At 36.5% G+C, this 576,716-nt stretch overlaps 1 protein-coding gene, 1 long non-coding RNA gene and 2 other non-coding genes across 6 annotated transcripts, besides 17 other annotated features; 3 read left to right on the top strand and 1 right to left on the bottom strand.

The window, feature by feature from the left end:
• Window positions 1-195,102: 195,102 nt before the first annotated feature.
• PPP3CA-DT (PPP3CA divergent transcript) lies at window positions 195,103-196,209 on the bottom strand. The gene is made up of 2 exons (NR_033874.1): window positions 195,977-196,209; window positions 195,103-195,662 (listed from the first exon to the last, which is right to left on the bottom strand). It is a non-coding gene; the product is annotated as a PPP3CA divergent transcript (long non-coding RNA).
• Window positions 196,225-196,834: a silencer, noted in NCBI's record as "silent region_15593". NCBI's record gives its function as "represses an Ori minimal core promoter by ATAC-STARR-seq in GM12878 lymphoblastoid cells {active_cell/tissue: GM12878}" and the evidence as "EXISTENCE:reporter gene assay evidence [ECO:0000049][PMID:35858748]".
• PPP3CA (protein phosphatase 3 catalytic subunit alpha) lies at window positions 196,460-520,568 on the top strand. 3 transcript variants are annotated; one of them, NM_000944.5, is made up of 14 exons: window positions 196,460-197,247; window positions 347,870-348,070; window positions 434,908-435,032; window positions 444,264-444,375; window positions 445,474-445,619; window positions 450,071-450,210; window positions 460,723-460,800; window positions 463,360-463,454; window positions 480,629-480,754; window positions 482,825-482,899; window positions 503,420-503,504; window positions 511,622-511,719; window positions 514,791-514,820; window positions 517,925-520,568. In NM_000944.5, exons 1-14 carry the CDS (start codon window positions 197,190-197,192, stop codon window positions 518,119-518,121), a joined length of 1,566 nt encoding a protein of 521 aa, NP_000935.1. In that variant the 5' UTR covers window positions 196,460-197,189; the 3' UTR covers window positions 518,122-520,568. The 3 variants fall into 3 exon arrangements, with proteins under 3 accessions (NP_000935.1, NP_001124163.1, NP_001124164.1); NM_001130691.2 differs by lacking the exon at window positions 514,791-514,820; NM_001130692.2 differs by lacking the exons at window positions 480,629-480,754; window positions 514,791-514,820.
• Window positions 197,305-197,664: a silencer, noted in NCBI's record as "silent region_15592". NCBI's record gives its function as "represses an Ori minimal core promoter by ATAC-STARR-seq in GM12878 lymphoblastoid cells {active_cell/tissue: GM12878}" and the evidence as "EXISTENCE:reporter gene assay evidence [ECO:0000049][PMID:35858748]".
• Window positions 197,685-198,074: a silencer, noted in NCBI's record as "silent region_15591". NCBI's record gives its function as "represses an Ori minimal core promoter by ATAC-STARR-seq in GM12878 lymphoblastoid cells {active_cell/tissue: GM12878}" and the evidence as "EXISTENCE:reporter gene assay evidence [ECO:0000049][PMID:35858748]".
• On the top strand, window positions 213,572-213,684 carry MIR1255A (microRNA 1255a). The gene has a single exon (NR_031656.1). It is a non-coding gene; the product is annotated as a microRNA 1255a (primary transcript).
• Window positions 238,640-239,223: an enhancer, noted in NCBI's record as "OCT4-NANOG hESC enhancer chr4:102225920-102226503 (GRCh37/hg19 assembly coordinates)". NCBI's record gives its function as "activates a minimal SCP1, AML or CMV promoter by ChIP-STARR-seq in naive H9 embryonic stem cells {active_cell/tissue: H9 hESC(naive)}" and the evidence as "EXISTENCE:reporter gene assay evidence [ECO:0000049][PMID:30033119]".
• Window positions 264,160-264,454: an enhancer, noted in NCBI's record as "tiled region #14793; K562 Activating DNase unmatched - State 9:DNaseU". NCBI's record gives its function as "activates a minimal TATA promoter and a strong SV40 promoter by Sharpr-MPRA in K562 cells {active_cell/tissue: K562}" and the evidence as "EXISTENCE:reporter gene assay evidence [ECO:0000049][PMID:27701403]".
• MIR8066 (microRNA 8066) lies at window positions 303,114-303,191 on the top strand. The gene has a single exon (NR_107033.1). It is a non-coding gene; the product is annotated as a microRNA 8066 (primary transcript).
• Window positions 351,900-352,194: a silencer, noted in NCBI's record as "tiled region #422; K562 Repressive non-DNase unmatched - State 24:Quies". NCBI's record gives its function as "represses a minimal TATA promoter and a strong SV40 promoter by Sharpr-MPRA in K562 cells {active_cell/tissue: K562}" and the evidence as "EXISTENCE:reporter gene assay evidence [ECO:0000049][PMID:27701403]".
• Window positions 388,232-388,733: an enhancer, noted in NCBI's record as "NANOG hESC enhancer chr4:102076410-102076911 (GRCh37/hg19 assembly coordinates)". NCBI's record gives its function as "activates a minimal SCP1, AML or CMV promoter by ChIP-STARR-seq in naive H9 embryonic stem cells {active_cell/tissue: H9 hESC(naive)}" and the evidence as "EXISTENCE:reporter gene assay evidence [ECO:0000049][PMID:30033119]".
• Window positions 402,563-402,712: an enhancer, noted in NCBI's record as "active region_21748". NCBI's record gives its function as "activates an Ori minimal core promoter by ATAC-STARR-seq in GM12878 lymphoblastoid cells {active_cell/tissue: GM12878}" and the evidence as "EXISTENCE:reporter gene assay evidence [ECO:0000049][PMID:35858748]".
• Window positions 416,664-416,713: a silencer, noted in NCBI's record as "silent region_15590". NCBI's record gives its function as "represses an Ori minimal core promoter by ATAC-STARR-seq in GM12878 lymphoblastoid cells {active_cell/tissue: GM12878}" and the evidence as "EXISTENCE:reporter gene assay evidence [ECO:0000049][PMID:35858748]".
• Window positions 428,455-429,276: an enhancer, noted in NCBI's record as "OCT4-NANOG hESC enhancer chr4:102035867-102036688 (GRCh37/hg19 assembly coordinates)". NCBI's record gives its function as "activates a minimal SCP1, AML or CMV promoter by ChIP-STARR-seq in naive and primed H9 embryonic stem cells {active_cell/tissue: H9 hESC(naive and primed)}" and the evidence as "EXISTENCE:reporter gene assay evidence [ECO:0000049][PMID:30033119]".
• Window positions 502,687-503,306: an enhancer, noted in NCBI's record as "OCT4-NANOG hESC enhancer chr4:101961837-101962456 (GRCh37/hg19 assembly coordinates)". NCBI's record gives its function as "activates a minimal SCP1, AML or CMV promoter by ChIP-STARR-seq in naive and primed H9 embryonic stem cells {active_cell/tissue: H9 hESC(naive and primed)}" and the evidence as "EXISTENCE:reporter gene assay evidence [ECO:0000049][PMID:30033119]".
• Window positions 511,720-512,014: a silencer, noted in NCBI's record as "tiled region #8198; K562 Repressive non-DNase unmatched - State 24:Quies". NCBI's record gives its function as "represses a minimal TATA promoter and a strong SV40 promoter by Sharpr-MPRA in K562 cells {active_cell/tissue: K562}" and the evidence as "EXISTENCE:reporter gene assay evidence [ECO:0000049][PMID:27701403]".
• Window positions 511,720-512,260: a biological region, named in NCBI's record as "Sharpr-MPRA regulatory region 8198".
• Window positions 511,726-512,260: an enhancer, noted in NCBI's record as "OCT4-NANOG-H3K27ac hESC enhancer chr4:101952883-101953417 (GRCh37/hg19 assembly coordinates)". NCBI's record gives its function as "activates a minimal SCP1, AML or CMV promoter by ChIP-STARR-seq in naive and primed H9 embryonic stem cells {active_cell/tissue: H9 hESC(naive and primed)}" and the evidence as "EXISTENCE:reporter gene assay evidence [ECO:0000049][PMID:30033119]".
• Window positions 529,421-529,470: an enhancer, noted in NCBI's record as "active region_21747". NCBI's record gives its function as "activates an Ori minimal core promoter by ATAC-STARR-seq in GM12878 lymphoblastoid cells {active_cell/tissue: GM12878}" and the evidence as "EXISTENCE:reporter gene assay evidence [ECO:0000049][PMID:35858748]".
• Window positions 534,151-534,200: a silencer, noted in NCBI's record as "silent region_15589". NCBI's record gives its function as "represses an Ori minimal core promoter by ATAC-STARR-seq in GM12878 lymphoblastoid cells {active_cell/tissue: GM12878}" and the evidence as "EXISTENCE:reporter gene assay evidence [ECO:0000049][PMID:35858748]".
• Window positions 557,297-557,798: an enhancer, noted in NCBI's record as "OCT4-NANOG-H3K4me1 hESC enhancer chr4:101907345-101907846 (GRCh37/hg19 assembly coordinates)". NCBI's record gives its function as "activates a minimal SCP1, AML or CMV promoter by ChIP-STARR-seq in naive H9 embryonic stem cells {active_cell/tissue: H9 hESC(naive)}" and the evidence as "EXISTENCE:reporter gene assay evidence [ECO:0000049][PMID:30033119]".

Below are 576,716 nucleotides of genomic sequence, written 5' to 3'. Positions count from 1 at the left end.
AGTAATGCACAGCATTTGGTTGCTCCACTGTTCTCTAACAGTTTAGGAATGACAGTTTTCATTACAAATGCAGCCAATGGGTTCATTTCTAAGCATAAGCCTTTTTTAGAAAAATTGATATACTAATATTTGTACATTTTTATGGTGTACATTTGGTATTTTGTTACATGTATAGGATGTGTAATGGTCAAATTAGAGTATTTAGGGTATCTATCACCTCAAGTATTCATGTCTACATATTGGGAACATTTCAAGTCCTTACTTCTAGCTATTTTGAAATACACAATACTTTTTTGCTAACTACAGTTACTCTACCCTGCTATTAAACATTGGAACTTATTCTTTCTATTTAACTATGTTTGTACACATTGACCAAGCTCTCGTCATCCCCCTGCCCTCAACACACACCCTTCCCAGCCTCTGGTACCTATCATTCTACTCTCTACCTCCATGAGATTAACTTTTTTAGTTCCTACATGTGAGTGAGAACATGCAACATGTGTCTGTGTCTGACTTCACTTAAAATAATAACCTCTAGTTCCTTCCATGTTGCTGCAAATGATGGAATTTTATTATTTTTATGACCAAACAGTATTTCCTGTGTACATATACCACATTTTTTTCATCCATTTGTCCATTGATGAACACTTAAGTTGAAATTAAGTTGATGTAGAAAACTGTAGATCCTTTTTGAATCAATCAGTAGAGGCTCTATTTTTTGCATTGTTTATTAGGATAGATAGGATTTATAAAAGATAAAGTATTTGTCTCTGCAGAACAAACTTCACTATTGATTTATCCCATTTATATCCTAGTTGCTAACTAAAATATAGAGGAACATTTTTTTCAGTAAAGTGGTTATTAGCAGAAAGACAAAACTTTTTAAATGGCATGTCATATGATTTCTTCCTAGACTAGTTAAAATACTGAAATACAGTGTCTCCTGAGGTAGTGTGGGGTAGTTTATCAGAATCTTCTAAATTGCTTTTACAATTCAACAGAGAGACTCTCCCCTCCTTTTCTAAAGGCACATTAAAATTTAGGAAGCGGTGGTTATTTTGAAGATAACCTCTTCAGGAATTTTTTTTTTTTTTTTTTAGATGGAGTCTCACTGTGTCACCCAGGCTGGAGTGCAGTGGCGCAATCTTGGCTCACTGCAACCTCCGTCTCCCTGGTTCAAGCGATTCTCCTGCCTCAGCCTCCTGAGTAGCTGGGACTACAGGCATGTGTCACCATGCCTGGCAAAGTTTTGTATTTTTTTTAGTAGAAATGGGGTTTCGCCATATTGGCCAGGCTGATCTGGAACTCCTGACCTCATGATCTGCCCTCCTTGGCCTCCCACAGTGCTGGGATTACAGGTGTGAGCCACTGCACCTGGCCCTCTTCAGGAGATTCTAATGCACCTCCTCTTACTGAACAATTAATCTCTGAAATTAAAGGCTCTTCTGATTGTTTAGCACACGGGTCTAGAAATTTCCTGATGTACGTTTCAAATGTCTTAGGCACACAAAAATGCAGATGGTTGGGCTTCATTCCCAGAGATTTTGGTTCTCTTGTTTTGAGAATCCACATTTCACAAAATATCCTCCCACCCGCAAACCCCCTCAGTGATTTCTAAGCAGCTAGTCTAAGAAGCATGATTTGATAACCACCAATCACTGGGCAGTGGTTTCTAAACCTGGAAGATCATCAGAATTACCCAGGGTTATTATGATTATGATTATGATTATTTAGATGGTTTCTTGCTCTGTCACCCAGGCTGGAGTACAGTGGCACGATCTCAGCTGACTGCAACCTCTGCCTCCCAGGTTCAAGCGATTCTCCTGCCTCAGCCTCTCGAGTAGCTGGACTACGGGCGCCTGCTACCACGCCTGGCTAATTTTTTGTATTTTTAGTAGAGACGGGGTTTCACCGTATTAGCCAGGATGGTCTCGATCTCCTAACCTTGTGATCCGCCCGCATAAGCCTCCCAAAGTGCTGGGATTACAGGCATGAGCCACCAGGCCCAGCCTACCCAGGGTATTTTTTAAAATACTAATAAGTTTGCTTCATAACCTCGAGTTTTAAATTCTGTTTACCTCGTTGAATTCAGGGAATTGTGTGTGGATGTTATTTCTATTCTTCAGACATTCTTCACGTCATTTTGACATGTAACTAAGTTTGGGAACCACTGTGAGTATTATAAGGATGTATTTTATCTCATTATATCCTCTAAATTATCTTTATACTAAAGTTGCTTAAAGTACATTTAGAGTACCCACTATGGGCAGGCATGGAGCTAGTGGGATACAGAAAGTGGCCCTGGAGACATTTAGAGTGTGGACCATGTAGCGGGTCCTCAAATGAACAATGACACTGGAAAGTGATGCTCACTTTAATAGAGATATCACAAACTGCTAAATATAGTGACCCTTTGTGTTCAAAGACTTATCAGAAAATATGAGCAATATATTTAACTGAATCGATTTAGAAAAGAACTTCCTCCTTGACAAAGGTAAGAGACACAAAAGGAATAATTAGTAACTTTCTGCCATATGTTGTGAATTATGTTAGGTGCTTTTCCTCCATCACCTTTAATCCTCACAACTTCCCTTGAAATGGGCATTATAATCCCTCTTTTTCCAAAGAAGAAGCTGCAGCTCAGAGTGATTTGACCAAGACTTGTCAATGAGAAAGTATATTATAGCCAGCAGCTAAATCAGAATCTGTCTGACTCCAAAGCCTATGCATTTTCCTCTTTATCTGGCTAAGGATTCCCAGTGGGATGATAATCCAGTGTATGCTGTGCACAGAGAGTTATTTGTTCTTCCCTCCCCTCCGCTGATGTACTCATAGTACATGTAAATGGATTGCCCTCTCCTCTGAGAAAATGTGGAAATATTTAGAAAATAATTATTTTTAGTATTCTAAATGGAGGTTTAAAGATTAAAAATGCTGAAACTATTGCTTACAGTAAGACTGTGAAGTAACTGTGAATTTCATTAAACCATGTTATACCTAGCCTTGAGCTATTCCAATCTTCACACCTTTTCCTCACTACCTTCTCTCCTATAAGAGTAACTCTTAAATATAACATTTATATACTTTCATTGGGATAGAAGATGTACTCCATGAGCAAAATTTAAATGTGTAGTTGCAACAAATATATATACAGATAGTACGTGTGTGTGTGTGTGTGTGTGTGTGTGTGTGGTGTATATGTGTATGTATGTGCATAGGTTTAGGCAGAATTGCAGGAATTACATCATTCTCTTATTTGATAAGCAATTCTGGACACGTGGGGATCTAGCAATAAACAAGACAGATATGGCCTCTTTCTTTGAATGGCTTGTAGTCTGCAAAATAAAAAGTAATAATAAAGAAAATTAAAACATTCATGTATGCACACACACAAAGGAATGGAGCAAGCATGAATGTTTTGATAGTGTAAAAAAGGAACTTCCTCTTCTCTAATTGTTACAAAACTTATTACGTTGGTGTTGGTTGCTGTAGTTATGTTTGCACCACTCTGGTTATAAAGTGCAACATTCAACTCTGGTTATAAAGAAAATATCATTTCATTTCCTCTGGAGGTTAGTCAGAAAACCAAGGAAATAGTCCAAAAGATCTAAAGAACATATTGATTTATTTGAAAGCAACAAAAATTCAATGTCATTCAGTGTAAGAAATGTTTGAAATCACATGGGAAAAATTCTAGCTCCTGGGGTATCTCAAGAAAGAAAATATGACGGATTAATGCAGAGTTAATTACAAATTTAATTTTCTTATTGCCAGAGAAGGCATTTGTTGTCACTTTCATCATGCAGTAACTTAGGTACTTTTTCTTATTTTTATTATAATAATGCATAAAGTTTTGTTCTATTAATTTAATACTTTATGGAAGAACCTGCAGTAAAATTGCCTGCCATGGAACAATCATTTCAATGGTGGAATTTTAAATATTAGTTAAGAGAGGATGTCATTCAGCAAGTGTTTTTCTTAGCACTCTTTCTTCTCTAAGATTTATAAAATGCTAGTGTAACACAGAAGTGTCTGTGTGAAAGAGCATGGGGTGGGGAGAGGAGAGACAGGTGGGAGAAAGTGAGAAGAGAGAGACAGATAATGATAAAAATGGTCTAACATCATTGAGCACTCATCTTTGTCTCAGTTGACTAAAGCCAGTGCTGCCCATTTGCAGTGAGATGACACCAACAGCCTCAGAAGTGTGCCACGTGAAGCTGAAACATAAGGCCTTTTAAATTCCTGCTTCTATCTATGACAACCCATCTCATCTTACACTGAAAAGTCGTGTCTCTTTTATGACTCTTTTCATTATAACCCTAAAAATACCTTTTCTTGGTTTCCTCTGCTTAAAATTAAAACTGAAAAGCAAGCTGAACATTACTAGAGGAGGAATATTAAAAGGGAGAATGTCAAGAACACATAGGCAGGAGAATTGAGGAGGTATTAGTTTTATGCACATTATGCAAGAGGTTTTGGTGGAATTTCTTTTTTTTTTCCCAATATACCTCAATAGGTTTTGGGGAACAAATGGTATTTGATTACATTAACAAGTTCTTAATGGTGATTTCTGAGATTCTGGTGCACCCATTGCCTGATCAGTATACACTGTACCCAACGTGTAATCTTTTATCCCTCACTCCCCTCCCACCCTTTGCCCTGAGTCCCCAAAGTCGACTGTATTATTCTTTTGACTTTGCATCTTCATAGCTTAGCTCCCACTTATAAGTGAGAACATATGGTGTTTGGTTTTCCATTCCAGAGTTAGTTCACTGAGAATAATGATCTCCATCCATCCAGGTTGCTGTGAATGCCATTATTTTGTTCCTTTTTATGGATGCGTAGTATTCCATGGTACATATATCATGATTTTCTTAATCCAATTGTTGATTGATGGGCATTTGAGGTGGTTCCATATTTTTGCAACTGTGAATTGTGCTGCTGTAAACATGCATGTTCAAGTATCTTTCTCATGTAATGACTTCTTTTCCTCTGGGTAGATACCTAGTAGTGGGATTGCTGGATCAAATGGTAGTTCTATTTTACTTCTTTAAGGAATCTCAACACTGTTTTCTGTAGTGGTTTTACTAGTTAACATTCCCACCAGCAATGTAGAAGTGTTCCCTTTTCACCACATCCACACCAACATCTATTTTATCGTTTTTTGATTTTTTGATCATGGCCATTCTTATAGAACTAAGGTGGTATTGCATTGTGAGTTTGTTTTGTATTTCCCTGATCGCTAATGATGTTGAGCATTTTTTCATATGTGTGTTGGCCATTTGTATATATTTTTCTGATAATTGTCTATGCATGTTCTTAGCCTACTTTTTAATGGAATTATTTGGTTTTTTTTTCTTGCTGATATGGACTAATATCCATAATCTAATTTTGTTGGATTATAGATTGTGAATATTTTCTCCTACTCTATGGTTGTTTAGTGATTATTTATTTTGCTGTACACAAGGTTTTTAGTTTAATTCAGTCCCATCTATTTATCTTTGCTTTTGTTGCATTTGCTTTTGGGTTCTTGGTCATGAAGTCTTTGCCTAAGCCAATGTCTACAAGGGTTTTTCCAATGTTATTTTCAATAATTTTTATAATTTCAGGTCTTAGATTTAAGTGTTTGATCCATCTTGAGTTGATTTTTATATAATGTCAAAAATTTGGGTCCTGTTTTATTCTTCTATATGTGGCTTGCCAATTATAGCAGCACTATTTGTTGAATAGAGTATCTTTTCCCCACTTTATGTTTTTCTTTGCTTTGAAAAAGATCTGTTGGCTGTAAGTATTTGGCTTCATTCTGGGTTCTCTATTCTGTTCCATTAATCTATGTGCCTATTTTTATACAAGTACCATGCTGTTTTGGTGACTATGACCTTACAGTATAGTTTAAAATCAGGTAATGTGATGCCTCTGGATTTAATCTTTTTGTTTAGTCTTACTTTGGCTATATGGGCTCTTTTTTGGTTCCATATGAATTTTAGGATTGTTTTTCTAGTTCTGTAAAGAATTATGGTGGTATTTTTATAGGAATTGCATGGAATCTGTAGATGGTTTTTGGCAGTATGGTCCTTTTTCACAATATTGATTCTACCCATCCATTAGCATGGGATGTGTTTCCATTTGTTTGTGTTGTATATGATTTCCTTCAGCAGTGTTTTGTAGTTTTCCTTGTAGAGGTCTTTCACCTTTTTTGGTTAGGTATATTCCTAGGTATTTTACTATTACTTATTATTATTTTTGCAGCAGTTGTAAAAGGGGTTGACTTTTTTATTTGTTTCTCAGCTTGGTCACTGCTCATGTATGGCAGAGCTACTGATTTGTGTACATTAATTTTGTATCCTGTAACTTTGCTGAATTCATTTACCAGTTCTATAAGCTTTTTGGATGAGTATTTTGGGTTTTCTAAGTGTTCAATCATATCATCAGCAAACAGTGACAGTTTGACTTTCTCTTTACCAATTTGGATGCCCTTTATTTCTTTCTGTTGTCTGATTGCTCTGGATAGGACTTACAGTACTGTGCTGAATAAGTGATAAAAGTGGGCATCCTTGCCTTGGTCCAGCTCTCAGGGGGAATGCTTTCAACTTTTCCCTATTCAGTATTATGTTGGCTGTGGGTTTGTCACACATGCCTTTTATTACATTATGTCCCTTGTATGTCGATTTTGCTGAGGGTTTTGATTATAAAGGATGCTGAATTTTGTCAAATGCTTTTTCTGCATCTATTGAGATTATCATGTATTTTTTGTTTTTAATTCTGTGTATGCAGTGTATAACATTTATTGACTTGTGTTTGTTGAACCATCCCTGCATCCCTGGTATGAAACCCAGTTGATTATGGCGTATTGTCTTTTTGATATACTGTTGGATTCAGTTAGCTAGTATTTTGTTACAGATTTTTGCATCTATATTCATCAGAGATATTGGTCTGTAGCTTCCTTTTTTTGTTATGTCAATTCCTGGTTTTAGAATTAGGGTGATACTGGCTTCATAGAATGATGTAGAGGGGATTCCCTTCTTCCCTATCTTGTGGAATAGTGTTGATAGAATTGGTGTCAATTCTTCTTTGAATGTCTGATACAATTCAGTTGTGAATCCATGTTGTCCTGACTTTTTTTGTTGGCAATTTTAAAAATCACTCTTTCAGTCTGTTAGTTGTTATTGGTCTGTTTCAAGTTTCTATTTCTTCCTGGTTTAATCTGAGAGAGTTGTATATTTCCAGGAATTTATCCATCTCTTCTACGTTTTCTAGTTTATATGCATAAAGGTGTTCATAGTAGCCTTGAATGATCTTTTGTATTTCTGTGGTATCAGTTGTAATATCTCCTGTTTCATTTCTAATTGAGTTTATTTGGATCTTCTCCCTTCTTGTCTTGGTTAATCTTGCTAATGGTCTAGCAATTTTATTTATCTTTACAAAAAAACAGCTTTTTGTTTCCTTTATCTTTTGTGTTGTTGTTGTTGTTGTTGTTGTTGTTTCAATCTCATTTAGTTCTGCTCTGATCTTTGTTATTTCTTTTCTTCTGCTGGGTTTGGGTTGGTTGTTTTTTTTTTCTTTAGTTTCATGAGGTGTGTCCTTAGATTTTCTATTTGTGCTCTTTCTGACTTTTTGATGTAGGCATTTATGCTATGAACTTTCCTGTTAGCACTGCTGTTGCTGTAGCCTAGAGGTTTTGAGAGGCTGTGTCACTATTATCATTCAGTTCAAAGAGTTTTTTTTTGTTGTTTTGTTTTGTTTTTGTTTTTGTTTTTGTTTTTTGAGATGGCTTCTCGCCCTGTCACCCAGGCTGGAGTGCAGTGGTGTGATTTCGGCTCACTGCAAGCTCCAACTCCCAGGTTCATGCCATTCTCCTGCCTCAGCCTCCCGAGTAGCTGTGACTACAGGCACCTGCTACCACATCTGGCTAATTTTTTTGTATTTTTAGTAGAAACGGGGTTTCACTGTGTTAGCCAGGATGGTCTCAATCTCCTGAACTTGTGATCTGCCCGCCTCGGCTTCCCAAAGTGCTGGGATTACAGGTGTGAGCCACCATGCCTGGCCCAGTTCAAAGAATGTTTAAATTTCCGTCTTGATTTCATTGTTGAACCAATGATCATTCAAGAATAGACGATTTAATTTCCAGGTATTTGAGGGTTCCTTTTGGAGTTGATTTCAAATTATATTCCACAGTGATCTGAGAGAGTACTTGATATAATTTCAATTTTCGTAAATTTATTCAGATGTATTTTGTGACCTATCATATGGTCTATCTTGGAGATGGTTCCATGCACTGATGAATACAATGTATATTCTGCAGTTGTTGGGTAGAATGTTTTGTAAATATCTGTTGAGTCCATTTGTTCTAGGGTATAGTTTAAATTCATAGTTTCTTTGTTGACTTTCTGTCTTGATGACCTGTCTAGTGCCGTCAGTGGAGAACTGAAGTCCCCTGCTATTACTGTGTTGCAGTCTACCTCATTTCTCAGGACTGGTAGTAATTGTTTTATAAATTTGGGAACTCCAGTGTTAGGTGTATATTTATTTTGGATTATGATACTTTCCAGTTGGACAAGTCCTTCTATCATTATGTAATGTCCCTCTTTGTCTTTTTTAACTGCTAGTGCTTTAAGTTTTTTTTGTCTGACACAAGAATAGCTTTCCTGCTTGCTTTTGATGTCCATTTGCATGGAATATCTTTTTCCACCTCTGTACCTTAAATATATGTGAATCCTTATGTGTTAGATGAGTCTCTTGAAGACAGCAGATACTTGTTTGGTGAATTCGTATGCATTCCGCCATTCTGAATCTTTTAAGTGCAGCATTTAGGCGATTTACATGTGTTTTTGTTTTATAGGTCCTGTGAGATTTATGCTTTAAGGAGGTTCAATTTTGGCGTATCTTAAAGATTTAGAGCTACTTTTAGTAGTTCTTGCAGTGCTGGCTTGGTAGTGGTGAATTCTCTCAGTATTTGTTTGTCTAAGAAAGACTGTATCTTTCCTTCATTTGTGAAGCTTAGTTTCACTGGTTACAAAATTCTTGACTGAAATTGTTTTGTTTAAGGCGGCTAAAGATAGGACCTCAATTCCTTTTAGCTTGTAGGTTTCTGCTAAGAAATCTGTTAATCTGACAGGTTTTCCTTTATAGGTTACCTGGTGCTTTTGCCTCACAGCTCTTAAGATTCTTTCTTTCATCTTGACTTTAGATAACCTGATGACTATGTGCCTAGATGATTATCTTTTTGAGGTAAATTTTTGAGGTGTTCTTTGAGCTTCTTGTATTTGGATGTCTAGATCTCTAGCAAGGCCATGGAAGTTTTCCTTGATTATTCACTCAAATATGTTTTCCAAACTTTTAGATTTCTTTTCTTCCTCAAGAATACCAGTTGTTCTTAGGTTTGGTCATTTAACATAATTCCCAACTTCTCAGAAGCTTTGTTCATTTTATAAATTCGTTTTGCTTTGTCTTTGTTGCAATGGGTTAATTTGAAAACCTTGTCTTTGAGTTCTGAAGTTTTGTTTGATTCTATTGCTGAGACTTTCCAGTGTATTTTGCATTTCCGTGTGTCCTTCATTTCCAGAAGTTGTGATTGTCTTTTATTTATGCTATCTATTTCACTAAAGATTTTCCCCTTCATATCTTGTATCTTTTTTTTTTCATTTCATTAAGTTGGACTTCACCTTTCCTTGGTGCCTCCTTGATAAGCTTAATAATCAGCCTTCTCAATTATTCTTCTGGCAATTCAGGGATTTCTTCTTGGTTTGGATCTGTTGCTGGTGAGCTAGTGTGATCTTTGGGGGGTGTTAATGTACCTTGTTTTTTTCATATTACCAGAATTGTTTTTCTGGTTTCTTCTCAGGCAGACTGTGTCAGAGGAATGATCTGTGACTCAAGGGCTTCTGTTCAGATTCTTTTGTCCCACATGGTGCTTCCTTAATGTAGTGCTCTCCCCTTTCCCCTTGGGAAGTGGCTTCCTGAGAGCCAAACTGCAGTGATCATTATTTTTCTTCTGGATCTAGCCACACCACAGAGCTACCAGGCACTGGGTGGTACTGGGGAGTGTCTGCATAGAGTCCTGTGATGTGAACTGTCTTCAGGTCTCTCAGCCATGCATACCAGCACCTGCTCCAGTGGAGGTGGCAGGGGAGTGAGATGGACTCTATGAGAGCCCTTAGTTGTAGTTTTGTTTATTGCACTAGTTTTGTGTTGGTTGGCTTCCAGCCAGGAGGTGGAATTTTCAAGACAGCATCAACTGTGGTAGTATAGGGAGAATCAGGTGGTGGGCAGGACCCAAGAGCTCCCAAGGGATTATGTCCTTTGTCTTAGGAGTTTTTTGGCTGTTTTCCAGGGCCTGTAGGAGTGAAACACTTCCTTTGAAGGGTCTTGGTTTTGGAGGAATTTCTTATAACCCCAAAAGACTCCTCATTAGCATGATGTTCAACAAAACAAAAGTGATTGCTTTATCTTCATTATGATGTAGAAAACTTAGAATTACAGAAAAAGATAATAAAATTAATCATGTTCATCTAAAGCTCTTGGCCATGTCTTCACATATAACTTCTCATTGAGGAATGAGATTTGAGTATCCAGAAAGATGGGCTTAGCTAACAAATAGTCAACAGCTGGCAGACAGAGGTGATAGATGTAATAACAAAAGAATCATCCCATGTCTTGGGTGACCACTTGCCCAAAGTCACAAATAGATTATGATCAGTAAAATCAGAAGAGGCAGTCACCCCATGCAGAGGAGAATGCAGAGGTTGACAGAGTGGATTCTGAAAAATGATCAGCAAAATTCTCAGATGCATACTCAATCAGCTTTAGATCAGTTACATGATCTTATCCAACATCTTCTTTTTCTTAGATGATGAAAACATTGCTCAGAACAGAAAGGCCTACCAAAGGCATACAGCTAACTAGGGGTAGAGTTGGGATAGGAGAATAGATTACGGGACACCCAGCTTTGACCTTCACTGCTTCATGCTGTAGTGCCTAAGTTTAATGGTTTTGATGTTGCCTTTTCTCTTCACCCTCATTTAGAAAGGATCAATTGGGATTTGGCTTTATCATCTCTTACCAGGAAGAATGGATGACTATTGGGAGATCTTGGTTCAGTGTGTCTCATTTACCACACCACCCTAAATTAAAGAAGCAAGAGAGAAGTAGCCTCAGTAGAGTCCAAAACTTTTGGATGTAGAAAACAACACAAACATCTCTCTTTCCTTCTCTGGAAGCACCTCAACAGTTACCAACAGAGTGGGAAGCACTCACCCACACTCAGCATGATTTATGTCCTTTCTTCCAGATGGTAGTGTAAATTCTGAGTCCTCTACTCTCCTGGAGAATGTTTCCTCTATGTAGATCGCAACACTGACAGTGCTCTGAGGCCTTGGTAGCAATAAAGACTCTTTAGTCCAGGAATCCAATCTAGTCCACAACTCTAACCCAGAAGTTGTGTCCAGAGCCTCTGCAACATTCACACCATTTGTGTTTTGCTAATTAAAATAGATTGAAGGTCTAGTACTGTAAGTCTTAGCCATAGCAATCTGACAAGAGAAAGAGATAAAGGGTATCCAAATCAGTAAAGAGGAAGTCAAACTGTCCCTGTTTGCTGACGATATGATCATTTACTTAGAAAACCCTGAGGACTCCTCCAGAAAGCTCCTAGAACTGATAAACTAATTCCACAAAGTTTCCAGATACAAGATTAATGTACACAAATCAGTAGCTCTTCTATACACCAAGAGTGACCAGAGAATCAAATCAAGAACTCAACCCCTTTTACAATAGCTGACAAAAAATAAAAAATAAAAATCTTAGGCATATACCTAACAAAGGAGTCAAAAGACCTCTACAAGGAAAACTACAAAACACTGCTAAAAGAAATAGACAACACAAACAAATGGAAACACATCCCATGATCATGGATGGGTAGAATCAATATTGTGAAAATGACCATACTGCCAAAAACAATCTAAAAATTCAATGCAATCTCCATCAAAATACCGCCATCATTCTTCACAGAATTAGAAAAAACAATCCTAAAATTCATATGGAACCAAAAAAGAGCCCACAGAGCCAAAGCAAGACTAAGCAAAAAGAACAAATCTGGAGGCATCACGCTACCTGATTTCAAAGTATACTATAAGGCCATAGTCACCAAAACAGCAGGGTAGTGGTATAAAAATTGGCACATAGACCAATGGAACAGAATAAAGAACCCAGAAATAAACCCAAATACTTACAGCCATCTGATCTTTGACAAAGCAAACACAAACTTAAAGTGGGGAAACGACTCCCTTTTCAACAAATGGTGCTGGGATAATTGGCTAGCCACATGCAGGAGAATGAAACTGGATCCTCATTTCTCACCTTACACAAAAATCAACTCAGATGGATTAAGGACTTAAACCTAAGATCTGAAACTATAAAAATTCTAGAAGATGACATTGGAAAAACCCTTCTAGACATTGGCTGAGGCAAGGATTTCATGACCAAAAACCCAAAAGCAATTGCAGTAAAAACAAAGATAAATAGCTGGGACCTAATTAAACTAAAGAGCTTTTGCATGGCAAAAGGAACAGTCAGCAGAGTAAACAGACAGTGCACAGAGGGGGAGAAAATCTTCACAATCTATACATCTGACAAAGGACTAATATCCAGAATCTACAACGAACTCAAACAAATCAGTAAGAAAAAGACAATCCCATCAAAAAGTGGGAAAAGGACATCAATAGACAATTTTAAAAGAAGATAGACAAATGGCCAACAAACATATGAAAAGATGCTCAACATCACTGATGATCCAGGATATGCAAATCAAAACCACAATGCAATCCTACCTTACTTCTGTAAGAATGGCCATAATCAAAGAATCAAAAAACAGTAGATGCTGGCATGGATGTGGTGAACAGGGAGCACTTCTACACTGCTGGTGGGAATGTGAACTAGTACAACCGCTATGGAAAACAGTGTGGAGATTCCTTAAATAACTAAAAATAGTACTACCATTTGATCCAGCAATCCCAATACTGGGTATCTACCCAGGGGAAAAGAAGTCATTATTCGTAAAACATAACTTGCACATGCATGTTTATAGCAGCACAATTCACAATAGCAAAACTGTGGAACCAACCCAAATGTCCATCGGTCAGCCAGTGGATAAAGAAACTCTGGGCTGGGACGCGGTGGCTCATGCCTGTAATCCCAGCACGTTGGGAGGCCGAGATGTGTGGATCATGAGGTCAGGAGTTCAAGACCAGCCTGTCCAAGATGGTGAAATCCCATCTCTACTAAAAATACAAAAATTAGTCATGCATGGTAGTGTGTACCTGTAACCCCAGCTACTTGGGAGGCTGAGGCAAGGAATTGCTTCAACCCAGGAGGCGGAAGTTGCAGTGAGCCAAGATCGCACCACTGCTCTCTAGCCTGGGTGACACAGCGAGAGTCCATCTCAAAAAGAAAGAAAGAAAGAAAGAAACAGGTATATACTGATACACAGACACACAGACACACAGACACACACACACACACACACAATGGAATACTACTCAGCCATAACAAGGAATGAATTAACAGCATTTGCAATGACCTGGATGAGATTAGAGACTATTATTCTAAGTGAAGTAACTCAGGAATGGAAAACCAAACACTCTTTTTTTTTTTTTTTTATGTTTTTTTTTTTAATTATACTTTAAGTTTCAGGGTACATGTGCACATTGTGCAGGTTAGTTACATATGTATACATGTACCATGCTGGTGCGCTGCACCCACTAACCAAACACTCTATGTTCTCACTTATATGTAGGAGCTAAGCTATGAGGACGCAAAGGCGTAAGAATGATACAGTGACCTTTCAGGACTAGGGAGGAAGAGTGGGAGGGGGGCGAGGGATAAAAGATAACAAGTAGGGTGCAGTATATACTGCTCAGGTGATAGGTACACCAGGTTCTCACAAATATCCACTAAAGAACTTGCTCATGTAACCAAATACCACCTGTACCCCAATAGCTTATGGAAAAATAAAACTTTTTAAAAAAGAATTTAATTAAGTGCTGCCATTTTGTTATATTAGGAACTTGGGAAGGACTAGCTCCCTCTTTGACTAATACCAGAGTAATTATACAGCAAGTTAATGTAAGACTTTTTTTTTTTTTTTTTTTTTGAGACAGAGTCTCATTCTGTCGCCCAGGCTGGAGTGCAATGGCACAGTCTCGGCTTACTGCAAGCTTCGCCTCCCGGATTTACGCCATTCTCCTGCCTCAGCCTCCCGAGTAGCTGGGACTACAGGCATCTGCCACCACGCCTGGCTAATTTTCTTGTATTTTTAACAGAGACGGGGCTTCATCGTGTTAGCCAGGATGGTCTCGATCTCCTGACCTCATGATCTGCCCGCCTCAGCCTCCCAAAGTGCTGGGATTACAGGTGTGAGCCACCGCGCCCATCCGAAACTTTTTTAACTGACAGAAAATATTGTATTTACCATGTAAAACATATTGTTCTGAAGTATATATACATTGCGGAATGACTTACAAAAGTTAACATATGCATTACCTCACATGCATATCGTTTTTAACACTTTGCACCCACTGTCTTAGCACTTTCCAATAACACAATATATTGTAAACTATAGTCACCATGTTGTACAATAGGTCTCTTGAACTTACTTTAAGTTAATGTGAAATGTGGAAAGATAGTGTGTCTTAGGTTCACAGTGAAAAAATTATTCAATATTTTCCGTTGTTATAAAATAATTATCATCATAGACATTTATTCTAGTATTCCTTATCTTATTTGAACCTGATGATAATCCTTATAAATAGTCACAGTAGATGTAATTATTTATATTTTTATCCTGAGGATTCTGGCTTAGAGAGTTTAAGCAATCTGCTCAAGAGCTATAGCTAGCCATGGGAAAGCTAATGCTAAAACTCTGGACTTTCAATTCTGGTCTAGTGGGCTTCCTATAACAAGTAGTCTAAAAATCAGTGTTTTTAACCTGGGGATTGACCCAGATGACCTTAAAGTTGCCCTCAGCTTGAGTAAACTTTAGGCAGACTTCTTTTTGACTATAGGCTTCTGACCTCCCTTTGCTTACAGAATTTAATTTAGAAAACCTGTCATTGCACATTCTTTCTCATCCTTTTGAAATGTATGTAAAATCTGCCACCCTTTTGACAGTTTTACCACCCAGGACTGTCTTTCTCAAGAACCTGGAGCCACCCCTTTGAAATGTAACCAAGGACAATAGCACCCTTATCTCCTGGTCTCTGTGGAGGGTAGCAATCTACTTGTTGTCAAGTAGCAAACACAGATGGACTAATCACACAGAAAAACATTCCTGCAAACTCAGGAATAACTCTATTTACTTGACACATTCCATTTATCACCCTCCCTCCCAATATCCTCCAGTACTTTTCTACTAGCTCAGCCCAGCTCTTAAAACCCCCCTGCCTTTTGTTTCCGAGAAGTTGAGTTCAATCTCTCTCTCCTATTGCAATAGTCTTGACGAAAGTCTTCCTTACTTGTTTAACTTTGTCCTGTGCAATTTTTTATTGACAGGACCATGTTCCCTGGGAGACTGTGAGAACTTTTCAAACCCAAATAAGCACCAAGCATTTTATATCAGAGAAATAAAAGCATTTAAATTATATATGTGTATGTGTATATACATATATAATTTTAGTATATATTTAAACATACATGTTGCAATTATCACTTTAAATACAAATTGATTTGAAAACATTATATAATTTTAAAGCAGCTTTTATACATTTTGTATTTTCTCAATAAATGTAACAATCCTGTGGAAATCTTGGAAATCTTCATTTCCAAACAATTTCCAAACAATTCTATGGAAATCTTGAAATCTTTGGAAATCTTGGAAATTTAGAGATGTTAAATTTATCTTTTTGAGTAATAGAGGTCAGATAATTTTCTTTGTGTCTATTCAGCATAAAGATGCAGACCTAAGTACTATTAATTAGGGAACTATGTCACAGATACGTTGCTACCCAAACTGCTTCTTCTACCAAATTTAAGCCATCACAGAGCAAAACATAAATTCTTGGTAACCCTAGAAAAACTCTCTAGTGACAGAAAAAGAACTGAATAGACACTACCTTATTTAGCCTCTCTTTTTAATTTATACCATTGTTTTCTGGAGATGCTAAGTATAAAAATATGCATCAGCAGGAGAGAATATGGCCTCACATATAATATCATTTATTGATTTTTTTCCAACATTTTATTTCAGACTTGTTCTTCTCCAGAAGAGCTCTTATTCCAAGGGGATATGTGAAGTGAGAGATCCACCACACTGACTTCCTTAACTGAGATTTCTCTGATCATTTTCTCCTTTAGGCTTATTTTCTCACAAAATAATCCATTATAGTTTGCCATAGCTTAGGAACTTGCTTTTTGAAAAATCTATTTTTTGACAGAATCTAAAACACTTGAAAGGGATAAAGACAAAAACAAAAACACCTGAATCTTGATTTAACAAAGGATGAAGACAGCAGAGCTTGGGATTTCCCTCCTCTACTAAAGCTGCTATCATTCTTGGTGATGTCAACAACCACAAAGAAGTCATCAAGCACTGTGGTTTCTCACGCCTACCCATCTTTTCCCCTACCCCCTCCTTTGCCACACACTTTTATTGTCATCACCAATAACTAGAGTAGCACCTCTGAAATCTCAATGGCAAGCTAACACTGCTCTTCTCCTGCTTATTATATCGTCTCAATTGCTATAACTCTTTAGTTATATTGACTCTTGTTCACTGACTCTACCAATTTTTCCTTGTCTATCTCATCCAGTTTTGTGACTTTATGTATTATCTACCTACTGAGGACTCCCAAATTTCTACTTCAGTCTACATATGAGGCTGCTGTGGGAGGATATTTTTAAGATTCTCAAATGCCCTATTTTCTAGAAAAAGAGTCTATTTAGAGTTTTCTAGGTAAGAGTCTATGCAGACACTGGCTTAGCAATACCTTTTGGAAAGGATCTCATGGCCACACACGACTTGATATTTACTTGCAGGCCTCATTTGATTGATAATTTTTTTTTTACCAGCTAGAAGACTGGGTGAAAGGTGGTTTGTTCTCCAATCCAGCAAGTCCTGGTACTTCTATACTTTTCATAGTTTTGGCTTGCAAACTGAACAGTCTCTTATAGTTTCTTTCTTTCTGTGTCTTATCATACACTAACAGAAGCAGCTTGTCACATTCAGTATTCTGTCTATAAATCTATTTTGTCAGAGCTATATATTCTTTAGGTATTGCCATGGATTGAATGTTTGTATCCCCCACAACATTGACATGTTCAAACTTAATTCCCAATGTAATGTATTTGGAGGTGGGAGGTAATTAAGTTATGAGGGTGGTCCCTCGTGAATAGGATGGGTGTCCTTACAAAAAGACACAAAAGAGATCATCTCTTTCTGCCATGTGAGAATACAGTAAGAAGGTATTCATCTGCAAACCAGGAAGAAGACTCCTATCGGGAACCAAATAAATTGGCACCATAATCTTGGACTTTCCAGCCTCCAGAAGAGAGAGAAATAAGTTTCTCTTGTTCAAGCTACTTGGTCCATGGCATTTTTATCATAACATCCTAAACTGACTAAGGCAGGTATATTCTCTATCTTCTAAGTTACCACAGGCAATAGTTATGCTAATTGTACAGGAATTACATAACACGGATGTCCATTCTCCTGCCTCCCATAACAGTTTCCTCATTACTTTTCCAGCCTCCTCTAATAGTCTCATAATTCATTCTCTATCATTGACCCACCACCTGGTCTTAAAGCCAATGCCATATTTTCATGTCTATATCAGAGCTGAAATCTACCTCTAGGTACCAATTTTGCTATCAGCTAAATATTTATAAATTTAACAAATCACACTAAGATTCAGTGGCTTAAAATGAAATTTATTTTTCTCTTGATTCTTGGATTATTTGCAAAGTTCTCTGTTGGGCAATTATGTGGTTACAGTGTACTAACAGCTTGCCTGGGGTTGCAGGGAATAAGAGAATGATGCTGGCTGTTGGCTGAGCCCTCTTCATGTGTTCTCTTGTCATTCAGTAGGCTATCCTGCATTTCCTTAGATAGAGGTGGAAGTAGTTAAGGAGGATAAAGCCTAAATCTGCAAGGTCTCTTGAGGCCTGTGCTCCACAACTTATACATCTTTACTACCACTACATTATATTGGCCAAGCAAGTCACAAGGCCAATACAGATTCAAGATGTATACAGAAATAGACTCATCCTTATGGGAAGAGCTGTAGAGAATGTGTGGCCATATTTAATCTACCACACTTGATAATCAACAATGCAATAGAATACATGAGTATAAAATAAACAGAATGGTTTCAGGTGATGAAGTCCATTTGGTTTTGAAAAAGCATGTAACATTGGCTGTGAGTGGATATTCATGAATTCAAATCATCATTTTGCTCTTTCCTTTTTATGTGACTTTGGGCAATCAACTTTGCTGTATTCTCAGTTTTCTTGTTTGTCAAATACAGTTAATTTCTACTTCTTTAAATAAAATTATATATAAAGTGTCCTTAAAACATTAAGTAGCTAATATCATTATTAAAGCAATTCCTAACAGAGCAAAGGACAAAAAAATAATTTCCAACAGGGAAGATTGCATTATAAAGGTGGGAATGAACTTTCCATGAAGAATAGGAAGATTACACAGGATTCAGAGAAACAAAGAGGAGCAGGTAGGGCAGGGCCATCTAGTATGGAGCAATAATAGTTAAAGTTTGTGAAACAGTAATTTTGTCAATAATTATATATATATAAAATCTCAATTTTCACATTCACACTATGAAGGAGATGGTTATTATTTTACCCATTAAATTGGTTTGCAGAGTTTTCTCAAGCACATAAAGATAGTAATTGGCTGAAGTGGGCTGGCATTCCAGGTGTGTTTTACTCTAAAACAAGTACAGTAATTATTCTATTCTGCTATGCTGGGTGGTAATATATGCTATCGTGGGAATTTCTGGGGCACAAGTACAATTAGAATCAGTTATGAGAAGAGTGAGAAATAAGGCTGAAAATAAGGCTGACTGGGGTCAGTCTAGCAAGATGAGTTTTCATCTGTGATGGTAGCTCTAAGTCTCCTTAGCTAGAGACCACCCATTTGTCCTCAATTCTGTTTGACAAACGTTTATTGGGTGCTCACCATGTACCATGCACTTTATTAGTTGCCTGCATACAAAATTTACAGTGTGATGAAGGAAAAGGACATGGTCACAGATATACATTAAAGTTGAGGTTTCGGAGTAGCAAAGATTTGCAATAGTGCAAGTGAGAGATTCCAAGGACCAAAGCTAAAAAGTATTGGTGTATAGATAAAACAGTGGGCGTCAAACTAAGAAAGATTTAGGAGGACTTAAGTGATTGGATATATATTATGGAGGAGAAAAATTCAAGAACAAAATTGAGATGTTTTTGCTTGGGGTACCTGAATGTACGGTATTTTTCCTGAAAGCTGGACGAAATGTAGGCTGAGAAGCATGCTTTGGTTTGAATTTATTTCTGGACAATATAAAAAATCTGCACAGATGCATCCAGGTGGAGATGTGCAGCAAGCATTTGAGAAGATCAAGGCTGAGTGCTGAGTGTGTAGTCTGAGAATTATCAGCCCATAACATGTTAGTTAAACCCTAGCCCTCTAAAGCTGTGACCTAGACACCTAGTCATAATCACACAACTTCTTTGCCTAGTGTAAAGGAGGGATACAAAACTTCTAAGGATTCAGGGAGTGGATACCTACTGTTTGCTTCAGACAGAACCAGATTGATGCAAGGCAGACTAGTCCCAAAACTTGGGCTTAGCCTGAGAGGGTTCTTGGCTTTGCCCAGGAAAGAATTCAAGGGCAAGCCCGTGGTATTAGATTGTAATCTTTTATCGAATGGTACTGCTCTTTACAGGGCAGGGATAACTCACAGGCGGTGCTCCCGGAGTCGGCAAGATATGGGTGCTTGGCACTGAGCCCTTTATACTCATGTAAACCCACTTTCAATCACATACAAATTAAGAGGTAGGTCAATGTAAATTGAGAGGCAGGTTGTTTAGAAGTTTATGGGAAAGGGGCAGTTACTTCCAGGTTGCTTCCATGGCATTTTCCAACTGTCATAGTGTGAGTGGGACTGTCTTATGCTAATGAGCAATGAGGGAAGCTAGGGAGAGCTCTCATCACCATCTGTTGGTTCCTTCAGGTTTCTTCACTTTGCCCTGTCTGGACCAGATCCTGTTTTGGTCAGCAGTGTTGTGACCAGAAAACAAGTCCTCCCAGTCTCCTGCCTCAAAAGTACCATACATAATTTAGTTATGTAAATTAAGTAAGTTAATTAAATTATTCCTTATTTTGGCATCTACTTTTTTTTTGAGACAGGGTCTCACTCTGTTACTCAAGCTGAGTGCTATGCTGTGATTATGGCTCACTGTAGCCTTAACTTCTTGGGCTCAAGCAATTCTCCTATCTCAGCCTCCTGAGCAGCTAGGATTGGCAGGTGCATACCACCAGGCCCGGCTAATTTTTGATTATTTGTACAAATGGGGTCTCACTATGTTGCCCAGGTTGGTCTCAAACTCCTGAATTCAAGTGATTCTCCCAGCTCGGCCTCCCAAAGTGCTGAGATTACAAGTATGAGCCACCATGCCTGGCCCCTGTCATCTAAATTTTAAGTTACATAGTTCTCGGATCAACTATCACACTTACCTTTAGGTTTCTGTTGGTGACAAATTGAAAAGATAATTCAGAAGCTCAGGTTCCTGTCCATATCCTACTTTTATGGGCTTCCCAAGGTCATGTTATATTAGCAGGTAACATGTAAATTGGAAACATCCTCAACAGTCCCTCATAAACTCCACAAAGGTTAGTTTATTTCTTCTATTGTGCTTAATATCGTGAAGCATTTTTTGTAAGTTCCACTTTTATTAGGGCAATCTCCTTAGGCAATAGCAAAGAAGCTCAAGTTTCTTTAATTTGTCATCCAAATCATATATCTTCTATAAATATAAATATTAAGGTTTTTTTCTCAGATGGCAGGTCTGAAATGAATTTTATCCCAATTTTATTGGGAAAGTTTTAACTTTTCAATTTCGGTACCAAATTCAGTAAAACAAAACTATTATCTTTTAGGCCTACATTATGAGTTTCCCAAAATTTCCTCCTTTACCTTATAAAAGAAAGGGGCATAGAAATAGTGCTCCTAAATTTTACTTAATTCGAAATAGTTCTGAAAGCTCTTGTCTACCAAACTTAACACATATTTTTTAATTTGAAAAAATCAAGAGTTTATCTTTCTAGTAAATATGTAAATATAAATGATCTTTTAATGATTGAAAAACTTGTCAAATTAAAAAAGCATATTTTTATTTCACCTTAAATATGGGTACAATAAATGTCACTAATGGGATTTACTTCCGTGACTCTAGGTTCATAAAACTTTTTCTTTTTTGTTCATTTAAAGTCTGAAAAATTATTAGGGGTGTGAGCCAATAGTATGTATGTAATCACAGATCTATTACTTATTTCAGTCTTACTTTAAATTCAGTAGCCAAGCCATATCCATCGTGTCTAAGAGTTATAGCAGCAATAGAAAAACTTGTGAAATCCATGGTTGATTTAGTTGTAAAGTGCCCACTAAGCTTAATGGATTCCCCTGCCATAAAATCTCTTCTATTGGCAAAATACCCTTAGCACTTTTCAGCTAGTTGTTCCACTAGGTAATGTGGACATCAAGCTTACCTTGACCTGTCACACACTAACTTATCCTGTGTATTCAGGATAATTGCCAGACTTTCCAATGTTTAAATCACCAACCTACCATAGATCATCTTTCCCTGAAAATAACATTCAAAAACCTTCCCAAAGAGGCAAACTTAGGCTACTTTGGAGAAACTTCTAGAAGGAATAGCCAACCTTCTCTCGATGCATACAGTAAGACAGGACAATTGGAAAAGGTATTTTGAAACTGGCAGATATAACAAATGATACAAATTTTGTCTGGATGCCCAACAAATCATTAAAGTTACATTTATTACTTAGAGTTATGGTTAATTACACAGGAATTAATTGCTTCTTAGCTAGCCAAATAAAAAAATGTGTATTATAGCAAATATTTCTTGTTGCACCTAAACTGGTAGAGGTCAAGTAGAATAGTGAATGATTAGCTTACAAAAAACAACATCAAGAAAAGCCACCAGGTTTCTTTGAAACAGACCCAGTTAGATTCTGGAGCATGTTTTTGTAATTTATAGCCTAAGTTTTATAATTTTGCCCTTTACTGACATTTTTTACAAGGAGCAATATTGGATTCAGCAATTTTGTAGGAGAAGAAAGGTAATCATATCATATCTGAAGCTGGTAGAGTAAGCTTTGTGTTGAGAAACAAATAATTACTGTTGAAGATACTTTTGCTTGATGTGATAAGGACTGGAACTAGAGTGCCATGGTTTGAGGGGTCACTGAAGAATCAAAAAGTGTCATTTTAAAGGAATGCGAGAGGTACAGAAAAATCTAGAGATGGTTTAACATCTGAGAAAGTTCCTCATATTTGGGAGAGACTAACACATTTGTATGCCCAAAGGAAAGAGAGAGAGTCAAGTAGTGGGAGAAGGGTGGAAAAATCAATGAAGCTAGCTTATTTTTTATTTTTATTTTATTTTTTTGAGATACAGTCTTGCTCTTGTCACCCAGGCTGGAGTGCAGTAGTGATTCTCCTGCCTCAGCCTCCTGAGTAGCTGGAATTACAGGCACGTGCCACCATGCCCAGCTAATTTTTGTATTTTTAGTAGAGACTGGGTTTCACCATGTTGGCCAGTCTGGTCTCAAACTCCAGACCTCAGGTGATCCGCCCACCTTGGCCTCCCAAAGTGCTTGGATTACAGGTGTGAGCCACGGCGTCTGACATGGAGCAAGCTTATTAAGTATGTGGGTGATAGAGGTGGACATGCTACCCAGTGCCTAGTTGAGGGATCTGTCATCAATAGAGAGGATCACATTTGACAATACAAGAGATTAAAATGTCTAAATAATAGACCATGAGTTTCAGGATTCCTTCGAACACCTTCGAATAAGCTATTAGTGAGTTATAATTATTGTTTTTATTCTTCAGATAGTTTGAGGCTTTACCTTGATGTAAGCTTTCACTGTAAAGGTAGGAAAAAGAAAGCATGATTTTACACTTCAGGAATTCCAACTTATCTCTCCAGTAATAGGGACACACATTTCATCATTTCTGTTATTTAAGAACTCTGTAAATGATCATTACTTGGAATTTCCACTATCTTTATCATACCAAACTTCAGGAAAGATGAAGAGAGCCAAGGGATTTTAAAACTATAATTAACAAAGCTCTCAGAAACCTCAAACTATCAAGACTAAGGTACTATCGATAGCCTTGATGACAACAAATCAATCCTCCCTAATATCTACAAGTTATCTCCTTTTGAATGAATACCAGCCCTATCTTAGAAATTTGAGAATAACTTCCAATCCTAGATTCCACTCCATCAAGAGCTGATAAAAAAAACAGGCAAAATTCTTTAAAACCTACAGATGAATTATGTTGACCCTCCTACTCTCTAGCATCTCTGTCATCTGGAGGGATCTTGATCATTTTAATATCCCATAGAATGTCATGCTGATCTGTGACATTGATGGTATTATGCTAATTAAATTCAATGGATTTATTTAATCATAACTCAATGATTAAGGTGCTTATTAGTCATTTTTTTCAAAAATAAACAATCTTGAAAGATGAATGTACTTTTACCCATTGGTTTCCAGATCTATACATTCTAACTATGAGAATACAAATATACTCACACACATATATACAAATACATATACACAATACATATACACACAAATATGTATATGTATGCATTGGGGGGGTATTGCAATGTGTAGAATAAAAGCCCAATCTTGAAAGGAGTTATGTACTAGTGAGCAATGTAACTGAGCCTATGGAAGGCCATTTTATTACACTATCAAGTCAACTGCTTTTGGATAATGTAGTATGGAATAATTTTGAGGCGTAGGCTTATTAATGTATATTCTTTAACCTAAAAGCAGCCGTCTAATTGGAGGTGATATTGATAGATAAGGCTTTCCATGAGTACACACATGCTGCTGCTGACAGAGAAGGCAAATTCATCCCAGAATATTAATCTATTCATGTGATACAAAGCATGACCCCTTGATGATGGAAGTGGTCCAATATAATCAGATAGCCACCATTTTGCTGGCTGTCCCCACTGAGGAATAATGCCATATTGAAGACTCAGCATTGGCCTCTGCTTTCGACAGATGGGCAACACAGAAGAATAAGCAGCAGCTCAGCCTTGGTGAGTTGAGGAACATATTGTTGAGCTATATATCTTCTCCAAAATCTACAGAAGCTCATCAAGCATTTTCTTTTTATGATGAACAGCAAAATACCACTTCTTCTCTTTAGATGGAAAAGCTAAATAGAACACAAATCATGGACCCCTAGAAAGAGATAATGTGACAAGCCTCTGAAATTTCTTCCACATTCTGGTTCAAATATGTCTTACTAATGCATTCAGAGCACTTGCTACATCTTGTTCAGCAATTTTAAGTGGCATACTACTATCAATGTTACAGATCAGCATGACATTCTATGGGATATTAAGATCATCAAGGTCCCTTCAGATGATAGAGATGCTAGAGAGTAGGAGGGTCAACATCATTCAACATAGAGTAGGAGCTCAACATAATAAAAATATACTGTTATCCCTGCCATTGAATGAAAATTGCTTCTGATTTTCCTCACTGATTGAAATGAAAAAAAAAAATAAAGATTGCAGATCAATCACTACAAGAAGCTGTGCTTATTTGCTCTAGTATAAGTAGCACATCTGGAACTGCAGCTGCAATTGGCATCATCACTGAATAAGTTTGGGATAATTACCCTTCATTTTCTACAACCCATCTGGCTTTGGCACTAGCCAAATGGGAAAGTTTAAATAAGGATGTAGTGGGAATCAGTATCACTGTATCAGTTAAATATTTGATGGTGACATGAATCTTGGCAATTACACGAAAGATAAGGTTATGCTTTGGGTTTATTATCTTTGTTAGAAGAATCAGTGTCAGGACTTATGTTTAGTCCTTCCTGCCATTTAGCCTTCATCCCATGGATCAGGGGTTCTAATAGTTTCAAAGTGTATCTGTTTTCTCTATACATTCTAAGACTTGAGAAATACAGTAATTACAGGACTTATTTTACCTGGAAATGAGCCAAGACTTCATTATCACCTGACAATCATAAGCTCTCATTCTGACCAGAAAACCATGGTAATGTTTCAGGTCTCCAGAAATCAGGGTAAGTTCATAGGTCACAATTCTAAACATCTTAGAATTTTATGACTGAGAGATATTTCATAGATTTTGTGTAATATATTCATCTAACATTCCTATATAGCTAAGTCTTCAGATTCCTTCCTGTATGGTGCCAGGAAAGTTCTAGCACTTTATCTTATTAACTTGGTTATCTTTCCATCCCAGGCTTCAATGACCCAAGCTATCGGAATATTTAGATGACTCTCTGAGGCTTAAACACACATATTAAATCCTAATACCTTATGAATTTACCTTTATTGATGAAGATTTGACCCAACTGAGCATATTTCCTTGTTCTTGGTTTATCATCTTTCAAACATACTCCTACTCATATGACCAATGCCCCTGACAATACAGATATTGAAATCTTGTGACAATTGATTTAAGACCCCCTCCTTGCAAAGCAAGATTTTAACTTCTTATGGCTATGTTGGTATGTAATTAATGAGGACACAAAGGTAATAAGAAATCAGGGTGGATGTTCAAAAGATCTTCATCAGCTCCTGAGACAATTGCCTGTCATGTAATAACTGAATACTTTAACTAAAGGAGGGCTGATAGAGGGACAAGGCTCCCTCACCAACAAGGGGATTTTACAGGTAGTTGGAGATCAAAGATTTCAATGTCAGTCCACAATTTTCCCAAATGGCCCCGACCCAAATCTCAAGATTCCACTTATTTCCCTGTGTCCTTCCTTTTAAATGAGAGATCTGGCAGGACTGAACATTTAACTGGAGCTACAACTCTGCAGTCCTTACATTTACGCTTCTAGATATGCAACCTCAGGAGAGGTTCCAATCTCCCACAAGTATTCTTAATTATATGTTTATGGCTCTTAATTTCTGTTTATGCTCTCTGCTGCCCAAATTGATAAACAACTGATTCCATAGCTCTTGTATTTTTATTTATTATTTACAAAATAACTCAATTCCTCAGCTACTCCAGTCAGGTCTTGCCCCTCACCTCTACTTTATCTTATGCTATCAGGCATGATCATGTGAGCAGATTCCAGCACACACCGTGTATTACACATGTCCCTTTCATCCTGGCAAAGAGGTTATCCCTGAGTTCCTTTAAAAATAAACCACCCAATTCCAGTCACCCATCTTAAAGGTGCATTTCTTAGGGAAGCTCATGGTACAAATGATTATATCAGTCCAGTTCCCAACAGGAACTTGGAGCATTTACAATACAAAGATCTTGCAGGATGTAGTGGAACTCCAAAGTGTACTGCAGAATGGTGGGGTTGGTAAAAGCTGTTATCATCTGTTGGCTTGAAAGGATAAGAGGAAGGAACAGTCACCAATACCAAGAAGGAAGATGTTGGGAGAAGAGGTTAACCTGAGAGAACCTACAGTCAAAGAACACAGCCTTCCTGAAGTGACCTTGAAGAGAGTAAGGCAGGAGAATAACTGCTCTAACCACAACTTCTCATCTCCTGTTGGTGCTCCCCACTGGCCAAACTCAACAGGAAGCTAGAGGACAAGGTGGGCCACCCATTTAGTCCATACAGTCAGCCTCCTGGGATAGAAGGCAGGGAAGGAGAAGGTAAAGACAAGATCTGGAGAGGAAAAGAGATGGGGTCTGGCTCACTCCTATTGTGGAAATTCTCCTGTGCTCCTATTTCAGCTCTGCTGGCAACTAAAATCATTATTGGTGGCTTCCATGAAATCCTCACACTTCCAGATTTCTTGGAAGAGGCCTTTCTGATCTTTCCTTTTGCAGCTCTTCCAGTGGTTGTCTAAGCCTGAAATTCTTTATATTAATTTTCTTTCCGCTAATATACCTAAAATGGCTTCCTCTTTCCTGACCAAATCAGACTGATCCAAGAACATTGCCTCCCTTAAAAGGAGCTCTATAGCCAAAAAGTAAGTGATCAGAGAGAAACAAATCCAACATGTCTTTCTACAGTTCCTCTGGTTAGAAAAATGAGAGCTGAACAGAGAAAGAAAGTGTTTTCCTTTTGCTTCGTTGGAGACTCATGGTATTGAATGAAAGCTCATGAGGAGTCTGCAATAACATTTAGCCATATGTAAAAATATAGCATGTTAAGACAAATACATGTAGATATGGGTATTTAACACAGACAGAAAGAATAGAGGCTTCTTAAAGCAAAATTGCTATAAAGGAGTGTCACTTTTTAGCTCTTCCTTTCTCTGGGCACCAAAATCTAGACTGCTCAAGTATACAGGAGAAAAAAACAAAAACACAGAATGGAAATGGATCTTATAGACCTTGAGAGGTTTATTAATTTAAGACAGATGTATAGTAATGACTGGAACTAATCATCTGTAGGTTACTCTACAATTAACTTTGTCATAAATATAGACACAAATAAAGACAAATCTTACATCAATTCTAAGGAAAACTGTGACAACTTTTAAGCCTGTCTCCAGTTCAGTCCATATTGCTTTTCCTCCTAAACCTGATGACATTCTTGTTTACCACACACTTCTTTTCTCTTACTTATTGATACTTACATGTTGTTTTCTCATATAAAGGCTTTTTCTTTCAGGTCCTACACATGTATTTGCTCAAATATACTTTAACTGTATAGCCTTTATCAATGGTATTCTGGGGGTGAATGAGAGCAGTAGCAAACTCTTGAGCACTTACATGCCTAGCATTCCATTAACTACATTAAGTACTGGACTCTCACAACAACTATATGAGTTAGTTTATTATCTTTTTATTATTTCCAATCTATATATGACAAAATGGAGGCTTAGGGGTCCTGCCTATATTCACAAGTTGGAATGAAAACATGAAAACACAAGTCTGACTGTTCCTAAAGTCAATGTTCTTTTTAAGTTTCATTTTCTTTTTAATTGACCTATCATTCTTAGCCCTTATATTCTGCCCCCTTCTTCCAAGCAAACAAGCAACCTATTACTGGGAAATGCTTTTTCTCTTTGTTTTCACTTTGAAGTTGCACTTTTGTGTTTCTCTTACCACTGTGAACTGAAAATCTTGTTTCCTATGTCTTTTCTGCTATGTTATTATGTGTTACAGTGAGGGAAAAGATGGCATTCCACCCATTTTGTCAGGAAGAATAACTTACTGATAGAAGTAAAACCTGAGAATAGTTCTCACGTTAGGAAGCACTTGGAAGTGTTGCTACTTCCTATGTATCATGGTGAAACTTCCCTGCAGAAAAAAACTATTTTGTTTCCTTTTTCTGGACATTATAGGCTGGGTTTTTTTACCATCCAAATCTGTGACCTCTTCAATCATGATTAACAGCCATATCCTATTCGCATGGGCCCTGTGAATTCACAGTTAACAATGACGACTGTCATTTGCTTAGGGCTAAATTATTCTTGCTGATTCCACCTTAACTTATTCATTTCTAGAAACTGCTTTTACCCTCAACACTTGCTTTCCAGGAAGGGAACATCTCCACATTCATCTTTTGCCTTCCTCTTATTCAACACAAAGAGTAGTTATGGCCTAAAATAAAGATAAAGACTATCCAGCTATGAACACACACTTTATTTTAGCAACTAAAAATGTTCTCCACAGATTATTCCTTTAATCCAAAGATCTTTAAAGTGTTTATAAAAGACAACAAACTAAGCTTTGCTATATACTCATATATCTTACAACCTGCTCCAAAGCACCTTCTTACAAGGTTTTGAAACATTCAAGGTGAGCTTTTAATCCCACTGAAAACCAAAGAAAAATAGGCTGTACCATCATGCCACTTATCGGCAGAGGTGAAAAGTAAATGTCCTCTGAAGTGTACCTGAAATCTATTTCAGTAATTATCTGAAGCCTTCTAAAGATTAAGAGACAGGCCCTTCCTTTCTAGCCAACAGAAGTTCATAGAGCAGTACTCTGCCATGTGCCTGTTTTGTCTTTGATTGACAAGTTTAAAGAAGTTTTTTACATAGAAGACTTTGACTACAATCTCTTCTAACTGATTCAAAATTCACTACAGGTATCAAAAGATGATGAAAAGTTGAAATTCTGATTGAAATCACCCTGGTTACCCTTAATTTAAGTTCTTGGTTTTGGCTTAATTCCTTCAGTCTTGGAAGAGAGATTTAGTATATCCCTTTTAGGAAAGCCAGTTTGCAGAAGGCTGCTCTTGGGTGTTTTTCCATGCTGTTCCAATGCTGGTGAATTTGCTGTAGATGGGAATGTCTTACCCTAAGGTGGACTGCAAGTCAGGAGAATGAAAGGAACACTTAGCTCCTAGGCACATTTCTCCAGCTTATCTGATTCCACTGAAAGCTCAGATTCCTGTAATACATTTTCTAAACACAATGGCCTTAGTTTCATACTTACCTAACAGCTAGAGTGCAACTCCAAATAAATTGTGCATGGGAAAATACATTCTTACACTGAGAGAACTGCTACATATATATTCACTCTCTCTTCCAAAGTAATCTGAAATGAAATTTTCCAAGTAACAAATAAAGTGTACTAGTAATGAGTTGAGCAGTTTTATGGCTTATTGGTCATGTTCTTGATAATATCTCTGAACATTTCAAGTACCCACACACAAAATGAGTTTTCAGAATGGGGAATAGCATTGAACATTAAGGTAATGGGTTCAAAAATTGAAAGCCAGATTTATGTAACAAAAGAGACCATTTCCAATGGGTTTGAAACTCACATTTAATGACAGAATATTCTTTAAAAAACTGCAATATCAAGAATTGCTAATCAATTATGCTAAGATTTATTCCCAAAGATGATTAAAATTTAGACAACTATTTAATTCAGATGTGTAACTGACAAATTGAAGCTAATTGAAAATGTCAAAATTTAAAAATTAAACTAGCATAATCCAGATGGCCTAAGAGAAAAACTTTGTTAAAAATAGAAATGCCAAATAATAAATTCGTGTTTGAAAGCTGAAACCATAAAAAGCTCATTATCTATCTATAATAATATTTAAGAAAATGTGATTCAGTTAGAAGTATAGTTAAGTCATATCTTAATAATGTAGAAAAGCTGAATAGATTATCCAAATTCATTCATATGTAATCATATTATGTTTTATACTTTCACTTGAATATGGATTTTACTTCTAAGAGTTCACAATACAATAAAATAATTCATATACTAGTATTAGAGTTATTGATAATTCAGATTTGAGCTTGGATAAAGTTTATCTTTCTACTGCCTAATAAAGGGAAGTTTACTAAGCAAATTAAAACCACAACTAAAATTATAGAGTAATGAATGACATCCTAAATGCATTGTCTCAAGTGCTTTATAATTACATTTACATAAAGTAATGTACTGAATGCTCAACATTTTACCTGCACTGTCTCATTTAATTTTCACAACCACTTTATGAGACCCGATTAATAGAACCTTCATTTCATAGATGAGAAAAATGATGTGTAAAAAAGGCTAATTTCCTTCAGGCCATTTAGTCAGTAGCTAGTAGAGTTAAAATCTGGAGAGTGTTAGACTCCAAACCATTGTCATTGTATCATACTCCTTCCTGCTGAACTGTGACAAACAAGCACTGGTAGTGTGGGAATCGGGAGATGTTATGGGTGGACTAGCTAAAGGAACCCATTGGTTGAGTTTCTGTTCACTCAAATAATGTTATAGCCTTATATGAACTATTAGAGCACCTGCCAAATCTGCTCTCAGTGCAGAGAGGCTATCTTTCCAACAAAAACTTAAATGGATGTATTGGGCACCCATTCTGTGCCAGGCCTGGTACTAAAGGATTTAGGATACATTAATGAACAAAACAGTTAAAGTTACTTACCTAGCAGAAGACAAATGCAATAAACCATGAAAACAATACATAAGAATATTATACAGCAACTTAGAAACTAAAATTGTCATAAAAGGAATAAAGGAAATGATAAAGGGGATAAGAAATTATGTGTGGTGGGGTAGGTTGCACTTTAAATAAGGCAGCCAGGTTAATATTTTTTTAAAGCACATTTGACAAATGCTTAAGAGATGAGGCAGTAATGTAGGATTCTGGCAAGAGAAGAGCTAGTGCAAGGACATTAGTGTTGGATCTTGCCTGCCAGTTGAAGGAACAAGGAAGATGATGCGGGTGGGTGGGTGGACGAAAGGGTGGGGCAGGGAGACAAGGAGGAGGGGAAAGCTGGTGATGGTGAGCAAGCAGGTCACATAGGGCCTTCCAGGCTCTTCAGGCAGAGGCACAGACTTTAGCTTTTTCTGTAAGCAAAATAAGGAAACATTGCAGAATTTTGAGCAAAGGGTGACCTGATTTTTAAGATTGCTGTGGATGTTGTGTTGAAAATAGACATGGGGAGCAAGTGAAGAAGCAGAGGAATAGCTGAAAAAATCAGTCAATAACTGATGGTGGGTGGCCACATAGTGGTTGCAGTGGAAGTAGTGAGAAGCAGTCAGGTTCTGCATCAATTCTGAAGGTAGAGTCAACAGGATTTTATAATGGTTGAATGCGCATTCAGAGAGCAAAAGTCAAAGACAACCCCAAGCATTTTGCCCAAGCAAATGAAAGAATGTAGTTGCCAGGCCTTAGATAAAAGCTAGCTTAGGTTTTGCACTTAGCCCTTCTAAGAATTCCTCAGAAAAAAATGGACTACAGTTGAATTTATAGTCCAAGGAATGCTGGTTCTCCATTAAAGTCATAATATTGTTACTTATAATTAGTCTCCTCTAAGAAACAAATTTATTAACATATATTCTTTCCAGGAATCCCTATTATGTGCTCCTGCTTATACAGCACTTCATTGTCTTCTACATGCAAGCAGTGAGTAAAAATGTGCTCCCTCTTAACCATGGAAGTTTAACATCGGCATCATCACGCAGATTTTCATTACTACAAATCTGTAACAGCTGCCACTGTGCTTTATTTCTGTATTTTTACTGGTTACCAACATTATGGACCATTATCTTACTACTCCAAACAATTACTAATAACGCCCTTTCACTTGCACTGCATCCTAACTTCTGCACATTACAGTGGTTCAACAACTGTGCAAGAAAATTCCCATTAGCCTTATTACTTCCAACAACTGAATATTTTATCAATCAGCTAGGCTTTCAGGATCGCCTTCTTTCTTCTCCACTGTTTCCCCCTACTTGGAGCATGTAGGCTTTAATATCACACACGAATCCCACTTCAACTTCACTTTCCTGAGTGAATCACTATGGTTTGAGCTATATGTGTATGTGTGAGTGCTTCAGCCTGTTTGCTCCAGAGTTAATTCTTTCTGCTACTTTGGGACCATGTTCTTTGACTAAACACAATGTATTTATGGGAGGGAAGTCTTGCTCTGATCTGATGTGGTCAAATATCAACTATCAATAAAAATAATTCTTTTAATTAGTCACAGAGAAAACTATAATGTTTCTGTGAGAGCTTTTCTTAATTCTTTAGAATAATATTATCAATTAAATTGATGCTATATTCTCTGTTAGACCGACTCACCATTGATTCCAGCCTTTATCTAGAGTACCTTCTTATACTACTGCAGACTCCAGAAAACTAAAGTCAATATTTCTCAGACTGCTATGTAATTAGCGTTCTAAAAGCAAGTTAGGTTCCATCAATTATATGTAGTGAAGTAAGATTTAGAGGGCAGAAGTGTGGATGAAGCCATCTTTTTGTCTCTTTTGACTATTTTCTGATGGCCAACAAGTTCAAAAATGTGTGAGGTCTTTTTCTGCAGCAGCATCCCACCATCCATTCCCCAGGGCCCTAGCTAAGAAGGAACAATTTCAAAGGAGAAAATTTTTTCTTGACCTTGGCTTTCTGATTCTTGAATCAGAGGTATGGAATGTGTTTTTGAATTTGAACTTAATATTGCAGGGGGAGCCACAAAGGTACAGAAGAGTTCTGATGGCCTGTCAATTCTGAGGTCTTTCTGGGGACTCCTTCAAAGAACTCATTTTTCCAGCTAGGCCAACAACCCTCTAATGACTTGTGAGTACAAAATTGCCCACATTAAATCCCTGCATCCTTAAAATGGAGCAGTCTCTGTTTTCAGAACTGAATTTCGAGTAATACATGCTCACATGTGCAAAAAGGGATGTGTTCAAGGTTGTTCATTGCAGTGTAGTTAGTAATAGCAAAAGGTTAAGGAGAAAAAGCTTAATATTGGTAAGCAGAAACTGGTTGAATAGATATCATTACAGCTGTAAAGAGAAAGTTGGGGTTGGTCTTGCTGTCTCAGTGTTGGCAGAGGGCTAAGAAAATGCACGAAATGGACCTAATAGACATCTACAGAACTCTCCACCCCAAATCAACAGAATATACATTTTTTTCAGCACCACACCACACCTATTCCAAAATTGACCACATAGTTAGAAGGCTCTCCTCAGCAAATGTAAAAGAACAAAAATTATAACAAACTGTCTCTCAGACCACAGTGCAATCAAACTAGAACTCAGGATTAAGAAACACACTCAAAACCGCTCAACTACATGGAAACTGAACAACCTGCTCCTGAATGACTACTGGGTACATAACGAAATGAAGGCAGAAATAAAGATGTTCTTTGAAACCAACGAGAACAAAGACACAACATACCAGAATCTCTGGGACACATTCAAAGCAGTGTGTAGAGGGAAATTTATAGCACTAAATGCCCACAAGAGAAAGCAGGAAAGATCCAAAATTGACACCATAACATCACAATTAAAAGAACTAGAAAAGCAAGAGCAAACACATTCAAAAGCTAGCAGAAGGCAAGAAATAACTAAAATCAGAGCAGAACTGAAGGAAATACAGACACAAAAAACCTTTCAAAAAATAAATGAATCCAGGAGCTGGTTTTTTGAAAGGATCAACAAAATCGATAGACCACTAGCAAGACTTATAAAGAAGAAAAGAGAGAAGAATCAAATAGACGCAATAAAAAATGATAAAGGGGATATCACCACCGATCCCACAGAAATACAAACTACCATCAGAGAATACTACAAACACCTCTACGCAAATAAACTAGAAAATCTACAAGAAATGGATAAATTCCTCGACACATATACCCTCCCAAGACTAAACCAGGAAGAAGTTGAGTTTCTGAATAGACCAATAACAGGCTCTGAAATTGTGGCAACAATCAATAGCTTACCAACCAAAAAGAATCCAGGACCAGATGGATTCACAGCTGAATTCTACCAGAGGTACAAGGAGGAACTGGTACCATTCCTTCTGAAACTATTCCAATCAATAGAAAAAGAGAGAATCCTCCCTAACTCATTTTATGAGGCCAGCATCACCCTGATACCAAAGCCTGGCAGAGACACAACCAAAAAAGAGAACTTTAGACCAATATCCTTGATGAACATTGATGCAAAAATCCTCAATAAAATACTGGCAAACCGAATCCAGCAGCACATCAAAAAGCTTATCCAACATGATCAAGTGGGCTTCATCCCTGGGATGCAAGGCTGGTTCAATATATGCCAATCAATAAATGTAATCCAGCATATAAACAGAACCAAAGACAATAAACACATGATTATCTCAATAGATGCAGAAAAAGCCTTTGACAAAATTCAGCAACCCTTCATGCTAAAACCTCTCAATAAATTAGGTGTTGATGGGACGTATCTCAAAATAATAAGAGCTATCTATGAAAAACCCACAGCCAATATCATACTGAATGGGCAAAAACTGGAAGCATTCCCTTTGAAAACTGGCACAAGGCAGGGATGCCCTCTCTCACCACTCCTATTCAACATAGTATTGGAAGTTCTGGCCAGGGCAATCAGGCAGGAGAAGGAAATAAAGGGTATTCAATTAGGAAAAGAGGAAGTCAAATTGTCCCTGTTTGCAGACGACATGATTGTATATCTAGAAAACCCCACTGTCTCAGCCCAAAATCTCCTTAAGCTGATAAGCAACTTCAGCAAAGTCTGAGGATACAAAATCAATGTACAAAAATCAGAAGCATTCTTATACACCAATGACAGACAAACAGAGAGCCAAATCATGAGTGAACTCCCATTCACAATTGCTTCAAAGAGAATAAAATACCTAGGAATCCAACTTACAAGGGATGTGAAGGACCTCTTCAAGGAGAACTACAAACCACTGCTCAAGGAAATAAAAGAGGATACAAACAAATGGAAGAACATTCCATGCTCATGGGTAGGAAGAATCAATATTGTGAAAATGGCCATACTGCCCAAGGTAATTTATAGATTCAATGCCATCCCCATCAAGCTACCAATGACTTTCTTCACAGAATTGGAAAAAACTACTTTAAAGTTCATATGGAACCAAAAAAGAGCCCGCATCACCAAGTCAATCCTAAGCCAAAAGAACAAAGCTGGAGGCATCATGCTACCTGACTTCAAACTATACTACAAGGCTAGAGTAACCAAAACAGCATGGTACTGGTACCAAAACAGAGATATAGATCAATGGAACAGAACAGAGCCCTCAGAGGTAATGCCACATATCTACAACTATCTGATCTTTGACAAACCTGAGAAAAACAAGCAATGGGGAAAGGATTCCCTATTTAACAAATGGTGCTGGGAAAACTGCCTAGCCATATGTAGAAAGCTGAAACTGGATCCCTTCCTTAGACCTTATACAAAAATTAATTCAAGATGAATTAAAGACTTAAACGTTAGACCTAAAACCATAAAAACCCTAGAAGAAAACCTAGGCATTACTATTCAGGACATAGGCATGGGCAAGGACTTCATGTCTAAAACACCAAAAGCAATGGCAACAAAAGCCAAAATTGACAAATGGGATCTAATTAAACTAAAGAGCTTCCGCACAGCAAAAGAAACCACCATCAGAGTGAACAGGCAACCTACAAAATGGGAGAAAATTTTTGCAATCTACTCATCTGACAAAGGGCTAATATCCAGAATCTACAATGAACTCAAACAAATTTACAAGAAAAAAACAAACAATCCCATCAAAAAGTGGGCAAAGGACATGAACAGACACTTCTCAAAAGAAGACATTTATACAGCCAAAAAACACATGAAAAAATGCTCACCATCACTGGCCATCAGAGAAATGCAAATCAAAACCACAATGAGATACCATCTCACACCAGTTAGAATGGCAATCTTTAAAAAGTCAGGAAACAACAGGTGCTGGAGAGGATGTGGAGAAATAGGAACACTTTTACACTGTTGGTGGGACTGTAAACTAGTTCAACCATTGTGGAAGTCAGTATGGCGATTCCTCAGGGATCTAGAACTAGAAATACCATTTGACCCAGCCATCCCATTACTGGGTATATACCCAAAGGACTATAAATCATGCTGCTATAAAGACACATGCACATGTATGTTTATTGCGGCACTATTCACAATAGCAAAGACTTGGAACCAACCCAAATGTCCAACAATGATAGATTGGATTAAGAAAATGTGGCACATATACACCATGGAATACTATGCAGCCATAAAAAATGATGAGTTCACGTCCTTTGTAGGGACATGGATGAAATTGGAAATCATCATTCTCAGTAAACTATCACAAGAACGAAAAACCAAACACCACATATTCTCACTCATAGGTGGGAATTGAACAATGAGAACACATGGACACAGGAAGGGGAACATCACACTCTGGGGACTGTTGTGGGGTGGGGAGAGGGGGAAGGGTTAGCATTAGGAGATATACCTAATGCTAAATGACGAGTTAATGGGTGCAGCACACCAGCATGGCACATGTATACATATGTAACTAACCTGCACATTGTGTACATGTACCCTAAATCTTAAAGTATAATAATAATAAAAAAAAGAAAATTCACATATAAGTGGACCATGCAGTTCAAACTCATGTTCAAGGGTCAACTGTAATTGAATAAATGGTAATTGCAGTTAGACAAATCCACTCAGGGAGTAGAAAATGACATTTTTGTCAATGCACACAAAGACTACATGTGTGTGGGTATAATAAAAGTGATAAATAAGATTCAATCTCCTAATTTAATATGGTCACGTTGGTGATATCAATAGTAATAATCTAGCTAAAATTATATGCTAGACATAGTGCTGTTCTACTTACCGCATCCTTACAAAAAAACCTATGTGATACATGATATCATCTATACATATAGAAAAATTTACATTTACAGGTCAGGCGCGGTGGCTCATGCCTGTAATCCTAGCACTCTGGGAGGCCGAGCTGGATGGTTCACAAGGTCAGGATATCAAGACCATCCTGGCTAACATGGTGGAACCCTGTCTCTACTAAAAATACAAAAAATTAGCTAGGCGTGGTGACGGGCACCTGCAGTCTCAGCTCCTCGGGAGGCTGAGGCAGGAGAATGGTGTGAACCCAGGACGATGAGCTTGCAGTGAGCCGAGATCGCGCCACTGCACTCCAGCCTGGGCCACAGAGTGAGACTCTGTCTCAAAAAAAAAAAGAAAAGAAAGGAAAAGAGAAGAAAAATTTACATTTAGAGAAGGTAAATAATTGCCTAAGGTTGCACAGCTAGCTGGTAGGTGGCAGCCCAGACTTTGTTGGATGACAAAGTTGGAACATTTAATGGCTACTTTATACTATTGTTGTCTGTATAGCAGCCACATTTTTTTTTGCTTTCATTTATATGACTTCTCTGCGCTAGAGTGACTATGCCATAGTGGATTCAGAGATATTCTTTAATTCTTCAATCCATCATATAGGTAACCAATGGATAGAATCTATTTCCATGGAGATGCTTTTCTAAGGGTGAAAATGTTTTCATCCCCACCCTTTGTCAGGTAAAAAGCCAGATTATAAAATAGTTCATCATAAACACACTATTTTTATACCTGGAACTTAGATCATAAATCACATCCATCTGGAAGAACAAAAGGATGGTGCATAATAGAGATACTGTCTGCTACTCCTTTGGTGAGGCAGTATGCTGAGCCATTTGCAGGAACAGCACTCCTACTTGGGATATTGTCAGAGAAGAAAAATATAATCTAGGGCTAGCATTCTTGGCAAGAGTGCATCAACTGAGAAGTTCCTGGGCTTCTGGATATTCTGCAATTTCAACTGAGATAGAAAGAATATGGATATTTCTTCCATTTCTGTTCATGGATGATGTAAGTCTTCACCTATTTAAAACACAGTTTACATATAGGATGCTTTCTCTGCCTTTTAAGATCTTGGAAACTCCCACATATAACAACTGTAAAACTTGGCTAAGAGAGTTGCCCACCTCCTCTCTCATCCCCCATGCACAGACACACACAACCCATGGAGCCCTCAGAAATCATCTGCATTAAAGTTTGCACTGAATAATACTGACTTTTGACTAGCAACTGACTCAGCAGTCATCAGAAAAATGTGACAACTTTCATCAAAAACACTTGCTAAAAATTAAAGCTGAACCTCACTAGATATGATGTCTCAAAGGGCAGTTACCCTATTATTGGCATCCTGCCCTCTTGCAGTTTTTCAGATTTGCAAGTAGGAGAAAGCAACAAGAGCTGTATCTGGGAAAATTCTGCCTGACTACAGGCGTCAGTCCTAGGTAGGCATTTGTTTGGCAGGCTGGATGAATGTTTCTGGGGCACAAAAGTCTTGTTTGCAGGTTCCTTAACATGAAATTGATCCATTATAATTCTTGCTTACTTCTTTTTCAGGATTGCTTCAATAATCAACATGAAATGTATAAATGAAGAGAAATTCATTACTAATTATTTCTCCTCTCAGAGATCAGATGAATAAGTGATATGCCTTTGCAAATGAGGAAGGAAAATGATTCCCTCCACAGGATTCCATCTCTCCCCTAAACCCAAAGAAAGGTAGGTAGGAAATGCTAATTTCCTAATTCATTTTCATTCTTTTTTTTTTTTTTTTTTTTTGCATTTGTACCTGTCAGTTCTACAAAAAAAGCTAAAAGACGAAGCAACTAGAATGATAGGAGATGGTGAAATGGGTAAATGTGGTCACTCCCAGGGTGTAGTCAAATTGATCTTCACAATGTCAATTATTCTACATTATTCCTTTATAGAAAGCATGACAAGCTATTAATATTTCATAGAGATCAGAAGAAGCACTTAAGTGATAGCCCTGAAGAAACAACTGAATTTATGTCTATGACAAAACTCTAAAATTTTTTTTTTTTTTTTTTTTTTTGAGATGGAGTCTCACTCTGTCCCCCAGGCTGGAGTGCAATGTTGCGATCTCAGCTCACTGCAACCTCCGCCTTCTGGGTTCAAGCGATTCTCCTGCCTCAGCCTCCCAAGTAGCTAGGGCTACAGGCACACGCCATCATGCCCAGCTAATTTTTGTATTTTTTTTTTAGTAGAGACAGGGTTTCACCATGTTGCCCAGGATGGTCTCGATCTCTTGACCTCGTGATTCGCCTACCTCGGCCTCCCAAAGTTCTGGGATTACAAGCATGAGCCACCGCATCCAGCCTCTAAAATATTTTAAAAAGTGAAACATACAACCATGTTTTCAGTTTTTTCAGTAAAAAAGCCTAAAACCTTTTTTACTGAAAAGCTTACCCCCATTAAGTTAGAAATTTTAGAACTGCCCACTGTATTTTCTCTTAAGTTAGGCCCTGTGCTCCTTTTATGAGGGATAATTGATGAATAGATGTGAAATAAATTAATCATTTTGTCTAACACTTTGTATAGTTAAGTGTTAAGTATAAAATCCCTGAAAAGGGTTGGTTCTTGTTCAGGTACAAGATTCAGGTTCAAGTTTTAAGAACTGGATTTGCTCACTCTGGGCAGAAAATTCTTCATTGCCAAATATTATTTTTAGTCCTATTTGTTCATATACTAGTCCCTAGCAATATCTGAAAGGATAAATCATTTTTAAAAGGACAAACAAAAGTTTAAGCCAAAACCAACCCTAACCAGGCTATTTCACTGTATAGTCTTTATAGGCTACTATAATTACAAATATGACATACAATTATGTATGTAAATGTATGTATGTGCGTGTATATGTGTGAATATGTACATTTATATACATACATATCACATATAGAAGTCCCTTTAGTTACCATATCAATGTGGCTAACATCACCTTTCACATAGATCATAACCTACCTGATCATGTGAAATGGCCAGAGCCATTAACAATATCTTACTAGAGCTGGGTGCAGTGGTTCACACCTGTAATCCCAGCACTTTGGGAGGCCAAGGCAGGTGGATTGTTTGAGACCAGGAGTTTGAGACCAGCCTGGGTGATATAATTTGGCTCTGTGTCCCCCTCAAAATCCAAATTTCATCTCAAATTGTAATCCCTACATGTCCAGAGGAGACTTGGTGGGAAGTGATTGGATCATGGGAGTGGTTCCCCCATGCCGTTCTCATGATAGTGAGTTCTCATGAGAGCTGACGGTTTTAAAGTGTGGTACTTCCTCGCTCTGTCTTTCTCCTGCTGCCTTGTGATAAAGGTGCCTGCTTCCCCTTCACATTTGACTATGATTGTAAGTTTTCTGAGGCTTCCCCAGCCATGTAGAACTGAGTCAATTAAACTTTTTTTGTTTATAAATTACCCAGTTTCAGGTAGTATCTTTATAGCAGTGTGAAAATAGACTAATACACTAGGCAACATAGCGAAACCCTATATCTACAACAAAATTAGCTGGGCGTGGTGGCCCGTACCCATAGTCACAGTACCTGTAGTCACAGCTGCTCAGGAGGCTGAGGTGGATCACCTGAGGCCAGGAGGTTGAAGCTGCAGTGAGCTGAGCCATGAGCATGCCATTGCATTCCAGCTTGGATGACTGAGACTCTGTCCCCTGAACCCCCAAGAAAGAATATCTTACTAGGGAAAATGTAAATTGGAATGGAAATATCAGTGACTGAAGGCCTAATGAGAAATACATGAGCCGCTGTTGCTGAAGTCCCCACGCTGTAGGAAAAACCAGGCTCTTGTCACATGACCAGGAAAGATTAGGCTCGCAGACATTTTAAAGGATGAGAGGGAACGGAATTTGTCGGGCGAAAAGGAAAAAAGCTCAGCAAAGCGAGAGGTGTTCCTCTTAACAGCCCCTCATCTCACAGACTGAATCCCAGGTTACTACACGGGAACAGGTTACCACACGGCAACAGGCTTCTCCCATCTGGGCACAAACTTCCTGAGGCCCCACCCCAGTCTCCCAGGGCTCAGGTGGGCATTATCCAGAAAGAATCAGTTGGGTGGGGGGAAGGCGGGCTTCATCTGGGAGCAGTCCAGTTTTTCAGCCTTCAGGCTGTTTTAGGCTTAAAGGTAGGGTTTTGCCAGGGGTGGAGGGGCCTTGGCTCCCTCCTGTCTCTATCACCCAGAGCAGGCCAAATTCTTCTACTCATGTATCTCTGAGCCTGTCCACCCATTCTGGACAAACCCTACCATCCTGCCTACAAATTCCATGTTTTACTGAAATTAATGATTTTGCTGCTTGCAAACAAAACTCCTCAACAGACCCATGTAAACATACATACAGATAGATGTACCCATGTATTATGTAGGGGTATCACTACAGAATAGTTGTGAAACTAAGTAGAGTCCCTTCTTACTGGAGAAATGATAAAATGTTTAGCTATAAGTTGCCAAGTGAGATTCAGGAAATGATCATAGGTATTAAACTGTGAATAAATATTTTAATCTTTTTGAGACTCAATTTCCTGATCTAGAAAATGGGCATACCAATACCTATTTCAAAGATTTGTTATCAGGATTGTTATGGACTGAATGTGTCCCCCAAAATTCATATGTCAAAGCCCTAACTCCCAATGCGATGGTATGTGGAGATGGAGATTTTGACAGGCAATTAAGTCAAGATGAGGTCATAAGAGTAGGGCCCTCATGATGGGATTCATGTCCTTATAAGAAGAGAGACAAGTGTTCTCTCTCTTTTCTCCCTCTCCCTCCACCATGTGAGGACACAACCAGAAGGCAGCCATCTGCAAGCCAGTGAGAGCCCCCACAGGAGACCATACTAGTTGGCACCTTGATCTTGAACTTTCCAGTCTCCATAACTGTGAGAAATAGATTCCTGTTGGCTTACTTACCCACTCTGGGATATTTTGTTATGACAGTCTAAGCTGACCAAGACAAGGATTCAATGTGATAAGACAGCAGATTTTCCCTTTAGCCTGGAGCCTCTTGTTTTGTCATCATTTCTTGCAACATCACTGTTCTATGTGCCTTTATCTGCTCAACATTACATGCCAATCTGTAACAATGGTCACTCTTTCATATAAGAATTGATACTCTAATTGTTCACAGTTTAGATGTAAAAAATAACAGTTAAGTTGTTTAAATTATATTTTGATAGCTTTACCCAGCTCACATCCTATAAGTCACCTCATATGTATTGAATGCTGATATTCTATAAATGTAATCTATATAAAATTGTTTGCCACAATTGTTCAGAATATTGTGCAATGATGCAAATTGTTTTGTTTTGTTTTGTTTTTGAAGCTTTTAGTAGAAAGAAAACAACTTCTACCAGAAAAAGTAATCCTCAAATACCCAGGGATATCCTGTACTTTCTGAATTTCATTTCCAAAGTCCTTGCCATTTTCTCCTAGCACTGTTCCCTACCCACTGCCTCCCCAGATAGCCTCTAGAATTCATACAATGCCAATGGAAGTATGATTGCTGGTGCTTCAATATTTTCAGCATATAGATGGATCCACCCACAATGTTTGCTTAACTTTGAAAATATTTTTGCCCTCTTCTAGATGGTTGCCAAAAGACATTTCTGCCCCAAATCTTTGAGTCAGCAGCTCCATGTAGACACAATTTAATCCATCATATGAACCCATACAAGTCAATTGAAACTTTTCAGTCTGACTCATGGTGTCATGTCAATTTATATGAATATCCCTTTGTCAGTGTGTAAATGAAAAAGAATGATCAGTGTCTTAATCATACTATTGGATAATTTTATTTTACTCTTTATTTTCATTTTTTTCCACAGGGTGTTTTCTCCATGATGAGTGACCAATTCCATCACTCCTATCAAAGGAATGGTGTATCGTGACATTTCGCAAGTTCTTACCCCCAGTTTTCTTCTTTGCTGCCATTTTTTTCCTTTTTAAAAAATAAACTTTGTTTTTACAGTGGTTTTAGGTTCACAGTTAAATTGAATGGGAAGCATGGAGAGTTCCCATATCCCCCATATACCCCATATCCCAGCACACACACACACACACACACACACACACACACACACACAACCTCCACCACCATCAACATCAGTCACCACAGCGGTACATTTGTTACATTCGATCAACCTGCTTTGACACATCATCACCCAAAGTCCATAGTTTTCCTTAGAGTTTACTTCTGGTATTTTTTTTTTGATATGGATTCTCACTCTGTCACCCAGGCTGGAGTGCAGTGGCACAATCTCAGCTCACTGCAACCTCTGGCTTCTGGGTTCAAGCAATTCTCTTGCCTCAGCTTCCCAAGTAGCTGGGATTACAGGCGTGTGCCACCACACCTGGCTAATTTTTGTATTTTTAGTAGAGATGGGGTTTCCCCATGTTGGCCAGGTTCATCTTAAACTCCTGACCTCAAGTGATCCACCAGCCTTGGCCTCTCAAATTGCTGGGATTACAGGCATGAGCCACCACACCCGGCCTGGTGTTTTCCATTCTATGGTGTATTAGTGTGTTTTCACACTGCTATAAAGAAATACCTAAGACTGTGAGGTTTATAAAGAGGTTTAATTGACTCACAGTTCTGCATGGCTGGAGAGGCCTCAGGAAGCTTACAATCGTGGCAGAAGGCGAAGCAGGCATCTTCACAAAGTAGCAGGAGAGAAAATTGTGTGAAGGAGGAGCAGTCAAACATTTGTAAAACCATCAGATCTCATGAGAACTCACTCACTATCACGAGAACAGAATAAGGGAAACCTCCCCCATGATCTAATCACCTTCTTCTCTCCACATGTGAGGATTACAATTTGAGATCATATTTGGGTGGAGACACAGAGCCAAACCATATAATATGGAGTTTGACAAATACATAATGGCATGTACCCACAAATATAGTATTGTACAGAATTGTTTTTTTGTCCCAAAAATTTTCTGTTCTAAGCCTATTCATTCTCCCCTCTAACCCTTAGCAGCAATTAATCTTTTTACTATCTTCACAGTTTTGCCTTTTCCAGAATGTCATATACTTGGGACTACTCAGTATATAGCCTTTTTCTGAATGTCTTCTTTCATTTATGAGTTTAAGCTTTTTCCAAGGGTTTTCATGGCTTGATTTCTTTTAAGCACTGTATAATATTCCATTGAATGTAACATATCTTATTTACCCACTTAGGTACTGAAATATATCTTGGTTATTTTACAGTTTAGGCAAATATAAATAAAGCTACTATAAAAATTTGTGTGTAGGTTTTATGTGAACATAAATTTTCAGTTCATTTGGGTAAATAACAAGGGGTGATTGAATTTTTTTTTCTATTTTACATTCAACCAACTCACACCATGATTAATGAACCTTATGCTAAAGAGTAAATTTAGTTTTGTAGGAAACTGCCAAACTGTCTTTCCAAGTGGTTGAATCATTTTGCATTCCCACCAGCAATGAATGAGGGTTCTGTTGCTCCACATCCTCACCATCATTTGAAGTTATCAGTTTTTGGATTTTGGTCATCTTAATAGATGTGCAGTAGTATCTCGTTGTTTTTTAATATGCAATTACCTAATGATGTACAACGGTGACAATCTTTTTATATGCTTGTTTGTCATTTGTATATCTTCTCTGCTAAGAAATTTGTTCAGGTATTCAGAACAGAGCCCTCAGAAATACTGCCACATATCTAAAACTATCTGATCTTTGACAAACCTGACAAAAGCAAGCAATGGGGAAAGGAATCTCTATTTAATAAATGGTGCTGGGAAAACTGGCTAGCCATATGTAGAAAGCTGAAACTGGATCCCTTCCTTACATCTTATACAAAAATTAATTCAAGATGGATTAAAGACTTAAATGTTAGACCTAAAACCATAAAAACCCTAGAAGAAAACCTAGGCAATACCATTCAGGACATACGCATGGTGGGCAAGGACTTCATGTCTAAAACACCAAAAGCAATGGCAACAAAAGCCAAAATTGACAAATGGGATCTAATTAAACTAAAGAGCTTCTGCACAGCAAAAGAAACCACCATCAGAGTGAACAGGCAACCTACAGAATGGGAGAAAATTTTTACAATCTACTCATCCGACAAAGGGCTAATATCCAGAATCTACAATGAGCTCAAACAAATTTACAAGAAAAAATAAAACAACCCCATCAAAAAGTGGGCAAAGGATATGAACAGACACTTCTCAAAAGAAGACATTTATGCAGCCAACAGACACATGAAAAAATGTTCATCATCACTGGCCATCAGAGAAATGCAAATCAAAACCACAATGAGATACCATCTCACACCAGTTAGAATGGTGATCATGAAAAAGTCAGGAAACAACAGGTGCTGGAGAGGATGTGGAGAAATAGGAACACTTTTACGCTGTTGGTGGGACTGTAAACTAGTTCAACCATTATGGAAGTCAGTGTGGCGATTCCTCAGGGACCTAGAACTGGAAATACCATTTGACCCAGCCATCCCATTACTGGGTATATACCCAAAGGATTATAAATCATGCTGCTATAAAGACACATGCACATGTATGTTTATTGCAGCACTATTCACAATAGCAAAGACTTGGAACCAACCCAAACATCCAACAATGATAGACTGGATTAAGAAAATGTGGCACATATACACCATGGAATACTGTGCAGCCATACAAAATGATGAGTTCGTGTCCTTTGTAGGGACATGGATGAAGCTGGAAACCATCATTCTCAGCAAACTATCGCAAGGACAAAAAACCAACCACTGCATATTCTCACTCATAAGTGGGAATTGAACAATGAGAATACATGGACACAGGAAGGGGAACATCACACACCGGGGACTGTTGTGGGGTGGGGGTAGAGGGGAGGGATAGCACTAGGAGATATACCTAACGCTAAATGACGAGTTAATGGGTGCAGCACACCAGCATGGCACATGTATACATCTGTAACAAACCTGCACGTTGTGCACATGTACCCTAAAACTTAAAGTATAATAATAATAATAAAAAATTAGAATTTAATAAACATGTCTGATCTTGCTTAGTAAAAAAAATAAAATAAAATAAAATAAATTTGTTCAGGTATTTTCCCATATTTTAATCAAGTTGTTCCTTGCATATTTTGGATAATAGTCCTTTATTAGATATGTCTTTTGTGAATTTTTCTACAAGTCTATGATTTTTCTTATTCTCTTGACATTGTCTTTCACAAAGCAGAAATTCTTAATTGTAATGAAGTCCAGCTCATCAATTAATTCTTTTCTGGATCCTTCCTTTGGTGTTATGCCAAAAAATTTATCACCATACCCAACATCATCTAAGATTTCTCTCATGTTATTTCCATGAATCTTACAGATTTGAATTTTACATGTAAGTCTATGATCACTTTTTGAGTTAATTTTTGTGACTGGTATAATGTCTGTTCCTAGATTCATTTTTTCATCACATGAATGTCCAATTGTTCTAGCACTATATTTTTTGAAGAAAGAAACTTTGCTTCACTGTATTTTCTTTGCTGCTTTGTCCATTATCAGGTGACTATATTTATGTGAATCTATTCTGGGCTCTCTATTATGTTCCATTGAACTATGTGTCTATTATTTTAATAATACCACACTATTGCTTTTAATACATCTTGAATCAAGTAATATCAGTGCTCCAACTTTGTACTTCTCCTTCAATACTAAGTTCTCTGTTCTGAATTTTTTGTCTCTCTGTATAAATATTAGAATCAGTTTGTCCATATCCACAACATAACTTGCTGGGATTTTGATTGGTAGTATGTTGAACCTATAGATTAGGTTGGAAAGAACTGACATCTTGACAATATTCAATCTTTCTATTCATGAACATGAAATATCTCTTGATTTATTTAGTTATTTAGTTATTTGATATGGTTCATCATGTTTTGGAGTTTTCCTCATATACATCTTGCATATCTATTGTTAGATTTATACCTAGGCATATTTTTGTGCAAATGTAAATGGTAGTATTTTTAATTTCAAATCCCACTTGTTCATTGTGATACATAAAAGAAAGTACTTGATGTTCATGTACTAACCTTACATCCTACAATATCATTTATCAGTTCCAGGTTTTTTGTTGATTATTTCAGATTTTATTCCTAAACAATCATGTCATTTGTGAATAGACAGTTTTGTTTATTTTTTGCTAGTCTGTATATTCTTATAATTCCCTTATTTTTTCATAATGCACCATCTAAGACTTCCAGGGTAATCCTAAAAAAGAATAGTGAGAAGGGACATCCTTGCCTTTTTTCCTAATTATAAGGTAAGCTTCAATTTCTCACCATTAAATGTGATGTTAGGTATAGGTTGTTTGTAGATGTGATTTGTCAGGTTGGGGAAGCTGCCTCCTATTCCTTTTTAATAAGCTTTTTTTTATATATCATGAATAGGAGTTGGGTTTTGCCTAATGCTTTTTCTACATCTATTGATATGATCATTTGATTTTTCTTCTTTAGCCTGTTAATGTTAGAATTACATTAATTGATTTCTGAATGTTTAAACAGCTTTGCAAACCTGATATAATTCCACTTGGTCTTGATTGTTGGATTGTATTTACTTATATTTTAATGAAATTTTTTGCATATATTTATGAACATTATTGGTCTACAATTTTCCTCTCTTGCAATTTTGGTTTTGGTATTAGGGTGATGTTGGTCTCATAGAATGAGTTAAGAAAAATTCCCTCTGACTCTTGTTTCTGAAACTGTAGTGAATTTGTATAATTTCTTCCTTAAAATGTGTTAGAATTTACCAGTAAACCGATCTGGGCCTTGTGATTTTGGCTTTCTAAGGTGTTTAATTATTGTTTCATTTTATTTAATAGATATAAGCTTATTCAGATTGTATCTTTATTCTTACATAAGTTTTGGCAGATTGTTTCTTACAAGGAATTGGTCCATTTCATCTAGGCTTTCAAATTTGTAGGCATAGAGTTATTTATATTACTCCATTATTATACTTTTTAAGTCCTTAGGAACTCTAATGATATCCCTCTTTCATTTATGCTATTATTAATTTGTGTCTACTCTCCTCATTCTTAGTTAGCCTGGTTGGAGACATTAATTTTATTGGCCTTTTAAAAGAACCAAATTCTTATTTCATTATGTCTATTAATTTCCTGTTTCAATTTCATTGATTTCTATTCTAATTTTCATCCTTTATTTCCTTCTGTTTTTTTTTTTGGATTTGATTTCATCTTCCTTTTCTAGTTTTGTAAAGCTGAAGCTTAATTATCTTAGATTTTTCTTATTTTCCAATATATGTATTTGATGATATTTTGATGATATAAATTTTCCTCTGAAAAACAATTCTTTTGCATCTCAAATTTTTATAAGTTGCATTTTCATCTTCATTTGGTTCAAAATATTTTTAAACTTCTCATATTTATTTTTTGACCTTTGTGTTATCTAAAAGTGTGTTGTTTAATCTCCAAATAATTTGGTGATGTTTCAGCTATCTTTCCACATTGATTTGTAGTTTAATTCCATTCTAATCTGAGCAAACATTGTATGATTTTTATTCTTTTAAATTTGTTCAGCTGTGTTTAATGACCCAGAATGTGGTCAAACCTAGTGGATATTCTATGTGACCTTGAAACAAATGTATAATCTGTTGGTTTGGGATGAAGTAGTAAATTTCAATTACTTCTGATCAGTGGTACTGTTGAGTGCTACTACCATGTCCTTACTACTGATTTTCTGACTATTGAATTGGTCATTTCTGAAAGAAGGGTGTGGAAGTCTACAAGTATTATAGGGGATTTATATATTTTTCTTATACATTTTTGTTTCTTGCATTCTATTCATTTTTGCTTCATATGTCTTGATGCTCTGTTAAGACATCTAACATGCTTATAACACTGAGAATTGATCTGTATTCTTTAAGAACTGATTCCTTTATATTTATATAAAGCCAATCTTTATTCATAATTTTCCTTGCTCTAAAGTTTGCTGTTTGTGAAATTAATATAGGTAATTGAACTTTATTTTGATTGTTTGCATGGCATATTTTTATCACTTTGCTTTTAATTTGTATGTGTCTTTATATTTAAAGTGTTTTTTGTAGACAACATATAGTTGGGTGCTTTTTCATTCACTCTGACAATCACTGTCTTTTAATTGGTGCATTCAGATTATTAACATCTAAAGTGATTATTGACATAGTTGATTTAATATTTATCATATTTGTTACAATTTTTAATTTTATCCTTTGTTCCTATTTTGGTCTTCTATGCTTTTTCTGCCTTTTGTGGTTTAATTGAGCATTTCATAAAATTTCATTTTCTCTCCTTTCTTAGCATTTCAATTATACTTTTATCTTTACGTACTTTTAGTGGTAATTTTAGATTTTGTAATATACATTTACAACTAATCCAAGTCTACTTTCTATTAACACTATACAGCTATACGTAAGTAATACAAATATCTTATGATAAAAAATACTTCTCCAAGCAGAAGAAAGAATTTCAGAGCTTCACTACTAGTCTCTTGAGCTAATCCAGTCTGACAAAAATAAAGTAAAAAAAAATTTTAAGAATGAGCAAAGCCTATAAGAATTATGAGATTATGTAAGGTGGTCAAACCTATAGATTATTGGCATTACTGAAAGATAAAGAGAAAAAGTAATCTGGAAATTGTATTTGAGGGAATAATTTAAGAGTATTTTCCTAACCTTCCTAGAGAGGTAGACATCCAGATATTAGAAATCCAGAGAACACCTTTGAGATATCATACAAGATAATTATCACCAAGGCAATTAGTCACCACACTATCCAAGTCAATGTTAAAGAAAAAAATCTTAAAGGCAGCTAGAGAAAAGTGTTAGATCATTTACAAAGGAAACCCCATAAAGCCAATACTGGACTTCTCAGCAGAAAGCATACAATGCAGAAGAAACTGGGAGCATAGTTCTAGCATTCTTAAAGAAGTTCCAACCAAGAATTTTATATCCCACTAAACTAAGCTTTACAAACAAAGGAGAAATAAAATCTTTTCCAGACAAGCAAGTGCTAAGGGAATACAATACCACAAGACCAGCCTCACAGGAGATCTTTATGGCAGTTCTAAACATGGAAAGAAAAGAATACTTGCTAATACAGAAACACACTTAACTACATAGCCCATATACACTGTAAAGCAAAAAAACACAATGGGAATTACAAAGCAAACAGCTAACAACTTCATGACAGGATCAAATATTAACCCTGACTATGAATGGTCTAGACACCCCACTTAAAGGCACAGAGTGGCAAGCTGGAGAAAAGAAAAACAAACACAAGACCTACCTATCTGCTGTCTTCAAGATACCCATCTCACACATAACAACATCCATAGGCTCAAGGCATTGGAGAAAGATCTACCACACAAGTGGAAAACTAAAAAGAACAGGGGTCACTGTTCTTATATCAGATAAAACAAATTTTAAACTATCAACAGTGAAAAAAAAAAGGACATAGAAGGTCACTACATAATTATAAATGGTTCAATTCAACAAGACTTAACTATCCTAAATATATATGCACTGAACATTGGAGTACTTGGATTCATAAAATAAGCACTTCTAGGCCTATGAAAAGACCTAGAAGGCTACACCATAATAGTGGGGGACTTCAACTCCCCACTGACAGGGTTAGACAGTTCATTGAGGGAGAAAGCTAACAAAGAAATTCTGGACTTAAATTCAACACTTGTCATTGGACCTAACAGATATCTATAAAATACTCAACCCCAAGACCACAGAATATACATTTTCCTTATCTGCACACATAAAGCTATCAAAGATTTACCACATCCTCCACCATAAAGCAAATCTCAATAAATTCAAACAAATTGAAATCATACCAAGCATATTTTGGGACCACAGTGGAATAAAAATAGAAATAAATAACAAAAGAATCTCTGAAAAACACACAATTACATGGGCAACTTGCTTTTGAATGACTTTTGGGTAAATAACAAAATTAAGGTAGAAATGAAAAACTTCTTTGAAATGAATGAAAAAAAGAGACACAACATACTACAATTTCTGGGATGCATCAAAAACAGTGTTAATAGGCAAGTTTACAGCGTTAAATGCTAACATCAACAAATAAAAAATTTTCAAATTAATGATCTAACATCACACGTAGAAGAACTAGAAAAACAAGAAGATACTAACCCCAAATCTAGAAGAAGAAAAGAAACATCTAAAATCAGAGCAGAGCTAAATGAATTTGAGACGAAAAAAATCCATATAAAGAATCAAAATGAAAAGTTGAGTATTTGAAAGGATAAGAAAGATCAATAGACTTCTAGCTGGACTAACAAAGAAAAAAAAAGAGAGAAGGTACAAATAAGTACGATCAGAAATGACAAAGGAAACATTATAACTGATCCCACAGAAATACAAAAGATCCTTAGAGGCTATTATAAATACCTCCATAAACAAAAAGTAAAAAATCTAGAGGAAATGAATAAATTCCTGGAAACATACAACCTCCTGAGATTGAATCAGAAGGAAATTCAAACCCTGAACAGAATAGAAATGAGTTCTGAAATTGAATCAGTAATAGAAAACATACTAACCAAAAAGATCCTGCAACAGACGTATTCACAGCCAAAATCTACCAGACATACAAAGAACAGCCAGTACCAATCCTGCTGACACTATTTTAAAAAATCTAGGAGGACAGACTCCTCTCTAACTCATTCTACAATGGAAGAATAATCATGATACTAAAATTTAGTAAACATAAAATGAGAAAAGAAAACTACAGGCCAATATCTCTGATGAACATAGACACAAAAATCCTCAACAAAATACTAGCAAACCAAATCAAGCGGCACATGAAACAGTTAATTCACCATAGTCAAGCAGGCTTTATTCATGGGATGCTCGCTTGGTTCAACATTTGCAAATCAATAAATGTGATTCACCACATAAACAGAATTAAAAACTAAATGATCATCTACGTAGATGCAGAAAAAGCCTTCAATAAAATCCAACATCCCTTCACGGTAAAAACCCTCAACAGACTAGGCATTGAAAGAACATACCTCTCAAAATAATAAGAGCCATCTATGACAAACCTACAGCCTACCTCATACTGTATGGGCAAAAGCTGGAAGCATTCCCCCTGAGAGCCAGAACAAGATAATAGTGCCCATTCTCACTACTCCTATGCAACATAGTACTGGAAGTACTAGCCAGAGCATTCAGGCAAGAAAAAAAAATTAAAAGAGAATTCAAATTCTTTCTCTTCACTGAAGATGTATTTCTCTACCTAGAAAACCCTAAACAGTCTACCAAAAGGCTTTTAGACCTGATAAATGACTTTGGTAAGGTTTCAGGATACAAAATCCATGTACCAAAATCAGATCAGTAACATTTCTTTTTTTTTTTTTTTTTTTTTGAGATGAAGTCTTGCTCTGTTGCCCAGTTTGGAGTCCAGTGGCGCGATCTCGGCTCACTGCAAGCTCCACCTCTGGGGTTCATGCCATTCTCCTGCCTCCCGAGTAGCTGGGACTACAGGTGCGTGCCACCATGCCCAGCTAATTTTTTTGTATTTTTAGTAGAGACGGGGTTTCACTGTGTTAGCCAGGATGGTCTCGATCTCCTGACCTCACGATCTGCCCACCTTGGCCTCCCAAAGTGCTCGGATTACAGACTTGACCTACCACACCCGGCCCAAAATCAGTAACATTTCTATACACTAATAACATTCAAGCTGAGAACCAAATAAAGAATGCAATCCCATTTATAACAGTCCTCCCCCCCAACCCCCACCACACACACACACACACACACACACACACATTCACACAATACCTAGAAATACAGCTAACCAAGGAGGTGAAAAATCTCTGGAAAAAGAACTATAGAACACTGCTGAAAGAAATCATGGTTGACACAAATGGAAAAACATTCCATGCTCATAAATTGGAAAAATCAATATTAAAATGCCCAAAGTGATCTACAGATTCAATGTTATTCCTATAAAACTACCAATTTCATTTTTCACAGAATCAGAAAAATACTGTTCTAAATTCATATGAAAGAAAAAAAGAGCCTGCACAGCCAAAAAGAGCAAAGATGGAGGCATCACATTACCTGACTTCAAACTATAATACAAGGATACAGTAACCAAAAGAGCATGGTACTAGTACAAAAAAATGTACACATAGATCAATGGAACAGAATAGGTAACAAATAGATGTCATGGTGGCTCATGCTTGTAATCCCAGCACTTTGGGAGGCTGAGGCAGGCGGATCGTCTGAGGTCAGGAGTTCGAGACCAGCCTGGCCAGCATGGCGAAACTCTGTCTCTATTAAAAATGCAAAAATTAGCCGGACATGGTGGCAGGCGCCTGTAATCCCAGCTACTATGGAGGCTGAGGTGGGAGAATCGCTTGAACTCAGGAGGAGGAAGAGGTTGCAGTAAGCTGAGATCACACCATTGTACTTCAGCCTGGGCGAAAAGAGTGAAACTCTCTCAAAAAAAAAAAAAAAAAAAAAAAAAATCTACAAGTTAACATCAGTCCTACAGAGCTATAAAGAACTCAGGTGTAGAAAATCTACCCAGCACTGCACTGAAAGCATACAGCTCTCCTTTTTGCTTATTTCTAAGTTTTAGGTGATTTTTCTGACAACATTAACATATCTTTATTTAGTAATTCTTTCTCACTACAATACAATTAATGGTTCAATGTATTTGTATTCGATGTTGCTTCTAATCTTATTTGTTTGGGAAAAGGATACAAAATATAGAATCAGGAAATTATAGAAGCTCCTAATTCTCTTACTTTCCACATTTTAAAATATAAGTTCTAAACTTCCAGTTTCCAGTAATGCATGTAAGGAGCTTGGAAGTCACCAGACCATCCTAGTAAGTACAAAGTTGAGCAAACTGAAAATTCAACAATATTTCTTAGGCCTATAAGAAAGTGAGGTCAAAGGGCAAACTGCTGCACCAAAATTGGAGAAACAGAGAGACAGATACAGAGAATCACAACTCACTGGAGCAGAAATTTTTATGGATACAAATACTGGGGTAGAAAACCTGAACTTTAATTGATGAATTGCTTAAGTTTGAGAGTTAGAAACTCCAGGGAAACCCAGAAATTTGATGTATCTCCTACACTTTTATAAGTTTACCTCCAGGAGCTGGAACAAGTTCTCACAGTAATTAGCAGAATAAAATTCACTCTGGCTTCAAGGAGGTTAAGAAGGAAAAGAAGCATTTTGAAATACACAAGAGAATTATGCTCTTAGTGAGGTCTTCCCTCATAAGAAACTAGTTACCGGAACCTAACCTACTGTGATTTTATCAGTGCCCAACTATCTGAGAAAAGGGAAATACCTAACTCCAGCCCCCTCTGGCCATCCTATTACATCTAAGGGGAGATTTAAAAAAAAAACAAAAAACAAAACAAAACAAAAAAACAAGATAAAACAATACTGGGAAACATTCCTCACATTGACTATCCAGAGGCACAGGCTCACTAAAAGGTTAAGACCTAACCATAGGATTATAGAATGCTCCCATTCCCCCACAGCTTACCACATTACTAAAGACCTACTCAAATCTGTTTATCATGTTCACCTATCAAGCAAAAATTGCAAAGCATGCTAAAAGGCAAAAAAGATAATTAGAAAAGACAGAGCACATATCAGAGCCATATATGGAAGGTAAAATAGAATTATCTAACAGAATTTAAAAGAAATATGATTAATAAGCCAATTGCTCCCATGGATAAAGTAGATAGCATACAGATGAACCATGTAAGCAGAGAGAGAAAATACTAAGAAAGAACCAAAGGCAAATGCTAGAGATCAAAAACACTATAAAAGAAATAAAAAATGCCTTTGATGGGCTCTTTAGTTGACTGAACATGGCTGAGGAAAAAGTTTCTGAGCTTTAGGATATATCACCAAAACATACGAAATTAAAAGGCAAACGGAACAAAGACTGGAGAAAAAACAGAATAGAATATTCAAGACCTGTAGGAAAGTACAAAAGGTATAACATGTGTAACAGAAATACCACAGGGAAGACAAAGAAATGAACAGAAGAAATATTTGAAACAATAATGTCTGAAAATTTTCACCAGATTAATGTCAAACAACAAAGTCAAGATCCAAGAAGCTAAGAGAACACCAAGCAAAATAAATGTACATAATAATAATAATAATAATCCTAGGGATATCATTTTTAAACCACAGAAAATCAAAAATAAAGAAAAAGAGTCTTAGAAAGAAGCCAGAGGAAAAAGCACTTTACCTATAGAGGAGCAAGCATAAGAATTATATCTGACTTCTCAGAAACCATCCAGGTAAGAAAAGAGTGGAGTAAAATATTTAAAGTGCCTAGAGAGAAAAACAAAAACATCAAACTAAAATTCTGTATCCTGTGAAATCAGCCTTCAAAATTGAAGGAGAAATAAAAATTTCTCAGACAAACAAACTTGAGGAAATTTGTTACCAGTAGACATGTCTTATCCCCTCACCCCGACCCATCAAAAAAAGTTAAAAGATGTCGTTTAGAGGAAAGGAAAATTATATACGTCGGAAGCTTGGATCTACATAATGAAAGGAAGAGCACCAAATAAGAAATAGGTAAAGTTCAACAAAACTTTTCTTTTCTTATTCATTACTTCTAAGAAGTAATATTTTGTTCAGAATAATAGCAGCAATGTGTTTGATTATATATGCTTAGGTATATATATATGTATATCCCATCTAAGGGATATATGTATATATGTGTATATATATGTATATATAACTGTGTGTATACACATACATACATATTTGCTTAGGTATACTTAGATATGAGAAATGAGTGACTATGATACAAAGGATGGGGTGGAAGAATTAGAATTATATTGTTATTATAACATATTCACACTGCCTGTGATATAGTATAGTGTTATTTGAGTGTGGGCTTGGATTCATTACAAATGTATATTACAAACTATGGAGCAACAATTTTAAAAAGTTAAAAAAGGAAGTATAACTGATATGCTAATAAATGAAAGGAAATGAAATATACTCAATTAAAACCACAAAAGGGAGAAAAAAAGTAGAAGACAAAGAATAAGAGCAATATATAGAAAACAATAGCCAATATGATATTAACCCAAATATATAATCACTTTGAACATTAAGTGTCTAAATGCAGTTATTAAAAAACAGAGATTGTCAGAATCAATCAAAAAACAAGACCCAACCAAATATTGTCTGCAAAAAACCCACTTTAAATATAAAGACATATACTTTAAAAGTAAATGAATGGAAAAGATATTCTATTGTAACATTAATTTTAAAAAGCAGAAGTATCTATGTTATTTTTAGACAGCTGACATTAAAGCAAGGAAACTTATCGGGGAAAAAATAAGGAATGGCATTATGTGATGATATAGGGGTCAGTTCTCCAAGAAGATATAAGAATGTTTAATGTGTATGTGCCTAAAAACAGTGTCATAATACATGAGGCAACAATTGATAGAACTGCAAGGTGGTGTAGATGAATCCATTATTACAGTTGGAGAATTCCAGACTCCTTTGTCAGAAATGGACAAATCCAGGAGGCGGAAAATCAGTAAGGGCATAGTTGAACTCAACAGCACCATCAATCAATGGGATATAACTGACATCTATAGATTATACTTCATCCAACAGCAGTTGAATATACATTCTTCTCAAGCACATGAAACATTCCTCAAGATAGACTGCATTTTGAGCCATAAAATACTTTAACAAATTTAATTAAATGAAATAATAAAATGTCTGCTCTCAGATCACAATAGAAATCAGTTAGAAATTATTAACAGAAAAATAAATGGACAATTCCAAAATACATAGAGATTAAACAACACACGTTCAAAGAAGAAATCTTGAGAAATTTTTAAATATTTTGAACTAAATAAAACTAAAAACATTTTTGAAGAAGCTTGTCAGTTTTTTTTTTTACAAAATGAAACATACTCTTAGCATATAATCCAGCAATTACATTTTTTGATATCCTAATGAGCTGTAATCATATACAAGGATGTTTAATTTATTCTTAATTACCCAAACTTGGAAGCAACCAAGATGTTCAACAGTAGGTGAATGGATAAACTGTGGTATATGCAGACAATGGAATATTTTTCAGCACTAAAAAGAAATGAGTTATCAAGTCTTAAAAAGATGTGGAAGAAGCTTAAATGCATATCGCTAAGTGAAAGAAGCCATTCTGAAAAGGCTATGTACTGCGCATGATTGCAACTATAAGACATTTTTGAAAAGCCAAAATCATGGAGACAGTATCTAGATTAGTGGTTGCCAGGGGCTATGGAGAGGAGAGGGATAAATAAGCAGAATACAAAGCATTTTTAGGGCAGCAAAACTATTCCGTATGATACTATGTTGGATATATGTCATTATAAGTTTGTATGAAGCCATAGAATATACACCATCAAATGTGAACCCTAAGGTAAACTGTCAACGGGGTGATAATGATCTGTCAATGTATGTTCAGCTGTAACAAATGTACCACTGTGGTGCAGGATGTTGATAATGGAGGAGGCTGTGCACGTGTGGGGGCAGGAAATGCATGAGAAATCTCTACTTTCACCTCAATTTTACTGTGGACTGAAGACTGCTCTAAAGTGCATTTTTAGGCCGGGCGCAGTGGCTCACGCCTGTAATCCGAGCACTTTGGGAGACCAAGGCGGGTGGATCATGAGATCAGGAGTTCAAGTCCAGCCTGGCCAAGATGGTGAAACCCCATCTTAGCTAGGCATGGTGGCTGGTGCCTGTAATCCCAACTGCTCGGGAGGCTGAGGCAGAGAATTGCTTGAACCCAGGAGGCGCAGGTTGCAGTGAGCCGAGATTCTGCCACTGCACTCCAGCCTGAGCAACAGAGCAAGACTCCATCTGAAAAAAAAATTTTTTAATGTATTTTTAGAATATGTGTATATATACATAAGTATATATATGTATTCCTTCTACTTCAGTTAACTGTCCCCCACAATACACACACATATACACGCTCAAAGTAGAGAATTCAGAGCAAAAACATAAAAGACAATCTCCTCAGCTATCATGCAGTCCAGTAGCTCTTAATAGCTTTTGACTAATAAGAATGAAGTAAATGTTGTATTGTCCAAAAAGTGATTGGATCATTCAATTTCCTCCTTAAAACTGAAGATAGCCACTCGGCATTTTTGGTTGTAAGGATGGAAGACTTACTCAGGCCCACCTTGAAGATATATGTAAATTGGAATTGACAAATTGTTAAGGCAAGACATTGCTGCAGATGAGCTCAAGCCTCTACAGCTCTCTGTAGTTTCTCTCTCTTCTCATCTTCTCTCATCCCCTCCCCCTAACTCTCCTTTCTCTTTCTGTTCTTTCCCTTTCCTGAGCCTCCTGTCCTCTTCTCTCTGTGCCCTTTTCCCTTCCTCTTTCTCATGTAATTTCTATTTCTTGGCTTCTCTGCTTCCCATTGAATTTATGATTTGTTCTTCTAAAATATAGATAAAATGGCTGTTAACACTCCCTATTCCATATAAATTTTGAGAACTAGAATTATTAGTGTATATAATTATCAGCACATACATTAGGAAAAGCCCTTTGTACCACAATGTTATGGATTTTCACAAGCCCATGCTGAATATTCTTGGAACAGGGGCATTTCCAGTCTAATAAGTGGCTGTTCATGGGGAAAGGAAACTTAATTTCACTGAAACATGAAGGTAAGGAAAACTTTCAGGTACAGAAAAATACTAGACATTGCAGGCCCTGTGAATAATGAGTCCAATTTAAAAAATCTAAAAAATGTATTTCATTTCTTATGACTGTGTAAATTTAAAAATAATTTATTAGAGCATGCATTTAATATATTTTCTGCTTTCTTTCAATATAAGGAAAAACACATTCATTTTAGAAAATATAGCTATTACAGAGCAAAATGAATAAAATCATATCTTTTGACTCTGACGCAGAGACCACCACTGTTAAAATCTTGAACAAACATATCCGAACAATCTGTGTATATATAGATACAACTGAAATGATATCTCTCTATATATATACTCATATATACTCACCTATATGAATAAATTTGTTGATAAAGTTATACAATTAACTTAATCAATCATAAATTATTGACATATTCTTGGAGTTCAAATTTTTGCTTAGTATAAAGATAATATAACAAACAAAGCAATAGACAGATGTCTCCACATATTAATGAGTATTTCCTTAGGCTTCATTTATAGATTTGCTAAGTCCAAAATAAGCCAGTTTTTAGACTTTTGATATACACATATTTCCAAATTACCACCCAAAAAGTTTATGCCAATTTACATGCCCACAGAAAGTTCATAAGAATAGCATTAGCTACACATGATAAATTTTAATAGGCTCCATATTTTAAGTTTTAATAATTTGATCAAAACAATTTAAAATATATATGTAAAAAGTATGCATGACTAGTAAATCTATGAAAGACATATTTGAGTTTTTCTGTTGTGAATTGCTTAAGCACGTCACTTTTTTATTGTTGATTTATAAAAAATCTATTTTTAAGTGTATACTGATGTAACAAACCTGGACATTCTGCACATATATCCCAGAACTTAAAGTATAATAAAAAAAATTTTAAAGTCTATTTATCATAGCGATATTGATCCAATATCTGATATCAAAACAGCAAGCATTTTTCACAATTTATCATTTGTCCTTTAATTTACTTGTTATGAAAATAACTTTACATTTTTATTTAATTAAATATATCTATTCTGTTATAGTTTTTTTATCACAGTAAAGAGAAATTCTACTTTTCTGAGTTTATTAGGACTCACTATTGGATTTTATCTAATGCCTTTGACATCAATTACAGTAATATATTTTTAACCTATTAAATAAATTATATTAGTATAAATTATAACATATAATGCCTAAAAACTTTTGAGTTTTAGAAATATTTTAGTATTAAAATGCTCAAATAAATAAACATTTTAAATAGTACAATGATTATCTATATACCTTTATTAGTCAGGGTTCCTCAAAGAAGCAGAACCAGTAGGATATGTATACACAGAGAGAGATAGAGATTTCTTTTAAATAATTAGCACATGCAATTATGGAGGTTTGGTAAGTCAAAATCTGATGGGGAAGTTGACAGGCTGGAAACTCAGGGAAGAGTTGTGGTTAGAGTCCAAAGGCAGTCTGTTGGCAGAATTCCTGATTGCTTAGAAGAAGTCAGTCACTGTTCTATTAAGTCATTCAATTGATTGGATGAAGCACACCCATACTATGGAGGATAATCTGCTTTACACACAGTTCATCAATTTAAATGTTAATCTCACCCAAAAAACACCTTTACAGAAGCATTCAGAATAATGTTTGACCAAATATTGGGACACTGTGGCCCAGCTAAGTTGACACATAAAATTATCCCAGTACCCGTCATCTAAATATAATCATTGTTCCACAAAAGACCCCAAATAGCTAAAGCAACCCTGAACAAAAAGAACAATGCTGGAGGCATCACACTATCTGACTTCAAATTCTACTGCAAAGCTATAGTAACCAAAACAGCAAGGCACTGGAATAAAAACAGACACATAGACAAATAGAACAGAATAAAGAACTCAGAAATAAAGCCACATACCTACAGCCAACTCATTTTTAACAAAGGTTCCAAGAACATATGAAAGAGAAAAGAAAGTCTCTTTAATAAATGGTGCTGGGAAACTGGATATCCATATACAGAAGAATGAAACTAGATCCCCATCTTTCACCATATTCAAAAATCAACAGAAAATGGATTAAAGACTTAAATCTAAGACCTGAAACTATGAAACTACAAGAAGAAAGCATTGGAGAAATGCTACAGGACATTGGTCTAGGCAATGATTTTTTGGGTAAGACCTCAAAAGCATCAGCAGAAAGCAAAAATAGGCAAATGGGATTGCAACAAGCTGAAAAGCTCTGTGCAGCAAAGGAAACAATTAACAAAATGAAGAGACAACCTACAGATTGGGAGAAAATATTTGTAAACTGTCCATCCAACAAGAGATTAATAGCCAGAATATATAAAGAACTTCAACAACTCAATGGCAAAAGCAACCAAAACTGAAATAATCATATTTTTAAATGGACAACAGACCTGAATAGACACTTCTCAAAAGAAGACATACAAATGGCCAACAAGTATGTGAAAAAATGTTCAACATCACCAACCATCAGGAAAATGCAAGTGAAAACCACCATGAGATATCATGTCACTCCAGTTAGAATGGCTATTATCAAAAAAAGAATAAAGAAACAAATGCTGTGATGTGGATGTGCTGAAAGAGGAAAGTTCATACACCGTTATGGGGAATGTAAAGTGGTACAGCTATTATGGAAAACAGTATGTAGTTTCCTCAATAAATTAAAAGATAGTACTACTAGATGACCCAGCAATCCCACTGCTTGGTATATATCCAAAAGAAAAGAAATTATTATATCAAAGAGCTGTCTACACTCCCATGCTTATTGCAGCGCTATTCACAATAACCAAGACATAGAATCAATCTAAGTGTTTATTGACAGGTGAATGGGTTAATAAACCTGGCCATATGGCATGTTCTCACTTATATGTAGAAAGTGAAAAAAAAAAACAAAAAACAAAAGTGAATCTTGTGGAGGTAAGGAGTAGAATGGTGATTATGAGAAGCTGAGAAAGGAAGCAGAGATAAAATAAATAAAGAGAAGTTGGTTAATAGGTATTAAAAGATAGAAGGAGTAAATTCTAGTATTTGATAGTATAAGAGAAAAACTATAGTTAATAATTTGTGTATATTTCAAAATAGCTAAATTTGTGGAACTTTGAACTTGAGGGAGATAATCTAGGGTGTCTGATGGAAGAAATCTCTAAGCAGCATAGCATTCAAGAGGTGACTTGGGTGCTGTTGAAGGCATTCAGTTTTGTAAGGAGAACTTACAAAACTGTAAGTTTTGTAAAGCACAAAAGTTCAGAAATTTTGTATTTCTATGTTTTGTTTTTTGTTTCAATTTGCTTTTGCTTGGTGGTAATATTTCTTTCATATACTTTTATTTGCAAAACAATTTTACATTTCATCATCTACTGTTTTCTTATAGCATCTTGCTGTGGGATGTACATGTTCGTTTTTGCTTGTTTTTTTAAGATGTTAGGGTTTTTTTGTACTTTAATTAGAAGGGAGAGTCTATGGAAGTGGGTTTTCTGGCTTCTCAGTTTGAGGGTTCCTTCTTCTGTTGCTGCAATGAACAGAAGTTGCTTTATTGTATCAAATCTTTTTGTGGCCAGGCTTTCACTAATTCTCTATTCCTGGCTGCTGTTTTCAAAGGACACTTGCAATTTTCATATTGCCTCCCTTTCTGTACTCCAGAAGTGGTGCCTTCCTAAAATTGCCAATTCCGGTCTTATGCACTCTGATGCCTGTTTTATTCAACTCCTTCATTGTGAGTCCTCTGGAATGGCCCATCTCACACCTGCTCTCAGCAATTCCCTGAGAGTAGGACTCTCTCCTTCTGAATGTAAACTCATAAACACTGATGTTATTACACTATTAGGGGCTCTGGCAACAACTCTGTCTATAAGGTTTTCCCTAATTACATGCAAATTTGAGTGTATAGTCTTTCCATCTCCTATTTACTCTGTAGAACTAGGTTGTAAGACTTTTAATTTGCTCTTCTTTAACTATATGTGGATTTTAGGAGGAAGCACTAGGTGATTCCAATGTAGGTATTCCAACGTAAGCCATTATCTGAGGGAGGCTGAAATTCCTGGATTTCTTCAGCTTAATTTAAATTTTATAATCCACAATATTTAGAATAAAATAAGGGTGATTTTCTGTATGAATTCAGGATACAAAAGGCTTTCTTTAACAAGACTCAAGAAGTGGAAGTTATATAGGATGAGATTGATAAATTCAACCACATTAATGTTAAGATTTTTGCTCAACAAAGTCAGAAAAAATAGACTAAAAAGACAACAAATTGGGCAACTAAAAGGACAAAAATTAATGTCTAATACATATCACTGACAAAAGATTGGGATCCAAAATGTAGGAAGAAAATCAATGAATCAATGGGTAAATGACAAAAAAAATCTGATAGAAAAATGGCAAAGATATAAATAGTTATTTCATAAACAAACAAAACTCCATGGTCAATGAACATATAAAACACATTCTAAACTGCTTTGGTAATTAAGGAAATGATAATTAAAACTACAGTGAGATATGAATGTACCTCCACAAAGTTAATCAAAAATGTACACAAGTCAGACAGTATGCAATAAAAAGAAATGAGCTATCAAGTCAGTGAAACTCATGGAGAAATAGGATAGTCATTATATTCTGGGGTTTGAGAGTAAGGATAAATAGTAATTGTAATGGGGCATGAGGAGAGCTTCTGAGGATAATATTGTTTCTTGATCTATATTCTGGTTACACAGCTGCAAGCAGTAATTCACTTGTAAAACTTATTGAGTAGTAACATATGATTTCTGCATTTTTCCATATATATGTTATATGATTAAAATGTTGAAAATTGCTAAGTTAATCATTAGAATAGAAATAAAACAGAAAGTCTTAAAACCCTGGTATGGGAATTTTTTTAACATTTATAAATCAAACTAAAAATAATGGAGAGTGAAATTTTTTAAATCAGATAAAAGTAAACATTTTTAAACGACATTAATAATTTTAGGTAAGTCAGTAAATACATGCAGATTGGGGTAAACCCATTTTTGTATAATTTATGAAAGATTAAAACAACACAACAAAAAAATTAAGTAAATGTATATACCATAAAAATACTAAGATAAAGAAATCAGGGGCCAGGCACGGTGGCTCACACCTGTAATCCCAGCACTTTGGGAGGCCGAGGCGGGCACACTGCCTGAGCTTAGGAGTTCGCAACCAGCCTGGGCAACAAGGTGAAACCCCATCTCTACTAAAATACAAAACAATTAGCTGGTCATGGCCATGTGCACCTGTAGTCCCAGCTACTCGGGAGGCTGAGGCAGGAGAATTGCTTGAACCTGGGAGGCAGATGTTGTAGTGAGCCGATATCGCACCACTGCACTCCAGCCTGGGTGATGGAGCAATGGAGTGAGACTCTGTCTCAGAAAAAAAAAAAAGAAGTCAGGGAGCAGGGAGAACACGTGCAGGGGTTCACACCTAATAATCCTAGAGCTTTCATAGGCCATGGCAGGCAGGTTACATAAACTCAGGATTTCAAGATCAGCCTGGACAGCATGGCAAAACCCTATTGCTACAAAAAACAAAACAAAACAAAACAAAAAATTTGCTGTAGTCCCAGCTTCTTGAGAGGCTGAAATGGAAGGTTGCTTGAGCTGTGTTTGTGCCACTGCACTCCAGCATGGGCAACAGAGGGAAACCCTGTCTAGAGGAAAAACAAACAAACAAACAAACAAGAGTGGCGGTTATTACCATAAAACAAAATAGAATTCAAGGGAAATACAGTATACAAAAATAAGAGAACAATTATATATTAAAAGTGCAATCCCCTAAATGATAAGAATCATTTAATTGTGTGAACCAACTTGTTAAGGTTCAAGTTTGATCAGTAAATAGCACCTCTCCCCTCTATCCATTGTGTCCGGAATTGATTCCTTCCAGTGGGTTCTCCGTCTCACTGACTTCAAGAATGAAGCTGCGGACCCTCACAGTGAGTGTTACAGCTCTTAAAGATGGTGTGTCCGGAGTTTTTTCCTTCAGATGTTAAGATGTGTCTGGAGTTTCTTCCTTCCAGTGGGTTCGTGGTCTCGCTGACTTCAGGAGCGAAGCTGCAGACCTTCACAGTGAGTATTACAGCTCTTAAAGGTGGTGTGCCTGGAGTTGTTTGAACCCACGAACCCACCCTCCCCGTGGGTTTGTGGTCTTGCTGACTTCAGGAATGAAGCTGCAGACCCTCACCATGAGTGTTACAGCTCATAAAGGTAGTGTGGACCCAAAGAGTGAGCAGCAGCAAGATTTATTGTGAAGAGTGAAACAACAAAGCTTCCACCGTGTGGAAGGGGACCCGAGCAGGTTGCCACTGCTGGCTCCCGTGGCCAGCGTTTATTCCCTTATTTGGCCCCGCCCACATCCTGCTGATTGGCCCATTTTACAGAGTGCTGATTGGTCCATTTTACAGAGTGCTGATTGGTGTGTTTACATTCCTTTAGCTAGACACAGAGCACTGATTGGTGTATTTACAATCCTTTAGCTAGACACAGAAGTTCTCCAAGTCCCCACCTGACCCAGAAGCCCAGCTGGCTTCACCTCTCACCATGTTCTGAACAAATTAAGAAATAGAAAGAGTTAAATAAATGGAGACTGAATTATCAAAGCTGATATTGGAAAAAGGGTATTTTTTTCCTGTGGATACCTAAGCTGTATAATAGTCAATCCCAGTATTGGACATTCACAGCAGTATTGCTAAACACTGCAGGCCTACCCTACAAGGGCAAGTTATTTACCCATAAGCTGATCTTACACCCATAAGCAATTGAGCACCCATAATCCCTATAGAAAGGTCAACAACAAGAAAAAAAAGAGAGGAAGAGGCAGAATCATGCATGTCTAGTTCTTTATCTCTAAGTCATCAATTGCTGAAGTTACCCCCAAGAGATAAATGGATAAGAAGGGTAAATAAAGGTCAGTGGTGATATGCTAATGACTCTGCCTCCATCTGGCAGAGATGGTTGTCACAAATATCCATACTTCTTTAATAATAGTTTTTTAAAAATACTCCTTTGTTTTAGCTAGGTAGATGGATATCCAAATGGACATTGCATTTCCAAAGCCTTCCCTATAACTTGATGAAGGCATATAAGCAGTTCTAAGCAATGGATTGAAAATAGAAGTGATGTGTGCCACATTCAGATTAAGCCATTCAGGTTTATTTACTCTGCTGGCTGAGAGAAGGTGAAAACTTAGGACTCCAAATTGTAGTAGTCCATAGATAAGCAGATCAGCTGTCTTCAGCTCTGCCACCCTCAAGCCACATGTATAAGTCACTGTTCTTCAGGTTTTCTAGTTCTGACTACTTAGCCTCTACCCTAACTAATGCAAAACAGGTACCTGTAAATGCAGTGATGCCAAAACGTAAACCTAAGACTGTTACATTAGCTATTAGTTGGTAGGAAATAATGGCAAAAATATTGTATGGTGGAAAGTTGACAATATTTATTGCACTATGATAAACTGTCATCTTCAGTAGGTTGAAGGATGGACTATGTGCTCACAGAGGGCTATAATTTTAGCAGAACTTATTGGTGTGTGTTGGAAGCTCCTTACTGCTTTCAAAAAATTCCTACACAAGCTAATTATAAGAAATGGCTCTAAAAAAAGTGGAAATAGTTGGATAAAAGGTCCCAGCCTTTTTTCAGACCTTCAAATTAACAGTTTTCTACTAGACAGTGGGAAGAAACCCAGCATCAAAAAAAGAGTCATGTTCCCACTGAAGTCTAAGGACTGAAGTCTAAGTTTCCTGATGGCATAAAGGTAACTCAAATAAAACTGAGGAAGAAAATGGTGGGCCACACAAAAGGCAATTTAATAAAAGAGGGAAGCTGAAAGTTTGTTGTTGTTGTTGTTTGTTTGTGTTTTGGGACAGTCACTCCATCACCCAGGCTGGAGTGCAGTGGTGCACGCTCGGCCAACTGCAACCGCCACCTCCCAGGTTCAAGTGATTTTCATGCCTCAGCCTCCTGAGTAGCTGGAATTACAGGTATGCACCACCACGCTCAGCTAATTTTTGCATTTTTAGTAGAGATGGGGTTTACCATGTTGGCCAGGCTGGTCTCGAACTCCTGACTTCAAATGATCCTCCAATCTCAGCCTCCCAAAATGCTGCAATTACAGGTATAAGCCTGTAATTGCACACCCAGCCACACCCGGCCAGGAAGCTGAAAGTTTTAACAATTTTCTAAATGGACATCTTTTAAGATATAGATCAGGACCTTACTAAGTTGGAGAGGGCAATTATATTACCAAAAAAATTCATATGTTTGACCCTCAAAAGCATGTCACTTTTCACTTTCATTCTCTGAAATAATTCCTTAACACCAAACCAAATTAACAGGAAGCAGTTGGTGAAAGCCACTCAGCTTCCAGTACTACTCCTGATGTTGCTGTAAAAGATGTTGAAATAATGTTTGCCTTTAGAAGACAAATCCAGAGACTAAACTGAATAATGAACTAGAGAGTTCTGCCTCCATGTAGAAAGAAAGAACTTTCTCCATAATAAGAGCTAGGAGTCAATACAAGTTCTTTCCAGCAAGATTTCATTATGTCTGTGGCTCAGTGATGCTATGTGCTTCCTATTATTTCCTCTTCCATATAGGAATTATTTTAATTTGACTAGTTTTGGGAGGAATACAGATTAGACATCAATCAGGTCATAAATCATAGGGCAACAGGGAGCTATACTTTGATCTAGACATGGGCCACGGTTGGGACATTGGGTTGTCTCCCTTAAGGAGGGGTTTAGTGTATTCTAAGTGTAGAAGGTTCTGCCTGGATATGTGGGAACCAAAAAGAGCCCTTTCTGGCAGTGAAGACTAGTCCATAGATATCCATGCCTTCCTTCACTAATTATAGAACTCCTGAATTCTAGCTTTTCATATAGGCTATACAAAAGATCAGTATTCAGAATCTATGGAGAATATTTAAAAGTCAAAAACATACAGAAGAAACAACTCAAGAGAAAAACAGAGTTCTTCTAGTTAAAGATGGCCAGTTGAACTCACAAATGACCATCGAATTCCCCTCCCACTTCCCACCTCACCCTCCTAAAGGTAAACAAAAGTGATTAAAAAGAAGAGAGAAAAAGTGCAACTCACAAAGGAAACAGGATCCAGGAAGGGGACAAGCCACAGCATTTTGGGAGCTGGAAAGCCATAAGTAGCAGTCACTGACCCAGTGACTCTGAGCACACTGAGTCCTGAATAAGCAGAGGGAGGGCAAAAAATCACCACTCTTCATGTCATGCTGCAAAGCCGGAAAGGCTCAGAAATGGGAGCAGAAGTCAGCTTGGGAGGTGAGGCTGAAGGTGGGATTAGGGATGGAGGAATGCTCAAAATCCAGAAATAACAGACTGGATAATCTTCTCTCACTCTGTGCATCTAAGCAACTGCTCCCATACCCCATAAATGCCCTGGCTCCTCCCTCCTCCATGATGTTTATTTCCCACCAGGGCCTCCACTCAAGATTAAAGGATTATTATCTGGAGAGGGCAAGGTAGATGTATTGAATACTAGGAAACAGCAGGCAGAATTGAAGGCAGAGAAATTGTACTGAGAGAAGGAGCATTAGATGCAATTTGCATTGTGAGTGCTAAGAATGAGTAACTGCTTTTCATACAAAATTTTTGCTCTGATGACTATGTCCTCTAGTTATTTTTATTTGAACTTACTTGATAAGTATGTGTGCCTCAAAATATTTGTTTTTGGCTTAAATCGTGGGTTTTATTTTCTTTCACGTACCAGTTTAATTCATTTATTTTTTAAAATAAGTGATTTATCTTGCCTTACTTACATATATTATTTTATACATGTTTAGTAATGCTTCCTTGATGGTATTTTTGTTGCCAATTTCCTTGTTTACAAATATGTTTTTTCCTCTGTGTTCTGTTTTTGTAAGGTATATATCTCATTTTCATTCCCTATTTGTTAACTTTTAAGGCTTTGAAAGACCATATTAAATTAATCATGGTTTAATTAAAGTCAGAGCCAAGAATGAAATGGCATCATTTATATGTGTCCTCCTTCCTTCAAATGTATTAAATTCTTGTCTGACCACATGTGTTCCCAAACAGTTTCTCCACTAAACTCCTCTTGATCTGTGTTAGACTAATCTGGGGTTCTAAATCCAGGTAATTGTTATTTCGTGTTTTCTTTATGTAATGTCTGTTTTATTTTGAGAACAGTTTTTTATTATATTCATTTGTGAAACAGATTTCTAATGATTTGATTTTTATATATTTAACTAGTTTATCAGTCAGGATCCAAAAAATACAGAAAAGTAGAAACTATTTTGCCTCAAGATGCAGAGAATTTAATGCAGGGACTTGGCTGCACAGGTGAAGGGTAGCTGAGAAGCCAAGCAAAAGACAACGAGGTAACCCAGAAATTAGAGAAAGCAAGGAGCCACTGCTGTCTCTAGGGACAAGAGGAGACAGTGATACTTGCCTAAATCACCCAGTGGTAATCATGGTAGGTCTGTCCTGAGAGAGCTGAAACCATCAGGGACTTACAGCCACTGCTGAACATACTTCAGAGGAAGCTACCTTCCTTCATTTCTTAAATCTCCCACGAGGGCCTATCACTGGCTAAACCTCAGCCAAAAGTCATGACAAGAGGGGCTGGCAAGGGTTAGAGCCACATGATATATGGTAGAGCAAGGAGAAGTCAAGGAATTGATCTGAGGTCCACTTCCTTCAATTACTTAGTGTCTGTTCTCATCATTCTACTCATATTAATAACTACATGTTTCAATCTGACAGGCACTTATCCATTACACAAATGTAGATAATCCCACACTCTTCCCAACAAGGGGAGACACCAAAACCATCAGTCACTGAATCAGGATCAAGTTTAGGATCTTCAAGAAACCAGTCCTTACCATTCAGGTCAAATATGGTTTCTTGGACTATGGCTTACAAATTAAGTTAGGTGTCACCATCACATCTCATACAAAATAATAGTGGAAGAAGAATGGGGACTGTATTAGTTTATAATACAAATTTCTGCAGCCAGATTGAATTTCTCCTCAGAAAATGGGATTTTCTTTTCTATCACATGTCAGGCTGCAAATTTTGCAAACTTTTGTGCTCTGGTCTCTTTATAAAACTGAATGCCTTCAACAGCACCCAAGTCATGTTGTGAATGCTTTGCTGCTTAGAAATTTCTTCCACCACCTACCCTAAATCGTATCTCTCAAGTTCGAAGTTCCACAGATCTCTAGGGCAGGGGCAAAATGCCACCAGTCTCTTTGCTAAAACATAACAAGAGTCCCCTTTGCACCACTTCCCAACGAGTTCCTCATCTCCATCTGAGGCCACCTCAGCCTGGACCTTACTGGTCATATCACTATCAGCATTTTTGTCAAAGCCATTCAACAAGTCTCTAGGAAGTTCCAAACTTTCCCAGATTTTTTTATCTTCTTCTGAGCTGACCAAACTCTTCCAACCTCTTCCTGTTACCCAGTTCCAAAGTTGCTTCCATATTTTCAGGTATCTTTTCAGCAACACCCCACTCTACTGGTACCAATTTACTGTATTATCCTGTTCTCACACTGCTGATAAAGACATACCTGACACTGGGCAATTTATAAAAGAAAGAAGTTTAATGAATTTACATTTCCATTGGCTGGGGAGGCCTTGCAATCATGGCAGAAGGCAAGGAGGAGCAAGTCACGTCTTAAATGGATGGCAGCAGGCAAAGAGAGGGAACTTGTGCAGGAGAACTCCTCTTCATAAAACCATCAGATCTCATGAGACTTATTCACTGTCATGTGAATAGCATGGGAAAGACTTGCCCCCTTGATTCAATTACCTCCCACCATGTCCCTCCCACAACATGTGGGAATTCAAGATGAGATTTGGGTGGGGACACAGCCAAATCATATCATTCCACCCCTGGCCCCTCCCAAATCTCACGTCCTTTTTACATTTCAAAACCAATCATGCCTTCCCAACAGTCCCCCAAAGCCTTAACTCATTTCAGCACTAACTCAAGAGTCCAGAGTCCAAAGTCTCATCTGAGACAAGGCACTTTTGCCTATGAGCATGTAAAATCAAAAGCAAGTTAGTTACTTCCTAGATACAATAAGGGTAAAGGCATTGGATAAATACAGCCATTCCAAATGGAAGAAATTTGCCAAAACAAAGGGACTACAGGCCTCATGCAAGTCCAAAATCCAACAGGGCAGTCAAATCTTAAAGTTGCAAAATGATTTTCTTTTACTCCATTTCTCATATCCAGGTCATGCTGATGCAAGAGGTAGGTTCCCATGGTTTTGGGCAGCTCTGCCCCTGTGACTTTGCAGGGTACACCCTCCCTCCTGGCTGCCTTCACAGGCTGCATTGAGTGTCTGTGGCTTTTCTGGGCACATGGTTCAAGCTGTCAGTGGATTCTGGGATCTGGAGGATGGTGGCCCTCTTCTCACAGCTCCACTAGGCAGTGCCCCAGTAGGGACTCTGTGTGGGGGCTCTGATCCCACATTTCCCTTCTGCACTGCCCTAGCAGAGGTTCTCTGTGAGAGCCCCACCCCTGCAGCAAATTTCTGCCTGGACATCCAGGCATTTCTATACATTGTCTGAAATCTAGGCAGAGGTGCTCAAACTCTAATTCTTGACTTCTGTGTACCCCAGGCTCAACACCATGTGGAAGCTGCTAAGGCTTGAGGCTTGCACCCTCTGAAGCTACAGCTCAAGCTCTATGTTAGCCTCTTTCAGCCACAGCTGGAGTGGCTGGGGTGCAGGGCACCAAGTCCCTAGGCTGCACACAGCACAGGGACCCTGGGCCCAGACCATGAAACCACTTTTTCCTCGTAGGCCTCCGGGATTGTGATGGAAGAGGCTGCCATGAAGACCTCTGACATGTCCTGGAGACATCTTCCCCATTGTCTTGGGGATTAACATTGGGCTCTTCATTACTTGATTAATATATACATAGCTGCTATAATTTGTGAGTTTTTGTCTCGATCCAGGGCCACATTTACAAACTTCTTCTACCACCTGACACTGTTTCCCTTGCCCTCAGCAGTGCCTTAGTTGGTTGGTGTTTTTTACCTGGTGGGATAATATTACATCTTAATTCCAGATGTGGCTGTGTGCTTAGTGGCCCTGCCTTTTTTGATTTACTCCACTGACAGTTACTATCAGAATAAGATTACTAAGAGGTGTACAAGTAAAGTCCTAGGTTGCAGACATAATTCCAACTGCTCCCATTTGTAAAATTAATCCAAGGTCTTCTTTATAATTGGGATCAATTATCCAAGTTCCTCCTCTATCTGTTAATTCTGTGGCTTGAAGGGCCTCAGATACTGAGGTGGTGGTCTGAACTTCTACTGATGGGGCCACTATTTTTTCTTCTGCCAGAAACATTCCACCATGGGAATAAAGAGCTCACCACTGCTATATAAGTCTTGTGGTAAAATCAATTCCTTGGTCAGAAGCAAAGTGTGGAATGCCATCATGGTGAATAAACTTTCTCTAAGTCCTCAATTGTGGTTGTTTGCAGTAGTATTATGGCAAGTTAAGGAAAGAATGCAAACCCAGAACAAGTATCTGATCCAAGGAGGACAAATAATTGCCTCCTCTCTGATGGAGGAGAGGCAATGTAGTTGGCCTACCACTAAAAGATCAGCTGGTCTCCCTGGGAAATGAAGCCATAGGTCCCCAGAATTAGCTTCTACTATTGGCAAATTGGGCAGCAAGCAGGGACCATCACCATATTAACCTCGATGAGTGAAAAACCATCTTGTTAAATCCATGCAAGTTTCCATCCCTGCCACTGTGAGGTCCTTTATACATAGTTCTAAGGTGCCTGGAGAAACAGAATAGCTGACATAAGTTGGGCCAGCTAGTTTCACCTGATTTTTAAAAGCCTCCTCTGTAATGCCTATAATTTTATGAGAAATTATATGGACATGATATCATCCCACTCTGTACTCATGCAAGAGATTCATCCATATGCTTCTTTTCCAGACTCCCTTGCCATTAATCATCCAATCCTGTTTTTTCCAAGGTCCTGATCCACAAGCCAAGACATTAGTTACTGTCCATGAGTAAAATCCTTGAGCCATGCCTCCTGTCAGGCAAAGTGGAAAACTATGTGTATATATATGTATATATATGTATATATGTATATATGTATACACATATGTATATATGTGTATATATATGTATATATGTATACACATATGTATATATATGTATATATGTATACACATATGTATATATATATGTATATATGTATACACATATGTATATGTGTGTATATATGTATATATGTATACACATATGTATATATGTGTATATATATGTGTCTATGTATACACATATGTATATATGTGTATATATATGTGTCTATGTATACACATATGTATATATGTGTATATATATGTGTCTATATATACACATATGTATATATGTGTATATATGTGTCTATATATACACATATGTATATATGTGTATATATGTGTCTATATATACACATATGTATATATGTGTATATATATGTGTCTATATATACACATATGTGTGTGTCTGTGTGTATATACACACAGAGACACACACATATATACACACACACACATTCATAGTTTTATATACATATATATGTATACTTTGTTTTCTTCCTTTACTAGAAGGCCACCTCTGAGTGGCCATGTAATATGGCAGTGGGGCAGTGGATCATTTCCAGCTGGTGCAAGCTTATACTGCAGAGTACTCCACAAACAAAGCCTGAGGTATTATTTTTTTCAGCTTATGTGAGCTATTCACAATAATTTTTCCGTAGGTGTGGGTAGAAGGAATAATGACAATTAAGCACAAGTAGGCATCATGAGGGCCTGAGCAGCCTGTCCATGCAGTTTTCCTGTTCCTTCCATACCTGCTTGAGCCTAATCTAGACCATAATACTTTTATTACAGACTGATTAATCCTGCACAATGTTCTGGATGAATCTGACAACATGTATAATGGGCATCTCAGATTACACAGTACTTTAATGTCCCATGGTCTAGCACTCAGCCTCTATGAAGTCTCAATAGCAAGTCAGGAGTTTCTTCACAAAATAAAATAATTATCAGCAGAAGATTTTTCCCCAACTATAAGATTTGTGCCAGGCATCTTTTAGTGTAGTTTGCCAGAGTTCCCATATAACATCCTTATTTACCATTGATACTTAGAGCACCACTGAATACAGGGAATGACAGAGAGCAGCTTGCAAGAGCCTGACCCTGTTGCACAGCCTTCTTTTACTTTATTCCCACTCAAAACATGCAGCAATAGGGTTGCTCAATAAATGGATCAGAGCATCATTCCCAAAAACCTCCAGACAATCCTGCCAAGCATTGTACCACTATCTTAATGGTAGGCAGTGGAAAGCACTTCTTACTTCCACTATGGAGGAAATATCGAAACATACCTAAAATCTTTGGACTTCCAAAATTGACTCAGCTGGCAGACCTCCACGTTTTTATAGGTTTTATCTCAAACTCTAGCACATATGTATACAACTAAAGCATCTAGTGCACTAGATATTTCTCAACAGATCCAATCTGCATGATGTTATCAATATAATGGAGCATGTTCTGAAAGATAATCAACATGCCACTAGACTGTATGATTAAAGAGATTTGGAAAGACAATCGAGGTAAATCAGTGAAGGTGCACTTGTATTCATGTCAAGGGAAAAATATCCACTTCTTGTCATCCGTGCTGCTGCCTATGCTCCAGCAGATTTTTTGCACACATGGATGTAGTCATTCCTCACATCCCTCTATGTCACTTCGTTTTGCCATTCTTCACGCAAAGAGGCTCATACTTATCTATCCTTGAATTTGACTGTAACTTGCTTTGAGCAACAGAATGCAGTAGAAGTGATACTGTGAGACTTCTAAATCTAAGCCTCAGGAAGCTTGAAGCTTTTGCTCTTGCCCTTTCTACGTATAGACTGACTTGTAAAGAAGCCATAGATAGGATACCAAGGGATATGATAACTTTTTGGTTTTACTGTGGTGGAGGCTACAGGCAGTTGCAAGGGTTTCCCTTGTCTCACCTTCTTATCATAACAGCTCTCACTCCACATAACAGGGGGGAAATGTAGGGAGTTTTCAATGGGTTAGAGTATTCCAACTCTGCATTCAGGATCTGAGAAGATATCCACAGGTTTGGTCTGTGGGCCCACTGGGCTCTTTGAGAGACGAAGTGAAGCTTGTAAAATATTCAACTCAGAAATGACGTTGGTCACTGCCACTCAGAGCCCACTGACCAGTACTAATTATGTGCCTGTTCCTAACTAGAAGGGGCTGGATACTGTACAGAACACAGATATTTGTTGAGCAGTAAATTCTCTGCCACAACTGTCTTTTGCTTGCAGAAAACAAAACAAAACAAAAAAGCGCACACACACACACACACACACACACACACACAAATTAGCTTCAGTTTTATTCCTCTGTAGGTAACTTTCTCTCTGTTTTTTGTTTACCTAGCTATTTTATGGTATTTTTTCTTTATCTTTGTTGTTTAAATGATTCCCAAGGTAAATATAAGCATAGACTTATTTTCATTGATTTTTCTGGGAACATAACCTACTACCATAAGTCCTGACTATTTCCTATCTAATTGTTTTCTGAAAGTTGCTAAATCCAGATTGTGGTATCAGTGTTATTAGCAATAAGGAAGATAGGAAAAACTGAGGGGTAAATGCAGAAAGCACCTGAATGATGTACAGATCAAAACAAAAGAGAAGAGAAAGGCTAATACTTTTTCCTTGGCTTAAATGTTAAATTTCTGAGTCCACTGATAATGTGGGAAAATTATAAACTGTCTTTCTACTTTCTCAAGTGGTAAAATAAAATCTAAGTGTGCTATATGTAAAGCACATTGACTGAAGAATCTATCAGTGAAAAAATGTACAATCCCCTGAACCCAGAGCAGATACTCAAGTTCTTTTCCAATGTCTGTCCCCACATCTCAGAGCTTATAAGGGTACACTGGCACTTAGGATATGAGATTTTGAATGATTGAAGTATACTGCTATGTTGCAATTTCACAAAATACAGGCATATATGTAATGCTCACCTACCAGCCTGTATCTTCCGTAATATGCCAAGTTGTTCAAAAGCCTCCTCAGAAATGCTTGGTTGTCTTGTACTGTTCTCACTGCCTGTACATTTCTCAGTTCAGCCCTAAATCCTACACGTCATAGAAAACCACCAGCACAACATGCAAAAGAAAAAAAGTGGAAAGAAAATAATGAAAAAGAAAATGGATGTATCTACTTAAAGAAGTCTGGATTTCCTATTTTCTTATTGAAAGGTAAAATACATATAGAACAAAGCAGTTTCTGACCCATGTGTTTTCTCTGTCTCCTCTGTCTTGCCTATTTTCTCATTTGAGCAGTTCATAGAGAATAGAGAGAGCCTAGAGACAGAAGATACCATAAGCTAAAGGAGAATGAATCATTAAATATGTGTTCTGTTGTACAGTTGTCACACTCCAGAGCTGTCCATTGCTTCTGAGCAGAGCAACATGAACATTTCTCACAACTAATGAGGGACAGAATTTCCTTTTATTTATTTGCTTACCATTTCTGTTCATCAACGGATAGTTAACTATGTCTTCATCTAGCAGGAACATGTCTAGTAGAAATATGTACCTAAGTCTGATGAATATCTTTTACATTTCTCTGACGACTAATCCATTTTGAAAGAATAACAACATAGAAAATACTATATAGTTGCTCAGTAGTCATTCCTTCTATTTAGAAGGAAAAAGAAAATTAAGTTTTTAAACAAAACTGCAATATTCTCTAATTTTCTGCTATTATTCACCATGTCCTCCCTCAAGCAGGTGGCTCCTCCATGTAAGAAATGGTAGCAAATCAGCTATAACATAGTTTTAAAAATCTTTAATCCAGCCATAATTTATCTTCAATGAAAATAATCCCTTTCGGATAAGAGAGTACTAGGATATGTCTTTACTAGAAAGGAATGATATTTATAAAACATAATAACAGTTTTATTTCCTGATAATACCTTTATAATGTTATAGATAGAACTAAGGAGAATATGAAAAACGTGCTATAGAACTACAGATGGTATAAATAATGTAGATATTTTTGTCGACCTGTTATCCTGAAAGTCAATGCAAATTTGAGTGTATTTATCAGAATGTTGATATTAGATGAATATCATCATCTGCCATTTTCCACTTTCCTATGAAATATATAATTATTACATTTCTCAAGTTTTCTATGACTACTTCTTAAATCCATAATTTTTAACTTCTTTCAAAATGTATATACATTTTTAATATTCTTATAAAGGTTTTAAGGCAAATATTTAGAAATAGATAAAAGAAGACTTTATGCCCAAAACTTAAACACAAGTAATATTCTCAATGGTTCCAGAATTCTGATAATGATAAAATGAGTTATAAATAAGATACAAGAGGCTGACACTGGAAAATCGACAAGGGACTATTCATATCATAAAATTCAAGAGATACATTGGGGCTGAGAGAACCAAAAGAAAAGAAAACCCTGTAAGGTAATTTTAAAGTTTTATTTCTGAGAAAGCAATGCAAAGCTCAAGGTGGTAAGCTAAGAATTTACTAAAAAATTTAAGCTCCCTACTAATATCTTAAAAATCCATGCAATAAAAATAGCAATATCCATGTACCTTAACAAAGTAATCTAGAAAGGTTAACTATAAAAGAAATAGAGAAACAAATATTACTGGAAAATGGCATCAATTAGGAATGTATTCTGTTGGTGCAAAGTAATTGCAGTTTTTGCCATTGCCACAATTACTTTTGTGCCAACCTAGTAAGTTTTTACAGAATAAATAAGAACACACACATGAATAAAACAATAAATACCAAAATGGGATTATAAAAAAGTTAATATTCATTTATAACTTTAGAAAAAGCACAATTCAATGAAGGATAGAATATTTTGTTAACACAATAAAGGATATTTATGTAAAAACAACAATCAAACTGTATGTGGAAAAAATTAATGGCTATATCATTAAGGAATACTAAAAGAATGCTGACGGTTTGATTTAATATTTCTGAAAGTGATAATGGAGTAAGACAAAAATATATTTCAGGTTTAGAAAGGAAAAACTAAATGTATTGGTCTGTTTTCACACTGCTATAAAGAACTGCCTAAGACTGGATAATTTCGAAGGGAAAGAGGTTTAATTGACTCACAGTTCTGCACTGCTGGGGAGACCTCAGGACATTCACAATCATGGCAGAAGTCGAAGGGAAAGCAAAGCACTTTCTTCAAGAGTCTGCAGGAGGGAGAATGAACGCAGGAGGAACTACCAAACCCTTATAAAACCATCACGTCTCCTGAAAACTCACTCACTATCCTGAAAACAGCCTAGAGGAAATGCCCCCATGATTCAATTACCTCCACCTGGTCTCTCCCTTGACCCCTTCACACGTGGAGATTATGGGGATTAAGGGGATTACGATGCAAGATATTTTGGTTAGGGACACAGCCAAACTATATCACCAAATTATTACTTAGAAAAATCAAAGAAATTAACTAAAATTATTTTTAAATGAATTTAAAATACTAGCCAATAAAGTGAGACAAGAAAAAATAAACAGCTAAAATTTTTTATAAATAATTTTATAAGCACTAGTGAATGAAGAAAATTTGTTTTCAAATTTATAAAAGAGAAAAATGATCATCTACCTAGGAAATGATAATTATTTTTAGAGAATTTCATGAAGTTTTTGGCTATAAAATATCATACACAGAATCAAAACACTTTCTATATACTTGCAATAATTAGGAATTAAGCATTATTACAGAAATTCCAAGGTAAATCACACAGCTTGAACATGCTTACTTCCATGCCGTGTCAAAATGGCAGTAATTTAAGAGTTTACAGCATTAATGTATAAGGACAAAAGAAATGGGATTGGTGAGAAATGAGAGCAAAGAAAAGGATAGTTTTAGAACCTGGAGAGCAGGTGGATCAGATAAGAAAAAGATAAGTGCTTCTGGGAGGAGAAGCCAAGAAACAAGCCCTGAGGCTGTATGAGTTCAGTCAGGAGTGAGGCCTCAGGTGCCACTGAAGGTGAGACAGCAGGTGGAGATGATAATAGGTCTCACTGAATTTCTATTCCGAAAAAAAAAAAAAAAAAAAAAAAAGTAAAGCCTGGAATTCCTGGCCCCTCCTCCCATGTGGGAGAAAAGACCCTAACATTGAAAAGAGAACCCAGAGAAAGCAAAGTAGAGGCAGGGGGATAAGTACATGTTCAAAAGAAATATGATTAATATCCTCGGAGACTTTTTTTAAGAGATATTGTATTCTTAACAAAAATAAAAGGATAACATTCAAAAAGACTAATGGAGTTGGGCACAGTGACCCAAGCCTCTAATCCAGCACTTTGGGACTTTGAGCGACCAAGGCAGTAGGATCACTTGAGGCCAGGAGTTCAAGACAGGCCTGAACAAGATAGCACGACACCACCCCATCTCCACAAAAAATTGAAAATTAGCTTGGCATGGTGGCACACACCCGTAGTCCCAGCTACTCTGTCTGAGAGAGGAGGCGTGCTCGCACCCAGGAATTGAAAGTTACAGTGAGCTATGATGGTACCAATGCACTCCAGCCCAGGCAACAGAGCAAACAATACTGTTTCTAAAACAAAACAAAAAGACTCATTGAGGACAGCTCTTATAAAGGTAAAGAATTAAAAGGCAGAAGGAAAAAAATTATTACATGTATTATTTTTCAAGAAGGCTATTAAATAGAACATTTTTAAAAGAACAATAAAATTCAAGAAAGAAAAAAGAGAGCAGATAGCAATGGAAGTGGAGGAGAGGGAACTTGAAAAATGAAGACCCACTGAATGCTCAGCAGATTTAATAATGGAAAAGGAAAACTCACACCAAGATACCTCATTATAAAATTTCAGAATACCTAGAGGGGTAAGTTTTCATGTTCTGAAAATTTTAGAAAAAAAATGTCATTTGCATAGAAGTTATAATTAAAATAGCATCATTTAATATTGTATAACCGTGCAGGTGTTTCCATTGAGGAAACATGAGGGAAGAATACAAGGGACTCTTTATAATTTTGGCTATTTCCTGTGGGGCTATAATTATTTCAAAATAAAAAGTTTACAAGATTTCTTCAGACACTGCAAGAGCAACACCGGAAGCTAGAAGACAATTAATTAACTTAGCAAGGCCTGCACATATCTGATGGGAAATGATTTCCAACACAGAATTCTATCCTCAGCCAAACAATTATTCAAGTGTGAAAAAAATATATATTATTAGATGTGGAAAGTCTCAAACAATTTTACTCCAAAGACCAATTTCTCATATTCCTGTAAGATGTTCCCTCACGAAATCAAGGGAATAAAACCCAAATGAATAAGACATGAAATCCAAGAAATATTACATCCAGATGAAAGAGAGGCTTAGGAAATCCTAACAATGCTGAGAAAAGGGCAGCTCTGGAACACAGTATGGGAAAACCAGAAAGCAAAAGACCAAGTTGGGAGTGAAGGCTGCCAGAAGCAATGTCTCCAAAATAAGTAAATAAAATCAACATACTATGTGATACATTTTAACCATTTGAAAAAAGATTTCTATTTCTTGTGAGAATCTGAGAATAAATTAGTAATAATGGTTATATAGAAGAAAACAAGGCAAAAGAAAAATGAATTACTTAGCAACTCACAAAAAATAAAAAGATGACCAAGGAAAGCAATATGCAATAGAGTCATCATTTATAAATAATAATAGCAATGTCATAATAATACAAGCAGTGAATATTAATTTAACTAAAATGTTTGGGGTAGGTGGCATATAAAAGAGAGTACAATAGGAATCTATGGATAAGATACGAAATTCACAGTTCAAAAATAGCAATGTGATTATGTTTTTTAGAAATATAGAAGTAAATGAAAAACAAAAAGCTAAAATATTGGAAATGATTTCCTCCAGAGTATAACAATCAGATTGGGGCCAAGTGGAGCAAAGTGTTCTCATTTCTCATTTTAAGAACCATTTGACTTTCTAAATTATATTAATGAAATGCTTTGAATAACATTAGATTAAAGTAAAAATAAAATATAAAGAAACCTCTAGGTTCTCTTGACACAAAGTGAGCAACACCTAATTCATCCACCCTCAACTTCTCATTTTAATAGCAGTGAAAGCATTTTTCTTTAAGATTCAAAATTTCATAGGGACTGGAAACTTAATTTATAAAAGCCACCAATTTTCACAGTCAGATGGCAATGGCATTAATAAAATCTCAGAGGAACATCCTTGTTGGGGATATGCAAGAGGAGAAGACACGAGGAGAACTTCCACATTTTGGACACAGATTCCCACTACTCATTAGAAAGAGAGAAGCCTCCAAGCAAGGAGCTGCTTTCTCAGGAATCACAGCTCTTGTAATACTCCCCTCCCCATCATCCTTCCCTTTAATAACTTTTTTGGCACCAACTGTGGAAATAATTTCATGGCAAAAGGCACTTGAGCTAAAAGCCACTTACGTGTGACAGTGTGGCTGTGACCTAAGAAGATCCATGGAATAGAACTCCTGAGAAATTACACGTTGGTTTGTTTTGGGTTTTTTTTTTTAACTCACTGTTTTTAATAAGGAAAGAATCACAAAAACTTATGAGTATTAAAATTTATTTCTCACCAAAATAAGTCTAAGAAATAAAACCAGAAATTCCTTCTTCTGCCTAAAATATCCAAATTAAATACCTGCAAAATAGCGGAATTCTGGCTAGGAGTCCTACAGATTGAAAGAAAACAGGACTCTTTTCTTCATGAGATGTTCAATGACCTTGTCAACAATTCCAACCACCAACACACTTCCCCTACTCTCTCTGTCCCTCTCTCTTTTAGTTTTTCCAGAACACTTAGCATCATCTGACATACTATGTATTAAACTTAAGTATATTCTATTATCTGTAAGCTCTTCCTAAAGCTAAAATATGAGCTCCATAAGGATGGACATTTATCTTTGTTGTGTTTTCACTGATACATAGCCCAGTGGCTAGAAGAATGACTGGCACATAGTAGAAAATAACTCTTTGATGAATGAATGAGTAAATTTTAGCAGGCACCACGTGGATAATGGAAAGGATCAAGGACAAACTACACACTCAATTTACTGAGATCAGGACTGAAGAGAACTTTCCTTATATCAAAATAAACAAACAGAAAGAAAAAAAGAAACATGAGGCCTAGAAAAAAAAAGTTTACAATCTAAAGGATCCACTATATGCTGGCATTTTTAAACTGTATTATATTTTAATAGATAATGTATTCAAATTGGTCAAAATCAAGACCATGGAAAGAAATACAAATGGAAATTCTGTTCCCACCAATGTCCCTATCTTCATCCTCCCCATTTCCCCCAGCTAATCCCTGTTGGTAACCATTCTCCTCATTCCTACTCCTGTGCTTCCTTCCACAGTTTCTTTATGCCAATACAAGCACACAGCAATGTAAATTCCTATTTGTCCTTTATTTCAGAAGTATTTTATGAAATTTGCATTTTTTTTCCTTTTTAAAATTTTTGTTTTAGGTTTGGGGATAAATGTGAAGGTTTGTTACGAAAATAAACATGTGTCATGGGGATTTGTTGTACATATTATTATATCACCCAGGTATTAAACTCAGTACCAATAGCTATCTTTTCTGCTCCTCTCTTCCTCCCACCCTCCCTGCTCAAGTAAACCTCAGTGTCTATTGTTCCCTTCTTTGTGTTCATAAGTTCTCATCATTTAGCTCCCACTTGTAAGTAAGAACATGCGGTATTTGGTTTTCTGTTCCTGCATTAGTTTGCTAAGGATAATAGCCTTCAGCTCCATCCATGTTCGCACAAAAGACATGATCTCGTTCTTTTTTATGGCTGCATAATACTCCATGGCACATATGTAACATTTTCATTATCCACTCTGTCATTGATGGGCATTTAGGTTGATTCCATGTCTTTGCTATTGAAATATCCAGTGCTGCATTGAACATTTGCATGGATGTGTCTTTACGGTAGAATGCTTTATATTTTTCTGAGTATATACCCAGTAATGGGATTGGTGGATCAAATGGTAGTTCTGCTTTTAGCTCATTGAGGAATCGCCATGCTGCTTTACATAATGATTGAACTAAGTTATACTCCCACCAACAGTGTATAAGGGTTCCCTTTTCTCTGCAACCTCACCAGCATTGGTTATTTTTTGACTTTTTAATAGTAGCCGTTCTGACTGGTGTGAGATGGCATCTTATTGTGGTTTTGACTTGCATTTCTCTAATGATCAGTGATACTGAGCTTTTTCTCATATGCTTGTTGGCCCCGTGTATGTCTTCTTTTGAGAAGTGTCTGTTCATGTCCTTTGCCCACTTTTTAATGGGGTTGTTTTTCTCTTGTAAATTTGTTTAAATTCCTTATAAATGCTGGATATTAGACCTTTGTCAGATGCATAGTTAGCAAATATTTTCTCCTATTCTGTAGGCTGTCTCTGTATCCTGTTGATAGTTTATTTTGCTGTACAGAATCTCTTAATTAGATCCCATTTGTCAATTTTTGCTTTTGTTGTGATTGCTTTTGGTGTCTTTTTAACGAGATCTTTGCCTTGTTCTTATGCCCTGGATGGTATTTACTAGGTTGTTTTCTAGGGTTTTTACAGTTTCGGGTTTTACATGTAAGCCTTTATTCCATCTTGAGTTGATTTGTGTATATGCTGTAAGGAAGGGGTCCAGCTTCAATCTTCTGCATATGGCTAGCCAGTTATCCCAGTATCATTTATTGAGTAGGGAATATTTTCCCCTTTACTCATTTTTGTCACCTTTGTTGAGGATCAGATGGTCATAGATGTGTGGTCTTATTTCTGGGCTCTCTATTCTACTCAACTGGTCTATGTTCTTGTTTTTGTACCAGTGCCATGCTGTTTTGGTCACTATAGCCTTGTAGTATAGTTTGAAGTCAGGTAATATGATTCCTCCAGCTTTGCTCTCTTTGCTTAGGACTGCCTTGGCTATTTGGGCTCTTTTGGGGGTTCATATAATTTTTAAAATAATTTTTTCTAGTTTTGTGAAGAATTTTGTTGATGGTTTGATAATAATGGCATTGTTTCTTTTGTATACCAGCTACTGCATCCTTCAGCTCCTGTATTATTTTATTGTGATTCTCATTTTCCTTGGATTGGATTTTGTCATCTTCCTGAATCTCAATGATCTTTGTTCCTATCCATATTCTGAATTCTATTTCTGTCATTCCAGCAAGCTCAGTCTGGCTAAGAAATCTTGTTAGAGAACTATTACAGTTGATTGGAGGACATATGACACTCTGGAAATTTGAGTTACCAGAGTTCTTGCATTGATTCTTTCTCATCTCTGTGTGTGGGTGTTCCTTTATCTGCAGTGTAGACGGTGTACAGTCAATAGACTTCTTTTCTGGATGCTTTCATCAGGCCATGGCTTTGTGTAGGGTTATATTTGAAGCTGACTTCTTGTCTCTGGTTTCAGAGTGGGGGTATGTTAGTGAGATATTTTTAGTGTTGAAGCTTTGCAGTGTGATCCAGCAGATGACACTAAGGCTTATTGGTCAGTTGATAGATTCTTGCTCAGTTGTGTGACTTCCTTATATTTCCTCACAGTTGTGTTCCCTCTCAGTGCTCTGAAAGTGTGAGTTCCTCCCCCTCTTAAGTGCTGGCTGTAGTTCATGACTTAGCATTCCTGGGCTTCCTACTGCAGCTCTGGGGCAATCTCAGTGTTTATGTTTCTCCCCTAGCTTAGAGGCAGCAGTAGTGGTGGTGGCCAAGGGTAGTTTGCCTGACTCCTGGGGGCTCCACCCAAGAGAAATGCAGGTCAGTCATTGCTCAGTGCAATCAGCCCAAGATGGAGGGTTTGTGCTGTGGGCCCAAGCCAGGGGTTCCTTGTCTGGTGATGAGTTGGGTGGTGGGGGCAGTGGTATGGGACCCATGGAAGATGAACTGACCACCTCTCCGAAGGTCAACAGCAGCTTGTTGGAGTTATGCATAAAGCACTCAGGGTTCTTTATTCCTTCATTAGTCTGAAGGTGGCAAGGGCAGTTCCTCTGCAGAGGCACTGGCAGAGAGGCTTTCAGTTGCCCCTGGAGGCTCTGTCCAGGGTGTTGCTGAGTTGGTACTGGCTCGATAGTTCTGGCAGGCTTGGCTGGAGGCCCTGGCCTGAAAGACCTGCTCTGTGGGGAGCTATGGGCAGGGGCACCCATGTAGCAGTCAGACCACGTTTCTGTAGGGCTGCTGCAGTACGCTTGGGGCCCACTCCAGTGCCTAGTTATCTCGGATTTTCCAGAACCTAGAGGTGTCACCAATGAAGGCTGCAAAACAGCAAACATGGCAGCCTGTTCCTCTCTCTGGGAGCTTTGTCCCAGCGAAGTATGGACCTGTTGGCAACCCAAAGGCACCTGTAGGAAGTGGCTGGAGACCCGGGTTGGGAGGTCCCATCTAGTAAAGAGGAACAGGATCAGGACCCACTTTAAAAAGCAGACTGGCCATGTTTTGGTACAGTATCTGTCCTGTGCTAGGGATCCACTTCAGCCACTGGGTGCCTCAGACACTCCAAAGCCCAAAGGCTGGAATGGGTAAGTCACCCCAACAGCAAAGATGGTGGCCCACCCCTCCCTCTGGGAGCACTGTCTCAGGGGGAATTCAGATCTCTGTCAGCTGGAGAGCTCAGGCAGGGGTGGCTGGAGGCTCCAGTTGGGAGGTCCTGCCCAATGAAGAGAAAGGGGATCAGGCACCCACTTAAAGCAGCAGACTGGCCACATATTGGTAGAGGAGCTGTGTTGTGCCGAGGGATCTTTTCCACCCTGGGTGGGCTCAGAATCCAAAGCCTGAAGGCTGGAATGGATAAGATGCCCAAACAGCAAATATAGTGGCCCACCCCTCTCATCCCTATAGCCACCACCCCTGAGATCATAATGACAGGATCAAATTCACACATAACAATATTAATCTTAAATGTAAATGGGCTAAATGTTCCAATTAAAAGACACAGACTGGCAAATCGGATAAAGAATCAAGACCCATCAGTGTGCTGTATTCAGGAGACCCATCTCACGTGCAGAGACACACATAGGCTCAAAATAAAGGGATGGAGGAAGATCTACCATGCAAATGGAAAAAAAAAAAAGAGCAGGGATTGCAATCCTAGTCTCTGATAAAACAGACTTTAAACCAACAAAGATCAAAAGAGACAAAGAAGGCCATTACATAATGGTAAAGGGATCAATTCAACAAGAAGAGCTAACTATTCTAAATATATATGCACCCAATACAGGAGCACCCAGATTCATAAAGCAAGTCCTTAGAGACCTACAAAGAGACTTAGACTCCCACACAATAATCATGGGAGACTTTAACACCCTACTGTCAACATTAGACAGATCAATGAGACAGAAAGTTAACAAGGATATCCAGGAATTGAACTCAGCTCTGCACCAAGCGGACCTAACAGACATCTACAGAACTCTCCACCCCAAATCAACAGAATATACATTCTTCTCAGCACCACATCACACTTGTTCCAAAATTGACCACATAGTGGAAGTAAAGCACTCCTCAGCAAATGCAAAAGAACAGAAATTATAACAAACTGTCTCTCAGACCACAGTTCAATCAAATTAGAATTCAGGTTTAAGAAACTCACTCAAAGCCGCTCAACTACATGGAAACTAAACAACCTGCTCCTGAATGACTACTGGGTAAATTACGAAATGAAGGCAGAAATAAAGATGTTCTTTGAAACCAATGAGAACAAAGACACAACATACCAGAATCTCTGGGACACATTTAAAGCAGTGTGTAGAGGGAAATTTATAGCAATAAATGCCCACAAGAGAAAGGAGGAGAGATCTAAACTCGACACCCTAACATCACAGTGAAAAGAGCTAGAGAAGCAAGAGCAAACACATTCAAAAGGTAGCAGAAGGCAAGAAATAACTAAGATCAGAGCAGAACTGAAGGAGATCGAGACACAAAGAACCCATCAAAAAAACAATGAATCCAGGAGCTGGTTTTTTGAAAGATCAACAAAATTGATAGACCGCTAGCAAGACTAATAAAGAAGAAAAGAGAGAAGAATCAAATAGATGCAATAAAAAATGATAAAGGGGATATCACCACCGATCCCACAGAAATACAAACTAACATCAGAAAATACTATACACACCTATATGCAAATAAACTAGAAAATCCAGAAGAAATGGATACATTCCTGGACATATCCACTCTCCCAAGACTAAACCAGGAAGAAGTTGAATCCCTGAATAGAACAATAACAGGCTCTGAAGTTGAGGCAATAATTAATACCCTACCAACCAAAAAAAGTCCAGGACCAGACGAATTCATAGCCGAATTCTACTAGAGGTACAAAGAGGAGCTGTTACTATTCCTTCTGAAAATATTCCAATTAATAGAAAAAGAGGGATTCCTCCCTATCTCATTTTATGAGGCCAGCATCATCCTGATACCAAAGCCTGGCAGAGACACAACCAAAAAAGAGAATTTTAGACCAATATCCCTGATGAACATTGATGCAAAAATCCTCAATAAAATACTGGCAAACTGAATCCAGTAGCATATCAAAAAGCTTAGCCACCACGATCAAGTTGGCTTAATCCCTGGGATGCAAGGCTGGTTCAACATACGCAAATCAATAAATGTAATCCAGCATATAAACAGAACCAAAGACAAAAACCACATGATTATCTCAATAGATGCAGAAAAGGCCTTTGACAAAATTCAACAGCTCTTCATACTAAAAACTCTCAATAAACTAGGTATTGATGGGATGTATGTCAAAATAATAAGAGCTATTTATGACAAACCCACGGCCAATATCATACTGAATGGGCGAAAACTGGAAGCATTCCCTTTGAAAACTGGCAGAAGACAGGGATGCCCTCTCTCACCACTCCTATTCAACATAGTGTTGGAAGTTCTGGCCAGGGCAGTCAGGCAGGAGAAAGAAATAAAGGGTATTCAATTAGGAAAAGAAGAAGTCAAATTGTCCCTGTTTGCAGATGACATGATTGTATATTTGGAAAACCCCATCATCTCAGCCCCAAATCTCCTTAAGCTGATAAACAACTTCAGCAAAGTCTCAGGATACAAAATCAATGTGCAAAAATCACAAGCATTCTTATACACCAATAACAGACAGACAGCCAAATCATGAGTGAATTCCCATTGACAATTGCTTCAAAGAGAATAAAATACCTAGGAATCCAACTTACAAGGGATGTGAAGGACGTCTTCAAGGAGAACTACAAACCACTGCTCAATGAAGTAAAAGAAGACACAAAGAAATGGATAGAAGAATCAATATAGTGAAAATCGCCATATTGCACAAGGTAATTTATAGATTCAATGCCATCCCCATCAAGCTACCAATGACTTTCTTCACAGAAGTGGAAAAAATACTTTAAAGTTCATATGGAACCAAAAAAGAGCCCACATTGCCCAGACAATCCTAAGCCAAAAGAACAAATCTGGAAGCATCATGCTACCTGACCTCAAACTATACAACAAGGGTACAGTAAACAAAATAGTATGGTACTGGTACCAAAACAGTATGGTACTGGTACCAAAACAGAGATATAGACCAATGGAACAGAACAGAGCCCTCAGAAATAATGCCACATATCTACAACTATCTGATCTTTGACAAACCTGACAAAAACAAGAAATGGGGAAAGAATTCACTATTTAATAAATAGTGCTGGGAAAATTGGCTAGCCATATGTAGAAAGCTGAAACTGGATCTCTTCCTTACACCTTGTAAAATTAATTCAAGATGGATTAAAGACTTAAATGTTAGACCTAAAACCATAAAAACCCTAGAAGAAAACGTAGGCAATACCATTCAGGACATAGGCATGGGCAAGGACTTCATGACTAAAATACCGAAAGTGATGGCAACAAAAGCCAAAATAGACAAATGAGATCTAATTAAAGAGCTTCTGCACAGCAAAAGAAACTACCATCAGAGTGAACAGGCAACATACAGAATGGGAGAAAATTTTTGCAATCTACCCATTGGATAAAGGGTTGATATCCAGAATCTACAAAGAACTTAAACAAATTTACAAAAAAAATAAAACAACCCCATCGAAAAGTGGGCAAAGGATATGAACAGACACTTCTCAAAAGAAGACATTTATGCAGCCAAAAAACACATGAAAAAATGCTCATCATCACTTGCCATCAGAGAAATGTATATCAAAACCACAATGAGATACCATCTCACACCAGTTGGAATGGCGATCATTAAGAAGTCAGGAAACAACAGGTGCTGGAGCTGATGTGGAGAAATAGGAACGCTTTTACACCGTTGGTGGGAGTGTAAACTAGTTCAACCATTGTGGAAGACAGTGTGGTGATTCCTCAAGGATCTAGAACTAGAAATACCATTTGACCCAGCAATCCCATTACTGGCTATATACCCAAAGGATTATAAATCATGCTACTACAAAGACACATGCACATGTATGTTTATCATGGCACTACTCACAATAGCAAAGACTTGGAACCAACCCAAATGTCCACCAATGATAGACTGGATTAAAAAAATGTGGCACATAAACACCATGGAATACTATGCAGCCATAAAAATGATGAGTTAATGTCCTTTGTAGGGACATGGATGAAGCTGGAAACCATCATTCTGAGCAAACTATCACAAGGACAGAAAACCAAGTACTGAATGTTCTCATTCATAGGTGGGAACTGAACAATGAGAACACTTGGACACATGGTGGGGAACATCACACACTGGGGCCTGTCATGGGGTGGTGCGAGAGGGGAGGGATAGCATTAGGAGAAATACCTAATGTAAATGACGAGTTAATGGGTGCAGCACACCAACATGGCACATGTAAAATATGTAACAAACATGCACTCTGTGCACATGTACCCTAGAACTTAAAGTATAATAAAAAAAAGAAAAAGAAAAAAAAAACAAAGTCATCTCTACCACTCTTTCTTTATAGCTTGCATTCTTCTAAAAAGTACTCAGCAAAATGATGAAGATATTCTATCTCCACATTTACGAAAGTCTTGTAAAGAAAAATCCTTCTTTTGGCTGGGCACGGTGGCTCACGCTTGTAATCCCACCCAGCACTTTGGGAGGCCTAGGCGGGCAGATCACCTGAGGTCAGGAGTTCAAGACCAGCCTGGCCAGGCCAGGCGCGGTGGCTCACGCCTGTAATCCCAGCACTTTGGGAGGCCAAGGCAGGCAGATCACGAGGTCAGGAGATCGAGACCATCCTGGCTAACACGGTGAAACCCTATCTCTAACTAAAAATACAAAAAATTAGCCGGGCGTGGTGGCGGGCGCCTGTAGTCCCAGCTACTCGAGAGGCTGAGGCAGGAGAATGGCATGAACCCAGGAGGCGGAGCTTGCAGTGAGCCGAGATCGCGCCACTGCACTCCGGCCTGGGCGACAGAGCGAGACTCCGTCTCAAAAAAGAAAAAAAAGAAAGACCAGCCTGGCCAAAATGGCGAAACCTTGTCTCTACTAAGAATACAAAAAGTAGCCGGGCATGGTGGCACTGGACTGTAATCCCAGCTACTTGGGAGGCAGAGGCAGGAGAATTGCCTGAACCTGGGAGGCGGAAGTTGCAGTGAGTGAGATCGCGCCACTGCACTCCAGCCTGGTGACAGAACGAGACTCTGCCTCAAAAAAAAAAAAAAAGAAAGAAAAGAAAGAAAAGAAAAAGAGAAATCCTTCTTTCATATTCTTAGAACAGAACTAAATAAGTAGAAACAAAAGTCTGTCTCTGACCATTAGCAGAGAAAATAGCCAAGAGCTAACATCTGCACTATTTTAAAAGCAAATTGTTTCCCTTTTGGAATTTCTTTTTCTCTTGTCTTTTCCTTTCTTTTCTTCTTTCTTTCTTTCTTCTCTTTCTTCTTCTTCTTTTTTTTCTAGATGGAGTCTTGCTGTGTTGCCCAGGCTGGAGTGCAGTGGAGCGATCTCGGCTCAGTGCAACCTCCTCCTCCAGGGTTCAAGCAATTCTCCTATCTCAACCTCCCAAGTAGCTGGGATTACAGGTGCACACCACCACTCCCAGCTAATTTATTTTGTATAGTGTATTTTGTATTATTTTGTAGAGATGGGGTTTCACCACATTGGCCAGGCTGGTCTCAAACTCCTGACCTTGTGACCCGCCCGCCTCAGCCTCTCAAAGTGCTGGGATTACAGGCATGAGCCACTGCACCCAGGCCTGGAATTTCTTACATTGTAAGAAAACTATATTCAACATTTAGTATCAATCAAAGGTCTAAGAGAAATCTTAATCTCTGAATTTTTTAAAATTATCAACTGATTACTTTTGTTGAGTGCATAAAATTCTGTGGGTTAAAATTAAAAGAAGCATATGTGTATCCAGGAGAAATGTTTACATACGGAAATTTTCCCCAGGAAACCAGAATTTCTTTCCTTGTATGCAACTGTAATTTGTAATAGAATTAAAACTCTAAATTCTAATAGAAAATATCCTGTATAAAATTGTGCATTGGTGGTTTTATAAGGAAACAGTCAAGAGGCTAGAATTGTTAATGGGTTAGTAAAAGAAATGATAACATTGAAGCCATATTTAGTTAATACTGAGTTGATTTTAAAAGGACTAGTGCAGCAGGGTCTGGAGACAGACTTTATCAGCTGTCTAACACTAGACTACTTGTGTTCCAGAATCCTGAAAGATTTGCAAAGTCTGGGATTAATAGAAGGCTTGAAGTATATGGAGAGAGATGAGGTTAATGTTTAAAAGAAAGCTGATGGGGATAGAAAAGATTTTAGCCAAACATGGTGTCACTGTTAACAGTTTAAGAGAGCTATTTTTTAAAAAGATGCAAGGAGCTGAAATTTGAACTTATTGGTGCTGGGTATCATTCATTTGCAACTGCAGCAACTAAGAAAGTGACTTTTCTTTACTTATCTTTACTCTTTTTCTTTATTTGTCAATTGAATTATTGTGCCATATAGAAACAAAAAAAAAGTGTTAACAAACCAGAAATAGGATTTTGTTTGGTGTTCTGGGAAAAATTTTAGGTTAGAGTTAAGTACTCTGAGAGCTTGGATCAGATCTCCTATAAAAATATTTGAACTTAAGAAAATAACTTATATTCCATGGCATTAATTTAGTAATCAAGTGTAGAAGCAGTATAGGGTTTCAAAGCCTGGATTTTCAAAGCCTGGATTTTGGAGCAAGCTGCCAGGATTGAATCTCAGCTATGCCACTTACAAGATACATACTTTGCAAAAGTTACTAAATGTTTCTGTGCCTTGATTTTCTCTTATGCAGGATGGGAAAAGTAATAACACTTAGCTCATAGGGTTATTGAGGGAGTTACATGATTTATTATCTGGCAAGCATTTAGAAGAGTGCATGAGACACAGTCATTGTTTTAGCAATATGATGAGAACTTTGGTCTAGAACTCAGTGGTTTTCAGATTACTTTAAGCTATGGGAACTTGGTTCGAATTAAATGCCACACAGATGTCTAAATAATAAAACAGATGGAATTAGAGATGTTTTCATTGGACAGACAACAATGGATTTGAGAATCATGCCCTCCATCTTTCCAAACCTTCCCAGGTGACCCCTTAGACAACATTAAGAAACCACAAAATGATGGAACACAGTTTAAAACACTAATGAGCCCTTCCAAAGCTGCCATAGCTCATTTATCAGTGGGGAATTTTTTTGTGGCTGGTAATAGAAATCTGACAATAGTGGTTTAAACATAAAGATCTATCCTTTCATCTAGAAGTTGAGCAGCGGGCAGCTAAGGCCAGTATGGTACTCTCCAAGGCTAATAGGAAACTATGCTCTGTCCTTCTGGAGCTCCAGTCAACATAGTCATGATCCAGACAGAAAATTATAGGAAGGAGAAAAGGACAAAAGTAGCTTTTTTATAAGCTTCACTCAACATCTTTCATTAACATCTCTGTTTGTCCCTACATACAGGGGAGGCTAGGAAATATAATCTTTTAGTTGGTTGCGTTTCTACCTGGAATTAAGTAAGAATTCTATTACTAATGAAAGAGATAATGAATTATGCTAAGCCTTCACCTTTTACATATTAATTTTAAAATGCCATTGTGTTTTATGAGTAGAAGAAATGTTAAAGCTGCCTCTTAGATCAAATAAACTGCGGAAAGAATAGTACATCAATCAAAATCTGACTCTTTTAATTGGCTTTTAATCACCCTTAATTCTTACATGGCTTCTGAAAAAGTATATTAACTCCTCTGGTAATTAAAATAATTTTCAATGAAAGTCTGCCAAATTCGTTTGAAAGTATTTTCTTCTTGGACAGAGAAGTAAAAAAAATTGTTAAAGAGCTGTCCATCTATAAAGTGAGGGTAATTTGAAGTTCTAAAATAAATAATGCATGACAGAAGTATATATAGCATGATGTCCAGCACGTTAGGTTTACAATAGATAATAATTCCCTATTTTCTATTTTGTTAATCTGAACCCCAATTTCTTCATCTACATTATGAGGAATTTAAGCCAAATAATACCTAAGGTTTCATGAAACTTAAACATCCTGTGAGGCAATAAGAAAATTCTAGAAATTCAAAACATTTTAGGGGAAAGGGGCTTCAGATGCCCTCAGAATTAGGTATTCAATAGGTAACTTCAGGAATCTAGACTCTATATAGACTAGTTGTACTACCGGGGCATGGCAAAAGCTAATTATTTGCCCAAGGTTAAACTTTTCGGGGAGTACATTTTAACCTATTGCCAAGATAAACTTATAGAACTGGAAAGGAGAGGAAAATACTTTTTACCCTCACACAATTCATTTCACCTAGCTCAGTTAATTATAAATTATTAGTTCTCTCATTCGTCGTATTCTTTGAGCTCCTACAATTTACAGGGCCACTACCATTTGTAGTACTTTATGAGAAATACAAATGAAATAGAAGTTGAAGGGTCTGCCATAGATAGTCTTGAAGCATGGCAAGCAAGAAAGCATTACATCAACAAATATTCACTTAGCTTCTCCTGTTTGTCAAATCCCAAATAAGAAATTGGGTATTAAATGTCAAATAAGACCCAAAGCTTGATATCATAATGAGTCTAGTCACCAAATGTTATGCTCAGGGCCACTGTACCCCTTGCACAAATCACATTACTTTATTACTCAAAACACACCTTAAAACATTGTCTAGCAAATAATTCTTCCTGTTTCATAGGTCTTCTATTCTTATCAATACTTAAAGCTGACTCAATTTCTTTAGACTGAAGAAACTTCCACTCCTCTGCAGAACAGATCCTCTGAGAGTTTTCATGGGATAATTATTATGTGTGCCTGCAAGCAAAGGATTTGGCTGAATAAGGACACTTCTCCTAGAGCACATAGGAAAATCAAACTCTGGAATTTGTAGCAATGTCAAATTGGGGGAAAAAAAAAGTCTGCCTAAACCTTCAAGAAAACCCACTATCAAAGTAAAATTCCAGTTTCAAAATCAAAATGAGATTTTTTTTTTTTTTTTGAGACGGAGTCTCTCTCTGTCACCCAGGATAGAGTGCGGTGGCACAACCTCAGCTTACTGCAACCACTGCCTCCCAGGTTCAAGCGATTCTCCTACCTCAGCCTCCTGAGTAGCTGGGACTACAGGCATGCACCACCACACACGGCTAATTTTTGTATCTTAGTAGAGACAGGGTTTCACCTGTTAGCCAGGCTGGTCTTAAACTCCTGACCTCAGGTGATCTGCCTGTCTTGGCCTCCCAAAGTGCTGGGATTATAGGCATGAGCCACTACGCCCAGCCAAAATGAGATTTCAGAGGTTTGCCAAGCTCAGTTCTCCAAGATATGACATGGGAAACTTGTATGTGTGTTAGGCTGAATTTAGCTTTTATTATCATCTACTTTCTATAGCATCTTGTCTCTTTTTCCTTTTCTCTATTTTGAATTTCTACTTTTCAATCTTTGTAATGAAAAACAGCTGGAGGTGCCAGACTGAGTATGATCTCCATCTCAAGTTCCATAACAAATTTCAAAGTCTTCTCCTTCCCCACATACAGTACCTTTAGGAGGCCTGGGAAATGTCTTTATGTCTCTTCTTTGACTTTGTTCTTGTATTTTATACTTTAAAATCAATTATTAAACCTCTGATTCTAAAAATCAATTATTGAATTTCTGGTGATTTTTGTGGATTTTTTTTTGTTTTCTGTTGGAGGTACTATGAGTAAGGATAGGATTTATGGCTGGGTAATAGGCAATCAACCTAGAAGAAAGGAGAGATGGCCCCTATCCTGCAATAAATAGATCATCCCCAATAAAATTTCTTGCTATTGCTGTCATACACTGGACAAATCTAAAGCCCTTCTAAGAGCTGCTTGGCTACCAACACTCATGGACCAAGATGTTAAGCATTGCAGTTTCAAAACATACAGAATATTTAGAAAATTGAGAGTATGTCAGAAATATTAATTTGTGTTTCTATCCAGAAACAGAGTGTCTAAGAGCCCAGAACAAGTTTTTATCAAAATTCTATTTTGAGCTTCTATTCTCCTTTAGAGTTAGAAGAAAAAATGTAAATTCTAGGAATATTTACGTAAATTCTAGGAGTATAAGAAGTGCCAAAGAAATGAAAGGAAGCCATTATCAGTACAACAATGAGTGCTGGAATTAAAACTCTCCATGTAATATATGAGTTAAAGATATGATATTGTTAAATGAAAGTTGCAATACCTTTACATAGGATTGAAATCAGCTTTAAAAGGTAGATGATAAGGTGACTGAGAAAAGGAATATGAAGGCTTTAGTGATCAATTGAATATCATGTTTCAAAGAAAAAAATTCATGTGTTTTATGAAATCAGGTATGTAGAGCAACTAATAGTATATGGAGGCATGACAAAAGATAGTGTAAATAAATATATGAATAAGTATAAACATTAGAATTTGCTTTATAAAAAGTCTGGATTCTGGTCTCCTTGAGTTAGTATCATATGTGGGTTTTTACTCTTTTTCCTGAGACTAAGGTTAAATATGAGACAATTCAGAGTGAATAAAGTAGGAACCAATAGAAAAGGCTAGATTCAGTGAAGAAAAGGAAGACTGCTATAAAGTAGTAACAGAAAAATGATTCAGATATTCTTTAGATTGAAGATCATACTCCAACATCTTTCTGATTCTATTACATAGGCCCATGTAAATAGCAAAGAATAGAAAAACCTAGAAACAGAAGGAAAAAAGAGGGCTATGACAATATCATAAGACTACAATGTTATCAACAAGGTCAATCACGTATTTCAGGAGTATCGCTGTGTCCCAAAACCATGACTTGGCAATAAAGTACAGGAAGATCCTACTGCATCCTGCTTCTCTAGAAGTGTTCCAAAATAAAGTACTTGGATAGGAGGGCATGACTCCCCACCTCTAAGTTGAAGCCCAGTGCAATTGTCCAGCACCTGTTATTTCCAATATGATAAATCATGCTTAATTAGTAAGGGTTTTCCTCTTTAGAATCCCTTGTGAAGATGAAAAATTTTAATCAAAAAGATCAGTCTTTCTTACACATCTACTAGGGTGACCTGGAAAGAGCACTGATGTTCATATCAGTCAACTGGATTTGGAATTCAGCTGGACCTCTACTTACTGTGTGCACTCAGGGAAGGTAGTTACACAGTCTGTTCACTGTTGAACTAAAGGTTGCAGTAATAACAACTATTGTCCAGAGTTATTGTTCCTATGAGCTCAGAAGTGCTTTCTAAAATTGCCCATGAGCATCCTTTTCATATTCTCAACTAAAATCCACACATTCCATTTGATGAAGGAGGAGGAGAAGGAGAAGGAAAAGGAGATTCTTATTGATATAAGTATGCTAATTCACTTGTTAGTCTTCTAAAATAGGAAATCAATGGACATTATGTTCTTGGAATACAAAAACAGATTTCTTCCACTTGCGACATAGAATCACTTTTCTTTTAGGATGGTATCTAGTATTAAGCCTACTGTGCTAATCAGCAAAGATTGGGAAAGTGTAGTTTTAAATGGATCTAAAGCACTTAAATATATGTCCAGCATTTTGCTACTAATGTTTCTAATGTGCACAGTAGCTGTGAAATGGTTAATTGTGGCATAAATTATTTCTATAATTCTAGTAGAATAATAATATAATTTTTATATTTAGGTGTCATTCCCACACAAAGACTTTGGAATGCTTTAAAGATAACCTGTCATCAAGTATGTACTCACTGTTTCCCTGGGGCATCCAAAATATCTCTTTTCTCCTAATGAAGGAAAAGAATATAAGTCTTATAAATTACTGAAATCAAGTAGAATGACAGTGTTAAAGATGATAATAGAAACCATAACGTTCATTTTTCTTTATATATCTAAGAAATAGATACATATTTTTCTAGTGTAATACATGTGAACTAGAGAAACTCATCAAAGAGCTAGCAAATTATTAGAAGAGCATCAAAAAAGGAACCTACAGTTAATACCCAGGGAGAATTAGGTTTCAATCAAAATTTAACTATTCTCTGGGTATTCTGTGAATTTTTAAATTTATATCCAGAACAGGAAAGCTGGGTTTTCAGTAAGTGAGATGACCCACAAGTTGAGAGATAGGTAGATAGAGACATAATTTATTATTGTTTTATAAGTAGATAAATTGAACTTAAAAATTCTTCTTTTATCAGTTTTACTGGTAATGATAAAGGTTTCATAAAATTTCATAGCTTCTGCCAAAAATGATGAAAGTCATTTTGTAACTTATGCAAAATATGTTGTAGTATGTACAAGCTGTTACAGGTCATATATACTGAATTGTAAACATGAATAGGAAAAGGATAGAAATACTCTTCTTTGATAAAGGCAATGGTAACAAGACCCTTAACAGCTAGGAGAAAAATCAAGAGTAAGAAAAGTTCTTCAAAAGAACAAAACAAAGAAATGTGCAACCTGATCATAAAAGCATGTTGAAGCTTTGAGAAAGAAGAAAATCTCTGGTCTCAAACGAAAAGAAGGAATAATTCCTCAAGCATGGATCATAATTACTGAAGTTCAGGAGCCCTGGGCAACTTAGGTGTACAGATGACTGATTAAATGCGAAGCCGTATGGTACAAATCTAAAGGTCTTAAGCATTTAGGTATTTCTCCTAATGCTATCCCTCCCCTTACCTCCCACATCCCAACAGGACCTGGTGTGTGATGTTCCCCTCCCTGTCTCTATGTGTTCTCATTGTTCAGTTCCCACTTGTGAGCGAGAACATGCGGTGTTTGGTTTTCTGTTTCTGTTAGTTTGCTAAGAATGATGGTTTCCAGCTTCATCCATGTCCCTGAAAAGGACATGAACGCATGCTTTTTTATGGCTGCATAGTATTACATGGTGTATATGTGACACATTTTCTTTATCCAGTCTATCATTGATGGACATTTGGGTTGGCTCCAAGTCTTTGCTATTGTAAAGAGTGCTGCGATAAACATACGTGTGCATGTGTATTTATAGTAGAACGATTTATAATCCTTTGGGTATATACCCAGTAATGGGATTGCTGCGTCAAATGGTATTTATGGTTCTACATCCTTGAGGAATCACCACACTGTCTTCCACAATGGTTGAACTAATTTACACTCCCACCAACAGTGTAAAAGCATTCCTATTACTCCACATCCTTTCAAGCATCTGTTATTTCCTGACATTTTAATGATCGCCATTCTAACTGGCATGAGATGGCATCTCATTGTGGTTTTGATTTGCATTTCTCTAATGACCAGAGATGATGAGCTTTTCTTTTCATATGTTTCTTGGACACATAAATGTCTTCTTCTGAGACGTGTCTGTTCATATCCTTTGTCCACTTCTTGAGGGGGTTGCTTTTTCCTTGGAAATTTATGTTCCTTGTAGATTCTGGATATTAGCCCTTTGTCAAACGGATAGATTGCAAAAATTTTCTCCCATTCTGTAGGCTGCCTGTTCACTCTGAGGGTAGTTTCTTTTGCTGCGCAGAAACTCTTTAGTTTAATTAGATCCCTTTTGTCAATTTTGGCTTTTGTTGCCATTGCTTTTGGTGTTTCAGTCATGAAGTCCTTGCCCATGCCTATGTCCTGAATGGTATTGCCTAGGTTTTCCTCTAGGGTTTTTATGGTTTTGGGTCTTATGTCAGGTGAGCTAAGTTTCGACAAAGACTTTCTAGAAGAAAAAAGCATCCCTGAGATTAAAGTTATAGTGATTTGAAGGGAGGTAAGCTTAAAACTTTTTAATATTCATTGTCCAAACAAGTGTTGTTCAAGGCCTTGCATGAATTCACATGGTATGGCTCTGACTTTTATCAAATATACGATTCAAAGTTCTCTGTTGTCTAAAAATTGAAGATAACAAGTATTTGAAGTTTTAACCCTCAAAGTTCCTGGCAGCAAACACAATAGGGGTGATAACAGATAAATTTAATGAACAAACAGTTTACAAGTCATAGGCAAGTTTATATGTAAAAAAAGAGGATATGGTGAATAATCTCAGGGCTAGAGACCATAAAGAGCCAATGCTTAGAGAGAGAAAGGCAAGATTAATTAGCAAGATACATACTTGTCAGGGAGAATCTCATTTTAGCAGCTATGGCCTTTGGTATAGGAACAAAGCCATAGGCAGAACCACACTGAAGCAAAGATGGATGGAAGTAGAAAGGGGGATATACACCAGGACCTCTTTATTTTCCCATTCTCTTGTTTCCTGCCAATGCCTCCTACAGATTGAACCCAGTGGCAACCAGAGGGAAAAGAGGCCCATTGTTTTATTCCTTAGAAGGCAGCCTACCCGGAGCTTGCAGTGAGCCAAGACCGCGCCACTGCACTCCAGCCTGGGCAGCAGAGCAAGACTTCGTCTCAAAAAAAAAAAAAAAAAAAAATAGAAGGCAGCCTCCCAGTGCACAGAGCAGGGTGAGAACAAAAATATAAGGTGGAAGAGTCAAATAGAGACTATCTAGTACAACCGCTGCCCATTCGAAACATTCTCAGAGTTGCTTCAGTAGTTTTCTGAAAGTCAAGAGAACATTTGGGCAAAAACAAGGTCCATCTATTCTATGATTTATTTTGTGCCTTGTTCATAATTAACCAACATAAGAGTTTAACTGGCAGTCTACAACTATAGAATGGTAAGTACATTAAAATATGGGGTATTGAATACTCCAAGGATAAAAAAGATGATTAAAAATAATGAGGAGTTTACATTATGGAATGACACCTTTGTTTCTGTACTATAATCAAAACAATGACATAAAATGAAATTCCAGATGTGAGAATGAATTACGCTAGTATAGAATGGGCAAGAGAGAACATTAAAAAGTGACACCTTTAAGGCCGGGCGCGGTGGCTCACGCCTGTAATCCCAGCACTTTGGGAGGCTGAGGCGGGCGGACCACGAAGTCGGAAGATCGAGACCATCCTGGCTAACACGGTGAAACCCTGTCTCTACTAAAAATACAAAAAATTAGCGGGGCATGGTGGCGGGCACCTGTAGTCCCAGCTCCTCGGGAGGCTGAGGCAGGAGAATGGCATGAACCCAGGAAGAGGAGCTTGCAGTGAGCCGAGATCGCGCCACTGCACTCCAGCCTGGGCGATAGAGTGAGACTCCGTCTCAAAAAAAAAAAAAAAAAAACAACAACAACAAAAAGTGACACCTTTAAATCTGAGTTAATAGAGAACACTGCAATGATCCCATTGTTGATTAGAAACAAACAGTAACAAAAACTGTGGGACTATTTTATATTCAATTTAGCAAGATTTTGGTATTTGCAAAGTGACAAAGCATTGAAATCAGTCTTCATGAAAGAAATATCTAAACACTGAGCAGCACAGAACAGTCAAGAATCTATTAAAGGTGAAGTCAGGACATTAAAACAATCAGGGCAGTTAAGACCAGGTGTGGTGGCTCACGCCTGTAATCCCAGCACTTTGGGAGGCCGAGGAGGGTGGATCATAAGGTCAGGAGATCTAGACCATCCTGGCTAACACTGTGAAACCCTGTGTCTACTAAAAATACAAAAACAAAACAAAACAAAAAAAAATTAGATGGGCGTGGTGGCAGGCGCCTGTAGTCCCAGCTACTCGGGAGGCTGAGGCAGGAGGGTGGTGTGAACCCGGGAGGTGGAGCTTGCAATGAGCCAAGACCGTTCCACTGCACTCCAGCCTGGGGGACAGTGGAAGACTCCATCTCAAAAAAAAAAAAAAAAAAATCAGGGCAGTTAACACAAGGACATTTACAAATATGTAGTTCTTAGGTTTGCAAGTAAATGTTCTTATACCCAAAATGCACCTGGAAGTAAGCACTAGACGATGGAAGACATGCAAAGGAAGATACTGTTATAAAGATCAGTTTGTGTTAACAGATTAAGTTTTAGTCATAAGTTAGAGGACACAACATAGCCAGGCTCCTAGTTAATTTAAGCTAGAATACAGATAAATTGAACATATTCTTCAATGTTCTGGCCTGAAGCTTAGTTCTCTAAATTTCTGCTGAGGGCTATGTGACAGACTCTTTTCCAGAAGCTAGAGGCAGAGATGAATAAACCATGGTTACTGCCCTCAAGGAGGCTGTAGGGCTAGTGGGGGAAAGGGATGCCTTAATCCTTTACTCTAAAATGTTCCATTGAAAGAGGCTCTGATGAGATGGGAAAAGCAAGAAAAATGGCCAGGGCTGAGAATCATGGATGCCCAAATCACACTCTGCCACCAGAGTTCCTTCCTCAAGTTCCCTGAAGGAGATGTGTATTCAAGGAAAAACATCTGAAAAGGAAAAATCTTGAAAGCTTTGGCAAACAAACTCCAGTAGCGTCTACATACTAGACACACTCTCCCACCATTCCCACAGGAGAGAACTACACTGATTGTCTCATGAATAACTCTCTTTCTCCTCATTTTGACATTGCTAGTTTGTACCATAACTGAAAAAATATTCCTATTTCTGTTATCTATTACTGTGTAACCAACCACTCCAAAACCTAACGGCTTAAAACACTACTGTTTATTTCATTTTCTCTTGTAATTCTGCAGGTTGATGAGGCTCTGTTCTTCTCCTCCACTTGATGTTGGCTGGGGCTGCAGCCATCCAAAGGCTCAACTAGGCTAAAACATCGAAAATGGCTCACTCACATGTCTGGCAGTCCATGCTAGCTATTGGCTGGAGCTCAACTGTGGCGGTTGTCAAGAACACCTGCATGTGTCCTGTACTTTCTCCAAGTGACTGGGGCATTGCACAGGCTGTCAGCTGTTGTCTGAGAAAGCATCCCAACAACAAACATTTGAAGGAAAGGATGCAGAAGCTGCCAGTGAGCTTAACATCTCAGCCTAGAACAGGCACAGTATCACTTTCACCTCATTCTGTTGGTTAAAGAGTTACGGGGTTGACCCAAAATCAAGAGAAAGGAAAATAAACTGAAATAGAATTACCAGCCATCTTTCATTTGCTCCAATCCTTGAACATAAAAAATTCACATCAGCAGTCCCAAGAATGAAGTGAGGGTATGATGATGATGGGGTGCTGCCAAGAGTAGCCCCAAGTTCTCTCTAAAGGCTGGGATCTTTTATATAGGGAATTTGAGTAGCAATTTGTCAGTGTTATTATAATTGGCCAATAACGTCAACCAGTCAAAGGCTGGGGGAGAATTGCTTAGTTACTGACTGACTAAATTATAAATCAGAATTTGCAAGTGGAAGAATAGAGGTGAATTGAAAAAAAAAAGTCAAGGGAAATAAATGCTCAAAATGAGATGAATTTGGGGAAATAAGTCAGGAAGTTGGTGCTAGGTCTGACCTCCCTGACTCTGGGAAGGTCCAACTTTTCCCATAAAGTGAGTTTCAGTTAAGAGTAAATTAAAATGCTGTGGAATTAATATAACATTTAGCAAAAACGCCTTTTTGGAGAATCTGAAACTGAAATATGCAATATGAATAAGGTTAATTCAGTGTCGTGTCATTTGAATTGTTATTCCTGTGTTCTTCAATGTTCTCTCTTTCCCTGCATCCACTTAAAGATGCTTTTTATTTTAAAAACAACAATGATACGCTATGGCATTTCTTTAACTGGAAGCACAGTCTGTCCAATCAATGGGACCTCTAGCCAACACTCTCTTACAGAATGTGAAGGAATAGAGACTGAAAGAAGTTGAGGGAACTTCAAGTCAAATGTGTTTTTTTCTGTTTGAGCTCATTTAACTTTTCAAAATTAAGCCAAGTTAAAACACAAAAATAAACCTTACTATTTCAAACTCATTTAAGTGTTTGTATATATTACATCAATTAGTTTTAAATATGTTTTTTAAATTTGCTGCCTTTAAATGTATTTTTATTTTATTTGTCAGAGATTTTCTTGGGGAGCAAGCTTCCAAGTTTATAATGGAAGTAACAAGAAGATCAGCTTTCATCAGTAGAGAATTGCTTTTATAGGCAATATTTATTTCACAAAGAGAGGTTTGTCTGTATTCTCTAGCTGACAGTTTGTAGCTAGTAGCTGTTCTTTGGGACTACTTTTCTGCTATTACCTTAATATCAAAATATTTGAAATTAGTTTATTTAGTAGAGGGGAAAAGAGAGACTGTGAAACAAATAATTTCGAATGGCTGAAACAGGAGTAGTTAGGCAAAGTTCCAGAGAGCAGCCAAGGCTATAACTACCCAGCTCCTACTGACATCAATGTGAGTAATAAAACTAAATCCTCTGGAGATACTTTGACATTTTAGCCTGCAGTATCTTTGGAAATGTTTCACAGTGAAATTGTATTTCCAATTCCACAGCCAACACTCATTCTAACCACCTCCGTCCCATCCTCCCAAACATACAATAGCATCTAACTCTGGTCATTTGCAGTGATGACTTCAATTTATATAAACTGAGCATAGAGAAGGGTAAGGCAAGCAGCCATTTCTGATTTGCCCATTTCAAACAGTGCTGCAACAGTGTTTTCTTTCCTTTGGCCAATTGACAAAGGAACTGTGCATAGCCTTTACCAAGTGTTCTAAGCCCTACCCAGAGAATCTTCAAAAAGGATGATTGGTAAACACTATAGAAATGGGTCAATCCTTAAAACGGAACATGTGAACCTCACTCTCATGGACAGGAGAGAGAAATAGGAGAGACAGGAGAGAGAGCACAGGAATGAGGTCTCTCTCTCTCTCTCTCTCTCTCTCTCTCTCTCTCTCTCCTATCCCTCTTTTTATTGCTTTTTTTTTTTTTTTTTTTGGAGACAGAGTCTGGCACTGTCGCCCAGGCTGGAGTGCAGTGGCAAGATCTTGGCTCACTGCAAGCTCCGCCTCCCGGGTTCACACCATTCTCCTGCCTCAGCCTCCCGAGGAGCTGGGACTACAGGCGCCCGCCACCAAGCCCGGCTAATTTTTTGTATTTTTAGTAGAGACGGGGTTTCACCGTGTTAGCCAGGATGGCCTCTATCTCCTGACCTTGTGATCCACCCGCCTCGGCCTCCCAAAGTGCTGAGATTACAGGCGTGAGCCACCACGCCTGGCCTTTTTATTGCTTTTAACCTTTCCCAAAAGAGCCCAAACCACATCTATCATAAAATAATATGTGCTGTCTGTTTATCACACTTCATAGATCTCTTTGCCGCTCACCTAATGAAGATGTATTTGGAGTACTAATCCTATAGGGTGATTGTGAGAATTAACGAATATGAAGTGCTGAGAAGAGTGCCTGGCAGATAGCAAATGTTCAATCCGTGCTATCTGTGCTTATGAATCCTTACACAGGATTTGGATTGATATGCCACATAGTCTATGCCTGGGTCTCTTCTGAACTGACCATTTAAACCACAGAAACACACAATTTTGCCTACAGACTTTTGCCCATCCTACTTCCATGCATATAAAATCATTCAATTTTATATCCAGAATTTTTAAAAGTAGGTAAAAATAATGGAATTAGTGCAGCCAATGACTGGCAGTTTGGTAATATATAAAAACCCCTTGGAAAATTCACTGCCTCAAGAAATGATGATGATAGTGGTTGTGATGGTGGTAGTGGTGGTGACGGTTCACATTTACTGAGCATCACATGTCGTCCAGGAATTGTGCTTCACTTATTATATAGTTATGTCCAAACTACACATCAGCTTTTTGATATAAGTATTTCTGTATCTGTTTTTATAGTGTTATCCAATTACTCGACTCTACTTCCTTAATAGCATTGTCCCACCCATCACTGAAATGAAACAAAACCACCTATGGTCTCCTTATTGCTAAATCAAGTTAACCCCTTCTCACCTTATCCTGCTTCATGATCTCACTATCTAGCAAGTGATACTATTGATCATTTCCTCTTCCTTAAAAATGCTCACTATCCTTGGTTTTCATGACATTTCCTTCTCCTGGATTTTGCCTTTGTCTACTTACTGTCATCACTTTTTTGTTTTTTTGTTTTTTTTGAGACAGAGTCTTGCTCTGTCACCCAGGCTGGAGTGCAGTGGCATGATCTCGGCTCACTGCAAGCTCCATCTCCTGGGTTCACACCATTCTCCTCCCTCAGCCTCCCAAGTAGCTGGGACCACAGGTGCCCACCATCACACCAGGCTAGTTTTTTGTATTTTTTTTTTTTTAGTAGAGATGGGGTTTCACCATGTTAGCCAGGATGGTCTCGATCTCCTGACCTTGTGAACTGCCTGCCTCGGCCTCCCAAAGTGCTAGGATTATAGGCGTGAGCCACCGCGCCCGGCCTGTCATCACTTTTAAGTAGGTTCCTATTCCTCTGTGTCCCTTAAGGGAGTGGCTTTCAAATATTTTTATTGCAACCATGGGAGGAAATATATTTTAGATCACAATTCTTATTCAAATACATATTAATACACTTCATGAAACAATGCTTCCTTCCAATGTTCAATGTATTCTGATATATTTATTTTATCTCATTAAAAAGAATACTGTTGGTCATAACTTACCAAATTAATTTTATTGTTTACACATTTTTCAGCTTTCTGTCTCGACATTATGTTTTCTCTTGCATATGGCTCAAACAAGTTTTGAAGTGACCAGTCTGCCTGGTCACAGCCATCTAAACATCTGTCACATACTAGCACATGGTGGTAGCAAAACCCAAGAGAATAGGTAATAGTCTTAGCTAAGCTTCAAAAGCTTAGAGGAGAATTATAATTAAGTCCCCCAAAACATTTTTTAAATGATCCCATAGATGTCGAAGAGGCATTTTGCTAAATGTTTTCAATTGAATGAACAAATGCCATGTTAGGGAATGGGTATTAAGTATTAGAGATAGATATATTTTCTAATTTTGAATCAACAAAAACACTTAATATGAAAAAAGGCTTTAAAATTAGAGTAAAATATAATATCAGAATTATTTTCTTATTTTAATATTCCATTGCATTATTTTACTCCTAAAAAGAAAGCAAACAAACCTGTGTATCTCTTGTCATCACTTCAAACTTCACTTATTCATTCATGAATACATTCAATCAGCAATAGCTATTTAGCATTTTCTATGTACAAGGTAATGTGCTTGAGGCCACAAATCAAACAAGGATAAATTAGACATAGACTTGTTTCTCAAAGGTGTTTCATGTTATTTATTTAGTCATGCATTACGTAGTGATGGGGATACATTCTGAGAAATGTGTCATTAGACCATTTTGTTGGGCAAACATCATAGAGTATACTTACACAGACCTAGATTGTATAGCCTACCACACAGCTAGTCTATGTGGTGTAGTCTATTGCTCCTAGGCTGCAAACCTGAAGAGCATGCTACTGTACTGAACACTGTAGACAACTTTAACACAATGGTAAGTATTTGTGTATCTGAACATATCTAAACATAAAAAGTTATAGTAAAAATACAGTATTATAATCTTACAGGACCACCATTGTATATGTAGTCCATTGTTGACTGTAACATTATTACACAGCATACTACTATATTTATTTATTCATTTAAATATTTTAACTAATAGTTACTTTTTTAGTACTTTTCTGTTTCTCAAATATTTGGAGATATATGTTCATTGACTTTTTACTCGAAGATCAAGTCATGTTTTTTAATCATGCTCTTTTCATTGCTACTATAAATTCAAATCCAATCAGTCATTTTCATGTGTTTTTATTTGTTTTTTACATAAAACTCAAGTGTTCTTTTTATTCCGAAAAGGTCTTGTTGCTTGACAATTAACATTTAGATCCAAATAGGTGAGTGATTAGCTATGATCCAGTTGTATTATATGCAGTAAATATTAATCGCCAACTAGATTTTAAGCCAGAAAACAAAATCCCAATAAAGTGGATTTTTGTCTATTTTTAAGATGTGTTTTCATGGCTTTAGCAAAACTTATTTAGACAACAACCTCCTATTTACTGTTTTCTAATCTCAAAGAAAATGAAAGATTGTGTTTTATCTTCCCAGAGCCTACAGAGTAACAGTATTTTTAATCTAGTAGAATTCTTTTCCAGTCAATATATATAAACTCTTGTAAACAAATCATGCAGGATGTTATTAATGAGTAGTTCTATAGGCACTTTAGGAACGACTGTGCCCTGACAATGGTGACTAAAGACAGGGTTCACGCTACACTCTTGGCCCAGTATGATACGCCAGGTACAGCTTATCCGAGATGATTTCTCTGTTTGGAATGGCAGTCAACCATGGCAGTCCAGATGGTAGACAGAAACATTAGTTTAACACCATACCAAGAAGAGTCTAAAGATATACGTGCCCTACAACACAGCAAATCCACTTTGAAGTATACATTCTTGTATACATGCCAAGAAAACCTGCATGTGTGAGGATGTTACTCTAAGTGTTGTTTGTAACAGTGAAAACCTGTGCTTATTTGCAGCATTATTCACAATAGCCAAGAGGTTGAATCAACCTAAGTGTCCATTAGCGGACAAATAGATAAAGAAAATCTAGTATGTATACTTAACAGAAACTTATTCATCTATTAAAAAAAACTGTGAAATTCTTTCATTTGCAGCAACATGGCTGAAACTGGAGGTCATTATTTTAAGTAAAATAAACCAGCACGTAAAGACAAATATCCCACTTATATGTGGGAACAAAAAAAGTTGGTCTCATGGAGGTAGAAAGTAGAATGATAAATACCAGAGGCTGGGAAAGGTATGTGTGTGGGAGGAAGGGATGAATAGAGGTTGGCTAATAGCTACAAACTTATAGTTAGTTAGAAGAAATAAGTTCTAATGTTCCATAGTAAAGTAAAGTGACTACAGTTAGCAACAACATACTGTATATTTCAAACTACCTGGAAGAGAAGACTTAAAATGTTCTCAACACATAGAAATGATAAACACTCAAAGTGACAGACACCATAAATACCTTGAGTTGATCATTACACATTCTATGCATTTAATAAAAAATTATAGGCGCCCCAAAAATATGTGAAATAGTATATATGAATTGTTTTAAAAACTTAGGGGAACTCAAGTGTCCAACATACACACACACAACATGAAATTCTATTGTGTGAATACTGTAAAGTAAATAATCTACTTATAAATGCATCATTGAACATAAATATGACTACTGAATGACAAAAATATAATTTAGAGATATACAGATAATATGCTATAATCACATGCACAACTTTTAAAAGCACACTATGAGAATATGGTAAATTATAAAACATAGATAGAAAAAATACACACCAATTTTAAAAGAGAAGTTTCTTCTAGAGAAGGAAGGAGAGTGTAAGAAGGGAGGGAAAGAATTTCATTTGCACCCTTAATAGTCTTTTTAAGGATTTGAAATACATGTGGCCAAATGCTGACAATTGTTAAAGCTGGGTGGTGGGTAATTTGCATATTTTAATTTATTCTCTTTGATCTTTCTTATAATTCAAACATTAGTGATTTTTAAACTATATTTTGAAATAACACAAGTGGCATGGAAATTTGGATCAGATCTAAGCCAGAGTTAATATCCAGTGTAAGAAAATTGAGGCTGGAGTCATCGAAAAGTCTTCATTCATCTCATCCAACAGATAGCACAATTATGATTTCAGGAAGTTTGTCCAATTTGAAGCAGACTCTAGATGAAGTTATTTATTAACCAGCTGGTGGGTTGGTCTGGGTTGTAGTCAGGAATTATAGATCTCACCCAAGATGGAAAATAGCAGTATCAAGAAGGAACCTAGTCACAAGTACCAGGTAATAGCTATAACACTAGCAAGATCACAAAACCAATGTAGAATGTGAATCCATCATTGAAAAATGATCAGGATGAAGTCTTGATCCTGTGTTAGTGTTAATTAATATAAAAAATAAAGCAGAATTATTTAATATGGAAAAAAGTTAGTGTATCGCCTGGGCTCCCCTGATAAGCAGGGAACACCAATAACAGGATTACAAAAATAAAACTAACTTGAGATCATACCCACTGTTTTTTATGGCATTTCTCATTTCCTCTATACCTCTGTCAAACTCTACAAAATGAGGTATTATGCCATGTAGGCTCTTCATATGCATTGCTTCATTTTATCTTTATGTTTAGGTTTGATATTATCATCAAATTTCATAGATTAGGGAACTAAGGCATTGTTTCCAAGTATTAAAACTGGACTTTACACCCAAATAGGAAAGGAAGGGAAGGAAAGGGAAGTGAAAAGAAGGGAGAAAGAAAGAAAAAAGGGAAGGAAGGAAGGAAGGAAAGTAGGAAGGGAGGAAGGAAAGAAGGGTACCTATATACACTATATTTCAGTAGAAGAAACCTTTAAAATATTCAGAGAAAAAAAATCTCTTGTAGTATAAGGCCAATAAAATGTCTTATTTCTTCCATATCCAAATCCATTGTTGCTATTAATACAAGCGGAAACATTGACCAACAGTGTCTCTCCCTAAAGAACTGGTAGAAACTATCCTTATGCAAACACTCTTGACTCTATTTCAAAGATTTATGTAGTCTTTTTTGCATCTTTAAAGTGAAAATAACAGATGAACAAATGTAAAATAACCATGAACCAAAAAGACATATATGAATGATTTCCCATAAATTTAAATCAACATTCAGTTGAGGAAGTAGGAAGAAGACTGAACATATACCAGTCCAATGAGAATTTTATTTTTACATTTTATGTTTGACATTCTAGTCTTATGAGAAAAACTCATTTTGACATTTTTTTTAAACAAAATGAAGTTTTAAAAGCTATAGTTGACTCGCATTTTTGTGAGTGTCTGATGTTCTCATGAGGAAAAATGCAGTGTAGACCGAAAGTCTGAAAGACTGAATATCCTTTGGGAATACAATAATTTGGGCAACTTGAGAAAAATGAGAGAAAAAAAATTATCTGGAGAATAAGTTCCAAGTAATATAGCAAAATTATAAATGAATTATGGCTAACTATATAGGAAAAAGCCTTTTTATTTGGAGATATTTTTAATATAGAGAACCTTTAATATTATCATAGGGAATAGTTTTGTTTTCAACAGTTGAAAATAAAATGCCTTTGCGTGATAAGAATGAATGGCAGCTCCTGAACTCCCTCTTGCTGCAAACCCTTCACCACTACCCCCATTATAGGGAAGAGCCAATGAATTGGATAAATGTAATTGAGACTTTAATCGCTCTTTAGATAAGAGAAAGTGAAGCATTTTTGTGATTCTGGCAGGCCCCAAGGTAGAACAGAAAAGAAGCCTTATGATTTCCAGTGAAACTGTAAGGCCCTATGAACTCAAAGCTTTACTAATTGCAAAAAGTTCCTTCCTCAATATAGGTTTCCAATATGGTTTCATGATGGGGAGCATATGATTAAGCTGAAGTACCAAAGACGAATAAATGTTACATTCCAAAAGAGATGTTAGATAAAATGCCAAAGTCATAAAGGAATTTAACTTGGGGGGACAAAAACAGTTACATGTTTCTTGGGTTTGTTACCCACACAGAGATTAAAAGAGCCAGGTTAGGTAAGGGATTAGTGAGGAAGAGGGTTTTTTGGATATAAGTCTTTGGAGCTGAACAGAGAATAAAATAGTAAAGTTTGAGGGGATTGTAAGTAAGAGATATCCATACATGGAGGCAGACTTCCACATAAACCATAAAAACTCTCCACAAAAGAAATAATCAGCTTCAAACATTCACTGGGATTGGAAAATGTAGAGCCATCTCTTGGCATCAAAATAAGAACTTTTCTGCTCTCCACAATCTATCTATTCTCCTTCCTTTATGTCCACCCACCCTAAACCCAGCTGAGACAGAAAGAGTAGGCCGCAATTGAGGACAGAAATAATTCAGAAGAAAAGAAGTGACTGAACAACCTCCCTTCCCAACAGGCTTAGAATAAGAATAATGATGGGTCATGAAGTCACTAAAAGCAAGCAAAACCAAATACCCTGCACTTTTCCCTGAATGATAAAAATTAAAATAGGCTTCTTTACAGAACTTTAAACAAGTAACTCAATTTTAACTTTCTTTATACATTTATATAGGTAATTTTTCAAATTATCATTTACAAATCTATTTCATTTCTCTTTATTGAATCCCTACATATCAGTTGCCAGCTCTATTACGAAAACAATTTTTGTCTTATTCTCTGTGCGTCAATGGTAACATGCATACAATAGACATCAAATAGTGTTTTTTTGTTTTTATTTTTTGCCTCTGCACTGAGCTAAAGAGGTAAGAGTAGAAATCTGAAGAACCAAAATATTACCACATTCTTTCACATAAGCACATCTTTTCATGCAGAATGACCCCATCTTGGAGAATGTAAACGTGAGCCAAAAAGTTATATTTCATCAATATTCAATTGCAGTCAGCCTTCAGTATTCACAAGTTGTGCATCCATAAATTCAAGCAACCACAAATGGAAACTGTGGGATGGTTGTGTCTGTACTGAACATGTAAGAACATTTTTTTTTCTTGTCATTATTCCCTAAACCAGGGGTCCCCAAACCCTAGGCTGCAGACCGGTACTGGTCCATGGCCTGTTAGGAACTGGGCTGCATAGCAAGAGGTAAGTGGCAGGTGACAAGCATTACCACCTGGGCTCTGCCAGTGCAACATTAGTTTCTCATATAAGTGTGAAACCTATTGTGAACTGCACATGCAAGGGATCTAGCTTGCCCACTCCTTATGAGAATATAACTAATGCCTGATATGAAGGTGGAACAGTTTCATTCCAGACCCGCCATGCCACCCTGTCTGTGGAAAAATTCTCTTCCATGAAACCATCCCCAGTACCAAAAAGTTTTGGGTCCACAGCCCTAAACAGTACAGTATAACAACTATTTACATAGTATTTACATAGTATTACAAGTAATCTGAGATTTTACATATATGGGAGGACCTGCATAGATTACATGAAAATGCTACACTGTTTTGTGTAAGGGACTTGAGCATCTGCAAATTTTGATATTTGCCAGGGTCTTGGAACCAACTTCCATGAATACTGAGGGACGACTTTATATGGAATAAGTAAAGGAGTAAAAAACCTTACTGCATATAACATTGACAACTCAAATGAGGAATCTGTGCAAAAGAACAGTCTAGCAAGTAAAATTTGTGACTTGTCACTATTAATTACCTAATAATATAGCAATGTTGGCAATGTTCTTTTTGTGGCGGTCTTCATTATAATAAGTTGCCATTTAACCTTTAGGATGCTAATTTCAGAAGAAATTTATTTACTGAATCCATTTTATTTTGATCTGATTCAATTTACTTTCCATGTCAAGTTATTATTGCTTCTAAACACAATACGAGTACTTACAAAATCATTCCACTTTTATTAGAAAATATTAGTGTCCTACAAATGTTATTAAATTTAATTACCAAAATCTAAGTAGTCTCTAAAAAAAGATTCTGTATTTAGGCCAGGCGTGGTGGCTCATGCCTGTAATCCCAGCATTGTGGGAGGCCAAGGGAGGTAGATCATGAAGTCAGGAGATCGAGACCATCCTGGCCAACATGGTGAAACCCCGTCTCTACTAAAATACAAAAACTTATCTGGGTGTGGTCGTGCATGCCTGTGTAGTCCCAGCTACTCAGGAGGCTGAGGCAGGAGAATAGCTTGAACCAGAGAGGCGCAGGTTGCAGTGAGCCAAGGTTGCACCACTGCACTCCAGCCTGGTGACAGAGCAAAACTCCATCTCAAAAAAAAAAAAAAAGATTCTGTTTTTATAATGGTAGTATAATGATGCACATCTACTTTCCACTAAACAAATTGTAGACATGCTAGCTCAGCCAAAATTCATGGAGAATTTATCCACTCTGGCATTCTCACTTCCTATACTTTGTGTTAAGTGAAAACTTCACACAAAAATTAATACTTCCTTATGGGCAGGACTTTTGTCAAACAGTAGTGTAGTGACACTAACATTATGTCTTGACTTTATAAGCTAAAAATAAAATCCTAAGCCCTCCACCCACTGAATGGACACCCTCATGGCCAAAGGGACCCCAGGAAACCTTAAAAATTGATTTCCCAGTCATGATGGAATGGAGAGTTGGACAGATTACACCCTCATTACATGTCCAACTCATTACACCCTTTTCCTTTTGTGGTTTAGACACAACTGACACAACTGACCAAATCTAATGTTACAATAGAGATCATAAGATGGACAGAACAGACTCTTCTGGAAATAAGATACCAAACTATAAGACCTAAGGCCATTCCAGGCAAGGGTTAAGTCATGCACCCCTATACTTACAGAACAGACTATGTTCTAACTGCCATGAGGTTTTTGTTGTTGTTTTGTTTTGTTTTTCTAGTAGCTAAACAAGCACTGGCCTTAAGATTAGCAATATTAAAACAATTTGCAGCTACATCAGATGCTAACTGGCCCTTTGTTTCACCAGCCATAATTATAGCTTGGATTGAACAAGAGACTGATTTCAGTAACTTTCTCCTGATAAGTAGACCACCAACGATGAACTGGTTCTGGCTGGTTTACAGAGACTGTGCACTTGCATGCCTTTGTGTCCTGAAAAGACCTTTTGACATATAGGTCTAATTGTAATACATTTAAATGCTATGTCTCCACCCCAAAGTGAACATAGGTCATATGTTACATGCACGTTTTTTAACACTCATGTGTCAGGACCACCTTCATGAATATTCATAGCTCCTTCTATAACCTGTTGAATAGGTATGTTTAGCCAACCTGTTCAGCATAAAGCTCCCAACCCAGCCTCTCCTCCCTCAAAGTGCCTGTCTCTGGTCTTTGCTAGAGGCTGTGCTTCCCAGCCTGCAGGATGGCCACCTTGTAGGCTGCAATCCTTTCCCAGAAATAAGGTCTCCTCCCCTTTCTAATTGTATTAATTATGGGACTTTTTTCATTTAACACCTTCATCTAACAAACCCTAGAGAGAAGTTGTAATTCTGCAGAGGACTTGGATTGGGTCTTTGTGAAAAAGCTTTCTCTAGCTCTTAAGACTTATGGAAGTTAAACATTTCCTGCAACAAGACAAAAGAAAGCTGTCTTAGTCCTTTCATGCTGCTATAACAAAACACCTGAGACTGGGTAATTATAAATAATAAAAATTTACTCTCTTAACAGTTTTATAGGCTCAGAAGTTCAAGATTAAGGTGCCAGCAGGTTTGATGTCTGGTGAGGGCCAGGTCTCTCCTTTCATGGTAGCACTTTGAATGCTGTGTCCTTACCTGGCAGAATGGATGGAAGTATTAAAAAGGCCTAACTCTATGTGAGGCCACTTTTATAAGGGCTCTGCCCACATGACTTAATTACCTCCTAAAGGCCCCATACTTTAATACTATCACATTGGTGATTAAGTTTCAGTACATAAATTTGGGGATATTCAAACCATGAAAATATTTTTTCCAAGTAAAGAATAACAAGCACTGTCAGACTGGGAGATGAGTAAATGTGCCTGGGTTATGGGTCTGCCAGTTAGTTCAGAGAGAGGCCCTGTCAGGCTGCAGAAAGCCCAGAGAGGTAATTATCAGGGCTTCTTATACCTCTAAACACATCAACCTGAATCTTCAGCATAATTCTGTAAGACGGTTGCAAAAATTGCCTTCATCAAGGCAAGATATCAAGCTTTATAACCTAAGTTTCAAGTAAATATATTATTCTAATAAGTATATAGTGAGCGGGCATCACATATGTACAATTATATGGCAGTCATTTAATAATAACTTAGCTGAAAATATGTCTAGTCATTGCAAGACTTAGGAGAGTTTAAGTGTGGCAAATTAGAGCCTACAAAGGGCCCACAAAAAGATATTACATTAGGAAATAAATAACATTATTAATAAAACCACTCTTCATATAACATTATTAAAATTAATATAAATAAGAAATGAGGAGTACAGGAACTCTTTGTTTTCCATTCTGCAAGACAAGGAGACCATTTTTAAAAGCATTTAACATTTTCTGAAGAAATATTTGCTATTGAAGAGCAGCCTCCATCAGCTTAGAACGTACAGACAATCTTCTCTCTAGTAAATGGGGTAGAGAATGGTCTCTTAAAGTCACAGAAAACCAGACCACTACATTATGCAGTGACTGAGAGGCCCTAGGTCAGTACTTCTCAGCAGTAAGTCTATGTAACAGAGCTGAAAAACTAAAGAAATAAAGAAATCACAAGTACAAAATGGAACAAATGCAGTGGAGGTAGTTTTGTTATCAAAAGCTTATACCATTTAACTCAGCAATTCCATTTTTAGGCATTTATCCATTGTAAATACTAGGCTATATGTGAAATGATACATAATAATGATTCACTGAAACATTGTGTGCCATAGCAAAAGTTTTGGAAAAAGAATTACCATCAACAGGGACTGATTTTGTAATTTACAGAACATTTATATATTGTCATACTAAGCAGGTATAAAATGGAACTATGAACTCATATGGGACCTTAAAGATTTTTAAAGTGAAAAAGAGTACAGAACATTATATATAGCTTTTTAAACTTTTACTTAAATGGGGAAAATAAGAATATATATTCCCATTTGTTTGAATTATGTTTGAAGAGATTCCAGACAGATATCCAAGAAACTGTAACACAAAAGTAATTTTAATGGTTACAATAGAGTAGGTATAAGAATTGGGTGAATGAGAGACAATGAAGTGAATACTTTTCACAGTATGTATCAGTCAGAATCCCAGAAGAAAACAAATGACAAACTCAAATAAAGCTAACTTCAGAAATGTTTAACAAAAAAATACTTACAATGGTGTGGAGAGGGTGTAGGGAAACCAAAAGGAATAATTCAGTACCAAGCCTAGTGCTGATGTGGTTGGGACTCCCCCTACATCTAGAGATTTGAGAGATGGAGCAGTCAGCCCAACCTGGAAGAGAGCACCATGTAAGAAAGCATTGGGAAAGGAGAATTGCCTTTCTGTGAAGACACAGGTGGACTACGATGACCTCATAGAAAGGGATCCAAATAAATAAGTACCCTAGCTCTTATTCCTCCTCCTTCAGATCTCCTTCTAGAGCTAACTGGAATCCAGAGGGCAAGGAACCCTGCTTATGTAACTCACAGGTATCAGACTACATGGGCATTAAAAAAGTGGATATAGTGCAGAGAGGGTATGGGCAAAAGGAAGAACATCCACTAGTGTCCTTCATCCATGTATAAAGATGACATCAGCAATTCAAGGGACATATAAAATCCCATCTGCTATCATACCATCATTGAGTAATGCCAATTTTGTCATATGCCCACCTGAAACTTAAAATTTCTAACCAGTCAGTGTTCTTGATATGAGATGGAGAATAGAAGGGAATAAAAAAGATTATGTAACCTAAATATAACTGCTACTGTTTCCATAAGACATAAATGGTTATTGAAAGCTGTATACTTGTATTATTCTTCCCATTACCAAGTATGATGTCAAGAAACTTGACTGGACAGATTTTATGCTGAGTAGGGTGACTCAAATTTCCATTATTATAGAATTTAGTCCTTGGTTGTCTTGACCTTATTGGAATGATGGAGTGTTCTCTTGACCAGGACTATTTTTTTTTTTTTTTTTTTTTTGAGAGGGAGTCTCACTCTGTCACTCAGGCTGGAGTGAAATGGCACAATCTTGGCTCACTGCCAAGAACCTCCACCTCCAGGTTCAAGTGATTTTCCTGCCTCAGCCTCCCAAGTAGCTGGGACTACAGGTGCGTGCCACCACGCCTGGGTAATTTTTGTATTTTTAGTAGAGGCAGGGTTTCACCATGTTGGTCAGGCTGGTCTCGAAATCCTGACCTCATGATCCGCCTGCCTCAGCCTCCCAAAGTGCTGGGATTATAGACGTGAGCCACCGTGCCTAGCCTTGACCAGGACTATTAAGCAAGGGAGTAAAATGAGGTACCCTAGTGAAACTCCAAGGTTCCAGACATAGTCCTTCTTCTTCCAGTGTATGTTAACAACCCAATTTCTCCCAATACTTGGTACCAAATTACTGTATGGCCATACCTTGGATGACCATTAATGCAATGGAATAAAAGTCTAAAAACGGCCAGAAGCTTCCAATACTTCAAAATCATTATTTCCTTAAGTACTAGTTACTCCACATCCACGGTGCTTAAGGGCATGATGACGGAAGTAAAATTTCTTAAAACTCATTGTTAGATTTCATCACAAGAGTGGCTACTTCAATGTCAAACCCTTGTTTTTGGCTATAGGAAACAGTCATGATACATGGCCTGCTGGATTAAGACATGTGCCATAAATTAGCAAGGTTTTATCAGTAGTAAAACCTGTAAATAAGCCTAGCTAAGTATTTTATTTGTAGAGACAGAGTCTTGCTATGTTGCCCAGGCTGGTCTCAAACTACTAGCCTTAAGCAATCCTCCTGCTTCAGCCTCCCAAAGTGCTGGGATTACAGGGGTGAATCACCATGCCCAGCCGGAAATACTTTTGAGTTGCAAAGTACATGTTGCTCTAAAAAATTAAGATAAAGAATTTTGAACCTGCATTTACATTTTTTTGGTTAGTGTTTTGACTTGCTAAGCAAAAAGAAGAAAATATACATTCATCTCAAGTATACATGAAATAGTTTCCAAGATACATTAAATGTTAACCCACAAAACAAATCTTAACAAATTTAAGGGGATTGAAATTAGAAATTAATAACAGTGAGAAAATAGGAAAATTCACAGAATATGTAGAAACTAAATAGCACACTCTTGAACAACCCCCAAGTCAAAGAGGAAATCAAAAAGAAATTTTTAAAATTTCTTGAGATAAATTAAAATAAAAACACTACTTCCCAAAACTTATGGGATGCAGCAAAAGCAGTTATATTAAGAATAAATTTTATAGCAACAAATGCTTACACCAAAAAGAAGAAAATCCAGACACAGTGGCTCGTGCCTGTAATCCCAGCTACTCAAGAGATTAAGGCAGGAGAATAGTTTGAGCCCAGGAGTTCGAGGCTGCAATGAGCTATGATTGTGTGCACTTCGGCCTGGGTGACAGAGTGAGAACCCATCTAAAAAAAAAAAAAATGAAGAAGAAGGAAAAGGAGAAGGAGAAGGAGGAGAGAAGGAGGAGGAGGAGGAGGAGCAGGAGGAGGAGGAGAAGGAGAAGAATTTGAAATAAACGACCTAAATTTACACTTCAGGGAACCAGAAAAAAATAACAAAATAAACCCAAATTTATCAAAAGAAAGAAAATAATGAAGATTATAGACAAGTAAATCAAATAAAGAATTTTAAAACTATACAAAATAATTTTTTAAACTGAGTTGGTTTTTGCAAAAGGAAACAAAATCAACAAACCCCTAATTAGACTAAGAACAAAAGAGAGAAGACATAAATTAAAAAAATCTGAAAGGAAAGTAAATACATTACAACAGATGCCTCAGAAATAAAATAGTTCATAACGGACTATACTATGCACCGGGTGCAGTGGCTCACGCCTGTAATCCTAGCACTTTGGGAGGCAGAGGCTGGCAGATAACGAGGTCAGGAGATTGAGACCATCCTGGCTAACACGGTGAAACCCCGTCTCTAATAAAGATACAAAAAATTAGCCGGGCGTAGTGGCTGGCGCCTGTAGTCCCAGCTACTCGGGAGGCTGAGGCAGGAGAATGGCGTGAATCTGGGAGGCGGAAGTTGCAGTGAGCTGCAATAGCAGCACCACTGCACTCCAGCCCGGATGACAGAGCGAGACTCCGTCTCAAAAAAACAAGGGGGACTATTATCTATTATGGAGAATCATATAACAAAAAACTGATTAACCCAGAGTAAATGGACAAATTCCTAGAAACGTACAAACTACCAAGACTGAATCAAAAAGAAATAGCCTGAACCCACCAATAACAAGAGACAGAATTAGTAATCAAAAACTTCTCAAAACAGAAATGCCCAGGAAAATATGATGTCAGAACTGAATTCTACAAATCATTTATATTTTATGAGGCCAGAATCATCCTGATCCCAGAGCCAGAGGAAGACATCACAAGAAAAGAAAACTGCAGGCCAGTACCTTGGATGGACATTGATGCAAAAATCCTCAATAAAATGCTAGCAAACCAAAATGAACAACACAGCAAAAAGATTATATATCATGAACAAATGGGATTTATCCTTGGGATGCAGGGTTGGTTTAATGTATGCAAACTAACTGATATGCTACACCACATTAACAAAATGAAAGATAAAAATAATATGATTATCTCAATAGACTCAGAAAAATCATTTGCTAAAGTTCAATATCCTTTTATGATTAAAAAATATTCTCAATGAAATATGTATAGAAGAAATTTTTCACAACATAATGAAGTCCATTTATGAACAATTTCACAGTTTACATCATAATAAATTACAGAAAACTGAAAGCTTTTCATCTAAGATCTGGTACAAGGCAAGGATGCCCACTCTCACAATTTCTAATCAGCACAGTACTGGAAGCACTAGCAAGAGCAATCAGACAAGAAATAGAAATAAAAGACATCCAAATCAGAAAGGAAGAAGTAAAATTATCCATTTGCAGATGACATAATCCTGTATGTAGAAAACTCTATAAGTCTCCACCTACGTCCACACACAGACTGTCAGAACTAATAAATTAGTTCAGTAAAGTAGCAAAATACAAAATCAACGTGGAAAATGTGTAGCATTTCTTTACACTTACAACAATTTATCTGAAAAAGAAATCAAGAAAACTATCCCATTTACAATGTCAATGTTAAAAAATGCCAAGAAAATCTAAAAAACTGTTCTTGATTACGGAGACTAAAGGGATGTAATCACTAAATGCAGTTCATGATACTGGTTTGGATACTGAATCAGGGAAAAAATATTATGCAGGACATTATTGGGATAATTGACTAAATTTGATAATCGACTATATATTAGACAAAAGCGTTTTATCAATATTGATTTGTCTAATTTTGCTAACTGTACTATAGTGATGTAACAAAATGCTCCTCTTGTAAAATATGTAATAAAATTTTTAGGAGTAGTGGGACACAGTATCTATAACTTATTGTTAAATAATTCAAGAAAAAGTAGATAAAGCTACTGTGACAACATATTCACAATAAGTGGAACCGAAATTGAGTGAAGCATATAGAGAATTTCTCTGTTCTACTCTGACAATTTCTCTGTAAGCTTGAAATTATTTCAAAATAAAATGTTTTTTAAAAAGAATTCCAATTCTACATAAATTTATCTGAAAAGCAGAAAATGAGTTAACAATCTCTCAGTATTAGCATAACTTCATATTTTAGTGTTAGCGTAATTTCAAACTCAAATTTCAGAAATGGCAGGAAGAAAAAGGGAAATTACAAACCAATTAATGAAAGTGGATTAAAAATTTTCTAAACAAGAAATCCAGAAATATAGAAAATATAGAAAAGGATACTATTAAATATATTGTGACTAATCAATTAATGCAATTTACCATATCCACAGGGAAGCAGAGGAAAATCAAAGTCTTATCATTACATGACAGAAAAGATAAAATTTAACTTTGTTCCATGATATAAATTCTCAACAAACTAAGAACATGGAGAGACTTTCTTTAATTCCAGCTCAGGTTGACAATCCCTTTCCAAGTGGTTATTGTAAATCTCTTACTTTTAAGAAAAAATGGTCTGTTTGCAAATTTTTCTGCTTCCTTAAAGTGCCAGTTTCATTATGTGGCACTTTGCACATGTGACTCCATTTTGGTTTGGTCTGTTCGGGCCTAGTGTATGAGCTCACTCCAAAATAATGTCCTCTCATTATTTTATTTAATGGATTCTTACCTTCACCATATGCAAATATGAATTCCCTAGGGGTAAAAAGCAAATAAAAACACATAATTAACAAATAAAATATTAATATAGGCTATATCTTCATAACTTCGAGGTAGGGAAACATTTCTTAAACAAGTACAAAAAGCAATATTCATAAAAGACAAAGGTTGATAATCTGGACTAAATTAAAATTAAGAACTTTGTTTTTCAAATGACACCTAAAATGAGTAAAAACACAAGACAAAAAGTGGAGGACATATGTACAACACATTTAACCCATAGTTACTTGTATCTGAATTACATACAAGTTAATAATAAAAGGAAAAATACATGATAAGAAAATGGGAAAAGAATATGAACCAGCAATTTACAAGAGGGAAAATCTAAATTGCTAAAAATATACAAATATGTTCAATTTCACTGGTAAAATAAAAATGCAGATTAACATAACATGATGGCATTTTAAATTTCAAAATAAAACATAAATTATCATAATATTTACCTACACTTTGAAAATATATATGCACATATATGTGTATCACATAGCTGTTATTATTATACCTATTACAAAGCTCAGAGCAGAAAAACTCATCCAGTTACACATTTAACATGCTACAATAATCTCACCAATTAATCACTGCTTAGATACCTCCAGATATAAGGAACTCAAAAAAATTCATCTAATCTTTGAACAGCTCAGGATTGGAAAGTTATTGCTTTTCTTATTTTGCTGTGATTGATTACCTTCAGTTTTGAATGAACATTTGTCTTCTCATTCTTTTCTCCACTTGAATTTTATCTTATCCCTATAACCAGGCAAATTCTTTTTTCTGAACAAAATACTTTATAAATTAGAACCATCCAGTAATAGCAAAATTTAATTCAAGACATGGTAGCCTTCTAGTACTAGAAGTATACTAGCACATGATGAATTATCATTTTTCACCATATTATGAAAGGTCATATGCATTAAATGACTTCCTGAGAGACATTTAAGATTGGGTTTCATCCAGGCAATAACTAAAATTCCTTACATTATTTCCTGGGGAAAGCAGCCGCAGCTGGATGTTGCAGCAATGGCAATAGCTTGAAGGGAAGAAACAGGGGACAGCCCTGGTGCCTAATGACCAAGAAACTCTACCCAGCCTAGGACTTGCTCACTGCTTATGTATGTATGAGAATTGGCACTCTAAGACTTAGAGCTGTGCTGTACAACAGAGAACCACTAGTCATATATGGCTATTAAATATTTGAAACGTGGTAGTAAAAATTGAAATGTGCTATATGTATAAAATACATACTGAATTTCAAAACAATACAAAGAATCTAAAATCTCATTAATAATTTTTATAACGATTGATCATAAGTTGAAATAATATTTTGGATAGCTGCATTCGATCAAATATTTAATATTTACAGTATTATAAAATCAATTTCATCTGTCTCTTTTCACGTTTTAATGTAAATACTGAAAAATTTTAAATTCTATATGTCTCACGTTGTATTTCTGTAGGGCAGCACTGCCATAAAACCATAGTAGAGTTCACAATCTGGTACTCTGTAAGATGAATACTGCTCATGGAAGTATTTTGTTTATCTTTTGCAATATTTTTTAAATTTAAACTTAATTGCCAATTTTGAAAAAATCATCAATATTTTAATTAAACTTAGATTTTATAGAATTATTTAATTTTACTTTTCTTGGAAATCCAAGAGATCAGGCATTTCTTGGGCTGTTTTAATACATGGCACCAATTGTTTGGAGTGGAAGAGCTGCTGACTCATTTTTAGACCAGATTTTCCACTTTACCATGGTCCCCAGCATTTCCTAATGCTAGTTTTTACTCACTTCAACATCTGCATTTAGCTGTTACCTACTTAAGTACTACAGACTTTTGAATTTGTAAGCCCTTCCCTTTAATATTTTAGCATTCAACTTAAAAATGAATAGAAGATTGTTGCTTTGTTTTGGGGATAGAAAAAGTAGATTTTAGTGATACAGACAGTCCCTGACTTAACAATAGTTCAAATTAACAGCTTTTCAACTTTAGGATGGTGAAAAAGCTATATGCATTCACTAGAAACCTTACTTCAAATTTTGAATTTTGATCTTTTCCTGGACTAGCAATATATCCTAAGATACTCTCACAATACTGGACAGCAATAGAGAGCCACAGTTCCCTGTCAGTCACAGGATTAGGAGGGTAAACAACTGATACTCTTCAGCGTACTGTGTTGCCAGATGATTTTGCCCAACTGCAGGCTAATATAAGTGTTTAGAGCATGTTTAAGGTAGGCTGAGCTATGAGGTAGGCGAGCTGTGATATTTTTCGGTTAGATGTATTAAATGCACCTTCAACTTAAAGATATTTTCAACATACAATGGGTTTATTGGGAGGTTAATTCCATTGTAAGTCAAGGAGCATCTGTATATTATTCCACTGGCCCATTTCTGACTCAGGTGTTAAAAAGTAGAAATCTAAATTGGCATGTGGAGAAAACACATGTACAAATAATTGTTGCCAATTAAATTAGTTGGTTAAATGAATTAGAAGAGGTTTCTCACTCACTTGCTGAAACAGAGGATTTTGTTCAAAATGTGTATGAGGATCCCACATCCTGAGATCAATTGGAAGTAGTGATGCCTGTGTTAACTAGAAGAGAATTCAAGAGTAAGTGGTTTGTTAATTCTTGAAGAGAAACCAAATGGCAGCCCCCCGCAAGCCTTAGAAACAAAAGTCAAAGGAAGCTACAAAGCAGAACAAACAAAGAAACTTTAGGGAGGTGGTGCCCAAAATCAGAGACGCCTTCATTCCCCTTTGATAATCAGTGTATAATGTGGCCACCAGTGGAGACCTAATACTACCAAATATACTGGCATTTACAATTACTTATTCAAGATAATAGTCCTTTATATACTCTGTCCTTCTCAGCATTAGATTCTCCTAATTACCAGTTGGCCATTTAGAGAGCTGGTCTTTCAAAAAAGGCACAATTGCACGTTGTTTTTTAGCTCAGCACTCTTCCTGACAGAATTATTGAGGAAGCATTATGCAAATCTATTGTTTACCAAAGCCATAAAACCATCTGGTCCTAGAGGTTCATTTTTTGTAGCTGACTTCTGGAAACCAGCGTGGGTTTAACTTCCTCTGTCCTTCCTATTCTAGCTGCCAAGCCACTGTTGACAAAACACAGGTGTTTTAAGTTACTCATTTTTGACTGGGCTTTTTATCGAGACCCTTGTTTTACTTAACTTTGTTCTAGTTTCTGTAAGATCACTTTATCTTCAGGATTTCCATGACTCAGTCAGTTTCTATACTTTCATATAGGCTTCATTTGAAAACCTTCTGAGTATTTCCAAATGTAGTCAAATACAAAGCGCGTTTGTAGGAAGCCATAAAAATGACCTGGGTAATATAACCAGGGGACATGGCCATAACATTCAGATGGCAGCATCTAGGTTTCCAAAATCAGCTCATGCTCCTACTTATACATCCATACATTTTGAATAACAGTTACCAGGAAATCTAAGATTTTGTTGCTGTTGAGTAGGTTGAATAAGTGAATTTAATTTTCAAGATCACTACATAAAATTATGCTCTTTAATTTTCTTTAATATGTGATTTTTGGATACTTCTTTTAACATATCACTGTTCTTTAATATATCACTATTATTCCAAATCACAGCAAATTCTGCCCTTACTTAGGGTGTGGAATTATATTTCCGCCAACAGAATTTCTCCAATATGATCTCCAGAAGGTGAAGTATATCATAGCTATCATAGCATAGAAGCTGAATGATGTCACTTTTAGGCACTAAATACCCTAATGGAGGGCAGCTGTCAGTTTCCAGCAGTTGGGGATGCCCTCTAATCTTCATACAATCTATATAACCATGAGCAGGAAGCAAAGGGAAGTTGTTTCAGTGATGTACACAAGTAAAGAGGTACATGCTACAATATTTTCTATGACATAAAATGTTACCAACACCTAAGGGCTTTTAAGACCATTGTAAACAATGTCAGATTCACTGCATTGTCCAAGTACTAGTAGAATAGATTGAACTTTCTGTGTGTCTGGATAGTTGCAAGTTAGACCAGAGAAGGAATTCTGGTGGCTTTTTGAGATAACAAAGACAGACAATTTTTAATATAGCATTAATACCCGTTATTTGATTATGATCTTTTTCACGAGTCCCCCTGTTTTACCATTTTGGCTAAATGAGCTCAGTTATTTGAAATCCCTAATGCCTAGTATTTTCTTAAATTGTATAACCTGTGTTATATACTAAGCTTATTATGAGTTGCTGACTTAAAAAGGGAGTAGGAGAGCAATACAAAGATGTGAACTTTGGTTAAAGTCAGAATCTTAGGAGTTGCCATTAGCTAAAAAAAGAAATAGTGGGAGGAGGATGTGGCTCTTTGCTCAAAGACTTATAGCGCTTTTCTGGCAGCCACATCCTGCCTGTGGCTAGGTCAACCCAAGTACCACATCTTACTGTTTTCTTGAATGATAAAACATTGTCTACAATTGAAGGGGCCTCTCTTTGCAATAAATCAATCTGATTACGAAAGGTTAATAAACATTTAGGGCTATAGGAAACTTGGGGCTTTGAGCTTTGCAAACATCATATATATGTGAAAATGTATGTAGCCAAGATATTTATTGATAATTTAAAAATATGTCATTATAGAAGACAACTTGGAAAAATACATAAATGTGGAAAGAAGAAATTTAAAGCTACCTCCTCTGATGTATTGAGAATAGCATTTATTTCTGCTAGTACATATGTATGTGCGAATGTATATATATGCACATATAGGAATGGTTTTGATTTTACAAATATGTATGTACTCATGTATTTACAAATGGAAAAATATTATCTGTAATTCACATATGATCATACTAAATATACATAATTGTTTTTCTTTTTATTTGCTTAATATTATAAGCATTTTTCCATGTTAAGTGTTCCTTGAAACACTGACTGCCTGTGTAATATTTTATTACATCAATGATTCTCAAACATTAGCATGTATCAAAATTAAGTGAATACTCTTATTCTACCAAATCGTCTTTGCTCCTCAGTATATTTCTATGTTATAAGTTGTTAGTCAAACTAAAGTCTTATTTCAGTTTACATTTCTTTCATTACTGATGGCAGCAGCCACCCATCTAGAGTGGCTCCCGCTATGACACTGGCTGCTGAGGCACTCCAGGGATCCTGCAGGAGTCAGGAATAGGAAGAAACCCCTCCCCGTTCCAAGTTGGAGGGATGGGATCCCTGCCCTCCCAGGCACACCTGCACCTGCAGGTGGCTACAGACCTGGGCATCTCGGCATTCTCGTGGGCCAGGAAGCCCCCCCTGCTCCCACAGGATCGGATGTGCCTGCTCCTGCTGACTGGCGTCTCCCCTCTCCTGGTGCCTGCTCTAGTTTCACAGCAAAGTTGTGGCCAGACCCAGGCGCTGTCATGTGCCCACTCCAATTTCAGAGAAAAGTTGTGGCCCAGCCCAGATGCTGTCATGAGCCAGCCAGGTATGTGAGTGCTGATACACCAGCTCCCTGCTGCCTCACCTCCCTCTGGACTTAGGGTGCCAAGGAGCACAGGAGGGAGGCCAGGGTGGGGCTAAGGGCAGCTCAGCATGGGCCCTGCAGGCACCCCTTAGCACAAACAGCCTGGACATGGTAGAGGGCATGTTAATGGTGGCAGGAGGCAGATAGGCTTCTGGGCAGATACAAGTGGGTCCCTGGTGAAACCCCACCTTCAGGACAGGGATGGCCTGAGGCCTGGGGTCCAGGCTGCCAGTTCAGCAGACCAGAGCCAGAAATTATGGTGCTTTTTCTGGGCCCACCCATAGCTGCCCATGGACCAATCAGCATGCACTTCCTTCCCTCTGAAGCCCATAAAAGTCCTGGACTCAGCCAGATTCAGGCAGATGAGAGGCTACCTGCCTGTGGAGAGAAGCTATGCACTGTGGGTCTCCTCTCTAATGAGAGCTGAATACTCATTGGGATGACTTGCCTGCAGAGAGGGTGTGCCTACCATGGGTCTCCTCTGAGCTATTCTATCACTCAATAAAGCACCTCTTGGCTTTGCTCTCCCACCACTTATTCACATACCTCATTATTCCTGGACGCAGGACAAGAACTCAGGACTCGCTGAATGGTGGGGATGAAAGAGCCATAACACAAACAGGGCTGAAACACACTCCTTGCTCACCAAGTTGCGGGTAACAAGGAGGAAGACAGAAGGAGAGAAGAGCTGCAGCCCTTCAGGGAGCCCAGACCTAGGAGCTCCCCAAGCCAGGGCTGTGACCTTCTTTGGGGCTCTGCAGTTCCTGGTGTCTCCAAGCTTCCAGGTGCCACTGCATTTCCTGGTGCCAGCCGTGGAAGCTACTTGCCATATATCTGGTCCAGCCACAGCCTTGCAGGGAACAAGCACCCGTGCCAGTGCCTGGAGCTGCCTGCCCCACCACAGCCGGCATGCCTGGTTGTGTGCAGTGGCCAGACCCCACCCTCGCTCACTCATACACCCCTTGCTTGGCTTGCCCTTGGCAGGTGTGGGATCCAGGCCAGTGGCACAAGCCAAATGCAGCCTGCCAAGCTTGGTGGGCAGAATGAGCCCAGCAGGCCAGAGCAAAACTCGAGCAAAGGCTCCACCAGCCACAGAGGTTTCTGGCCAGAAAAATGACACCGCAAGAATCCTGTGACATTACCAGTGAAGTGAAATAGTTTATCACATTTTAAATATCTGTTTGAAAGAATGATGAGCAAAATTCTATGGCTATTTTCTTCAAGCTGTAGGGGGCTTAAGATTTTTCTTACCTGTGTCTAGGAAGCCTTTATATTTTCAGGAGATGAGCCTTTTTTTTGGTCATATTTGCTATAAAATTTTTCTTACTTGATTGCTCTTTACTCATTTGCTGTTTTTAATAGTAATAGTTTTGTTCTTTTCAATTTTTATGTAGCTAAGTCACTTTTTTCTTTGTGATTTATTTTGTTTCTTGGAAAATAGGTGTTTTAGTCCATTTTCACACTGCTATAAAGAACTCTCCAAGATGGGGCAATTTATAAAGGAAAGAGATTTAACTGACACATAGTTCCACATGGCTGAGTAGGCCTCAGAAAACTTCCAGTCATGGCAGAAGGTGAAGGGGAAGCAAGGTGTGTCTTACATGGTGGCAGGAGAGAGAGAGAGAGAGAGAGAGAGAGCAAGCAAGAGAGCGAGCGAAGAAGGAAGTGCCACACTTTTAAATCACCTATCATGAGAACAGCATCGGGAAAACCACCCCAATGACCCAATCACCTCCCACCAGGTCCCTCTCTCAACAAGTGCGGATTACAATTAGAGATGAGATTTGGGTGGGAGCACAGAGCCAAACCATATCAATAGGAGACCTAAAACAAATGAAATTTTTTTTGAATTCTCATTTTTATGATTTTTATGCTTGGCATTTGCTAAACACTGAGGAATTTCTTGCCTTACCCTTCCCTACTTCCTTCCTTCCTTCCTTCCTTCCCTCCTTCCTCCCTCCCTCCTTCCCTCCCTGCTTTCCTTCTTCCCTCCCTCCCTTCCTTCCTTCCTTTCTTCCTTCCTTTTTTCTCTCTTTCTTTTTTTGTTTATATTTCATACAAGGTGAATTGAGTCCCAAATAGTTAATTACCCAACATCATTTATATTGAATAATCATTCCTTTTCCTATTGAAATGTGATGCATTGTCACATTTAAGTTAATTTGCATGCTGGAAAATTAGTTCTTAGTTGTTATTTGAAGGGAGTGTGAACTGATATCAGATATTGTTTTTAGTAAAGCACAACAGGAAATACACGCATGACAAATAATGAGAAAACCAAAAATCAAGCCATGGTAGAGCAATATCATCTCAATTTCAATATGTGTCTTGGCTTCCACTTAGGGTTCTAACCAGTTGTTTACAGGGTTTCCTTCTTTTGTTCACTGCCTTAAAGATAATGTTTTCACAGAGACCAGTAAAAAAAAAAAAAAACTCCTATTGCTTTTGGCAAACATTGAGAGTTGCATGTTTCCCAGAGTGTGGGTAAAATGGGCACTCTTGTTTAAAAATCCCACTGTATCATTGCACAAAGTACATATTTTTATTGTCTGGCCTCACTTTTTAAGTTCTTTGTCATTTGGTCTGCCAAACACTAGGCTTTTCTCAGTCTATCATAATTAAAATCTTCCCACCCACCTTAATGCCCCAAAATATATCAGGACTGCATTATGGAGTCTAAGAGAGAGTAAAATAACCTCTTGGCATTTGCTTTGCTAAAGTCAAGTTCTGTTTACAAAATGTTATTGTTTACAAATGTAAACATCTTATAAGTAGCTGTCAAGAATTCTTTAATATTACTGTAGCTCCCTTATCAAAGCATCTCAACTGCAATGCTAGTAGAAAGTATCACTACAAAATCTAATTTCTAAGGCAATGACAATTATTCAGCATTTTTTCAGTTAATAAAAGTAATAACTGTAATTATCTTTAAAACACTGAGCCTCAGTTGTTACAATGGTAAAACTAAGGAGAAATGTCAAACTTTCAGATGATTAACCAAAGTAATAACCAATTTTCAGAAGAAATGAATGTCAGAGTAAGAAAGTATTTTTTCAACTTGTTTTTTCCAAGAACTCACATCTTATAAATTTTGAAATGGAGAACACTGTTATTAAAGGAGACAAATATCACATGTATAATTCAAAGTCAATGATATTTTCCAAATGCACTTAGCAGTTGCATCTGAGACTTTTTTTTTTCTAATTTCCAATAACTCTGGCACTATAGAGATTTGTAAACACTCATTTTGGGATTTGTGGAAATTACATTCAGATACTTCATTCCGGATCTCTTGTTCATTTCTTTCCTTTTTGTATAATCATACTAATAATAACAATATCATGCCTTTTTTTTCTTTAGACAGAGTCTCATTCTGTCGCCAGGCTGGAGTGCAGTGGCACGATCTCGGCTCACTGCAACCTCTGCCTCCTGAGTTCAAGTGATTCTCCTCCCTCAGCCTCCTGAGTAGCTGGGACTACAGAGGCGCAACCATGCCCAGCTAATTTTTGTATTTTTAGTAGAGACGGGGTTTCACCCTGTGTGCATGTGTTCTCATTGTCCAACTCCCACTTATGCGTGAGAACATGAGGTGTTTGGTTTTTCTGTTCTTGTGTTAGTTGCTGAGAATGATGGTTTCCAGCTTCATCCATATCCCTGCAAAGGACATGAACTCATCCTTTTTTATGGCTGCATTGTATTCCATGGTGTATATGTGCCACATTTTCTTTATCCATTCTATCATTGATGGGCATTTGGGTTGGTTCCAAGTCTTTGCTATTGTGAATAGTGCTGCAATAAACATGTGTGTGCATGTGGTTTTATAGTAGAATGATTTATAATACTTTGCATATATACCCAGTAATGAGATTGCTGGGTCAAAAGGTATTTCTAGTTCTAGATCCTTGAGGAATCACCACACTGTCTTCCACAATGGTTGAACTAATTTACACTCCCACCAACAGTGGGATAGCCTTCCTATTTCTCCACAGCCTCTCTAGCATCTGTTGTTTCTCGACTTTTTAATGATCATTATTCTAACCGGCGTGAGATGATATCTCATTGTGTTTTTGATTTGCATTTCTTTAATGACCAGTGATGATGAGCATTTTTTCATATGTTTGTTGGCTGCATAAATGTCTTCTTTTGAGGAGTGTCTGCACTTCGCCTCATGCACCTGCACCTGATACCAGAATATTTTATCCAGATATTATATATTAAATTAATCTCAAAGTATTGACACTTTTAGGTAAAGGGAGAAATAGTTTACAAATTACATTCTCCTTACCAGCTTCACATTATATATTATTACATTTGAAAAAAAATCTGTTAAAATTATTGCACTTAAACTGAGGCCAGAGAGGCAAAATGACCTCCCCAGTGCTATAGAACTAGTAATGTAAAAGCCCAGTTGAGAACTGTACAGAGTCTGCCCTTGTTTTCTCCTTAAAAGTTGGAAATATTTGCCTCTTTTTGAGCTAATGAACTTCCTGAAAGGAGAAAGAAAACAAAATAGGAAAGGCTTCAGGTGAAAGGTAAGGAAAAAATCAGGGGAAATACAAAGCTAGGTGAAAAATAAGTGTTAAAAACTAAGCAGGATTCCTATTAATTGAACCAAAAGAATGAATAAACAGAAAAACATGGCAATTTACATGGCAAAATTTTGTATAGGAGCTATTATGTTAAGATGACCCAGATTATCTTCAATTTATAGAATACCTGTGGGTTTTAAAAACTTCTCTTACCTAATACAAACTCTCAAATGCCATTCATGAAAGCATTTTGCTCCTCACCAGGTTCTTCCTTCTTTCATTATTTTTTTTTCCTTGTTTCTCCTCCATTTTCGGGCTGAGGAGAATCTTCAGATTTTCAGTATTTCCTCCTTTTGTAATAACTTGAAGCTGGGTGTGTCTTCCCTATGTAAACAAATATATTTACCTTCTGACACATCCCACCTTCGTAAGTTAAACTCATCCTATTTACCAAAGCCCTAAAATTCTGCCTAATTCTCCATGACATACTGTTAGTCACAGGTCAAAATTTCCCTCCATTTTCTATATTATGTCATTGTCTGTGGGAAAATTATACAACTGGTAAGGAAAAGTATAAAGGATTTAAAAACAGGTGGAATTATTTTTTTATCAGAAAAACAGGCCAAAATGGACCAGAAAAAGAAGAAATATGAATAAAATGAGGGAAAATAAAGATTATGGCACAAGGAGAAATTACATTTTAATGTGTATATTCGCCAAAAGATAATTTTTTAAACCAAATCTCCACTCTTAACTAAATTATTTTCTAGAAAAGCTTGCAAAAGTGATTTGAGTATAGAAAACTTTCAAGATGGTGAAGCAAGGCCGCAATGTGACTTGACATGAGAGTTAAAAATATATTGTCTAGGGGGAGGAGCCAAGATGGCTGAATAGGAACAGCTCCGGTCTACAGCTCCCAGCCTGAGCGATGCAGAAGGCGGGTGATTTCTGCATTTCCATCTGAGGTACCGGGTTCATCTCACTAGGAAGTGCCAGACAGTGGGCGCAGGTCAGTGGGTGCGCGCACCATGCATGAGCCGAAGCAGGGCGAGGCATTGCCTCACTTGGGAAGCACAAGGGGTCAGGGAGTTCCCTTTCCTAGTCAAAGAAAGGGGTGATGACGCACCTGGAAAATCGGGTCACTCCCACCCGAATACTGCGCTTTTCCGACTGGCTTAAAAAACGGCACACCGCGAGATTATATCCCGCACCTGGATCGGAGGGTCCTACGCCCACGGAGTCTCGCTGATTGCTAGCACAGCAGTCTGAGATCAAACTGCAAGGCGGCAGCGAGGCTAGGGGAGGGGCGCCCGCCATTGCCCAGGCTTGCTTAGGTAAACAAAGCAGCCAGGAAGCTCGAACTGGGTGGAGCCCACCACAGCTCAAGGAGGCCTGCCTGCCTCTGTAGGCTCCACCTCTGGGGGCAGGGCACAGACAAACAAAAAGACAGCAGTAACCTCTGCAGACTTAAATGTCCCTGTCTGACAGCTTTGAAGAGAGCAGTGGTTCTCCCAGCACGCAGCTGGAGATCTGAGAACGGGCAGACTGCCTCCTCAAGTGGGTCCCTGACCCCTGACCCACGAGCAGCCTAACTGGGAGGCACCCCCCAGCAGGGGCACACTGACATCTCACACGGCAGGGTATTCCAACAGACCTGCAGCTGAGGGTCCTGTCTGTTAGAAGGAAAACTAACAACCAGAAAGGACATCCACACCAAAAACCCATCTCTACATCACCATCATCAAAGACCAAAAGTAGATAAAACCACAAAGATGGGGTAAAAAACAGAACAGAAAAACTGGAAACTCTAAAAAGCAGAGCGCCTCTCCTCCTCCAAAGGAACGCAGTTCCTCACCAGCAACGGAACAAAGCTGGATGGAGAATGACTTTGACGAGCTGAGAGAAGAAGGCTTCAGACGATCAAATTACTCTGAGCTACGGGAGGACATTCAAACCAAAGGCAAAGAAGTTGAAAACTTTGAAAAAAATTTAGAAGAATGTATAACTAGAATAACCAATACAGAGAAGGGCTTAAAGGAGCTGATGGAGCTGAAAACCAAGGCTCGAGAACTACGTGAAGAATGCAGAAGCCTCAGGGGCCGATGCAATCAACTGGAAGAAAGGGTATCAGCAATGGAAGATGAAATGAATGAAATGAAGCGAGATGGGAAGTTTAGAGAAAAAAACAATAAAAAGAAATGAGCAAAACCTCCAAGAAATATGGGACTATGTGAAAAGACCAAATCTACGTCTGATTGGTGTGCCTGAAAGTGATGGGGAGAATGGAACCAAGTTGGAAAACACTCTGCAGGATATTATCCAGGAGAACTTCCCCAATCTAGCAAGGCAGGCCAACGTTCAGATTCAGGAAATACAGAGAACGCCACAAAGATACTCCTCGAGAAGAGCAACTCCAAGACATATAATTGTCAGATTCACCAAAGTTGAAATGAAGGAAAAAATGTTAAGGGCAGCCACAGAGAAAGGTCGGGTTACCCTCAAAGGGAAGCCCATCAGACTAACAGCGGATCTCTCGGCAGAAACCCTACAAGCCAGAAGACAGTGGGGGCCAATATTCAACATTCTTAAAGAAAAGAATTTTCAACTCAGAATTTCATATCCAGCCAAACGAAACTTCATAAGCGAAGGAGAAATAAAATACTTTACAGACAAGCAAATGCTGAGAGATTTTGTCACCACCAGGCCTGCCCTAAAAGAGCTCCTGAAGGAAGCACTAAACATGGAAAGGAACAACCGGTACCAGCCACTGCAAAATCATGCCAAAATGTAAAGACCATCGAGACTAGGAAGAAACTGCATCAACTAACGAGCAAAATCACCAGCTAACATCATAATGACAGGATCAAATTCACACATAACAATATTAACCTTAAATGTAAATGGACTAAATGTTCCAATTAAAAGACACAGACTGGCAAACTGGATAAAGAGTCAAGACCCATCAGGGTGCTATATTCAGGAAATGCATCTAATGTGCAGAGACACACATAGGCTCCAAATAAAAGGATGGAGCAAGAGCTACCAAGCAAATGGAAAACAAAAAAAGGCAGGGGTTGCAATCCTAGTCTATGATTAAACAGACTTTAAGCCAACAAAGATCAAAAGAGACAAAGAAGGCCATTACATAATGGTAAAGGGATCAATTCAACAAGAAGAGCTAACTATCCTAAATATATATGCACCCAATACAGGAGCACCCAGATTCATAAAGCAAGTCCTGAGTGACCTACAAAGAGACTTAGACTCCCACACATTAATAATGGGAGACTTTAACACCCCACTGTGAACATTAGACAGATCAACGAGACAGAAAGTCAACAAGGATACCCAGGAATTGAACTCAGCTCTGCACCAAGAGGACCTAATAGACATGTACAGAACTCTCCACCCCAAATCAACAGAATATACATTTTTTTCAGCACCACACCACACCTATTCCAAAATTGACCACATACTTGGAAGTAAAGCTCTCCTCAGCAAATGTAAAAGAACAGAGATTATAACAAACTATCTCGCAGACCACAGTGCAATCAAACTAGAACTCAGGATTAAGAATCTCACTCAAAACCGCTCAACTTCATGGAAACTGAACAACCTGCTCCTGAATGACTACTGGGTACATAACGAAATGAAGGCAGAAATAAAGATGTTCTTTGAAACCAACAAGAACAAAGACACAACATACCAGAATCTCTGGGACACATTCAAAGCAGTGTGTAGAGGGAAATTTGTAGCACTAAATGCCCACAAGAGGAAGCAGGAAAGATCCAAAATTGACACCCTAACATCACAATTAAAAGAACTAGAAAAGCAAGAGCAAACACATTCAAAAGCTAGCAGAAGGCAAGAAATAATTAAAATCAGGGCAGAACTGAAGGAAATAGAGACACAAAAAACCCTTCAAAAAATTAATGAATCCAGGAGCTGGTGTTTTGAAAGGATCAACAAAATTGATAGACCGCTAGCAAGACTAATAAAGAAAAAAAGAGAGAAGAATCAAATAGACGCAATAAAAAATGATAAAGGGGATATCACCACCAATCCCACAGAAATACAAACTACCATCAGAGAATACTACAAACACCTCTATGCAAATAAACTAGAAAACCTACAAGAAATGGATACATTCCTCGACACATACACTCTCCCAAGACTAAACCAGGAAGAAATTGAATCTCTGAATAGACCAATAACAGGATCTGAAATTGTGGCAATAATCAATAGCTTACCAACCAAAAAGAGTCCAGGACCAGATGGAGTCACAGCCGAATTCTACCAGAGGTACAAGGAGGAACTGGTACCATTCCTTCTGAAACTATTCCAATCAATAGAAAAAGAGAGAATCCTCCCTAACTCATTTTATGAGGCCAGCATCATTCTGATACCAAAGCCTGGCAGAGACACAACTAAAAAAGAGAATTTTAGACCAATATCCTTGATGAACATTGATGCAAAAATCCTCAATAAAATACTGGCAAAACGAATCCAGCAGCACATCAAAAAGCTTATCCACCATGATCAAGTGAGCTTCATCCCTGGGATGCGAGGCTGGTTCAGTATACGCAGATCAATAAATTTAATCCAGCATATAAACAGAGCCAAAGACAAAAACCACATGATTATCTCAATAGATGCAGAAAAAGCCTTTGACAAAATTCAACAACGCTTCATGCTAAAAACTCTCAATAAATTAGATATTGATGGGACGTATCTCAAAATAATAAGAGCTATATATGAAAAACCCACAGCCAATATCATACTGAATCGGCAAAAACTGGAAGCATTCCCTTTGAAAACTGGCACAAGACAGGGATGCCCTCTCTCACCATTCCTATTCAACATAGTGTTGGAAGTTCTGGCCAGGGCAATTAGGCAGGAGAAGGAAATAAAGGGTATTCAATTAGGAAAAGAGGAAGTCAAATTTCCCTGTTTGCAGATGACATGATTTTATATCTAGAAAACCCCATTGTCTCAGCCCAAAATCTCCTTAAGCTGATAAGCAACTTCAGCAAAGTCTGAGGATACAAAATCAATGTACAAAAATCACAAGCATTTTTATACACCAACAACAGACAAACAGAGAGCCAAATCATGAGTGAACTCCCATTCACAATTGCTTCAAAGAGAAAAAAATACCTAGGAATCCAACTTACAAGGGATGTGAAGGACCTCTTCAAGGAGAACTACAAACCACTCCTCAAGGAAATAAAAGAGGATACAAACAAATGGAAGAAAATTCCATGCTCATGGGTAGGAAGAATCAATATCGTGAAAATGGCCATACTGCCCAAGGTAATTTACAGATTCAATGCCATCCCCATCAAGCTACCAATGCCTTTCTTCACAGAATAGGAAAAAACTACTTTAAAGTTCATATGGAACCAAAAAAGAGCCCGCATCGCCAAGTCAATCCTAAGCCAAAAGAACAAAGCTGGAGGCATCACACTACCTGACTTCAAACTATACTACAGGGCTACAGTAACCAAAACAGCATGGTACTGGTACCAAAACAGAGATATAGATCAATGGAACAGAACAGAGCCCTCAGAAATAACGCCGCATATCTACAACTATCTGATCTTTGACAAACCTGAGAAAAACAAGCAATGGGGAAAGGATTCCCTATTTAATAAATGGTGCTGGGAAAACTGGCTAGCCATATGTAGAAAGCTGAAACTGGATCCCTTCCTTACACCTTATACAAAAATCAATTCAAGATGGATTAAAGACTTAAACGTTAGACCTAAAACCATAAAAACCCTAGAAGAAAACCTAGGCATTACCATTCAGGACATAGGCATGGGCAAGGACTTCATGTCTAAAACACCAAAAGCAATGGCAACAAAAGACAAAATTGACAAATGGGATCTAATTAAACTAAAGAGCTTCTGCACAGCAAAAGAAACTACCATCAGAGTGAACAGGCAACCTACAAAATGGGAGAAAATTTTCGCAACCTACTCATCTGACAAAGGGCTAATATCCAGAATCTACAATGAACTCAAACAAATTTACAAGAAAAAACAAACAACCCCATCGAAAAGTGGGCGAAGGACATGAACAGACACTTCTCAAAAGAAGACATTTATGCAGCCAAAAAACACGTGAAAAAATGCTCATCATCACTGGCCATCAGAGAAATGCAAATCAAAACCACAATGAGATATCATCTCACACCAGTTAGAATGGCAATCATTAAAAAGTCAGGAAACAACAGGTGCTGGAGAGGATGTGGAGAAATAGGAACACTTTTACACTGTTGGTGGGACTGTAAACTAGTTCAACCATTGTGGAAGTCAGTGTGGCGATTCCTCAGGGATCTAGAACTAGAAATACCATTTGACCCAGCCATCCCATTACTGGGTATATACCCAAAGGACTAGAAATCATGCCGCTATAAAGACACATGCACACGTATGTTTATTGCGGCATTATTCACAATAGCAAAGACTTGGAACCAACCCAAATGTCCAACAATGATAGACTGGATTAAGAAAATGTGGCACATATACACCATGGAATACTATGCAGCCGTAAAAAATGATGAGTTCATGTCCTTTGTAGGGACATGGATGAAATTGGAAATCATCATTCTCAGTAAACTATCACAAGAACAAAAAACCAAACACCGCATATTCTCACTCATAGGTGGGAATTGAACAATGAGATCACATGGACACAGGAAGGGGAATATCACACTCTGGGGACTGTTGTGGGGTGGGGGGAGGGGGGAGGGATAGCATTAGGAGATATACCTAATGCTAGATGACGAGTTAGTGGGTGCAGCACACCAGCATGGCACATGTATACGTATGTAACTAACCTGCACAATGTGCACATGTACCCTAAAACTTAAAGTATAATAAAAAAGAAATATATATATATATTGTCTAGTGGATGAAAACTCTCTTCACTTGCATTTATTCTCACAAATTGTTTCAGGGAATAACCTACATCCACTATATTACAATTGGGTTTTGAAATTTCAAAATGTGTATTTTATTCATACTTTCTTGTTTTCTTCACAATATCTTACCTTCATTGACCTAGTAATTATACGATTGCAATTAAATGACCCACCTCTGGAAAGATAAAATCTCAAACAAATTTAGAAGATAAACTGCTTAACATTTTGCCCTGCCATGTGGTGGGAACCCAAAAATGTTTGTTTTAATAACTGATTTTGGAGAAGTATTTGAAGTTGAGAGTTCAAGAATGGAATAGTAGGTAGGAGTTGTCAAACAAGCTTTCTTTGTTTTGTTTTGTTTTGGTTTTGAGATAAGGTCTCCATCCTTTGCCCAGGCTGGAGTGCAGTGGTGTGAACTCGGCTCACTACAACCTCTGCCTCCCAGGCTCAAGCGATCCTCCCTCTTCAGCCTCCCAAATGGCTGGGATTACAGATATCAGCCAGCTAATTTTTTTTTTTTTTTTTGAGGCGGAGTCTGGCTCTGTCACCCAGGCTGGAGTGCAGTGGTATGATCCTGGTTCACTGCAGCCTCCTCCTCCCGATTTTAAGACTCCTGTCTTAGCCTCCAGCGTACCTGGGACTATAGGCACCTGCCACCATGCCCAGCTAATTTTTGTATTTTTAGTAAAGATGGGTTTCACTATTTGGTCACACTGGTCTTGAACTCCTGACCTCAGATGATCCGCACACCTCAGCCTCCCAATGTGCTGGGATTACAGGCATAAGCCACCATGCTCGTCCTTTTTTTTGTAGAGACAGAGTTTCACCATACTGCCCAGGGTGGTCTCAAAGCCCTGGGCTCTAGCAATTCCCCCACCTCGGCCTCCCAAATTGCTGGGATTATAGGTGTGAGCCACCACATCTGGCCATCAAGTACTATTAAATAACAAAATGAGCTATCATTTATTCTAAATATATATTTACATATCATTAAACAACAAAATGAGCTATCTTATATTCTAAATATATATATACATATATATCATCAAATGGGAGATCAATGGAGAAGATCATTATTGAAACACTTAATCAAGTATTCTGAATGCCTTTTCACTACTGTTGGAGGAAGAAGCACTGAGAGAGAGAGAATAGGAAGGCCTTATACCACCTTAGTGAGTATAGTAAAATCACTCTTATTTGATAAAATTAGTAGGAGTAGTTGGTCAGGTCATTTTATAAAGGTTAAAACAATCATATAAATATTATGTATATATATATATGTGTGTGTGTGTGTGTGTGTGTGTGTATAGTCATGAACTCTGAAGACTGAGATTCTACCCTTCTTGAAAGCTAACAAGTTAGCCTGCCACAGTTTCTTGGATGCCAGCAGAAGACAAGAAGCTCCTGTATCAGAAAAAAAAAGAGTCTCAGAGCACAGCAGGCCACACATTTGTTCTTGTCCCACCAAGTCCCATATAGGTAATGCCGAATGGCCTGGGAGAATGCTACACAGATGAGTTGTATCATAACAGAGGAATCTCCAACTTGGGAAACTCCAAACTTCTGTAAGGGGGATAGAAGCAAGACTGCCCAACCTTTGTCCGAGAGGTAGATGTTAGCTTTATGATCCTTTACTGCAAATAAATCTACCTTTAGCTCTAGGGAGAGACACTATCTGTATCTTCCAAAGCTGTTATGCAAATACACTTGGAAAGATAGTCATGGCAAGAGCTGCTAATGCCTCTGCTAAGAATATGTGCAGAAATGTGAGAGACCCATGGAGAATTATCTGCCAACACACACAATAATTTTTTTAAAAAAAATTAACATAGAAAATATGAATGTATTAAATCATACACATAATTTATCCTCTGCTATTTCTATTTCAGTTTATTTAAATTATATTAATTTTTTTCTTTTTAAGCAATTTACATTTCTGGAATTTTGTCAATGCCAATGCATGCAACTTTTTTTTTTTTTTTTGAGATGGAGTCTTGCTGCGTCACACAGACTGGAATGCAGTGGCGTGGTCTCAGCTCACTGCAACCTCTGCCTCTCAGTTTCAAGTGATTCTCCTGCCTCCGCCTCCCGAGTAGCTAGGATTACAGGTATGCGCCACCATGGCCACCTAATTTTTTTTTTTTTTTTGAAATGGAGTCTTGCTCTGTCGCCCAGGCTGGAGTGTAGTAGCAGGATCTTGGCTCAGTGCAAGCTCCGCCTCCCGGGTTCACACCATTCTCCTGCCTCAGCCTCCCAAGTAGTTGGGACTACAAGTGCCCGCCACCACACCCGGCTAATTTTTTTGTATTTTTAGTAGAGATGGGATTTCACCGTGTTAGCCAGGATAGTCTCAATCTCCTGACTTTGTGATCCTCCTTCCTCAGCCTCCCAAAGTGCTGGGATTACAGGCATGAGCCACCGCGCCTGGCCAATTTTTGTATTTCTAGTAGAGATGGAGTTTCATGATGTTGGCCAGGCTGGTCTTGAACTCCTGACCTCAAGTAATCCACCCACCTCAGTGTCTCAAAGTACTGAGATTACAGGCGTGAGCCACCATGCCTAGCTGCAGCTTTGTATTTATAGGAACCACTCTGTCTTCACACACATTTAATCATATAATATTATTATTAATTAAATAATTGTTTATGTATTACATAATAATTTTGTAATATCAATTAATTATGTAGCTATAATAAACAAAATGATGTAGTCAAAAGAAACAAACACAAATGTTTGGGTACCAGACTAATTCTTAGTAAGCAAAAAAACTGAAAACATGAAAGCAGAGTGGCATAAAATACTAGAGTAGTCAGGCAGCATCGCTAATTCAGTATGGTATGAGTATCAGTGCGTTATATAGAGGAAATGGAAAACATTGGTTAAAACAGCTAGTCAGAGGGCAGTGTATCTACTACAATATGTTGATCTTCTAATATATTCTCATTTAGTTGTTTTATTGAGGCCCCTGTGTAAAACTATGCCCAGTAGGTGGAAGATAGAGTCTACACTAAAGTGGGTGCATATTCTGAGTGTCAATGATCAATGTTGGGAGGATCTTAGACAGAAAATAAATTTAGGTTTTTTATTTTAGTTTTTATTTTAAGTTCTGGGGTACATGCTCAGGATGTGCAAGTTTGTTACATAGGTAAACGTGTGCCATAGTTGTTTGCTGCACCTATCAACCCATCACCTAAGTATTAAGCCCAGCATGCATTAGCTAGTTTTTCCAATGCTCTAGCTCCCCCTATTCCACCCTCTGACAGGCCCCAGTGTGTGTTGTTCCCCTCCATGTGTCCATGTGTTCTCATTGTTCAGCTCCCACTTATAAGTGAGAACATGCAGTGTTTGGTTTTCTGTTCCTGCATTAGTTTGCTAAGGATAATGGCTTCCAGCTCCATCTACATCCCTGCAAAGAACATGATCTTGTTCCCTTTTATGGCTGCATAGCATTCCATGGTATATATGTGCCACATTTTCTTTATCCAGTCTATTATTGATGGGCATTAGGGTTGATTCCATGTCTTTGCTATTGTGAATAGTGCTGCAATGAACATATGTGTGCATGTATCTTTGTAATAGAATGATTTATATTCCTTTGGGTATATACCAAGTAATGGGATTGCTGGGTCAAATGGTATTTCTGGTTCTAGAACCTTGAGGAATCGCCATACTGTCTTCCACATTGTTTGAACTAATTTACACTCCCACCAATAGTGTAAAAGTGTTCCTATTTCTCCACAACCTCGCCAGCATCTGTTGTTTCTTGACTTTTTAATAATCTCCATTCTGACTAGTGTGAGATAGTATCTCATTGTGGTTTTGATTTGCGTTCCTCTAGTGATCAGTGATGTTGAGCTTTTATTCACATGTTTGTTGGCCACATGAATGTTTTCTTTTGTTGAGCAGCTGCTGTAATAACATGTCACAAACACAGATTGGGTAGCTTAAACAATAGAAATTTCTTTTCTCACAGTTCAGGAGGCTGGAAATCCAAGATCAGGATGCAAGCAGGGTTGGTTTCTGGAGAGACCTCTCTCCTCAGCTTGCAGATGGCACTTTCTCACTGTGTCTCACATGCCTTCTCTCTGTGTATGCATAAAGAGAGAGAGCTCTGATGTCCTCTCAATTCCTCTCAGATTAGAACCCAACCCTTATAACTTCATTTAACCTTAATTACCTCCTTAGAGTCCCTGTCTCCAAGCAGTCACACTGGAAGTTAGGGCTTCAACCCATAAATGTAGGAAGTGGAGCACAATTCAGTCTGTAACAGATTGACGGGAGAGAGAACTAGTAAATTTCTCAGCTTTGCTCTCTATGAAAAGATGGCGAACTCCTCTTCCATTGCCATGGCAAATTTGATACCATCTATCACAAAACATCTAAAAATCATGAGCAAAATTTTTGAAGATTTTGTTAAAAACACTACCGAGGTGGCTGGAAACTGAGAGACATCTTAGAAGAAAAGATTGTTGTAAAAATGTTAATTTAACTTGAAGCTAGTGAGAGTCTAAAGACATTTTTAAATCTCTGATAAGGCCAGCCTTGCATAGCTGGGTAGGTGAGAAGTATCGTGAAGATATGAGACTTAAGAACCAATCAATCAGAAGCCACATTTTCAGGACTAGGATATGACACAAGCAGATTTAATATAGGGTGCCATGAGGAAGGGTAACAGCCATCATTGTTGAGTAGAATCTGGGCGACTAGAGGGGGACCTAAGTCTTCAGGTAGGAATTAGTGTTGAAGGCTTATGACCAACCCGAATCTGATGGTTTTAATAACCTTACACTTTAGTTATCCTATCTTCAGTGATGTCTTAAATGCATGATTGCTTGATTCAATTGCAGGTGAATAAAATTGCCTGTGTTCTCAATATTCTAGTCTAGTCTTATTTCTCTGAATAGCACCTTATTTATCTGTAGATTAAAAACCATTTATGTCAGGCGTGAATAAAACGGTTTACATTTATAATTCAAAGATCAAATCTAAAGGCAAGGCTTACTACATTTTTTACCTCTATTCTGAGAAGTTGAAACTATTTTATTTATAGTTTATTTACTTATTATCAAAGGAAGAGATGGTAGAAGGCTTTATTTTGTACCTTGTCTTGAAATGGGGAGGAGATTTGTATATTTTTGTCTCCCTGACTAAACTGAAGTTAAAAAAATAAAATGACTTGCAAAAAGGTCAAGACTACAGGCAGGATATTATCTCTGCCTCCCCCTTTTTTGTCATCAGATTACTTGGCGACTCTCCTGAATACATCTACTCTCCTCAGCCTCCCTTCAGGGGGAAAAAACAACAGACTGCAGTGGTTTCTTGGGTTTGAGCTTTGTGGGCTCAGGCTCCTGCTCACACTGTAGCATGACTAACGGGAAGTAGAACCCATCCTACCTCACACAGCCAGGTCATTATGAATCTTTCAAAGTTCTTCTGCCAAACTTATGGAAACTTTGTGTATCAGCTGAATAAACACAGATCTACCAGAGCAGATTATCTGATCACCCCTCCACCATCATATAACCTTCGAAGTATGAAATAATTAATTAATTTAGGATGATCCACTGCATTTGCTACTTATGGCTATGTTAGATACTAATTGACAATAAGGTACTTTGGGGAATCTTAATTAAATATTGTTATTTTATTGGCACAGACTATTTCATTCTGACGTGAGGAAAATCAATAAAACTGTCTAGAGCTCAGTAAGGAGAGTACTTATTTGTGGGTAAAAGGCTATGATACTTTGTGGCTAGGCAGGTAAAAAGAAGAATATTTATATAATGCAAGATATAACTTTTGAGAGGGTCATTTCTTTGTTTTATTGCTACACGAAGTATACAAGTTAAATATTACTGGCCGTTTGAACCACTGGGTAAGACAACAGTTCTACTTGGATAGAAAAGATTTATATCTATTGTTACTATGCACTGTTTTCATTGAAGACAGTAAGGAAATTCTAACCATGCATCAAACGTGCATCTCTTAAAAATATAAAATGTTAGAAATCATTTTTAAAGGTATATTTTTTGAGAACACAGTAAAACCTGAAATATCCTGATTTACATATTTTTAGAGATTTTGTTAGTAAAGCCTGAAAAACCCTGACTGATTTATATTTTTTCAGACACCTTCATTTTTATTTTATTGAGATTTGAAATGTATAGTGTTTGGAAAGTACATGAAAACTCATACAAATCAAAATTCCTGCCCAGAATTTATCAACAATATCATGTGCATTGTATACAAGTGTCTATATGTGTGAGAGAGAAAGAGAGAGGCTGGAGTCATTTGTTTGTTTATTAAGGTATTTTAAATTAGCTTGTCAATTTTAGATTTTAAGTATTTTTTTTTCTGTGTAGAAAGAAACAAGTTGGGATCAATAAATAAAAACAAAAAAATCCAAAATTTTATTTTGCGATATCTATATTATCAGAAATGAAGAAAAGTATTCCAATAACAAATAAATAATTAAATGATGAGTACAAATTTCAGAAAAAAAAACAAAACCAAAAACCTCTCTTCCTCTGCCTCTTACCCAAAACACTTGTCTCGTATTCTGGAAGGTGACTGCAGAAATTATTTTACCAGTTCTTTTCCTGTAGCAGACCAATTTATTGATGACTCTGCTTTAAAAAAACAAAGAAACAAATAAACCAGACACACATGCACACACACGAATCCACCAATAAACAAAAAAACAAAGACATGTCCCCCAAAGGAACTCTTTATTTTCTTCAGCAGCTCATTATGTCAAAAGACTGGGCCTGGTGTGGTGGCTCATGTCTGTAATCCCAGCACTTTGGGACATCGAGGTGAGCGGATTACCTGAGGTAGGGAGTTCAAGACCAGCTTGGCCAACGTGGTGAAACCCTGTCTCTACTAAAAATACAAAAATCAGCCAATGTGTTGGTGCATGCCTGTAATCTCAGCTACTAGGGAGGCTGAGGTGGGAGAATTGCTTGGACCCGGGAGGCGGAGGTTGCAGTGAGTTAAGACGGCACCACTGCATTCCAGCCTAGGTGACACAGTGAGACTCCATCTCAAAAAAAAAAAAAAAAGAAAGAAAGAAAAGAAAAGAAAAAGATCAATTGGACTGATCTGACCTATGAGGGATGGCAGAGAAGCAAAAAAAAAATGGATTAGTGAATAAATAAATGAAGATCTAACATTAAGGCTTGTACTTCTCATATACCGTTAGTATTACTACTTTGACATTTCTGAAAGCAGCTCTTAATAGTGATAGCTTCACATTAATTTTTTGTGCTCTATACAGGATATGGGATTTTCAGTTTCTTTTCGTGAAAATGTTTGACATAAGTATTTGTTATTTTTGTAAGTATTCTCCTTTCTCAATCACCTTAATTTGTTCTCTACCATCTGACTTTCTGTTATCCTGATATGCACATAATTTCTGGGTTTTTTGTTTGTTTTGTTTTGTTTTTTGAGACGGAGTTTCACTCTTGTTGCCCAGGCTGGAGTGAAACGGCGTGATCTCGGCTTACCGCAACCTCCGCCTTCTGGGTTCAAGCAATTCTCCTGCCTCAGTCTCCCAAGTAGCTGGGATTACAGGCATGTGCCACCACACCCGGCTAATTCTGTATTTTTAGTAGAGATGGGGTTTCTCTATGTTGGTCAGTCTGGTCTCGAACTCCCAACCTCAGGTGATCCACCCACCTCGGCCTCCCAAAGTGCTGGGATTACAGGCGTGAGCCACCCTGCCCGGCCAATATGTCCATAATTTCTTCTGCCTCATTGTTTCTTCATTCACCAGAAAAGATTAATGTGGCCAATGTTATAATAAGGAAAACAAGAAAGTGAAGACAAAGATACGGACAAAGCAGAAGAAATAATTTATTGAGTTTTATTATGCATCAGGCACTCTTCAAGGTGCCTTGCAAACCTTCACTCATTTCAAGTGTATGAGAATTCTATAACACAGATTCTGTTTTCAGCCACATTTTCGATGTGAGAAAACCAATGAACAGAGATATTAAGTAACTTGGCCATGGTCACACAACAATTCCCAAACTGTAGACTTTCTAAGCTAAGGTCCACTGATAAAACCTAGGCCTCCTCCCCTTCTTTATGAGTACACTTTTGCTCACTGTGTCTACTTACTATGGCTTCTGGGAAGTTCAAGCACACATCTATTTCTTCCACAGATTTCTCTAGATCACTGAGATAGTACACCATGAAGTCTCAAAACATACAACTTAACCTGGCATAAGCTTAAAGCTTCACACATTCTCTGTTTTTTTATTTACTGACCTTTTATGTCAGATCACCTTTCTTAAAATCCTGGACTCGGGATAAGGCCTTTCTTTGTGTTAGCTATCAAGAGTCTTAATTTTAAAGCCAAGACTTGTCGAGCTCCCTCAGTGTTGAGCCAAACTTGTCAAGGTCACCCCATGTAGCCGGTTTTTCCTGGTACCTTCTTGTACGATCTTTCCCTAGATTTTATCAGTGGCCTTGCAATTAAATGTAGATTGCAAAGCAGTAACAGCAGCAGTGCTCAGGAGCGTCTAAAAAGTCTACAATCTTTAGTCCCACCTGTGGCCTATCATTCTTACACAAATCACGTTTGAGAAGCAGTACTTCCCGACATTGCCTGATGTTTGACAAATGGATCTAAGTCTCTAATGTGGTTTCCAAACTCAGTGGGCATTAGAATTACTGGGAGGGCTTGATAAAACACAGACTTCTACTTCATTGAGTATCTGAGTCAGTCTGGAACAGGGTGGGACTTAAAAATGAACATCTGTGACAAGTTCCCAGATGATGCCTATGGTGCTGATCTGGGGACCACACTTTGAAAACCGCTATTGTACTTTCCCTGGATTCTATCCCCTTCTGTACTCAAAACTTCTGTAAAAAATGTGTTCTCCTTAACTACAGATTTATTGTTCCCTTTCAATAATTCAGATATGAAATTGTTCTTTGCAGCTAGCATATGACTGGGGAGTAAGAGTTGAGGTGGGGTTGGATATCTGAAATTCCTGCCCTGATCCTGATATCTAGACCATTTCACATCTACTATGATTGTTTCAGAGGATAATTTGACTGAAATATTCATAAGTACAAACAAGGGGGGATAAAATATATATTGAAGGGACTGTAATAGGCGTTTCTAAACTAATCATTGTAAAGAGAGAAATTCAGGTAGGAAATTCATGGAATTGCTTAAGGATTGTGGTAGAAAAGGACAATCTGGAGTTGAAAAGAGAGAGCAACTAGGAATAATAAACAATTTGTCTGCATCTTTACTGGGGAAATGTTTAGGGAGCTTCTTATTCTCAAATTGCTCTGGAAATTGATATTTTGAAATTTCTAAAGTGCATAAAAGTAAAGCTACATGTTATTTCAGAGCAAATCACTAAGAAAATATAAATAATTTACCTGGATGTCACTGACCTATAAGATTGGAAAAATTCAAGGTATGCAATTGTGGGATACTTCACAGAACACTCAAGCTTTTATACAAGACAGCTGGGAACTTTCCAAAGTGATAATCACTTATAACAAGGGTTTCAGAGGGAATACAGAGAACTACCAACTATTCTTTCTTCCATTTCACAGAGGTTGTTAGAATTTAACATAAAGAATTGAAGCATTAAATATATAAGGTGATTATGTACATATATATATATATATATATATATATACCCCCGTATATATAAATCTGGCATACTTTCTTTAAGAAAACTGGCATTTATCTACAATAATATGAGAAAAATGAGGATCAGTAGTTATAATTTAGATTTTCAGATATTGTTCTACATCAAACATTACTGAAATACACTGAGTTACCAAGTTATTAGAGCCATGGTTTTACAATGGTCTTGAGTAAGGAGTACAGGATAATGATAAATAAACTCATCTCTGAAGTGTTTTTTTATAGTTTTATAAATAATTTGGAGGAAGCAGGCCATAGCCAAATCTCCAAGTCTATAAATGGTGTAAACTTTTTATTGCGGTGAAATTGCAAGGTAAAGGAGATAAAGTGCAGAAATCTCTTTTGCTATGAGACGGCATAAAAATGGCAAATGAATTTCTATATAACAAGATCCAGAAAGCAAGTTGCTTGTGGAGGGATAATTCAAACTTTACTAATGGAATGGCAAAAACTTGAAGCCAGCAACAATCTAGATAAAGGCCTAGGCAATCATTATAAACACTTAGGACATTGGTCTTCTGTGATATCTCAGGAAAAAAAAAGGTGGTTATTTTTAAAATAAAATGTAAGAATTACAATATTACTTCTTCCATACTGCATCATTCTATTCATTACTCGGGTATTATACAAAGTCATAAACAAAAACAAAAATAGAAATGAAGCCCAACAATGGTAATCAGAAACTATTAGGATGCTGCAGAACTGTTGAATTGGATTAAAACCAAAAGATAAAACTTTCAATTTGTAAAAATGAGATACTTGCTTAAGACAGAAATCTTTGAAATATGAAATAAGTTAACTTATAAATTGGAAAAAATAGTATTTTACACAATGGGAAAATAAATTATCTACTACTATATCCTGAGAGTCAGATAGAATAAGCTTAGAAAAAGAATTCCAAAAGGTTTTTGATACCACCGTGGTGGTGGTCACCTGATGACTTTTTCTAAGTAAAAATGGTGGGATGGTGTCATTAGCAGACGCTTAAACTTTGGAGGGAGGTGGAGTGCGTGACAACCATAGATGAACACCACAGTCTCCTGGAGCCTCCTTTATGACAAAATATTATGCTGGATATACCATGCTAGCTATTTTCTTATATTATTACCCTTACTGTTCTGTAAAGTAGCTCTCTTTCTGATAAAAAGAAAATAATAATAATTATCCTTATATCTGCCTCAATCCTCCACCCCTGTTCTTTGGGTATTTGTGTCTATCTCCTGTTTTTTCTCACCTGTCCTACTGCTTGCTTTCTCTCGCTCTTCTCTCCCTACTATGTATTATTTTCTGTTCTTTGACAATTCATTCTAGGCCTCTTTTATCACTCTGTCTCTCATTTCTACTTTCTGAGTCTGCTTCTATACTGCGTTGTTCTATTCATACTGCATTGTCTTTTCTGGTTTTCTCTGAACCTTTGCTATGTGATGTTTGGAAATTTTCAGGAGGAGAAAAGTTAAGAAAGAGAATGGGACTACTGGAAAAGACAGAAAAAGCTTTAAGGTGAGGAAGGAGTTTTGAAAACTTTTGCAGTATCTGTGTGTCTATAACTATAGGATCATGGGGCTTCACAGTGCAGTAGTACTCAATATTCTCCCAACTCCATCAATAGTCCTCAATATTCCCCCAACTCCATGCTATTCTAAGTAGGTAGCCAAGTGCCTGGATATACCTCCTTGAAGTTTGCTGGCTAGAAAGATGCAGAATCAAAAAAGATTACTCATAATCATCTGAAAAAGCTATTAAAATGCTCACTCATCTTCCAACTACATGTATCTCTGTGAGTCTGCATTTTTATTATATAATTTTATCAAAGATTATAATACAATGAATGCAGAAATGAGAATGTAGAAAAGATAATCTAGCTCTTCTCCATAAAGCTAGACATTAAAGAGATAATGAAAAGTGTAAAACAGTGCCACTCCTCTCACTGCTTTATAGTGTGAAAAACACATTCATTTTTATAAAACTATTTTATGCATGTTAAAATGTAATGGGCTTATTAAAGCTCTTATTAAATAAATTACCAAATAAAACCTTTTACATTTTCTTAGTTTTAATTTGTAACATGGTAAACAATGATAGCTATAACCACACAATAAAAGATCTTTGTTGCTCTTAATTTTTAACAGTATAATTTTTTCATAAATTATATTGTTATCCTTTAATACTATTCAAAGAATACATATTTTTAATATAGTATAGTTTAATGCCTTAAGCCATTTCCTTAATTGAGCAGTAATTTACATTTCTCAGCAGTGATCATCAGCTACTGAAAAACCTAGTGTATGGTTTTACATTGAGAGTTTTGAGCTCAGCTTTTCATTCCAGGATTTTTTTATATTTGATAGTGAAAAAAAAACCTCTTGAAACAAATCTGTTGCAATCTTGGATAAACACATGTTTCAGTTCACAAATAACAACGAAACCCCTAGTGTCTCCAAAATAAGGAGAAATTGAAAACCAGTATTATAATGAGGCACTGGCAATTTGGCAGTCATAGAGGCTTTGCTGGGCTGAGTAATCAAGAGGCTTGGCCTTTAAAGGCCATGTGAAGCCCTGGGCACCTGCGAGTTGATGAGTTGGAATGAAGGTGACTCATACAACTTTGAACCTTGAAGGACATCATCCACCAGGAAAGTGTGAGCTTCATTAAAATCTCTACACTTGAAAATGGATATGACAAAGGAACTTTGTGTCATACTTGGCTCTGGGTGAAAAAAAAAAATCTCCCCTCAAACTGTATCCAAAGGTCTGCTTTAACAAGGTTAGAGATTTAAATTTAACCATGGTCTGGAAAGTTAATACAAAAAGTGTTTTCCAAAGTGGTAATGTTTCTAAGAAGGCTGGCAGGTGCAAACCCAAGACTTCACTGTATGGATAAATCACCAAGCCATCCTTCCGGGATTCTAACAGATAACACCAGCTGAGGATGATTTCCCCGTACAAAATTTAAAAAACGCATTAAGAAAAAATCCAGAATGAGCCAGAGTCAACATACAACAAATGGATGGCAGAAATATACTCCTAATACCATATACTCAAATGAGAGATTCATCAGATATGTCATATAATAATACTTAAAATCATAAAGAGAAAAGCAAAACTTAAATAGATGGGAAATAAGATATTGCTCAAAAAGACTAGACAATTTGAAATGATAAACAAATAGAACTGTGAAAAATAAAACATATAATGGGTGATTTAAAAATTTAGAGGTAAGGATTAGGTTAAATAAAGATTGGAAATAACCTAATGAAGTAGAGTATATATCTGGAGACACTATTCAAAATGTAACACAATTAGAAAAAAATAGGATGTAGGAAGAAAAACGTGACATGAAACATAAAATGAAAGAACCCACATATATCTACTCACACATAAAAGAGGAGAGGAGAGAAGAATGGGAAAAAGGAAGATTCCTAGAGATAATTATAAAGAATCATCAAGAAAAAATGGAAGTCATGATTCCTCAGGGTCAAGATGTCTAATGAGTATCAATGTGAATTTGTAAAACCAAATTATTTTTGTTTTATTTCAATGGCTTTAGGGGCACAAGCGTTTTCTGGTTATATGAATGAATTTTGTAGTGGTGAAATTTTAGCATACCTGTCAATCGAGTAGTGTGCATTATACCCAATATGTAGTTTTTTAATCCCTCACTCCTCTCCCATCCTCCCCACTTCTGAGTCTCTAATGTCTATTATACCGCCCTGCATGCCTTTGCATATCCATAACTTAGTTCCCACTTATAAGTGAAAACATACAGTACTTGGTTTCCCATTCCTGAGTTACTTAATTCAAAATAATAGCCTCCAGTTCCAACCTAGTTGCTACAAAAGACATTATTTCATTCTTATTTATGGTTAAGTAGTATTCCATGGAGTATATATAACACATTTTCTTTATCCACTCATTGGTTGATGGGACTTAGGTTGGTTCCATATCTTTGCAATTATGAATTGTGCTATAATAAACATATGTATGCAGGAGTCTTTTTGACATAATGACTTCTTTTCCTGTGGGTAAATGCCCAACAGTGGGATTGCTGGATCAAATGGTAGATCTACTTTTTCCACTTTGAGAATTTTCCATACAGTTTTTCATAGAGGTTGTACTAATTTACATTCCCACCAGCAGTGTGTAAGTGTTTCCTTTTCACCACATCCACATCAACATCTATTTTTTTTTTGACATTTTAATAATGGCCACTCTGGCTGGGGTAAGGTGGGTATTGCATTGTGGTTTTGATTTGCATTTCCCTGATCATTAGTGATATAGAGCACTTTTTCATATGTTCGTTGGCCATTTGTATACCTTCTTTTGAGAAATGTTTATTCATGTCATGTGCCCACTTTTTAATGGGATTTTTTGTTCTTGCTGATTTCTTTGAGTTCCTTGTAGATTCTGGATATTAGTCCTTTGTTGGATGTAGAGTTTGCAAATATTTTCTCCCATTCTGTGGGTTGTATGTTTACTCTATTGGTTATTTCTTTTGCTGTGCAGAAGTTTTTTTAGTTTAATTAGGATTCATTTATTTATTTATTTTGTTGTTTATGCTTTTGGGGTCTTAGTCATATATTCTTTGCCTATGCCAATGTCCCAAAAAGTTTTTCCTATTTTCTCCTAGAATTTGTATGGCTTCAGATCTTATATTTAATTCTCTGAGCCATCTTCAGTTGATTTTTGTATATGATAAGAGATAGGAATCCAGTCCCATTCTTCTACATGTGGCTATCCAGTTTGCCCAACACCATTTATTGAATAGGGTGTTATTTCCCCATTTTATCTTTTCATGTTTTGTTATAGATCAATTGATTGTAAGTGTTTATGGCTTTATTTCTGGGTTATCTATTCTATTTCATTGGTCTGTGTACCTACTTTTATACCAGCACCATGCCATTTTGGTTAATATAGTCTTGTAGTATAATTTGAAGTAAGGTAACGTGATGTCTCCAGATTTGTTCTTTTAGCTAAAGATTGCTTCGGCTATTTGGTCTCTTTTTTGGTTCCATATGAATTTTAGGATTGTTTTTTTCTAATTCTGTGAAAAATGATGCTGGTGTTTTGATAGGAATTGCACTGAATCTGTAGATTGCTTTGGATAGTGTGGTCATTTTCACTATATTGATTCTTCCAATCCATGAGCATGGAAACTGTTTACATTTGTTTGTGACATCTATTATTTATTTCAGTTATGTTTTGTAGTTCTCCTTGTAGAAATCTTTTACCTCCTTGGTTAAGTACATTCTTAGGTATTTTAAAATTGTTTGCAGCTATTATAAAAAGGATTGAGTTATTGACTTGATTCTCAGCTTTGTTGCTGTTGATGTATAGAAAGGCTACCAATTTGCATACATTGATTTTGTAACGTGAGACTTTACTGAATTTACTTATCAAATCTAGGAATCTTTTGGAGGAGTCTTTAGGGTTTTCTAGGTAAATGACCATATCATTGGCAACAGAGACACTTTGATTTTTTTCTTTTCCAATTTGGGTGCCCTTTATTTCTTTCTCTTGCCTAGTTCCTCTGACTAGGACTTCCAAATTCTTTATACAATCTAAATAACTTGTAGTGAAAGTGCTGATCACTGATGACAGAAAAAAAATCTTAAAGACAACCTATAAGAAAAACAAATTCTCAGAGATCATGGCGGGCAGGAGGCAAGACCAGGTTGCAGCTCCCACTCAGACAGGCAGAGAAGTGTGTGGAGACTTGCATCATGAACTTTGCCTTCAGAACTACTGCAGGAATAAACCAAGAAAGCCAAGAGAACCCTCAGACCCTCTGAAGGAAGCAGATTAATCCTCAAGGACCCAGGAGACACCCGAAATACTGTGCTGGTAGCCGTGGATGAGAGACCTACAGACAGTTCACATCACAGGACTCTGTGCAGACAACCCCCAGTACAAGACTGGAGCCTGGTAGACCTACAGGGTGGCTAGATCCAGAAGAGAGATAACAATCACTATAGCTCGGCTCTCAGGGAGCCAAATCCCTAGGAAAAGGGGGAGAGTACTACATCAGGGGAACATCTTGTGGGACAAAAGAATCTGAACAGCAGCCTTGAGCCCTAGATCTTCACTCTGTCATAGCCTACCTAAATAGGAAGGAACCAGAAAAACAATTCTGGTAATATGACAAAACAAGGTTTTTTAACACCCCCCAAAAATCACATTAGCTTACCAGTAATGAATCTAAACAAAGAGGAAATTCCTGATTTACCTGAAAAGGAATTGAGAAGGTCAGTTATTAAGCTAATCAAAGAGGCACCAGAGAAAGGTGAAGTCCAACTTAAGGAAATCAATAATATGATACAAGAAATGAGGGGAGAAATCTTCAGTGAAATAGATAGCATAAATAAAAAATAATCAAAACTTCAGGAAATAAAGTATGCACTTAGAGAAATGCAAAATGTTCTGGAAAGTCTCAGCAATAGAATTGAACAAGCAGAAGAAAGAACTTCAGAGCTTGAAGACAAGGTTTTCAAATTAACATAATCCAACAAAGACAAAGAAAAAACAATAAAAAAAATGAACAAAGCCTCCAAGAAGTTTGGGATTATGTTAAACAACCAAACCTAAGAAGAACTGGCATTCCTAAGGAAGAAGACAAATATAAAAGTGTGGAAAACATACTTGGGGGAATAATCAAGGAAAACTTCCCTGGCCTTGCTAAAGACCTAGATAACAAAATACAAGAAGCTCAAAGAACACCTGGGAAATTCATTACAAAAACATATTGCCTAGGCACATTTTCTTCAGGTTATCTAAAATCAAGGCGAAGGAAAGAATCTTAAGAGCTGTGAGGCAAAAGCATCAAGTCATGTATAAAGGAAAACCTATCAGATTAACAGCAGATTTCTCAGCAGAAATACTACAAGCTGGGAGGGATTGGGGCCCTATCTTCAGCCTCCTTAAACAAAACAATTACAGCCTCCTTAAACAAAACAAGAACTTTGTACCCAGTGAAACTAAGCTTTATAAATGAAGGAAAGATACAGTCTTTTGCAGACAAACAAATGCTGAGAGAATTCACCTGTACCAATCCAGCACTACAAGAACTGCTAAAAGGAACTCTAAGGCTTGAAACAAATCATGGAAACACATCAAAACAGAACCTCTTTAAAGCATAAATCTCACAGGACCAATGAAACAAAAATACAATGTAAAAAAAAGAAAAAGAAAACAAGGTAAACAGGCAACAAACAGCACAATGAATGGAATGGTACCTCGCATCACAATACTAACATTGAAAGTAAATAGCCTAAATATTCTACTTAAAAGAAACAGAATTGCAGAATAGATAAGAATTCACCAACCATCTGCTGCCTTCAACCAACTATTTGCTGCCTTCAAGAGACTCACCTAACATATAAGGACTTACATAAATGTAAGGTAAAGGGGTAGAAAAAGATATTTCATGCAAATGGACACCAAAAGCAAGCAGTAACAGTTATTCTTATTTCAAACAAAACAGACTTTAAGGCAACAGCAGTTAAAAAAACAAAGAGGGACATTATATAATGATAAAAGGCCTTGTCCAACAGGAAAATATCACGATCCTAAATATATACGCACCTAACACTGGAGCACCCAAATTTATAAAACAGTTACTACTAGACCTAAGAAATGAAATACACAGCAACACATTAATAATGGGGGACTTCAATACTCCACTGGCAGCACTAGACATGTCAAGACAGAAAGTCAACAAAGAAACAGTGGATTTAAACTACACCCTAGAACAAATTGACTTAACAGCTATTTACAGAACATTCTACACCACAACCACAGTATATATGTTCTGTTCATCAGTGCATGGAACTTTCTCCAAGATAGACTATATGATAGGCCACAAAACAAGTCTCAATAAATTTAAGAAAATTGAAATTATATAAAGTACTCTACCAGATCACAGTGGAATAAAACTGGAAATCAATTCCAAAAGGAACCTTCAAAATGCAAATACATGGAAATTAAATACCTGCTCCTGAATGATCATTGGGCTGACAATAAAATCAAAATAGAAATCAAAACATTCCTCGAACTGAATGATAACAGTAATACACAACCTATCAAAACCTCTGGGATACAGCAAAGGTGGTACTAAGAGGAAAGTTCATAGACCTAAGTGCTGCCTACATCAAAAAGTCTGAAAGAGCACAAATAGACAACTTAAGGTCACACCTCAAGGAATTAGATGAACAAGAACACATCAAACCCAAGCCCAGCGGAAGAAAAGAAATAACTAAGATTGGAGCAGAACTAAATGAAATTGAAACAAAAAAAATTACAAAAGATAAATGAAAGAAAAAGCTGGTTCTTTGAAAAGATAGATAAAATTGATAGGTCATTAGCAAGATTAACCAAGAAAGGAAGAGAAAAAATCCAAATAAGCTCAATTAGAAACGAAACAGGAGATATTACAGCCAACACCACAGAAATACAAAAGATCATTCAAGGATACTATGAACACCTTTATGTGCATAAACTAGAAAACCTTGAGGAGATGGATACATTCCTGCAAAGATACAACCCTTCTAGCTTAAATCAGGAAGAATTAGATACCCTGAGCAGACCAATAACAAGCAGCGAGAATGAAATGGTAATAAAAAAAAGATTACCAACAAAAAAAAGTCCAGTACCAGATGGGTTCACAGCTGAATTCTACCAGACATTCAGAGGAATTGGTACCAATCATACTGACAGTATTCCATAGGACAGAGAAAGAGGGAATCCTCCCTAACTCATTTTATGAAGCCAGTATCACCCTAATACCAAAACCAGGAAAGGACATAACAAAAAAAGAAAACTACAGATGAATATCCCTGATGAACACAGATGCAGAAATCCTCAACAAAATACTAGCTAGCCAAATCCAGCAGCATATCAAAAAGATAATCCACCATGATCAAGTGGATTTTATACCACGGATGCAGGGATGGTTTAACAAATGCAAGTCGATAAATGTGATATACCACATAAGCAGAATTAAAAACAAAAATCACATTATCATCATCTCAATAGACACAGAAAAGCATTTGACAAAATCCAGCAACTGCCAGGCATGGTGGCTCATGCCTGTAATCCCAGCACTTTGGGAGGCTGAGGCGGGTGGATCACGAGGTCAAGAGATCGAGACCATCCTGGCTAACATGGTGAAACCCCGTCTCTACTAAAAATACAAAGAAATTAGCCAGGTGTGGTGGCAGGCACCTGTAGTCCCAGCTACTCAGGAGGCTGAGGCAGGAGAATGGTGTGGATCCAGGAGGCGGAGCTTGCAGTGAGCCAAGATCATGCCACTGTACTCCAGCCTGGGTGACAGAGTGAGACTCCATCTCAAAAAAAAAAAAAAAATTCCCGCAAACTTTATGATTAAAACCTCAGCAAAGTCGCCATACAGAGGACATACCTCAATGTAATAAAAGCTATCTATGGTAAACCCACAGCCAACATAACGCTGAATGGGGAAAAGTTGAAAGCATTCCCTCTGAGAACTGGAACGAGACAAGGATGCCCACTTTCTTTGCTTTTATTCCATATAGTACTGGAAGTCCTAGCACAAGCAATCAGACAAAAGAAAGAAGTAAAAGCCATCCAAATTGGTAAAGAGGAAGTCAAACTGTTGTTGCTGTGTGATGATGATATGATTCTATACCCAGAAAACCCTAAAGACTCCTCCAAAGAGCTCCTAGAACTGATAAATGAATTCATCAAATTTGTGTACAAAATTAATGTACACAAATCAGTAGCTCTTCTGTACACCAACAGCAACCAAACTGAGAATCAAGAACTCAACCCCTTTTACAGTAGCTGCAAAAAAAAAATAAAATAAAACAAAATTCTTAGGAATATACTTAAGCAAGGAGGTGAAAGATCTCTACAAGAAAAACTACAAAACACTGGTGAAAGAAATCATACGTGACACAAACAAATGGAAATATATCCCATGCTCATGGATAGGTAGAATCAATATTGTGAAAATGACCACACTGCCAAAAGCAATCTACAAATTAAATGCAATTCCCATAGAAATATTACTATCATTCTTCACAGAACTAGAAAAAACAATCCTAAAATTCATATGAAAACAAAAAACAGCCCACATAATCAAAGCAAGACTAAACAAAAAGAACAAATCTGGAGGCATCACATTACCTGATTTCAAACCATGTTATGAGGCCATAGTTCAAAACATATACTATAAGGTACTGGTATAAAAATAGGCACATAGACGAATGGAACAGACTAGAGAACCCAGAAATAAACCCAAAAACTTACAGCCAACTAATCTTCAACAAAGCAAACAAAAACATAAAGTAGAGAAAGGAAACCCTATTCAACAAATGGTGCTGCAATAATTGGCAAGCCACATGTAGAATAATGAAAGAGAATGCTCGTTGCTCACTTTATACAAAAATCAACACAAGATGGATCAGGGACTTAAATCTAAGAGCTGAAACTGTAAAAATTCTAGAAGATAACATGGGAAAAACCCTTTTAGTCATTGGCTTAGGCAAGGATTTCATGACCAAGAATCCAAAAGAAAATGCAGTTAAAAACAAAGATAAGTAGGTGGAACTTAATTAAACTAAAGAGCTTTTGCACGGCAAAAGGAATAGTCGGCAAAGTAAACAGGCAACCCACAGAGTGGGAGAAAATCTTCACAATCTATACCTCTGACAAAGGACTACTATCCAGAATCTAAAACGACCTCAAACAAATTAGCAAGAAAGAAACAAACAATCCCATCAAAAAGTAGGCTAAGGACATGAATAGACAATTCTCAAAAGTAGATATACAAATGGCTGACAGACATATGAAATAATGGTCAAACATCACTAATGATCAGGGAAATGCAAATCAAAACCACAGTGCAATACCACCTTATTCCCACAAGAATGGCCATAATTTAAAAACCAAAAAATGTTGGCTGGGATGTTGGTTTGGATGCGGTGAAAAGGGAACACTACTACACTGCTTTTGGGAATGTAAACTAGAAAAACCACTATGGAAAGCAGTATTCCGTAAAGAACTAAAAGAACTACAGTTTGATCCAGCAATCCTACCACTAGGTATCTACTCAGAGGAAAAGAAGTCATTATATAGGCCGGGCACAGTGGCTCATGCCTGCAATCCCAGCACTTTGGGAGGCCAAGGCAGGTGGATCACGAGTTCAGGAGTTCAAGACCAGCCTGACCAACACAGAGAAATCCCATATCTACTAAAGATACAAAAAATTAGCCAGGCATGGTGGTACACGCTTGTAATCCCAGCTACTTGGGAGGCTGAGGCAGGAGAATCACTTCAACCTGAAGGGCAGAGGTTGCTGTGAGCCGAGATCATGCCATTACACTCCAGCCTGGGTGACAGGGCAAGACTCCATCTCAAAAAACAAAAAAGTCATCATACAAAGAAGAATCTTACACACGCATGTTCACAGCAGCACAGTTTGCAATTGCAAAAATGAAGTACCAAACCAAATGCCCATCAGATAAAGAAACGGTGGTATATATATATATGATGGAATACTACTCAGCCATAAAAAGGAATGAATTAATGACATTTGCAGCAACCTGGATGGGATTGGAAACTATTATTCTAAGTGAAGTAACTCAGGGATGGAAAACCAAACATCGTATGTTCTCACTCATAAGTGGGAGCTAAGCTATGAAGATGCAAAGGTATAAGAATGACACAGTGAACTTTGGAGAAAAGGTGGGAAGGGGATGAGGGGTAAAAGACGACAAATTGGGTTCAGTGTATACTGCTCAGGTGATGGGTGCACCAAAATCTCACAAAACAACACTGAAGAACTTACTCATGTAACCAAATAACACCTGTTTCCCAAAAGCCCATGGAAATATTTTTTTTTTGTTTTTGAGATGGAGTCTCACTCTGTCACCCAGGCTAGAGTGCAGTGGGGTGATCTCGACTCACTGCAAGCTCCACTTCCTGGGTTCACGTCATTCTCCTGCCTCAGCCTCCCAAGTAGCTGGGACGACAGGTGCCCGCCACCACGCCAGGCTAATTTTTTTGTATTTTTTTTTAATAGAGACGGGGTTTCACTGTGTTAGCCAGGATGGTCTCGATCTCCTGACCTCGTGATCCACCCGCCTCGGCCTCCCAAAGTGCTAACAGATTCTTATAAACAAATGACAATAAATTTTTTTCAACAACAACATTAAAGCCACAAAGCAAGGCAATAACATTTTTAAAACCCAAAAAGGAAATAACTAGTAAAGGATCATTTTATATCCACTTTAACTATCTAAAAGTAGACATAAAATGAGGACTTTTAAGAAAAAGTAATAGAGAATTTAGTAAAAGCAAACCTCCAAAAATAAAATTTAGAATGAAAAATATTGAACACAGAATGAAAAACTGAAAAGCAATAAAGAAAAGAGGAATAACTGGTAATTATGAATGTAAGTAAGCACTTAACGTATTTAAGCATGCACTGCAAAGTAGAGAAGTATAAACACATAGTAGTAATAAACACAGGATTTTTTAAATGTAAGGCAGAATGCAAGGGCAATCTGAGTGAAAGAATTCTAAAGCTCATTTATTGTTAAGGAAACCAATTAACTTTGGACTTTGTTATCTCTTCATGTCAATATTTTAAGGAAAAACAAATTAAAGAATAGAAATAGAATATATAACTTCTATAACCAGTACAAAGGGAAGAAAGGAGGAATAAATAAAACTTGAGCAATTCCAAGGAAGTTAGAATAAGAAAACAATGAATATACAATGAGAACACGTGGACACAGGGAGGAGAGCATCACACACCGGGGCCTGTCGGTGGGTGGAGTCTAGGGGAGGGATAGCATTAGGAGAAATACCTAATGTAGAGTACGGGTTGATGGGTGCAGCAAATTACCATGGCACGTGTATACCTATGTAACAAACCTGAATGTTCTATACATGTACCCCAGAACTTAAAGTATAATAAAAAAAAAAGAAAGAAAGATTCGAATGAACATGCCAGATGACTGCATTTGTATTCACTGAATTGGGTGTAAGATGAATCATGTTTGGGGCTGCCTTATAATGTAGCCTCTCCTAAAATTTGGCTGTGGCAACTATGGAAATAAAATGGAAGATAAAAGTGAAAAAAAAGAGAAAACAATGAATATAGAAATGCAGGTAAGTAGAAACAAAAACTAACAAAAATAAGTGATGGTATAACTCACTTCACAATAAATATAAACATACCGGCCAGCTTATTTATAAAAACAGGTTACAAAGTTGCATGTATAAAAATGTATATGCTGTTTTAAAGGAAATAACTAAAACTTAGAAAAGATGAACATAAAAAAATAAAAAATATAAAGAAAATTCTGAAAAGAAAACTAGGAAAGCTGTATTAACACCAGACAAAAATATACAATTAGTCAAAAAGGATTTTTAAAGATAAACATTGATCCTATAGTATTAAGAAAACTCAATAGAAAGATATAACAATGAAAATGTGTGAAAAAATATATTTTAAAAATATAAAAAGTAAAAATCAACAGACTAAAATAAGGGACTATTGAATTTCAACATAGTGGGAGGTTTTAACATATATCTTTCATCAGATGCACAGAAAATGAGAATAACAAATAATAAGTTTGATTTAATGGAGAGAGATATATATAGATATCTATAATAGCAGTCAACAACTAACAGTACCTATTCTTTTCACACATATGTGAAACATTAACAAAAATAACCCAATTATTAAGCCATAAAATGGCTTTAAATATATATGAATTAATATTAGACAATCCAGATAATCCATTCATATAATAATTCTCTACAGAAATACTTAATACTTTCAGGGAGAAAAAAATCATATAAATATCACAATAGAAGAAGATTAAGCATTTCTACAATTAAATACTCTATGCATAATAATTTTTTTAAATAAAACAAACTCTTAGCAAACTAAGAAAAGAAGAAAATTTCCACAACTTAACAAACACTACTAAATTTTTCAGAGTACAAAATGTTTAATGGTATGAACTTAGAATTTATTTTTCAATTATTTTTCAAATCAGGAGCAATACAAGAACATTTGTTTTCAGTAATTATATTTACATTTTTCCCAGAGGTTGTAGCTAATGTAATATTTTTTTAAATTAACAACTAAGGCATACACATAAAGCAAGACTTAATATTTTTAAAAAATACAAAAACATAACAAGCATACTCTTGGACCAAAGTAGAATAAAAATAGCAATAAATGCTGAGAAAATCTCTCAAAACCACACAATTACATGAAAATTAAATAATTTATTTCTGAATGACTTCTTGGTAAACAACTAAATTAGGCAGACATCAAAAAAATCTTTGAAATAAATGAAACTAGAGAAACAACATACAAAAATCCCAGAGCTATAGCAAAAGCAGGGTTAAGAGGGAAGTTTACAGCACTTGACGTAGTAAATGCCTACATCAAGTTAGAAAGATCTCAAATTAACCATCCAACATTGCACCTAGAGGAACTAGAAAAACAAGAATGAACTAACCCTAAGGGTAACAGAAGAAAAGAAATAACTAAAATGAGAGCAGAACTGAACAAAATTTAGTCCCAAAAATCCATACAAAGGATTAATGAAACCTAAACTTAGTTCCTTGAAAGTATTTTAAACAATTGAGGCCGGGCGCGGTGGCTCACGCCTGTAATCCCGGCACTTTGGGAGGCCGAGGCGGGTGGGTCACGAGGTCAGGAGATGGAGACCATCCTGGCTAACATGGTGAAACCCCGCCTCTACTAAAAATACAAAAATTAGCCGGGCTTGGCGGCGGGTGCCTGTAGTCCCAGCTACTCGGGAGGCTGAGGCAGGAGAATGGGGTGAACCGGGAGGTGGAGCCTGCAGTGAGCAGAGATCGCGCCACTGCACTGCAGTCTGGGCAACAGAGCGAGACTCTGTCTCAAATAAATAAATAAATAATAAAAACAAAAAATTGAAAGAACAGCAGCTGATTAACAAAGAAAAACAAAGAGATCAAAACAAGCACAATCAGAAATGACAAAAGTGACATTACAACCAATCCAGCAGAAATAAAAAAGATCCTCAGAGACTATTATGAACACCTCTATGCATACAAACTAGAAAATGTAGAGGAAACAGAAAAATTTCTGGAAACACACAACCTCCCAAGATTGAATCAGTAAGAAATCAAAATCCTGAACAGACCAATAACAAGTTCTGAAATTTAAAACAGAAACAAACCTATCAACCAAAAAAAGCTCTGGACCAGATGGATTCACAGCCAAATTCTACCAGACACAGAAAGAAGAGCTGGTATAAATCCTACCGAAACTGTTCCAAAGGATCGAGAAGCAGAAGGGACTCCTCCCCAACCCATTCTATGAAACCAGCATCATCCTGATACCAAAACCTGGCAAAGACATAATGAAAAAAGACAACTTCAGACCAATATATTTGATGAACACAGATAAAAAATTCTCAACAAATTACCAGCAAACCAAATCCAACAGCACATCGAAATGTTAATTCACCATGATCAACTGGTTTTAATCCTGGGATGTAAGTTTGGCTCAACATATTCAAATCAATAAATGTGATTCACCAAATAAAAATAATTAAAAAAAAAACCCTACATGATTGTCTCAGTAGACACAGAAGAAGCTTTCAACAAAATCCAATGTCCTTCCATTATAAAAACCCTCAACAAACTAGGCATTGAAGAAACAGACCTCAAAATAATAGGAGTAATCTATGACAAACTCAGAGCCAACATCATAATTAACAGGCAAAAGGTGCAAGCTTTTGCTCCGAGAACTGGAACAAGACAAAGATGCTCACTCTTGCCACTCCTATTCAGCATAGTACAGGAATTGCTAACTAGAAAAATCAGGTAAGAGAGTGAAATAAAATGCATCCAAATAGGAAAATAATTTTCTCTCTTCACTGACTGTATGATTCTATACCTGGAAAACCCTAAAGACTCCACCAAAGGGCTCTTAGAACTGATAAACCACTTCAGTAAAGTTTCAGGATACAAAATCATTGTACAAAAATCAATAGCATTTCTATACACCAATAACATTCAAGCTGAGAGCCAAATCAATAATGCAATCTCATCTGCAATAGTCACACACAAAAATGAAATACCTAGGAATAGAGCTACCCAAAGAGGTGAAAGGTCTCTGCAAGGAGAACTACAAAACACTGCTGAAAGAAATCACAGTTGACATAAGCAAATGGAAAAACACTCCGTGGTCATGAATTGGAAGAACCAATATTGCTAAAATAGCCATATTGCCCAAAACAATATATAGATTCAATGCTATTCCTGACAAAATACCAATGTCATTTTTCACAGAATTAGAAAAAGCAATCCTAAAATTCATGTGAAATCAAAAAAAAGAGCCCAAATATACAAGGCAATCTTAGGCAAAATGAACAAAGCCAGAGAAATTTCATTACCTGACTTCAAACTATACCACAAAGCTACAGTAACCAAAACAGCATTGTATTGGTATAAAAACAGACACATAGACCAATGGAACAGAAGAGAGGACCCAGAAATAAAGCCACACACCTACAAAAATCTGATCTTTGACAAAGTCTACAAAAATAAGCAATGAGGAAAAGCCTTGCTATGCAATAAATGGTGCTGGGATAACTGGCTGGCCATATGCAGAAGAATGAAACTGTACTACTACCTTTCACCATATACAAAAATTAACTCAAGATAGATTAGACTGGGTACAGTGGCTCACGCCTATAATCCTAGCACTTTGATAGGCCAAGGTGAGCAGATTGGTTGAGCCCAGAATTTCAAGACCAGCCTGGGCAACACAGTGAAACCCCATCACTACAAAAAATACAAAAATTATCCATGTATGGTGGCATGGACCTGTGGTCCCAGCTACTCAGGAGGCTGAGGCAAGAGAATTGCTTGAGCCCATGAGGCAGAAGTTGCAGTGATCTGAGATCATGGCACTGCACTTTAACCTGGGCAACAGAGCGAGACCTTGTCTCAAAAACAAACAAACAAACAAACAAAAACAGATTAAGGACTTAAATGTAAGACCTGAAACCATAAAATTCCTACTAGAGAACCAGGAAACACCCTTCTGGGCATAGGCCCTGGCAAAGATTTCATGACAAAGATATCAAAAGCAATTGGAACAAAAGCAAAAATTGACAAATGGGATTTATTTAAACTCAAGAGTTTCTGCACAGCAAAAGAAACTGTCAACAGAGTAAACAGAAAACCTACAGAATGTGAGAAAATATTCATAAATTATGCATCCAACGAAAGTCTGATATCCAGAATCTCTAAGGAACTTCAACAATTCAACTTAAGGAACTCTAGGGAACAAATAACCTCATTAAATAGTGGACAAAGGACATGAACAGGCACATCTCAAAATATAACAAACCAGCAGCCAACATACATGAAAAAATGCTCAACACCACTATCATCAAAGAACCACAAAGCAAAAGCACAATGAGATATACACAAATCAGAATGGCTAGTAATAAAAAGTCAAAATAACAGATGTTGGCGAGGCTGCAAAAAAAAGGAAAAGCTTTTATACTCTTTGTAGGAATGTAAATTAGTTCAGCCCCTGTGGAAAGCAGTTTGGAGATTCTCAAAGAACATAGAACAGAGCAACTATTCGACCCAGCAATCCCATTACTGGGTATACACCCAAAGAAAAATAAATTGTTCTACCAAAAAGACACATGCACTTGCATGTTCATCACAGCACTGTTTACAATAGCAAAGACATGGAATTAGTTTAGGTGCCCACCAATGGTAGATTGGATAAAGAAAATGTGGTACACATACACCATGAAATACTATACAGTCATAAAAAACAATAGAAGCGTGTTTTTTGCAGCAACATGTATGCAGCTGGAGGCCATTATTCTAAGTACTTAGCAAAACAGAAAACCAAATGTTTCACGTTCTCACTTGGAGGGAACTAAACATTGACTAGACATGGACAATACACACACAGGACTGCTAGAGGTGGAGCTTGAGGGACGGGACAAGAGCTGAAAACTACCTTTTGAGTATTATGCTCACTACCTGGGGGTAAGATCAATTGTACCCCAAACCTCAGCATCACATAATATAGCTGTGTAACAAAACTGCACATGTACCCTCTAGATCTGAAATAAAATTTGAAATTAAAAACAAAAATAAAAAACAAATAAACAAAACTAAGGTATATAGATTAAAAAGGAGTAACTACAGTTATTCTCATTTTCAGCCATTGTACATCATATCTTTTTTTTTTTAGAAATTTTACTAAAATAACATGAAAACTTAGCAACGTTGCTTGAAACAAGATCAAGATAAAAATTGCAAGTTTCCAATAGTGACAGAGTTGCTTGTATTGGACTAACCCTTCTGTTTATAACAATTACAATAATTACAATTACAATAATCATAAATTCTGGAAAAATATATTTTTTTAAAACTATCTTTTGGAAAGAGATGAAAAACCAGAAAATTTGAAGTGATCTTAAGTTTGAAGGGAGGAACCTGCTCTGGGGAAAATTAGCATTTATATGACTTTTTGCCCTAGAAAACTCCGTAATGCAGCATCTGGAACTAAGACAGAAAGCTAGTTATCACTGCTCTCCTACAGTCTCTTCTTGAAGCTACTGTCATACTATGGATTTCAGGCTACTTTTCTTTCTTCATTTAAGAAAATATATGATAATGTAGTTTATCGAACATTTTCTTGATGTTAGGCTAAAAGCAACACTACTTTTTACAGCTTTCTGTACAAAGTCTTAATATTAAATAGATGAAAGCAGAACTCTTCCCAGTCCCACACCACTCTTTAGCAAAGCCATGTCCACGTGCCAGCAGGGTGATTTTCATCCCAGCTATTAGTTAGGGCCAGATTTCATGTATTGGTGGAAAGAGTGCCCACAAATATTTTAAAAGTTGTTTTTAGGTAAGGTTCATTAATATTCATTACTGTAAAGGATTCTGTTCTGTGAGTATATCAGATTTCACCCATTCTATATTTAATGAACATTTGAGTTGTTTCCACGAGCAAAAATAAAATAAGACACCGAAGAACATGTTTCAAGAGGTTTTTTAATGCACACGTGCACAGATTTCTATTGACTACAAACTTAGAAGTGAAATTGCTGGTCTTCTGGAACATCCACATTAAACAATAGTACATAATGCTAAATGGTTTTCCAAAATCCTTGTTATCAATCCTTTTCAACTGTGTAATTTACTCCACAACCTCTCCATTACAAGCTTTATGACACTTTATAATTTCAAACCATTCTGGTAAATGTAGAGGAATCTCGTAATTACAACTGGAATTTCCCTTGTGACTAATATGGTAGAGAACCTTTTCATATGTGCATTGTCCACTTGGCTATTCTAATTTTTTAAGTGCCTGTTAACATATCTCACCTATTTTTCTATTGGCTTGTATTTTTCTTACTAGTCATATTCGTAACAAATATCTCCTCCTGCTCTTTGACCTTGTCACTCTCCTAACAGTATCTAGTGATGAATAGATTTTTGTGCTATTTAAAAAATATTTCTTTACACTCAAAGTCCTCAAGAAATTTCCCTATAATCTTGCAAAAGTTTACTGTTATGCTCACATTCATATCTACAAATTGTATGGAATTGATTTTTGTGTCTATTGTGAGGTAAGCATCCAAGGTTTTTTCCTCCATTTGCATATTCAACTTCTCCATTACTATTTATTAAAATACATAATTTCCTCATGTCTCTTTGGTGTCATCTTTGTCACAAATTGCATATCTGCACATGTAAAGGTTATATTATGGGGGTTTTCATCTGTTTGATTATTTGACTTTTCTTGAATTAATATCTTACTAACTAAATTACTGTAGCTTTTTAAGTTTTGTTATCCAGTAACATTAATTTTTCCACTCTTTTTTCCTTTCTTGAATTTCTTGGCTATTCTTGGACCTATGCATTTCTATATAGATTTTATTTTATTTTATTATTTATTTATTTTACTTATTTTTTTGAGACTGAGTCTCACTCTGTTGCCCAGGCTGGAGTGCAGTGGCACGATCTGGGCTCACTGCAACCTCTGCCTCCCGGATTCAAGTGATTCTCCTGCCTCAGCCTCCTGAGTAGCTGGGACTACAGGCACTGGCCACCACGCCCAGCTAATTTTTTGTGTTTTTAGTAAGATGGGTTTTCAGCATGTTGCCCAGGCTGTTTTCAAACTCCTGGACTCAAGCAATCCTCTTGCCTTGGCCTCCCAAAGTGCTGGAATTACAGGCGTGAGCCACCACACCTGGCCACATTTCTACATAAATTTTAGACTCAACTTGCTAAGTTACATTTTAAAATATTATCTGAGTTTTTATTCGCTGATTTCATGAATTTTTTCCTCTGATTTTTGGGAAGGTTTTTGTGATATTTCTACATGTGATATTCTTTGTATTTATGCTGCTTTTTGTCTATTGTGCTTATTATTAGCAGTGAGTTTTGTACTTTCAGGTGATTACTTATTGCTCATAACATCCTTTTCTTTCTGATCGAAGTATTCCCTTCAGCATTTCTTGTAGGACAGGTTTGGTATTGATAAAATCCATCAGCTTTTGTGTGTCTAGGAAAGTCTTTGTTTCTCCTTCATGTTTGAAGGATATTTTTGCCAGATATACTATTCTAAGGTAAAAGTTATTTTTTTCTTCAGCACTTTAAATACATCATGCCACTCTCTCTTGACCTGTATGGTTTCCAGTGAAAAATTTCCTCCATATGTATTGGAGCTCTAATTTTATGTTATTTGTTTCATTTCTCTTGCTGCTTTTAGGTTTCCTTTCTTTACCTTTGGCCTTTGGAAGTTTGATTATTAAATGGCTTGAGATAATCTTTTGGTTAAATCTGCTTAGTGTTCTAAAACCTTCTTGTACTTGGATATTGATATATTTCTCTAGGTTTGGGAAGTTCTGTGTTATTGTTCCTTTGAATGAACTTTCTACTCCTATCTCTTTCTCTACCTCCTTTTTAAGGCCAACAACTCTTAGATTTGCTCTTTTGAGGCTATTTCTAGATCCTGTAGGCATTGTTTTTTATTCTTTTTTTCTTATCTCCTCAACTGTGTATTTTCAAATAGCCTGTCTTCAAACTCACTAATTCTTTCTTCTGCTTAATCATTTCTGCTATCAAAAGACTCTGATGCTTTCTTCAGTATGCCAATTGCATTTTTCAGCTCCAAAATTTCTGCTTTATTCTTTTTAATTATTTCAATCTCTCTGTAAAATTTATCCAATAGAATTCAGATTTCCTTCTCTGTGTTATCTTGAATTTCTTTGAATTTCCTCAACACAGCAATTTTGAATTCTCTGTCTGAAAGGTCACATATCTCTGTTTCTCCAGGGCCGGTCCCTGATGCCTTATTTAACTCATTTGGTGAGTTCTTTTTTTTTTTTTTTTTTGGATGGTGTTGATGCTGGTAGATGTTCTTTAGTGACTGGCCATTAAGGGATTAGGTATTTACTGTAGTCATCACTATCTGGGCTTATTTGTAGCCATCCTTCTTGAGAAGGCTTTCCAAATATTTGAAAGGACTTGGATGTCATGATCTAAGATATATCTGCTTTAGGGGACAGCCCAAGCCCAGTAACACTGTCGTTCTTGCAGACTTGTAGAAATACCACCACCATGGTCTTGGACTGGATCCAGGAGAATTCTCTGGATTACCAGGCAGAGATTCTTGTTCTCTTCTCTTGCTTTCTCCCAAACAAATGAAGTCTCTCCGTGTGTGTGAGTGTGTGTGTGTGTGTGTGTGTGTGTGTGTGTGTGTGTGTGTGTGTGTTTTGAGCCACCTAAAGCTGGGGGTGACGTGACACAAGCACCCCTGGGGCCACTACAACTATGACTGTGCTGGGTCAGACCTGAAGCCAGCACAGCACTGAGTCTTGCCAAAGACCTGTGGTAACCACTCCCTGGCTACTGTCTTTGTTCACTCAAAGCCCTAAGGCTTTGCATTCAGCAAGAGGCAAAGCAAGCCAGGCCTATATCCTTCCCTTTAGGGCTGAGAGTTCCTGCAAGCTCCTGGTGGGTCAAGAGGTGAAGTTTGGGAGTCAGGGACTAGAGTCAAAAAGTTTACCCATCCAGGGCTTGGGGAAACTCATAGCAATTGACAGAAAGGATTATTCATCATGACCAAGTGGGATTTATCCCTGGGATGCAAGGGTAGTTCAACATACACAAATCAATCAATGTGATACATCATATTAACAAAATGAAGAATGAAAAACTTGATGATTTCAACTGATACTGAAAAAGCATTTGATAAAATTCAACACCTGTTCATGATTAAAAAAATTCCTCAAAAAACTGGGGATACAAGGAACATACCTCAACGTAATAAAAGCCATATATGACAGACCCACAGCTAGTATCATATTGAATGGGGAAAAGCTGAAAGCCTTTCCTCTAACCTCTGGAACATGATAAGGATGCCCACAGTCACCACTGTTATTCAATGTAGTACTAGAAGTCCTAGCTAGAGCAATCAGACAAGAGAACGATATAAAGGGCATCCAACTTGGAAATAAAGAAGTCAACGTTTCCTTGTTTGCAGATGATATGATATTATATTTGGAAAAAACTAAAGACTCCACCAAAAATCTATTAGAACTGATAAACAAATTGAATAAAATTGCAGGATACAAATTAACATACAGAAATCAGTAGCATTTCTATGCCAGCAATAAATAATGTGAAAAATGAATTAAAAATGCAATCCCATTTACAATAGCCACATATAAAATTAAATATCTAGGAATTAACTTAACCAAAGAAGTGAAAGATCTCTAGAATAAAAACTGTGAAACACTGATGAAAGAAATTGAAGAGAAAATGGGAAAAAAATGTCCGTGTTTATGGATTGGAAGAACCAATATTGTTAAAATGTCCATACTGCCTAAAGCAATCTACAGATTCAATGCAATCCCCATAAAAATACCAAGGATAGTCTTCACAGAAATAGAAAACAACAATTCTAAAAGTTGTATGAAACAACAAAAGACCCAGAATAGACAAAATTATCCTAAGCAAAAGAACAGAACTGGAGAAATAACATTACCTGACTTCAAATTATACTACAGTGCTACAGTAACCAAAATAGCAGAGTAGTGGCATAAAACCAGACACATAGACCAATGGAACAGAATAGAGAACTCAGAAACAAATTTGCACAGCAAAAGTGAACTCATTTTCAACAAAGGTGCCAAGAACATGCACATGTCTCTTCAATAAACAGTGCTGGGAAAACTGGATATCCATATGCAGAAAAATGAAACTAGACTCATGTCTATCACAATATACAAAAATAAAATCAAAACAAATTAAAGGCTTAAATCTATGACCTCAAACTATAAAACTACTAAAAGAAAACATAGGAGAAAACCTCCAGGATCTTGGTCTGGGCAAAGATTTATTGAGCAATACCCCACAAGCTCAGGCAACCAAAGCAAAAATGGAAAATGGAATCATATCAAGTTAAAACACTTCTGCACAGCAAGGAAAACAATCCACAAAGTAAAGAGAAGCCCATAGAATGAAGGAAAATATTTGCAAACTACCCATGTGACAAGGGATTAATAACCAGAATATATAAGGAGCTCAAACAACAGTATAGGAAAATGTCTCATAATCCAATCAAAAAATGGGCAAAAGGTTTGAATAGACATTTCTTAAAAGAAGACATACAAATGGAAAACAGGCATATGAAAAGGTTCTCAACATCATTCATCATCAGAGAAACACAAATCAAAACTACAGTGAGATAGCATCTCACTCCCATTAAAATGGCTTATATCCACAAGACAGGCAATAACAAATGTTGATGAGGATGTGGAGAAATGGGAACTCTTGTACACTGTTGGTGGGAATGTACATTAGTACAATCACTATGGAGAACAGTTCAGAAGTTCCTCAAAAAGCTAAAAATTGAGCTACCATATGATCCAGCAATCCCACTGCTGGATATATACTCCAAATAAATGATACCAACATATCCAAGAGATATCTTCACTCCTATGTTTGTTGCAGCACTGCTTGCAATAGCCAAGATTTAGAAGCAACTTAAGTGTCCATCAACAGATGAATGGATAAAGAAAATGTGATTACACACACACACACACACACACACACACACACCCAATGGAGTACTATTCAGCAATAAAAAATAATGAGATCTAATTATTTGCAACAACATGGGTGAAATTAGAGATCGTTACGTTAAGTGAAATAAGCCACGCACAGAAAAAAAAAATTGCATGTTTTCACTTATTCTGGGGATCTAAAAATCAAAACAATTGAACTCATGAACTCAGAGAGTAGAAGGATGGTTGCCAGAGGCTAGGAACTATAGTGGGGGTGGTGGGGGGAGGAGGGAATGATTAATGGCACAAAAAAATAGTTAGAAAGAATGAATAAGACCTAATATTTGGTAGCACAAAAGGGTGATTATACCCAATAATAACTTAATTGCACACTTCAAAATAACTTAAAAATATAATTGGAGTATTTGTAACTCAAAGGATAAATACTTGAGAGGATGGATACACCATTCCTCATGATGTACTTATTTCACATTGCATACCTGTATCAATACATCTCATGTACCCCATAAATGTATACACCTGGTATGTACCCACACACAAAAAAATTTTTTAAACCTTAGAAACCAACTGGGCACGGTGGCTCATGCCCGTAATCCCAGCCCAGCACTTTGGGAGGCTGAGATGGGCAGATCACTTGAGGCCAGGAATTCGAGACCAGCCTGGCCAACATGGTGAGACCCAGTCTCTACTAAAAATAATAATAATAAAAAAATTAGCTGGGTGTGGTCGGACATGTCTGTAATCCCAACTACTGGGGAAGCTGAAGCAGGAGAATCGCTTGAACCTGGGATGTGGAGGTTGCAGTGACCTGAGATGGCGCCACTGCGCTCCAGCCTGGGGGCAACAGAGCAGACCCTGTCAAAAAAAAAAAAAAAAAAAAAGAAAGAAAGAAAAAAAGAAGGAAGGAAGGAAGGAAGGAAGGAAACAAGAAAGCAAGAAAGAAAGGGGGAGAGAAGAAAAAAAAACCTTAGAAATCTACCTAGTGTTCAATTGTAGTATGGCTGAGCTATTGAGGCTTACCAATTTTATTGATCTTTTCAAAGAATAAGCTTTTGATTTTGTTTATTTTCTGTATTGATTTTTGTTTTCCATTTTATTGATTTCTGCTCTAATTTAGATTTTTGTATATTTTATTTTATTTTTTAATTTTTGGCCAGGGTCTTGCTTTGTTGCCCAGGCTGCAGTGCAGTGCAGATCATGGCTCACTGCAGCTTCACACTCCTGGGCTCAAGCTATCCTCCTGTATCTGTCTCCTGAGAAGCTAGGACTACAGCTGTGCACCACCACGTCAAGCTAATTTTTTTCTTTTCTCTTCTTCTTTTTTTTTTTTTTAGTAGAGGCTGGGTCTTGCTATGTTGCCCAGGCTGGCTTTCTTTGTTTTTAATATATGAATTTAACACCATAGTCTTTTCCTCTACACACTGTTTTTGTGGCATCACACAAATTTTAATATGTTATGTTTTCGTTTTTATTTGTTAGAAATATTTTTCATTTCTCTTGAGACTTTTAACCCATGTGTTATTTAGAAGTGTGTTGTTTACTCTTCACATATTTTGAGATTTTCTGGGTATCTTTCTATTATAAATTTCTAGTGTAATTTCAGTGTGGTCTGAGAGAAAACATGGTATGATTTCTATTATTTTAAATTTGTTAAGATATGCTTTATGGTCTATAATGTAATTTATATTGGTAAATGTTCCATGTGAGCTTGAGAAAAACGTATATTCTGCTGTTATTTAATAAAGTAGTTTACAGATGTCAACTGTATCCACTTGAGTGATGATGTAGGTGAATTCAACTATGTACTTATTGATTTTCTGGAGAAACCTTTTGGATCCCTCCATTTCTTATAGAAGGGGTGTTAAAGTTTCCAACTATAGTAGTAAATTTGTCTATTTCTCCTTGTAGTTCTATTAGTTTTGCCCCATGTATTTTGGTGCTTGGTGGTTGGGTACATATATGTTAAGGATTGTTATGTCTTCTTGGAGAATTGACTCCTTTACTGTTATGTAATGCCCTTTTTTATTCCTGGTAACTTTCTTTGCTGCAAAATCTTCTTTGTCTGAAATTAATATAGCTACTCCCACTTTCTTTTGATTAGTATTAGCATGGTGTCTTTTTCTCTGTTTATTTACTTTTAATATATATGTGAATTTATATTTACATTGGATTTCTTATAGAAACCATATAGATGCATCTTATTTTTTGATCCACTCTGACAATCTCTGTCTTTTCAATGGTGCATTTGTAACATTGATGTTCAAAGTGATTATTGACACAGTTGGATTATCTGTTATTGTTTTCTATCTGTTATTGTTATCTATTTATTGCCTTTTTTTCTTCATTCTTAGTTTTATGTTCTACGGTTTTTGTCTCTTTTGTGGTTTTAATTATGCATTTTTTTTACTCTACTTTCTCTTTATTCTTAGCTTACCAGCTTATACCACCTTTTTTACTTTTTAAGTTGTTGCCATAGAGTTGGCAACATACATTTATAATTAATCCAAGTCCACTTCAAATAATACTGCATCTCTTCACAGATAGTCTGAGTACCTTATAATAATGAAATAGTCTTAATTCCTCCCTCACTTGTAGCATTGCTGTCATTCATTTTACTTACATAGTAGCGTGTATTAATACATAAGATATACACATAAGCATACATAATTGAATACATTGTTGCTATTATTATTTGGAAAAATGCTATCTGTTACATCGATTAAAAATACCAAAAAGTTTTCATTTTGCCTTCACTTCTTCCTTCTTTGATGATGTTTCTTTTTTTATGCAAATCTGAGTTTCCACCCTCTATTATTTTAGCTCTCTCTAAAGAGCTTCTTTGACATTTCTTGAAAGGCAGGTCCACTGGCAACAAATTTCCTTTTTTGTTTGTCTGAGAAAGATTTTATTTCTACTGACTTTGAAAGATAATTTTGCAAGGTACAGAATTCTGGCTTGGTGGTTTTTTCCTCTCAAAATTTTAAATATTTTGCTACAATCTCTTCTCATATTCATGATTTCTGAGAATTCACAGGTAATTTTTAACTTTGCTCTATAGGCAAGGTGTTTTATTTCTCTGCTTTTATTTTTTTCTTTTGAGAAAAAAATGCCTATGTGTAGGGTTTTGGGGGTTGGTGTTTTTTGTTTTATGTTTTGGGTACTTATCCTGCTCAGTATTTTCTGAGCTTCCTGGATCTGCAGTTTGATGTCTAACATTAGTTTGGGGAAAATTCTCTGTCATTCTTGTTTTAAATATTTCTTCTCTTCCTTTCTCTTTTCTTTCTCTTTCTGGTATTTCCATTACATGTATGTTAAACCTTTTGTAGTTGTCCCACAATCTCGGATTTTTTTTGGTTTTCTTTCTTTCTTCCTTCCTTCCTTCCTTTCTTTTTCTTCCTCTCTTCTTTCTTTTTCTTTTACTTTTTCTTCTTCCTCTCTTTTTTCTTTTTCTTTTACTTTTTTTTTTTTTTTGGTGGGGGATAAGGTCTCATACTGACACCCAAGTTGGAGTGCAGTGGTGCAATCACAGCTCACTGCAACCTCAACTTCCTGGGCTCAGGTGATTCTCCCAACTCAGACTTCCAAGTATCTGGAACTGCAGGTGTGTGCCACCATGCCTAGCTAGTTTTCATATTCTTTTATAGAGAAGAGGTCTCACTATGTTGTACAGGCTAGTCTTGAACTCCTGGACTCAAACAATCCTCCTGCTTTGGCCCCCCAAAGTGTTGAGATTATAGGCATGAGCCAACACGCCCAGCCACATTTTTCATCTTTGTTACACTTTTTTTAGTCTCTACCATTTTTCTGGTTATTTTTTAAAATTTTCATCTCTCTACTTACATTACCCTTCTGTTCTTATATGCTGTCTACTTTAACAGAGTAATCTTAATTGTTTTGAATTCCCTGTTTGGTAATGCCAACATTCCTTATGTCTGGTTCTGATGCTTGTTCTGTCTCTTCAAACTGTTACTTGCATTTTAGTATGCCTTGTAATTTTTTCGTCATAGACAAATATGATGTATTGATTAAAAGGAACTACTGTAAATAGGCTTTTAGTAATATAGTGGTAAGGTATAGGGGAAATAGACATGTTCTATAGCACTACAATTAAGTCTGTCTTTTAGTGAGTTAATGCCTCTGGTCTCGAACTTCATAAGTGTTCCTCAGGCTTTTCCCCCTCCTTTCTTGGGTGAGACAGGATAGCGAAATTGGGTATCTCCCTTCTCTCCCATGGAATGGAGAGTGAACTGGAGTTTGGTTTTCCCTTCCCCTAAGTCAGTTGGCTTGATAAAACACTAGCAGATTAGGCTCTGGTTAACCAGTTTCTCTTAAGAGCATACTTTGTTAAGAAAAACAGACTAGTGAGAATCTGGTTGAGTTCCTGGAGATAAACCTCACAAAAATGTGGAGGCCTCCCTGTGACTGGGTTTGTCTGGAATTTTTAACTTTCATACTTGAGCAATTAGTAGGTTACAGTTCAGGTTTTTCTACCCTAGCACTGCTTCCCGTAGAGTTTTCTGCTGTGATATTTTGTCATTTTTCTGTATCTGTCTGTCTGTCTCTCAAGTTTGGGGGCATCAGTTTTTCCTTTGACCTCAATTCTCTTAAAAATCCAGCAACTGTTGATTTTTTCAGTTTGTTCAACCTTTTACTTGCTGTCAGGACAGAGTAAAGATTTCTTTCTTTCTTTTTTTTCTTTTTTTTTGACGGAGTCTTGCACTGTCACCCAAGCTGGAGTGCCGTGGCGTGATCTCAGCTCACTGCAAGCTCCGCCTCCAGGGTTCACACCATTCTCCTGCCTCAGCCTCCCAAGTAGCTGGGACTACAGGCGCCCGCCACCACGCCTGGCTAATTTTTTGTGTGTGTGTGTTTTTAGTAGAGACGGGGTTTCACAGTATGGTCTCAATCTCCTGACCTCGTGATCCACCCGCCTCGGCCTCCCAAAGTACTGGGGTTACAGGCGTAAGTCACTGTGCCCGGCCAGGACAGGGTATAGATTTCTAAGCTTCTTCTACATGCCTGATTATAAATTGGATGTATTCTTGCTGTCTTTTTAAAAAAGTTAATAAGAAATGATATTTATAAAGTCTGTTTAAAATGATTTGAAGCTGGGCATCAGTTTTATAAATTCCATTCTATTTCTGGTTAGCAATCATTCCTAGAGTGTACCCCTCCAGTCACCCTATTGAAAGCCAGAGATTTTACTGGGGCTCCTTCTCCTTGGAGAATGCCATAATTTAATTTTTTTTCCTAGTTCTATTACACTGATCTTCTTGGAATGTGGAGAGATGCTTATGATTTGGCAAATGTTTTGAGCTAGAAAGCTATGCCAGATACTGGGCTTATTTCAGTCTCTCTCTTCTCTCTCAGATCTTAGCCTATTAGGTTCTTACTTCTTTATTAGTTGTTCAATTGCTTTCAGTTTTTCTAGTTGTTTTGTCTCTGAAAAATTTTTATTGTATAACAACTTACACAATTGCAGAAAAAGCTGGGGAACTTAGGTTCTAAAGGAAGAAATTTAAAAATCAGAGAAAAGGCACTAACTAGCTCTCCTGAAGCCAGGCACTTTTAGCTGCTGGAATGACAATGCACAGGAGTATTGATGGAGAAGACTGTGGAAGGCTGTTGTTTCTGGATCTGGTGGAGAGCTGAGGATTGTGACTGGTCATCAGGCCAGCTATCATGAAAAGCTAGACATCATGAAGGAAAGAAAGGACAAGCTAGAAACTACCAAGATGGCTGTGCCCGTCTCTCACCATTGTTCACAGTCATGATAACCTTCAAAGCAAAACGGCATCTGCTTCACTTTTACCTTCTAAATCTCATATTTGTTTCCCTTTCAGTCAACTCTAACTGGAACCATACAGGGAAGGAAATTTTGGTAAACATAGGTCTAGCCTAGCCATATTGACACAGTACAAAATCATCATGGATAATGGCAAGGAATTTACCTGAGTGGAAACCAAATGGCCAGTAAACATAATAAAGGAGGTTAAACTTCACATTTACTCAAAAAATTCACTTTGACAACATGAGATACTGTTTCACCAGCAGATGTATATTCTGCTGTTATTTAATAAAGTAGTTTACAGATGTCAACTGTATCCAGTTGAGTGATGATGTAGTTGAATTTAACTATGTCCTTATTGATTTTCTGGAGAAACCTTTTGGATCTCTCCATTTCTTATAGAGGGGGTGTTAAAGTTTCCAACTGTAATAGTAAATTTGTCTATTTCTCCTTGTAGGTATGTTGGGTGAAACAAAAGTGTTAACATATTAAAAATAGGGACCATATATTCTGGACAGAGTGTAAATTGGTTCATCCAGGTTAAAAGACAATTTGAAATATCAAATAAAATTAAAGATGTGTATAGCTTTCAACCCAGTGATTCTACTACTAGATATGCACTATTTACACATGTATGCAAAGATAAATGTACGAAAATGTTCATAGCGCATTGGTTTTAATAGCTAAAAAAATAAATTTGCAAAAGAAAATTAAATGTTAGTGGGACTATATATAAACACCTACTTATTTGTATGAGAAAAACCTATGCAATAGTTAAAATTAGAACTAGACCTAAATGCAAGAAAATGAATATATCTTTAAAATAATGTTGAAAAAGCAAGTTGCTAAAGAATGTGTAGAGTATAATAGCATTTCTATAATTTTAAAACACTCAAAATAAAAATTCAAAATAAAACTATATATATTTATTGAATTTATACCTAAAGTATGAATATGTAAAATAATCTTCATTTGACTATCTCTTTAGGTAACCGCTCTTAAAATCTGAGACATTAATATTTAATTGTAATTTATTGAAGTTACTACTACAGAAAACTCAAATAATATATCCCAGGAAATTAGCACATTCACAGCAGCCTTATTATCTTACACCCCTATACAAATGAGCATCGGCCTGCACTCCTTGAAAACCAGAACCAAATTCTGAGCCAGCTAATTCTTCCTACATGGTTACCAAAATATTTCAAACATTTAGTTTACGGAAAATCCAAAAAAATATGTAAAACACTGTATTAGTCTGTTCTCACACTGCTAATAAAGACATAGCTGAAACTGGGAAATTTATAAAGGAAAAAGGTTTAATTGATACACAGTTCAGCATGGCTTGGGAGACCTCAGGAAACTTACAATTATGGCAGAAGGGGAAGCAAACATGTCCTTCTTCACATGGCATCAGGAAGGAGAAATGCAGCACAAAGCAGGGAAAAGCCCCTTATAAAACCATCAGATCTCATGAGAAATCACTCACTATCATGAGAACAGCATGGGGGAACCATCCCCATGATTCAGTGACCTCCTACAGGGTCCCTGCTAGGACACATGGTGATTATGGGAACTATAATTCAAGATGAGATTTAGGTGGGGACACAGCCAAACAATATCAAACACCTCTTCCCCCTAAAACTATTAGGCAATATTGACAGAAATTAAATATTGAAATAAATGGAAAAATATAGTATGTTCATGGTTTGAAAGATGCCACTTTTCTCTAAATTAACCTAAAAATTGAATGCAATTCTACTCAAAAGTCTCATGTTTTTCTTTTTTCTTAAAATTTTTAAAATTAATATATCATTGTATATATAAAAAATGTATATTTTATACATGTGATATTTTGATACATGTGCACAATGTGTAATGTAATAATACAATCTGTAATATAAGTCAGGATAATTGCAATATCTATCACTTTAAACATTTATCTTTGTGTTGGCAACATTACAATTCTTCCAGTTATTTTGAAATATACATCAAATTAATGTTAACTATAATTTCTCTACTGTACTATCAAATACTAGAAATTATTTATTCCTTCTATCTGACTGTATTTCTGTACCCAGTAGAATTTTTTGTACAGATACACATTGAAATGCAAATAACCAGGGCAATCTTGAAGAAGAGAAAACGGGGAGAACCTACTCTATTCAATATCAAAATAAATACAGAGCTACAGTAATAAGGAAATACTGATATTGGTACAAGGATAGATGAATCGAATAATGGATCAGAATAGCGTATTCAGAAACAGACCTGAGTGTACATGAATAAATTGATTTATGTCTGATGTGGCACCCCAGAACAGTGGCAAAAGGACATTCTTTTCACTAAATAGAATTACATTTCCATATGGCAAAAAATAAACCTTAACTACAACCTCACACAATAAATAAAAGTCATTTCCAGGGGGTTGTAGAACTAAATGTGAAATATAAAAGAATAGAGCATCTAGAAGATAATGTAGAGAATATCTTTATAAATTTGGAAGAAACAAAGATTTCTTAGAACACAAAAAGTACTGATCATAAGGGAAAAAGATGGACAAGTTGGACTAAAAATTAAGAATTTCTCTATATTGAAAGATATCATTAAGATGGCAAAAGCCAAACTAAAGAGTGAAGATAAAAACAACAAAAGGTTGGTATCCAAAAATATAGAAGTTCTAAAAATCAATATGAACAAAGACAATCCACTAGAAATACGGCATTAGACTTAAAAAGTTACTCACAAAAAGGGATGTCAAAATGGTCACTGGACATATAAGAAGGTGCTGAATATCATAACACATCAGGGAAACAAAAGGTGAAAACATAAGTTTGGTAAGTGCATGACAGTATGCCACCAGAATGGCAAAAACAAAAACAAAAGAGAAAACCAAGGGCTGGTAAAAATACGGAGCCACAAGAGCTTTCTATTGCTGAGGAGTGGAGTGTAAACTCTTACAGACACTTTGGAAGGTTGATTAGCAATATGAATTCAAGCTAACCATCATACTTCATAATTCAGCAAACAATATTTTTTTACCCTAAAGAAATGTATGCACATGCATAGCAAATGACAAGCTTAGTAATATTCACTGCAGTATTATTGGTAATAGTCCCAAACTGAAAACAACTAAAATGTTCATCACCAATATTTTTGATCATCAAAATATTTTGTTCACCATTTTATTGTTCATCAAACAATAAAATATTAATTTATTTTATTTAAATAAATGTTTAAATAATATACATCAATAGTAATGCTATTCATGAAAATGGAAAAAACAGAACTATGCACAAAACATATATCGATTGAGTGAAAGAAAACAGATACATATTTCTTGTTGTTGTTGTTGTTTTTGTTTTGCTTTTTATTTTTATTTTTTTTGAGACAGGGTCTCACTTTGTCATCCAGGCTGGAGTGCAGTGACTTCATCATGGCTCACTGCAGCCTCGACCTCCTAGACTCAACAATCCTGTCACTTCAGCCTCTTGAGTAGCTGGGACTACAGGAATGCCGCCATACCTGGCTAATTTTTGTATTTTTTGTAGAGACGGTTTTTGGCCGTGTTGCCTAGGCTGGCCTCAAACTCCTCCCACCTCAGTCTCCTAAAGTGCAGGTATAAGCCACTGCACCCAGTTGTACATGTTAATTTTATTTTATTCCATTTACATAACCTTCAAACTAGCAAAAAATTTATCTGTGTTGTTATAAGTCCTGAGAGGTACCCTTAGGAAATAGGGAGGGTAATAGGTAATTGGTAGGGGTCTTAAGTGGAGGAGTGGGTGATTCCAAGCTGCTGGTAATGTCTTTCTTTCTTATTTATTTGTTTATTTTCTTAAGGTAGAGTCTCCTTCTGTCACCCAGGCTGGAGTGCAGTGGTGCCATCTCAGCTCACTGCAACTTCTATTTCCCAGGTTCAAGCTATTCCCCTGCCTCAGCGTCCCGAGTAGCTGAGATTACAGGTGTATGTCCCCACACCTGGCTGATTTGTGTGTTTTTAGTAGAGATGGGGTTTCTGTATTGTCTAATATATTCTCTACATTATTTTAACTGGTCTATTCATAGGTAAAAGAGAAAAGGAAGGAAAATGAATATTTGGGAGCATATACGCTATGTAAAGCACAATGATATATGATTTCCATGTGTTTTTAATCCTCAGAAATGTACCATGGGTAGTTAATATTATTCACATTTTTTAGTTTAAGAAATTGAGACTTTTATATATTAAATAACTTGCCTAAAGTCATATCCTCAAAGGATACATATCCAAGGAAATAGCTAGTAAATGTCATTCAGATTTCACGTTACGTTGTTTAGCTCCATAAACTATATGAATTGTACATGAACCTGTGTAGCATGGGAAGAATGTGTATCATACTGTCAGAAGACCCGACCTTATGCCATAGCTGCATCATCTACTGTCTATAGAACCCTAGCACAAGATACTTAAATCTTCTGAGCTTTGGTTACTTTATTTCTCTTTCTTCTTTTTCTTTTCTTTTCCTTTTTTTTTTTTTTTTTTTTTTTTTTTTTGAGACAGAGTTTCGCTTTTTTTTGCCCAGGCTGGAGTGCAATGGCGCGATCTCAGCTCACCACAACCTCCGCCTCCCAGGTTCAAGTGATTCTCCTGCCTCGGCCTCCCGAGTAGCTGGGATTACAGGCATGCCCCACCACACCCGGCTAATTTTTTGTATTTTTAGTAGGGCCGGGGTTTCTCCATGTTGGTCAGACTGACCTTGAACTCCCGACCTCAGGCAGTCTGCCCCCCTTGGCCTCCCAAAGTGCTGGGATTACAGGCGTGAGCCACTGCACCCAGCCTGGTTACTTTATTTCTAAATAAACAACTGGAGACATTTTTGATGCTCCTCCCAGATTCCCTTTACCATCTAGATTATCCATCTCCCATTTCCCCTAAGTATTGATGACAACGTCCCTTTTCTCTATGGAATTGCCCCCAGAGTATTGGTCAAACAGGAACTTCCACCTGCCCTCAGAGACAGGGGTACGGAAAGCCAGCCTCTTGCATGGAGGGGATACAACTCTGTGGTGCAGTTTGTGCACAAAGCTTGTCTGTGGGATTAGATTGAAGCTAGTGACCAGCTGAAACCACTCACTTGTTTGTCTTCTAGTTCTTGTCCTGTCTGGCTTCTCTCACACCCCCTTCTTCTGAGGATACTCCCTCAATAAATCATTTGAAAAGAATTTGTATCTCAGGCTTTTAGATACAGGCAAAAAAATGTACTCAAAGTTCATGAGAATAAAATGAAATAACACATGAAATATTTTATTAGCTATAGAGTACTATAAAAATTTGATATTAGCATTATGCAAATTTATAAAACAAGTAAAATTAATTACCCCTAGAATATCAAAAAAGAACATCTTTTGGGTACCTAATATACTTGTGTTATGTCTTCTCTTTCACCTGTCACAACTAGAAACTAGCAAATGCTTGAGATCTGGGGCACTAGGCTAATCGGCCAAAGTGTGTGGTCCTAGGTCATGAGACATTCAAGAGTCTGAAAAGAAAAGAAATGGGTTTGCCCAGCATGTCTTGGTCATAGTGGTTAAGTCTGGGTGAATATGTTTTGCTGATCTAGAGATATCCAATGTTTTTGCTTGAGTGCCTCCAAAATAGTTTTTTACAGTATATTTTTCAGTTGTTAGCTAAAGTTTTATATTGATGATTTAATAGTTAAACATAATTGTAATTTCCAGCAAATTGTGTATTGCACTTATCTGTTAAATATTTTTCATCAAAACAGTAGAGCAGCACGTTTAACTTAATTAATTTAGAGAAAATGTCTGCCAAAGAACTTCACTGGCAAAGCCAGTTCTTAATTGTGAAGCAATAACTAAAGTGGAATTTTCTGTGAGGAAAAAGAAAACTGTGATTTTGTTTTTCAATTTCAATAAATATGTAAATATGTATCCCCACTATCATCTCACTTCCAAATTCTAACATACATAAGTAACACATGGTTTTCAGGAGATAGATCAAGTCACAGGGGCCTACCCATCAGTCTTTCAGTCTTTCAACCTAGATTAGGAAAGGCACTTTCTGCTTCAATATTTCATACATTGATGCCTTCCTGAATGCATCTTATGATGCTCCATTATTATCAATTCTCAAATTGTTTATTTGTATGAGACCCCAGAGGGTTTCACATCCTGGAATAATGCTCCATAGTAATTTCAAAAGAGGGAAAGAAAAATAAAGTTTCTGTAAAGAGAGATATGGGGAAAAAAAAGAGGCAGTACCTTCTAGAAAGCCTTCTTATATCCCAGGGCTATGCTTGTCACCACTATAGCCTCTGGGCCACCCCTCATTCTGCAAGACCTCTGGAGAGAAGGTGATTGCACAGATCTAGACCCAGGATTTGTCCTAGTTAGAGTTTACAGCTGAGAAACTGTGTTACTCTTAGTTTCCCTTATTATTTTTAAGTCTAATTATAGGTTCACAGCAAAATTGAGAGAAAGGTATGAAGATATTTCATATACCCACTGCCCCCACACATGGATAGCCTCCCCCACTGTCAATGTCCCCCACCACGGTGGTACAGTGCTACAACTGATAAGCTACATTGATACATCATTATTACCCAAAGGCCATAGTTTACATGAGGGTTCACTCTTGGTGTTGTACATTCTGTGAGTATGGACAAATGTAGAATGACATGTACCCACTGTTATAGTATTACACAGGGTAGTTTCACTGCCCTAAAAATTCTCTCTGCTCCACCTATTTATCTCTTCCTTCCCGCTGACCTCTGACAATCACTGATCTTTTTACTGTCTCCATACTTTTGCCTTCTCTAGAATGTCACATAGTTGGAATCATACACTATGTAGCCTTTTCAGGTTGGCTTCTTTCACTTAGTAATATGCATTTAAGTTTCCTTCATGTTTCTTTATTGCTTGATAGGTCATTTCTTTTTAGTGCTGAATAACAGTCCATTGCCTGAATGTACCACAGTTTATTTATCCATTCACCTACTGAAAAACATCTTGGTTGGTTCCAAGTTTTAGCAATTATGAATACATTTCTTTATTACTTACTACCCTTCGGTTGTACATAACTGAAATTCAACCGAACTCCAGCATAAAATGCTAATGAATTATAAGAATGTTGTGGGGGTCTCATGGACCCCAAGGGCTGTCATGTAGCTGGGTCGTGGGAACACAGTGGGATCAGGAAATGGAATACCAGCCGTCTTCCTTCTTTCATCTTTGCTTGCTCTTTTCTGCATGACTGATTCATTTTTTTTTTTCTGTAGAACCACCTTCTCTTCTTTCCTAATCCATATGGTAGAATAACACGGCTGCTGAAAGCTTCTTAGTATCAGTTTGACCTGTTTTCCAGAGAAAAGACTGAATTCAGTTTTCCAAAGAAAGAAATATCATGGGAAAAGAAGGCAACATGTATCCAGTCTTGATCTATGGTACTATAACCTTTAGATGGGGTCATGTAGAATCATGTGGATAAGTCATCTTTGAAATGAGGCTTCTGAGCAGACAAAATATCCAACATACACCTAATGCCTTCCCAGCCTGGGCAGAGGGGTACTGCAAATATCTGGGACAGATCTCAGTTCTGAGTTGACTCAATATACTTCCTGTTTTAGGAATATTTTCATTTTACCTATCAAGGAATTAAATGCTATATTCCGTGAGTTAAGAATTTCGGGCAATGGAGGGTACATCATTTGGGGATTAGAAACAGGGAAGGAATCTGCCCAGGAAATTCATCATCCTTATTCTTAGGATGGTAAATTCATTGTGGATGTGGGAGAAGGAGAGTAATCTGAAGTGAGATAAGAAGAGATTATTGTTTTTTCCCCACTGCATCTTTAAGTCGGTGATCTGGTCATTTTCCTTGCACCATCCCTCTATATCCAAGTGGCTATCAATTCTGACTAGCACATGCTCTCAGTGCCTCAACCCTGAGCCTGTCCCAAACTTTTCCATTTCCACAGCAGCTCCCTCTGTGCTTGTATCTGCATCTTTGTCAGACCACTGTCCTCAGGCTTCCTTGGCCTTTGCCCAAACGTGGAGAGAGCAGGAAGTGCCTAGGAATTCGTATCTCTCCGAGGCAGTCTGATCACACAAGCCTGGTGGTACAAATACTCAGCTCCCTGCTCCCTGATGGGAACAGCTCAGAGGTGTGACTTATAAGTCTCCAGAGGACCCCCACAGGATTGGGCCAAAGTTAACCATCTTTGCTTGACATATCACCCTTGCTTGGCTTTCTTCCCTTCCCTGTCACTTTTCCTGCTTCCCCCCTGGTTTTTCCTTGGAACACTTTTTAATAAATCACCTTTATATGAATATTTATCTCAGGGTCCGCATCTAGGTACTCCAACCTTAGATAGCTGACTATGCATTACAATTACACGGGAGGTAGGTAGTATATATTTAGCAGAACAGAAATTCTTAGGTCATGAATGAGGAACAAAAAGTAAATTTTTACCCAAAAAATTTTAATTAAAAACTTTAATTTTTAGTAATATGTTTTGTGTGTGTGTGTGTGTGCGCGTATGTTCCACAGTAATTCCAGGACTAACTGTGGCATGTGAAACAGATAAGACAAATGTCCTAGTCACTGGGTTGTAATGAGTAGCATATGGGTCCCACAGGATTAGATGGGTTATTTAGATACGCTGATTGGCATTATTACCCTTTATAAATGTTTGATCTCTAATTTCAGACATGTGGGAGAATCACATAACTCTGCCTCCCTTGAAATTAGGTTTAGCCAAATGATGAATTCAGCCTATGGAATGTGAGTGTGGTCATTCATGAGTATCACTTCCAGGCAGAAGCATTTGATTGCTAGGGCTTAGACCTTCAGCCCTCTCCAGCCCTGTTGGGTGACTGTGGAACCAGGTGTTAATATTTGTGCTATCTGATTGTAGGAGGCTGGAATGCTGAGTCAGCCTGGAGGGCTGCCCAGACCTGCAGAGAAATTCAAACTTTTGTTAAGCTACCAAGATTTTCCATTTTTACTGCAGCATAGCCTATAACCTGCCTGATGATGACATGGCAATAGGCATGGAGAATATTCAGTCAATAGCTCAAAAATTCCCCAAGACTGCCTAGTCAGAGTCTATCTATCCCTCTTTCCATCCATACTAATTTTTCTCCTTTAATTTTTTTGTACTGAGTGTGCTATAGAAACAATGGTATGGGCAAGGATGAAGGTAGAATATGGTCATTGTCTGCTGAAGAAGAGCATTGCCATAAGCACCAGAATCAGTAGGTGAAAACTTACAGAGGGCGTAAAGTAACAATCTTAGTGGCTCTTTTTAGGGGTCTTTGGTTGTAAGGAACATAACACTCAAACTAGCTGTAGAAAATAGGGTTTATTGTAAGGGTATTGAGGGGTTTATATATCCAGAAAAAAATTAAACAATGATGCCTTGGAAGGACAAAAAGAACACAGATTTTGAAATGTCTCTTTCTGCTCTCTCCGCCCCTGTTGAATCTGACCTATTACCCCTCTACCCAGAATGGCTTCATCTGTTTACATGCCTTGCACATGAATCATGTGCTAGTGGCTACGTTAACCCCAGCCTGCATTTCCCTTTATTCAAACAATAACCGTACACTTTCCTTTGAATTTTAAGGGCAAGCCCTTCACAGAAGGCATCTGATTAATCTAGCTTACTTGTGCAAATTAGATTAGGGAAGTTAAAGGTTACCAGCCCATAGGTACCCCCTAGTCAGATGTTCATCCACCCTAGTCCAATCCCCTGTAATGGCAGTAATTAAACCTGTGACCTGATGATCACTTGGCAGGTGAGGCTACTGAGGCATTTTACCTACAGCAGGGATATGGGCAGGACGGGCACCCTAAAGCATATTAACACAATTTCTAAGACAGACTAGATTTCTTTGGGCTGGGCACAGGTAACACCCTGAAATAGAGAGGGAAACTCTTTTGAGGACTGCTCCTAAACAACCATAACCCAAACCGTATCCACTTCCTCTCTGAAAATTGCTGCTATCTGTCCTAACTTATCACCAGGGAATAGCTTAGATGTTGCAAGCAAACAATAGAACCCTTTGTGTATTTGGAGAAGGAAGAAATATGAGTAATACTGTGTCTTCCCTTGGATCTATATAAGTAATTATTCTTACAGTACGGATGTGTGAGAGACACACCTCGTGCTAAAAACTAAACTCCTGAATTCCATCTGTCATCCTCAAGGCCTGAGTCCACTCTCTACGAAAGTTGACTCTGTAACTTTAAAAAATCTAAATGTGAAATTTTAGTTTTTCCTAAAAATATTTGAAATGCTTATTTAAACTATTTAGAAGGTTAGAAAAACTAACCCAGACTAACATTGTAATCAAATATTTGTTTTTTTTCAACAAACATATATTAAGCACCTGGAATATGGTAGGCATGTTACAGGCGATGGAAATTCAATTGGGAACAAAACAAAGTCCCTGCTCTCAAGGTTCATATTATCTAAGTAGATGACAGAAGACCAACAAACAAATAAATCAAACACAGCACACATACAGATGCAACGTCAAGTAGTTATAAATACTGAAAAGGAACTGAAACCCTATAAAGAGGCAGAGAGTGATGAGGTGCTATTTTTGTTAGGTATACAAGTCTACCTTGTCAAGATCACAAATAATTTCTCTTTTTATTAAAATCAACAATCAAATTTCAGTTGTCATTTTACTTAACCTATCAGCATGGTTGACACAATTCATTTGCTTGACTGTGGGGACGTTACCTTTCAATCCCAGAAGCTGCTTCTTTCAGTTGGTTTTGCTGGAACCTCCTATTCTTCCTACCTTCTAACTGAAATAAAGCACTATTATGCCCACGATTTCCAATTTTATACACAAGACTTTCAAGTTCAGGCTTATATATCCGACTGCCCACATGCCATTTCCACTTCCATGTACAATATGCGCCTCAGAGTTAACATATCTAAAGCTAACTTTAGATCTTCTCCAGCAAATATGCTGTCCATTTCTAATGTTTTCTTTCTTAGTAAATGTTAACTCTTATCTTCCATTTGCTGAGACTCAAAATCTTGTAGTTCTTGATTCTTCTTTTTTATTTTTCTCACATCCTGTATCCAATCCATCAGCAAATTCTGTTAGTTCTACTTTTAAAATGCATTTTTGGTATTGGATGCTTTTCACCACTGTCTTCTAAACTATATAACCCAAACTACCTTACTTCTATTGGATTATGACAATAGTCCTTTAACTACATCTTCCCATATCTATTCATTCTTCCTTCCCTCCATTACATCCAGGGTCAGTTTTTACCAAAGAATGATTGTTTTCTTTAAACTTAAGTCCTATCATATCATTTCCTAACAAAATCCCTTTCATTTCACCCAGAATAAAATTCAGTCGTTCCTATGGTTAAGGCCCTACATAATCTGACTTTTCATGATCTCCCTAACCTTATCTTGTACCACTCTTTCGAGTTCATTCTGCTCCAACTACCCTGGCTTCCTTTCAGAGTTTGTAAACATGTCAACCAGACTCTTAACTCTGGACCTTTGCATATGCAGTTCCTTTTACTGGGAACTCTCTTCTTCCACATAGTGGCATAAATATCTTCATTATTTCATTTGAATCTCTGTTCAAATATCACCTTCTCAGAGAGGACTTCCCAGTCCAAGCTGTCTACAACAAGTACAGTGGTACTTTAGTATCTGTGGAGTTTGGTTCCAGGACTTCTTGAGGATACCCAAATCCACACACACTAAAATCCCTGATATAAAATGGTGTAGTATTTGCATGTAACCTTTGCACATCCCCCTGTATATTTAAAATCATCTCTATATTACTTATAATAGCTAACACAATGTAAATGCTATGTAAATAGTTTCTACACTGTCTTGTTAGGAAATAATGACAAGAAAAGAAAGTCTGCACATATTCAGTATACAAGTAGTTATCTTTTTTCCCGAAATATTTTTGATTCAAAGTTGGTCGAATCCATGAACGTAGAATCCACAGATACAGAGGGCTGACTATAGTACCCTTCTTCTCATCACTTCCCTCAATGTTCTTACCACTATGCATTGTTTGCACTTATTACTTAGTCTGCCTGACATGTTGTGTGTGTGTGTGTGTGTGTGTAACTGTTATTAATTGTTCTTTACTATTATCTGTCTCTCCTCACTAGAACATAAGTTTTATGAGGGCAGACACTTTGCTTTGCTTTTTTTCATATTATATTCCTAGTGCCTGATACGTATAGGTGTTCAATAAATACCCCCCCTTTTTTTTCTCCTGAGAGAGAGTCTCGCTCTGTTGTCCAGGCTGGAGTGCAATGATACTATCTCGGCTCACTGTGACCTCCACCTCCCAAGTTCAAGCGATTCTCCTGTCTCAGCCTCCCAAGTAGCTGGGACTACAGGCAGCTGCCACATGGTTGGCTAATTTTTATATTTTTAGTAGAGATGGGGTTTCACCATGTTGGCCAGGCTGGTCTCAAACTCCTGACCTCAGGTGATCCACTCACCTTGGCCTCCCAAAGTGCTGGGATTATAGGTGTGAGCCACCACACCCAGTCTCAGTAAATACCTTGTGAATATATGCCTTCCACTAGCCATGAACAGTAGTAAAAAAAAAAATCTCACTAATTGGAAGTAAATGGAAAGAAGGCTAGCCAATTCTTCTAAATGGTAGAATATTTACTTGCAATTTTTAATCAATAATTGGCAAAATCTGTTTCAAGTAAAAAATATGTCTTTGCCAACTTAGATGAGTGAAACTCGTTACTAATTCTTATATTGATTTTGTATATGCAAATGTGCTTTTAAAGGCTCTGACAAACTTTCTCCTAAATTGATTTACCAGGTCTCCTATAATTTGTCTGTACCTGTAGTTTGATTAGTAAGCCTTTTGCTGGTATTGTTGAAGTTATTCTCAAAGCACCTAAAATATAAACTTAGCTCATTTCATGTCAAATATTCTGAAATTCTAAGTTTAGAGAATCCATAATACATAAAGTTTTACAGCATGTATATTTCTTGGATGTTTAAAAATATAATAGCACATATATTTTAAATGCAAACATTTATGACTTGGAACCATTAATTTATTCATAATTTTCAAAATGTGTAATAAAATTAGAATTCAAAGTAAGAGAAAGGACTAATAACATTTCTCTCCAGCATATATGTGTGTGTGTGTGTGTGTGTGTGTGTGTGTGTGTGTGTGTGTGTGTAGGGGTGGGGATGCATGTTTTTAATTTCATGGGTCATATTGAAATTTCTCTGAGAGTAGGAACAATGTTACTTAGGCTAGTAACTTATATAGTGGACACCAATACATTTTAAAAATTCATTCAACAAAATTTGTTGAGCACCTACTCTGTGCCCAAAACTAGGATATGAGATGATGATACAAACATATTAATAAATAAAATAAATATGAAAATTTATTAAATACAAATGTATAATGATCACAGATTGTCTTGTCAAATTTTACATAAAATATATCTGTCTGTATTACACTTAGCATATAATTCCATAAATTATAGTTTAATCCTAATGGGAAAAAATTAAATTTATTCCTGAATACATTTGATACAAAAATTTTTAATGTTCCTTGAAAAATAACTTCTTTAAATGGGTAAAACTGCCTTCTGAAAGAAACAAGGCTCAACAAAATTTCAAGAGCAATAAAAAAATAGGTAATAAAACTTCCTTTTAGTTTGAACCTCAAATTAGATCTATGTAGAATAGCATATTTCATAGAACCTCTATGGAAGTAGGGTAGAACTAGAAAATGTGAGAAGGAAATGTCACAGGAATTAGCTTTAAGATAATAAATCAAAGTCTCATATACATTCATGGCCCTATCAGGATTGACTGTCCTACTTTGCAGGTTCCTCAGCATTGTGCTCCACTAACTTAAGTGAGGATAGAGCAGACATACTGCTGTCTACCATCAGCTACTCAGAAAAAAGTGAATGCCTCAGAAGAGTCATAATCAGAAGTTTTTTTTTATTTTTATTTTTTTTTGAGATGGAGTCTCACTCTGTCACCGAAGCTGGAGTGCAGTGGCATGATTGCAGCTCAATGCAATCTCTGCTTCCTGAGTTCAAGCAATTCTTCTGTCTCATCCTCCCGAGTAGCTGGGACTACAGGCACACACCACCACGCCTGGTTAATTTTTGTATTTTTAGTAGAGACGGGGTTTCACCATATTGGGCAGGCTGGTCTCGAACTCCTGAGCTCGTGATCCACCTGCCTCGGCCTCCCAAAGTGCTGGGATTACAGGCGTAAGCCACCATGCCCAGCCATAATCAGAAGTTACTACTCAACCGTAATGTCCAAATGATAATAAATTCATCCAAGAACCAAATACAAGTTCAAAATTTTGAAAGCCTGTTATTTTCAAAACAGAATATAACATACAATATTTTATTTTATTTTTAAAACTAAAACATCTGATAAAGCACTTAATAGTATACTAAAATGTACTTAATTTACTGTGATTTGCACCAATGGAAGCTTGCTCTGTGGAGCACTTAAATGCACAGATGACTCCAAATCCACAATATTTTCTTTTTTTGCCCACATATTTATCTTCATAATTACTTTTGATAAATCTAATAGTTTTTCTTCTCCAATAGAAAGAGGAAGTAGCACCTTATACATAAATGTTTGCAAATATAATATATATCTAATGATCATATAACAAGACTTTTAAATCCTTGAATGAAGGAACAAAATCTCTGAATCCTTCTTTACTCCCTACATTTTATGCATCATGTAGCATAGGGCACAGAACAGGTGTGGTCAAAGAATATTCATTAACAGAGAATTAAGATTTGATGCTCATGTATTAAAAGAAGTAAGAGTATTTTTAGTCTTCTGGTAGTTCTCTTATATTACAGTAAAACAATAATTCTAGGTTTTGCTAAGGAATGTACTTTTGGAACTAACATATTACTTTCGTATATTAATTTGGTAATATTAACTAGTCTAACAAACATATCTCCACATTGTAATGGAGTAACACAATAAATGAGTAAAGCCTAATGCCTATTTTCTTAGTAACTGGGTAGTATTCCTCTATGTGGTAATTAAGGGACTCTCGTCTTTGTCTCTGGGGTTCTGCCTGCCCTGGGTCTTAGAAGTCTCTGCATTCCGCTAAGGATGGGAGCCCATAGACTAGAAAATGTATATCTACTGCTTAACTGCCTTGTCCTGAGAGTGACCAACCATCTTAGTCCACAGTCCATTGATCAGAACTGGTCACATGGACCTTCTTCGAGGAAAGAAGGGTCAGGCTAGAAATGGGAATCCCTCTCTGGGCAGACACTTCCCAGAGTGAATTATACTAAGGGAGGGAAAACACATTTTTTTGGTAGACAAAAAGTTGTCTTTTTTCAAGCTTTTCCCCCCTCCTATTTCTTGATAAGCAGGACATTGCCAAAGTCAGCATCTGGGAACTGAAGTAACCCCTTCAAAATGTAAATTCCAAATATAAAGTATTCTCATGCAAGCAGTAATATAATTATGGACTGCTAGGGCAGTCTAACACGGAGGTTCCCAACCCCTGGGCCACAGAACAGTACCAGTCTGTGGCCTATTAGGAACTGGACTGTACAGCAGGAGATCTGCAGCAGAGTGAGCAAACATTACTGCCTGAGCTCTACCTCCTGTCAGATCAGCAGTGGCATTAGATTCCCATAGGAGTGCAAACCTTACTGTGAACCGTGCATGCAAGGGATCTAGCTTGCCCGCTCCTTATGAGAATCTAATGCTTGACGATCTGAGGTGGAACAGTTTTATCCTGAAACCACCCCCAACCACCATCCATGGGAAAATTGTCTTCCGCGAAACCAGTCCCTGGTGCCAAAAAGGTTGGGGATCTCTGGACAGGACAGAAAAAGAATGGCAGTAGGAGAGGGTAGGACATCTGAAACAGTAACCGAATAAAAAAGATGATCTGTCTGTCTACTTCAGGAGGTCAGGTGTATGAACACAAGTAGTCCCTAGTTAATATGCTGCCGTCCTGTTTCCTTAGAGCAGGATCCAATTTTGTTTAAGAGGTGTCAGTGTTGCAGCAGTTATGGAATCATACACAGGCATTAAAAGTTCATGTTGATAATGTGTTGGGAAGTGATTGTGAGTCATAACTTTTTCTTCCCATACATACCTTAGCTAGGAGGTGTCCTAGACTTGTAGCGGACTAAAGGGTGTGCCTGAAAGGTGTGCCTTTATTTCCTATCTGTATCATGTAATTTTATATGGTGCTGACATTTTAAGCCTTCTGATCTTGGTTCAAAGATGTTTATCCTATACCTAGTAAAAAGTTATTCCAAATAAAGGTGGGAACTTCATTTTTTTCTAATATGTAGGAGAGAATGTCTTGGCCTTGGAAATGAGCATCCCTGGACATGGTTTCCTGGTCTTTCTGAAGCAGGCCCTCTTCACCCACAGGTCTTGGCATCGCTCCCTGTGTGCCATCTGGCCAGGGACCAACTTCCCAAATCTGCCTTAGCAACTAGCTCTGCCCGTGCTCAGGAGGCTGTTTCCAACAACCCCTTCCTGAGATTACAGTGACCTCTCAGAGCTCATAATTTTATGTTCTCTGAAAATTTTAGGCTTTATTGAGGGCAAGGACAATTTTCAAATACACTCCCTCCCCACCTAATTACCCACCACAAAGTCTGGCATATAAATAAAAGGAGTACAGAAAATATCTTTATTGAATGAATTGTCTAATTGCCACCCAGTATCCTGGGGTTGGAAATTGGGCAGCAGAATCTCAGTGCCAGTGGCAGCCTCCCTATCTTGGTGGGACACACCCTGCGTCTGCTCCTTTTGCTAGGCCTCCACAGAGGTATCTAGTGTGTGTTTCTATTCCGTGCAGTCCACATCAAAGTCACGCTGCAGCACAATCAGTCTCTTACTCAAAATTGATTTTCAAGTTTGAGCTTTAATCTAATCCTTGTCTCCAAAACATTTCTTTTGGCTTCATCTCCCAGCTCCCTAAACTTTTTTTTTTGTTTTTGTTTTCTTTGTGTGTGTGTGTGTGTGTGTGTGTGTGTGTGTGTATTTTAAACCTTTTATTGGACCCGTGGTCCAATTGAGGAAATAGGAAAAACCTGATACTGAAGGACTTTGGAAATAAAACAGGAAACATGAAGGGTGAGAAATTTATTCAGATTTCTTCATAATTCCCCCCAAAAGCTCCAACCACGTTGCCAGTCCTTGGGTGCTGCAGTTGGTCGGGGAGAGGGGCTGTGTGGAGGTCACCTTCTGGTAGACGGAGACCCGCTTTTCAGACTCTGTGGCGCAGCAGGCGGGCCAGGAACATTTGGGCCACTATTGCTCTTAGCCCTGCCGCGCCTGACTTTCTCTCCTCTACTTTCCTTCCGACCGTAGGGACAAGTGTGGGGATCCGCTTTGGGCTCCAAGGCCCTGCCCGCACTGGCAGCACCAAGCGGGTGTAGAATGACTGGAAGGAGCAGGGAAGGAAGATGGGTGTCAACTGTCCCGGCCAGTGGCTGCGTGCATGTGTGTGTGAACAGGGAAAAGGCCACCCTCTCCCATGTTTCTCCCGTCTCCTCGGTTCTCCTCGGAGACCCGCAGGGCTGCCCGAGGTAGCTCCGAGTTGCCCTGGGTCGCTGGGGCTTGGTCCGCATCCTCCTCCGCTAGTCCGCTCCCGCGTTCCACAGCGCCCCGCCGCTCGGTGTGCACGCCTGGGTGGGACACAGTAACAGCCCCTAAGCCGCCAACGCAAAAGCAAAAACAACCGTACACCGCATCGCAGTCGTAGCTCTTCTCCGCAAGGTAAGTTGTTTATTCGTCGCCGTTTTGGCGATCCTCCCTGGACAGCTGCGGCAGCGACGGCAGCTGCGCCGCGGGCGCCGAGCTCCCAGCCTCTTCCTTCCTCCGCCCTCTCAGGGCTGCCTCTCACCCCCACCCTCTTCCCTCCTATCCCCGCCTTCTCTCTTCTTGCCCTCTTGTGGGCCACGCACACACCCGGAGACACCCTCTGCACTTGGCTACTCACACTGCGGCTTAACCCAGCCGACAAGGCACGCTTGCCAAAGAGGCGCGGGTGTGTGTGTGCGGGGTCCGCGTTCGGAGGCCAAAGGAGGGTGGCGTGGTAGAGCCCTTCTCCTCCTGGCCGCGACGCCTTGCCCACTCTCCTGCCCTAATCTCGGCCTGCCAGCAAAAGTGACACCTGAGCAGGGACTGGTCCGTAGAGGCGGCAGGCCCGCTGGTCCGGCAGCTGGAAGAAAACAGAGCAAGGGGCGGGGACAATGAGGAGGAGCGGGAGGCGGGACAAGCGGGGAGGCCGCCACCTGGCACTGAGTGATGCGCCCTCTAGCCAATGAACGCGAGGAACTCCGGCGTCGGGGCGGGAGGTCGGGGGCGGGCTCAGTGGGGAGGAGGAGGCTGCAGGCGCGCAAGAGGCGGGGGCCGGGAGGAGGAAGGGGAGGAGGCGGAGGCGGGCGCGGTGTTGGCGGCGGCGGCGGCGGCGGAGGGGGGTAGGTTGTGCCCGGGACTGTGTCTGCCGAGCTCGGCGGCTGTGCCTTGGTGAGTGGAGGAGCGGCGCGGGGAGGCAGAGGCGAGCGCGGGCGATCGCGGCGGCGGGACGTCTCCGGCGGCCGCGGCACCAGCGGCGGCGCTCTGTGTGGAGAAGCAGGGGCAGCGGCAGCAGCAACAGCGGCAGCGGCAGCAGCAGCGGCAGCAGCGGCGGCCGCCTCTCCGCCGCCGGGGACGCCAAGGTGCGGCTGGTGGCACTGACATCGGCGGCCCTGCCTCTCCTCCCTCGCCCCCGGCCTTCCCCATGTGATCGGTCTTAATCCTGGCCGTGTGTGCGCGCGTGGGGCTCCATTCCGCGGTGCTGGGTCTCCGTGCCGGGGTGGGTGCTCGTGTGTGCGCTTCTCCTCCCCATCCCCCTTCCCCCAAGAATAAAAGAAGAACCGGGAGGCGTGCTCAGAAAATAAATAAATAACCACCACACACGCGCAGCCCGGAGCGAGTCGGCGGGGCTGGCGGCAGCGGCGGAGGAGGAGTGAAGGCGGCGGCGGCGGAGGAGGGACGCGCGGAAAAGGCAGCAACTTTAAAGCCAGCTCAGAGCCTAGACCTCCAGCCGAGCGGTTTGCAGCGCGGCGGCGGCGGCGGCGGCGGCGGCGTTGAGTGTCTGGCCCGCCGGTCCGGTCGGGGTGTGCAGTCGGACGGACGAGCAGCGCGTCGCTGTCCTCCGGCAGCTGGAGATGTCCGAGCCCAAGGCAATTGATCCCAAGTTGTCGACGACCGACAGGGTGGTGAAAGGTAAGCGGAGCGCCGCGGTGGCCTGGGTGCACCGTGTGCCGCAGGCGCCAGGGCAGCTTGCCTCGCCTCGCCTTTCCTCCCCTCCCCCGCCCCAGGTTCTCCTCTGTCCGCTCCAGCCGCGGACCTTCTAGGATATTGTGCAACCCGCGAACCCCGCGAACCCCCCGCCCCCGCGGCGCCCTTCCCCCACGCGTCCCACCCAGCCTCACTTGGGGCATTTTTATTGACGGGGGCGTCAGTTGGCAAATGGCTGAGCCGCGGGGAGGTGGCGGCGGGGGTGGCGGTGGTGGGAGGGGGCGCCCGGGGGGTGGTTGCTGGTAGGGTGTAGCTGCTGTGACAGAAATAGGAAGTGGGTGGCTCTGCTCACAGGCTTGCATGGGATCGGGTTTATGGTTTTCTTCTGCAGAGGGAGGGGTGATTGATGGCTTTTTAAAAATTAATACGGCATTTTTATGTGGCCGTGGCTTTCCACCGACTGCCTCACTTGGGCAGGGTTGTCTTGGAGCTCCATTGCAGCAATTCCCTCCGCGCCCCCCTCCCCCTCCCCCTCCCCCTGGAAGGGCCTGCACAGGACTCGCGAGAGAGCGGGAGAGCGTGGGGGGAGCCCGGCGCTTCCTTCCGCGCGGGGCGGGGGCGGGGGCGGTCGCTGGCTGGAGGGTGGCCGCGGGGGGCGCGGGAGGCGGGGAACGACCTGAGAGCACCAGCCGTTGCCGCCCCGGGATTTCCCCCGCACGCCCCGGGGAGAGACACGAAAACCACTTCTCCAGCCTCTCTTGCCATCCCCGGCTGTCCCCCGCCGACCTGTCATTGCTCTTAAAGGGTTCTCCACTCGTGCACACCTCCCAAGTGATAACCTCATTCCGCCTGCTTCCTCCGTGCCCTGGCATCCTTTTTGTAACGGGCTGTTGGATTCCTATTATTGCCTCCTCTTCGCCGCCTACGGGATGATAAACTCCTGGCAAGGATGCACTGAGGTTGCTGGCAAAGAGAAACTGGGATGTGCGGAGTGAGGAAGGGGACAGGCTGTGGTTGATCACTCTGTCGCACGGGAATCTATCGGCCTCCTTGTATTCCTAGGTGTAGTGGGGGAGGAACCATCCTATGAATCCTGGAAGGCTGAGGCAACAGAGCAGAACCACTTGGATTAAGTAGTATCTCACATTCCTGGGGGTCAGGACACCAAGCAAAGCAGAGATGGGCATGAGCTGTGCGGGGAGCGGGCCTCTGAAATTGGAAACAGCACTGGCTGGTGTAATGTGTGTGTGTTGTGTGTAGAACAGAGATGGTATCTAATGTGGCCAGAGCATGCAACTAGAGTGCAAGGCAATCAAGTCGTTTGCACCATGAGCACTTAAAAGTGAAGTAACCCAGCAGCCCAAAGACCATGATACACAAGTCCCTCTGGGGTTTCAGAAATGATTCTTTCTCCTTAGAGGTTTACTCAGTTTTTAAAGTAATTTTTCTGTGTGAGTGGTGGTGGTGATGGGGGAAATTACGTTCCCTTTTTTCAGAAAGAACAAAATATCTTCTTTTGTTTTGGTTTTACTGGAATCATTCCTGCTTCAGCTTCGGTGCAGGATTCATATACCCATGAAAATAATGAGGAAATAGCTCTGCAAAAATGATTCGAAATAGGGCTGCAGAGAGATGCACAGCTATTTTATTTTTCCTGCAGGCATGGATTTTCATGGAAACAGTCCATTCACATTTATTTGAGAGAGCTGTGTTTTGCATGAAAGGCTTCTGTTGACATTTTCAAAAATTGAGACCCTTTGCAGAAATATCAGAGAATGACAATTATCTCCTTAATGTGTGAAGTTTAGATGTAGCTCCAATCTAGGTTAAGATCAAAACAATGTAAAGCTTATAATTCAAATGATACTAGTGAACGTGTTGGCAATTAAAAAAACACTTGTGCACACATAAGGTCACATTCCCTGTTTTAAATCATAGGATGTGGATTCTTAATGTAGGTGTAAAGTCATCAGGTGAACATGTAAAAATAAATGTTTATACTTTCTGGCTTAGTTTCTCTACTGCTTAAAATGGAAGAGCCCACTCAACCATTCCAAGGCTACTTTGCCTTGCTTTTTTTCAATACTGTACCATTATAAATGACTTTTCATTTTAGGTACACACACTCACCCATAATTTAAAAAATTTTATTCACATACTATGTGGATAGTAGACTCAAAATAGGAAAAGTTAATTTTGCATTTGTTTTGATAGAGATCCTGATGTGAGATGTGAAATGTGAAATTTTGTTTATAGAAGTTTTGTTGATGAATCCTGATTTTAAGGTGGATACACTGTTATTGTTTATCCTGTTTTCTTGTAGAATATTATTGGCATGAAAGGCATTATACAAGGTTGGATTCAACCTTTTGTCATACATAAGATTTTTATTATTAGTTATTTGAGATAATCTATTTTGATTATTAGCTTTCTGTGAAATAATATTTCCCCTTGAGTATGTATACACGTACTGAATGAATGGAAAGTACGCGTATGCTGGATGTGAAACATATTAACAAGTGATTTAATTTGCAAAAATTAGATAATATGGAGTTTAGAAACCATTATTTACTTGAAATTTTGTTAGAACTTCATCTCAATGGCTATTTAACTCATTCTTTAATACAGAAAAGAAATTATCTTTGAGGAAGTATTTGTGCTCCATAAGTTTTCTCTTTTTTACGAAGTATGTGTAGTATTATTTACTATATATACATACAAAAATAAATATTCAGATTGTTATTACCATGGCATGCCATGGCATTTGCTTACAGTTATATTTATTAGTGTCATCTGGCTTTTGTTGTATAAGAAATTGCTATTTACAAATAAAGATGTGCTTGTGGTTTGTAGTAATATGATGTGACTGTTTTCTTAATTGTACTTTTAGAATGCAGCTTTAGAGACGTAGGTTGAGTCTGTCTCAACTATGTTATTTTTGAGGTTTATAGAATCTGCTAGCATGTATTCAGAGACCCTGATCGGTTTTCTAAACCTTAAAAATGAAAGAGAATGATGGCAGTGGAGATGAAAAGTATTTGTTTAGATTATCCCAGGAGAGAAAGTTACTTCAGTTAGCAAAACTAGTGCTGTATCATTTTGACTCTTCTTGGATTAAAACAATGGAAAGTAGAAAAATTCAGAGAAAACATCTTGGTAATGACCTTTGCTGGAAATCAAAATAATATGGTCCGTTTATTGCTTTACATTATATTTTTAAAGATACATACAGCAAACCGAGGGCAATAAATAGAAGAATAACTGTCTTCCTCCCCTTGACCCCCGTCCTGATTTTTCTCTTAGTGATACTCTACAGGCCTTGTCTCAAACTTTGGCTTTTCTTCATTTCTCTCTGTTCCTGCCTAGAATGCTTTGTCTGGCCCTAGCATTCCCTATTGGTCATGGAACTTTGCTATGTGATAGTTAAAAATACTTAGAGGAAATTAAACCCTATGTGATAATGAGTATTTGGCTTTGTTAAATCTCTTAACCTACCTTCCCTCTGTTCCCATCTCCAAGTATTTTGTGATGGGACTTCTACCTTAACTCAAACCGATGGTAATGGTAGAAATTTTAGAAACTATGGGAGGCTGTTGAGGGATAAATTTCTGAGAAGAGTTTTGTGGAATCTCTCAGAAACTATAGATAATGCGTTGTTGTGCTTTGTGTAAGGTTGCTTTTGGCCATAGAGAATGAGCTGTTTTTCAGGTGTATTGCCAGCTTACGTACTTCATGTAGACAGAGTACACATAGGAGAATTCTGAAAGATGCTAAGATCATAGAAGCAAGAAGATGCTAGTTAAGTATTATTAAGTAAATAAGGATTCCAGCCACTAGTATTTCTAGCTGGGTGAGACTGATAATACTACTTAAAAAGAAAACAAATATGTCACATTCGTAGTAACTGTCGTGTTTAGACCTTGATGCAACAGAGTAGTAAATAATGTCATTTATTTGTGGTGTTCCAGGAAGAGCTTGTGAATTTATTTTACTGACATTTTGTTACCATCAGTTGAGTTTCATGTATCTGGTTTTCAATTTGAGTATAGTGAAACTTTATTAATTCAATATCATGAATTTAAATTTATTGTGAAAAAACACCAGTGTTTGTTGGCTGAAGTTTACATCAGCATTGGATGTGAAGAAAGGGGTCCGATAACCAAAAAGTATAAACAACATAGTTCCAGCATTGTTAATATACCAAGAGAACAAATTCTTTTCAATACTTAGTGAACAGTATGCAAATTCATCCTGTTCGTTACGAGTTAGGTTGGTCTATTTATTAACATTTCCTTTTGGGACTATTATAAAGTGAATATAACACAAGTGCATTGTTGTAAAAACATTCAGTAAATTTAATGATTAATGCAACAATTGAGACTGGGATTCAGGGGAATTCCAGTGATTCTAAAATGCCATCAATTAGAATAATCAACATTTTGAAGATAATAGTTTTTCTGAGAAGTGTGGGATAGAACCCTTATTTTAAATGGACAGTTTATCTTAAGACATCCAGTTAAAATAGGAAAAAATTAACATCTAGAATCTAATTAATGAGGTTTACTCTAAGATTTGTTTAAAAATATGCCTTTTAAAATCTATTTGTCTCTTTGTTTTATTTGTAATTTTAGCGAGATGAAATATAATTTTGATAGACCATTCATTTATAACTTTTGTAATTGGCCTCTCATGCTTTTCCTTATCTTTTTTTGTGTCAGCTATGTGTAAATTTGAAACTAATTATGACACCAAATAAAGAATCCATTTAGGGTGACCTCATTGGAAAACAGCATTTTTGCAGATACTCACTCTCCTTTTAGCAAATATGGTTAAATTACCATTTTGAATACTTCTAGAACTATGAAGAATGGTGGTGATTCATGATATAGAATTTTGATAATTACTAAAAATCATTTTGTCAATTTTTTTCCAGCAACTTTCTGATGTAGCAGTCTCTTGATATACAAGAGGGATATGGTGAGACCTTGAACTTCAGCTTTCTGTAATTCCACTGGTATATGTTATAACTTCACAGGCTAACTTTCTCTATACATAAAAGGGGAGTAATTGTATCCACTGTCAACTTGTGAGGACCGAAGGATAATCAAATGGGAAATGGGGAGTGTGTGGTTAACACTTTGTCCACTGCCTGGTAATGGCGATTCAGTCACTGCTAACACAGAATTAGAAATGACACGTGTTATGTATTTTCTGGTCACCTGAGAATAGTCAGAACCATTAGCATTGAAAGCCATGAGTGCCTTGGGTCAAGAGTAGCTTATGATGACATTTATTTTTATAGTTAAAGAAGTGGAGACAGAATAGATAGAATGGTTACAGGTAAGTGTAAACACATTATTTTCTTTATTAAAGAGGCTTTTCTTGCTTGAAAACATTTTTGAAAATTGCCACTGGCCAGGTGTGGTGGCTCACACCTATAATCCTAGCACTTTGGGATGCTGAGGTGGAAGCTTGGGCAACATAGCAAGACCATATCTCTTAAAAAAAAAAAAAAGAAAAAGAAAAAAAGAAAATGGCCACTTCTTTTGGTATATTTAAGATATCTTCACATTTCATTTCGCATTTTGTTTTACTAAATAATTAACTATGTAAAATAGTTTGATTAGGAGAGGAAGCTTTTTATATTTCTGTTTTTAGCAGACATCAAATTCTGGTGATAAATATTATAATTTAGTCTGACCTTGGCCTGAGGTTTATAAAGAAATACTGTTAAACATTGCTTTCTGTTCAGGTAAATATATACACAGAAATAGAATAGTATACTCTCCTGCAAAAGAATGTTATTTACTTTCATTTTGAAGGATGTTGTCTTAAGCCTGTTTTTCTGAACTCCACTTAATGACCCACACTGATGCTCTGGTTTGACAAACAAAATCTTCAGATTTGATGATTTTGTTAATTTCTAGAGCAGGCTCAGGTGAAAATATCAGCCAGTGATTCTGAGGTGTTGCATTCCTATTTTTAAAGCAGTCATTAGGTAGGACTGATGTAGGCAATGAAATAGGATTTCAGTTTGTAAATTAAGTCTTTAGTACTCTTGACATTTTCAGCATTTTAAAATCATTTTATTTTACAATAATTCCATCTTTTATATGAATCCATCAATTATATTTCATATGAGAAGTGAAATAACAATTGTGTATTCCTCCATGGTTAGGGGTTCTGAATAATGGCTTAAATCAGATGGGTTATCAACTTTATGACCTAGCCCAGTTGCTGGTATCTCAAATCCGTTTTAACAAATATGCACTCGGGTAGTGGAAGCTTTAGATATTAAAAAAATAAAAGCCCTCACTGACAAAGTGGCAATAAATTATTAAAATGCTATGTTTTTGGAATTCAGGTAGATTCTTTTTGAGACCATCATAGAGAGGAATAGAACTTTGCTGTCCTTTTTGTTTTCCTTATCCATGCTTTTGTCTCACAGCAAAATATACTATGACTCTATTTTAAAAAATGGTCTACCTGTCTGTGAACTTCTGTCTCTTGCAACTGGAAATTTTGCTTGTGTCTGTCTGCAAAAGAGGGAAACAAATAGATATCAGGGATTTATAAAAGCTATCTCAATATTATGACATACTAGTTTACAATGTTTGTCAATTTCAGGTACTTTTGACAACTGTGAAACCGGAAGAATGATGGTTGATGTTCAAAGAGAGAGTTTTATTTATATGGAGCTAAATTAAAAAAATTTTCATCAGCTCTAAGATTCTTAGACTTAGAGTCTTTCTGTGGTGATTTTATTGTCCCAGTTTTCCTTTCTTTGGGGAAGAATTAGTAGTAGTTTTTATTTAAAATGTCCAGTTCTTTCTATGTAATATCAGAATGTTTTGGAAATTCTAGTATGTCAGTGTCTAAACTATGTGTCTTGGTTGCTGCATATACTTGGAAGTTGCATAAAATTGTTAATATTTGTATTCAGAGTTTTAGTTTGGAAAAAATGGTCATTGTCTTATTGGTCCCTAGCTCAATGCCTTGCTTATTAAATGCACTGAATAAATTCTTTTGAATGAGATGGATATTGTAAAATTCTCATGTGCCTCCTGAAGCCTTCTAAATTGTTTTTATTTTGAGTGTATTATATTAAGTTCCATTTGTAACTGGTTCTGTATGGTGACTGGCGAATTGGAGTGCTTCTTTCTCCAGCCCAATCAGGGCATGGAGTATGAGAAGGAGGCATTAATAAGGTTACACAATTAGAATGAGAGCTGTTCTGTTCGGTCACTTGAACTCACTTTGTCCCTGCTGAATGTAAAAGGCTAAGTTCTATTCAATTTAATTTATTTGCTTGAACCTGACAGCTGTCTTTCAGTTTTTATTGTATTCCCCTTTAGGCTGGTCAATTTCTGACAAATGAGAAAAAATATGTTAATCACTGAGTGTTTGATTATTGGATGATTTGTGTATTTTAGTTATTGTCTAGATTTGGACTTGAAGATAAAATGACCTGGTAAATTTCATGAAAAAGAACAAATTGGAAAAAACCTCTTTCCCTGTTTACATCTCAATATATCATTTCCTATAATGCTTCTGTAATCCAGAAATGCTGCCTTCTCCAACATGACCTCCTTCCCTTCTCTGGCCCCCAAAATGTCATTGGATGCCATCCAGTGGAAAGATACATGGGCTATGAAAAGTTAAGAAAAAGGTGGCACTAACGCTGCTGTCTCCTTAGATTCTCACAAGTGGGCTTTGAGCCATCCGTTGACATTTGTTTTTAAAACATCTTGTAAGTTATGCTGTTTTATCAAGTTAAATTAAAAGCAAGATATATTCTTAAAAAGATGGAACCTGAGTCAGGAATTCAAGTTTGTTTTATTTTTTGTTTGCTTTTTACAAAGGAATTTGATTTTAAAAAATGATAAATCTGGCATTGTTGGTTCATGTATATTTAATGCTATTAAAGTTACACACATTCCTGTTCTGCTGGGCCTGATTATTGGGATAACAAATGTTCTCCTGATCATTCAGTTCTCTTCTTTCGAGCTTCAGTTCAGAAGTTACCTCCTTTGAGACCTGCATCTCCTGACACCTTCACTTAGAATAAAGGAATTGAGCCTCTTCCTTCTCACAGAGGACACCTTGATAAGAGCATGTTGCTGTGATGACTTGTTTCCTTGTCTGCCTCTCCTCCCCAGGAGGTGGAAAGTCCTAGAGACAGAAGTTCTATCTACTTTTGTGTCTTTAGCTCTAGCACAGGGCCTGCTGTAGAATAGGCATTTGATACATAGTTGTTACAGGAATGAAATAACAAAGGATAAGATGGATTTAAATTTCTAAATTATGGGGTTCCTTTATGTTTTGAAATTTTGTCAATCTTAAATCGTGATCAGTACACAAATGTCTGATGAGTCTTGACTTGTAAGCTCCAGTCTTTGTAGAAGTGTGTTTTCCTGTGAGTTTTTGAAGTGCTGTATTTTATTAACTGGCATTATATGGATTTTGCTCGGTAGCCAGCATGCAGAAGCATAACTGGCAGAAGTGGCCTTCCCATAGGGAGTGCTTGACTTTTAATGGATTATTGTCACAAGGTGTATAGGTTGATTTCCTCAAAGGTGAGTGATGGTTTCTTTCTCAGGAAGACAGGTGATGATACTAAATTGAGGGGAGAGCCATTTGACAAGCATATGGGAGGCCCATATTAGTCTTCACAATGTGCAAATTCAAATGAATAAAAATGTATAAGATTAGGAATTAGAACAGAGATTAAAACATACTGTACACCCCGATAGGTGATAACTTACTGTGTATATACCAATAAAAAATCTTCAGGCCCATCACGAGTACAGGCTGCTCATGAGTCACCTCTCCTGATGGCATGTCTGCATGGTGAGTGTTTTTAGAAAAGCTCAGTACTGGACTCCACACCAACAGAGTGGCAGTATAGTGAGGCACTTGCTCTTAGTCCCATCCTTACAGAAGACCGCTAAAGCTGCGCTACCCCAGATGTGGTTGTATGACTTCTGGTTAAAGAAAGCCAGCTGGGCCTTTCCAAGCTCCATTTTATTTTTGTTCTGAATGAATATTTCCAGTCTCTCACATGGGCCGGGATATACTTTGTCTCACTAACACAGAAATACTTTCATTTCAAAGAGTTGAAGACTAAGGAAACTATAGTTTCCTACATAAAATCTCACTGTTAGCTTCTGTTGATTTGCATTCAGCAACCAGGAGGGAATCTCTGTTGTCCTCGCCTCTGGTCAGAATTCTCCCTGAGTACTCTATCTCGTTCCACGTGCCCTTCCAGAAACGGATGTGTTAAATTTTGGAGTATGTTTTACAAAACAGTCCCCAAGATGATTAAAGGACTTTAAATAAATTGTGACAGGAAGTGAGAGATTATTCAGTCTGAACAAAAAAGGGTGAGTGGTGATTTAACTAGAGGCTTCAAATATTAGAAAGTCTCTTTCTGTAGTGGATCATACTCAGAAGTTGTTCATCACCCCAGTCAACTAAAGAAGAGAAAATATTTAGAAGCATCAGAGAATTAGGTGATTTTTAAAAAAATTTAACCAGTTAGGGGCATTTAACATTGGGATGGTTTATGGGAATCTTCTGAATGGAGAGAATAGATGATTCTTATTTATTTTTGTTGTAAATGTGAACTTTATGTGTGCTGAAGAATAGTCTAAGCCTAAAATTATGGCATTTTGAAGCTGGAAGGAACCATGGAAATCTAATTTTCTGTCTGGCTCAGAACCCTCTATTTGCTGGGGAGAAGGATTGGGGGATGTAGGGGAGACCTTTGATCTCTTACACTTGCTCATGCCTGAATTTAGGCCTACAAATGAGACTCCCAGAATTGGAAGGTACACCAGAATTCTAGCTTAGGCTATCTCTAATGTGGAACTCCCTCTCCAGCCTCTCTGATGGATAGAATCCCGCCCCTGCATGTACACATCTAGTGAGAGGCAGCTCCCTATTCCATATACCTCTCACTCCATCCTGGACAAGTCTGCTTTGAAGAAATATTTTCTTATTCTTGATTACAATCTGATGCTTTGAATATATATTACTTGTTCTTAGCATTGTCCTACAGAATTCCATAGAATAAGTCTTACCTGTTTGCCTCCAGAGAGCTCATTTGCTATTAAAAACAGCTTTCTTTTTTTTTTTTTTTCATTTTTTTTTTAAGACAGTTTCACTCTGTTGCCCAGGCTGGAGTGCAGTGGCACGATCTTGGCTCACTGCAACCTCCGGCTCCTGAAGTTCAAACGATTCTTGTGCCTCAGTCTCCCCAGTAACTGGGACTACAGGCATGCGCCACCATGCCTGGCTAATTTTTTTGTATTTTTAGTAGAGATGGGTTTCACTATGTTGGTCAAGCTGGTCTTGAACTCCTGACCTCAAGTGATCCACCTGCCTTGGCCTCCCAAAGTGCTGGGATTACAGGCGTGAGCCACTGCGGCCGGCCAGCTTTCTTGTTCTTAAGTCTTCTAGCTATTCCTCACCCAGCATGTTTTTGTTTGCTTTTTTTTTGGAGGTGGGGGACAAAGTTTTGCTCTTGTTGCCCAGGCTGGAGCCCAGTGGTGTGATCTTGGCTCATTGCAAGCTCCGCCTCCTGGATTCAAGCCATTCTTCCACCTCAGCCTCCCAAGTAGCTGGGACTACAGGCATTTGCCACCATGCCTGGCTAATTTTTGTGTGTGTGTGTATTTTTAGTAGAGATGGGGTTTCACCATATTGACCAGGCTGGTCTTGAACTCCTGACCTCAGGTGATCCACCCACCTCGGCCTCCCAAAGTGCTGGGATTACAAGTGTGAGCCACCATGCCCGGCCAGTTTCTAGGTCCTCCTCCATCCTAGGAGTCTACCTTTAAATCCAGGTCAGTCTATTGGAGTCCCTTGAAAATGGAGAAGTGAACAAAGGTTGATCTTGACTGACTTCTTCCATGGAACCTCCAGCATCTTGTGCTCTCTTCCTTGGTACTCTTGCTTGCCCTTCTGTGTCCTCATGCCAACTTGGAACTCAGAAGTCTTTCATAGGTGGGCCCAGTTTAGCATCCCGAGATACCCTTTGGGAGGGTGAGGATTGCCAGTCATGATGCTCTTAGTTCTCATGCCTTTCCCATTGAAATTCCCTTGTTATTTTTTCCCAGAACTTAGGCAGTTTCAAGTTGTCAAACGCCTAATCTGGTCTATAAGTAGAAGTCTGTAAAACCTAGATAGCAGACGCGTTTTAACAGTGACTTTCTAAAGGCATTGCTCTCACCTTTCATTTATAATACAGGCAAGTAATAAAGACAGGATGAAAGCATAGCACCATGTGGTGATAGTGGGGCTATTGAGAGACAGGCCATGCCCCCTTTATTTGCTTTTCAAATCATGCCACAAAGACAGCTAGCTCAGCACCTCACTTGACCAGAGCCAAACCTGCCTCTTCTGCTTGCTTTCACTTGTGCCTAATCTTTGAAGATTGTCTGCTCCTAACGCCATTGAATTTGGCAAATGTAGTAAAATTGGTTGTAATTTGATAACTAGTTTCAGTTTCACTGAGATATGAAGGAGACCAGTGGCTTCCAACTATGGTGTCAACACAGTGTTGTGTTAAACTCAGCTGTGAGGTATTAACAGCTACTGATAACCTAAAGAAGTTTGCAGATGACTTATTTTAAGATATCTACGTATAAACGAGAGTGGATTTACGTTCAACCCTAAAATGCTACTTTCACTTGCATTCTGACATGAAGGGATGGAGCTGCAACTGTCATGGTGGGCATTTTGTATAAATTGCAGTTGCTTGATCTTACTGATAAGTCTTTAATCACAGTGGAAATTACATATGTGTGTATTTCCCTGAACATTTTTTTTTATAGTGGTTCATTAGAATCTGGATTTGTTTATCCTAGTGTTTCGTAGAAGTGAATGTTATATCATGTATATCTCTGGGGGGAAGAAAGGCCGAGACCTGTCATGGGAGACTGTGCCTTTGCTAGCCAGTCTGTAAATTGAATAATCTTGAAACATTTAGGTAGGCACATTTGGGGTGACTTCAAAGTGCTTTATGAAGTCTTCTCTCCTCACACATCTCCAGAGACTACCATACCTGAAATTTCATGATTGTTTAAGATAAGAATTGCTTTTTTGATAGATATTTCAGAAGTAACTGATATTTAAAACATAATTAACTGACTAATTTAAATTTTTTTCCTTTTGGGTAATGTTGAATCTAGGAAAAAAATCCTGTTATTCAGGAGCCTTTTTGAGAGTTAACTTTCATGCTTCTTTTTAAATCCATATCCCATGCCTCTTTGAAATTGTCACTCGGGGGTTGGGCGCGGTGGCTCACACTTGTAATTCCAGCACTTTGGGAGGCCGGGTGGGTGGATCTCCTGCGGTCAGGAGTTTTAGACCAGCCTGGCCAACATGGCAAAAAATCATTTCCACTAAAAATATAAAAATTAGCTGTGCGTGGTGTCATGCGCCTGTAATCCCAGCTACTTGGGAGGCTGAGGCAAGAGAATCGCTTGAACCTGGGAGGTGGAGGTTGCAGTGAGCAGAGATCACGACATTGCACTCAAGCCTGGGCGACAAGAGTGAAACTCTGCCTCAAAAAAAAAAAAAGTGTCACTTGGTTTTCTATATGTCCTTATTTCCCATATGATATAATCTCCTGCTCGGTAAGTAGATTATTTGGTTGAGTGTAAAATGGCTGTTAAAAAGATACTGCTTCTACTTATTAAGCCATCCATCTACCCATCCTGCTCACGTATGTGTCAGACTTTTAGTGCCCACTGCGTGTGTGGCTCTGCACTGTGTTCTTGGGGTCTAACATAATGTAGGCAATCTGAAGGTTACTGTCCAGTGTGGGAAGCAAAAGGAAATCACGGTATAAGTTTTGCTTTCTTTAATAGCAGAAGGGGCTACATCCTACTGTGGGAATGCAGAAAAGGGAGTGATAAGCTGCCTTCATAGACTGTGCTTTCATTTTTTGCAAAAGTAAATGTAATCAATATGAATTTGTGGAAAGTGTAGCATATATTGCCATGTGTTATGACTTTGAGCTTATTTTAAAATAAAGATGGATGCCTGTTTCTGCCTAACATGTTAGTCAGTGTTATCAAAGACAAGAGGCAGACCATTCATTCACTCATTTCCAAAACACTGAATGCCATTCTGTGCCTAGCGCTATACAAGACATCGGAAATTCAGTGTCAATAAGTCTTTGCTTTCCAATCAACAGGGACGATTTTAATTATAGATTGTCTTCCTATTAAGTATGAATTTTAGCAGGTATTAAAATTAGTTTGATAATATGAGAAAAAAATGAAGATTGAGGCCGGGTGCAGTGGCTCATGCCTGTAATCCCAATACTTTGGGAGGCTGAGGTGGGAGGACTTGAGCCTAGGAATTTGAGACCAGCCTGGACATCATAGTGAGACCTCATCTCTACAAAAAAAAAAAAAAAAAAAAAAAAAAAAAAAAAAAAAAACTGGGCATGGTAGTGCATGCCTGTAGTCCCAGCTGCTGCTCAGGAGGCTGAGGTGGGAGGATCGCTTGAGCCCAGGAGGTTGAGGCTGCAGTGAGTCATGATCATGCCGTTACATTCCATCCTGGGTAACAGTATGAGACTCTGCCTCAAAAAAAAAAAAAAAAAAAGAAAGAAGATGGCATTATATTTGAAATTCTGCAGCTATTGTAACTCATTTGTGAGCAGGGTATATGAGATAGAATCATAGACTTTTGAAGGTGGAAGAGGGCTCAGACGTAAGCTAGTTAAGCTGTCTTTCAAAAAGAAAAGATATTTCTGTTAGATGGTTAACAAGCCACTCTTCACTCTGCCTCCCTCCACATACTTCCAGTGATGGGGAGACAGCATCACAGTGTGGAAAGAGCATTGGTTTACAGCTAGACAAAATCTGTATTTAAATCCTCTGTCCTCCATATGCCAACTGTGTGTCCATGGGCAAGTCATGTAACCATCTTGAACCCATTTTTCTTACAGAAATTTGGAAACGATACTAATTTTTTAAGGTTGTTGTAACGACGAGAGGAATATTATGTAAAATGTCTAGCCTTAGTGCCTGCACAGAAAGTGTTCCCAATATATGTTAGGTATTGTAATTTTGCTGCTGGACAGCTCCTTTGAAAGACATGCTTTTTACTTGTAGAAGTAGTAGTAATTTTCATTAAAGTAATACACTTCCTCACCTCCTATCCACTGTCAAATCCGTTGTACAGTCATTTGGGGGGCCCTACCATTCCATGGAGGCAGGTTGGCAGTGGCTGTCCAATGGCTGGTTTCTGTGATATTTGACAGGTGTCACCTTGTTTTTCTCGAAAGGTTGTCCTCATTGGCTTTCATGAATTTCTTCTTTTTTGACTTTTTGCTATCTCATCTTGACTGAATCCTAAATGTTGATGTTCCCTCATTCCTTTATACCTTTCTCTAGGCAGTCTCATGTCCTTACACTTACAGGATTGATTAATGCCTGTAGGCTGATCACTGGCACATCTGTATTTGAAACCTAGACTTTTCTCTTGAGCTGTCTCTCAAACCCTATATACAACAGTTGCTGTGGATGGGTATGGTGAAAATACAGTTGGATGTCTGTTCTCCTGTGTTTCCTATGCTTGGTGATGTCACCACCACCCATCCCAGTCAATTAAACATACCTCTCAGTTCAAGTCTTTTAAATACTTCTAACCTAGTGCTGCAGGAGCCTCCCAACATCAGTGTCTCTGCTTTCAACCTTTTTCTCTTGCATACACATATGTTTTGTCACATTGGCACTAGGATTATTTTTCTAAAACGAACACTTGATTATGCCGATACCTACTTGGTGGTTGATCCCTTTTTTTACTGGTTTGCAGGAACTCTGTATATTACGGAATTTGACCCTATCACATGAATTCTGAAAATATTTATAATATAGCATATGTTACATTGTACTGAACTTATTTTAAGTCTCCAATTTATTTGAATATAAATTTTTGGGAGCTGAGAACATTTTTTATTTATATGTGTATTCTGATTGTTTATCTGTGTTTGGCATATAATAAAAGTTGATTGAGCTGAAGGACTTAAAAACCTGAAGCACACCTTCCATGCTTTTCATTTGCTTTACCTCTGCATGGAACACTTTTAATCTGTCTCTCCTGTGTGAAACTTCTCTGAAACCCTTACCAGCTGTCTGTGCTGCTACTTGTCTGTTGTACGCACGATGGATCACAAATGTTGGCAACATTTTTTCTTCATTAACTGAGAAATCTCTGAGGGGCAGGGTCTTATCCAGTTGATCTCTCCAGTGCTTAGTGCAATGCCTGGCACATTATTCTTCATTTGTTTTTTTACAACAAAAAAATTGACTGGGGAAGATATTTCTGTTTATTATACAAGAATAATGAAGCAAAGTACTTCCTGTCCTCCCTTCTATTCTAAAAATTTTAATGACATTAATATCCATGCCTTGCATGTATATTACCTCATTTTAAGTACCTTATGCAAAGTTTCCTAGTGAGTAAGTGGTAGATCAGGTATTTGGACTCCAAGTCGTGACTCAGATCCTGGGCTTTTACCACCATAACACTAACTTCAGGGCAAGATGAGGCCAAATATATTAGATGGTGTCAGTGAATTGATAGAAAATACTTGTTATTAGGGATTTCTTTTTATATAAAATATCATTGCTCCTGGAAATCATTTTGGCTGAACATCTGTGGCATTTTCTGTGGGAGAAAAATCTAATACTTTTCGTGGGGCAGATATTTTTGTCTTCTTTGTAGAAATATGTAGTTGAGGCCCACAACAATGGGACTGGACCATAAATTATGCTTTTCTTGGCATTATTGACCTTATTATGGTGTTATAACACAAACGATCCAAAACATAAAAAGAAGTACCAACTATGAGATCCATAAAAAAGTCATTTTAATTGGACCTTAAGTTTTTCCCCTAGGTTAAGGCTATGAAAAAAAAGTGTAGTGCTAGTTATTGTACACTGTTAGCCTTTTTTTGTAGACGTTGCCTTTTTATACAGGCATATTTTAGAGATATTGTGGCTTTATACAGGCATATTTTGGAGATATTGTCGGTTTGGAGATATTCCAGACTGCCACAATAGAGCGAATATCACAGGAAAGCTAGTCACACAAATTTTTTGGTTTCACAATGCATGTTAAAGTTATGTTTACACTATACTGTAGTCTGTTAAGTGTGCAATAGCATTATGTTTAAAAAAGCAATGTACATACTTCACTTAAAAAATACATAACCGTTGTGCTAATGATCATCTGAACTGTCAGTGTCTTGGGGTGGCTGTTGCTTTATCAGCTAAATGTATGTAGTATTGGAAATCCTTTGAGTTGCTTCTCAAGGATGAGCAAAGAAAGTAGATTTTTTAGATTCTAAAGAAACTATCTTCTTTGCTCATCCTTGAGAAGCAACTCCTTATCCATTAAAATTTTATCATGGGATTGCACCAAGTCAGTCCTATCTTCAGGATTCACTTTTAATTCTAGTTCTCTTGATATTTCTACCACATATGCAGTTACTCCCTCCTCTGAAGGCTTAAATTCCTTAAAGTCAGTTTATTTCAAACTCTTGTTAATGTGGATATTTTGACCTCTTTCATTAATCATGAATGTGCTTAATGGCATCTAGAATGGTGAATCCTTTCCAGAAGGTTTTCAATGTACTTTGTCCACATCTGTTAGAGGAATCACTATGTATGGCAGTGACAGTCTTATGAGATATATTTCTTAAATAGTACAATTTGAAAGTTTAAATTACTCCTTGATCCATGGACTGCAGAATGGGTGCTGTGTACAAGATCAGAGCTCTTGGATGACTAGGTGCATTGCAAAGAGCAGTAATATTTTGAAAGGATTTTTTTTTTTTCCCTGAGCAGTAAATCTCAATCTCAGCCAAGAGCTTAAAATATTCAGCAAACAATAACAATGCTGTAAACAGATGTGCTGTTATCCAGGCTTTGTTGTTCCACTTACGGAGCACAGGCAGAGTAGATTTAGCATAATTCTTAAGGGCTTTAGGATTTTCAGAATGGTAAATGAGCATGGGCCTCAACTTAAGTTACCAGCTGCATTAACCCCTAAAAAGAGAGTCAGCCTGTCCTTTGAAATTTGAAGCCAAGAGTTCACTTCCCCTCTCTAGCTGTGAAAGTCCTAGGCAGCATCTTCTTCCAATAGAAGGCTGTTTCATCCCTATTGAAAATTTGTTATTGAGTGTAGCCGCCTTCATTAATGATCTTAAGCAAGGTCTCCTGGATAACTTGCTGTAGCTTCTACATTAAAATTTGCTGCTTCACTTTGCATTTTTATGTTGTGGAGATGGCTTTTTGCCTTAAATGTCATGAACCAACTTCTGCTAATTTCCAACTTTTTCTCTGCAGCTTCCTCACCTCTCTCAGCCTTCATGGAATTGAAGAGAGTTAGGGTCTTGGCTGCTGATTAGGTGTTGGCTTAAGAGAATTTTGTGATTGGTTTGATCTATCCAGACCACAAAAACTTTTCTTATATTGGCATTAGGCTCTTTAGCTTTCTTATCATTTGTGTGTTCACTAGGTAGCACCTTTAATTTCTTTGAAGAACTTTTCCTTTGCATTCACAACTTGGATGTTTGGCGCAAGAGGCCTAGCTTTGGGCCTGTCTCCACTTTTGATATGCCTTGCATGATAAACTTAATCATTTCTACCTTTTGATTTAAAGTGAAACATGTGCAACTTTTCACTTGAACAGTTAGAGACCATTTTAGGGTTATTAATAAGCCTCATTTTCAATATTATTTTGTCTCAGGGAGTAGGGAGGCCCAAGGAGAGACAGAGAGAGATGGGTAAATGACTGGTCAGCACAGCAGTCAGAGTACACACATTTATTTGTTAAATTTGTTGTCTTATATCGGTGTGACATGAGGTGCTTTAAAACAATTACAATAGTAACATACAAAACCATGGATCACAGATTACCATAACATACAATAATAATGAAAAAGTTTGAAATATTGTGAGAATTACCAAAATGTCACAAGAGACACAAAGTGAGCACATGCTGATGGAAAAATGGCACCGCTAGACTTGCTTGTGACAGAATTGCTATAAATCTTCAATTTGTAAAAAATGTAATACCTGCAAAGTGCAGTGAGGCAAAACACAATAAGTGAGGTATGCCTGTATTCATTTTCATATTTTTGTTGCTGAAGCAAATAAAGGAAGCCACACATAGCTAAAGTGAAAGCCACTTCAAGGAGACGTCACATGAAACATTTTGAGGAGGGAGTTATGTGGTTTCATTGTAACATTTTAGATGCAAATGTGAATTGTTTTGAGATCAGAATTTTTCATTTACTACTTTTAACTATTCTTGTACTATGATGAATGTTTAGGGTTAGCCTAGTTATACAATTCTTAAATTGTTTGAAAGAAAAGATGGTGATTGAGAATTTTAGTGCTTCTCCTGAGGCAGGTGATTGGAGACAGTTGTTTGTTCTTGTGATTCATAAACGCATTTTGAATCCAACTGAACCTTGTTTGATTCACTTTGAGAAATTCTGTGGTTGAGGTAGTTGCAGGTCATAGGTTTAGGTGTAAGAGAAGATTTAACACCCTGCCCTGATTTCCTGGGTCTGTAAATTCGGGGAGCTCCAATTTCACACGGAGGCCTCTTACCATCTCTTGCTTCATGGTGAATACCTCTGCATGTGGGAAAATTTCTTCCTGCTGGAATCAGCTTAGGTTCATATTTTCTTTTTCTTCTTTTTTTCCCTGGTGATATTTTTGTGGACCCTGAACTTCAAATATATTTTTTTTGGTTGTTGTTTATGAAAGGTGTCCAGTACCATGTAGATGAAAAATTTGAGTAACGTTCATACAACTAGAGTGTTTTGTTGACAGTTCTCATTTTGTTAATATATATTTATTGAAATGTAAGGGTTTTCATGGCCTGAAAAAACAAAATATGCATTACAACTTTCCTGCTGTGTGTGTTTATTTCAGTTCTGAAGCTAGCCTGAAATAACCTCTACTTTATAAGGAAATTGATGCTGAGTTGTCATTATGCCCAACATTTATAATACATATACAGCTAATTTGAATGTTATAAGTATAGAAAAAATATCAGGTAAGTCTGTATTCAAATAGGAATATCAAAGTAAAATAACCAGTGATTAAACATTCCAGTGGTAGTACATGGGAACCAAGTGAGAAAATATGTAAGAAACATGCTTGGATTTTTTGTTTGTCTTTTTTTTTTTTCTCCCACAAATGTGGATTTAATTTGTGTCTTATGAGTGAAATTTTAAAGTAGAAGATTATGAGAGCTCTTCTTTTGGGAATTCCCCTAGTAAATACAGCTTCTAAGTTCACTGTTTTTGTTCTTCCTTGAGCTAATGAGAGAGGTTAACATATTTGTAGTAGATTCCAGGTTTTAGAATTTTTTCTTATGGAAGAGAGGCAAACTGGAATCCCATTCAGTCACAATATTTGGTTCAGTCACAATATTTGATTAGACTTCAATTGTCTTGGACAGAAGTAAGACTGTTCTCCATATTCTTAAAAAATGGAAATGTGCGTAAATTATTTTCTGTACATTCACTATTTTAAATAATTATTTCCCTTTCACTCTTATGCTGAGCTGTATATTGTGACCACATGGATGAAAGTCTACCTCTTTTCTTCTTCACAAGGTTTCCGACAGTGAGATTTTGTGAGTGATTTGGTTTATTTCAAGAATGGTGGAATTATCACAATAATGTATATTTTAAAATGCTTTTGTAGTTATGCCTCAGAATAGGCAGATAGATACTGCCTATTCATATTTGAACTTCTGTCCTGTGAAGAGCTAGCCCCAGAAGGGATCTTTTGCTTTTGATTATTTAGCCTATATTTAAGAGGTTTCTTTTCTCTTGAATTGTTATCCCCAGCTACTTGTTCAGAGATGTTTGTAAATGAAGGGAGTGAGTGGGAGGAAAAGCTTATGTTACTTGTAGACCAGAGAATAGTATAGCAGCTAGAAGTGGTGTTTGTCTGTAGGCTACCCTTAGTTGATTTGTGTTGTCATGCAAGAAACATTTTGATGCATTTATTTCAGGACACGGCATTTTGGAGACTTCATTAAATGCTACCTGTTGCTGTTTGTGATGGAATCTAGTCTAGAATGTTAAGAGGCAGTAGAAAAAGCTGAAATGGCAAGAAGATGGCACTCTTCAGTCTTTAAGATTCACCTGTTTGCATTTTAGAAACACATTACCATTCTTTTTGCTTCTCTTAAAATTGGAGCTATTTGGATTAAAATTAAATTTATCATTATGATGTGACCTACTTGGTGTCAGTTATTTTTACTGTTTCTTTTAATCCCTAAGGTAATCCTGTGAGGAGGTTAATATGGAAATCTGTTCTGAAGTCTGTGAATCAAAGATGCTAAATAATTTTCTCATGATCAGAGAGCTAGTAAGTGATCAAGCTGGAATTGAAAAACAGAACATTTAAAAATTATTTTGAAAAAATGTCAGATATATGTAGGAGTTAGGAGGACAGTTAACCCACATATACCTATCCCATAGATTACTTATGGAGATTTTATTACATTTCCTTTATTCCCTCCTTCCTTTTTTGGAGACAGAGTCTCACTCTGTCGCCCATGCTGGCGTGCATTGGTGCAGTCTCGGCTCACTGCAACCTCTGCCTCCTCGGTTCAAGTAATTCTGCTTCAGCCTTCTGAGTAGCTGGGACTACAGGCACATGCGACCCCACCTGGCTAATGTTTTTATTTTTATTAGAGATAGGGTTTTGCCATGTTGGTCAGGCTGGTCTCGAACTCCTGACCTCAAGTGATCCGCCTAACCTCAGCCCCCCAAAGTGCTAGGATTACTCTTCTTTTTTCTTTGCCAAAGTATTTTAAAGCCGATCCCAGACATCATGTTAATGAATGCGCACATTTTAACTGTGAGGCTAGTGTTTAGAATTCTGTACCTGATGGCCTAAGGTATAAAAGAGCATGACACAATATGAAGACTGTGAGCAGTAGAAGCCATATTTTTTCTACAACATAAGTTATATATCTGCATTGAGTTTTCTTGATATGGTTAGCCGTCATTTGCCACTCATTTGTTAAAAAAAGATCAATGCAATAACTAATATTTATTGAGTACTGACTCTGGGTTAGGAACAGTCCCTCATATTTTATGCATATTAACTCATTTAGTTAACAGTAGCCCTGTGTTCTGTAATCATTTATTGTGGGTTCCAGTTGCTTGTTGAAAACAGTTACCTCTTTTACATAAAAATGAAATATTCCACATTGCTTTGACTTGTGGTATCTTTTCCATTCCTTACCTTTAGTAATTATGATTTGTTAAGGAATGTATAGAACAGTGCTACTCAAAAGTGTGGTCCACATAACAGTAGCATCAGCATTGCCTGGAAGCATGGTAGAAATACAGAATTTCAGGCCCTACCTTTTGAATCAGAATCTGCATTTTAAATTAGGTCTTTAGGTGATTTATATGTATATTAAAGTTTGAGAAGGTTTGGGTTGCATTTAAACAGCCTTGCAAGCATGGTCACACATTACAATCACTTGGAAAACTTTTAAAGCTACCAATGCCCAGCACTGTCCCTGAACAATTAAATTAGACTATCTAGGTAAGCCTCCAGCATCTTTTTCCTTTCCTCCCCCTTTAAAAAAAATTAGATTCTCTAAATGAGACCTTAGTATTGTTATTGTTGTTTTTCAAGCATCCCAAGTGATTCTTAAGTTTGGCCATGCTTTAACATGCACTAGTTTTATAGGAGTAGAGTATCTTTGTGTTCTGTTCCAGCTTCTTAACACTGAAGAGAACATTTCAACTTGTAAATCATATATTGAAAATGATGCCAAATGAGAGTCAAAGATGGAAGAAATTCCGGGCTTATACTTAGTCTTGTGTCGGTAATTGGCTCCTGATGGCATAAAAAATAATTTCCTTTTTTGCAAGACTGAACTTCTTCATTGTTCTTACCTCACTTGGCAGTAGGGAATGAAAGTGCCCCCAAAGTTTATTGTCTTTTTTTTTTTTGTTGTTCCATTCTTTCCTTCAAGTGAAGAGTTACACTGAGGGAGGCAGGGAGATATGGAATACCAAATGGACAAAAACTGGACCAAGAATTGTTAAATAAATTCGCATCATTACACTGGATAGGATTCTAAGTATTTTAATTTTTTTTAAATGTTCTTCTGTTTGTGCATGGCTGCTTGATTTTCTTTAAGTTAGTGAATTTAGTTCCAGGCACATACTTTGTTCGTTTAGCTGCATTTAGTGAGTACTCAGTAAAAGCAGTCAAAAGAATGAAATAGCAAAAGGGAACTGGAACAGTGGGGAGAAATGGAGTTTCTATGTGCTCCTTACCTTTAGTTGCATATGGTGGAGTGGTCTGGAGCCAGACTACCTGCATTGAATCCTGGCTCTGCTGCTTATTTGCCCTGTTGCCATGGTCAAGTTAATTATGTGCCTCTGTTTCGTTTCCTTCCCTCCCTCCCTTCCCTCCTTTCCTTCCTTCCTTCCTTCCTTCCTTCCTTCCTTCCTTCCTTCCTTCCTTCCTTCCTTCCTTCCTTCCTCCCTCCCTTCCTTCCCTTCCTTCCCTTCCTTTCTTTTCTTTTCTTTCTTTCTTTTGTCTCACTCTGTCACCCAGGCTGGAGTGCAGTGGTGCGATCTCACTGCAACCTCTGCCTCCCAGGTTCAAGTGATTCTTGTGCCTCAGCCTTCTGAGTAGCTGGGATTACAAGTGTGTGCCACCACTCCTGGCTAATTTTTGTGTTGTTAGTAGAGACCAGGTTTCACCATGTTGGCCAGCCTGGCTGATCTTGAACTCCTGACCTCAAGTGATCTGCCTGCCTTGGCCTCCCAAAGTGCTGGGAGGCATGAGCCACCATGCCCGGCCTTGTGCCTCCATTTTCTTGTCATTAAAACACGGTAATAGCAGCTACCTATAGAGTTGTTATGGGGATTAAATGAATTAATATATGCATACAGTAGTTAGAAGGTTAGACACATACTAAGTGCTATATAAGTATTTGCTGATATAATTACTGTTATTAAATATTTCCCTACCTCAAAGAGAAAGGGTGGCTTATATATGAAAGCATAGACTCTTAACCTAATGGTTTCAACATCTGAGAGATTATTTAGGTTAAAATAGGATTTTTGATCAGGGAAATTGGATTCCTGATTTGAGCAGGGATAGAAGGCATTCAGAAATATATTCTGACGCCATTTACTCCTCATTACATTGGGAAGTGGGTTAATCAGTCCATCCTTGACTGAAGAGGGAGCAAGTAACACTCATCACACGTACACAGTTAACCTTAGCTTGTTGAAGTATTTCAGATTCCTTCCATAAGAGTCGCTGAATAAATCCAAATTTTAGTCTTTAAAATAATTGCCTTCCCCAAAGCCCTATAGTAGCACAGTTGAGTATTTTAAAAACAATTCATTAGATTAGTAGCATTTTATAGTTTCGCTCTATTTGAGGAACACCTACAGGTGTTCAGTTCAGGCATGGAGGAAATGGGGCAGGCAAGTTAGAGGGCAAGCAAGGGAGGAATGGAGCAATAGGAATACTAGAACTGTCAAATGTGGGCCCTTCAAGGGACCCTAAAGACTACATGTTAGCCCAGTGCATTTATTTCCCAGAAGATGAAATGGCTGAAGTGTGAAGATTTTAGTGCTCTAATGAGAAATACATGCTCTATTTTTACTTATTTTAATGCTGTTCTCATTAATTAAATACATTGATACATATATACACACATATATATGCTGAGTGTAGCAAAAAACAGCAACAGTAAATATTATTCTACAGTAAGATATTTTTGTGTCTATTTTTATGTCTCTTCAAAATTGTGATATTAACTAAATATTACCTTTTTTTCACAGTTGTCTTAGTTCATTCAGGCTACTATAACAAAAATACCGTAAGCTGGATGGCTTGTAAACAAAAATTTATTTCTCATAGTTCCTGAGGATGCAAAGGCTGCATCTTTAGATCAAGATGTAAGTAGAGGCCAAGTGCAGTTGGCTCACGTCTTTAATCCCAGCTCTTTGGGAGGCTGGGTCGGACGGATCACCTGAGGTCAGGAGTTCGAGACCAGCCTGGCCAGCATGGTGAAACCCGGTCTCTTCTAAAAATACAAAAATTAGCCGGGTGTTTAGTGCACATCTGTAATCCCAGCTACTTGGGAGGCTGAGGCACGAGAATCGCTTGAACCCGGGAGGCAGAGGTTGTAGTGAGCTGAGATTGCACCATTGCACTCCAGCCTGGGTGACAGAGTGGGACTCTGGTCTCAAAAAAAAAAAAAAAAAAAGATGTCAGTAGATTTAGTGGTGTTTGGTGAGAGCCTACTTTCTAGCTGTGTTTTAAGGGCACTTCCTAATCTCGTTCATGAGTGTCTGGCCTCATGACCTAATCATACCCCAAAGGCTGTATCTCTTAATGCCATCATTTTCCAAGATGATGGTTAGGATTTCACCATATGAATTTTGTGGAGACATAACATTTAGACCAGAGCGGTAGTGATTTTCATGCATTTTCGAATAGACTGTGCTATCTATTTTTTATGGGTAAGATTAGGCATGTTTTTGTTGGCATAGAAAAAATTGCTATGTGAAGAGAGTGACTGTTATTTCTCTAACATTTAACCAGAAAGCCTAAATATGTTCAAAAGAGCTCATTTGACAAGGGTTCTGGGGCAGAAGTGTTAAAGGACAAATGAAACAAGGATTTCTTATTCTTAATTGGAGTTGAGGGAAAGGGCCAACCTTCTGTAGGGAAAATGACTATAAATGGTCTTTGCAGTGAAGACATCCTCTGTTGCAACAGCCACCTTTTTGGTCGGCTTGTTTTTCCTCTTTCTTCACAGAGTACTGCTATTAAAAACACCTTTCTCTTGGCACTTGCACTCTACCATTTGACTCTTCAGATTTTTCTTGTTTCTGCATAAAATTTTATTGCTCTTAGTTTTGAACCTTTGTGCAGCCGTAGTACCAAGCTCTTTGCCTTTTTCTTCATTTGTTATTCCCATCTTGGAGGCTTATTCACTGGTACTCGGTATGCCTGGAAGGGTTCCCTTGTTTTATGCCAGATGACAACAACAAGTGAATCCTGCTCCCTAGTCCTTTTATAGATAGCTTTTGGGGGAAGAAAATTTAAAGGAAAAAATAAAAACAAAAATTTTATTGTCATTACCGAAGATGGAATGACATTCATTCTCATCTGATAGACTTTTTGGTCTCTGCTAATATTTTTTAAGCCTTGAGGGCAAGGATTGCTTTTCATTGTTTTAGTGATGTAATATTGCATGCTGCAGTAACACCCAACACTGAAATGCTCTTTTCTTTGTTTCTTCAAATATATGTGGTTTCTGAACTATATCTGTTTTTTTAAATAATGTAGTTCTGTAAGTCGGCTATACCAGAGGACTTCTGTTTCTACTTTTTATTTTGGGTTAATTTATATAAAATATATGTGTATGGACATGTTTACCTCTGTAGATCTATCCTTGAGTTTGTTTATAAGCATTATATCTATAAAATGTAGGTGAGAAAATGGAATCACAGTTTTCGATCTCACAGATCACTGGTGGACATAGAAGCACAAATCATGTCTTTTGATAGAAAATAGCTTAAATCCTGCCAAAAATACTTTGTCTTGTAAGTGAAAGTGCAAGGGTTAGATTTGACTTTAAGCACATACACAAACATCAATGTTTTTCTTGTCTTTACCTCTCTGTGATGCTTTCCTCTTAGGTGGCTTCACTGCCCTGTAGTCATTTTTTTATGCTGGAGCAACAATACCCATCTTGTAGATCCGGATTTAACCTGGATCTCAGAATAATACCTGAGATCTTTTCACAAAGATCTCAGAATAAGCCTGACATGGTATCCATCAGAATCATATAATCTCTCCCGAAGATTCTGAACGGATCATATGCCTACTCCTGGATCAGGCAATGTGTCCAGGTTTGTTAGGCCAGCCTGTTTGCCAGCTAATGACAGCTTAATTATACATTGAAACATTGCTTGTTTAACTCAAGTTTGGAATGAAGGAATAGCTGTATGTCATGTTTTAGGCAAGGTTTTTAGCCAGAAGCATTGTTTCTTTCTATATGAAGGTTATTTCTTTCTAAGAAACATGACCAATCACCTGGAATCCAAGCCCCTCCGCCCTCCACTGGAGGAAACATTGACATATTGTCTGTGTATGTGTGTGTGTGTGTGTGTATACACACACACACACACATACATACATACATACATACATATGAGTGGTTTTGTGTATGTGTGTGTACCATTCAAGCTATGCCATAGCTATGCTGATCCATTTTGAAAAATCTTCCTTTAGTACATAATACTGTTTTAGTAACAATGCAAGTAAACAATTAATTTTAATTGATTACATTTTATGTTAGTTGTTTTTGGGCAGCTTATAGGGAATGCCTCCCTAATGCTAATGCCTAATCTCAAATATAAACTTAAAATCACAGTTTTGAATAGGCTACTTCTTGAAATAAAAAAAAAATTCACTACAGATTCTGTGTGTGTGTGTGTGAGTACATGTACACGCGTGTGCATGTGTGAATTCTTAGTTGTTTCTATAAGATAGAATAATATTACCTGATACTGTTTTGTTTTTAGAGTTGATGATCCTTGTTAATATTTTGGCTTGTTGTCCCTCTATTCACTGACTCGTATGGAAATTGGGGATTGGGTAGAAGAAATTCAGGTATACACAATATCTTATATAGTCTTCAAAATTATCCTAGAAAGCTGGTGCTATCTTTGAGATGAAATTCAGGTATAAGGCTACATGTACATGACGTAGTCTGCTTAATAATATATGATACCACAAAGCCAATTGTACTTAAGAGTTTTTGCTGGGTCTTCTTTATCACTCTTAGTATGCTATTTATTTTGTATTTAAAATAGGTTTCTTGATATAAGTTTATCCCTTGGATATTTAAACAGTTTTCATCAATTGATACCATTATACTTCTGTTCTAAAACATCTTCTAAATATCCCTGAATAAATTCTTACCTCAATTTTTTAACTGATTTGTGAGATTTCTTTTTCTCCATTAACCTGATTCTTATTGAAAGGAATGAACTGCTATTATGGAAGTACTGCCAATTTCATATCATCTAATCTGCCCATTTGAAATTGATGATTTAGTCGTAAAGGAGTATTTTTAGTTTGCTTTAATTAAGTAGCATGGCTTGTAATGTGAAAGTTTTGGGTACTCTTGAATAACATTAGATTACAGAATTTATAGTTCTAAAAATTTATTTAAATTATTGAATCCTAAACATATGCTTAAGAATGTGAGTGAACCTTTAATTGGACACTTCCACTAATTTGTAGCCTTTCCATGGAAACATGCCACAAATCAATAGGTTAAAATAAAACTTAGTCACTTTGTAAATAGTATAGTAAGAGTTTTTAAAAGTAATAATGCCGTTTAACTTTCATTCTTTTTTGGGTATACATTACTGAATGAATAAACTCTCTGTTCTTCCTTTTTAAAGCCAGGCTTTTTTTTTTTTTTTCAATATGGTATAACTCAGAATTCTTCACGTTTAAGAGCCCAGTAAATTTTAATAAATTTTCTAAGTGGCTGCCTGCTTTTAAAATAATATTTGTCTTCATTATGTTCTCATTCATTGCTAATTTAATTTTTAAAAATAACTTTAGTTGAGAGATTGCTTGTCCAGCAGAAATGGAGCTATCCTACATTGAGAAGAGCAAACCTGTGTAGAAGAATTTAAGAATATAGAGAGTTTGAAAGAAGTGGGAATCTCCAAGCTATCATTGCACGTTTCTTAGATTCTAGATCCTTTTGTGCAAAGTTAAATATGAGTGGTAATGTGTAATGGGCAGAACTTTGAGCTATTAGAATTCTCTTGATAGCGAGTTTAATGTTCATATTGAAAACAGAATGCTGACTATCAAGTTAGACTCAAGCATAAGGTTTTGGACCCCAACTTTAAGAACCTATGAAACCTGAATCTCTTCCTTAGGTACAAATGAAAACTTTAATGACTCTTATTGGAAGCCATTGATTATATTTTTGTTCTTAGTATCTACTGCATACTTTTATGCTTGTACTATATACTGGATATACAAACAGAGCAGTTACCACAATACCACACAGATACACAATTCTAACAATATAATTTAATACTTCATGATTCATAAGTTAATGTATTATTTGTTAGGTGGTAAGTATGATGCCTATCAATTTGGCTGAAATCTAAGCACATCATTAATGAAGCCTAGTTTGCTTACCACTTCTGTGATTTCTTTATAAAATATTTCATTATTCAAGGAAAAATACACGTTTCTTTGTGTTTCCTTTCATGGGAAAGTCATTTTTACTTTCTAAAAGGAATTTAATAGCTGAAGTTCCTTTTAAGTATGCTATGAACTCAGTTTAAAAGGAATAATTTAATTGGCACTGGGGTTTTCTGAGTCTAGGCCTTTTATGAACAGATGTTAGTAGATTATTTCAGTAGTGAACTTTTTTTATATCATTCTGTGGTTTAAATTTTTTCTGAATATTTCTTAAAAATACAACTCCAGTGTTCAAAAGCATGCATGTGAACATGCTATCATTTTGAGTGGGCAATTTATATTACCAAATTGTTTTGATACGTTGTTTACTACACTACAACTATTTTTTAAGAGAAGTGAGAAATAATAATAGACAATATTTGTTGAGTGATTACATTTATCTGGTACTATCTCAACCTACTTTTCACATAATAATTTTTTAAATACCGAGGGCAACTCCAAGAGGTAGATATTGTTGTTTTTCCAGTTTACAGAAGAAGGGACTTGAGTCACAGTGCGCAGCTTGCCCATGATTGCACAGTTGGTAAGTGGTGATACTAGGATGTCAACCAGTGACCATCGGTTTCAGAGCCCACTGTTTAACCATTAAACAATGTGCTTCTCAAAAGACTGAAAGATTGTTGAGACTTTCATCAAGTGGATCAAGTAGACCAAGTCCACAAAAGTCCAGTTTATTAAATAGTGTTCTCTGATTTTGAAAAAAGTGGAAAAATAGTATTGTCAGTAGCCGAGTAGTTTTTGGTATGACAAGTAATATTGTTACAGCAAATATGTTTTGATATGACATTATTTCTGTGTTTAATTTCGAGCCTCTTAATCATGATCTTTGGAAATCTGTGTAAATTTAAAGAATGATAAAATATACTAAAACACATAGAATACAACCAGATAAAGAATTTTTAGATACTGGGAATGTTTAGTCTTGCATTAAAGATTATGGGGAGATAAGGAACTTCGTTTATTTTTACAAGTATGTAAAATGGAAGGAAACATTTTGCTGTCTTGATTATATGAATAGATTGAATTATTAGAAATTGTATCACTTTACTATTGGAGAAATTTAGGGCAGTGTGTGTGAGTGTGTGTGTGTGTGTGTGTGTGTGTGTGTGTGTTGGGAGTACCGAGTTAAGGGGCCTCCAAGACCATGTTGAAGGGATGACACAAATGGTCTGGTTTTCTTTTGCTGTGGACTGCTTGTCTGGCTTTGTCTAGCTGAATGCAGCCAGATAGATTGTGGAAAATGATGTGGGAAGCCGGGAAGGTTTTTGAGAGAGGAGATAGATAGGAGAGTGAAGTGGGGAGGTAAATGCCATAGGGAATGGAATATTGGGGAAAAATACTTATAGAAAATTTTAAGTATGTTTACTCTGTGTATGTGAAATGACTCCTTCCTCTATCTTCCCAAGAAGATTTTGTAAGAAATGTACTTTCTTCATTAGTGCTTTTGAAGTCATGTTCATGTTTTTCTCAAATGCTTTACTATAAGACTGACTTCCAGAAGAAAAGACTGACTTATAAGTGAAAGCACAGCCAAGAAGGCCCTCTTACTACATTCAACTTACAGATGTACCAATTATCTGATAGTGTTTTAAAATACTAACTTAGCAATAACACATTGGAGGATAGTTGTAGATCTCTATAAATAGTTGGACCTAGCTATTCAGGCAACTCTCAGATTTGATTGCTTATCAATATTTGCATTTTCTTCTGGATTCTCTATTTGGCTATTTGTTCATAACTTTTGGATATAAGAATAATTTTAGATGATAAATATCCCTTTAAACTTAGTGGCACTTCTACTGGCAGAACTTAGCTTTACCTAAACCAACTCCCTGTATTCTAACCTTGGGAAAACATTAGTATTTATAAAACAAATCCCACCCGAGTTTGTCTGACAGAAACAGTAATTCTTTATAATGTAAATGTTGAAAATAGTTTCCTAAAATGTAAAACCACATTTACTTATTTGATTGCTTATAATGAGATGATTCCAATGGGGTATTATAGCCTCCCTAAGAAATAACTCTGGATATGTCAACTTCAATTATCTTTGATTTGCTTGAAAAATTTGATTATATTATGAATAAATTGGAGAATATATGCAAATTCCTGTGGCAAGTTCATCTAGTTGCCTCCAAATACTCATTTTTACCTTATGTTTTAGTAATAACACAACTCTGATTTTTAGCTCAACACATTGCCACCCAGCCAGAAAAACCTACATTTTGTAGATTCCTTTGTAGTCACGTGAGTCTGTGTGATAAGTTCTTTTCCTGGGCAGATGTTGAAGTGCTGAATGTTACTTTTGAGATGTATCCTTAAATGTTTCTTACCCTGCTTCCTAGAACATAGAATTGATGGCTGGAGCTCTGGCAGCCATTTTAGACCTTGAGGATAAGATTCATACTAGGCAAGCAACCAGCCTTATTTTGTTGTTTTGCTTTGTTTTAGGTTTTCAGCAGTCCGAAACCATGGTTTTTAGTTTATGTTTCTAGTGATGAGCAGAAAAGGGGGTGAGGAAGGGGCTGTACTGGCCCAACCAGAAACCAAAACTACGAACCCATGACTGTATTCTGTTCCTGGGACATGCCTGCATGGAGTAGTCCAAATCCTTGATGACTTTGTGGAATTGCCAAACTATAGGCTAGATTACCCACTTTGACTTAATTTCTGTGAGCGGGAACTGAGCTTCTATCTTATTTAAGTCATTGTTATTTTGGGTTTGTCATATACAGCTGAATTAAATTCTAGCAGATACCATTCTCAGTGAATAGGACCTTTCTTGTATACTTTATTGGCTTTATTCTTTTGGGCATATTTCTGCGTCTTGAATGAGAGATTCTGATTCCCACATGTCAATGTCAGTGAATAATGAGAAACAGCAAAATATGCATGGGGGAAAGAGCATGAATCTGACTTTGAATTTTACTGATTATGTGATCTTGGGCAAGTTATTTTACCTTATTGAGCCTCAGTTTACTTTTTTATAAAACTGGGGTTGTACTGTGTCTTAGTTCATTTGGGTTGCTCTAACAAAATGCCTTAGATTAGATGGTTTATAAACAACAACAGTTTATCTCTCACAGTTCTGGAGGCTGGGAAGTCAGGGTGCCAGCATGGGCAGATTCTGATGAGAGCCTATTTCCTTCATAGATGTGTGTCTTTTCATTGTAACTTCACATGGTGGAAGGAGTAAACAAGATGCCTTGGGCCTCTTTTTTAAAGACGTGAATCCCATGTAGGAGGACTCAGCCCTCATGACTCAATCATGTCCCAAAGGCCCCATCTCTTAATACGATCAGATTGAGTATTAAGTTTCAACATGTGAATTTTGGGGGGAGCACAAATATCCAGATGTTAAGATTTCTGTAAGTAGGACTGTTGTATTTAATGAAAAAATTATAAAACCAAGAGCTGTTGTTTTGAATCATGTTTTGAAAAAATACAAATGAAATATGTTGTTCTTCTGCGAAGTGATTTTTATAAAAGAAGAAATTAAGAAGCAGTTACCCTTATAATGAAGGAAGGTAGCCATTCAGATAATTTGAAGAAACAGAAGAATTTTTATACTTTGTTTCCATTTTTCTTTCTCTAGTTCAATTGAAAAAAATGTCAAAAATATCTCATAGGGATTACTTTTATTTTCTTAGAAATATATTGGTAGATATTTTTCATTAAATTATTTAAGATCAGATGGAGTGAGAGGTATTGCCATTATTTATAGTTTTTACAGCAGAGCAACAAGTAAGAGTTACCATTTTGAAAATTAAATCTTTTTTTTTTTTTTTTTTTTTTTGGTTTTGAGATGGAGTCTTGCTCTGTCACCCAGGCTGGAGTGCAGTGGCGCGATCTCTGCTCACTGCAAGCTCCGCCTCCCAGGTTCATGCCATTCTCCTGCCTCAGCCTCCGGAGTAGCTGGGACTACAGGTGCCCGCCACCATGCCCAGCTAATTTTTTTGTATTTTAGTAGAGACGGGGTTTCACCATGTTAGCCAGGATGGTCTTGATCTCCTGACCTCATGATCCGCCTGCCTCGGCCTGAAAATTAAATTTTTTGGTAACTTGATTAGTAACATCTTAATTGAAATTTGATAATTTAGAAGCCCATCTGCCGAACTTACTCCTTAAAATTAACATATGTTGAAATATCTACACTAATGTTGTCAGTACAAGTGTTGGATAGTGTATCGCAAACATATTTTTGCAAATTTCTGATTCCTTTTAGTTTCTGGATTGCCTCCCAGTTTTAAACATAGGGTAGGTGATGAAATTGTTGGGCATCAAATGCATTTGAAAGTTGCAAATGCGTTCTATTTTCTTTTAAAATTATTTGACAGACTCTCATTAGTGTTTGTTTTACAATAACAATTGTATCTTCTAGTGTTTGCCCCTCAAGTGAAGTTCTCCTTAGAAGAGAAGATCTTTTGGGATCAGTTCCCCCCATTTTCTTATATGTTCACTAATCAGCTGGGGTTAACATTTAATTATTCCTCATATTCACAACCACTTAAACATTTAATAGAGTTTTTAAAAATCCAAACAATGTGTATCTTGTATAATTTTATTTTCATTTAAAATTCTATTACCAAAAAAGCCAGGTTAGCCATTTGCTTATAATAAATCATGCCTTCTTTTAGGAATTTTTAGAGTCAGTTTAATGGGACTCCTGAGTTGACAGCTGTGCAGTCTGAATTGCCTTAGACTCTGAAAATGCTTCAGATTTAAAATACTACCAACCAACATGGAGTACTGATCTTCCCACTTGTTGCCAAAGAGGCTAGTTAGGAAAACTAGGGACAGGCTGTTCTCTTGCAATTCAAAACTGAACATAAACTGAAATTGAGAGAAAGTCATATTAAATCCTCATGTCTGCCATGTTTGCAGAGGTCAGCTATACAAATATGAATGTTAATTTGAACTTCAAGAAAAGGACACTGCTAAAATATAATACATCTTGAAAATGAAGATGACTCTCTACTTGTTTTAATCAGAACCTCACTGATATGTCTCAGGGATTAATTTCATATATCATATCCTTAGGCTGAGTGTGTTGGCTCACACCTCTAATCCTAGCACTTTGGGATGCTGAGGTAGGAGAATTGTTTCAGGACAGGAGTTTCAGACCAGCCTGGTCAACATGGTGAGCTCTCATCTCAAAAAGAAAAAGAAAAAAAGACCCTTCAAGAACTCAGTTTTGTGGTATTAAAAACTGAGAGAGAGATGTTTATAATAAAAAAAAATACAGTCCTACCCATAGGATCTTTAGTAATAAGTAAGGACAGAGCTTCAAGAAAATTGAAGTGTTTGAGAGGTATAAAGTAAAGGGTTTGGTTAACTTGGAAGAAGGGAAGGAAAGAAGAAATAAGATTTTGTACATTTATTAGAATGCTCTTCTCAGTAACTTGTATTTTATTGTGCATTTTAAAGTGCTTTTTATGTATTTTTTGCCTTCTGTAGCCAGAATGTTGATATGTCAAAGATGCTGGTTTTGCCTGCAACCACTTTTTAATGTCTCTGATGATGTATCTGGTGCAGTGCTTAGGAGAAAGCACTTATGCTTACTTTTGTGTTTTGACTGTCTTTTATACATTTTATTTGCTTGCTGTTTGTCACTTATTGTATTAATCTATACATTTTCTTTTAAAAAATTAATAATTAAAGATTATTTGAAGTTTCTTCAGTAAATGGTTATACAGCTTAATTTTTTCAGACCACATTTTACTAAAGGAGGAACTTTTTTTTAATTTTTAAATTTTTCACATAAGTCTGAACATTTGAAAAATGAACGGCCATTCAGCCAGTCTGACAATAAAGATAATTTGTGAATGTTCTGTAAGAATGTAAAAAGATGATTCTAGGTATTTTATTTATTTTTATTTATTTGCTTTTTATTCTTAGGTAAAAACTCTTCTCCCAGTGAATTCTTTTATTATTTAATAAAAAATAATGTTTAATAAGTTCCAGCTTTCTATATATGTCTTATGTTACATAATTTAAGTTATAATTTATATACAGACAGTTTTCAACTTAAGAGTCTTTTGACTTTATGATGATTTTATTGCGATGTAATGTCATTGTAAGTAGAGGAACATCTGTACTTACAATGAAAATGAAATTGAATATATTTTAATGATCCATTTTATATAATTGCAATGTATGCATTATATAATACATATATGCATGTATATTTACTTTATTATTCAGTTTAATCAAAAGTATATGTAATCTCTTTATATTTATTGACTCCTGATTGTCTTTTTCAACTGCTTATAATTAAATGAAATGTCTGTGTAAGCCACATAGAAAAGTGCTTGGCAAAGAGTAGGCATTCATTAAATGTCAACTATTATCATTAGTTTAGTTTTTAAATGATACATAGTGATACAAAGTAGTAGATATTAGAGAGTTCAGCCTGGATAACTTACAAATTGATTGTATGTGTGTCTTCATAACTACCTTGAGTGGAAAGAGATAAAAAAAAGGTAATAAATTGGATGGCTTGGACAAGGTTGTATGTTCAGAACCTGAGCTTTACCAGCAGAAAAATTGCAGCATCATACTGAGCGATGGTATCATTTTTTTGGTATCATTTTTGTATCCTTCTATCCCCCAGGCTGAAGTGCAGTGGCACGATCTCAGATCACTGCAACTTCCACCTCCTGGGTTCAAGCTATTCTCCTGCCTGAGCCTCCCGAGTAGCTGAGATTACAGACACACGCCACCATGCCTGGCTAATTATTTTACTTTTGCTAGAGACAGGTTTTCGCCGTGTTGGCCAGGCTGGTCTTGAACTCCTGACCTCAAGTGATCTGCCCACTTTGGCCTCCCAAAGTGTTGGAATCACAAGCATAAGCCACTGTGCCTGGCCAAGAGGTGGTATCTTAATGTTTAGTATTGCCTTACAATATAGAGAGGCAGCATGGCTTAGGGGCCAGAACACCTAACAAATAGCTACAGACTTCAGGTAACTTATTCAGTTTTCATGATTTTTAAATATCTCCTTAGATAAATAGGGATAATACTATCAAGCTGATAGGGCTGGTTGTAAAGATTAAATGAGATAATGTAAAGAATAAAGCACAGTGCCTTGTCACATACTAGGCACCAAACAAATTTTAATTCTCTTCCTCCTAAAACAGAGAAGAGAAAAATGATAGGAGTGTAAGAGAAGAGGAAAATTAAATAAGTGGCATTGTGTTTACATAACTTTTAAAAAACATAAATTGATCTCTTGGAGTTTAAGTTATACTTGGATTTGCAAGCTAATAAGAAACCCTGAAGTGAAGGATTCTTCACTATTTCTTTTCTGTGAATTATTAACGTAAGTTAGAATTGTCTAATTTTTGATTTTTAAGTTAGTCTCCTTCCATAAAGCTTATTTATTTTTTGCTTCAAAAATGTGTTAATATTTTTCACCATTCCATTCAATATTAATTACATTTTGTACTCTTTAGGATGATGACTTTGAAGTTGTTTGCTGCTTTCATTTTAAGTACATTCATTTAGGTGAATTGCCAAGTACATTTATAGTTTTTATTTAATTTGAATAAGATCCTTTGCTCAAAAATGTTTGTGCTTTCATTGTATTGAATTTTGTTGTGTATTTTATTCTCAAGAAATTTTTTGGATTTCAGTAGTTTCACTTTTCAAAATTAAACAAATTTTTAATTTTACTTAATTCTGTTGTTATTTCTTCAGAGTGTTTCTCTCTGTCACTTAGGCTGGAGTGCAGTGGCGTGATCATGGCTCATTGTATTCACTAACTCCTGGGCTGAAGTGATCCTCCCACCTCAGCCTCTTGAGTAGCTAGAACTATGGGTGACACCACTCCTGGGAGATTTTTTATTTTTGTAGAGATGGGTCTCACTATGTTTCCCAGACTGGTCTTGAACTTCTGTCCTCAAGTGATCCTTCCACTTGGGCCTCCCAAAGTGATGAGATTATAGGCCTTTTTTCTTTTAAAATGTAGTTTATATAATTTACTATTTCTGTTCTTTGCAAGATACAAGTATCACTCTTTTTGAAAACCCTTGAGGTCTTGTGTGATTACATTAATAATATCTGTGAGTCAAGTTGATCAATATTAAGATAGAACATAACCATCATTATTATTGGTTACTGAGAATTCGTGGTATTTCGATTTAAGCCTTAGTTTTATAGCATTGTGTTAATTATGAGAAATTCATTTTAAAAACCTTGGCAGTGAAAGGTAGAAAAACAGGAAGTTAATTATGGGAAGCTTTTCTTTTTACTAACAAACACAACAATCAGTAGTACTACAGCTGAAGAGAGTACAACTGGTATATTTTAGTTAAACGAAAGTAGATTTTAGATACCATGATAATTGATTGGGTTTTCTCTTTATTTACACACTGATCTTTTCATTTGAAATACTGTCTCAAGCTTTCTAGGACACGGAATACAGAATTAAAATGTTGAATCAATCATAACGTGTCGTTGATAAATACGTACTTTCTTTTTAAAATAGGGGAATGTGTAGCACACTATTTTTCTACAATATTTTTTGTTATTAAGTTGTATAAGAATATCCTATAGAAACATTCCATTGTATCACACGTTAGAGAACAGTGTCTCTCTTGGTTAATTCTGACTGCTTGACCATTCTTAGGGAGACTGCAACAAGAATCAACCAACACAACATGTGGATATCTTTTTTAAAAAAACGTATAATTGGAATTTTCACAGGGCCCTACATGGCAGATATATATTTTTCTGTTTAGCTGCTTTATTTTCAGGCAGAACAGCACATCTTTCTTTATAGTGTTCCAATTGTCCATGTTTAAGAATGTTTTCCCTGAGTCCTAGAACAAGATGAGTTTATGGAACTGTGCAGTGCCACCTCCCCACCCTCTACCACCCCCCACCCGCTTTGCTTTTTAGTTTCAAGTGTTTATATGAAACCTACATCACAACATAACTGCTTTAGAAGCCTGGCTGCCACCTCTTCTGAAAGATTATGTTTCTTATAGTCTCTTATTTATGGATTATTATCAAGTAGAAAGCTTTGTCATTTTATAATATCCCCAGGAATAAAGCCCCTTGTAACTGGAAGCAACAGGAAGTACCAAGATAATACCTGATGTGTAGTATCGTTTTGTTTCCTTTCTGTTCCATAGATGACAAAGGCCTTGCTATCAAAGTACAGAAAAGGGATGACAGAGGAAGGTGGGGCTGGGGTTGGGAAGGTTTATTATTATTATGATTATTATTATTGTTTTTGAGACAGGGTCTGCTCCTTCACCCTGGTTGGAGTGCAGTGGTGCAATCATGGCTCACTGTAGCCTCAATAGCCTAGGCTTAAGTGATTCTTCTGCCTCAGCCTCGCAAGTAGCTAAGACCACAGACGCACACCACCATGCCAGGCTAAGTTTTGTATTTTTTTGTAGAGACGGAGTTTCCCTGTGTTGCCCATGCGCCACAATGCCCGACCAGGAGGTCTTTGTAGAAAACTCTGGATTCCTTTTTCTGGGAAGTATCTTCCTCTTGCTAATGGAAAAATGTTTAATCTTATGTATATAAAATTTCACATTGCAGAAAGTATGTTTTACTTGAATTATGAAATTTTTTGTGACTACAAAATAAATGAATTTTGGCTAACACTTTATTAAAAATAATTATGGGCCAGGTGTGGTGGTTCACACCTGCACTCCCAGTGCTTTGAGAGTGAGAGGACCTCTTGAGGCCAGGAGTTAGAAACATAGCAAGACCCTGTCTCTGCAAAAAGTTAAAAAGTTAGCTGGGTATGGTGGTGGGTGCCTGTAATCCCAGCTACTTGGGAGGCTGAAGCTGCAAGATCACTTGAGCCCAGGAGTTGGAGGCTGCAGAGAGCTATGATCATGCCACTGCACTGTAGCCTGGGTGACAGAGACCTTGTCTGTGAAAAAAAAATCTGAAATATTACATGTAAGGGGATTTTGTGAACATTCTATATGCTAGGTATTGTGATAAAACTGTAACCAAGTATATTGTATATAGTATGGAATGATAGTAATACCAATATCTTTCATAGAGAAGTTTCTCCTTTCCAGTTTTAAAATTTAGGATTACTTTGGGTCAGGTCTATTCATCTTTGAAGAAAATAATTTTTTAAAATTCCATTGTATAACATGAAGATTTTTGTATGTGAAAAATACATTAAAATCTTGATAAATAAGTTTTAATTTTACATTTCAGGCCAGACATTTGTTGTATGAATCTATGAGAGCACATACAGGATTCCTTGTCATATGTGGACATGAGTCATTATAAAGTGTACTGTTAAATTGTTTGGAGGCACACCCAATAGATGAAAAGGCTAAAAAATGTAATATGTAATTATGAAATTCTCCCTTGACTGCTTAGTAACCATTATGCTTTCTTTATCACTAATTATTTCGGGTAACAGATTCAATAGGTTTACAATAAGGATTCAAATCGTGAAGTGGAAGATTGTGTCTTTTACTGAAACCTAACTTAACATGGAATTGGAGTATAAATAGAATTTTTATAAAAGAGAAGTTTGTCCTTAAAAAAGCAGTGTATACTTCAGTATAACCTCCTTGGTTACTTTGGTTTGTGTTAAAGCATTCAGTATGGTATTCGCGCTGGAGGAAGGCTTCACATACTAGGCACCAAGTGTTCCAAGTGTTGGCCACAAGTACATCTGGTAGATTTAGAAACATCCAAGAAAATTTCCACCAAAAACTGTTTTATACTTGACCATGTTTTAGTGTTTTTAACACTGGACTTATGACCAGTTGTAACTACATTTTATAGTAAGAATGGCAACCATTTGTTACATAATCAAGATAAGTAATTTGTTAAGCAAAAACTTTTTTAGGGAGTTACCTTCTTTATCTGTATATATTAGAGTTTGACTAATGAAGATTTATTTTCAGCTGATAAGGTCAGCCAACTATGGTGACGTATCTGATTTGCTAGGTTTTTGCTCTGCCAAACCACCTTCTCAGAATTGTTTCGAAGGTAAAAGCTCCCAAATACTTGACATATGGCAGCTATTCTCATTTCAACACATTCTGTGTTTCAGTTCCTGCAGACCAGGAAAACTTAATCTGTAATCACAAGTGGAGCTAGGGCAAACATATCTTACCCTCAGACATTCAGGTTTTCCACGTAAGGTAGGGTCATTTGTATAAATACACTGTACCAACAGAATCTGTTTTTTTTTTTTTTTTTTGGTTCAAAGTGAAATTAGTGCAGTGATTAATCCCATTTTAGAGTCTTTGTTCAGCATGATTGAAGTTTAATGTTTTTGCTAGGAAAAATTACTTGGTGTTTTGATAGAGCTGTAACACCTACAATACCACCAGTAGCATTGGTTCTTGAGAGGAGACATAGCATGCATTCCCTCAGATATAATCCTTCAATAAATACTACTGAAGCAGCTCTCTACCAGGAAGGAAAACAGCACTCATCCTCATCCTCCCGTGGACTCACTGTTTTTGTCTTGCCTATTCTGTGCTGTAATTCTCACATCTTAACTAAAGGAGCTACCACAACTAAACAAACAGACAAAAAAAAATCAGAGTATACCTTCACAAAATAAGCAGTCTATATGAAATAAGGGAGTTGCATTTGGTTTTTTTGTCAGTAAGTCTGTAATGCTCGATATATCAACTTTCAGAATTACAGTAAGTCAGAGCAAAGAGAATGAAATCTGTAGCTCAGCTTGTTTATTTTTTTGGTTTGCTTCTGCTGAATTTTGTTTCCCCCAAGTCAGAATACGAGTCTTTTTGTGTTCTCTCTCTTCTCTTATTCTTCCGAGAAGTGAAGGTGGTGGGTGTACAGCCCATATTTGTTTACTTTTTCTGTAGCTCATATATCTATTATTACTGGTGGTTTCTTAGTGGAAATTTTTCTTTCACTCTCACTTTGGCTTTACCTCCAAGTGCTTTCTTCTCTTGGCTGCAATTGAGCACTATAATTTGTGGCTTTCCGGAGGGGGAGCCTTGGTGGTCAGGTGGAGGAGGCAGGCCACATTCCAAAAGTGGAGTGGTAGGTGTTCCAGACAGAGTGCTGATTCAAGAGTGAGTAGGGGTGTAGGGTGAAAGTTGGCTACTAATTCAAGCCTCACCTGAGGCAGTGTTGCTCAAACAGAAAAGTGCCCTCTCTAATTAGCTGCCCCCATATGCGCTTAGATTAATGACAGCCAACTAACTTAGAAACCCCTTCCAGAGTAAGCTAGCCAAACAATAGATGTTCCATGGACATGACAAAGAGCTAATTTTCTTGTGCTAAGGAATTTTTAGCTCTTGTATTTGTGGTGGACTGCCTCATCACCTAATGAAGGTGAAGTACATTCTCCATTTTAGGAGGCAGAGTTAAAACATTTTCCTCCTGTGGATGTCTGATTAGAAAAAAAAAAAATCTCCTACTTCACTGTACCTTTCCAGCAAGTCTTATCCTCTCAAAGCACTGTGTAAAGCTTTGAAATTAACTGGTTCAGTGAGTAGATTATATTTTGGTACTTTCCTATTTGTCCTTAAAAACATTTTCTGACTGTTGGATGTAAAAGAAGATATTAATGAAAGGTTGAAACTTCATTATCATTGATTCTTTTTAAACACCCCCCTCCATAACCTGCTGTTTTCTGCATTTGAAATAGGAAGATTGTGACAAATGATTTCATTCTGAAATTGCTGTTGAATAGAAAGTTTTGATATTATAACTCTCATTCAATTCAAAGGATATAGATTTCATTTACCTTTATATAAAAAATGGTGATAGTCATTTTTCCTCCATATTTGTACTCTGAAAGAAATATATTCTAGGCTTTCTCATCAGTTAGCCTGGCCTTAAATGAAATCATGGAAACAAATAATTCACATCTTAAGTATTTTTTCAGTTTTCTAGAAAACTTTATGATTAAAAGTTGCTAAGTTCATTTCACATTTTTCCCAAGGTGTGAAATACAATTCTGTAAAGACATTTCCATAAACAATAATTTATGGGGTCACACTGTGTGGTACTTTCAAAGTTATGTGGAAAGTGTTTCTTTTGATCTCCTCTGAAACATGTGACTGAAAGAATAATACCTTTTGTGGTCTCAAATATTTCAGTTTTCAGTCGTGAACTTTAAAATTCACATGAGCAAAAAGAAACACCGCCTGAAAACCAGGCAGTTTTTCTTCCCTAGATGCCCAGAAACATTTTGAGCCATTCCAAACCACTGGGATCATTTGCTCTGATTTCAGATAAGCAGAATAAAATAAACAAACTCTTGCCCATGTGGGAAGTGGTTCTGCTGTCTCTTGTTCTAACCCTGCAAAGCCTGAATGTCTCCCCAGCATCTTTGAATGGGTCTCATTGTTTATTTATTGTGCTTTTCACAAGTGCTTGTAACTGTACCCTTGTTTTACTAATAGCTTTCTTCTAAAGTGGGTTGACATTTCAGTTAATTTTCAGTGTCCTCAATGTTTTTCCTTAAATTGGGCCAGACTGACTGGCCTGTTTAGTTAGTCTCGTATAGATTGTAGCACATAAAAATAAGGAACATTTATTAGATATTTTTGAATTTGTTTTCTTCTTTAAGAAATGTCAGGTCAAGAGAAATTTTTCTTTCACATTCTTCAATTATTTGTGTTGATAAATAATTGAATAGAAGTTTTAAACCTGTGACTATCCTAGAAGTTTTAAGTTTTTACATTAAAACCTATTAGATATGTAAATGTATACATTTTTATTCATTTTTGAATGTAATTCTGTTTAAAATCTTAACATGACGAAATTTAGGAAATTGTTCGAAGTCTTGTCTAGATGAGCAATTTTGAACACTTTACATAACATTCAGATTTTTATTGCATTTATTTTAAAAACATACATAAAACCTTTTTCATCTGTAGAAATAAACTAGAAATGAAACTACAGGGAATATTGTCCTTGTACCAGGAAGTAAAATCTACCAACTGTAGGTCTCTATTGGCACGGAAATGGGCATCATTAGGCAAAACCCAGAAACAGGTTCCAGTACATAGTGAACCTTACTGAAATGAAGAAATGACATTTCCATTAAATAGGAAAAGCATGGATTATTCAGTAAATATTATGGCGTGGCTCTCACCAAAGATAGTACTATAAGGAAATTCCAAGTATAGTAATAGCACAAATAGAATCAAAAAACAATTTAAATAAAAAGTATTAGGAAAAAACATAAGAGACTATTACTGAAATATCCTGATGAAAGAGGTCTTTGTACACATGTTAAGAAACTTTGATTGATAATGCATAATAACAGATTTGGTTGCATAAGTAAAACATTCTCATTTATAAAAGACACCATAAACAAAGGCAAAATACTAGCAGAAAATATTTGCAACAAATATGGTGAAAAGAAGGTTAACTAATATGTACAGGGCGTCAGCACATTAATGGAACAAAAAACAGTTTTGAAAGGACATGAACATCAGACAAATTGCAAGTTTGACCAGTGAAGATATAGAAATATGTTCAACATTATGAGTGGTCATGATAATACAAACAAAAACAGTAAGATGTCATTTTTATCCCATCAAATTGGTGCACTTAAGAGGACTTCCAATTGCCAGTGCTTCTAAGAATATCAGATAGTTGACATTTTTATGTACTCACGATAACAAGGTGAATGAAAAATGTACTTTTTGTCTCAGTGATCCTATCCCACTTCTGGGAATCCATCCTATAGAGAATACCAATACATAGAGTACGAGAATGTCTATTGTTAACAACCTGTACATTGTGAATATAAGTTAATTGTTAAAGATGTATTTTTATTTGTTAAAAATATCAGTGAAACATTTTTGGATTACATATGGTACATTCAAACTATGGGATGTCATGCAGCTATATTAAAATAATTGGATCACCGTACACTTGGGAAAATGTACATGATATTTTTGAAGTGAGCAAAGAAAGTTGTAGATATGTAGGTACATATAAATATATGGTCATGTATTTCATATAATTTTGCTGAAAAAAATACAAAAATGCATATGTTTGTATATTTTTGTGTACTTGTAGAAAAAATAAGGATATTTCCCTAGGGTGAGCTAGTGTATCTTGCTGGAGAGGTGGATGTGAAATGAATATGAATATTACATTTGTCATTTTAAAAGTATCAGTAGAATTTTACATATAAATTTTGGCCATTTTACTTTAGGGAAACATGCTATTTTGAAATGAGTCAGAATTACACATTTTTTGAACAATGTATTACTGAACCTAGAGGTAAATATACAGAATTACAGAATCTGTCCTTGTATTTCCCTCGCATTTTGACGTAGTCACAGTGGAGATTGAATCTCTTTTTGATGATGAAAAATTTGTCTAGAGTTTTTTAAGGGAGGTATGAATTTTGAAGTAGAATATAGCTTTGAATGATACTCAAAACTAAATTTAATGGCCATTCCCAATTTTTAAGCAAGACATACATTCAACCTTAAAGTTTTCAACTTGATTCCTGTGCTTTGTTAATAACTCTGCCTTAGAGTAATTAGGGAGTCTGAATTGCATTTACTCTTAAAAGGCAGAGGTTGGAGCCAGAAACTTCTGTCTTGTCATGTTGTATTCTGTCTGGCTGACATGGGGCCAAATCACTCTTGTGGTTCTGGGACTCAGTTTCTCCCTTTCTCAATTGGAATGATAATATTGAAAATTAACTGGTTTTTTAGATTAGTTTGAGTTCTGCATAAAAATGTGCTGTAGTCCCAGCTACTAGGGAGGCTAAGGCAGGAGAATCGCTTGAACCAGGAGGCGGAGGTTGCGGTAAGCTGAGATTGCGCCTTTGCACTCCAGCCTGGGCAACAAGAGTGAAATTCCATCTCAAAAAAACAGAAAAGTGCCGTAATGGCAGCCTTAGAGATGTCATGTCATGTTCTGTTAATTGTCTTATTATTGAATGCTATAACAAACTTGTTACAGATTAACAGTCATCACTCTGTAATAGTGTGCTAACTTAGAAAAGTTTATCCTTGCTTTTTGAATTATAAGATTCTTGTAATAATATATCATCGCAGTTTGGTCTTTTCATAATGTTAAATCCAGAAGGAACCTTGAAGATGAGGATGCATCAGCATTTTAAAGATGTTCAAACTGAGGTGAATTACTTGTCCCTGGTTACACAGCTGGCTAATGAGGGAGCTGATGCTTGATGCTTCATTTGAGCAACATTCTGGGGAGTATTTCTGGCATAAAACCAATTTACAAATGAGATTACTCTAAATCTAGTGCTCTATCTACAGCATTTATACATTTTGTTTTTCATTATTATCAAATGGAATAAATATTTAAAAGTATACATAATCTCTATCAGTAAAACTAGTATCTAAAAAAGTATACCCTTTAGAAGCTGTGTAGCTTTGCATTCATTTTTAATTTTTTTCTTCGAAACAAATTTCTTTAGGATATTCTATAAACTACATTAAATGGGTCAATTTTTGCAGAAAGCAAATATAAATAATATTTACTTATTTGCATATTTTATTTTAATTAGATCATTATCTAGTAATTTCCTTTAACTGTGATTTTTAAAATTATATATATATATATATAAAATATGGTGCTATATAATACTGCTTTAAAAGCTGGACGCGGTGGTTCACACCTGTAATCCCAGCACTTTGGGAGGCTGAGGCGGGTGGATCACGAGGTCAGGAGCTAAGACCAGCCTGGCCAACATGGTGAAACCCCGTCTCTACTGAAAATACAAAAATTAACCAGGTGTGGTGGCAAGTGCCTGTAAATCCTAGCTACTCGGTAGGCTGAGGCAGGAGAATGTCTTGAACCTGGGAGGCAGAGGTTGAGGTGAGCTGAGATTGTGTCACTGCACTTCAGCCTGGGTGACAGAGCAAGATTCTGTCTCCAAAAAAAAAAAAAATTACATATATATTATATATAAATATAATATATATAATATATAAATTTAATATATAATTAATATATATTATATATAAATTTAATATACATAATGGTTGTTAACATTACTTGTGTCAAGGATTATCAATTGAATTGGGTGATTCATAACACAGATTTCATTGGAAATGTTTGAGTAGGGAGGGCCTAATATTTAGCAGGTAGTATCATGTTATTTGACATTAAATCAATTGAATTTTGTAGTTTCAGTAAACACAATGTGAATGTTGGACATTTGAAGATATGAATGCTAGTTTGTATGTCAGTGTCTGTGTATATGTATTTATATAAATGAGTCATTTTATATACAAATATATGCATTTATGTAAATTTGTAAATGTAAGTATAAACATGTTTACTGTCTTGGTGTTTGAGATGATTCCATTTGTGGTGAATGATGGTGACTTCTGTTTTAAGGATGTTTGGAATGATTTAAAGTAAAATCCTGTTCCTAAATCTAAAGATTGTGATAATTTTAGATGAATACTTTTCCCTTTTCATTATTATTTTTTGGTGTCTACCAGAATATTTATACATAGTGATAGAAACAGTGATTTTTTTTGTATGGAGAGAACTCAGAATTATTCAGAGATATTATTATTTTGAGGGAGGCAGATATACAGTACAATCCAGAATGACATTTAGGACTACTATATGAAATATTACGTGGCAGAGTCTCGTTCTGTCACCCAGGCTGGAGTGTAGTGGTGCGATCTTGGCTCAGTGCAACCTCTGCCTCCCGGCAGAGCGATTCTTGTGCCCCAGCTTCTCGAGCAGCTGAAACTGCAGGCGTGTGTCACCATGCCTAGCTATTTTTTTCTATTTTTTAGTAGAGAGAGGGTTTCACCGTGTTGGCCAGGTTGGTCTTGAACTCCTGGCATCAAGTGATCCACCTGCCTCGGCCTCCCAAAGTGCTGGGATTACAGGCATGAACCACCACACCTGGCTGGCAAAAAGGGATTTTAAAATTAATTTAAAACATTAAAACAAAAATGGTTTTATCACTATGGTAATATTAATGGTGTTGCACCGGTAGGTTGCTCACGGTTTATGTTTTTGATGTGATATTTGTCCTTTATGTGTTAGGAATACCCAAGCCAAGATGTGTGACTGCCAATTTTTGATCCTAATAGCTTTTCTGACTAAACCTGTTTTATAGCTACTATGATCAACATCTTCTGGATACCAAGTGTTTATATGGGTAGCTTGACTTGAGAGATTGAAATGTTTAATGAGTGGACATTAACCTTACTAATTTGTATCTGTTAAGTGAAGCTAATTTGTAGCTTATTTGTCTGATTTGTGGTATGACCCTATTTGTGGTCTGACCCAAATTATTTGTCTCTCTGAAATAGCAGTGTGTTAGTCTGTTATCTGCTTATTTACTTCCTCCACCCCGCCTTCTTAGTAGACTATGTTTCTGGGAAGCAGAGGCTATTATATTGTTTTAATTTTAAAAGATTTTTATGCTTTTAAGAGATTATTATCTTGATCACCTTTGCAAATTCAGTGCCAAGCATGAAGCTGGGTACACATTCAAAAAAAGTGTGTTCAAAGAATGCCTTTTAAAGTAGCTGTAAGACTATGTGGCATGCTGGTCCTTGATGATATAGGGCAGACAGTGTAAACATGGCCTTACCTCCTAATGCTTATGACCTGATGAAAATAAGTTAGACATTTTATAATGGAAATTATAAATTTATTTACTCATATTCATTTCCTGAGGCTCTGTACATATTTGGTACAATGGGGGTATTTAAAAAGACAAGTGTCTGTCCTTTAGCATTCCAAAGAGTTAGAGGACAAAACTGTAAAATTCTGGTATGTAATATTTATTTCTTATAAATAAATACATATATACACATAGCAGTCATGTGCTGCATAACGATGATTCAGTTAGTGACAGACCCCATATAGGACAGGGTCCCATATGATTATAATGGAGTATATTTGAGCCAGGCATGATGGCTCATTCCTATAATCCCAGTTACTTGGCAGGCAGAGGTGGGAGGATTGTTCAAGACCAGCCTGGGCAACATTGTGAGACCCTGTCTCTAAACAAAAAAAAAACCCAAAAAACAAACAAAAAAACCTTCTGTCATTGTCCAGCTTCTAAGTCTTCAGTGTTTTTTCACTGATCTCAGAACAAGGACTGCAGGACTAATGGGGTCCTCAAGCCTTGCATCTGTAGCCTGGAACACTCTAATGGGCTGTATGTAGTGGCTTATGCCTGTAATTCCAGGACTTTGGGAGGCTGAGACGGGAGGATCACTTGAGGCCAGGAGTTCAAGACCAGCCTGGGCAACATAGCAAGACCCCTTCTGTACCAAAAAAAAAAAAAAAAAAAAAAAAAACGATATATGGCACTTGATATTGACATTGCAGATCAATTAAGAGAAATTATTGATATTCAGCAGTGGTGCTGAATATCATAGTTTTCTATGGGGAAATAATATATACATATATACCATCTAGGTTTGTGCAAGTACACTCTAATGTTCGCACAATGACAAAATTGCCCAATTATACATTTCTCAGAGCATATCCCCATCATAAAGCAATGCATGAGTGTATACACACACACACACACACACACACACACACACACACACACACACAGTAGACCCTTGAACAATTTGGGGACTTGGGGCACTGACCCCTCATGTAGTCGAAAATTCATGCATAAGTTTTAACTCCCCCCAGACTTAACTACTAATAGCCTACTGTTGGCTGGAAGCCTGATGGATAACATAAAGTTAATTAACATATACTGTGTATGTTATATGTATTATATATACCATATTCTTACAGTAAAGTAAGCCATAGAAAAGAAAATGTTACGAAGAAAATCATTAAGGAAGAGAAAATTACTATGCATTAAGTGGAAGTGGACCATCATAATCATCCTTGTTGCCTTTACATTGAGTAGGCTGAGGAGGAAGAGGAGAGATTCGTCTTGCTGTCTCAAGGGTGGCAGAGAAGGAGTAGGTAGAGGAGGTGGCAGGGGAGGCATGCATACTCTGTATAACTTAATGAAAAAAATTCATGTATAAGTGGACTTGGGAAGTTCAAACTTACGTTGTTAAAGGGTCAACTGTAATATATATATATATATATATATCTCCCTGCTTGGTATAGGTATTGTTAGTTAGGTGTCTTTACATCAAGATTTCTTTGTCTTAGACCAATTTAAAAGGAAATATGAGGCTTTGGGGTCCTGAATGACATTGGGCTACATCTTAGGGACTCTTGAGTCTATCTGAGGGTACATCTTTCTGTAATGCTGGCATAAGGAGCTATGAGACCCATTAGCTTATTCTGACCCTAGGATATATATAGGAGAAATACTACAGTCCTAGGTCTTTGGAACTGAGAGGAATCTCTGGAGTCACTTATTGGAATTGCCTATTCCCACTGAGAAAGCCGCGTGAGAATTTTCCAGGGGACACAAATATGAGGAGTCAGTTTAAGATCTGATTCCCTGATTCCTGGTCCTATTTCTTTGCATCAATAATGTGCCCTCACTCCTGATACAGTGGAGAGCAAAGTAAAAACAGCTAAACTATTCAAAAGAAACAATAAGAAAACATTATAAGGCATGAAAACCCAATCAAACAGTTGTATTTCAACATGAGAGAAACAGTTTGCAGCAGATTTTCAGTTTAAATACATGTTTAATTTCATGTTTAAATGCAAGCCAAATCTCAGATTTAGGACAGGGGATCTTCATTATCCAGATGAATATTCCTGCATAAGGAAGTAGGGAAAAAGGCCTGTAGAAACCTCTGTCATGGTAGGTTATATGCAGAATCCAATGCCAGCAGCTGGCTATATGTGTCTGGGCTGGCATGGTTGACTCTTTCCCAAGGATGGTCATCTAGTGGGTTCCTCTTCCTGACATCGCAGGTACAATTGGCCATGATGCCCTCTGCATGGTCAAACTATATGTTTCCTAAGAGACCTTGGGCCCACTTCTGTCACCTTACATGGATCTGTTAACATTACACTGGATAGGTTAAGCAATGACCTGTATTATGATAGCCAGTTCATGATGTCTATATAGTAATCTCTTAGGACATGGTAAATGATTATGATCATCATTAGTTTTGCCCCATGTGTCAGGTTCTTCATTTAAATTGGAAGCTTATTCTTATACTTACTACGTGCTAGGCACAGTGCGAAGAGAGATAATATTTATTTTCATCTGGAATTAATGTCATTCTAACTCCAAAAGAAATGACTAGAGAAGATTAGGGAAGCCCAGACAACTTGTCACGTAGCAGTCTCAATCAAAATTCATTAAAAAGAAAAGACGATTATAAATGAGGAAGAAAGCAATATATAAATATTTCCTGTTTTATCATTATGTATTATTTTATTTGCTACTGTCTCTGAACCATGGTATTTTGATAGGAGTTTTATAAGTTCCTAGAATGATATTGTACTCAATTGTGCATATATTAAAACTTTTTAAAAGAAACCTCTTGGTGTTTTAAATACATGTTATTTCAATGTATTGCTATTTAACTTCAGAGTATTTCTGCAGTGGTTTGATGGCAGATTGGTGTTATAGAAGGGGCCACTAAATAAGTTAGCAGTGTTTTACTGTGAGTCATTGACTAACTTCAGCTATAATCTTGAGTCTCCTAACTTTTAGATGTATGACTTTTTAGTTTATCAATTATAATCATGTATGCATAAATGTAAACTTTTGCACGTCTGTAATAAATGAACTTTTATTTTAAAAAATGGGAAACAGAAACAATCTAGTTGAAACCCTCAGGAAAGTAAGCCTGTGATAAAACCCTTAAATGACATAACATACTCACCAGAATTAATAGGAATAATAGGAACATATGGGATTCCACCTTTAAAAAGAGAATGGACATATTATAATTACTTATCTGATTATTTTTGAAAAGTTCAGCTTAAAGCAAAAAAGATGAACTGGTTTATCAAAATATGGAGTGTAGTAGAATAAAAGTAGTTCATCTTTATTTTTCTTTAGCTTTCTCATGCATCTGTTAAGGAGCAGTAAAATGAACAAAAGATACTGTGAGAAATCTGGACTGTGGTAGACTCTAGATGAATAATCTGAAAATTTTTCACATACAAAATACTTATATTTAGTTTTAAAAACAAACATAATAGCCTCTGAGAAATGGTTAACTTTCTATGTTCCACTGTGAATTACATACCAATAGAAATTTAAAATGCTTTAAAATTTGCTGTAATTTAAATCTATTGAATTTTATTTGGGAAAATTACCCCCTTTTATAAGGTTGGTAATTCTTAACAAGGTTAGGAAATTCCTTTTGTGCTACCATTTAGGAACATGTTTAAAATGCATATATATAATTCTAAGGTTAAACAGTCAATGTGACTCTCTTCTTGACACATTTTGCTTGAAAGACCTGTAATATTCCTTCAGAAACAACAACAACAACTCCAGCTTATTTTCAAATCTGTTACAAAAGAAAGCACAGAAGGAAACATTCTTGAGGTCTTACAGTTCCAAAGAAGTTTATCTAAAGTTCATAACTTGTTGGGTCTGATCCATTGGAATAAAATATCTCACTCTCTAGTGTTAAACTTGCAGAATGAGTGATTTTCTTTTTAAACTTTTTACACTTTCCTCTGGGATTCCAAACCTGTTCTGAAGAGAAATCATAGGAGGGAATGGAAACATCTTTAACTCATGACAGTAGGTAATGCCTATATGGCAAAAAGTTATTTGTAAGTTTGCTAATCATCTGGTTAAATTTATTAGTGTTGACAGCTAAAAGCTGTAATTTAAATCCCAAAGAGAAAAGTTTGAAGCAAAGTAATAATACCAAAGAATTGCCAAGTCCCCATTTTGTTTCATTCTGTCTAGACATGGTCTTAAATCATGGAGTCTACAGTAAGATTTTGAATGACAGTGTCCAGTTTTCCAAAAAGAAGGTTAAGAAAATGTTATTTGGAATTTCTTCATAGTCTTAGAACATGCGTGTACTAATTTTGGAGGTTTTTCCACCTGTGTAAGCTTTATGTACAAAATAGAAAATAGATGACCGTTTTGATAAAACTCATTTGCCTGACTATTCATAAAGGTGTTGAAGCCACTAAAATATGAGTGAATATACTTTCTTTTTTTTTTTTTTTTTTTTTTTTGAGACGGAGTCTCGCTCTGTCACCCAGGCCGGACTGCGGACTGCAGTGGCGCAATCTCGGCTCACTGCAAGCTCCGCTTCCCGGGTTCACGCCATTCTCCTGCCTCAGCCTCCCGAGTAGCTGGGACTACAGGCGCCCGCCACCGCGCCCGGCTAATTTTTTGTATTTTTAGTAGAGACGGGGTTTCACCTTGTTAGCCAGGATGGTCTCGATCTCCTGACCTCATGATCCACCCGCCTCGGCCTCCCAAAGTGCTGGGATTACAGGCGTGAGCCACCGCGCCCGGCCCGAGTGAATATACTTTCACACCAAGTATACCAGTAGCCCTTTTTCTTAAGTAATTGCCTATTGATCCCATAGCTTTACCTTGTGTATAAACATTAATGGACATTTTGTATTTTGGGACCCATGACTATTTAAATTATTTTAATTTTTTTTTTTTAGTGGTTTCTGGTGCAGGAAGCGGGTGGGTTTCGCAATGTCTGTAGTTATTTTTCATCGCTACAACTAGCAAGAGAGTGCTGGTATCTAGTGAGTAAAAGCCAGAGATGCTGCCAAACATCCTACAATGCATAGAACTCCCCCCACAACACAGAATTATCAAGCCCAAAGTGTAAATAATGCTGAGGTTGAAACCCTGCCCCAGATGGAAGGAACCTTATTTTTCTCCTCTTTGCCATATATAATGTATTTTTTATGATTAAAATTCATAAAGCATACTCTTAGAATATACTAATATTAGAGACAAATATAGGCCTTAATATAAATGATTAAATTAGGTACATGTAAGGCATGAAATTATAGCATCTACTTGATATGTGGTTATAAAATTATAATACTGAAATACCCCAAGGCAAACAAATAAATAGAGATTTGGTAAAACTTAATGTGTGTCATAGAGTTACATATTGCTGGACTGGAAGGAGCCTAATTTGATGGTTCCTAATTGGGTTGATGTGTTGATGAGCATCAGTGCTTCAGAATTATTTGATGAGATACCTAGTTCAAAGATGAATGCTTGGAGTCCCACGTTAGTACTGGATTATGAAGGCACAAGGTCCAAGAAGTACTTTTTATAAGCTCACTCATTTTCTGTAACTGCAAATATAAGTGATTCTTATTATATAAGTGATTCTTATGACCTCAGCCACCATCTCCATTCCACTTCTTCTGAGATTTACTGTTCTATCTGTATTACATGAAGGCTTGATGATGTTGACATTCCTCAGTTACTATTGTTAGTGAACTAAAAAAGCGGATCATTGTTTCTTCCTTATTGCTTTGTTAAGATTGCCTTTTAAATGTGAAAATATTGGTTTTCCTATCTCGGTACATTCATTCTCCTTACATAATGCCTCCTGGCTGTCTTCTGCCAGGCCCGTTCCTAGTGTCTGATGATACGGATATTGTCTCTGCCCTCATGGAGCAAAAGAGAGATAGAGAAAAAAAATAAGCAAACAATAAAGCAAAGCTGTAGGAGTCTTAAAAAATGGAGCAGAACATTCAGCTACAAGTGGCCTAGCAATCACATGGTTCAGCTGAGACCTAAGGAGTTGAAGTGACTTGCCCAAGTTCACCTAATTACATGGCTGTGGTGGAGGTGAAGGGAGGGCGTGGGCCTCTGGATGTCTCTTCTCTCATTCCACACTAGAAGACATGCAGGTGGGGAACAGGAGCATCTTCTACATGTGGAAAAATGTGAGGGACTGGCCCATGTGTGTTATAGGACAAGTTGATACCACCGTCAAGCCTAGTGGAGGTAAGGGAAGTTGTGGGCCATTCCAAAGACATGTGTTCACTCCACCCTTCACACTCTTATTGGAATAGGTAAACATCAAAGAGAAAGTGACCAATATTTCTTCCTTTCTTACAAGGACACAGCCATGGCTGGGCTGGTTGGTATTCCTTTAAAGTCTGAAGAATCAAGAGTTCCTGAGCGTGTCTTATTCCCTGTCCTGGCCACTAGGCAGTCAGTGGCTGCCCAAATTGTGTTATGGAAAAGTGAAGCATGGGAAGACAGAAAAGGGGGGATAATATTATTACCTGTGATTGAGCAAGCAGGTAAAGGAGGAGAAAACGAAGGGTAGGAGGATTCAAATGGGGAAAAGGGCATGTTTTCCATGCTGCTTTCCCTTTCCTGCTGTGAACTTCAGAATGCACTTGCCCATTGACCACATTGTGAGTGTGGGTTATGATTCTAGGCCAGCTTCCCAGACCTTACTTCACCAGTCATGCATTCTCTGACCGTAACACTAAGAGTACAATGGTACCAAAATTTTAATGTAACATTTTGAAATAGTAGGTGAGATTTGGATAGGATGGTTAGCAAGTTGGTTTATCAAACTTAGCCTGTAAATGACCACACAGGTTTGGAAATAGAAAATAATTTACATTATGTGATATAGTACATAAGATTGTCATGTGGAAAAACAATACAAACTAGATTGAATATTCACCATATGAGAAAAACACTTTCTTCCCTTTTGAATCACATTAGCTTTTAAGAATCTTCAAAACTTTTCAGGAACATGCTATATCCACCCAACCCCTTGTTTTTTGGTTAATTGTTGTTTGCCCTATCCTAAGGACCAAAAGCTATACTTACTTCCATTTAGTTTGTCAGTCTTTTAAATTTATTTTTCTAAATTGAGAAGAGCCTGATTAAGGAGTTCTGTGGCAATAGAAAATCTCTCTTCAATTCATTGCCAAAGCATAGAGGCTTCTGTATATAGTATTTAAAAGTAGAGCTCTAAAGTAATTATTTCCTTGGATCCTAAGAGGACTCGTGTTAGTGAAAGCAAAGTGGGACTTATTTCGACCCACAAAGAAGAGCTGATTTAGAGGCCATGTGGTGATGCCATGGGAGAGGCGCATGTACTGCTGGTTTAGGACGAGCTCTTCTGATAAGCTCTCAGCTGTTACAACAGATAAGAGAAAATTGATAGTTTCAGAAAGCAATGAAAGTCAACTAGGACTACAGATAAACAGCATCTATGATTCTTTTCAAATGTTTGAGTACAAAACACCCATATTTTAATTTAATAAACAATTACTGGAGACTTACTATGTATAATATGCTAGAAATGTTAGAAGCTCTAAAAGAATGATAGGACAGAGTTCTGCCCTTAAAGACTTTAGAACTTTTTAGGGAAGAGTCAGGTCCCACTATAGGGGCCGTGTGTGTGTGTGTGTGTGTGTGTGTGTGTGTGTGTGTGTGTGTGTGTGTTCATGGGCTCAGTGCAGCCTCGAACTCCCCGGGCTCAGGTGATCCTCCCACTTCAGTCTCTCGAATAGCTGAGACTACAGGAGTACACCACCATGCCTGGTTAATTTTTTATTTTTGTAAAGATAGGGTTTCGTCACATTGCCCAGGCTAGTCTCAAACCCGTGGGCTCAAGGGATCTGCCCACCTCGGCCTCCTAAAGTGTTAGGATTACAGGTGTGAGCCACTGTGACTGGCCCATGTGTGTTATAGGACAAGTTGATACCACTGTCAAGCCTAGTGGAGGTAAGGGAAGTTGTGGGCCATTCCAAAGACATTTGTTTACTCCACCATTCACACACTCATTGTCTCCTGCATATCACTCTGTCCAAGTAATCAGCCTGTGTTTGCTATTACAGATATTCATTCAAGTATTTTCCTTCCTTTTTGAAATGTCCTGGAGAACAAGGATGTTGCGTTATTAATCTTATTCTCAGTGTTTGTCAGTGTCTGCTAAACATTTGTTAGAGTTAATGATTGAGTGAATAATGCAGGGATTAATTCGTGAATGCTTTGTGAAAGCAATGGAGATATGGATGTGGACTGGTAGAGTGGAGGACCTTCCTCTAATTGAGGCTTGGAGTGGAGGGCAGAGGAAGTACTCCAGAGCTGGAACAAGGACATAGTGATGAGCATACCATGTGTTGGGAAGGCAATCCTCAGATTACATAATAAATTAGAATGCATGCCAATACAGACTCCTTAGGTTGCAAGTCATAGGAAACCTAGCTCAGAGTGGATTAAACAACATCACACAGCAACTCTTGACTTTTTTCAAATGAAGAATTGGCCCCAAAGATTACTCCTATTAGTGAAAGCAAAGCAGGAAATTATTTTGACCCACATAGAAGAACTAATTTAGTTGATTTAGAGGTTCTAATTACGCTAAGTAACTGAATAACTGAATAGCCTAGTTAAGGGGCAAAACATCAGGTACAGTTTGCAGCAGACAATCAAATAATGTAAACAATCCTGGTTATTTTGCTCTCTTAGGTTCTGCTTTTCCTACATTGTGCTTTCCTACTTACGATGGCTTCGTTCTTATGGTAGCAAAATGGTTATAGTAGCTCCAAGCCTTGCCTGTTCACACCAAAATACAGTGGAGCTTGCTAGCTCCAATGTCTCTTGCGTCTGAATGACTCTGATTTTATTTGCATGCCTCAAAACCAATCACTGTATCCAGGGAGTTGGGTTATGTCAGTCTGGCCCCATGCCATGAGGTGGTATTCATTGATTGCCTCCAAGCCCTGTTGTTGGTGCTGGAGATGATGTTTAAGTTGCAACCACATACCTGTACCCTTATTCTGGCACTCCCTGTGTTCCTTCTTTGTTTTATTTTTCTCAATAGCATTAACTGCCTTCTAACATACTATTTGACTCTTGTACTGGGTTGTCTGTCTCTCCTTGTTGGAATGTAAGCTTCACGAGGGTGTATGCATTTTTGCCTGTTTTGATCGCTGCTCCATCCGCTGTCCAGCATATGTAGGGACTCTAAATATTTGTTTACATGAATGAAAAAGAAACAAGATTCTGACTTTCTTAGGCTTACATTCTCATGTATTTATATTATTTAAGCAAGGAAATATTTATATTAATTAAGCAAGAAAATACCAGTTACTGATAAGTGTTGTTAAAAATAAAACATGGTGATGGGAAAGCAAATGTGAAGGGTGGTTTAATGTGGATGGCAATTCCACCTCAGTTGTTGGGCCATTAACAGGAGCGGAATGGGTGACCAAAGGAAATTCCTGGGACTGCACCAGATAAAGTCAAACTGGAGATAGAGGTAACAGAAATGATCTTTCTTATAGAATGCATCTTATGACTTAATCAAACTAGAAACAGTTATATCCTTTAGAGAAATTACTATTTTCAAGATTTTTGCTAGCTGCTTCTTGGCAAGTTTTGTAAACTTTTGTTGACTTTTAACTTTATGTCACTCATCTCTTAAAACTGTAGATCACTTTTGTCTTGCTAGGTACAATGTTGGTGTCACACAGTCTTCATTACATGCATGTGGGTGGCACATTTCTGATGTCAGGCTAGCTTCCTTCCTAACACTTCCTTGCACCATTCTAGCAGCATGATCTTAGGGCATGTAAGCCCATTTTAATGTTAGTCTTAAACATCTGACACACACACACACACACACACACACACACACACACACACACATACACGGACATTTTGGGATTATAGTGATATTGTTAAATTGAATATATAACTGGAATCAAGTGACATTTGAATGAGACAGATTCACAGAAGTCATAGGCTCATATTTGAGGGTAGGGAGAAATTTAATGTAAAATGAAAGGTAAGTTTAAAAACAACCTCACATATATGCATATATTATGTATAAAAAAATCTATGAAAATGTATACACTAAATTATATATGTTTATACATAAGAGACTGGATTTACAATCTTTGACTCATTAACTCACCTGATAATTAATCATGAAATGATTAAATTCAGAAAGGGAGTTTTATTACATGAAGTTGCTCATTGCAGGTTTCACTGCAAAATGAGGAAGGCAACTGGAAACATCTGAAGTGTCCAAAAAGAGAATAGCGGAAATCATAATAGTCTACCTCAAATGAGGGTGATTGTATGCTAAGCCCATTCTATAAGAAGGCAGGTAGAAATAAATAAGCAAGTGGATAAATAGGTTACGCATTTGTGGAATATTATGGAATTCTTAATGATTTTACAAATATGTGGAGCATGTGGAAATGTTATGAGATGCCAAGTGAAAGTGCAGAATACAAAACTATAAGCAAACCATGATTACACCTATATGTATATATGTATTCTGATATACAGATATGAAGGAAATGTGCAAAATAAAATGCAAATTTTATCTGTAGAGTTATTTTTGTTGTAACTTTTCTTTTGAGTATATTTTAATGTAGATATACATAGTTTTAATGAAATTGGAATTACATTTATAATGGGTTTATAAAAGATAGCAGACCAGTGTCATTTTTCTTTTTTTTAAAATTGAAACCGGTAAGTAAGAGCTTGTTTTTTTCCTCCTACGCAGTTGGAGAGTGACAGATATTGCTGATGACCCTCACTTTCAGGATTTCTGTCTTGCAGCCAAGTTGGGAGGAAATGTTTCGAATCAAAAAGGGGAAGGATGAAGAGACTCAAGGCACTTCATTTTGTGTGTGCCTGTGTATATGTGTGTGTGTGTTTTCTAGGGGGTTAACACATTGCCCCAGCTTGGATTATTTCTATCCTCAGAACAGCATATAAACATTTTTTGGGGGGAAAAAGTTAAAATATTTACACAGCTGCTTCCTTTATTTTTTTTTAAATACACAGATAATATTTTTACTACCTCATGAACATCATCATGTCTTTGTAACTAGCATGCTAAACTTTATTTCTCCTTTTGGTAGCACTATTTTGTTATTAATCCCTTCTGCCCTTCCTCCTTCCCCTCCTTCCCGTTGTTCCCTCTTATCCCCTCCTCCGACCACTCCCCTCCCCCTCCCGCTCCCTTCTCCCTTCTCCTCCCCTCTCCTTTCCTTCTTTTAAAAATTATAATCTGTTAATTTGTTTGAACCTAGGGTGCCTGAAAATTCAGATAACTTGAGAGTAATTAATTAATTCCACATTAGTATTCCAATGCATTTGTAATGACAGCCTTGCAATTTTTGGGGGGTAGGTAACCATTAATTTTGCCTCAGTAAAATAAATGGCCTTTATGTATAAGCTAAGACTTGTACAAAAGTAGATTAATGTCCTTCACCTGTGACTCTACAACACCAATTCATTCACTTTGGTTTTTCAGCCAGACATCTGGCCATTTTAGTGATTTATTGACTTAACTGATTAATTTGGTAGGGGAGGTTAATACTATTGTGCCTTCAGATATAGCCTTAAGTTTCTGTCACCAAGAGGTGATGGCAATCTAACCTGTTGGCCTCAGGATGTGCTTTGCCTTCCCTGGATTCCTCAGACTCCTATTTTTATATCAGATTCTACTTTGGTTGCTGGCATGACTTTAAGCTGGCAGGGCAAAGGGCTTTCTTGAAGGTGACTGTCTCCTCAACCTGTCTGACTTAAACGGTTGGGTCAAGGAAGGAAAAAAATGGTATGATGCAGCAGGAATTGGGTTGTTGAAAACTGTATTTTATTTGCATTTCTTGAGTTTGCACAGAACTTAAGTTACCAGCCTTTGATTAGCAATATAAATTTAAAGTTTGTCTTGGGCAAACTTACTGAAAACTCCTTTAGGCACTTTCCTCACATCAATTAAAAAAAAAAAAAAGAGAGGTTAATAGAACACTAGCTACTATTTTGTTTCCTTTTTAATGCCACGTGATCTGTATACCTTGGAAGGCAGAAAAATAATTTTATACTTGTGTTAATTGAAATAGCGTCTTTCTTGTCCTGGCTGTAGAATGATGGTGGGTCCTTTAAGCAGAGGACTTTGTGCACTTGAATGGGAGCAGAAGACAGGCTGCTCAGGGTGTCTGAACTTCACACTCACATGCCTAGAGTTGGGCTGCATATCTAAGGAAATTAACATGTTGCCACTGTTTTGATCAGAGGCTTGTGTTTCTATGCTGAATATTTTCAAAACAAGAATGTTGTCAAGAAGTAAAGGTCAACATCAGTTCTCTCTAAAGGCTTTTAATTTCTATATCTTTTGGTGATGCACTCTAAATGTACACATTAAAAGTGTTATATAAAAATGAATGTGACTTTTTAAGTTGTGTTTCTAATGCTTAAGTATGTATAATTAAAGTAATCAAAAATGTAAGATGGTGGCTAATTCAAAAATTTTAAGCTTTGTTAAAACAAGGTAAATTAGCTAAGGTATTTCTGCTAGTAACTATTTTTTTTTGTCTGTCAGTTACTGGGTTTCAGAAATGAAATACAGATTTGAGAATGACCTTGTTATTTAATTTTTAAACATTAAAAGTTTAGTAAACATAGCCTCACATTACTATTTATTTTAAGAGAAAAGGTATATTAATATTACACACATACTTTTTTTTTTTTTCTGTTGTGCAATCCAAAACCTGCTGGAAAGAATATATATGCTTTTCATCAAAAAAAGTTAACAACTTTTAAAATCCTACAGGTTCAAGTCCCAGCTGTCGAAAACTGATCCTGGGCTGCTGCAGCTAATGTACTTTCTTGTGAGAGGCTGAACTCTGTCACAGGTGACAGCTGACCCACTTACTCAGACCTTGATAAAGGATCAGGCTTCTTTTATAGGCCTTCAGATTCTCCTGAGATGGTCTGTCATGTCCAGCTATGGATGCTGAAGCTGAATTTCTTATACTTAATTTTTTATAGCATTTGTGTAAACTACCAGTTTTGGAGGAATGGTTAAAATTCTGACACAGTGGCCTGTGAGAGTATTTTGAGTTCCATTTTGAAATTATGGCTAGCAGATGCTATGAGTTTGGTTATAGAGACCCTTAAAGTGTGTAAGACAGTTTTTGTTTTTTAATTAGTTGTTTGAATTTTATTAACGTAATTAACTTCATAACTTCCATTTGTGAGATTCCAGGATTTTTCTACCTTCTTGGTAACTTTTCAGTGAAGTAGATATTTCCAGGTGCAAAACTTTATGACCTAAATAATTTGTAATCATTTCCATAGTATATGCAAGTATTTTAAAGGAGTCGGGTGTCTCAACAAAAGCCACCTAAGATTGTGGTTGGCATTTGTGTTTATTTGCCTTAACATACATATTTATTTGCTTTAGCATATTTTCTCTAAAGCAGGGGTCCCCTGGGCCTCCGACCTGTAGCAGTCTGTGGCCTGTTAGGAACCTGGGCACACAGGAGGTTAGTGGCTGGCCAGCAAGCATTACTACCTGAGCTCCTCTGCCTTCTGTCAGATCAGCAGTGGCATTTGATTCTCCTTGGAGAACAAACCCTATTGTGAACTGTACATATGAGGATCTAAGTTGGATGCTTCTTAGGAGAATCTAACAAATGCCTGATGATCTGAGGTGAAACAGTTTCATCCTGAAACCATCCATCCACCCCCGCCTTGTACATGAAAAAATTGTCTTACACGAAAACGGTCCCTGGCACCAAAACAGTTAGGGACCACTGCTTTAAAGTATATGTGCTTTTGCATTGCAATTTAGGTGTAGGAGTTTATGCTGTTTTTGCCTTTCTGTTTTCATTGTGTAAATTATCAGCCAAAACTTTTGTCGAATGACTGCAAAGTCTTGGTCTGTGTTCCCTGGACCGGCTTTGTGGTGATTCACACTAGTATTGATTAATGGCATGATTCATAGCAGCTTGCATTGATAAGTTCAAGAACTCCCCTTGTTGACTTTGTGGGTCGTGCTTGACCATCTTGGGAGAGGTGTTTCCCTGAGATAGGAGTAGCCAACATCGATATGTATTAGAAAACACACACACACACACACACACACACACACACACACACACACACACACACACACATACACACAGTGGCATTTGAAAGGGAAGGGAAAGGAATTAGTATCAATTAATTCTTTGAAATGTATCTCTTTGTTTCAGATGATGTGGGACACCGGCTTGTGCAATGTGATATAAGAAGGGGGAACTCTTTAAGCCGTACAAAAACATGTATCAAGTGATTTGATATGTACAGGGGTTATAAATCTTGTATTCCATTTATTTACAGATTAGTGATATTAGATGTAAATCTATTTAGCAGGGAAAGTATAAGCAATTTATCTTTAATGGAAGGGATGGTTGGGAGGCCATAATCTCCTCTTCTACTACTTGATAAGATATGATTAAAGGAAAGCAAGTTAAGGATAATAATTATTTAAACATAATCCTTTATGTCAAAATTAATATTGCATGAATTTTGAATTCTATATTTACCTGAAAGAAACCTGTAAAATCTCGGTGCTGTGTGGACGTTACAGATTTTAGTGCATTGAGGTGTGAGACAGTGAGTACAGATAGAGGGAGACAAGATAGAGAATCCTTGTCTCCCATCAGTATTTGGGTTTGTGTTTGTGTGGTTTTCTTGCTGTTGTTAGAAACAATACGTTTCTTAAGAAGATGCCAAAAGAACTTGCTTTAGCAAGTTGACATCTATTGATGAATAAGTATGACATTTTAATCCCCATATTTTAAATGATGTTTGGTTACTATTTGTTTAAAAGCAACTGAATAAAAACATCTTCAGCTATCCAGATTCCAATCTGTACAGATGACTAATCATGTGGAATATTTGAACATAAAGGTTCTAGTGAAAAATAAAAATTAAAACAAAAAATGTAGTTGCTCCCAGATTTGAAAGTACAGAATGTTTTCTGTGCCTTTTAGATATGGGTAACTATGACATTGAAAACAATGGTAACCACGGGAAATGCACCTTACAAAATAAATAAGGGGAAAAAAAAAAGACATGGGGGTGGGGAGTAGGAAGGAGTTGGTGTAGTAACAGCTTAGTGAGTAAATAAATATTTAAACTTCATGCTTTGTTACTTGTGTAATCATGAGATTTGCAGAATTATGTTTTATATTACATTTTTAGTTGGTATCTTTTTTATCTTGTGTTAAATAATCTGTTAAGCCAAATTTAAGTACTGTTCAGAAACAAAAGCAAGTTACAAGCTTTGTGGGTGTTAATGTCTTCATGTGTAAAAAACCAGAAAATTGAATTAGATATATCCTAAGGTTTTTTCCAAGCTTTTAAATTCCATGATTCTGTGACCCAGGAGGTGTCCAGGAGTCATGTGAGTAAACTTTTAAGTTTTGAAGTAACGTTAACTCCAAGACTTGAAACCCTTGAAATTGGCTAGAAATCCTATACAAGATTTCCAGAAAGTTACCGTTATACTTCCTGATTACGCTTATGGATACAAATATAAAGCAAACAATAACCAAAGACACATAAAACAAACCCTGATTCTAGCAGTTTACGAAAAGAGGAAATTTATTAGAAGGTTCTGGGGGATCATTGTCCAGTAGAACTTTCTGTGATGAGGAAAATGTTTAGAGAATCTGAGCTATCCAGCATGGTAGTCAATAGTCATATGTGACTATTTAGCACTTGAAATATGTCTAGTTCAACTACAAGACTCGATTTTACATTTTATTTAGTTTTAATTAATTTAAATGTAAACTTTTAAGATTTAAAGGAATCCTGGGAGTAACCGAAACGTCGGTCTTGAGAAGAATAGGAAGAAACCAGGGTGGCCTTAGGAACTAAGAACTGCTTTGGAAGCAGTAGTGGTGTGTTCTTCAGAGTCATACCATGACTTAGTTATTAGTGGTACCCAACCTGGATTTATCAGATAACAATGGCATCTTCCAGGGAGAGAAAATCTGATTGTCTTTACATGAGTTTGGTGTCTACCCTCCAAATCAATCAACTGTAGGTTGGGTTGCAGAATGATTGCGTACCTGCCAGAGTGCTGACAGTTCCCAGGGAAGGAGGAAGTGGAGCCAGGCAGCAGTCTTAAGAGCGGTTTGCCACATTACTTAAGAGAAATATGTTTTTCCCTGCAAGCACTGATTTTTCTAACTTTAAAATACTCTTATTTTGTTAATTTACTTGTATTGCACCTGACTTATTTACCTTTTTTATTGCTAATTAAAAATACCACTCTATGTTGAGTAAACTTTTACTAACCTGAGAGACTAATGATTTATAACATTGTGTAGAAGGAAATCAAAGAACATTATAGCCAAAAGCAACAATATGAGCCATGCTAGACAATGCTCTCTTGTTACAGAGAGTATTGATACCAAGGCTTAGATGTTTTGCTATTTCAAGTCACGAAATTATTTGCCACATTAGGGATAGATACTTGCTTTAATCTGAACCTATGTTGTTGACCAGCTACATGTTAAAACCAAGTGTTTGAAAACCATCTTTTTGAAATTTGACGCTTTCCCGTAAATTTTTATTTTCCTGTAAAGTGGTAATACTAATAATTTGTGAGAAAACTGAGTAGTGCAGGTTTTGATTTTGAAGGGTTTTTTGTTTTGTTTTACATTTTTAAAACATGAAGAAAGAGCTTTGATTGAGAATGTGTTAATTGTATTATGTGAACCTATAAAATTAACTCTTATTATTTAATACATATGAACCAAATAATACTTGACCCAGATAAGTGAAGGATAGATAGAAAAGAAAGGCATTTACTTAAAATGGCTGCTTATTTTATCAAAGTTAGATTTCAAATTAGAGTTGGATGAGCTGTTTTAAAAGTCCATGCTAAATATGTTGGGGACTGCCCCGGAAACAGGTTTTCCTCCTCTGTGTAAATCAGCCATGTTTCTGTGGTGCGAGGTGGGTGGGAGCCTTGCTTTACTTCCTGCATCTCAGCAGGCTCAGGAAGGGAAGCTTGCTAGGGTGTTTAAGCAGCCACATGCATTATGTTAAATTAATTCTACCCCAGTCTTTGGACATCTATTGACAATAGTATTATTTGGGTTGCAAAATCAACAAGTGAATAGACCAAAGAAGAAATGGGGAAGAACCCAGAATGAGTGTGAGTCAAACACTACCTTGACACAGGAAGCCAGGACTAGAAGCCCTGAGATCAGTCCAATCCAGGGAATATGCTGACTGCGCTGTCATTTAGAACAGGCCAGTGGAATTCAGGACCTATCAGGTAAGTCCATGTCTTACCAACTTAAAGCAATCTTCTGGGAAGAGGTCTGGACCTGTATCTAACATGAATTGTAGTGAGGTCTGTCCATCACATTTCACTCATCTAATCACCTTTGTCATTCTTCTGGTTTTCACAGATAGGATAGAAAAACTGTAGTTTTTTTCTGTTGCCACTTAGCTCTTGGTTGCAGGGGCCTCTAGGTAGGTGTGAAGTGGTTATCAAGGCTTTGACTGTCAAAAACACTTCTACTCAAAATTGGCCTTAGCAGTTAAGCCAGATTTAAAATGATTTTGGTAGTGGATTATCTAAGCTCATATAGAATAACTGCAAGTCACTTTCAAACTTGCCATAGATGCGAAGATAATATATTCTCATTTTCTGGACTAGCTTTTCCCAGGAAAAGGTATGGGGTGGAGGGATATCAAATATCAATTTTTGTAGATATGGAAAGCTCCATGAATGTGTATTTATAGGCCCCCTGAGGTCTAACTGAATGTATGTTGAATGCAGATTCTTCTGTTTTCCTCCCCAGGTTTGTCATTTGGCAACTAGTACAGGAAAAAGACCCTCAATAACTAGCAAGTCTGTCTTTGTTATATGTAGACAAGCATTTTGATTAATTTAGGGAGGATGCTTTTTTCACTATATAAAATTAAAATGAAATTATGGAAGAACCTAGTTTGTTTTCTTACTTGAGTTGAATGCTGTTTAACCACTTTCTTATTACATTCGATTGACTTAGTTGAGTTGGATGCTGAATGTTTAACCACTTTCTTATTACATTTGATTGACTTAAAAACCATCTGTAGCATAGCCTAAATAACTTAAGACTTTCAGAAAGTTGTGGCAAATTTTTTTGATACATTCTCATTCATAGCCAACTCAATTATATTAACTTTTTATACAAATCAAATTATATTATAATCCATACACATTAAATTTCACTTAGACCAAAGAAGAGCCAAGGCTTCTTTACTGGATCTCACCCCCTCTTACGTATTTAAGAGCATTGCCCCAGGAAGTCCTCTTTTCTGCATCAGCATTTTCTATTCTTTGTTGGATCATACTCATTAGCAGAAGATGCCATAGTTTTTACTGTCTTGAAATAATAAAGCTTCTCCTGAGCCCATGTTCTTATCCAGCTACTGCTGCATTTCTCTTCAGAGCAAAACTCTCCAAAAGAATTATGTACGTTCACTGTCTCAAATTGCTCTTCTCCCATTCTTCCTTGAACCCTCTCCAAAGCTTTTCCTCATTCACTGCTTCAGAGCCTTCTTTTGTCAAAGTCTCCAATAACCTCAGTGTTGTCAGGTTGAATAGCAGGCTCATCTAATTTGACTTAGCATAGCATTTAACACAGCTGATCACACTGTCTCTCCCGGAACACATTCTTCTCTGGAGTACTTGCAAATCACATGCTCTTGGTTCTCCTCCTGCATCATAGGCTGTTCTCTCTCAGTCATTTTTTTTTCCTATTTCTTCTTTGTTTCTCCAGTCTCTAACCATTTAACCATTGGAATGCCCCCTTCTCTTTTCTATATAATGCATTTGTGGAGTGAGCTCAAGCATTCTTCTTTTATGTATGACACTGATGGTTTCCAGTTTTTTTTTTTTTTTTTGAGACTGAGTCTGGCTCTGTCACCCAGGCTGGAGTGCAATGAGGTGATCTCAGCTCACTGCAGCCTCTGCCTCCTGGGTTCAAGTGATTCTCCAGCCTCAGCCTCCCAAGTAGCTGGAACTGCAGGTGCATGCCACCATGCCCGGCTAATTTTTGTATTTTTAGTAGAGATGGGGTTTCACTATGTTGGCTAGGCCGGTCTCGAACTCCTGACCTCAGGTGATCCACCCGCCTCGGCCTCCTACAGTGCTGGGATTACAGGCATGAGCCACCACACCTGGTCCGTTTCCAGTTTTTATCTACAGTTTGAATCTTTCCTCAGTGCCTCTAGTCTCATATATACAAAATACCTGCTTAACACTTTCACTTGCCTGTCTAAATTAACTTGTCCACACTCAGACTCTTGCTTTCCCTTGTTCTTTCTGAGCAGTAATGGTGGCCTTCTTGATATTTATTTAAAAAAGAAAACAGATTCACAGCTCAAGGCCTTTATATTTGCTATTACCTCTGTTTGCCATGCTTTTCTCCCAGATACCCACATGGCTTAGTCTCCCCACCTCCTTACGTCTGCTCAAATATCACTATTCTCAATCTGGCTACTTTTTCTTCTTAATTTTCTCTCTAATGCTTATTTGACATGCCGTATATTTGTCTGTTTATTGCTTTACATTCCAAGAATATATGCTCTAAGAGGGCAGTGACTTTTGTCCATTTTATTCGCTAATGTGTTCCCATTTCTTACTACAGTGCCTGGTCCATAGTAAGTGCTCAATTAATATACATTGAGGGAAAAGACTACATGAACATTACTACCACGATGATGTTATAGTTGATTTCAGTTCCAGGAACTGAAAATGTGAAAGTGCTTCCGTCAATTTCTCCTTTGAAACTTCACTTTAGATAACTTACTTCTTTAGTGAGAAACAGCAGCCCCTTATTCTTAAAGGAAGATTTCCATTGTGTGCCTTTTTCTTCTGCAGCTGTCTCTGAGCAAATTGCTCATTCTAGCTTCTTCTTGGAATGAGTCTCTTCTCTGAACTTCTCTTGGCTCTTCCCTCTTTCAGCTTGGCTTCTGTTCACGGAGCTTAGTTCTACTTCCTGACCTCACAGAGCTTGCCCTTTTTATAGTAAAAAGCCTGTGGTGATGTCATTGGCTCAGCTGGTTTCAATCAGGCTGCTCAGTTGAAGCTGATGAATGACTCTGCAAGTTATCTTTTGGAGGGCTGTACTTATTCTGATACAAAATACGCAGTTATATACAGCATTAACCATTTAGCAATTATCCCATGTGAGTCATGGGAATGCTTTTTCCCACTCTTTACTAACGGAAATTCTAATTGATCATTGGCTGCCCCACAAGCACAGCAGAGTCAGGTATCTGATGTTGGTCAACTGCTTACTGGCTCTTACTCTGCTTCTAACTCTCTAGGACCTCCTGCAGCCTTTCTCCTGCCTGTTACTTTATTCTGCTTTCTAAATGTCATTCCTTAGATCCTTAATTAAGCTACCCCAAACTTGTTTCTCACCTTGAACCTCTGCCTTACTGTTACTCATCCATTTGCTGCTCTTGGATCACACATTTTTTTTTGACCTTGCCATTTGTAAAATGTAATTGAATTGTGTGTGTGTGTGGCTACCCTTTTCTTTTTTAATTCTAGGCACTCATCTTTACTATTAATTCTGTAACAATTGCTATTTTTGACTTTAGAACATTGTCCTAACTTTTTTCAGTGAGAAGGTGATTGGTTTGTGATTTATTTCTGGTAATTTTATGCTTCTAAGTCTGATGCAAGACATTTTAATTACATTTTTTAGTTTGGAAGAGAAAGGCTTTATTGGGAAATTGATCGGTTTTCATAAAACAAATCTGTCATATTTAAAAATGGGCCTGCATAGAATATAGTGTGTATGAAAAGTGGTGGCTACAGAATCCTTGTAGTTAAAGCTCAGAAAGTTTTGATAGCCAGTGGCACAAAGGGGGCCAGATGTCCACGGGGGTGATTGTTTAAAGGGATGGTAGGGAAAATATAAAGTGAATGTGTAGAATGAAGGGGTGCTTATGACCAGGGTGAACTTCTAATTTATTGTGTAAATCAGGATGCTTTGAAGATAAAAGTTGTAACAGACATAAACTGGGACTGCCCACGCAAACCCTACCTATATATAACATTGCCGACACACCTCAGAATTATGGGTAGGCCTGGTTGGCCTTCATGATCAGTTGTTTTTCAGGACACAATGAAGTTAATATTCCACCTCTGTGGTATCCGCAGTCTGCTTTATAGCAGAGCAAGAGTCTCAGGAAACATAGTTTGAGAGCTCCAAGTTCAATATGGAGAGGTCTGTTTCTGAGCAGCAGCTATTTCTAAGCCACTGCAGCTGGGAAGGTGGTAGAGGGAGTGATGAGGAGGGGATCAGGTGTCTTTGGGGCAGTTAATGGACCTAATTCTGAGGGTTAGTGAGAGGCAAAATTTGGGGTAATGGGGTAATAGCAGAGGGCTGACAAATGACAGGTAGACTAAGCAATCTTTAAATAAAATTGAATATATTTTAAAGACATGCTTACCTCATTGTAAGCTTATAATTAAGAAACTGAATATGGCAAAATAATTGCAGTGTTAAATTTATTTCATAACATTGAATTTAAAAGTCGTAGTTAAAATAACTTTTTAATTTTTTTATTTTTTTTTTTTTTTTTACTAATAGCTTTTAAAGTTTCATTTTTTATGTTTGGTGCCAGAATTAAGAAGTGGCCCTTTCTCCGTATAAAGCAAATGGAGTTTTATATGCTAGATTCAATGTTGTGAACTGGGAAAAACATATCTGGTTTTATATAGGCTTTAAGAAAAATCAGGACTGATCCTAGGAAGATTAGGAAGGGGATTTATAGGACTAATATAGTCACTATCTCAGTGTTATGACTTACTGCTTTGGTTTTCATGGAATTTTCTTCTAAAGAACATTGTGAGTCACTGGTGTAGACAGAATCCTGAACACTCTTAGACCACTGACAAGTAGAAAACCCTGTTTGCAGCCAGCAGGGTCTGTGATTTGCCCATAGTAGGTACTTAATAAATATTGTTGACTTGATTTGGCTTAGGTTTGTCACTGGAAAATGTAAAAGCCAATGCACATTTATAGATTGATTTAAATTTTGGGGAGCATTTTTGCTATGCTATGTACATTTAGAGAAATAATGGCTATTTTTGTCTAACAGGAATTGTAGGCATGCGTAAGTTGAATGTGCAAGATGGACCTCTGAGGAGACAAGAACCATTAGAAACTTTTGCATACTATATTATCTGAATATTCATAAGTAAATGCAAATAGAAGAGCAATTTCTGTCAAATTGGGACATTTAAACAAATCAAGTGTTAACTTTGTTACTAAATTTTTAAAATGCGTTTTTTGATATTTACCTAAATGAATTGGAAATGTAGGTCCACGCAAAAACCCGTACACAAATGTCCACAGCAGCTTTATTTTTAATTTCCAAATAGCCGAGATGTCTTTCAATAAGTGAATGGATAGATAAACTGTGGTACATCCATATGATGAGGTATTATTCAGAGATATAAAGAAATGAGGTACCAAGCCACATAGAAATGGAGAAAACTTAGATGTCAATTGGTAAGTGAAAGAAGTGAATTTGAAAAGGCTGTGTATGATTCCATCTATGTGATATTATGGAAAAGGCAAAAATATGGTGACAGTGAAAAGGTTAGTGAATCCCAGGGCAAGTGGGTAGATCTGGGGAGTAAGAGGGATGAATAGGTGGAGCACAGGGGACTTTTAGGACCTGAAAATATCAGGTCCTAATATTTTGAAAATATCAGGTCCTAGCCATAATGCTGGATAGATGTCATTATACATTTGTTGAAATCCGTAGAATGTGTAACACAAAGAATGAACCTCAATGTAAACTGTGGGCTTTAGTTAATAATAACGTATCAACGCTGGCTCAGCAATTAATTTCAACAAATATACAGTACTAATGCAAGATGTTAACATAGGGGAAACTGTGTGGGAGGTAAAGGGGTAAATGGGAACTCTGTACTTACCATTCAGTTTTTTTTTCTCTAAATCTAAAACTGTTCCAAACAACATATTTTATTTTAATATAGTAAACATGCAAAGGCAAACCCTATTTCCTGTACATAGTGGATGTCTGATAAATACATGGTACATGAATGCATGATGGGATGAGTGAAGAAATGAACTGCGTGATAATGTATGTGAAAGTACCATGTAAACAAACTGCCTGACAAATGTGGGGGGAAAAGCTAGTGAGGAAAAATGGAAAACAAGTCATGAAAAACATTCAGTGTAAAAGTTTGAGAAGGCATAAGAGGAATTTGAACTAAAGACTGAAACTATTTTAAACTGTTTAATTTTCAGAAAAAAATAATATAGTTTTTATTAAATAAAAAGTTGATACCTATGCTTTCAGAGTCTGTGAATTAGAGACACCATCTTGACACCAATTACTTCTCATATTAATTTGGTTTTGTTCTAGAGGCTTCAGCTTACAAGTTTCAGAGGAGGTCCTTCTCTAAAGGTGTTTTTTGTTTCCTTCATTGTTTAATATGGGCAGGTTTCCGTAATCTCGATACAAAACCTTGATAAGGCCAGGAGCGGTGATTCAAGCCTGTAATCCTAGTGCTCTGGGAAGCTGAGGCAGGAGGATTGCTTGATGCCAGGAGTTCGGGACCAGCCTGGGAAACATAGTCACATCTTATCTGTACAAAAAAATTAGAAAAATTAGCTGGGCATGATGGTGCACCTTTAATCCCAGCTACGCAGGAGGCTGAGGCAGGAGAATTTCTTGGGATCTCGAGTTCTAGGCTGCAGTGAACTATGATTTCCACAGCACTCCAGTCTGGGCAACAGAGCTGGACCCTGTCTCAAAAAAAAACAAAAAACAAAAAACAAACAAACAAACAAAAAACAAAAAAAAAACCACACATACACACAGAAAACAAAAAGCGAAAAAAACCACACCACCCCAAAACAAACAAAAAAGATGTAAAAGTGACCTTGCACATAACAAGCTTCCAGCCAAGAAGATTGAAAAGCAGTTAAATAGAGGAATAGGTAGACTATCATTTGCTTAGTATTTTATAATTTTGAGTCTTTGTTCTGAAGAAAATGTGACCTTTGTTAAATTTTAGATAAATATGAGAATGACCTTGATTCTTTGGTTTTATCTTCAGTAATGTTAAAAATGCAAGTATGTTGAAGTCATTTGTTGTTTTTCTCAGATAAGCCTCGTGTATTTGAAAATAATTGGAATGATTTCTGCTCGGTAGTAGTATGATTTTCCTAGCCTTATATCTTTTATGCAGTGCTCTCAAGGAATATGGGTGGTACAAGGTTATAATATACTGGCAACCGTGTTTCTTAAGGATTTGACGTGAAAGAAGGTATAACTTTCTATAGGCGATTACAGATAAGAACATGGTACTGTGAGAGTACATAGGAAAGGTGCTTACCTGCAGCCCTGAGGATCAGGAAGGTGCTTTATGAGAAGTGACAACTAAACCAGGACCTGAGATATGGGTGGCAGTTAACCAAATAAGTTAGTGAGAGAAGGGATGTGAAAGTAAAGGAATAATTACTGCAGAAGCTTGGAGTCAGGGCTGCAGAGAGTTTAGAGATCAGAAAGATGTTCTTCGTGGCAAGAATATATACCGTTAAGTATGAGGGTTATGAGGAAATAATGAGGCTAATGAGGAAGTAGGGTCAGTGAAAGACTTTCTGCCATGTTAAATAATTAACTTTTTGGAGCCCAATCACTGAAAATGATTCAGTTTCATTTTTGAACTTTTGAACATTTTGTGATTAATAAAAAAGATGTCAATTATTGCTTATTAAAGGCTTTCAATGCTATTACTCACACAATTTATCTCATATGAATTGTTTTATTGCTTAAAGTGTCTTGGATTATAAGAAAGCACCTGTTAGGTTTGTAATGATCTAAATGCAATTTCACTTTAGCTTGATTATTGGTATTTATGAAATTAAACATTAAATGAATTACATATACTAGATTTGTGGGAAGGAAAGCTTTCTTTAAAGGCAGAATAAACTCCCAGAGATTTTACTAATTGGACAACATGTATTTTTTCCCTATAGAAATGAAAAAAATATGTAATCCATGACTTTCATGCTGTAATACGTACATAGAAAAAAAGATTTTTGTAAAAAAGAAAGGGAGTATTTGTGAACTCTGGAAGAATCTCATGTTGAATAAGAAATTTTGAAATCAGAATGTAGTGTGGGTTTAGTATTTTCTGTACAGAATAAGTTTGCCATAAATTACTAAATAATTCACAGATCTTTTATCTGATTAATTGAAATAAAATAATTGAAGATTTGTTAATTTTGGATGTTGTGCCCAATTAACAGCTGAAATATCCTTCAATACTAATTGAGTAAAGACTCAAAATAATTTGAGACATGAACATATTTTCTCATCTATGTTAGTTCTCCTTTATTTATTTATTTTTGAGACGGAGTCTTGCTCTGTCGCCTAGGCTGGAGTGCAGTGGCGCAATCTTGCAATCTCAGCTCACTATAACCTCCGCCTCCTGGGTTCAAGTAATTCTCCCACCTCAGCCTCCCAAATAGCTGGGATTACAGGCACCCGCCATCATGTCCGGCTAATGTTGGTATTTTTGTAGATACGGGGTTTTACCATGTTGGCCAGGCTGGTCTTGAACTCCTGACCTCAGGTGATCACCCGCCTTGGCCTCCCAAAGTGCTGGGATTACAGTCATGAGACACCATGCCTGGCCAACCTTTAATCTACTGTATGCTACTTAAAGAGTTATTCTGCAATTTCTTTGTATAAAGATTTTTTTTCAGCTGTTAGTTTTTTTTTTACTTAAATCAATTATAAAATTTAAGTTAAATATAACCAATTGCTATTGCTTCTTGGCCCAAGATGTTTTCTTATTTCATCATTTTATTTTTATTTGCAATGTTGACCGTTTTATTTTACTTCTGTAGAGGAGGTGTCACTCTTGGCCATTTTTGCTTGAATAGTTCTTTTATTCTATTCTTTCATTCATTCTGACCTTAGAGGATTTATGTATATTGAAGCTTATTTTTGAAAAGTGGAGAGATAAAACTACTCATGCTTGGGATTCAGTTTCTTAAATGTGAACTGTCATCATAAAATATGTAATTTTAAAGGCCAGGTGTGGTGGCTCACGCCTCTAATCCCAGCACTTTGGGAGGCCGAGGTGGGCAGATCACAAGGTCAGGAGTTCGAGACCAGCCTGGCCAATATGGTGAAACCCTGTCTCTACTAATAGTACAAAAATTAGCTGAGCATGGTGGCATGCACTTGTAGTCCCAGCTACTTGGGAGGCTGAGGCAGGAGAATAGCTTGAACCCGGGAGGCAGAGGTTGCAGTGAGTAGAGCCTGCGCCACTGCGCGATCACTCTGTCACTCAGGCTGCATAGGTTCTCTGTCCAGCCTGGGCGACAGAGCAAGACTCCATCTCAAAAAAAAAAAAAGTAATTTTAATTATTTTCTTTTATTAAAAATAGAATCTCTGAATGAAAAATGTGTTAATTCTTTAAGAGTAATAGAAACCATTTGGTACAGGTATTGGGAAGTTACAAAAAGATTCTTGACTTAGAAACACATACCAGTTTGTATTCTCAAAACAATATCTATCCTACTTACATCTATCAAGTCATGAATTGGAGGATCAATAATGAAAATTTATAAAATTCTTGTCCTTTGAACTCAGGATGATCTGAAGGTCTTATAGTACTTCAAATGACCAAAAGTCAATCTGGAGAATGTTCTTTTGGAATTCTGAAGCCAATTTAGTTTCTCTTCTGCTCCCTTCCTGCTTTAGTTGTTAGCTTTTCGTTCTTACCTGGGAATAGTTTGCTCCTTGTTTGTCCCCTTTCAGCTAACTCTCTTACCTTAAGGGAACATTAAAAAGTATTTGGGTTACAAGTTATTTCTCCATAAATAAAGTGCATGTGTATCAACAGAGTTTTCCATTAAGAAGATATGATACAGTCTACCCACAGAGAGTTTTTGTTTAATAAACACTTCCTTACTCTGTGCCAGGCACCGTTTCAAGTACTTTGTAGATATTAATGCATTTAATCTCATGAGGTAGATAACATTATTGTCCACATTTTGCATGTGAGGAAACTGTGGCACGGAGAAGTAAGTGGAGGAACTGAGGTTGTCTGACTATATAATTTTGTGTGCTACTTCTCTGAGCATAAGAGAAGGATCAGTACTAAAGAGAAGCATGCAAATGATCAGTAATGTTGAAAACATACTTTTCTTGGATGAATTTCTGTTGAATAGATAAGTGAATCTTGATATGATTGCCTTATTGTCCTACGTATCTTGTATATTATAGAATGAGGCATTATGTCTCTGGAATTTATCCAGGCTTTGGGGGTTAACAGAATTGGGTTTAAATTCTGACTGCCACGTACTTATAATTCTTATAATTATTTATAATTCTAAGCAATGTCTTTAAGTATAAAATGGAACTAGTAGTACTTCCTAAGGTAGTTATGGGATAAATGAGATAATGAATGTAACAGGCCAAGTATATTGAAGGCATTCAATAAGTGGTATGTAGTATTAAGTGCTATAACTAGGATGGTAGAAATAGAAGTTGTATAGTGGAGGAGATAAACCTAGAAACAGTTTCATGTAATCATATTATCAGCTAAGGATGGTGATTGAGGAGTGGCGGGGTGTAAGGGAAGCCCTTTGAAGCAAATTAGGCCTAAGTAATAATAAAGAAAATTTCATTATTCCTAACTATTAAGTGAATTAATCATTATCTTGTTATAGTATAATGATTACGAATGACTAAGTTAGTAGTTAAAATGTTACATTTTAAATTTTGTTTTAAAAAGTTGTAGCAGTGAGCAACATAGACATTTATTCACCAACAGCACTTTTGTTGTTTGTGTTTTGTGTGTCGTTAATTCTGTCCACCACATTTTTGGGCCCATCTTTTACCCTTGTTTGTGGTTTATCTACACTATATTAGTTTATGGGGAGACCTTTCCTCTTAATAAATAGCAGGAAGCTGTCCACTTCCAGTGGTGCTGACTCATGTAGCAACAGGAAGAGGAATGATTCCTAAAGATGGGAGGGGAAGGGGCATGATCCTCTTCCCTCCCTTAAAGAGACAAATTCGGGACAGAATTACAAAGCAGTTTATGTGATGGATGAGTAAGCCATGGGTTAAAAGATTTTCTCCTTAATTATGCTTTTTTATTTGTGTTTTATTCTTACTGTACTGGCTTACCCATGTGAAAGCAATTCCTAATGCCCACTGCCTTTTAAGTTTATGTTTACTTTCTCTGATTAGAAGATTAAAGAGAAATATCATGTTTACACTTACAGTCAGTATTAACTTCTGCTTGTAACTGGTGGTATGCTGGTGGGAAAATGGTTAACTAGCACTTAACAGTGATGGTTGGCACCAGTCAGTTCTTATTGGTTGAATCGAAATAATTACTGAAAGGATTTTAACTATATAAGATATAACTTACTAGCTAAATGCATAAATTGTTAGTATGTGTCATGAGTTTATTGTCGACTGAAAGCTGCTTTTTTAATTATCAAGTTTTGGAAAACATGTAGAATCCTGTAAAGAGAAATCCAGAAGATTTGAGAAGACAGGTGGGAGTGCTGTTATTTGGAGAACAGTTTCTGTGTGTGATGTGAACTCTCTGAAAGACCTTGAGGAGGAGGAGGTGAACATAGATGAAGTGGCTGGCTGAGGTGGGAGGATTGCTTGAGCCCAGGAGTTTGAATCTGTACTCCAGCCTTGGGTGATATAGCAAGATCCTGTCTCAAATATATATAACAGAGGTCTAACTAAAAATTATTAGAATTGATTTTTACATGTAGTTTATGGAACAATTCTTAAAAATTCATAAAGTCACACTGTATTTAATCTACTTTGGGGTTCAAACTTACAAAAAGGACTTTTAGGCAATGATTTTTTGGAATGTAAAATATACCATAATTAAAAATGAATATTATCGAATTGTTAAGTCTTATGTAGGGCATCAAGGACTTCACTAGCCCACCTGTAAATTAAGAAATAACCATTCAGATTAAACAAAGCAAGTATAAAGGAAGTTGGATGGACCCTTTTTGCCAATATGCAGATGTATCATTTCTAGAAGATGTACTTTAATTATGACCATTTAACAGACCAATACTGTCTACCTTAAAACCTCCTTTGGTATCTAATTTCTTGCAACATAGTGCATCTCAAATAACTGGTAGGAAATTGTTTGTGTCTTTAAACATATTTTTAGTGTCTTTAAACATATTTTTGTTTGTGTCTTTAAACATATTTTTAGGAACGTATGGCATCATGCATATGTCCTTTTCTTTGAATCTGGGAGGTGGAAGAAAGCTTAGTTTGAACAAGCTTATCTAGTACCTGACATTGAACATCGCTGTATGCCTTGTGATAGAGTAATAGATTGAGACACATATTTACAACAATTGATAAAGGTTTTATTGGTTGTGAAGGTGGTATGCACACATATGAATGACCTGTCACGGATCTCACAGATACTTCCTTTTTATGCAGTAGCTATAGCCACTTTAAAAGATACAGATGTTATATAGTAAAAATACTACAAACTCAGAACCTCTTAAAACAATTTTTTGCTTCTTGCAAATTGCTGTCTTTATGCAATATTCCTCAAAGATCTTGTTTGCAGTGAAGCATCCTTCAAAGCATGTGAAATGTATTTTTCATTACCATCTCACATGTTATATGCCCTTAATTCCATTTGTAGGAACTCCTTCTAACATTTAATGAAATCCTCAGCAGCCAGCTGTATGCCACAGAGGTTACCATGGGTTAACCAACATTTTATGAAATGTTCACATGTTCCTGGAAAAACCAATGAGCAGCTTATAGAGACTGGTAAAGCAAAGGCGTGACTTCTACTGATGTTGCATTTCTGTAGTACTGCCATATTTGGACACTTATCTTACAAATACTTATATGTTGTCTTCTTCATGATGTTCACATTGAGGTGGGTAATTATGCCAGCAGTATACTTTGTGTTTCACAGCTATGAAACAAAGTGGATATTACTACAGGATGCCTGTGTTTCCAACAAATATTTAATGAATGCCTATTAATACCAAGATGTTTTCCAGGTTCTGGGGATACATAGCAGTTAAAACACACACACACACACACACACACACACACACACACACACACACACACGTTCCTTGTTTGTATGGAGCTTATGTTCTTTTCTGTGCATGATAAGAAGACAAAACCAAATCGAATTCTATCCCCATTTTCATGGATGGGTATAACAATTTAATATTATTTATCTGTATTCTAGAATATAAGTCAGAGAGAATTAGATTTAAAAAGGTAGTTTGGGGGCCATAGTGTTCAAAGCCTTGTGTGATGAACTAAGAAAGTTGCATTTAATTCACTTGTGAATGTGGAGCTAATGAAGATTTAGTGAATATTTTGAGGAGGATAGTGGCATGATTGTTGCTAGGCTTCTGGAAAGATGATTCTTCCATAAGGGTATATGGTGAATTATAGTCTGAATCGTAAATAAAGAGTAGTTAAAGTTAAGTCTGGCAAGATTTATTATAGCCTGTCATAGACGATGAGGAGGGCATCTGTGTAATCTTACAGCAGTGGATCTCAATCTTCTTGACAAATTTTTGAAGACAGGGAACAACATTGCTAAAAGATAACAATAAAAATGAAAAATGCTGACTAAGTTGGTACAATTAGACATGATAAATGAATTTTATATCTGCTCTTCTGTAATTTTCATAGCAGTTTTCTCCTGGGCTGAACAAATAGTTTATAAACTTTGGGCAGCTGATATTTAGCAGGACGTCCCATGAGACAACTTAGTAAAAAGAATAAAATAATCAAATACCAAGACCAGTTTTAGGAACACAGCATAGACATCAAATTGTGATATTGTCCTTTGACTTTTTTTTCCCATATTATCTTAAGGAAGATATCTTGAGTGCGCAGAAGTCTTGGACATTTGGTTCAGATATGTTACTTGTATATATGACTAATACATTAAGCCTAATGTGTTCCAGCAAGTATAAATAATATGCTATAGGGATTGTTATAGGCTGCGAATCTTCCTTAGGTTTATTTAGGTATAGAGGTGAGATAAAGTTGCAATTTTATTATCTTTAGTTCATTAGCAGTTAAATACAGTGTTACTCTATGTATTGTTGACTGTCCGAGTTGCAGGTTTTTATAGTGGTATAGACATATTTAGGGTACTATTGTAGAGGAAGATGGTTTTACGTATTTAAGTTGATTTCAGCATTGTGGTCCTATGGCACCATAAAAACTGTGAGGTTGGAATTCTCTGAAATTGTTGAAGGCCTACGAATTACTGTGTACCAGCTTAAGAATGTAATCACTGAGATGTGACAGAATTTTGCCTTCTTTTCTCAGACTTCTCTCACCGATGATTAGGTGCAGGTATTTTTGCAGAAAAGAAGTAATACCTCTTTTCCATTTGCTTTAGTTGAAAATTAATGAGAATTTATCAATTTTTCTTCTTCATATTGATTTTTATTATTGTTATTGTTACTTATTTATGTTTTTTAGAGAGTGGATCTCTCTATGTTCCCCAGGCTGGAGTTCAGTGGCACAATCATAGCTCACTGCAACCTTAAACTTCTGGACTCAAGTAATCCTCCTGCTTCATCCTCCCAAGTAGCTGGAACTATAGGCACATACCACCATGCTTGGCTAACTTGTTAATATTTTTGTAGAGACGAGGTCTCATCATGTTGGTTAGGCATATTGATTTTAACTCAGGCTATCAAATATAGTCCCTGAAAAGGAGGAAATTATTTATTTCAACTAAAAAGGTTTTAAAAGTTTAAAAACCATCTTCTTATGCAAGTTAACAATAGTATCGATAGTATAAATATTAATAGTGGAGTAAATATTGGTGTATAAACTATGGTTATAAATTCTTGCACAATACAAATCTCATCTTGGACTCAATTTATTGAACATTTTTAGTAATTTTGTCAGTCTGGAGTTCACTTTTGTTACTAGTATAAATTGCATTTTCCAGAGATAGCGTATGTTAATATTAATCTGCCTGGACACATTTCCCTACACTTCTTTGTCAGATTAGGTGTCATCTCCTTTAGAGGCCATTCCTCAGATCCGCTTATCCCCTCCTGCCTCCCATCTCAGTATAGTACGGGCTTCATGCACTTCCATTATTAAACTTTATGCTTATAGCCCTCAAAAGCAGGAGTCGTAGCACAGTTTCTGTACTGTAATTATTTGATTACTTGGTTGTCTTTCACACTAAATAATGAGTACCTGAACTACAAGGACATTGTAATCCCAAGTATATAACACAATTCCTAGCGTATCATAGGCCCTGAGAAATATTGGTTGGAAAGAAATCTTTATTCACATTTATGGATAATTCATACCTATTATGTGTTACATTGGCTTGTGAAAACCTTTGATTCTGTGGAAATTGAATTTTATTCAACTTTTAGATGAGCCATTAATTCTATATTTAATGCATATTCTGCACAGTACATGGATTATCCACTAATATACTTTTTTCTAACACTGAAGTAATTAAGTTCCATTATCTAGAGTCCTCCTACTCAGTTTGAGGTTGTGGAAATCTGTGTATACATATTATTTCATTCCTAGTTAACTGAGGACGCCCCAGGGCAGAGGCAGATTGGTAATAAGGTCTGACTTCACACCATGGCCCTATCAGTGGTCTGAAAAAGACAGCTAGGCATGGTATTCTGAAAAGGACAGCTAGGGGTGTTCGTCTGTCTCATGCTCCTACAGAATTTGGCTTAAATGAAGAAAATAGTTGGTCACATTCTCTATATGAGAGAGGACAGTATCAGTAATCAATAATGATTGAGCAATTGCTACTTACTTTCTCCTTTTATACCCAGAGATACTACTGGAAAGATACTGTTCTCTTAATTTTCTTTAGTGAATGTGTTTGTGTTTGCTACACATAGCCCCTAATTTTAAATTTCACTTTCACTAGTTGAACTCAGGTTCAATTGCTAGACCTGTATGGACTGGTCTAGTATGGACTGTACTCTTGTTTCTCATCCAGTCATCTCTGAGTCTGTCAATGTAAAGAAATTTCTTCATGTTTATCCCAACCTTGATATTTCCTTGAGATTTCATTAGGCCATCTTTAATTATAGGTTTTTAATTTTGTTTTTAATGGACAGTTGATATAGACTGAATAACACTGTGATTTTAAATGAGAAAGATTAATCACGCTATATAATACTGTAACTGATTTTTATAATGTAGTAGTAACCATTCTTATAATTTAGTAGTAAACATAGCTAGGGCCATATCTAAATTTAATAACTTGATTGAAAAATGCATTCACTTAATAATCCTATTTATTTTTTGTACCTATGATGTAAATACTTATGATGTAAGATATAAATAGTAAATGTATAGAGCTGTATGCAACTTTTATTCTCTTTATTTTCTTCTGTTAGTAATTTACTGGCTTTACATATTTTGACAGAGTTAAAAGAATAAGAATATGGGAACTGATGTAAGAAAATACAGAGTTTTCATGAAAAGTAGAGGAAATAGGTGAGGTAAGAAATAGTGAAAACAGTCTGGAATTATTAATTATTATTATATCTAAGTCACTTGGTAAGAAAGTAAATAAACCTGTTGAGGTATAAATTATTTTACTTCCTCTTTGTGTATGTAAAGGTAGTTCTATATATAAAGGTGATTCATCCACAGGCAGTAACATGTAAATTCCATAATCCCTCTGTATGCTATCACAAATACATTAAAGAAACACTTTTTTTTTCTAGGTAGAGCATGTGAGCTGCATTATCTTAAAGACGTTTATGTTGCTTTCTATGTTTATTCCCCTCTATTACATGACCAGGTCTTTCTCTACTTTGTAAGTGAATGACCAGTGGAGTTTCTTAGATGGTTTAATTTTGTTATTTTGGGATCAGGGTAAATGAGTTATGTTTGTTTTGAAGCAGTGTTTGTATATCTGTTGTTTATCTTGTGTGGTTTTTATTTGGGTTATCATTTGACTTTGGAATTTAGCCACTCCTTACCTTTCATTCATCTTCTCCTTCAAAATGCTGACACAAGCAGAGAAGTGAATGAACAAAAACTCACTGTTTGTATTTATTCATGTTTCCAAGTGATTCATGTTTAGTTATCCTTTCCTTGAATCACCATTCATTAAAAGTGGTTTGGTCTTCTTTATGCCTATCTTCTCTGTTTGTGATAATCTTTCTATTCTTTGGGATTCAGGTCAATTTACTAAGAAAAACTCATGATTAAATATCTTGAAGAAAGCAGACATGGGCTGGGTGCTATGGCACACACCTGTAATCCCAGCAGTTTGGGAGGCTGAGGTGGAAAGATTACTTGAGCCCAGGAGTTTCAGACTGGCCTGGGCAACAGAGCAAGACCCTGTCTCTACAAATAAATAAAAAAAATAAATAAAAGAGTAGCTGGCTCCCAGCTACTCAGGAGGCTGAGGCAGGAGGATCGCTTAAGCCCAGGAGGTCAAGGCTGCAGTGAGCCCTGTTTGCACCACTACTGCAGCCTGGGTGACAGAGGGAGACTCTGGAAAACAGGCTCTATTGCATTATTTCATATGGCTAACAAATTATAACCTACAATACAACAAAATTCAGCCAAATTCTTATGGATATAGTGGTAATATAAATTTTTGGTTTCTCTCCTGAATTGTTTTTCTTTTAATCGTCTAGACCAGAGCTGAAGGCTACTTCCCCCTCAGAGAGAATTGTTTGGCCTAAAAGAGATTTAAACAGTTTGTATTAGTTTCCATCATAGGGGATTCAGAAGATAAAATCTGACTTTTCCCTGCTACCTCCTTTAATAAGGGCATATATCACCAGAACTCTACCTTGCCTCCTCTATCCTGTCTTCCCTCATACATGCTATGTTTACTTTGCCTCCCCTGGCTCCTATAGGCATTTGAGTTTGTTGTCTTTTCTTGAATGATTAAATGAGATATTTGCTTAGTGATTATTTGAACTTAATAAACCATTGTGAGAAATTGAAGGTCACTGTGCAACTGGGCTTTTAGAATCTGGATTTACACTGAGACTGAGGGACAAAGATCTGCACAACAAACTGAATTTTATGTGCATTTGTACATTTTGCATTTTTCTGTATGTTAAATAGTAATTGCTTGCTGGTCTCAAAAAACTGATTCATGAAGAATGTTTTCAAAGGAAATGTTTTTCCTTCCTTCTTTTATTTTAATTTTTTCTTTTTGTTAACTTTCTTTTTCTTGCCCTGTCTTAAGGTGCTGATTTTTCCTGCCTTCGTATGCCTTAGAAGTCATTTCAGTTTTCATATTAAACTAAAGATTAAAAAAAGACTCAATTCCTATTAAAATTAAAAAGTCAAAAAATTCAAATGCAACTGTGAGCTACAGTGACTTCTCATTTACTAATAAAGTGCTGGGTCATAAAAAATAAATAAAAAGGAAGGACAGACAACAGAAACAGTTCCTGCCTTGGGGGAAAAAGACATGGGGGAAAAAGATATGAAAATGATTCATGCCTTATTTCATTTATTTGATGTAAATGAAGAACTTTATGTGAAGACATATTACTTTTTATGTCTATTTTGAAATCTAGACATAGACTTCGATATTGGGGTCAAATTGCTAATTTAAGTACTGTGAGAATCAGTGTACTAAGCTAATCTTGTGAAAAGATGGTTTTGGATGGAGACTCTTCCCAGTAATTATTACGGAGTTAAGGCACCCTTTTTACCATCTTCTCTGTCAACCTAACTGACATGAATTTCTAACCTGGTAAAGTGAGAAGAGTGATCAGGAGAAGATAATTTGCATAGTATATATAGATTTCTATTCCATTTATATAAAACCCTTGAATGGTACCTTAGTAGAAACAATATAAAATAAAGCTAATATGGGTTAGATGATAATGTGGTTAAGTGGATTTTTTTTTCCTGTCTGAACAAAAGAACTGACAATTTAATCAATAGACCCCTGTCAGTCTGGAGAGATGCTTCTAGTGGTCAGCACGGCACTCTGGTCTTTGTGTGTGCATATGGGTGGGGGCAGGGCAGGGTGTTGCATTTTCCCATTAATCATGGTAAACATTAAAAAAAAAACACTAGATATCAAAATGGAAATGTAAAGTTGACAGTGGAAAACAATTTAGAATTTTAGAAAGTTACCTTAATTGACAGTAAGGAACACACCTTGTCTGTCTTTTCTTGTGAGCCTTATTGCCCTCTGTGAAGGAAGTATTAACAAAAACATTTGTTTGTTGATTATAAGATTGAATGAGATACACCACATCTTTTACAGTAACAGGGACAAGAATGGCACTGATGCCTAGACCCCACTCTTAGAAATTCTGATTTAATTTATCTGGAATGGGGTCTAAGCAGTAGTTTTTTGTGTAAACTCTTCAGACAATTGGACTGTCCAACCAGAGTTAAAGGGTCACTGGACTAGTCAGTCTAAGATTTTCTGAGGCGGAGCAAAGATGACATATTCCCACATACTCTGCAATAGCTACTGCTGCCTAGTGACATGTATTTGTCCTGAATTTTTTCTTGATAAGATTGAAAGCTAAAGAAAATGAAAAATATCTCTCAAGGATAGGGGATTCAAGTGTTCAGCTTAATTTTATCTTCCCAACCATGTACACACAGTATGCACTGCATTGTGCATCATAAGCTCATTCTCTTTATAGCTGCTGTGGATTCTATTGGTATATTTTCAGTGTTGTTTCTCTCCAGTTGAGTGCTCTTCTGCACCTTCCTCCTTCCTTTGTTTTTCTGTCCCTTCCCCTGACAGAGAGCCTACAAGGGCCACAGGGTTAACCATGTGTGTAAAGCTTAATACAAATTTTCTTCTTAGCAAAGTAGCCAGCCCACTAACTATGGGAGTAAGGTGGTCAGGTGGATAGTTAGAGCTCACATAAGCTTGACACACATTTTTCTGATTATTCCTAGAAGGCACACATACAGTTGAAAGTTATGGAGTATGCCATATTCCAGGAGAACAAAACCATGAGAGTCAGGAGACCTGCATCATAGTCTGAGAGGTTTAGAGTCCACCTAACTTCATGTGTTTGAGCACCTTACTTACCTGCCTCTATCTCATTTTCTTCTCTGCAAAATGAGAAGCTCAAACTAGCCACTTCCTAAGGTTCCCTCTAGCCTTTACAATATGAAGTGCCATTTTATTTTTATTACTAGTTTAAGAGAACATAAGCATCCACTTGTTGCTAAGTATTCTTTTCCCAACATAAAAAGGAAACCCAGACAAAAAATAAATACAAATTAAAGATTTCAATAATGTAAATAATTATATATACTTATATTTGGGTTGTTTTAATTGGAATGTGCCTTAACGATATGAATTAAGACATTACCAGACCAGAAATATTTCAATCTTGGATGAGGGAGAAGACTGGAGGGGTTTGTATATACTCTTGTTATTAATTTCACTTAAAGTGCTTCTGTAAAGTATAGATAACACTGCCTTTGACTGCCTATTTGCAGAGTGATTATTAGTAAAATGAGGGGGGACTTGGTGGATACTTCTTTTTTTGCTAAAGAAAAAAATAAATGTAATATAAAAACTGCTGAGGTAAAAATCGGTCTTTGTATTTACCTTAGTTCCTGGTCAGTTTTTAATTCATTGAATAATTCTTAGAAAAATCATTGAATGTATTTTTTTTGTTATTGTATAGGAAGGTTAATAAGCTCTCTGAATATTTCATACTTTAATCCTACAGAAAAATATGAGTAGTTAGAATAGATTACCTTAAATAATTCTGGGAAGAATAATCATTAATGCTTGATTATTTCTTTTGATAGCTTTTTTTTTGGGTGGGGGGAGAGGGGAAGTTAAAACACACATTGACTGTAAGTTTTTTTAGAAATGAGTTCTTCAGAAGAATGTGTGAGAAAACTCATGATGATTTTATAGTTGATTTGGGAATTTGCAGAGCTCACAGTTAATTAGATATTTCTAAACTTATATGTAAATTTCTGGTAATGCTTTGCAATGAGATCACTGATACTTTTGAAGAAAGTGAAGTTCTATTTTTTAAAGTGAAAATAATTATACTACATTAGTCACTTATAAAGGACAATGCTTATTTTTTTTCAGACTGATTTGCTGAAAAGAGTTAACTGTGGTGTTTGCAAATGCTTTGGAAGAAATGCAGATGTTTGGAAAATGTCTTTTAAAAATCTGGAAGTTGTAAATATTATGCAGCAATAATGTTACATTATGGTAGACAGAATATCTTGTTACAAATACTAAAGAGTAAAGAAATTTATATTTTTGCTCCAGATTTAAGGATTTGAGTCTGGAGTGCTCAGTGCTAGATATGTTGCCTTCTTTTATGGTATTTTCTACAATACCATACTTTCAATACTGTGATTGAAAACTGACTATACTTCTATTACAATTCTTGAAGGAGTTTACCTCTGATATGCTGTAAGAGTCTCATCTCCACCATTTGTTTTAATCTTGGTCAAATGATTTAGTTAGCCAGACCTCAGCTCCTTATTTCTAGGAGATATGAATGGTACCTACCTGATGCAGTTTTATGGAAATTAAGTAAAGCAATACACATAAAGTGTTTAGCTAGAGACTGCTATATAGTAAATGCTCAACAGAAGTTAGTGATGATGTTACCTTGCTTGTGGAAGATCTTGTCAAAAAATCATTTGTTCTTTTGCCATTGGCTTGTGCTTTCTCTGTGAAAATGATACCTCTAACCCCTTTTCTTTTGTATCCTTTCTTTTAAGAACTCATTTATTCCCTGGGACAGTGGAAGTAATTAAGTGATTTACTTTAGTGGAACTTCCTTCTAGCTTACTCCAGATAGAAGTAACCAGAAAGTAGGTGACAATGTTAATTAGAAAGATAAATTAATACCTTTTATGTGGATAATTTACCTGATGATAATGACTGAGAAATCATTGTGAGATTGTCAGAGGGCAGTTTATAGAATGAATTACTTTTGATGAACGAAGGTTGCTTTTTCAGGGGCAGAAGATAGTTTGGACTTACATTTTAGAGAGAGAGGGAAAGTTACAATATGCTGCTGGCATTCATCGTTTAGTTAATAATTTGGCTCATCAGGGCTGAAACAGAGTTTGCATTTTTTGATGAAGGATCATTTAATATAAAGGCTTATTTAGATGACCTATTGTCATTCCATAGAGATCTTGGGTATTTCCATATGGACTAGAATGGTGCTAGGAAGTAAAAGATTTTCTGGGAAATCAGATGTGCTATTTTAAGGAATGATTTTATCAGGTCATTTAAATTTTGTGCTAGACTTCCAATATTTTTGTTTTGTTTTGATTACGAAGTGTTCTGTAAGACCAGAAAGGAAGCCAGCATGTTAAGAAAGTTTTAAAGTTATTATATTTCTGATACTGCACGTATACAGACACACACATACAAACACACCATTTCTTTTCCATCTCTGAAAATCTAAGGTAAGATTTAAATTACAGACAGTATGAAATCCTGTGATGCCAAGATCTTTATTAGAATAGCAGTTTGCACCTTTGTCGTTGATACGATTTGCCCCGTATTCAGAAGCCTGTGCAGCTGAAGATGAGTCATTAAGAGAAACTGGAATCAGTAAAACTGCATTTTACAATAATGCTTTCTAAACTGGTCACCTTGCTAAAATTGGATGAGGCTGAAGACAGCAGTTTCTGCCTTGAAAGGAAGGAGTAATTACTATTAACATTGGTCAGGAACTTTCTTATGTTCGTGCCTTGACAGCTCTTAGCACTTTATTTAAACATATACTTTGGAAACAGGTTGTGTGGCTTGCACAGATTTTAGGGGCATGAAGCTGATAAAGTGGGAGCATATTCACAATATACCAGTGTAAGAGAAGAGAGCGTGTGGCAGAAGATTGACAACTTATTTTAATTTGCCAGTCCAGATCTTCTGTTCTGATGGAAAGTCAACATCCTTTAGGATGGTGTGTGTGTGTATTTTAGTCCAAGGAATCTAAAACAACTTTCAGAATTTGTAAATTTTCCTGAACATAATGATTTCAATGTGACACTATAAATAAATCTGGCTTATAATGATGTACTTTATAATCCTGACCAGGTTACTTTTACGTCATGCCAGAAACACATTTTTTAAGCTAGCACTTAGAAATATTACTTTTAGCTCCAGAAAATAAATTATCTGGTACAAAAAAGAACAAAGTTTTGACCTGTAAGGAAATGGTGCCCACTGTGGGGACTGGTCTGTGGAGTGGAGGGCAACTGAACTTACTGGGATTTATCGATCTCCTTGGTGATCGTGGTCCATGTGGCATCCAGGCTCATTGTGGATGCTTGCTTGCTTGCTGAATGAATGAATGATTGCCTTCCTGTCAACTGGGAAAGGAGGAAGAAAACCATGAAATTGAAAACAAACGTGTTTAGCAGTAAGATTCCTATCCGCTGGGTTCATGACCCATGTTCTGACTAGTTATCACAATTGAATTTATCTCAAGGACACATGAGAGGAAACCGTTGGTATGTGGGGGGTGGCTGGAGAGGAATGATGATAGAGGAGGAAAGTACTTGTAGTGTGACTTTCCTCAGAGTCAAGAGAAGGAAGTGCTTGCAGCAATAAAAGTATTTAAATATAAACTGAAGAACACCTCTGGTTCTTGTTTTTGGTAGATGGAGAAACCCAGAGCAGAGCTGAAGAGGTGTCATCTGCTCTCCAGATGGAGTCAGCTGACAACTCAGAAGCAGAAACCAGGTCTTCTGACTCTGGGCAAATGTTAGATGCTCCCTTTAGTAGCAGGAAGACCTGGGTGGAAATCCTGATTTGGAGTGTGGTTTGTTGGGCTTCAACAGTTCACTTGTCTGGTTTCTCCTAAAAGACATTTGATTTCACAGATGTTTAATTTCTTTTGGGAAAGGAAACTGGACTTCATTGTCAAGCTTGAGAGAAGAGCCAGGCTTACCATTTCTCCTTTCTTTCTGAGTTTTAGCAAAGGAAGTCTCAAGCTCTTCAGGTAAAGAGATGAGGACCAGGAAATGGGTGGTGGTAAAGGAGTAGTTTAGCTCAGTAGTAGGTAAACAAGAAAGAGAAAAAAATTCAAAGGAATGAAAAATTCCTCAGGAGGATTATGGTTTTGTGTTAAAGTCACACATTTCTTATCAAAGCAGAGATCATTGATTAGCTAACTCTAATTTAGATAGTATTTACTGTTTCCAGTTGGAAAGTTAGTGTCTAAAACATTGAGAGATTTGAGGGAACATATAGGTTATCTTCTTGTCCAAGAAGAAGACTCAGGTGTGGACAGTGCAGCTGCCTCTTGTCCAGCCCTTCTCTTTCCTTTTGCTTGCTAGTGGTTCATTGGCTCATCAGAAAATTTGGGCAAGTTGACCTTGAGGGATCTAGACCATAGTTTCTTACCTCAGTGGTAATCCATTTGGATAGTTCCTTAAGAATCCTCTACAATGTCCACTTTCTTCGTGATGTTTTCCTTAACTTCTGTATTCTATAGTTTTGACCATCAATAAGTTTATGATAATTTTGTATTTATACTTCAGATTTAGTGTTCTTGATTAAAGTCAAGACTTTTTTGATAACTGGTTGTGTATTGTTTTGGATGCTTTACTACTACTGGAATTGTGCTTTATTTTGAGAATCATTTATGTATATATTTGTTTTTGCAGCAGATAGTTTTTGGACACCTACTTATTTCAGGGAATTTTTTTACGTTTCCCTGCCTCTGGACAAGTAGGACATAATGTTAATAAATTTGTTTTGAACACAGTTTCATTTGCTAACATGGTTTTAAGAGAAATTATTTTTGGTCACGTTTTGGAAACAAAGATAATACCTTTAGAATTGTCCACATTGATGATAGAGAGACAAATGTAAAATGTTCCTGAGTATATCCTAAATACAAATAATGCGTATTCAGTAACTAATGTTGTTGGGCTAAAAATAAACAAATAGTACATTTATGGTAAGCTTGACACCTTTCACACAGCTGTTAACATTTTCTCTCATCTCTGTGTAATGTTCTGTATGTTTCATGAATGAAGAGGTACCTCATCCAACATAATAAAATTAAGTAGCACTTTATAGAGCATGCTACATGCCAGGCATTATTCTAAATATTTTACACATTGATTATTTTAATAATCAGAACAACACTATATGATAAATACTTTAAATATATTAATATATTAAACCATTAGTCTCTGATTTAAATACTTATAGGTGAGGTTAACACAGCCTATAAACAAATATTTGTGGACTTCAGAACAAACTGAAAGCAGGTTCTAAATGTCAAATAAAATGGCTTATAATATGTCCATTGGATCTGTCACTGAATGTGGAATTCTGAAAAAAAAAAAAAAAGTCTCATACATGTAGATGGAGACCTCTATCTCCCTAATCCAGGGTGGAGGTAACTAACCAACCCATTTCTTTAATATTTTTCCTTTTGGAACTTTAATATATCTTATCCTTATTAAACACCCCTTCACTAGAAGAAGACATCAAAACTAAAAGAATCAGGAGTAAACAATAACATGGAAGTATTTAACATGGAAAATTAACTTGGAGCTTAGTGTATGATTTGGAAACTCAGTCTCAGAAACGTTAAGTGACCCATCCAAGGTCACATAGCAGAACTAGAATGAGTTCCATAATAAGAAATACTAAGATTCTAATCCCACCCCTTCCCTACTTGGGCAACCCTGGCGAAGTTAATCTTTCACAGCCTCAGTTTCTTCAAGCGTAAAACACATAGCAATGATAAAACTTACTTTACAGCATTAATGAGAGTGTTAAACAAAATAATATACTTGAAACTATCTAGTTCAGTGCTTTACTTCATAGATGGGAAACGTTAAATGCTTATTTTCTTTTGTCCTCACCATCTCTATTAGTCTATTGGTGACTGAATCTGCTACCTAGGAATACAACCCTAACATTACAGTGCTTCTCAGGGAACCAGAAAATCCTACTTGTAAACATTCCCAAAACATAAAGCTGTTTCATATTAGGTCTATTGACTCCTTCCATCATTAAAACTCTGCAATCATCATATCTCAGTTTAACTTCATCAGACTTCTTAATAGTCATTTAAATGGAAATTTCTATTGTAGATATGGTTTATTTGGTATCAGTGAGTACTAACAGTAGTGAGCAGGCAGCCTTGCTAGCCAAATATTTGCCTTTGGAGTTGGCCAGTGATTTTGATTGCTTTAAAGTACATGTAGTTACATTTCTGGCAGGTGGGTATTTACCATTTCTAGCAATGTTTATGTACCATCATGTAATTAGCAACCTGTTGTAAATCATCCAGCCAGTGATGATTTGCCAGAATGAACAATAGCTGAGATTATGCATTGCTGACTTTGCTATTGTAACCCAAAAGACAACATCCTTTTTCCTGGTTGGTAGGAGTCTCTTCAGACATTAGATGATTTTTAAAAAGTTAACTCTATAGACTCTGACTCTATTCAGAGAGCAAACTAATATAGCATTTTTATTGTGCTAATAGCAAATCTCTATTAAGAATTCATATATGTACCTTTGTTACGTTTTGTAATATGTTTTCAATAAAAATCTTGATGTAAGAAGAGTGGTGAATAGAACATCAGCACCCCTGTTCAGGGGCAGAAAAGAATATAAATTGTTAGGGATACTGGTAATCCACCAATTACTTTAACTATCTAATGACCATAGTTTAGGCAAAAGAGAGAGGAAAATGATTTAAAATTATTCATTATCGTATTTAAAAAATGGAGGAGGAAGAGAAAGGTGAGAACAGTAAAGTAGATTTGATGCTTATTTAATGCCTCCCTTGTGAAAAAATAACATTAACACAGAACCAACAGTGATTATGGTAACAAAACAAAGTAACAAGCTAAACATGCTTATATTTTAGTACACTTTTGAACAAAGTATTTAAATGTGGCACTACAGAGAAGTGTAAGATATAAAAATAAGAGGCAATAAATACATCTTCAATTACTTAATTTTTTAAAATTTCACTTTTAGAGGATTAACATTAAAATAATAGACTACTTTTATAGTTGCAGAATTTACTTACTTTTGGTTGACAATAAGATGTTAGAATTGTTTTTATTAATTTTAAAATAAAATTTTTAAGAATGTGATAAATATAATAAAATATTAGAGAGGAGGGTCTGTATCTTAGTTTGATTTCTATCTCTGTTGTTGCCCTTCTAGTGCACATCTTTGTATATCATAAGTGCTAGTGAACAATTTATGTTAAACTGAAAAATGTAAAAACTGAAAACGGGAAACTGTAATTTTCACTTGCAAGTAGCGCATGTAAATAACATGGAGACATTACGTTGTTTCCTTTTTAAAAAGCTAACGACAACAGTAGCGTATCTCTTTCTTACTGGTGAAATAAGAAATTAGGAAGATTTTGTAAGAGATGTTTTAGTGGATAGGCTTCTGAATATGGATTTGCAGTGAATTAGGGCAGAGTAATTCCCAGAGAGGAGAAACAAAATTGGAAGTCACAAGGGATAGGCTTTCTCATTTCAGTGATTTTTAAATCTGTAACATTTGAAGTTTTCTGTTTCCTCAAAGAAAAAAATAAGAGGAACTTTGTCCTGTATAACTTTACATCTTGTCCTGGGACTCATGCTTCTTTTTTTTTTTTTTTTTTTTGAGACGGGACTCATGCTTCTTATGTTTATTGTATTGTCATGATAAGGCATCCTTCGTTCACATACTACTCATTTCCTGTTAATTACATACATACGAGGTCCTGTCTTATGCATGGTGGAAAATAAAAAGATTAATTGGACACAGCGTTTACTTTCAAGAATGTAGTAGTTTAGGGAGAGAATCAAGCTAAGGTCATTAAATGTTGGTTGAGTGGCTGAATAAAGCAATTTATAGACAATCATAGTGACTATAGGAGCAAAATTTTTCAAAGGGCAAGACACAAGATTTAACATTTAGAGTAATGAGGGAAGAGTCAATTAATACTGCCTTATGGTATTAAATTTACTGACTGAAGTTGATCAGAGTCCATTTAGATAATGTTCTCTCTTGGATCATGTCTGTATGAATGATATCAGTGAACACCTTCCCAGTATTGAAATGATGTGTGGGTATAGTTTTTGTTTTATTTACAAATTATTTAATTTTTATTCTTAGAGATATTGTCAGGAACTATTAGCATTAGGTAATATGATTACCATTTTAGAGCCTGAAAAAAGTGATAGAGCAATCACAAATCAATGACTCTTGCTTTTAAAAAAATTTAAAATGCAATATAAACCATTTATACAGTACATAAACTGGGTCCACACCTGTGACCAGCAAATAAACTATACACATTCTATAACTAGCAGAATATTTCCATTAAAATGAACTTACGAATTATATCTGATAATTCTTTCATTATTCATCAAGTGCTTAATATGTATTAGCTTCTCTTGCTGAATGCAGAGATCATTAGTGGACCCAGCTATATCCTCCCAGTATTAGTACTTCAGGCAGATACGTAAACCAATACATTTAGTACAGTTTTCTAAATTGTAACTGGAAGAACAAACTCTACTGGGACTTTGTGAGGATTAAGTCATACTGACTTGGCCTCTTTGGATATATGTCTTGAAGGATAGGATGATTTTGCTTTTGATTTTACCTGACATGAGTATAACAATAGCTGTAAAATGCCTTATTACTATAGAATTTAAGTCTAATGATTATGAATGGAGGTGGGAGGGGCAAAGAGAGTGTACAGAGTTCAAGTGACTTCCTGTATTGTATAATTTTATTGGTTATACTTTTTGCCATATCCCCACAGAGAAAACTGGAATCAATTTCTACTTTTCTAAGGAGCATCGTAAAAGAGAGGTGCTGCCTCTTCCCCTCTTTCGTTCATATATCCACACATTTCTGAGACTAACTCATCATTCATTAAGCCTAGAATAATGTGAGTGTGGGGTAGAGGATGGAGTAAGCTCTTATATAAGTCATGACGTTATCATAATCTATCAAAATATGTTAATTTAATCAGATAATCTGTAAACACAAAATTTAAAGTCTACAGAGAAAATCAGATAATGTTTAGTAAATATTTATTGAACAAATGAGGATGTTGGGATTCTTTAATAATTGGCCCAAGTGATGGAGATGAGTGTTTTTATTTAGCTTTTATTTAATACGATGAAATTAAAATAGATTTTATGTATCACAAATAGAATGTAACCCTTGAAGGTGCTTGGTATATGTATTCCAAATGTTGGAAGAGTTCAAGAAAGAAGGTGACTCTTAGTTTCAGTATTATCATTGTCTTTCTTTAATCTTTGATTAATTTTCTGAACTTAACTAGCTATGCAAAGAGCAGATGGTGGAACGGTGCCAAGTTAACATTCACCATCTGCTTCTCACATATAATTTGTAAGAATGTATGCTAAAAAATAATATATAGTAGCAGGGACATTCTATTTTGTGGTTGTTGATCAGGGAAGCTGTGCCATTTAAGATAATTGTATTTAAACATGAATAACTTCATTAAATAAACATAGCAAGAACACTTTTAATGAGCAATCTCAGTATGTTGTTTTGTCTTTTATTTGGTCTATGAAATGTTGTTGTTTTTGGTGAAAACTTAGAATTTGCTCTTGGACCCTTTTCAGCTTAATCAGAGTTGGTTTCACAGTTTCTTAGAGAGGTGTCCCTGTGTATTAGGCTTCTCAATGAGTCGTTTTCTCTGCATGGGAAGCACATGCCTTAGCAAGCAGCAACCTCTTAGAGTCAGCAGCTGGCTAACAGCCTTGCTTCTCCACTGTTTCACTTTACCCCAAATATTAAGTGTGGGCCTCTTGGTAGACTGAAACTGATATGAGAGCAACCGTCTATCAAATAAGAGAGACAGTTAAGAAGTACTTCAAAGGAGGCAAGAGGACAAGAGGGCAAGGCCCAAAAGTAGTTGGGCCTCTGAGCCAGGCTGCAAATGTGTAAAGAAGTTAATACTACCAATAATTTTCTTATACTTTCAAGTATCCATAAAGCAGGGTTATACCTGGACCTATATGTGATGAATATATGGTCTTCAGAGGATCTGGAAACTAAAATTCCATGTAATATTTTTGTGTATAGATGCACATAGTTAAAAACCATTACCATGGAGTTATAAATGTGTGCAGAAGGGCTTTCTCCTAGACTCCTTTCACCTGTTTCACAGTGGTATGCCTTAGTTTTAGTTTTGTTTTTTTTTACCAACTGAGGGAGAAAAATCACATATAAATCAGAAAAAAAGATAAGACACAATGACAATGTTATTTTAATTGAGTGAATGCTTATATTCCTTTAGTAATTCTCTACTGTATTTACAACCCTACCAAAGTCTTCATTTAGTCATATGTCAGACAAACCAACAAATAATTTATGTTTACATTAGTTCTTTCACGACTAACATGGGAAAATGTCATTGTGCTGGTAATATGGGGACAGTATGACATTTTGGCTAAGGACATGGACTTTAGAATCAAACTAGAGTTTGAATTCTGCTACACATTACTGATTGTCATTGTACATGTAGGCAGGCTCTTCAAACCTCGCTTTCTTTATCTGGAAATTGGAGATAATAGTATTTACTTCTTAGAACTGATTTTGTCTTAAAATCATAGTTTTAGTAATGGCACGTGGGAATTGTGGGTATGCCCGTTTTCAGCAAGGTGTGACCTTTCTGAAACAAATCCTCTCTTGCAGGGGGATCTGGTCCTCAGTTTAAAACTTTGATGAAGGAGGAGGCAAGGTATTGGCTTATTTCTGTCCTGTGGTTCTCATTACTTCAACAGTCAGTACCTTTGGTATCTACATATGTTCTTGCTTATAGGTGGACATGAGATCTTGTTTTACTTTTTGCCTTCAGAAATGATGAAAGTTTCTTCCAGCTAGCTAAACGCAGTGTACACTTCATCTCTGAACCTCTTGGGAAAGGAAAGACAGTGTTAGAATGTACTTTTATTATATATTTATTATTATTATAGTTGTAATTGGTTAGTATACACCTTTAGTTCACCTGTCACTTGCATGTTGCTTTTAATCTCTACAAGTTTTTTGTTTTCTGTTATTCAGGAAAAGCACTAGAGCATCCCTGTTGTTAACAATTATAGGACATTTAACGAACAGTCTTTGATTCTAAAGAGAGAAACATCATTGTACTCTATTCTGAAGAACTAGTCATTGTTGGATCCAACTTAATTTTTGTCCTGTGTAATTTACACAGGTGTTTCCATTTATTGTTAGCAACTAAGAATACTGCGTGTCAGTCATATTTTCACATAGTAGAAAAATCTTGTGTTGAGTTTTGTGATTAGCAAAACATAAGTAAAGATTTCTAAGGCCCTTTATTTATAAGTACAATATAATGAAAGATATTTACTTCTTTGGGAAAACATAGAAATACGTATACATAAATATATTTCATTTTTTTCTAATAAATGAAACTTTAAGGGACTTTGTTCAGCTCTCCCCAGTTGTTTTCTTTCATTGTTCTACATTTGTCTTCATATGATATAATTTTATGAGCCCATGAGAGCTAAGAATATCATTGCTATTTCTTCTTAATGTTAATATTAATAAATAGTAAAGAAATTAAAGATTTGTAACATGAAAATTTTCTTTGTGTCAAGTGGAAGTATTGTTTTTCTGATAAAATTGAAAACATTATTCTCTTACAGGACTTAAAGATACATTATTTGAAATAAAGAACAACCTTTCTTTTTTTCTTTCCTTTGTTAGTCATCATACCAAACTGATTGTTCGGGAAAAGAGCCCCTTGGTAATCACAGTTGAGATCGTTTATTTGTCTTTAAAATTTTTTATTTCCTTTTAATATACAGGTTAGCAATCTATTATATTTATCAAGAAGAATACACTTGCTTATTAAACCTATTAAAAATTTAATAGTTGGAAAAAATTTAACCTCAGGGAAGAAAAAAATTGAGGCTAATGAATAGAATGGAAAAATTATTTTAAAGTCACTTCTAAGTAGCTAATTATGTTAATTTAATATTTAGGGGGTAAAAGTTACAGTTTTAATCTACGAGATTCACCTAATTGGAATGAGTTTCAAAAGTATGTGGGAAAAATATGTATTTTGAATCACAAGCTGCCAGTAAGTTAAGCAGAATGTCATCTGAGTTATAGACAAGAAGGCAGGAAGCCTGGATTTGTATGTAGCTGTTTCTTTGATAAGGACAGAGCTTCACATAAGTTTACCATCCTTTCTATGTAACATAACAATAATCTATTAAATATATTCTTATGGCAACATATGAAATACTCATTATTATGTCCTTTTTACAGATGTTGAAACTAAGGGTATGAGGATATGAAAGATACAGCCACAGGTACAGTATAAAACAGTAAGAAGTAGAGCTTGGATTAGTATTCAGGTCTGTCTGACTGTAAATCCTAGGCATTCTCATAACACCACACTGCGTGACCTTGACCCAGACCTTGACCTAGGTGCTTAACTTATTTAAGTGACAGTTCTTAATCTATAAGAAAAGGCTTAGATTAATTTATATCAGAAATCTCATTGGCTCTCAAATTCCAAAAACTCAATTATTCTTGTGTTTAAAACTGAACCACGAAGCACTCATTTAATATTTATTAAATAACATTGAATAAACTATTACCATCATACCTTATACAGCGTTTCAGAAGTACAATCTGTAGACATCCAAAATCTAATGTTAAATGGCTAGCACTGAGAAAAGTAAAGAAACAGTAATTTGCTATATAATTTGGGAAAAATTCACTAGAAAATTAGTTTGCTATTTTGTATTATGTTGTAAATGTATTGAGGGAACTGTCTTCAAAATATAAAATAATATAAAATACTAACAATTTGTTTTGAATAGTTTAGTTTTGTCATATTAAAACATGATATAATACATTATAGTGCTAAACTGAGATTGATAATATAATGTTGTTGGTTTCTGTCCTATATTAAGAATAAAGCAAAGCAATGTAAATATTTTAAAAGTCATTTTGTAGAAGATAAAACTGAAAGCTAATGTTGACTGAAAGTTCTCTGCCATGTACTTAAAACCCAGTAATAACTGAAATGTCAGGAAATTGAAATATTAATATTTTACCCTCACAAAATATTAACTCCTTATGTTCAATACTTTTTTTTTGATGTTTAACTTTGGTATTTCAAGGAAGAATGAATGTACTAAAAAACACACACACACACGTCTTTCCTTTTGCAATGGGTGAAAATTTCTAGCAATCTTGTTCCAAGGTAATTTATTGTATTTTTTAATGGATGCTTTAAAATAAGGATAAATAATACCAAAGGCATTGTTTTAAAAATATTTTATATTTTATGACATAAAATAAAAATTTATAGCTAAGTTTCTTTTAGTTTTGCTAATGCTATATTAAGGTGGATAACGTGTCTGTAAAAGGGGGCCTGGAATCATCTGTGTAGTAGTACCTACATTTAGAAAAGCATTTTAAAATCCCCAAAAGCAGTAATTTGTTTTTTGGTTTTTTTTTTTTTGAGACAGAGTCTCGCTCTGTCGCCCAGGCCGGACTGCAGACTGCAGTGGTGCAATCTCGGCTCACTGCAAGCTCCGCTTCCCGGGTTCACGCCATTCTCCTGCCTCAGCCTCCCGAGTAGCTGGGACTACAGGCGCCCGCCACCGCGCCCGGCTAATTTTTTGTATTTTTAGTAGAGACGGGGTTTCACCTTGTTAGCCAGGATGGTCTCTATCTCCTGACTTCATGATCCACCCGCCTCGGCCTCCCAAAGTGTTGGGATTACAGGCGTGAGCCACCGCGCCCGGCCAGTAATTTGTTTTTTAAAGTGTCGTTTAACACTTAAGATTCTCTGACAGATGATTTTAAGATAATTCAGTTCAGATTTGAATTTCAGAGTAGCTACTAATGACAGAAGAAATAAATTGAATTTCATTAATTACAAGTCTGATACTTTAATCAGTGTGTAGGCATCCAGAGTCTTAGTACCTTTGGGAAAAGAGGACATTAGTAATCTGAAATGCAAAAAGGTAATCCAGCACATATTTTTGTTTTATCAACAGTATTGATTGAGTTGATTTTATATTTCCACCAGTTAGTATAATTGCTAAAGATGAAACCCCTTCCCCAGAGCAGTTGAATTTATAGTGGAATTTGATATGATGTTTACTATTAGTGAAAGTGATGACATATAAATATATATGTTTAAATATTTTAGAGATGAGAATGTGTCTTTTATTTTGTGATGTAGCTGACTTTCTCTGAAGAATAGTGGTTTCCTTTTAATTCAAAAATTGCCATTTATTCCAGAGCAGTTATGTATTGCATGCATTAAAAGAATCATCTTTAATTCTAACAAGAAAACTACATGAAGGAATTCTAATCTAGAAATTTAATGCATATTTGGGTCTGTCTGGCTCTAAAACTCAAGTTATTTTTACATCATACTGCTGTCAGGTGACTTCTTCCACATTCTAAATTGCAAATAGTCATAGGATGTTAGAGACGGAAGGAACGAAGTATTGGTCATGTAGTAAAACTTTTTGGAAGGGCCAAAAGAGGTTTATGGACTTGCCAACAACCAACAGATAGTGGCCAGACTAGAATTTTTGTCTTCTAATTACTGATATTTGCTGTTTCCAAGCTCCTTTCCGTTACCATTTAGGAGCAGTTAATTAAACACCTACTCTCTTGGGACATTGTTTATATTATTCAACTCTCTCTCTTTCTCATATATGTGTGTGTGTGTATACACACATATATAGAGTTTTAAAAAGTGTGTGTGTGTGTATATATATATAGGTTTTTTGTCCCTCTTCAGGCAGTGCATAGTGAAGTGGCATATATATAGTAGCACTCAATAAATATCGATTAGTTTGCTGCTACTATTTTGTTATTGTGTTCTTCAGTATTGCTATTTTGCTCTTTTAGCCCTCTGACAACTGTAAGCAACTTTCTATATTAAAATTCTTTTGTTGAAATACCTACATTGATATCTAGTTTCCTGATTATACCTTAATACATACAAAATAAATCAGAAACTGAATGAAAAAATATGTATAGGGAAAACATAATAAGCTGCATCACTTAAATTTTGTAAATTCTTTGCTCATGGTAAATATAGAAATGATGCTCATACTGTGTTTAGTACAAAATGCAGAATAGTATAATGGGACATAGGAAGGGTTGGTGGGGAAAAACCTTCTGTGATGGCAAAGAAGTAGACATATATTAAGATGACAAGGAGGCCTGTAATCCCAGCACTTTGGGAGGCTGAGGTGGGAGAATCACCTGAGGCCAGGAGTTCGAGACCAGCCTGGCCAACACAGTGAAATGCCGTCTCTACCAAAAATACAAAAATTAGCTGGGTGTGGTGGTAAACACCTGTCATCCCAGCTACTCCGGAGGCTGAGGCAGAAGAATTGCTTGAACTCGGGAGGCGAAGGTTCCAGTGAGCTGAGATTGCACCACTGCACTCCAGCCTGGGTGACAGTGAGACTCCATCTAAAAAAAAAAAGAAAAAACGAAAAGGAAAAAAGAAAAACGATGACAAGGAAGACATTACCACATCTCTGTTAGGCATTAAAAAGACTTTATGTTGAGGGAGTATACTCTTCTACTCAGTGAGTTTGTGTGTGATTTGCATTTGAATGCAAACTAATTATATTTGCTCTAAAGAAAGTACGTATGTTGTACTTACTGTATATACTTTGTTTTTCTCATAAGGTTGATGAATTTTTCTCATTCTGTTATTTTGTGGGGTAGCTAGAAGACGAAGGGTTATAGGAGAAGCCTGCAAATTCAAGGTTAAGTCAATTGGCTCAGAATGAGTTTTTTTCACCTTTGCCTCATTAGCACTACTCTTTAATTAAGTCTATTATAAATCACAAATAACAAAGCCCTTTAACTTTATATATATAGAAGGAGATGTGAATATATATCATATATATGCATATATACACAGACACAGATATATATACGTAGGTACACACTGTGTGTGTATGTGTAAAACTATGTCTATACTGATTTAATTCACAGTTGTTTTATACTCAGAGTAATATGTGGAGGCTATTTTCTTGTTTATATAAAGAAAGACTAAAATAAATACTTTAACCTATATAGCTTGTAATTTGTTTCTAATTAAGATTTCATTATATATAGCTTGTAACTTGTTACTAATTAAGATTTGATTATCATTTGACTAGAAAATAGATGTCAGTGGTTTTGGATGTACATTTGGTCTCCTTTGCAAAAGTGGCCTAAAGTTTTGTTTTCAAATCACTTTGGATTGCCATAGTTGTTCATATGACTTCACTGGTTAAAGATGATCAGAATAAATAAGTAGCATCTCATTGGCCCCTTCCTCTCTTAAAACATACCAGTGCTGTATTCTAGTGTGTGGATTGTAGTTGATATCTCACTCTATATGGGCATTTCTTTGTATCAGGTAATAATACTGCCATCAACACACATTCATTTAGTCCCTACTACATGCACCTTTTGCTGCAAGTAAAGAAAATACTTCATAAGACATGTAGATACTTTATTTAAGGAGTTTATGCCCTAATTGGGAAAGATAGAAGCCTGTGTAGGATGAGGTGATTGGGAAGATTATCATGGAAGATTTCATGGTTGACGTATAACTTGTGAAGACTAGTAGAATTTAACTGTGTAGAAACGAGGAGGCAGAGATAGGTGGAGAGACAACATGAGCAACTGGGTTGGGAAAGAAATGAGTGACAATGGGTTAATAGGAAGGAGAAGGGAATTGAAAGCCAGGGTAGTGTATGGAATTGATGAATGATAATATAATTTCCAAAATTACTTCTTTAATGTGTGTTCTGAAGGGAGGAAGGGTCCCTTGTTCAAGTAAGTGTGTTAATATACACAGTGAGAATCCAAGAAGGGACAGTAACAAGCAGAATATCTCATACCTGATGGGCCGTCTGTATTTTTGGTGGTGGGGTGAAGGACAAAATATATGTTGATAAGTACTGTTATAGAATATTGATGGAACCAATATAGGATTTAGAGGATCTATTTACCTATTGTTTTAGGAAGATAAATCTTCTAGAGATAAACTGGATACATAGAGGAGTAAAAAATAGTAGCTCTTGAAATCTCTCAGGGGAGAGCTGATGACAGTCCGGTCTGGGGTGATAACAATGACTTTAGAGGATAAAAGGTAAATTCAAGACCCTTTTCAAACAAACAAATGAAAAACCTGTAGGATTTTGTAGCAAATTGCAAAGTAATGGTAAAAGCGTACAGTATATGGTGACTGAATTCAATTCTTGTTTGTACTCTTCGGGATAAAAAGATGAGAAATCAGAAATAAGCCCTTGATGCTCTGTTTGAGGAGATTACAAATATGTTGGTGCTGCTAATAAGACTGAGCTCAGATACAGAGGAGCTAGTGCTCTTTGGGAGAAGATGGCGAATTAAACATGTGATAAACAAGTGCAGTTGGATGGTAGGACTATCCAGCAGTTCCATGTTGGAAATTGTCCTAAGCAGTCTGTGAGCCTTGTCCTTTGTGTAATCAGATTGCTTTCTTTTTATCTTTTAAAAAGCCTGATGGGAAGCCATTAAAAAAAATCTATTCGGACTAGTATGGAAAAACTATTCACGAATCTCATTAAATTTCACAAGATTTCTTTGAAATATACTCGGGCTGGTGTTTATGATAGCCCAATTTCATAGGCAGAGTCGATTTTTCTTTTCTTTTTTGTCAGTGACGCACATGAAATTATGAAATAGCTTTGAAATGACTTTAAATAGTCTCCTTTAAAGCCGTTTCTTACAGAGCCATGTATTTGGCATCTCTAAACATTTTGCAGGCAGGTATTTCAACGAAGAACAGAGAGCTCTGACTGTGCCAGTTTGAATCAGGTATAAATTGCATAGTAACTAATTCCAAACTTAACTGAATCATGTATAGCACAACTTCAAGGAATAGGTACTGAAGTATTTTGAATTCTTCTGAAACATATAAAGTGTATGCCACATCAAATAACAGATCTATTCTGTATGTTGTGTTTTCATGTGTTGATTTAGTGTGTTTGTGTCTGAGCTGTAGGCGTCTCTTGTCTACCACGGGGGAGGGCGTATAGCGTACTCTTAATTGTGCTGTTAGTCAGTCCTCATTAGCACTATGGTGAGGAAATTGTTTCTCACTTGCTTTTATTCTGTGGTGTTGATTAAAAGCAGCATGTTACATGCTCTTGGAATACTCTGTGTGCTGACTTCTTTGTGTGCTGTTCCAGGTTGTTCGACTTGCAGATTGAAGAGGTTAATTATATAACCTCCCTGTTTTACTCTTCTCTCACTAACATAACAGAAATGAAAAAAATAGGAGATCCCTTAGAAGTGTGTGGACTCTAAGTTACTTTTGTGTGGTAAAGAGTAGGCATTGGTAGAGAATAAAGACATGCATATTATTGGAGGTTGGTCCTGGTGTGACTTTTCTATAGAAGGCATTTTAGGAAACTAACTTGTATACAGAAATCATGTTTTAAAAATAACATTGAAACTAAATATGAGATGATTTAAGGACAAAATACCTACTATATTCCTTTCATGGTTCAAATATTTGGAAGATATGATCTTTCCTTTGGCATAGGCAAGTCAATATACTCTTCACTTAGAGACTATGATCCCAGTTGCCATGAGGTAGAACATTTGTGGTTCTGTAAAAAAGATACCAAACCTTATCTTATAAATCAAAACTTTTCTGGCTTCGTTTGAATTCACTTTTATTCTTTCAAGACTTAATAGTTTTGAACTGGAAAGTACATTAGCAATTTCTTTGTCCAGGGGTCAATGAATGAGAAAATTCAAGGTCAAAAAGATGGAATAACTACCCAAGACCACACAGGCATGTAGAGAAGAACTGGGATTTGAACTGAGATGTTTAACTCCTGGCCAAGAATTCTTAACCATATACAGTCCTCCCTCGGCAACCATGTGGGATTGGTTCTAGGACCTCCCAAGGATACCAAAATTCACAGACACTCAAATCTATTATATAAAATGGGGTAGTATTTGCATGTAACCTGTGGATATCCTTGTATATATTTGAAATCATTTCTAGATTACTTATAATCCTTAATACAATGTAAATTCTATGTAAATAGTGGTCATACCATGTTTAGATATAATGACAGGAAAAAAGGCTATATATGTTCAGTATAGTTGCTGTTTTTTTTCCCTATGTATATTTAATTTGCCTTTGGTTGAATCCATAGATGTGGAACCCAGAGATATGGAGAGTCAACTGTACTTATTTCCACAGCCCCAGTCTGTAACTCCCTGTGCTGTTTCTTAGCCTAATGCTTTTATACGTGGTTCAGAATGGGCAATATGTTCTATATCCTTAGGTGTACAAATAAGAGTATGCACTATGTGAGGATATGTGTTCATGTGTGCATGTGTGTGCACACAAACGGTGTATATGGGAGTCAGGGAGCTGCCTAAAACAGATTGACAGTGGGAGTTGGGCAGTTTGAGGAAGCTGAGCAGAATGAAAAAGCAGGAGTGGATTCTTCCAGTTTGTAGGTTGATAAAGGTGAGCTGTAAAGGAAAATGGTTTTGTCCTACATGTTTTCCTCTGGTTTTGAGTCATTATTGTTTTGGAGCCACTGCCATGGTCATCATCAACCTTTCTGTTCCCTTTAACCCAGTAATATTCCACTGCACCAGCTACTGCCATATTAGTGGTTTACAGAACCCAGATTCAGTGGTACAATGAGCTCTTGTTCAAGGAATGAGGTTTCTCTGTGTTACCTAGGCTGGAGTGCAGTATGTGATCATAGCTTACTGCAGCCTCCAACTCCTGGGCTACAGTGATCCTCCTGCCCCAGCCTCCTGAGTAGCTGGGGCTATAGGCATATGCCACCATGCCCAGCTAATATTTTATTTTTTTGTAGAGACAGGGGTCTTGCTATGTTGCCCAGGTTGATCTTGAACTCCTGGTCTCAAGCTATTCTCCTGCCTTCTTAGCCTCCCAAAATTACAGGCATGAGCAACCACACCTGGCCCAGATTTCTTAATGTAACATATTTCGATAATGACACATATAAGACACCCTGGAAGTCCTGCAAATCCATGATGCAGGATATGGGTGGAGAATTCAGTTTTACTCTTTTTTTTTATTTAAACCAATATTTTCCTTACTGAACAATCTCAAGCACATAGAGTAATTTATTTTTATTCTCTGGCACTTGTCTCCCCTGAGTTTGACCCTTCCTGTTTCTCCTTAGGACTTGTGTATTTGACTAATAGCTTACCAGTTTTCAATTGGAAATAAGTGATTTTTTAAAATGTAGTTTTCAGGTCATCTCACATAAGTATGTTTTGTGTCTTAATTAGATTTTAAAAATAACTGATTAAAAAAAGTAACTGATTAAGGTCATGTCTTTAATTGCTTATCTATCCCCATTCAGTGTCTAATATGATGCTTATTGCAGTCATTAGTAAATAAACCATTAATGAGCTAATGCTGTCTGTAAACATTCATGTAATCTAGGTGTTTCTACTATGAGTCTTAAGAATTTCATTTTTAAGCATTTTTATATCTACACAAAACAAGATGCTCAATTACAAGTATATTTGGGGAACAGAGAAGGAAGTATTTTGAAGGCAGAAGAGTGAAACAGGTTATGTAATTGATAAGATGCCATAAAACTGATATCTTATAGTTCCAGAATATTAAAAGAATTATGACTGTGTAGCACAGTACAGTTAACAACAATCCTGAATTGATTTTACCTGAAAATACTATTTTGGTCATGTACTGTAACATTTGTACAGATACACTTAGCAATTTGACTAAGTGTACATGTATTAATGAATTCATTTTTAGTTTAAAAGCATGGTCACTGGAATCAGATTTTCTAGCTTTGAGTTGAGACTGTGTGATTTTTGGTATATTATCTAGCCCTGTATTTTAGTTTAAGTAATTTAAATGAAGTAAAAAAATAAAGCAAATAAAGATTTACAGGTGAAATAGATTCTAATAATACATTCTATCTCAGGAAGGTATTGTCAGGTTAATATTTCTAGTCTTTAAAACAGGACCTGGAAAATAGTAAGCATTGGATTAATATTGGCTATTGTTATAGACAACTAAATATTCTACAATATGACATTAATATAAATATAAAATAAAATGATTGGAATAATTTGATTTCAGGTTTAGAAATTATTTTAAAATATTCTTTCTTTTATTCAACAAATATTTGTTGAGCGCTTTCTTTTTTCGTTAGAGTTAGCAACATTAATATCACCTGTAATTTGTGTTATCTTTGATCTTTATAGTGCTCTAACATTTACAAAGGCCTTCCACATATTATCTTAGGTGGCTTTCCTGTCAAAACTATGAAGCAGCTAGGAAAAATGATATTGCTGGTTTATAGATGAAGCACCTTTCCATAGGAGTGCAAAGGTTTACCTCATTGCAAGAATGAAAGCCTAGGTCACTTCTCTTTTCACTGTACCATACCATCTCCTCTTATGTATCTTGGCCAGGCATGTTGGCTTATGCTTGTAATCCCAGAACTTTAGGAGGCTGAAGCAGGAGGATTGCTTGAGTCCAGGAGTTTGAGACCTTCCTGGGCAACATAGGGAGACGCTGTCTCTACAAAAAATTAAAAATTAGCCAGCTGTGGTAGTGCGCACCTGTTCCTAGCCACTTAGGAGGCTGAGGTGGGAGGATTGCTTAAGCCTGGGAGGTCAAGGTTGCAGCCTGGATGACAGAGCAAGACTGTCTCAAAAATAAAAAAGAAAAATAGAAAAAGAAAAGAAGAAGAAGAAAATCATCTTGCTTACATTCCTGTGGAACATATTGTTGCCTCTGCATGTTACAATGTGATCTTTTGGATGTAGGGCAAATCTGTGTTGACTTGGAGTCTTCTAAGGTTGGATCACAGTAATTCCATCCTTATTATTTTTTTAAATTTTTAGAAAGATTTTCTGAATATTAGCAAATTTTGTGTATTTTAAAATTGAAAGTATTTGATTTATTGAGAAAACATTTAAATTCTGATGTGTCTTTTTATTCTTTTGTGTCTGTCTTACCCAAATCCTGCTTTCTCTTTTTATTTTTTCCTGTTTGCGTATCTGATTTCCCAGCCTCCCACATTGTAGATTCCAAGACCAACCTGGTTATTTTTCTTTAAACACAAACAGAAATCTTAATAAAGGGTGGGGGGAACAAAACTGCCCATCAGACATGTAATGGGTTTCTCTAATATACCTGAATGAATTGATTACTCTAGCAGCTCACTCAGTGGAATAAAAAGTGAAAGGCACTCGTCATGTAGTTGTAAATTTATTCATTGCAAAGAGCCTCCATTAATTTTATGTAATTTGGTACTTCCCAGTAGTTGCTACTGGAGTGGTTTTGTGTAATGATGTCCTCTGGAGGAACTCTATTGCATATATAAATTTTAAAGGGCGAAAAGATCCTCAGAGAACTCACAATCTTAACTGTTGTTTTGTTCCTGTGTGTACTCTCACTTTTAGAAATGCGTTCATCTGCTGTATTTCTGAACCTAAGTATGTGCAGAACTATAGCAATAAAATTATGTACAAACCAGTTGATCTTGTGTTCCAGTAACTATCTACCTCACCTCCCCCCCGCTCCCCCCAAAAAAAAACCAAAAAAATTAAAAACTAGTCACTGTAGGCTCTTTTTATTTTAAACCCCCTTAATCAAATGATGCTAGATTATATTTGCTTAAGATCTGCCTGATGTCAGTGTACAGTAAAATGTGTTTTACTGTACCCTTGGTGCACTACATTTTAACTGTTGTTGTATCTAAAGAGTGAGATGCCTTTTCATGCCTATGGAATCCCTGATGTAATTGAGAACCTAAAGGAGTAATGACTTTGATGAGGCAGTTTTAGCCAGTGCTGAGCTCTCAACTTTTATTACTGAATATCAATTTTGTATACAAGGCCCATGGCAGTCTTAATATGCCTTCATATTTTATCTTGGGTGTGACTGGAGAACAGTTGGGAAAGCAGAGGTAAACCATTAAAATGATGACCATTTTTAGCATTTTTACTGTCTACTTGTGAGTTTGTATTTAGCTATTTTCATATTTACCATCTACTTGCTTTTGTGTGGGTGTGTGTGGATTCTTCTTGCTTCCAAATTGTGATAACTAAATTTCCTAATTGTCCTTAGGTCTTGTCCTATACTTAAGTGGAATTGTTTTCTTCTGGAATTCTCTTTCTTCTGTTGGTAGACAGAATTTCAAAATTCAGTTTCTTGTTTGTTGGCATGTTTGTTTGCTTTCAATTAGACAATTCGATTTTGAGATAACTTTACTGAGAAAGCAAAAGGGAGTAATCAACAGTGACATCAAACTGTTTTAGTGCTTTTGGAATAAGATTAAACCAAATGTTTAAATTTTGTTGAAAAGCAGAATTTAGTGAGACTGTGCCTTTTTAAGAAAATTACTTATTTGCTTCTGAGAAGGGTGAGATGTTTAAATTTGCATTTGATAAAGTAAAAGGGAAGACAGAACACTCTAAGTTACATATTAGCCTCTTTACTACTATTGGCAAAAATAAGTTTTGTTTAAAGTTCTGCCTGTGGGGCTCAGCAGCCCCTCACAATCTGTTTCCTGCCCTTCAGTAAACTTTCTCTGAATGACAGTGTTTGTAGATGGAGGAAATTAATTTAATTGTCAGCAATAGATGTGTGTATTTGTTATACTTGGTAGTACTGGAAAATGGGAGGATGGTTACATTAGATTTTTGATCCTAAAAATAATTATGAGTCATCAAAGTGCCAGTAAAGCAATAATTGTGTAAGACATTCAAAACGTCTTAGGTCAGAGAAAGAATTAAGTCTCTGAGAAGGCTAGTTGAAGGGTAGGTGATAGGACTTATTTGAAAACATAATTCTGGTTTCTCTTTTTACATCCATTAGAATTGAAGCGCTTCCCACCAAAACGATTAAGATCTAGCTTGTGGCCTGAGATAAATATTGATTCTTGAAGTAGAAAAACGATGATTTTTGAATCCCATCTCTTTAAGATATGCACTTTTAAGACTTCAAATGGCCCTAGGGGATTTTAGTACTTTGTATGGAGGAAAATAAGCTTGAATGTCTTTTCCACACCTCCTTTTTTAGTATTTTCTTTTTGATCTTTAAGCTAAAACTTTTTTTCATCTATTCCATTTTTTTAATCAGCTTTGTATGATGAAGATAATGTTATTCTAAAGAATTCATAAACTGCTTTTTATATTTAAATTCTTATATTAATTGTAAAAAAACCTGTTATTTCTTAAATTAAAAATAATCTTCTTGAGATTTCTATAGAACTATTGTCAGCTTTTAATAGATTTATGGTCTCAGAGTGAAGGACAAGGTATTAAATCAATTAAGATAATAATTATATTTTGTTCGATAATATCAAATAATATAGTGACATATAGTGATATGACTTTTTAAGCATATTTGTGCATCTTTATAATCAATTTTACTGTTGTCTTATGCTTTGAAAATGTATTTTTCTTTAAAAAGAAGGTTTGTCTGGATCTGGTGGCCATATCACACTCATTTATTCTACAAGCGTTTGTTGTTGCCGAGAAACAGAATGTAAGATTTGTGTGCAGTAGGTTTATTGGAGAGCACTCCCAGGACCAACACCTGTGGGCCTAAAGAGAGTTGGAAAGAGGGAGTTGAACTTTGATGCGGTAGGAATAGAGATGTGAGTCAGCCCTATGGTGAGCTCTGGAGCTGGGATGGCTTTTGAGTTTGGTCTTTACAGTCTTGCATTTACCAGGGAAATAGTGCAACCCTGAGTGGCACAGCTGTGAGTAGTCAGCAGCTAATACTCCTAAAAGTCAAGGGAAGGATATCCTTGATTCTGAAGGGGAATCCTGACTAGGGGATCTGGCCAGTGCCCCACAGCATCTGCTGCAGTTGCCCCCCAAGTATCAGACTTTGCTGGGGACACCATGCTAAACAAAATCAGATATGCTCTGTTCGTTCAAGAAGTTTACATCTAGTGATGAAGATATATTGTTCAAAATTACACGAATTAAAGCAAGCTTGTGGTTGTAATAGATGCTAGTGCATGATATTATGAAAGCCAGTAGAGTAAGAAGCTAAAGAGCAATTATGAAGCTATAGGTAAAATACTTAAAAATACATATATTGCTGGTAGTCAACCAAATCTTTATGCAAGTTTGTTACTGGTTTGCCTTCTCTAATATAAGTTGATCGTGTATAATATTTTTCATGCTACTTTGTGTGGACATTGTTTTAGCTACTCAATAACTGAAATGCCTATTAATACTCAACTCACCACTCCCTGGAATACTGGATAAATCTAATTTAGATGATTCAGCGGACACAACGATAATGTTATATTTACCTACTCACTTGGAAGAGTGTTACTGTATACACATTAGACCTGATTATTTGAGAAATCACAATTGCAGCTATGATATTTTCTGCTGAACTTTGACGTTGCAGGAGAAATTGTATTTTCTAAATAATAGAAAATAATAGATAATAGAAAAAAGAGAGCTAATAAAGGAAGGCTTCTCAGGCTGAATTTCAATCATAGTTAAAATAACAATACTATATCTGATTTTAATGATCTAGTTGCCAAGTGCTTTATATGAATTATTTTATTTAATTCTTATTAGCCTGTGATTATAAAAACATTACACAGATTATGTAATTTAATCTTCATAATATCTCTATGAGATAAATGCTCTATTATCGCCATTTTACAGATGAAGATACTAAATCTAGAGTCTTCATATAACTAGTAGGCAGAAAAACCAAGACTTAAGGCATCTTATTTGGGATTCAAAGAATACTGTTGAAATTGCCCATTCTCCCTGCCAACTAGTCTTCAATCTGTGTCACTTAAGACTTCTGGACATTCCTACTCCAGAAATTTTCTTAGCAAAATATTATGTTTATTTAAAACAATGAGTAGGTAGTGGAAAAATCAAGGATTACTTAAAACATAAATGTTCAACAATTCAGAGGCAAATAAACAACTTTAAAAAGTGCTTCCCTGCCTTCTATAGATGATGAAAGTTAATTAATAGATCAAGGCAAAGGACTGGCCATTACTCCCATTCTTGCCCCTTGCTCTCATTGTCCACACAGCATAGAGAGAGATAATTTTGTTGAATTTTACTAGTTCGCTACCTACATCCTTTCATGGCTTCCCATTGTACTTCAATATATATTCTTTAGTTTGGTGCCTAGCACTCCAACCACAGATGGTGTCCTCACCAACTTTGTTCAAGTTTACATGGTTTCTTTCAGTTCTTCTAAATGCTAAGCTCTTTCCCACCTCAGGCCTTTGCATTTGCTGTTTTCTGTGCCTAGAATGTGCTTTCTTCTGCTTTTCACATGACTATGTTTTTCTCATCCTTCAGATCTTGACCAAAATGTTACTTCCTCAGCAGAGCCAGTCCAATATTATCGTACTATTTAAAGTTTGTTTCCCTTTTTACTTTCTGTCTTTGCACCCTGTGTCCTTCATTGCATTTGCTATAATTTGTGATTATTTTATTTTTTCATTTGGTTATTTGTTACGTAGGTTCTTTACAAAGCTACAAATTCTATGAGTACAGGGCTGGTGTCTGTCTTATTCCTTTTCTTTTTTTTTTTCAGAGCTTGGCAGTCAGTGTTTTGTATCAGCTGTGGTAATATAATGGTCTTTCTAGTCCAGCCATGGTGAATTTGACATTTTTACTTGCTTTTTGTTTTTAGGCCCTTTAAATGCAGAACAAAGATTTAAATTTAAATACAGAAAGAATTGTTCATTTTATTGGAAAGTCATATGGGCCCTTATACAGTGCAAAGGGTATATTATCTGTTATGAGTTAATATTCATTTTGGTTGAAAATTTATATATTATCCTCTATAACATCAGTGAGGGAAGCTACACATGAAGTAACTCAGTTTTAGACAGATTGACTGTCAAATAAGTAATGATTATTCCACAAGACAGATATCAATGGCCATAATATGCTATATTAATGAAATACGTTTACTGAGCATCTACTTTATGCCTAGCCACCTTTTAGTTTTTACGGTTATAGAGAAACATAAACAATCTTTCTTCATGGAATTCATAGTCTAATGAGGGGAGAATTATTAATTAGAAATCACTTTTCATTGCAAATTGCTTTACATTCATGTCCGTGCTAACAGTGATACAAATGCACATATTATATATCCATTCTGTGTGTGTGTGTGTGTGTGTGTGAGTGTATGTTTAGGTTCTGATATTGTTTATGCTCATATAGGTCTGGTAGCCCTTTCAGAAGTTTGAATTGACATAAATTGAAGACTAGTTGGCAGGAAGAGTGGGCAACCTCAGTAGTATTCTTTGAATCCCAAATGAGATGCCTTAAAAAGCTATTCTCCTTTAAATTTACTCCTAAGGCAATTCAGGCCCATACCTAAAATGAATTAGATGGATATAGCTTATTGTAAAAAGTGTTTAGTTTCTTAAATTGTGTAAATTGTGCATAATTTGGGCAGTTTAAATTCAGATATATCTTGTCTTAAAAAGTCTTATTTTGAAGTAGTCTCTCAAATAATATCTTCCATGTGTTAATAATTTACATCTTTAAAAAGATACCTATCTGATTCACTCACTAGTAGTGTGTATATATATATGATTGAAATACTTGTAAAGAGTGCCTGTTTGCAATATTTATTGATGTATTACTCTATTGAAATATCTTCACATTTCTTCTAATTGTATTAGCCCTGTCCTTTAATAATTTTAGAATAATATTCAGACTCTTATTAGTTTGTAGTTAGAAAATGAACCAGCAGAGAATGTTTTTTGGGCAAAAAAGCTGTGATTAAGTAAAAGGTAATTATATGATGCTAATATTTATTTTTGTACGTCTTTTACTTTGAGCCTGTAAGTTTCTCACTGCATTAACTGCGAACTGCCTTAACTCATGTTAAAATGGTTGGAGTCTCTTTTAGTTTTATTAATTTGCCAAGCAATTGGTTCCACTTTGTGATAAAAAAATAAAAATTGATGGATACTTTAATTAACCTAAAGCATTTAATAAAAATGACCCGATTTACAAGAAAAAAAAAACATTAAAAAGTGGGGAAAGGACATGAACAGACACTTTTCTAAAGAAGACATACATGTAGCCAACAAGCATATGAAAAAAAGCTCAATATCACTGATCATTAGAGAAATGCAAATCAAAACCACAATGTGGTACCATCTCACACCAGTCAGAATGGCTATTAACTAAAAAGTCAAAAGATGACAGATGCTGGTGAAGTTGTGGAGAAAAGGGAACCCTTATACATTGTTGGTGGGAGTGTAAATTATTTCAGCTATTGTGAAAAGCAGTGAGGCAGTTCCTCAAAGAGGACTACTGTTTGACCCAGCAATCCTATTACTGTATATACCCAAAGGAATAGATATTATTCTACTGTAAAGATATATGCACACATATATGTTCATTGTATCACTACTGAGAACAGGAAAGACATGGAATCAACCTAAATGCTTATCAGTGGCAGATTGGATAAAGAAAATGTACATATACGCCATGGAATACTGTGCAGCCATAAAAAGGAATGAGATCATGACCTTTGCAGGAACATGGATTGTGCTGCAGCCCATTATCTTTAGCAAACTGAAGTGGGAACAGAAAACCAAATACTGCATTTTCTTACTTGTAACTGGGAGCTAAATAATGAAAACACATGGACACAAAGAGGGTAGCAGCAGACAGATGGTGAGAGGAGGGAGAAGATCAGAAAAAAATATCTATTGGGTATGACGCCTCCTACCTGAGTGATGAAACAGTATTAACAAACCCTAGTTTGTGTAGTATGTCAAACCTTCGTGACATGAGTTTACCTATATCACAAACCTGCACATGTACCCCTGCACCTAAAATAAAAGTTAAAAAAAAAAAAAGACCTGTAAATTCCTAGATTAGGACTAAACGTTTTCATTTGAATTAAATATTTAATCATGTTGTTTTATTTTTATTTCATTTTATCTTTTTTTGTGACTTTCAGTATCACACATAGAGGCCAGTTACCTTGATAATAGAAAATGAAAAGTAAACATTATAGGCTGAATTCCTTATAGAAGTGAATTATCAAAACCATTTTAAGGTTTATTTACATTTTCCTTTAAAAATGCGAACAAAATAAACATTATCCTGAACTGCTACAAGAAACCAAATTGTTAAATGCATTTATTCTCTCTTTAAAATGTTAATGACTTAGTTTCACTGTTGTGTAAAGAGTAATTGAAGATCTAAGTTTCAGCTTGCTATGTCAAAGAGCGAGCAGTTGGTTCCATTTGCCCTGGACTTTTGTGGATTTAGCACTAAAAGCCCTGCATCCAGGGAAACTTTCTCCTTAGTCCCAGGTAAAGTGTAAAGTAGGATGGTTGGCCACTCTAATGTCAAGCTGAAAATTCTTCTTACTAGTACACTCTTCCAATCATGTGTCTAGACAGCTATTCTTTGTATCTGTACATTTTCAAATTCTTTCTAATATGAAGTTTTCAGAAATTAATTTGTTTTATACTTTAGGTGTAGTGTCTTATAGTTTTCCTATGAGTTAGGTGGCTTTTCCTTTGAAAATGGTTACAGATTAAAAAACAAAGTAAAGCAAAATCTCATTTGTATAGTTCATATTTAGATAATTAATTTGGGTAGATAGCAGCCTAATATGTAGAAATGAAGAAGTTATTTTAATAAATACTAGTAAATCTGTATGGTGTTTTTCATTTATTACTGATAATTTCTTTTTCTGTTGTTAGAATACCAGAATATAGACCATTAAAAATGGAAAAACATCAGTTTTAAAAATTGACATTTTCAGAATAAAAGAACAAAAAATAATAATAGTATGTTTTTATTTAAGGTCATGAAACTAATTTAAAACTCAAGAGTGTTAGGAAGGAGGTTTTATATAGAAATGGAAATGCAAAGAGATATTCCTTTTTTCTACAAAGCTGATCTGTGGTATGACCATAAGCTAATTGAAAAGAAAGCATGTAAAATTAAACTCATAAGTGTTTGGTTTCCATGTGGTCAGTCATAAGGTATTGAGACCAAAACCTGACTCATGTATGAAGGAACTAAAGGTGGTCAGGTTCAAGGCCTTCCAACTAGAGATAAAGCATTTATTTCTATTGCATATACTCTTGCTGATTTTATTTTGTCTCTTAGCATTGTCACTTTGTGTGAAGTAGCTACAATTTTTTTTTGAAGAAAATAATTCCAACTTTGCCCAGTGGCCAAAAATTATACTTTAACTCCTGACAGACTATATAAAAAAATGTGTGCCTCTGGTCCCAGGAGGAACCAAATGGCTCAGTCAGCACAATTCATCATTACTACTGGCAAAAATAACTCAGCATGCCTGCGCTGCTTGGTGGTGAGTCAGTGGCATCATATTCATATACTGACAGCAATTTTTTTCTTTTTAGGAATTACCCTCTGTATCCTGAGCCAAAACACAGAGCAGTAAGATTAAATTAGGTATCAGTGTTTTAAAGAGCAAAGGCTGATGTTATTTTAAATTATTAATTCATTTTAAAAGGTCAAGTAGGGTTTAGGTGCTGAGGTGATGACAGAGGTCAATTTGATGATGGTCTTGATCTTGGGGAGCTTATATCTTATAGAAAATATGAGATGTACTTAGGTAATATTTTCAGCACAGAATGCTGAGTTACTGGTAATATTCAGTGGGAGTTCACAGGGAGGAATGAGAATGAATACTTATGATTGGGAGGGTTTGTTTTATTTATTCAGCAGTTTGAATACTACTGTGTTTTAATAGGAATTTTTAACAAGGAGATTTAATTGTAGCTCTGACTGATCCAATAGTCCAGCAGAAATTTACTGAACAATCAGAATAAGTGAGATATTTAAATGAATAAGAAATCACTAACATACATTTTGTTTCATAAGTTAGTCATGATCCCATGGAGGGACACAGACAAATATCAAGTATTTGCAGCAAGATATGTGTTATAATGCATTTGTAAAGGATACAATTTCTTTCTTATGGTATATATTTGCCTTAAGCATTTATATGTATTTTTTTCATCAAAGCCTTCTATAGTCACTTTCGTTCAAATTGGAAAATGCCCACCACATTCTCTCATTACAAAAGCTAGTCTTCATTTGTCAAATCAATAAGTCAAATGAGACTTAACTTGAGTAAGAAAAAGTATGACTTCCTTTTTCAGTTTAAATAAACTAACTATACCTCCTTCCCTAGCATCTCATTTCTGATTCCTAATTCTAAGATAAATGGACTCATTGATAAATAGTCTGACTTACAGATAAAATCATGGAGTCTGTTCTCTAGTTAGCGGCCTGATAAACTAAAAACTGCTGCCTTCCCCATTTCTTGCTTTGCTCTTACAGAATTCTCCCCCTAGAGGAAAGCTCTCAGTTGTCTCCAGTTGCTTGGTGCTCAGGAGTTTTTAAGCCCTGGCCAGTGCATCATTGTAAGATTTGTAACCTGGAGAAGATCATTTGTGAAAGAGCAAGTGGAGGTGGGAAAGAAGAGTGGTCAAAAAGAGCATTCTGAAGGAGGTAGTTGTAGGAAAGAGGAGAATTGAAAATCGTGGATCTGGAAATTGATTCCTGTGAAATCATCCATACCCATGTGTACCCTGGAATGACTTTGCATTTTGAAAGTGATTCATGAAAGACAGATTATGAGGTATGAGTAAAATTTTCCTAGATGAGGAGGGAAAAGGAGACAGTTAAATAGTTCAGAGAATACACAGAAAGTCTTGAAACGATTGTGATGTATTCAGGAAAAGTAGAAATCCTCATTGTGTCTTCAGGATAGAGGTATGATGTAGGAGTGGCAGAAGGTGAGACTAGAAAGCAGATTGGGTTCTGTTTGTGAAAATCTTTGCGTGCTATTCTAGTAATATGTAATTTAGACTTTACCTATGCAGGCAGAAGGAAGACACAGTGACCTTTTAGCTCGGAGGTGCTATTACAGGCAGGTAATTTATATGGCAGAGTAAAGGATGGAGTGGGTAAGTTGGGAGATGAGACAGGAAGCAGACACACAGTTGGGAGGCTTTATTCATTTTTTATTTTATTTATTTATTTAGTTTGTTTGTTTATTTATGTATTTATTTATTTGAAACGGGTCTCTCTCTCTGTCACCCAGGCTGAAGAGCGGTGGTGTTATCATGGCTCGCTGCAGCTGTAGATTCATACATTTAAAAATGAACAATATTTTCCTCCACCTCTGAAATTGAGATGCAATTGATGATAAGTTATAAGGTTATTGGTGATTTTTTTTTATTTTAAAGATACAAAAATTAATGATATAAAGTCTGTGAAAAATGTAATTCAAGTAGAGGTGATGTTGGCCCAAAAATTAGGAATTGCAGGTGGGGATGGATAGAATTTTAGAGATATTTGTAAAGAAGAAAAATCTGGTTGACATATTAAAAATTTCTAGACGTATGACTAAATGCTTCTAAATATTAGAACTTAAGGTTTATGAATTATTGAGGCATTTATGATTCTGCTGCAAAATAGATTAAAAAATAATCCAGATCTCATGGAATCACACTGTTGTGAGTTCTGAGACCTTAAACAAAAAACATTTTTTAATAAAGAAGGAACTGTATTTATCTAGCCACCTCTCTTTATGTATCTCAATACTGGTGATAAATGGTTCCAAATATAGTTTTTTCTTCTTTTTAATATCTCTCTCTCTTTTTCCAATCTCTTGGGCATTTTCTTCTATCCTTTCCCAATTTTTTTCGTTACTATCTCACTTTTCTTTTTGCCCTATTTGCCTTAAAAACAACTGCTACTCACAAAGCACTGTCTACCTTTTGATTTCCTCCTTTTCTACCTCTCCCCATTCCTACTGCCCTTTTCACCCTCTCCATTGTGGATGAAACTGGGAATATGTACAGTACAGAAGGGAACAGTTAACTCAACATTTGGCCCAAGGGTTATAGTGGAGACTGACTCCTAAGAGCTCAATTTATACTAATGCTGCCTTTTGATTCATTTTTTTTTTCACCCAATACCATACTGCCAAACTCCCTAGTTGTTTCTTCAAGTCAGGGTTTACTTTTGCAAAGAATAAATAGATCAAAATAGGAAGCAAATACAGTTCTTGAAAAGTACAAGAACTTTTAGAGAGAAGAGGCTATCATAAAATTATACACTTTTGCTAGAATGTTTATCTGATTCTTATATACTTGGTAATTAAATTCTGAAGAATATTCACTTTCTTTGTACAGGGGAATCAGCAGCATCCAGAACCTTGTATAGATAGCTGGCTTCTTAGACCCAGCCTGGAGACTCAAGCTGTCTTAGCTTTGGGGCTGGACAGTTGAAATTCCATTCAAAACCACAAGGCATTTTTCTTTTAATGTAGTTTGGTGTGTGTGTGTGAGTGTAAAATAATGAATAAAAGTTGTATTACACTTGTCGTGTTCAATTTGTCACTTAGGTTGTATTGAATTCTTTTTCGATTGGTCCCTAAAAAATGTTTTGTGTTCTTGTACCACCTGCAGCACCTATTGAAGAGATATAATTTACTTATTAAACTGCTGATCATTTTATTTTACACTGCAGTTATTTGCAAACCCATATAATAATACTGTAGAAACAGCTTATTGTTTTAGTGCTAAGTAGAGTGACAGGAGTTTGCATGCTGGTTGTCCAATCAAAAATGAATTCTCAAAACAGTCCCTCACATTTTATTAATTGGAAAATCAAAACCAGTATCTACTGGGACAGCACCAACTAAACTTTCTGGTGGAGGTTATCTTTGTAGAGTTTGTATTTACTTCCAGATCTTTTCTATTGAAATGGCTCTTTCACAGTCATTTATTTGCCATTGACTGTTGTTCCCTGGCAATTAATTAAGAAGAGGGGGATAGAGTTCACTTCTATTAGGTTCCCTGTCCCTACCCCATTCCAAAGTTAAAATCTTTGATAGTTGGCTGTTTGTGAATTGCAGTACATGCCTCTAATCCACAAAAATTATTTTTTTGGCAGGAAAGAAAAGCCCCTTTTTTATGAAAGATTTTTTTTCCCTAAATATGCATGGAGATATTTTGTTGTGATTTCTCAAGAACTGAATGAGAGTCCCAAATTAAAATAATTTGAAAAAAGAAAATGTAAAATTCCATTTTGCATGGTGCCTTTAATCAAGACTCTAATGTCATTTGTTTGGTTATTAAGTTTCCATGTCTAAGATTGAAATGGTTTATATTTAAATTAAATTATATAAAAATTTATATGCTATGGATGCTATGTGTTCATAATTTTGAATTGTGATTTAATTCTCATAAAACTTCACATATTAGCACCTCAATAATTTTTGCTCAGAAATGCAGAATTATTATAGTTAAATAGCAGAGTCTCTGAAAGTATACTCTGAAAGAGCAGTCTCATGGTGATTTCAAAGAGAGTTCTGTTTAGATGACAATAGAGAATTTATATCATGAAACATTCGTTGAAACATAAGTGTTTTCAATATTTGTTGTCTACTTAGAAAAATGATTTTGCATTTATTTAAATTATTTGTCATATTAGATTTTATGTGCCATAGAACTTAACTTTATTCCATCTTGGGTAGCTTGAATCATTGAAGAGAGAATCCCCTTTAAAAGGCCTGTTCATAGCAAAGACATGAAGTCAACCTAGATCCCCATCACTGGTAGACTGAATAAAGAAAATGTGATAAATAAACACCATGGAATACTATGCAGCCAGGAAAAAAGAATGAGACATGAGCTTTGTAGCAACATGGGTACATGGATGGAGCTGGAGAACATTATCCTAAATGAATTAATGCAGGAACAGAAAACCAAATACTGCATGTTCTCATAAGTGGGAGCTAAACATTGAGTACACATGGACACATAGAAGGGAGCAATGGACACCAGGGCCTACTTGAAGGTGGTGGGGAGGAGGGTGAGGATTGAAAAACTACCTATTGGGTACTGTGCTTATTACCTGGATGACGACATAATCTGTACACCAACCCCCTGCAACATGAATTTATCTGTATAACAAACCTACACATGTACCCCTAAAACAAAAATAAAAGTTTTTTAAAAAAAGAAAAGGCCTGTTGGATGATGAGAGAAGTTCTGTTCACTCTCCTCTAAGCACCACTAGTGTGATTGAAACATGAGGAAGAGAAGTTAAAATTAAATTGAATGGCCTTCTATGTGCCAGGTACATTTCCTTTTCAACTCCTGTAGTATAGAATAAGAAAAAGAGAGTTGATCAACAATTGTACTCCTATATGTGATAATACTACATAATTTAGTATATAAAACAAGAGGGGAGACGTAGCAGATTATGAAGAAAAAGCAGTGGTCAAACAGAAAAGAAAGATTTAGTTGAACTTTAAATTATAATCCAGTGAATTCCTTAGGAAATTGATGAGGATTCATTTTCCTAATCGAAATTTAATTGTGTTGTGTTTTCTGTTTCTCCATACATGTGTTGTCTTTATTAAATGTCATTTATGTGTATGTATGTATGTATGTATGTATGTGTGTATGTACACACCTACCTACCATTACGCTATAGACATCTGTGTTTTCAACATTGAACCTATCAATAGAGCCACATTTGTTTTATTTTTGGAATGCTTATTTAAAGTAGATCATGTTTAATTGCAAAAGAACTATAAACATTTGTACCTGCAGTACTGCGTCGTGTCCATCATATAAAAAAATAATTATCCTGAACCATGGACATGTTTGTGGTTGTAAATCTGTTCTCTTTTCTCTGCTTGAAGTGATAGTGTTTCATGATATCAGTATTCTTCAAGCATTTATATTAGAAGACACCATGAATGCAGAGGTGAATGAATCATGTTCTTACATGAGAGATTTAACTCTGAGAGGCCATTGTAAATAGGATGTCTGTACATTTTGAAGTCTTAGGCTTCATATGAAAAAAAAAGAAATTCCTGTAAGATCTTTGAGTAAAAATGTTACTTGTAAAGGATGTGCCAGGTTTCAAGGACTTCCCAGTAGCCATAGTATGAATACAAGAAACACAGTTGTGCATTTGGAACTTCAATTCAGTTATACCGTGAACTGAATTGATGAATTTACTGAGTTAGAACTTTTTTCGTTTTTTTGACAGCTGTTGAAAGGATCTTTATAGAGACTCCTTCACGTAGCAAAACTTTTTTATGTATCAGTAGTCTGCAGCCTCTGACTTAGACCATTTGTGTTACAAATATGCACTACGTATTGCACAGAAGCCTGGGTTATTGAAACATGTAACCATTTCAATATCAGGAGGTTCTGCATTTTTCCTGTTTTGTCACTTTTAGGAAATTTTGCCAGGTGCTGGATATGACAACAACTAGGGTGGAGAAAGGAAGGAGACAGGTGTGCGCAAGTACCTGTATGTGTGCATGTCTGTAACTGGAAACTAGGGAAGATTGCAAGAAGCCTGGAGTCCTGAATAGTTCACAGATATCACAGATTTAGGTCTTGGCAGAGGTGTTTCAGCACAGATCTGTTCACTAGTGTTAAAGACCTTCCTACTAGGGCCTATATCTATAAGGTTTTTGTCATGTAGAAAGAAGAATAATATTACTTTAATATTAGATTCAAATTTTCAGGGATGTCAGCATTACTATCATGACCATATTGTGTAACAGTTTATTTTCCATAACTATTTTCTATTAAAAGGAAATACAGGTTTTGTCACGCTCATCATGTTTCTTACTCCCCACACTGAAACACAAATGTTCATCTTTATTGAGAAACTGATAACTTGATTGCCTCTGTTTCACATATTGATATTTGCTTTTTAAAGTACATTGACACAAAGTAGCCAGTATTAAATCTACCTGTATCCCAGATGTTTTAGAGAAGAAAAAGGAAAGTCGTTCTTTTCCTATTAGTAGTCATCATATCATTTCTTAAGTATATTTTATGTATACAATACACAAAGACACCTTTACTTTTTCTATTTTAAATTTCTCTTAACTGCCAGAAAATCTCTGTTTACCATTGCTTTTAGAACTATCCTTAAACATAAAATCCTAATTTGCTGTGCCCGTAACTGATACCAGCATTCTGGAACCAATAAATTATTTAAAATCCAAATAACTGTGTATTTCAAAGATACCTAAAGGGACATTTGCAAAATGGTCATTTGAACTATGAATTTTAAATCATCTCTTGGTAACCAAGGCTTGTAAAGAACTATTTATTACTGTTGTTCCAGATCACGAGACTTTTTTTAGGCTTTATTCATTTAATGGTTACATTTCTTAGATTATTAGCTTATTCATTTATTCAACAAATATTTGTTGAGCCCTTTTTAAAGTGTCCGTCATTTTTCTAGTCACTGGTGATACAAAAGTGAGCATATTTAATAAAAATATCTTCATGCTCATGAAGCTTCCATTCTAGTGACAGAAAAAAGATAAATTATAAATCAAATAGTGATTGTATGGGGAAAAGTAAAGCTAGAAAGGAAAAGGAGTTGTGCTGGGAGATGTTCCATTTAAAACAGGGTGGTTAGGGAAAGTCTCAGAACAGTAACTTTTGTAGGAAGACCTAAAGGGGGTGAGGGAGCAGCTGAGTACTTCCATGGGGTTAAGTGTTCTAACCACATCAAATCCCAAATCTCTGAGGCAGGGGTGTGTCTGCTGGGAATTTCGGAGAGGAGAGTTGGGTTGACTGGTGCAGAGTGAAATAGGTGGGAAAGCAGAAGAGGGCAAAAGAGGCATTGTGTGTGGGGAGTGAGGAAGATCATAGAATACCTTGTGAGGGCTTTGGCTTTTCTCTGAAGGAGGTGAGAAACCACTGGACAGCTTTGAGCATTAAGAGTTACTGAAGATGTCTTTGGAAACCCTAACCATGCTTTGTGTAATGAAACTTATTTATAGTATTGGCCAGTTCTTCTGCACCATCCCCCCTGCCCCGATTTCCTTATTTATTCAGAATATTGAATTTCAGAAGACTTTATATTTGTAACACACATACCTCAAATTAGCTACGGCAGGTTTTTCAAAGTCCAGCTTCAGGTGATTTCAAATATACAACAGTGTGTTAGTGTAGGTTTAGGCAGAAACCAGCCTGCTGCTGCTGTCTTTCTCCCTGGAGCGCTAGCAATGACATTTTGAAATGGAAATACAGATGTCATAAAGCTATTGTAGAAGTAATAGCTTTTAAAGGAGATTTTCAGACTAATAAAAATTTCTCACCTCAATTAATAGAAATGATAAGAAATGCAGAGAAGAAGGAGTAAAGGGCCTTGACTGATATTTTCCTGGATTGGAAAGGAGGAGTAGGGGTACAACAGAATGAAAGAAAAAATAATTTTGACCTAAAAAGCCAAAAGCATCTCAAAACCAAGATGCTTAGGAATCCTTTAAAAAATCCAGCTGGTAAAGACATATAATTAGAGTGGCCATATGTCCTGTTTTATTCCCAGGACAGTAACGATTTATGCCTGCTGTCCCAGTGTAATTATTAATAGCACCCCTTTCATTCCTCATAGTGTCCTGGTTTTAATGATAAATTTGTGGTCACCCAACATGAGTCTGTAACTGTGCTTCACACCTTTTATGTTATTAGAAGTCATTTCAATTTTTGGTGTTTTCATAATTTTAGTTTAATTTAGAGTATTAGTGCTAATTAGCCCCAAATTTTGTTTTCCCTTTAATTTTTTTCCCCTCTTGGAATGGTTTTATAGGTTTGTATTTAAAAAAGATTGGAGACTGTTGACTTTTCTGGTACTTCAGAAGAATATACATTTCTTATTTTAAGAGATGTTTATATTGAAGTTTATTTTCTCTATTTTTTGCCTGTTGAATGAGAGATTATTTTAGATTTAAAAATTATATGTGGTTTCCAGAGCGTTGCTGTTATAATGATATTAAGTAATTATACACTGAAGTTATGAAGTTTTCAGTTTTCATTTACGTATTTTATAAAAGCATTAGTTTGGTTTATGGAAGGAGATTGGCGAGAAAAATGTTTCTTTTTAAAGGGAAGGTTGGAATGAATGCTTTCATATGTGTGTCCAGATTTGCTTTGCAAATACAGTATCCCACATTGAAATACCACTGTACTATAAATATTGCTATAACAGTCTTATGGAGATGTAATTGTGGAATCAGGGGAAGAGAACTAAATTAAGAGTCAGGAAACCTTAATTCTCATTTTGTTTTCTTGGTAAGTGGAATGATGATTTTGCCAATATCACTTACCCTGTCTGTGCCTTAGAGGTCTCTGACCTAAACTAAGTCACTGGGCTGTTTGGCAGAGCCAAGGAGTTTAATATGTTTGAAACAATTTTATAAGTTATGATTTCTATCTAAATCTGAGATTGCATTAGGTCTGAGGGAACAAGGAAAGCCCTTTTAAGTGAGATAGTTACATTTCTTTCCTAAGGAAGTTCTGAATCAGTAAGTTAATTACCTCTCTCACCTAGGGAATCAATTAGCTAATTATAAAGAGAGCCAAGGTCAAATTTAAGCCAGTCTTTCCATTAGTCTAGGAAACTACTTAGTTCATTTCTTCATGGGGGAAGTGCAGGAGTTAATGTGAATAGTTTGACAGGTTTGACAGCTTGGGCAAATAGACCTAAGTAGACCTTTCACAATGACTTCTGTAATTTATTGAAAGTAATGTGCATTAATAGACTGTCAGAGATACCCAAATGTCTATCTTTCACATACAAATGATTTTTGGATTAAGTGCACCACTGACCTGCATGATTGGCATGGATAATTAAATTTTAACTTGTGTCTTTGCAGCTAATCTAGCTCTTGATAACTGTGTTTCAGTGTAGGACATAGCTTTCATCAGATATACTGGAGCAAAAATGAATATGTTTACATAGGCTAAAGCATATTCCTTTTTAATGAAAGTTCGTTCATATTTGTATTTATTGATTAAGAGTAGATCCTCATACTATCCTTGTACGATTGGCCTATCTTTGATGTAAATGATATTTTTATGAAACACATTTTCATCAGTGCAATGAATCATCCATTCCTGGATACCTGCCAATAGATAGTTATGACCTTGGAATAAAATAACAATTGGGAAAAATAATCAGATTTCCATATGTAATGTTGGGCAATTTAAAAAATATAAGGTGTACCCTTCCTCTAGTACACTTAAACACACAGAATTGAAAGAAAAATGAAGTTAATCTTTTGTGTATTATTGTATTTATGGACTGGAAAAAAACAATGGCTAAAAAGAACAATTATGGCATACCATTGTTATTGAATGTATTTTTAATGTGTATTTGAGGTGGAGTTGAGGGTGGAAAGTTTTACAAACTGAGATATCTGATTCTGTGGGGAAATGAATTGCGTCCACTTATATTATCATGTGGTTCTCACATATATATTTGAAATTAAATGACTTTCTCTCCTAACTAAAGGAAAAGAACAATGTGTTTGTCATAAGGGCAAAACTGTTAACTTCATAAAATTCCTAAAATAATATATATGAACAAAGCAGTGATTTTTCCAGTGGTCTTAAAAAGCTTGATAAATGATTGCAATGATTTAAAGTATTTTTAGAATGCATTTATAATCTGGGTTTCAAATTTAAATACAAGTTATTTTATATTTATGAGAAGTAATAAGAAAAATTCAATAGATCGTTAAAGAAAACAAAAACAAGTTAAATATTTGTTAGATATCTCTTACTGATTTGATATCTCCTATTTTTAAGTGTGTTTGGGTAATATTAAGAATGCAATCTATAAGAAAGAACACGTGTGAACTTTCAGTTATCTCAGCTACCAGATAGCGAATAAGCCATACATTTCTTTTAGAGGGAAGAGTATTTTGTTTCTTGAAACAGAAAAGTTACTAAATGATGCTGTTATATATTATTTTTGTACAATAAGTATGTTTTGGAGTTGTAAATATGATTATATATATGCAGTCATCCTTAAGATTGACATTCACGAACCATGAATATGCCTTACATTTCTGTGTGCCCATTGCTGGTGTTGGACTTGAATTTTTTATGTGGTTTTTCAATAAAGTAGTCTGTTTAGAATAATTTCTTCTTATATATTCTTTTTTATTTTGTTTTGTTTTGTTTTTTAGCGAAGTGAATGGAATTCTCAGAATTCCAGTTGGGAATTGTGGTTGTTTTTAAATTCTTGCATCTGTGAAGGGAAGCCAACTAGAATGCTGTTTACTTCTCAAAATATGCGTTTTATTTTAAACAAACTTTTAAGTGATATGACCTAGAATATGTCAGATCTGACAGAGTTAGAAACATTTGAAATAGATGTAAAATATCATTTTACTAAGCAATTCATAGGGATAGACTTACTTATTTCTGTACATAGCACTACAGAGGCAACTATATATTTCATATAATTCCATGTGAGTCCCTTGGAAGAGGCACTATAGCGTGGCTGCTTTTTTATGGCCGTCTGTTACTCTTTCTATCACAAAATTTAACACTTTACACAATGTACACTTGGAATTAGTTCTTCCTACCACTTGGTAACTAATGAAAAGTATATGTGAAACTTAGAATCTATGGAAGCAAGTCATTTCATAGGAGGAATTTGGAAGTCTTTCTCTTACCAAATTATAATATGAATGATTTTTGCTTAGAATTGTTCAACTCTACTTTGACATAATTTTTGATAATAAAAATTCTATTCACTGGAATTTCTGTTAAAATACTCATGTAAAGTGGCTAGAAACAGAATAGTTGGACTTTCTCATGATTTAATTCAAATAGGACAATCTGTTTCAATAAAACTACAAGAGGAATTTAAGGCAAAGGTGCTCATTTGGGCTTAGCTTAAATTTTTATAATGCAAACTTGGAGGCAAAACTGTGACTGGCACACCTGCCATAATTTAATGTGAATGAATAAACCTTTGTGTGTGACTGTGTGTGTATGTCAGTTATTGATAGAGAATGTGTAAGAGAGCTGTTTGATAACAGACACTGTCCTCAGGTGAATCAGGAAATTGGGGAAGTAAAATAACCAATTGTTTCATTTGCATGTAACAGATAGGAAGAATAATTAAGAAAAACAAACAAACAAAAAACACCTGTTTGCCTAGTGTCAGTTGCACCCAGATAAGTTTATTTTTCTTTCAGCATCAGAAAAGCTAGATCTTTTTATTAAAATCCATTTATCTCTAGCTGAGATGCATCAGTGATTCTGTTAAATAAAATTTAGTGTTAATACTGTTATTTGAGAGACATTTTAGTTTGATTATAAAGAGATAGATTCAAATAGAACTAAAAATGGTTTTGGTAAAAAAGGAACAGGTTAATTTTTTCCCTTCTCATTTGACCATTATTTTAGCTATTAAGTAAAGTAAACAAATAAAAAAAAAAACGTGCTGTCAAGTAATTCTGAAAAAGAAAGCTTTGGGTATCCATAGAATTATTTTAAGAAAGTGTTCCCTGACCTTGTCTCAAAGGATTTGAAAAATGTGAACATCTTTTATAAAAAGTAGGCCACTAAATCTGATTTCCTTTATATGAAAATATTCGTATGTATTGTAACAACTATATAAGTGGCAGTTAAATATGTTTTCTTCCTAAGTGTGATCATCTGTTTTACACTTAATTGAAGCAAAGTTCTTCCAGTTTTCTGATTATAATGATGACATGGCGTGCAAGAAACCAGAGCGTGTTAATCAAACCTTATGATTAAGTACTTAACTTCATGGAAAATGATCATTATGGACGTTCAGTAACATTTATTTGGCCAAATTACATGTAAAGTTAGTTCCATTCTTAATACTATAAAGCTATGCATTTGTGTATCTCATTATTGAAGGAAATTTAGAAATCTTTTGAGTTTGAATTCCCTCATTTCATTTTGCAATTTAAACAATACTTTTAGAAAATCAGTCTGCATTGTTACATGGAATATAATTTGTCAACCAGCCTCTCCCAAGATGACAGTACTGAAGACTGTAATGTGTTTCAAAATATTCATTTTATTCTAGGTGTTGACTACTTTTAGGATTGCCTTAATTAAAAAAAATAGAGCTTCTAGGAATAAAAGTTTTATTGTTCACCATGGATGGTTGAGAATAATATAATTTAATACCTCATTTGAAATAAATTACAAGTGACATTTTCTTGTAGGCTTTTCTACTGAAAGCTAGGTGAAACAGAATATGTACTTAGTTTAATGGTGAGATTTTATCAAAATCTAGTTATTTTTAAAGAGATTAATTCTCTTCTGTCTTTGCCTCCATGCTAGTTTTTAATATTATTCACAAGATGTGATTCAGAAGCTGTCTCATGAAAATAATATACTAGAGCTTTACTTTTAATTGTACTTCTGTGTATCTGCAATGTTCATTATACTCTAGAATACTTCGTGAAGGGAGAATAGATTTTATTAAATTGTGAAGCATGCAATCTGTTAACTATTAAGTAGAAGAATAATCTGGATTATACATAGTATACTTTCCAGATGCAGTGATGAAATAGGAAACTTTGAAGCACAAGACCATAAAATTGTAGCATATCAGACTTTGACAATAAAGCCCCAGTCACACCCTTCCATTTTCCCCCATTGTATGCCCTGCTGCAAAGTAAGATTTTAACTTTGATTTCATAACACCTAGCTCAGTGTCTTGACACATAATAGGCACTTTAACAAAAGCTTTTTAGTGAATGAACAAACTCAAATCTTTAGCAGGTGTTTTCAAAGGGACAATGCGTTTATTTGTGCTGGGAAGAAGTATGTGGATAGCCAGTAAAAACTATGGAGTACAAATAGTGGTAGAGAATATTCTTGTATTTTTCACTTGTGTCTGCTTTAAGACTTTTGAAAATGTGTATTTCTGTACATTTCAGCACTTAAAACTTGCCACTTTTTCTTGCATACCCATTTACTTCATTTTAGGTCTCTATTCTTTTTTTTCTCAGAGAGTAGTTTGCTTTACAGTTTATCCCACCACTGAAATATTATTTGAGTTCCTATCTTATCGGGATGTTGGATGAACTATATTTTCCGTTATTATACATAATTTTTTTCCTTTGTTTTTTCTAAATGAATTGTTTCTGGAAAGGAATTTAAACTGTGAGTAATTATTATTCAGCTTTCCTAGTGTTTGTGAAAACAGAAGTTGACCTCATATGGTGAGAGCTATGGGAAAACTTGGGTGTAACAACAACAAAAATTAAGCAAAGGGAAAAAAAATCCACAGTAAGGGCAGGAGAGTATGTTTCAATCCTTTAACATTTTAACTCTGAAAACCAGTTATTTAATGCTAAAATTCAGTTTTTAACGGGTTTTTAATGGGAGTTTTTAATATTAGCTGAATAGTATTTGATAGTAAAGACCAATTATCTTTTGATTTAACTCAGGATTTGCTGAGGTTAAATCTTATTATTTGGGAAAGGGGCATTATTCCCTCTTCCATTATTATTGAGGAGGAAAACTAGTGTATTCTTCATAGCTCCATTTAATAACTCTCTCTTCCTCTCTTTTATCTTTCAGCTTTCCCTTCACACTCATTCTTTGACAGTTTCTCCTCTTTTCTCTGTTTATTCTTCCATCAAGTTTATTAAGACCCTGTTCCTTGCTGGGCTCTTCCAAGACAGGTAGTTCATCCTCAAGTTCCAAAAAATGAAGATGAGTAATAAGACTATTTCATTTCTTTCCTTTTCCAACCTTGACAAACAAGTCTTTTATTATGATATGTGTCCCTTGAGCGTCACTCGGGGCCTCTGTCTGGCCTGTGTCTACCCCATGCAGGAATGTAGAAAAGGTCCACAGTTTGACTCATTTTTGGGGATAAGGATTTCAGGCCCTCAGTTTCTGCCTCATCCAGACACTTGTGCAGTAGTCACACTGTACAACCGACTGCACTGGACCTTGTCTTAGGCTGATTCGTGATTTAAATATGTTCCCCTAAACCTGTAGATTTGGGGATGTATCTGGGATTTGTGCAACAGAAGAAATGGCTATATATGAGAGATAAATATGTGAAGCCCCTGAATAGCTTTTGAAAACGCAAAGCGATTTGAAGATTACTGTCACTGTTGGCTCATTTTAGCAATAAGGAAACTGAGCTATTGAGAAGTGAAGTGAAATGCCCACACCTATGTAGTCGGTGAGTGGCAGATCCTTGACTGATTCTCTCTGCTAACTTGAGGGCCAGTAAACACTACACTGTAGTGTTTCAACTCACTCAACATGTAAACAGAATTAGATTTCATAGTCTAAATATTGAATATGTTTCTGAAAGTTATTTTAGAATACTAGTTTTGTTTAATAGATTAGGTAGTTTAGAAGAGAATAGTGTGAACAGTTGAAACCAAATATACCTGAGTGTGCATCCAAACTCTGCTACTTAATAGTAGAGTGAACCTGAACAGGTTATTTAACCTCTTTTTCTTAATCTGTCAAACAGGAACAATAAACACTTATTTTACATGGTTGTGGTGGAGTCAGGCCCCAAATCCACATATTCAGAACTATTGATACCAGAGTAAAGTGCTCCAGGGATAAATGAAATCCACAGACAATGTCCAGCCTCAGTTTATCTGCTACTGTGGCTCATTTCTTCAACAAATTTTAGAAGTTTCTAAGAGCTAGCACCATTGAGTTGATTGATGCTCCTAAAGAGCATCTTTTACTTACGTAATTTTTTGAACATTTTTATTTTCACCGATCATTGAATTGTGATATTCATATTTGAACGTGACTTTAGGAAGGAAATGTTTTTAGTAGCTTCTTTGTCAAAATGGTTTCTGATATGATTTGCCATAAATATATGTGGTGATTTTATTTAACTGTAAGAAGTAGGTTATGGGGCTGGCCAGGTATGGTGGCTCACGCCTGTAATCTGAGTATTTTGGGAGGCCCAGGTGGACTGATTGCGAGAGCCCAGGAGTTTAAGATCAGCCTGGGCAACATTGTGAAGCCTCATCTCTACTAAAATAAATAAATGAATAAATAAAAAATAAATGGATCTGGTGGTGTGCACCTATAGTCCCAGCTACTCAGGAGGCTGAGGTGGGAGGATCACCTGCACTGGGGAGGTCAAGGCTGCAGTGAAATGAGATTGCGCTGCTGAATTCAGCCTGGGCAACAGAGCGACACCCTGTCTTAAGAAAAGAAAAAAAAATAAAGGAAAGTTTTATAATCTACAGGCCATTTTTGTAGCAATTGAGCAGTTCTACAAAGTGGTTTTGAAGGACTCACATGTTTTTGGAATATAGCACCAAAATCTCGTGATCTGCTGGTGAAATATAATTCATAACACCATGATTGGGAACAGTAAAGAAAATACAGGATTCAAAAGTGTATAATTATGGTCATTTGTTATCACCACTAGTTCCTTAATCTGAGACAGTGTCATTTATTATGCAAATGAGAAGGAAATTATGTAATTTAAGTTTATTTGAGGACCATGTTACTATTTTCCCTTACAGGGTACAACGTTTAAATAATATTTTTCAATGAGAAATCATTTATAATGCTGCGTAATTTATTGATTATGAAATATCTTTCCTTTGCATTCATATGTAGGTCAGCCAAAAAAATTCATCTCAAAAAGCACCGTAATTTTTAGATTCTTCTATTAGATATTAAATCTTGGAATAAACATTTAAGATTTAGGGACTTTCTCTTTTAATTAAGCGAGATAGTTGTTTAATACAAGATGTTCCAAATTTGGTAATGATGCAGTCTGTCATCTACTGAATATGTCTTCTCTTCACTCCTTAGTGCTTTTGTTGAGCTTTGGTGATACAACTTTAATTTTAAACTGATCACATTGTTTCTAAATCTTTGCTAGATGGCGTTCATCTTTATACTATATGGAAAAATATGTCACATTGAAAATAGATTAGTAGTGTTTTAAAATAAATTTACAATTATATCAGCAATATATTTGTTCTGGAGCCATTTGCATTAGCTTTATTAAATTAGAAATTTTTTAAATGCTTACATGATGAAAACAACTGAAGGTTAGTTTTATTTAGTTAGAAGGGACATTAGGATTAGAATGGTCACCAAGTCCTTGTCTCTGGTACACATAATTGAACTTTCTTTCCCCTTCATTTAGTTTTTTTCTGTACCAAAGGAAGGAAAATGCTTTCACTGTAACAAATTAAGAGTAAATTATATTTTGCTTACTTGGTAACTGGATTGTTAATAGATAATTAAGTTGAAGAGAAAAAAATAGAAAACTTTCGCTTGATTCCTTTTCTAATATTAGAAATGAGGAATTGGGAAGAAATCGATAATAATGCATGTAATTAAAGCATTCTGTGTTTTGGTAAAAACCTGATTTAGTTACATCCAAATATTAGAGAAGTCTATTTATATTCTCTGATATTTTGCTTAATGCCTTTGGCTAGCTGAATAGTTTTTGTTTTAATTTCATGGCAATTTGCATTTATTTTTAAAACTTTGAAAACAGATTTCTCTTTTTGGCTTCAACGCACATACTACATTTGGTAAATGTAATATATAACACTGTGAATTATTATTTATATTAATTATAAATATTATTGTAAATATTGCATTTGGTAGAAATGAATTTCCCTCAAGGTACACTCAATTCAGAGAATATATACCAGACAAAATCTCAGGAAAGGACATGAGAGTTTTCTTAACAAAGAGGTACATTGTTATGCTGTTACACCTTAAGGATGAAAATGTTTGATTATTGCTATTAGAGTGAATAGTGTTTCCCTAACATTCTTCTCTTACATTTTGGCTAAAGAATTATATTAATTTAAATGAAAATGAGGTAAATGTCTAGGAGGAAAATTGACCTCGCTAATTATAGGCATGTGCTTAATCAGTGTCAGTGATTGTGGATTTCTATGTAGTCAGAGCTTATCAAAATAAGACTTTCATAACAAAATTTGGCCCTTTGCCTTTGATCACTGATTATTTCAGTGAGATCTCCCAGGTGATTTTGGTGGCTAGTTACATCATTAAATCTATATGAATGACTCCTTAGAACACATTGGCTTGAAAAGGGGAGCTTTTACAGATTATCCTGCTGTGGGAGGAGTTAGTTTCATTATTGAGTTTTGAGTTTCATCTAATAGGTAGAAATTGAACTTGCTCCCTGGAGACAATGATCAGTGCAGAAAGCCAGCACGTCTTACTGTATGGAGGTCATTGTTGAATGGTGGCCTATCATTAGTCTTGATCTTTTTTCTGGTAACTCACAACTCAGGGAGTTGCTATATGTTTCTGATTTTGCTCTCACTTTATGAAGTCTCATAATGATAATGATAAATGTTTATTGACCACTTAGTACATGTCAGGCATTGTTTTAAGTTTTTATATTATTATTATTATTATTAATCCTCACAACCACTTTGTGCTGTCATTATGCCCATTTTACAGATGAGGACACTCAGGCATAGTAGGATTAAATAAATTACCCAACTGTCCAGTCCTGGTAGGTATTAGGAAAAGGATTTGAATACATGTAATCGGAGTCTTAGAGCCTTGGGGCAAGCCCAACTTTGTAACCCAAGCTTCTTCAATGTTAGCCCCCCAAAATAAGGACTAAATCTCTTATTTGAGAGTAAAAGTCCATTGTAATTAACTTGAGTAAACATTTAAATGACTGATAATCTTGGTTATCTCTGGCTGGCATATGAGTACAGATTGAGAATGTCTTAACGCTAGGTTTGAAAGTGGGGGGAAGATGGGAGCGCCTACATCTGTGGCAACCCTGTCACTTGTCAAAAACCAAAGATTTTATTTTCTTTGCTTGGAATTCTTCAATTTCCTTCTTCTCTAGGTAGATTTTTTAGAGAAATAACAACTACTTTTGATAATCTACAATTTACAGGCATTTTCAGATTAATATAGCGAGCTTTAGTGGAGAGGGCATGGGATTTGGAGTCAAGACTCTCGGATTATGTCGTGGCTCTGCCCACAAGCTGTGTTATTTTTACCATTTAATGTGAACTCGTTTTCTTCACTCTCTTAATCTATAAAACGAACACTGTGATACCTATTACATAGGGTTATTCTGAAGACTGAATGAAATCATACATATGAAAATGTGTTAAAAAATGTAAAGCATATGTGGATAGTGTCTTATGGTTGTTGGGTTTTTTTAAGTTGAAAACCTCATATTCATAAAAGAGCTCTTTGTTCCAAATGATAACTTTTCTTATGCCCTGTAGAGCAGCCAAATTAAGACCGCTAGATCAGTTTTATACTGAAATTAAATATTGGGAATTTACTTATCCATCATTGGTTTGAAGATACCTAATACCATTTAGTAATCTTCAAATCATATTTGACTTAAACCAGTATTATACGACTACAGTCACATACTATTAAGAAAACACTGTGTGCATTATAGGTTAAAGGATATTAACTTTTATTGCATGGTCATACACTGTTTCATAGTATGGTGCACATATGACTTAATAGAAATCAGGAATAAGAAACTTTTTAACTGTTTTCAAACTGATGAACAAGTATAGTATGTCCTTTCCTTAAAAAAACTATCATATTTATGACTTTGATTAAAATTTCTGGCTAGTTTTACTGATGGTATCTATTATAGAACATTCATGTTTGCATGAACTAACTCAATTTGTCAAAATGATTAGCTATTTGTTTATAGTGTACTTTCTGAAGACATACTTTAAGATGTGTCAGGAGGACTGAGTTTTATAGGAAAAATGTTGGGAAATGAGGCATGATTGATCATCCTCTGAGATACCAACCAGACATATAGATTATTCAGATCGCTAAGAAAACTTGCCATAAATAAATAAATTTAACCGTTTATAACATAGATGTTTTGGAGCTCCTGCCCACCCAGATTTTTTTTTTAATAAAACATCTATTAAACCAGAATTATAGTTGGGAAATACTGCCGTATACATAAATGTTCTTGGAAAAGCCCAGTAGTTTAATTGCTGCTTTGAGCCTTCCACTAAAGACACATTATACTCATAATAAAATTCTCCTATTTGCCCATGATAATGAATAAAATTCTTGTTTAGACAACCACCTTTAGGCCGTCTTTTTTGTTCTTTTTTTCCCCCTTCAACTTTTAAATTTAGGGGTACATGTGCAGGATGCATAGGTTTGTTACGTAGGTAAACGTGTGCCATGGTGGTTTGCTGCACAGATCATCCCATCACCTAGGTATTAAGCCCAGGGTCCATTAGCTATTCTACCTGATGCTCTCCCTCCCCTAACACCCTCCTTGACAAGCCCCGATGTGTGTTGTTCCCGCACATTTAACCATGTGTTCTCATCATTCAGTTCCTACTTTATAAATGAGAACATGGCCTATTTGGTTTTCTGTTCCTGTGTTAGTTTGCTGAGGATAATGGCTTCCAACTCAAACCATGTTCCTGCAAAGGACATGGTCTCACTGTTGAGGCTATCTTTGTCAGTTGCCAGATAAGTTCCATCCTGTTAGACCAATTAGATGGTATAAGCATTTACTTAATACTTAGGGCTTTTGTGATATATATGCCAAATGAGAGTTTTCAAGTATACCCCAAAATGCAGGCATGTCGAATAAAAGAAATCCTGTGGGAATTCACTGAAATAGAATAATGACAAATAATTAAGAATATATAAGTTAAACAAATTTGAATTCATACTTCACACCAGTATTGCACAAAGCACTTTTGCAAGTGTGGTCTCAGTTAATCCTTTCAGTAGCTTCTTTAGTAGGTATTACTTACTGTCTCCATTCTACAGGTGATGAAACTGGTTTCTTAAAAATTTTCTCAAGGACACACAGCTATTAAGGCTATTATGTGAAGATAGGCAATTAGATAAATCAAAACTAATAACCATGACAGTTTGTTGCATGTAGAGCTCAGTTTCTGCTCTGTGTTGCTGGAAATTCTCAGCAGCAGGTTAACTAACATGCTTTTTAAAGAGTAAAGGCAGAGGAGGCACATTTTAAACAAAATCACAGGCCAGTCTGAGAGGGAACAGCTAGCTTTGATGGAAGTATTTATTTTGTGTAGAACCCAAGCTCAGTGTTCATACGTGGAAATAACTTTGAGGGACTCATTTATCTCTGGATCAACTCATCAAAAATTAAATTAAAACAAAAAATATGTACCTTTTACAAGCTGAATACTGAACCAGTTGTTCCTTGTAACATTTTGGTCTCTTTTAAGGCTGGGAGCAATTAAATTAAGCAGGCAGAAGAGCCAGATAAGATATTCAAGGAGCAAACTGTGCTTGCAGAATAAACATTATTGCATTTAGAAAATTATGTGGTGAGATGTGAATCATATACCAGTAAATCACTAGACAAATGTTTTTTTAAGGCTTTCTATGTCCATCACTCTGGGTAGGGAATAGTGAACTCAAAAGTAAAGAGCATGATTCAGGGAAATCTGGAGAACTGGATGTGTACTTTGGGTTCTTCCCTTAATTACCTTTGGATCATTGGATGAGTCACTTATCTACAGGGAGGGGATAGCAAGGGTTAAAAGCACAGCCCCAAAGCAGGGGCCTGATGTGAGCCCTGGCTTCCCCTGCTTATTTGCTGTGCGATCTTGGCAAAGTCATTTCATTTCTCTGTGCCTGGGTTTTGGAATATAAAAAGTAGAATAATAGTACCCAAATCACAAGACTGTTGTGAAAATTCAGTGAAGTAAATCTGCGTAAGAATTGACTACATCTCAGATACTGTTCTAAACAATTTATATGTATATATTTACTTAACATTTTATCATTTCATTGTTATTATAATTACTACTCTTACTCTCTTTGAGCCTGTTTCTTCAACTAGAAAATTAGAACATGAAATTGGATGATATTTAAGAACATAACTACAGATGTGTAAACTTTTTTTGAACTTTGCAGAGAACTTGTCTAATGATTTGTAGGCCGCCTTGTAAGAGTAAAAATTAATACTGGCAGCGAATGTTTTATATTTTAAAGACAAAGAAATAAACACAAACCAACTAAAGAATGCTGTATTTTGGTAATCAAAATATATTTTTATGAAGTATTTAGTACCAAGGTTGTGGTGGATTTGGATGGAGAGCAAGCTTTGTGTGTTTTGAGAAGTTGTGCTATTTGAATAGGGATGATTAGGATGTGTGGCCAAGGAGGTAAAACAAGGTAGTTGTTAATCATAAGGAATACTTATGAAATTTGTGTTGTGCCAGTAATGGGCCAAGCACCTTACAAATATTAGTTTGTTTAATCTTCAATGGTCCAAGCACTTTACAAATATTAGTTTGTTTAATCTTCAGCTATAGCATAGAACAATTAAATAATGTGCTCAAGATGGTACGGTTTACCTAGGCAGTCTGGCTTCTGAGTTCATACTTTTAACTCCTTCACCTTACTGTCTCTGAAAAGCTTGAAGAAATGTTTGAAATTCCCTGGAATACTTGGGGTACTGAGTAATTGATTATAGCCGGACCATAGAGTTTGAGGATCAGGTGGATTAAGGTGAGATAATCCTGGGAACTTGGAGAAATAGTCTGGTCATTATCATAATAATCCAGACGGGGTAACTGAGGAACCAGACTAGATGGTTACTATGGTAATGGTGAGGAAAGCTTGGTGGAGTGGACCTTAGCCTCTTTGGGTCACAGACTCTTTTGAGAATCTATTAAATTATGGCCTTTCTTCTCAGAAATTTGTGCAACACATAAAATTGCGATGAAATTTCAACAATCTCCTAAACCCTTTATTCGATGCTTTACTCAGCTTTGCTTTTCCTTTTTTGTAATAACTAGTTTTCTGAAGTTCTGTAATTTTTCTTTACTTTGTATTTGTTTTGTGTTCTATGTGTTCTCTTTTAATAATATTTAAAAATATTTCACTTTCTTTAGATACCTGTTCATCAGTCACTAACAAAATCTAATTTTGGTGGGCTCTTGATGACTTACTTAACATATCCCTAATTATTGCAGTGACATTTTCTATATTTTTCTTCTTTTGTTTCTTGAGTACAAAAGTGATGGTAGACCTTGTGGCCAGTACATAGGCTATCTTTACAGTGATCCACATCATTCTATGTCTATTCATATACACTTCTTATTTGTATAGCAGCATCTGGAATAGGAAAATTATGTGCATAAATAAAATACATCAATCTTACATTCAAAATTGTACTTTAAATGGCTTCTTGTCGTGATTCTGATCCAAAATTTTGTCTTTGCTTCTAGGACATACTTTTTTCTTTCTTGAGCATGGCGATCCCCAGGGTAATTACAGTCTAGTGGTAAGGGAGTTCAGAAGAGGTTGGGTGACTGATTATTGTTTGTTTTGTTTATCATTTGGTGTGACAGTAATAATTGGGTCCCCCTTGGCTATGTAGGGAATAAGTATTGCCAATACCTTTGGGAAATTGCTCTAGTAAAACTCACATGCTATTTAGGATTTTGCTTTAAAAAAATGCAATGTAACTTGGCAGTTTGGTTAGTTGAACTCAAATTTATATTCCTCAAATCATAAAAAATTGTTTATTTTCTCCTTATTTCTTTGATTATTCTTGAACTTTTATTGCATTTTGGACTGTTAAAATCTCTATTATGGAAGTATAAATTATTTCTTTCTAATAATTACAAATATAAATATTCTCAAAAATCATGAGCTATTGAACAGTTTGTTTTGAAGAATATCAGAAAAGCAATTGTAGAAGTTTCTATATTTTCTGCCTTTGTCTTTATAAAGGAAAGTTGCTTTTACATAGTTTCCATTTATGTAATGAGTAGAATGTGAGATTTTTCTTCCTCCGATATGTAATGAATGCATGTACCCTACATATCATTTAAGAAAATAAACCCGATATAAAGAGTATTAGCAAATCAAAGAATATTTTGTTTCATTATGAATTACTGAATTCACTCTTTTGGGAATGAGAACCTTCTACTGATTTGAATTATATTCCAAAAAAGAACTGACAGTGTATATAAACCTTCAATTATATGCCATAAACAAGAAATGATATATTTCACTGAAATCACATAAGACATGTATCTTTTAAAATTATTTAAAATTCTGTTTAAAGAGAGTATATTGAAATTGTATTACACCTTTCTCTTTCTTTGTAACAGAGAGTATTGTCTAGTAATCTGTAATAAAAGATATTTGTGAAATGTGGAATGTATACCATCACGGATATCCCCTGATGTTCCTTAGGACTATCGTGAAATATAGAACTGAATATATGCACACTGAAATATGCCATGCCAGCATCCCTTTGTATTTAGTGTGCTAAGAATGGCTCCATTCCTCTCCTGTGGAATAAAGGACATGGATTTTGTGGTGAGGTTTCTCACCATTGCTCTAGGTGTGGAACTGCGCTGTGGTTGTTGAGAACAATGGGAACCAAAGCTCTGAATAAATGGAGTATTATCATGTATCAAGGGACTTCAAAACAAAATACAACTCCATTGTTCGAGTAGCACACACTTATATCATCTGATTGTGTGTGTGTGTGTGTGATTACTTTTCACTTAACATATCCTATATCTTACATTTATATTAACCTGTTAGTAGTTCTACATTTAATCCTGATTATTTCTTGAGTTAAATTTTAAGCCAGTGAGTGATTTTAAATTATGTGATAATAAAATATAGTGTATTTCTAGTCTGCTAGTTGTGACCTCCATATATGAAACTTGAATGAAGGCACTTGCAGTGCTGCCTAAATGACTGCCCATCATGCCTAAATGAGTGTGTTTAATCTGGATAGTGAAAAACTTATGGAACTGAAGCTTTTTGGATGCTTTGGGGAACCAAAGTCATATATCATGGGAATTAACATTATTCTGCTTGCCATTATATATGTGCTTAGGCTGAGTTAGATACTCTAGTTATTAGCTACTCTTTTTTTTTTTTCTTTTTTGTTTAGACGGAGTCTCGCTCTGTCACCAGCCTGGATTGCAGTGGTGTGATCTCAGCTCACTGCAACCTCTGCCTCCCAGGTTCAAGTGATTCTCCTGCCTCAGCCTCCCAAGTAGCTGGGATTACAGGCGCCTGCCAGCATGCCTGGCTGCTTTTGTATTTTTGGTAGAGACGGGGTTTCACCATGTTGGCCAGGCTGGTCTTGAACTCCTGACCTCAAGTGATCTGCCCACCTCGGCCTCCCAGTGCTGGGATTACAGGTATTCGACACTGTGCCCAGCCTAGTTTTTAGCTACTCTTAACAGCTGTATTTCTCAATAAATTTTTCATTTGTGTCTACTGGTAAGATTTGGATTCACTTTGACTGGTAGCCTGTCATGCAGACACTAAAAAGAAGGGAAAAGGAGGCCTTTGTCCCCCTGAACTACTTCTGACTCTTGAGTTGCTGAGAAAGTGTTAGTCTATTAAGTCTTGGATATTGCAAGTTTAGCAATTAAAAATGTCTTTTTAATTGAATCATACTTCAATAAATGTATATTAATAGCATTCTTATAAACTAGGAAAATGTTCCTTTAAAGGAAATATTTGAACTGCTTTCTGAAATCCCATGTGATAGTGTTTTAGGATGTTAGCAGTGGGGCACTGTTGTACTGATGTAACATTATTTTTATTGTTACAGGGATAATTTTGCATCATAAATAACAACAGATTTATTTGTGACCCTGCATTCACATATGCGATGAAAATCATTTAGTTTTTCAAAATGTTTGCAATTTTTTTTTCTTGTCCCTTTTCAGTTTTCTATCTGTTGCTCACTTTTGATCACATCTGTCTGTCTACTCTTTGATATGGGCCGCCAGCTTCCCCCACACCATGTGGCATCCATGGTACCTTTATTCTAATGGCTACTTAAAAGACATTTACATTTACTAACTGAAGGTTTCAGTGTTCTGTTGTTTTGGCTATTGACTATCATTTTTATAATTATATACTTTTAGATCTGAACAAGGCATTTTTATTTTCTATTCTGTCTTCTTAGACTGCTTCTAGTACCACAGAAGTATTAAATAAATTGTGAGTGAGATGGGGAAAAGACAATCCTTTCTTACATTGACTCAAAAACACATATCAAATGCCAGAGTACTGGACTAGACACTCAATGGGACTTGATTGTTAATCCTTGTACTTAATTATTCTGTTTTTTGAGTAGTGATCATTGATTGACTCATTGGTTGGAGTGAGATTTGATGTTACCTGTAAATTTGCAACTGGCATTATAATTCCAGCAATCTCTTTCCTTAATTACTTGAAAGTTTCTTTTATGCACAAAATTTACCTTACGTATGGATGCAAATTATCTCCCAAGAGTGGTTCTTTTTTGAGGAAAGGAATGCAGTTTGTTGTAGCTTTATTATAAAATTGTTCATTTTCCATTTGCTGGATTAAAAAATGCATGTTTGATTTTTAAACCAAAATTGACAAGTTCACTTTAAAGATAAATGAAACAATTGAAAATGAAATTTGAGAGAATATTATTGTAGGTGGTAGTCATTAAGACATTCCAATTTTTAAATAGATGTGTGAAGATTATGATTTGGGGAGTGAACATTAGAGGTGCAGAGAATTGGAACTTCCTGCATGATTCTGTGTTATTCAGATGAGTAAGTGGTTCTTAGAAATGGTGAACCGCAGACTGTGGATGAGAACAGATCTGGTCATCAGAAGGAAGCAAACAGTGTAAGCATTACTGAAACGTGGAAAGACCCAGAGGGCCTGATGTTTTGCTGCAGCCTGCTCTAGAGCCTACCCGAGTAGGGCATATTGAGCCAGAGCAGGTGGGAATTATATGCAAACCTGGGAATTTAGCTCCTGCCCTTGGCTCTCTGGAGGGTGACTGTCAGGCAAAATATTTCAATCTTTGCTTCACTGTGGTCACAGATACAAGATGCTGTATGCTGGATTTATTATTTTTTAATGGATCACCTTTTACATGCAAAAATGGTTAACATTCTTAAATTGTCACTTAAGACTTACATTATTTGGTATCATTTGGGACATATGTTTGCCATTTTATTAAGACCCTTTGAAAGAAGAGAAAGTCAATTCATTAAATAAAATGATTTTGATGCCTATAGGTGTTTTAACCACAGAGGATGGGGATGGTAGGTGGGCATGTGGGCATGGAAAATGTGTTGGCCCATAGAGTTGAATGAAGAAGGTAAAAGGAACAAGTTATGTGTGGGAATAGATTTTTTTTTTCCTATCAACTTACCAGTTTAGGATTGAGGACTAAGAAGGCAAGTACTATGTTTTGTAAGGTTTATTAATACAAAGGTTTCTAAAATTTATAGTGATTAAAGAACTTCTGTCGAGTAGTTCAACTCAATAGCTAAAGTCCTTCCTTATATTTCATGTCTTACTTAGGCTGTTGAGTTGAGGATTTCTGAGTGGTAAAATGTACCTGGATTCATGTACCCCAGAGCTTAATTATAAATAAATAAATAAATTTTTAAAAATGTACCTGGATTAAATAAAGTTTCAGAATCCCTGGGTACTCCTCATTTCTAAGGAATAATTATCATGTTTAAAGGGACTGGCTCACTTGAGAAATAAATTCGTCTAGTCTTAAAGTATCTATTCTTGTTTGTTTCTTGATTTTCTTATTCTCCTATGGCATTTTTCTCTGGAGAAGAGAGTAAATGTTCAAGGCCAAAAAATAAATGTATAAATAAAAAGCCTCTCTCTTTAAATTCATCCCAGTGAGGAGGATTTCATGCATTTCTTTAGTTTGCTATTCTGGGGATTAGTGTAAATATCATTTGCTGAAAATATTGTTGTAATAATTTCATCTAGTATGGAGATCCAAGATAGTTGGGGTACCTCATGGTGTACCTGAATATATATATATTTTTGAAGAAATTTAAAAAACATTGTAGAGTAGACTTGTATAAAACAACAATTCTTCAATTATATATTTAAATTTTTTAAGTATTTGACTTAAACATATAAATTAAGACATTTAATATTTATAATTCTAAGTTTAATCTAAACATTCAGTAGCATATATTTCAAAATCAGTAAATATAATTTTGCTTTTATCATGCCCATGTATGCAATAATTTGTGATTGGCATTGTCCATGTGTCAATCACTGGACTTGTGTGTATAACTTTTTTTTTTTTTTTTTTTTTTTTGAGATGGAGTCCTGCTCTGTCGCCCAAGCTGGAGTGCAGTAGTGCCATCTGGGCTCACTACATGCTCCGCTTCCCAGGTTTGCGCCATTCTCCTGCCTCAGCCTCCAGAGTAGCTGGGACTACAGGCGCCTGCCACCACGCCCTGCTAATTTTTTGTATTTTTAGTAGAGATGGGGTTTCACCGTGTTAGCCAGGATGGTCTTGATCTCCTGACCTCGTGATCCGCCCGCTTGGGCCTCCCAAAGTGCTGGGATTACAGGCGTGAGCCACTGAGCCCGGCCTACTTGTGTGTATAACTTTTAAATTTTGAACAACATTAAAAAAATCAGGGCCAGGTGTGGTGGCTCATGCCAATAATCCCAGCACTTTGGGAGGCTAAGGCAGGAGGATTGCTTGAGCCTAGGAGTTTAAGACAAGCCTAGGTAACATAATGAGACCTTATCTCTACAAAAAATTAAAAAAATTAGTCAGGTGTGGTGGCATGCACCTGTGGTCCCAGCTACTCAGGAGACTGAGGTGGGAGGATTGGTTGAGCTCAGGAGGTTGACTGAGGTGGGAGGATTGCTTGAGCTCAGGAGGTTGAGGCTGCAGTGAGCTGTGTTTGCACCACTGCCCTCCAGCATGGGCAATAGAGGGAGACCCTGTCTAAAAAATTAATAATAAATTTTTAAAAATCAGCTTTTATTTAAACTTATCAATAATGCTGAAATATTTTGAAACCATTAAAATAACTTTTTTCAAATAATCTTCAGTGTTGAATCATTATTACATAATTCATTATATAAGCCATTTGCAATTGTAATGAAGTAACCAAAATATCAAAAATTAAAGTAGTGTTGTGATAGAACTTCTCAAGACTGCATGCAGAGGAAGTTGTGGACTGTCACTCATTTCTGTGTCCTTGAATCCTTAGACTCAAGAATATGTGGTGGAAGGAGCATGAGAAAATCTGTACATGGGAAGGATAAAGAATAGATATACATAAATAAGTATATTTAAATATATATACATAAACATTTAAAAACTATTTTGAAATTCAGATAATAAAAGAGGCTCTGTCCTGCTCAGGTACTTATTTTCTCTAATTAATTATTAATACCTTATAGTTGAAGAATAATTTTGTTTGTTTGTTTGTTTTTTTGAGATGGAGTCTTGCTCTGTCGCCCAGGCTGGAGTGCTGTGGTGTGAACTCGGCTCACTGCAGCCTCCGCCTCCCGGGTTCAGGTGGTTCTCCTGCCTTAGCCTCCTGAGTAGCTGGGACTGCAGGCATGTGCCACCACACCCAGCTAATTTTTGTATTTTCAGTAGAGACAGGGTTTTACCATATTGGCCAGGATGGTCTCGATCTCTTGACCTCGTGATCCGCCCACCTCGGCCTCGCAAAGTGTTGGGATTACCAGCGTGAGCCACCGCACCCGGCTGAGGAATAATTCATTTAATTAGTCTGATCTTTATTAAATAATTGCTTGTAGCACATTTCAGATTTAATCTCAAAAAGTCCTGGGTATAATATATATTCTGTAAGCCTGAGAAAAAAGAAGAATGCTTATTTCAATAAGTGCTTTGAGTACCATAATGCCCTTTAACACATTGGTATGTTATGTAAGATACTATTTTGCTATATTTTTATGTGAACATTCAGTGAGCATTCAAATGAGGTATTCAATCTGCTAGCAAAATGATCAAGACACATACTGTATCTAACAACTGAATACATATGAAGGCTCAGGACTGGTATAGTAGTATTTAGAGGAGGTGAGTAAGGAGGTTTCTGACAAGGATAGAAGAAGTCATCATAGCAGCAGGAAAAAAACCCAGTAAATTACTAAGTTGTGTTTTTATTTATAGATCTTTGAAAAAATCATTTTTAAAAATTTTAATTGTAACTGGATATTTCTGTTTACAAGTCTAATATTTAACCATACTTGAGATGGCCATATGTATTTTTATTTGAAGGGAATTAATATCTATAATAAAAGTGAAAGACTTTCAAACACGCAAGTGATGAGTGTCTGAAGGAGTAGCGTAAGTAGAACCCTAGTAAATATGTTCTTACAGTTCTTAGGGGCTAGCTGTGGTTAATTTTTAGCTCTCTCTCCCAGACAGCATGTTTTGTGTATCTTTGCATCCAGAATATCCATTCTGTGCATAAATAAACACATATCCCCCATACTGATATACTTTTTTTTAATCTAGGAGAATATAAGTTAAACCTAATTGCTCAATATTAGAACCCAAATAAAATTCAGTGAAAACTCCTTAGTACTTACATATCTCTTTACTCTTTGTTCAGAAGTAGAATCAGAATTCACGTATTTTGGTGGTGGAGCTACTTTTTATACTTCAACTGGCATATGTTTTACAATAGACATATTCTACTTTTCATAAGTTAAAAACAACTTCATCTCCTGGAGTCATCTAAAAAATTAAATATTTATAATATACTTTAAATAAGAGAAATCTGCAACTGGATCAAAGAGTTTCCAAGAATTCAGACATAACCTTAGGATAGAGAGACACAATTTTTTCTTACTACTTATATATTTTTTTCTCATCATCTTTAAACTTGTTCTTTAGTTTTGCAGTTTAACACTTTGCCAACTATCTCAAGCAAAAACTAATAATTATACCACCTGGTAAGCTCTTCAGAGCTTGGGTTGGCTTATGTTTGTTATCTGTGGCCCATTTCTTCCTGCTCCTCTCACTGCCTAGCATGGGATACAGTGCATAGTTGGTGCCTAATAGGTGCTGCTGGTTGATTGATTAATTGATATAGTTTGATTAGCATGGTGGACTGTGACATACACAAATGTCCACAAGGGAATAGATGGTGTTCCAATCTAAGGAGGTCAGGCCAGAAAGTGTTTTAAGCTGTGTCTGACATGTGATATGCTTAAGCTGTTCTCTTAACATGTGCTGACATAAGTATCTTTGACAGTCCTTGTTCACACAGTAGCCACATGAAATATGGGACAAGAGCTGTTCCTGTACATGTCCTGATTCCAGAGAGGGATGAAATAAATGTGTCTGGACTTGCGAAGACATTGCATCTGTTGTGGTTGATTGACTGGTGTGGAGCTTGTTAAGAGGGAAAATTAAAGTGCCCAGCATTTTGTATGCGTTTACTTATGGTATGGATCAGTGGATCTCAATCTGAAATTCATATTTGTGTAACCTGGGATTAGGTAAAAATAGGCCAATGCCCTGGCCCTACCCTAAACCAGTTAAATCAGAATCTCTAGACATAGGGCATGGGCATCATCTTTTAAAAAAGCAATTCTCAGTGTGCAACCAGTTTTGAAATAGGTTGAGGTTTTGTAGAAATTAAACCAAAGTTGGGAAAGAAGAAAGGCTAAGAAATTTAATTTCCACTCACCTTGTTCTCATTTACTTAGAAGGATGCAGGGTCTAGAATACCACTGTCCAGTAAAAGAAAGCTAGATAAGCAATTTTAAATGTTCTAGTAGACATATTTTTTAAAAGTAAAAAGAAATAGTTGGAATTAATTTTAGTAACAAATTTTATTTAGCCCAATATGTTCTAAATATTATTATTTCAACATAAAATCAATATTAAAATATGAATGTTATATTTAACTTTTTAAAATACTGTATCAAGTCTTCTAAATACAGTGCTAACTGTGGATTTGCAGCATATCTCAGTTTGGAGTAGCTATTTTTTGAGTAGTCAAAAGCCATATGTGACTAGTCAGTACAATATTTTGTAAATATAGAGGGTAAAGTGCTGGAATCGAAATCAGGAGACCTTAGTGTTAGTTTGGCTAGCTAGTGACTAATCCTTTGACGTTGGATGATTCACTCATCCTCTCTCTGGACTTCACTTCCTTTTATTTAGTATGAGAGGGTCAGTCTTGATTGGGAGTTTTCTAGTTTTGCTCCAGAAAGCACCAGGATTGTGTAAGCACTCCTTAGCAGCCATCATCGAGGAGAAAGGAGGCACACTGCTTTAATCCCTTTCTCCTTCGGATATACTTATGTTTCCTGGCATAATTTTGTTTGAGGGGGGAAAAAAAGGAGGAAAATATAGGCTCAAAAGATCACTAGGCTAAATATTCTCTTGAATCTTTTTTGTCAGCATTTATAGGACTACTCCAGGAAGAGGTGAGGCAGTAGGTAGCCTGTTTCTGATACTTAAAAATATGCATTGGCATATTTTTATACATCCCAGGTTACATGAATGTGAAGTCCAGATTGAGATCTACTGATTGATACCATATAAGTAAAGGCACAGAAAATGCCATTTTAATTCTTTCCCTCAAACAGTCTCCACACCAGTGATTCAATCATGACAGATGCAATGTCTTTGCAAATTGACTGGATTTAGAAGGCTTGATACAGTATTTTAAAAAGTTACATATCCCACTAGTATTTTCACGGACCATCTTCCAGTCAAGGTGTCACCATGGCAATGACCCTCAGATGTTTCCTATTAAATAGTGGAATCCCTTCAGTAGTGGCTTAAGTGACTCAGATTTGAGAAGCAGAAATCCTAGATACCTGGAACTATCCCAGAGTGATAGTGGATCACTTATGCTACTGAACACATGTTTGTGGTCTAAAATTAACCTACCCTCAAACTCAGAAAGTGATCCCTGGATCTTTCTGAGATGTAGTTCCCATAGTCAGCCAGAATGAGGGCTAGGATTACTCTGGCTGCAGGGTTTTTGTGACTTGAAATGTGTTTCTCTCTGGTAAATGTATAACTGACAACAGCTTTAATAATAGTTATATAGATGCCAATATGGGAAGCATATGAGTTTGGTTCATAGGTAGACTAGTAACCTTTCTCCGTATCAGATAGATAAACTCTCTGCTGGAAACAGCAGATAGAAAAAGAAACAATTTCATGTCATTGACCCTTGAAAATCAGTCTCTGCCGGATTTCCACAGTCAATGACATGAGAACATAATCCTAGCTCAATATGTTGTTTGCCTTTAAAGCCTTCTGTGATGTTTTCTGTTAGGAGTCAGTCAAGGACTTACATGTCCCAGATTTTATCTACTTTGCTGTTTTATTAATTTGAGGAAAAAAGTGGCATTGAGTGGGAATTGTGAAGTAGAGAAAGCTGAGAAGGTTTCTATCTATTTTTAGGATGCTTCTAAGAAGTCTTAGCACTATATTCTGTGCTTACAGGCAGTTACAAAAAAAATTGTTTTGGAAAGAGCCAGCCCAAATATCAACAGCTATTTCTGAATTTTTACTAATGTGCACAAACGTAATTTCTCTAGTCCTGGCCTGCTCATGTATCAATGAAAGCAACTTGTTGTAAGACTCAAAGCAAAGGAAGGAAGGGGAAATCCAATTTTGTTGTATTAAGCGTAGCAACTTTCACAATGAATTAATTAAATAAATGTTTTCCAAGCTGATTGGATTCTTTGGTCTAAATAGTTTTTGCTCAGTATTTGGCACAGGTCTTCATGCAGGATTCTAGGTGAATAGAGAAAGCAAATAAATGTGACCTTTGTAAGGCTGGTATGCTTTTTATGAAGCCAAAAGGTGCACAAATACACAAATATTAGCCCAGTCTTATTTTTTGTCCTAGAAAACTTTTCACTGGCTGGCGGCATCTCTGTGTTCAGTCTTTGGCATCATTACTGCTCATCTTGGTTCCCTGCAGGCTTTGCCATCTGTTTAACTGGTAAAGGGCCCCGTCTCATCAGGATCCCTTCCATCCAATTGGAAATAGAGCCCTCTGATTGGCCTTTTTCCTTTCCTTTGTCCCCCCTGTTTATTTGGAACCAGCGCCAATATCTCAGAGCAGGTGTCTTTACCTTAGCCAGTTACCTTAGGATTAGCAATTACTGGAAGGTAAAAGATCTGCAGTGGAGGGTGGAGCATCTGTTATTGCAGTGATCTTGGCCTTGGATGGAGTCTAGGGACTTGGAGAAAGACTAATTCATGAAGGTGAGGCACTCCCTGGGGTGCTCTCCTGTTGCCTCTCACCTTCGTAAATGCTTTGGCACTTTCAGATTTAATTCTGTGATCTATCTTAAGTTTAATCAGGCCAGCAAGTGCATGTGTGGCAGAGACCCACTGCTTTTATCTGCCTGACAATATATTAGCCTCCTTCCCTTCTGTGCTCCTGTGATTCTTGCCTGACAGTTATGCAGAGCCACTTAAACCTTCACTGTTGCCTAAAACACCTTGGAAAATCATTTTTTAAAAATTCAGCTCTTGCCCTTACCACAAGCATCCTTTTGAAGTTTACCCCTTTCTAGCCCCCAGCCCATATCTTGACTCATGGTCTGCAGCCTGGGGAATTTGGGGGAGTTGCCAGGTAAGATATTTTCTAATCTCAAAACATACATAAAGACCTGCATAAAGAAATGTGGCTGTTGAAAAACATCTACATGTTTTCCTAACAAGCATACTCTATCAGTCAAGCGAGGAAAAGCAGGGAGAGCAGAGGAAAAAAAATAGAATAACCCCCAAATGCCTCAAATTTAATGACCTAATTTCCTCTTTTTCTCCCCTCCTTGTTTAATCTTCAGATTTCTTTTATTACTTACTATTCTTTGGCATTATACATTTTGTCTTTTGTTTTTGTATTATGTATCTATTGTACTATAAGCTACTCAAAATAACTTTTGGAAAATAAAAGGAGTATTTGTGAGAAATAAATATCTCTCAGTATTAGAATTTCAATTCTAAGAAGTGATTTATTAATCATTTTTACTTACTAAGCCCTATCGAGTACTTTCTGGGAAGTAATGTAGTTTATTTGTTACAGGTATTCTGGCATCAGACTGCTGGGGTTTAAACTCACCAAGTTATACACATAAATCACTAGATAATTATCTTGGGCAAGGTGCTTAATATTTTTGAGCCTCAGGTTTCTCCTGTACAGTAATGTTATGGGGGCTAAATAAGTTTATATATAAACACATGTATGTATGCCTTACTCATCTTACAGTTTTATCGTTGTTTCTGATTTTATTACCTAAACGATGCCTGGCATAAAATAAATACTCTATAAATATTAGCTACTACTGTTACTATTTACTCTAGTTAGTATAACAATCCTCAGATAGATGTAATCCTCACTTCACAGGTGAGGTAACTGGAGCCGAAGAAGGTTATTTAACCTGCTCAAGGTCATAAGCTGGTGAGTGTGCAGAGTGCAAGGTTCGCACCCAGGTTTGTCTGACCACAAAAGCCTCCTGCTCAGCCACCAAATCTGCCAAGACTGCTTCAATATGACAGCATAGTGAAATAGATGTGGCTGGATTGTCCAGAAAATCATGCTTGCATCCATCTGTACAGGTTCATTTCCCAGTTTTTCTTTTCTGTTAGTTATAATTTAACTCGGGATTACAAATCTATGCCATTAGATTAACACAATTTTTTGGCATAGGTCTCCTGTAAGTCTTGCTTCTTTGAGAGACACTTTTAGGAAGGGAGAGGGCCAAGTTTATTCCGTTAACATCAAGTGCTTCTCCTGAGAGAGGAGTCATCCAGTGGAGATGCTGTATGTCTGTTTCATAATGCACACGGCACATGAAAGATACATGGGATGATGTTTATGCTGCTTGCCAGATACTTCTAGTTGTCCAGTGAATGAACCATCATGTGAAACAGAGAAATAATGAGTTTTTAAATAGCTTATTGGCCATTTATTGCAAATTTAACCTTTGTGGTACCATCTCTGACCATAGACCTTTGGATGCAGGGCAAGCTAGAGGAGTTTAGTGAATGTCCTCTGGCGGAATGAGTGAATGAATGTACTCACAAATGTAGAGGAAGGCATTAGCTACAAGAGAGCTTCTTGCTGTTAAGAAGATGCGGGTGAGTGGAAGAGAGAATGATTGCTTCCAAGCCTGAGCAATAATTGGACTTTGTCACTGTGTCATTTTTAAAAATACCTGTATCTCGTCCCTGACATCCTGATCTTTCACTTTTAAGGAGGTCCCTTCAGTGAGAGCATACACACTCACCTGCAAATCCTGATTTCCTTATCAGTAGTCAGTGCACTTTTGCCTTTTTGCTTTCAGATTCCTGCTGTTTTCTTATACAGTGAGTAGATTAGTTATCTCAGATGTGACTTTAGTTAGAGCAGCAAATCTGGTTGGGTAGACCTTTTCCCACTCCTCTAATCCCAGTAGAGGAGCCTGTTTTCTAGTGGAGACCCATCTTTGCACAAGTTGGTTATGGTTGGATGTATAGGAACTATTTTCTTTCACAGAGTTGATTATTGTTGAACTGAAAACTGCTTTTCATTCCTTTTCTTTTTAACTTAATCAGGATATTATAGATGCAAGAGATAGTACTGGATGAACAAGAACTATCAATTTTGTTTAAGCAATCACATTATATCTAGAATCAAAGGAAGGATGCAGTTCTTAATTTTTGATAGATAGCCCTTGATCATATTTTAATTCAGCCACTCTAAAAATATTATATTAGTTGGTTTGTGATGAGGATGGATATTTGGTGGTTATTATTGCATTGTTTGTTGTTGAGTTTTGGCTAATGTAATAATTAGACCTTTCTTCTTTCAGCTGTTCCATTTCCTCCAAGTCACCGGCTTACAGCAAAAGAAGTGTTTGATAATGATGGAAAACCTCGTGTGGATATCTTAAAGGCGCATCTTATGAAGGAGGGAAGGCTGGAAGAGAGTGTTGCATTGAGAATAATAACAGAGGGTGCATCAATTCTTCGACAGGAAAAAAATTTGCTGGATATTGATGCGCCAGTCACTGGTAAGTCCTGAGGAGGGAGGTTGCCCACTTGTATACACATTTTGTTGTTTATAGCATGAAATCAAAAGTCCTAGTTACCAGTGAGTCTTCAAATACCTTACCCATCATAATCTTTTACTGTTGAATCTATACATTAGAGTAGTAAGTATATTATACATATATACACATATTTTCATGTGTTAAATATCTGTAAGATTGCAATGCTCTAAAAAGTGGAATGCAACTTAGAGATGGTGATGATTTCTGAAGTGATACTTTAAGAAGTGATATTGTTTTTAAGTAGAAATACTAAGTGGCACACAGGATATTCATTGGGAAAGATTAGACAAAGTATCCCGAGACTTCCACAATGGTTGAGTAAGGGTATAAGTTAAAACAGTGGTTTTCAAAGTGTGATCCCCAGACTGATAGTATCATCATCATCACCATTTGAAACTTGTTAAAATATGCATTCTTAGGCCCCACTCCAGCCTACTGAATCACAGTACCTGGGGTGAGACCCAACAATCTGTGTCTTATCCAGCCCTCTGTGTGATTCTGATGCACATTAAAGTTTGAGAAGCACTGAACTTTCGGAAGAAGGACACATTTTTTTCTCTTTTGCCCGTAGCATTTTGTCCCTACAAAATATCTTTTTTTTTTTTTTTTGAGATGAAGTTTCACTCTTGTCACCAGGCTGGAGTGCAATGGTGCAATCTCGGCTCACTGCATCCTCCACCTCCTGGGTTCAAGCAATTCTCCTGCCTCCACCTCCCGAGTAGCTGGGATTATAGGTGCCATCATGCCTGGCTAATTTTTCTATTTTTGTAGAGATGGTGTTTCACCACGTTGGCCAGGCTGCTCTTGAACTCCTGACCTCAGGTGATCTGCCCGCCTCAGCCTCCCAAAGTGCTGGGATTACAGGCATAAGCCACCACTCCGGGCCTTTTTATTTTTTATTTTATTTTTCGTGTTTTAGTTTTGTTATTTCTTATGGTCAGATACATATTTTGTGTAAGTATGCTTCTCTTAGGCCATAAAAATTAAATATTGTCAAAAAATTTTGTATGGGCTGGACGCGGTGGCTAACTCTTATAATCCCAGCACTTTGGGAGGCCGAGGTGGGTGGATTACTTGAGATCAGGAGTTTGAGACCAGCCTGGCCAACATAGTAAAATTCCATCTCTACTAAAAATACAAAAATTAGCTGGGTGTGCTGGTGGGCACCTATAATCCCAGCTACTTCGATGGCTGAGGCAGGAGAATCTCTTGAACCCAGGAGGTAGAGGGTGCAGTGAGCTGAGACTGTGCCACTGCACTCCAGCCTGGGTGACAGAGTGAGACTCCATCTCAAAAAAAGAAAAAAAAATTGTATAGTATACAGCTTCTAATACCAGAGACTTTGGATCTACTCTTTATGGAGTTTGCTTAATTTACAGGTTTTCATTTTTGAAGAAGCTAAAAATATTTTCCTCTTAAATATTATTCTGATTTAGACATAGAATAGTGTTCTTTTTGATATAAAGGGGGCATCTAAAAGTATTTCATATATATTAGTGATTGCTAATTTCTTTTAAAATTATTGGTCTTCAAATGAATATTTGAATTTGACTGTTAAGAAAGAGATAAGCTCTTTTGAGTATCAGACTACACCTTTCTTTATCAAAATATCTTGAATGATTCCCATTCTAGAGAGATTGACATTATTTACATTTTATTTTTGTCTGGCAATGCTATTTTTTCTTATTTGTAATTCAGAAGTATTAACTATGTTTAGGGTCAGGTAGAGGAGGAATTGGCTCGAGGAACATTAACCCAATATTGGACCAGTGGTGAGTAAGTCAAGCCAGAGACTTACTCTGTAAGTTACTGACCGATAACTTCTTTTGTGGAATTCAGAAATAAGCGTAGTAGATATGTAAACTCTCAAAAGAAGTGATCAATATTTTATAATTAAAAAGCCACTACCATATTTTCCTCTAGTCCTTCCCTCCTACTTTTTATTAATAAAAATGTTTCAGTCTCAGATGTTTAGAGAAGAGTTGTACTAACATTTGCCATGGTTTGCCCCCATTTAAGAAAAACTGAGGAATTAATGTCCTAGTTATTGGAAATCTAGATATTCCTTCATTCTTTTAGCATTTTTTAAAGTTAAAATGAACAAAGACTTTCTCTTCAAGTGTTCATAAGACAATGAAAGGTTTGGGTTCATTTAGGATTTTTTTCCCCTAAAAATTCATTATGTTTTATTTTGGAGAAGTCAGAAGGACCAGGAAGCCGCCTAGTCCCCTGACTCCCTGCATCTGTCCGTCTGGAGAGGGAGTAAAGGAGTGTGGACTTGCCCTCACAAAGCGGATTTAGCGTGTGGATTTAGATAGGTGAGCAAACCATCTTCATAGGAGTAGAGATGAAGTTTATCCAGACAAGGGGGCCATGAGGCCAGTTCTGTTTTTTTTTTTCTTTCAGCTAACATGGCTGACTAGACTGGTAGCTGTTTCAGATTTTTAATTTGAAGACTATTTCTGTGTTGCAGACATTTTGTAAAGAAAAGTATTTTTCCTCTTTGACATTTTTTTCCCAAAAAATGTAGTTGAACTTATCTTTGTATTCTTGCAAACACACAAATGGAACGTTGAAAAACTGTGGCCCCAAATCAGTGAGGCAACACATTTTGGTGATCCAATTTAATGAAATGTTTATTATACATTTACCTGGTACAGGTGGTATATATCACATACATGTGAATAAGACCTGGTCTTTGCCCTCCAAGGGCTCAGAATATAACAGGAAAAAATGGAAACAGATATCTAACCAAGCATAAGTACATTAAATTGTTGACTAAATTAAAGGATATAACCTAGGTGTATTCAAGCAAATTAGGAAGTATCCAAGTGGATATAGCTAATTTAAAACCAAAATGTGTTCCTATCTTCTAAATGAGTATTTCCTTGACAGTGCTCCTTGATTATTACATTTCATCTTTGAGTAAAAGAAACTATTAAATAGCTGGGGTCCTACCTGTTGTGAATATGCATTGAGAACTTATTGAAAGTTATGGCTATGGATGATAAAACATATGAGACATAGAATATCCAAGGTCTAGGTAAGGGAGTCAGACACATAAAGAGATAATTACTATAAGTTTTTTAAGAACTGTAATGGAGGTACCTAAAAACTGGTGTGAGAACTCAGCAAAAGGAATGCAGAGAGCCAAGAAAGTATTGACAGATTACATGATATTGAATTGTATCATGTATGATAAGTACAATTGTACTATGTGAAAAAGATGGGGAAGGATGATGTGAGCAGAGATAACAGCACATGGAAGCCACTGGTATTTTTTGTAAAGTGGCTAGTTATGTTCTTTGAGGTTTGCTGTGAGAAGGCAGGGTTTCAGAAGGGTATGAGAGGTGGGGTGGAGATGGGAGGATGAGACTGAGGCTGGAAGGTTAGGGTTAAATATTAATCTCTATAACCAGCACTTACTCTGATACCATTCTATAGGGAATGGGGGTTGAAGGGATCTTTGAGCAGGAGAGTTACATAATCATGTTTGTGGCTGGAATAGTGTCCTGGATGAGATGAGTAGGAAGAGGTGGGGAGGAATTCTTAAGAGTGGGGTGATTAGGAAACTTTCATACTTGTTCAAGGAAGCCATGGCAGGGTAGGGGGATTTAATCCTATTTTTATTACAAGACCTTTTATAAAATGAGTGTTCAAGTTGATTTTAAAACATCTGATTAGTTTGTATTTAAAACGTTAATATCTCTTAAAGTCTTCTTGAAAACAGTAAGATGATTTGTGCAGGGATCCAATTTACATTTCTCCCTGAAGTTCTCATATTTTCCTGTTTTCCTTTCACTTAGCAGAGAACATTCCACTCATTTGTAATGCAAAAGCAGACCGGGAGCTTAGGTTTTTTGAATAGAATGATTTAGAACTCATGTTCTGCTCTCTGGGCAGAGGGGATAGGCCAGCATCAGCTGGGCAAACTGCTAATCTCTCTGGTTTGCCTGTTTCCTGCAGTGGGGGATTTGTCCCTGGGTCAGCAGAGGATTCCCTCAGTGCCGGGGCCTGCCATTTAGCATGTCAGGCAGTTGCCAGGAGAACCCTCTGGCTTTGTTCCTGGATGTGAGAGTGGACTGGTGGCCAAGTTTAAGGTCATGGCAGTCCTTCCCTTACAGCAGCTGACGTCAATTAGGAGAATTCCCCTTGCCTGCACTCTGAGGAGAGTTAAGCAGGGATAGGAATCTGGTGTCTTCTGGGACCTAAAAGATCAGTGTTTATTCTCCTCATAGTGTCATTTGTCACTATGAAGCAATGTGGCCTTAGTTTATATGGAGATAAAATATTTTGTCTGGGGCATTTTGCCCACTTGTGATTTTAGTGGCCAAATCTTTAGGGCCTGTCCTGCAGCCAGAGACCTATTTTGGTACCCAGCCCACTGCTGGCAAGTCAGCACATTTCAGTCCCAGCCTGTGGCAGCCACACATCATTTTGATGTCCATATACTCCTTAATTTCAGCCCTTGGTTAAAAAAGTGATTATATTATAAAAGGTGACTGCATGAGAGCCAAAGTCCTTTGATCTGTTCACCTCTGGTCTTGCAAGGTTGTTCTTGGAAACGCTTTTTACAAATGTGAAAAGGGAGACAGGTGGAGTCAGTGTTTCCAAACTTGACCATAGATCAGAATCACCTGTAGGGCTTCACAAAATACAGATTGCTGAGTTCTGCCTCCAGAGTTTCTGATTTAGTAGGTCTGGAGTAGGGCCTGAGAATTTGAGTATCTGAGTTCCCAGATAATGATGATGCTCTGGATCTGGGACCACACTGTGGGATTCATTGGTTTAAGAACCTAAACTGAAGTCTCATAGCGGGTAAGCTGAAGACCTTGCCTTAAACAGGCATTTATCTACATATCCTATGCTTAGCTATTATACTACACTATTCTACTTCTGCATTGTAGGGTTAAAGTCTTGGGCTTTTGTTCCCGTGACTACAATGTTTTCCTGCTCATTACTGAAGAAAACATACAAAGAATACTGATGCGAAGGGTCCTCAAGAAGTAGAAGAAATAAATTATTTTGACTGTTGATTATAATTTATTATATTTTAAATAAAAAGTGTGTTTCTATAATACAAGCAGGCAGGATGAAACAGAATGCTTGGCATATTTGGGACATAGAGTTTATGTGTGTAGTTTTTCCCAGAAAAAAACATTCGTAGTTCTTTTCTTTACAAGCTCTTGGGGAGTTTACTATAGAAAGTTGCTACTGGAACAGTGTATCAAACAAAAAATGTAAGCCAGGGGCTCAAAATCAGGTATCAGTGAGCTGAGTGGTAATGAATACAGTATTCTATTAAGAATAGCTGAACCATAGTAATTCAGTATTTGTGTGTACGAATCAGTAATACTCTATTAACATCAATAAACATGTAGCGCTATCTATGGGAAACATTTGACAGTCATTACAATTACGTCATGGTTACATGAATAACTGTTTTACTTTAAGACACAGTATACATATCCCTTTTAACATCCCTTTTATGTTCTCATGAATTGGTACTTTTCACAAATAATGACATATTTAAGCACCTTTGGTAAAGCAATGCCTGTTGTTTTCACAGGAAGGTAAACATCCCCAGAATTATTATTCTTAAAATTTGAAAACAATCACTGGCAGTAATAATGCTCTAATTCTTTTGGAGAAGGCTAAAATATATTAAAATCAATACTATCGTGGCTTTAAGAGAAGTGGTGTTTCAGGTAATACTGAAATGCCTCCAGATAAGGAAGGAATATTTTCTTAGGTACTTTAAGGAAAAAACTGTAGATGTTTTCCTTGGTCTACCCAGGTAATACTCATATTTTCAATCTCATCTATGCTATATTCATTTTTATACTCATGTTTCCAATCTTATCCATATTCCATCTTCTCACTGAAGTGTTCCTAATAATTTCAGACTTCATTGATTTTATTCTCTTTCTGAGTCAGTAACATGTATGGACTATAATGAACAGTCTGAAATACCAGTCACTGACTGGTTCCGATCCATGACAAAATTTTCACTGATCCAGAGTGAAAATTTCATTTTCATTTTAGCGAACATGCTTTCTTTTTGTGTATGACACTATGGTGACAGTAGATCATAATTTTTTATAGTTTTTTGGGGGATAAACTGAGTTGTTTTTGTTTTAAAGCTAACACTTGTTAGGTTCTTTTGGTTTTGTTTTTTTTTTTTTTTTTGCCGTTCACTATCATAAACACTGTACTTTTTAACTCTTAGTGTTCACATAACCCTGTGAAAAAAGTACTGTTATCAGTTCCATTCTACAAATGAGGAAACTAAAGCTCAGTGAAATTGTCTATCTTACTATGGTTACCCAGCTACGAAGTGCCAGAATTGGGATTAAATCCCAAGCAGTTCAACTATGTCTATTTCTGTTTTATTTGGGGGTGGAGGTTAATGTTACAGGTTTATGAAGTCATTAAATCTGGAAGTAACCATATGTAACATGACATTAACTGTATTGTCCTGAATAATATTTTTGTTTCATACTGTTATCCTACTAAATGTTGAACATCTGAGGACATAAACATGCATTATGGTTTTGTGGATATTATTCTATTTAAAAATAATTTTAGTATAACTGCACGGCTGATTTGTACATAGTAAATTATGATAATAATATAATGGAAATATACGAAAACCTCTAGAGTATGTGTTTATATATGTGTGTGTTTCTTTGTGTTAGTGTAACCATTTACATAGCAGTTATCTTTTTAGTCTGTTCTGTTTTCCTGAGTTTGTTGATTTTATTGATTTCTGTCTTCTTAGTGGAGCGTTTTGGACACAGACACATGAGATAGTTGACGAACACCCAAGTCTGTTTGGAAGTTGTTTCTTACAGAAGAATCTGTGGTTTAGTGGATTTATAAAATAAAAAGAATATAAATTTTTCATGCAGCTAGTTTACTATTTTGTAAAGTTACTGTCTTGGTATATAAAGTGTAATATTATTAAAAATATAAACTAAATGCTTTTAGGTCCACACCTTGCTAATGGAAAATATATTACCTGAGAGAAGGCCTTCAGGCAGTTCAGTCCTGGCTTTGTGTTTGACCTGGAGGTCAGATAGCTATTCTTCTCCTGTATTTTGTCTGCCTTGCCAGCAGCATCACTGAGCATTGCCTTATGAAGTAACATGAAAGTCTGTGGAATGGTTTGATACCTAAGTCAGTCTGTTGAGGAGGTAGGGAAAAGCCTTCAAAAGAGCCCAATGTTCTTTTCCTCATATTAAACCCTAAAAGGTCTATGTAGCAAACTATATACATATATGTAAATCCATATCTAAAAGAGATAACAAAGTCTTAAGAAGTTACATTTTTAGATCGCGTTCATCATATGAAAATAATATTTATAGCAAAATGTATTTTGAAAAAGTAGGATTATACTGATTATACAATGACAGAAAAAAAATCTTATCCATGAGATAATCAAGTGTTTTTCAGAAATTTTTATGAAACAACATTGTATTTTAATATGAAGAGTAGTAGGAAGAAAAATTTTAGATAGAAATAAGGGAAGCCTCAAATGATTAACCAAGTTTTCTTTTGCCTTGTGCCTCTATTTTTAATGACTTATTTATCTTCATATAAATAGATGTCAAGATCACCATTTTATTTCACTGCTTTTCTTTTCAGATTCATATATTTTTGTCATATTCAAGATAGTATTATTGTTAGTTTTCTCTGGATTTTATGATTTGTGTCAGATATTTTAATACGAAAAGATATACTTGGAATTCATGAACCTGATTCCCAGAAATGCAGTTATTAACTCTCACGATCTCTGAATGTGCTATCTAATTTAAGATGCCATCTGGTGGTATGCATTTGATACACCTAGTTCTTTTAATTGCTCTCAGAATCATACATCCTATATTGCTTATGAAGAATATTTTTGAAATGACATGCAGACATTTGTTTTCATTTCAAACAAAGGATCGTTTGTGTTTCCCTTTCCGTTTTCTCGAAGTAATATGCATGTTTGCTTTGGTCTTTGTTAATAAGCATAATCTGATTCTTTCTTACAAAGCATTATAATCAGGCTGCAAGTTTCAGAACTCAGCTTTGCTCACAGACATTTGTAGAAATTCATTATCCTCTTTAAAATTCTAGTTACATATTTTTCATTTAATTTTAAAAGGTAAAGTTTGAGTGGATATTTGGATACCATTTGGCGAATAAGAGATTCTCAGATAATCAAGCATGAAACACATTATTCATTTGAAATTCTCTTTCTTATGTTTTAAACATTAAAGGCCAACTCCTTCAAAGGTGGACCTTAGCTTAATCTCAACCACTGCTTTGCCTTCTTCATGAGATAAGCTGGTAATATTTATTAAATATATATCAAAGGTAGGTGAAAGCTAGACATTAAATTGCCTGTATTATTGATATAAAATATCCATTCCACTTGAGACTCTGAATTGAGGAAATGTTAAAAATACATGAGAAGATTTTAGCTCCTTAGAAAATAATTTGTGGCTGGTTAGCTTAGTTTATTAAGGACGTGGTGGCAATGAGCCATCTTACAGACTTTTTTCCTCCTCTGTAGCCTGTTTAGAATTCTCAGTTTATTTTCAAACTTCTGGTTCAGTCAGTTTATCTTAAAAAAAAAATGACAGAAATAAGAAGAGGTGATAATAGGAAGTGTGATTTAATCTCTGCTGTGCAGGTCACCTGAGGTGTATCACCTAATGACAGTGCAGCAGTAACTTTATTTTCTCCCTATCCAGCATGGTGTCCACATTAAAATTGTGAATCTCTAAATTAGCATTTTGTGTCTGCCACTTTCTACCTTTGTACCACTCAGCAGGATATTCACCTCTTTAAATCTCAGCTTTCTATCTATTCAGTGGTGTTAGTGTCATGCCTGTCACTCAGAAAGAGTGAAACGCTGCAACCACAGCACAGATATGCCCAATGAGTAGTAAATTTTTGTTGTTATTGCTGTATCTGTTACTATTGTGACCGGTATTGTTGTTATGTATCTGTTACATCAACTGTTGATTCTAGTGTATGGTTTTTGGTGATTAGAAGTATAGACACCTTATAAAAACTCCATTAATTTGGATAATATAGCTTGCAGTTCCCCTTTTGTGGATGTAAGTAAAGACTGAGAGGGCTGTGCTGTGACAGAGTGTGCAGATAGTTCCTCCTAACCACAGCTGTCCCCTACTTACCTTTTCTAAATTCCAAATGAGTTTTAATTCGAAAGAAAATAAATTTTGTTTTCATGAACATATTTTGCGCTATCAGTATATCAATTAGAAAGAAGAAAATGAAAAATAAAAAATGGGAAATATGAGCTATTATATATTAGAAAACTAGAAGTAAATAGCCAAATATATGCAAGGGTGGGCTTTGCTAAAGAGTCCCATGTCAAAGTAATAATTTCTTTATATTTGATGATTGAGAATCATTTGGATGTAAATACATTTTCATTTCATGTTTGGGTAATTGACTTTTTAACAGTTCATGGAACTACCAACAAAGTGTACATTATTTGGATTTTACATTTCCCAAATAATATGCAACTTTAGATTGCTTTCTGACATTTAAATCAGAAAAATGTTGCAGGGATTTTCAGTGAGTTTTTCTCCCTCTCATTGGCAACCCTAAACTATTTGGGGGTATTTCGTTCTATACCTCTTTGTCAAAGCTTTCTAGGGTTTCTAGAAAGCTCAGGCTGTCTTTATAACAATTTCTTAGTATGTTTCAACATGCTAATAAGAAAACACTAGGCAAATATCATTTCAGTTGGGGAAATGAAGAAATTGTAAGTTAAAGGATCATGCGTCAAAACAATATAATATTGATTGGCCTCAAATACGCCTTTATTCTTTTGTACACTATAAAGAAACTTAAACCATTTTTAGATAGGAGCTAATATTTCAGCTTCTGTTTTAAGCAATGAATGAACTCAGCAGTAACTCTGGGAGATAGGTGTTCTTTGGATATCCATGTAATAGATGAGAAGATTGAGACATAGAAAGGCTTACAGAGCTTGCCCAGGGTCATAGACTTAGGCTGTCCACAGCCTGGAGTTCTTGGTTCTAAGGCCATGACCCTTCCATTAAAATATTACTCAAGGCCAGGCAGTCTGGTTCCAGAGCCCAGTGTCTTATGAGGCAGGGAAGGTGGCCATAAACCATTGATTAAAATACTCTTGAATAGGAATTTCTCCTAATATTCTCCACTAATGCTTTGAAACAGGTTTCTAATTGACACCCATGTTTATAAGCATCAAATTATTCCCTCAACATCATGCAACCTGTAAAGAAGGCATGCTACAGGTAGTGAAGTTAGTGAGGTGAAGTAAAAATTAGAATGTTTGAAGAGCTAGTTAATATTTTTAAAGTGAATACATAGTTTTTATTTTCTTTTGTCTTCCCCCACATGACCATGTTTCAAAAGTTTAGCTTTAGAAGTTGCTTTCAAGTACTGTGTTAGAGATATTGGAATCATTTTAAAACAATCTTGAAATCCTTCTAATGCCCCTCAATGAAATTCAGATAATTTACATAAGACCTCAGTTCCTGTTGGTCCTCCAGTGAAGGATGAACCCCAGAATTATTTTCTTCTTCTTCCTTCCACCTCTTTCTTCAAAATTCTCATCAAATAGTATTTATTGTATAACACATAAAAATAACAAAATATTATTACCTCGCAAATCTTGTCTGAAATTTTACTTTTTTTTTTTCCTAGTTAGAAGAATTTTGGCATGCAAGTGCTGAATTATTTTATATATTTGGGCTATCTAAGGAGACAATTTAAACAACTGACTTTAGCATAGGACCAAGTAAAATTTCATGATGGCATTTGACTACCATTTAAAAAGACATTTTGGACCTCCCTTTTGGCTTAACTAAGGCATATAGCTTGCAATTTTTTGCCTCCTGCTCCTTCTTGCATTTCTGTGGGACTGCCGCAGCTCCCCCAGTGACTGATTCCTGCTTGATGCGGCAGTGTGCAGCCATAAGCCCTTGCCTCACCCTGGAATAAAGCACCTAGTTTAGCCCTTCCCTTCTAACTCCAAGTGCTAAAGAATGGTAATTAGCATTCTTTGGACCTTTACTACATGCCTAACAATATACTAAAGGTTTTATATGCTCTGTTGAGCAATCTTGTGAGGTGTAGGTACTGTTGCTATTCCCAAAGTTAGAGAAGGAAATCTGTCTAGTAGATACATAGTGTGAGCTACATGTATAATTTTAAATTTTCTAAGAGACACTTACAAATTTTAAAAGAAACAGGTGAAATTATTTTTAATAATGTATTTCATAACTTCAGCTTTCCAAAATATTTTCATTTCAACATGTAATCAATATAAAATTGTTAATAACATATTTTGCCCTCTTTTTTTTACTAAGTCTTTTACTTCTGATGTTTATTTTATACTTAAGACACATTTCAGTCTGACTATATTTCATGTGCTCAATTGCCACTTGTGGCTAGTAGCTACCATATTAGCACAGTTATAGATAAAGAAGCTGAAGCTTGGCAATAAGAGCCTTAGTAAATGCAGCCGCAGGAATCAAGTGCAGGGAACTGATTCTGGGCCTCAAGCTCTCAATCAGCACAGTATACCATCTCAGGACCTGGATAGTTTCTTCCTTCAACTTACAAGCATCACCTTGTTAGATTCTTCTGTGGCTTTAACTGCCTGTATCACAACTAACGAGCATAGTCAGGTTCCATTCTCTACCTATTTCTTTCTCTTTCAGTTGATCCTGTGGTGTTAGCTCTGTGTCTTTGATCCATTTCCCTGTTGAGTCAAAGGACATAAAATTACAGACCAGTGGAAGTCTATGGGAGTCACTTCTCTTTTTTCTGACCTAGCTACTTTTGTCTTCCCATAATTGTGAGCTTGGGCCTGTAGAATGTATGCACTATTTGCTACTTACAGTTAGAAAGCCTCTGTAACTAGCCATTCCTCATAGTAGTGATTCTCAAAGCAGTGTGGCACAAGGTTCATAGGGTAAGTGTATCATAATTTATGATGAATCAGGTAGGGTTGAGCGATGAGTTATTGAAGCAAGAATGTGGAAAAGCAAAGCAGTGCAATAGCCTTGATAGAGAAAGTCAACAGCTTCCAGTCTGTCTTTCACACAACATCAAATAAAAAAACTTGGATCAAGAAAAGGGATGAGATGCATTGTTCATAATGGTGACACAGTGCCCATTTTATAGCATGTAACTTTGAGAATCAAAATTTTTTTCTAAAATTGCTTTCATATATTTTTAATCACAAATATTTTTGATTTTGAGATATCAAATAGAGTTAAACAGGGCAAAGGATTTTGATAGTTTTCATTAGAGGACATTGTAACACACTATTCTGTAGGATTGAGTTGATCATACACTATTTTATCTCAACCTTCATTCGTCTAGTTTCTATTCTTTCTAAGTGGTACACATGGCCACTCAGCTGAAGACTAAATTTCTTAGTTTCCTCTATCACTATATATGGCTGAGTCACTAAGTTTTTGTCAGTGCGGTATGAGGAAAAGTAGCATGTGTTACTTTCAGATCATGCAACTAAAAATTTTAATGTCTTCCTTGCTTCCCTTTCCCCTTCTTGCCAATACTCTTAGGATGGCAGGAGCTGAAGATGCCATTCTAACCATGGGACAGAGGTCATATGTCAGGTATGGCAGAGCAACAAGACAGAAGGGCCACTGGGTCCCAACATTGTGTACAAGCCATGTTACCTCAAATTGCTTATATCTAAAGAAATAAGCTTTTATCACATTTAAGCTATTGTTATAGCTGGGTCTTTTTAATAAATTTTTTCACCTGCATTCTAATACTGTATTAGTTTGTTTTCATGCTGCTAATAAAGACATACCAGAGACTGGGCAATTTACAAAAGAAAGAGGTTTAATGGACTTACAGTTCCACATGGATGGGAAGGCCTCACAATCGTGGTGGAAAGCAAGGAGGAGCAAGTCACATTTTACATGGATGGCAGCAGGCAAAGAGAGAGCTTGTGCAGGAAATCTCCCATTTTTAAAACCATCAGATCTCGTGAGACTTAACTCATTATCATGAGACCAGCATGAGAAAGCCCTACTGCCATGATTCAATTATCTCCCACCTGGTCCCTCCCACAACACGTCGGAATTCACTATGAGATTTGGATGGGCATACAGCTAAACCATGTCAAACACAAAATCTAGATTTGTTAATGCCTTTCCTGCAGATTGTTACCTATGTATCCTACCATAGCTACCATCAGTCCCTGCCGCAAACCCTGTTCTTTTCCAGAGAGAAGCCAATATATTGTTCTTTTAATGAACCTTGATTGTCTTTGTTTCTCTAACTTGAGATACATCCGAGTAATTTGATCTATCTGAGGTATGCCTTCTGTTTTGTTGTTGTGGTTTTGTTTTGTTTTTCCCCACCATCGTGAACTCTGTACAATGCTCAAGAGCAGGCTCAGGTCCTACGTCTTCTGGAAAGATTTTCTTGACTCCTCAGATAGCAAGGTCTTTCTCTTCCCCTAGTTCCCAGTGCATTTTAATACTTAAGCCTGTTTTATTTAATGTTTATTAGGTAGTATCTTCTCTCTCCCAGCTATCCTGAAAATTCCTTGAGGGAAATAACTGTATCTAAAACTTCTTGAAAGCAATCTTAACATCTGTCCCAATGCCTGTCTGTATTAGGTACTTAATGATTGTTTCATTCAATTTGATTTTGTTTAATACCAATAAAATGTTAATTGAATCTCAGTCTATCACCTTAAAAGTTGATAGGTCTTAGAGATACTTTTATGCAATTATTTTTTTAAAGAAAAATTAAGGCTGCTTTCCAATTTTTCCTGGTTTTATTGTCCTAGAAATAGAGAAAAGCACAGTATAGCCCAGTATGACAACTTAAGAGTAAATAATCACATATGAAATTGTTCAAAATCTTACCTTTTTATTCCATACAAATCACTTTACAATCAAATTATTGTCAACTCTTATTTTGATTTCGATAGGCTTCCTAGTGCTCATGGTTATAATTTATAACATCCCTAATTGTGCTGTTTAGCCTGTCTCACCCTATATGTAAGTCTCCTCATAATTTCTTATCTAAAGATGTGACAACTCATTTGTGTGCCTCTCATGGCAAATTCATATTGCTAAACATTCATATAATCATAGAATTGTAAGATACTTTATTTTGTATAATCCTTTCATTGTAATGTGTTTCTTTTTTATGTCAAATGTGATTTTTGAGTGGTCTGGCTGCAAAGTATAGTGGGCTTTTCTGTGTATTTTTATCAAATCCTGCTTTTAGATTCCAGATTATACTTATTTGAGGAAAGTTAAAAATTGACAAAACTATTCGCATAACAGAGGAACCTCCACTTTATTTTTACTAAAATAAATTTTAAAACACTTTTGTTTTCCCTTTATATTCTAAGTTATGTAAATTTCATTTCTTTGAAATATATTATTTTATTTGAGCTTTGTTATGTTACCTTTGTAGACCTTGTTTTAAAAAGGATCCTCAGGTTTTTAGAGTATTGAGTATTTGATATCTTTTCTGATGTTAAATTCCTTCTACTTAGTAGCCATCAACATATTTATAAATGCCCATAATATACCCAGTAAAAGTCTGTGAAAGTCGAGATACTTAGTATGTTATTTTTTTAATTTTAATATGGTGATCATAAACTTGTGATGGTCTACCAATTTGAAAAAATTCTCATGAAAAGCTAGTAAAGGGGAAAAAAGTACTTACCAATATTATTTTAACATTCTTAAATATTTTTAAAAAATTATCAAAGCAACACTTATTCTATTTTATTTTATTTTATTATTTTTAGAGACAGGGTCTTGCTTTGTCACTCACCTGGAATGTAGTGGTGCAATCATAGCTCACGGTAACCCTGAACTCCTGGGCTAAAGCGACCCTCCCATATCAACTTCCTAAGTAGCTGGGACTATTATGTAGTAATATAGTGTGCTAATGAGGTGCACACCACCATGCCCTGCTAAATTTTATTTTTTTGTAGAGACTCACTATGTTGCCTAGGATGGTCTTGAACTCCTGGCCACAAGTGTTCCTCCCTCCTTGGCCCCCCAAAGTGCTGGGATTACAGGTGTGAGCCACTGCGCCTGGCCAAAGCAGTATTTATTACCCTAACATCATCATGACCCGTAAACCTAATTTACCATTAGTTTAGGTTATGGGTAGCTCTCAAATTCCCAGTATGAGAATATTGTTGGTGAATTCTCTATTACCAGGGTTACTGTAGTAAGATATAATGCTAATTATTGATTCAAAATAAGAAATTTCAGTAATTATCAGGGAAGGTCAACTTCCAGAATAAATTTAAGGCATACAATTATAAATAATAGGAAATACAACTTAACTGTCAGATGTCCACAGGCAGTAGGTTAAATGTGGATTCACATGCAGGCCTTTTAAAAATGGCCTGCAAGGAGAGTGGTTTTATTTTCACAGTCTGTCCTTTTTTGTCTCAGTTATGATTTTTGCTAGCTCCCTAGTGACCCATAGCTATGTTTTAGCTTTTTACCAATTCTTAGATCATGAGTAGAACCCACTTGTTAATTATGGGTGCCAAATTGGATGATACTACAATTTATCCTTCAAACTGGTACACTTTTGAAAGTAAACAGGGAAGCTGTTACTAATTATACTACCACAGCACATTTAATCCAGGACTGTTCCAGATAAACAGGGATATTAGGTTTTCCTAGTACTATGCCTCGAAGGTCCCCAGTTTCCACCTCTGCTCATCTCTGCTAGATGTGACCACATGTTCTTAATGTTGGCCAACTTGCACATATAACTTTGGGTGCATTAATCATGGTCCTATCATTTTTGGGTGACTACAGAATGATGTACTACAAGTGCAGATTATAACTATCTGCACTAACAGTATGGAGGTGACTTCATATAAATAATATTTTACATGTAGGTTTTGAGTATGTTTGTATTTGAATGTAGACCTGAGTGATTCTTCAGAAATTAATACAGTAAAACATTAGAAATTTAGGACAGTGATGGTGGAGTGGGTCAGTTAGATGTGAAAAATTGTAAGAAAACATTTCTTCTAGACATGGAAGAATAGGCATTAAGATTGACAAATTATCTTGATTCAAATATTTTAAAATATTTTTAGAATTTGTATTTATTAAGTATTTACCCTGAAATAAGTACTGCACGAAGCATATTCATTCAGTATTGTCCAGTTGCTCTTAGCATGAAGTCACTGGTGTCACCTTGATGGCAGTGATGAGACAAATTACTTGTTTCACCTCTTTAAACATCAGATAGATTGCTGGGGACAAAGAGACAGCATGGCTTCCAACCATTACACAAGTCCCCCTTCTGCAGCCAGGATCATGTCTAGGATGATGCAGTTATGGAAGACAGCATGCTGAGTTTCTATTAATTTGATGAATCACCAAATTGAGACCAGTGGTGGTGGTGTCCAGGGACAAAGTGAATTGCTTCAGCAGTGGGTAGATAACCCACTGTTTTTCAGTTAACTTTTTCAGCAAGGTAATAATTTCCTTGGGATGGTATCCAAAGGGTGGCAAACCTCTCCCTAAAAGTAGTGTAGATGAAATCTAGGCTCAGTTCTGTAGCTATTTTCTTTAACTAGCACTCTAGGAACCACTCTAGGAACCAATATTACACTTACATGAGGACTTGTGATGACCTGGACACCTCTTTTGTTTTCTACGATGAGAGTGAGATGAAATGGAGGGGGAGTGGGTGATCGTTCGAGAGATAGTTCAAGAAAGAGAAGAAAATTGTGGGGAGTCAAATATGATGAAGGGATTTGTAAGATTGGTGATAACAAGAAACAGTTGATTTGACCAATAGACTTAGGTTCCACAGACAAAATAAGAATCATTGAGAGTTAGCCAGGGGTCATAGAAATAATTATCTGCTGACTAAGAGTGACCAGGGAATGCTAGTTTTGAAGATGAGGAAAGGATTTGTCAGAGGTGGTTTATGTGTGGTTGGATTGAATCTGAGGAATTAGGACAAGAGGGGCAATAGTAACACTTCCATTAATATGAGGGCTGTGTGAAGAACACTTACCAACTTGAGGGTTTTATGTTAGATTTAGTGATGTCTAGGTGTCATGACAAATGTAAATGCTTATTTCTAGAAAGGGACCAGTGGTAAAATTATGATGGGAATAGACATGGCCTTTTTGAGGATAGACCTTTAGAGGTTTCGGAGTTGACTTACTCTGGATAATTATGCAATTTAGAATGGTAAAGGCAAAGAGAGGAAGGGTTTTAGCAAAATATGTATCCTGATTGGTCAAAGGACTCTGGGAGCACAGTACCAAAAGTCTGTCCAGTAGAGGTCAATGGGAGACAGTGTGACTATATTTGTTAGATAGAATACATTATTTTCAGGGGCAGTATGACCATGATTTTAAATAAAAATTTCAGATGTAAAGGTAAGTCTTTTTTGGAGCAGATTTTGATTTTTTGCTTAATTAATCAAGGCCTAATGCTAAAACTGTTAAGTATTCATCATGCTACTGACAAATAAAATCTGAATATTTGCATATAAAGTAAAACTGAAACATGGATTCATGCTTGTGTTCTAGATTCTTTCACATAACAACTGCATTTTATGTGTAATGGGCATGTTTTAAGGGTAATGCTTTGCCACCTAGTGAGAAGATCATTGGCTTTAGAATAAAACAGACATAGGCTCTAATCCTGCCCACAAGTTACCTAACATGCTCCTCATTTAAACTTCTGTGCAAGTGATTGAAATAATTTCTACTTTACAGTGCTGTGAGACTTGAGATAATGTTGAAAAGCTCCTCACGTAATAACTGATATGTAGTAGGAACTCAGTGACCAAAAAATATCACTTATTACCACTAAAATTGATCTATGTACATATATTCACTGAAACCTTCTGTAAATGGATGGATATATATGTTTATATTTAGTAAACAGAAAAAATAATATTTCTTGGTATATAGTAGTGTACTCTGGATAATGATAGTCATTGTTATAGGAATTGTGTTTTTTTTTTGTGCTTAATTCAACAGTCATTCCTGGTAAGATATATCAAAGATTTGCTGATGTATTCAGTACTTACTTCATATTTGCCCTTCTGATGTAAATCAGAAACAATTAAAATAATTTATAATAGAAAATTCAAAAATTCAATTCATAGAATTTATATAAACCTTTTCTTACTTTGTTTGATGTACTTTCTTAGCACCTGAATTCCACTTTTCATTTGACTCATATGAGTTGTTTGACATTTGTTTTGGTTCCAAGTAAAAGTATAGTTGTTTTGTTTAGGATCTTCTTGACATTACTGAACTACAATAATCCCTTTTTTTCCCAAGCTTAACAGGAAAAGGAGGGTGAAAATAATAGTATTAGTGAAAACTATTGTCTAAAAGTGATGAGAGTACAGGACTACTATGAATCAGGAATCCCGAGAGATTGTGCCAGTTCTGACAATGTCTTCCTGTAATTCATGAAGAGGTTATTCTAGGTGATCTCAAAGCCCTTGTTGGTTTTCATTCTATGAATGCATTTCTTACTCCAACTATATGTTACATGACTTCAAAGGGAATATCTTGATTAGTCTAATCAGGGTTTCCTCCTGCTACCCTTTAAAAACACCTCTGTGTCAAAGTAAGAGATAACCTCAACTTTTGTTATTGTGTGATTTAACTTCCCACCATATGATGAATTCCTGAACATTTTAAAACCACTAGTTTTATTTTTGTGAGTACTTCAATATCCAGAATGATTTCTGTCGTTAACGTAATGAAACTTCCACTCCTACATGTGTTTCTTTTGTCTTTAAAATATAGCAGGCCTGTTTCACAAAAACATTTTCTTATTTAAATATGCATGCTTTTATATTCTTCTCATATGAATAATATGTGAATTGACTACTTTTTAATTTGAATAATGTTGTGGCTATAGAAAAAAGCATGGTGAAAAGGGAATGGATTTAGGAATTTTAAGTAAAATATCCTAGTATATCGTATATCTATTGATATTTTATTGGTCACATTTTATTGGTGTTTGTCACATTTCACTGTGGTTTTTTGGGGGGGCTTCACAGTAGTTGTATTTTAGTCACAGTAATTAAAATTTAATAAACAGTTCTCTGTGATTTTCTCTATCTTGATTGTTCTCAAGGGTTAGTCATTTGCCCCATATGTCTGATAATTGGTCATACAAATCTCTGTTGCTAAATTCTTGACTTTGAAGAATGTTTGATTTTCTTCTGTGCTATTTTCTGCTCTAAATAGTCATATAATTTTACTTTTGGAAGAGAATTAGAGACTACTCCAGCTACTGGCCTTACAGATTAGGAGGCTTGGAGCAGTCAGGCACTGCCACTCACAGCTGGAAAGTGCTGAACTAGGCCCAGAACTCTGGTCTTCTAGATGCTCTTGTGGATTCTCTGCACCAGGTCCCCCGACCCTTCTTTGTTTGTCATCTATTTCCTTCCGAATAACAATGGAGAAGGTGATGACTTTACTTCTGCAGCACGTTATTGTTGCTTTTGCAATTTAATTTCTGTTGGCTGTATTAAAATTTAATGTTTGTATACACTAATACATTTAACAGTTATTCTTCAGCAATAGACATGAGTTTTTCTACTCACAAAAACCCTGTAGATCACATAATAACTGACCTTTTCCTACTGACCTTTAAATAAAGCAATCCCTTAATGTACTGCTCATTTTGTCCTTGACCCAGAGCTCACTTCTGCTTTCTTACATCATGTTTGGCAGCGGGACAGAGGTAATAACCTGAGAGGCGTGATGTTTGTGCCTTCCATGACTACCCCTGTTTAACTGCTGGGAAAGTTTCCCTCATCTTCTCCCGTAATTATTTTTAAATGTCTTCAGACTTGAGGGAGTAAGGTTTTGTGGAGACCATATAATGCTGATGGGAGTGTACTAGAGATATCCATTCTGTATTTCCTGTGGAAAATGGAATAAAATAGAATGTTTTCAGTTTCTTAAACTTAACTCCTCTGTGTGGTAGAATCAAAATCATTGTATTTATGCCTAAAGAGCAAACTACTCCACTCCTATACTGAGGTTTCTTACTGGCAATTCCTCTCCATTTGAAAATAGAAGATGTTTCATACACCAAAGAGCACTACTTTCTACCTGCTTCTTTCTCATCAACAATATAGGACAGACTCAGGCATACACATCTTTTAATATGGTATACAGCTGCAGAATTACAAAGAATTAATATGCATGTATCGTAGATAGCTTTAAGTCCCTTTGGACTCCTTAGATGCTCCTTTTTTCACCAACATTCTAATAGAGTTATAATACAGCATTGCAGCTGGAAGAAACATTAAGGCTAAAACCAAATCAGGTAGTATGTTGAAAGGAATGGTGGACCTGCCACTGACCAGCTGGAATAATCTTGGAGCAAATCACTTCAACTCCCTATGCCTCCATTTGCTCATTGATAAAATGCATCAGCTAACAAGGTACAAGAATTACCTGGTGATCCCTTTTCTCTGATTTCATTCAATTATAGTTGGCTATTACTCTTTCCCAGAAGTCTACCACAGGTCAGCCCCTAAGTTCTAATTCAAGCTGTCAACTTTAGTCTTCCCTTTAATTTCTCAGAAGTAAAACGTTTTTTCTTTTACAGGCCCCTTCCAGTTTCTATAGCTTCAGAAACAAAGATGATGTCATTCCAGCTTCTTCTTCCAAAAATTCTTTGTTTCTTTTCTTTAGTCTTTGTTTTAGGATTTGTTTTCAAGGCATTTACACCTTTTCTTTCTAGCATTATAGATTATCTTAGATCTTTGTTATGTCTCCAAATATTTTTCGGGACTTTAAGTCTTACCTTAGTCCTCTGACTTCCCCCTGAACATGGATTTCACAAAGTACACCCCTTTATAGCCATAGTGCCTGGATTCAACCCAGCTCTGTCACCTCCCAGCTCTGTGACTGTTCAAGTTACGTATACTGTGTTTCAGTGTCTACCTAGAGTTGTGGGGATTAAGTGAGTTAGTACCTGTCAAGCTCTTATAGCTGTCTGGCATATAGTAAGTGGTATTTGTGTGAGTGCCAGGCTTTACAATCTTACCGCAGGCTTTGTTCCCTTTCCCTATCTCACTATTCTTGGCCAACTGAGCATCTCACCTTCCCCAGACTTACACTTCATGTCCTTAGACTTTATATTCTTTTAGATTAAGAAGGATACCTCCATTGTCACCCACAGGCTCCCCTTAAATACTTTACAATATGTATAATTTTGTGTTTAGGTTTGCACACATATTCTTTATATTGTTGTCATCCTAAAAGTTATTCTCATAATACTTAAAGCTTTCATACATTGTTAGGAAGAAATGTTGTACTTAATTCAAGAAGATGTTTTAGAAAATATTTAAGCCAGATTATAAGAATACATAAATACAAAACGATGTATTATTTCTTTTAAAAATAAGTGTACCTAAAGTCATTGCACTTTAGTGAAGAATTCCCTAACCCCAATTAATTTTGTGATATCTTAATGAAAAAATTAACAAATGGTGTGGTTGTTTCACTTCCTTGAAAATACATCGTTTAGGTTCATGTTTCAAAAGAGCCAATTTTAAGCAATACTGAAGGAGACAATCTTATTGATAAAAACATAAATATTTAATAGAGCCATAGTATATTAAAAGATTTTGAAAATATAAAGTTGATTGATTTCAGTAACTTCCAAACTATTTGTTAACAACGTGGTTTTTTTTGTTAGTTTGTTTTTCTGGCGGGGTGGGGGGGGCGTAGTTTTTGTGTTTGTTTGTTTGTTTATTTGTTTTAAGAAAGGGTCTCATTCTGTTGCCCGGGCTGGAGTTCAGTGGTGTAGTCATAGCTCACAGCAGCCTCGAATGCCTGGGCTCAAGTGATCCTAATGCCTCAGCCTCCCAGGTAGCTGGGACTACAGGCACCCACCACCATTCCCAGCTAATTTTTAAATTTTTTTGTTGAGACAAGGTCTTGCTCTGCTGCCTAGACTGGTTTCAAAGTCGTGGCCTCAAGTGATCCTCCTACCTTGGCCTACCAAAATGTGAAGATTACAAGCATGATCCACCATGCTCTTTTTTTTCTTAATGAAATATTTAAATGCAAAATTCCAAATATAAAACAGAGAGGTTATTATTATATTAATTTAGCTAAATCAGGAATTTTTTTGATTGAAAAATTAAAATTATTTGGATGGAAGACATCTTTGCTAAACTGTTATTTAAAACTTATGTATGCTTGCAGAGGGACCTCATCTCTGTGTCCATTTTCATGTCTCTAGCTATATAAATCCTGACATCACTGTCTTTCTAGTGGATAAGAATAAGTGTGTAGTGTAAATATGATACTGTTACATTTTAGCAATTAATAAAAATGTCAATTGCTAGGGCTGGATATAATTGCAGAAACGACCTAGTGTTTCACTTTGCTGTTTGAAAAAAAAAGCCCTCTAAAGTTTGGATCTTTTTTTTTCCTTAGCACTCAAATTGTGAACCACTAGGTTTGCAAACTTTTGTACATCCAAGCACAGCCTCTCTCTTACCACAGGCCAAATAAACACCCTGCCTACCACACATCCATCTATTCCTCATTGAAATGTACCTGAGCTTATAGGACATTTCACTTACACCCCTCACCCCCTCATCCCCCAATAAAGGCAAAAGCCCTGTTCCATTAATCCCTAAAAGCCACTGTCAGTGCCCAGAATCTGTCTTTAGAATCTGGGCTGTGTTATTATTACACTGGCCCAATGGCTCTACTTTTACACTAAGAGGAAGAAGTTGTAGAGAGGAGTCTGAGGAGGGAAGTTGGCTTGTGGAGCTCCGTGTACATGTGGGTTATCATAAATCTGGGAATGCTGGATTTAAATGTCCAGTTAATTGTTCTTCAGTGCAAACAAATCTAATGTGTGCCTTGTAGTTAATTGATTTTATTAGTCTGAATTGTGAAAATAAAGTAGCATTGCAAGTTTTGAAGCCTTTTTTTACAGGATCATTAAAAAATATATTTAAGTGAGGACGTGGGTTTTAGAAAGAATGAGAACTTAGAGAGTTATGTTTAATATGTCTTGTGGGAATAAGAAAGCAAATGAATTCCCATTGTAAGTTAGAATTTGTCCTGATTTAAAAACTAGATTCAGCTTCCCTCTGCATTAGAAAACTAGGTGATTTCATGGAAATAGGGCTAAACCTCCTAAGACTCATTAGAGAAGGGACCACATGTGCTTAGAAAGGAGTCTGAAATGAGGAAGGGGGACAAAGACTCGTTTTAAGATTTTAAAAGAAAGGAAAGTGAGGAAAACATTTTGGGGACATTTAGTCACAAGGGAACTGTGACTAACTCTGTTAGTCACAGTGCTGAATACTTTTTTACATGTTTTCATAATTAAGGTCCTAAATAACCTCACAATTTGGTAATTAATGTAGCACCAACTATATTCTAGGTATTCTTGTAAGTTTTTGGAATATATCAGTGAATTAGAAGCAAGATGGGTACATAATTCTCTCTGTAGATGAAATAGCTGAAGCCAGTAATGTTAAGAGCTTGTCTAAGGCCGCAGATAGAAGTGTCAGAAATGGGATTTGGACCAATCTCTCTGGTTCTATGCTCAGGTTGTGGGAATATAGCATGAATTTCTAGACATACTCATGTTGAGGATTTTTTCCCTTACAATAGGATAATAATACCTCCACTGCCTGTCATGGGCTTATTGAGAGAGTCAAGCGGTACTCTGGATATGATGGCATTTTGTTTCTTCCTTTCTCCCACTGCTCTCCATCAGTACTTTGATAGAGCACTAATGCTCTGGATTAAGTCATTTACAAGTATGACTCGTTTAATAAGAAATACACAGCTGTAGTCTACAGACTATCATTCATTCATTGAATCAGTCAGTCTACAAATATTTATTGAATGCTGTCATGCATTAGGCATTGTGCTATATATGGCAGTGACATAGTAAATGAGAGACATGCTCATTTTCTCATAATCCTTATATCCTAGCAGAAATCGGTATTAAACAGATTACACAATTGCATATATTTGTGGTAAGTATTACAGAGGAAAACTAGAGACATATTTATGTCTCTTATACCTATGCCTGTTTTTTACCAAGTAAATTAATTAGTAAATTAATGAATGGTGAGAATAAATTCTTCTACAAAGTCATGACTGAGCATGGGCACTCTAGAGTTATGCCAGGGTTCATAATCCAGCCTTATGCCTACTGGGCTTTGGGACTTTACATGAGTTACTTAACCTTTCCATGTTCCAGTTTCCTGCAGAATGGGGATAATAATAGTTTTAGAAGGGCTGAAAGAAGGAACATTGGGAAACAGTTTAGAACAGTGCAAGATATACAGTGAGTGCACAATAAGATTTAGCTATTATTATTTTTATTACTATTGTCATGTAGCGGAACTTCACAGGCAAGTTCTCTTTTAACCATAGTATTTACCTAAGCTGTCAACCTTCTTTGAAGGGTTTTTTTTTTTTTTTGAAAGAATTGTTCATAAACGAGTATGCATCAGAACCAACTATGGAGCTTTAAAGAATATACATGTTTAGCTCCTATTGTGGGAGATTGTTATTCAGTAAGTCTGAATTGAGCTCTGCTTTTCAGAAGCTCCACAGATGACCCCGATTCACACACCAAGGTAAAAACGGATGGCTTTCAAATGACACAGAAAGGAGATTTCACACATGGCAGGGAAGGAATGTAAACTACTGACAACCACCCAAAGGACTTTTCTCTGTGTACCTTGGGTGAGTATTGATAGCTACTTGGAAAAATGTGATAGTAAGTAAAACAGTAAATATTTAAGTATTCCTGTAGATGCTAGTTAATTCCTTTTTAAATGGGATTGAATTTTAGTACTTTAAAAAATACCAAAATGATTATTTGCCCAAATAAGTTTGACTAGACTAGAATGCGAGCTCCTTGAAGGCAGGGATTTGTGTCAGTTTCACAGATATATTGGTAAATGTATCAGTAAATAAGAGTGCTCAATAAATAAGAGTTTAAATAAATTGAATGAATTTTGAAAGCTTAAGATATTTGGGGAACAGATAAGAATGATTAATTATAGGCTGGGCAAGAATTTTTGAGTGAAGGTAGATGAAACGTGATTATTCTGTTACTTTTCTTAGTAAAATCCAAGTATAGGTATATCTAAGAAAAGTGCAGACATGTAGAGAAGAGATGCTAGGTGTGAGGTTGACCCAAGCATGGTGAACATTTTTTGGCAAATATGAAGGCAGTCTCCTGTTGTTATTTTTTTTTTTCACCTCTCACCCTACTTCCATGATATTCTTTCCCAGCCCTTAACTCCTTTCCAGTTAGTTAAATTCCATTTATTTATTTGTAGTAACATGCAAAATGTTTATTGCTTTTGCTTTTTAAATTCTGACTGATGCTCTCTGTTATGTAGTTAACTGTGGCTTTAGAATTACCAGGAAAAATTATAGCCTTGAGGGTCCAGGAGATTAAAGCCTAACATCTCAGGTACTTTGCAGTATATTCTGCCATTGGATCTCTATGGGAGATTTTCAACAAGAGTCAGGAGGAGTTTTTTTTTTCTTTTCTATGTAGTTTTATATAATTGTGGGAAAAAATGTCTTGATGCTCTAAATTACAGACTTTTGTGTTACTTGTTCTAAGGCCACTTTTCTTTTGTTATTTCAATTGGTAAGCCAAGAATCTTAAATTATTATCTGGGAGTAATTTAAGTCACTTTTGTATCTTGTGTTACAGCTGTTAATTGGACCACGTTTAAGATCAGCAAATGCTAGCAAATAAATACTGTATTTTATATGGAAAACTATAGAAATAGGGGAAATTTCCATAATTGTTAGCAGAGCCAAAAAACTTGGGCCTTGCCTGATAATTAGCTGCCTAAATTCAAAATATACTGCATGACACTTACTGTAAAATGAACAGTCTTTTCAGAATCAAAACTGACTCCCCAAATTTAAGAGGATAAAAATCACCAACATGTCTTAAAAGCATGGTTTGTAAATTATTTCTGAGTCAGCATTTTTTGAAGCCTCTTCTTACAGATTTCTCTAAGGTTGCAAAGTCATCACATAAGAGTCAGCAGTAAAAAAAAAAAGGCATTTACTTCTTCTGGTATATAACATTTGCATGCTCTACTTGCCTTTTAGCAGCTTATAATCAGATGCTGAAAACATATTCACCTATAGAACTGGGTAAAAATCAAACCCATAGGTAGGCATTTAATAACTGTCTCTTTCTTTAGGCCTGTTTCAGTTTATGTTGATCTCAAAGGATATTTAGCATATATGTGCCATTACCGTGATTGCTTTTCAGCTTTAGGATAAAAGTCAGAGTCTGACTGATGCTCCCCAGGGTTGCCACAGGTGGTTGGGCATGTCTGCACTACACGTCTCATGACATGGTAGCCTGGTAAATAGCGCCCTCTGGAGTACTGTAGGACATAGCCAGAGTGGTCATTTGTAGTAGCCTTGGGCATGCACACCATTCATTCTTGTCTTTGCTGCTGACTGAGCATCTTCTCTACGCACTGTGCTAAATCCATGTAGAAGGTAAAAGTGATGAATTTCACTTACGAGCTTTATTAGAATTTAGGTAATATATTCACTTTCCTAAATTGCCTATACATGATTACCATACTAGGCACTCAGTTTGATCTTCAGTGAACAGGCAAGGCTGGTTGTTGACCTTTGTATGTAGGTATAATTGCTTAACTGCTTATCTGTAGTTCCTGTTTGCAATTAATTGCCCTTGTGCAAAAGTGAGCGTCTCAATTTCCTGTTTGCATTTGTGACTGAAGTCTATGAAGTAGCTTTATTATTGTTTCATTCAGTACATATTATTGATCATCCAGCAAATAGGTATAAAGGGGAAGATAGAATTATAAAGAATTATAATTCTTATATCATTGCTTTAGAAGGCTAAGATGGTGGATTTAGCACATGTATCATCATATGTGTAAGCAGATACAAAAGACTGGTGTAAATTTCTGATATAATAAGAGGTCTTACTTGCTAGACATGTGGATAGTATGGCATAGCTCCTAAAAACTAATTTTTAAGGAGACGTATATATGGTCTTAATAGATATTATTCAGTTCAGTACCTGAACCTTTTTGCCATCAGCCAATTTTTAGTCTTTCTTTCATTGGACCTCCTGAGAAGTTGACACTCCCTCTTTCTTTCAATACTTTCTTCCCTTGGTTATCAGGATACCATGCTCACCTGCTTTTTCCTTAGTTTGTGGTCCTTTTTACTTAGTCTCCTTGGAGGTTCTTCTCCCTCTTAGAGTGTCCCACAATTTAGTCCTTAGACTTCCCTCCTCTATCTACATTCACTGCCTTTGGATATTTTCCCTATTGTCTTGTTCTAAAAATTGTCTTTTGTGAGATGATTCCTAAATATTCTCATCTTTAGCCCGGTCCTTTCCTCTGTCCAGTCTCATATTTCTAGTTATCTACTTTTCTCCATTTGCCTGTGTGAGACACACCTCAAATTTAAACATTTCCAAAGCCACACTTCTGACCTTCCTTCATAAATCTGTTCTTCCTACTTTGCCTTCCATCTTATTACACACAACTATATTCTTGACATCTCCTTTCTATTTTTTCTCCATCCTGTACACAGTCTGTCTGAAAGTTCTTTTAGCTCTGTCTTTAAACTATGCCTGGAATTTGATCACTTCTCCATTCCCTGTCTGCACTAGCCCTTCCACTACCTTGGCTGGATTATTGCAGTGGCCTCTATCTAAAGTGTTCTCTGGCTTCCCTCTGCCCCCATTCTCAACCCAGTGGTCAGTGTGATGCTGGTAAAACAGAAGTACCACCATACAGCCCTTCTGCTCACATCCCTCTAGGAGCTTCCTTTCCCACTAGAGAGGTCAAGAGGATAAGTGCTTTACCTCAACTCCAAGGCCTTTCTGATCCTTTGCCTGTTCTGCCTTTATGTCTTTCTGATTTCAACTCCTACTCCTGCTACCCTTGTTCATTCACCTCAGCCCCTCTGGCTTCCCTTCTCTTTCTCACACATGTTCTGTAGTTTGTGTCCTTTCCAGCCAGCCAGCCTGTCACCCACATAATTATACCAGCCCTGACCTTCTGTGTCTGTGTTTAGAAGTCACCTCCTAAGGGAGACCGTCTCTGACCACCCTGTGTGATAGCTGTGTCCCCCAACCCTCACCACTTCCCAGGTGCTTGTTATCACCCCTAGATTATAATCTCCATTGCACTTATCATTCATTGATACACTTTGTAGCTCAGTTTTTTTTATTTATTAGTTATCTTTCTGCCTCTTTAGAGTGTACACTGAAGGAGGGGAGAGATGTTTAACTCTTTTTTTCATTGCCCTATTCCCAGTGTCTAAAACAATACATCACATATATTAAGCTCTTGGTAAATACTTGTACACATATTCGGTAACGATTTAAATGTTGACTAAGCTCCTCTTTGATGCTTTTTTACTAAAGCTGTCTAGGTGAAGAAAACTGTCTGGTAACCATGTGGCTGGGATTTACTCAAAAAACAAACACAAAAGTCACCATGCATCTCAGTATGCATCCAGAAGCAATTTGTTCTTAAGGTGCCTTAACCAAGAGCCTCTATAGTGATGTCAGGAATCATCATCCCTATTGCTGTCTAAAGATTATCTCCCCTAATAATGGGCATTTACAGAGCCTAGAGAGTTATTTCTCTTACAGAAATGTAATTTTGTATTTGTCTCACCACTTCCTTCTATTAATGATGCCAACATGTTTAGTTAAGAGAATGGAATTTGGAGTTTAACTTGAGGCAAATCATTTCTCACCTGTCTTTCTTCTGAATTCAGATCAAAATGCTAAATTGCACGTATAATTAAAGGAGGGACAAGAAAGACTAAGAAAATGGCTGTGTGCTGTTGTTTCAGTTTTGAATATTGTCTCATTGCTTTCTAATAATTTAGCTCTTGTTAATATCAACAAAGTAAATAAATCATAATGTTTTGGCTTGAACCCAAAGTAGCTTTCAAATGTATTAATATACCCTAAGGAAATATACAATGTAAGTGGTAACCAACAAATGGGTCTTCATATTGTTGTTGCTTTGGAATCCTTAGAGGTAAAAAGTATTTTATCCGTCTTTTAAATGATGAACTAAATACTTTTCAAATATTGGCTTCATAGAGTGTAATAACCATATGAAAATCCAAATTAACATAATATGTTCTCTCCAGAAATAAACTGTACAATGTGGACTTAACGTGGCAGGGTGGGCCACTTGCAAACATGACCTAAGCAATGAGAAATTGAATTCAGGAAATTTAGTTTTCTTTTCTTTTTCTCTTTTCTCTCTGCCTTTTTGGGACAACTTTCCATTGAGGGAGATAAAATATTCAGGAAAAAATACTCTAAGGAGTCAAAAGAAATTTGTTTAAATGAGTAAACATTAAATCTTTGTGTTGAGACTGAATTTTGCATGATAAAAATCTGCTTTTTGGGTTGGAGGAACGGTGCGTTGCACTGCTCTCATGGGACAATTGTGTAATATTTTGGCACGAAAATGGGTTATCAGACACCAAAGAATTGTGTACCTCAGAAAAGCCAAAGTAACAATTGGTTTGAGGTGAAAGGAAAATCTAAGTGATGAAATTCAGAGTCTGGAAGAGAATATGTTGGTGTTTGATTGGGTGTAGTGGGAAGAATTTCTTTGCCTAGGAGTACTTCATTATCTAAATGGTTGTTGTATATGTTTCATCCTAAAATACTTTTAAGTTGGAATGTGCATGCAAATTCAAGTTTATCTTCTTGAAATCTGCTAAATGAATATATGTTCCATATTTTATCTGGTTGTATGTATTCTAATTGATCCCTTATGACTTAAATTTTTACTTAACTGATTTAGCAAGTCTACCATCTTCTACCTTTGATCATTCCATTGCTGTATCATCCATCTACTTTCCTTTTAACTAACCAGGTAAGACTAATCTTATTTAACATGCAAACCACTTCTGTTGTTATATAGAAAATTTTATGTAGTATCTATGGCCTGGATGTCACTACCAACAAAGCCAATGGCAGTTTGAGTATATCTCAGTAATGTTATCTGATAAATTCCTTTTATTTTCATGTAAATTACCTATTGTTTCATAAAAGGCTGCTTTGTGCTTGTATATGGCCAATTCTCTTGAAAGGTTAGTACATTTTATTGATGTACACATGTAAGTATTATAATATTTGAACAACTACTTAGACATCAAAGCAGTTTCAGATGTTCAAGGGTTTTTCTTTTATTCTTGGGTAAAGCAACAAGGGAAAAGGGTTTAATATAAAAATTGTATAAGTTGAGAATGAGGTCTGATTGGTTAAAAGGTTAGGGGACTGTATGAAGCACATTAAAGGTTAATGTTCAGTTTAAGTTTGTGTCTGTCTGAATCTGTCTTAAAGATTGTACAGGTAAAAAAATAGACATAGCAAATGTTTTACTGTTTGTACAAAGAATAATTAGTCTATATTTAAAAATGGCATTATTTCATTTTTCAATGTTTGGGAAAAAGACTGCCTTTATGGAAGGAGAAATGTGGAATGTCTGTCTTCGTTTGATTATTCTTATTTTTAAACCATGTGCAGTATCCCTTACATCAAAAAGAGATACAAAGAAATGTTTTCTATTATAAGAGTCATCCAACATGAAATAAACTGCTTTTGCTGAGTTTGTTGCTGTTGTTGTTATTGCTGCAGCAGCTGCTGCCGTTTTGTTTAATCGCAGATTCCATAGAGCATAACCTTCTTTCAGGAATCATTTTTTTAGGGATTCCTGTACTGGATAGACTACTGAACAAAATCATCAAAATCTCTCCTCCCCTACCCAGAGTCAGTGCTAATCACTAGATTATAGTAAAATGATGAAAGAAATTTAAAAATTATATATGTATATATGCCTATATACATGTGCAACATTGGCAGCCCTTTATCTCTGGTAGAACCATTTTTTCTTCTAAGTTTTTTGGTGGATTAGGTATATGAACCTAATCCTATTTTAATTATGATAGATGCTATTGGTTTAATTTAATGCCTTTGCAGAGCAAAAGAACATACTGACATTATATTTTCATCTGATCCTCACTGCCCTCTCTCTGCTGTGGGGGATATTTTACTGGTCCATGAAATCCAAGTCTGGGAACCACTGAAGTAAGTGATCTCAATGGTTATTTCATAATCATTCTATGTAAATCTACCCAATTAACAGATTTTGCAACGGCTTTTAATTGTATAGAGCCAGGACCCTAAAAAAAAAAAAAAACTTAAATCCCATTATTTTTAGAAATAGCAAGTTATACAGAACTGATAGGACCTTATAGGGGACAAGAGGGAGAGGAGAAATCAAAACAATTGATTCATTTAGGAACTTCTTATTGACACATATTCAACAAGTATTTGAGGTATTATTATATGCCAAGTACTGTTTTAGGCACTTGGGATATGACAGTAAAGTTTCTACAAAGTTCCTTACTGTCTTAACAGTAGAAGACAAAACATAATAAATCCAATAAAGTATAAATAAGTAAATTATAAAAGATGTTAGAAGGTGATAAGTTCCATACAAATAGAAAATTGTATGGGGTGGGATAAGGGAGTGGCAGGGTGAGGGTGGGTGGAATTGTTAAGTAGAGTGGTCAGAATAGGCCTCATTGAGAAGGAGAGGAGATTTGAGCAGACTTGAAATAGGTGAAGAGGTAGCTAAGGAGACACCCAGAGGAAGGGCTCTTCACAGAGGATCAGTTGATGGCACAGGAATTCAAAGATGCAGTAAGTTATGATTACACCACTGCACTCCAGCCTGGGTGACAGAGCAAGACCTCGTCTCTAAAAACAAATAATAAGTAAATAAAAAATAAAATAAAAATAAAACTGTGTCTTATACCAACTTCCACCTGAGATCATGATAGAAATCTATTTATTCATGATAAATAGCTACTGGCTAAGCCTTTGGCCCTAAACCTCAGTATAGTGCCTGAGGAGCTAGACCAAACCAAATGTAGGACTCTGTTCTGATTCCCTTAAGTGACTTAAAAATAATGTAAAATTGGCTTTACTTATTTCTACCCCTAAATCAACCAGAAACTTTAAACCATGGTGTACCTATCATATATGCCAGAGCAAAATATGTATCCTAACACCTACTGCTGTGCTTCCATAACCCAGCCCAGGGCTTACGCAAGTGTGAAGAGTAGAAAGAGAAGAGAGGGAAGCAGAATAAAAATAAGGATGAACACACCTTGTCCAGATGGTTATTTAAGCCTGGAAGAAAGGGTGGGAATAAGAAAGGATGAGAGAATATTCTCTTGTCCTCATTAAAGCCTACATCAAGCAATTACAGAGACCACACTGTCTATGCTACATGCTTTTGTGATCTCTTTAAAAATACCACAACTTTGACTTGTGGGCCAATGCATATCCTGAATTGATAGATTCAGATCATTAGTTTTTCTTGAGAGAAGGGACCTCAGGGCGAACAACAACAAAAGCCCCAGATATTTCACACTGAAAAGAGTTTTAAAACAATGAATTAAGTATCTTCAAAATTTTTAGAAAAAGCAGAGGAATATATCAGTTCAGGTTTCTTGTTGCTGTTGTTCCCTCTACTGCAAACTGTGAACTGGAGTCCAGGAAACTGCCATGCACAAATGCAGGAAATGCCTGCCAAAGCTGTAACTACTCCATAGCCCCTAAACTGGTGACTAGAATTGGAATATGGAATTGCCAGTTATTAAAAAGTTTTTACCAAAACCTGTAGTCAGTAGCCATGTCAAGTGCTGGGGATGGATGACTTTTACCTTCCTTTGCTTTCAGCTAATCACATGATGTGAGTACATCTCCTTGGCTGAACCTAAGCCTTATCCAGAACCCTAATGGCAAGGGAGTCTGGGAAACATAGTGCTTCAGCTTCCAGCTCCTATAGCTCAGAGAGAGTATAGAAGAGTGTGGTAATAAATGCTGACTGACAATTAAGGTTTCTCAAAGGCATGGCCATTTTCTAAATGAAGAAGTGAAATTAAATCAAAATTCTCATAGGGAAAGGATGAGTCAAATTTGCTGGTGAAAACTTTTAAACCCAGGGCAAGATACTTTAAACTGTATGTAATTAGCGTGCATGCATATGTGTTTGGGGACTCCATTTCTTTGAGTGGATCAACTAAGAAATTCATTGTCAAATGTTGCACAGGGGGTCACGTTTATATTCCACAAAGTGTCAAAGATGCAGAAATCAGTTCTATACCTGATACATTTCCCTTTATTTATTTATTTATTTATTTATTTATTTATTTATTTATTTTGATGGAGTCTTGCTCTGTCGCCCAGGCTGAAGTGCAGTGGCGTGATCACGGCTCACTGCAACATCTGCTTCCCAGGTTCAAGCAATTCTCTGCCTCAGCCTCCTGAATAGCTGGGATTACCAGCACCCGCCACCACACCCAGCTAATTTTTGTATTTTTAGTAGAGATGGGGTTTCACCATCTTGGCCAGGCTGGTCTTGAGCTCCTGACCTCGTGATCCACCCGCCTCAGCCTCCCAAAGTGCTGGGATTACAGGTGTGAGCCACCATTCCTGGCCTTTTTTTGTTTTGGCCAGAGTCTTGCTCTGTCTCCCAGGCTGGAGTGCAGTGGCGCCATCTTGGCTCACCACAACCTCCCCCTCCTAGGTTCAAGTGGTTCTCCTCCCTCAGCCTCCCCAGTATCTGGGATTACAGGCACATGCCACCATGCCCGGCTAATTTTTGTATTTTTAGTAGAGATGGGATTTCGCCATGTTGGCCAGGCCGGTTTCGAACTCCTGACCTCAGGTGATCCGCCAGCCTCGGCCTCACAGAGTTCTGGGATTACAGGTGTGAGTCACCGCGCCCGGCCTATTTCACTTTTTTTAACCTCGATGTGGACTATCAAGGTAAAATTTTTCTATAGAATGTATATATAGCCAAGTCAAATGTCTGCCTGTGACAAAATGATCACTTTGCCTGCTTTTAGGCAACTCCTATTATGGTATGCTAGTGTAGACACTGGCCTTCCCTGTTCTTTTGGAAACAAATGACTTTTCTCTTACACATCAACTCCATCTGTTCTTTTTCCTGTATTCTTCTGAAATTTGCAACTTTACTTGAATTTGTTCAGAATTGTTTACCAAGTATTGTAAAGCTCTCACCTGTATGTGTTAAAAAGAGATTTTAGAATTGTGTAAAATCCTAATTGCCAACCGAGCATTTTTTTATGTCTGTATTTAAATGATTCTTAGGACTGCCAGTCTTCTAGAGCTAATGAATCCTTTCCCATTTGGCAGCAGACAGCTTACTGCCAACTTCCTCCCATCTGATAAATGTTCCCATAACAACACTAAGGCAGTCTGCTTAGTTTCATTAAATACCAAAATTATAGCCTGAGAAAAATGTATAATGTATTATACCATATTACAGCACCTTATGAAATAATTCATGAGTGATTGAATTCATTGTGATAGGGAGAGGCTTGTTCAAATACTCAATAAAAATGTTATAGTCACACTTTGCTTAACAACAGGGAAACATCCTGAGAAATGCGTCATTTGCCGATTTTGTTGTGGGAACATCATAGGGTGTATTTACACAAACCTAGATGATATAGCTGATACAGGGTCTATTTATATAAACCTAGAGAATGTGATGTAGCCTATTGCTTCTCGGCTACAAACCTGTACCACGTTACTGTACTGAATATTGTAGGTAATTGTAACACAAAGGTAAGTATTTGTGTATATAACATATCTAAACATAGAAAAGACACAGTAAAAATATGATGTTATAATCTTATGGGCCTACCATCATGTAGGCAGCATGTCCTTGGCCAAAACCTTGTTATGCAGTACGTGACTGTATTTCTTTGTAGAAGGAAGAAAAAGAAACCCTTGAAATCTGAGTCATTATTTTGAACTTCAACAAGGATTCAGATTTTGTCTTGATATTAGCAGATCTAATATCCCAAGTCCATTTTCTCTACATTCCTAAAACCTAGCCCCTTATTACCAATTTGGATACCTTCACTCACATACATATTCTAAAGAACATCTTCATTTGTCTGATTAAAAAAATATTTTTAAAGAATAGTTATACTCTTGATATATAAAAAGAAGAAATAGCTATTGATTCATGAAAATCACTATCTTTTAGAGTAGTGTAAGGGTGTTTGCTACTTGAGAGGGTGGATATGCTTATTCTAAGCAACTCCAGTAACACCTTGACTTCATAGAAATGAAAGAAAGGATTATTAATAATTTTGCAAGACTTGTTTTGCTTCTCGAGTATTCACATAGCTATCCCATAGAGCACACTCTGTGCATTTACCATGATCGGACTCCCACACATTTTATTAATGCATAAATTTGAAATTATTGTTTTTGACCAAGTTGATGAATATTAAAGTTTGAGGAAACTAAAGAAATCACGTTGGTCATTTTCCTGCTTCTTCAGATGAAAAAATGGGGGCAAAAAGGATAAGTTATTTCCCTAAAGTGAGCCAAACTGTGTTGGTAAGGACTAGAATGACTTATATCAGTGGTCGTTGTCAATGGATTTTCCATGGGGAAGTAAATGTACGTACTTGAGAATTTTGTTAGCGACTTCATCATTGCAGTCACTGTAAAGGTTTGTACTTAGCACACTTCTAAATTGTATGGCACATGCAGTTCAAGATAGAAGTGTGGAATGTAGCAGGCGTGCACCAACCATACTTTTATATTTTACTTTCTATTTCACATTTTTCTTCTCTACTTTCCCAAGGTAGTTGTCACCTTATCCTAGCTTGATTATTATAATGATGCATACATGAATATTTTTTCTATTGGGCTATTTTCAGTAAGAATCAGACAGAATATTTTATAGATAGTTCACGTTTTTGTAACTTTAAGAATAATACTGAATACTGCTTCCAGCAATGGCCCCATTTCTGTGTACAGATGGTTTTGATGTATGTATTTCAGGTATCTGAAGCAAGCAGAAAAAGGCAGCGCTGGTTGATACCTATTTTAGAATCAGCCCTACATCCATAAATGTATATTTTTGAAAGATTTATTTCTGGTATTTTGCAATCCTGTTATAAGACTATATTCTGTGAATTTTTAAAGTAGTGACAATATAGCACATAGGATGGGAATAATTTTAAGACTAGGGGCATTATGAGGATTTCTGAATCAGTTTTACTTAATAAAAATACAGCTGTTCATTTAGATCATTATTAACCATTAATAAAGCTGTCTTTCTTTTGACACCAGAAAGAAGGCCAGTCTAGTTCACTCAAGTGACAAAACTTCTGGTAAAAAATCTGTCACAGTCTAAACCTGTTTCTTTTGGGTGGAAGTGTTGGGTTACTGTAAAATCCCTGGTCTCTTCCCCTTAGATAATGTAAACCCAGATTAAATCAGAGGCTGGCACTGTTCTTATCCTGGGGTAGGGAATGAGGGGCTGGGGAGGTGGGTCAGTGGGCAGGTATGGGGTAAGGAGATAAGAGATAGAGGGAAAAAACTGGTGAGTACCTAGTTAGAGCAGCGTGGCCTGCAGGAATAGCACTGGCCTCTGAATCACTGTTTTTTTAGAATCTACTTCTTTTCCAGTTCCAACTTTCTACCACCTAACGAGCTCTTCTTGGGCCCTGCGGCCAGACTGCCAGGATTGGTTCACATCTTGGCTGACTGTATAACTTGCTACCTTAAGAATTTTGGCCACTTACCTAAAACTCGCTGAGCCTCAGTTTCCTCGTCTGCATAATGGAGGTAATAATAGTACCTTTCTTAGGGAACTGTGAGGATTAAATTAGCCAAACCCCCAGAGGAAGCTAAGTCAACTACTATTATCTTGGTTTAAGTTTCTTAATAATTTTTGAGCCTTAGTTATCTTCATTCATAAAATGGAGTATCGTCACTACTGTGAAGATTAAATAAAATGGATGATATTGGTTAAAAGTACTTAATAAATGTTACTGAGATATGAATTAACTTTTAGCTGATTAAAATGCTTTAACTATTATTTGCCATTGCATCAAATATTTGAATAACAAAGCTTTTACTATGTTTGGTAAACTGCAACTTATTCATAGGATTCACTAATTTGGGTATTGAATAACCAGATACCAAACAACAATTGACTGACTCATTCAGATATTATTTATGGGCACCAGTGATAGGCAATCACAGTAGAGGCCACAGTTGAGGTCACTGAGGCCCCAAAAACCTAGACCTGCCGTGTGGCACCTAGTTTTAACTACTCTCATGATTTCTCATCTGACATTTAATTATAATATGATACCGAGGCCCAAAGTCCTAAACGTGGAAACTGAAAGGAGAGCCCCCTTAACTCATCTTCATTTGAACCTCAACAACAAAAAATTAAAAAGGAAAAACAGTTGCTCCCTTCTTAAGTACTGCCTTTTAAAATGTTCTTGTTGCACACTGCTTCAACTTTTCTCTGCCCACCAGGCTTCCATTTGTGATCTGTCTGAAATAACTATTTTTGCATAACACATTCTTTCTTCGCTGCTGATCTTCCCTGGAGCTGCTGCTGCTTCCCGTGGGGAATACAGATGAGGCTGGTGATGCACCAGGAGCAGGCCAGGGGACTCTGAGATGATGACTCTTTGTCATTGTGAATAATTCTCTCTGAATTCTCGGGTTTCTGGTGGGTTTTTCTTCTTTCTTTTCATCTTCTTGGTATAAATCTAGTTTTAATTATTTCACAGAATATTTGTCTTTCTGAAAGCTTCTCGTGCAAAACAAAGACAAAACATTAACATAGTAAAGTTATTTTATCAGTAGCCTTTCTCTGTGTTAATTAGGATGTATATCAATATGACATCATTATTTTCATTATTTAAATGTACTAAAGTTTAAATACTTGTAGCTTTTAGACATGAATTAAAAATAGAACTATTTTGAAACTGGTCATGAAGACTGAGAGGTTTTTTTTTTTTTTTTTTTTTTTGCCTCCTAAGGAACCGTTTAGGATGATTCATAAAGCATTTTCTGAAATAAAAGGCAGAACCGTACAATTCTGATTTTAAAAAATCAGGGAATTAGAGTACCTCAGTCTTGCAGCTTTAAAAGAGCAGAAGAAAAAAAGCATTGAACAAACTTTACATTCTCTTGATGGGTTTCAAAGAACATCAAAATTATCTAAGTCAATTCTCTTCTGCCAGACAGGAGTTCACTTGCATCATCAGCCTTTAAGAACTTTGATTCAGCGCACACAGACACCAGTCTCATTTTCCTTGTACTAGGTTACCTCTAGGATTTCTTTAGCCTACTCAAGGCACTGCCATCCTCCCTGTCTCCCAGGCTTGAAACTTTAGAGACTGTCTTCATTTCTTCTTTTCCTCGTCCCCTTTCTCTAGTCAGCCACTAAGTCCTACTTTTCATTTCAATGTCTTTTGTGTCAGCTTTCTCTTTTTCCTATTTCTATTGTCTTCTTCTTGACACAAATGCCTGGAAGGTGAAAGTATAAAATATCTTGATATTACCAAGGAATTAATGTGTGGAACTTTCACAATTAAATCACTACTGTCATTACTATCCAATAATTCATTGTTTATTTCTACACCTGCAGTTGCAGTTTACCTGGAGGTACTTTGCATACAGAAACATTTTTCATCACTTACTAAGTGAGAATAGGACCCTGGCCTAGGGGGAAAAACAACCACAGACAAACCATACTTCCCTGAGAAGCAGGAGCATAGTGCTGGCTAGTGAATTGCTTTCACAAACCGACCTCATAACTCTGTGCCTTAGAAAAATTAGAAATGGGAACATTTGGAGATCACTTGGGAAAACTTGAAATTATGAATGTTAATCTGTGATTGCTAAGGGAACGTGGTATTTCCTGCCTATTTTGTCTGTAGTTTGTCTCTTTCTCTTCTAATTCATTTTTAAAACTCTGCTAGATTAATTTTGCTAAAATAACGTTTTGCACTCCTCATTTCCTGTTTAAAAACATGTAGTGACTCACCATCAGTTTTAGAAATCGATTTAAAGGACTTCATGAAACTGGTTTCAGGCCACCCACAGTTTGGCCCATACCTATCTCCTGTTCTCCTTCATAAACCTTTCAAATCTAGCCAAATTGCTTTGTTCTTTGTCCCTGGAGTATGGCTTTCTCTTTCTTTCTTTCTTTCTTTTTTTTTTGAGACACAGTTTCGCTCTTGTTGCCCAGGCTGGAGTGCAATGGCACGATCACAACCTCCACCTCCTGGGTTCAAGCGATTCTCCTGCCTCAGTCTCCCGAGTAGCTGGGATTACAAGCATGTGTCACCACACCCAGCTAATTTTGTATTTTTAGTAGAGACGGGGTTTCTCCATGTTGGTCAGGCTGGTCTCGAACTCCCGACTTCAGGTGATCTGCCGGCCTCAGCCTCCCAAAGTGCTGGGATTACAGGCGGGAGCCACTTTGCCTGGCCTGGAATATGCCTTTTTCTATTGCTGTGCTTTATTCTGATTTTTGTTTTAGAATAGCTTTCAAATCTTATTCTGTTTCTTTAATCTCTCTTGTGTCTCTCTTTATGCCTTCTGGGCTTCACATGGGGACTGGTGTGGTTGTAAAGGCCCCCTGAGTTGAGATGTGGAAGCACCCTCTGTTACAGAGTGAGGGATTGACTCACTGAAAAGAACTATTCAAGTCATTCCTGAATTGCTTACCTTTGGTACTTCTTGATTTAGTAAAGTAGATTTCCTGTTTTCATATGAAAAGCATAATTGAATCATAGAGCAGGTACTAGGAATCAGACTGTCTGGGTGTGAAACCCCACTCTGACTTTTACTAGCTCTTGACCATAGGCATAGTTTCCGTATCTCTAAATGCATGTAAGGGTCCCTGTCTACCTTGTAGGGTGGTTGTGAGGATAAAAACAATACACAGCACATGATAAGAGCTCAATGAATATTAGCTGCTGCCTTTGTTATTCGTATTCATATTATTGTAGATATTTTCTGATGAATTTGATACTCGTTCACCATTTACTTCAACACATTTCGAGTTAAAAGATATTTCCTGCTTTGAGAATAAAATTATTTCAAGTTAAAATAAAAATTAATCTAATATACCCTTAAGTAGTAATGAGGCATGTAGTTAGTGCACTGAAGTAGTTATGTGCTTCCCAAAGTGGGAACTTAAAACAAAAAGGAATCTTTTAAGCTTAACAATTCCTTATGTTAGTCATATAATTATCCCTTTTCTCAGAAGCCTGGGGCCAAATGGATCTGTTCCTAGGAGAAAGGAACTGTCTCTCCTGGCTTAACAAAGATTCAGTTTAAAGGCTAGCTACCCTCTGAGTCATACTGCTTTCTGATCTTGGAGTGCTTGCCTCTGTCCCATGAGAAAGAAAGGTGGATGAACAGCACTTGCAGGAAGGAACTTTCATCTTTCTTGAAGCCAATCCAAGGCCTCAGATGCAGAAAGAATGCCTACCTTACCTCTTCAGGGGAAAAGGGGTTTGATAAAGGTGCTCTACATAATGCGAATCTGTTTTCATTAATTCATGCATTCATCTACTCTTTTATTATGCATTCAATTCCTCAACCATTTATTGAGTATATACCTGGTGTCAAGCACTGTGCTAGCTACTGGACACGTCAAAAGGAAAGAATGAGATTTTGTCCTCTGCCTTGAGATTAAGGTAGTTTTTTTGTTTGTTTGTATGTTTTAACATACCAAGTCCAGTGAAATCTTAAAATATTTTTTATATGGCTGGGCGCGTTGGCTCACGCCCGTAATCCCAGCACTTTGGGAGGCCGAGGCGGGCAGATCATGAGGTCAAGAAATTGAGAACATCCTGGCCAACATGGTGAAACCCCGTCTCTACTAAAAATACAAAAATTAGCTGGGTGTGGTGGCAGGCACCTGTAGTCCCAGCTACTCTGAAGGCTGAGGTAGGAGAATCGCTTGAACCCAGGAGGTGGAGGTTGCAGTGAGCCGAGATTGCACCACTGCACTCCAGCTTGGGTGACAGAGTGAGACTCCATCACAAAAAAAAAAAAAAAAAAAAAAAAAATTCTGGGAGTGAATGTGTTCTGAAGCAGATTTACATTTGCTAAATTCCATGCCAGGCAGAACAAATGTAATTCAGTGCATATTTGAAATTCATAAAATGGAAGTACTTGAGTAGTTGGAGAACCTGTTATTGAGGTGAAGAAACTCAATCATAATTAGAGTCATAATGATTACACTGGGTAGAGTCTAAGCAGCAATTTCTAAAATCCAGTGACTCTCTATTATCTCTGTGACAAAATGTTGGAATTTAAATATTACTTCTGGAAGGCCAGGTAATTTTTAGATGTGTTGGAACACTTTTATTGCCCCATAGCATAGCTTTAGATTTTTTTCTTTATCCCACCCTTTCCACCAATCTGGGAAAAGAACCATTTCCAAATTCTTGTACAGAGTAAATCACGTGCTCTTTAATTGTTGGAACTAATTTTAAATTTTGATACTGTTTATAAATTTACTAGTCAGAATTCTGTTACTTGATATGTTACTTTGGGTTTGAAAATGTTTCTCTTTTTTATTCACTGGTAGAATACCTGACTTTTGGGAGAACAGCAAATATTTCATGGTGGTAAACTTGTTTTAATTAGCTAACAGGACCATTCACAGTTTTTGAAGCATTCTGGCCAAGAAGTAATTTAGAGTGGAGGATAGAACTATTTTCTTCTTGAAAACAAGAAGGCAGGCAAGCAGTGTTCATAAGGATGACATATACAAGCAAATGTGGTACTTCATAAAAAACTGAGTTGGTTCTATTGTTAAGTAGCATATTTACTCCTTTTGACTTGGAAATTTTTTTCTTTTAAAAGTGGCCATGGGCTTTATTTAATAACTTTTACCAGAGAGCAGCAGAGAAGGCCATGCATATGTCCAAATGTATTGTGCTTTTTTTTTTCTGTAGAATCCACATCCTGTACAACCAAATGTATTGTATTAAAAATGAACTGTGATAGTAACTTGGTAACATTGCAGGAAGTATGCCTGAGCACACAGTGGTTCTCTTAATGTGGTTCTGAGATTTTCATGCTGCTTGTCTTTGTTGACTTAATCCCACTAGGAAGAGGTCTTCATAAAATTCCTTTTTGCTAGGTAGATAACCTGTGGGAGCTGTTTGTTTTTTCCTAAGCAAGGAGAATACCTACTTGAGTGCTAATAGGATTCTTAGTTTGGTTTTCTAATTGGAAGCCCTAATTAAGCTCTGACAAGATCTCTTTTTGTTGATATTTTGACACCCTCTTTGTTGACGTGATTCTTTGTTCAAAGATCTTTTAGCAGCTAAACAAACAAATGTGAGGTGATGACAATAATTTTATATTCCATGTACCAAGTGTTTATACAATTCTACTTTGCCAGTAGTATATAGTATCTTCAGAAATCTTGAACTATATGTGTACTGTTGAAATGAATGTTATTAAGAAAGATGAAATAAACATAGTAATTTATTTTTTGCTGATAGTTGAACTTAGCAAGTTCTATTGTTAAGGGATGTTTATTTGGTATAATGTCATGCTTTCTTTAGGTTCCATGTTGAGAAAAGCCTGAATTCTTTTCTTTAAAATAATGCCTGCCTCATTCAGACCCACACACAGAGTTTCTGCACATACAAGTCAGTCCACTGTCCCTACACAAAACCCTTTAATAGCATCTCTTTGCCCTTTGGATAGAATCCAAACACTTTACCGTCCTACCACTTCACCCCGAATGCTCAGAGGACTGCTTTCTGCTTTCTGCTTTCTTCTCCAGCCTTCTCTTGGTCCTTTCCCCTTAATCTCCAGACTCTAGATTTACTAGATACCTAACATTTAATGGAATTTGTTAAGCTCCCCTTTGACCCAGATAAACCTTACTCACCCTTTGGGTCTCAAATTAAATGTCACTCCTATGGGAAATCTTTATCGACAGAAGTATACCATCTAATGCTTTCGCGTTTTTTTTCCTTTTCTTTTTTTTAGTGAGACTAGTACACTTAGATTTACTTTTAATCACACATTCAGTGGCCTATGTTATCTGTGATCTTTCTAGAATATATGTTTATTTCTTGCAAGGACTGTTTCTCTGCCTCTTTCTTCATTGTGTCATACTGTGCTTGCCCCATGGTAGGTTATCTTAAATATTTGCAGATTGACTGGTTGATTGGTTGATAAGGAGAAAGAGTTGTACAAGGACTTAATGGCATGATAGAGAAATCTGTTTCTAGTAAAATTTACTCAAGTTATGTTATTGCATTTTATATTATTTTCTGTCCAAAATCTGGTCTTACAACTGCCAATTTTCTTACTTTGTTAGTAGCCTATGACATTACATGATCTTACAAAGTAAAATGTCTTTATTCAGCACCTACTACATTAGAATGTGATCATTTGGACAGGGTGTACTGACAGCTTTTAGAGGTAACTCATAAAAAGAAAAATCTTTTTCAAATATCCAAAAGCATTATAGATGTATTATTTTACTTACAAACACTTCTGCTAGTTATTCTCAATTACTCTTACCTATTTCTTATCAAGTTTCATAAGGATTTATGTTAATACATCTCAACCTAGATCAAAGTACTATATGATTTTCCAAATATTAAAAGTGCATTTTTATGTCTATCTAATCATTAATCTATCCAGTCAGTGCTTTTTAACTGGAAGAATAAATTAAAAACATCTTTAATACTAAATTGTGGATATTTAGAAAGAAATTTAGAATACTACCTCTGCTTTCTTCAAATATTCGGAAAAAATTCTTAAGTTTCAAATTTGTAGCAACTCAAATCTGCACCATACTTCTAGTTATGTTGAAATAATGAGGTTTTTCTATTTTGTATTTCCAGAATAATAAAATATTTGCATATGTATAGAAAAATAGGAAACTTGGCTGGGTGCAGTGGCTCACGCCTGTAATCCCAGCACTTTGGGAGGCCAAGGCAGGCAAATCATGAGGTCAGGAGATCAAGATCATCCTGGCTAACATGGTGAAACCCCGTCTCTACTAAAAATACAAAAAATTAGCAGGGTGTGGTGGCATGCTCCTGTAGTCCCAGCTACTCGGGAGGCTGAGGCAGTAGAATTGCTTGAACCCGGAAGGCGGAGGTTGCAGTGAGCTGAGATTGCGCCACTGCACTCCAGCCTGGGCAACAGAGCAACACTCTATCTCAAAAAAAAAAAAAAAAAAAAAAGGAAACCTTGGCTTAGCTAAATTTTGGGAATATTCTTTATCTTTTCCTTTGTTGAAAAATGAAATGAGAGTAAACATTTCTTTTTTTTTTTTTTGATACAGAGTCTTGCTTTGTGACCCATGTTGGAGTGCAGTGGTGCAATCTCAGCTCACTGCAACCTCCACCTCCCGGGTTCAAGCGATTCTCTGCCTCAACCTTCAGAGTAGCTGGGACTACAGGAGTCCGCCACCACGCTCAGCTAATTTTTGTATTTTTAGTAGAGACGGTGTTTCACCATCTTGGCCAGGCTGGTTTTGAACTCCTGACCTCGTGATCCACCCACGGCCTCCCAAAGTGCTGGGATTACAGGCATGAGCCACCGTGCCCGGCCTGAGAGTAAACATTTCTATATGGAAATGAATCTGTTGAACCTCATTCAGATAAACAAATGAATATTTGGCCAGAACATTGATTATTCAACCATTATATTCAAATCTTGACTGAAGGTCCATGGTCACGGTCTGTGTGCCATTGATGAAGTAGCACTTTATAAAAAGCTGTCAATGTTAAAAGTAATGTTTAATGGCTAATGTTAAAAATGAAGTTATATGATTCTAAAGTCTTCTTATGAACTTAATTTTGAGATATTATAATTAATTTTAAATTTTGATTATACCTTTTTCTTTTCAATAGACCTTTGTGGATTACATGTAATTTATAGCATGGTAGAGTGGGCCTAGAAGAGACACACATGAAAAAGTATGGTTATGTCCCCTAAGGACTGGGACTTTAGGAGACTGAACTAATGTTTCCCCAAATAATATGTCGTATGCTGTGATAGAGTCCAAAAATTAGATGAAAATAAAGTATTATGTGAGTGCCAAGGAGGAAGCGATTAATATTAATTTGTAGAATCAGAGGATGCTCTGTAGAGCATTTAGACTTTATTTTGCTTCTATACAGCTTTATTAACTATTCTATACTGTGTATCATACATAATGCTTTATTTAGCAATGTTTTCATTTCAGTTAAAAAATACTTTGGTCCCAGTAGGTTAATGAAAATAAAAAAAGATTACAACTGTCATACCAGTCTATATCATTATATTCTAATAGTGATACCAATCATTACATAAAGTGGCTTATTCTCAAAGCAGTTTAATACATGTTCTCTCACTAGCAAAGTGAGGCAAATAGGATGTTAGCTTCATTTAATGAATGAGAAACGTGAAACTTAGAAGTGTTGTTAGTAAAGAGCAAGATCTGTTTTACCTATGTCTTCTATTGCCACACAGAGCTCTCTTCACACTGCACAATACTGCCTAGAATTCTCAAAATTTCAAAGCACAAAGAAAGCTTAAGAACTGTTAGCGGTACAAGAACAGAATTTGGAAGAATCATCAGACAATCAGACCTAAAGACCTAGGAAGAATAAACTACTAAGTATAGTATTTTGACATTTGGATTTTTAATAATGATGGGCCTATTCTGAATCTTTCAGTTTCCTCTAACGTTCTGATTATTTTATTCCTTCTATTTCAGTCTTTATATAGTGGGGTGGGTGAAAGTATGTATATTATCATTCTACTCAAAATATTAGTGTGGGTAGTGTAGGCCAGAAGTCAAAAACACAGACTATGGAGTTAGATGGCTTGATTTCAAATCCTGGCTCCACTTTGAATAGCCCTGTGACTTTGGGACCACTGTACTCTCTCTCCTAGCCTTAGTTTACTCATCTTTAAAATGGAATAACAGCTGTATGTGGGCAGTAGGATTATTGTGAAGTTTTAAATAAGGTGATCTACATAAAGACCTTACTATGTGGTTTTGCTCATTGCAGACTGTCAATAACCTAGCCATTGTTAGGATAATGATCTAATGAGATAGCTGAAATCTTGAGAGTGCTATTGATACTACCTTTGTCTGCCACTTAAGGTCTAAATTATAATTTAACAACTGTACCTAATAATTTGTGAGTGTTTGATAAATGTTTGAGGAATTAAAATATTAGGCTTGAGTTTGCACTGCTCAGTTCTCAACTGTTGGTTAGAGAAAATCATTAAGTTGAGAGACTTAATGTTGGATTTTTAGTACCTAATACTTCAGCAGTGTGTACAACACAAAGACAAAACAAACATTGCCATTGTTTTGGTTCTGATATCAAACTTATTCTAGCAAAATTTTTTAACTTAGATTAATGTTTGACTTTCACCTTTTCCTGGGGTTGAACTAATACAGGATTTGAAATGTTAATCTTTTGGTTATATAAGCTAGAGAATGAAACCAATTTCTTTTGTTATTTTCTGATTAATACATACATTGGTTTGTTAACCTGGATAATTTGTCTAAAAGTGATGTTTTCTAACACTTAGGAGAATTATGTGATAAAGCATGTGAAGGCAAAGCCAATTTGTTTAACTTGTAGCTTCTTTTAGTTACTAATGTTGCAATGCATGTGAAGAAAGATGGTGCTTTATGCATTCCAAATTCAATTTTATCTATTTTTTATCATAAGCAACTTCTTTAGAGTTTAACAGTTTATGTTACATGTGATTATAGCTTCAAATACATAATTGCAGCATTTTCAATAGCATTTTCAAAAATACTGATTCCTGAAAATAAACTTTTTGTTACTTTTTAAAATATAGGAAACTTCAACAAGACACAAATTTTAAAAAATTATCTTTATTCATTAATATGGCATGCTAGTAAAGAATGTAAGAACAATTTCTGTGATAGACTGCTTTAGAAATCAGAATATATTATGCTTTAACAATTTTTTTCCTCATTTGGAATCTGATAATAGGATATTCTGAGAGATTTGCCAGCTTTACTCTTTTTAACAAACATACAAAAGGTGTCATGGTAACATGTTTGAGAGAACCTTTGACTCTTATCTTTCACTAAAGCCTTACACTCCTTGTCCTTTCCTGGGTCTGATGGTACATTTACCATCTGAGATAAAAGACATGCTCAGGCACCAGGTCTCTTGGGATCTTAAAGCACTATCGGAATCCAAAGAGGTGGCAATCCAGCTTCTTTCTTGTTACTTTAAAATATATATGCTAATTCGATCGGGAATTCAGCTCACAAAAGTAAATTAATTATTCTGCCTTAAGAAAAGTATATCAAGAGATTAATATCTCTAAGAAATTCACTATTTGTAAGTATAAAAAATAAATTATGGTAATGTTTCTTTTCATGGCATCTAAAATTCCTGTTTAGAAAGATAAATTAGCTTTCATGATCAAGACATTAAATAAATAAACAGCCTAACTACGGCAACTGAGTTAAGTGTTTTAAATAATTCTACGTTAAAAAGTGATATTGAGAAACTAGAAAATGTCACAAATTTTAATGGGAATACTTAAATTGATATAATTATTTTAAATCATATATGTAATTTAATATTCAGATAATTCTTTAAAATCCATATTCACCCTTCTTGGCTTTACTTTATATCTAGCTCAAAGGAAACATTTTTTTTCCAAGTACATTTTAATTCAGTAAGACCAGATTTTTCAAAATATCATGACAAGACTTAGCTTTTAGTGTATTTCAGCAATAATGATAATTTCAGTGTATCCTAAGGGAAAAACTGTTATCTTATATTTTGGTTGAAAGAGTTGAAATAAACATTTTGAGAGGGAATTGTTATTGTCTACAATATGTCCTAGACCAGTGAAATTACCTGATTGTGTCTATTTTGGACAGAGACGTGGATCTTAGCCACAGTTACCTAACTGACCAGATTTTGGAGTTACTCAATTTCCCTCATAATAACTAGACACTTGTGACAGCTAGAAAAAATAATGCAGTTAACTTTAATTTTATAGTTTCTAATTTGATAAATATTAGCTATTTTACAGTATAGGCTGTTGCTAGCCACAGAGGAAAATATAGTATATGGATATGTGGTTTGAATCTACAAATCTGTGTGTGGGTATGGGTGTGTGTGTGTGTGTTTATATAGAGTGAGAATGAACTATGGATGAACAAGGAAAAAATTAGCAATTGTAGCAAATGAATTGAATGCATTACAGTTTTAAAAGAATAGCTCTTGGAGAGAATCCAGATTGGTTCAATTTCAAGTAGCAAAGGTAATAATATCTGTGAATTACCTGTATGCCAACATTCTTGTATAATATTTCAATGGGCTCAGCTTTTTCTCTTCACTGTAATAGGAACTCTGTGTCTTTTTTTAGTTAGTACCCTTTGATATTCTCAGATAAAAGGCATCCTTTTCAATTCTTTGATCATACATGACAGCAAGCCAGCAAACTCTCATTCATGACATTTTTGAAAAATACTGAGTCTTCTAATTTATTTTAAATAATTGAACAACATGGCAACCTTTTACAGTAAAAAGTATAAAGGAAATTAAGCCAGAATTTAATGGCATGCTCTAAAGAACAAGTGGGAAATTATTGGCCATAAAAGAAAAACTTTGAACTCTAAATCCATCATTTTATCAATTTTTGACAATTCACTGTATTGCCTTTAACAACAGAGTCTAATGGGAATAGCCTAGACTTCGGGACAAATCTGGGTTCAAGCCCCAGCTCTGCTACTTATTAGCTATGTGATCTGTAGCAAATTTTAACCTTTATCTGCTTTTCTCTTCTAATTTGAAAAATGAGGATAAAAACAGTACCTATCTCAGAGGAATGTTATACAAATTAAATGAGATACAGTTTAAGCATCCCTAATCCAGAGCTTGAAATGCTACAGAATTTGAAACTTTTTGAGCACTGACATGATGCTCAAAGGAAATGCTTAGGGCTGCTGAACCAATAAGTATAATGCAGATATTCCAAATCTGAAATCTAAAAAACTTCTGGTCCCAAGCATTTTGGATAAGGGATATTCAATCTGTACTGTATGTCAAGAACAGTGCCTGGTAGATAGTAAATATACAATAAAATGTGGTTCTTGGCCAGGCGTGGTGGCTCACACCTGTAATCCCAGCACTTTGGAAAGCCGAGGTGGGCAGATCACGAGGTCAGGAGTTCGAGGCCAGCCTGACCAACATGGTGAAACCCCATCTCTACTAAAAGTACAAAAATTAGCCTGGCGTGGTGGTGCGCACCTGTAGTCCAAGCTACTTGGGAGGCTGAGGCAGAAGAATTGCTTGAACCCAGGAGGCGGAGGTTGCAGTGAGCCGAGATTGTGCCACTGCACTCCAGTCTGGGCGACAGAGCGAGACTCCATTTAAAAAAAAAAAAAAGTGGTTCTTTCTCTAGTACTGGTTCTACTACTCCTAAATGTCCTAAGTCAAGTTAATTAGTTCATCCTTTATAAACATAGGATAACACTGACTTTCAGGATTGTTGCAAGAATTATGAATGACATATGAATTATCTAGCACATCCATTACCCTGTTGCCTGACACACAGAAATACTTGGTAAATGGTGGCTTTACTGCAAAGCTCCTACCTAATCTGTATTGTTCTTTGAGGTGTTTTTGGATAAAGCAGAGAATATGGATTTCAGGCTTTTAGGGACTTTTTAGAGTAGCAGAGACTCAATTACAGAAAACACATAAGCATAGGTGAGAATATTCCAACTTGCAGCATGAATAGAGAAAAACTTCATAAACTTAAACTATTCTAAATTTCGATTTCTCATACTTAGATCTGGACCAGGCTGAAGTTTACTTTGAAAATATCTGTGAATCAATGGTTTTTTGAACTAAATAAAATGTGAAACGTAGTTCAAAGGGACAAGATTAGCTTTTAACATAATATTTTTATGATTTTAAGCTCATAGGTTATGAACAAAATGCTTTTGTATTCATTAAAGCCAGAATCTTTAATTTTTAGAAATAGTTTACAGCCATGTGTCAACTTCAGTGATGTTATTTCTTTTTAAATATTCTATATTTTTCCCACTATTTACATGGATTTTCTTACATTTTAGTTAAATTCTGAGTGCTTTCCAGTAACATGTAATTATTGTTGGGTAAGAAATAATTAATTATTCTTTCTAATTATTTTTTGTAACCATTAGCCATTCCCACTTTTTCCTTACCCCCAACTACCCTTCTTAGCCTCTGGTAACCATCATTCTACTCTCTGTCTTCATGAGTTTAAATGTTTTAATTTTTAGCTTCCACAAATAAGTGAGAATATGTGATATTTGTTTTTCTGTGCCTGGCTTATTTCACTTAACATCCTGCCCTCCATTTCCATCCATGTTGTTGCAAATAACAGGATCTCATTCTTTTTTATGGCTAAATAGCACTCCCTTATGTATATGTACCATGTTTTCTTTATCCATTCATCTGTTGATGGACACTTAGGTTTGGCTATTGTAAACAGTGCTGCAATAAACATGAGAGTACAGATATCTCTTGTATATACTGATTTCCTTTCTTTTTGGCATATACCCAACAATGGGATTGTTAGATCATATGGTAACTCTATTTTTAGTTTTTTGGGGAACTTCCAAAGTGTTCTCCATAGTGGTTGTACTAATTTACATTCTCACCAACAGCAGACAAAGTTTCCTTTTAAGATTTTTTTTCCTGAAAACATTATATATAGAGCAGTGTTTTCCAAAATGTGTACATCACAGTCCATGAGAAATGAAAGCAGGTTATTGTGTCAATCTAGTATTTTTTTATTTAATGCCAAGAACTAGACTAGGAAAGAAAATACGAGTTTACTATACCAATCAAAGGGAAGTATTTCTAATTTTTGTATTTGTATTCATATATGTTTATAATGGCTTATGATGTAAAATATATTTCTAAGCTTGATTAGTGATCAAATAATTTACAAAAGCACTGCCTAAAGCACAAAACCTTGCATAAAATTTGCATTGTTCAGAGATTGTGGCATAGGAAATAAAATATGAAATAGGTTTTCTTTACCATGAACCTCAGGGAATATCTAACAGTAGATTGAAGTGGACTAAATAGAATATCATTCTTCTATTTAGCTCAGAAATGTTTGTTGATCATTTATATTTATAGGATCTAGAGTCACAGGGTTAATAAATGTAATATCTGCCCTTAGTGGTATCATAGTCTCCTAGGGGAGACAGACTGAAATCAGTCTATTATAAAAATTATGATGCATGTGTAAAGCAAGAACAATTTGCAGGGAATAACAGACTTCAAAGTGAATAACTTTGTGGGTACAGATCAAAAGGCAGTAACTTCTGATAAAGATTTTGAAGGACAAATAGCAGCTTACCGAGACCAAAAGGGGCTAGGGAAAGAGCATTCTAGGCATTCAAATGTGTCCTAAGGAGCAGAGGGATGTTTTAGCTTGATATATTTGCAATACTATTTTCCAGCTGAGGGAATGTGCCAGGAGAGAGATTGGAGAGTTTGTCAAGGAAAGTCCCCTATGCTAAGGATAAGTACTTTAAGCTTTTAGTATATACGTATATTCCAAAGGGTATTTAGTAAGGAAAAGACTTGATCCTATGTGGTATATGTTACTATTATGTTTTATTCACTTGGACATGAATCTGAAGTTAGTGCTGGAGGGAGCAAGGCTGAAGGCAGAAATTCCATCTAAACTTCATGTAATGGTCCAGACAGCGCTTGAACCAAGACAGACATAGTGGCAACAGCAGTGGTGGTAAAGATGATAGGATTTTAATAAATATTTAAGATTTGGGGTCTAAAGAAGGAGGGTGATGAGTGGAAAGAGAAATCTAGAATGATTTTCAGTTCCCTGGTTTATGTGACTGGTTTATGTGACTTGATAGATGGTGATGCCATCATCCAAGACAGGATGTGTATGTAGGCACAAGTTTGGGCAAGAAGGCAATGGATTCATTTTAAATCGGCTGAATATGAGCATTTTATGTGACACCTAAATGAAACCACCCAGTTGTAACAGCTGTTTGTAATTTCTCTGGAGTTCATTTGGGAGATCTGGTTTAGAGACACCACTCTGGAGCTATCATTGTGTAGACAGTGGTAAAATCATGCAAGTGGATGAGATTACAAAGCCAGGGATAATGCCTGCAATTAATGAAAAATCAAAGGAAGTGGGGCCACAGAGATTGAGAAAGAACAATAGTCTAGTGGAACCTGAGGAGAGGTGGACTCAAGAATACCTGCTGGGTTTGACAGTTAGGAAGTAACTGGTGCAATATGTCCATAGAAATGGAATAGAATGGCCTGGGACAAGGCCATTATGATTATAGTGAATCAAGAGTGATTAGGGAGAGTGAGGAAAAGGAAGATACTCAGGGTGGACTAGTCTTTCAGGTAGCTTGACTGAGGAGCTATATGACAGTAGCAACAGAGAATGAGAGAGACAAGGGAAAACTTTATGACCATGGAAGACATTCAAGTGTTTATAGGCAAAGGGAAAGAAACCATTTGAAAAGAAGTTAGAAATAGAAGAAAGGGAGTAAATAATTGATGATGGAGTGTGATCCTTGAGAAAATAGTCATGAGAATACTAGCAGACTGATTAGCTTTAGGTAGGAATAAAGACCTTCTGAGACCATAAGGAAAGAAAAAGTATGAAGATAGAAAGGGTGACGTGACATAGGAAGTAGAGAACCAGAAAACAGAGAATGTGGATCCCAGCCCACTTTCTCTCTTACTTGTGTGGTAGAAATTAAACTATGTGCTGAAAGTGAAGGCTAAGGAGAAACCTGGAGATGGTATAGAAACCTCCTGAAAGGGTGGCTGGGAAAGAGAACTGACCAGAGACATGGCAAAAAGTAGAGTGAGATCAGCACAGGGATTAAGGTATATAGCCAAAGAGGCCTTGCACAGTCCAGTTCCAGAAAATGCCACTCCTCACTTGAGTATTGTTGCCTCCCTGATCATTAAATATTAGCAAAAATACTGTAAAATGATGGAATCCCCAGCTGCCTTGCTGTGGAAAAATGGATTCTACAAGATGTTTACCAAGTTTGTTTCCAGTGTCTATTTTCTTACCTGAATTAATTATGACAGTTGTTTTTAAAGGTTTACTTTGTTTTAAGAAAAGAAGGGAAGCCAGGCTCAGTGGCTCACACCTCTAGGTCCCAGCTACTCAGGAGGCTGAGGTGGGAGGATCGCTTGAGCCTGAAAGTTTGAATCCAGCCTGGACAACATAGTAAAACCCTGTGTCTACAAAAAAGCTGGGGCGGGTGGGTGGAGTAGGTTGTGAGGGTTAAAGGAGGTTATGCATGTAGGGTGCATTGTATAGTGTTGGTCCCATAATTGACACTCAGTGATTGATAGATATTATCATTATTGTTGTTGCTATTCATTCTGAAAGTCTATAATGTAGCTTTGGGCTGTATTTAGCTTTCCTCTTTCTCACTGTCTCCACTACTCTGCCGATATCACGATTTTCTTATCTTTTCTGATTCACTAAGCAGCTCTTCCTTGTATGTCAAAGTCAGGTATAGACAAATAGTTATCCTATTTCCTCAAGCTCCTGGGGATGAGATTTACAGGAAGTCCAATTTAGTATTTATAAAATGCTTACTTCTGTACAGATAATTAAAATGCTATTCAGGAAGGCAAAGTCTACCGTTTCTAGTATACTTTGCTTCCATGCTAATTTTTGGTTGGTGTCTTTAATTGTATTATGTATTATTTTTATCCAAACAGATAATTTGTGGTAGACCACAATAACTTCTTCTTTTTTTTTTTTTTTTACCTTGTTTCCTCCTCTAAATGGTGTGAAATGCTTGACGATTGGAGTGCCTTTTCCTATCATCCTCCATTGACATGCTAATGTTAAGTTTTATTGTACCGCAACTAAGTGGAATCTGAGATTATATTTACCACTTTGTGTTATAAGTGTAAGTTCAGCCTTTGTATCACCCATCCTATACATTCATTCGTTCACTCAATTAAGAAACTTTTTGAGGCAGTCACTGATTAATAAGTCAGGATGCAGGAGTGAACAGTCTCCGTTCTTGGGAAGCTGTGTTCTAGTAGGGAGAGACAAAGAAACTGGTAAATTTAAAGAATACAAAATAAGTGAGGTTGTAACAAGTGCTGTGAAAGAATATTAAAGAAGAGATAGAAAGTGTCAGGTAGGAAATACAAGAGATGGGGATCAGGGAAGACCTTTCTGAGGAAATAACTCTTCAGTAGGGTACTCAATAAATAAAGAGGAGAGCAGAGGACATGTTTAAGGGGAATAATTCTGTAGGTAAAGGAAGTGCAAAGGACGTGAGGTAAGAATTGGCCTGGTATTTTTAGGAGAGCATGACCACTGTGGCCGAAGCAAAATTAATGACTAGGAGAGAGGGAAGCTGTGGTTAGAGAAGGAGTGGGGGCCATAACACAATTCAAATATGACACTGCAGGGGTTTTTTGTTTGTTTTTTTGAGATAGTGTCTCTCTCTTTTGCCCAAGTTGGCATGCAGTGGCGTGATCTGGACTCACTGCAACCTCCACCTCCTGGGTTCAAGCAATTCTCCTGCCTCAGCGTGTCAAGTAGCTGTGATTACAGGCATGAGCCACCACGCCCAGCTAATTTTTGTATTTTTAGTAGAGGCGGGGTTTCACCATTTTGGTCAGGCTGATCTCGAACTCCTGACCTCAAGTGATCCACCCACCTCGGCCTCCCAAGGTACTGGGAGCCACCATGTGTGGCCCACTGCAGGGTTTTGAGCAGAGAAATAAAACATTGGTTTTATGGTATCTTTAGATTTTAAGTATTATTTCTGTCTCCATTATGTTTTAGCCTCTTTTTTGACTCATGAGCAAGTAATCAAAATGATTCAGTATTCTATGAAATGTACTACTAGTGAAAAGTATCTCATAGATAATTTAAGCTCAAATCCCCACTAATTTACTTTATGTGGGTAGAATACTAAAAACAGATAATATTGTTTCTGTTAAATTCAATCATGTGACTCAAAGAAATGAGTGTCTGTGGATGGAGAGACAGAATCATAATTCTGTTACTGTGTACACATATTGGGAATGCTTTTGACACCTGCAGTCATTCTGCATGATAATTCTAATATCATTTCTCTTTGTCCATAACACAATGTTTATAACTTGGTCACAGATACATTTGACTTTTGCCAAAAATGACTTCAAAAAAAGGACTTTGAGTTTCTTCTTCTTAAGTAAAAATATAAACATATTAGGGCCCAATTTTTCATCTTATTCTGAATCACATAGGTAATGCATCTTACCCAGAGAAGATAATACTGATAAAGGAAAGAAGAGGGGAAAAGAAAGTGTCCTCAAGGCCTAATATTGCATGACTAATCTTCTAAGTGCTGCTGAGGAGAGCTGATCAAATCTCCCAGCACTTCCCTGTCATTACAGGGCCCAGTGTTTGCATAGGGCATGCACTGGGCTGCTGAGATCTGTGTCTTGAAAGGCCAGTATCTTGAAAATGATAATATTATTAAGTCATTAGTGCTGAATTCTGCACTCAGAACTCAGCATGGATATACACTAAAATCTAGTTTAATTTGAAGAGTAAATTGCAAAGAGAAATATAGGATGAGTTCCACTTTAAAACTGACAAATGAGTGTTTTCACAAGTAATCTCCTTTAGGAAACTGAGAGTGATGTTTGGACAATTATGAATTACCTTTTAAAAATTGCTATGTAAATTATTCATTAATAGTTTAGAGAATTTTTATGCTAATCATTCACTTCTAGTCATAATACTATTCTAGTAAAATATGAAAGTGCTATGCAGAATTAGTTGGGAAAGCAATGTAAAAGAGATAATTTGTTACCAACAGCTAAAATTGTATGGTAATGCCTTTTTGCCACATGGCTTAAAAATACCCGGAAAAAAAAAAGATTTTAAAGACTTCAGGTGAATTTAACTGTATTGTTCTATTTACTCTAGCATATCTTTTCAAGTAGTAATAGTTGTTGCAGTGGATTTACACCCCAAGCCAATAGAAAAAAGAGTTAAGGTTCTCAAAGCCTTTTATCTTTTGTGTTATTTATTGAGTAGTTACAGGACAAAAGCACACAAGCAAACCCAACAAACAGCAACAACGACAAAAAAAAAAAAAAAAAAAAACACAAAAAAAACCCTCAAAAGTCACTTTGGGTAGAAGATCCATTCCACTTTGTAAATTTATCAGGACTCTGTTCATGTTCACTCTTTCCTGGCATATACCCAAAGCACTGTTTCCACATCTGTCATATTCTTTTAGGGGTCGAATAAAGTATTTGTGAGCTCCCACAATGTACAGATGCAAGGCATAATCTGGGTACTTAGAGGACACAGAAAGGCTGTCTTTGTCTTCTGAATGTCTGCATAAATTTGTATGAACATTAGTAGGAGTTAAAAGAATCCTGGGCTTGACCCTATCACTGGTCAGCCAAAATACCTTTAATGGGTTGTCCTTTTTTTTTTTTTTTTTTTTGAGACGGAGTCTCACTCTGTCACCCAGGCTTGGAGTGCAGTGGTGGGATCTCAGCTCCCTGCAAGCTCCGCCTCCTGGGTTCACACCATTCTCCTGCCTCAGCCTCCCTAGTAGCTGGGACTACAGGTGCCTGCCACCACACCTGGCTAATTTTGTTTTTGTATTTTTAGTAGAGACGGGGTTTCACTGTGTTAGCAGGATGGTCTTGATCTCCTGACGTTGTGATCCACCTGCCTCAGCTTCCCAAAGTGCTGGGATTACAGGAGTGAGCCACCATGCCCGGCCTAGTTTCCTTAAACTGTTTACATAAATTAAAATACTTGGATTGTTTACTGTTTTATTTGAGGATTAAGGAAAATAGTATATGTGAATGTTTTCTTAAAAAGTGTTTTTCACATGTTAGGTTTTCATAATATTTTGACATTATTTATATCACTTCAATTTCATATATTTGTCATATTATAAAATTATTAACAATGAAAAGTTACAAATGTAACCTTATGCATATGTAGTATCATAGTCATAAGTTTACATCTGTGACCTTGTATGTAACCATATGTAAAATACTCATGTATTATATCAGTATACAATGAATAGTAGAGCAAGCCTAATTAGATTTCAGACAAATAAGAGTGCAGAGTGGAATGCTTTTGTTATACAGGGGAGCATCCCTAATCTGAAAATTTGAGAATTCCAAAAGGCTCCAAATTCTGAAACTTTTTGAGTACCAACATGACACTCCAAGGAAATGCTCATTGGAATATTTAAGATTTTAGATTTTTGGATTAGGGATGGATAACTTTTCAGTAGATAAATATTCTAAAACCCAAAAAATCCAAAATACAAAACACTTCTGTTCCCAAGCATTTCAGATAAGAGATAATTGACCTGTAATAATAGCTACCATTTATATAAACCTACTATGTTTCAGCTAATGTGCTCGGTGATTAAATATATCACACAATAAACCAATGAATAGATGTCTTATTTCTGTTTTAGAGATGAGAACTCTGATGTTCATTGGAGCTTAGTTACTTACCCAAAAATTATGCACTTAAGGAAAGAAAAGCCAAGATTCAAATCAGTTATGTAAATATCAAAGCTCAAGCCCATAACCATTCCAACCATTTCTCCAAAGGGATTGATGAGACAAGGCTGCAGACGTGAGAGAGAACCAGTTTGTATTGAGAGGACAGAATATGTTATGGTAGTGCCATGATGAGGAATTTAGATTTCTGTCATTTAGGCAAAAGGCAACCATTGCTTATTTCTGCCCAGATGAGTGATATGATAAAAGCAATACTTAAAGATTAGTGAGATCTTGATTTTACAGATATGGAAATACAACTGCTCGCTTGTTAGTGACCTGTTTTATATAATGCAGAATAATAAAGACAAAGTCCTTGCTGGTTTGAATTTTTTATTTTTTTGTGCATGTGTGTGGAAGGTTTTTTTTTTTTTTTGTGGACTGACAGCTGTGAGTTATAATGAGCTTCCCAAATTTATGTGTACCTACTCTCAGCCCATGGAGAGTAGTAAATTGCTCTCTTTCTTATGACACATTTAGATTAGGAGAAAACGTTGAGAGGAGGGAAGCATTGCATTGGCTAGTTAAAACTAATGTAGGATGATGATCCTGTGAAAAGAATAAAATCAGCCACAGTGAAAAGTAAAAATATCCCACAGGCAGACACCTAGACCAGAGAGAGTGGGTGCTCAGCTCTTCCAAAGGACATCAGCCTACCCTTGCTCTGGGAAGCCCTAGCCTTTGGTTTGGTTGGGTAGGGAAGGGATACTGGCATTGAGGTGCTCCACAGAGAAGCTGTGGAAATGACATGATTCCCAATAGCACACCTGGGAGAGCCTGGACAGGTTTATTTGCGTTCTCACACCGAGCATGACACCTGGGAACTGCAAACCATTCCTCAGCCACAGAGACAGCCAGCTTTGTTGTCTCTGTAATTCCTTATTTAAAGTGGTCTTTTAGTTGTATTTCAGGGCATGACTCAGTCAGATTCCCTACTACTCCCCCCATCTTGCCTTTTTAATTGCTTTGGGATGAAATAATCCTAGGTTTGGAAAGTAATTTAGCAATCTTCTACTGTAGATAATATCAGAAAATCCCCACTGTAATATGCCTGGTAACCTGTACTCCATTAAGCAAATACTTGTTGAGCCCTTCTTTTATGTAACTACAGAGGTACATATTTAAATAGACACCTCTCTTACAGTCAAGGAAAATTATACTAATCAAACAACAATATACTTTACAATTCTAAGGTGCACTTTTTTAATATTTTAGCTACTATGAAATTTGCCTGGTTCTCAAGTGGCTGTTGGTCAAACACTAGTCATGATATATTTATAGTTGTCATTGCCCGCTCATGCACGAACTCAGTTATAGCTGTTTATATTGTCTCTTTGAGTTATAAGCATTGTTGGAACCACGTATGTTGAGTTTAATTGCTATTTAATGTCTTCAAGTAACTAAATGTTATTGTTCAAAAACACACAGACAAAAGGCAGTGAGGTGCACATTAGTAATAGAAAAGAAAATATTCATTATTGATTGGATGACTGTCTGCATTTCCCAATTTTCACACAAAACAAAACCCAAATGCTTTGTAGGAAGGACTTGAGAAATAAAGATTACCATAAGCTGATGAAGCCTGTTATATTTTCTTGCCAACATACAAGCAGAAGAGCACATATCATACATCAAACAAGGAAGTCCAGCAACAAAATCCTTGTTATAATACTGGAGTGCTCCTTTAAAAACATTGCTTCATGAACACTTTTTTTTTTTTGAGGCGGAGTCTCGTTCTGTCACCCAGGCTCCAGTGCACTGGCGCGATCTTGGTTCACTGCAACCTCTGCCTCCCGGGTTCAAGCCATTCTCCTGCCTCAGCCTGCCAAGTAGCTGGGACTACAGGCACATGCCACCATGTCCAGCTAATTTTTGTATTTTTAGTAGAGACGGGGTTTCATTATGTTGGCCAGGTTGGTCTCTAACTCCTGACCTCCAGTGATCTACCCACCTCAGCCTCCCAAATTGCTGGGATTACACACCCGGCTGATGAACACATTTGATAGCACAGATGATATTTGGTGTAAAAACATGAATGATACTGATGTGAAAAATGACTGATGAGCCAAAGTCAATGGGAAGAAGATTTGGGAATATATTAATCAATGTTTCACTTATAAAGTATGATAAAGATTCTAAGTGATAGGAAAACATTTTGTTGTTTAAAAATAGATAAACTAATCATATGTCTTATAATCAGTGGTATATTGAAATATGGTAGTGACAGCCACAATGCAATATACTTTTTAATCCTCAGACAGCCCTGCAAGGTGGAATATTATTATTTCAGTTTTACATATGAGAACATTTAAATGAATAGTTCAATATATCATAGCTGATTAGTGCTAGTGCTGCCATTTGAACCAGAGTTCAAGCTGTTTACCCAAAGTAAGTTGCCATGAGTGGAGAGAATAATTAATCAGAAAGAAGAAAATGAAAGTAAAAACAGGAATAGGATAAAATAAAAATAACGACTTGGTGTTTCACACTTTGCTTAAATGTTTCTAGTGTGGGTGAGCTCATTACATCACAGTGCCAGCTATTCCATTCTGAATGGTTTTCTTGTTATAAATGAATTTTCTTTTTCTTCAGTTGAACTAAGTGGGCTTCCTTTTAACTTTCACTCATTTGCTTTTATTCTGCCCTCTGGGGGAGAGGAGGGAACCAGAGAAAATAAGTGAAAATAAGCTTGGTGCCTCATGCATGAAAGCCTCTCTGATACTTGAGCACAGGTATCATGCTGCCATTGATTCTGTTTTTTAGACCAGGTAGCCTCCGTTTTTCTTATAAAACAGTGTTTCAAGACCCAGAATAATGTTAATCCTGAGTGTATTCTGTTTTGCCAGTGTGTGTTAAAAATACGGAGTTCAGAATAAACTGTTGCACTAAGGGTTTCAACACAGACATGGCAGACATGGCACACATTGCATGTACCAACGACTAAAATTTCCAGGACATTTTTCAGGTGATCGTTATGGACCCAGGCTTCTCACATATTGATTTTTTTTTTTTTTTGAGAAGGATTAAAATTTTTTTATTGTTATTATACTTTAAGTTCTGTGATACGTGTGCAGAAGGTGCAGGTTTGTTACATAGGTATACATGTGCCATCGTGGTTTGCTGCACCCATTAGCCCATCATGTACATTAGGTATTTCTCCTCATGCTATCCCTCCCCTAGGCCCCCACCCTTCCACAGGCCCTGGTGTGTGATGTTCCCCTCCTTGTGCCCATATTTTCTCATTGTTCAGTTCCCACTTATGAGTGAGAACATGCGGTGTTTGGTTTTCTGTTCCTGTGTTATTTTGCTGAGAATGATGGTTTCCAGCTTCATCCATGTCCCAGCAAAGGACATAAATTCATCCTTTTTTATGGCTGCACAGTATATATGTGCCACATTTTCTTTATCCAGTCTAACATTGATGGACATTTGGATTGTCCCCAAGTCTTTGCTATTGTGAATAGTGCTGAAATAAACATACGTGTGCATGTGTCTTTATAGTAGAATGATTTATTATTCTTTGGGTATATACCCAGTAATAAGATTGCTAGGTCAAATGGTATTTCCAGTTCTAGATCCTTGAGGAATTGCCACACTGTCTTCCACAATGGTTGAACTAATTTACATTCCCACCAACAGTGCAAAATCTTTCCTATTTCTCTACATCCTCTCCAGCATCTGTTGTTTCCTCATGTTTTAATGATATGGCCATTCTAACTGGCGTGAGATGACATTGTGGTTTTGATTTACATTTCTCTAATGACCAGTGATAATGTGCTTTTTTTGTTTGTTGGCCACATAAATGTCTTCTTTTGAAAAGTGTCTGTTCATATCCTTCACCCACTTTTTGATGAGCTTCTTTGTTTTTTTCTTGTAAATTTAAGTTCCTTGTACATTCTGGATATTAGCCCTTTGTCAGATGGACAGATTGCAAACATTTTCTTCCATTCTGTAGGTTGCCTGTTCATTCTGATGATAGTTTCTTTTGCTCTGCAGAAGCTCTTTAGTTTAATTAGATCCTATTTGTCAATTTTGGGTTTTGTTGCCATTGCTTTTGGTGTTTTAGTCATGAAGTCTTTGCCGACGTCCTGAATGGTATTGCCTAGGTTTTCTTCTAGGGTTTTTATGGTTTTAGGTCTTACATTTAAATCTTTAATCCATCTTTAGTTAATTTTTGTATAAGGTGTAAGGAAGAGGTCCAGTTTCAGTTTTCTGCATATAGCTAGCCAGTTTTCCCAACACCATTATTTAAATAGGGAATCCTTCCCTCATTGCTTCTTTTTGTCAGGTTTGTCAAAGATCAGATAGCTGTAGATGTGTGGTGTTATTTCTGATGCCCGTGTTCTGTTCCATTGGTCTATATATCTGTTTTGGTACCAGTACCATGCTGTTTTGGTTACTGTAGCCTTGTAGTATAGTTTGAAGTCAGGTAGCTTGATGCCTCCAGCTTTGTTCTTTTTGCTTAGGATTGTCTTGGTTATATGGGCTCTTTTTTGGTTCCATGTGAAATTTAAAGTAGTTTTTTTTCTATTCCTGTGAAGAAAGTCAATGGTAGCTTAATGGGAATAGCATTGAATCTATAAATTACTTTGAGCAGTATGGCCATTTTCATGATATTGATCCTTCCTATCCATGAGCATGGAATGTTTTTCCATTTGTTTGTGTCCTCTCATTTCTTTGAGCAGTGGTTTGTAGTTCTGCTTGAAGAGGTCCTTCACATCCCATATAAGTTGGATTCCTAGGTAATTAATTCTCTTTGTAGCAGTTGTGAATGGGAGTTTGCTCATGATTTATTTCTCTGTCTATTATTGGTGTATAGGAAAACATGTGATTTTTGCACATTGATTTTGTATCCTGAGACTTTGCTGAAGTTGCTTATCAGCTTAAGGACTTTTGGGGCTGAGATGATGTGTTTTTCTAAATATACAATCTTGTCGTCAGCCAACAGAGATAATTTGACTTCTTCTCTTCCTATTTGAATACCTTTATTTCTTTCTCTTGCCTGACTGCCCTGGCCAGAACTTCCAGTACTATGTTGAGTAGGAGTAGTGAGAGAGGCCATCCTTGTCTTGTGCCAGTTTTCAAAGGGAATGCTTCCAGCTTTTTCCCATTCAGTATGATATTGGCTGTGGGTTTGCCATAAACAGCTCTTATTACTTTGAGATACGTTCTATCAATACCTAGTTTATTGAGTGTTTTTAGCATGAAGGAGTGTTGAATTTTATCGAAGGCCTTTTTTGCATCTATTGAAATAATCATGTGGTTTTTGTCCTTGGTTCTGTTTATGTGATGGATTATGTTTATTGGTTTGCGTATGTTGAACCAGCCTTGCATCCCAGGGATGAAGCTGACTTTATCGTGGTGGATAAGCTTTTTGATGTGCTGCTGTATTCAGTTTGCCAGTATTTTATTGAGGATTTTTGAATAGATGTCCATCAGGGATATTGGCCTGAAATTTTCTTTTTTGGTTGTGTCTCTTCCAGCGTTTAGTGTCAGGATGATGCTGGCCTCATAAGATGAGATAGGGAGGAGTCCCTCTTTTTCTCTTGTTTGGAATATTTTCACATGAAATGGTACCAGCTCATCTTTGTACCTCTGGTAGAATTCGGCTGTGAATACATCTGGTCCTGGGCTTTTTTTGGTTGGTAGGCTATTAATTACTGCCTCAATTTCAGACTTGTTATTGGTCTATTCAGGGATTCAACTTCTTCCTGGTTTAGTCTTGGGAGGGTGTATGTGTCCAGGAATTTATCCATTTCTTCTAGATTTTCTAGTTTATTCATGTAGAGGTGTTAATAGTATTCTCTGATGGTAGTTTTTATTTCTGTGGGATCAGTGGTGATCACCCCTTTATCATTTTTTAGTGTTTCTATTTGATTCATCTCTCTTTTATTTTTTATTAGTCTGTCTAGTGGTCTATTTTCTTAATCTTTTCAAAAAACCAGCTCCTGGAATCACTGATTTTTTTGAAGGTTTTTTTGTGTCTCTATGTCCTTTGGTTCTGCTCTGATCTTAGTTATTTCTTGTCTTCTGCTAGCTTTTGAATTTGTTTGCTCTTGCTTCTCTAGCTCTTTAATTGTGATGTTAGGGTGTAGATTTTAGATCTTTCCCACTTTCTCCTGTGGGCATTTAGTGCTATAAATTTCCGTCTGTACACTTCTTTAGCTGTGTCCCAGAGAATCTGGTACATTGTGTCTTTGTTCTCATTGGTTTCAAATAACTTCTTTATGTCTGCCTTCATTTGGTTATTTACCCAGTGGTCATTCAGGAGCAGGTTGTTCAGTTTCCATGTAGTTGTGTGGTTTTGAGTGGCTTTCTTAATCCTGAGTTCTAATTTGATTGCACTGTGGTCTGAGAGACTGTTCATTATGATTTCCATTCTTTTACATTTGCTGAGAAGTGTTTTACTTCAAATTATGTGGTCAGTTTTAGAATAAGTGTGATGTGGTGCTGAGAAGAATGTATATTCTGTTGATTTGGGATGGAGAGTTCTGTAGATGTCTATTAGGTCTGCTTGGTCCAGAGCTGAGTTCAAGTTCTGAATATCCTTGTTAATTTTCTGTCTCATTAATCTGTCTCATATTGACAGTGGGGTGTTAAAGTCTCCCACTATTATTGTGTGGGAGTCTAAGTCTCTTTGTAGGTCTCTTAGAACTTGGTTTATGAATCTGGGTGCTCCTGTATTGGATGCATATATATTTAGGATAGTTAGCTCTTCTTGTTGCATTGATCCCTTTACCATTATGTAATGCCCTTCTTTGTCTTTTTTTTTATCTTTGTTGGTTTAAAGTCTGTTTTATCAGAAACTAGGATTGCAACCACTGCTTTTTTTTTTTTTTCTTTCTATTTGCTTGGTAAATCTTCCTCCATTCCTTTGATTTGAACCTATGTGTGTCTTTGCACATGAGATGGGTCTCCTGAATACAGCACACCAATGGGTCTTGACTCTGTATCCCATTTGCCAGTCTGTGCCTTTTTATTTTATTTATTTATTTATTTATTTATTTATTTATTTATTTATTTTGAGACGGAGTCTCACTTTTGTCACCCAGCCTGGAGTACAATGGCGCGATCTTGGTTCACTACAACCTCCAACTCTTGGGTTCAAGCAGTTCTCCTGCCTCAGCCTTCCAAGAGCTGGGAATATAGGCCCCCACCACCATGCCCCACTAATATTTGCGTTCTTAGTAGAGACGGGGTTTCACCAGGTTGGCCAGCCTGGCCAGGCTAGTTTCAAACTCCCTAATCTCAGGTGATCTGCCCACCTCGGCCTCCCAAAGTGCTGGGATTACAGGTGTGAGCCACCACACCCAGCCCAGTCTATGCCTTTTAATTGGGGCATTTAGCCCATTTTTATTTAAGGTTAATATTGTTATGTGTGAATTTGATCCTGTCATTATGATGCTAGCTGGATGTTTTGCCCATTAGTTGATGGAGTTTCTTCATAATATCGATAGACTTTACATTTTGGTTTGTTTTTGCAATGGTTGGTACCAGTTTTTCCTTTCGATATTTAGTGCTTCCTTCAGGAACTCTTGTAAGGCAGGCCTGGTAGTGACAGAATTCCTCAGCATTTGCTTGTCTATAAAGGATTTTATTTCTCCTTCATTTATGAGGCTGGATATAAAATTCTGGGTTGAAAATTCTTTTCTTTTAGAATGCTGAATATTGGCCCCCACTCTCTTCTGGCTTGTAGGGTTTCTGCAGAGAGATCCCCTGTTAGTCTGATGGGCTTCCATTTGTGGGTAACCCAACCATTCTCTCTGGCTGCTCTTTACATTTTTTCCTTCATTTCAACCTTGGTTAATCTGACAATTATGTGTTTTAGGGTTGCTCTTCTCAAGGAGTATCTTTGTGGTGCTCTCTGTGTTTCCTGAATTTGGATGTTGGCCTGTCTTACTAGGTTGAGGAAGTTCTCCTGGATAATATATTGAACTGTTTTTTCCAACTTGGTTCCATTCTCCCCATCACTTTCAGGTACCCCAATCAAACATAGGTTTGGTCTTTTCACATTGTCCTGTATTTCTTGGAGGCTTTGTTTGTTCCTTTTTATTCTTTTTTCTGTAATCTTGTCTTCATGCTCTGTTTCATTAAGGTGATCTTCTATCTCTGATATCCTTTCTTCCGCTTGGTCAATTTGGCTGTTGCTTCTTCTATGTGCTTCATTAAGTTCTCGTGCTCTGTTTTTCAGCTCCATCAGGTCATTTATGTTCTTCTCTAAACTGGTTATTCTAGTTAGCAATTCCTCTAACCTTGTATCAATGTTCTTAGCTTCCTTACATTGGGTTAAAACATGCTTCTTTAGCTCAGGAGGAGTTTGTTATTATGCATCCCTCTGAAGCCTACTTCTGTCAATTGGTCAAACTCATTCTCCATCCAGCTTTGTTCCCTTGCTGGTGAGGAGTTGTGATCCTTTGGAGGAGAAGAGGCATTCTGGTTTTTGGAATTTTCAGCCTTTTTGCACTGGTTTGTCCTCATCTTCGTGAATTTATCTACCTTTGGTCTTTGATGCTGTTGACCTTCAGATGGAGTTTCTGTGTGGACATTGTTTTTGTTGATGTTGATGCTATTCCTTTCTGTTTGTTAGTTTTCCTTCTAACAGTCAGGCCCCTCTGCTGCAGGTCTGCTGGAGTTTGCTGGAGGTCCACTCCAGACCCTGTTTGCCTGGTTATCACTAGCAGAGGCTGCAGAACAACAGATTGCTGCTTGTTCCTTCCTCTAGAAGCTTTGTCCCAGAGGGGCACCCACCAGATGCCAGCCAGAGCTTTCCTATATGAGATGTCTGTTGACCCCTGCTGGGAGGTGTCTCCCAGTGATGAGGCACGGGGATCAGGGACCCACTTGAGGAGGCAGTCTGTCCCTTAGCAGAACTCAAGCACTGTGCTGGGAGATCTGCTGCTCTCTTCAGAGCTGGCAGACAGGAACGTTTAAGTCTACTGAAGCTGTGCCCACAGCTGCCCTTTCCCCAGGTGTTCTGTCCCAGGGAGATGGGAGTTTTATCTATAAGCCCCTGACTGGGGCTGCTGCCATTCTTTCAGAGATGCCCTGCCCAGAGAGGAGGAATCTAGAGAGGCATTCTGGCTACATCGTCATTGCTGAGCTGTGGTTTGCTCTGCCCAGTCTGAATTTCCCTGGGCTTTGTTTACACTGTGAGGGGAAAACTGCCTACTCAAGCCTCAGTAATGGCAGATGTCCCTCACCACACCAAGCTCAAAAGTCCCAGGTCAACTTCAGACTGCTGTCCTGGCAACAAGAATTTCCAGTCAGTGTATCATAGCTTGCTGGGCTCCATGGGGGTGGGATCTGCTGAGCAAGACCACTTGGCTCCCTGGTTTCAGCCCCCTTTCCAGGGGAGTGAATGGTTCCATCTCGCTTGTCTTCCAGCCACCACTGGGGTATGAAAAAAAACTCCTGCAGCTAGCTTGGTGCCTGCCCAAACAGCCGCCCAGTTTTGTGCTTGAAACCCAGGGCCCTTGTGGTGTAGCCACCCGAGGGAATCTCTTGGTTTATGGGTCGCAAAGGCCGTGGGGAAAGCGTAGTATCTGGGCCGGAGAGCACTGTCCCTCACAGCACAGTTCCTCAAGGCTTCCCTTGGCTAGAGGAGGGAGTTTCACAACCCCTTGCACTTCCCAGGTAAGGTGACGCCCCGCCCTGCTTCTGCTTGCCCTCTGTGGGTTATAGCCACTGTGTAACCAGTCCCAGTGAAATGAACCGGGTACCTCAGTTGGAAATGCAGAAATCACCAGCCTTTTGCATTGGTGTCGCTGGGAGCTGCAGACAGGAGCTGTTCCTATTCGGCCATCTTGCCCAGGAATCAAAAATTAATTTTAATAAAAAATTTTAATTGACAAATGATAATTGTGTCCATATTCATGGTGTACAACATAGTGATGTTTCAATACATATAATGTATGATGGATGATCAGACCAAGGTAATTAGCATATCCATCATCACAAACATTTATCATTTCTTTGTGTTGGGAACACCCAATATCCTTTTCACTATTTGAAAATACATAAAATATTAATTCTAGTCATCCTGTAGTGGTATAGAACACTATAACTCATTCCTCCTATCTAGCTGCAATTTTGAGAAGGATTTTTATGTTAGCTCTCAGGGCACATAGCCTCTTATTAGGATAGGGAAGACTGGACAAGTCTGTGGCCTAGATATCTCTATGTGAGGGATGCCTTTCCATAAAGACTCAGGGGCTTATGATGGCAGAAAGTCCTATATGTACATCAGAGATGTAGTAGCTGACATCAGTAAGGATCCTGTATAGAGCACAGTCCCCAGAGTGAGACTGCCTTGGTTTGAATTCCAGCTCTGCTACTTATCAGCTTGGACAATTGCTTAATCTTTCTCAATTCTCCATCTGGGAAATGATGATAAATACTTGTACTCACCTCCTATGGTTACAGAAAGGTTAATTGAACTATTTCATCCAAAATGCTTAGAAACATTGCTTGACATATTTTAAGACTCAAAATGTTGTTGTTGTTATTGTTGTTGTGCATATGTATAGCAATAGAACTCAAATAATTGAGTAATACATTTGGTGTATTTGTTTCTTAGGGCTGGCCTCAACAAAGTGCTACCAACCGAGTCACTTAAAACAACAGAAATTTATTGTCTCACAGTTCTGGAGGCCAGAAGCCTGAAATCAGGATGTAGGCGGGGCCTTCTTGCCTCTGAAACCTCTAGAAGTAGATCCTTGCCTCTTCCAGCTTCTGGTAGCTCCAGGCCTTTTTTTGGCTTGTGACAGCAAGATTCCATTTTCTGCCTCCATCTTTACATGGCCTCTCTGATTCTGCCTGTGTTCAAGTGTTTCTTTAATTATAAAGACACCAGTTATATTGGATTAAGGCCCATCCCAATCAAGCGTGACCTGATTACATCTGCAAAGATCCTATTTCTAAGTATAGTCACATTTGTGGCTACCAGGGGTTAGGTCATCAACATATTTTTGGTGGGGGGTAGAGCACAGTTTAACCCATAATATCTAGAACAGAGACATTCAAAGTAGAGGAACTGGATGTACCAGAAGCAAGCAGAGGGCACTAATGGAGTTGGGGGTGAGGTGGAAGATCTAACAAAAGCTGATATTTTGACATTTAACTAGTGAATAGGCCTAGAGGTTTCTCTGAATAAATGATACACCCAAATCAAACCTCAGATAAGGGAAAACAAGATTTCTGTCCCCTGGGATGGGTGTAAGGGGCAGAATTTGGACTTAAATCCTAGAGGAATCAGGGTATTGAACAGATTCTCAAGATGTAAGCAGTAGACTTACACTTGGCACTTACCCTGTTCACTTTTGGAAATGTCTTTCCTTAAACATGGGATAAATGGCATCTTGGCAATTTCAAAGTGTTAATGTACTATTAACAACCTTCATAAAAACAGCATTGTAGATTGTAGTTGCCTGGCCATTTTCCAACACAGGTAGATTTTACTTATGTAAGGTGTTTTTGAGATCTTCTGGGAATGAGAATGTGTTTATTTTCTGTTTTTGATACTTAACTAAGTTTGCTTTGTGTAGCCAATAGGTATTGTCTCATCTCGAGAGCTTTACTGGTGGATAAATATGAGTTCGTCAGGTTTTTGAAGTGTTTAAAGATACAATGAATAAAAGGTGCATCATAAAAAGAGGTCTATTATCATAATCTCTGTATCTGTACGATCAGAATTTCCATAGTAATCAGTCTTGATTTCCTAAATACAGGATTATGACTGTAAGTGAGAAGCAATAATCTCTGAAATATTAAGGAAATTCATCTTTTGTATCTTAGTAAAAAAGTATTTTGTGAATACCATATTAATGACAACTGTGGAAAGAGAAATATGGAAATTGTACTTAACTTAGAATTTTCTAATCCTTACAGGAATTTGAATCAACGAAGATTAGATCATCCCCTAAGTGGGTTTTTATATAGTTGTTTCATTTCCAGTTTTCCATGCCTTTTTAACACTTGATCTTTGTATGAAAACTACTGCCATATTCAGAGACATGAGTCATGGTACTTAAAATGTTTTCACCATATTTTAGACATCACAGGATACTACAGTAGGAGAAGAGTAGTCTCTTGGCATTCACAATTTTTACATTGTAAGATTTGACCTTTCACAGTAGTTCATTACATGTGTTAATTTAACTCATGCATTATTCTAGCAGATTTCTCAGCATATGAATTTCATTTTGGCTTTTCCTTTAAAAATATTGTGTATAAATTTACCTGCACATCTCTCTTCCTACCCCCTACCATGTAGTATGAGTGTTTATTTCCTATGAAAAAAGATATCCATGAAAAGAAAGCAAGTTCCATTGAAAGTGAGAAGAAAGTGATGAGGTGATGACTTAATAGCCAGAAAGAATGGCTTCAGATAAACTAAAGAATAAAATGTCATATTGTTCAGGGATTTAGATCTGTAATATAAATGAATCTATTATAAATTCTATGCAGAAACTAGGTGGGGTGAATATAAAATGGTTTCAGTGAGTTTTCCAGGTCTTGCCAAGATTGCTGAAGTAAGAACCTGACCTCTAGCCAAGGCACTGGAATGGCTACTGCAATGATCTTTATGATAAAGAGAAATATATAAGAGTTTTTACTTCTTAAAAAATGCACAAACCCCTGCTTGTGATTGTTGCCTGGAATATTTTTCCCAATCCCTTTTCTTTTGATAATAGGCTTAGCCTTCCTCCTACCAGTAGGAGGGAGTGAACACATGACCCAAAACTGGCCAGTCAGTATGCACCATTCCCTGGATGCAGTGATTGACTCATGAGTGTGCAGGAGACCTTCAGAGGGCCAGTCACATTTATTTCATGGCATAGTTTTGCTGGAATTGGTGGATCTAACTTTTAGGTTATCGAGCTGGCTGGATGTGATTTAGAAGATACTTGGAGTAGGTGCAAGTGCAGTAGGTGAAAGTAAGATCAAAGTGCAGAGAGAAGTTGATCAAGAGTGAAAGAGGCAGGCTTCCTTTAAGCTCAGATCCATTTGCGCCTGAAGGCGGTGTTTATATTGTACTGCATTTTATGAGGGAAAGATATGTTTAGTAATGTTCGTGAATGGCAAGATTTGCAAAGAGCTTAAGAGAAGATCCTGCAAGTGGCTTAAGTTTCTATAGTATCTTATACCCCCCCTGCCTATGTGCTAACGAGCATTTAGACTTCATTAGCTTTGAGGCTTTGATGAATTGAATCTCTATTTTAAGATACCTCGAAACTCTTTGCTTCATTTGAAGTACATTATATTTACAAACAGTGAAAAGAATATTTTACATCTGTAGATGAAAAGTGAAAGCAAGATGTAAAGTGCATCAATTAATAATTCAGTAACCTGTGAATATTTAGCTACTTTAATAATGAATATCAATGTGAAAGAGCTCTGTAAATGATGGGATTTTAAAAGCATGGTAGTAAAATGTGCTCCTCAACACCAATACAGTTTTCTCTTTCTTTCTTTCTTTCTTTCTTTCTTTCTTTCTTTCTTTCTTTCTTTCTTTCTTTCTTTCTTTCTTTCTTTCTCTTTCTTTCTTTCTTTCTTTCTTTCTTTCTTTCTTTCTTTCTTTCTTTCTTTCTTTCTTTCTGTCTCTCTCTCCCTCTCTTTCTTTCTTTTTCTTTCTTTCTCTTTTTTCTTTTTTTGAGACAGAGTCTTGCTCTGTTGCCCCAGCTGGAGTGCAATGGCACGATCCCGGCTCACTGCAACCTCTGCCTCCTGGGCTCAAGCAATTCTGCCTCAGCCTTCCAAGTAGCTGAGATTACATGCCTGGCTAATTTTTGTATTGTTTTAGTAGAGACGGAGTTTCACCATATTGGCCAGGCTGGTCTGGAACTCCTAGGAACCTCAGCTGATCTTTCCACCTTGGCCTCCCAAAGTTCTGGGATTACAGGCATGAGCCACCACACCCAGCCCAACATAGTTATTTCTATGTACTTCATTAATATGTAATTTCTATTTTAAATATTTCTGCAGTTTTTTTTTCTAATTTGGTCATATTGTGTGAAAAGTGGTAAATAAGAAAGCAGTGTCATCTTGCTTGCACTTTACATCTACAGATGTAAAATTGGGACCATCAGTTACCCATTACCTAGCATTCAATTAAAGAAGGCAAGATAGAAAATAAGATATACAAAACTCTTTAAAAGCCTAGCCTGATGCTAGTGATATTTTAACATTGAAATATTATTGTAACCATTTATTAAGGGGATAGTTCTAATCAAGTGGTGCTAAAGAAAGCTGTGGTATAGTAGGAATAGGGAGCTTACCTTCTGCCGAAGTATTAACCTGTACCAGTTATTCTAGCTGTCTTCTGTGAGAGTACTATTCTGTACAAGTTACTACAACTTTATCAAATTTTTTATCTTTACAACCACTTTGTATGGGAGATGATATTGTCCTTATTCTTAAGAACTTGAGGCTTAGATAGGTATAATTACTTGCCAGAAGCAAGATAGAGTCTTTCTGTTGCCCATTTTTCTTCCATGGCTCCTCTTTGGATGAAATTCAAGCTTCCTAGCCTGGATGACAAGACCCTGATTATCTATCCCTTGTTAATCTTTTGGGGGGTTTTTTTGTATATTTTGTAGAGATCTGGTTTCACCACGTTGTGCAGGCTGGTCTCGAATTCATAGGCTCAAGCGATCTGCCCACCTCCACCTCCCAAAATGCTAGGATTATAGGCGTGAGCCACTGTGCCTGGCCTGTCCCTTGTTAATCTTTACAGCGTCATATCTTTTCATTCCACACCTAAACTTCAAGTTTATAGATCTTTCACTTCCTGTAATATGACATATGTTGTTTCTACTGTGAGCAACATTCCCTTTCATGTCCCACTGTTCTGTGACTAACTCCTCTTCATTCATCAAGTTTCCGCTTAAGTACCACATCCTCCAGGAGACTTCATCAAGTTCACCATTGATGAGCATGATGAATGAGTCCACCATGAACAATGCCCATTGCATTGTTCCTTCATTCATTCAGCAAATATTTATTGAGGATCCCCTATGTGCCAGGCACTATCCTAGGCCCTAGGAATGCAACAATAGACAAAGAAGAATAAAAATCTCTGCCTTTGTAGCTTGTACCCTAGTATTATTAATTATTTAATTCAGTGTCACTCATTAGATGTTTACTTCTGTTAACATTCTTGGGGTCTAACACAATGGGATATTAAAAGAATGTGGTAAGCATTTAATATTTATTGAATCAAAGGAGAGATGAATGGCTTCACTTATTATTTTAATTTATAATTGTCTTGAAGAAGTCAAAGAATGTTCTGTTTGGCCCCTTTTATCTTTTCACACTGCCACCATCATAATACCAGACCTCATTGTCTTGTGACTGTAGTAATGCAGCAAACCTCAAATTAAAAGCAACTTTTTTTTTCAATTTTTCTTCACCATTGGATTCTGCATAGAATTACCAGATTTATCTTCCTAAACATTACAGGAATTGTTCTCCTCGAAATACCTTATGCTGGAATTTGAGACCCTTATAATATAATGTCACCATCCTTCTCTGATTTATCTCTAGATGTTTCACATATACTCTCTGTTCAATCCAGTTTTTTGTTTGTTTTTTGCAATCCACTTATTTTGATTCATTTGCACCTTTCTGCCTAGAGGTCTTTCAGCTTATGACAAATTTCATCAATGCTGCAAGTCACTTCTTTTTGGTTAAGTCTTCTTTGATAATGTCAGCCAACCTTCTTTTCCTTAATTTCTGATTTCCTGTAAGAATTACTGTCTATACCTATAGTATTCCAAAGCCTTTTGTAAGCAGCAGAATCTACCCTGTGTCACATCTGTAACATAAGTACGTGTGCACATATGCACACATGTACCTGTGTACACACACACACATACAAAGAGCTCTTACATGGAAATCCAAGGTATAAAAAAAGTTAAAAGTATAGCTTACTGTACTAATGACCCTGACACTCCTCAAGAACCCTTCCACTCCACAGAACATACTTGAAGCCAGTGTTGTGACCTCAGTCACACTGGTCTTTGGTTCCTCTCACTATTCCAAAGAAAAAGTCAGAAGTGGTCAGGATGACTTAGCATTGCTGAGAGAAAAATTACTTTCTCATGAAACAGAAGGAAAGAGTCATATTTGTCATACCTGCTACAGCAACCATTTCAAGCCTTGTGTTTTTTGACTTCCCATCACTTCCCAGGAAACATGTGCAGGGAACAGGGAGTAAAGTCAGATTTCATCCCTTTCTCAGGTTCTGAGACACTTGAAATGCTAGAGAGCCTCTAAACTAGATTCTTCTGAAACTGTTTTAGCAGTTCACATTTCACATATGTGTGGACCACAGAGAAAAGTCCATGGTCAAACGTCAGTGTCTCCTTATTGATAAAAGGCCAGATCAGGAGCAGTTAACTAGCTGGAGGCCCCATCTGTTTTCTGTTCATATGTGTAAGTCTGTATATCCCAAGCATACTCTATGTTCCTTGAGAAAATCAGTTGTATTTGTATACTGTAACTATAAAGTTACTCATTATTTTTAAATTATTTCATATAGGCTTATCTTCCCAACAAGTTCAAAAAAATAATGACTATTTTTTTTAATTCTCCATTACACCTATGGCACAGCAGGTACTTAATAACTACCTGTTAATTAAAATGAAATAAAATATCCTAGTTTATGTACTTAGCTATTATTTAGAGTTTTAGAACGTTTTTCTGTTCTGACATATTAACTTTATATACAATATAACTGTAGGGAAATCAAGCGTTATTTGTAAAATATATTTCAGATTTGTGACATGACTAATAAGAGATTTAGGATTTTTAAAGACACTTATGTCTTAAAACTATGTATTAAGAACATCTAAAATTTTTGTTTAAATACATTAAGCAAGGAATATAGAAGATGCGAAGAATTTTGGAAATTTAATGAAGTAATGTTTATAAGGTAATGCAGCTAGAAATTGTGTGGTTTTATAAGGCAAACTTTTCTCAATAAGAAGCAGTTTAATAACTTATCAAATACATATTATGAATATGTGTTTCAATTTTCTGCATTTTGTCAAAGGAAGGGAGAAGAGTTGATTGATAATCCTGACTGATCTTTTTAGCAATTCTAGTATATAAACAACACTCATCATTTTTAATTGACAAAAATTTAACTAAATTTGAAATTAGGATTGCTAATGAATCACAATTTATTATGAACCAGCAGCTATTTTATGTTTTCCAAACACCTGTGTTAATTTTCTATGATCACTCAGTTTATATGCCATATATACCATGTTAGGCAAACATGATTTTTGCATAGTTTCCTTAGATATTTGTGGTATACTGAAGAAACAAGAAACTTAAGACCCGATTCATGTTTAAATTAGAGACAGCCACATATGTAAATTTTCAAAATATTCAAAGACTTTATGGATGTTATGATTTAAGTCAGTTTAAGATACTGTGACACCTATTTGTTTTATAGAGGTAAACAAAAATGATTCATCTCACTGTGGCATATAAAAAAACTTTTATATAGTGTCTTCAATTGAACATTAGTCCTGACATGTAAATTTAAGATAATCTAATCTAAGTTCTCAGATTTTTAGATTTGTACTTCTTTTGGACAAAGAAAACAATCTCATGCCTTTTCTTAATGTAATTTGAAATTTCAAAGTGAAAACATCATTATAAAAGTAAATGTAAAGTATTTATAATTTAACAATTATTTTTAGAAAAATTATATATGCTACTGCCTCTGTTGAGTAATGTGATGGATGGAAATGGGCAATAAAATGATTTGCCCATATCAGACATCAACGGGAGACCTAAGGCCTAAACCCGTAGGAGTTTCCAGTACAGAGAGGGAAATCCACTGATGTCAGGAAGCTGATGCTTTTCAGTACCATTGTTTATATCTACATCTTCTCAAGTATGCCCTTCTTGAAGCCATATTTTTATTTTTGTTATTATCCCAGTATAATGCAGCACAAGTGAAACGTCAACCAGTCTTCAGTGTTTATTCATCTTTTAATACAGAATATTTAGTAAATATTTCATGTTTCAGTGTTTTATTCATTGTTTGGATATTTAACTGAATAAATATTTCTGGAATATCTACCTAGTGAAAGATATGTAAGGGAATGAAAGATAGATTTTTAAAATCTAGTCAGAATTAATAAATGGGTTCAATGCCTTTGTCAGACTTATTTTTCAGATAACACTTTTTCTTAACAGATTTTCTTAGATTTTAAATGAACCTTTTCAAATATGTCTGAACAATATTTTAATAATTTATCAATTCACAATTACATATTTAATTTCCAAATATGCTGCACATAACAAGTAAGCTCATATATTTTTACTGAGGGAAGTGATAGTGGATAATCAGTCTAATCATTCCTTTGCTTAAGGCATTTAAATATTGCCATATAAGAATAGCACTTACTAGCTTTGTTCACTTACTGGAAATTAGATGGAGCTGAATACTTAAAAGTCAATTTTAGCCAAAACCCTTCTGCTGATATTCCCACTGCCTATAATTGCCAAATTAATAATGAATATGTGGACTTTAGAATTAAATGTCATTCCTTGCTTGCCTTAAGATTTTAAAATATTAAAAACAAAATAATCCTTTAAATTGTCAAAATGTGAGGACTATCATGACAAGGAAGAGGAGTGATTTTCTTTTTTTCCCTATGTAGAAAATTTTCCTTAACTGAGTTTTCCAGAAATCTAAGAAAGTTTTGTGTTTTTTTGTTTTTGTTTTTGTTTTTGTTTTTTCAAAAAATCCATTTGGTGAAATGTCTTACATTACTTCTGTTTACTCCGTCACTTCCAGCTTTTGAAACATTACTACCATTACATAGCTGTGGAACACAGTGGTCTTGTAAATGAGCTTTGCTACAAAAGAAAATGAGACTAACTGGAAACTCGTCACGGTGCTGCCACTCTGAAAGACTGGTAGTATCACCAAAGCCATTTAGAGATATTACCACTCTTAGAAAATGGAAATTGTGGAGTATGAGACCTAGTCTATTTGATTTCAGCCTTAATAGCTTTCAATATATGATAGCATACATTTGGATAAAATGTGGAAAAATATAGAACAACTTTTTGTGTAGTTTACTCATGGCCACATTGATTACAGATGTTTAATTCATCTATCTAAATCTTGCAGAACATTCAAAATGTTTCTTAGGTAGACAGTTTCTGAAATAACTGCCCTGTCTGCTGTTTCACATTTTGTTAGTACATACCATGTGCCAAGCTTTTTTCTTCCTTACATTGCTTGCTTCATTGTTTAAAAAAAAAAAAAAAAAAAAAAATCTGTAAGTTCTGAGTCTCCTTATAGATGAGGCAGCAGAGGCCTTTTACAAATACCTCTCTTGTTCCAGTTACACAAGTCATAATTTACTGAGCACGATGGTAAAATCCTTTAAAAATGTAGTAAAAAGAACAGAGTATGCATATGCAAAGGAGGAGATTGGGGAAAGCAAATTAGAAGTCTATGCATTCTGTAGACAGTGAAAGCTGGTTCAAGCAGAATGAATAAGAAAGTAATTTAAAAAGAAGGCATCACTTATTGACTAAGGTCAAACAGGAGGAATACACATAAAAACCAGAAACTAACTTCAAGCAGAATGAATAAGAAAGTAATTTAAAAAGAAGGCATCACTTATTGACTAAGGTCAAACAGGAGGAATACACATAAAAACCAGAAACTAACAGCAATTATGATGATAATATTCCAAAAAAAATCTGAGTGAAGAAGAAGAAGAAGAAGAGTAATAGCAAACCCTTGTGATAATAAGTGCCAGGTGTGTAGTATGTGCTGCTATTAAAGTAAATGATGTTCAATTATTTAATTTATAATTCTGGTTTCATGATAGTCCTTTAAAGGAAGTGCTATTTTGATGTTCATCTTTACATGTGAAGAAACAGATAAAGAGAGATTAGCTGATTCTCCAGGGTCACTCAGCTGATTGGGTGGTGGAAATTGGCTTTGGAACCAAGCAGTCTGGCATCGTAGTCTTAGTTCCTAACCATTGCACTATACTGCCTCTCCAAAGGGTGAAAGAACATATCCAGGAAAAAGCAAAATGCCAGAAATGAAAGAATACTGAGTGAGACACAGTGTTAAGAAACACTAAGATTTTTTAAAAGCCCTAGAAACATAGGCTTGGAAGGCCCAAAGTGGAAACACTAAGACAGCCGAACACCCCAGATCTGGACAGTAATGACAGTCCATCTTTCAGGGTCCTAGAGGGAGTTAATCTGAAACCTGAGATGAGTATTTCTAAAGTGAAAATTAGTAATTTATTAATAATAACTTATTAATATTTATATGTAGTTTATATGTACTGATCAAATTTGTATACATTCGGCTGAAATTATATCAACTTATAATGTTCATCCAATACTCTTGATGGGCTGGTGATGATAATCAAGGACCTTGTAAACTACATAATGTAAATAAATTCACATATCAAATAGCCACTGGTTTCCAGGACTGACCAAACTTGGACACAAGAACAGGGTGATGAACAAATTTAATTAAATACTGTCATAAATGTTATACATACTTACTTGTAATTATATATTGTAATTGTATATTGTAATTATATATTGTAATTATATATTGGCACCACAACCGTGACTATAATTTATATAATGCTATGATGCTATTATAAACCCTTAATAATTAGGCATCTTTATTATAATATTATTTGGTGCTAAAATGGAAAAATAGTGGTATCAGATGGAAAAAAATGCATTCCTTATTCAATAAATTAAATCTTTTAAAGTATTCAATCAATGGAGGAAAAACTGCAAAAAAAAATCTCAGTGGTGAGAACACTCATCTTTAGGACAAAAACATAAACATAGGTTGCATTAATTTACTTTTTATTGATTGCAATAGTACACTGTGGTCATAATGATGGTATTGTATATGCTTGGGCCTTTGATAAAATAGTTTTTAACATGTAGACTATTCTGTTTTGTTTCCATCTGATTACAGTTACGAACTGAGAATTAGGGGATGAATGAAGTATTTAGTACTGGTTTATTGTAATTGTTAATAACTATTGTAATCTACAATATATTTTATTCTTTCTTTTTTAATTTCCCTGCACTGTTTCTCATTAACATTGGCTAACAGTTTATTTATCTTCATAAAACAGCATCATAAATATAAAGAAATGTTTAAAATACTGCTATTAATCTGTACTGGTGCTATTATTGTTTTGTATTTGATTTTATAGCTTTATTGTTTCTTTTAAAATCCTTGCAATTTCATATATATATAATTTTTTATTACCAAAAAAGTGCTGGTAGAAATTTCTGTATTTACCAAATTTTGATTTGATTTAGAGACTTTTTCATTATTGTTCTATATCATCAAACCAGAATGACCTGGTTAATAATTCACAGTTTGTTTTTTATAAAGTGCCTAAAACATATTTATCCTTTGAAAAAGTAATATTCCCTATGGGAAAATATTATTTTGAAATATACCTCTTTAGTAAATTAGAACGATGTTATTTTTTCTTATTTAGTTTATTTTATGATACAGATTTCTAGATATAAGCAAATGCTGTAATAAACTGCAGTGTCCCCTTTATCTGAGTAATTGTCTGATTTTAGAAGTTTGTGCATTCTGTTAATGAACTACACATAGCTGGCTAGCTGGTTTGTACTTGAACTTACCATCCACTTATGGTTCCATAACCCTGGATTATCAACAGGAGGAAGCAGATATATACTTGTAGTATATATCTGTGGTTAACCTCTAACAAAACCTCTAAACAAAATCTTTCTCTGCAAAATTGTAGATTTTGGAAAAGAAGAAAGTTTTGGTAAATAGAATATCCAAAAACCAAATCAATAAATTCAATAAATTAATCTCCTCATGCTGAGAATTAGACATAAATTTAGTTCTTTAACATTATGGATTTTATTGTCTTGGGGAACTGTGGCTATTATGGAAAAAACACTGGGTTGAAGTAAAGGAAGCTGAAAGTAGTGAGGAACTCCAATGGTGAAAATTGCTAAACGATTCAGTAACGTCTTTTCTAAAGGAAAAATTGTGATCTGTTAGTTTAGTATGAACTGGAAAAACTTGTATAAGAAGTTTTTCTACTTCATGCAAGTCTTCCAAGATGATAAAAGCCAGTATTTTGGAGAAACTAAAAGGTCTTTATAGAAAAATAAATAATGAGTCAAGAATTAAGAGCACTTGACTTCTAAATCGTAGTATTGACACAGTCTTGCTGAACAGTTTTGAAATGCTGATACATTAAAAATCTAGTTTTCATTTGCAGTTTGTAAATTTATTGTTTCACAATTTTTAACAACATACTCCTCTGTCCCCAGACAACCTAATTTTCGTAAACTTTAACATGAAATTATATGATATTATAAAATTTTTGCTCATTGTTAACAAGTTGACCCAATGATGTTCTTTAACGGATTTCCCTTTCATACAGGCAAGTAAATAGGACCAAATGTGTAAGTCTTTGCACTAAGTGAAAGATATTGTTGAGTAATTTTATGTGAAAATGTATATTTTATATTACATTGGTTTTGTATCTTCTATTCAGGGTGACAGCTGTATCAGAGTTCTTTTCAAGCTATTATTTGTATAGCTCTTATAGTGAAACCTTACCCTAAGGTGTTCAGTATTATCTACTTTGGTTTACATTCTCTAATGCAATAATTTAATTGCCAGTATGAACTTAGAAACAATATAATTCTTTGAAAAAATAATCAAATTATAATATATATTTATTTGTAGATTTGCTAAATTTATTTAGACTTGCATACCTAACACTTACATAAAACAAGATTGGTTCTTGTTTTGAACACCTATCCCTTCTCATTAAAGAGCTACCAGCATCTCTCTGGATAGAAGATCCAAGGCAAATGCTTGGTTCTGGTCATGTTTATCTTTCTGACCTGTCCTCTCTCCTTTGCCAAGATTCTATTCTCAAAGGCCTCTTTGTCCTCAATATGCTGGCTATTATCTTCTCTACTTAGAAGCACACTGGTTTTAGGGATTCTTAGACTCGCCCTGTGACTGATTCATTGTTCAGTTTGTGTATTGCAAGAGCTTACTCAGCTAACTACAAAGAGTCCCTTGTCACTGCCCTTGGTTCTTATTTTTCTCTCATCAGCACTACTTTGCTGTAATCTATAGTGAGTAAAGTCCTGAACTTCTGTTTAATGACTCCTGGACTACCACACCACCCATTAGTCTCTGAATTCCTCCTTTGTGGTGGGTGGCTTTATACACACACATAGACACACACGTTAATATTTATGTTTTGTTTGTATGTACTTGAACCCCCATGCCTGTGATTTCAAAGCTTTATAGCTTTCCAACAGTGATATTGGGGTTGGGGGAAGCTCTTCCTTTCCCTAAGAAATAAAGACAAATACTTTCTGCATGTTATTTTTCTGTTCCTATTTCAAACCTCAAAATGCTTCAACTTAGATCAAAAGTCTTTGGCACCACTCCTTTGTGAAAATTATTTCCCATAAAGTTTTGCTTAAAATGGGCTAATGGAGGGAAGGAAGCAATATTAAAAGGCAGTTATGCAAAAGTAATTGTTTGCTTAGGCCTTAATTAGTAGTTGATTATTTAGGCAGAAGATATGTATTTTCTGATAGAAAGAGATAAGTGATAGTGTATAAACATCACAGGATATTGGCCACTCTTGCCACCGTTTGTTTAGATTAGCGATATTCAGAACTGCTGAGTGACCCGACTTAGGGAAATTACCAAGATAGATTATATTAGATTAATTGCACCAAATAGATTAAACAGCTCAGTGTATCTGATAGTTCTTACTTTTCCAGTACAAAACAAATGACAGGTTATTTCTCACAGGGAAAATAACCATCAATATTTGTGTCATATCAGGTTGCTAACAGATATGAATAGTAATGCTCCAGAAAAATAAACTTATGTTTTATTTCAATATATTTAATGTGTTCATTTTGTTAAATGCTATAACTCTCTAAATTTCTGACATAAGTATATACAGTTCTGTTAATAACCTGCTGAAGACATAATAAAATTTTTGGAATATTCAGCCAGATGAATGGATATTTTCATAGAGCGCTAGGAGTGTTTTAAATACTTGTATTGTGCATCTATGTTTTTGATGCTTTTTAAACATCATAAGTATTTGGGTACCCCACCCACCAGCATTCTAATTAGGAATAGGAAGCAAATAATGGGAAGCCAGGAGAATGTGGGAAGCATTTAAGTGTGAACTTGCCTTAAGGGCAAAAAAATTGTCAGAGCCTGGTTGTTCAAGAAGTGCTGTCAAGGCCAAGTAAAGTAGAAGAAAAAAGGACCTAGCCTCCTGAGGATTTGGGGGCCCTGAGCAACCAAGCAGACAGCTTGTATTATCAGTTGGCATTGGCATATTGTGCTGCTCTTTGGACACCAGTATCTTGGGTAACCAAGAAGATGGAGGATGGGGACCAATAGTAAGTGAATATTATAGCCAGGCAAGCCTTTACTCTGTGTGATGTCATGGGCCCAGCCTCCATCCTTTTGGGTATCTCCTGGATACTTTAGTATGTTGACCACTTTCTTCCTGAAATTTGATATCAAAATGGTGAATGAGATAATAGGACTTAAGGATAAATCCCTTATCTTACAGCTGAAATATCCAAGGCCTGAGCAATAAATACAATGAAATACCCAAAGACATGTGGTGTTATCAGCCTTCTTAGGTTCATCCCTCCTTCCTAGATGCCATCAATCACTTACGATTCTTTCATATAATAGTGAAGTCCTAATCTCACAGCAACCTAGAATGAGCAATGAAAGAGGTTGCCTTTCCAGTGTTCATCTCCTCCACACATAGCCCCTGTGAGGGGGACCATACTAGTACACAGAATGAAGGCTGTGTGTGCTATGAGAGGCTCAAAAGCATAGGTGTATTTAGTAATACTGAATAGGTAAGGATAGATCCAAGAGCTTGTTAGTGAATCTGCATCTCTGGAGATTCTGATTCAGGGCCCATAAATCTGTAGTTTCAAAACCTCTCCAAGTGGTTCTGATGTAGAGTTAGGTGGGAAAACAACCATAAGATGTATGGAGGTTCCACATTCTACCCCAGACTTGCTGCACACTGTATTGAAACCTGTGACTTAAAGGCTTAAAATAAGCACAATCTCAGATAAGTTGAAGGCCTTTGGTTTCCATCAAAGCAAACTCCACAAACTTGTCAATCTCTATCAATCACAAGGGTATCTCAAAATCTCTGGCCTCTTAGTTGAGGATTTTCAAATTAAGCATAGCGTAGGCCCAATAGAATAATCCTAGCACAGCAGGTGTTTCTTGTGTGCCTCCTGGGCACACAAGTGTCTAGGCACTGGGGATATGGCGGACAAGACTGACAAGTTATCCAGCTTAGCAGTGGTTATATTTCAGTGGGAAGAATCAGAGAAGAAACAAGCATGCAAATAAATCAATTAGATAATGCTAATTGTGGCATAATTACTGTGAAGGATGATAGTGGAGGGAGTTTGCTCCTTTGTACAGGATGGTCAAGAAAGACCTTACTGAGCATGTGACGTGTATGTGAGACTTTATGGATGAAAGGAAGGTAGCCTATGAAAATTCGAGGAAGAAAATACCTCCATTTTTTCCATTATGTTTTATTTTGAGTTACTGTTTTGTTGGGCTTTGAATTTTTCTATGATTATATGCACGTCATTTTCCTTTACTGAACATTATGATAGGTGGTCTTTCTATAGCAGACCTATGGCTATTCTAAGGTAAAGTCAGTGACAGTGTGATGATATGTGTAGCTAGATTTCAGGGTATTTTGTTTTCCATGCAGAGTTTACAGCAATTACTTTTTTCTATTTTATATCATCAAGCCAAAATCCAATTATTGCAGTGATATTGTAAATCATTGAGATTATCTCTTATCACAAAGTTATTATAGACCAGGAAGAAGAGATTAATTTTGTTTTTGTAAAACTAAATTCATGATAATGTACTTCTATACTTAAGCAAAAGAAAAAATATCCTTATAATATTTGCATTGTCTAGAGACATTTTTTTTTCATTCTGGCTGCCAGATTATGCTTCAGTTGTATGTTAGTGTCTATAACTGCTTAATGCCTAACCCGCAGTTTACAACCTAAATTAATGTCTTGGTATTTATGTCATTTACATATACAGAGGTAAAAATCAATTATCCTTGAATCTTCAGACATGGCCAGGAATTAAAATGGAAGAGTAAAAAAGATACAAGAAGCTAGAAGGGGAGAGAAAGGAAGAAGATGCTTTAGAATGTCTCCAGAATGCCTTCCACTCCTTATTCCTCCCACCTCCAAGCACCGGAGTTCTATTCTGTCTGGGACCTTGACATTTTAAATACAGCCATTTTGAAATGCCATTTTGATACAGCATCTGTTAAATTCTTATTAGACTCCAGAAACTCTTCTAAGCTTGTTACGATATTAACACATTTAATTCTTACAATAGCCCAATAATGTAAGGTACCAGTATCACCCCCATTTTATAGATAAATACATTTGAAGCTCAGAGAAGTTGAGTAAATTGTCCAAGTTCACTCAGATAGTAAGTAATACAGCAAGGGTTGGAGCCTCGGTAGTGTGGATCCAGAGACTAGGCCTTTAAATGATACCCCACACCGCCTCTAATGCCTTTGATTAACCATTTTGTCTTGGGGATGTTTTAATAACAGCCTAAAATATGACTGTTAAACTTGCCATAGAGATTCCAAATAATGTCTGAAGCCTATGTCTTAGCCCCTCACTTGGCTTCCTGTTGTCCCTGAGCTTAACTTACAAATGTTTGACCCTCACCTCTCTGTTAGGCAGCAAGGAGAGGGAGAGAGCCAGTAGCAAGACATGGGCTATACAAAGTGTCAGCGTCACACCCATTGACATGTGAAGGGCTGCATAAAATTCGTTGCAAGGAAATGTCTTGCTTCATAATTTGTTTCCTTGAAGTTCCTTCCTTCAACTTCCAAACCTAATGGAGGGCACGTGAAGGCATGGTTTCCAGCCATATATTTTCTGTTTTGTAATTTTTGGTTTGAAACATGTCATATGTATGACAGATATAAAGTTTCCTACAATTTGAGAGAAAGTGGTGCTTGTGATAAGTAATCCATACCAACTATAATTTCAATAGATACATAGGTAGAAGAGTAATTATATTATTACTTGTTAGCTAATAAGCTTTATCCTTGCCTATTTAAAAATTTGGTAACAAAAATGTGCTAATTAAGTTTTTAAGATGGATATTTTTAAAATTATTATGCTCATATCTTATATGTACACACATATATAAAATATATAAAAGTTTTAAGAAGTGTTTTACTATTTATGTTAGTTTTTACAGCTCCAATTATAGCTGTGGAAGTCCCCAGAGCAGGTACTGGCATCCATGCCTGGCAATGCTTGGACCATCCCATCCAGTGTTCTCTATTTATTCCCCCTTGGTTTAGATATCACATATGATTACAAGAAAGCACATATGTCTCTCACAAACCAACTTCTCAATGCCTCAGAATATGGATTTATTTGCTCAGCTCTAAGAATAAAAAAATTATTTATAAACTATGTTTTAAAACATATTTTTTCAAAAATGGAAGAATATGTTTCTGGTGTTTCTACTGTGTATCTCATGCTCAAGAGAGGGAAGAAGCTATATGATTGGAGTCTACCAAAGGGATGCATTAGTAGTAAAGATCCTTGTTATTTACAGCCATTTTGTTAGTATTTAAGATTACCAAGTGCAGACATTCTAAAATGGAATCCACCTGTACCTACTTCATGCTTATAGTGCTGTGGGTTCTTAGTAGCTAATTCTTGACAGTAAAGACAGGAATTTATAGCATGTAACATTTTTATTTCATTGTTTTATAATTATTTCATCATTGAACCCACTTGACTCTTTTTTTCTATGATCTTTTGTCAAGTAAGGAAATAAAATTTAAAACATTTTAATAACTTGCTTGTAATTGCAGGATATAATGTGTTAAGATCTACTTTTGGCCTCCTGATTTCTTATTCACGAATGCGTTCATTCTGTGTAACTCTTAGTGTTGCAGAAGCAGCCACATCATGTTCACCATTCAAGCACAAAATTTTTAAAATATTACACAATATATATACACATACACACATATATATTAGTATAAATACATAAAAATATCAAAGATACCATAATGTGGTGGCTGACAGGAAAAGCTTTGGATCAGGTGAATCTGAATTTAAGCCCTGGGTCATTTATTTTTAGGAGTGACCCTACCAAGCCACATAACCTCTCTAAGCTATATTATTTCATTATCTGTATAACTGAGATAAAAATATTATTTTTAGAGTTCTGAAAGTGGAAACGAAATAAGTATTAAATAAGTGAGTTTTTAAAAGAGACAAAATAGCTCTTCCAAGAAAGTTGGTTTAAAAGAGAAAGTGAGAATGTTAAGAAATACCAATTCCCAGTAATTTTTTTTGTATTATGTGTCACAGCTTTTAATAATTGTAGTTTTTTTCACTTTAACATTTTGTAAAAATGCTCCTTTATAATTTAAGTTTAATTGGAGTTTTTTTTTTTTTTTTTTGCCTTAGTGGTACGTAAACTAATGATGTGTCTTACAATGGATAACATTCTAGATTCAGTGAAATGCAGGTTTTATGATACATATCTACATTTCTTTCTCTTCAGGAGGCAGTAATGTGTAGTGGCCATGTATTCAGACCTCAGTTGTACATAGATTATGCCAAATTCCTGAACCATTCTTTGGTGTCGTCTTTTACCTGCAAAATGAAAACATATCTCATGGCATTTTTAGGGTTACATTAAAAAATGTGTGTAAACATCCTGGCAGCGTCTCATAAAGAATTTTTAAGTGCACAATGATAGCCATTATTGTTATTATTCTCTTCTTTTTTTTTTTTTTTTTTTTTTTAGTTAATCTGTATACTAGTGGACTCAGACATTAGAGCCAAGTTTGCCACTAATTAAATTTGGAAACTTGAGCAAAATACTTAGCTTTTCTGTCGTACTTCTTGTTCTGCAAAAGAATGTTTTGGCTCAGATAAACTTGAAATTAATTCTGGTTCTAAAATTTTGTAATTTTATTATTTAATTCAAAGTCCTAACATAATATGACCATAAAATGAATTTTGTTTCTTTCAGTTTGTGGGGACATTCATGGACAATTCTTTGATTTGATGAAGCTCTTTGAAGTCGGGGGATCTCCTGCCAACACTCGCTACCTCTTCTTAGGGGACTATGTTGACAGAGGGTACTTCAGTATTGAAGTAAGTCTACATCATGTCTTCTTTGCTGTTCAGTTATGGATTAACAGTATCTCAAAAAAATAAAAGCAGTAAATGTTATTGCCTTATGGAAACCTCTAACAATGAAATTTAATTCACTTAATTCATAGGATATTACATATTATATTTTCAGTTGATTCCCATGTGTTTTTTGTTTGTTTGTTTTTGAGACGGAGTCTCACTCTGTCGCCCAGGCTGGAGTGCAGTGGCGTGATCTCTGCTAGTGAGCAGAACCTCTGCCTTCTGGGTTCAAGCCATTTTCCTGCCTCAGCCTCCTGAGTAGCTGGGATTACACGCGCCCACCACCATGCCCAGTTAATTTTTGTATTTTTAGTAGAGATGGAGTTTCACCATGTTGGCCAGGCTAATCTCAAACTCCTGACCTCAGATGATCCGCCCACCTCGGCCTGCCAAAGTGTTGGGATTACAGGCGTGAGCCACCATGCCCGGCGTGATTCCCATATTTTTTAATAGAGATGCCAAAAAATGGTAAATAGTAAGATTTTGCCTTTTGTACATTTTATATATTTGCAAATTTTCAAAAATTACGTTTTGCTTTACAATAAATAATTCCATTTTCCATTGAAAGAAATAATCAATGTTGATCAAATAAGCAGGAATGTATTTGCATGTTTATGCCTTATAATTGTGAGACAGTAACTTACCTTTGTAAATTGATAGCAAACTGCATGTGTCTCTGTCTGTGGTTGTCTATGTGTGAGTACACTTACAGCTGCTGTATTTTGTCTTTTTTGGCACCTGTCATCTAACTAGGGTAATTTGTCAAACTCATTAATTAAAACAAAACAGATAACCTTTGAATAGAGGTTCTTCCACAGCCTCCCATCTGCATCTGCTTTAGGTAAGTAAAACTACATTCAAAATAAAGGCAGAGACCTTGTTTTATTCATATCTTTGTTCTTCCTGGTGCCTAACACGGTGTGTTAATAAATAATTTATTGAAAGAAGTGGTTTGAAATTGAATAAGTTTTAAAGAATCAGACCTCATGTATAGTAGCTGACATGGGCTATCAAAAGAGATCATTAAAAAGGAAAATGATTATTCTTAATTAAAGAGAGAAATCAACATTATTGTCTCACACCAACATCATATATTCATAATAATCATAGAAAAACATTCTATATTTCAAAATTTTTATTTCAGTGTTTTATTTGCTAAAGGGATATTTAAGGTTGAAAAGCATGTCATCCTTAAACAGCTTTTGTTTATACAATTATATCAGTTTTATTTTTCGGTTATTTAATTCACCTTTAGTCACTGACTACACGCAGACACAGAAAAGTTTATGTAGACATATATGTATTTCCGCCAACATAATAATACCGTCTGCATTTAAAGATCACAGATTTCTTAATTATTCCTGGTGATGATGAGGGAAGAAGGAGTGGTGATGGTATATAAATCCCAAAAGAGAAGTTAAATTCTTGGTATTTCCTCCATTTGATAAACAAGTATGGTCAAGCATATAAAATGTATATGCACCATGAATAGGACTGTGAGGAATTTAAAGAAATGTAACATACATTCTTGCTCTCTAGAAACCTAAATCTACGTTGCAAAACAGAACCATAAAAATCTGTTTAGAATCAGAAGCCTGGAATATGTGATTATCCAGAGGTCAGTAATTTAAATGGATTATTAAAACCTTGTGATAAAGGAGATACAAAATAGTAAGTGTGATTGGATTAGAGAAAAGTGAAAGAATATTGAGAGCACACATGTTTTGGGAAGACTGAATCAAAGAACAAGTAAGTTTTAGCTAGGAAGGAAATTAAAGTGAGCAAAAGTACAGAGGAAGAAATTAGTGAACTCTGCTAACCTTGTTTTTTTGTTCTTGGGGCCAGCCTGACCAGCTTAACTGATGGAAAAGCAATTGAGTACTAATTTTGTAAGACCTTTATATCACATTAGGACTGGTGTCTGCCAGGATTAACAACAACAAAACAAAACCCCTACATAATGGTGGTTTGGACAAGATAGATATTTTTCTGTGTGTAAAAGCCCACAGACAGCAATCCAAGACTGATGTGGCACAGCGTGGTGCCAGGGCCTAGGCTCCATCTGCTTTCTTGCTCTGATTTTCATGGCTTCATTCCACAGACAAACTAGTAACCCAAGATGGCTACATCAGTTTCAACCATCATTTCTCCACATAATATTCAACAAGGAGGAAAGGGAGAAAGAGAAGGGTATATCTTCTTGTTTAAGGATGTTTCCCAGAAATGGCCCAATTCCTTCAACTTGTATCCCTTGAGCCACAGTTTGCTGATATGGCCATAGGTGATTTCGTATGTGGCCAGGATTAAGGAAGACTGTGGTAGGCAATAAACAGCAATGGGAGGACAAGGATTTCTGCTCTTCTCCTTGAATTAGGGTTATATAGAATGTTTTCTTTCTTTTTCTTTCTTTCTTTCTTTTCTTTTCTTTTCTTTTCTTTTCTTTTCTTTTCTTTTCTTTTCTCTTTCTTTCTTTCTTTCTTTCTTTCTTTCTTTCTTTCTTTCTTTCTTTCTTTCTTTCTTTCTTTCTTTCTTTCTTTCTTTTCTCTCTTTTAAATGAGACAGGGTCTCCCTCTGTCACCCAGGCTACAATGCAGTAGCACAGTCATAGCTCACTGTGGCTTCATTCTCTGCAGTGGCACAGTCATAGCTCACTGCAGCTTCAATCTGCCTGTCTCAAGTGATCCTCCCGCCTTAGCCTCCCAAGTAGCTGGGACTACAGGCACACACCACCATGCCCAGTTAATTTTTATTTTTAGTAGACACAGGGTCTTACGAAGTTGCCCAGGCTGGTCTCCATCTCTTTAGCTCCAGCAATTCTCCCACCCTGACCTCCCAAAGTGCTCAGATTACAAAGTGTGCAAACCTGTATTCTGGCCTGGGTTATGTAGAATCTAAGTGAATATTTTAAAAATTATTTTAGTAACTCTTAAATTCATCTTATTCATTTAACATTTGTAGCACTCCTAATAAAGTTTTTCAGGATGAATGAAATAGGCATCCTACTTTCCTTGAAGCTTGCATTCTAAGTGAGGAAATCCCAAGACTATCATGTTGGAGTGATTATTTTTGTCAGTCAAATGATGTTGTGCTGCGTTGGAAATTTTTTTTTATTATAACATTTGTGACTTTTCACAACTTCCTATCTTTCTAAAGGTAATCAAAGGTCACAACACTTGCTTATTAATTTTATAATAAAGTACGATACTACATCATGTGTGGCTTGAGTAACAGCTGGCATAGTTGGACTTTTCCTTCTTTGTGCCACCAACTCCATCTTTGGATAATATTCTTTAATCTTATTGTTCTTTATTTACCTTTTTTTGTTTGTTTTTTGTTTTTTTTCTTGAAGAGTGCAGGCTTCTGAATCTCTGTCCTCAAACCACCTGAAATTTTCTAAACTTTTTCTAATTAGAGCATTTTAGAATTCTTTTTTTTTTTTAAGTAAAGATGTTGCTGGGTGTGGTGGCTCAACCTGTAATCTCAGCACTTTGGGAGTCTGAGGCAAACAGATCACGAGGTCAAGAGATCCAGACCATCCTGGCCAACATGGTGAAACTCCATCTTTACTAAAAATACAAAAGTTAGCTGGGCATGGTGGCATGCGCCTGTAGTCCCAGCTACTCCGGAGGCTGAGGCAGGAGAATCGCTTGAACCCAGGAGGCGGAGGTTGCAGTGAGCCGAGATCATGCCACTGCACTCCAGCCTAGCAACAGAGCAAGACTCCATCTTAAAGAAAAAAAAAAAAAGGAAAAAAAAGAAAAAAAGACGTCAAGAAGCAGTTTACTAATTTGTTCCTCAGCAGATTTTTTTAAAGTCTACAATTAATCTAGATATTTGAACTATGAAATTTGCTATGTTTTGTTTAGTATGCTCCTTTTGAAATTCAAGCAAAGGATCAAACTGGATGTTGGTGACATATGAAGTGTAGGAATTATGGGGCATTTAAAAGTTCTAAGATGCATGTATTGGAGTCCTCATCTTCAAAAACAGCTCTTTAATTAAACTTCAAGAGTCTGAGACTACAACCCAGGGACTTGCCACATACATACAAAAATGACAAAATGACTCATATGTGAAATGTTCCATTTTGATTAGACTGTGACCTTTGAGAGGCTTTGGAATGGCTCATTGATATCGTATGTAAAATAGCATGGACATTTATATAAAATGTACCTACTGAAAATACTTTAAGGATTTTTTATTGTGGATTAAGGAAACTGACATTGTTAGCATGTTGTAAATGCTGTTGTTTCAATAGTTTGAATGACCTCATTTATTCTTGACAGTTTTGCAAGGAACATGTAAATACGTTCCTTTTATGAGTGCAGTAACTGAGGCTCGGGGGTCACACGTGGTAAATGGCAGTGCTGGGATTCAAAGCCTGTGTTCTTCCACTAACCCCAGGCCTTTGCCATAGTATATTCATTACATGTACCACAAAGCACCACGAAAAAAAAAAATCAGTAATGCAGAAACTGGTACACACTATTATATTCACCCATGCATGAACAAACGTACACACAGCCTTCTCCCTATCTATATAATCTGAAGATCAAAGCATTAGATATAAAATGTTCTCTGTGAGTATGATACTGTTGTTTTAAGAAAAATCCTAAAATAAGAGCTCAGTTTTCCAGCGTGTATTATCCTAACAGGCTTCAAAAGGATCTCAATTCATCTCAATAATTCAGGGCTCCACTGCAGGTATTCTCCTTTGGCTATCCTCTGGGCAAAGGGGAGCACTTCAGTTTAATTTTTACCAAGTCAGCTTTGAAGGATAATTTCAGATTTCAAACAGTCTCTGCTGGGTATATTTATAAGCACTAGGTAATGTGCTCTGGGCAGTACACAGAGCTCATTTTATGCATTACCCCCACCCCAGTCTTCTCCTTTTGCCAAAATTAGAAATCATTTCCCACAAAGTTAGCCCAAATAAGACAAGCAAGCTTTTGAGTAGTGATGAAAGAGGTAATTTTGTTTTGAGTAATAATTTGTCTTACACCAAATACTGCTCTTGCCGATGATTGCATTACAGTACCTAATCTCTTTGATCAAGCATATGTGTATATATAGGTCTGTGGCTGAGTGTGTTTCTCTGAGAACACAAGGAAAAACTTAGAATTGCAAACAGAGGCATGCACAGCTGTTTCCTTCTATTCACTTCCTCAAACTCCCTTTCTAGCCGTTTTGCACTACACTGCCTTGAGCTGGCTTCTCAACTTAGATCCAGATCTCAACTCCAGGCCTCAACAAGTTTAAGTGTGAAGAGGTGTTGTGTTTATTAGCTGTGAATTCGTAGACCAGAATGAACCACAGCAAACCAGACAATGTTCCATGCTTCTGCCTGAGAATAACAAGCAAGTGGCACAACAAGAGATGTTAGGTGACAGAGTAATGCCACAGACATGAAGAAGAAATTGCCTGGCTGTCTCCCTGTAGCCAGTCGTCTATATAGTGCATTGCTCTTCCACTGCTGCCTGTCTACATGCTTGTCAGACCAGGCAAGTGATGTCTTAGAGGAGCTACATTTGATATTTCAGGAGTTTGGATCTTTTCCCAACTGATGCAAATCCTTTACTTAGTTTGATGATCGAGAGGCAGCACTTTTGATTGGAATGTTTCACAGTACGAGTAGTTACTTTAAAGAGCTGATTAATATGTACCTAAAGCTGTCCATTTTCTTTTTTACTTCCTTGCTTCCTCTTTTACATCCTTCTTTACTTCTCTATGCAATTTTCAAGACTACTTATCATTAAAAGCATAAATTACAAAGTAAATTATTGCACTATTATTATCAGTGAACCAATTAACGAAGAAAATTATATTCTTAGTGCTGCTTCATTGGGGAAGATAGGAGAAAATTAAACAGGAGAAAGCTATGTCTGTGGCAAAAATTAATTTTAAAAATAGAGGATGCTCCATCTTTCATATTGAGTAACCTAAACTAACCTTAAAGTGTAAATATTTGTTTAATTAAGAGTCAGAATAGAAAGACAATAGCGGTCCAGTTGAAGTGATTAGCGCACCTCATTTACATCTCACCATGCAGAAAAGGCCAGTGTAACACAGCCCTTTGTTTCTACCTTAACCAATTAATTCACTGAAAATTTGATTCAAGTTAGCCATCTGATACCACATAGACAAAAATAAACAATTAACTAATTGTATTTCACTGCTTTCATTGATTGTGATTTTTTTTTACAAGAGACTTCCCTTTTTTAAAAAACTATCAGGTTATGATTTGCTGAAGATCTTCAGTTCTTCAGAATGTTAGAGCTTTAGATGGTAAAATAGTTGCCGGCAAGACAGTGTTGTACTTGGCAGCTCTCTCCCACCAGATGTTGAGGGAGAATGCTGGCAGGGCTCCACCTCCAGTCCACCCTTGCCCTTTCATTTACCATGCCACTTCTTCCATATTGGCTGCCTTTGTGGTTTTAGTCAATGTTTGGGAAGATATTTTATTCTTGTTACAGGGAAGAAGGAAATAAAATGTGAAAAGAAGACTTATTTTTAGGGTATTTTGAGCCAAGAATTTAGAAATTGAGTTATATTCTCTCTCTCTCTCTGTCTCTCTCTCTCTGCCTTCTATTTCTCATTCTGTCTCCCTGCTTCTCTCCCCTCCCTCTCTCCCTCCCTTCCTCCCTCCCTTCCTTCCTTCCTTCCTTTCTCTGCCTCCCTCCCTCCTTTCTTTCCTTCTTCATTTACAGAAAAGGAACTAATATTTCCTCAACTCCTGTCATATACTAGGTACTTTACATCCATTAAATAATCAGGGATATTACATGTATGTTGCATCATTTAAAAGGTGTAAATATATAGGATAGAAATATTTAGCATCGTGCATTTATATATCCCGCTTTGAGGTTTCAGTTATGAAAGAACTATGGTAATTAAGACTGGACGGGATAAAGCCACATGCTAATGTCAGAAAAAGGTCTTTAACAGATAGCAAAAAAAGAAAATGTGGGTCCTAGAATGTGATTCCTCTAGTGGTATTTGAGTGGGGTTACAAAGTTCCAGTTTAGATTTTAATTGGAGAGGTAGAACTTTGCCTTAAAACAAATTGTTACAGGCAAAACTAATCTAAAGAAGTCAGAATTATAATGACATTTCCAAAAGAATATTGACTAGGAGGAGGCTGAAAGGAGCCATCTGAATGCTGAAATGTAACTGGATCTGGGTAGTGGTTTCATGGGATTTGTGTAAAAATTAATTAATCTGTGATTTGAGTTATGGACGTTTCACTGGATATATTATACCTCTCTTAAAGAAAAAAAAAACTTTAAAAAAGTAGCCTAAGTGCCTTCAGAACATGTATTCTCTCCCCCAGCATATAAATGAAATATATTCAAAATAGCAATTTCAACATGCAAATGTATTTTTAAAGGAGTTTTCATATCCATTCATATTCCAAACTAGACATCCTAAATTAACGACCAATTTGGAAAAATACATATATTACTTTCAGATTAAGGTATAGCCTTAGACATTTTAAATTGGGGACAGTCCTCCCATTGACATTAATAATAGTTTATGAATATCTTCCCTGAAATGTGAGACAAGCTTGAGTAATACAAACTCTTTTTATTGAAACATGTAAGTACAGCTATAAAACCCGATCTGTAGCAGAGACTCATTAAGCTACCGGACTACTCACTGAGGTAACAGGAAACGTTACATACATCAACAGATCATGATGCTTTAAGGATCGCTTGTACAGGCCATTTGGTCAACTTTTCAGACATATTAATATCATTAGTCACATGAACTTTAGCTAATAACTATAATCAGAAAGTGGTAATTAGAAACTTAAAGTAACATATATAATTTAATGTCAACCTATTGTTTATTTCAATCATAATTACCTAGAGATAATATCTTGCTTGAACAACAAAATAATAAACATTTGTTCTGATAATTAGTATTTTCTCCAAAACTTGGGCTGTATAGTCAAACATAATTAGTTCTCACTCATTTCATAAATTATCATATAAGCTAAGAGAGATGATTACTCTTTACAAGTAGTACTACAAATAAATTGTCAGCAGCTTTTCCCTATAGATATTATCCAGGATATCTACTGTATTGGAAAGCCAATTATTAATGTATAAATCTCATTGATTTTGATTTCAGATTTTAGTAACCAGAATTAGACTTGTCTCAATATTTTTGTAGTTTTTATATCTTCTTAGCTTCACTTTGGGAATACAGGTTTTACGAGGATAAAAGGGCATACTTGTTTTTCAAAGCCTGATTTTCTGTTCCCTATGGATTCTTAACAAATGTCAGTTGACGATAACAAATTACTGATGTTAATACTTGAATATTCCAGTTGACTTAATGCTCATTCCAGGAAGGCTGTGTCAAATGTAGATGTATCCCCAAGTTGGTGAATGCATAATTGACCATCATTTTTACAGACTGCAATGCCCAAGAAACTAAGTTGAGAATTTTAAGGTATATCAAATGTATCCTGTAGCTTTTAGTACAATATGATTAATGATTAATAAGTAAAATAAGGTCACTTCTCTTTGTAAAGCTAATTATTTTTAAAAATCAGGTAACAGAAATGGAAAAATTGGAAAGATAATGTACAACAAAATGAGGAGGCAAAGCATTGACAAGCTCAGCCTAACTTGAACTGCGTCTGTATTTTCTATTACTTTTCCCCATCTCTAGCTCCCTGCCTTCTTCTCTCCCAACATCTTGTCTTTTCTGTCAGTGTCTTTGGTATATAAATCTGAAGTTTTTGATTTATGTATCTATTTAATTAAATTGAAGTTCAGGGAATCTCACTACACATAGCAGTATTTCTTCTCATCTTTTTAAACCAGTATATTTTTATTTCTAGTATATTTTAGTTAAGTTTCTTCCCTTCCATTTTTTTTTAAACTCCCACTCTCCTCAGGTCACATAATTCTCCTTCTGTTGACCATATGTAATCCATTGTTTTCTTGTGGTATATGATCCTCAGTGCGTGTATGTATGTTTTAGGTGTAGATGGACCTTGGCTTTTTACCAAAGTAATGTTTCCTATTTGATTGTCAATATCTTCTCTACTAAGTTCCAGCCTTTTGGGGGACTTTTGGTCATGGTAATACATTTTATTCATGTCTTTATGATATGTGAGCAATGAAATGCATAAGTGTTAAGGAAAAATATTTATTTTTATATTATTTTTATTTTTCTCAGTGTGTGCTGTATTTGTGGGCCTTGAAAATTCTCTACCCCAAAACACTGTTTTTACTTCGTGGAAATCATGAATGTAGACATCTAACAGAGTATTTCACATTTAAACAAGAATGTAAGTATACTTCAACCTCCTTCCTTTAACACTATATGTGCTAAAAAGTAATTTTAATCAATAATAAGATACATACAATATGATCTATTGCCTAAAGTCAAAGACTTAAAGTGACACTCTTTCATATTATCCTATATTTCTTTCTAAGCATGGACATTTATGAGAATTCAGAATTTCTTTTTAAATTAGAACTTCTTTATAAAGTGATTGAAGAATTTGAATTAAGATTTGATGTAATTTATCCTAAGAAACAAGTGATTTAGGGATGCTACTGTTTGGAACAATAATTCTACTCATTAATCTCACATTACTCAAAAAACGCAAATGGAGGGCAAATTCAACCCTATGCCTCTGTTTTGGACCCAATAAATGAATACTAGCTTCTAGTGAATCTTATAAAACTGAAGATGATGTCATTCTTTAGACATAGACACTAGGAGTGTGGAGTGCTTTTTTCAATTTCTTTTTCCTCCTTACAATTTTTCTTATTATTCACTGAATCTTACAAAGGTATAAAACCTTACATTTTTGTTTTATGTATAAATACAGTTAAATGGAAGAGCTGGGAATCTCTCTATACATATCAATATTTTTCTCTTTCATTTAGTCCTATATTCAATGGAGCATAAAGACTTCTCCTCTTAAAACATTAGATATAAGTCATGGGAAAAGCAATGTGCAGTAAGATAGAAACAGCTTTAGGAAATGTCTTGCCATCTGCTTTTCTACAAAATCGTTAAGGAATATCAAGCAGCTTTATGGCTGTTTTTCTATTGGTCTTCCAGTTGTTCATGTACATTTTTTTGGTGAGACGTCTGCAGATAAATAGCCAGAATGTATATAAAAATTCTCTTGCTATACAAAACGTTATGAAAATTATAAAGTATGAATTAATAAATGACAAAAACAGGAAATACTAGATATAAAAGATTAATATGTTACTTTCAGAAAATCTTAATTATGTTTTGGAATTTTGTAGTATGTGCCTTTATGTTAATAATAGGGTCCTAGCAAGAAAACTTCTCAAAAAACCAAAACTATTTCAGTGAAATGATCCTGCCTATAAATCATAAGTATTCTTTTAATCACTTCTAAAAGGTAAAATAAAGTATTCAGAACGCGTATATGATGCCTGTATGGATGCCTTTGACTGCCTTCCCCTGGCTGCCCTGATGAACCAACAGTTCCTGTGTGTGCATGGTGGTTTGTCTCCAGAGATTAACACTTTAGATGATATCAGAAAAGTAAGTTTTGTTATTTTCCAAGTCTAATCATTTTGTGCGCTACAGTAATAAATAGAAGACATTAATTACCCTGCCTTTATCACTGACTTTATTCTTTTGAGTTCAAATAATTTAAAGTGGTCATGAATCGCTCCTTTGTGTTAAATTTTTATCTAGAAAGAGAGATATGTTTATACTTGGAAGAATTTTTATCTCTACAACCTCAGGGTTGGTCTTACCATCTGACATGTGTCTTTGGAAATATAAAATATTTGACCTCTAAAAAAAATATGCCTTATCATTTCCATTTGGCTTTTTTCAAACAATCCGTTGTATATTCATGATGTGTTATGCTAGAAATGTTGCTTTGCCCTTGGGAAAATATCATAACATAACCATTAAACTGTGCTCATTTTATGGTTTTTTAAAAATCTATTTGTTACAACTTGAGACTTTTAAGTAGCAATCTAACAAGGACAGTGATAATATTTTATTAATTTTACTGAGTGGCTGAGTGAAAAACTGGACTTTTTAAGAAGTATTTGTAAGAAGTTTTTAAGAAATACTCCAGTTTAGCATTGGCTATTAACAGTTGTTTAAACCAGCAAAAAGATGAGTTACATTGAATGTGGAAGTGGATTGTGTCTCTTTCTTGAGTAAATCTAGTAACATGGGATAGTTTTATGTAGTACAATAGATAGACAATCTTTTATTTCTTTGGTATGTTTCTAACTCTGATTGCAATGATGTAAAAGATAGAGAGTAATAAAAAATCGCAGTGTATTTTTCTTGGTGCCAAAATCGGACCAAAGGGAGAAAGTGATGTAAATGTTTTCTTAGGTCATTTTAAAATAATATTACTTGGAATTATTTTAAAGTATGATAATTTCTTCACATTGATATTTATAACATATGTTATTGAAAATTTGTGCCCACCATTAAGCTTTCTATCTAGGAAATCTAAGCCAAATTTTTTCTGGAGGAATTATAAACAGTTGAAAACTGTATTTATCTTCTTTCCTCTACTTTTAGAGACCTAAGAAAATACGCTTGTACTTATCCCATAGAACAGAGGGGTGAAAATAATTCTAACCTTTTATTATTATTCTCACCAGTAATTTTAGCAAGAATAAATTGGTCACATTGTTCTAAATTACTGTATTTGAACTATAAAGATTGGAATTTTGCTGAGATTTCTTCTAAAGATACATACTACTCAGTATATATTTAAGCCTAATGTATGATAGGTAGACTTTGGCTTCAAATAAGTGATGCACTAATCTCAAGGTGTACAGAATTTATTTCTTAAGTTATAGGTTCACTTAAGAATAACCATGGGCACAGTTCAAATTCTAGATCTTGCTTATCATTAGGGGCATTCATACAAAGACTCCCTTGGTGTCACTTGTTTGATTGATTGCCATTTAATTGTTTTTTTCCATTTCTTCTGAGTTTGGAAACTTGATTGCTAAGTCTGAGAAGTCTATATGATGAACATTTGCAAGTTAATTCTATCAGCTGCCATAAGTTATTAAATTAGTAAACAGTGTTTTCCCATTGTGTTCAGTGGAGAAGGAAAGCAAATATTTTATCTATTCATGTATCCATGTATCATATTAACCTGATAACCACTTATTGAAATAGGTTTGGAAAATGAAAAGTCAAATTACAAATAAGTATAGTAGTTTCTGTTAGCAAATGATGGGCATGAAAGACATGCATTTATGTTTTATTCTCTTGCCTTGATCAAATTTCATGGCCTTGGATGGAAGATGAGAAACTTACTAAGTGTCCTCCTTCAAAGGGGGATTAGTGAAAACTTCCCTCAAAATAGTGTTTTAATTATTTGAACAAAACTGATACACTGAATAGAGTTCTATACTGTAGAGAATAAATAGAAAGGATAAGGCTATTGTACTATTTTGTTTAAGACGCAATCACCAGCAAAAAGGTTGTAAACCTCTACTACAAAATGAATAACCATTTTCATATAGCTCTCATTTGTAGTGTTTCTTTAATACTTTTGTTAATGAAACTCATGGTTTTGAGGAAATACTTTAGTAAATTATGAATGTATTTGCATACCATAAGTCTCTACTACCATGAACTCAATATTCTTTTAAAGTTCATTAGTTTTTAGAGAAAAATTATTTTCAGGTAAAATAAAACATTCAAGTTCTTCCTATCATTGAGGTTCAAGTGTTCAAGTATAAAAATAATGTGTTTACTTTCCTATTGGAAAGAAAATGCATGCTTTTTATTTTAAAATTCAAGCGAAAGCACAATAAATAAACCTTGTTTCCTGCTCTGTGTCTTTGTGTCCATTTTTGCAAGACACTATTTCACACTTCTATAGAGCATAGAGCATTGGTCTTTGCTCTATATTTAAAGTACAGTAGAGATGTGATGCTGGTTCAGTATAAAATTGTTTCTTTCTGGGCCAAGCATGGTGCCTCACGCCTGTAATCCCAGCACTTTGGGAGGCCGAGGCAAGTGGATCATGAGGTCAGGAGTTCGAGACCGGCTTGACCAACATGTTGAAACCCCATCTCTACTGAAAATACAAAAATTAGCCAGGCATGGTGGCGCGCGCCTGTAATCCCAGCTACTCAGGAGTCTGAGGCAGGAGAATTTCTTGAACCTGGGAGGTGGAGGTTGCTGTGAGCCGAGATCGTGCCACTGCACTCCAGCCTGAGTGACACAGGGAGACTCCGTCTCAAAAACAGAAATGTTTCTTTCTGCATGAATATAACTAGCTCATTCTGTAATCTGATGGATTTTTTTTAAGTAAATAAACTTCACATCGTAAATTAAGTAGATTTTTTAAAATATCACCTAATATCCCTAGGACTTACTTCCCAGGATATTTTAGATATTATATTCAATTTTCATACATATCATTAAGCTCTGCACATGGCCAGAAAATGATTTTTAAGTTTTTATCTTGCCATATATCAAGTTTTTTTGTATTTGTTTATTTTTACTGTCAATTATATTAACTTTTAGAATGCACTGTATACTTTTTCCAGAATAAATGTTATATTCTGGTAGCTTTGCAGACCTTTAGTTGGGGATTCATATTAATCAGAAACTTTCCCCTCCTCTACTGTCCTACCCTTAATAAGTTATTGTTTTTCAGAAAGAAGTTCTGTATTTTTAGGGACAAGTATTATTTTTCTTGAATGTATTGTTCCAAGAGCATAAATTATTTAAATCTCTTAAACAAGTTTAAGTTTGCAATGAATATTTTGTGGCTAACATAATGGTTGAAATGTAGTCTTGTTTTATTGAAGTTTTTCATTGGGTATTGAAAACATAAAATATTGCCTCATTCTCTATAGATACTAATAAAAAGTAGTGTGCAACAAAACCATTACTTACATCTTGTATGTCCCAGAAAAAAAAAATAGACAATTTGATTAGTTGTAAGCAAAATATGTTCACTTGTCTTCATTGGATTTTTAAAAATATCAATATGAAGAATATCAATTCTTAATAGATTTTCAAAGCTATTGCATGCTTTTATTCAAGAGCCTTTATAATATCTGCTGATTCACCAAAGATCCTTTAATTGCAGTTAAATCAGGATAAACTAAAGTGTTTAAAATTGATCGTGATATGTTATTTCCAGTGATGATATTTCTAATATGCCTTCTAAATGCACCTTTTAAAATTGAAATGTGACTTCACTAAACATTTATAGCTGGAAAATTGATTTCATATGAAGGCTTCAGGTAAAATTATAAAGCTTAGAACTGTGAACTGAAGAATGACCCGCTAAAGTTGAGTTTATTTTACTGCTTATCATTACTCATATTTGTACCCACTAAGATCAACTACAGGAGGCTTGTAGTTTATCATTAGAAACCTAGATAGCCCATAATGAAATAGTATCCAAAATATCATATAGCAAGTGGCTACTTTTAAAGTAAAAGCCATCTTTTCTCAAAATCATGTTCTTAAATATAAAAAAATAACATAAGCATGAAAACTAGGAGTTGTTTTCCATCCAAACTTCTAAATCACAGTTTAATAGAGGCAGTAATAGGAATTTTCCCAAAGAAAGTAATTCTCAATAAATGAAACAGGGGTAGAGTCATAATAACTGGTCATGAAAAAAACATTTGGATAGATAAAGTAAGTAAGGAGAGAAGGATAAAATGTAGAATAGGAGAAATGAGAAACTGCGAAATCTAGAGATAATAGAGGCAAGAGGAAGGTAAAGGGTTAGATGAAGATAGATACTAAATGATCTCATCAGAAGGAAGCTGGAAAGAAAATTGGAGAGAGATGAAGGATAGGAAAACGAGTAGGAAGAAGGACAGGAAGAGAGAGAGAGGTAGAGGACATTTCACCCTGAGCTGTAGCTGGGGAGAAGAGGATGGGTTCTGCACAGTGCTTGTTTCTTGTATTGTCAGAATTCTAAGTTTCCAAAGATTAGTATTTTGCTCTCTGTCTTCTATTTTTCTTAGTTAGACCGATTCAAAGAACCACCTGCATATGGACCTATGTGTGATATCCTGTGGTCAGACCCCCTGGAAGATTTTGGAAATGAGAAGACTCAGGAACATTTCACTCACAACACAGTCAGGGGGTGTTCATACTTCTACAGGTAAGAATAGAGAACTTGCTCTCTGGAACACGTTTGCATCATAATGCTAGGATTTATCAGTCCATGTGTTTGATTTATTTATAATGTTTGTATTACTTCTTTAATATAAATGAAAGGCTCACTAGCATTTATAAAATGAAAATATAAATAAATGAATAAGTGAGTAAATAAATGTGAAATAGATATGTATACATATACAGGTGTACCTTGGGGATGTTAAGGGTTTGATTCTAGACCACCACAATAAAGCAAATATTGCAATAAAGCAAGTCATTATTTTTTTGGTTTCCCAGTGCATATAGAAGTTATGTTTACACTATACTGTAGTCTATTAAGTGTACAATAGCATTGTATCTAAAAAAAAAAAAACAAATGTACATACCTTAATCAGAAAATACTTCATTGCTAAACAATGCTCATGATCATCTGAGCCTTCAGCTAGTCATAATCTTTTTGCTGGTGGAGGATCTTGCCTCGATGTTGATGGTTACTGACTAATCAGGGTGGTAGTTTCTTTCTCAAAAGAAGACATTTATGTGGCCAAAAAACAATGAAAAAATGCTCATCATCACTGGTCATTAGAGAAATGCAAATCAAAACCACAATAAGATACCATCTCATGCCAGTTAGAATGGCGATCATTAAAAAGTCAGGAAATGGATGCTGGAGAGGATGTGGAGAAATAGGAACGCTTTTACGCTGTTGGTGGGAGTGTAAATTAGTTCAACCATTGTGGAAGACAGTGTGGCGATTGCTCAAGGATCTAGAACCAGAAATACCATTTGACCCAGCAATCCCATTACTGGGTATATACCCAAAGGATTATATATCATTCTACTATAAAGACACATGTATATGCATGTTTATTGCAGCACTATTTACAATAGCAAAGACTTGGAACCAACCCAAATGCTCATCAATGATAGACTGGAGAAAGAAAATGTGGTACATATACACCATGGAATACTATGCAGCCATAAAAAAGGATGTGTTCATGTTCTTTGCAGGGACATGGATGAAGCTGGAATCCATAAGAACTATTATTTTTGCCCCAATGCAACAAAGTATCACAAGAACAGAAAACCAAACACCTCATGTTCTCACTCATAAGTGGGAGTTGAACAAAGAGAACATATGGGCACAGGGAAGGGGAACATCACACACCAGGGCCTGTCAGGGGGTGGGGGGCTAGGGGAAGGATATTATTAGTATAAATATCTAATGTAGATGACGGGTTGATGGGTGCAACAAACCGCCAGGGCACATGTATACCTATGTAACAAACCTGCACATTCTGCACATGTACTCCAGAACTTAAAAAAAACTCCAGTATTAAAAAAAAAAAAACTGTACCAAAAAAATCCAACACCAGCCTTGTTTTAATTCAATTATGTTATCACATTTAAAAGTTTTACCAGTTTCTGTAACTCAGATCAGAAAAACAACTTTACATTGGTTAAATCAATCATTTAATTCCTTCTTACATTTGTTTATCAGGCTTCCTGGATAAATTAAAATAAGCAGCTTTACAGTATATAGGAACCATAGTATATTTATTTTTAGGACTTTGACAAGCCAAGTTGAAAATATTTTTATAATAATTTTTACATTTTACAAATCGCTAGAGATTTACCCATTACATGACATTTTATAACACTTCAGAAAGGAATCTGCAACACGATTAGGTTTCTGCATGACCTCACTGTCTTCCTATCGTGTCACCTCAGTTTTATCCTCCCAGATGTGATCTTCCTCAGTTTCACTAAAGTCTCTTATCATTATACATACAGCTTATGTGAAAATTGCGAGAGTGAAAGAGAAAAGAGGTTATGAAGAAGATGAGAATTTTTAATTTTAGAATACTTACTCCTCCTCTTCTCCTCCTTCCTCCTCCTCCTCCTCCTCTTCTTCATTATTATTATTATTATTATTATTATTATTATTATTATTATTAGATACTGAAGAACTTAACCTGATGTTCCCTGAAGTTAATGCTCAATTCCAGCCCTGGCAGCTAAGCTAATGGCAAGGCTGGAAGAATTCTGTAAAATACATCCAGCTGTGTATCTTCTGTCTCTAGAGTAAGCAAATATCCTTCTATAGGACGTTGATCTGATGCCTATTTAGTAGTAGGACATTTTGTTCCATATACTAAGTTTTCTTATGGGGGAAAAAAAGTTTTTCTATCTGTTGATGTGATTGATAAATTAAAGTTCATGAATAGAAAATCTAGTGCACTATAAAGCGTCTTTCAAAGTATAGCTTTCTTTATATGAATATTAACAGAGAGGTTTGTTCTAAGCATATTTATTTTAAAAATTTATAGTTCACTTCTATATTTTGGAAATGTGGTTTAATGAATCCATTTTGGCTGAATTAAAGACGCATGGTATAATATTTCTGAAAAGGCTAAAATTTATTTTCAGTAATTAATTTGGGAGTAATCTTTTATTAAAGATGTTTAAATTTATAGTGAAAAGTTGGCATTGTTAAAGTACGTCAAAGTTATGTGTTCAGTTTTCCAAAGCTAGTGTTAACTTTCTAATTATACCCTAGATGTTTAAATTACCTGCTTGATATCACAGAGTTATACTTCAGTAACATAATATCAAACAAAATTCAAACTCTTGATTTTGATATTGAGTCCTGTTGCATTAATAATAGTATAGCATTCTATTCGTTTTCGTGTCAGCTGTTCAAATCATATTCTAAGCAGAGTCCCATACTGAACTTATATAATACTGAACTTATATAATATTATGGCATTAGACACAGATGTGTATATATTATGTGTGTATATTATAATATAGACACAGATATGTGTGTATATTATAATATAGACACAGATATGTGTGTATATTATAATATAGACACAGATATGTGTGTATATTATAATATAGACACAGATATGTGTGTATATTATAATATAGACACAGATATGTCTATATATTACGGCATTAGACACAGACGTGTGTATATATTTGTAAAATAAATATATAGAATATATTTAGAATAAAGTCTACCATCTTTAATAATAGAGGATAATCAGAGAATTAAACATATTTTCACTTTTGTTTTCAGCATTATGATTATTTCGTCTCATTAAACATCCTTTTTTTTTTTTTTTTTTTTTTGAGACAGAGTCTCACTCTGTCACCCAGGCTGGAGTGCAGTGGTGCGATCTCGGCTCACCACAACCTCCACCTCCCGGGTTCAAGCGATTCTCCTGTCTCAGCCTCCCGAGTAGCTGGGATTACAGGCATGCGCCACCATGCCTGCCTAATTTTTTATTTTTAGTAGAGACGGGGTTTCTTTCTCCATGTTGGTCAGGCTGGTCTCAAACTCCTGACCTCAGGTGATCCATCCACCTCGGCCTCCCAAAGTGCTGGGATTACAGGCATGAGCCACTGCACCCAGCCTCATTAAACATTCTTAATAAATAATGATTTTTAGCTATGGCAAGTATAGATTATGTGAATAGCTGAATATCTAAATCTGTGGCCTATATATAGACTGACTAATGTCAAAGCAGTCTGGATTATGTTTTATCTAAGGAGGAGAAAAATGTTTCTCATTCTCCTACAGCTTTTTGGTCCTTTTGTCTTTAGTGCCACCTTGAAAGTATGAAGGCATCCTCTGGGATTATGGTTTATAAAGTGGATCTAGATGGGCACAAGCAAGCCATGAAATTGGTAGAGAACCTTAGTGGCAATTACCATTTTGAATTATTGGCAGGTATTTTGATCCACAGCTCTCAGTTTTATTTAACATTTGTATGTGTAGTTTGTGTGTTTACTTTGCTATGCCAGCCTATCCACTATCTAACATGTTATCTGGGCCATTATTTAAATAAAATAAAGTTATGCAGAAAATATGCATCAGTCAGAATTTAACACTGTTCCTGAGTTATATCAGATAGGCAGTGTGACAGAGAGGAAAGAATCCATAAGATCTATGATTTTGCCCCAATGTACCATTATCTTTAGAATCTTAGACCAGAGTTTGCACACTCAAATAATACCTATAATGTTCAGGCAGATAGTTGAGATACTTGGAGCAGGGCAAGTGTTAGATTCTGGAAATTAGTGAGGATCATGACAAATTTTCATTTCATGTAGACCAATGAAAACTGGCAGCTGGATTTGGTGTTTAGGTTATCAATCTGTATTTCTGCCTTGGATGAATCATATAAGCTTTGTATCCTGGGTTTACCTTGCTTCAAAATGAGTGAGTTAAATTAGACACCCTAAAGCTCTTTTAAACTCTGAAATTTTAGGGGCATCTTGACAGTGATTTTGAAGTGTTTTGGAAGCTACAGGTAGCAACTCACTCAAATCACTACTGGTCCCTTAATCACAAATCAGCAGCCTTCTCTTCTCACACTGCCCAGCTTCTGTGCAGCAGTTGACACTCTTATCAGCCGCTTCCATCTTGAAATCCTCTGGTTCCTTGTTTATATATCCTGATTCTCCTCTGACTTGTCAGGGCGATCCCTTCTCTTCCTGATGCCTCTTTTTTTTTGTCTTTCTTCTGCTTTGGCATTTTTTTCTTCACACTTTCCTCTAGGAACCTCACCTACACCCACTTCCCTAGATTCACTGTAAACTGTAAACTCTATGGCCAGTTCCTGAATCTATGTCTAGCCCGCTTCATCTCTTTTCCTGAGCTCAATTCCTGTATGTCTAGTTGTCTGCTGGAACTTCTTTTCTAGGGATTCCATTTTCACCTTAACCTAAACTCACCATGCCTGAAAGGGCTTAATTACTTTCCCACTTGCTTAATCCCCACTGAAAATTCCTCCTGTTTTTTGTTTGTTTTTTGTTTACTGTTCATTCTCCCAGCCATGCAGACTAACAGGTGTCTTTGCTTTTTCCTCGTGTATTGAAATCACCACCAGTCATCACATCTTTATAAATATCACAAGCATCTAAACCATGCTGCCTTTCCTCTTTCCCACTGTGAATTCAAGACCTTTATTTTTAGTCTATTGAAATCACACCTGAGCTCTCTGCTTCCAATTTCATTAGTATCGTCCCTCTTCCCTCTACCCAATGCATACTGTTCCATTCATGGGTATCTTTTTTGAGAATTTTTTCACTCATTCAGTTATTTAGCACACATTAGCTGAGCATTTACTGTAGTATATTCTCTCTACTAAGTTTTTCTCTTTTTTTTTTTTTTTTTTTTTTTTGAGATGGAGTCTTGCTCTGTCGCCCAGGCTGGAGAGCAGTGGTGCGATCTCGGCTCACTGCAAGCTCTGCCTCCTGGGTTCACACCATTCTCCTGCCTCAGCTTCCCGAGTAGCTAGAACTACAGGCGCCCACCACCACACCAGGCTAATTTTTTATATTTTTGATAGAGACAGGGTTTCACTGTGTTAGCCAGGATGGTCTCCATCTCCTGACCTCGTGATCCACCCGCCTCGGCCTCCCAAAGTGCTGGGATTACAGGCGTGAGCCAACATGCCTGGCCTCTCTCTACTAAGTTTTATAGATGCTGAGTCCCTGCCTTCAAGAAAATGGCAGTCCAGTAGCAGAGCTCACAAAGCAGAAACAGACAAGTAAAATACAAAGTGAATAGTGCCGTCATTATAAATGTGCAGGCTATTACACACACGCGCACACACACAGGTTGGTGGGGAGGGGGAGAGAGAGACAGACAATCTGAGTGAGTGTGTTGGGAATCCTAACCCCAAGGGGGAATGGATTAGGTTCAAGGGACTATTCATGATGAAGGCATTAGCAGACCTGAGTTTTAAAGGATTAGTAGAACATATCCAACCAGAGTCATTGGGGAAGATTTTTGCAGGCGGGGAAAGCGGCATCATGAAAATATGAAGGAATGTAACACTGGGAATTCTGCAGAGAAGGTCACCTGATCTTACTTCACCTCTACTCCCAAATTACATTAGCTGCTTCATTATCTGTTAAAACTGAACATTCATATTACCAAGCTATTCAGCCCCTATTTTATATCCTTTAGAAATGTCTCTATAAGTGCATCAAACGACATGTGCAAGGTTAATCATAACAGCCAAGAAATGAAAACTCGGATATCCATTTAGTAGAATGAATAATAAATTCTAATATATTTATACAACTAAATACAGCAAATGAGAATGAGCTTACTAAAACTACACATAACAACATGGTTGAAGATCCCAAGCATAATGACGAGTGAAAGAAGCCGATAGTGACCAGTAGATACTGTATGATTCCACTGAAATAAGAGTTCAACATCAGAGAAAACTAATCTTTCATGCTATAAGCCAGGATACTGGTTACCCATAGAGAGGAGGTGACAGTAAGAGAAATATGAGGAGTTTCTGGGGTTTGATAATGTTCTGTGTCTTGATCAGAGTGCAGGTTCCAAGGGTGTTCACTTTGTGAAAGGTCATCAAATTAATTTTTGCCTTTTTCTGTATAGATGTTTTACTTTACTAAAAAGTTTGCCTTAAATAAAAATTGCTTGCCACTTCTGAACTTAAATTCTGGAAAAGTTCTGTCAGGAAGAGTTGGCCCCTTAGGACTTGATCCCCATTGGACAAAAATGAAATTAGATCAAGAACCCTGGGACAAAAAAGAAACACAGCAAGTCCTAGGAAAAGGTAGGTCTGACAGCATCCAGGTAGCCCCAGGACACTCCTGGGCTAAGTACCCATTCCCAGGCCCCAAGAAGCAGAGGAGGAGTTGAACAATCAGGCAGGGTCTTCCCTATTACTGGATCTGGAAGAGGAGAAGGACACCAAAGAGACTGTGGCTTCCTCCTTGTGTATTGGCAGGGGATTGCAGGCTGCCTGCCTCTGCTTTGCCAAAGCACTGAGGGAGGAGGGAAAGAAACCCTTTGCATCTCTCACCTGCTTGACTGCCCCTATTGAAGCTACTTCAGCAATTGAGCATAAGCCCCAATAAGCTGACAGATTGCTGCTAAGCATTTAAGATATGAAAATGCAAATGAAAAAGCGGTGTTCCTCTCCTAAGGCATTCACTATTGCTGGAGCACAGAAGTAGAAATATAATTTACACTACAACATGATAAGTGATATATTAGATACATATATTGTAGGAACACAGTGGATACAGCAGTTGTGTACACCTTAGGTGAGATAGCCTTGAAGAGAATGCTTCACAGGTGATAACTTGTGAAGACTTGGCAGAAGAATAGGCCTTTCCAGGAGGAAAAACTGCACAGGGAAAGTATCCATAAAGGCATAAAAACATTTAAAAAAAAAACATTTTAATAATGCCCACTAGCTATGTCATGGCTAAAGAGTCTTACATCTGGGAGATTAAACTCAAGGTTGAAAATATAGTTCAATATGATATAGAAACAAATACAAGAGAATAAACAGAATTAATCTAATAGTAACTGTTTGCTCTACTGCCAAGCCAATTTTTCTACCATTTATTACATTTTTTTCTTTTCTACCTTCCTTATCTTTGTTCCTATTCACTCAGCTTCTGATGATCCCTCTTCTTTTCCGAGCAGAATTCTAACCCCTTTCCTATCTACCAATCTGCATACGTCATTCTCTTTAATATATAACAAAAGATAGATATTTTTCAAAAAGATTTCTCTGATTAATTTCAGATGCTTTCTTGCTTGCTTTATAATATCTTTATAAAACTTCTATTTTATCTTCAATGTGTTTTATAATATAGTAATTTTTTAAAAATATTTTTTATAATGCTTTATGTTCCTAAGATAATAAATACCCTTAGGACAGAAACCTGCCTTGAACTTATACCGCCCCTCCCTGTAGCTAATACTGTCTTCTAACAAATGGAACAATCATCACTGGGCCTCTGCTAAATTACTGGGGAATAAGTGATTTTTCATCTCTTTGGGGTGTTTAGGTGTTAGCAATATGCTTTTCCTGCCGTTCTCTCTCTCTCGCTCTTTCTCTCTCTCTCTCTCTGTGTGTGTGTGTGTGTGTGTGTATATACGCAGTGCTTTTCAGCTTGAACATTTTGTGATTTGTGATAATTTCCATTAAAAAGCATAAAAGTGGAACAGAGTTTCTGTTTCTCTTTTCTAATACTATTAGAAACTTCTGTATATCCTAGGTAAATAGTTCAGCAACAGTGGGAATCTAGATGATATTCAAGTATTGTCTAGATCTATGAGGAAAATGTTGGTATTTCTTTGAAAAGCTGAGTATATGATGGCATATGTTTTGAAAATGTCTGAAGTTTTTCTTCAAAATGAATTCCCTCCAAGTCAATAATGCAAATACTCCTCACTTAATGCTGTTAACCTAGCAAATTGGCACTTGATTAATTTTATTTTTTTCAGATTTCCAATAAAAATCAGGTATATATTTTCATGGGGAAAAACTTAGCTTAAACACATAAGGGTATCAAACTTAGTGTGACGAAAATATTTTAAAATTATTCTTTCTTAAGAATAGTGTAAGTTGTTCCAAAAGGGCAAATAAGAAAGGGCAACTAAGTCGTTTACCAAGGGCAAAAAAGTGACAGACATAGTCAGGCAACCTGTCTGACAGTGGTAACAAGACAGTATACTTCTATACAGAGGCATTGCGAAGGCACAAGGAATTTAAGTGAAGGCCTCAAAAAAAGAAAAAAGATAGGGAAGGAACATTTATTGAGAACCTATTCTGTGCCCCTTAGCTGGGCCTTTTATAGCTAATATATACCAAACAAATCTGCTGTTTTTGAAAGACCAACCAGTATCTCTGAAAGTAAAGTGGTTTTTTCTTTGTTTTTGTTTTTGTTTTTTTTCTCTGACACACACTTACCTGGAAAGGTCGTATATTCACTTTTCTTTAAGCAGAACAGAAGCCTTTGAAGACACATGTTGGTCAACACCTGATTCTGGGTACCAGATGGGCATGTTTCCATGCAGAGACTGGGCCATCCTCTCCAGTTTCTAAGATACACTCATGTTCATCAGTTAGATGTTTTATTTATTGAATTGACTGGGGACAACTAGGAAGTGGAGGCCCCATGATTATCTCCTCTTTTTCTCCCTTTCTCTTACAAAACACACTACACATGGGCACATGAACAGAGACTGTTTTCAGTTTCAGATCCCTTTTTGCCAAAGAACTGAATCTTTTTTATAGTCAGTATCTCTATAACTGTATGTTATCTTTCTTTTTTTTTTTTTGAGATGGAGTTTCACTCTTGTCGCCCAGGCTGGAGTGCAATGGTGCGTTCTCGACTCACTGCAACCTCCACCTCCTGGGTTCAAGCGATTCTCCTGCCTCAGCCTCCCGAGTAGTTGGGATTACAGGCGCCCACCCCTAAGCCTGGCTAGTTTTTTGTATTTTTAGTAAGAGACAGGGTTTCACCACATTGGCAAGGCTGGTCTCGAACTCCTGACCTCAGGTGATCTGCCCGCCTCTGCCTCCCAAAGTGCTGGGATTACAGGTGTGACCCACGATGCCCGGCCAACTGTATGTTATCTTAATGATAATTTTTTCCTGTTGGTCAGGGAATTTGTACAAAATGTGTAACACAGAAACTATCTTTTCTTTTATAATAAATTATTTGAATAACATACATTACTAGAATGTTTCCCTGCAGTGCTATTTTTATAATTGATGAATGTTTTCAATGGTATATAGTTTAAGTTCTAGTGAATATTTGCAGTTTGAATATTGGTTTTCTGTACCTTGATTTGCATTGTCAAAAATTTATTTTTATAATACACATTTGTTTCATTAAAAGTTCTTAGAGCAGAGACATAATGACTGTAAAAGGTTTTTCAGGTTTAATTTATGATTTGAATTTCATTTATAATGAAGTTATTTGAGTTTGAGACTCTTAAAAGACAAACATAATTGTATATTGGATGTTTTATTTAGTCAAGATAGATAAGTCTTAAGATAAAGTTCTGCTGATCATATTTAAAGGACAAATTCTAAAGCCTTGTGAATATCCATAATTTTGTTTAGGTTTTGAATGATATAATCATCTTATTGTACCCATAATGTTAGATAAAGCAATAACTTGATTTCCCACCGTATGGGAGGAGTCTTAAATCTGGGAGATTATAGAAACAAAAATAATTAGGAGGCAGAAGAGAGCATATGTATTCTCTTCTGCCTGCAAACTCAGTTATCTCTGTTGTATACACATACATGCACACATATGCACAAATGGTGCAATATTTGAGAAAATTGAGACTTATATTTTAAATTCATTATCTTGTTATAGTTATGCTCCGTTCACTTTGTCTTTAAATGTAGACTTTTAAAAATTTATTTTTCTGAGAGTGGACACTTTCCTAATGTTTTATAATGGCTTATGTTTTTTCCCCCAGTTCATGCACCTCAACCCCTTTCTGATTATGTAAAAAGTACAGCTGTAGATGCTTTTTCTGCCACAAGGATAAACTTGGCCTTAGAGTCAAGAGGCTTGTTTCATGAATGATGTATGTTTGATTATCTTTGATCCAGTCACATAGATCTGGATGTTAGAGATAAATGTGCTACTCCTGATGATTTCCTAACAGATGCTTCCCTTTTCTTTTTGTCTCTGGCAGTTACCCGGCTGTATGTGAATTCTTACAGCACAATAACTTGTTATCTATACTCCGAGCCCACGAAGCCCAAGATGCAGGGTGAGCAGTTTTGAGCATTTATAAAAACCATGCATTGTCCATTTTCCAGAACTTCCTCACTTTGCTTAGGCTCTGCAGGTTCCCTTTTACCAGGCTCACTCCCAAAAGGAATTAGAGCTTAAAATTATCTTCTGATGGATGACACAGGTATGACAGAGTCCTAGGGAATGAATGGCTGCAGATGTATCGTACAGTCTCCCGTAAAGTTCTTACATCTTTAGCCTGAACAAGTCCATTTTCAGCTTGATTTCTTAAGTACTGTAAGGGCACCTCCTCTTATTCCTCTCAATTGTTGCATTTACACTGTCATATAAGTGAGTAAATTACCAGCTACTTTTCAGTCTTGTTGAAAATATGAATGAGAATTATACTAAATATTTAACAGGTATTGCACATTTTACTGTTGTTTTAAAGAATACCATTCCTAATCCTGAATACCATTCCTGATCCCTGTAATATCCCTGATTTTAAAGGGAAAGGAATAGGGACATCTTTAAAAACAGGGAAAAGTTTATGTTCTAACTAGCAAATGATTAAATAAAGTTGATTTTGTCTCACCTGGTAAGTTTCTAAGATGTAGAACAATTTTGGAGGTTTAGAAAATTATGAAATTTCAGATGTTCACTTTAATAGTATATTAAATCTACATTAGGGAGAAATTAGACTACTTTTAAGATTTGAGGTCTGATACCGTTTCCCAGTAGGCTCCACTGAAAGGCATTGCTTCCCTTTGAATAATTAAACTCATCCCTTCATAGTCTAGGTTTTCTGAAAAGTAGTAGCACTTCTTTTTATAACCTGTGTGCTGAAATTGGGAATATAGATACCTGCATTTTGAAGGAGGCCCATGTCTATGACATCCCTGAATCAAGGAAGATACCAAGTTCATTTCACAATTAGCTGTTTTCAAGCAATCAGTCAACAGGTGTGAACGGATCCAGTGTTATATACTCACTGTTTTGTAGCTGATGTTTGAAGTAACCTGTTTATATACCCAACCAGTCAGGTCTTCAAATAATTGTTCTCACTTGTCAAGGCTATGGTGTCACTATGCTATTTTGGCTGTGTTCCAGTCGGCTGACTGCCCATTTTTGGCAGATTTATCCTGATTGCACTACCTACCCATAACCACTGGCTTACTTGAATGTGTGTTAAGTGCATCAGTTAATATCAAGTATTTTTGTTTAAAATGAGAAGTTGATTGATTCATTGGAAAAATTGAGATTATGTCATCCAGTTTCTTTGTTTTTGTTTGTTGTCAAGTAGGCATAGTCACCCTCTGTCTATAAAGTCAAGGTACTAGGATTAAGAGTGAAACTGTCTTTCACATGGATTTTGTTTCCATAACGAAGCTCAGTTCCATAATCAGAATACATACTTTTAGAACATTTCAAAAGGTTTTTAAGGGGGCATTTTCTTTTATAGTATGACCAAGTTCCAAAAAGAGAGGACTCACAGTGTTTTTAAAATTATAAATGTTAAGGTGGCTGTTTATCTATCTAAAGATACTTTTTGAGCTGCTTTTAGAACCTAACTATATTAGGCACGGTTCAGTCTACCAGAAATAAATGACACAGATCAACGAAGAAATGATAAAATGTTGTTTTGAAGAGGTATTTCTAAACTGATACTCCTAAAATTGATTACACAGAAGTCATGAGATACATTTTTATCCTTATGTAAAAGAGACACAGTCACCTGTATTTTTAATTGAGAACTAAAGTGTTACATTATAAATTATTTCTGCTTAGTAACTGGATTGTTGGTTTATTTCCAAAGTTCTTGTGCATGTTCTGTTTCATTACTGATTGATTAAATATTACCCTGCTGAGACAATAATCTTTGACCTGTAGACACCAGCAGAGATTGGTAATAAATAAAATTCTAAAATAGAAACAGTCTCAATTTGTAAAATTTCATAGATTTAAGGGGACATTCTTTTTAAAGAAAATTACTTAGTCTAGGCAAAAATGCTTGTATATACTGCATCTAGGAATTGCATTAAATCTATGAATTAAATCTAATTATTAATCTAAAAATTCATAAATTTAAGGGGACATTCTTCTTAAAATCACTTAGTCTAGGCAAAATGCTTTACAGAATATTGTGGATTTATCAGATAATTGGCCTGGTTATTAGTGGTAAGTCTTTGTATCTTGCTCTACTTATTTGGTCTTTTTATGTCAAAAATGTTGACAACATTTTGAAAATTTTGGGTGGGTACAAAGTATCTGTGTGCACTAATCAGCCTTCTGTTGAACACATGGAAATGAATTATGATTTTCCAATGAATTCCACCCTCTCTTGAGGTTTGCTAACTTAGAAAATACCTGTTTGGAAATTTTACATATGAATGTATGTTTTCATACCCACCCCCCTGAAATGTATTAATACCTGTGTATAACAGGCTTCAGAGATAAATTTTTATTTAGTGTTATATGATTGGAGGCCCTTTGAATGATGGAACTTGACTCATCTAATTTTCTATTTCTCAATCTATGATTTGATATTATCTTTTTTCCATACAAGCTTTGTTTTGACTGTATTTGTTCTTTTTAGGTACCGCATGTACAGGAAAAGCCAAACAACAGGCTTCCCTTCTCTAATTACAATTTTTTCAGCACCAAATTACTTAGATGTATACAATAACAAAGGTAAGTGTTTTTAAATACCTCTTGCAGTCTTACATAATATGTGTAATAATTCTTAAGCCGTTTTATTTTGGTTTGGTCTTAAGTATTTTAACCAGTCTTTTTTTTTAAAATTTTTTCAGTTATTGTTTCATGCATACTTTGTGATTATCCTCAAAGATACAGATTCAAATTTGGTCAGAGATTGGGCTTATGCACTATTAATTTTTTAAATGTTTTCTAGGACATTTTAATTTTTAGCAGGGTTGACAGCTGCTGCTCTAGTAGACAAAGACTTTAAAAGAAATAATAATTGGAAATAATCCAAAATCATGCTTCTTAAAAAGAATTTGGATTTAAATAGAATAAGTGTGATTGTCCATGGAAAGGATCAAGAAAAATAAAAAATAAACCCAGTAGCTTGAAATTCAAATTTGAATTGCATTTATTGAGTATCTACCATGAATCAGTTCCTATGCTAGGCAAGTACATGTTTATTTCTTTAAAAAGCAAAAAAAAGTAAACTTCAAGGTAAATATTATTAGCTACTCTACCTCCTCCTTCTTTAATATGCAGACTGAGTTCCTGTGGTTAATTGCCTTGTCCAAGGTCACTTAATTAGGAAGTAATGAACTAGGTTCAAATCCATACTTCTGGTTCAGTGTCCTGTGCCTTTTTTCTGAAACTCCATGCCTGAAAGAAACATGAAACAAGAGGGCATTATTACTTACTACAGGGAAAAGAAGAAGAGCAAGGGGTGCATTATTATCTTGTTTCATAAATGTAATCTCTTTATTTGGAAATATTATAAAGTGTTCCACATGTGTCACATGCGTGATAAAATGTGAAAAAGCCTTTAACTCTATGTAGCATTGGTCTGGATATTATATAGGCAGCATGTCCGAGTGTGGCTTTCTGAGATTAAGAGAAATGGATCACGAAGTCAGGAGATCGAGACCAAACTGGCTAACACGGTGAAACTCCGTCTCTACTAAAAAAAACACAAAAAATTAGCTGGCCGTGGTGGCGAGTGCCTGTAGTCCCAGCTACTCGGGAGGCTGAGGCAGGAGAATGGCGTGAACCCGGGAGGCGGAGCTTGCAGTGAGCCGAGCTCGCACCACTGTACTCCAGCCTGGGCGACAGAGCGAGACTCCATCTCAAAAAAAAAAAAAAAAAGAGAAATGGAAACAGGAGGAAAAAAGCGTCAAATAACATATCTAAGGTCAAATATAGCCCAGAAGGGGTGGTAAAAGGCAGCCTAGTTTCTGCACCAGTCTGAAAACTCCTGGAATTAGGAGCCATGCCCCTTCATAAATGAGGTGTGATGGGTGTCTTCCTGGCCCAGGCCTGGTGTCCAGGATGCCTAATATGGGCCTTGGCCACCTTTATTCCCAAGCACCTGTTGAATGTCCTTAGTCCTTTGTTTCCTTTCATGTATTCCACTTTCCCATAGCCCAGAGAATGACATCTGCTGGATGGTGTTTGCTGTTGCCATACGGTCTTTTACATTGCCGTTTTGACCATAGTGGGTCCTCCTCTATAGTGAAGGAGCATGGTTATCAGTAAGGCATAGTGCAGTTTTTGTTGTAACCATGGGGAAGAAAGGAGGCAGTTCCTAGAAAAGAAGTGCTGCCATTAGTAGTCTATGGCAAGAAGAATGCAAAATAAAATAAAACATGTTCTCTGCTTGCCACGTGCTTTTAAGTATGTGGGAGTGGGAGTCAGTGATTCACTGCTAAAGTGAAGATTATTGTATTTGAATAAAATTGATGTCACCTAGAATTTTGAAAAGCACTGCAATAAAATTGGGTCACAAGCACCTTTAAAACACAATCAATGGAAAAATAGCTGTGAAGAACCTATGAGTTAATCATTTGATTGTTAGAAACAAATGATCATAAAGGACCCTAGAATTATAAGCTGATAGTTACAGTATGATTTGATTTTTAAAACTACTGTAGAGTTGACAAAGTAAGACATTTGGGTAATTTAACTAAAAATATAAGACCCAAGATGATTAAGTGTAAACAAAGAGAGTCAAACACGAAATACATTTGGTAAGGGATAATTTTCTAGAATGGTCAGAGAAGGCCTTAAGATAAAATATGATCTGGATGTTAAAGAATAGTGAATGTTTGATTAGAAAGAGAAATAAATAGTATCAGGGCCAATGAATATTTTTAAAGCAGTAAACATTTATTGTATAAAACTCATAAAAGCTAATCTCTTTGACTGGATGAGGATTCTCAATCTTGCACGAGAGAAGGACCCTGAGATACCTGCAGGGAATGCAGGAATTTAGTAAGTCATATTGTATATCCCAGTCTCACCATGATCCTATAATTTACCAAAAGTACATAAAGTATGCTTTTATATATTTTTTATAAACATGAGTGTATTGTTCTATGGCATTAAGATTTTTTACTATTAAACTGAGGGAAGGAAATGTCCCTAAAAGTCATTTTCTTGCCAAAGACTGATTACTAAATAGCATGTACTCTGCTTAGAAGTTTCCCAACAGTTTCTAAAAAAGAAAACCAAAACAGTAAAAACGGAATAAAAATTGGGATTTTACTCCACAAAAACAAACCTAGACTCTTTCAATTCTTCATAATGCTAGGTAATGCAGTTTTGCCTGAGACCAGTAGCTATTTCTCAAATAAGGTGTCTATTTCTTCTTTTTGTATAGTTCTGATTTAACAAGTTTGGAACTTAAAAAAAAAAAAAAAAACAGATACCAGTGCATCACTGACTTTGAGATTTTGTAGTTCTTTCACTGTGTTCTTGCCTTTGGGGTAGATCAGAATCTCTCAGGAAAGGGAGTAGAACTGTTTCATTTTGGGAACCCCTTCATAAAAGAAAATATTCTCCGGAGAGAAAAAGATAAACTGATAGGGAAGAGAAAGATGTATTCTTTAGTTTAAACAAAATTTCAAAAGACTTTTATGTAAAATTTCTGAAGCACTTTAAAGCTATTATACTAACAGTGTATACAGTATGTGGGAGTGGGAGTCAATTATTCACTGCTAAAGTGAAAATTACTGTGTTTGAATAAGATTGATGTTAACTAGAATTTTTAAAAGCAGTGTAATAAAATTGGATTGCAAGCACCTTCAAAACCCAATCATTGGAAAATAGCTGTGGAGAATCTGTGAGTTAACCATTTGATTGTTAGAAGCAAATGATAATAAAGTACTTTGGAATTATAACCTGTTAGTTACAGTATGATTTGATTCTTAAAGCTCCTGCAGCTTAAGACAGCAGTAATACTATCTGGCAAAATGAAACAGTGAGAAAAATAGGTTTATTCTTGCCATCTTAAAACCAATAATAGTTGTGATCAGATTCATATTTAAATGCCCAGTATTTCTTATTAGTAGTTCATACTTATCTGTAATTAACAAATAGCATTCAGAAAGTTATGAGGACTAAATGTTCCATCTCTTGGTATAGCCCACATTAATTCATTCAGTCTCATCCTTTCCAGTCTGCACTGTCTTCCTGCCTGTCTCCCTGCCTCTGTGTCTTCACTCTGACAGCTCTGCAAGATGCCATAGCAAAAGATGTAGGTTTGAATCTCAGCTCTGCCATTAAGCAACTAACTCATGTAAATTTATTGGACATGCAGTGGCATTGCTATGAGATGAGAAAAAATGTTCGTTTGTGAATACTGCATGAAATCGCTTTGAAACAAAATGCTGTGCAGTATTAAGACATTATCATTATTGAATATTTTATGTTGTTATTATTTTGTCACATGTTAGTGCAAAGCTTCACAGAAGCTCGCAGGAAAATTCCCTTATTCCTCAGTTTCTTATTTATAATTTCACTATATGCCTGAAACTACCATTATCACCTGTCTCTCTGCTTATCTTGGAGTAAACCTCATTGCCCTGAGCAACTTTGGCTTTCTGTTTCTCCACTTTTTCACCTGCATACTTATTTCTATCCAAAATATTTGTCTCATTCTTCTGCCTAAGTGGACTAGACCCACTCCAGTCTGCGTTTCCATAAAGACTTCTGTTGGTGGTCCTTCTCTGAATGTCTGCAATGCTAATCATTTTCTCTTGTATTTATTGTTTACGTTTTTCTTGTTAGCTTTTGCATGCATTCCTGTTATTTCCCAATGAGGTTATAATTAGTTTGACACATGAGGCTTTTTGGTACACATTGTAAAGCCAAGTTGCATGCCTTGTACGTGGTAGGCAGTCAATACATGCATTGATTTAAGCATTTTTTTTTTTTTTTGGAGAATTAACAGCAAGACTGTGACCAGAAGTATCCTATCAATATTGACCCACAGATCTTTATCTCACTTTAAATCACTCCTATAACCAGTGCTGATACCCTTTCTAAATTGGAGTTAAACATTTGCAGAGCACTTTGCACATCTGGATTGTTGAATTTTCTCCTGTGAATCTGTAGACCTAAAGGAAAACCTATTTCCTAATTACTCAAATACACCAATCAGGTGAAAATTACAGTAATGACACATAGCTTCAATTTTTAAAAAAATTATTTGCCCCCTGTAAAAGTGATTTTAACTATACCCACTCACCAATACAATAAACCTTTATTGAGAACTTACTATATACCAAGCTCCATGCTAGGTGTTGGGGATATAAATGAAACAAGACAGACATGGTCTTTAACCTAGTGTGCTTAATAATCTGGTAGTATGATAGACATTAAATAAATAATTCCACCAATGATTATTTATATGTATTTGGAAAAAGCAACAAAGAAAAGAGTGGTGTGATATGAGAGTGAAAATTAGTCTATGGGGACTAATTGGGGAAGTGACATTTAAGCAATCAGTGAGAGTAAAATCTCTCTGGATTGAGAAATAGAGTGGCAGATGTGAACATTGGCTTAAACAACTCAGTTTGGCCAAAAATTGCAATGAACCTCTGGGAAAATGTATTTTATACCTTGATGTAAACACTTGAATTCATTTTCTCTGTAGAGGTACACCTGTGCTTCAAAAGAATCTAAAGTAAACGACAGTAGGTTTCCATGTGGTACAAGTTCTTTGTAGTTCAGATGAGTTGTTGGATGGACGGGTGATTAGATGAGTAGTTAGATACATATGTAGAGAAATATAAACATATATACCAGGGGTATGTAACTTAGTTCCAGTACACACTACTGACAGTAAAATTAAGGAAATTTGTTAAATGAAAATTATTTTGGATTTGAGAGGAAAGTCTAATGGCAACGAAACTAATTTAGTAATCAAGACCAAACATTTAAATGATAACCAAGAAACAAACCAATTCAATATTAAAGTAGTTAAGGAAGAGAGAGGTAGAAAATTGCTTTTATAAGATGCACATGGAAAGCATCTGATGTGGTTTTGCTGTGTCCCCACCCAGATTTCACCTTGAATTGTAATAATCCCCACCTGTCAAGGGCAGGGCCAGGTGGAGATAATTGAATCATGGAAGTGGTTTCCCCCATACTGTTCTCATAGTAGTGAGTAAGTCTCACAAGATCTGATGGTTTTATAAATGGGAGTTCCCCTGCGCAAGCTCTCTTGCCTGTCACCATATAAGACATGCCTTTGCTTCTCCTTTGACTTCCACCATGATTGTGAGGCCTCCCTAGCCATGTGGAGCTGTGAGTCCATTAAACATCTTTCCTTTAAAAATTACCCAGTCTCAGGTATGTCTTTATTAGCAGCGTGAGAACAGACTACTACAGCATCATTTGCTAAAATTCTGAGATGCAAAAGTCTATCCTTTTTGATAGGGAAAAATATGATGTTTTGGACTCATAAATTAGCAACTTGATATAATTGCTGATAAAAAGCATTTTACTCTTGATGTTTTCCATATCCTCATATATTTTCCAATCAAAAAGGAGTCATAGGCTTCAAGAAGATACCATTTATAAATAAAAAGAGAATTTCTGGCTTGGCAGGAAGATACCATTGTAAGAGAGAATGGAATTGCTGCTGTAATGAACCAACATAAGAATTTTGTTGGCAGTCATGATGTGAACAGAAAGGAGCAGATGTAACATATCCGATGCCAGCTTGACTTGGTCTCCTGACTTCTGGCGGGAACCCTCAGTGACACTGTCTACATAGTGTGGTATGGCCAGACCTCAGAAGCTCATTCCATACTATACCACAATTTTTTTCCACTAGGAGGTTGTTTTATCATTCAGGAATATTTTTCACAAACTTATAGATATCTGCTACCCCTGTGGTTCACAAGCCAAATTCAGAATCAGCTAGCTCAGATCTTTCTGAGAGGGAGATGAGGGGTCTCCGAAAGGAAAGTGGAATCTATACCCAGGCGTCTCCAAGTAGCATATCTGTTTCCACCACAGCACATCAAAGAGCTCACTCCCCTACAAAGTTGAACCATATTTTACAGCAAAGATCCATTTCTACGAGCCTGAGGCTTGTCTTAAGCATGGACATAACTTTTAGTATTGACTTTTAAAGCACTTTTTTTGTATCCTTACAACCACAGGTTAAATATGATCACTGGTTGCTTTAAAAGTTGGATAAAATTAATCCAGAGACTTTGCCCCGTAACAACAGTTTTCCCAGCATATGCTTTTTCCCTGCCATCATCTCAAACCTGAAGATCCTCTTAATGGGTCCTGAGCACTTGTTTGCCCCAGATCACTTACTGCAGTATAAAAAACGTAAACATACAGTCAGGGCAGTATATTTGGTACTTTCTAGTAATTGTAGGCCAAGGTTGTTTTACTTTTTTATTTTTGTTTTTTGACTAAAGTAAAACAATAAGACATCCCCCCAACCCCTAATTCATTCCTTCATTTATTTGATAAAGATTCTTAAAGCCATATGGGTATGATAGAATCATACACACTAGAAGATAATTTATTCTTAATGATTATTAAGCCTAAGAGAGTTCACTGAGAAATGTTATGAAATACAATAATTTATATGAAGGAATAAAGTAGAAATTACAAACAAAACCTCTTAGTATTCTTTTATTATCAGTATGAGGTGGTACATAGGCCGTGTGCATCCCAGCACTTTGAGAGGCTGAGGCGGGCAGATCATGAGGTCAGAAGTTCGAGACCAGCCTGGCCAATATGGTGAAACCCCGTCTGTACTAAACATACAAAAATTAGCCAGGTGTGGTGGCCCGCACCTGTAGTCCCAACTATTCGGGAGGCAGAGGAGGAAGAATCGCTTGAACCCGGGAGGCCGAGGTTGCAGTGAGCTGAGATCACGCCATTGCACTCCAGCCTGGGCAATAGAGTGAGACTCCATCTAAAAAAAAAAAAAAAAGTATGTAAGTGTGTATATACACTATACACACACACACACACACACACACACGTATATATATATGGTGGTAGAAAAGAAATTTATGTAAACATTTAAGGCTGAAGAGAACCCAAGGGTAGGAAGTTTTGATTGGCTTTTAGAAAAATCACCCTCTGAGATGAATGATTAAAATTCACTGCAGAGAGGTTTCAACAGAATGTCTCCTCTCATTGCATTTTATATCCAAGATTCAATATGTGTAATTAATCCAACTGTAATATTAATTTCATTTACCATTGTCATTATCATTGTCACCTTGAGTGATATAGCTTTATATATATATATAATTTTTTTTTTTTTTTTTTGAGAAGGAGTCTCACTCTGTCCCCCAGGCTAGAGTGCAGTGGCTCAATCTCGGCTCACTGCAAGCTCCGCCTTCTGGGTTCACACCATTCTCCTGCCTCAGCCTCCGGAGTAGCTGGGACTACAGGCACCCACCACCACGCCTGGCTAATTTTTTGTATTTTTAGTAGAGACGGGGTTTCACTATGTTAGCCATATTTTTTAAAATCTTCAGTTGGTTATATATTTAGCAAATATAAATATTTCCCTTCAGTTGTGATAGCATACTATACTTATGCTGTTCACTTTGTTCCTATAAATAGCATATAATAATAACTAACATTTTTGAGCACTTATTATGTGCCAGACACTGCTCAGAGTTTATGTGTATAAATGCATTTAGTCTTTCAACAACCCTATGAATTACTGTATAATCTTGATATTATTGATGAAAATCTAGGGCACAAAGGAACTGCATATTTTTCCCAAGGTTGACACAAGCTGATACCAGAAAGCACTGAGATTGAAACTCAGCTGACTGACTGCAGAGCCCACATGCCCATATATTAACCTCTGTCTGTACTCTTCTGCCTTAGCTTTGTTGTGTGAAATGTTTGTGAACGATCCACTAATCCACCCTTCACCTCATGGTTCCATTATGTTTAGGTGACTCTAACCATTCTTCAATAAGAAAAGAAAGCTTTTGAAATGAAGAGTCATTTGTTATCACTTTAAAATTACCTGAGTGTTATGCATCCAAATACATGCATTATTAAAAGAATGAAGTTAGAATACCTTGTACATTTTTCTAAAATAAATAATTCATTTCTCCCTTTAAAATGTATTCCCTAAAGCACTTTTGCTTTTGTTTATTCAGCTCCACTGTGAAAGTGTCATTGCTGGAGGCCACTTTGTAAATAGGTTAGTTTTAATCCAGTAGTCACTTGCTCACATTTAAACATTTAATTAATGGAAGGGATGGTAGAATATAAACTATCCCATTAAAATTTAATATTGAAAGATTCCTTGTACTATATATTTTAATTGAATGAATCTACACATAATCTCTGTATCTTTGTGCCAACAGATGACCTTCTTGATTTCTTAAAAATCACTACTCTCTAATTGTAAATTTAGTTAAGTAGTTGTGAAACCTCAACAAAGTTAAGACACAGTGTGTGAGGTAATTCTTGCTTTTCACAAAGCTTTGCCTATAGAATTACAGGATTTCAGATGTCAGAGTTAGGGGAGACCTTACCAGGGAACAAAGGAGGAGTCAATGCTGAATCCTCCATACAGATTCATTGCCAAGTGCTCTTCTGCCACCAGCTGAAAAGGGTCAATCAAAAAATCCATCTTAAAGTATTGAATTCCGTTGTCTGATAGCCCTGATAGTTGATTCTTCAGTTGAACTAAAACCTACTTCTTTAGAAATCTCATTCTCTATAAAGCATTCAACAAGAGAAAAACAGTAACAATCTGAGGAATGTTAAAAACTTGAATTAATGGGTTGTCACTTGCTATTCATTATCTAGGAATTCTAGACCTGCAAGAGACTCTTAGACTTTACTCTTACAGTGTCAAAAAGTCTGTCATAACATTATTTCCATGGAAAACAATGTTGATATGAAGTGTAGGAACTTAAAACTAACTCAGTGCCAAGGATATCTTGGAGATAACCTAGAATCATTGCAAGCTATAGCTCAAGGCCTGATACAAAGTCCAAGCTTGAAGTTGAAAAGGGTCTTCTACGAATGTGTAGTGATAACACCAGTTTCAAAATACCTCCCACCAGAGTACAGTTACCCTTATTAGGCTTTTGGAGCTGCACTGAATGAGAGCAAGGTGAAGGCACAGTGTTTGCTATGCCCGTGCCATCTCCAACAGCTTAAAGCTTCAGCTAAGACTCTCTCTCTCTGTTTTTAGTCTAGATTTGTGTAAGCCTCACTTTAGCATTATTATAATACAGATTAGAACATAAATGAATTCACTAGCTGAAACTGTTAAGGAACTGATAATTGCCAATGTTTCTTCCTTATTAACAAAAAAAAATTTGCTAGAAGAAATTCAAATACTCTATGCAAAATTGTAATGTTAGAAATGATTCACAATGTTTAACTGGACTTGAGCTACATACAAAGATCAATTATCAGCCCCAAATTCCCTGGATCCTAGTATGTAGGTATAACACATTAGGTGGGAATTATAAAATGGCAAACTATTTAAAATAGATAGCCATGCCTGCCTTGAGGAATTTGAAACAGACTTATAATACATTTCTCAGGGACAAAATATTTCATCTGATTATTATGCATATTAATCATATGTATTATTTTTTTCCCTGGCCCATTCTCAGCAATTGGATTATTTCATCTTTATACTTTAAAAGTGAGAGGGCAGATATTATTCCTATTTTATAAGTTTGGAAGGTAAAGACTAAATAAGGAGAAATATTTGCCCAAGTTCATGCAGTTGCCATGTGACAGAACTAGTATCCTTTCCACTGTTCTTTAATTTACATGCTCTTACAATTTTAAAACAGTTTAGCCTTTGAGGTGACACATTGCCTTTTACCTGAATTGCTTTATGTTTCCCTCAGATTTCTGTTTATATTTTGTTAGTTATGTTTTTAGTATCCTGATTAGTTATATGCTTTGTGTTTCTTTCCTCTCTTTTTCCCTCTTCTCCCATTTTCTATTTTCATTCCTTAGGTTTTTTCTTCAAACAACACAATTAAGCATCAACCATATGCCAGATATAGTACATAACACTATAAAAAAAAGGGATCTGTGCCTCCCTCATTCCTTCTATTGTCTTCTTCCCACTTACTTTACCCAAAATTCTATATATGAATAATAACCTAGTTAAGAATTTGCTAACCCTATATCAAGAATGGAAACACATACAGAATTGACCCCGGAGCAACACAGAAGTTAGGGGTGCCAACCCCCACTGCAATCAGAAATCCACATATAACTTTTGATTCATCAAAAACTTAACTACTAATAGCCTACTGTTGCTCAGAGCCTTCCTGATAACATAAACAGTCAATTAACACATATTTTGTATGTTATGTGTGTTATATTCTGTATTCTTATAGTATATAATACACAAAACCTAGAGAAAAAAATGTCCTGAAGGAAATTATAAGCAAGAGAAAATATATTTACTATTCATTAAGTGGATGTGGATTATCATAAAAGTTTTCATCCTCGTCTTCTTCATGTTGAGCAGGCTGAGGAGAAGGAAGAGGAAGAGGGGTTGGTCTTGCTGTCTCAAGGGTGGCAAAAGCAGAAGAAAATCTGCATATAAGTGGACCCATGCAGTTCAAAACTGCATTGTTCAGTGCTCAACAGTACACACACATGCACACATGCACATAGTCATAAGATTACCTCATATTGTTTCACAGAAATATCTATTGCCATCTCTGCCCTTCATGTAGGTAAGATAATATGAGTATTTTATTTAGGAGACTTGTAACAAAGTTTGAAAAGGTGTTGTAGGTACTATGAAGGATGCATGTACAAGTTATATAAAGTATATAGAGGTTGAGAATGTATTTCCATTTCCACCTAGTGAGTAAGAGGAGTGGGGCAAGGGCTAGAATGGACATAAAGTGATTATATATAGTAACATATATCTGTGTCCTTGATACACACAAAATAATTCTCATAGCTTCAAGTAAGTCATATATACCTACTATTTGTATCCACTAATAACAAAATATTTCAGATTGGCTGAAATTTAGTCATTATGAGCCAGGCATGGTGGTGTGTGCCTGTAGTCCCAGCTACTTGGGAGGCTAAAGCAGGAGGATCACTTGAGCCCAGGAGTTCGAAACTGCAGTTAGCTATGATTGTGCCATTGCATTCCAGCCTGAGCAACAGAGCAAGACCCCATCTCTTGAAAAATAAAGACAGAAAAATTTAGTCATTTACTGAAAATTTGCCTGTGAAAGACCCTATATTAGGTACTGGATGAAACAATATAAACATTAACTTTCCCATACTGAAGAATATCATGGTCAAATTACCTAAAAATTTAAGGCTTGAAGTCTATCTTCATAAGTGACTTGAACACATAACTTTCACTTAAGCTTATGATCTAAAGAGTAAAAGTTATGAATACAGTCCTTGCTCACCAAATACTGTCACCATCATGAATTAGTACATTTCCCTTTAAGTTATTAATAATATTAAAATAATCTTTTGAAGACAGAATTCATCCAGCAAGAACTAGGACATTGAAGGGGAAAAAAAGGAGGTGGAAGTTAGAAGTCAGATTTTAAAATGGAAGGAATTGTAGAGACTGTGTTCATGAATGCTATAATATATACTACGGAAAAGTATGCATATATGTGAATATGCATATATGCATATTCACACAATCTTAAATGAAAATTGTACCCCCAAAAAGTAATCTTTATGAGAAAATACAGATTTTTGAAAACTAAGTAGCATGGCTCCCAGAATTTAAAAAAACCCCTGCATGCAGCATACCAGCATAATCTTCAAATGCTGCCATAGAACATTATGAGTTGCATGGGTCCTGCTTCAGGAATTCTATCCACCAAGGCATTATGCCTCCTTTCGTGATGGTAGGACTTTGCCAAAAGAACACACTGATGCTAGTTTTTCTGCTAGGGCATCTGCGGGTGGAAGAATTGGAAGGAAAAAACATCCTGGGTCTATTATGCAATTTATTTGTGCTTTTGCTATTTCTGGATGGATTATGATTCTGGAATGCCCCCATTCGGTTTCTTCTCATCTTTGTTTCTTTTCTCTCCCTCTTTCCCATCTTCTGAAGGTGGAAGAGGATGGTCAGTTAGAGATAAGGAGATGAAAGACAGTAGCAAAAGGGTGAGAACAGGAATAAAATTCAAGTCATTTTTCATTCTTTTGACCTCTTCTCCCCTGTCTTAAAATCAGGACTAGTGGTGTGAAGAATGCCTGAAGTATGTTGGAATCATTACAGTTACAGGTTTTTCAGAAAAAGAACTTTGTATTCCTCTGGACACCCACTTGAAAAGTGCTTAGTCCATGTGTGGTTTGGTAAACTGGTTAATACCACTTGTTAGCAATAATTTTGATAGCTGGTCTTTAATTAGAAGCTTTTTATTATTATTATTATTATTATTATTATTATACTTTAAGTTTTAGGGTACATGTGCACAACGTGCAGGTTTGTTACATGCGTATACATGTGCCATGTTGCTGTGCTGCACCCATTAACTCGTCATTTAGCATTAGGTATATCACCTAATGCTATCCCTCCCCGTCCCCCCACCCCACAACAGGCCTTTCTACTCTTGTCATTCATTGCTTTGTCTCTAGTTTCCCTGGGTGATGGAAATTGTAGAGAGCATGTTGCGAAATGTTTTCATGTTCTTATGAAATACTAGTTGTTTTTTTTTTTGTCTCATCAAAATTTCAAATTAAAGTAAGAAAGACCCCCTGTTTTACAGATTTGGATATGGTCAGGCAACTTAGTACATGGCTTGGTAGACAGAGCAGTGGATTAAGATAGAGATTCTATTCTTTGGACTTCACTATGTACAGGGAACCAGTTGTGTTATTAGAAATAATCGAGGTTCAGTCCGCCTTCCCCATTCACCAAGTAGGAGCAGGCCCTTGATTACTAATTTTACATCTTTTACAGCATGTCTTTGAACACAGGGTTCTACAGGTACTATAAAAATGAGTGGATTGTCTTTAAGACAGTAATTTTGACATCAGAAAAAGGACTGGCAGTCAGTCTTCCAGATTCGTGGGATTAGTATTCTTTTCATTATACCAAATTTCCTTCCAGCTGTTCTTCATACCTGCAACTACAACAGAAGAGCATTTATTTCTGTGGTGTCTGGTGTGCTCTGAATGATGGTTAATAATGTCAGGCCTGCATGTATGTCACAGTCTCTCTGTTACAATTGTTAAGTGACAAGAGGTCATGTGGAATTGCCAGTAGAATAAAGGAGCTCCTTGGTAGTAGACTTTTGTTCTTTTTTTCTCTGTTTCTCAGACAAGGTCTCAGGAGGTGGTCTTGAGTGATTATTGAAGTACAACTATTTGTATTATTTATATTGTACTGGAGATAAACGTCTTTCAAGTACTTCAGAGAAGAGCGCACTGTTAGGGCTCCAGTTGGGTTTTGTAATCCCAATGACAGTCGGAGGCAGGTGGCAGGGGCGGAGGATGTGGGAGGTGGAAGATGAAACGTTAACTGTGAATTTCGTGACTGCAGATATTTTGGACTGTTTTAGTTTTTTTTTCTCATGTATTTCTGTGTTATATATTTATTTTACAAAAATATCAGAATTTTGAGTAACTTACTAATGTAAGGTTATTCAAAAAGTATTTTTGCATAAATGTGTTGCTGAAGAAAAAAGAATACATATTGTTGTAGTTTCATTTTTAATTTTAGGATTTTTTGAGCTAGAGAAAAATAAATTCTATTTATAACCTATAGAACTACTGAGAATATTATTTTTTGCATTAGTGATGAGGCCTTTCATTGTTAACAGTGAAGTTTGTTAACATCATTCAGATCTGGAAGAGACTTTATAAATTATCTATAAACCCACGTAGTTAGGTAACTGAGACTTAAAGATATTAAGTACCTTAGTCTGGTGAATAATTAGTGACAGATTCCATCTTGTAGTCTGGCCTCCTGGCTTTCCAGTCCAGTGCTCTTCTTTAAAGAGATTAAACATGGAAGGAGAAAGAATGTGTGTCCAAAACTTGATAGACACTGAATGATTTATACTATTAGGATGAGTGTATTATGATGTACTAGAAGGATCAGAGACTTTAGACTCAGGCCAAAAGTGAGATTTACCTCTTTCTAAGTGTGACTGTGGGCAGATAACCTCTCTGTTTGCTTATTTTCAAAATATAAATGATAAGAACCACTTTTGAGGAATATTGTGAAGATTTGTAATTATGTTTGTAAAGGGCCACACATAATGCCTGGCATATATCAGATACTCAGTAAATAAATGAAAATAAAATCTGAAAACAATATTTGCTTTATCAGTAGGTACTCAAGTAAATTGTATTGAGCCAAGGTCAAATGAACTTTTATCTCACCAACTGCAAAACAGAACTTCTGTTTTATCTATTGGATGAGACTTACCCTTGCTTGTAAATTGCATCCTGTTTCACTCAAACGTGTATTTTGGCAAAAGCTAAAACCTCTTTAATTATGAAATCCATATTCAAAGTTAAATTATTATAACAGCTAGGACTAGAATTCAAACATTTATAATTTATGAGAGACAGCAGGGAATGAAAGAAAGGGAATGAATTTGGTGTCAGAAAAAGCTGAGTTTAAATAATGAGTGAGATCTGTCAGTTACTGGTTGCATGATCTTGAGCAAGTTTCTCCATTTCTCAACCACAATTCCTTTGTAACATAAGGGCAGTCACACCTGCTTCTCAGATTTGTTGTGCGGATTATTATATAAAGCCTGTCTGTTTCCTCCAGGGCACTGTTAATTATAATATTTACTTTCCTTCCTCCTGCTATACCACCAACCTAAGGTTAATAAAAAGTGGGGGAACTTAGAGGAGAAATTACTCTTCAAAAAGACAATTTAGAGCCTTAAAGATTCATCTGAAGATATGAGGATGCATTTCTGCTGTGAACATTCAGTGTTCTGAAATAGTAAAAACCTTTTACATGGAGCTAGAACTCTGGTAGCACTTAGCAAAGATGGGAAATACTTCACCTTTTTCATACTGAAGATCAAAAGTATTGATATGATAGTTTGCCTTGATTTTTTTATTTTGCATGTTTTTAGCATCATGTAAATGTATCCTAATGGCATAAATGATAAAGCAATGTAAAAGGGAATGGGTTTACAGAAATATATGCAGGAATTAGTATTCCACAGGAAGAAGAGGATAACTACCTTCATATCAGTATTGCCTACACTATCTACATTTCTTGTCCCCAGAGTGTCTGTGATTATATGTTCCCTGGAACCATGTTGGTCAGCCAGAAATAGCAATTCAAAGCAAAGGCCTTACCATTCACAAGTACAAGTTTAGTTAAATGCAGGCTGCTAAAAACATCAACATATTGTTAGGCTACAATATGATATATATAGTATCCACACCACAGAAAATGATATATTCTCCCCATACTCTGCACTGTTCAAACCAACCTAGATGATTATATTACTTCTGGGCCACATTTTAACAGAGACATTGCCAATCTGGCATGCATTCAGAATAGGTTGAGCAGGCTGAGCTAAAGCATCAAGAAGCCATGTCATATTAAAGAGGGCGAAAGGGGATAAAAATAATTTGCTTGAAAAAGATTGTAAGGCAGATACCAAGATGTGTCTCCAGCTCCTGAGCATCCATTCTGAGTAAAAACAAAAAAGTAAAGAAATGATTACTTTTTCTGTATTTTCAACCCCATAACATAAGCAAGAAAAGATCATATGATATCATATAAAATCTGTTGGTTACTGTCTTCTAATGTAATACAAATTATGCCCTGAATAGATAATAAAAATGAAATCTTGCCAAAGCCTAAGAAGGTATGCTTGAGTATCATATTTAATATTTAAAAGGCTGTCATTCAGAAGCAGAATGACATTAAATATTAAATATGAAATGCATAGCAAAACCATGATCAGTGACTGGTAAAGGCAGGTTTAAATGCAACCTGAGAATTTCCTGCAACTTCAAATTGTCTATCCATAGAATAGGTGACCTCATTAAAACAGGTGACTTTTCCTTTATTGAAAGTACTCACAGAGACATGAAGCATGCAGATTTGTCTTCCTGAGTCATGGATGGACATCTTTTTCAGAAATCAAGGATAGAGTCAGATAGAAGCACATTATTTTATGTGGGATTCAATCCAAACATTTTATTTTATTAAGTCAAGAAAGCAGTCTACTATAGGGTAACTATAGTTAACGATAATAGATTATAATTTCAAATAGCTGGAAGGAGAATATTGAATGTTCCAAATACAACTAAATGATAAATGTTTGATATGGTATTTAATGTATAGCTAATTACCCTGATCTGATTACTGTGCATTATATGTGTCAAAACATCACTATGCACCCCATAATTATGTACAATTATTATATTAATTTAAAAAATAAAGTAAAAATTAAAGCAATCTAACTTAAACTATTTTGTACAACTGTTGGGAGTTCTATTGAAGTTTTACTTTTTAAAAATAAATTCATTCAAATATTTGAGGAGATTATTATGTCAAACTTAGCTGTGCCACTTTTATTAGTGTCATCAGATATCAAATTTTAAGACCAAAGTATTCTTGGCTGAAAGGGGAGCTTGAATCAGTTCCTGACAGACATTGGATTAACTATTTTGTGTAAATATTTTCCAATTTGTTACACAATTACATATTAATTATTCATATATTGTGCAGTTATATATTACCCTGAGTAAGGTTTAAGTCCATAAGTTGTATAAGCATTCTGGGATGCCTAAGGTGTGAGCCTGGATGTTTTGGAACTTCAGTCAAATGGTTGAATTTTCTTGATGAGCTAAAGCCATACATAGAAGCAGAAATATGTTCTGTGTTCCTAACATCCTCTTTTGGTTATTTTTAGCTGCAGTATTGAAGTATGAGAACAATGTTATGAATATCAGGCAATTCAACTGTTCTCCTCATCCATACTGGCTTCCAAATTTCATGGATGTTTTTACTTGGTCCCTTCCATTTGTTGGGGAAAAAGGTATGTTGTGGAATCCTGAGATGTTCTTCTTAAAATAGTTTAGGAAGGAAGGAAAGGAGATTAAACACTCAGAAAGAGAAGAACTTTGGCCCAGCCAATAAAATTCACAAGTTGTACAATGAAAGATGTGATTTGGAAGTGGCAGTGTGTCACTCTGTATCCTATTAACAGGACACAATTGGTGAATGAGGGGGAAGCAAAAAAAAAAACAAAACACAGGAATATTTAGGAAATTTTTACAATCTTATTAGAATAATATAACGCTTTAAAAAATAATGGAAATACAGGTTTACCTGGTTTCAAGTAATGTCTACCCTTTTTCCTTACCCATTTGTACTATAATCCCAAAGGACTATTTAATTTTACAAATTATCTGCCAAATTAAAAGATTAGGATAGCCATGCTCTCCTTACATTTCTGATGTTAATAAATTATTGTACGATAGTGCTTAATGGCTACAATATTTTGAAGAACAACATGTACAACAGCAAAGTAGTTCATCAATAATGTAGGCATTAGCGCATTATAAGGTACAGAACAGGAGACAAATTTACATTTTAGAAAGTTATTTGTTAACTTTCTTCCTACCTTCCTTCTTTCCTCCTTTGTTTTGCTTTCATATGTTGACTTAAACCCCAACAAAAATTTTGGGGAAATGTCTGCACCAATTGTTTTTCATTCAGGAGGCCTAACAGTGATACACGGATTGATTCTCATGTATCTTCTCATACTTTCCATGAGAAGGTGAATGGGCATTGTAAGAAAAATAAATGTTCCTATAAGTATCAGAGTAATGATGTTCTATGAGGAGTATCAGAGAAAAGCTAAATATTTTTCTGAAACCCTAATGGTTGTTTTCCCTTTAAATGCCCTAAAATGATTAAACCAGTCAAGTTATGAGTTGTTGGCAAAGAAGCCTTCCCTTTGAATATCAAAATAATCAAAAGTAAATTTTTAATAATCTCTGATAAATATTCCCAATACTACTCCATATTGCAACTTTCTTGCACTGATCAAATTGGAGTAGTGTCATCTGTTGGCTTCGCTGGAAACAGAAGCAGTGTGGATGCTGACAACTATGGGGCACCTTTTGAACATCCTTTATTTGGGTTGTTTCTATTAATTATTAAAATTTGGGACATTTATTAGAAATTAACATATTAATCTATTGGTACACAAAATCCAGTTTTGATAATTAAACTGAAACTCTGGATCAGTGTTGGCTCTATTGAAGTTTGACTCTCTATCATTCATCTTCAATTCTAGAAGGACATTTTTTTAAATAGCATATTACTTTAAAAAGTAGCTCTCAAAGAAGCAGTAGACAGGCTTCTTTTCACATGCATGGTAGAATCCAATCTAATTTCAAAAAATATTAAATGTAAATAGCATGGTTTATAGTATAAAAATAATGCAGTACTAATTTCCTCTGTACAACACTTTTATGTAATCCTATTGTAATCTATTAAGTAAATTTCTGATTAAACTGCAACTGTTTAATTTTTTAAGCATTTTTGAAAATCAAATTTAATGATATTTCTGTCAATACATTTTTAAAATTAGTATTCTGAAAAATACTTCAAATATATTAGTTTATCAATCAACAGTTTGTATTAAACACAAAACCACATGCCTATAATGGCGTGAAGTTCTCTAGGTGATTAAAAATATAAGAAAAATCATCATTCTTAGTCCCTACTGAACAGAAGTTTGTAATCTGATCTAGATTAAGCCTTATCATTGTGTGACTAATAAAAATTCAAAAAAACTATTTTCTCTTTCATTGATTTGTAGTATATTCACATCCACATATTTGATTTGTCATTGTCTATTGACCTAGAGCTAGTAAATGTTACCATTAGATATCATAAGCATCAGCTAATAGTTTCATAAAGTCTGCATAGAATCACAAAGGCTGTCTTTTATGATCTGGATGTTTACTGAAACTGCTTCTATATACAAACTAAATAAGAAATGTTATTGCTAAGTTTGCTCATTAACAATGCCAGAGTAATAGTTAAGGTTATAACAGAAAACCCTGACTTTTCTTTCTTTGCTTTCTCTCTTTAGTGACTGAGATGCTGGTAAATGTCCTCAACATCTGCTCAGATGATGAACTAGGGTCAGAAGAAGATGGATTTGATGGTAAGAGGCTTGAGCCTTTGTGCTAATGCTATTTGCCAGATAATTACTTAGAGTCTCATTGCTAAATCTAAGAATAAATTTCTAAGATTTGGATTATGTTTAAAACGTAACATTATTGAGAATAAAAGATATGATTTCATTTTCTGTTTACTTTTTAAAAGTATAAGAAACAAATATCATGAGAATTTTCTCATTACTTTAAAAACATTGTTAAAGTAGTAAACTGTTTTAATAAGCTTTCAGTAGCTCACATTGCTAAGTGACCTTTTTTGGCTTTTTGATACAAATTTAATCCTTTATTTTCTAACAGATGTTACCAATTACTGGACAATTATTTTTTCTTTTACCAGGCAATTTAAAAATGTCCTCTAATGGGGTTGCTCACATCAATTATTCAAGTTTTGATGTTTATGATGAAAAAGGCATTTACATATTGATATATTGGTATTTATTTCAATCCCAATATTTCTTCTTTCTGTAGTAATAGGTAATGAATAAACTGTGAGGAGTTTTTTATGTTTTTTAAGATATTACTTGGTGTTTAATTACCCTCAAAGGGTATGCTTTTTCTGCAAGAGGCACAGATCCATGAAGTTAAAGATGAAGGGGAAAATTACCCTGAGTCTTACAAAAGCACCTCAAAATGAATGGAAACTGACAAAAATGTACTTAGAGAAGAAAAGCATAAGAGCAAACTTTACTGCATTTAAGAAGTACAGTTGAGGCCGGGTGCAGTGGTTCCTAGCACTTTGATAGGCTGAGGCAGATCACTTGAGACCAGGATTTTGAGACCAGCCTGGGAAACCTAGGGAGAATTCATCTCTACAAAAAATTAGCCATGTGTGGTGGTGCATGATTGTGGTCCTAGCTACTCAGAAGGCTAAAGTGGGAGGAAATCTTGAGCCCAGGAGGTTGAGACTGCAGTGAGCCATGGTCATACCACAGTACTCCAGCCTGGGTGACAGAGCAAGATCCCATCTCAAAAATAAAAGCAGTACAGTCAGCCCTCCGTATCTGAGGGTTCTGCATCCATGGATTCAAACAACCTCAGATTGAAAATAATTCAAGAAAAAGTTGCATCTATACTGAACACATACAGACTTTTTTTCCTTGTCATTTTTCCGTAAATAATACAGTTTAACAACTATCTACATAGCATTGACATTGTGTTCAGTATTGTTAAGTAGTCTGGAGATTAAAGTATACTCAGAGGTCCTAGATTCAGGACACCCAGGGCTACAAGATGCATTAAAAACCTATTCTTTGAAGAAGTTGCAAACTGGTTGGAGAGACTGATGCATAAACTAATAATATCAATAAAATGACACAAATTATAAATAAAGGGTGAAGAGGGCAAGGGAAACTAGATATTATGGTGAGTTTAAATGGATAAAATGTATACCTTTAAAAACTGCAGTTCAGTAAAATGAAAAGAGAATGTGGTCCTTTCTAAAAGTTGGTTTCCAAATGACATGATTTAATGTTTACCTGGGCTTGATACAGGTCATGGGTATAAATGCAAAATACCTAATGCTGCAGGCAAAAGTATAATAAACCTGTTCATACACTCATGTAAATAGAGTCTATATACTCAGGTAAATTTAATGTATGAGATTTATTTTTAACATCTCATAGTTTTTCTCCTCTATAACTTCTCTTGTCTTTATTACTTGTCTTCATATACTATTTTTGAGTCATATACCACATCGCAAGGAGATGTGCAACATAGGGAAGGAAAGGGGAAAATGGATATATTTAAAAAACAACTTTACTGGGCTAAAATTAAGAATATATAAGAACTTAAATATATTGGCATATTTTGAAATATGCAAGAGATCAATGGACATTTTGTGCTTTATCTAAATTCTAGATGTTTCATATGTTATAGCCACAGTTTGCTACTGTTATCTTTTAAATGATAGCACTGTTTTCAGAATGGCAGAAATTTTTTCCTAAAAGAATACTAACCAAATGGAACCTAAATCATAAACATCAACAAACGTTTTTCAGTATGTACCTTTCACTATATTCCTTTTATTCTTTAAAAGAAAGATTAACATTAATACAATAATAATCCCCTATTAATAAATGTTTGTTTTTTGCAAAGTCCACTGGCCAGTATTTATGATATAGAGAACAAAAATGTAACATACTGTAGAGAATAAGAATGTGTAGACCTACATATGTTTGTAATTTTTATGTTAATCCATTCACTCAGCAAATATATATTCAGTATCTACTAAGTACCAGGTACCATAGCCAAAATGACTGCACATTTCACTGGTACATGTTATTCCTGCACAGTTACCAACATTACCAAGACTAACCCTGTGCTTACTTCACTTCTAGTAAGTTCCCTTTACTCACCATCTCAATTACTTACATGAAAGGATTTGTTTTGTCAGTTACTTTATTTTAAAATAATTAGTTCTAATCAATGTGCTGTGCTCACCACCAATTGCTTTTTAAACTCTGTTTTAATTCCAATTGTAGGAGTGCATGTTTGTCTTAAGGTCCTTGGAAGAATTTTTTTCTTTCTAAGCAGACCCCTGAATTCCCCCTTTACCACTCTTTAAGTTTTAAGTCAGTCCTGCAGAGAAATTTTGTCCTACCAGGTGCAGGGAGGAAGATGGTCAGGAATGCCTAACCTGCTCTTACCAGCTAGAAAAGATGAGCTTTATCTCTCACTTTTGTCAACTTCCTTCAGTGGTCCATTCCTGTCAAGTTAAACATCATTAAGTTATTTATCTTTCTGAACAGTTTCTTCTGCTTTAATTTATTTCTGCTTAGCTATATTAACAATAAGATTTGTGTTTTCAAAATTTTAAGCAAAATTTACACACAGGCTAATTAAAGTATTCAATGCATATTAAAAGTCCTATGTGTCTATAACTTATCAGATTGGGAGCTAGCAGAAAGAGATAAGATTATTGCTATATAATTTTTAGGGATAGACAATTTAATTTCCTTGGTTTCCTGTCTCATGGACCTCACTTAACCAGTAGTATGTGGGTGTTTTTTCTACCTTTTTTCTCCATCTTATTTAAAATTTGTTGGTGTATTTCCCTTAGTCAAACTAAAGAGAAACAATCATCTAATCTTATGTTTTATTTCTTTTGTATATGTACATATGAGAGGAGGAGGAAGAAAGAGATGAGGAGAGGTGAAAAGAAAAGATCCTTCTGCCTGATTGGGCTTTGCCAGCATATGATAGCAGTGCAGGCCTTGGTTCCATGAGCAGCATCAGATTCAAATTTCATAGAAAAAGAGCCCAGAGGAATTGAAAAAGAGAAATTAAATTCAACAAGGAGAGGCATTGTATACATTATGCATTCACGATAGGTTATGATTGAGAAGAAGCTGGTGCTTTGGGAAAAACATATTAGGTTCTACATTTACCCTTTTTGAATAGTTTTCTCCTTTCTAAACAGGGTGATAATAGGAGAATGCTGAATGCCTCTCCATTGAATTTGGAAACTGCCGGGCCAGCATTAGTGTGGTATTGTCTGCCCACACTTTTCTAGATGCAAGTTTAAGATCATGTTCAGTGTGAACATTGAGGACTTTAGAGATCGGAGTCCGAAATGTGTCAAAGTTAATGTTAATAGATGCTGTCCTCATTTTGTAACTGTGACTTCTAAATGTGACCTTTTAGTTCATATCTCATAAATTTGCCATTTAAGAAGAAATACAGAAATGAAAGTTTTAAGTTTTAATTAAAAGTATATCTTGCTGGGTGCAGTGGCTCATGCCTATAATCCCAGCACTTTGGGAGGCCAAGGCCGGCAGATCACTTGAGGTCAGGAGTTGGAGACTAGCCTGGCCAACATGGCAAAACCTTGTCTCTACTAAAGATACAAAAAAAATAGGTGGGCATGGTGGTGCACATCCGTATTCCTAGCTACTTGGAAGGCTGAGGCACAAGAATCGCTTGAACCCGGGAGACAGAGGTTGCAGTGAGCCGTGATTGCACCAGTGCACTCCAACCTGGGTGACACAGTGAGACTGATTCAAAAAAAAAAAAAAGTATATTCTACTTAAGATATTATATATTTCAGTATAAGCAATCAGGAGTCCTAGCATTTAATGTAACATGACATCAAAACTGGATTTCCTCAAAGGGTTAGGGTTAGGGTGCTTAAAGATGCTCAAAGAATAATTTGTAAAGCTTCTCAGAAATCCTTGGTTTTCTTTGGGAATACTGTTTATTGACAACGTATATTGAAGTGAGTTGTTTTTTTTTTTTTTTTGGTAACATTATTTCCAACCTTAGGATAAAATTTCCAATTGCGGCACCCTGTCCTTCCTGCCTGCAGCCTGTAGCCTGTCTCCCTTATGGGGCTGGCTCTCTCCTGCTGCTTGCCAGGCTCCTTATTTGTTGCCTGAAAAGGCAAAGCAGAAATCAGAAGACATCCAAAGACTTAAATAAAAGTCTTCCTTAAATTGTTGCTTATTTTAAGTGGGCTATCCCTTCATGAGTCATTTATCAAGCCCTTCTCAATATTTCATTCCATTTCCAATGTCAGTGGGAAAGTCAAAGGTAATAATAGTTACTCTACAGTCCATGACTGTCTTTTATCTTATCAGCTTGACTTTTTAGTGTCTGTAGTGCCTATAGCAATTTAGAGATGCGCCTATAGCAATTTAGAGATGCTCCTCATTTCCTTCAGAATCTGTCAACTCCTGTTTACTATTTAATGATGATGTTAGTGACAGCAGCTAACACTTACGTGTTAGGGATCAAGCTTAGTTCTTTAATTTACTCATTTTACCTTCTGGCCAACAAAAGATTTGTTATTATTAACTGTCCTTTATGTTAAGTTTACTAGGCAATTTATGTATTATCTTTCATCCTCAAAACAGCCTATTGATATAGGTACTATTATTATCCTTATTTTACATATAAAGTGATCCAGACTCAGTAAGTTGAAAACCTAAGTTCATCCAGCTAGTAAAGTGCAACAGAGCCTGGATTCAACTAATGTCTGCTTGGTTGTCAGGCTCTTAAACTTCCCACCACATGTGGTTACAATGTTTGAAATCTTGTTCATTCAGTGTGATGATTTTTTTAAAACAAACAAAAAACACTAATAAGCAAATATAATATGCTTTAATTTGTTCTGTTAAATATACTGTAAAATAAAATATAAATATAACACAAATATAATATGCTTTAATTTGTTCTGTTAAATATACTGTAAAATAAAATATAAATATAACAATATATAAGTATACTGTAAAATAAAAATATTCTATGAAATGAAGAAATAGATTTTGCAGTATTATTTGGCCATGAAAGTCAATGCATATGAAACAATATCATTCTATTATTTTAACATAGGCTAAGAAGAAATGTGTTTCATCTTGTAAAAAATTTAGGTGTATCTGAGCAGACAAAAAGTCTTCTGGCTCACACAGGCTTCTGGATAGGAAACCATGTCATGATTCTCTCTTCGTTAGCTTCTGTCTTATAAATAAAGGAATTTGATAGGCTGTCTGGAAAAAGATTGCTGTTTTAAATTGGCCTCTGGTCTTCTATGTTGAAAATAAAATTTAAAACTTCTGTTATCTTGTAAAGTTTGGAAGCAGTTTAATGCCAATGAATGTCTTTTGATGATCTAATTTATATGTAATAGGGTCTTTGTTTCCTGTTTCCACTTCTTATTTCGAATGTTAAAATGATAGTCTGGTTTCAATTTAGGGTTGTTATTCACTGGAACACTTTAGAGAAAAAAGAAATCCAAGTAAAGGTATCTCATTTGGCAGATAATGCTCATTAATGAAGAAGGCTCATTTCAGACCAAGGTTTAGTAAGTGATTCCAAAGTAGAGCTAACAGAAATCAACCTTCATTACAAGAGTTTCTTTATTGTTCATTATTATAATAAGGAAGTCTGGAGAAACAGTAAGCATTAGCAACCTAGTGATAGTTTTGTAAGTTAGGAATAGTTATTTATCTGGGACTGTCTTTTAGGTCCTAAAATCATAGGCACTGAGATCACTTTTTTAAATAATACAAATTATGTTTGAGACTGTGATATGTGATAAGTCTCACTCACCAGAAAAAACTGTGGAAGTTAAACTGAAGCCCTGTAGAATGAGAAAGGAAAGAAAAAATAATAAAGTGAATACATTTCAAGCCAAATATAGTTTCAGGCTGCACTGGAAAGACTTAATATTAAATTAGAATTTATGTGTCTGCTTTTATCTAAAGAGCAAACCACATGGTAGAACTCTTATCCTTTGTCAACATTTTTGCCTTATCCTAATGTTAACCATAAGCAAGTGAATATGGAATCAGAGTAGCTTTTTGCATGCCTCTATGAAACCATCTATGTCCTATACCAGAAAATTATCTTCCATAGTCTGCCTTGAATTAGATAATTCTTCGTATCTAATACCACAGGTTCCAGAGTGTCTCCCTACCTATTTCTGTCTAGCTGTTAACAGTTGTACAGAACTTAAAGTGCAAAGTTGGGAATTAGTGTGACTAATGTTGTATCTTACTGGTCCTTGAGGAATACTTTTCTAAGGGTATGAATATATTATTTTCTACCAAAACTGTATTTATTTGCCATGATGAATGTTTGACCTAGCAAAAAGCGTTTGGCACTAGTAATTCCTTTGTAGAAATGCCTTGGCACCCCAAGCATAAAGGAATTACCCCCAAATCATTACTTTCAAATAGTCACAGAATCTAAATGGGTTTGGTTAATTTAAAAATCTAAATGGAATTAATAAATTAAGTTTAAAGATTTAACCTTAGAAAGTCCCATCACTTTGTGCATTTAGCAGCACATATACTAAGAGCCATTAGCTTGGAGCTTTTTTTGTGCTGTGATTTTTATTTCTGAGCAACTCATTTTAGCATCCTATATTTCAGCTTCCTCATCTAAAAAAATGATGTTATAGCCTGTACAGTTTAGGGGGAATATATTAATCTTTAATATAAAAAATAGAAAAAAAACCCATTTAGATATACAAAAGAAAATATGCTCTGAGGAACACAGTGGTGATAAGATTCTTGTTCTGTCAACATTGAAGCCTAACCTAAAGTTAGTAAGTCAAGGAATAACATAATAAAAACAGTATTTGAGAAAAGGCAAAAACTTTTTCAAGCTTAGATAAATGCTTGGAAAATGAACAAAGGATGAGTAGGGATATAATTTAGGAACTTAATAAAGTATCTTGAAGTTGCAGTGACAAGATCTGAACAAAAATATTGTTAAGAAAAACATTTAAAAGGAACCGTTCAAAAGACCTTTCCGAGGACTTATGACGTAGAATCAACAGGTCTTAGACAGAGGGGCAAAGGAAACAAAAGCTGAGTTTGACGGTTCAAACCTAGGGGCATAGGAGGGATAATAACATTTATGGAAAAAGTCACCACCTCCAGGAGAAAGATGAGTTCTGTTACAGGCAGGAGTTTGAGTAAAACTGACGTGTAATTCTAGAAATGCCCAAGCAGGATTTGGAAAAGGAGTCCTAGAAATTGAGAAAGAAATTGGGGCTAGTGACAGAGGCATAGGATTAAGTAATAACTGAATTTATTAAGAGTGAAATAGGCCTCCAAGTTGCTGACTTAGAATAAAATCTCACAAAATTAAGGACTGATTTTTAAAATTAGCCTGCACTGTTAAAGCTGGAGATGAAAGAAGGAGAAAATAGGAGTGATGACAGAGCACAAGAACCAGGTTTGTGTAGCAGTTCAGGCAACAGCTACTTAAAAATATTTGCACCCAGTGCAGAAAAATTAATATGAGATATAAGTCTGGCCAGAATTAGGACCATAACTTTGGCTATCAGACATCAGATTGTTGAAAGAGATGAATAGCAAAATTTATTTGATTTTTACAGTGGCACGTAAAATTGAAATCATTGACAAAAGGAAAACACTAAAATAAAATTCAGTGTGCCCTATTCTAATATCACATTGTTTTTACTTTACATATTTTTATTTCTGTGTATTCATTAAAAGCAAATATTGACATAATATATTTTACCATATATTCAGTGATGAACAGAACACATATGGTCCCTGCCTTCATTGATCTTGGAGTCAAGTAGAATAAGAATTAAACCAGTTTTAAACATGCTAGTCATGCAGAGGATATAGGTGTTTAAACATGCTAGTCACAGGATATAGGTGTTTAGGGGAGGCAGCAGGAATTGGGATAAAATATTGAATAACTAAAGGAAGAACATGGGGGACATCTTTCTTTTTCTACTTCTGAAAAGCCAAAAAATAAACTTTTATGAATTTTGATGTTTTAGAAAATGTGGCCATGTGATAAGTCCATATTATTTTTTCAAGGAAATTATATGCAAGGGTGGACATCCGTTTACCAGTTTTGACATCTCTTATATTTTTATAATAACTGAGTTTGCCTGATGTAATTAGGGTACAGGGAAAGAAAGATGTGTAAAAAGGTAGGTTATTTAATATTTTTAAAAGACTAAATTCTTCTCAGGCTTTTTTTTTATTGTTTTCCCAGTTTATTGTTGGTTTTTTTGTTTGTTTTCAGTTGCCTAATATTTTTGTGTCTAATTTAAAAGCTAAATCGTTTGTCTTTATAAGTTTATTATTTATTTCTTATACCCTTTATAAAGTACAGAATATACCCTTTATAAAATACAGAAAACTGCTTGTTTCATTATGCTTTCATCTTAAAAAGAAGACACCTTGTTATAGCTAGTATATCATTAAAACTAAAAGATGTCTGAAAAACACATGGGCATTTATTAGATGTAGTTTGGTATGATTCTTATCGTATTTAGGGCTATTGACATTTTGAAGCCTTGACTATCAAATAAGCTTTTACCTGGTTAGCTATCATACTTTAATTAGTTTCATCAAATCTGGCCTTTTATCTTTGGTCACAATTATTAAAATCGTTTTAATTTAGCAATTAAAATGGTGCAGTAATATAGGTATCAGAAGTACTGCCTTTTCTTCATATTGTACTACTATGATTGCACAAATGTGTTTCTTAATTATCTGGCATAATTTTCACATTGCATGGAAGCTCGTAATTTGCAGAATAAACTAAATGTTAAAAAAACAGCCATATCCCTGTTGCAGCTAATTGGCTGGATAATGTCCACCATTGGCCAGCATATTATACTCACAGTAAGGTAATATTACAAAAAATACTCCAGATTTTACACTGTATTTCAACATGCAGTATTATATGCATGTATAATATATATTTTATACAGCTTTTGAAAGAAATGATTTTTATAGCATTAGTTTTTATTCAACTAGTGGTGACATTAGCCAACTTATACTAAACATTAGCTATTGCATATCTAAGCATAAATGGATTTATAAAATTTATTCGAGAAAGCAAACCATGTTGCATAAGGGAAGTAAACATGTGGCCCTATAAACCTTAATGCATTCTTTATTTGAAAGGCATTGAAATAGAGAGCTCTCTCAGTGAAAGCAAAGAATCTCTGTATTTTAGAACACTTTACTTCTCGCAAACAGGGTTGAGATAATTGGCATGTGAAAGAGGCATTCTTTGTAGAAAGGCCTGTAGTAAGTAATGTTAACTAGCTGAAAACTAATACCAAAAGAAAATAAACTTTATTTTTCAAACTTTTCTGGCAGAGCTTTTCTGATTCTCTTTGTACTAAAGCATTAATGGATTCAGGTTCTTAACTTGAAGATTGTACTTTTATTAGAGTAATTGATAACTGATGGAACAACTGCAAGAGAGTTGTGAGTCCACAGTTTCTAAAACATTCTTTTTAGAGTAACTTATCTCTTATGGCAGGTGTAAAGGCTGTACTTAAAAGTTCAATAAATGTCCACAAAATTTAAATTTTAAAAGTATTTCTCTCTGAGATTTTCCTATTTTCATTCTTCTAGAAATCTGTTTAATTTTTTCCTCTTTATTCTTAGCTCATGAGAAGATATAAAAGCTGTCCTCCCGTTTTGTCTCAGAACTCTGTAGAAATAGAAATGTAGTTTCTATTTTATCAACCGCATCTTTTTGGAGTGGTCTATTTTGTTCTGACTGCAAAGCCAGCAGCATCCTGGCTGCTCTCATTGTCTCCAAGTGTGTTTGCCATAATCTGGGGTCCAGCCTTTAGCCTGGCTGGCACAAAACATAAATGAGGCCACATCTCAGGGCAGCTTGATATTCACCAAGATCACATAATACATCATTTAATTTACAGAGAGAAATCTAACTGTTTGAAAAACTGGAATGTTCATATCTGCACAAGGGTTTCTTCTTAATAATACCAAGCATTTTACAATACTTCCCATATACCAAAGTTCTGTTTTACGTGCATTAGCAGGTAGCACCCTGACTGGCACATTTATTTTTTGAATGTTGAGAATGAATGAGCACATTACTTATTTAACTCTGCCACCACGAGTGAAGTAGGTCAGTCAGCTGGTACTGTAATGAATCCTTGTTCTGAATCACCTCTAGCTAAAGACCTTAGGCGAATAATGTTTTGTTCCTTAGAATTATTCTCTGTCAAATAGAGACTAGCAGTACCATCTCCATGTGGTTGTTGCGAGGATTATATGGAAATAATGCATTTAGAACATGCCTCACTTTATAGATAAGGAAAGTGAGCCTTAAAGAGACTTAATACTTGCCCAAGGTAGCACAGCTGGTAAATGATAGTGCTGGGACTTAGACCAAGGTCTTTTATTCTAGGCACAAGTTCTTTACCTCTGTTCTATTCTGGCTTTCAAATGCCAATTTAGTTATATGTCTTAAGAGAAGTGGAGAAGCCAAGTATTTGTGATCTGAAGCTTTGCAGTAGGACCAGAGCACCTCACAGCCATTTGGCCCATGGACAGTACTTCCCAGAACATTTCAAATGTTTGCCTCAGCTGCTCTACTTTACTATGCGTCTGTTGCAAACCAACACATTTTCAACTAGCACATCCGTTCTCCTGATAAGATAATAATATATTTATAATAATATATTTAAGTGATGTTAAAGTCTCATGACTTGGGGACCATCTACTTTCTGAAGTTGCCTGTGCATGGGTCACTGGCCAGAACCTAGTGCTTGTTTTCTCTACTTCTCCTTCTTGGGCAAAACTTTACTACATCTCCCACGAAGTAACAAAACACCGTGCCTGAATTGTGAATAGCAAAAGACCTTTGAATGACTTCTTTCAGATAAGCTCATTAGATGCCAGTGCCTCAGCCATTCTCCACGGTCAGATGAAGGAGTTGTATTACTTCTTTCCGTCTGCTTTTTATTATGCTGTCAAGTGGTACTCAAATTAACTTTTTATCTAGGGTAAAACATATGAGACAATCAAATGTAATATTTAATATGTTTGTTTGTTTTCTCCCTTCACTTTGTTACATGTTATCATGCAGAGATAACATGTAAATGTCATTCTAGTATTTGATAAATGTATAAATCCATATGGGCCCAGAATTAAGTTCCAGTCTGAATGCATTCTTCCAGCACTTATCACGTATGCACAATTATGTCCTCAGTAAATCCTATTAAACAGTTATATCCTCATCCATGTCAAGAGCAATCTTTGATTAGACATCCAGGCATTATGACTGCTTCCCTTTTAGATAATAAATTGATATTATTAAATTTAGATTTATTCCTTTTTGTTTTTATTTTCTGTTATTACTTTATAAAATTGATGTGTTTTTGTCACGATAAAGGGGTTGAGCCAAATCAGATTTTATGGCTCTTAATTGCTTCCTTGGTAAATATTAAAAAACAAAGGCAGGGGGAGCAATATCCTCTGTAAGGCATGAGCTGAATATGTGACCGTTTCTTGAAAAATCAATGGAAAGTTCCTAATCTACTGTAAAGTCTTTCATTTTCACCCAGTTAGAATTCTGCTTATAGTCAGCTTCTGCGACTCAACCAAGGAGTCATTAAACAGACGGAACACAACATCTTAGAGAACAAAAGTGCATGGAATCCAATTAGAGTTTGGAAGTGAAAGTGACTTATAATTAAACAGAAAATAACCAAATAATGACAGTTATTGGGCATTTGAGTGTAGTCTGTCCATTTTTAAGACTTCCTATCCAAAGAATTTGGTTATGTTTTATGACAAGAGAGGTGGAGAAAAATTTAGGCTCTTCTGGCCTTCCTTAAAATCCATTGAACACTTAAAATCCGTTACACCCTTAAAATCCATTACACAGGAGAAACTTTTTTAAAAAAAATTACATTTTAAAGGCTCTTCTGTTGCTTTCAAAGTGGGTTGTAAGACAGAATAGCCTTATGCCAAATATCACACCATTCATTGCAGGCTCTTAATATATACTGAGATTGTAGTCAAGTTAAAAAAACATATGGAAGAAATTCAGAATATTTGCTTTAGAGTGATTTGGAGTGAGTGGCTATTATGTCCCAATTTTATCACCTATGGGAAGGATAGGTAATAGAGTTAGGATCCATATTAGAAAGATATTCTAAATATTTTAGTTTGTAATCTTCAAAAAGATGAATTTTTACCAGGATTTTTTTCACTTGTTGTCTTGAATGTGTTTCTCTTTTGCCCAAAATAGTAACTTATATAGGCATACATATGGCTTTTTTTTTTTTTTTTTTTTTTTTTTGGTGAGAGAAAGCAAACAATCTCTGGATTCACATTGACTGCACTGACCCTAAGTAGAAGAACAGTGCAGGATTCCCAGGTTTATGGCTAGTTAAGGAGTTCTTCCAATAGCTGTCAACTCTAGAAATAGAGTAATCTAATTCTTGATAGAACAGCAGTCTTCAGGCTGGAATATTTGTACTGTCGCGATTACCATAAGACATTTCAAGAGGAGTTAAAAGGAATCCATTTTCACATCCTCAGCCACCATAAGTCTTATTTTCTTAAAAGTGATCAGCCTGAGAAGGCACCTTGGCTGGAGGCCTTATCGCAGCTTCTCCTTTCCCGCCTCCTCTTTCTCAAATGCCCTTTTTCCATTTTAACAGAAAGGCACAGGTCTCCTTAGACATAGTCACTATGAACATTTCCTTGAGCTATAAAAACCTCTGGGGCACACACAAAAAGAGACATTGGAAAACTTAGTGTCTAGGAAGTCTCCTTAATCAAGGGAGCAATGTAATTTCCCTCCCCTCTTTATCATTAAAGAGATGCATTCCAATAAAATTTTATTTCTGTGCATTTTAATATTTATGAATAATTATCATATGTTAGTGCTCTCTATCTCAGTTAGGAACTAAAGAGTTGATAATTGTGAACTATCTATAATAATAATTATATTATTTATTCCAAAGGAATTTTTGAACACTTAGGACCCATCACCTCAGGAAATTTCTAAAATTTAGTTAAATCTCTAAATATAACATATAATGTAGTGACAAAAATATTTTAAAGTTTAGCATACCTGTAACCTCACTGGGGAGACTGAGGCGGTAGGATCACTTGAGCCCAGGAGTCCTAGTCCAGCCTGGGCCACATGGAGAGATCCTGTCTAATTTAAAACATGTATATATTTTAAAGTTTATAATGCACTGGAGTAAAATTGGGGAAATTTAAAGTGGAACTCAATTTCAAAGAAAAAAAGAATAATATAAGATTTCTAAATATCAATGAGGATTTTATTCACGGACTTTTCTCTAAGTGAATGATAGTGGGACTCAAATTGCTGTGATATTTATATGCCATTGGTAACAGAGTAATATAGCCATTTCATTTTAATCTCATAATGTTTACAACATTATTTACAACTATTTAAACATGGAATGGGAATAGTATTCTTTGGGGATATTATTTTGTAGCTACATGACTAAAAATTATAAAGGCTACAATTTTGAAGCCATTCCATCAGAGTAAACAATTATCCATTGCTTATGGTGCTTTTTTTAAATCTAGGACTCAAGCGCCTGGTGGTGTAGGACAATGTACTGAAGCACTTGTCACAATTCATAGCCAACAGCAAAACTGGGTGGATATCTAAAGTAACTTCTGCATAACATCCCTTTGCTGGGATATAAGAGCTCAAGGTTTGTTATTGTTAAGTTAGGTCAGGAAAGAAAAAGACAAGATAAGGTTTAGGGATTACTTCAACTGTTGGACATGTATTTTCCCAAAGAAGACAGTCTTTATATTCATAATTTTCGTCATCTGTAAAAAGCTATAAAGACCAATTACACAAGTTTCTTAGAGGTATCTGAAGTCTGTTCTGTCTTATGCATTATATCTTCTATTTCAAAGGTGCTGATTTTGGATGGACACAAAACCCATTTTTATCTTTAATATAGCACAACAAAAGATACTAATTATCTCAATACCTTATGCTTCATTTCATCAAGAGGTTTTATTCAAATTCAGTAATTGCTCTGTTTGGCAAAAAATAAAATCTGAAGGAACATTGAAACTCTGTTTAATAATATTGACCCATGATAAAAATTTTACTTTCAAGTAGAATAGGAATGAACTTTGTCAAGTTTTAACAAATTTGGAAGTGGTGAGTGGTAAAAAAAATTTTCTCAGAATTTGGATTAAATGTTTCAAAACATTTGAAGTCTACCAGCAAAATATAATTTTAAAGATATATCTTTCCTTTTAAAACACACAAAAAATTTTAGTATAAATATACTTTTTATATATATTTCATTTAAATACATATGCTGTGGATACACTTGCATTAGTTATACGTCCTGTAAAGAAAGAAGCCTAAATGATAACAAAAAGCTCATGGCCGATATAATGATCAATTGGGAAAGGTCTGCTAGTGTTTCTATCAAATAAAATACAACTCAATAACAATAACAATTTTTAAAAGCAGCTTTTTCACATTCTAACGTAAAAATATTTCTTTTCAGAAGATATTTAAGTATAATTTTTTCAAACTGGTCGTTTTTATTTCTTACAGTTGTAAAAATGTGTTGAAACTAATAAGAATCTGTTGGATTAGACTTTTAAAACAAAATCCCGCCAGTTCAGTTTTCTTCTGGATTTGGTGGAGAAGAGAGATGGGGAGAATGTAACTCCAGTGAGAAGTCTTCATTGCCTTTTTCAGCAAGCTCATGCATCCTCCCCTGTTACATAAAGGAAGGGCAGGGCAGGACATAGAGACTTCTCTCCCCAAAGCTGCTATTTTTCTTTCCCCACAAAACCAAATTTCTTCCAAGTATAGTTTCATTTTTTGACATTTTATTACAAAATATTTTAAACATACAGGAAAGTTTGAAGAACTGTATAGTTTATACTTAGATACTCATCACTTAACTTTCTATAGCTAATAATTGACTATATTTGCTTTATCACATGTCTGTCTCTACTCATTCAGCAATCTAACCATTTCTTTCTTTTTTGGTATCTGGCAAAGTAAGTTTTATTTAACTCTGTTGCATACATGCTAATATCTAAACTTCTTGTTTGCATGTACTACTATGCTAAAGCCTTTACAGGTTAGACCAGGCATTTCCTGCTTCTTTCCCACCCTACCATCTTCCGCGTTTACTCAAACTTCATTCACATCAAACTTCTTACCCATCATCTGACCATAATGTGGAGTTTTGCTGCCTTTACACATTTAAAAAATCTCTATGGAGAATGTCATTCTTCTTTCTTTTTGGCGTTTATTTATCCTTCAAGATCCTTGACTGTCACCATTTCACTGAAAAGTTTTTCTTGTACCTGCAAGCAGTTTGCACCTGTCCTCCCAGGGAAAATGGCCCCGGTTTGTAGCATTTGCAGATTTTCATGGTATAAATGTTTCCCCTACAGCTGATTTGAAGCTACCAACATTACTGACCATGGAGTTAAGAAGGAATACACTCAATATCCTCTTACCAGCTGACAGAAGCCAGCTCCAGTGTACCACTGCTACTTTCAATATAATATTTGTCACGGTCTATTGTTGTTGTTCATGTGATCTCTGAAAGCAGAGGCAATGCCTCATTCATATTTCTATTGCTAGCACATGGCAGGCTGTATAGTAAAGGAGTCACAAGAATATTTGATGAAGGAATGATTTGGATGGTAATTTGTACTCTACATAACACTTTCTGCACACTACTAATTCAGGTGTAACTGAAGAATTCACAGTAGTAGCTCCACAGTGGTAACTGAGCTGGAAGTCAGAGCCAACATCTGTTATGTGTGGCAGATACCCCAGGTGGTAAGAATCTCTCTTCAGCCAAGCACTTGCCCCCACTATCTGTGGTGCAAATGCCTTTTTCCAGTTCCTTTCTAAGGCTGAAATCTACCCTGTGGCGTTGCAACAGTCACTTAGAAGGCCATTTGCCATAGATATCTTAAAACTTCATGAGAAGTTAGCAAGGTGCTAAGTTAAGGGCAAGAAGGATATGTATTAAAAGCAAATCTTTAAAGATCCCCTTGGTCTGTGTACTAGCCTCCCCCATGTTGAGGAAAAATTGAGTTTTCAGGGTTGCTTAGATTCTGGAAATAGTAACATGATACCCTAGGCATAAAAGAAGATCAGAACTTAAAAAGGTGAAAGGAGAGGCCAAAAAAAGAAGTGATTATTATTTGAAACAAAATGAAATTTTACTTAAAATTACTATTTTTTCTAACATATGAAATACTACCTTTCAGTTTTGGACTTCCAAGTTGAAATAAGTGATTATATGTTTTTTTAAGTGGAAAGAAATCACCACAGTTTTCATTTAAAAGGTATTTTATGTGTCTTCATTATTTAATATACTGAATTTTAATTTGAGCTACTGTGGTACATTTTCACAACTTAAACAGAACAGTACCAAGAATGTTTAATATGACATTATCTTTGCATGTTGCAGGTAGTAAAATTCTGAAAAACATGTACTTATTCTTGATCTTTCTGTTTAATTATGGACTGTGAGGATTTGGAATGAAATAAGTTTTTGAAAAAGAGTTTTAATGATCTCTGGAAAATACCGAAAACCTGGAATAGCAATACTAAGTATAGTATACCAGAACATTTACATCTGAACTTAATTCTCTCCTGCTGTTGTTCAGCTCCTTTACACTGAATTACACATCAATCCACATATTTTATTTCAGTATTATAAATCTTTGTGAGATTATATATGTGTGGTTAGAGCTAATTTTGATTTTGATTATATGGAAAAGATTGAAGGTACTTTTCAGGATAAAACATTTAGAGAATAGTTTAATGTCTCTTCTTACTGTCCATGGTCAGGTTATTTTACTTTTTGTGTAAATATATTTCAGTTTTATAAGAGGGATAATAAAACTCCTTATCTGGGTTATTGAGAAATTTTTTTTTTTGACATGGAGTTTCACTCTTGTTGCCCAGGCTGGAGTGCAATGGCACAATCTCGGCTCACCGCAACCTCTGCCTCCCAGGTTCAACCGATTCTCCTGCCTTAGCCTCCTGAGTAGCTGGGAATACAGGCATGTGCCACCACACCCAGCTAATTTTTTTGTATTTTTAGTAGAGACGGGGTTTCACCACGTTAGCCAGGATGGTCTCGATCTCCCAACCTCGTGATCCGCCCACCTCAGTCTCCCAAAGTGCTGGGATTACAGGCGTGAGCCACTGCGCCCGGCCGAGAAATTTGAAAAGGAGAGTTTTTTTTTTTTTTTAATTAAGAAAAGTGCTAGAGTGTGTTGTGATTCACTATTTATGGGGAGCACAACTACATATACATAAAGTAGAATATCTTTTATATGCTCTCTAATCATTCATTTTATCTGAAAATATAAGGAATAGTATACTCACTGTGAGAATGTTCATTTTACATTTAAAATTTAGTATGTATTTGAGCATTTTTCTGATCATCAGCTTATACCAAGCTAAGAAGCACAGCTTTACATAATTTATTTCCCTCCTTTTCCAGCATAGTTTCTTACTTTTCATTGCTGTAGTTATGATTTTTACAAGTTTTTTATCAGAAATCTTCTGTGAGATTATTCTTCATATATATTTTTTACTTATTTGATTTTATATGTTCCTCCTCTCACCTCACTTAAATACATGAAGTTTTATTTTTAGACGTCTTAGCCACTCCTATGCTGCTTTTCTTGTTGTGCTTCTAAATATAGTGACCAGTTTTGGAGCTCTCCCAGTTTCCATTCTTTGTGTTCATTGAATTGATTTCATGATCTGGCCATATTGTTTATTGGAGAGAGCCAGAATATTTTCCCTTACTCAGCACATCATGACCCCTGAGTTCACAGGTCAGTTGAGGTAGGGAATTTTAAACATAGAGTAGTAATAGGACAATGTTAGACTGAAAGCATCATTGAATGGAATAACTGAAATATATATATACATGTATAGGAAGACCACCCTAAGGGGACTATTTGCCATCCCACTTTAAAAAAAAAAAAAAAAAAAGAAAAAGTCTTTTCATGGTCTCTTGTTCATTAATCATCTAAAATCCAAGCACAGAGAATTCAATTTTAGATGGTCTCCAGAGCAGAATTTGATGTATAATCTTAATTACAAATCATAGATAATTAATATTGTTTACAAAATCAGAATACGATTAGAGGTAGGGATCCTGCACACACCCTATTTTCCTCCCCAGTGTTCTGACCGAGAGACTAATTAATAATTCAAGGAACTTACAGTGAATGAGAACCCATGGTTTTGCTTAATTATCAGAACAGCTAGATCTGAGAACAGCTGTCTCCCACATGGATAGACACTTATTCCACCCATTTGCAGGTAGAATAGCTGGCAATAATAAGTCCTTCCCATTGGATATGTTGAAAGGTGCCTGCCATGGCATAGTTGCCACAAGAGAGGAAGAAATGGACACAAATGTAGGCTGTTTTCAGGGCAGAGGGAAGGTGGGAGGAAACCAGCTTGCTGGTTTTCACACACCCTCTGGGGAACACCCATGCACCTATGAGATGGGTTTGTGTTAGCATCACCTCTGAAAGATTACCCACCCAGGCAAAGAAAGTGACCCATATGTTTTCACTTTCTTGGAGTGGAGGGCAAAAAAAAAAAAAAAAAAAAGCAAAGACCTTTTTTCTAGCCATTTCAAAATTGTGTGTGTTGTACAAGTTTTCTTTCTCATGGAAATGTTGGCATATTAATTGATCCACACAATCAAATAGATTAGAAATGGTGTTCATAAAAGCCCTCTAAGGGAAACAGTAGAAATCTTTTTTTCAAAACCCTTCTGTGAAAGCTTGCTGTTACCACAAATTATAATAAAAGACCAAAACACATACCAGTTATCATCTATAGACTACCGTCCCTGAGCAAATTACTTGACTCAAACTGTTCATTTGGATTAGGAACATTTCTGTTATTATTTGAAAAGAATATTCTGTTGTATATCTATTAGAGGCAGTAGAATTAGACGATCTGCTTGTGTTAATGCTTTCTATAAAATCCCACATAATGAATAAAAAGGATAGCTTATCCATTTTACCTTGGATTATAAAAATCTTGACCAGGTGCGGTGGCTCACACTTGTAATCCCAGCACTTTGGGAGGCTGAGGCAGGCAGGTCATTTGAGGTCAGGAGCTTGAGACCAGCCTGACCAACCTGGTGAAGCCTGTCTCTACTAAAAATACAAAAAAAGTTAGCTGGGCCTGGTGGCACATGCCTGTGCCAGCTACTTGGGAGGCTGAGGCAGGAAAATCACTTGAACCTGGGAGGCAGAGGTTGCAGTGAGCCGAAATCGCACCACTACACTCCAGCCTGGGTGACAGAGCGAGACTCTGTCTCAAAAAAAAAAAAAAAAAAAAAAATTTGTGAGGTATTTTTTCTGTTTTATACTTCTTCCAATGTACCTCGGGAATTAAAAGAAAAAATAAAATGGGCTCATTGAAGTATTACTTTAAAACATTATTTTAAAATAATATGTTTATTTGTAACAATAATCTATGTAATTAATTTTTTTAATTTAGAAAATGTAACAAGTGGTAAGACTTACCCAGAAAAACCATGCATAACTTTCAAAAATAGTACTAAAATGCAAACCATGGTGCCATTGTCTCTTACTAAATCCAATTTAGCAGTTCTCTACTCTTTTCTCTAGAACTCATGAACCAACCAGAAGATGAAAGAGTATCAAGTACTCAAACAATCATCATCAAATAATTATGAATGATGTTGCAAGGCAGATAGGGAATTAAGAGACTTCTTAGTTTAATCACATCAAAGGAGAACTTTTGGAAAAGCAGTTTCCTAAAGTAGTTTTCCCAGCATGGAGACTGCAAATGAATAGAAGATGGTGATAAGGTACTTAACTCTTCCTCCCAATGCGTGGTCTCTGTATAAATAGAAAAGAAGGGGAAAGTCAATTGGAAGAGGAGGATAGGAACCTACCCCTCTCTGCTCAGTGATTTTCCAGTTAGCTTCTTACTCACCTCCCCTCTGGATATCTCGAAAGTTTTTCTTTGGCACTATGGGGACCTCTCAAAAATCACATCCTAGTATTGGTGGCCAAAAGCTTAAATTTTCAAATTTGATTTACAGATAAATCCTCTTAAGGGGGAAAAAAAAAAAATACTGATTTTGCTTACTGGAGTCTGTTGTATGTGTAAATGTGTAAAATCAATTACAATTAGATAAAAAATTACTGACCACTGAACTCTGTTTGAAAATACAGGTGCAACAGCTGCAGCCCGGAAAGAGGTGATAAGGAACAAGATCCGAGCAATAGGCAAAATGGCCAGAGTGTTCTCAGTGCTCAGGTGGGTGCATTCGTACTCTGTTTTTGTTTCAAATTGTATTATGTGTCACCTAATAAATACTTTAATACTTTCATCTGGTAATTTAAATATTTTACTAGAGAATATTTGTCTTTTTTTCCTTTTAGATTAAAAATTGAGGAAAATTAAATGAGAAATTGTCAGTTTCTCACTATTTTAGTTAAATTGCAATCTACTAAATTATTTCTGTTAAGAAAGTCTCGAATTGCATCACATTTTATTCCTCTATTTGCTATAGGACTTTAAAACATTGATTTCACGGTAGGTTGAATATCTTAGGAAACAGGAAAAGCTATTGTAATTTTTTTTGTTTTGTTTTTCGTTCTGGCTCGTGGTGAAAGATGTATTTATCAGACACATTTCACTAGATTTCTAGGAAATGAACATCAGCCATAAAGCTGTTCATGTGAATCTATGTTATTCTAATTATTGAGAGAAAAATTACTGTTTCAATTTCCATATAGTAGTATATTTTGTAGATTATGAATCATATTATTATTATTAAGCATTAATTTAGAAAACAAATATTTTCTTGAAGGAAACTCCAGTTATTTCTAAATAATACAATGTAACATTTCTCTTCAAAAGATTACTTTAAAATATGATATATTTATATGTAAGGAGTCTACAGTCAATTCAAAATGATACATATTAGCGAGTAAATAGGAACACCTTGGGAAATATTACATCTACAATTGGATAATTTAATAATCAAATTTTTTGCCAAATTTTTGCCCCAACTCTTTCTCATAGAGTATCGACACTGGCTCTTTTGATTTCTCCTCTTGCTATTTCTATCCTCTTCCTGGTACAGTCACTAAAGAGTAACTGAATGACTTAATGCCAAAAGAGGTAGCCATGAGAAGGATGAAAAGCATTATCATGCTCTCTCAGAGACACCACATCAAAGGCAGTGAGAACTCTGTGGTAGCCAGCACATTCACGACCAGCCATGTTCAAGCGGAAAATAGGGCATCATTGCTCCCTTCCGTTATTGAATGAGGCTACCTTTGCTCTATTGCTGTACGTTTCCAACTACATTTTCAGGGCTTATTCATTCATGCCATAAGTAAATATAGTGAAACTTAAAGCATTGATTATGTACCATGGAGAAAAGAAATAAGGCAATGTAGAGATGGAGCAAGTGGGAGATAAAGAACTTCTTTTAGTGTGTGGTCAACAAAAAACTTTCTGAGTAATGGTATTTGGGCAAGCATAGGTGACCTTCATGAAGAAATGAGGTAAGGGAGTTCAAGGCAAAGACAATAGCAAGTGCAAAGATACTTAAGTAAAGACAAAACTGGCAGTTTTGAGGACCACAAGGAGGCCTGTATGGCTAGAAAAATGTTCTGTGGGGACAAAGGCGTATATGAAGGTCATAAGCTTAATTGGAATTCTGAGTAAACACTTGTTTATTTATTGTGCCTCAGATTTACCAATAATGCTTTTATTTCTTATTCTGTCTGAAGTCTCTGAGGGAAAGTAAAAACAGCTCTAGAATTTCCATGACTATCCCGTGATAAATGGACTATTTGAACCCAGTGATGAGTGACTTGACTTAAAATTGCACATGTTAATAGAAAATAAAAGCAAGCTCTATATTATTGTTTTTCTATAATAAAAGCATCCATAACACATATGCAGAATATAGAGAGATCCTATCCAGAAAAAAGTAAGTTAAGCTTAGTAAATAATGATTGAGCATTAACTGTATACCATGCACTGAATTAGGCAATCTAGATACCAAATTGGAATGCCAGCCAGATAGACAATAAACTAACAAAAGAAAATAAAGTGGCCGGGCGTGGTGGCTCACGCCTGTAATCCCAGCACTTTGGGAGGCCGAGGTAGGCAGATCACAAGGTCAGAAGTTCGAGACCAGCCTGAGCAACATGGAGAAACCCTGTCTCTACTAAAAATACGAAAATTAGCCGGGCATGGTGACACGTGCCTGTAATCCCAGCTACTCAGGAGGCTGAGGCAGGAGAATCTCTCAAACCCAGGAGGCGGAGGTTGCAGTAAGCCGAGATCGCGCCACTGCACTCCAGCCTGGGTGACAGAGCAAGACTCCATCTCAAAAAAAAAAAAAGAAAAAAAAAGTGTGTGCTAAATAACTACATGAATAGATACCCTGCTGTGGCATTAGACAGGAAGGAACCTTGTGTTTCCTGACTGGAGTGTTCATAAAGAGGTTAAAATTGGAGGAGTGCTGTGAAGGATAGGCTGGATTCCAGGGCAGGGAGAGATGTGGTGAAGGCATTCCTGGAAGTGGAAAAATTATCAGGAGCACAGCCACACAATCCTAAGAGCACTATCAATGGCATCCTTTTATGGGGCACTTGCTAAGTGCCAGGTTCATGCCCCATGTTATGCACATTTGACAATCATCGACACAGGAAGCTTGCAAGGTTGTGGTGACTTCACTTTGCTGTGAGGAAATTGAATCTGAGAGAGGCTAAGCAGAGTGTCCAAACTCCCTCAGTTGGGGAGCAACACTAATGAGAGTCTTACTCAAAACTGTGCTATGTAGTCTAGTATAAATTCTTAGCAATACTAGTAGTCTAGTAATGAATTCTAAATGTATTAAAGGACTGACTAGCAAAAGACATGAAGGTGAGTGAGGAATCTAGTTTAAAAGGAGACTGAAAATATACTGAAGTCCATATCCTTGAGTGTTTTGAATAGCATGTTAAAACATTTAATTTTTGTGTGTGTAGGCAATCAGGAGTTGTAGAATTATTTTCGTGAGATTAGAGGCATGCTCTAACCCATGTTTCACTATACATGTTAATTGCAACGTGAAGATTGGCTAGCAAGGTGACGTATGGATAATGAAAAAAGTGAATAAATATAAAATAAAATGTAAATTAAAAAAAAAAACCATTTAGGAAGCTTTTGAAGTAATCCCAGCAAAAGGCTGGACCAGGCTATGGGGAGAGAAGTGCAAAGGAAAGGACAAATACAAGGAATTTGGGAAAACAGGACGTGATTAATGAATGTGGAATGTGGTACAAATTTGTCAGGTATACTTGCCCAACATGTTTCTTACGTTTTGGAAATGTGCAACCTTATAAGGGAACCAGAAAACTGTCTTTCAGCAGTCCTTGCAGATAAAATACAAGTCTGTTGCCTAGGGTTTGCCAGTCAGATAAATGCATGTAAGCAAGGCTTTGTTTCAAATTGAGCATCATGAGGAAGCAGCAAGGCAGGACAACAATTGTCCTGTCAGGTGTGGAATCTCATGGGCCAGCAGTGGAAGAGCTTCCACCTCAGCATTTTGGGAGCTAACTACACAGCATTAGTATGAGCTCTGGCATTGGCTGTGAACATCAGTGGCAAGCCTTTCATGGAGCCCACCCCACAGTATGAACAAGTACTGTTACCCTTCCCAGCTACAGAGCATCGAAGCCCAGTTCTCTGGATCTGTGAGCTCTCTAATACCTTTAATATATCTCTTTCCTGTTAAAATTAGCCAGAATAGATTTCCGGTGTTGGCTGTGAGAACCCTTACCTATATGAGAGGCTACAAGAGAGAGGAAGTATTCCAGAATATTCTACAGGGGTTCCAGTCTATGCCATTGATAGGATGCCATTGTCTAAAGAAGAGGAAGTACTTTTCAATTTAAATACCTAACAGGTATTTATCGGGAAGAGTAGGATGCACTGAATTTGGCAGAGCATTTATGTAGAGGCACTTAGAAATTCTGCCCTGGAGGTTCAGAGAGAGGCGAGGGTTAGAAATGTGGACATAAGGCTGGGTGCGGTGGCTCACGCCTGTAATCCCAACACTTTGGGAGGCCAAGGCGGGTGGATCATGAGGTCAGGAGATCGAGACCATCCTGGCTAACATGGTGAAACCCCATCTCTACTGAAAATACAAAAAAATTAGCTGGGCGTGGTGGCAGGTGCCTGTAGTCCCAGCTACTCAGGAGGCTGAGGCAGGAGACTGCCATAAACCCCGGAGGCGGGGCTTGCAGTGAGCCGAGATTGCGCCACTGCACTCCAGCCTGGGCAGCAGAGCAAGACTCCATCTCAAAAAAAAAAAAGAAAGAAAGAAAAAGAAATGTAGACGAGAGTAAACAACACAGAGACAAGAGTACAGCAATGTAAGCTGATGGTCTTGCTAAAGGATAGCGTGAAAAGTGAGAGGAGAAAAATAAAGAATTCTTCAGAACATTGCTTTCCAATAGAAATAAAATGTGAGCCACATCTGTCATTTTAAATTTTCTAGACACCACAGTAAAAGGGGTAGAAACAGAAACTAAAGAAATTATTATAATACAGTCTGTTTAACACAAGTCTCCAAAATTTTATCACTTTGACATTTGATCAATATAACACTTATTAAAGGGACATTTTCTATTCTTATATTTGTACTACATCTTTGAAATCCCATGTGTATTTTACACTTACAGCACATCTTAATTCGACTAGTCATGTCTCAGGTGGTTAACAGCCACATGTAACTGGGGCCTACATATTAGAAAGCACGGATCTGGAGATAGAAGAAAAAGATCAGCCTAGGAACTGAAAAGATGTCAGAGAAGGAGAAGGAGAAGCAGGAGAAAAAAGCATTACAACACCTAGGGCAAAGAGTCTTTCAGGACGGAGGGCATGGTCATCAGAGGAAATTACTGCAGAGATATCAGTTTGAATGAGAATTCAGCAGAGATAGTTGGAATTGAAAAATGAAGAAGCTGCTAGAAACCTTTGAGGGCATGGCTTCCGTGTGAGGCAGGAATGGCAGTCACAATTAAGGGAAGTAAGGAATGTGGTTGAACAAGAAAGAAAAAAAGAGCAAGGAAGGAAGGAAAATGACCATCTTCTATGCTGGGGCTTTTGTAACAGTGTATCATTTAATCTTCATGGAAATCCCATAATTACAGTTGTGATTTTATAGATAAGGAAACTGAAGCCCAAGAAAGTTAAATGATGTCCCAACATCAGTCTTATGACTGAGATGTTAGCCTGAGTGTGACCCCCACAAAGATGTGATTTCCCAAAAAGATCTTCCTACTGTTGGTACAAAATTAAAATTTTGAAGATTAAAAAGAATACTTCAGATTACCAGAAGAGTTTTGTAGGTAAAAAGCTAATAATTTACTTGGCTTTCTCAGAGCATTATGGGTTGTAATTGTTTTTTTTGATGAGTCCCATGTTTTTGGGGGGGTTTTGTTTTTTTGTTTTGTTTTGTTTTAAGACGGTCTCGCTCTTGCGCTCTGGCTGGAGTGCAGTGGCACGATCTCTGCTCACTGCAACCTCCACCTCCTGGGTTCGAGCAATTCTCATGTCTCAGCCTCCCAAGTAGCTGGGATTACAGGAGCATGCCATCACACCCGGCTAATTTTTATATATTTTTTAGTAGAGACGAGGTTTCACCATGTTGGCCAGGCTGGTCTCAAACTCCTGGTCTCAAGTGATCTGCCCACCTCTGCCTCCCAAAGTGCTGGAATTACAGGTATGAGCCACGGTGCCCAGCCTGAATCCCATATTTAATACAGGATTTGACACCAAGATTTTGTATGTAGGAATTATAATCACTCATGAGGCAAAAGCCATATTTTGAATATGAATGTAAAAGAAAATTGTGTTCGTTCTTTAGAGGTACTCCCAATTTTCCCAACTCATATTATCATTCAATGTATTTCTTCATGGGACCTCTAGTGGTTTGACAGACCACAGAAGCTTAAAAAGTTTGAAATACATGCATGAAAATAAACAATAATTAATTATCTCAAACCTATTATTTTTAAGTAAACTTTGCAGTAGAGGATACAGAAATCTAAAATATGGATTAACATTTCCATTCTCCATTCAACTTTTACTGTTTTATTTTTGGCAAATATTTTTGAAATGTGAGCTATGTACCAGGTACTGTTCTAGTCTGGGTGCTGTGGATGCAGCAGTGATTAAAGCAGACAATAACCCCTGCTCTCATGAGGCTTGTCTAGCTGGGGGAGGGGGTGGGGGCATGGCAGGAGGGGAATGGAGTGGACAGGAGACCAGAAATAAGCAAGTAAACACACTGTATCGTTTTTCAAGGGTGATAAGTGCCTTAGATAAAAATAAAATAGGCAAAGGGAGAAAGAGTAGAGAAAGGGATTATTATTATTTTAAATGGCATTCCTAAGGAAGTTCTTGCTTAGAAGGCGATATTGGAGCAAAGATTAGAAGGCAGAGTGGGAGTGAGCCACACAGATGCCAGGGCAGGAGGATGACAAAGAAAGTGCAGCGCCCCTCAGTGGAGTGTGCTGGGTATGTCTAAGGAAAGTGGACATTGGTAGGAAATGTTGACCAAGAGATGGGTGCGAACAGGAGAGTGTGGGGTAGCTGTTTATTTTAAGGCCTTTGTGAAACCTCCCTTTCACCCATCAGGAGAGGAGAAGCCATTAGAGAGTTCTGAATACACAAGTGACAGGATTTGGCATAGGTATGAAAAGCCTCACCCTGGCTGCCATACTGAGAACAGCTGTGGGAGGAGGGGGCAAGAGTGTGACTCGGATGGAGCAGAGAGACCATTCGGAAGGCTCCTGCAATCCAGGTAGGTGATGCTGGTGGTGAGCAAAAGAAGGAAGTCACAGAAGGCTGTATTTTGTATTATTTTATTTATATGAAATGTCCAAGAGAAACAAATCTACAGAAAGTGACTAGAAGTGATACAGGGCTGAAGGAAATAGGGAGTGACTGCTTAATGGGTATGAAGTTTCTTTTGGGGGTAATGAGAATGTTCTAAAATTGATTATGGTGATGGTTGTACAACTCTGTGAATATATTCAAGACCATTGATTGAATCCTAACACTTTAGGTTAATTCTGTGCCAAGTTTATATCTCAAAAAAGCTGTTATCAAAAGAGATGCAGTAGTAGCCTTGTGAGAATGGTTAAACTAGAAATATTTTGAGAGTAGAGCCCTCAATTTTTGCTGATATAATGGATATAGAATTAGGATGAAAAGAGTTAAAGAGTGATCCCTTACTCTTAAGTAACTAAAAGATGGAACTGCTAATTTCTGAGTTGAAGACAGATTGTGGAAGCAGCAGGTTATGGGGAGAAGTTCAGGAATTCTGTTTGAGTCACGTGAGACACCTTCGTAAAAATTTGGAGTAGATAATTCTACATACTAAACTCTCTCCCTGTGTGTGTGTGTGTGTGTGTGTGTGTGTGTGTGTGTTTGTGTGTGTGTGTGTGTCTCTATGTATGTATATATACACGCAAATATATGTATGTTTGTGTATATGTGTATATATACAATTTGTATTTTAAAGACTTTTTTCTGGTTATGTAGGATTGCAATATTGCTATGTGGAAAGAGTGAGTGGTTATTTAGTCATGGTTATTTAATTATGAGGATTTAACAATTCAAAATGATTAATAGTGTCAAGTAATTAATAAATATAATTAAAATAATGATGTACTTAAAACTGATTGATTGTAAAACAATTGTCATGCTGAGTAAGAAAATAATTTTATATTAGCAAATCAGTGGGGAAAGTGACTGAAAAAAAAAATCTGGGAAATTTTACCAGTAGGTTTATTGGCTGCTTGCCATTATTTTATGTGTTTTTCATGTAACATCTAAATTACTAAATGCCTTAATTTCTCAAAGTCCACTGAATGTAATTCCTGATTCCCTAATCCACAAATCAGATTTTTTTTCAATCTCCATATGCTCTGTTTTTTTATTCCGTCAAATCAAATCACTTCCCCTTATTTTTGCTGAGCCTTGGCTGAAAAACTTAACATCAGCATTCTCTATGGCTCACTTTTAACATACAGAATGCACAACAAACACTTTGTATTGAGATGCCTGATTACAAAATCAAAATGGTTTTCTTTATCTATCTAGCTTCGATACTCAAAAGAAACAGAACCTCCCTAATTGGATAATGTAAACTTTATGGTAGCAATCGTTTATGGAACATTACTGGTATATAAATAAATTAAAATAAAGTATGTTAAAAAAAATTTTAAAAAAAGATCCGGAGAGCCAAGATAGAGGGAAATGTGGGTGCTTATATGCATTTTTTTTCCTTTCAGTCATTTCTTTCTTTTTCACAAAAGAAATTAAAAGTTAATGTCGCCCCTCATTGTGCCTTCCAGAGAAGAGAGTGAGAGTGTGCTGACGCTGAAAGGCTTGACCCCAACTGGCATGCTCCCCAGCGGAGTACTTTCTGGAGGGAAGCAAACCCTGCAAAGCGGTAAGCAGGCTGATGGGTATGACTGTGTGCTGGGGCATCGCAGTCAGCTGTGTCATTAGAGCCCTGATTTATTCATTCATTTAAGCTCTGTCTTGGTCTTCGGTTCTTCTTCTCAGCTGGCAGAAGGGCTGAAACCCCAATCAGTTTGATCAGTCATGTCCAACATAATAGCTCCCTCATTCTCTGGAATGTGGTCTTTACTCCACCTTTCCCCCATTCCCTCATTCACATGTTAATCTACATATTCAGCCTAGCTACAGGACAACTCATTTAGGTTGCCTACATGCACAATAGGTTTGACTACTTTGAGCCACTCCGTTGTCAAAAACAACTTTTTAATCACATTTTTAATAAGTATTCTGGTTATGTTTCATTTATGAGATAACACATACACACATAACCACTAAAATATACCTGTATGTCTAGATTTTCAGGAGATGATTTCATTATCCTCTTGAATGGAAATTGGAAGCCATTTGTGTCTTTTCTCTGATTTATCAATTGAAAACAAGAGACTGAATAGAACCACATTTTATTTTTGAAAAAAGAGTAACATTTCCTTTATAATACAGATTTTGTGTTAAAATGTGTAGCTTTCTAGACCTTAGACCTGTGCCGTCCAGCAGAGCTCTTTGTGATGGTGGAAATTTCTGTATCTATACAGAAGCCGCATATGACTGTTGAGCATATAGGGAATATAACCAAGAAACTAAACGTTTTCTTTTATCTAATTTATATTAAATTTAATTAAAATAAGCCAGGAGGCTAGTGGCTACCATGTTAGCAGCACAGTCCTATATATTCTTTCACTTTTGTTACATTTGTTATCAATTTTAACTACTATTATTATTACATACAATACAATTTTAACAATAGGAGATTGCTATTAGATGAGGCTTTAACAGAAAAAAATTAAAATGAAAATATGCTATAACATTTTTCAAAACATTCTCGGCCTCTTGCTTATTTTCCTGTATCTTTCTTTGAATCTTTTTTGTATTTTCTTTTCTGTCCCTGCCCTTCAACCTAGAAGACTCACTATTCTCATTTATATTATTCAATAAACTTCTACATGAAGAGTAATGATCAACTTCATGAATATAGTATTGCTGAATGATCACATCATGGCTGCATCACATTAATTGTCTTTATTTTCAGATGAATATATTCCGAATCAGTGTCTTTTGAGTTTTTACAAAAAGACAAAAATTTTTAAATGAAGGTAGGAAGATACATAGTATTGAGAAGTAAACGTCCCCTTTAAATTTACAGCTAGGAATTATTTTAACAACTTTAAAAAAAAAACACACACAAAAGTTTTTCTACCAAATTAAATATCTTACTAAAACATTAGCATAAATGGATCATTTACATGTCCAAAATGTACCATCTACCTAACTGACTGAAATCTAGTTTCTGATAAGCACATTTTAAGGCACAGCAAGTGTATTATCAGAAACTGTGGGCTTTAGAACACATTTAATAGTGTTCATTTAACATTCGCTTTAGAACATTTAATAGTGGGCAGTACATAGTTCTAATATGTCAGTGCTGGTGTGATTCTGGATGTTTTGCTTTACTTTTAAACTTACGTTACTTAAGTTTTTCCAGTTCTTTGTTTCATTTCCAGATTTTCACTTGTGTTTTTACTTAGGTTATTTGGTTTTATTTTATTTTAAATCCATTGGTTTGTGTTTTTCTATGGTTCAACCTACACACAAACACACATACACATAAAAGACATATGGGTTGGAACCTTTCTATATGGGTTTGAAAACTTACTATATATTTTAAACCACATACATTGATACGACTCCAAAATGTATTGCCTGATGCCCTTCAATTTGTCTAAAAGGGTAGACTACTTACAACTTTGCTATGTACTCTCTCTCTCCATGGTGATAACCATTCTCCATTTTTATCATAAGGAATCTCGAATCCACCGTAAGTAAGTTATAGTGCACATTTTGCAGTTGCTGTAGTTTTAAAATCTTGAATTATAAGAAAAATGCAAATTAAAGTCAAGGGGTAGAATTTTAATATTAAACATTTTGGAGTTACAGAGAAGTTTTGCATTTTAAGATTTCATTAGGGAAGTATAAACTAATCTTAATAACATAGAAAGACTCATATACTTATATAGTGGAAGTTTAGACCCTAACCTTATTACAAAAATTGCTGATAAAGCAGTGGGCTTTTCAAGTTCTGCCTCTGAAATATGCTGTTTCTGTATATTCAGTATTTAGGCTGCCTATTCTTTAAAATGCTGATAGAATTATTGCCACTACTGGCACGTTACCACTTGATTTGTAACATTTTAAGAATTTTACTTCCAAAAAGGATATTCCACTAAGGAAAAGAAAACATAATTGGGCTTGCTGGAAAACGAAGTCCAGATTATATCATTCGTTTCCTTTTTTCCTTTTCCTTCACCCTCTTCCTACCCACCGACCCCCAGATCTAGTAATGCCTGATGTGTTTATCTTTAAAGAGTCACATCCATTATCTCCTTAGACACCCTGACTTTTATTTTTCCTTTAAATTTGAATCTCCCTGTTTTTCCATCACATCAGGAAATAGTGCTGTTTAATATTAAATAGTGTGAATGATCCCACTGATATTGTGGCACTGCTTCAAATTCTGCCATTTTGTCTGGCATTTTAAAACTAAATCACCAAGCATAGCAGAGGTTATATAGTATTCTGTGTGAGTCAGAAGCACAGTTGAGATTTACATAATCTCTTATAATTCAGTCCATGTAAAAGAAATTTTCCTAAGTGTTTTCCTAAAGGGTTGTTTGTTATTTATTTAGTGGGCAAAAACCAAAACATTTAATTCAGATAGGCGTACCCAGCTCATAAATTAAATTTATAATTTCTGTGGCATTTTTTTTCTTTTTTTTTTTTTTTTTTTTTTTTTAGCATTTCTGTTTTGTTGTCTGTGCCAGAATCTAGCACTTACAGGAACATTAGTTCTCTTAGCTCCTTTGATGGTCACTGATTTGTTCTTAGAGTTAAAAAATCCTCTGCTCATTTTTCTCATTCATTTTGCACCCCCTTTCTTCTCTTCAGCTACTGTTGAGGCTATTGAGGCTGATGAAGGTAAATTGGCCAGTCCCCTTTCTGTTGTACCTGCAACAGATAAGGGCTCTGCTGGGTGTATTCATTTTTTTGCTGTAGCTTGTACAGAGTGTGTGGGTGTTGAGCTAACAGTTGTGGCTCAGTATTAACCAAAATGTTCTTGCTTTAAAGGGGAAAATGTCCTTCTATGGTTTGTTTGTTTGTTTCTTTCCCTTAAAGCTATGTTTGACTTTTGTATATGATGAATACTATAATCACAGAAAACAAAAGGATTATATATTTTGAATGATGTGGGGTGGGGGTTATGGCAGCTGTTTTGACCAGTAGCTTATAAAACAATAATCTTTGAGCTGAACCATGTCCCTCCCTCAAATCACTTTCAGGCAGCACTGAAGAGAATAAAAATAGCCATCTTAATTCTAGTCTTCAGAAGTTTGTAGCCAAAGGAAAAAAATGTTCATTTAAATAGTGCTTTGTTGTAGTTCAACATTAATTTGTATCTCTAAAAAATATTCCAACATGAGACAGCTGTATATAAGATGAACAGTTCTGGTAATCTTAAATCAAATTGTAACCTACTGGTATTTGTATGAGAATTAACACCAGCAAAATATTATAAAAAGTTCAAAAGCATCTAGTGGCTGTGGAAGTGGCCGATAACAAGAATAGCGAGTATCAAGTAGCACTCAATTGATGAATGTGTACTGAGTGTCTGCTTTGTGCCAGGCACTGTACTAGGAGCTGCAGGGGACATCAAGAAGTGTCCATCTCCAGCTGTGTTCTAGCACTGCTCAAGGACAGTAGAGTCGAACCTTTAGTATTTGCTTTTTACTTGACTGTTGTTTAAATATATAGTTATAAGAGAACTGCATATCAAAATAGTTTTTAATATTTATTATACATACCATATCCTTTGGAAATTTCAAAAATAATAATTTGAAGTTCCCCTTTAAAACAAAATTCTTCAGTTGTATTTTGTTCTTGCAAGGTAACTTTTTTGTTTTTCTCAAAATTATGTGCATATGGTCCTTTGGTGTGATACAAAAAGTGCCACTTTAGACTCTTCCAATTTGTACATGATTTGGATATGGTAGGGGAAACAATAGCACTGTAAGAGAAAATACAACTGCTTCCTAAATAGCAGTGAATAAACTGCTATTTATGTGGGAATTCTCTATTCCTCTTGGCAAATTCTAATCTGCAGTGTGCATTCTTGTTGATAGTTTGGCTGTTTTCTGTGGTTTCTGTGACTCTGTGTTGTGTTAAGTATACTACCAATGTAAATTGCTAATACCCATTGTCTGACCAGCAACTACAGCAGAGCACATTCTTCCATACCAGGATGACAAAAATGATTAGAAATGGAGCCCCATTCCAGAAGTATCCATTGTTCTAGCTACATTTTTAACACTCCCACCCTATTGGCTTTTAAAACCTAGAAATTTCACTTTTACCATTTAAATTAATTAAATCATTTCATAAATGATAATGATGACAAACTTTTATACCTGTTAATTATGATGAAATTATATTCACAGTAGTCTAAAAAAGACAGTAGAGTACCACTTCATGCTATTCTTTTGTATTTCAAAATAATTGAGTTAGTTTTCAGGGTGGGTGCTCATTAGACAGCTCTATTATTTTGCAATTTATTACTAAATTAGAGAAGAATTAACAAGCTTTGCTTTGGGCCTTGGTCTTTCCCCATTTTCGCATCTTATTCCTCTCACAGTTGACTAATCACCATTATGCTAACCTTTAAAATGCAGAGGGGGGAAAAACTATTTCTCATCTTTTAATGAGTATTGAAACAACTGTGTATATCTTTTAGGAATCTCATCCATACTAATAAAAGGCACTGCACATTTGTGTAGGAGTGGCTGGTAAAGTTTCAGCTTGAAACTGCTTTCCTTTTTTTTTTTTTCCCCCCCAAATAAGGTTGGGAGGATAAAGGTACCATGAAATTATCCTTAATCAGCCATGGTGATGCAGCCCAATTGAGCATTGGTGATTGGCCCTGAAATATCTGGCTTGCACTTCACAGGGAGTAAAGCAAACTGATGTCATTGGTTCCCCATTTATGTGTTTTATTTGCAGCTCACCAGTTGGTGTACTCACTGAAGAAATCATTAAGTTTTTTGTACAAATGCCTTACCTATCGCTGTAGCACACCAAAGATTACTTTTTAAAAAAATCAAATATCATTCCCACTTTGAGAATTCCATGTTTTAATTGAATAGGACCAAAACCAGTTCAATGCATTTTTGCTAAATATTGTGAAAGGCATTTTTTTCCTTGTTATTATTTAACCATCACTTACATCTACATTGATCTACTGAGTTTTTCTTTCATTTAGGCAGTAATGGATACCAGATGAACATCAGTTTGACCTGTTCACTGCTGAAGGGCAGACGATACATTTCTACCTAGTGACCTTATCTTGATTTTTTTTTTTAGTTTCTCTTACCTTGTCACTCACTCCACATGCTTCCAAAGTTAAGTGGAGACAGGAGTTTATAATTTCTTTTTTTTTCATGTCATCATTGAGTTGCTTGTCAAGAAGTTCTTTCTGGGATTCTGAGATGGCATGGAAATGCCCCGGTTAATTCCTTTTCTAGCTCCTTTTAGCTCCTGCTTTAAGCCCTTTGCTAGGTTTTTAGGTATAGCAAACATACTGATTCCACTGAATTTGCCATTACCTAGTACAATGGAGGAATACAAAGAGGGACATGCTGCAGCCTGTCTAGGTTAAGGTGTTTGATGCTTATGATGTGGCCAGTTGATGCTGGTTCTAGAGGCTTGTCCCTGAAAGCAGCTTTCCTCTTTATGTGTCCACTTTGGATTTCTTTGAGCTAAACTTTCATGAAGACAGGAGAAATGCTTACATCTTAATAACTTCAAGAGGACATTTTGGTTGGCAAGAGACATTGGCTGTTTTCAAACCTTTGGTTACTTCCGAGTATGGTAAGGAGTCTGTTGTGTGGTGTGCAGGTCCCGTCACTTTGTTCTTCACTGAAGGATTCCCTCTCACTGAGAAATCTCTAACATCACCTGCTGCAACAGCTGTGCCCTTTGTTTTCCTTTGGATAATCCTGGTTTTCTTTTTTTAATGATTTTCTGTTTAGCTATCAAAGGATTTTCACCACAACATAAGATCACTAGCTTCGAGGAAGCCAAGGGCTTAGACCGAATTAATGAGAGGATGCCGCCTCGCAGAGATGCCATGCCCTCTGACGCCAACCTTAACTCCATCAACAAGGCTCTCACCTCAGAGACTAACGGCACGGACAGCAATGGCAGTAATAGCAGCAATATTCAGTGACCACTTCCTGTTCACTTTTTTTTTTTTTTTTTTTTTTTTTTTTTGAGCTGCGGGGCATGATGGGGATTGCTGCATATCAGCAGTTGGATGTTCTTGCCTCTGACAGTAGCTTATTTGCTCTGGGGGCCAGGAATTGGATTCAGTTTACACTATCATTAAAAAAGAGGGAGAGAGATAATAAACTATATTTTGGTGGGGATGGTGATTAAACACCTCTTTTGGGTATGCCTTTTAAAAATGCTTATAGAGAAAAAAAATTTTAAAAAGAAAGCTAATGCTAGTATATACTGCAATGTTAGGGGAATGAACATGTTTTCCTACTGCATTGGGGACTTCTAGATAGGTTAATGAAAGGCCTTTTATTCTGTTACTGGACATGAAAACTTTGTCTAATTTCTTACTCTATTGTACGTTTACAGTCGCAGCACTAAAAATGGATGACATCAAACATTTTTAACAAAATGATGTACAAACTAAGGACTATTTATTGATAATGTTTTGCTACTCTTGTCAGACAATGGCTATAAACTGAATTAGGCAGTCTTAAAAAAAAAAAAAAACAGAAAAAGAAAAAAAAGAACGTTGCAAATTTGTTAAAATGCCAAAAAGGACAGTTTAATTTTGTACAGATTATGCTTACCTCAGGTTTCTTTAGTGTGCTTGAATGCCCTTCTTTCCATATAACACTTATCTTCTTCTTAATTCGGCAATGGAATATCTTTTAAGTTTTAAAAAAACTGGAATAATTATATCTATCTTTTTTGCCGTTTATATTTAGGGGTTTTTGTTGATAAAATCAAGTCTTGGTTGTGGCTTGCTGAATTAAATATTTATGAGTGGTGCATTTTTAAGTATAGTGAACAAGACACCATATTAAGTACAGTGATAAAGCATCTATATTCTGTAAAAAAAAAAAAAATCTGCCTATGCATGTTTTTTAAGAAAAAAAAAATGGCTGTATCGGCCTGTATGGGACTGTAATGCGCTTAGTGGTCTGACATATACTGGAAATGTATGTATACTGGCGTACTTTATATTCTCTAAAATGCTTAATGCCTTTGAAATTTTGTAATCAAAAAAAAGCTTTGAAAAAATCTAAAGGGGAGAGTATTCTTTAAAGTTTTTAACATAAGCTTGTCAATGCACATGTAGATGGTTAGCATGTTTAGCAAACCTTGTGAAATTATAATAAGTTTGTAGTTACATGTGAAACTCTAAATGCATGGCAACTGTTAATGTCATAACAGTTTAGTTATTTTGTTCTGTTCTGTCATGTGCCACAAAATATGTACTTTTTTCACTTTTTTCCCTTTGTATATCAGTTACGGGTTACAACTGGTTCATTCTGAAAACAACAACAACAAAAGTCCATTCATATTTTTTAACAATTGTATAAGTGCCCAAGTAATTCACTACAGCCTAAAGCCTTGCCTTTGTAATTTGACTTCTGACATGTTGGCAATCAAAGCATGCACTTGTAACAATGAAAAAGAAAAAGCATTTTATATTACTACTCAATAAAATGTGCATGAACTTACAGAATTCTCATCCTTCCACTGAGTCCGCTGAAGGGATTTATGTGCACAACCACCATGTGTCTTCTAGGTGCTGGCCCACCACCACACATCACAGGCTGATTTCCACAGGCTTCTTCCTAGGGGCCTCGTGATCTGAGGGGTGGTGCCTACTTCCACTGTAAGAAAGAATCTTGGTGGATTTGTGTCTCAAATCAGATAAGAGAAGCCTGTTTAAAGAGCAGATGCCATCTTCTGGCTTCCTCAAGGAGCCAGTTAAAAAACCAGAGCATTCCTTTTTATTGAAAAATAAAATTAATTTGTTATCAGGTTGTTTCAGTTGTATTGGATGCCCTATCTATCTGCTAAAGCAAAAAGTACTAGGCTACTAAGTGCATTTTCATCACAGAAAAGAGTTGCATTTGTATTAACAAGAAATTTGTATACCCACGCTTCAGCTACTATCTAATCATCACCCGAAGATTTAAGATACACCAAATTTCAGTTTGTTTGTAACATTGTTCATCTTTAGTGCACTTTGTTTTATATAATAAAGTATGCCTGTTATATTAAATAATAAGAATATGGCAATTAGCGATATAGCATACCCAAACAAAGATGTTCTCGATACAGTCTGGCAAAGACTATCCCAAGGTTATTTTAATGAATTCAGACATTTTTTCCTGTGGATATTTCTCCATCCTAAAAAAAGTGGCAACCAAGGAAAATATTTAGATGCAACTTACTAGAGTGATGATGTGAAAGAAATGGTGATTCTGGTATCATGGTGTTTATTTTCTTTCTTATAACTGCAGAGAAAATATCCTGACTAAAAAAAATTCATTTTTTTGGATTCCTTTCTTTTACAAATTGTGCTGAGGCAACTATGGCATAGAAATAAACATTTGACATTAAAATAAGCAGTTGATGTGAGTATTGCTTGGTCTTTCTGATGAGTGGTTAGGAAAGTAATACTGTGTATTTTTCCATAATAGTTTGGTCTCTCAAAAAAAGTTGATAGAGAACTAGTTATTTCTTCAAAAGGGATAACCTTTCTAGACCATCAGTTATTAGGTTTCTCTCCTTCACTTTTGGAGAAACTATAGAAATCTTTAGTTGCTCATGCCAGTGTACCTCTGGTTACACACACAGACACAGACATACACACAGAAACAACCTCCTGTCCCCCGACCTCCTGCACCCAGTCCCCACGGTGACTTCACTCTCATGGGATTCAAACTCAGTGCTGAATTTTCAACTGTTTTCAAGAACGAAGAGCTAGATTTGACGGACCCTGCATCAGCTGTTTTTCCTGTCTAAAATATCCTCTACTTCTGTTCTCCGTAAATGGTATTTGAGAAAAAGAAAAATCTTCAGAAACCAAACTTGTGTGATGAGATGAACGAACTGGAGGGGAAGAGAAACATCTCTGCCCATCTACAGTGTATGACTTAGGATGACATCAAAGCTGGAAGTATCTCGTGGCATCAGCCCAGAACGTGGTGTCATGGTGAGGCTGAAACCCTCAGAATGGCCTTATCCTGAAACACTTCTTCCCTCTCACCCTCGCCACATCCCATGTGAAATAAATTTTAATACACATCTATTTTTCTACTCAGAAACCAGGGCCCCCAACATGAAGTCAGCCCCGTAGGAGGCACCATGGCAATGGTCTGTCTTAAATGTCTCACACTTTCACCTTACTACTTCATGTCTCTCACTCACTGGATCCCTCTTGTCACACTCCATTTAGAAAAGGGGACCTTTCAGTTTGCCCCACCAGTTTCTTCAAAACTGAAAGCCCCTTGGGTTGAACAAATTTGAGATCTCCGCAACTGAAGAGATGTCCTTTTCCCTTGTTATGTGGCTTTTTATTTTATTCATTGCTCAAACACCAGGTCTCTGCCATGTTCCTTTCACTGTTCTAGGTTCTTATTTTTTCCACATAAACACACAAAATGCCTGCCAATCTTAACAACATACCAGTTTTTATTATAATGTTAAATGTCAGCATTCCATTGTACAGTGAGTCACTGTCAGGCTTAACACTGAACTGCTCTTTTCGTTTCATGGATATTCCTTCTTTATATATTTTAAGGTAATATTAGCCAGAAAAGCCCCTGACCAGGCCCTTTCAGGACAAATGTCTTTTTTAAAAAATGCATACATAGAAATGGGAGGCAGAAAGTAGTGAAAGAATTGTTGCACCTATGTCTGGCGATGGAATTTTGAAAAGGCAACATTGTCAAATCGGAATGCATGTGGGAGAATGGAGACCCAGCAGGAGAGAGTGTCTGTTTTAAGGAAGGACTGAAGAAACTTAAAAGGTGAGCAGCAGAAGTCATGATAGCTATAATACCAAGTTGGTTATCCCAAAAGACGTTCTTTAAATCAGAAAGATGCCTAATTACCATAGGATAGATGCTTAAGGAATGACTCTGCTTAACCAGAGAGTAAGCTGCAGGAGAGTGCAAGTGCCTCCCCTTTGCTGCAAGTGTTAAAACCTGGGCAAACTTTATTCAGTGCCTAGACACCTCCTGAGTGATGCTGCCTGGAAGGAGTTATACTGGATGTAGTTGAAGAAACTCTCTTCAAAGATAGACATTGAACTAGGTGATATCTAAATTACCCTTCAATCGTAAGATTCTAAATATCCATGCAATTATTCAGTCTTCCGAAAACACAGAACTTTGATTTGCAAACTGTTGGCTAGAAGCTTGTATTTCCAGGAATACTGACATGGGACTGAGCTTTCTGCATCAACCAAAGCAGCTCTTTTATGTTTTTTGCTGTGTATCAGCTGAAAAGAGTCTCCACTAGATTATCAAAGTTTTAATTGACTATAGAATATTAGCTTAGAACAAAGTTGACTTAAACTTCTCCCCTAAGGCATTTTTGTCATGTTATATTTTCAAATCTTTTTATACCAATTGCTGGAAACATTTAGGCTTCTCAACAACTCCAGGTTGTCTGCAGGACTGTCCTGCAGAGAGTCTTACAAGGTGGCATGTAAGTGTATTCACGATCTGATTCCTGCCAATCTCATCTACCCCAAACTTGACCCTGAGCTTCGGCCATAGTGGACTTCTCACAATGTTCGGAAGACACCAGGCTTCCTCAATTCTCTGGGTCTGTATTCATGCATCTTCTATGTGCAGATTTCAGATGTGTCTTAAATACTGGAATGAGTCATTTCCTCCTCTCTAAGCACACAGTATCCTGTACTACCTCCGTTTTGACACTTAATCCACTGCATGTAATTGTTTATTGTCTGTCTGGCACTGCAGTGAGCATTGTTGCTATCTTTGCATTCTTAGGATGAAACACTGCCTGGCATAGTGTTTCTTGGAAGAAGGGGAGGTAGGGAAGGAGAAATAAAATATTTTTTGGCATGACCTTATGGTGTGGGCACTCCCAGATTCCAAATGGCAAACCATTATTGAAGAGCAGCTGAAACACTTACCCCAGTTCAATGTTACCTGTTCTTTCTCGTAAGAATTTCCTGGTCCCCAAAGGTCTGGAGTGGAGCCTACATTTTAATAAGCATCCACCAAAATTCTTGTGGATCAGACAAGTTTGAGAAACCTAGTCCAATTTATTTCTAAAGCTAACTTAAATTTCAGTTCTATATTTTTATTTCTACAGATTTTCTAGCACAGGCAAATATTTTACTGCTTAACACGGCTGTTACACAAGATTATGTATGATTAATTTAATTTTCATTTATAGTTGTTTAATGGATATGAATTTACACAAAAATGTGGGAATTATTTAAGTATGTAATACAACATTCACAACTGAAAAGGTTATGAGAAGAAAGCGGTGGTTTTGTTGTTGTTGTTGTTGTTTTAGTGTATTAGACTTCACCCAGAAAAAGGAGATAAGTGGTGGTGGAGTATCTGGAGATTCCTGGTGAAGAATCAATGAAAAAAGTTGCCTGTGCCTTGAAGAGAATGGAATGCTTTCATATTGAAAAGATTGCTTATTTCACACCACCCTACCTTACCATAACAACCACACCCATTATCACCATCAGCTTGCCAGAATTTGCTCACAAAATGCCTTTTGAATATATATTCAACACTGTTTACCTTCCGGAAGTTTTACCATGAGTCATTCCTTTGAGTTCAAAACACCTTCTCTAAAAATCTTTTTTTTTTTTTTTTAAGATACAAATCAGAGAAGGAAACCACCAACCTTTGTCAGCTATTAACATCTTAGTAAAATTTAACTCATATGTTTCTGACAGGGCTAGTCACAGACTAATAAAGATAGCTGTGTTTATAGAGAAGGGAAGGCCACAGCTGGAGAATGTGAGAGTGCTTGGGGAGAGGACTACCACCTGATCAACTGGGTGCATTATTGTGTAGCTATTTCTACTAGGCCTGTGGCAGAGAAAGGAGTACAGTGAAATTCAAGACAAAAATCTAGTCTCTCACAATATGCAGTGGCAGTGAAAATAAATCAATGTGTGTGCCACATGTACTCACTTCTGTATAGGGTTCTTGACACCAGTCCTGGCCTACAGTTAGGCCTGGGTTGGAATTTTTATAGCTCTGATACTTATTAGATGTCTGTGTGAACTTGAGAAACTAAGCTTCTTTAAATCTCATTTTCTCCCTGGTGATATGAAGGCAATGACAGTAATTAGTTCATAAGCTTTTCACGGGTTTCAAAAGGGATGATGCAAATAAAGTAGTAGGCATGGTGCCTGGCAGAAAGTAGGCACTCAGTAAACTTCAGTTATTGTTGTATTCAGCAGCATGCAGAGTCAAATGAGTGCTTCAGATATTCCGTAGGTGAAGATTGTGTATGCGTGTGTGAGCACCTGTGAGTGTGGTGGGCGGCTGAGAAGGTAGGTGTAGTCAGAAAAACCTAGGCAAAGCTGACTTGGTTGGAATCTTCCTACCTAGAGGAAAGCTGGAGAGGCTGCAGAGGGGGCAGGCATAGAGGGGGCTCCAGTGTGAGAGGAAAAAGTGAGAGCAGAGGAAAAGATCCAGAAAAATAGTGATATGTTGACCACTTGGTGAAAGCAAAGGAGGGGTGGGGCACAAAAAGTGATGAGAATGAGAAGCTAAGATGGAGCCAAATCAGTGTTTGTATCAGGAGGTATTTCGGCTGCAAGTAACAAAATACCTAACTGGGTTCAAACCACAGAGACATTTACAATTCCCAGACAAGGACATCTGCGACTTCGAGGACCCAAGGTTAGTTTGGTGGCTCAACAGCATCACTAAGGACTGAGGCTGTTTCTATCCTTCTCACACTATTCTTCTATTGGCTTCCGTCCTTGTGGTTGCAAGGATGGTCACAGCTCCTGGCATCACTTCCTCATGCAACACTGTTTCACTACTGGAAAATACTACCAAAGTAGCCTATAAATAAGACGAAACTGAATTCATTGCTTACCACAGTAATGTAACCACTACCTTGACAGAGGCATAGTAAATCTAGATGGGGAGGACAAAAGAATAATACTTATGATATATTTCTTTCTTTTTCTTTTTCTTTTTTTTTTTTTTTTTTTGAGATGGAGTCTCACTCTGTCTCCCAGGCTGGAGTGCAGTGGCGTGATCTCGGCTCACTGCAACCTCCGCTCCCGGGTTCACACCATTCTCCTGCCTCAGCCTCCCGAGTAGCTGGGACTACAGGCGCCCGCTACCACGCCTGGCTAATTTTTTTTGTATTTTTAGTAGAGATGGGGTTTCACTGTGTTAGCCAGGATGGTCTCGATCTCCTGACCTCGTGATCTGCCCGCCTCGGCCTCCCAAAGTGCTAGGATTACAGGTGTGAGCTACTGCGCCTGGCTACTTATATTTATTTTGGCTAAGGTGAATCTTTCCATGTAAGAGTCTAATAAGGATTGGACAAATTTTATGACTTTGTAATTTTAAAGTGGTAGAAACAACAAGGGGAGAATTACTAAGTGAATTTTGAAGAAATAACAGTAAGTAGGTAAAAATAATAGGTTTTTTTCCTCAAGTTTTTTAAGATATGTATACAATTGAAAACAAAAATTATAAAATTACAAGATGCTGATAAAAAAAATCAAAGAAAACCTACAAAATGGAAAGACACTGAGTTCATTAGAGCTCAGTTGATTGGAAGACTTACTGTAGCTAAGATGTCAATTCTCAAATGAATTGGCTGTCTAGATTTAATGCAATCCCAATCAAAACCCTGGCAAGTTTTCCTTGCAGATATAGACAAACTGATTCTAAAATCTATGTATTGTAGAAAGATTAAAGAACTAGAATAGCCAAAATGTTTTTCAAAGTCCAACAAAGTTGGAAGATTCACATTAGCCAGTTTTAAAATTTACTCCAAATCTATAGTAATAAAAAATGTGGTATTGATGGAAGGATGGAGACATAAATTTGTGGAACACAGCAGAAGGTCCAGAGATAGACTCACAAATGGTCAATCGAGAAATGTACAAAGATATTTCAATGGTGAATAGATAACTTTTCAGCAAATTAGTGGTAGACAATTGGAGATCCATTGGCAGAAAAAAGGAATTTGATCTCTACCTCATACCTTATACAAAAATTAACTCAAAATGGAACATGGATTTACAAAATCTAAAATACTAAGTATAAAATCTTTAGATAAAAGCATAGAACAATATCTTTGTGACCTAGGATTAGGCAAAGAGTTCACATAAATGACACCAAAAGCATAAACCAGAATGGAAAAAAAAAGATAAATTAGACCACATCAAAATTATAATTTTTTCCTTTGTAAAAGGCAGTGTTAAGAAAATGAAAGAACAAACAATTGTCTGAAAGAAAATGTGTTCAAATCACGTCTATCAGACAATTTGTATACAGAATATATACAAATCTCTCCAAGTTTAATAACAAATTTTAAAATGTGCAAAAGATTGAACAAACATACCAGACAACGTATATAGATGACAAGCATATGAAAAGAGGCTCAGTATCATTATTAGTTAGTAGGGAAATGCAAATTAAAGCCACAATGAGATACCACTACACATCTACTTGAGTAGGAAAAAAGAAACCTACACACAAAAAATCTGATAACATCAAGTGTTTAAGAAAATGCAGGGGCCGGGCGCGGTGGCTCACGCCTGTAATCCCAGCACTTTGGGAGGCCCAGGCGGGCGGATCACAATGTCAGAAGATCAAGACCATCCTGGCTAACACGGTGAAACCCCGTCTCTACTGAAAATACAAAAAATTAGCTGGACGTGGTGGCAGGCACCTGTAGTCCCAGCTACTTGGGAGGCTGAGGCAGGAGAATGGCATGAACCCAGGAGGCGGAGCTTGCAGTGAGCTGAGATTGCGCCATTGCACTCCAGCCTGGGCGACAGAGCGAGACTCTGTCTCAAAAAAAAAAAAAAAAAAGAGAGAGAATGCAGAGCAACTACAACTCTTATATATTCCTAGTGGTAATCCAAAAATGATACAGCTACTCTGGAAAACAGTTTCAGATAAAGTTACTATATGACCCAGCAATCCCACTCCTAGATAGTTACCTTACAGAAATAAATACTTATGTTCACACAAAAACTTGTATACAAATATTTAGCTACATCACTCATAATTACCAGTCTGGAAATAACACAAATGTTCTTCAACAGACAAATGGATAAACACACTGTAGTACATCTATCCAATGGAATAGCAGTTAGCAATAACAATACTTTTTATGGGTTGAATTGTGCCCCCCCCCCATAAAAAGATACGTTGAAGTCCCCACCCCCAGTACCTCACAATGTGACCTCATTTAGAAATAGGGCCATTGAAAATGTAATTAGTTAAGAAGAGGTCATACTGTAATAGGGTGGCTTCCTAATTCAATATGACTGGTGTCCATATAAAAGGAGCCATATGAAAATAGACACATACATAGGAAGAATGCCATGTGGCAAAGAAAACAGATTTTAGTTATGTAACTGCCAGTCAAGGAACACAAATGGTTTCTGGCAAACCACCAGAAGCCAGGAAGAATCAAGAAAAGATGTCAAGAGTGAGCACAGCCCAGTTGGCACCTTAATTTCAGACTTGTGGTCACCAGCCTCCTGAGAAAATGAATTTGTGTTGTTTTAAGCCACCCAACCTTTGATAGTTTGTTACAGCAGCCCTAGGAAACTGATACACTAATGCTACATAAAATAACCTAATGCCTCAAAACACATTATGTTAAGTGGAGGAAGTATGAAGAATTGTGAAGTGTCTGAGGCTTTATCTTGCTTCAGAGTTAACAATTTTGCCCACCACAGTGTCATAGATGCTGACAGAAAACAAGAGACTCCTGGGTCAGAGACAACTTAATTACTCACAGCACAGCAGCCAGCATGTGCTTCATGATTCAGTCAGTTCCTCTAGTCCCCAACCCATGGGCACAATGCAGTGGCAGACTCAGATGAACATGAGTTTTTGTCACAGCTGAGGAACTCTACCTTAGAAAACCCACAGCCGGCCAGGCACGGTGGCTCACGCCTGTAATCCCAGCACTTGGGGAGGCCGAGACGGGCGGATCACGAGGTCAGGAGATCGAGACCATCCTGGCTAACATGGTGAAACCTCGTCTCTACTAAAAATACAAAAAATTAGCCGGGCGTGGTGGCCGGCGCCTGTAGTCCCAGCTACTCGAGAGGCTGAGGCAGGAGAATGGCGTGAACCTGGGAGGCAGAGCTTGCAGTGAGCCAAGATCATACCACTGCACTCCAGCCTGGGGGACAGAGCGAGACTCCGTCTCAAAAAAAAAAAAAAAAAAAAGACAACTCATAGCCTTGGCCAGCCAGGCACGGTGGCTCATTCTTGTAATCCCAGCATTTTGAGAGGCTGAAGCCGGTGAAGCACTTGAGGTCAGGAATTTGAGACTGACCTGGCCAACATGGTGATAGCCTGTCTCTACTAAAAATGCAAAAACAATTAGCCAGGTGTGGTGGCAGGTGCCTGAAATCCCAGCTACTCAGGAGACTGAGGCAGGAAAATCGCTTGAAGCTGGGAGGTGGTGGTTGCAGTGAGTTGAGTTGGCACCATTGCACTCTAGCCTGGGCGACAGAGCGAGATTCCACCTCAGAAAAAAAAAAAAAAGGAAAAAGAGAAAGAAACCTCCCCCCGCACCGCCCCAGCCTTATAAAAGGAGCTCCAGCAATTATGCCCAATGTTTGCCTCAAAAGAAGACAGTACCTCTATCTTAACAAACATCCTTGAAACTATCATAGAAAACGGCCTCAAAAGGACAGCCCAGAACAAAAGCTACCACAAGATGTGTGGAAACATGATGAAGAGTTGACCCAAACAGAAGTCACTCTCGAAAGATTACTTAGTATAAGATTCCATTTTCATGACATTCTGGAAAAGGCAAAGCTATTGTGACAGGTTACATGGGCAAATGATTCTCAGGAGTTCTGGTGGGGGTAAAGGTCAAAGAGAAAGGATGAAGGAATTTTGGAGTGTGATGGAACTATTCTTTTACTTGGTTGTGGTGGTGGTTCTATCAATCTATACATGTGTTAAAACTCAGAAATGTACATCGAAACTACCGCTAGTTTTAATGTATATAAATTTAAATGTTAAGAAATTAATAAAAACTAAATACTAATAGATAAAAAATATTTGTTTTAAAAAGAAGACATTGAATCTGAAAGGGTTACACTTACGGTTCTAATCATTCTTTCTTTTTCTAGTTCACTAATAGTTTCTAAAATGCTGCTTTCATTTAAGGGATCAATGGTCACAGACAGCCTGGTATGAATCATTTACACCAGCCTAGGAAAGTTCATGTGTACATGTCCACAGGAAACACACACAATACGTCTTTGAGAATTAGAAGACAAACATTAGTATTTTAATGTCTGATGCTGACATTTGCTCAATTTAAGAGGAATGAGTCTTCAGGGAAAATGGTTCTCCAATTGTACCAAATTCCAATTAATTTCAAGCAACCAGTTATACGATCTATTTCTTTAAAAAATAAAGTTTTAACCTGACCTCCTTGGCTGAATCAGAAGACCAGACTTTTCCTGCCAATATGTAGGCATTTTTCATTTTAAAAATGAAATGGAATGCTACATTATACCTGACCTCTTTTTCCATCACAAACCAGGTCATCTGCGCTGAAACCCTTTTTTCCCCCCTTCAATTTTAATTTATTTTCCAGTGTTCTTTTCTTGTAAAGAACATTTTAACTTTAAACTCTTCTCAGAGTATGTCCTAAGGCATAGCTGATACTTTGGGGAACCAGCATAGAAGGTGGCTAATTAATCTCATAACAAATGTTTTTGACCTCCTATTACCAAAGCTTTTTGCATGGAGTAGATATTATGTGTAAAATGAGCCACTTAGGTCATAAATATAGTAGCTAAAAAAAGGATAGAATGTTGCTGTGTTTAATTTAGCACATAGGTCCAGCTTCTCATCTATGACTTGTTTTACAACTACAACAATTAAAGCAATTTCCTCAGGTTTTTCAGCTCTTAAAAAAAGGTAGTAGAGAAAAATTAATTATACTACTGCACATAGAAAGTCACCTGAAAACACGAAGTTAATTGTTCTTGCTTCCAGATGTTTCTCCTCAAATCTTCTGACACTTTTATTTTCCTTTGGGTTCTGGAGGCCAGTTTCCTTGAGTCATTCCAATCCATCCTCCCCACAGCTGTGCCACATGCAGCCCTGACAGGAAAGAGACATCCGAGAGTCACACTTTCTTTCTTTTTCTTTTTTTTTTTTTTTGAGACAGAATCTCGCTCTGTCACCCAGGCTGGAGTGCAGTGATGCGATCTGGGCTCACTGCAAGCTCTGCCTCCCGGGTTCACACCATTCTCCCACCTCAGCCTCCCAAGTAGCTGGGACTACAGGCGCCCGCCACCATGCCCGGCTCATTTTTTGTATTTTTTTAGTAGAGACGGGGTTTCACAGTGTTAGCCAGGATGGTCTCAATCTCCTGACCTTGTGCCGCCCGCCTCAGTCTCCCAAAGTGCTGGGATTGCACCTGGCAGAGGCACACTTTCTATCTATCACCTGCTTGCAACCTTAAGCTGTCTGGCATAATTTTATTTTCTTTTGTCATTCTAATTTTATTTATAATATCTGTATATTAATTCCTGCATTTTTATTATTCAACACAGCCAAACAATTTTGGCCAAAGCTATTGTGAGTACAATTACAAACAAAATATTTAAGAAGCAGAATTGCTCATATGACCAACTGTGACTAGGCTCCATTTTAATGATGAAAAAGTTTGGTCGCTCAGTTGTCTGAAGACACTCAGAGAAATAATGAAAATGGGATGCCAGGTCTAAGACTTTGCTTTCTAGCTCACTGCTTATTGAGGGAAAGACTGGAGCAAACCATTTTGGCAGTGAAGTGGAATACGTCTTTAGAAATGAAAATTGAAAAAGTGCAAATTCCTAGCAAAAATCTCCAGTCAGAAGCCACAGCTTCTTCTCTTAGGTAAGTATTGTTTAATCCGAACCCTGGAAGAACAAATTACTGCTGTTACCAAACAGAGTTTGAAGCAATCTCCTGGTCTGCCTCTTTAACATTTATCAGGACTTGGCAGCTCTATCCTATTCAAGTACAGCCTTTTGGCCATCACTGTCAGTCTGCTCCACCATCTTCTCTCCACCTTACCTGCATCCTAAATAACAGACTTTCTTTTTGCCTTCTTACAGTTTTTCAATGTTATTCCCTGAAATTACCTTTCTCCAGTTTGCCCAGTGTATTTTAAAAGGGATTTTATGACTCCCATCTTTCCCAGTGAACCATTGCTGCTTCTATTCCAATAGAGATAAACATTACTTTTTTTATTTAGCTACTAAGAGTTTTCAAGTTACACTCCAATCAAATTTTATTTTAGTTGATCTCATGTCATATGAAATCAAGATGGTTGCCAGAGTTGAGTATGCACATTAACATGCAAGCTATTTAAAGAACACCCAGGTTCTTCCTCCAACTAGGTGCTTAATACATATCTGTTGAATGAATGAATGAATCACAACTAGCCTCTACTATCATATGGGAAATATATGATATACTAAACATAATTTACAATTCATTCCTTAGGAACTTGAATTTGGATCTAGCCAGAAGTGAGTGAGGGGGACTACAGTGTAATATATGGAATTTTCTAGCAGATGGGAATCCTCTGTGAAAGAAGGCAATGGTGGGTGTCCAATGGCCTGCTTATCAAACATTAGAAGAAAGAATGAAATGAGACAGAGAAATGCTATACAAAATTAACAGCAGTCTGGGAATTATGGAATGAAATACAGAATCCAGTCAAAAAGAAAGCATAAAAATGGATAACAAGTTCAAAATATAGAGCGTTTACCTGAAGATCAGAATGGCAACTGGTAGCTTATGAGCAGCTGAAAAGCCCAGAACACCAGGGACTTCTACTGTGAAGTGAATGTACAACTAAGAAAACAATTATCAGCTTGTAGAAGTCACCAAAAGGCATCAGCAGCGGGGTAGGAGACACTAGATGGGCTGTTGGACTCTGAAAGATGCCCTTAACTTCTGTTAATGCCCCTCTCACTTCACATATCCCCACCCAAACACACATACACATACACGCAGCAAGAGTCGTCCTAGATGGAAAAGGATACGCTGTACAATGTTTATATCTACAGAGGAATGCTAAATATAGTATTTATATTTTACTGGGCAAAGCAAGTAGTAATCACGCCCCAAGTCACTTGATAGGGTTGGAAAATGATGAACTGAGAAAGAATACTTGAATTAAAGAGGCTGAACTTAAATTACTTCTTGATATTTGGCCCAATTAGGAGGGTCCCCATTATTTCACAGTGGAAGTTACCAAGAAATTTTAACTTTAGAGTTAAAAAAAGCAGACCTGAATCTCTAGCTTGCTGATACTTGAGAAAATAATCTATAGAATTCTCATGATTCTCAGGCCAAACCTGAGCAAAGGAGCACTAGAGACATTTTAAATAAAGGGAATGAGAAACTATAGAGGAAGTAATGCCTTCATCAGACTTTAGGAAGAAACAGGTTAAACAGGAAAAATGATATGGTCTAGGCGTTAACTAGCTTATGGTTATTTACATGTTCAGTTTAAGAATTGCTAATGATCCAGTCAACTAGTTGTTTTAGCAACATTTAGCCCCACAGGACCAGATAGGAAACACACTATTTTATATTCTTAAGGTGTGAAAAAGAGACAGCACAAGCTACATCTCTTTAGATATGTTTATAAATATAAGTGAGATGCCTGTGTAAACATACCAACTGTACTTGCTAAATATTCAGACAGTAGTAAAGATGAGAAGGCAGTTAAGTGTATATTAAGACTTCTTTTTAAATATAGTATCCTTTGAAATGTCTTCTAAATTGTTCAGTTTGAACAACAATTTCCTTAGCTCAGTAAATCTATTCTACTCTCACATTCAACAGTAATTGGGAGAAGCTGCTTAATGAGGAACTACTCTCCCCTTGTCTTTTCTCACTTCCTTTCCCTTCCTCTCTACTCCTATCTCCCAATCTTTTCTTCTCCCCTCCCCTTTTGTTTTCTCCCCTCCTTTCCTCTCTCTTGTCTCTTCTCTCATCCTCCTGTCTCATTTTATACTGACCTTAATTAGGAGCAGAACAAACACACCTTGCAAGGAATGGAAAAGATGCTTTTATTTATTAATTCAGTGAATAACTACAGAGATTTACCAAGTTCCAGGATTGAAGCTACGCACTTTTGATTATGGAGCAAATAAGACAAACATGGTTGCTACCCTTAGAGTGTGTACAGTTTGTAGGAAGACAGATAGCCAAGAGGCAATAACAAAATGCATGCCGTGGTAGGTATGTTGATAGGACAAACCATTAAGGAATCCCAGAATAAGAGAATTTTACCTAGTTCATGCTATTTCTCTAGGCACATGAGAACATAATCTTACTGAATTTCTTGAAAGAGTCTGAGTATGACAGGAACAATTAGATTTTAATGGATTCCATACTGATAATTTGACAAATTTCTCCTGCCTGTTCATTTTTTTTTTGCCTTAACTGTAGTTGTTATGAAATCAAACAAGGTGAATTAAGGATTTTTGAGTGGTATTTATACAATTCTGAAAGAAGTACATGTTATTTTTAAAAATTATGCATAAGAAAGGAATTTTCTGCTATTTCATTTTTCTTTCTTTCTTTTTTTTTTTTTAAGGCCCAGACTTTCTTGCTCAAATCATTATACTGGGCTCTGGGAACAAATGGTGGATAAATTATGCAGAGTCCTTGCTCTTGTAGGCATTTGATAAAGCAAGTAGAGTTAAATGTAGTTACCTTCAGTAAATAAGTTATTAAATATAGCAACAGAGTGAAAGATGTTTTAGTTTCAGTTTTACAGAAGCAGAGGCTGAGACAAAGCTTTGGATGCTTGCAGTTTATCCTAAGAAGCAGGAGTGAGGGAACAGAGAAGGTGAGGTGGAAATCATCATTCATGTGCTTGAAAAGTACAGACTCCCCCTGGAACTGCACCCTTGAAAGAAGAAATGGTAGAATTTATCCATCCACTCCCATTGGTTGAGGGCTGCTCACTGGGGCATAAACTCTTCCAGATTCCTGCACTGTGCCGGCATGTGGACCACAAGAGCTCCTTCTGTGTCTAAGGACCGAGTACAGAATGAAGAAAGATACTCTGCTGGGGCTTGGGGCCTGAAACTAAGATGAGTGTGAGCAAAGGAAACTGTCCACCACAGCTGCACTGAAACAGAAGTGCAGAGGTTGAAGGGATGTTTCAGAGACCAAAGGCATGGACTACAAATGGCATTTTGAGTCTGTTTTTCCTGATGATGAGCAAAAGTTTCCTGATGATGAGCAAAAGCATCAGGATTCAAGTCTCCAAGAGAGAAAAAAAAATAAGCAGACAGAAATCTATTTCTATTCAACTTTCTTATAAAATTGGTCTGAGGATGAGATCCAGTCCCCAAATAATTTATCTTGATTCATTTTATCCAGCTTAGGAAATACCCTGGAGACATCCAAATCAAATATTTTGGTCCTCATGGCTTTCTTTTCTTTCTGCATAAGCCCCGTGGTCCCATGGCCTTATGTTGTTTGAAGAGGAATTGATACTATGATGAAGGAAACAGGCAGGAAGCTATAGACAGAACAAACAGATTGATCCCAATAGGCTTTGCCAAAGGAACATGCAGGAACTATTTTTATATGTAAGAGTTATGCTGTTATTTGTATTTGAATAGTGTGTTCCAACCCATCAGCAGCACAGTACAATGCTGTTTTTCCCTGAATAACGGAGATGGGTTTACTTTTATTATTCTACACCTTACCTTGGATATATTCTGGTCAGTAGCAAGCATTTGTAATTAAATGATATAAATAAGGTTGGTAGTCTGTGCCTCTGGGACCAAGTTTAAAAGTACCTATGTGAGGGCTGGGCATGATGGCTCCTGCCTATAATTCCTACTTTTGGAGGCTGAGGCAGGAGGATTGCTTGAGGTCAGGAGTTTGAGACCAGCCTGGGCTCCACAGCCAGATCCCATCTCTACAAAAAAATTAAAAATAATTAGCCAGGCATATGGCACAGGCCTGCAATCCTAGCTACTCAGGAAGCTGAGGTGGGAGGATCTCTTGAGCCCAGGAGACTTTGAATGATCACACTGTTTCACTCCAGCCTGGTGACAGAGCAAGTGTCTCCAAAAAAAAAAAAAAAAAAAAGTGCAGTGACTCATACCTGTAATCCCAGCACTCTTGGAGGCCGAGGTGGGTGGATCACAAGGTCAGAGAACGAGACCATCCTGACAAACATGGTAAAACCCCATCTCTACTAAAATACAAAACATTAGCCAGGCGTGGTGGTGCACACCTGTAGTCCCAGCTACTCAGGAGGCTGAAGCAGGGGAATTGCTTGAACCCTGGAGGTGGAGGTTGCACTGAGCTGAGATCGCGCCACTGTACTCCAGCCTGGTGACAGAGCAAGACTCTGTCTCAAAAAAAAAAAAAAGAAAGAAAGAAACGAAGTGCCTGTGTGACTAAAATATTTCACAATAATATTTGCCATTTGCTATTTGTGGAAAAGTGTTAAAATTGGTAAAATAAGGTGAAAGCTATTTAGGAGTCTCTTGTATTATTCTTCCAACTTTTTTGTAAGTTTAAGAGTTTTTTTTTTCCAAAATGAAATTTTACCAAACATTGCATGATACATGACTATATAAGACATATGTATAAGACATATATTGATGAGAAATGGTCAAAAGTATGAATAAAATAAATAAGATTTTTAAAATGAAGATATACTGTTATCCAAAAGAGATAAGGTGGTTTTGCTATAACCTTCTAGACTTTTTCTCTTGGAAACAAGTTATATACATGTACATATAAATAACATTATAAAATAGACATATATTATATGTGCCAGTCTTTCTATAAGGTGCTTTTTCTCTCAAAAATATTCATGATCTCTTCTCTGTTAACAAATATGTTAATATATTCCTTCCTAATAAATGCCTAGTATTAAATCATTTGGCATATACTTGTAAATGTTTTAATACCTTATTGTTATTTATACCTTTGGTCTAACAAATGACCAAATGTTATAATTTGGTTTCCAATTTTTCTCTATTTTAAATATAATTATATTCCTCTGATATAATATATGATGTAATTTTAATTATGTTATAATTATTACTGTAGGAAACATCTTTGTACACACAACCAGGCCCTCCTGTGGGCATATTTTGATGATGTAATTTCCTCTGAGTAGCTATGTCAAAAGTTATGCACTTTCAAAATTCAGGTGTTTGATATTTTGCCTTCAGCCAATATGGAGTTACAAGTTTTGATTGTATCCTCCTGCCTAAAGTAATCGAAAACAATAAACAAAACATATAAGACATTTAATTTATTTATTTATTTATTTATTTATTTATTGAGACAGAGTCTCACTCTGTCACCCAGGCTGAAGTGTAGTGGTGTGATCTCGGCTCACTGCAACCTCTGCCTCCCAAGTTCAAGCGATCCTCCTGCCTCAGCCTTCTGAGTAGCTGGGATTACTGGTGTGCACCACCATACCTGGCTAATTTTTGTATTTTTAGTAGAGACTGGGTTTCACCATGTTGGTCAGGCTGGTCTCGAACTCCTGACTTCATGATCTACCTGCCTCAGCCTCCCAAAGTGCTGGGATTACAGGCGTAAGCCACTGCACCTGGCCAAAACAATCATTTAAAATAAACTGAACAGGGGGCAATAAAGGACCGTGATCTCTGAGAGAGGACAGAAAAGATTCTACATTTGCCCCCATTTATTACCTTGGGAGAGTATCCAGGCCCTGGCACAGGGAGGAAAAACTCAATATTCATGAGCACTGAGTACAGTACACAAATGGTGTATTAGTCCCTTCTCAGACTGCTATAACTAACTACCTGAAACTGGGTAATTTATGAAGAAAAAAAGGTTTAATTTACTCACAGTTTCACAGGCTTAACAGGAAGAATTACTAGGAAAGCTCAGGAAACGTAGAATCATGGCAGAAGGTGAAGAGGAGGCAAGTATGTCTTACCATGGTGAAGCAAGAAAGAGAGAGAGGGGGAAGTGGCACACACTCTTAAACCATCAGATCTCATAAGAACTCACTACCAAGAGAACAGCAAAGGGGAGGCTGCCCCCATGATGGAATCACCTCCCACCAGGTCCCTCCCCCAACAATTACAATTGAATTGTAATTAACAGTTACAATTCAACAATTGCAATTGTTGAATTACAATTCAACATGAGATTTGGGTGGGGACCCAGACCCAAACCAAATCATTCTACCCGTGGCCCCTCCCCAATCTCATGTGCTTCTCACATTTTAAAACACAATCATGGCTTCCCAACAGTCTTCTCAAGTCTTAAGTCATTCCAGCATTAACTCAAAAGTCCAAGGCCAAAGTCTCATCTGAGACAAGGAAAGTCCCTTCCACCTGTGAGACTGTAAAATCAAAACAAGTTAGTTACTTCCAAGATACAATGAGGATACAGTTATGGGCAATGGATAAAAGCTCCCATTCCAAATAGGAGAAATTGGCAGAAACAAAGGGGCTACAGGCCCCATGCAAGTCCAAAACCCAGCAGCTCTATCAGTAAATCTTAAGCCTCCAAAATAATCTCCTTTGACTCCATTTCTCATTGACATCCAGGGCTCAATGATGCAAGGGGTGGGCTCCCAAGGCCTTGAGCAGCTCTGCTCCTGTGGCTTTGCAGGGAAAGCAGCCTCTGTGTCTGCTTTCACAGGCTAGTGTTGAGTACCTGTGGCTTCTCCAGGCACACAGTGAGAGCTGTCAGTGGGTCTACCATTCTGGGGTCTGGAGGACGGTGGCTCTTTTCTCACAGCTCCACTAGCTAGTGCCCCAGAGGTGACTCTGTGTGGGGGCTCCAACCCCACATTTTCCCTCTGCACTGCCCTGTTAGAGGTTCTCCATGAGGACTCTGACCCTGCAGCAGACTTCTGACTAGACATCCAGTCATTTTCATACATCCTCTGAAATCTAGGTGGGGGTTCCCAAACCTCAGCTCTTGCCTTCTGCACACCTGCAGGCCCAACACCACATTGAAGATGCCGAGGATTACAGCTTTCACTCCCTGAAGCAATAGCCCAAGCTGTACCATGACCACTTTTAGCCACAGCTGGAGCTGGATCTTCTGGGATACAGGGTGCTATGTTCCAATGCTGCACAGAGCAGCTGGGCCCTGGGCCTGGCCCATGAAACCATTTTACCTTCTTAGGTCTCCAGGCCTGTGATGGGAGGGGCTGATGTGAAGGTTTCTGAAGTGCCCTGGAGAGAATTTTTTTTTGGCTTGGCTATTAACATTTGGCTCCTCATTACTTATGCAAATTTCTTTAGCCAACTTGAATTTCTCTCCAGAAAATGAGTTTTTATTTTCTACTACATGGTCAAGCTGCAAATTTTCCAAACTTTTATGCTCTGCTTACCTTTTAAATATAAGTTCCAGTTTTATAACTCTTTTTGTTCATGCATATGAGCACACACTTTCAGAAACAGCCAGATCACATCTCAAATGCTTTGCTGCTTAGAAATTTCTTCTGCGAGATACCTCAATCATCTCTCTTAAGGTCAAAGTTCCACAGATCTCTAGGGCAGGGGCAAAATGCTACCAGTCTCTTTACGAAAGCATGGCAAGAGTGACCTTTACTCCACTTCCCAAGATGTTTATCATCTCCATCAGAGACCACCTCAGCCTGGACTTCATTGTCCATATTACTATTAGCAATTTGGTCAAAACCATTCAACAAGTGTCTAGGAAGTTCCAAACTTTCCCACCTCTTGCTGTCTTCTAAGTCCTCCAAACTGTTCCAACCTCTGCCCATTACCCAGTTCCAAAGTTGCTTCTACATTTTCAGGTATCTTTATAGCAGTGCCCCATTCCCAATACCAATTTTCTGTATTAATCCATTCTCACACTGCTATAAAGAGCTACCCGAGACTGGACAATTTACGAGGAAAAGAGGTTTAATTGACTTGGAGTTCTGCAGGCTTAACAGCAAGCACGACTGGGAGGCCTCAGGAAACTTACATTTACGGCAGAAGGCAAAGGGGAAGCAAACACTTTATACCATGGCAGAGCAGGAGAGAGGGAGAGCAAGGAGGAATTGCTACACACTTTTAAACCATCAGATTTCCTGATAACTCACTCACTATCATGAGAACAGCAAGGGGGAAATCGTCCCCATGATCCAATCACCTCTCAACATGTCCCTCCCCCAGCACTGGATATTACAATTCAACATGGTATTTGGGTGGTGACACAGACCCAAACCATATCAAATGGCCTTGCCTCAGGAGTGGCAAATAATTGGCTCACATCTTAGCCCTGCTCCAGTCCCCTGTACCCCATCTCAAAAGTAAAACCTGAAAGGATAATACTGCTTCCAAGGAAATTAACTGCATTCTAAAACAAAGTTTAAGAATATTTATGGAAGTATAAAATTATCCACTACCTAAATAGGTAAAATTCACAAAGTCTGGCATTCAATAGGAATTATCAAGCATTATGAAAATGGAGGAAAATATGACCTACAAAGAGAAAAATCAATCAATCAATTAACTGAAATGGACCCATAACTCACACAGATGTAAAAACTGGCAGATATGGACATTAAAAGTGTTATTCAATCTGTATTGCAAACAGAGCAAAATTAGCACTTGGGCATCCCTGAGAGTGAGTGCCTTCTTAAATTTTGGAACCTAGATGATATGTCTCATCCTTCATTTTAGTCCTGGTCTGATTTCAGATAATTGAAAGTTAAATAGTGGTATGAAACATGTAAATAAAAATATAAAAATAAAAGAACCTCAATTCAAAGCTTTAGAAATGGAAATTACAATGGTGAGATGAAAAAATACATTAAATGAGATTAATAAAAAATTGCACATTACAGAAGAAAAGATTAGCTATCTTGAAATCATAATAATAGAAATTACCCAAAAGGAAATAATTTAAAGAAAAACATAAAAACAAATCTGTGAGTGATGGGATAATTCAAGAGCCTCAATATATATAGAGTCTACAAAGAAAAATGAAGAGTGGAGGACAGTAAAAATCTTTGAGGAAATAATGGTTTAAACACTTCTAAATTTGATGAAAATTATAAATTTATATATGAAAGAAGCTTAGCCCCAAGCATAAAATCATAAAGTAAACTACACCAAAACACAAAACTAAATTTCTCCAAACTAATGATAAAGAGAAAATCTGGAAAGAGGCCAAAGAAAAAGACACATCATGCATAGAACAAAGATGATAACAGAACATTTCCTGTAGGAAACAATATAGGTAAGGAGACAGTGGAAGAACATTTTAAAGGACTGAAATTTAAAAAAAGAAGACCACCTAAAATCCTACATTCAGGAAATATTTCTATAAGAAATAAAGGCAAAATTAATACATTTTCTAACATACAAAAGCTGAAAGAACTTATTACATGTAGTCCCACACACTACAAGAAATTCTAAAGGAAGTCCTTCAGGCAGAAGGAAAATGATGTCAGAGGAAAATCTGGATCAACATAATGAAAGAGCCCCAGAAACAGTAATTATAAGAAATTGTGGATGGTCTGAGATTTTACCCTGCCTGCAAGTTAAGAAGTTAACCTTCCACAGTTTCATGAGTGCTGGCAGAAGATTCAGAGTTCCTAGATCAGAGACAAATAATTTTATAAGTCATAACACAGCAAACAGTATGAGCTTCATGTTCATGCTGAGTCTTTTTACCTCCCATGTCCCATGGGGTGAAGTAAGCTGACCTAGATGGATTATATACATTGATCCTTGTGTCACAACTAAAAGACCCTGAATATAGTAAAATGCACATTTCTATATATAATGAAATGTAAGCAAATCTGTCTAAACTTTGCCAGAATGGAAGGCATCATCTTCAGCATAAGAGACAACAAAATCTTTTGTCCTCTGTCCCAGAAGTAGACACTATCTTAATCATTCTAGGCTATTCACTACACAAATATCCCAGGAAATAAAACCTGAAACAAAAGCTGTCAGTGTCTTTGCTCACAAGATCTCCAAAAACTTGTCAAACACATTAAGAATTGTCTCACAAAGTAACTGCAAGAGTAAATACACAGGGTTTTTTTTTCTAATTATTGAAATGTCTTCATGAGACTATAGACTGTTTAAACAACAACAACAAAGTTGGAGATTAAAATATATCTAAATTGTAATGCAAAAATAGCACAAAGCTCAGGAGGGAAGCAATTAAAATAGATGGCAAAATTCTTATACCATGCAGAGGGTGTTTTAATGTCACTTGAAAGGAGAATGGATTACCATAAAAACGAACAGTATAAACCCTAGAGCAACTGATAAAATAACAAAATAGAGAGTTGTACCTAATAGGCCAACAAATGAGATAAAATAGAGTCAGAAAGATTTAATCATTAATTTTATTCAATTAAAGCAGAAAAAGAGAAATAGGAGAACATAAACAAATGGAAAAACGGAAAGCCCATGGTAAGATGAGAGATTCAAGTCTAGCAATTTAATCATATTAAATATAAATGGTCTAAATACCAACTAAAAGTTAAAGTTTAAAAAGTAAGACCCAATTATAAGCTGACTACAAGTAACATGCTTCAAATACAAAGACACAATTAATTAAAAGGATGGCAAAAGGCTGGGTGCAGTGGCTCATGCCTGTAATACCAACACATTGGGAAATGGGAAGATTGCTTGAGGCCAGGAGTTCAAGACCAGCCTGAACAATATAATCAGGCCCTGTCTCTACAAAAAATTAAACCTTATTAGCCATACCCAGTGATGCATGCCTCTAGTCCTAGAGGCAGGAGGCTGCAGTGAGCTCTGATTGTGCCACTGTACTTCAGTCTGGGCATTAGAGTAAGACCTTATGTCAAAAAAAAAAAAAAAGAAAGAAAGAAAGAAAAAAAACCTGAAATATATACCATGCGAACAAACATCAAATGAGTTCTGGAGAAGTATGTTACTATAAGACAAAGCATATTTGAGAGCAAAGAATACTTCCAGGGATAATAAAATTATTTCATAATAACAAAGGAGTCTTTCACCGTGATCAAGCGGAATCTTTCCCAAGGGTGTAAGGATGGTTCAATACATGAACAGAATGAAGGCCAAAAAAATACAATCATATCAACACATGTAAAAAGGTATTTTATAAAATTCAAAATTATCTTATGATAAAAACTCTCAACAAACTAGATATAAAAGGAACATAACTCAACATAATAAAGGCCATATATGACAAACAGCTAATATCATTCTGAATGGGAAATGCTGAAAGCTTTTTCTCTAATAACTGGAACAAGACAAAGATGTCAGTTTTCTCCACACTTATTCAACCTAGTACTGAAAGTTCTATCCAGAGCAATTAGGATAAAAAGGAAATAAAGGGCATCCAAATTGAAAAGAAAGAAGTTAAATTGTTCCTGTTTGCAGATAGCAGTATGTTATATATAAAAAACCCTGAAACCTCCACCAAAAACTTTCAGAACTGATTTAAAAATTTGGGAGGCCGAGGTGGGCAGATCACCTGAGGTCAGGAGTTCGAGACTAGCCTGACCAACATGGTGAAATCCTGTCTCTACTAAAAAGACAAAATTAGCCAGGTGTGGTGGTTCATGCCTGTAATCCCAGCTATTCAGGAGGCTGAGACAGAAGAATCTCTTGAACCTGGGAGGCAGAGATTGCAGTGAGCTGAGATTGTGCCATTGCACCCCAGCCTGGGCAACAAGAGTGAAACTCCTTCTAAAAAAAAAAAAAAAATCAGTAAAATTGCCAGATACAAAATGAATATATAAAAAGTTAGCAGGATTTCCATGTACTAACAAGAAGCTGTTAGAAAAAGAAATCAAGAAAGCAGTAAAATTTAAAAGTAAATTTTATACAAAAAGTATAAAATACCAAAGAATACATTTAACCAAGGAAGTGGAAGATATCAATAATAAAAACTGTAACACTAATGAAAGAAGTTAAAGAGTACACGTGCAAAAAATAAAAAAGCATCCCATGCTCATGGATAGGAAGAATTAATATTGTAATAATGGTCATACTACCAAATGAAATCAACAGATTTAAGGCAATTTCTACTAAAATACCAATGACATTCTTCACAGACATAGAAAAAACAGTCCTCAAATTCATATGAAACCACAAAAGATTATGAACAGCCAAAACAATCTTGAGCAAAAAGTACAAAGCTGTAGTCATCATACTGCCTGACTTCAAAATATACTACAAAGCCATAGTAACAAAAACAGCATGAGTGGCATAAAAGTAGACATATAGAAAAAATGGAACAGAATAAAGAACACAGAAGTAAACTCACACATTTATGGTCAATTGATTTTTTTGACAAAGGTGCCAAGAACACACAATAAAGAAAGAACAGGCTCTTCAATAAATGATGTTCGGAAAACTGGATATTCTCTTGCAGAAGAATGAAACTAGATCCTTATCTCTCACCACATACAAAATTCAACTCAAAATGTATTCAACTTGAAATTTCTTAAAGATTTAAATATAAGACCCCAAACTATGAAACTACTAGAAGAAAACATAGGTGAAATATTTTTGGACACTGGTCTGGGCAAAGATTTTATGAAGAAAATATCAGAAGCACAGGCAACAAAAGCAGAAATAAGCAAGTGGAATAATATCAAACTAAAAAGCTTCTGCACTGTACAGGAAACAATCAAGAGTGAAGAGACAGGCAGCCAAATGGGAGAAAATATATACTAACTATTCAGCTTACAAGGGATTAATATCCAAAATATACAAGGAACTCAAACAACTCAAAAGCAAAAAACAAATAATTTGATTAAAACATGAGCAAATAAGCTGAATAGACACCTCTCAAAAGAAGACATACAAATGACCAGCATGTATATGACAAAATGATCAACATTACTAATTACCAGGGAAATGCAAATCAAGACCACAATGAAATATCACATCACCCCAGTTGGAATGGCTATTATCAGAAAAATAAAATATAACAGGCACTGGTGGGGATGCAGAGAAAGGAGAATTCTCACACACTGTTGGTGGAAATGTAAATTAGTATAGCCATTATGGATAACATTAGGGAGGTTCCACAGAAAACTAAAAATAAAATTACTATATAATACAACAATCCTACTATTAGGTATATATCCAAAGGAAATAAAATCAGTATGTCAGAAATAAATCTACACTTCTATGTTTATTGCAACACTATTCACAATAGCCAAAATATGGACTCAATCTACATGTTCATCAACAGATAAATGGATTTAAATATGTGGTATATATACACAGTAAAATACCATTCAGCCATAATAATGAATAAAATTTTTAAATTTGTGGCAATGTGGATGAGATTGGAGGACATTATGTTAAGTGAAATAAGTCAGGCACAAAAAGACAAATATTGGATGTTTTCGCTCATATATGGAGGCTAAAGAAGTTGATTTCATGAAGAGGGAGTAGAATAGTTATTATTAGAGGCTTGGAAGGGGGAGCAGATAGCAACAGGTAAGTAAAGGAATACAAAATTACAGCAAGGTGGAAGGAATAAGTTCCAGTATACCATAACACCATTGGATGACTATAATTAACAATAATTTATTTTTATTTTCAAATAGTAATGATCATGGATTTTGAATGTACCCAGTGCAAATTACCCTGAATTATTACATATTGTGCATATGTGTCAGAATATCATACTGTACTCCATAAATGCATACAGTAATTATATGTCAAATAAAAATAATAAAACCAGTTGAACATGGTGGGAGGCTAATGAAGGAGAATTGCTTGAGCCCAGGAGTTTCAGGATGCTGTGCACTATGATTGCACCCTATATCCTCGGTGACAGAGCAAGGCCTCATCTCTAATAATATTAATAATAATAATAAAAAGTACAAAAATATATAACTCTCAAAATTCAATAAGAAACCAAAACCATAATTTATTTTTATGTTATTTTTATTCTTTAATTGACAAAATGGTTTATATTTATCATGTACTGTTTTGAAATATGTATACATTTTGAAATGGCTTAATAAAGCTAGTTAACAGATACATTACCTTACATATCATTTTTTTGTGGTGAGAAACTTCTGTCAGTGATTTTCAAAATACAATACATTGTTGTTAACTACAGTCACCATGCTGTACAATTGATGTCTTAAACACACTCTCCCTATTCAACTAAAATTTTCTGTCCTTTAATCAACATATCACCAACTCTCCACCCACATCCCAGCTCTAGTTACTACAATTCTCTCTACTTCCATTAGTTCAACTTTTAAGGTTCCACATATAAGTGAGATCATGCAGTATGTGTCTTCTTTTGTCTGGCTTATCTCAGTTAAAATAATGTCCACCAAGCTTATCCATGTTTTTACAAATGACAGAATTTCCTTCTTTTAAAAGTGGAATTTCTGTCGTATGTGTGTTTATCAGATGTATGTGTAATATATACATATTATATATGCATAATACATAATATGAAAATAATATATTTTGTATATATTTAAAAATATATTTTATACAAATAAAATATATCATATATTATTTATACAAATAATATATTTTATATTACAAATATATATTATATATTATATATTATATATTTTATATAAAACATGTTTTATATAACATATTTTATATAATACATAAACAATGTATTCATATATTATCTATAATATAAATAAAATATATTATTTTATACATAATACATATAACATAAAAGAATATATTATATATAAATATATGTTATATATGAATACATATAAAATATATATTTATAAAATATGTGTTATATATCATTATCTTTATCTATTTTTATGAATGGACACTTAGGTTGATTCCATAGATTGACTATTGTGAATAGTGTTGCAATAAATATGGAAGTGCAGCTATCTATTTGACATACTGATTTTATTTCCTTTGGCTATATACCCAGAAGTGGGATTGCTGGGTAATATAATAGTTCTATTTTTAATTTTTTTGAGAAACCTTCATACCATTTTTTATAATAGCTGTACTAATTCACCTTACTGTCAACAGCGTACAGGGCTCTTTTTTCTTCATTTCCTTGACAACTTTTATTGTCTTTTGTCTCTGAAAAAAGCCATTCTAACTGGTATGGGATGGGATTCTCTTATGGTTTTAATTTGCTTTTCCATGATGATTAGTGATATTAAGCATTTTTTAATATACCTTCTGGGCATTTGTATGTCTTCATTTGTGAAATGTCTACTTGGGTTCTTTGCCCATTTTAAAATCAGGTAATTTATCTTCTTGCTATTGAGTTGTTTGAGCTTCTTATATGTTTTGAATATTAACCCCTCATCAGATGTATGGTTTGCAAATATTTTTTCCCATCCCATAGGTTGCTGTCAGGCCTCTGAGCCCAAGCTAAGCCATCATATCCCCTGTGACCTGCACGTATACATCCAGATGGCCTGAAGTAACTGAATAATCACAAAAGAAGTGAAAATGGCCTGTTTCTGCCTTAACTGGTGACATTACCTTGTGAAATTCCTTCTCCTGGCTCATCCTGGCTCAAAAGCTCCCCCACTGAGCACCTTGTGTCCCCTGCCCCTGCCTGCCAGAGAACAACCCCTTTTGACTGCAATTTTCCACTACCTACCCAAATCCTATAAAATGGCCCCACCCCATCTGCCTTCCCTGACTCTCTTTTTGGACTCAGCCCACCTGCACCCAGGTGATTAAAAAGCTTTATTGCTCACGCAAAGCCTGTTTGATGATCTCTTCACATGGATGCAAGTGAAATTTGGTGCTGTGACTCAGATCTGGGGACCTCCCTTGGGAGATCAATCCCCTGTCCTCCTGCTCCTTGCTCCATGAGAAAGATCCACCTATGACCTCTGATCCTCAGACTAACCAGCCCAAGGAACATCTCACCAATTTTAAATCAGGTAAGCAGCCTCTCTTTACTCCCTTCTCCAACCTCTCTCACTATCCCTCAACCTCTTTCTCCTTTCAATCTTGGAGCCACACTTCAATCTCTCCCTTCTCTTAATTTCAGGTCCTTTCATTTTCTGGTAGAGACAAAGGAGACACATTTTATCCATGGACCCAAAACTCTGGCGCCGGTCACGAACTCTGGAAGACAGTCTTCCCTTGGTGTTTAATCACTGCGGGGATGCCTGCTTGATTATTTACCCAAATTTCAGAGGTGTCTGATCACCGCAGGGATGCCTGCCTTGATCCTTCACCCTTAGCTGCAACCACCACTTTTCTGGGGGGCAAGCACCCCCCACCCCTTCTCTTCGTGTCTCTAACCCTTTACAACGTTTCTGGGGGCAAGAACCTCCTGCCCCTTTTTGACTTTCCTGGGGGGCAAGCACCTCCCACCTCTTCTCCACTTTCCTGGGGGGCAAGCACCTCTCACCCCTTCTCCACTTTCCTGGGGGGCAAGCACCTCCCACCCCTTCTCCACTTTCCTGGGTGGCAAGCACCTCCCACCCCTTCTCCACTTTCCTGGGGGGCAAGCAGCCCCCACCCCTTCTTTCCATGTCCTTACCCTCCCTTTTCTCTGGGCTTGCCTCCTTCACTATAGGCAACCTTCCACTTTCCATTCCTACCTCTTCTCTCTTAGCCTGTGTTCTCAAAAACTTAAAGCCTCTTCAACTCACACCTGACCTAAAACCTAAACACCTTATTTTATTCTGCAATGCCACTTAACCCCAATACAAACTCGACAATGGTTCCAAATAGTCAGAAAATAGCACTTTCGATTTTTCCATCTTACAAGATCTAGATAATTCTTGTCATAAAATGGGCAAATGGTCTGAGTTGCCTGACGTCCAGGTATTCTTTTTCATATCCCTCCCAAGTCTCTGTTCCCAATGCGATTCCTCCCAAATCCTCCTTCTTTCCCTCTCGCCTGCCCCCTCAGTCCCAACCACAAGCATCCTGAGTCTTTCCAATCTTCCTTTTCTGCAGGCCCATCTGACATCTCCCCTCCTCCCCAGGCTGCTCCTTGCCAGGCTGAGCCAGGTCCCAATTCTTCCTCAGCCTCGGCTCCCCCATCCTATAATCCTTTTATCACCTCCCCTCTTCACACCCAGTCCAGCTTGCAGTTTCATTCTGCAACTAGCCCTCCCCAACCTGTCCAATTTCCTCTTAAAGAGGTGGCTGGAGCTAACGGTATAGTCAAGGTTAATGCTCCTTTTTCTTTATCCGACCTCTCCCAAATCAGTTAGTGTTTAGGCTCTTTTTCATCAAATATGAAAAACCCAGCCCAGTTCATGGCCCGTTTGGCAGCAACCCTGAGACACTTTACAGCCCTAGACCCTGAAGAGTCAGAAGGCCGTCTTATTCTCTATATGCATTTTATTATGTAATCTGCTCCCAACACTAAATAAAACTCCAAAAATTAAATTCTGGCCCTCAAACCCCACAACAGGACTTAATTGACCTCGCCTTCAAGGTGTACAATAATAGAGTAGAGGCAGCCAAGTAGCAACATATTTCTGAGTTGCAATTCCTTGCCTCCACTGTGAGAGAAACCCCAGCCACATCTCCAGCACACAAAAATTTCCAAAAGCCTAAACTGCAGAGGCCAGGAATTCCTCCAGGACTGCCTCCCCCGGGAACTTGCTTCAAGTGCGGGAAATCTGGCCACTGGGTCAAGGAATGCCCGCAGCCTGGGATTCCTCCTAAGCTGTGTCCCATCTGTGCAGGACACCTGAAAATCGGACTGTCCAACTCATCTAGCAGCCACTCCCGAGCCCCTGGAACTCTGGCCCAAGGCTCTCTGACTGACTCCTTCCCAGATCTTCTCGGCTTAGCTGCTGAAGACCGATGCTGCCCGATCGCCTCGGAAGCCCCCTAGACCATCACAGACGAGGAGCTTTGGGTAACTTACAGTGGAGGGTAAGTCCATCCCCTTCTTAATCAATATGGAGGCTACCAACTCCACATTACCTTCTTTTCAAAGGCCTGTTTCCTTTGCCTCCATAACTGTTGTGGGTATTGACGGCCAGGCTTCTAAACCTCTTAAAACTCCCGAATTCTGGTGCCAACTTGGAAAACATTCTTTAATGCACTCCTTTTTAGTTTTTCTCACCTGCCCAGCTCCCTTATTAGGTTGAGACATTTTTACTAAATTATCTGCTTCCCTGACTATTCCTAGGCTACAGCCACACCTCACTGCCACCCTTTTCCCCAGTTCAAAGCCTCCTTTGCATCCTCCCCTTGTATCTCCCCACCTTAATCCACAAATATTAGACACCCCTACTCTCTCCTTGGAGACTGATCATGCACCCCTTACCATCCCATTAAAACCTAATCACCCTTACCCTGCTCAATGCCAATATCCCATCCCACAGCATGCTTTAAAAGGATTAAAGCCTGTTATCACTTGCCTGTTACAGCATGGCCTTTTAAAGCCTATAAACTCTCCTTACAATTCCCCCATTTTACCTGTCCAAAAACCGGACAAGCCTTACAGGTTAGCTCAGGATCTGCGCCTTATCAACCAAATTGTTTTGCCTGTCTACCCTGTGGTGCCAAACCCATATACTCTCCTATCCCCAAAACCTCCCTCCACAACCCCTCCACAACCCATTGTTCTGTTCTGGGTCTCAAATATGCTTTCTTTACTATTCCTTTGCACCCTTCATCCCAGCCTCTCTTCACTTTCAGTTGGACTGACCTTGACACCCATCAGGCTCAGCAAATTACCTGGGCTGTACTGCCGCAAGACTTCATGGACAGCCCCCATTACTTTAGTCAAGCCCAAATTTCTTCCTCATCCGTTACCTATCTCAGCATAATTCTTTATGAAAACACACATGCTTTCCCTGCTAATCATGTCTGGCTAATCTCCCAAACTCCAACCCCTTCTATAAAACAACAACTCCTTTCCTTCCTAGGCACAGTTAGGTACTTCCGCCTTTGGATACCTAGTTTTACCATCCTGACTAAACCATTATATAAACTCACAAAAACAAACCTAGCTGACCCCATAGACCCTAAATCCTTTCCCCACTCCCTTTTCCATTCCTTAAAAAAACAGCTCCCACACTAGCTCTCCCTAACTCATCACTCCTTTTTCATTACACACAGCCAAAGTGCAGGGCTGTGCAGTCAGAGTTCTTAGACAAAGCTGAGAGACTGTGCCCTGTAGCCTTTCTATCCAAACAACTTGATCTTACTGTTTTAGCCTAGCCCTCATGTCTGTGTGCAGTAGCTGCCACTGCCTTAATATTTTACAGGCCCTCAAAGTCACAAACTATGTTCAACTCACTCTCTAGAGTTCTCATAACTTCCAAAATCTATTTTCTTCCTCACACTTGATACATATACTTTCTGTCCCCCTCCACTACCTCTCAGCAAGCCGAACTCATTGCCTTAACTCGAACCTTCACTCTTGCAAAAGGACTTACGTGTCAATATTTATACTGACTATAAATATGCCTTCCATATCCTGCACCACCATACTGTTATATGAGCAACAAGAGGTTTCCTCACTACACAAGGGTCTTCCATCATTAATTCCTCTTTAATAAAAACTCTTCTCAAGTCCGCTTTACTTCCAAAGGAAGCTGGAGTCATTCACTGCAAGGGCCATCAAAAGGCATCAGATCCCATTGCTCAGGGCAGTGCTTATGCTGATAAGGTAGCTAAAAAAGCAGCTAGCGTTCCAACCTCTGTCCCTCATGGCCAGTTTTTCTCCTTCTCATGGGTCACTCCCACCTACTCCCCCACTGAAACTTCCACCTATCAATCTCTTCCCACAGAATGCAAATGGTTTAGACCAAGGAAAATACCTCCTTCCAGCCTCACAGGCCCATTCTATTCTATTGTGATTTCATAACCTCTTCCATGTAGGTTACAAGCCGCTAGCCCATCTCTTAGAACCTCTCATTTTCTTTCCATTGTGGAAATCTATCCTTGAAAAATCACTTTTCAGTGTTCCATCTGCTATTCTACTACTCCTCAGGAATTTCTCAGGCCCCCTCCCTTAGTGGTCTTTTAAAAACACACCTCACCAAGCTCAGCCACCAACTTAAAAAGGACTGGACAATACTTTTACCACTTGCCCTTCTCAGAATTCGGGCCTGTCCTTGGAATGCTACAGGGTGCAGCCCATTTGAGCTCCTGTATGGACGCTTCTTTTTATTAGGCCCCAGTCTCATTCCAGACACCAGACCAACTTTCACTGCACCCCAAAAAACTTGTCATCCCTACTATCTTCTGTCTAGTCATACTCCTATTCACCGTTCTCAACTACTCATAAATGCCCTGCTCTTGTTTACACTGCCAGTTTATACTGTTTCTCCAAGCCATCACAGCTGATATCTCCTGGTGCTATTCCCAAACTGCCACTCTTAACTCTTAAAGTAAATAAATAATCTTTGCTGGCAGGGCTATGCTGAACCTCCTTGGGCACTCTCTAATTGGATGTCCTAGGTCCTCCCAATTCTTAGTCCTTTAAGACCTGTTTTTTTCCTTCTCTTATTCTGTTTAGCTTTTCAATTCATACAAAACCATATCCAGGCCATCACCAATCATTCTATATGACAAATGTTTCTTCTAACAACCCCACAGTATCACCCCTTACCACAAAATCTTCCTTCAGCTTAATCTCTCCCACTCTAGGTTCCCACATCACTCCCAATCCTGCTCGAAGCAGCCCTGAGAAACATCACCCATTATCCCTCCATACCACCCCCCAAAATTTTCGCCGCCCCAACACTTTACCACTATTTCATTTTATTTTTCTTATTAATATAAGAAGACAGGAATGTCAGGCCTCTGAGCCCAAGCTAAGCCATCATATCCCCTGTGACCTGCACGTATACATCTAGATGGCCTGAAGTAACTGAAGAATCACAAAAGAAGTGAAAATGGCCTGTTCCTGCCTTAACTGATGACATTACCTTGTGAAATTCCTTCTCCTGGCTCATCCTGGCTCAAAAGCTCCGCCACTGAGCTCCTTGTGTCCTCTGCCCCTGCCCACCAGAGAACAACTCCCTTTGACTGTAATTTTCCACTACCCACCTAAATCCTATAAAACAGCCCCACCCCTATCTGCCTTCGCTGACTCTCTTTTCGGACTCAGCCTGCCTGCACCCAGGTGAAATAAACAACCTTGTTGCTCACACAAAGCCTGTTTGCTTGTCTCTTCACACGGATGTGTGTGAAAGTTGCCTCTTCACTTTGTTGATTGTTTCTTTTTCTGTGCAGAAGCTTTTTTGTTTGACATATTCACATTTGTCTATTTTTGTTTTGTTGCCTGTATTTTAGGGTAATAGTCAAGAAATCATTGCCCAGGCAAAAGTCATGAAGTGTGATGACTTCAGCTTTGTTGTTTTTGCTCAATATTGGTTCAGCTGTTCGTGATCTTTTGTGGTTTCATATCAATTTGAGGATTTTTTTTCTATGTCTGTGAAGAATGTCATTGGTATTTTAGTAGAAATTGCATTAAATCTGTTGATTTCTTTTGGTAGTATGGTTTACAATATTAATTCTTATCAGTGTTTTATAGTTTTCATTGTAGATATCTTTCACTTTCTTGGTTAAACTTATTCTTTGGTATTTTATATTTTTGTAGCTATTGTAAATTTTATTGCTTTCTTGATTTTTTTGGCTAGTTTGTTCTCAGTGTATAGAAATCCTACTGATTTTTGTATGTTCATTTTGTATTCTACAACTTTATTGAATTTGCTCATTAGTTCTAACATTTTTTGCTATAGTCTCTAGAAATTTTTATTTGTAAGATCATGTCATCTGCAACTAGGAACATGATCAAGGGATTCCTAGGATGCAAGATTGGTTCAACATAGCCAAACCTGCAAATGTGGTACACTACAGTAATAGAATGAAGGACAAAAACCATATGACAATCTCATTTGATGGAGAAAAGTCATTTGACAAAATTCAATGTCCATTTATGATACAAAGTCTTAAGTTAGGTACAGAAGGGATGTACCTCAGCACAATAAAGCCATGTATAACAAACTACAGATAACATAATATTCAAATTTGAAAAATTGTAATCTTTTCCTTTAAGACCAGGAGCTAGTCAAACATGCTCACTCCAACCACTTCTGTTTAAAACAGTACTACAGATTCTAGCCAGATAAATTAAGCAAGGGAAAGAAATAAAAGACATGCAAATTGGAAAAAAAAAAAAACAAAATTTAAATAAAGACAACAAAATATTTGAGTTTTCACTTTACTAATGGAAATATAAAGATGGCAAATATCCACATGGATGGAAATATGTTCCACATTGTTAGTTGTTAAAGAAATGCAATCTAAAATCACAGTATACACACACTAGATTGTCAAAAAATAAAGACCAGTAAAATCAGGTTATTGCCAAGATGTTAAGGAACTAGGACTCTCATTCATGGCTGCTGGGAATGTAAATGGCACAATAACTTTTGAAAACAGTTTGGCCATTTATTTAAAAGTTAAACATATTACTACCATATAATCCAGCTATTCTACTCCTATGTACTTACCCAAGTTGAAAGAAAGCTTATGCCCACACAAAGACTTGCACACACAAATTCATAGAGATGTATTTGTAACAACTAAACACTGGAAGCCATCCAAATTTCTGTATGACAGGTGAATAGATAAACTGATTTTGCCATATTATAGAATACTACTCAGCATTAAAATGGAATAAACCACTGGCACATGCTATGGCATAGATAAGTCTCAAAGTAATTATGCTGAGTGCAAGAGACCAGATGAAATAACACATACTGTGTAATTTCATTTCAGTAAAATCATAGGTCATGAATGTGGACATAAAGAAATGTCAGGGATGGTCACAAGAGTGGGCTTATAAGGGACATGAAATTTTGGGGAGTGATGAATATGCTTATTATATTGATAATGGTTATGGTTTCATTGCTATAAACATATTAAAAGTTTTCAAATTATATACTTTAAGTATGGGTGGTTTATAATATTTCAGTTATATTTCAATAAAACTTCTTTTTAATAAAAAAGACTATTGATACATAATGCTAAACTTCCGTTTAGTAAGATTTCCCCCATCACTCTCCCATTAGCATTATGGGAAAATGCTGGCTTTTCCTCATTCCTAATTGCCAATCTGAGAGGTTATGGTGACACTTCACTGTTTTCCTTTGCATTTATTTGACTACCAGTAAAACTTAACTTCATTCAAATGTTTAAAGAAAGGTTATTGCTCTTTTTAAATGCAGCATGGAATTTGACTAACACTGGCTTTCCTTATTAAATTTCTGGGCAGGGTAATTCCCAGAGGATCTTGGATTCTGAATGACTTGGCAATTATTTGTATAAGTTGGAAAAAAGAGAAAACTGATGAGATGGGACAATGTATAAATGCAGGAAGTTGAGTAGATTTTATTTTTGAACCATTGTGAAAATGCATTTATATATTAAAAGAACCTTGTCTAATATACAAGGAAGAAATGTTTTACTTATTCTCCTATAGTCTGATTGATCCTCTGGACCTTAATCATAGATTGGTTTTATTTATTCTCCTCTTATCTGATTGATCCTCTGGACCTTATTCATAAATTATTTTATATTTGTACAGCAGAAAATACAATGTTGCATCTACATGCAGAGAGATCTCCCTTTACCTCCCCGTTGTAGTTTGCAAAATAGTGCTAAAATATTTTTAATTACTAAAGAAAGAACAATGACCGCTATAAAAAGTGCAGCTGGGCCCTAGCATGGAGACAGCTGGAAAACATTGTCTCCTCATGAGCTTTGTAAATCATTCTTGGCAGGAGGCATCACTGTCTTCTTAACTCTCTTGCAGAGTCTCTAATGTGGTTTTCAGAGACGTTGTTAGGATTCTGGGAGCAGAGAAATTGTTCACTTTATGACATCTACTTGGAGATCTTGGGGCTTAGAATTGGTAACACAATAGGAACGGCCCTAGAGTTCAAGAGGCTTGAAGTGTGCTATGTCAGGGTAAGTTAGGGAACATGCTAATGGTTAAGTATAAGAGCAGGGACTAAGTTAGGGAAAGTGAGGTAAAGAACAAAGGAAAAGGTCTACTTTTGGGCTATTCACACTCTAGGTACCCTTCTCTCTAACTTGGCTTTCTTTTAAAAAATCAGATACACACAAATGTAGAAAGTATAATATCCTATTATATCTATCACCAAGCTTAAACAATGGCCAAATATGTTTTGCCACACTAGAGATTCTCAAACTTCAATAAACCTATTGATGAACTTGAATGTTAAAGTACAGTTTTTTATAGTTTAGGCTTGAGTCTGAGGTTCTTCATTTCTAACAAGCTCCTAGGTGATGTGGATCCTAGCTGGTAGTTTACTCTTGGAGTAGCAGAATTCTAATACTCCTTCTTACTTCTACACTTGCCCACTCAATATTTGGAAGCAAACTCTGGGTATCATGTTATTTCATTCATAATTATTTCAGCATATATTCCCAAAACATTTGTTCGTTGTAAAAACATAGCCACAGTGCCATTATTCTACTTTAAAAAATAATAATTCTTCAATAACATTAAATGTCCAGCCATTGTTCAAATTTCCCCAATTGTCTCATAATTGTTTAATTCCCTCCACCTCTCAGATAGTTTGATAGGATTGAAATAAGATCCATACATTGTAATTGATTAATGTTTCTTACTGATTATTGCAATTGGTTCATGTTGCAATTGATTGTTGTCTTTAGCTTATCTTTTTTTCAATCTGTAGGTTCTCTAATACACACACTTTCTCCTACTCTTTCCCATCTCTTTATATTTCTTTGCAGTTTATTTTTTTGAAAAAATCCATAATTTGTCCTGTAGAGTTTGAATAGTATAAATTTTCCTGATTGCATAGTTTTCATTAACGTGATCCTTGGCTCCCTATACTTCCTGTAAAATCATAGTTACCTATTTTGACGTAAGACATGTGTACTTGGTCTCTGTCCCTGGTTCCTAGCACACAGCTCCAAAAACCCTTGAAATTTCCTGAGAGATATGAATACTAGGAGCATCTTTTTTTCTATTTCGTCTCTGACCCCAGTTCCTGAAACATAGCTCCTTAGAATCCCTTGGGATTTCCTGGGTGATAAAATCATCTTTTGTTCTAATGAGGTGACTCTTCATTGGCTCTTGGCTAGTCTCGGATGGGAGCTGGTCATCAGAAAGAACCAAGACATGATTAGAAACTTGGAACTTTCAGCCCCCCACACCTACCCTATTCCTCCCCAGAGGAAAGAAGGGCTAGAGATGGAGTTAATAATCAATCGTGCCTATGTGATGAACCATCCAAAAAATTCCTAAAACATGGAGTTCTGAGAGCTTCTAAGAAGTCTGGTGAATACATCCATGTGTTGGGAGGGTAATGTGCCCTAATTCCATGGGGACAGAAGCTCCTGTCTCAAGACCCTTCCAATGTTGCCCTAAGTGCCTCTTCACCTGGCTATTCATCTGTATTCTCTATCACATCCTTTATAATAAACAGGTAGATATAAGTGCTTCTCTGAGTTCTGTGAGCCATCATAGCAGATTATCAAACACGAGAAGGAGGTCATCAGAACCCCTGATTTGTAGCCAAGTCAGACAGAAATGTGGGTAACCTAGGGGCCTGCAATTGGTATCTGAAGTAGGGGACAGTCCTATGGTGTTTATGCTAACTCCAGGTAGCTAGAATAATAATTGAATCGGAGCACACCCATTTGGTGTCTAGAGAGTTAGCTAATGTGAGAAAAAATTCACACACAAGTATAGAGGTTACTTTTGAGGAGGATCAGAGATTTGGGGATGTGGTAGCCATGACTATTTCATGAATAGTGTTTTGTAGGTAAGCAATCACCTGATTCTTTTCTACTTTGTCATGTTAGAAGCTAAATTCATTAACTAATTAAGGATTGTAAATAGTGACATTTTATCATTTCTGTATCACTTATTAGCTGGCATACATTTATAAAAACGTTTTGAAGCAGGATATTTCTCTGATTGCTTCACGGAACTAATGACAGGGGTTTCTCGTTTACTCAGCCTGCAGCTTTCAACTCCTTGTGGGAAGGAATGTGCTAGCTAATGAGTTGGGAACTGGAGTGCAGGAATGCTGGAACCTGATGGCCACTTTGGCGCTGGCAGGGGCGAACTTCGCTCACTCAAAACCACTGCATTCCACCCCTCACAGGAGGGAGCATGCAGGTGAGTGGGTGCAGAAGCCAGGGCAAGGGCTTTTGGGTGTCAGCCAGAGAAAATTCCATAGGGCCCTGTGGCAGCATCTGGCGGGGGGTGCCTGTGACCCCTGAAGCCTCAGATGGGGTGTTACAGTGCTCTTTTAGCTCTGCTATTCACAGAGAGCTTAAGTGTTAACCGCTCAGTGGGCCCTCTGTCTTTTCATGCGAAGCAGCTGCCTTCTGCCTGTGAGGGCAAAGGGTCAGTGTGACAGCCTTTTGTATCCACACTCGTGACTCCTGAGCTCTTGTCCAGCATCCAGGAGAAATGAGGTCACATGAACGAATTGAAGGATGGTAAATGTGGGGATTTTATTGCTGATGAAAGTGGCCCTCAGTGGGAAGGGAAGCTGAAAAGGGGACAGGGTGGGAAGGTAATATTTTCCTGAAGTCCAGCCATCTCTGGCTGGATTCTTCACTGAAGTTATGCCATCAAGCCGCTCCTCTCCAATGTCCAGCTGCTTCTCCTTTCTGCTGGCTGAGTCTGGGATTTTTCTCCCCCTACGAGATGGAGTTTTGCTCTTGTTGCCCAGGCTGGAGTGCAATGGTGCATCTCGGCTCACTGCAACCTCCACCCCACCAGGTTCAGGAGATTCTGCTTCCTCAGCCTCCTGAGTAGCTGGTATTACAGGCACGCGCCAACATGTCTGGCTAATTTTTGTATTTTTAGTAAAGATGGAGTTTTGCCACGTTGGCCAGGCTGGTCCTGAACACCTGACCTCAGGTGATCCACCTTCCTCGGCCTCCCAAAATGCTAGGATTACAGGCGTGAGCCACTGCATCTAGACCAAGTCTGGGATTTTTATAGGCACAGGATTGGGGCAGGGTGGGGCCGTGGGTGGTGTTGGAAAAGGCAACATTCAAGCAGGAAAACAGGGATGTAAGTTCTTGCTTTGGGCCATGGTGTCAGGCTTTACAGTTTGAGGGTGGGGCTTCACCAGGGACCTGCCCTTTTCTGCCTAGAATTTCTGCTTCCTCTCCCTATCAGTTTCCCTGTATATTTGGACTCTTTCCCCTTCTTTACCTTTTTTGAAAATAGAAATTTGATTACTTCATGTGCTTTGAAGGTGACTAATCATTTATTTTCAGTGTGAGGAAATATCATTATGAATACATAAATTTAATAATATTTGATGTTTCACTCCACTGTAGTTATTCTTATTGATGCTGAAAATGTTTGTCCACGGTAACTTCTTCATGTTGGCTCTTATGTAGCATTATTCTGGCAAACACATTCTCAAAAAAAAAAAGGCCATAATATTTTAATGACAGTGTCAGAATATTCTGAACATTTAACAATCAGCTGCTATGAGCCTGTGTGTCCTGACTCTAGCACACCACTACTCTTGAGACTTGTCAATGTTACCACTTGTTTCTAGACCCATTCAATAAATATAGCTAGGGAATTTGTTTCTTTTCAAAGATAATCTACATATGAGTTTATACTGGTATTTCCCATTTTAATTCAGGATTCTACTGTTTTCACTTAACTTTATCTTTCATCTGTTTCTCTTTTCTCCCACACAGAAAATCCTAGCTCCCAATGAATCAACATAATTACTCATCTGATTTATCCCACAATTCATGTGTAAAAATCTTAGAATAACAATACCAACACTGTCTGCAACAATGTGGTTACTGAAACATTTTAAGATTTCTTTCTTTTTTTGCTGCAATTCCTTTTGTCTTAGGGCACATACCACTAGGAATATATAATCAACTTATTGTGTTGTAAAGTTGCTTGAACTTGATAAATATTTGCTTTTTATTCAATTTTGCTTTTGCTTCTTAAGAATTTGTTTTAACTTAATTTTGTGTAATAATTATATAAAAATTTCAAAGTCACGTTTATAAAGCAAAGAGTATTCAAGAAGTCAATACCTATCTCTGCTCCTTCCATGCTACTTTTTTCCTTCCCCATAGATAGTATTTTTAATAAAGAGTTTTTGGGTTTTCCTTACATTAAAAATACAAACTAATGTATATATAGTTATATTTATTCCTTTCTTACATGAACTTTACTATGCATGTTTTATTCCATTTTAGTTTTTTACCTTATATATTATGGAGCTCAATCCATTGCATGATATAGAGATACTTCCCATGCCCTATTCACAGCTTTATAGTACTCCATCATATGAATAAACCCTTGTTTATTCAACCAGTAACATAGTGATGAACTTTTGGATTATTTCTAGTCTTTTGGTATCACAGATAATGCTATGCTTGGGTTTTTGCCAGTGTACCTTGAGGATAGATCCTTTGAAGCGGCCTTGTGAGGTGAAAGAATGAATGCATACATAGTTTTACTAAACATTCTTTACTTGATTATTGGCCACCTTTAAATGCAAATACAGAATAGTAGAAATCCTGAAGCTCAAGTTTGCCCCTCACTGGTGCTAATTTCTGAGATTTATGTTGGTCTCTCTGACTTCAGTGACTTCTTAGCACTGGTAAGTTATCCTTTTTTTTTGTTTTTCATGAACACTTCATTCTGTTTTCTAAAAGCATCAAATGTTTTGTTGAATTTTTAATATTGAATTTATTCGAAAGATTATATATGAACAAATATAACACAAAATATTAGGTTTATAAAATTTTAGATTTGGAATGTATTGACAATCTTTTCCTTCATTAAAATGGGAAGGAGGAGATAGATATTAAACAAATGAATCAAGACTACAGAGTACATAACTGACAGAGGCAAGATTAGAATCCATGTCTCATTCTCTAGATGCAATAATCTTTAATCTACCTCTTGGATGTTCAATCTGGTATGCCAGAGGACATGTGATTTCATAGGGAGATCTTGGAAGTGATTCCATGGTCAGTAATTTGATTCTATGGTAAGTCAATATGATTCTGTGGGAAGTAATATAAAACATTTTCTATATTTAAATAGGCAAATATTTCTAGTAGAATGAAAAAATAAACACATGGCACTTTAAAATAAATTAGAGGGCACTGAAAACACTTCCTAGCATGCCAAGGGCCATGTGACATCCCTGAACCTCCAGTTCATTCTCCTCTGCTGAGGACACTTAATGGAAAAGTTTAAATAGCATTGCTCATCACCATACTTCCTTCCCACGGGAGTTAGTGGGGATCATTTCTACCAGTCTGGTAGTTAGCATTTTCACATCCTCCCTGAATTGAGCCAGGTAGGTAAAGGAGGAAAAGAAAGAAAATGAAGCAGCCACTGGGTTATCCTGTCCCAAGAAAGGAGTTGGCCTCACTGTGATCCACGTTTAGGTAAAAAATACAGGGAGAAGTGAGGAAAAGAAAGAAAATGAAGCAGTGACTGGGTTATCCTGTCCCAAGAAATGACTTGGCCTCACTGTGATCCACATTCAGGTAAAAAATAAAGGGAGAAGCACACTGGCTTCCTTACTCAAAACTGTCTCTTTCAAATATACTGAAGGGACGTTCTGAGATTTTTGAGCCTGAAAAGTCTCAGAGCCTTCTTTGCTACCACGCAAAGGTTACCACAAAACAAGGAGACACTGGGGACGGAAAGAGTTGCTATAAAAAGCAAATTTTCTCGCTGTATTGAAGAGGACTATACAGTCTTAATTGCTGACACATTGGATATATGAAGATAGAAAATTGCATTATAAACAAGGACTAATTATGAGGAAAAGTTGCTTATGGCTTAGAGTTGTGGTTCAATTTGAATGCTTTTTAATTCTTTTGAGGACCCATTAGCTCATTTCTTCGGAGGAATCATAAGGACTAATCTCTAAAATCAATGGAGAATGTGAAAACAAAGTATGGAAGAAGTTATTGTCAATCCCTTAAATCAACCCATGGAGTGTACATGATTCTATGCATATATCTATGCATATACAGTGATTTATTTGCAAATCCAAAGCTTGAACAAAAAAAGTAACAAAAGAAAAAGCAGTGTGCAGATGTCTGGGCCTTCAACCCATTTTGTTTTGAAGTTAACTGTTAAATTCCCAGTAGTTAATAGTAGAAGAAAATTCTAAACTTTTCTTATTTACGGTGTTTATACTTTTCTGACAACATTGTCAACGTGGAATGTTGTGAGAATGGAGGACAATCACCCTGTGACACCACACTGACTTCACACCATGTGAACCACAGCAGGAGTGGCAAGCACGTCCTGTTCTTGTACTGTGATACTGCATGAGTAACTGAGTGCTGCCACCATTGTTAATCTTAACAGGCAAGGCTCATATTTAGGTGGTTCAAAGAGGTAAGCAGAGACCAGTTATTACAGGCAACATCTGTCCCAATTGGTTGGTGTTTGTGTGTTTTGGTTATTATATTTATTAAATATGTGGTTGTAGGAATCAAGTAATATGCTGGAATTGAAGCTTACCATATACAACATACTGGGTACTTCCAATTACAGGTCACAGGATATGTTTTACATGTTATAGTATTATTTTTCCTCTGATAGAGTATTTTTACACATTATGGTCATCTTCTTAAGTTACTATGACCCTAACTGTTCACCAACAATGAAAAATGTGACTAAGTCAGATTAATTGAGCTGGTTCTGCCAGTTAGCCCTAGGAGCTTGTTTAGCTAATTAAGATAAACAGTGCTGAAGACTGTCCATAATGGATTATTTTGGAGACAAGCCTGTCCTCTTGGGTGCAACTTCCAGTTAAAAGTCTGCATGTTTGTGCTCTGGGAAGCAATGGTAGTTTCTGAGCTGGAAAGTTGCTTAAGACCTTACGCAAGTGAAAAGCAGAACTAGTGGCTTATGAGCAGTGGAAAAATAAGACTGGTTAGGAAGAGCTTAAGGATGTTTTCAATGTTTTTGGATCTTTTGCTACAATATGCTTCCAGTTATTTGATCACCAAAGTGTGCCTTTTTTTTTTCCATTGAAGGATTTGCATAAACTATCTGTTTGACTGGCCCAACTACTTGGAGAGTTTGCAGTATAAAAAGAGCACAAAATAGTGGAGTGTATCCACACTGGGCAAGAGACTGACAAGCCCATTTGTCACACCCAGGGGTTTAATACTGATTCAAAAGCCGTTGGTGAGTCACGGAATTGAGAGATCCATTTGGGGAAACTTGTGGAAGTGTGAGAATGGAGGACAATCACCCTGTGAGACCACACTGACTTCACACCATGTGAGCCACAGCAGGGGTGGCGAGCACGTCCTGTTCTTGTACTGTGATACTGCATGAATAACTGAGTGCCCATTTTTGGGGGGCTCTCATCTTTCACTGCCACCCCTCCCTCACACCATGCAACCTATCAAAGCATTTCTCCCAACAAACACACAGCCCTCATCCTGAGAAGAATTCTGATAATTTGTTTCCTTATATTTCCCATAATGCTTTTAGTACCTGTTATAACTAGTCCCTTGGAGGCCTCAGTTTGAAGCAGGACCAGTGTGTCTGAAGTCAAAACACAGTTTTGAGTCCTAGCTGTCTGCCACTTACAATTATACTCTTAACTTTGGTAATCTTCAGTTTTCTCATGTATGAAATGGGAATATCTATATATTTTTTAAACTGGTAAGAAGGAAGTTGAAATGTAAAGATGAAATTCAAAGGGGCTTCATTTATCTCTGGGACCCAATGCCTCTTTTACTTTGAAAAAAGTTTATTATTAGAATGAATAAATGTAATTGCTGATATCTGACATTTTTTGGCCTATAGAAATGGCAGTTTTATATGGTTTAATGTTATTGTGTCCAACGGATAAGTAGAGACGAGGAATTAAATTGATTATGAAAAATTTGGCCAGTTGGCCCGGCATGGTGGTTCATACCTACAATCCCAGCACTTTGGGAGGCCAAGGTAGCAGGATGGCTTGAGCCCAGGAGTTTGAGACCAACATGGGCAACATGGTGAGACCTCATTTCTACAAAAAAAAGCCCAAACTCCAATCCAAAAACCCCACAAAAATTAGCAGGACATGGTGGCAAGCGTCTGTAGTCCCAGCTACACAGGGGCTGAGGTGGGAGGATCACCTGAGTCCAGGCAGGTTGAGGCTGCAGTGAGCAGTGATCATACCACTGCACTCCAGCGTGGGCAACAGAGTGAGGCCCTTTCTCAAAAAAAAAAAAAAAAGAAAAAAGAAAAAAAATTGGCAGGATGTCGATCCTACACAAAATGTTTAATATGCACTCTATCCTGTTATCTCTCAATTACTTACATAATTGTCTTGAGATCTAAGAGATTACTAGATTACTAAAAGCTATGCCTGCATTAAAATATGACTTTTTTTAGAAGACAGTTCTTCTGTCTTGTTAAATTCACTCCTGAAATAGGGCCTCCTTAACATAAAAAGCTCATGTTATTAAAAGTGTAAATTTTTGCTCAAGAGAATTCTTAAATTCCAAAAAGGACAAAGGAGAAGAAAAAATATCACTCTTTACTTGTTTTTTTTGTACCTCATACTTTGTCTTTATATGTCCCTATGATTTTACAAAACAGGAATGATCAGGTCACCACCTATGTTGGAAAATAAACTTTATTTTCAACATACGTTCATAACGGCTTAGTGTCTAAAGCTGTTTCCACTGGATAGAAAGGAAAAAGAGTGTGTTGTGTCTTCCATGCTAGCATCGGCATGCAGGAACTTTGAAAAACACACCAAGTATCTCATTTAGAGACTTTGGGAAAGCATCACAAAGCAATAGTACTTGTGGCAAAAGCCAAAATGAAAATCAGTATTTTCTTCTTTCTTTGCCAATTCTAATGGCAGGCTCTGGCCTGCAGATCCCAGAATTTTAAAACGTCTTTCCATCAAGGAATTGCTTTCATGTTTGCATCCTCATTGCTAAATCTGGATCTCTTCTCACAATGTCCTTCTTGCATCGTGTCCAGGATGCCTTTCTGTTTGGAAGAGTGCTGAATTCCCTCTTAATGGAAACCAAGCCCCCGGCATGCACTTATCTAAATGTTCTTTCTGCCTTCATATGGTGGAACATGCCTTGCCAAAATGCTTTAAAAACAAAATCCGTTTGGGTAAAGGTCATAAAATCAAACTGTTTATGAGCCTTCATGCTCTTGATTGAAGACTTCAGAATTCCGTTCTTTAAATCTTTCTACCTGGAAGCTATTAAGAGTTTTTCATCCAATTGCAAACAACAACCACAGAGAGTAACAAAACTCCAAGTGTTACAAAGTCCTCAAGTAGTTGTGATGCTCTTATCTTCCAGATATCTTTTTTTCTCTATTCACTTTATTATGTCCTAAAATTATAAAGCCTCGGAGGTTTTTGCAAACAGAAGACTGTTTTGCCTTTGAGAAGTTGGAAGAAGAGCTTGGAGAATTAAGTCAGTCGGTATTGGTGTGCATCTGTTCTTCTTCCTCAATAGGCACTGTGGATAAAAGACAAATAACACACAATTTTTGTCCAGAAGGATGTTCTCATCTAGTCAGAGAGAGAAATAGAAAAATTATGGGTTATGATTCAAGAGTGCATAGGTTGCCATAAGAATGAAGGGAGGTCACTGAATGGTTGCAAAAGAAAATTCTTTACCTGTAAAACTTAACAAAAGTGTAAAATAACACATTTCTTGCTAAGAAAAAGCATGTGCAAAAGCAGAAGAGGTAGTATAGTGCACTGGTTCTCAAAGTTGTAACCATAGGGAAAATTTTAAATGATATAGATGCTTGAGTTTCATCCCTAGGGTTCTGATTATATTGGTATGGAGTTCTGTTTGGTCATTGGGATTAATGGAAGCTCTCTTGGTCATTAGAATATACTACTTAGGTTGAAAAACACTCTTATAAATTACCCTCTGTCTAGAATGTAGAGCTTGTGGGGATAAGTAAAAATAAGGCTTGCAAAGTAGGTTGAGTTTACTGTTTCCAGCTCAGAGTTAATACCAAAGGTAATGGAGTAGTCCCTAAGGATTCTGTATAGGTGAATCGCAAGATCAAATTTGCGTATTAGAATGAGGACTTTGATAGGTGGCAGTTGAATGGATTGTGGATGTGACATTGTGAGTGTGTATATACACAAGTAGAGTAGGGAGGGGGATGATAACGGGAAAAGGGAGACTTCTTAGAGGGAGCCTATGGCTGGGAATCAGAAAGAAAATAATGGCAGCTAGAAATCAGGTGGTGGCAGGGCTCCACAACAGTTGCATCCTGATTGAGCCGCGACAGGAGAAGAGCAGGGGGGTTATTAACCTGGGTAACTCCATCCACATGCCATGATTTTCCATGCTGCAAGATTAAGGAAAGGCTTTGTCTGAATTACCTGAATAATTGTCCTCTGCACTGTCCTTCATTTTTGCCTGTGGAGAATAGTCCTCAGGGAACTGTTGCTAAGCTCAAAGCTAATCAGAGTGGTAAGCATCTTTTAATAAAGAAAATGAAGAAATTTGATAGGATTTTCTTTCCTTTCTTCGTATATGCAAGCCAAGGCACACTTCTTTGCTTTCACTACCCTTACTCCTTTGAAAGCTGCAACAATTTTATAAAGGTCATCTGCCCGAGTTCTCTGAGATCCTCTTACTTTCTTACTCAATACCAAACAGTGGGGCAGAATCACCACTCCCCGAGGAACTAAATCCACAGACTGCCTTGTCCTTGATGTGTATTTCTCCTTTCCCACAGAAAAACTGATTTATTCTGGTACAGTCCTTTAAAGAGCTAAACAGCCTGCAAGTTACCTATCAGAATAATTGTGGCCAGAAGAGATGTAGCAATGGTTTCTGGCTAATTGGCAGGGTGAGCTCTGGCTTATGTAACAGTTACCTCTGGCAATTTGTCTCAATACTCTTTTGGCAGCAATGCTGTGGTATTTTTAATGGTAAGAGCTTGGCCAGTTTTCATCCAATCTGCTTTTTTATTTTGCTGGCTGCAATTAGAATTACTGTTCCTTTCACCTTGTTTCCAGCCAGACCTGGTTCTGTAAATATGTCACTGGGTGTTTGCATGGAGCTGTGTTTTGCTTCAGTGCCTTAAATCCATTATTTCACTTCAAAAATCATTTTACCTTTATACAAAGAGGGTCCATGATATATCTGACCTTAATCCCAGGTGTCAGTTGGACCTGTAGAGAGGGAGTTCAATGTTCCCAGATTTTAATGACATTTTACAATTTGGAAAGGGGATTTAGGATTGTCAATAGAGAGGAAAGCAGCCTGGCCCTCTGGTGTGGTGGATTCATTAGGAACTGCCTTATATACCTCACACCAATCATCACCTGCTTGCAGTCAGCAGCTTTCAAAGAGGCAGAATATATCCTGAAGAGGTGTAGACAGGGGAAAGGAGGTTCAGTTTTCCAGAATTCATTGTCTCCTTTTTACCTTTATCACCCCTGCCAGGATCTGTTCTGTAGTTGCCAGTATTGGCTGTAGATAAAGAACAGAGCTTCCTTCTTCACCTTTGCCAGATCTAGGAGTTTTTTTTTTTAAATGGACTTTAATTTGAAGAGAAAACCTAAGTGTATTAATGCACAAAATACACTTTTTTTTTTTCTTTTTGAGACAGGGTTTTGCTCTGTTGCCCAGGCTGGAGTGCAGTGGCGTGAACCCGGCTCACTGCAACCTCTGCCCCCTGGGCTCAAGTGATCCTCCCACCTCAGTCTCCTGAGTAGCTGGGACTACAGGTGTGTGCCACCACACCCGGCTAATTTTTCTATTTTTTTTGTAGAGAAGGGGTTTTGCTATGTTGCCCAGGCTGGACTCGAATTCCTGTGCTCAAGTGATCTGCCTGCCTCAGCCTTCCCAACTGCTGGGATTACAAGCATGAGCCACCACACCCAACCCACAAAATATACTTTAAAAATCATGAATGCTGTTTTCCCCAGAGAGAAAATGAAGATTTTGTTTGTCTTTGTTTCTCTGAGAAATTGAGACCAAGAAAATAAGGGAGAACCTTTGAATAGTATGAAAAGAGAAACTCCTCCAGGAGAGCTAGATAGGTTGATTGTGTGCTCTCTTCACCCATCAGAGTTAAGAGGCCCAGGAGTCATTTCTAAATTTTCCTCTAGCAATAAAAATTTTTCTAATTAATTGCTGTGGTTTTAATATGCCCCTCAAATTCCGTATATTAGCAACTTAATTCCAAATTTATATGTGGATTAGAGGTGGAACCGTTGGGAGGTAATTAGGATTAGATAATTAGGAAAGGTATTATGGGGCCCCCTTGATAAGACTGGTGGTTTTATAAAAACAGGAGAGACCTGAGGGGGCATGCTCTTGCGCTTTCACTATATGATGCCCTCCACCATGTTATGATGAGGTAAGAAGGCCCTCACCATATGTGGCCCCTGACCTTGAACTTACAGCCTGCAGAACTGTAAGAAGTAAATTCCTTTCTTTATAACTTACCCAGTTTGGGCCGTGTGCGGTGGCTCACGCCTGTAATCCCAGCACTTTGGGAGGCCAAGGCGGGCGGATCACGAAGTCAGAAGATCGAGACCATCCTGGCTAACACGGTGAAACCTCGTCTCTACTAAAAATACAAAAAGTTAGCCAGGCGTGGTGGCGGGCACCTGTAGTCCGGCTACTAGGGAGGCTGAGGCAGGAAAATGGTGCGAACCTGCAAGGCAGAGCTTGCAGTGAGCCGAGATCGTGCCTCTGCACTCCAGCAAGGGGGACAGAGCAAGACTCCATCTCAAAATAAAAATAAAAATAAAAGTAAAAATAAATAAATTACCTAGTTTGTGGTATTCCGTTGTGGTAACAGAAAACCAGCTACGGTAACTTTGTTGCCTAGGGTAATGTTGGGGGCAAAAAAATAAAAATAAAATAAATATTCATGCTACTACAGGTAATTTGGACCATAAAAAAAGAATAGCCTTCAGAGTGTCAAGGATATATTTTGAAAACATACGTCTAGAAGTATTTCCTATCCCAAAGAATAATAAACAGTGTATCTGCTTCTCTCCAGAATGCCTCGTTTTAATTGTGTTCCTTCTTAATATCTTAATATTACTGCCCTTTTTTTTCAGTTAGATAATAATGACATATATAAAACCGGCTAATCTCCATTTTAACAAGGAGTATCCATATTGTCCTCCTTTGTCATCAGAGGCAATTCTGAGGATTGGGAAAATGGAAAATAATGGAAGGGCCCTGGGACAGAGCAGCAGGAAATCTAACAGTTATCTTCACTCTCTTCTGTCTTTTAACCTTTGCCTAAGCCAGACTAAAGGACTGGTCAGCAGGATCACTCCAATTACTTAGCAAAGCGAATAACTTGATCCAAATCCTGCTGCAGTAGTCAACATGCTAAAGTGGAAATTTAAAAAATAAGTCTAATTGGCATCAACCTAAATGGGTATTTTTTTCTGGCACGCATGTGCAGGCAAAGTAAGCTGAAATTATAAAACCAAATAATTCATAAGCATGCCTAATGCTTTGTCTGGAACCAGTGAATATTTTATTATCCAAATTTTAACCCTTTATCATGCAAATCAAGAGGTAGATTGGCTTAGAAAATCTAAAAGGAAAATCGAGTGGAGTATGAAACCATAGAACAGTGGGAAATGTTATGTTGAATATTTTTCACTACAGTGAGTTTCCTGTGGCCAGTAAAAAATTTAATCAGTGAATCTGCACAAAATATATTGTTTGGTTAATTGCCTCCAAATAAAGAAATCTGTGTGCATCACCCAGAAAAAGAAATAGAGCGTTTTCAGAACCTCAGAAGACTTCCTGAAGCCCTCTGTCAGTCACTAACTTCCTCCTCAAAGATAATCTTTCTCTTAAATTCTAGCACCTAGGGATAGTTTTGGCTGCTCTTAGATTTTGAATAATTTTAATAATACATTATTTGTGTCTGGATTCTTTCCTTCCATATTTGTAGGATCATCCATGTTGCTGCATATAGTGGAACTGTATTCATTTTCATTGCTGTACAATATTTGATGTTTGAGTATACTTTAATTTATTTATCCATGCTACTATTGATAAACTTCTCAGTTATTTCCAGCTTAGGGATATTATGAATAGTGCTGTGAATATGAACACTTCATTTGTCTTAATTTCTCTGAGAAATTGAGAACAAGAAAATGGGAGAGAAACTTTGAGTAGCATGAAAAGAGAAATCTGCAGGAGAGCTAGATAGGTTGATTGTGTGCTCTCTTCACCCATCGGAGTTAAGAGGCCCGGGGTCTCTTATGATATAAAGGGAATTGCTGGGCTATAGGATATGCATATTTTAGATTTAGTAATCACTGCCAAGCAATTTCCCAAAATTATACCCATTTAATATTCCCACTAGAAATATATAAGTATTTCAGTTATTCTATATCCTTGCTAATATTAGGCAATGTAGACAATATTGTGTATATCCTTCCTAATATTATTATAATTATAGCCATTCTCAAATGTACTTATGGGTATCTCTTTAAGATTTTAATTGACATTCCCATGATAAGTAATGAAATTGACCACATTTTTACATGTTTGTTGGCAGTTTGAATGTCCTCTTTTGTGAAGTTTCTGTTTGAGTCCCTTGTTCCTTTCTATAAATTTTTCTGTATTAAAAAATGATTTATAGAGTTTATATATATATTCTGGATACAAGGCCAGAATCAGTCTTGCCTGGAATTTATTTTGTGGGAAAGTCTGAAATATAGATTTGCTTTATTTAACGGGTAGAGGACCAGGCAGATTTTCAATATTTTTCTGTTGTCAATTTGGTATAGATTGTGTTTTTCTGGAAATTTATCCATTTCATCTCTATTGTAAAATTTGTTGGCATAAAGTTGTTTATAATAACCTCCTATAATCTAATAAATGCCTGTAGGGTTCATAATGATTTTTTAAATTCTTGGAATTGATAATTTCTGACTTTAATATTCATCAATTTTTGCCAAAGTCTTATTAATTTTATTAATGTTTTCAGACAACCAATATTTGAATTTGTTGATCTTCTCTATTATATATTTGTGTTTCATTAATTAATTCGGTTTTCTTTCTTTTTTTTTTTTTTTTTTGAGACGGAGTCTTGCTCTGTCACCCAGGCTGGAGTGCAATGGTGTGATCTCGGCTCACTGCAACCTCTGGTTCCCCAGTTCAAGCGATTCTCCTGCCTCAGCCTCCTGAGTCGCTGGGACTACAGGCATACACCACCACGCCCAGCTAATTTTTTTGTATTTTTAGTAGAGACGGGGTTTCACCATGCTGTTCAGGCTGGCCTCAAACTCCTGACCTCAAGTGATCTGCCTGCCTTAGCTTCCCAAAGTGCTGGGATTACAGGCTTGAGCCACTGCGCCCGGTTCATTTTTTATCTTAATTATTTTCTTTGAACTAATTTCATTGAATGACTTTGCTTTTTAGAAAACTTTAGAAGGGTACATAGATCACTAATTTTTTCTTCTTTTTTTAAAAAAATATATACAGTTAAGGCTTAGCATTTCTTTCTTAGTGTGACTTCATTTACAGCCCACTATGTTGTATTTTTATCTTCATTTTGTTTAAGGTATTTTGTAATTTCCACTGTAATATTTTTCTGACTATTAAAAAGAATACTTTTGACTTTATTTTAACATTTGAAGATCTTATAGATTTTTTGAGATTATTATTTTCTAATTTAATTCTAATGTGGCTTTAAGAATATACTGTGTGTTTTTAATTCTTTGAAATTTGTAGAGAATTGATTATTATGTCCCCGCTTATTGTCATTTTTGGTAAATATTTCATATGCACTTGAAAAGATTGTCCTGCAGTCATGGGGTGAAGCCTTTTTTTTTAAGGGCAGGATTTTCAAATTGTTTCTTTGTAAATTCATTACTGACGTAGTACACAGAATGTAGGATGAATTTAGTAAATATTAACTAAGTGAAAAAAAGTACTGCTCAGCCAGTAAAAAATTATTGGCTAATCTTCTGGAATATATGATTTCTGCAATTATATATCTCTGAAACTAATTTGTATGTGCATAATTCAGAATCTGCAGGTCAAATTGCATTTTATCAGATGGTGCTATGAAAAGTTTTTAAACCCAGGCAAATGAAAAAAAATCTGCTTTTCTGTGAATGTAGTTTCCAGTGATTTCTTTTCAGGTACTGAAATCAGGGCAGTTAGCTGCTTTGCATCCTATTCAGTCTCTGTGTATGCAAGAAAGAGAAAGCATGTACGTTACATTAATTGTACCATGTCCATGCTTTCAACTGGACTTTCTGAATGAAGATAATTGCAGAATTCACAGCATATTTTGTTGATTCCACAGCTGATATAATAAAAGGGAAAACTTACCAAATATGCATTATGTTGAGAAACATAGACATATAGATGGTTATATGTTGTGCAAATATGTATTCAGGCACATCTCAACTTAATATACATTGTGTTTGTAAGTTTTAAAAATTTAATAGTTATCATAATATTCTTTTTTGTAAGTATAACATAAACAATTATTGCTTGGCCAGATCAGCATTCAACAACCTATTTAATTTATAATATGACTGAAAAATTATACATATGTAATAAAAGATCATACAGAAAATGTAATTGCCACACCAGGAATTAACTACATTGAAAATAATACTAAAATTTAATTTATTTTTATTATTAAATATAGATTCTTGAGAAAACTTTTTAAAAATAGTGACAGAAATGCAAAGCTTTGTTGAAATTTGTTAAGGAACTTCTGGAACTGTTAAAGGAATTTATATTTTCAGAGTGCTGGTTTTTCATTGTTTCCAATTTTATATCAAAATTATGGGTTTTCTTTTCTTGATAGAGTGCCATCTCTTATCTACGTTTATCAGCCATGGTTGGATTGATATTTTGTTTGCTAATGGGAAATGAGAAAAGTAAAAAGAAAAGTGGGTTTTTCCTTTCTTTTCTTTTCTTCTTTTTTGAGATGGAGTCTCGCTCTGTCACCCAGGCTGGAGTGCAGTGGCGCCATCTCTGCTCACTGCAAGCTCCGCCTTCCGGGTTCACCCCATTCTCCTGCCTCAGCCTCCTGAGTAGCTGGGATTACAGGCGCCTGCCACCACGTCTGGCTAATTTTTTGAATTTTTAGTAGAGATGGGGTTTCACCATGTTAGCCAGGATGGTCTCGATCTCCTGACCTTGTGATCCACTGGCCTCGGCCTCCCAAAGTGCTGGGATTACAGGCTTAAGCCACCGCCCCCGGCCTGAAAAGTGGGTTTTTCCTAAGTAGCCAGCACAAAAAGTAAGTATGCATTTCGGAAAGAAATTAGTGAAGGGTTAGTGAAACTTGGGATGTGTAGATGGGGTTGAAAACCCAGAACCTGAAAAATCTTACCAGGAGAGGAGGCAGCAAGAAGGGAGCTGCCGATGTGAAGATTCCATGCTTATAATTTGGAAAGTACACAGGAACCATCTATAGAACACCCTCTTGATTATTCTCAAAGAGAGTATCTACGGTGTGGTCAACTCCTGACAAACCTTGCTTTTAAATTTATTGCCCTTGCCTTCTGTGCCTGCGTGCTTGATAATATATGTCTCTATTAATGTTGCATAGCTGTATTTTTTCCCTTCATTCACATTTCATGACTTTATGTTTACATGTTATGCAGAGAAAAATCTTTGAAACTACTCCCCTTTTCAGGATTCTTTAAAAACTGAAGATGCAAAACCCTAATAGCTCTAAGTAAGTTAATTATAAGATTGAGTTAGATTACCCTGGAAAAAGACAAAATTAGGAAATTGAACAGCTTTTCGACTTCTCTAGTTGACTTTCCCACGGTAATGTCAACTGATGCTGGGTGGGGCATATCCACAGAGTCAGAGAAAGGAGCCACATAGTTGACTCAATGCTCCAAGTAAGAATATATATTGTCAAGGGGCTAGACTTAATAGAGAGCGCCCAGAGTTATGAGACAGGAGTGGAAACTAGTTAATGACTGAGATTATGAGTTTGGGATGGAAAATTGTCAGGGATTTCTGGGCCCTGAAGCACATAGTAACTGTATAGCAAGGACTTATTCAGCCATTTCTGCTATTCCTTCCAGGAGTATCCACCACTACCTCTCTGTTCCTGGTCTTGATTGGAATTCTTTCTGTTACAGCTGACTAGAAAGGCTGGGATGAATGAGTATGGATGGTGGGGTTTCATTCCAGACTCACATTTTCCTGCGGAAGGAGGTAAGGGAGAGCGCTTGCACACAGATCCATCTCTCCTTGCCTGCCAGCAACTGTGGTAGGTGGCAATCTCAATGTTTATGCCATCTTGATGGTGAGAACCTTTCAGTAGTCATAAAAATGTTGCATAAAATCTTTTTTTTTCTGTATGGTACGAACTGATATCCTCACATCTCTCTTATTTTCTTTGAGTTGAATATAAGAATATTGAACACACCTATATTCAAACCTAAATATTAGCATAGGAATATATTTAAGGCTGAAAATAAAGAAATTTTTTGAATCATCAAATCATTTGGAATTATCTGTAGTGTCTTCCTTATCTCAGCATAAATAGCAGGATATGAATATATGTGTTATATATGTGGGTCTATTTTTATGTACCTTCTTCTTCTCTGATGCTGGCAAAAACTCTCAAAATATTGCTTTGGAGTTGTTCTTTTGATTTTATCCCCAGAGCATTTATTCAAGAGAATAAATTTGGCCATTTTAAAGCTGTGAGAATATGGAATGCATAAATTTTCCTGCTATAAAATACTTTTTTAGTGTATTTATGTAACTCAAAACAGATGCATCTACAAAGTTTACACATAGAAACACAGACTACTGAAGGAAGACAGTCAGGTCTGGCTTGGAAAAGATTTTGGTATTTTTACCCTACAAACATTTCCAATGTATAAAATTGGTACTAAAGACTTGGATCCAATGGTTGGGCTCTAGGGAGATTCCTATAAAATGGCACAAGATGAGCATCTGACTACACAGCATTTCAGCTTTAGGTCTGCAATTTTAGGAACAGCCATTTTTTTAAAATTTTTTATTTATTTATTTTTTTTGAGATGGAGTTTCACTCTTGTGGCCCAGGCTGCAGTGCAATGGTGTGATCTCAGCTCACCACAACCTCTGCCTCATGGATTCAAGTGATTCTCCTGCCTCAGCCTCCTGAGTAGCTGGGATTACAGGCATGCGCCACCATGCCCTGCTAATTTTGTATTTTTAATAGAGACGGGGTTTCTCCATGTTGGTCAGGCTGGTCTCGAACTCCCGACCTCAGGTGATCCACCTGCCTCGGCCTCCCAAAATGCTGAGATTACAGGCGTGAGCCACTGCGCCCGGCACAGCCATGTTTATTCTTAGACGTGATTGGAGACAAGTCAAAGGTTGTTTCTGCAAGATTTTTCTGAATAGTGGTAGTATGGTCTAGTCTGAAATTTCACTAAGTTTAAAAGTTGAATTTCTCTGGCACTTGATCAAATCAGCAATCTAGTAATCCTTATTGGCTTTTAAAATGGAAATGGGCCTTTTACAAAAGGTTTCTGGAGTCTAGAATTTAATATGTAGACCACCTGTGAAATGGATTCTCTGTATGATGCAGTTACAGAAAGGAAATCTCAGTGTTGGTCTGTGGATTGAGGTGTCAAGGTGGTTGAGCAGCTTTCTCCGAGTAAGCACCACCCCATTGGTATAAAACTTGTATCCTTTTGCCTTCTGAGAAGGGGGAAGTTCAGAAAACAGAGGCAGAGGTGGGAAGGGACCAGTCGATGCTTTGGCTCTAGCAATATCAGGAAGTATTTAAGGATGTATGTGGTTCCTGTTAAGGAATAAAACACATCTGATCCTTGATACTAATTGCCCAAAACTTCGTTTCTATCTTCATTAAATAAATTGTCATAAGGTGTGCCTGGACCACCAGTGGATAATAAATTTCTTTTCTTTTTTTTTTTTTTTTTTTGAGATGGACTCTCGCTCTGTCGCCCAGGCTGGAGTGCAGTGGCAGGATCTCGTCTCACTGCAAGCTCCGCCTCCCAGGTTCATGCCATTCTCCTGCCTCAGCCTCCCGAGTAGCTGGGACTACAGACGTCCGCCACCATGCCGGGCTAATTTTTTTGTATTTTTAGTAGAGGCGGGGTTTCACCATGTTAGCCAGGATGGTCTTGATCTCGTGATCCACACGCCTCGGCCTCCCAAAGTGCTGAGATTACAGGCGGGAGCCACCGCGCCCGGCGGATAAATTTCTTTAAAATAGATTTGGGCTCAATTTTTCATTCCATAAATATTTGTTGAAATATTACTTTGTGGAAGGCACTCATCAGTGCTACTTGACAGGGGATTTGTGCCCCCCTTCAATTAGTAGGATTGAAAATTCTCATTTCTTTTATTAAAACATCATTTTTTAATTTAAAAATCTGATAAATTGAAATAATCACTTTTAAGGGGCTTTAATATTTTAAATAATATTATGCATTTAAGACGTTTAATTCCTTTAAATATTTCAATTATTTGAGTAACAAACATTTACAAAGTACTTAAGATGTTCTTTATTACAACTCTAACAATGCAGACTTATAGATATAGTCATGGGTCACTTAACTACAAAGATGTTTTGAGAAATGCATTGTTACGCAATTGCATTGTTGTGTGAACATGATAGAGTGTACTTACACAAACCTAGGTGGTAGAGCCTACTACACACCCAGGCTATATGGTATAGCCTGTTGCTCCTAGGCTACAAAATTGTCTAGCATATTACTGTACTGAATATTACAGGCAATTCTAACAAATAGTATCTGTGTATCTAAACATCTCTAAACATAGAAAGGGTATAATGAAAATATGCTATTGTAATCTTATGGAACCACCATTGTCTATGTAATCCGTCATTGACTAAAATGTCATATGGTGCATGTATCTTAAAGTACAGTATATCTTAAATATGTGATAAGATATTTTTATACTTTTCAATTTAGAATCACAAGTGTAAATGAGTAATCAGACATTTAAATTGTAGTCACAACTCAAATGTGCCAAATTATCTGAAACATTCCAAATATCTGAAGTAGAAACGTACAGAGAATTGCTTAATTTAATGCAAAAGTATTACTACCATGGATTTAATTTACTTCATTGTTTCTAACTTTAATTCTCAGTCTTCCCAGGGTCAAAGCATTTTACCCACAGATTAATTTTTTTGTTGTTGTTTCCTAAGCAATTTGTTATTTATCCCAAGCAAACTGGTGTCTTTTCAAGGGCAAAGCATTTGACTAAGATCTGTAGCCGCTGACATTCAGGGTGATTTTTCTCAAGATCGTAGGAGACAAATCAGAGCCTTCCAAATGGTAGATTGAATGTGAGGATAGATAACAATAATAAATACTATTTTTGGTATGAGCAATTCAGTAGAGAGTGGTATAATTTACAAAATGAAAAAAGATGGGGAATAAAAGCAGATTTGAGAGAGAAAACTAGAGCTTCATTTTAAATTTCTTCACACTGAGGGGCCACTTTGAAACGAATTTGTTAGAAAGCTGAATGTAAGTTTCCAGGTAGAAGGCTGGGCTTGAAATTTAAGTTTGTGAGTCACAGAAGCACAGATGTTGTTAAAA

The sequence above is a fragment of the Homo sapiens genome, chromosome 4, assembly GCF_000001405.40.
Source record: "Homo sapiens chromosome 4, GRCh38.p14 Primary Assembly".
Lineage (NCBI taxonomy): Eukaryota > Metazoa > Chordata > Mammalia > Primates > Hominidae > Homo > Homo sapiens.
This window is presented reverse-complemented; position numbering and strand designations above follow the sequence as displayed.

What these genes read in the sequence shown, in the direction of transcription:
- PPP3CA (NM_000944.5), top strand. Translation starts at nt 197,190, where the DNA reads ATGTCCGAGCCCAAGGCAATTGATCCCAAGTTGTCGACGACCGACAGG. An exon ending in GAGGGTACTTCAGTATTGAA is followed by an intron (nt 435,033 to 444,263) that starts GTAAGTCTACAT and finishes TATTTTTCTCAG; the next exon opens with TGTGTGCTGTATTTGTGGGC. An exon ending in GGCTATTGAGGCTGATGAAG is followed by an intron (nt 514,821 to 517,924) that starts GTAAATTGGCCA and finishes TTTTCTGTTTAG; the next exon opens with CTATCAAAGGATTTTCACCA.